The 576,716-nt window shown below is 45.0% G+C and overlaps 13 protein-coding genes across 19 annotated transcripts; 12 read left to right on the top strand and 1 right to left on the bottom strand.

Annotated features, from left to right (window-relative positions):
- The first annotated feature begins 19,943 nt into the window (after window positions 1-19,943).
- On the top strand, window positions 19,944-59,245 carry LOC134410567 (solute carrier family 2, facilitated glucose transporter member 11-like). Its single transcript, XM_063143894.1, has 12 exons — window positions 19,944-19,972; window positions 21,395-21,493; window positions 28,108-28,268; window positions 28,546-28,670; window positions 31,367-31,496; window positions 32,677-32,825; window positions 36,483-36,670; window positions 38,504-38,614; window positions 39,014-39,115; window positions 43,145-43,220; window positions 44,349-44,476; window positions 59,007-59,245. Exons 1-12 carry the CDS (start codon window positions 19,946-19,948, stop codon window positions 59,214-59,216), a joined length of 1,506 nt encoding a protein of 501 aa, XP_062999964.1. The 5' UTR covers window positions 19,944-19,945; the 3' UTR covers window positions 59,217-59,245.
- A 46,547-nt stretch (window positions 59,246-105,792) lies between these two features.
- Window positions 105,793-134,230, top strand: LOC134410863 (solute carrier family 2, facilitated glucose transporter member 11-like). Its single transcript, XM_063144372.1, has 12 exons — window positions 105,793-105,912; window positions 106,573-106,671; window positions 107,887-108,047; window positions 108,747-108,871; window positions 115,591-115,720; window positions 115,836-115,984; window positions 116,654-116,841; window positions 119,040-119,150; window positions 126,595-126,696; window positions 130,431-130,506; window positions 131,214-131,341; window positions 134,021-134,230. The coding sequence occupies exons 1-12, from the start codon at window positions 105,793-105,795 to the stop codon at window positions 134,228-134,230; spliced, it is 1,599 nt and encodes a 532-aa protein (XP_063000442.1).
- An 18,174-nt stretch (window positions 134,231-152,404) lies between these two features.
- On the top strand, window positions 152,405-169,296 carry LOC134410571 (solute carrier family 2, facilitated glucose transporter member 11-like). Of its 4 annotated transcripts, XM_063143901.1 has the most exons (12): window positions 152,405-152,494; window positions 153,699-153,797; window positions 154,176-154,336; window positions 155,591-155,715; window positions 156,402-156,531; window positions 158,941-159,089; window positions 159,969-160,156; window positions 160,560-160,670; window positions 161,969-162,070; window positions 166,460-166,535; window positions 168,485-168,612; window positions 168,877-169,296. In XM_063143901.1, exons 1-12 carry the CDS (start codon window positions 152,468-152,470, stop codon window positions 169,078-169,080), a joined length of 1,500 nt encoding a protein of 499 aa, XP_062999971.1. In that variant the 5' UTR covers window positions 152,405-152,467; the 3' UTR covers window positions 169,081-169,296. The 4 variants fall into 4 exon arrangements, with proteins under 4 accessions (XP_062999971.1, XP_062999973.1, XP_062999974.1 ...); XM_063143903.1 differs by lacking the exons at window positions 168,485-168,612; window positions 168,877-169,296 and adding an exon at window positions 167,182-168,475; XM_063143902.1 differs by lacking the exon at window positions 152,405-152,494 and having other exon boundaries at window positions 153,765-153,797; window positions 154,285-154,455.
- Window positions 169,297-181,179: 11,883 nt separating this feature from the next.
- On the top strand, window positions 181,180-213,117 carry LOC134410509 (solute carrier family 2, facilitated glucose transporter member 11-like). The gene is made up of 12 exons (XM_063143802.1): window positions 181,180-181,255; window positions 185,936-186,034; window positions 192,171-192,331; window positions 193,145-193,269; window positions 200,880-201,009; window positions 203,438-203,586; window positions 208,378-208,565; window positions 209,483-209,593; window positions 210,150-210,251; window positions 210,507-210,582; window positions 211,270-211,397; window positions 211,630-213,117. Exons 1-12 carry the CDS (start codon window positions 181,232-181,234, stop codon window positions 211,834-211,836), a joined length of 1,500 nt encoding a protein of 499 aa, XP_062999872.1. The 5' UTR covers window positions 181,180-181,231; the 3' UTR covers window positions 211,837-213,117.
- Window positions 213,118-219,612: 6,495 nt separating this feature from the next.
- Window positions 219,613-221,858, top strand: MIF (macrophage migration inhibitory factor). Its single transcript, XM_063143803.1, has 3 exons — window positions 219,613-219,876; window positions 220,746-220,918; window positions 221,679-221,858. The coding sequence occupies exons 1-3, from the start codon at window positions 219,769-219,771 to the stop codon at window positions 221,743-221,745; spliced, it is 348 nt and encodes a 115-aa protein (XP_062999873.1). The 5' UTR covers window positions 219,613-219,768; the 3' UTR covers window positions 221,746-221,858.
- A 423-nt stretch (window positions 221,859-222,281) lies between these two features.
- Window positions 222,282-250,032, top strand: DDX51 (DEAD-box helicase 51). Of its 2 annotated transcripts, none has more exons than XM_063144387.1 (16): window positions 222,282-222,386; window positions 225,331-225,671; window positions 231,911-232,080; window positions 232,753-232,903; window positions 234,850-234,995; window positions 236,415-236,486; window positions 237,440-237,546; window positions 238,362-238,470; window positions 240,405-240,553; window positions 240,841-241,012; window positions 246,344-246,459; window positions 246,576-246,692; window positions 247,257-247,358; window positions 247,505-247,568; window positions 247,955-248,089; window positions 249,559-250,032. In XM_063144387.1, the coding sequence occupies exons 1-16, from the start codon at window positions 222,364-222,366 to the stop codon at window positions 249,694-249,696; spliced, it is 2,112 nt and encodes a 703-aa protein (XP_063000457.1). In that variant the 5' UTR covers window positions 222,282-222,363; the 3' UTR covers window positions 249,697-250,032. The 2 variants fall into 2 exon arrangements, with proteins under 2 accessions (XP_063000457.1, XP_063000458.1); XM_063144388.1 differs by lacking the exon at window positions 222,282-222,386 and adding an exon at window positions 223,553-223,659.
- An 807-nt stretch (window positions 250,033-250,839) lies between these two features.
- LOC134410881 (glutathione S-transferase theta-1-like) lies at window positions 250,840-259,100 on the top strand. Its single transcript, XM_063144389.1, has 5 exons — window positions 250,840-251,077; window positions 254,547-254,634; window positions 256,903-257,053; window positions 257,974-258,150; window positions 258,837-259,100. The coding sequence occupies exons 1-5, from the start codon at window positions 250,966-250,968 to the stop codon at window positions 259,035-259,037; spliced, it is 729 nt and encodes a 242-aa protein (XP_063000459.1). The 5' UTR covers window positions 250,840-250,965; the 3' UTR covers window positions 259,038-259,100.
- Window positions 259,101-267,313: 8,213 nt separating this feature from the next.
- On the top strand, window positions 267,314-272,316 carry LOC134410646 (glutathione S-transferase theta-1-like). The gene is made up of 6 exons (XM_063144036.1): window positions 267,314-267,533; window positions 267,754-267,813; window positions 270,188-270,260; window positions 270,747-270,897; window positions 271,366-271,542; window positions 272,091-272,316. The coding sequence occupies exons 1-6, from the start codon at window positions 267,422-267,424 to the stop codon at window positions 272,289-272,291; spliced, it is 774 nt and encodes a 257-aa protein (XP_063000106.1). The 5' UTR covers window positions 267,314-267,421; the 3' UTR covers window positions 272,292-272,316.
- A 2,123-nt stretch (window positions 272,317-274,439) lies between these two features.
- LOC134410897 (glutathione S-transferase theta-1-like) lies at window positions 274,440-282,675 on the top strand. The gene is made up of 5 exons (XM_063144408.1): window positions 274,440-275,131; window positions 276,028-276,115; window positions 279,249-279,399; window positions 282,075-282,251; window positions 282,401-282,675. The coding sequence occupies exons 1-5, from the start codon at window positions 275,020-275,022 to the stop codon at window positions 282,599-282,601; spliced, it is 729 nt and encodes a 242-aa protein (XP_063000478.1). The 5' UTR covers window positions 274,440-275,019; the 3' UTR covers window positions 282,602-282,675.
- Window positions 282,676-283,189: 514 nt separating this feature from the next.
- On the top strand, window positions 283,190-285,300 carry LOC134410458 (D-dopachrome decarboxylase-like). The gene is made up of 3 exons (XM_063143731.1): window positions 283,190-283,344; window positions 283,548-283,723; window positions 284,092-285,300. The coding sequence occupies exons 1-3, from the start codon at window positions 283,237-283,239 to the stop codon at window positions 284,162-284,164; spliced, it is 357 nt and encodes a 118-aa protein (XP_062999801.1). The 5' UTR covers window positions 283,190-283,236; the 3' UTR covers window positions 284,165-285,300.
- A 2,876-nt stretch (window positions 285,301-288,176) lies between these two features.
- Window positions 288,177-478,247, top strand: CABIN1 (calcineurin binding protein 1). Of its 3 annotated transcripts, none has more exons than XM_063143985.1 (37): window positions 288,177-288,277; window positions 289,464-289,525; window positions 292,052-292,144; window positions 301,518-301,631; window positions 303,101-303,235; window positions 315,895-316,075; window positions 339,810-339,939; window positions 345,693-345,842; window positions 350,542-350,819; window positions 352,135-352,303; window positions 352,798-352,934; window positions 353,150-353,367; window positions 359,120-359,198; window positions 359,730-359,920; window positions 360,544-360,693; window positions 362,419-362,613; window positions 370,555-370,791; window positions 372,012-372,174; window positions 374,596-374,717; window positions 389,086-389,247; window positions 389,848-390,054; window positions 392,157-392,302; window positions 395,530-395,791; window positions 395,869-396,129; window positions 397,667-397,818; window positions 399,529-399,620; window positions 424,856-425,038; window positions 425,404-425,705; window positions 428,971-429,084; window positions 446,263-446,426; window positions 449,595-449,691; window positions 449,774-450,412; window positions 451,007-451,081; window positions 459,903-460,176; window positions 475,785-476,090; window positions 476,581-476,804; window positions 477,277-478,247. In XM_063143985.1, exons 2-37 carry the CDS (start codon window positions 289,523-289,525, stop codon window positions 477,421-477,423), a joined length of 6,552 nt encoding a protein of 2,183 aa, XP_063000055.1. In that variant the 5' UTR covers window positions 288,177-288,277; window positions 289,464-289,522; the 3' UTR covers window positions 477,424-478,247. The 3 variants fall into 3 exon arrangements, with proteins under 3 accessions (XP_063000055.1, XP_063000054.1, XP_063000056.1); XM_063143984.1 differs by having other exon boundaries at window positions 399,529-399,707; XM_063143986.1 differs by lacking the exons at window positions 288,177-288,277; window positions 289,464-289,525; window positions 292,052-292,144 and adding an exon at window positions 295,166-295,216 and having other exon boundaries at window positions 399,529-399,707.
- Window positions 478,248-522,214: 43,967 nt separating this feature from the next.
- LOC134410861 (T-box-containing protein TBX6L-like) lies at window positions 522,215-537,230 on the top strand. The gene is made up of 9 exons (XM_063144371.1): window positions 522,215-522,247; window positions 526,756-526,888; window positions 527,842-527,944; window positions 528,907-529,071; window positions 529,892-530,038; window positions 530,585-530,655; window positions 530,988-531,073; window positions 534,672-534,811; window positions 536,681-537,230. Exons 1-9 carry the CDS (start codon window positions 522,232-522,234, stop codon window positions 537,170-537,172), a joined length of 1,353 nt encoding a protein of 450 aa, XP_063000441.1. The 5' UTR covers window positions 522,215-522,231; the 3' UTR covers window positions 537,173-537,230.
- Window positions 537,231-539,182: 1,952 nt separating this feature from the next.
- CRKL (CRK like proto-oncogene, adaptor protein) lies at window positions 539,183-554,276 on the bottom strand. Its single transcript, XM_063143990.1, has 3 exons — window positions 553,773-554,276; window positions 548,945-549,410; window positions 539,183-542,096 (listed from the first exon to the last, which is right to left on the bottom strand). Exons 1-3 carry the CDS (start codon window positions 554,102-554,104, stop codon window positions 541,962-541,964), a joined length of 933 nt encoding a protein of 310 aa, XP_063000060.1. The 5' UTR covers window positions 554,105-554,276; the 3' UTR covers window positions 539,183-541,961.
- Between the last annotated feature and the right edge of the window lie 22,440 nt (window positions 554,277-576,716).

The following is a 576,716-nucleotide window of genomic DNA, read 5'->3' as shown; positions in this document are numbered from 1 at the left end:
TGTCCAGCTGCCTCTTGAATGCCTCTAGTGTGGGAGAGTCCACAACCTCCCTAGGTGACTGATTCCATTGTCGTACTTCTTTAACAGTCAGGAAGTTTTTCCTGATATCCAGCTGGAATGTGGCCTCCTGCAACTTCAGCCCGTTATTCCGTGTCCTGCACTCTGGGATGATCAAGAAGAGCTCCTGGCCCTCCTCTGTGTGACAACATTTTAAGTCTTTGAAGAGTGCTCTCATGTCATCCCTCAATCTTCTCTTCTCCAGGCTAAATATGCCCAGTTCTTTCAGTCTCTCCTCATAGGGCTTGGATTTGGAACCTATACTTCTATGAATGCAGCCCAAAATAGCATTTGCTTTTTTTGCAGCCACATCACACTGTTGGCTCATATTCAGCTTGTGATCTTCAACAATTCCAAGATCCTTCTCGTTTGTAGTATTGCTGAGCTAAGTATCACCCATCTTGTAACTGTGCATTTGGTTTCTTTTTCCTAGCTATGTAGAATTTTGCATTTATCCCTATTAAATTTCATTCTGCTGTTTTCAGTTCAGCACTTCAGCCCATCAAGATCACTTTTAAGTTTGTTTCTGTCTTCCAGGGTATTAGCTATCCTAACCAATTTTGTGTCATCTGCAAATTTGATAAGCTTTCCCTGTACCTCCTCATCCAAATCATTAATAAAATGTTGAAGAGCACTGGGCCCAGGACTGAGCGCTGCGGTACACCACTCGTTACCCACCCACCCCAGTTTGAGACGGTACCATAGATAAGCACTCTTTGAGTCCGGTTCTGTAGCCAACTTTGAATCCACCTAATAGTTGTTCCATCTAGCCCACTTCTAGCTAGTTTGTTAATCAAAATATCATGGGGCACTTTGTCAAAAGCTTTGCTGAAGTCAAGATATATTATGTCCACAGCATTCCCACAGTCCACAAGGGAGGTTACCTGATCAAAAAATGAGATCAGATTAATCTGACAGGATTTGTTCCTAACAAATCCATGTTGGCTTCTAGTAATCACTGCATTGTTTTCAAGGTGTTTACAGATTGACTTCTTTATAATTTGCTCCAAAATTTTCCCAGAAACAGATGTCAGACTGACTGGTCTGTAGTTCCCAGGTTCCTCCTTTTTGCCCTTTTTGAAGATAGGGACAACGTTAGCCCTCCTCCAGTCGTCCGGCACCTCACCCGTCTTCCATGATTTTGCAAAGATAATAGACAAAGGTTCTGTAGTTCTTCTGCTACTCCTTCATTACTCTAGGGTGCAGTTCATCGGGCCCTGGAGATTGAACTCATTCAAAGAAATTAGGTCTTCCTTGACCATTTTTTTTATCAATCTCAAACTGTAATCCTGCCCCCTCAACTTCTGCTTCACTTTTTCCAGGGAGGGTCATAGACCCGCTTTTGGGAGAAGACTGAGCCAAAGTACGAATTGAGCACTTCTGCCTTTTCTTTGTCATCTGTTATCAATTTCCCATCCTCAGTAAGCAGTTGAACCACCATTTGTTTCCTCTGTCTTTTACTACTCACATATCTGAAGAAAGCCTTTTTATTTCTTTTAGTCTCCCTTGGTAATCTCAGCTCATTCTCAGCTTTAGCCTTTCTGACACCATTTCGGCACTTCTATGCTACCTGTCTGTACTCTTCTTTTGTAGCCTGGCCTTTCTTCCACTGCCTATATGTATCCTTTTTTGTTTTCAGGTCATCTCTAAGGTTTTTGTGGAGCCACATTGGTTTCTTCTGTTGTCTTCTATCTTTTCTCCTCGTTGGAATTGTTTGTAATTGTGCCTTTAACATTTCCTTTTTTAAATACTGCCACCCATCCTGCACTCCTTTTCACATCAGGACCTTACTTATCATAGTTCAGAGTTTATTAAAATCAGCTTTCCTAAAATCCTGAGTATGTACAGTATATGGCTACTCTCAGCTTTTGCTTCCTTTATAATCAAGAATTCAAGTATGACGTGGTCACGTTCCCCCAGAGTTCCTGTAACTGCCACTTTATCCACAAAGTCATCCCTGTTGGTCAATATCAAGTCAAGGATTGCCAATCCTCTAGTTCCTTCCTCCTATTTCTGTAGGAGAAAGTTATCACACACACATTTCAGGAATTTCTTGGAAGGGCTGCTTTTGGCAGTATTTGTCTCCTAACAGATATTGGGGAAATTGAAGTCCCCTATCACTACAACATCAGACTTACTTGAAACACTGGCAATTTGTTCCTCAAAAGTTTCATCCTCATCTTCTCCTTGATTGGGTGGTCTGTACCATGTTCTTTTTATTCCTTGCCCCATTTATTTTAATCCAGATGCTCTCGATGGGGCTCCTGGGCTCATCCGCCTATATTTCTGTGCAGGGATAGTTTTTTTTTTTTTAACATATAGTGCAACTCTGCTTTCCTTTTTATTTCTTCTGTTGTTTTTGAACAAGTTACATCCTTCAATTGCTATATTCCAGTCATGGGAGTCATCCCACCAAGTTTCAGTTATACCTATCAAGTCGTATTTGCATTCATGTAATAATTTATTTTATTTATTTATTTATTTATTACATTTTTATACCGCCCAATAGCCGAAGCTCTCTGGGCGGTTCACAAAAATTAAAATCATCATAAAACAACCAACAAGTTAAAAATACAAATACAAAATACAATATAAAAAGCACAACCAGAATAAAACCACGCAGCAAAATTGATATAAGGTTAAAATACAGAGTTAAAACAGTATAATTTAAATTTAAGTTAAAATTAAGTGTTAAAATACTGAGTGAATAAAAAGGTCTTCAGCTGGCGACGAAAGGAGTACAGTGTAGGCGCCAGGCGGACCTCTCTGGGGAGCTCATTCCACAACCGGGGTGCCACAGCGGAGAAAGCCCTCCTCCTAGTAGCCACCTGCCTCACTTCCTTTGGCAGGGGCTCACGGAGAAGGGCCCCTGTAGATGATCTTAAGGTCCGGGTAGGTACATATGGGAGGAGGCGTTCCTTCAAATAACCTGGCCCCAAACCGTTTAGGGCTTTAAATGTCAATACCAGCACTTTGAATCGGGCCCGGACCTGGACTGGCAGCCAATGAAGTTGTAAAAGGACTGGCGTAATGTGATCTCGCCAGCCAGTCCCTGTTAGTAAACGGGCTGCCCTGTTTTGTACCAGCTGAAGCTTCCGGACCGTTTTCAAAGGCAGCCCCACGTATAACGCATTGCAGTAATCCAAATGAGAGGTTATCAGAGCATGGATAACTGTAGCTAGGCTATCACTGTCCAGATAAGGGCGCAGTTGGTATATCAGCCTAAGCTGATAAAAGGTGCTCTTTGCCACTGAGTTCACCTGTGCCTCAAGTGACAGTTCTGGATCGAAGAGCACCCCCAAACTACGGACCCGATCCTTTAGGGAGAGTGCAACCCCGTCCAGGACAGGGCAAACATCACCTCGCCGGACAAATGAACCACCCGCTAACAGTACCTCCGTCTTGTCTGGATTGAGTTTCAGTTTGTTAGCCCTCATCCAGTCCATTACCGTGCCCAGGCACTGGTTCAGAACAGTCACTGCCTCACCTGGGTTTGATGAAAAGGAAAGGTAGAGCTGGGTGTCATCCGCATATTGATGACACCTCAGTCCACATCTCCGGATAACCTCCCCCAGCGGCTTCATGTATATGTTAAACAGCATAGGGGATAAAATAGAGCCCTGCGGAACCCCATGGCTTAGGAGCCACGGCACAGAGCAATAATCCCCCAGCACCACCTTCTGGAATCGGCCATCCAAGTAGGAGCGGAACCACTGCAACACAGTACCTCCAACTCCCAGTTCAGACAACCTATCCAGAAGGATACCATGGTCGATGGAATCGAAGGCCGCTGAGAGGTCCAGGAGAACCAACAGGGTCGCACTCCCCCTGTCTCTCTCCCGACAGAGGTCATCCCACAGGGCGACCAAGGCAGTTTCTGTTCCAAAACCAGGCCTGAAACCCGATTGAAATGGATCTAGATAATCCGTTTCATTCAAGAGTGCCTGGAGTTGTCCTGCAACCACCCGCTCAAGCACCTTGCCCAGGAAAGGGATATTAGCCACCGGCCTGTAGTTGTTAACATCTTCCGGGTCCAGATTAGGCTTCTTCAGGAGTGGTCTAATTACCGCCTCTTTTAAAGAGGCCGGCACCACTCCCTCTCTCAAGGAGGCATTTACAACCTCCTGGACCCAGCCGGCGATCCCCTCCTTATTTGATGTAATGAGCCACGAGGGGCAAGGGTCAAGCACACAGGTGGTTGACCGGACTTGGCCAAGCACCTTGTCCACATCCTCGGGCCTCAATAACTGAAACTCATCCAATAAAACTAAGCCGGACGGCGCTCTGAACGCCTCTACTAGTGGTGCTGCATTAAGTGTGGTGTCCAATTCATGACGAATCTGAGCGACTTTATCTTCAAAGTGCCATGCAAACTCGTCACAGCGTGCTACCGAGGGTTCAACTATCTCACGCCCTGGCCCAGAGTGTAACAGGCCACGAACCACTCGGAAAAGCTCCGCCGGACGACACCGAGAAGACGCAATGCTGGTGGAAAAGAACTGCCTCTTTGCCACCCTCACCGCCACAGAGTAGGCTCGATAGTGAGCTCTAGCCCGTGTTCGATCAGACCCAGCACGAGTTTTCCTCCACCTGCGTTCTAGCCGTCTCCCCTCTTGCTTCATCGCCCTCAGCTCAGATGTATACCAAGGAGCTGACCGGGCTCTGCTCAGAGGGAAAGGACGCTTGGGCGTGATCGTGTCAACCGCCCGAGTCATCTCTGCATTCCACAGAGCGACCTGGGCTTCGACAGGAGCACCGGCCATATCAGCAGGAAAATCCCCCAGAGCCCTCTGGAATCCATCGGAGTCCATTAGCCTCCGGGGGCAGACCATTTTAATAGGCCCCCCACCCTTGCAGAGGGGAAAGGCCGCCGAGAGTCTAAACCTCAGCAGGAAGTGATCCGACCATGACAAGGGGGTAGATGTTAGTTCCCCCACTTCCAGATCACCATCCTCCTGTCCAGTCGAGAAAACCAGATCAAGTGTGTGTCCCTTTGCATGTGTTGGGCCGATGACATGTTGAGACAGCCCCATGGTTGTCATGGCAGCCATGAAGTCCTGAGCCGCTCCGGATACAGCAGCCTCGGCATGGAAGTTGAGATCCCCCAGAACCACCATCCTGGGGGTCCTCAACACCAGGTCCGAGACAACCTCCGTCAGCTCAGGCAGGGAGACTGTTGGGCAGCGGGGTGGACGGTACACCAGCAGAATCCCTAATCTGTCTCGAGTACCCAACACACAGTACAAACACTCCAGACCAGCACTCGACTGAACAGGAAGCCTAGAGAGGGAGATTGTATTCCTATAGACCACGGCAACCCCCCCTCCCCGGCCCTCGAGTCTGTGCTGGTGCTGCACCGAGTACCCAGGAGGGCAGAGCTGGGTGAGAGCAACCCCACCCAGTTCACCCACCCAGGTCTCAGTGATGCATACCAGGTCAGCCCCCTCATCCACAATCAAATCATGGATGAGGGAGATTTTATTCTGGACTGACCTGGCGTTCAGCAGCAGCACCACCAGACCCGAGAGCAAGCTGATATGGCCACCAGGAACTATCCGGTTGGGGTAGGAACCAGAAGAGGGAATAGCTGTAAGGAATCTATCCCCTCTTCTCCTCATCTGGCCTGTTCCTCCCCTAGCACCATACCTCCCCCTACCCGTGACCACAGTTATGTGGGCATCCCCGTATCCCCCAGAGCTCCCCAGGCACATATTAAAAAGTAATTAAAATGTATTTTACAATTTGCTGCTGGTTGGCTGGTTGGAGATCTTGCAGGTACAGTAGTATGGTATCTCCTATGTGCGCCACTCGGCGCCGCACTCTGCGCGTCGCCGAGGCGCGCGCCGAGGCGCAGCCTCTGGCAGGCTGCAGATGTACCTGTTAGGGAGAGGTGGAGCACTCAGTCAGCTGATGCCCAGCAGGTGAGGGGAGAGACTGCAGAGGGAAGCCCCAGCAGTCCCTGTTCTTCTTTCCCCCCCACCAGCCAAACACACCCCACCTTCCCAGCCTCTGGCAGGCTGCAGATGTACCTGTTAGGGAGAGGTGGAGCACTCAGTCAGCTGACGCCCAGCAGGTGAGGGGAGAGACTGCAGAGGGAAGCCCCAGCAGTCCCTGTTCTTCTTTCCCCCCCACCAGCCAAACACACCCCACCTTCCCAGCCTCTGGCAGGCTGCAGATGTACCTGTTAGGGAGAGGTGGAGCACTCAGTCAGCTGACGCCCAGCAGGTGAGGGGAGAGACTGCAGAGGGAAGCCCCAGCAGTCCCTGTTCTTCTTTCCCCCCCACCAGCCAAACACATAATAAGAGTTCAATTTCGTTCTGTTTGTTTCCCATGCTCTGGGCATTAGTATATAGACATCGAAGACCATGTGTTTTATAGTCTGGCTTTATTCCTACATTGTTGCGGACACTATTTTTGGGCACTATTGGAGCTGTTCTCTGTATTGCGGTGCATTGGCCTTCATCCATTGTTGCCTCGAGGTTTACGTCTCCTGCCCCCGTAAGATTCAGTTTAAAGTCCTCCTGATCAAGTTCTTCATGCTGTGGCCGAACTCATTCTTTCCAGCCCTTGTGAGGTGCAACCCATCCCTTGCCAGCAGTCCATGTTCCAAGTAGCGTAGCCCGTGGTTTCAGAATCCAAAACTCTCACGACGGCACCACCTTCGAAGCCAGTCGTTCACCCAGAATATTTTTCTTTCCCTTTCTAATCCTCTTCCAAGAACCGAGAGGATGGATGAGAAAACTACCTGGGCCCCAAAGTTCTTAAGTTTCCTTCCCAGAGCTTCAAAGTCTGAAATGATTTCTTCGTAGCTCTGCTTGGCGACATCATTTGTTCCCACAATGGTGAGGAAAAAGGGTATGTGTCAGTGGGCTTTATGAGCTTTGGCAGCCCTTCAGTCACATCTCTAATCTGTGCTCCAGGGAGACAGCATACCTGGCGAGTCCATGGGTCTTCACGGCATACTTGGGTTTCAATCCCACGCAGCAGGGGGTCTCCCACAGCGACTACTCTTCTCTTCTTGGTCGACTGATCTTCTGCCTCTTGTTCACTGTTGCATGGTGTCTCCTGTAATTCTTCCTCTTCAGATTGTCCTCCAAAGACCCCCAATGTCCTGCTGACCCAATTCAAGTAGCAGATACATAGGTGAAGACTGGTTGCAAAATCTAAAAATCTTTGAAGATTTACATTGCTGTTGTGTGAGAAAAAGGATCCTGTTTTGTGTGTGTCTCTTGCCCCCTCTCTTTCTTCCTTTCCCCTTCATTCTCTCCCTTTTTCTCTTCCTCCCCCACCACTTTTTTTCCAAGTTTGTAAACTTAAATGCATCTGACAAGATTAAAATATGTCTCAATGAATGTCAATTGCTTAAATCACATTGTTAAAAGGAAGAAGATTTCTCAGTACCTAAGTAGACAGTCAGCTAATATTGTTTGTATACAAGAATCTCATACTGCATCTATTGATAGTCACCTTCTAACTAAGCTCTGTAAGGGGCATCTGATTCATTCTTGTGCTGTTAATAAAACTAAAGGGGTTGCAATATACATTAAGGAGGAATTTAATTGGACCCTTTAATGATCAGAATGGGAGGTATATTATGGTTAAGGGGCAATTGGATAATGTTTTAGTCACAATTGTGAGTATATATGCTCTTTACGTGTCCCAGGCTGACTTTTTTTTTTTTGCTAAATTTGTGAAAGATCTAGATTCAGAGAAGGTGAAAGCACATTAGGAGGATCCGAGCGCTCTATGTAAGACAATTGGTCATTATGCATGCATAACACAATGCTTTCGCGTGTTCCGCTTGCCGATCCCACTCACTTTGATCTTCACGCTCCAATGCTCTCGGCCGTGGATTAGCAACCACAAACCACAGACCATCCTTTTTTAGTGTCATCTCCATCTTAAAAGACCAAGATAAATAATTAGTGTCTGTTAACTGCTCCATAGGAACATTGGTACTCATCTGGTTCTGTGTCTGTGCCATCTTTCCGAGTTTATTTCCAGCCTCCTCTTCGCTTAACTCTTCCAAGTCCGACCGGCTCTCACTTTCAAAAACCTTGGCATTTGAGTCAGCGAACTCAGCCTCTCCCTCCAGCGTCCAGACCACCACACCGACTTTTCAAGGCAAACAGCCTTCCCAATGACACAGCCGTCGCTCCAGGGTTCTTAGTCGGCTCCACGGCTCATCGTAGCTGGCGTTACTGAATCCAACACACTGCTGCAAACCTCTGCTGGTCTCGTCCTGGTCAGTCACACTCTGGGTAGCCACAGCCTGGGCCCATAACCTGTCGGTAGCAAAGTTATGAGAGAACACAGCTGGAAGATTTTACGTGCACAGTGGCAGCCACAGAGAGATTATAGACAGATCACAGCAGACAGCAGTTCATCAATAGTGATTTTTATTGAGGCATAAGACTTAGGTTATTCAAAGATTTATACAGCACAGCATTCTATACTCACAGTACCACGGACATCAATTTACATAGGAGAGAAGAATAGACATTTCTATACAGGACATATACAATACATTATCTTCTTAGACAATTTAGCCCTAATTGGCAATCAGACCACTCCTGCCAAGGTTCTGACAATTAACCTTGACATTTCAGTTGGTTGATGAAACATCCTGTAAATCTTACATCAGGGAGGGTGAGTCTAAAACTGTGGACAATGGAAATCCAATCCCAGACAAAAAATACTAGGAGGGGTGTGATTACCAAAATATTTTTTAAAAAAAACATGAATGGCTGATCACTTGGAACTTGATAGATGTTTGGAGGTTCAAATTCCCTTTAAAAAAGATTTCACATATTATTCAGAAAGACATTTGTCTTATCTATAATTGATTATATATTTGCTTCACCTGGCCTTTGTCACGGCATGTATGAAGCAGAAAGTGATACAAAAGTTGGTTCAGATCATTCTCTGGTTGCTGTGGAATGAAAGGAATAGACACCAGAGAGCATAGATAAGATTTGGTGGTTCAGTCCCAATATTCTTTAAGGAGATATGATCAAATTCAATCAGCTATTGTTGAATATTTCAGATTTAATAGCGGTTCAGTTAATTCTATTGTGACACTTTGGGATGCTTTTAAAGTAGTCATAAGAGGGGCTATTATTAATATAGAGGCAGGGAAGAGAAAACTGTTCAGGACGAGACGGAAAGATCTGGTTTTGGAACTGGTAGACCTGGAAAAGAGACATAAGCGAGACCCCTCAGCTAATAAAAATTCTACAAACTCTAGTTCCACAGCAGTAGCTGAGCACCAGGGATAAATATAGAAATATGTTGTGTCCTGGAGTTTCACCATGGACTTCAATCATAAAGCACCCAAATTTGCATAGTAACGCTCAATTAGAGGATTTTCAGAATTGGGAGCCTAAAGGAATCTCAAGATTAGGTGAACTTATTAACCAAGGAAGATTATTGACCAGACAGGAAGTTTCAATTAAAACATCAAGATAGACTCCACCTTGGTTCCAGTATTTTCAAGTATTTTTTTAATTAATTTACTGAGCCCAAGGTTGATTCTTAGGGAACTAACAAACTGGGAGAAGACAGTTGAAGGTGGGAGAAGATTGTTATCAGTGAATTATAAAATATTATTGGATTTGAAAATTTGTATTATAATTATTCTTTTTTCTTTATTAAGAGTTGTAAAAATGTTTATTGTGTATGGAAATGCTTTGTGACATGTTCTTACTCCCCCCTTTCTTCTCCTTTCCTGCTTCTCTATTAGAGGCTTCCACTTTTGTCTTGTTTTCTTGTGCTTGTTATTGTTATATTTGCAAATTAAAAATAAAATTTATTTTAAAAGAGAAGTTGGCTGATGGCGTGTAAGCACAAGAGCAATTGAATGTATGCCTGAGATATGTGTATCATATGCATATATAATAAATATACCTATACCTAGGGGGGAAAACTGGTATTTTTATAAATTTCAAAAGATCTGGCCAAATTGGAGGATGGATCCTTTTCTTGACTGGCAACATTGCACCGGCCATGAGGAAGCCCAGATCGCCACATAGGAGGGGCTTGGAGGCTGCGAATTTTCCATACATTTTATGAATTAATGAGATTTCCCCCCGGATCCTGGTTTGGGCCCCCATTTTCCTGCCCTTTGGTGAAATTGGTTTTGGTTCGTGCTGAACACAATGGGCTCAAAGAGGGTGTAGTGCTTTGGGCCCAGACCCCACATCAGCCTTGTATTCAGTATTTCATTTGGGCAGCTTACATGTCTTCTGTGATTAGTCACACCTCCAATGGCAGCTATTTTGTTGTGGTGCCCTGGACAGTTTGGCAAATTGCCAATTCTGCCCACAGGCCCTAAAAGGTTGCCTACCCCAAATTAGATGGACGTTTTGATCTGATCCAAGCTGGCAGTTCCTGCATTCCTACATGATTAGGGTGACCATATGGCCAGATTTGCCCGGATTTGCCTGGGTTTTTTATGGCAAATCCGGGAGGGGGAGGGGAAATCTAGATTTTTTCCCAAAGAGCAGCTTTAATGGGAATTAACAAAAATGCTTATAACTCTGTCATTTTTTAAGATAAAGATATAAAACTTGGTACAATGGTAGCTCTTAGGAAGGGCTTTAATCACACCAAATTTGAAACAGATCCGTTCATCCATTGATTTTTAAGGAATTTTTTAAAAATTGAGGTTTTTAAATTATTATTTTTTAAATCGTCATTTTTAAAGATAAAGAGATGAAACTTTGCACCATGAAAGAATTTAGGTAGAGCTTTAGCCACACCAAATTTGAAACACATCCATTTATCCATTGATTTTTTAGGAATTTTTTAAAAATTGAGGTTTTAAAATTATTATTTTTAAAATCGTCATTTTTAAAGTTAAAGAAATTAAACTTTGTACCATGATAGGATTTAGGTAGAGCTTTAGCCACACCAAATTTGAAACAGATCCGTTCATCCATTGATTTTTTAGGATTTTTTTTAAAAAATGAGGTTTTAAAATTATTATTTTTAAAACTGTCATTTTTAAAGATGAAGAGCTGAAAGTTGGCACCATGATAGCTTTTAGGTAGAGCTTTAGCCATACCAAATTTGAAACAGATCAAATTGCCAGTAGCAAACCCTGTTAACAACAACAGCAGCTTGCAATGAGTGAAGATACAGTCAGAAAAGATATTTGAGGGAAGGGGAGAATGTAAAACACAGAGTATAGCAAAAGCTTCAAAGTACAGCAAAACCTACAAAAGTAGGAGTGAGTGAAGTTAATTTCAGATACATTGAATTTCTCACTTGTTCTTTATTTCAGTGATTTTAACATTAAGATGTTATGTAGAACAGAATTGTCTTAAATGTGTGCTGTAAAATCAGACATGTGACCAAGGCTATGTTTGGGTGGGGACGCCCCCTTGGTACTGGACATGCTCCCTTAGGGGCAACCATGTTGTCCTCCTTTTTGGTTTCCAAAATATGGTCACCCTATACATGATGGCTGATGTTTTCTCCTGCTCCTCTTCTGTAACTAGAAAAGAAGCATATGCACCAGAAGTATATGTGCCAGATATGTGCCAGAAATGGAAGACGAACCTGGAGCCATGCAGTCTGTTCTGAAAGCTCTTTTGATCTGTGTCAGTAGCTTGAGGAACAAAATTGTCTCTGTAGCTGTTATTTTTCAAGAAAATGTTATTTCCAGTTTGGCTGAAAACTAAAGACTGGTCAAAGATGGTTCCCTTCTGGCAGCCATGACTCTGACAGGGCTGGTCTCTTCCTCCAACTACTGCTGCTGAGACCCCTGCTGTTGAGCCCACACCCACTACCACCTCTTTCTCTCTCCTTCCTTTACTGATAGCTCTGCTGCCATCAGGGAGGTCTTAAAATCTTGACAGGCCTTTAAATGGTGGAAGTTAAATCTTTCAAAATTCCTTGCCATAACCCTAACCTAGCTGTTTTATTTATTTATTTATTTATTTATTTATATCCCGCCTTTTTCCTCCAAGGAACCCAAGGCGGCATACATAATCCTCCTCCTCTCCATTTTATCCACACATCATCCACCCTGTGAGGTAGGTTTGTTAGAAAAAGGAAAGCTATGTTAGCCAAAGTGAAGCCATTTTAGAAAGGAATCCAATCAGAGAGGCCATTTTACTTCTCAGATAGTGCAGGACATAGCAAAAGCCTTACAGATAGACTGGCACCTCCATACCCCATGGAGACCCCAGTCTAGTGGACAGGTAGAGAGAATGAATAGGACTCTAAAAGAAACTTTAGCAAAAATTCAATCAGAAACCTCCTTGAAATGGGTGGATGCACTTCCTATTGCATTGTCAAAGGTCAAGAAACCCCCCAGAAAAGGTCTTAAATTGTCTCGTTTTGAACTAATGTTTGGTTTTCCTCCTCGAGTAAAGGGGGCAAGAAGAAATTAAATGGGAATTGTGGGATGACCTACTCCGAGAATATGTAATCTCTCTACAGTCTATTCTCTTTCAGCTACATCGCTACGCCATGCCCTTCCAGAGATTGCCGCTAGAAGGACCCATCCATCCGTTCCAGCCTGGTGAGGAGGTCCTGCTCAAGAAGTGGAATCCTGAAAAGTTGGGAGAAAAGTGGGAAGGGCCTTACCGCATTGTACTTGTGAGTTATTCTGCAGTAAAACTGTTGGAGACACATAAATGGACACATTGCTCTAGAATAAAGCCATTTCATCGGCCTCTGCCTCCCCTGGGTACCAGAAACTCAGAGGACACAGGCGAAGCTGAGAACAACAGCCCTCTGCCTTCTGGCGCACCAGAACCCACCAGAAACACAGGCAAAAAAACCAGCACGGAGCAGCCTAAGTACACAGCTCAACACTTGGGGGGCACAAGGATTAAATTTCACAAACAGAACCAATGAGCCCACAATCATGTGACGATATTGTAACTGTGGTTTTAATTATTTTGGTCCTGTTTACAGGTTTCCTGCTTTAGAGGTTCGAAGTTCCTCTTTGAAAACATGATAGAAATCAGCACTCATCTTACAGAAAAAGAGAGTGTCCAAAGCAAAAGCCTTTAAAATAGAGTTTTGTTTGTATTTGTGCGTTTTTAGCCTTACTTGGCCCTACAATGGCCAAGCACTCTATGCAAATCCCCTTAACCACCCTCACCTCCCTGCCCTTCAGAAGCTTGTAACAGCAGCACAAGCCAAAGATTGTTGGGTCTGTGAAAAATTAAGAAAAAAATATGTAAGTAATAAACTACTTCCAGTCCCTGTGCCTTTGAAATACTGGACCACAAGAGAAATCACAGCATGGGTAGCTGATTGGAGTTATGAGTTAAATCATGCTCGGGCCACCCGAAGTCAGTGGGTACGAGATCCTCTTTCAACCGGACTTGTGGCCTACCAAGTGATACCTAATGACATAAAGCATTCAATGTGTATAGAATCACAGGATTCAACTGGTGAAGATGTAGGATGGCTAAGAGTTCAAAATTGTGCACACATGCTATGGTTTGATTCTACTCAAGGACTCTTAGAATCCTACTTTGTTGATGGAAAAAGTAAGAGCAAGAAAAAGTCTACATGCTATCACACATACAGCTTTAATGACATGACTACCTATACTCTTACCAATCCAACTCTTTATAGTTTGAACTTCACAGATGTCATTTGGGAGAATGAATTAACAACTTTGTTAAACAACTCTGTATTCTTTTTCAGTGAAAATGGAGCCACTGCCAAGACTTCATTTAATAGTTCTTGTTCAAGAGAAAATCAGACCAGTAAACTCTCACCAGACTTGGTTCCCAGAAGCCTTTTAGAAACCTTAGCCACTTCCATCTTTTGTGGATTTAAGCTCACCCTAAAATGAGAAGAGCAAGTAAAACCGTGGCATAAGAGTACTAATCATTTCTTTAAATGTGCACACCACTATGTTGATAAAACAAGTATTGGGATAAAGATGGGACCTAGAGGTAACAAAATGTAAAAGGGTATCCTTTCTCTCTTTCTTGCTGAGCAAGGATTATAATAGAGTTGTCCAAAGATCTGCTAACCCTTTAGCTAGATGCAACACTGGATTTCATTCTAAGGGTAGCAGAATTAGAGAAAGCTGTCAAGAACATCTCATTAGAATTAGAAAAGGCCTTTAACAGTACACTAGATGCTATAGAGAATTTGCAAACTGAAGTTTCCTCTCTCAGCAATGTAGTCCTACAGAATCGTATGGCTTTAGAGTTATTATTGGCACAACAAAGAAGTGTGTGCGCCATAATTAATGAATCTTGTTGTTTTTATGTAAATGAAGAAAGCAGAATTGAAACTGATGTAAAGAAAATAAAGCAAGCAGTACAGGTCTTTCATGAAACAGGAAAACCTCCTACTTATGACCTGTTTAGATGGCTTACTAGTTGGTTACCAAATCTTGGATGGTTAAAAGAAAGATTTATTGCAATATGTCTTATTGTAATGGTTTTGCTCATTTTAGCCTTTTGTCTCCCCTGTTTGTTGTCCCTTGTGAAGAATCTTGTAAAGTCTGTAATCCATCACCAGATGTATATGCATTATGAAGCTTTAGCCATAGAAGATTTAGAAAGAACTATCAGCTTGAGTTTTAAAATGCTTTAAAAGAGGGGAAACTGTTAGAAAAAGGAAAGCTATGTTAGCCAAAGTGAAACCATTTTAGAAAGGAAGTAGAATAGCAGCCATTTCACAGCAAGCGAGAAGTCACGTCTATCCATAGGTGTCAGCTTGTTTCCCCCTTTATCTAACAAAAACAGTTACTTCTAGCTCCGGCCTAGAAGGTCATTGTTGATGTGGAACAAAGGAATAGTGTTGGTTGTTGTAAGACGAAAGGAATACAGAGCAAGATAACTGTTATGCTAAACTTTATGTTCTGATTGGCTAACATTGTCACTGGGCAAAGCCCAGACACTAACTATATAAGGGTACTTAACTTTCAATTTCTTTGTCTGACCACTCGCCTTTCTAGAGCTCAGATCTTGATTTAAATCAATAAAGCACTTTTTGAACCCTCTGTCGTTGTGAAAGTAGAGTCGTGCTTTGGGGCTAATTAGATCTCGTCCCTGGGCGAAGAACCTTTGTCTAACAAATTGGGCTGAGAGGTTGTGCCTGGCCCAAAGTCACCCAGTGGGTTTCCATCGCCAAGTGGGGACTAGAACTAAATGTATTAACATTTAAAGCCCTAAACGGCTTGGAGCCAGGCTATCTGAAGGAACGCCTCCTCCCATATGTACCTGCCCGGACCCTAAGGTCATCCTCAGGGGTCCTTCTCCGCGAGCCCCTGCCAAAGGAAGTGAGGCAGGTGGCTACCAGGAGGAGGGCCTTCTCTGCTGTGGCACTCCAGCTGTGGAATGAGCTTCCTAAGGAGGTTCGCTTGGCACCTACATTATATGCCTTTAGACGCCAGGTAAAGACTTTTTTATTCTCCCAGTATTTTAACAGTTTATAAATAAATTTTAACTTGGCGTTTTAAATTTGTAATTTTGCATTGCTGCTGTTTTTATCTGGTTGAGCTTTTATATTGTATTTTATATTATGGTTTTATACTGTTGTTTTATACTTCGAATGGTTTTAATTTTTGTGAACCGCCCAGAGAGCCCTGGCTATTGGGTGGTATAGAAATGCAATAAATAAATAAATAAATATATCCAGATCTCCTGACTCCCAGTCCAACACTTTAGCCACTACACAAAACTGACTCTCTTTTGACTAATAAGAACCTAAGAAGAACCCTGAGGCTGGATCTCAGCTAGTCCAGCATTCTGTTTGCAGGGTGGCCAGCCAGATGTCCCCGGGAAGCCCACGGACAGGACATCAATCATAATCCAGGTACTGACACTCTAAGCAGAAATGTAAGCACAAGGATTCCCTCCAAGGATTCCAGCCTTCAAACATGACTAACGCTGGCTGGGATGCTACTACCACAAAACAACCACAGCTGAGGAGCAGCAGTTTTAATGGGTTTCTCCAGGGTGCGTGTGTGTCAGTGGCAGGGTTTGGCTCCCTGGCAGTTCCCTCTGATCTGAGACAGCAGTGTAGATGTGGGCAGTGGAGGACTCAGCTGGAACTACAAGGAGTGCTGTTTTAAATCCTTGTGTGCAGTACGCATTGCCCTTCTCTCGGCCCCACCACCATCACAGGCATGCCTGGTGGGGACATGGGAGAGGGCCTTCATGGGGGCTGCTCCAAGGCTCTGGAACTCCCTTCCCAGGGATGCTAGACTGGCCCCCTCCTTGCTATGCTTCCGGAGGCAGGCAAAAACATTTTCATTCCAGCAGGCCTTTGGGGAATAGTTCTGCATAAACCTCACAACAATCCTGTGAGGTAGGTTAGGCTGAAAGTGCCAGATACTGGCCCAGAACTTTGATCTCTCCAGTCCTAGTCCAAGGCGTTAGCTAGTCTGCGACGGAGGAGGGAAGTGGCCATTTCTCCCTATTTATTTTGCATCCCTCCTTTTCCCCAATACTGGGACTAAAAACGGCTTTATGAAATGAAAACATGTATAATTGAAACATATAAATAGAAACATACAAAAGTTAAAAATAAAATTAAACCTGTTGCATCATTAAAACATTTTAAATACAAAAAACTTTTTAAAAAAATCCAATGCATAAACAGAGGCCCAGACTATTCCCCAAAGGCCTGCTGGAACAAAACCATTCTTGCCCGCCTCCGGAAGCATAGCAATGTTGATTAACGTGAGATCCTTCCTCTTTTTACACGTGAGGCACGATGACCTCAGGAAGAGAGGCATCGCGCCCACCATTTTTTTATGTTTAAAGAAACAGGAGCACATGAATGGTTGTGTGCAAAGGTAGGTCCTTTAAAAAAAAAATTAATTTCCCCACTCCCCCCACCCTACCCCTGATAGGCAGCTCCCACCTCCACATGAAGAATCGTGCAGAGCTGGGTCAAGCCGCAGCAACAGGCCACACATTCCGCGGTCTCGGGCTCAGCTCGGGACCACGGAAAAAGGAGGCCCAAAGAGGAGGGTGAGATCCCGGGGCAAGGGAGGGATCATCCCTCCCTAATCCCAGGATCCCCTGTGTGTCATGTGGATGCACAGGGATGATCCTAGGGTTCTCCCAGGGATTTCACCCGGTCTAGCTAAGGCCCAAGACTCTAACCCAGTGGTTCCCAAAGTTGATGGTACCGCCCCCTTGGGGGCAGTGGGATTGCATAGGGAGGCGTTAAGAGGCAAGGGGATGGCAGGGAGGTGCTCGAGGTGGTCTTTTCCGAGAAGCGCCTCTCCAGAAGGTCTTAAAACCCAGGGACATTTTTATGGGAGAATGTAGTTTGGTCCCAAGCCATATAGGGTAAGAATCCACACATGTATTAATACCGTTTAAGAAGAGTCCTTTTAACAGTGAATTGAAACGCTAATGAAGAGACATACCCTGCTTAGTGTGCCCCGCCACACCAGCTGCAAAACAGAGGCGTTCGCTCTTTTTTCCCTCCCTCCCTCAGCAAGCCTGCGGCAGGTGCTTCAGATTTTGAATAAATATTCAATTAATTGTTACTGTTTTGAATTTTATTGTTATTATCTCCCTTAGTGGGTTGTTGAAAATCGCTATTCTGAATAATGATTTTTATAGCGTAGGGTAGGGGGCACTGGGCATGATTTTGTGGAACCAAGGGGGTGGTTACCTGAAAATTTTTGGGAACCACTGCTCTAACAGCTACACTGTACTGACTTTCCACTGTATGGAGCCTGGCACCTTCCCCTCATTCATAGCTTTTGGGTGTATGGATGAATTTGGTAAATGCCTTAACTCTTGTGTAGGTTTCTTGGGTTTTAAAAAAGGGAATTAAACAAAATGCATGAGACATCACGTTGAGGGGAGGTAGTCTTATGGACCAGTAACTGGTTAAAGAACAAAAAGCACAGAGTAGGAATAAATGGTCAATTCTCCCAATGGGGGGATAAATAAGGGGGACACACAGGCATCTGCCTATGCTTTTTAACTTATTCAAAAATTATCTGGAATTAGGAGTGAGCAGTGAGGCAGCCAAGTTGCTGATAACACCAAATTATTTAGGGTGGTTAAAACAGAAAGGGATTGCAAAGAGCTCCATAAGGTCTCTCCAAATTAGGAGAATGGGCATCAAAATGGCAAATGAGTTCAATGTAAGCAAGGGTAAAGTGATGCACCTTGGGGCAAACCATTCTAAGTTCACACATGAGCTGATGGGATCTGAGCTAGCAGTGACTGATCAAGGAAAAAAAACCTTGGGGTTGTGGTGGGACAGCTTGATGAAAATGACAACCCACCATGTGGCTGCTGTGAAATTATGTTCTTGTGAAGAAGTACTGTTACCATAATAAAGTGATCTGCTATATTAAGTTGAGATTTGCTTCTTTGATTACACAGTTTGACATGAAGCATCTCCATACAAAACAGGAAATGGATCTGCTGTCTTGAAAGACAGTTCATTTCAGTTGACATTTTATTTATTAAACCAGGTGGGGGTGGGGTGGATGTGTGACCCTGTCCACAGGGCATGCATTAACCTGCTGACTTGCTCCTTTGCCAAGTACCCTAGAAAGGCACTTTGCTGAGTCACTTTGCTGGCATCTGGTCAAGTCTGGTTCTGCAGCAAAAGGGCTGCACCTTGCCTCCAATTTCTGGAACAAAGGGCTCGCATGATGCAAGGTCTTCTGAAAGGAAGGCAGGGTTGCTCTGCATGACATGTGGCATACTGAAGTCTTGCAAGTGAGCCCTGCTTCATCAATTCACTTTTTTTTTCTGTCACTTTTCTCTCTAGTGGGATTTGAGTTGGGTGGGAGGTGTCCTTCTGTGGCCTTCCTGTCGTTCTCTCTACAAAGACCTCATTATTGCCTGTGCTTTGCTAAAGGGTCAGAAAAAGCATGATCTACACCGCATGACTAAAAAGGATCCTCTCACAAGAACAGCATGGAGATCCAAAGTGGTCATAGAATTGTAGAGTTGTAGAATCGCAGAGTTGGAAGGGGCTTCTAAGACCATTGAGTCCAACCCCCTGCTCAATGCAGGGATCCACCTCAAAGCATACCTGACAGGTGGCTGTCCAGCTGCCTCTTGAAGGCCTCTAGGGTGGGAGAGCCCACGACCTCCCTAGGTCATTGGTTCCATTGTCAACTTCACACAAACGCAAGGGAAACCAGCTGCTTAATTGCACAAGATTTCTTTGCAGTGATAGAAAACATGTTGCAAACACTTCCCTTTCCTAAGGTCTGTTTAGGAAAAAAATGTCCAGGGCAGAAGCTTGGGTTGCTCAGTGTGGGATCTGTTGCTTTCTTCCCTTCCTGTCCATATTTGGGCTTTCTAAGCAGGTACCTCTACCACTTTTCTCCATATGCCCTGGGGTCATCTATGAGTAGGACCAGAGAACTCAAGATCCTGGATCTGCAACATTAATCCTTGAATGCTGCTAGATTTTACCTTGGTCCTGCCTAGAATACTGCTGGGTTTTGTGGTCTTCCTCCCTTGAGCAGCCAGACACAGCTCTGTAGATGGTGCACTATACCAAGAAAGGGCAGCAGGAACGGGAGGAAGTGATGGTCCAGTTCTTTTTCTTATTGATGAATAAAGCCCACGATGTTGCAATATGGGAAGTGTGCCAGGAGAGATGCACGGGAGAGTTTCTCTTTTCCCTAGCCTGATCCCTGTCCAAGATGCCAAAACTAAAGGGGAGAGAGAATTGACCTCATAATAACTTAGAATGGTGTCTTACGGTTCTTGAAATAGTTAACCAAAGTGAAATTGTCCTTATCCAATAGCTGAAGAGAGCATGGATGATGACATCCCAGAAAGGATACATTTAACTCCAGTGCCCCCTGAGCTACTCCTCAATGCTCTTGACTAAGGCAAGACCAGGAGCTCCCAAACCACCAGACAGCCATCTGTCACCAGCTGGGCAAGATTTCCCGCAGATCATGGCAGCCAGTTTCCTCTCAGACCTTGTGAGTAGCCTGTGCATCAGCTGGGCACATTGATTGACTCCTAGTCTTGCACACACACCTTCTAGTTGTCACAGAATAGTGCTGGGAATAGCCCTCTAAGCAAATTTGGACAGGGTGTGTGTGTTCCACCTCTGAACTCAGAGGTTCTTTCCTGCCCTCAGTGCAGCTCAGTTTGTAACAAAACCCTTGCATTGTATTTAGCTCTTCTCTGAAGCTGACTTTGGCTAGTAAGCATGCAGATAATATCCCAGCTGCCAGCTGCTGCCGGCGAAAGAGCGCAGGAACCAACACGCAGGAACCAAAAATCTGTGTGCGGGTGTGTGTGTGTGCGGGTGTGTGTGTGAGAGACCCGGGTGGCTCTTTCGCCGGCAGCAGGAGGCCGGCAGGGAGGTGGGCGGCGGCGGCGGCAAGGACGCGGCCGGATTCCCCAGCCTCCTCCTCCTCCACCTCTTCCTCCGTCTCTTCTGGGCGGGGATCTACACAATCGTTTTGGGGGCGGACTGGAGGCGCACGCAAGCGCCTTCAGTACGACGTGTAGATCCCCTGGCTCCTGGCTCTCCCGTGAGCTTGGGGGAGGCTAGCTGCTGGCAGCCCCCAGTCCTGTGCTACATGCATGACTGAGGCTTTAGAATCTGAAGACCTGCCCTCTTGCTTTATCTGCACTAGAAGATGGAAGATACGAAACTGTGTTCTGAGCATATCTGATGTGGCTAAAACCAGGGAAAGAGCTTGTACAGATGAGTATGTGCCAAGAGTATATTTTGGTCACATTTTAGAGAGACATTTTATTCTTAGTTGTTTATTATTACATTGATATCCTGCCCTTTTCCATCTTGCACGGCAGCTTACATGGTCTTCTTCCTCTTCATCTTATCCTCGCAACAACCCTATGCGAAACGTTAGGTTGAGACTCAGTGACTGATCCAGTGACCTAGGGAGCTTCATGGCCAAGCAGGGGCTAGAACTCGCATCTCCCAAGTCTAGTCGCATCCCAAGTCCAGTCGCATCTCCAGTCGCACCACACTGCCTCTCATGTGGTTCATGAGGCTGTAATCTACCTGCTCAGTGGCCAAGATAGATCTCTAACTGCAAAGAATACATGATGGGTTCATAACAGGTAGAATCATAGAATAGTAGAGTTGGAAGGGGCCTATAAGGCCATTGAGTCCAACCCCTGCTCAATGCAGGAAATGCAGGTATTCTTTGTTAATTCTATTGTCTTGTGATGACTGCTGACAAAAAACTAATCTGTTCTTCTCTGCTTTTATTTGACCCCTGATCACTCAGTGTCAGGGAAAGGAAATGCTGGCTAGCCTGTGTTCAATGTTGCACCTAGCATGTTCCAGTATTGATCACCATTGGGTCAGGGTGACATGCAGGGTGAGATGCAGGTGGTCTGGATGGTGCCCTGTGTCTTTGCAGGTGCAGTACCAGCGGCTCTTCCAGATGTTCCTTGTGTTAGGCATAGGTGGGACCCTCCTTATTGGCTTCCAGGTCTCTGTGATCACCTATCCGTCACAGGTAAGCTTTTGTAGCTGAGGATTTGGCCTGCAGGGCACAAGCTGAAGGACGTCTGTCAGACAATGGTCCAGAGGGCAGCTTCTCTGGTGGGACTATTTGGCTGATAAAGATTCTGTGTGTGCAAGCGGCTGCTGTGAAGGATTTAAAACACACACACACACACACACACACACACACACACACACACCCCGCACGTGCTGTGATCTTGCCTATCCTGAGGGCATGGTTGGCTCAGATGGTGCTGATCACCCTCACTGCCCCTTCAACAGGCGATCACACTGTCAGAGTTCGACATACCATATGTTTGGCACACATCAGATTTTATGTCCCACTTTGGTTTGGGCCAAAATGTTGAGCACATAGAAATCAAGGGTCCCCCACGCCCCCAGCTTTCTCAAATCAGCATAAGAGTGTTGTAGTAGTTCATTTCCAGCATCAGCAGGGTTTGGACCACAGACCTTTGCTGTCCCTTCAAACTCTATCATAATATTACATAACATACGGACATCAGAAGAGCCATGCTGGATCAGACCATCTAGTCCAGCACTCTGTACACACTCTGTTCAACCAGCTGTTGACTAGGAACTCACAAGCAGTGACACAGTTGCAACAGCACCCTCCTGCCCATGTTCCCTAGCATATAGCCTCACTGCTTCTGATACTGGAGGTTGCACATTTCCATCAGGACTAGCCATTGATAGCTTTCTCCTCCAGGAATTTATCCAACCCCCTTTTAAAGCAATCCAAATTGGTGGCCATCACTGCATCTTGTCATAGTGAATTCCATAGATTCTATGATGAAGGCATGTACGGATAGATCAATAGATATTCTTATCTCTTCTAGTTCATTAGCTAAATTCTAGCTAGGTTAACTGTGAGGTTACAGCACATTGAACTTTAGCTAAGGATCCAATCATGTACTGAAGATCTTCTGGCCAAACATATATGAACTGAGCAGCTGGCGGAGTCATAATAATAATAATAATAATAATAATAATAATAATAATAATTTATTCCCCACCTCTCCCTCTGGATCGAGGCAGGGAACAACACTAAATAAAATGTAATACATAAAATTAGTTAAAAGAGCATATAAAACCAATACAGTATTAAAATAACAATCACAATATTTTAAAATTCTTAGGTTTAAAATTCATCTGGGTAGGCTTGCCAGAAGAGACTAGTCTTTACAGCTGTCTTAAACTCAGAGAGATCTCTTCCGGCAGGCCATTCCACAGTCTGGGGGCGGCAGAAGAAAAGGTCCTTTGGGTAACAGTTGCCAGCCTAGTTGTGGCTGACTGGAGTAAACCCTTCCCAGAGAACCTGAGTGTGGGAGAAGGCGATCCCACAGGTAACCTGGACCCAAACCATGTAGGGCTTTAAAGGTAATAACCAACACTTTATACTTCGCCCGGAAACTAATTGGCAGCCAGTGAAGTGATTTTAAAGTTGGTGTAATATGGTCACCGCTAGGTGTACCAGTGACCAACCTGGCTGCCATATTTTGAACTAGTTGAAGTTTCTGGACTAGGTACAATGGTAGCTCTATGTAGAGCACATTGCAGAAGTCAAGCCTTGAGGTTACCAGCGTGTGCACTACCGTCTTTAGGTCTTCCAACTCTAGGATGGGGCGCAGGTTGGTTGGCCCAAGGGAGGACAAGTACACAATATCCTCTATCCACAACCACACTCTCATCTAGATCAGAATTTTATTCTGGACAATAAGATCATCAATGGCTACTAGTTATGGTGGCTACCTCCAGTATCTGTGGCTGTACTGGCATAATACGACAGGGAGGGTGCTGTTGAACTCATGTCCTGCTGGTGGGCTTCTCATTGAGACATCTGGTTGAGCACAGAATGTGGGAACAGAATGCTGGACTAGAGGGTCTGATCCAGCATGGATGTGTCTGACTGCTGTCTTCTGCTATGGCTGAGTGGTTAGGGAGCTGCTCAGTGGTGTTTGCAGTGTGGATTTAACACCTCTGGCTGTTTTGGGCCAAGTATGTAAAATGGTTGTTTCTCCACCCTTCCCACTGGTGGTCTCCATCTCCCACCTCCTGCTTTTTGAGCCTATGTCCTGGGAGCAAGCCACAGGAGGCTTCTTTATATTAAAGATGGAGGCCCTTTAAATTAAAGGGAAATAGTGTTTGCTTCTTGTTGCTTTGCTTCCTGCTTGTCTTCTGCATTTGAAATGAGCTGAATTACACAGGAGGAGAGCAGCAACTACTTGTCTGTTATTTGAAACCTCCAATGTCATACAGTTGAATGGAACAGCGCCCTCTAGTTTTGTAGCGCAACTTTGATGCACATGGCAGGAAGAATCAAGATATTTCAGAAGTGCAAGAGGCTCACAATGTCGTCAAAATGACGCGCAAACTTCCAGAGTGCCCGACTATGAGCGTGCTATAAGTTGCTCATTTGAAGAAGCCCTATTTGTCTTTGGTCCTTATTTGCACATGTCTGTCCTGGCCATTTGAGTTTGGCTGCTGGGTGAGTCATGAACTCCTGCTCCAAGAGGGCTGTGTGTGAATTCTGCAGTCCTTCTGCCCAGGGAGCTATTGGCTGTGTTGTGTGGCTCTTTTTCCTTGCCTTTGTGTTCCAAAATGGTGGTTGTGAGGCGCATCAAAGGAGTTGAAGCTGGGCTATGAGCAGATTACTATTTAGTTATTGATTACATTTCTACACTGCCCAAGCTCTCTGGATGATTCATTAAAACTACATGTACAGCATAAAACAATATATAAGAACTTAAAAACTACAATATAAAAGTACAACCAGAAGAAAAAAACTCTTAGCAGCAATGCAGAGATTTAAAATACAGATTTCAAACAACGGAGCTAAAAGATTAGAATGCTAAAATACTCAAGAAAAGAAAAAGGTCTTCGCCTGGCACTGAAAAGAATACAACATAGGCACCAGACGAAACTCCCTGAGAAGCTCATGTCACAGCTAGGGTGCCACAGCAGAAAAGCCCTCTTCCTGGTAGCCACCCACCTCCCTTTTTTTGGCAGGGGCTCTCAGAGAAGGCCCACTGAGAATTATCTTAGGGTCCGGGTATTTCCATATGGGAGGAGACGATCCTTCAAATAACCTGGCCCCAAGCCTTTTAGGGCTTTATGGGTTATTACCAACACTTTGAATCAGGCCTGGAAATGGACTGGCAGCCAGTGCAGCTGGAAGAGTACTGGCATAATATGATCTCATTGGCCAGTTCCTGTTAACAATCTCACTGCTCTGTTTGGATTAGCTGAAATTTCAGGACTGTTTTATAATGCATTGCAGTGATTCTTTAGGGAGAGTGCAACACCCTCCAGAACAGGTTGAATGTCATCTAGCTGGGCAGACAAACCACCCTCATCCATTCCATTACTGTACCCTGGTGTTGCATAAATTATGCTGAATCCGAGTGCATCACAGTCCAATATTGAAGCACTAGTGAAAGATCACAGGCAAAGCGTTGGGCTCCAAATGTTTATTCTCGAGAATTGGGTAATGACCTGGCACTCACGCAGCAAAGACAGGATCACAGCGCACTACATTCAAACCACAGCATATATAGTCCAAATGTTACACGTCATTTGCCCACATCCTATTGGTCCACCTCACATCACTCTAGCATGCCCAGTTGTGCTCAAGTTGTGTCAAGGGAGGAACTGCAGTGGGGAAAACATCTGGCTGTCGCCATCACCACATGTGAAATACTTGCTTCCAGGTGTGCTTTGAGCCGCATACCTGCACGTAACCCTTTCCTTATATGGGCAGCTAGCTGGTGGAACGAATTTGGCAGGATTAACTTAATCAGTGTCTTCTGGAGCTGACAAGGCTAAGGGGCTTGATGAGTGCCTACGTGCAACTTGCGTGGGGTAAATGGGGGTACTGGCAGCATCTGGCCACTCCCCCCTCCCTGCCTTGTGTACCCCTTTACCCTTTCCAGGTGTCCCTATGTGTGTTCCTGCGCAGGCTTCCAATGGGGGTAGACCGGGTCCTCTTTGGAATTGAGCTAGCTGGGTGGTTTGCAGCCATGCACGTCTTTGTTTACATTCACAGTTAATTGACCGTGGCGCTATTCTCAAGCAGCAGATAAGACACGTGTGGCTGAAGTTACAAAGTAGCAGCTATTTTACTGTTGGCAGGCTGCCAAAACCACAAATAGGAAGTTGAAGGGAATGAAGTGTTCCTAGAAAGAACTGGGGCTTGCGAAGGGGGAAATATGAAGCAAATAGTCATAGCTCTTAGTGGAGTGTCCTGGGGGGAGGCGTTGCGGGTGTGCAGGTGTGTGAGGGTGCACATGTACGCATGCATGTATGTGCATGTGCAAATGCGTGTATGGATGCGTGTCTGTGTGTCAGGGGGAAATGGACATTCTAGATTTTACGTCACTGGTACTGGTTCAGAACAGCCACTGCCTCACCTGGATTTGATGAAAAAGAGAGGTAGAGCTTAATTACACCTCAGCCCTCACCTCCAGATAACCTCCCCCAGCAGTTTTATGTAGATGTTGAACAGGAAAGGAAATAAAATAGAGCTCTGTGGAACCCCATGGCCTAGTTGCAACAGAACAATAATCCCCCAGCACCATCTTCAGGAATTGGCCATCCTAGTAGGAGTGGAACCACTGCAGCACAGTGCCTCCAACTCCCAACCCAGACAAACTATTGAGAAGGATACTGTTATGTCTAGCCCTGATCCCCCTGTTTTGGAAGAATGTATTTCAGGTAATCAGTCAGAATCAGACTCTAGAGTAGAGGAGTTGGCCCCAGACACAGGCCAGCCTGTACCAGTGGGGGACAGAGCTCTCACGCTTTCTCCTCCAGCTGGTCCTGATCTCTCTCCAGAACTTATCTCATCAAGGGCAAATCATACAGAGGCAGTGGGAAGCCAACATTCTTCTGAAGGACAGGCCACCGACAGGCTAACTGAACCTAGGGTGTGGTGCAGGCTAAAACAGGCAGAGCGAAAGGAAGGCGAGAAAAAGTCAGCCCGGCTCACATTGTACCTCTCTAAAGTTAACGCCTTTTGGGAAAAGGCTTTTCATTCTCCTTGAAACAACAATTGTCTTGCTTAATTTGCATAGTTTTGCCTAGGGAGAAGTTTCCAAGAGATTAGACCCTCTTCAGGCGGGAAGAAATGTTTATTGCTTAAACAAAGCTTTGTGGATTACTTAGCAGGCCTCGTTTTTTGTCTTCTAAGAAGGTAGGAGGTTTTTTATGAAACCTGACAGATACCATGATTGATGGTATCGAAAGCCACTAAGAGGTCCAGGAGAATAAAGAGGGTCAAACTTCACCTGTCCCTCTCCTGGCAAAAGTCATCCCACAACCAAGTCAGTTTCCATTCCAAAATCAGGCCTGAAGCCCAAATGAAATGGATCTAGACTTCAACAGCTTATGGCTGCAATAGCATTTAACCCAATAGAAGGAGCAGAACAGTGATATGTGTGGAAATTCCAATTGTTCTCATTAAATACTTTCTCTGGAGGTAAAATAATGGACAAACATACTAGGGCTGTGCTCCGCTTCTCTTTGGGTCGGAGAAGCAGAAGCGGATCGGGTTGCTTCTCCTCCCCTTAAGGCGGAGGCGAAGAGCATCAGGGGGGCAGCAGAGCGTCGTGGAGAGGATCGAGATGAAGGTGGATTCTTCATCTCAATCCAGAGCTCTGAAAAAAAGGTAAGAGGGCATTACCTGGCTCTGCAGCCACCCGTAAGAGGGCAGGGGGAGGGGGGGTTTACCTGGTCCGTTGCAGCCCATTGCCGGCTTCACTTGAGCTCACCGCTCAACCTGGAAGTGTAGGCCGCGGGGCCTACACTTCCGAGTTGAGCCGCAGGCTGAAGTGAAGCTGGCGACGGGCCGTGACGGACCAGGTAAGTGGTGTGCGCAAGGGGGGGGCTTACCTGGCCCTGCCACGGCTGCCACAGTTTGTGTGGCGACGTTGGTGCAACCAGGTAAGTCTATGGGTGTGTGTGTGTGGGAAACGGAGATCCGTAATGAAGCAGACCGGGCCACAGGCGGATCATGGCGGGGTGGATCGACCTGATCCAGAAGTTGCAGATTGGGCCATGAAGAGGATCGGGAGGTCCGTGCACAGGCCTAAAAAATACAATGTCAGACCAGTTCTTATTGTTAAAGAACGTATTTAAAGAAAATTTTAAGATTTAAATTTGTTAGTAATAAAGCTAAGAAGACAAAAGCATTACAGGGAAAACACCAAAGTCAAGGTCAACACATTCAATGTCAAGGTCAAACGCATTCCAAGTTCCTGACTTCCCAACAATGGTGTCAACACACTCTTGATATTTGCAAGCAAAGGAAGCAGTAGAACTGAATAAGAATACTTAAGTGTCCTACTTGAAACCCTTATTCTTCTTGACTGTATTTCTGGTTATCTGAATATTTTAAGTCCCTCTCTCCAATAGAATAAATGAAGGTTTGAAAATGAGCTAGGGCAGGTTCCCTCCCCCGCCGCCAAGTCTGCTCTCTGGATAAATAATTGTGTTGTGTGTGTGTTTTTTAAAAAAAATGAAATAAGGAGACTTTCATATACAACAGTCATATATATATATATATATATATATATATATATATATATTTAACTTTAAAGTCTTTTTTGTCAGGACATAAAGAGATTTATCAACGAGACGTGGGTAAAACGACATGGCTCTCCTCTCCTTCCAGACATGCTCACCCTGCTCTGGTCTTTTGTTGTGTCCATCTACTGCCTAGGTGGGCTGCTGGGATGTCTCTGGAGTGGACCCCTAACCACAAGATATGGAAAGTACGCCTCTTTCTCATCAATTCACCTATCAGAATATATTAGTGGCATTACCCTTGTGCTTCCATGACTTTACATAATTTTTTTATTCATAAATCTTATAGAATTTATTCACAACATTTTCTCTTGTCTCTCCATTCCACAATCGAATTAAAAGCCTAGTGGATAAGAAAATAAATTAAAACAGCAAGTGATCAATCAGAGTTTTCTTTGCCTATTCAGTGAGGAAATAAGGGGGGAAGTATAAATGGAATTAACACTAAAAATTTGTTTATTACAGAAAGAAAAGTTTAATGTGCAACAATTTTATCGTAATTGTAGCTGCCCTTCTCATTGGTTCCAGTAAGATGGCCCACTCTTTTGAACTGATTCTGATGGGTCGCTTCTTTTATGGCATCAGTGCAGGTGGGATGTTTGAACTTTGGGGTCTTTGATGAAGCTGTTTGATCCCTTACAGAACTAATAGCAAAATAAGAAACACAGGGGTAGGAGAAGAGACTGAGTGAGGAGTGTAGAAAAAAGGTGGAGAGCTCTCTGAGGGTAAAAGGTGAAGCACTCGCACTTCAAGACCAACTGCCCTCTCCTCCTGGAAAGGAAACCTGTTTTCAAACCTTAGTTGATGAGAGGGATTTATTCCCAACAGAAAGAGGATCAAAACAAATCTAGGGTACTGAGATCTCTTGGCATTGGTCCACGTGCAAAAGGGCACAGAGGTTCTAGGTTACGATTAATCTCTAGAGCAAAGCATTAGGAGGGAGGGGGGGTTCCCATCCTTAATGGATGTTAATAAGTTTGCTAATAAGTTTGCTTTCAGGGCTTTTGACTGGCCAGTTCAGAATTGACCTCAAGTAACTTAATTAGGGCCAGAACTACACCTTGCGTCAAATATTTACGAATGTGGGATAAAAAGCAGGAAATAACACTATGAACGTGATATATGGAATGTTGTGCCCCAACAATTGTCAGTCCACTTTAATACCACTTTAAAACAGTAGCATGGGGTGGGGGGATCGCTTTTCCCTACTGTCGCTTTTCTGTCTCACAATAGGAACAAACAGCTTCCTCTTTCTTCACACGGGGAAGAAAAAGGAAGCAGCAACGACCACGTGGCCCATTCAGTGGGTGTCTTTATCGTGCTGCTTTTCTTGCACACTGCAGGAAATGGGGGCAAGTTTCACTTTAATTAAAAAAAATGGATTTTTTGGGTCTTATTTTGCTACGGAAAATAGAGCAGAAGGAGTGGGAGATGCACAGAAGGTCAAAGGGACCTTCTGTGTCAAAGGGACCCGCGGACATTCATAAGTGGCCAGTAACGAGGGGAAGAAGATGCGAGGGAGACTGGAGCAGGCAGGCACCATCAGAGCCTGCTTCAGTTGGACCCCTCCCCTACAGGGCTAAGATGAGAGGACAGAGCAGGGCCTTCCCACCAGCCTAAGCAGTCTCCTTAATTTCTTTTTATTTTCTCCCTTTTCCCTCTCCATACACTTTTTCTTGTGTGTCATGTCTTTTTTAGAATGTAAGCCTGAGGGTAGGGACTGTCTTCTTTATTGATACATTGTAAGCTGCTCCGAGAGCCTTTTGGCTGAGGTGCGGGATAAAAAATACTCTAAATAAATAAATAAATAAATAAAAAATAAACGAGCATGCTATAAATACTTGTCTGATGATGCTCCAAATTTGCAGGTTCCAGGGACCCCAATTTTTGTATACCAAAGTGTTGGGATTAGCTTTATGCAGCAGAATATGTGGGCTTGGAGATATAAAGAATACATAAAGAGAAACTGGCGTTTATCTTAAAAGGCAAACGTATTTATTGGGAAAATACATAGGATAGGAAAGCCTCATTCTATCATTTTTATTTATACAAGAGTTTAATGTAGGTTGAAGGATTTTAATGGTAATTGTTTTATGTGTATTTATTTACTTATTTATTTATTTCTATATCACCCAATAGCTGGAGCTCTCTGGGCAGTTCACAAAAATTAAAACCATTCAAAGTATAAAACAACAGTATAAAACCATAATATAAAAGCTCAACCAGATAAAAACAGCAACAATGCAAAATTACAAATTTAAAACACCAAGTTAAAATTTATTTATAGACTGTTAAAATGCTGGGAGAATAAAAAGGTCTTCACCTGGCGTCTAAAAGCATATAATGTAGGTGCCAAGCAAACCTCCTTAAGGGGCTCATTTCACAGCCGGTGTGCCACAGCAGAGAAGGCCCTCCTCCTAGTAGCCACCTGCCTCACTTCCTTTGGCTCTTTATTATAAAGAGCCACAATGCCAGAAATGGTGAGGTGGCACTATGAAAATGTTTAAAATAAATAAATAAAATGGAGGAGAGAGCGAGAGCAGCTGCATGCCATGGCAGCCCTTTGTTGAGAGAGAGAGGACTGTGGGAAGAAGACAGGAAGTGGAAGTGATAATAGTTAGCAGAGAGTCATTCTAGACATTCTAGTTTGCAGAGAGCCCCTGTCTGATCAGGCAGGGACTCTCTACTAACTAGAACTATTGCACCCTATTGGTGGCAAATAGATATAGTGAGACAATGCTTGTTGAAGTCCAACTTCTAACACCCCTTCTCATCGTCTCGTACTCACAACTCCTATAACTTCACGAAGATGCTGGAAGCTATCTTTAGGTAGTGGCTTTGCAAGAACATCTGCCAGCATCTCTTCTGTCAGGCACCGGCAAACCTAAACTCTTACATTATTCTGTCTTCTACCTTGGCTTAATTCTTAATTCTTGCTCAACCACACTGCCAGGACAAAGTGGAGATTCTAAAGGCAACCCACACACAGATGCATGCATGCACATACATGCGTACGTACACACACACACACACACACACACACACACACACACAAGTAACAGTGCAACACCACTGTTTGGTGACACAACTTGATTACTTCTGAAAGCCAGCTTTCATGTACCCGTCATGTACGGTTCAAACTGGCAGGTTTCATGTGTGGTAGAATATTGTAATACAATTTCAGAGGTTTGGTGTTAAACCTTTCTAATAATAATAATAATAATAATAATAATAATAATAATAATAATAATAATAATAATAAATGTAACTTTTCTCTTCATTGTAGGTATATGCCTGAACATCCATGGACCATACCTTGGAGAAGTTTCTCCCAAAAAGTTTAGAGGTTTTGCAATTGCCACAGCCTCTGTGTTTTTTTCACTAGGAAAGGCCTTGGGGCAAATTATGGGTTTAAGGTAAAGTCACCATAGTCACTGGCACGCCACACCACCTCTATTTATTCTCTCCCCCCTCCCATCACACACACACACATACACTCCCTCTTTCTATCCATATTTAGGACAACTAACTACAATGGATTACCTTGTAGTTGACACTGCAAAGCTGGGCTCTCCAACATGGTGCCTTTGAGTCTTGGTGCCTCCACCCAAGCTCACTGTCCCTCCTATAAAAATTAATTGGAAGACTGGCATGATGGAAATTGAGGCCCGGCCCGGCCCTCCAGCACCATCTTTACTTGGATTTCAAAGAGTGGTTTTGTGTTTCAGAGTCCAGAGCTCCACCGCTACCTTTACTGTGGTTCTTTTCTTTTAGTCTCACCAGTTTGTAATGTTTCAGTGTTTCAGCTAACAGGAAGTTTTTCTTAGTATTTTGGCCAGGTATGTCCAATCTAAACTTCATAGAGTCATCCCATGAAGCTGATTGGTGGGAGATTCAGGACAGATAAAAGGAAGTAGTAATTAAACTATGGAACTCACTACCACAAGATGTAGTGATGGTCAACAATTTGGATGGCTTTAAAAGAGGGTTAGACAAACTCCTGCATGAGAAGCCTATCAATGGCTCCTAGTCCTGATAGCTATGTGCTACCTCCAGTATTAGAGGCTGGAAGTCTATGTCCACCAGTTCCTGGGGAACATTGGCAACAGAATGCTTTTGCATTTGTGCCCTGGTTGCTGGTTGGCCACTGTGTGAACAGAATGCTGGACTAGGTGGACCTTTGGTCTGATCCAGCATGGCTCTTCTTATGTTATGTTCAAACATGTAACTTTTCTTCCTCTTTCCTCTTGAACCATTTTTATTATTACAATATCCTCTTTGGGATATTGTGGAGAGCCAGTGTGGTGTAGTGGCTAAAGTGTTGGACTGGGAGTCGGGAGGTCTGGGCTCTAGCCCCACTGGCCAGGGAAACCCACTGGGTGACATTGGGCCAATAATAAAAATAAAAATAAAATTGTGTATTGACCATATCAGAGCTGCACGTTGGGATTTTGGGGGTGGTGATTCTCTAACTGTGAGGCCTGGAATACCGTTGGGTTTGGGTTTTTTAGCATGGAAATGAGGTATTCTTAGCTTTTGTCTCCTAGCCCCTATCACAGAATTCTCTGATAAAACACAGATGCCTTTTCTTGACAGAGATCTTTTAGGCACCACATCTTTATGGCCTTTCCTGTTGGCTCTGTGTGGAATACCAGCACTGCTGCAGCTGCTCCTGTTGCCGTTCTTCCCAGAATCTCCTCCATTCCTGTTGATTCAAAAGGATGATAAAGTAGGCTGCTTAGCAGGTAATATTTAGGTTTTTTTGCTTACAGTGAAGGGAAAGGGATGAGTCTCACCACCTAATTGTAGTCATTCAGTGATTATGTGAAGGATGCTGGAATGTAGGAACTAAGCCAGGCCAGCAAAAAAACATTGTGGTATGTTACTGAAAAACATGTGCTGTTTTTCACTGAAAAACATGTGCTTCAGTAGTGGAGACTGGGGATCTGTGAACTGGATATCTCATTGAAGTGATTTTGCCCAGGTTCCTGATGACAGGTCAGGGAGCAGAATCGATCTTAAAGCCAGCCAGTGCTGAAGCAACATCCGGTCATCAGTTGGAAAGTAATCTAGTCCAACCTCCCATTGCCAATGCAGGAATTCCATTGCTGCAGCATCCCTGATAGGTGGTCTTCCAGCCTCTGCTTAAGAAATTCTAAAGAAGGAAAGAGGGAAGTCTGTTAGACAACTCAAACCATCAGGAAGTTTGTCCTAATGTTTAGTCAACATCATTTAGAATTGCCTGCCTGGTGGAAATGTTGCAGATATCATGCAACATTTAGATAGCATAGTGCCTAGGCAGAGTCAGTTTTCATGGTCCATGTTGGTACCAACGATTTAGTCATGAGGTGCTGGAAGCCAAATTTAACTTGTTAGGTAGGAGGCTGAAATCCAGGACCGTCGAGGTGGCTTTCTCTAACAGGCAAAGCTGAGAAGTCTCAATGCTTGGATGAGACAGTGGTGCAGAGGTTCAGATTTGTTAGGCACTGGGGAACATTTTGGGACAAGCTGGGCCTGTACAAGAGGGGACGGCTCCACTTAAACCTAAATGGAACCAGACTGCTGATGCTACACATAAAACAGGTGGCAGAGCAGTTTTTAAACTAAACCCTGGGGAAAAGCAACAGGCACTAGAACCATCCAGTTCAGGTTAAATCATCCAGAGGGGTTAAAGATGAAAATGTTTTTGATTCCCCAGATGTACAAGGAGATAAATAGGCCCTGAGTATATGGTAGAACATAATAGCCAATCATGATGGCCTAAGTGTAAAAAATTCACATGCCAGAGACATCTGGAGAGGGACACCGTGTATATATGCAATATATATGCACCGTGTTTATATGCAAATACTCTGAGCCAAAATGGGAGAATTGGAGTGCTTGGTTTCAAAGGAGAACCTGGACATAGCAAGCATTACAGAAACCTGGTAGAATGGAGATAACCAGTGGGATATGGCCATCTCTGAATATAAACTCTACAGGAAGGACAGGGAAAGGCGTACTGGGGGCGGTGTTGCTCTGTACATCAAAGAGGGCATAATGTTGAGCAGACTAGACCACCTAAATTGTGGTAAGAGCGGGAGTCCCACTCCTCCTATGGAGGGAGTTCGTTGTCTAGCCGTGAGTCAATGTGAGACAGACAAGCGGGTAAGGTTCAAACAACAGTTTCTGTTTATTGAGGCAATTGCATCAAGCTCACACAAGCAAGATAGTGAGAGCCCCGTTCTGTTGTTACAAGCTGTTATTTTATACACATTAGATCTTTCAAGGCTCACATCTTTTTGATATATTTCAGAAAATGGCAGTGTGCCAAGTTTTCTCAGTTAAAAGTGATACTTCCTGCTTTTGCTAGGTAAGCAGCTGGAAAATTCCACTCAACCCCCAAATTTGGGTGTCTGTAGTTTTCTTGCTGGATACACACTTTGCACTTCTTTTATCTAATCTAAAGCAAGAGTTGTTTATAGCTGGCTGGGTGGTTTAGAAGACGTCTTCTAGTGACACTTCAAGAGCTTAGTAAATTTTCCACAAAATGGGTCACATTCTTCCACAGAAGTGCTGTGGGTGACAATTTATTTATTTTATTTTATTTATTACATTTCTATACCGCCCAATAGCCGGAGCTCTCTGGGCGGTTCACAAAAATTAAAAACATTCATAATATAAAACAACAGTATAAAACCATAATATAACATACAATAAAAAGCTCAACCAGATAAAAACAGCAGCAATGCAAAATTACAAATTTAAAACACCATGTTAAAATGTATTTATAGATTGTTAAAATGTTGGGAGAATAAAAAGGTCTTCACCTGGCGTCTAAAAGCATATAATGTAGGTGCCAAGCGAACCTCCTTAGGGAGCTCATTCCACAGCCAGGGTGCCACAGCAGAGAAGGCCCTCCTCCTGGTAGCCACCTGCCTCACTTCCTTTGGCAGGGGCTCACGGAGTAGGACCCCTGAAGGACAATACAGGGCCCCAAGCAAAATTTAGTGCTAAGAACATGCTTTCGTCCTCCAGACCAGAATGCTCAGGGTGACCTTGAGATGGAAAATGAAATCAGCGAGGCCTCCAAACGAGTGCTGGACTAGATGGATCCTTGGTCTGATCCAGAATGGCTCTTCTTATGTTCTGATCTCTGGAGCAGCAGAAAACAAATTTATTCCATCACCTGTGTGACAGCCCTTGAAATATTTGAAGACGGTCATCAAACAGCCTCTTCATTGTCTCTTCCCCAGACTAGACATACCCAGTGTAAAGGAAGAGCGCCCAGCAACCAGCTGGCTTCTTGACTGGATTTAGCACGGATCCCTGGGCCCAGACACTCACAGCTCACAACGTGAGGTTTAAGACCATTTATTAGGAAAAGGGTAGGAATACATTGGGATTAGCAGAATAAAATATCATAAAAGCATGCATATATATGAGAACCCAGTGCAAGCAAGCTAAAAACTAAAACTACAATTTCATACGTCACCCCAGACCGAACTCAGCCGACACCCCCTGTTCCCTTCACAGGGGATAACTTTATACCATTCTTTTCATTCCTTCCCCCCTCCCTTCAGCTTTGATGCATGGAGTGTCTTCACACCTCTCGCCCGGGATGGTTAATCACTCAAGGACAAGACAGTTACAATCGGCCTAGCTCCAGTCTTCTCCCCCATACAGCTGTCTGGTTCTTATCTCTCTTCCTATGAAACCATAAAATTCACAAATTAAAAGACATGCCAGTCCCAAGGTCCGGTTAACCCTCACCTTACCCTTACACCCAGCTTTCCTCATAGGACTCCAGGCTCCTTACCATTTTTCTTGGCTCCTCTGCACATATTCCAGTTTGTTGAAACTCTTGTTAAACTACCGCAAGGTGGCAGAAATGCTTGCCAAGGAGCAAGTGGCTTCTGCACATGAACAGTCTCTCCTAGCATGGCTGCAGGACAAGCCCACACTGTGCTAGGCAGGCCTCACGTTTCAGCCTCCATAGTATGGGTGGATGATTTAATTACTAAAGGGACCTGCACATCCACCCACTGTGGGGCTTTTGAAGCATATAGACAACCTCCAGACCAGAATTCTGTCAAATTCCAGCTCAAAACCAGAAGTTTGGGAAAGAATCCAAAGCCCCAAATTCAATCCTGCTGATATGTTTCTTCTAATCAATGCTTCTTTAAACCCAACTTCTCTTCACAAATGTGGTGCTGTTTCTCCAATCAGGTCCTATTCTGTCTATAACTTTCCATTGCGGGTGAGGCAGATGGAAGGTGCAGATGATAATTATTTGGCTGCACCTGTGTGATATCTGGTTTCTTTTAATGACATTGAAATGTTATCTTTTTGATCAGCTGACATATTGATAATTGAATGGATCAATCTTTGAATCACTGTGCTATGTTTTTTCTCCCACAAAGCCATGAAGGACCTCTGGGGTGAAGGACATTACCAAGTTGAGATGGAGGACATGATGAAGGAGAAGGTGGCCACAAGGAATGCCAAGACCTTGACTGTCCTGGAAGTGATGAGGGAGCCATTGTTGCGGTGGCCCTTGTACATCACCATTCTGCTGATCATGAGCATACAGCTCTGTGGCTTGAGTGCAGTTGAGTAGAAACAATAATTAGAATCAATAATTAGAAGCAAGTGAAACTTCTCTTCTTCAGGCTCCCACATTCTCCTATTTATTAACTATCTGATTTATTTTGGGTGCATCCATATTAGAAGTTGGATCTAGGAAACTACCTTCCTTGGGTATTAAAATATTTGTGCTTACATGGAGCCTGCCTTCATGGCGGTATCATTGTTGTGGGGTGGCGGTGAGTAATCTTAATGAAGGCAGGCTGGAGGAGGCAGCGTGGATTTTCTGGTGGCCATTCAGCTCTCTGTACCTCGCCTGGTTTCTGGCAACCAACGAGAGGTTGCTGCCTGTCCAGGAATTCCCGCTACATGACATGTAGTCAGATGGTGGAAGAGCCGTAGCAACCTCGCTCCAGTGGGAAAAGTCAAGGTAAGTTCCTGACTTTTCTGCTGTGCATGTTTGTGTATTTGCCCAGCGGTGGCTGTGAATCAGCAGCTGTGTCATATAATCAATGCGGCGCTGATTTGCAGGCACCACGGGGCAAAGACCATGTTTAGACAACCCCATGAAAGAATTACAGCACTATTTTGTCTGTAAAGAGATAGGCTTTAAAAAACCACACTCTGTGACCTTTCCGCTATCGCCATTTCTGCCATTTGCATGTTTTGGATTTGTGCTAAAAGAGTTAATAATTTAAAACTTTTTTTAACTTCCTGGAGAAATTTTGCAATAGGGGGTTAATTATAAAAACATTACAGCACAAATGTCAAAATATGCTTTAAAAAATACAAATTTGATTTAAAAATGACATGCTCAGATGGATTGGCCTTTTTACTGCCCACATAGCAGAAGAAAAATTGTCATGTCTGCTGTTGGCTGGAAAGTCAAATGCAGTTCCACTTGAACCTTACAGCAGAAGGACCTGCCTATTTGGGAACACTCTGCCTTTAATACCCTGCACTTTCAGACCTGTAGGACTCCCAAGGCAGTTTACAAAATATATTAAAATAACAAAATATGAAACACTATAAAATAAAACACCACACATTTATAGGAACAGTAGTGTTGTCAAAAACAAAATGGCAGGTGTGATGTCTCATTCCTCCTAGGATGTTGTACGCCGCGTGTAGACAGAGGGGAAGATCTCACAATAACGATATTGTGAGATCCTCCTTCCTCCATCGCGCTAGACCTGGTAGGTCTAGCCATGGCTTTAGAATACTGATTATCTCCCTCAAGATCTGATGTGGGAACAAAAGGGGATTGTGGCTATTATTATTATTATTATTATACTGCTGTGCCTCCACCTATGCTCAATTGACCTTTATATTTGTAAATAAATACAAATATTAACAAATGCCATTAAACCTACGGTGGCCTCTTTCTAAAGGAAATCAAAGCTGCATACCCTTAGAACTTGTCATTGTTTAGAGAAGTGGGCAACCAAAGCCACATTTGAAAATAATAATAACAATAATAATAATAATAATAATAATAATAATAATAATAATAATAAATTTATTTCTTACCCGCCTCTCCATTCTGATCGAGGCAGGGATCAACAATAAACGATAAAATACATAAAACTGAATTAAAACATAATGATCCCCTTTTCAAAAGCAAACACATGGCTGCTGACAAATAGCACATGACAGTACAGCAAAAGCAAGATAAAATCCAGCACATAATAAACAAACCGTACAGCAAGATACAAAGCAACTTTAAAACTAGAGCCATAAAGTCAGAGTCCTTTTATTAGAGGAGTTTTAAACACTTTTGCCAGCAATATCATTAAAGCAATGTTCATCCCCTCTATCCTTACACCCTTCTCACAATATTTTGATTTGGCTATTCCAGATCTACTTCTATGCCTTTGAAGTTTTCCGTACAGCCAAGCTTGAGGAAGCACTCATCCCTTATGTGACCCTAGGGGTCGGCATATGTGAATTTGCCTCTGTCATCCTGTGTGTAAGTCCCACCTAGCTGAGGATTGGAAAAAGAGAATAATAGAAATCGCAAGCAGTCTGATGTCTTGGTTTGAAGTGTTGGCTCCTTCTGATGATGAACATGATCATAGAGAACCAAGCAAGGAAGAGCCACAGTGATGACTCATGGTGGCTGCATGTCCATGGCCTGGTTGGATATATGAGGGGAGTGGGCAGAGGGACTGGTCTCAGACCTGAGGCTCACCATGGCCTAGAAGCTCTATTATGAATGGACCACTTGTTGGATGGAAAAGTGGTTGTGCTTGAAAAAAATCCCCCCTCCAAATTATCCTGAGCAAACATCACATGCTCAGTAGACTCACCCCAGTGACCTTGCTGGCTGGAATTTTGCTCCCAATGATGATCTTTTTCAACCAAACAGAGCACCATCATTGACCACGTTGGCAGGAGAATTCTACTGTGGGGAGGTTATGGGATGATGGCTTTGGCAATGGCACTCCTCATCCTGACCCTCTCTCTTCAGGTGAGCAAAGTCTTCTTTTCTATTCTTCTAAGCGGTCCCTGTTTCCATCTACCATATGTGAATTACTATGTGAATTACCCTGTCCTGCTCAGGGTAGGCAGTTTCCTCCTTGATAACAGTGTTTTGTTTTTATGATGGGATGTGGGGTGTGGATCAAATGTCCTGCAATTTGAGAACCATTTGTCCCCCCTGACAAAAGGCCAGTCACATGTGGCAGGGAGTTGGACTCGATGGCCTTATAGGCACCTTCCAACTCTGCTATTCTATGGTTCTATGATAATTTGTGGAAATGAGGGACACTAGAATCTAGCATTCCTGGAAGGGCAGACTGGAGGTTAGGCCTATGGCAGCATTGAATTTTGCACAAAGCACAAACACTTCCATGCTCCCCAAGCAATCAGAGAAAGAAAATGGGGGTGGGGGTGGGGAGAGATTGGGATAGCTAACCATATTTATGAAATGTCCTCCCCCCACCATGTTGGTTCAGCTCGAGATGTGCCAGAACATCATCACAGAACATATGCATTGCAATCATATGTTCTGAGATTTGAACACCCAAGATTGTTGGCTTTTTAACAAAAAGAATATCAGGTTTGGAAATGTCTCTGCTTGACAGCTACTCAAAATATGCAATACTGGGCTAGATGGATCATCCAAATGCCCATCTAGTCCAGAGCACAACATGTGGAATTGTGGATGATTATGGTGGTTCTGTTGAACAGAATTGTAGGTGGGTGCTTTAAATTGCAGTTTCCATGCTTTTCAGTGCATAATTTGTAAGTCCCTTTTCTTAAATGGGGGAGGGGGTTGACGTTAGAGTATAAAGTATGTTCCTACTCTAATCTTTGTTGCTAAATCTCAGAAGCACCCACTGCTATTGCCTTCACCTTCTTGACTTGGTTGCCTATAATTAACCTTCACAGTACCCCAAACCTAGGATACATCCAGGCAACTGATCTTAATAATTCACAGCAGCATCTAATAGAACCAAATTTCCTGAAGGGTTCTTTGGTTATCAGACAAGCTGGAAATGCCATATCATAGTGGCATCGGAATCCGTTGTAGCCATCTTGACTACCATTCTTTGGCAGACAGGGGGGAGTCGCGAGGAGGGCACTTTTCTGGAGTCCCAGAGAAGCGCCTCCTCGCCGCCACCCCCTCACATGCTCCCATCGCAGGGGCTTAGAAAAGGCCCCTCCTTAGGGAGGACTCCATAGAGGCTTTCCCCCCTCCCACTCTTATGGCCGCTGCCAATGAGTGGAAGAAAAAAAAAGCTTCCCTATGGAGTCCCTGTGGATGTCAGCTACTGCTTGCAATCAGGGTGCTGTTTCTCCGTGTTGTCTCCCAACACGGAGAAACAGCTTCCGGTTTTGTTTTATTTTTGTTTACAGAGCAATCCTCTGTATGTTTATTCTGAATTAAGACCCACTGAGACTTTCTCCCAAGTAAATGTGCACAGAACTGCAGCCTTTACATTTGTTTTAATTCTTGGGGACTATGTGCGTGCAAACACAAGAGTGCCATGCATCTAGTTTAATGCATCTCAGTGCTTGCAGATGGGTGTTAAGATGATTACATGTGGTTGAGGTTTTTTAATTTGAGAAGAATAAAGCTTTGCATGTAAACATCACAATATTAAAGACAAAATACTACAAAGCAATGTACTGTTTTCAACCTTTTTCCATTTTAGGGGTGTGTGGAGGGAGTACTGAGACTGATTTCTTAATTTCATGGTTTGATCTGTATACAAAACTAAACGCAGAAATAAATAAATTTGAAAGGTCCATCCACAGCCCCTTTCCTAACAATTAATTAGCTTCTAGCTAGAATGACAAATGTGAAAGATTAATATGAATATAGAATAAAAGTGGCAAACTTCAAGAGGCAGCTGTAGGCCCCTTCCAACTCTGCTATTCTATGATTCTATGAACTGAAGATCTGAAAAACTACGCGTTTAGCTACTGAATCCATTTTCTTCAACAGAAAAGTACTCAGCAAAATTAGCCTGTACATTGCACTAATAACCAACAAATAACCTACTCCAAAAACTGAACTTTTCTGAGAATATTGTACAATCCTATATGTAGTTTTTAAGGTGTGTTCCCCCACCCCACCCGAGATCTAACTATACAGGCAAAAAATAAAAATAAAGGCATAGCTTCTATGCATATCTTCTTGGAAGTAAGTCCTATAAAACACATAAACTTACTTCTGAGTATATATGCTTAGAACTCTGCTGTAAGGTAAACTTTTCAGGAAATAAAATTATCAATGTACTAAAAATGAAGATTAATCTAACTATTTATGAACCTAGCCAGACTTCTTTAATAATAATAATAATAATAATAATAATAATAATAATAATAATAATATCAACGGCTTATATTTTCTACTCTGGCATATGGTAGTAACAATTATCCTAGATGTTTATATACATGAATCATATTATTCCAAAAGTATTAGAGAGCCAAACATAGAAATGCTTGCATTTATTTAGTGGGAACACCACATTTCTATCACCATGATCATTTTGGGACAAATTAGGTTTCTAAAACCCCAGAGAAAAAGGAACCCAAGGATATACAAATCTGTTTTCCAGTCTGGGATAAGTATCTTATAAAACACAGTCAACATTGCTCTTCAGGTGTTATTATTTCTTAAATAATCATTATCAAATGCTATTTCTTTAATGTACTTGTCATCCCCAGCTCTTCACTGGCAAGTGAAGAATGACTTACGTAAAAATATTAAAAGAAATCATAATTACAATTTTAGAAAGCCCATAAGACAAAACATAACCAGTCAAGCTGATAATATTTCCAGCTTTAAAATGAATTCCTGGAAAAATAACATTGCTTTATATGAAATAACTTTGTTTATCCACCCGACATCATCTAAGATGGACTCATTCAGTAAGCCTCAAATTATATTTCTGTTTCATATACTGTGTCATTATTATAAAGAAACAGGAAACATTAGGAAAAACTTCCTGACTGTTAGAGCAGTACGACAATGGAACCAGTTACCAGGAGGTTGTGGTCTCTCCCACACTAGAGGCATTCAAGAGGCAGCTGGACAGCCATCTGTCAGGGATGCTTTAGGGTGGATTCTTGCACTGAGCAGGGGGTTGGACTCGATGGCCTTGTAGGCCCCTTCCAACTCCACTACTCTATGATTCTGTGATTCTAATTACAATTTTAGAAAGCCCATAAAACAAAACAAGCTGATAATATTTTGAGCTTTAAAATGAATTCCTGACGTTCCTGATGTTGTGTTTAACATGAGATCCCTCCTTTGTTTACACGTGAGGCACGACGACCTCAAGAAGAAAGGAGTCACACCCGCCATTTTTTATTATTTAAAGGAGAAGCAGCGCATGAACACTCGTGCGCTTAATTTAGTTTCCCCACTCCCCCCACCCTAATCCCGATGGGCGCAGCGGGTGCGTGTGTGGCTCCTGGCTCCACGCGAGGAATTACGCAGAGCCAGGTCAAACCGTGGCAACGGGCCACACGTTCCGCTGTCTTGGGCTCGGCCCAAGACCATGGAAAAAGCGGGCCCAAAGGGGAGGGCTCTACCCCAGGGCAAGGGAGGGATCACCCCTCCTTGGTCCCGGGAGCCCCTGTGTATCGTGGATGCACAGGGACGATCCCGGGGTTCGCCCCGTGATAAATCCTGGTCTAGCTAAGGCCATAGTTTATCCACCAGACATCATCTAAGATGAACTCATTCAGCAAGCCTCAAATTATATTTCTGTTTCATATACTGCCTCATTATTATAAAGAAACAAAGGAGTGGCAAAAAATAAAGTCAATTCTGATAAGCCAGGGATAAGGGACAGCAGTAAATATGTTTAGAGCTGTGGCCACAACTAATTTTATGCTTTAATAAAATATTTATACAGAAGTTATAGACCCATAGACCTTGCTGTCCAATTTGTTTGATATAAGTAGTACTCTGAATCCGGTAATCACTGCTGAGCGTGTCACCGTTATTTTAATCATCTCTTCCCTTTTGCCTGCTTTCCAGGATCAGTTCACATGGATGTCTTACTGCAGCATCACCCTCATCTTCTTGTTCACTGTCTTCTATGGAATTGGCCCATGTGAGTAAATCAGAACAAGGTGACATGGGCTGGACCAGAGGATGATTTAGGCACTGCCAGGTAGAGTTTTGTTAAAAGGGCAGGGGAAGGGGTACACCAAACAGAACTGAAAATCTAAACAATGGGTGATCTTCTTGTTGTTGTATTTATAGGCCACCCTATAGCAGAGTTCTCAGGGAAGCTTAATCATTCAATAGCAATAAAAAAACACCCAACAATAACGTAATAAAAAAAGAGAAAAACAGAGGAAAAACAGCAGCAGGTGTTCAATTTGAGATTCAACAAGCCAGGGCCCAAATCTCACTTTGAACCAAAGGTGTCTCTTGCTAAAGAAATTAGTACTCAGTGGGCACAATCCAGAACACCCTGCAGTTCTGCTCTAGAATTCCACTGGGGTTTTGAACTGCTGGGAGAGATAATCCAGGGAAGTACACTTGGGCCTTTGCTGAAACTGAAAATCTAACTGAAAATCCAGGGGAGAGGAGAGGAAACCTTGCGTTGTGAATAACGTGAGATCTCACCCTCGTTTACACATAAGGCGCGACGGCCTCAAGTAGAGAGGCGTTGTGCCCGTGATTTCTTTTATTTTTTAAAGGGCCGTCTGCGCACGAGCGCTGGAGCAACTAAAGGTAGGGATTATTTTTTTAAAAAATATATATATATTTCCCCGCTCCCCCCACTCTAGCCCCAATGGGTGCAGTGGCTCCTGGCTCCGCGCAAGTAATCGCGCTGAGCCAGGAAAAGATACAGAAACGGGCCACACGCTCACAGTCTTGGGCTCAGCCCGAGACCGTGGGAAAAACCGGGCCCAAAGTGTAGGGCTGCTTCCTGCGGCCAGGGAGAGAAGATCCCTCTCTGATTCTGGGATCCCCTGTGCGTCATCTGGACGCACAGGGGCGATCCCGGGTATCAGCCCGGGATAACCGCTGGTCTAGCTAAGGCCTTGATCTCAACCAGGAAAGCTGTGTCCACATACACCAAACAGTCCCCTGAGCTGGGGTTAACCAGGCAAAATTGGTGTTTGTAAGTTGTTGAAATACCACTGATGGGTTCACTTTTGTGAAGCACATAATATGAAAATTCCAGTTAGAAAAAGGATGACCATTATTTTTTTATTGTCCTTTCTAGCTGGCGCTATCGTCTCTGTTATGATAGAGGTTTTCAACCAATCAGCCAGACCATCAGCATTTGTCATCGCAGGCTCCATCAGCTGGGTGGGCCTCTTTGTCACTGGGATGGGCTTCCCATTTGTTGTGGTGAGTGCTCCCTTGTGGTGGTGGCCATTTCGTGGCCAGAAGCAGAAATATGAAACATTCCAGATATAAGAACATGGCTGCCCTGAATGTGCCAGTAGGGGTTTAGAGGAATGTGTTATTTCAGAGCTTTCGCACCTTCTCAGAGGTCTGTATTTAATTTCAGAGAAATGTGTTAGTTTTACACAGCATGTTTCAGAGTCTTTCCCCCTCTAACTAATTTCAGAGATCTGATTTTAATGCAGCACTTTTAATGCATTTCCACCACTACATTATACTTTAATTTCAGAAAAGGATTTGTGTTTTAAAGGAATGTTAAAGGAATGTTAAACACAGGAACCCCCCTGCTTTCCTTCTCCCTTTCATCCCAAACTCTTTGCTACCTTCCCCCCATGACATTTCTGAAAAGTTCAGGGGAGGCTCAGGGTGGGCAATGTGTACCTCAGAAATCTTAACAATAGCAGAAACACTTGAGAACAATATTTTAAGACTGAAAACCTTGCAAAGAACTTTGGTATAGAAATGTAATACATAAATATTATATTATTATTAACCACATAATGCCTTGAACCCACCTGGAATAGAAAGGAATGGCCTGGAATGGCAACTTCCCAGCAACCCAAGCCAACCAAATTCACTAGTCATACATAACTACATGGGAGGGATGCAAGGAGCCACAAAAACTCCACAGAAACTATGATCCAATACTGGAGGATTTTGTGTGATTGGAGAATTTTTGTGCTCACTTGCAGGGTGGGTAAAAATCAATGGTTTTTTAAAAAATCAGATTTTTTTTGAGTTAAATTGGATTTTTTTGAGTTAAATTGGATTTTTTTGAGTTAAATTGGATTTTTAAAATAAAATGCTTTTTGAGGAAAATCTATCTAAAGATAGTTTTCTATTTAAGATACATAACCAAAGGTTATTCATCATGAAATAAGGATTAGTTTTTAATTATGTAGCATGAGGCTGTTTAAATTTTTTGGTAAATGAATTCCATTAATCCATTCACAATGTCATGCTCTTCCAGAGGCGTCTGTAAGATTATTTTTCTCCTTCCAATAAAGTACAGCAGAAAAGTTGTCCAAATATGAATGATTAACCTATTAAACTGGAGATAGTTCACCTTGCAATAATTTTGTAATTATCTATATATGATGTGTTTCTAATAGTATAACCAAATCAGTATTTTTTTTATATAACTGTAGGACTAATCTGAAAAGTTGCTATTCTAAAAATGAAACCATCTGGTTGTAAATATTAAGATTATACCAGCAAGAATGAGTCTTTGGTAACTCTGAGTTGTGTAAAATATAGCGAGGAAAAGTTCACTTTTGGGGGGTGGGGTGGAAGTCACATGATTAAATTGAGTCTTTCTGAGTAGTGATTTAAATTGTGATTTAAATCAAATTGATTTAAATCGAATGCACCCTGCTCACTTGGGAGTTGCCTTTCTGGACTAGTTTGAATCATTTAGACTATTGCCCGGAACAGACATAGTTCATGAGGACATTTTGTGGCTCATTGCATCACTCCCAAGCAGTTCTATGTGACTGAAGAATTTTGTTGGTTTGGCTCACTTTGAAGTTGTCGTTCCAGACCTTTTTCCAGAATATGGACTATTGCCTAGAATGGTTACTAAAATGTGGCTTCTGCAGCTGTTTTGTGGGTTATTGCATCCCCCCTATTAAGTTATGTGTGCCTGGCTAATTTGGTTGATTTGGTTTACTTGGAGGTTGCCATTTTGGGACATTTTCCAGAATATGGATGATTGCCCAGAATGGGTACCAAAGTGTATGGAATCTTTGTGGCTCATAGAAACACTCCCAACCAGTTATGTGTTACTGGTGACTTCGGTTGATTTGGCTCACTTAAAAGTTGCTGTTCCAGACCATTTTGTGGAATATGGACTATTGCCTGGCATGGCTACTGAAACATGTTTTCTGGGTACATTTTGTAGCTTGATTATATTAATCCCATCTAGACATGTGTGACTTTTCAGTTTGGTAGATTTGGCTCACTTGGAAGTTGCCATTCTGGGCCATTTTTTCGGGAAGATGGACTATTGCCTGGAATGGGCACTGGAATTTGGTTGGCTTGGAAGTTGCCATTCCAGGCCAGTCCATTCTATTCCAGGTGGGTTCTGGGCATTGGTCAATAATCTTTTATAATACAGTAGCATAGGACTTATTACTCGAGATCTACCAGACTCTTTTTGCTAGTTTTTGTTTTAAATTGAAGCTTGAGTATTGTAGACATGCAGAAAATTGTGAACGTTTGAAAACGTTCAAATTCAGACTTTAATAGCTATTAATTTCCTCCATGCCAAACAGGGAGGACAGCCCCTACACCAGTGGGATGATGGACAGCCCTGCTTGGCCAATCAGTGTGGTGCGAAGTTGGGCCCCAGCCATAGCTGCAGGGTTATGCTGTTGCCGCCAGCGCGGAGGGGGAAGAGGATGAGGCAACCAATTGGGGCACGCAAGAAAGGGGTTGTGTGCCATATGCACATTTTGGAGAATGGATTCACTATGCATGAGCCACATCTGCGTTATTCATGAGCCCCTCTGTGGTGAGGGGACTAAGAAGCGGTAAAGAAGTAGGACTACTTGCACCCACGGTGACATGGGTTTTACACTATACAATATTGTAAGAGTCCTAAAATATTGTTCTCAAGTATCCCTAACACGTGCATTATTTTTGATATATATATTTTAAAATAGAGATTGTTCTAGCCCATTCCTTTCCGGCTTTTACACCCTTGCAACAGGTGAAAGAACTGATGTAATTAATTTACAAGGTCCCAGTATTGAGGAAAAGATGGGATACAAATAATAATAATAATAATAATAATAATAATAATAATAATAATAATAATTGGATTTATTTTAAAAGCATTTATACCCCAACTTTTGTCCTCAAAAGGACTCCCAACATAGTGAACAAATACAATTAATAGTTCTTACACAGCACATTGAAAGCCTGTATGCCGATGATACACAATTATATCTCTCATCTCCGGAACTTTCTCCTGATGTTCACGATCGTATCTCGGCATGTCTCTCAGATATCTCAGCCTGGCTGCTTCATCGTCGTTTGAAACTTAATATGGCAAAAACTGAACTGCTTGTTTTTCCTCCTAAACCTTCTCCTCACCTCTCATTCTCTCTTACTGTCAACGATGTCATGCTTACCCCGGTCAAGGAAGCTCGTAGTCTTGGCTTTATATTTGATTCCTCGCTCTCCTTTATTCCTCATATCGAGGCAGTAGCTAAATCCTGTCATTTCTTCCTGTATAATATTGCCAGGATTCGACCATTTTTGTCTGTCTCTTCTACCAAGACTCTTGTTCACGCACTGGTTATCTCTCGGTTGGACTACTGCAACCTTCTTCTCTCTGGCCTTCCTTCGTCTCACATCAGTCCGCTGGTCTCTGTCCACCACTCTGCCGCCAAGATCATCTTCTTGGCCCGCCGCTCTGACCATGTCACTCCACTTCTGAAATCTCTTCATTGGCTTCCAATTCACTCCAGAATCCAATATAAACTTCTCCTGTTGACCTTCAAAGCTTTTCACGGTCTAGCTCCTGCCTATCTCTCCTCTCTCATCTCACACTACTGCCCCGCCCGTGCTCTCCGCTCCTCTGATGCCATGCTTCTCGCCTGCCCAAGGACCTCCACTTCCCTTGCTCAGCTTCGTCCTTTTTCTTCTGCTGCCCCTTACGCCTGGAACGCTCTTCCAGAACACTTGAGAACTACAAACTCAATCACAGCTTTTAAAACTCAGCTAAAAACTTTTCTTTTCCCTATAGCTTTTAAATATTGAGTTTGTTCTGACTCTATACTGTTAGCTTCACCCTACCCGGTGCCTGTTTACCCTACCCTGTGCCTGTTTGCATTCTCTTTCCCTCCTTATTGTTTACTACAACTTTATTAGTTTGTAAGCCTATGCGGCAGGGTCTTGCTATTTACTGTGTAATCTGTACAGCACCATGTACATTGATGGTGCTATATAAATTAATAATAATAATAATAATAATAATAATAATAATAATAATAATAATAACAATCCTATAATCACCAGCAGAAAATTTCTCAAGAGAGACCTTAAAACTGGCAGCAGAGGGTTGCTTTTAGAGACCTTAATACATAACAGTAACAATATCATGCAACCCTTCCTCAGCATCTTGTACCCTTATAAAACAACAACAGTGTTCCACTGTTTAATTTTATCACCTTCTAGGGTATAGCCAGTTACAGGGTGACCATATTTTGGAAACCAAAAAGGAGGACAACATGGCTGCCCCCCAAGGGCCTTGGTCACATGTCTGATTTCACAGCACACAATTAAGACAAACCTGTTCTACATAACATCTTAATGTTAAAATAAAGAACAAATGAGACATTCAATGTATCTGAAAATTTCACTCACTCCTACTTTTATAGCTTTTGCTGTACTTTGATCCTATACTTTGTGTAGCAAAAGTCTCCCCTTCCCTCAAATATAATTTCTGACTGCAAATTCTTCACTGTGTGACCATAGTCTCACCTTTCCTAACATTTAACACTTGTTCCTTTCTCAATATCCATTTTAAGTCAGGATCCATACTCTTAGATTTAGCATACTGCTACCACTAAACAAATGAAGCAGTTGATAAGTGCAGAAAAATCTAGTACAGCAACTAGCATCCAGAAAGAGTATAAAATCCTATTACCCTGCAATCATTAGCCATGGAACCAAATGGACGAAAGGCGTCACTTCTCACTAGTACTTCTTAGCTTGTTTCAACTTCTGGTTTTTCAGTGAGAAACTAATCTAAAAATGTGTGGTTATATCTATGGTTCATACAAGACCATGGTCAGTAGCAATACAAAGAAAGGCCAGAATGGATGACCATTATCACAATGTTAGACAAGGATCTTTCCCTCCTTTTATCCAAATATCTCCTGAATTTACACTGCCTCAGTGCACAAAGAACAGAAATCCTAATCAGGGACCCAAAGAAAACTGCCCAAAGAAATGACAGAAGCAAGTCGCATTGATTTCAATGAAGCTTACTCCCAGATAAATGAATATAGGATTCACATCGCCTCTTCACATCTGTTCATCTTACTCTAGTTAGTGCAAGCCCCTCCTGTCAAGGACAACTACGCATTCAAAGAACCTGGCCTCCTGGATCATGCAACCAGCAGGTGCTCAGAGCCTAGGAGATCCAGACACACTCAAACAAATCAAGCCAAGCCACACTTTGCCGGGACAGAACAATTCTGGGACAAGACAATACTTAGCTATTGACCAGACATAACAGTCATAAACAAAAAAGAAAAACACAATTACTTCATTGAAATAGCAATACCTAATGACAAAAATGTTGTAGAAAAGGGAGAGGAAAAGAGATAAAAATATACCCCACTGGCTATGGAAATTAAAGAACTGTGACAGCAGGTAAAAGTTACAATTATTCCATTAGTCACATCAGTCACCACCATCACATTATTATTATTATTATTATTATTATTATTATTATTATTATTATTATGAAAACCTTCAGAAATTAGGCCTACACCAACATCCAGAAAGTAGTCAAAGTTAAAACTTGTTTAATAGTCAGGAAATTTCTGAATCAGTAAAAGACAGCCTGACTTGGCAAAGCTCATCTTGTTCATCAACCACCATGAGCAAGAAAAGAGACATAATAATAATAATAATAATAATAATAATAATAATGGCAACCCTGTTAATTTTTTAAAAGATTTTTTTTAAAGAAGGATGAACAATTATCAGCAATTCTTACAAAACATATGTCATGCCAATTATATCAAAGCAAATTGGAGAGGAAGGTCTATGGGTCAAAATTTATTATTACAAAAATGAATTACTATCTTATAGCATGAGCTAGAGACCCACTTCTTCCTTGGCACTACAGAGCAAGTAAGCCCAAATCACTCAAGCAAGCGAGCCAAATGACATACCACACAGGATTGCTAAAAACAACTATCTATGTTGGGAAAGAATTTCCTTCACGACCCAAAATTCCTGATCCCAAGTATGATGACCCAGCAAAGGTTGTGATATTTTGCTGGTCAGAATTTTTTTCAGTAAAACTCCAATGGAAATACCTTAATGAGAGACTTGCCAGCGAGACTGTGGCAAGGCAGCTGTAAAGCCAAGGCCATGCATATTTATTCAGAATTAAGTCCCACAGAGTTCAATGAGATTTAAGGCCCTTAATCACAAATATGTGGTTTCAAAGGTTGCATCCATTTCCAGTTTCATTCAGTTTCAGGCTTCAGAAATGCCTTTTTAGAAATGCTTTTAAAATTAGTTGTAAATGATCTACCACATTTTTTCTTTAATCTTTAAATCCTCTCCAAAGGGTCCTTCCATTAAAAAACAAAAACAAAACCCTGTGGATTCTAACAAGACTTATACTAGGGTGACCATATAAAAAGGAGGACAGGACTCCTGTATCTTTAACAGTTGTATTGAAAAGGGAATTTCAGCAGGTGTCATTTGTATGCATGTCTCACCTGTTGAAATTTTCTCTTCATCTCAACAGTTAAAGCTGCAGGTGCTCTGCCCTCTTTTAAATCTGGCCACAGTATAGCTGCAGTATAGCTCCAGCAGCTTTAACTGTTGTGATGAAGAGGAAATTTCACCAGGTGCGACATGCATACAAATGACACCTGCTGAAATTCCCTTTTCTATGCAACTGTTAAAGATACAGGAGCCCTGTCCTCCTACTTATACATTCAAAAATACTTACAGTCTTTCAGGCAGACCTTGAATTTCCTGAAGGGGAATAAGAGGTAAACTGCCCACTTACTGCCCCCACCCCAACACAGAGATTCAGAGACACACAAAAGAATACACAATCAGAGCAGTCTAGGAATTTGGACACGTAGGCTGTTTCTACACCTGCCTTTTTCCCTGGGATTGTCCCAGGATCATCCCTGTGCATCCAAATGAGACACAGGGTAGGGTGACCATATGAAAAGGAGGACAGGGCTTCTGTATCTTTAACAGTTGCATAGAAAAGGGAATTTCAGCAGGTGTCATTTGGATATATGGAGAACCTGGTGAAATTCCCTCTTCATCACAACGCTTAAAGGTGCAGGAGCTATACTAGAGTGACCAGATTTAAAAGAGATCAGGGCACCTGCAGCTTTAACTGTTGTGAGAAAGAGGAAATTTCACCAGGTTCCCCATATATACAAATAACACCTGCTGAAATTTCCTTTTAAATACAACTGTTAAAGATACAGGAACCCTGTCCTCCTTTTCATATGGTCACCCTAACACAGGGGATCCCGGGAGCAGGTAGGGATGATCCCTCCATTTTCCTGGGATAATCCTTAGGTGTAGAAAGGGCTTTAGCATTAAATCCCCATGTGCTCCAGGGCAGAGAGACAGAGGAGCAAGTAGAACCAATCAAACACATGACACATACCACATGACTTAATGCATCAGCCTTCCCCAACCCATTCTGGCTGGAAATGATTGGAGTTGTAGTCCCAACACATCTTGAAGGCACTGGGTTTAGGAATACGTAATACACAATTGGTTTACTGGACTCCTGCAGTAAACACATTTTTTCTTTCTCCCCCAATCATCTCTCTTTGTCCCCTCCCCTAATTTTCTCTCCCCCTCCTAAATTCTGTGTTTGTGTGTCCCCTAAATTATACCTATTCCTTAATTCAGAAAATAGCTTTTTAAAAAAGTTGGCACTGAGCCTACCAGTTGATTTAAAGCAGCATCCCGCAATGTGGGGCCCTCCAGATGTTTTGGATTACAACTCTCATCATCCCTGATTGCCCATGCTTGCTCAGTCTAATGTAAGTTGTAATCCAACACATATGGACATCACCAGATTGGGTGGGGGCTAGATGGATGGAGAGAAAGAGACAGAGAAAGGGGAAATGGAGTGTCAGAAAGAGAGAGAGAGAAAGCTCCATCCGACGAGCATTTTACTGCACGCTTATTACTGGGCACTGAAGTGGACATTTGTTTCAGGCTGGAAGTGTGGGGAGAAAGGCATAACTTCTGTTTTTTCTGAATGATCTTTCAAGTGTTTACACTCTGTAATAAGATCACAATAACTTCTGAGTGAACTGAGGTTAAAATAGCTTTATGTGCACAGGGACGGTGCCAGACTATTTTGCACCCTAGGCAGGTGAGCTGCTTTCACCCACCCACCCCCACTCCAGCGTACCCTGGCAAGGGGTGCCATCTTGCCCAGCCAGCCGAAGTGAAGCCAGGACACTGGGGTGGGGGGGCCGGCGGGCAGGCGACTTCGGAACTGTGCGCCCAGCCGGAAGCCACTCTGGGAGAGCGACTTCTGAGCGCGCTGTTCCCAAGCCGCCCCCCAACCCCAGCGTTCTGGCTTCGCTTCGGCGCCCACCCAGCCAAAGTGAAGCCAGGACACTGGGGGGGGGGGCGCGGAAGCCGCCCTCTCAGAGCCGCTGTGGGAGAGCTGCTTCCAGGTGCAGCGTTCGGTGCCCCCCTTACCTTGGCGCTCTAGCCTGAGTAGCCTCTATGGTAGCACCGGCCCTGCCTGTGCAGGGAGAAAAATAGTGAAATTGCTCATTTGTTATTACCACAAGCAATAAATCTCTAAAACAGCCTACTCCTGTTATTTCTCCAGATGAGACCAAAACCTACATGGTCCACTGGCTCTACTCTTAATTTTTTTTCTTTTTTATAATTTTATTGTAGCCAAAAAGTGATCAGTTCCCTAACAATTGATATCTAAACAACTGTTATATAAGAATAAGAAAAAAAATTAGAACAATTTTAGGGGGGAAACCACTACAAAAAAGAGAAAAGATAAAGAAAAAAAGATAATAATATAAAAATAACTAAATAAACATATACTAATTAATAACTGTGCTGTATGATCGTCATCTGTTGTTATAATATCTGAATGTACAAAGCTGAAGTGGGCATATATTGTTGTAAGTCCAGTTGTGGTGTGTGTTGAATAAATCTCCACCATATAGCATAAAAGGATAGTGATTCTGTTTTTCCTTGGATTAGAAGCAGATTGTGAATTATTTTTTCTGATATTGCCACTGACCATATATTTCGGTACCATGCCAATAAATTCAAATTGTCCAATTTTTTCCACTGCTGTGTAATTGTCTGGCAAGCGGCGGTTAGTAAAAAATAATAATAAATCTTTACATTTCAACTTACATTAGATCCTTTGTATATAGATAATAAGAATAATTCTGGATCATATATAATCTTTCTCTAGTAATAACCATTAATTCTCTTACTAACATCCAGAATCCCTGTATATGTGGACAAGTCCACCATAAATGAAAATATGTGCCTTTTATCCTACAGGCTCTCCAACAAAGGGGGCTGCATGTTGAAGTAAAATGTGCTAGCTGTATTGGTGTTGCTAGTTGTATTGGTATTGGTGTACTGTGTAGTATTTTCCAAGAAGTTTCTCGAATAGAAGCTGATATTGATCTAAATGGTCTATTGTTCCATAATTTATTCCAGCTAGCCTAATTCCCTTCCAAAATCTCCTTCCCACACTTTCTTCAAGCCCACCATCAGACCCATCTGGGTATCTATTAGGATAGTATAAACTAGAGATATTCCCTTCCCTCCTTCTCCTACCATTAGCATTGCTCGTTCTAATCCTGTTAAGGTTCTCAGTGCATATGTCTTTGTTTTGGGGTCTCTGGTGGGATAAATGTATTTCTTGTAGCCATCCTAGGCCTTGGTTTCCTAGATCAGCTCTAAGCTGTTCTATTGATTTACGTTTATCCTGAGCGTAAAAATCTCTCTATCAAAAATATCCCTTTTTCAAAGATTTAGTGGGTGATAGTAGTATCTATATTACTGGGATATATTTGTAATGGGGTGAGGGGAGACCACACTGAAGACAGTTTGGATTGCCACTTTTTTCAAATTGTAAAAATAGTCTTAGTGTATGGATTTTGAATAGTGTTTAGCACCTTTGTTTTTAAAGGTTGAAAAGGCAGGCCCTATAAAGGGCCCATATTCAACATTTCTTCTTCCAGACGTATCCAGTTTTTGTTTGCCTTCATAATGATAAAGTGGAACTGCTGTAACTGAAATGCTTCATAATATAGGGTGACCATATTTTGGAAACCAAAAAGGAGGACAAAATGGCCGCCCTCAGGAGGCGTGGCCACCCCAACATGCCCACCCCCAAGGCGGAGCCAACTCAACATGTCCGGCCCCCAAGGGGGCGTGGCCTCAGTCACATTTATTTATTTATTACATTTTTATATTGCCCAATAGCCGAAGCTCTCTGTGTGGTTCACAAAAGTAAATGATAGCAACCAATGAGTGCCAAAGGCACACAACTACTATAATAATATACTAAATACTAAAATAAGAATTAACACTTACATAAATCCATTTCTTTATTTTTATAACATAATAAACAACCACAACCAGCAATCATCACCAGCAAGAGAAGGAGCATTATTAATATTAGAATCAGCATCCATTATCACCATCACCAGCAAGAGAAGGAGCATTATTAACAAATGAAGCAGAAAATTCATATTAACAAATGAAGCAGAAAAATCTAGTACAATAAAAAGAAAGCCATACTGTAAAATAACCATAATCTCAAAGACATAGGGCTCATCTACACCAAGCAGGATATAACACTATGAAAGTGGATGGAAGTGGTGTATAAAAGGCAGGAGCCATACTACTGCTTTATAGTGGTACTGAAGTGCACTGACAACTGTTGGGGCCCATGACACATCTATACCAAGCAGGATATTACATTATAAAAGTGGTTATGAAAGCAGTATATGGTACATGTCAATGGGCCCCAACAGTTGTCAGTGCACTTCAATACCACTATAAAGCAGTAGTGTAGATCCTGCATGTTATATACCGCTTTCATAGTGGAATATCCTGCTTGGTGTAGATGAGCCTTAAGTCAAAAATAAAAATTCATTCACACACACACTCAAGGTAAAATAACAACAGCAATACACACCTCACATATGCTCATCAAAGACAATAAAAATTAAAATCCACACACCCTACACACTCACCCAGCATGGAAAAAACTCCACACCCTCCCCAAGACGATCTAAAAAAAACCAAAACTCCACACATACTTAACTGGGGGTGGGGGATAAATCCATCCCACACTCACCAAAGGCAAAATAATAAAAATCTACAGCAACACCCCCCAAGGCAAACAATAAAATAACATCAAAAGTGCAATACTTACTCACCCAAGGCATCATCATCAACAACAACATCATCATAGTGCGGTGTAGTGGCTAAAGTGTTGGACTGGCAGCTGGGAGAATCGGGTTCTAGTCCCCACTCAGCCATGGAGTGACTTTAGGCCAGTCACAAACTCCCCAACCCACCTCACAGGGTTGTTGATGATGATGATTTACATTTATATACCGCCCCATAGCCGAAACTCTCTGGGTGGTTTACAAAAGTTTAAAACAGTGAATGTTAAAAACTAATACACAAAATTTAAAACCATAAAAAGCAGGAGGGAGGAAGCAAGCCCGCCACAGCCACGTACCTTGTTTCCTGATGAACTGAACCGGGCTGCTGCTTTGTCCACCTGGGCTCCGCTTGAAGCAGGGAGGGGAGGGGAGGCGAGCTATTCTCAGAAGTCCCTGGGCCGATCTGAATCAAGCTCCCCACCCCACCCCATGCACTGGGCGCAGCTGCAGGCCCAGGCGCTGGAAGCCTGGGCCCAGCCGAGGCGAGCCCCGCGTGTGGCGGGCGCAGCTGCAGGCCCGGGTGCCGGGAAGAAGCCTGGGCCCAGCTGAGCATAAATATATTGTGTGAAGCATATGATATATGGGCCTTGTTCACAACAAGTAATACGACCCTAACAACTAATAGTTAGAATCATGCAGCAGCAAGTCCATGCGCTGCCTCCCATCTGCTCATCCCTTCCACTTTCCATCCACCACCACTTCCATTTTCCATCCACCTTCATTAACCCACCCTCTGGAAAACTCTCCCTTGTGTGGTTCGGGAGGCTGAAACTGTAGTAACTTTTAAACGCCTCCTAAAAACATATATTTTTAAACAAGCCTTCCCTCAACTGTGATTTATTCTGGTCTTATGTGATTTTAAAGTTTTAAAGTGGATTTTATGGTTTTAGTTGTATACTGCCTAGAGAGCTTAGGCTGCTGGGCAGTATAAATATGTAATAAATAAATAACGCAGGAATGTTCCCCAATGTGCCAACCAGAACGACAAACCATGCGCTAGTCAATAAGGCTCCTCTATTCTTCTCTTCCATCAAAAAACATTTCAATAAAGAATGTTTCTTACACAATCCATAAATTGGTATTATGCACAAACCAGAACATACTAAGCTACTGTGTATGTGCTTGATCATACTTCTAAAACAGCTCCTACTTCTAAAACAGTTAAAAATATTATCCAAAAATGTTTCAATTGGATAATAAAGATTTTGAGAACGCACCTGAACATGGGACACTTCTGCCTAGTTACCTACATAGAAGTAGCAGAACGTGGATTTTCACCTAATTCTGTTGCGTTTATATGGAAAATTCTAACACTTGAATGTAAAGACAGGATCAGGGAGCTGGAAGACGTTCTATATGAAATTATCCGCAATAAACGGCGTTTAAAATGTTTGTATTTACCTTTCAATTAAAGGTAGAAATTATCAACATGGCATTCAATTTAAAACAGACCATAATAAAATAAAGTATGATAAGATCCAAGGACTCTGAGCTTATGAAAACTGCCTTACTAGGAGACTTACCAAAGGACAGTATTTACAAGCAACTCTTTCCATGTTTATACTACCCTTCCATAGTATAAAAATTAAATGTTCACTTCTCTCTATTTCCACCCCAGGGTGGGTCAGGGATAGAATTAAGCAAAATGTGGCTCAGATTCACTTCTCAGATAAATACAAGCTGTCTTTAAGACATGTATGCCAGTGTTTAACTTCAAAAGGCACACTTTTAAAATTCATAAAAATAGAGACAGCAACAAAACAGCCCCACCACCACCACCAAAAAAACCCCCACTCAGGATCTAAATACCAGCAGCAAAACATAATCTCATAACTCAAATGATTCTGAAAACCTTTTGAAATAACATTCTTGTAAATTGATGCATGGCTATTAATAGAAAATGAGAAGAGACTCCCAAGGGAGCAGGTCTCATAACTCAGGTGCATTTACAGAGTGCTTTAAGTCCCTTTTTGTTGGCAGGTTTATTGTGTGCCTATCAGCTATAGAACCGGTAGAGATTTAAGGGGTGCAGCATTACCTCCATCCCTACACCTCTATGGAATTTCCTCCTGTCAAGCAGCTAGAGAAGGAGCAGCAATTTATGGTGCAATCCGATCCATGCTTACTCAGAAGTAAATCTCACTGTGCTCACCTCCAGGCTCCGATGTAACAGCGCTGCGTTCAGCTGGGTATTATGCACAATATTGCAAAGCCACCAGGAGCAGCGACTTCATACAAACTGCTGCGCCTCTGGACCCCACAGACGACGACGGCGCCCGCCTGCGCCTCTCAAAAACTCATATTTGGTGCCCTGGCCTCCATTTTGCTGCTGCTGCCCACTCCGAGAAAGCGCCGCCAGCACCAGCCGGAAGCCACCTCTCCTCCGCCGGGTCTTGGTGCATGCTGGGAGCGGGCAACAGGTCTCCCAGCTCCTCCCCGCCAGCAGAGAGGAGAAGGGGAGGGCGTCGCCAGGGGCGGGGGCTGCGAGGCCCGTTCTCAGAGAACGGGTCTCCCAGCTCCTTTTCCCCCAGCGACACCAGTCTACGCCTCTGCTGACGCGCGTGCGTCAGCACAGAGTAGTAGACCGAGTAGTAGACCAGCATCGCCGGGGGCGGGGGCTGCGAGGCCCGTTCTTGGAGAACGAGTCTCCCAGCTCCTTTTCCCCCAGCGACGCCGGTCTACTCCTCTGTGCTGACGCGCTTGCGCCACCATAGAGGATAAGGGGAGAGCGTCCCTGGGGGACGCAGGGCTGGGCCAGGGCCCCAATTTTCCCAGGCATTTGGGGGGATTTTGAAATCTCCCCCTGGATCTTGCTTGGGGGTGGGATTTCCTGTCATGTCCGGGCCAATCCGGACGTTTGGTCACCCTATCATAATATAATGCAAGGTGTGGGGGTCCCCAGCCTCCTCCATTTGTGGATTGTAAGCCTATGTGGCAGGGTCTTGCTATTTACTGTGTAATCTGTACAGCACCATGTACATTGATGGTGCTATATAAATAAACAATAATAATAATAATAATAATAATAATAATAATAATAGTATATATATCTTTTGTGGTATAGTTTTAGTGCCAAGCAAGGTGCTTTAGCTTAGAAGACAAAATGTATTGTTTTGACTTTGCCAGGACTTCATCATTTTTGGCTGGAGGAGGATAGGGAGGACGTGAAATAAGAATAAAAATCTGGGAATCAAGGACATTTGTATTGCAGCAATTCAGTCTACTCTTAAATGTCAGAGCAGAGAAGCTCATGGGTTTTCTCAATTTTTGCTCTCTAGGAGGCCCTGAGTCACTTCTGCTTCCTCATCTTTCTGGCTGTGCTGACTGGGATGGGAATTTTCATCTATATCTTCCTTCCAGAGACAAAGGGGAGGTCAGTCATAGACATAACAGAAGAACTCAACAGGATACATTTGGGGAAGAAACTTGTTTTAACTGCCCTGGAAAAGAATTCTTCCACGGACAACAGTTTTTCTACCAAGTTATGATCTGCAGAGGTAAAAATAAGGTCACTATAACTGGGGTGAAATAAATAATATTTTTACTGATTTTAATATTTTAAGTGCTTTTATGTATTTCTGCCCTGAAATGCAGCTAATAAATCTTTTAAAAACAATGAACAAATAAATTAATTAATTAAAGAGACCCTTCAGGCTAAATTAGGCATAATGCCTAATTTAGGCATTAAATTTAGGTGGGGGGGTTATAATGCAAATTGTATCAATGATTGGAGCAGGCACACAGAGGAATTGTGTTTTTTCCTCCTTTGCAGTAGCGCCAATGGGGGATTTCCCCTCAAAGAAAGTACCAGATTTAGAAAAGGGGTTTCCCTCAGGACTTTCCCTCCCTATGCCTTCTCTTATCCTATTAATTATCGCCCAGCTGATACAATTCGCCTTGCAGAAAACCTGCATTTTAGATGCGAAGACATATTTAAGCATTTAGTCAGGTGTAGTTTGGCCCTTATTTGAGGAGTCCATGTCCTGAAAAGGTATGCACAGCAGCTCCTTTCATAGCCTTAGGCTTTTGTCCACTACAAGTCAAATTCCTTATGAAATTAAATTCTTCATGAAGGGAGAGAATCTCGCCGGTCCTATTTGTACTGGTTATGGAATTGTTGGCAAATGTGATAGGAGAGGAGAGGATTATAGAAGGAGTAGGTTTGAAAAAGGAAGTAAAATTACATATGTTTGCAGATGACATGTTGTTAACCGTTAAGGATCCACTTGAGATAATGGGAAGAATTAAACAACATTTGAAAGAGTTTGAAGAAGTTACGGGATTAAGAATAAATTGGGTAAAATCAGAAATGGTGACATTTAACTACACAAAAAAAGAAGTGAAAGATTGGGAAGGAAAGGAAGAGAAAATGAGAGTTAAAGAACAAATTAAATATTTGGGAATTAAAATTACTAAAAATTTAGAGGATTTAGAAAAGGAGAATCTATATAAGCTGAAAAAAGATATTATAGATAAAATAGAAAAATATAAAAGGTTAAATTTATCGTGGTTTGGGAGGATAGCTTTAGTAAAAATGAAAATTGTATCTAAGCTTAATTTTGTATTTAGAATGTTACCAATAAGAATATCGGAAAAAGAGATAAAAAGTTGACAGAATCTGTTAAATAATTATTGTAATGGAGGTAGGAAAGCGAGAATAAATAAAAAGTGGTGGTACTTAGCACAGAAGAAAGGAGGACTGGGAATCCCCAATATAAAGGCATAGTAGAAGGTATTATAGGAGTAGGGGAATTAGGTTGGTTGGAGGATGGGGTAAGAAAAGATAGAGATTGGCAATTGGAAAATATATTTTTTAGAGAGGACAGTAAAAAGAGGGGGGAAGAAATAGAAAACTCTCTTTTGAAAAAGCATTGGGAAATTTGGCGATTACATAAAAAGGAGTTATTTTCGAGTATATCTCCATTAACACCTGTGATAATGTTAAGGAACTTTCCTGGGAATTTAAAAGAGAGATCGAGTAAAATTTTAATAGAGAAAAAAATAATGAGGTTAAAAGATTGGTTGAGAGAGACGAACACTGGTAGGAAATTAGAAGAGGTGTTTAAGGGGGAGAATTTAACTTGGTTAAATTATCGGCAGTTAGAGCAATGGACAAAAAAATGGGTAAGAGATAATGGGGAGTGTAGTAAAATGACGAAATTTGAAGATTTGATTTTGAGGAAAGAAATTGAGAAAGGAGAAAATAAAAGGATAAAAGGCTTAACAAGTGAAATATATAGAATATTGGTTGAAACGGGAGAGATAGGGGAAATGGGGAAGATGATATGGGAAACCGATCTGAGGGTGCAGATAGGGCAGCAGAGTTGGGAGGGAATATGGAGACAAAGAGTGTTGAGAAATATGTCTGTGAGAATAAAAGAAAATTACTATAAAATTGTATGGAGGTGGTATCTGATTAAACAGATTAAACAGAATAAATAAGACGAATTCAGCAAATTGTTGGAGAGGATGTGGAGGGAAAGGAACGTATTTGCATATGTGGTGGGAATGCGAATTTGTGCAAAAATTGTGGAAAATGGTGTTTATTGAGATAAAAAAAATTGTGGGAATAGAGATTGAAGAGATACCTACAGTGGCATTACTATCACTATATGGTAATTTAAAGTATAATAAAGAGACTAAAGAACTGATAACAAATTTGTTGACCGCAGCAAGGTTAATCATATGTAGGAACTGGAAGGTGCAGGGAAACTATCATATAGAAGAGTGGTATAAGGAAATATGGGATATAGCTATTAATGATAAATTGACATGTAGTATAAGGTTAAGAAAAGGTATAACAAATGTAAACGAATTTGAGGGAATTTGGAAACAGTTCCTAGAATATGTATTCTCTAAAGGGGGTGGAAAACCACCACCAGAAGAAACAATGAGATTTTGGAAGCAGGAATAGATCCCGAAGGGTGGTGGGGTGCATTTATGATATGTTATGTGATTATGTAAAATTAGATAAGTATAATCTGGAATTATAAGCAATTTATGTTTTTTTTAATGTGTTAATTGTATTATGTGGTTGTATTTTAAGATGTGAAATTATTAATAAAAATTATATATAAAAAAAATGAAGGGAGAGAATTCGTACCTTTCGGCAACATAAATGCCACCAATTTATGTGAGACAGAGATTGGGTTCGCACAACATGCTAACCCACACTCAGTGGTTAAGTGTTTTGTTGTTGTTGTTGAACCGTGGGTTGTTAGTTGTCTGAATCCATTTTGTGCAGGGTTCACAAAAACCATGCAGTCTGGCTTATTTCCCTCCTGACTTCTCCCTACAATCTCCTATGGGTTAGCCTCTGGCTACCCATTGATTGGCAGAATGTTTCAAATTTTCAAAGAAAGATTCAGGGGGGCCCTTCCTTCGCTCCTCCTCTGGCTCAAATTCTCCAGTCTCTCGCTTCTGCCAGCTGAGGGCAGATGTTGTGTTGGAGCTCGCAAGCTGCAAGAGGAGAAATGTGGGAGAAACTCCTGACAGGGAATTAAGGTAGCATCCCTCCACCCATGCCCCCAATTTAAGAGGTACCCAGTGCTGGGGTGGACTGCCAGACCCTCAGACCCCTACTAAGAGGGGACCCAGTTTCTTGTCTTCCCACCACAGAGCAGTTTGGAAGGGAGGGCGTTGGCACATGTGCTACTAAGCCCCTTTCCCCTTCCTCAGACCCACTTTTCACTGCCAGCCACATACCTCCTTCTCCTACCAGCCTCAGCTCTCCTTTGGCGCCAAGCAATCACCCCTCTCGCAGCTGAGGAGGGACCCTCCTGCCATGAGGCTTTGTTCTTAGCTCAAAGCCTTGAGGGCATTCCAATGCAGCCTTGTGGCTGAAGCTAAGCAGAGCTGAGCCTGGGCAGTAACTGGATGGGAGACCAGGCCTAAACTTTCTTCTCAAATAGCTAGTGTAGCACAGTGGGGAAATGAAACCAGTTATGTAGCCAGAGGTTGGCAGTTTCAATGCCCTCTGGGAGAGGAGCCTTCACTTCATAGAATAATAGAATAACAGAGTTGGAAGGGGCCTACAAGGCCATCGAGTCCAGCCCCCTGCTCAATGCAGGAATCCACCCTAAAGCATCCCTGACAGATGGTTGTCCAGCTGCCTCTTGAATGCCTCTAGTGTGGGAGAGCTCACAACCTCCCTAGGTAACTGATTCCATTGTCGTACTGCTCTAACAGTCAGGAAGTTTTTCCTGGGGGGGCGGAGCTTGGCAGCCTGAGCGATGGCGGGTTTCTTCTGAAGCTCTGAACGGCGCTTGCCGGAAAAGGCAATTATCTCTCTTCTAATGGGCATAAATCTTTGAGCAACTGACAGAAAATGATTATAAAACCAACAGGAGCCGGGAAAGTGGAGAGATTTGGAGAGATTTGGAGAAGGGAGGTGAGATGAACTATGATTAATGCAATGTCTGTCTAAACGGCAACCTTGTCAAAAGTGAAAGTAAAGTAAACGCTGACTCTGACGCAGTTTAAAAAGAAGGAATTTACGCTTGCTGGACATTGATTTGTGTTATAACCTCTCATCTTTATCTCACATGGGAACGATTGAAATGCTGGCTTTCTAAGGTTGAAGTGGTTGACTGGTTTATTGGCGTGGCGAGAAGGGGGGGTGAAGGGGCGAAAAAAGCTGCATTTGGCATTCGGTGAGGGAGATGTGGGATGCTGAGAGACTTTGAATGATTAAATCTGATCCCCTCTAGTGAATGCTGTTGTGAACTGGATCTTTCCCCCCTCCTCGTGAAGAAGGAGCTGTGAGTGCTATATAATAGAGAAGCCAGCATAAGTTGCTAAGGAAGAGAGTTGGACTCTAAGATTTATGCCCTACCCAGAAGGGACCCATGCCCAACGTTAAAAAAAAGATCAAAAGTTGGGAAAAGCTTAATATACAAAAAAAGAAACCTTCAAATCATAATTTGGCTTACCTCTCCTTCCTGGAAAGTACAGCCCCTGGAGTTGAACAGGAAGAGGAAGATATAGACCCAGTCTCTTTGGATACAATACCAAATAAAGAAGAAAACATGGCAGAAGGGGGGAACGAAAGTGGTAGTAACCCTCCCTCTTTAATGGAAATCAAGGCGATTATAGCAGAAAATAACATTATTATTTTTAAAAAAATGGATCAGCACATGAGTGAATTCAGAAAACAAATGCGTACTATTGCGGGTAAAGCGATGGAAAATTCGGATAAGATCAAAAAGATAGAGGCTAAAGCGGATCTGGACCAGAAGAAACAAGAGGCTTTCGAAAAATCAATTAATATACAATTTAAAGAATGGGAATTGCGTTTGATTGCCGTGGAAGATCAATCTCGTAGATCTTCGCTTCGAATAAAGCAGCTGAAGGAGACGCAAGGAGAAGATCTTAGAGAAATTATCGTGAACTGGTTCAAGGAGCTGATGCCTGACATACCAACAGATGGATCGGATCTGGACCGAGTCCACCGTGTGGGGGGGAAAAACTACAAAGGGACTAGAGACATATTGGTGAAATTTGGTAACTATTACAAAAAAGAGCAAATTATGAAAGAATTGAGATCTAAGGTTCAGATACAGTGTAAAGGCAAACCAGTGCAAATTTACAATGATCTTTCTCAACGCACATTAAATTGGAGACGTAGTCTTAAACCAATAACGGAAACATTAATGAAGAATAAAATTCCTTATGCATGGGGTTACCCGGTTTTTTTTAAGATTTACATATGGGAGGAGGGAACACAGAGTAACCTCATTGGATCAAGGTAAAGATTTGCTGAAGAGGCTGGGTCTGGATGGGGAAGCAGATGGGGCTGGAGTGGGTGGGGGAGGGAATGAGGCTGGGACATCTGGAGAGTAAGAGAATTCTTAATTATGTTTGGAGATAATTGCAAATAAAAAATGCTAATATAGAAACCTGCCGGCCAGGCACAGCACTGCCTCCCCCCTCCCCCTTTAAAGTAGATGGCTGGAGTACTAGACTCACGGGGATATGGGGGGGATTAGAGTGGGGGGGTGGGGAGGGGGGGAAGGTAGGGGAGGAGGGATCGGGGTAGGAGGGTGGGGGTTTTATGTATGGAGTTTGTGTTTTTATGTAAGCAAGTTTGAATTGCTGAGCACAAGGGATCGGAAGAGATTTCAAAAGGGTGATTATGGATAAAAAGATAAAGGTATCAACACTCAATGTTAAAGGTTTAGGGGCAGTCGTGAAAAGGAAGAGAATAGAACAAATGCTAAATAAAGAGGGATCAGATATTATAATGATCCAAGAGACACACCAAGGCTCCGAGAATTCGAATATGATAAAATTAAAGTGGTTAGCCTATTATGAAAAATCATTAGGGACATCAAAAAAAAATGGAGTGGCCACTTTGATTTCAAAAAAAAGTGGGTTTATATTAGAAGAGGTAAAAAAGGATGATAAGGGTAGATATCTTATGTTAAAAGGTAAAATTGAGGGAAAGGTTTATACTTTGATTAATGTTTATGCCCCAAATGAGAGGCATAGAGAGTTTTTTATAAAGTTGTTTAAAGAAATAGAAGAATTTAAGGAGGGGTATGCTATATTAGCTGGGGATTTTAATATGGTTATGGATAATAAAATGGACAGGTCAAATCCCACTAATGCTGAAAAGAGGAACAATATGACTATATTGAATAAATTAGTAAAAGAAAATGATTATTTAGATTCGTGGCGCTTACTTAACGGGAATAGGCCTGGATTTTCATACTTTTCCCCAGTTCATCATACATACTCCAGGATAGATTATATATTTGTTTCAAAAGACTTTGCAACGAGGATTTGTAAAATGGAAATGGGGGTAATAAAAGTAACCGATCATGCCTTGTTAAGTTTAGAATTTACAGTTAAGAAAGATTATAAAGAGGCATATAGATGGAAGTTGAACATAAAGATATTGAAATACAATAAAATAGTAGATAAAATTCGGAAGGAACTGTCGGAGTCATGGGAAATTAATGAAAAAGGAGGAACAGCTGGGTCAGTCATTTGGGACACCATGAAGGCTGTAGCAAGAGGAATCTGTATTAGAGAAACATGTAGTTTAAAAAGACAACAACGTGCAGAACAGGAAAAGTTAGAGATAGAAATTAAAAATTTGGAGGAAAGATATTGGCGAAGTAAAGATAAATATAAATTAGTGGAAATACAAGCTAAGAAGAAACAATTAGAAAACTTAAATATAGAAGAGATTCAAAAGAACTTAATGTATATGAAAAGGGAATATTTTGAAAACAGTGATAAGAACTCGAGGTTGCTTGCCAAGCTCACACAAAAAGAAAAAGGGAGGAATGGGATAGAAACGTTGAAAGATAGCCGAGGGAATTATTGTCATGCAATGAAAGCTAAAATAAAAAATTTTCAGGAATTTTATCAGGAATTGTACAAGGGTAAAGAAATTCAACAAGAAAAGGTGGAGGAGTATATTGGAAGGTTTATAAAGAAGGAAATAAAATCAGAATATAAGGAGTTAATGGAGTCAGTAATAACTCAAAGAGAAGTTGAAGAAGTTATTGATAAGTTAAAAGTGGGTAAATCACCAGGAGCAGATGGTTTGGGTCCAGAATATTATAAGGTCTTCAAAGATTGTTTAGTTCCAAAATTAATGGAACTTTATAATAGGATATTATCAGGAGGGAAGATACCTGAATCATGGGAACATTCAGTGATAATTCTGATCCCAAAACCAGATAAAGATTTGACTAATCCTGATTCTTATAGACCTATTTCTTTAATAAATCAGGATGCTAAAATTTTTACATCTATTATGGCCAAACGATTAAATAAATTTTTGGCAGAATATATAGGGGCAGATCAATGTGGGTTTGTGGTAGGAAGACATATGCATAATTTAGTGGGTAGAGTTTTAAATGTAATAAATGTAATAAAAAAAGCAAATATTAAGGCAGGTATTATGGCATTAGATATTTTTAAAGCTTTTGATTGTGTGAGCTGGCAGGCACTAAAGAGTATTATAGATAAATTGGGATTTGGAAATAAATTTAAAAATGTAATAGAACAGCTATATTCCCAAAATACGGCGGTAGTGGTGGTAAATGACGGACTTACTGAAAAGATACGACTAGCCAGAGGAACAAGACAAGGATGTCCGCTCTCGCCGGTCCTTTTTGTAATGGTTATGGAAGTTTTGGCGAAGGCACTAAGGGAGGATAAAGAATTAGAAGGAATTGGAGAGGAAAGGGAGATAAAGCTAAACATGTTTGCGGATGATACTTTATTGACCATTAAGAATCCATTAAGAAAATTAGAAAGAATTAAATATCAGTTGAGGGAATTTGAGGAAATTACAGGGTTAAAAATAAATTGGTCTAAATCAGAGATGATGTTGTTTAACTATACTAAGAAGGAAGAAAAGGATTGGGAATTTAAGGGAATGGAATTGAAAGTTAAGAATGAGATTAAATATTTGGGAATTAAAATTACAAAAAATCTAGAGAATTTAGAAAGGGAAAATTTAACGAGGTTAAAGAAGGAGGTACTAGAGAAATTGGAGAAATATAAAAGATTAAATTTATCTTGGTTTGGGAGAATAGCTTTGATAAAAATGAAGATATTAGCTAAAATTAATTTTGTATTTAGGATGCTACCTATAAAAATATCAGAAACCGAGATAAAAAGTTGGCAAAATATTATTAATAAATATTGTAATGGAGAAAAGAGAGCAAGAGTGAATAAAAATAATTGGTACCTAAGCCAAAAAAAGGGGGGAATGGGTCTCCCAAACATAAAATTATACTACGTAGCAAATAGATTAAGTCATGTTGTAGAAGCAATTATGGGAGTAGGAGATTTATATTGGATGGAAGAAAAAATCATAAGTAAGGTAGAGATGAATTTGGAGAATGTTTTTTTTAAAGATGGAGGAAGAAAATGGGTTGGAAGTATAGATAATCCACTCCTGAGGACTCAATGGGAAATTTGGAGCAAATTTAAAGGGAAGCTGCTTCCGAGCAACTCTCCCTTAGCACCGATAATAATGTTAAAGAATTTCCCAGAGGATCTAAAGGGTAGATTATGTAAAATATTAAAAGAGAAAAATAAAATAAAATTAAAGGATTGGGTAAGAGATATTAAAACAAGAGAAGATATGGAAAATTTGTTAAAGGAGAAGAAGCTATCTTGGCTAGAATATGGTCAATTAGAACAATGGAATAAAAAGTGGATTAAAGATAATAGAATGTGCAGAAAGATGACGAGGTTTGAAGAATTAGTAGTAAGTAAGGAGAAAGGAAAAGGAGGTAGTATAGTTTCAAAAGGATTAATGAGTGAAATATATAAAACATTGTTAGAGAAGGAGTTTAGAGAGAATACAGAGAAAATGATTTGGGAATCAGATTTGAAGATACAAATAGGGCGACAGAGCTGGGAGGGACTATGGAAACAAAGAGTGTTGAGAAGTTTATCAGTAAGAATAAAGGAGAATTATTTTAAAATTTTATGGAGGTGGTACCTAACCCCGGTTAGATTGAATAAGATAAGTGATCAACATTCAGCAAATTGTTGGAGAGGATGTGGGGAAAAAGGAACGTATTTACATATGTGGTGGCAATGCAAATATGTACAAAGATTATGGAAGATGGTGTTCTCAGAAATTGAAGAAATAGTGGGAATGAAAATAGAACTAACACCAAAAATAGCATTGCTGTCACTATTTGAAGATATAAAGTGTGGAAAAGGAACTATAGAGCTGATATCGAGTTTGTTGGTTGCAGCACGATTGATGATAGCTAGGAACTGGAAGATCCAAGGGGAATATTCTATTGAGGAATGGTATAAAGTAGTATGGGACATAGCCATTAATGATAAACTGACATGCAATATTAAGTGGAGAAAAGGCGTAACTAAAATAAATGAGTTCGAAGGAATTTGGAAACAGTTCCTAGTGTTCGTGTTTACTAAGGGAAGTGGGAAACCACCATCAGAAGAAATGATTAGATTTTGGACTCAAGAATGATCCCGAGGTGGGGGGTGCACTTTTATGTTAAGAATGAAAACGTTGTAGTGTGATAAGGCATATGTAATAGTTTTTGATATTTGTACTCAACAATTATTCAATATGTATGAAGCAGATATTTGATGTATTTTTTTTTCTTATTGTGTTTGTTTCAATTATATTTTGGAAATGTTCATTTATGTTTATATAGTGTTGAAAATGAATAAAAATTATTAAAAAAAAAAAAAAAAGGAAGTTTTTCCTGATGTCCAGCTGGAATCTGGCTTCCTTTAACTTGAGCCCGTTATTCCGTGTCCTGCACTCTGGGAGGATCGAGAAGAGATCCTGGCCCTCCTTTGTGTGACAACCTTTTAAGTATTTGAAGAGTGCTATCATGTCTCCCCTCAATCTTCTCTTCTCCAGGCTAAACATGCCCAGTTCTTTCAGTCTCTCTTCATAGGCCTTTGTTTCCAGACCCCTGATCATCCTGGTTGCCCTCTTCTGAACACGCTCCAGTTTGTCTGCGTCCTTCTTGAATTGTGGAGCCCAGAACTGGATGCGATACTCTAGATGAGGCCTAACCAGGGCCGAATAGAGAGGAACCAGTACCTCACATGATTTGGAAGCTATACTTCTATTAATGCAGCCCAAAATAGCATTTGCCTTTCTTGCAGCCATATTGCACTCTTCAGCCTGTCAAACACACACACATGGGAAATCAACTGAACAAGAGGGACCATGTGTCCACCTGGCCCGCCTCTCACTACAGGCACACCCCATTTTAAGGGGCCGTGACTGAGGTAGAGCACCTGCCCCTCATGCAGAATATCCCGGGTTCAATCCCCACCCTCCCCAGGTAGAGCTGGAAAGGTCTTCCACCTCTCAAGTCCCTGTCCCTCAGATCTCTCCAAAGATGAACAGGATCGCTTCTTGGAGAAATCTGAGAAATGGGACAGGCAGGATTGGGCCCCATTCCAATTTAGGGCATTCCGGACAGAGGCCAAGGTTTTGGAAGTATCCCCACAGACAGGGATTTGACTCAATCCCAGCCAAGAGGAGGAGGAGGAGGAGGAAGATGATGATGATGATGATGATGATGATGATGATGATGATAATAATAATAATAATAATAATAATAATAATAATAATAATAATAATAATAATTTCTTACCCACCTCTCCCTTTGGATCGAGGCGGGGAACAACATTAGAACAGGAATCAATACATCTTAAAAATTCTTGGTTTTATGTTGATCTGGATAGACCTGCTGGAAAAGGCTAGTCTTTGAAGCTGCCTTAAAATCACACAGAGAGTTAATTTTACGAATCTCCTCTGGCAGGCCATTCCACAATCTGGGAGCGACAGAAGAAAAGGTCCTCTGGGAAACTGATGTCAGCCTAGTTTTAGCTGACTTAAGTAAGTTCACCCCAGAGGACATGAGTGTGCGGGGCGGACTGTATGGGAGAAGGCGATCCCACAGGTAACCTGGACCCAAACCATTTAGGGCTTTAAAAGTAATGACCAACACTTTGTACTTTGCCCGGAAACTAATTGGCAGCCAGTGGAGTGATTTTAATGTTGGGGTAGTATGCTCACCCCTAGATGTACTGGTGACCAACCTGGCTGCCATATTTTGAACTAGTTCAAGTTTCCGAACTAGATACAATGGTAGCTCTATGTAGAGAGCATTGCAGAAGTCAAGCCTTGAGGTTACCAGCGTGTGCACTACTGTCTTTAGGTCTTCTGACTCTAAGAAGGGGCGCAGCTGGCGTATCAGTCAAAGCTGATAGTAGGCACTCCTGGCCGTCACACCTTTCTGGAGCGACGGATCCAGGAGTACCCCCAAACTGTGAACACAGTCTTTCAGGGGAAGTGTAGCCCCTTCCAGAACTGGTTGACACACCTCCAAAACTAGGTCAGAGCCCTTGACAGCAAGCACCTCTGTTTTGTCTGGATTCAGCTTCAGTTTGTTTTTCCTCATCTAGCCCCTCCAAGCATTCATTCAGAGGAGACACACTGTCCTTAGCTGATGCTGTTATTGAAGGCATAGAGAAATATATTTGGGTGTCATCAGCATACTGATAGCACCCCGCCCCATGCCTCCGGATGATCTCTCCCAGCGGTTTCATGTAGATGTTAAACAGCATTGGGGACAGTGAGAATAAAAGAGAATTACTTTAAAATTTTGTGGAGGTGGTACCTAACCCCGATTAGATTGAATAAGATAAATAATCAGCATTCAGCAAATTGTTGGAGAGGTTGTGGGGAAAAAGGAACGTATTTACATATGTGGTGGGAATGCAAATATGTACAAAGATTATGGAAGATGGTGTTTTTTGAAATTGAAGAAATAGTGGGAATGAAAATAGAACAAACACCAAAAATTGCATTACTGTCACTATTTGAAGATTTAAAATGTGGAAAAGAAATTAAAGAATTGATATCGAGTTTGCTGACTGCAGCACGATTGATGGTAGCTAGGAACTGGAAGATTCAGGGGGAATATTCTATTGAAGAATGGTATAGAGAAGTTTGGGATATAGCTATTAATGATAAATTGACTTGTAATATTAAGTGGAGGAAAGGTATAACTAAAATAAATGAGTTTGAAGGAATTTGGAATCAGTTCCTAATATTTGTGTTTTCTAAGGGAAGTGGGAAACCGCCAGCGGAAGAAAGCATGAGATTTTGGAAGCAGGAATAGATCCCGAGGTGGGGGGTGCACTTATATGTTAAGAATGATTATATTGTATGATAGGATAGGTTATAGTTAATATTTACTCAATATATATGTATTCAACATTTATTCAAAATGTATGTAGTATGTTGCGTTGTTGTTTCTTTTTTGTAAGATGTTTTAATTTGTGGTAAATAAAATTTATTAAAAAAAAACAGCATTGGGGATAGGATGGCACCTTGTGGTACACCATTCAACAGCTCCTTTTTTGAGGAGCAACTATCCCCAAGCATCACCATCTGGAATCTACCTGAGAGGTAGGAGCACAGTGCCCCGGATTCCCAAACCCCTCAGGCATTCCAGAAAGATACCATGGTCGATGGTATCGAAAGCCGCTGAAAGGTCCAAAAGTACCAGCAGGGACACACTCCCCCTGTCAATACTCATGTGAAGATCGTCCACTAAGGCGACCATAGCTGTCTCAACTTCGTATCCCGCCCTAAAGCTGGTTTGAAATGGGTCTAGAAAATCTGTATCATCCAAGACTGCTTGGAGTTGGAAGGCAACTGCCCTCTCAATCACCTTGCCCATAAATGGAAGATTTGATACCGGTCTGTAATTATTAAGGTCCAGGGAGGGCTTTTTTAGAAGTGGCCGTACCACTGCTTCTTTTAAACATGGTGGAAAACTCCCCTCCCTGAGAGATGCATTAATAATATGGTGTAGTTGTAGTCTAACTGCATCTCCTCCCTGGGCGACCAGCCAAGAAGGAGAGGGATCAAGAGGACAAGTTGTCTTCCTTACTCGTCCAAGCAGCTTGTCCACGTCATCAGTACTCACCAACTGAAACTGATCCAGTGTAATCCTACTCATGGAGTTGCTGGACACTTCAGCTTTAGCTTGTGTTATAACGACGGCATCTAAATTGGCTCTTATCCGTGAGATTTTATCTGTGAAATGATCATTAAGTGCATCACAGCACTTAAAGGCTCTAAAACTGGGTTCAGGGGAGGAGGTGCCTGAGTTAGACCCCTCACCACCCTAAACAGTTCTGCTGGACACGAATTCGCAGATGCAATGCGGTCAGAGAAGAAAGCTTTCTTCGCTGCACGTATTGCCACCCCATAGGAACGAAGATGTTCTCTATGATGTGCCTTGTTGGATATGAGACGAGATTTCCGCCATCGGTGCTCCAGTCGTCGACCTTCCCACTTCAACTTCCTGAGATCTTCTGTTACCAAGGTGCCCAAATGTCCTCTCTGAAGCAGGGCAGAGAGGACATTTGGGGTCAATCGTGTCGATAGCCCTAGTTAGGTCTTGATTCCATCTATTGACCAGGGCTTAAACAGGATCGTCGACAATACCAGCCATAGCACCCTCTAAGGCTTTCTGGAATCCAAGAGTATCCATCAGCCTTCAAGGGCGGACCATCTTAATAGGTCCGCCACCCCTGCAGGGCGGATGGTAGCCATGATATTAACCCTGATCAGAAAATGGTCTGTCCATGACAACGCAGAGGTATTTATCACCTCTGCTCACAGATCTGTCTGTTTGGAACTGAAAACAGCATCGAGGGTGCAACTTGCTGAATGTTTGGGTCCAGAGACCAATTGGGATAGGCCCATGTGTGTCATGGATGCCATGAACTCCCGAGCTGCACCTGACAAACCATTCCCGAAAGGGATGTTGAAGTTGCCAAGGACCAAAAGCCTGGGCAACTCCAACACCAGTTCCGTGAGCTCGGCCAGGGAGTCTGATAGGCAGTGGGGTGGCTGGTACACTAACAGAATCCCCAGTCTATCCCTGGTCTTTAGACTCAGGTACACACACTCGATGTGATTCAATTCCCAGACAGGAAGTCTGATCAGGTTGAGATTATCCTTATAGACCACAGCTACTCCGCCCCCCCTTTTCCTTACCTGCTCGCTAACACAGTACCCAGCTGGGAGGGCCTGGGCACATGCTGGGCCACTGTCAACTCCCAGCCAGGTCTCTGTGAAGCATGCCAGGTTGGCCTCCTAATCTGTGAGGAGATCATAAATTATATTTGTTTTGTTTTTAACCAACCTGGCATTGCATAGGAGCAAGGAGAGGGTCCGTGGGTGGCTTGGTTCGTTCTCCAAGTTCCCCAGGGTGGCAGGGCGACCGGAAGGAAAGATGGTGTTAAATATCTATCTCTCCTTCCCCTGTAATGGCACTTCACCCTGCCATCACCATATCTCCCTCTGCCCTGCACAACTTGTATTGTTGCCTCCTTTCCATTATACATTATACTTCTACAATAACTTCACAATAGCAAATTAACAAGAATACAAGAATGCACAATTAACAGGGAAATTAACAGTTAATTAGCTCAATTTGACAGGGGGGAGGGAAATGGAATGGCTGCTGCCAGGTGACCATTGCTGGAAGGGAGCAGGAGGGGTGGCTGAGCAGGTGGCTGAGCAGAATGAACTTTCCACACCCAAGATGGCAAACACACCTTTAAGTCTAAAAGACCTTTCTAGGGTTGTTGTTGTTATGTTTTAAATTGCAGAACAACCAGAGAAATTATTTTATGAGGCATTTAATAAATTAAATAAAGCTCTTCCAACTTCCTGAGTTTGCTTCTAAACCATGAGAATGAGCCTTGTTCTGTTCCTTCAAATGAATGCTAGATTGCGCCGGCAAGTCCCACAGCAGAGCCATAGGTGTGCACAAGGGGTGTGCCAGGTGTGCCCAGGCACACCTTAATGTCTCAAGCAATAAGCATCTCCTCAATTGTCCCCTCATCTGCAATGACCCTCCCACAGTCAGACAAGCCGAATGCATAATAGGGCATCAGTGTCTATAGTGTTTAATAAATAAATAAATTTTAAAAATGTCCTTTACGATTGAGTATTCAATCAATCTTCACCTTTAAAAAAAATTCCCTATATGAAATGTGAAATGTGCTACGCATACCTATGAGCCGAGCCGAGACAGGGCTCAGCTGTGTGCCCTGCTGGATATGTCGGTGGGCAGCAAGGGGATGGGCATCCCTGTCCGGCTGCTGCTGCTCCATGGCAGCATGGCCACAGAGACAGGGAGTTGGGATGCAAACGGTGGTGGCAGGCAGCAAGTGAAAGTAGCGGCGGCAGCAGCAGCTGGCTGCCACCCCAGCAAGGCAAAGGGACACATTGCGCCCAGCAGACGTGGTGCACCCAACAGACACCCAGCCCAAGCTGCTGCTCCCTGGCTTTCCAGGCTCTTGGTCTCGTGTCTCCTGAGACTTCTGCGATGAGGTCATCCTGGAAGTCTTGCGAGATGAGGGACTTCCGGGAGAGGCGGGGAAGCTTCTGAGTGATGCCTCTGCCTAGTGCTGCCTCTGTCTCCTGAGCTGGTTCAGGATGCAGCAAGTCAGAGCACTAGGAAGATGCATTGCTTGGCGGCTTTCCTGTCTCTCCTGGAAGTATTGCAAAATGCTAGATTTCTGGCGCAGTTGGGACGATGGGAATCTGGACATTTAAAAAAAATTAAAAACCCACCCAGACATCCCAGGAGGGGCAAAACCCGAGAAAAATGTGGGGGAAATCAGGCGTATGGTCACCCTAATTTTACCTTAATACAATGCATTTTAATGTATTTCTCCATATACACATTTTCTTAATATTATGCTCATTTTTTAGTTGTGAATTGCATCACAAAATTCTGAAAAATGTGAATGTTGGTGAGCAAGTGTATTTCAATTCATATATATGTTTAAGCAAAGCAAATTGGGGGGTGTTTGCATACAAAAATGGCCCAAAAACATCTCATCCAACCCTACGTGCAGCAGGAAAATGCATTGGATATAGAAGACCTTTCTAGGATTGTTGTTGTTATGTTTTAAATTGTAGAACAACTAGAGAAATTATTTTATGAGGCATTTAATAAATTAAATAAAGTTCTTCCAACTTCCTGAGCTTACTTCTTAACCATGAGAATGAGCTGTTCCTTTAAATGAATGCTAGGAAGAACAACTGGTATATGTGCTAAATGCTGCACTGTTTCAGAGTGCAGTTAGGGCTGTGGGATGAACTAGTTGCCCCGCTCCCCCATGCACAAATAACTTCCTACTATACACCACTTTGAGCCTCAGGGTTGTTAAAGATATCATCTCGCAATACCTGAGCCACTGCTCTAACAGTGAGGAAGTTTTCCTGATGTCCAGCTGGAATCTGGCTTCCTGTAACTTGAGTCCATCAGTCCTTGTCCTGCACTCTGAGATGATGGAGAAGAGATCCTGGTCCTCCTCTGTATTCAACCTTTCAACACCAAGCAGGATATTGCACTACAAAAGCAGTATGAAAGGTAGGACCCACACTATTGCTTTATAGCAGTATTGAAGTGCACTGCCAACTGTTGAGGCCCATTGACACATACCACATACCACTATCACACAGCTTTCATAGTGCAATATCCTGCTTGGTGTAGATTAGGCCTTCAAGTACTTGAAGAGTGCTATCCTGTCTCCGCTCAGCCTTCTCTTCTCCAGGCTAAACATGCCTGTTAGATCAATGTTCTTTTACCCAGGGATGAAATCCAAACAGCCCCTAAGCACGACTCCACCATTCCAGCGACAGAGGGTTCAAAAGCGCTTTATTGATTAGTAATCAAGATCTGGTCTCTTCATAGGGAGCAATCAGATAAAGATATTGGGAATTCAGCACAGCATTTGAAGCCTGCAAGGGGCAGGGCCCAGTAGCAGCATAAACCAATCAGAACATAACACTGGGGCATAGCTAATTTTGCTAAACAATTCTCTTTGTTTTATAAACAATCCCTTTGCCTTACAGTAAGTTACAGAGAGTTAACTTTGACACAGGAGGACTAGAGCCGGAGCTCTTGTTTATATTAGATAAGACAGATGCAAGGATGCACTCGAGATATTTTCGCATACATGACATTATGACATTTTGCCTGCAATATGATGGCTACTTTACAGTTTCCTTTTAAAAATGGAGAGACTTCTGCTAACATGCCCAGTTCTTTCAGTCTCTCCTCATAGGGCTTTGTTTCCAGACCCCTGATTATCCTCGTTGCCCTCCTCTGAACACACATAGAATCATCAAACGAATGACACCCACTGAAATTCCCTTTTTATTCAACTGTTAATGACAGAGGAACCATGTCCTACTTTGGGGGAGTATACAAACTCATAAAACGGGCTCCTGCTAATCATCAAGAATAAAGGAACATTCTACATATTATTCTATATTATGTTGTTATTTTAAGTTTGCTCTGGTTACTCCTCTCCTCCCAATAACAAACTCTCTAGTCCTGAAAATCACTTAAGATTCACTCCATAAAGCCTTGCCCAGTGAGCCAGAGGTGCTCCCCTTATGTGTTAAATAGGTCCTACTTCTCAATGACAACTGCCAGAGGCATCCTATCTCAGGCCAACCAATGGCAGCTGGAGATGACCTTTAAGTAAATTCCATATCTCTATCTCCTGGGAATCCTACAAAATTGTCTTTCTAGTCTTCTCTGTTTGTAAGCTCTCTAAGCATATTTTTTTTTTTTTTATAATTTTTATTCATTTTCAACACTATATAAACATAGATAAACATTACCAAATATAACTAAAACAACACAATAAGAAAAAAAAATAACATCAAACATCTGTTACATACATCTTGAATAAATGTTGAGTACAATATCAAAAGCTATTACATATACCTTATCAAACTATAACATCTTCGCTCTTAACATAAAAGTGCACCCCCCCACCTCGGGATCATTCTTGAGTCCAAAATCTAATCGTTTCTTCTGCTGGTGGTTTCCCACTTCCCTTAGTAAACACAAACACTAGGAACTGTTTCCAAATTCCTTCGAACTCATTTATTTTAGTTATGCCTTTTCTCCACTTAATGTTACATGTCAATTTATCATTGATGGCTATATCCCATACTTCTTTATACCATTCTTCAATAGAATATACCCCTTGGATCTTCCAGTTCCTAGCTACCATCAACCGTGCTGCTACCAACAAACTCGATATCAGCTCTATAGTTCCTTTTCCACACTTTATCTCTTCAAATAGTGACAGCAATGCTATTTTTGGTGTTAGTTCTATTTTCATTCCCACTATTTCTTCAATTTCTGAAAACACCATCTTCCATAATCTTTGTACATATTTGCATTGCCACCACATATGTAAATACGTTCCTTTTTCCCCACAACCTCTCCAACAATTTGCTGAATGTTGATCACTTATCTTATTCAATCTAACCGGGGTTAGGTACCACCTCCATAAAATTTTAAAATAGTTCTCCTTTATTCTTACTGATAAACTTCTCAACACTCTTTGTTTCCATAGTCCCTCCCAGCTCTGTCGCCCTATCTGTATCTTCAAATCTGATTCCCAAACCATTTTCTCTGTATTCTCTCTAAACTCCTTCTCTAACAATATTTTATATATTTCACTCATTAATCCTTTTGAGACTATACTATCTCCTTTTCCTTTCTCCTTACTTACTACTAATTCTTCAAACCTCGTCATCTTTCTACACTTTCTATTGTCCTTAATCCACTTTTTATTCCATTGTTCTAATTGACCATATTCTAACCACGATAGCTTCTTCTCCTTTAACAAATTTTCCATATCCTCTCTTGTTTTAATATCACTTAACCAATCCTTTAATTTTATTTTATTTTTTTCTTTTAATATTTTACACAATCTACCCTTTAGATCCTCTGGGAAATTCTTTAACATTATTATCGGTGCTAAGGGAGAGTTGCTCGGAAGCAGCTTCCCTTTAAATTTACTCCAAATTTCCCATTGAGTCCTCAGGAGTGGATTATCTATACTTCCAACCCACTTTCTTCCTCCATCTTTAAAAAAAACATTCTCCAAATTCATCTCTACCTTACTTATGTTTTTTTCTTCCATCCAATATAAATCTCCTACTCCCATAATTGCTTCTACAACATGTCTTAATTATTTGCTACGTAATATAATTTTATGTTTGGGAGACCCATTCCGCCCTTTTTTTGGCTTAGGTACCAATTATTTTTATTCACTCTTGCTCTCTTTTCTCCATTACAATATTTATTAATAATATTTTGCCAACTTTTTATCTCGGTTTCTGATATTTTTATAGGTAACATCCTAAATACAAAATTAATTTTAGCTAATATCTTCATTTTTATCAAAGCTATTCTCCCAAACCAAGATAAATTTAATCTTTTATATTTCTCCAATTTCTCTAATACCTCCTTCTTTAACTTAGTTAAATTTTCCCTTTCTAAATTTTCTAAATTTTTGGTAATTTTAATTCCTAAGTATTTAATCTCGTCCTTGACTTTCACTTCCATTCCCTTAAGTGCCAAATCCTTTTCTTCCTTCTTAGTATAGTTAAATAGCATCATCTCTGATTTAGACCAATTTATTTTTAACCCTGTAATTTTCTCAAATTCCCTCAACTGATATTTAATTCTTTCTAATTTTCTTAATGGATTCTTAATGGTCAATAAAGTATCATCCGCGAACATGTTTAACTTTATTTCCCTTACCTCTCCAATTCCTTCTAACTCTTCATCCTCCCTTAGTGCCTTCGCCAAAACTTCCATAACCATTACAAACAGGACCGGCGAGAGCGGACATCCTTGTCTTGTTCCTCTGGCTAGTCGTATCTTTTCAGTAAGTCCGTCATTTACCACCACTACCGCCGTATTTTGGGAATATAACTGTTCTATTACATTTTTAAATTTATTTCCAAATCCCAGTTTATCTATAATACTCTTTAGTGCCTGCCAGCTCACACAATCAAAAGCTTTAAAAATATCCAATGCCATAATACCTGCCTTAATATTTGCTTTTTTTATTACATTTATTACATTTAAAACTCTACCCACTAAATTATGCATATGCCTTCCTACCACAAACCCACATTGATCTGCTCCTATATATTCTGCCAAAAATTTATTTAGCCGTTTAGCCATAATAGATGTAAAAATTTTGGCATCCTGATTTATTAAAGAAATAGGTCTATAAGAATCGGGATTAGTCAAATCTTTGTCTGGTTTTGGGATCAGAATTATCACTGAATGTTCCCATGATTCAGGTATCTTCTCTCCTAATAATATCCTATTATAAAGTTCCATTAATTTTGGAACCAAGTAATCTTTGAAGACCTTATAGTATTCTGGACCCAATCCATCTGCTCCCGGTGATTTACCAACTTTTAACTTATCAATAACCTCTTCAATTTCTCTTTGAGTTATTACTGACTCCATTAACTCCTTATATTCTAATTTTATTCCCTTCTTTATAAACCTTCCAATATACTCCTCCACCTTTTCTTGTTGAATTTCTTTACCCTTATACAATTCCTGATAAAATTCCTGAAAAAATTTTATTTTGGCTTTCATTGCATGACAATAATTCCCTCGGCTATCTTTCAACGTTTCTATCCCATTCCTTCCTTTTTCTTTTTGTGTGAGCTTGGCGAGCAACCTCGAGTTCTTATTGCTATTTTCAAAATATTCCCTCTTCATATACAATAAATTCTTTTGAACCTCCTCTATATTTAAATTTTCTAATTGTTTCTTCTTAGCTTGTATTTCCACTAATTTATATTTGTCTTTAACTCTCCAATATCTTTCCTCCAAATTTTTAATTTCTATCTCTAACTTATCCTGCTCTACCCGTTGTTGTCTTTTTAAAGTACAGGTTTCTCTAATACAGATTCCTCTTACTACGGCCTTCATGGTGTCCCAAATGACTGACCCAGCTGTTCCTCCTTTTTCGTTTATTTCCCATGACTCCGACAGTTCCTTCTGAATTTTCTCTACTACTTTATTATATTTCAATATCTTTGTATTCAACTTCCATCTATATGCCTCTTTATAATCTTTCTTAACTGTAAATTCTAAACTTAACAAGGCATGATCAGTTACTTTTATTACCCCTATTTCCATCTTATAAATCTTCGTTGCAAAATCTTTTGAAACAAATATATAATCTATCCTGGAGTATGTATAATGAACTGGGGAGAAATATGAGAACCCAGGCCTATTCCCATTAAGTAAACGCCACGAATCTAGATAACCATTTTCTTTTACCAATTTATTCAGTATAGTCATATTATTCCTCTTTTCAACCTTAGTGGGATTTGACCTGTCTCGTTTATTATCCATAACCATATTAAAATCCCCAGCTAATATAGCATATCCTTCCTTAAATTCTTCTATTTCTTTAAACAACTTTATAAAAAACTCTCTATGCCTCTCATTTGGGGCATAAACATTAATCAAAGTATAAACCTTTCCCTCAATTTTACCTTTTAACATAAGATATCTGCCTTTATCGTCCTTTTTTACTTCTTCGAATACGAACCCACTTTTTTTTGAAATCAAGGTGGCCACTCCATTTTTTTTAGATGTCCCTAATGACTTTTCATAATAGGCTAGCCACCTTAATTTTATCATATTCGAATTCTCGGAGCCTTGATGTGTTTCTTGGACCATTATAATATCTGATCCCTCTTTATTAAATAATTGTTCTATTCTCTTCCTTTTCACGACTGCCCCCAAACCTTTAACATTGAGTGTTGATACTTTTATCTTTTTATCCATAATCACCCTTTTGAAATCTCTTCCGATCCCTCGTGCTCAGTAATTCAAAATTACTTACATAAAAACACAAATTCCACACATAATACTCCCCCCTCCTACCTCATAAACAAATACAACAACAAATATAACAATAAACCCTAACCCCCCCATCGTCTCCCTCCCTCCCTCCCTAATAACCCCCCTCCCCCTCTCCCACCCCCTACTTTCCCCCTCCCCATATCCCCGTGAGTCTATTACTCCGGCCACCCAATTAGGGGAGAGGGGGGAGGCGGTGCCCCGCCATGACGACCCGATCTCTGTATTTAATTAATTATCATATCAATTATCTCATAACATTTCTCTTTACCCCATCCCAGATGCTCCTGCCATTGCTCCATTCTCTTCCCCAGCTCCAACACTTCCATTCTTCATTAACCCCAATCTCTTCAGCAGCTCCCTTCCTTGCTCCAGAGAGGTTACTCTATAATCATTCCCAGCATGGGAGAACTTTAAAAAAACCGGGTAACCCCAAGCATATCTCACTACATTTTTTATTAATATTTCAGTTATTGGCTTGATGCTGCGCCTCCATTGGAGTGTTTGCTGACAAAGATCGTTGAAAACTAGCACTGCTTTGCCTTTATATTTAATCATAGCCATAGCTCTCAGCTTCTTCATTACTAACTCCTTCTTATAATAACTGCCAAATTTCACAAGCAAATCTCTAGATGATCCCTTGTACTTTACTCCTCCCACTCTGTGGATTCTTTCCAAGTCGCTGTCCTTTATATCCGCATCAGGCATCATGTCGTTGAACCACTTCAATACAACTTTCCTCAAATCTTCTCCTGGTTCTTCAGCAAATTGCTTGATGCGAATGTTACAACGTCAAAGCTCATCCTGAAGCTGAATCAGCTGTGAATCTTGAGCATTTAACTTTGCCTCAGAACATTTTTCAAATACATCCTGTTTTTTTGCAAGAGCTTTAACTTCAACCCCAACCTTCTTTAGCTCTTTCTCATTATCAGCCAGCCTGTTCGCTAGCGCCCCCATCCGTGCCTCTGCATTCTTTTCATTATCAGCGATCTGCTTGCTGAGTGCAGCCTTGGTTTCCAGAATCAGCTTTTTAAGTTCATCCATTGTAACAGAAGAAGCTGGTGCCTTGCCAGAACCTTCCGCCATCTTCACCGACTCGTCTGAGCCTGAAGCTGAATCGCTACCCGAAGATTGTGACTCTTTTCTGGCAGGCACTTTCTCCAGACGGGCCAAATTATGATTAGAAGGGTGTGCTCTTTGCCAAGCAGCCTTTCCCGGGGTTTTTTTCTTTCTAATATACGGCATGGATTATGTTTACGTTTCGTCAAAGTCCCGTTTCACTTCCCCCCTTCTTATCCAAACAAGTCCGTTTCAAATACTTTTTTTTCTTCCTTAAGAAGGGTGAATTTACTACCAGAACATCTCTCTCAGATTAGGGGTATATAAATCAGCTTCTATCAGACTGGAAAACAGGAGAGCTCCAACATTCCAAACATTCCAAGTTGCTTGCTCCCCCCTCCTTCCGTCTGCTTACAGTCAGAAAACAGCCAAGAACAGTCTATTTTCTCCCCTTAATCTGTGATTTCTTTCACAAAAAACAGGATTTCCATCTTCACTCAACACTCATAAGCATCATCCAACACTTTAATTTATAATCCACGCCTCATTAAGTGAGATAATAAGCTTTTCATATCCCCCCTGATGGGAGAATTCACACAGCGATCTTACCCGTCATAACGTCCGGCTCTGCCCCCCGCTCTCTAAGCATAATTGACTTGAAACAGATTGATTCCCAGGTTTATGTTGCTCATGACTTATAGCTCAATCACACCAGCATTGTAGCCCTCTGTCACTGTGCATTGTATGCAAAGGACTCAGATGATGTCACCCATGTCCTGCTGTGATCGTGGTTCTTCCCCCCAAGTGATTTTTTTGGCGCGCGGAAAATCTGTTTCTTCCGGTAATACAAAAGCACACCGTTCAAACTTCAACGTTTTCAATCTGATGTTCTGTGGGCATGTTTTCGAGGGACTGTATTGCTGACGAAAGTGTGTTCAAGGGGCAGTATTGATGACGAAAGAGAGGGGCATGCCTTTTCTCCAGCAGGACTGGGCTGGCTGTGTAGCTTCTCTCCCCTCCCTCTCTCCCCTCCTCCTCCTGCATCTCTTTCTCTACCTCTCGCAGCCCCAAAGCCTCTAGCGAGTGAGCGAGAGATTAACGTGGACTTGGCAGTTAACTGCCCTTTACTTCTGAGTAAACGCAGCTCAGGTTGGGCTGCAGCCCGAGCCACGCTTGCTTAGGAGTAGAAGCACTCCTACTGAAGGGGGGCACTGCCAGACAAGATCTTCCCACTTTAGGCAGCCCGCCTTGCGCATGACCCAGCCAGGGATCCATCGCCCTCACACTGCACCTTCTCCCCAATCCTTTTCAATAAAAGGGGGGCTGCAAATTGCCCTCAATCCAAGGCTCTGATATGGCTTACTCCCAAGTAAGCACATGCAGCCAGGCTCCCCCTCTCGTGAAGCAAGTCGTCCCTTCCTTCCCACCTTCCCTCAGCTCAGTATCCAAAGGGAGCCCATTGAAATGAACTGTGAATGAGCGCACCCGCGGTCTTTTGTGCGATTGGAAGTGTGTGACAAGGGGAACATTATCCAACCTCCAGTGGCAGCTGATAGGAGTTTTAGTTGATTAATCCATTAATCTATGGATTAAATTTGTATGTGGAGCAAGAAGAGGTCCCATTGAACTCTATGTAATGCCTAAGTAGGCATTTCCTGTGTAGGCATTTTCACCTTAAAAGAAATGTGGAAAATACACCCTCCTTGCCAGCAGCACCCTCATTTTTAAAGATAAAGAGATGAAGCAGAAATGCAGAAATCACCTGGGCAGTTGACAGGATTGCTTCTGAGTGCCCTCTCCTGAGTAGAGCTCATACGGCTCCGTGGTATACCCCAGAGCTGAGAGCGATGAAACAAAATAGGAGACGGCTTGAGGGCATGTGGATACGAACTCCTAGTGGATGCAATCAAATATTGGTAAGTGCCTATAGTAAGGCATATTCAGGGGCACTGAGGGCAGCAAAAAAACCAACACTTTGCTGCCACTATTAAATTTGCCGCCCAGTGGAGCATTTTAGAGTTGTCTGGGGGCTATTACATGCTGGCCCCAAGGACATGGTAGAATCATCTGAGGCCTGTTGTAATGAATTTGCTAGGCACTTCCAGAACAAAATCTTTTGCATCCGCCAGGACTTAGACTCCAGTGTTATAGCAGGTGAATCTAGTGAGGTGTCCAGAGTACAGTCTTGTCCAGTTTCCTTGGATCAGTTTCAGTTGGTACAGCTCGAGGATGTTGACAAGGTGCTTGGCCAGGTCCGCACAACCACCTCTGTACTGGATCTTTGCCCCTCTTGGCTAATAAAAGCTAGTAGGGATGGAACAGCTGGCTGGGCCAAAGAGGTGATTAATGCCTCTCTGTGGTAAATAACTGGCAAGGAGTCCAACTGCATGAAGATGAGGCATCCCAAACAGGTCGCCCCGTCCTGATTTTATTAAGAGCTAAATGGTTACATTCCTTGTTCACAAGCTATGATTGGTTGTTGAATACATGATTACCTCGTGCACAGAAGGTGCTTGTTAATGTGTGTTCAGCATGAATATACCATATAAGGGTTAAGGAAACGCGTGATCATGGTGCCTTCAATACTGTATTGTTTTCTCTATGGCTCTTGCGTCAGCACATTCTCAGCATGGTTAGCCAGTGCCAAGAAGTTCCTTAGCAAGGCCTATCTTATCATTGTCCTCAGCACATCTCAGTATGGTCTGCCAATACTGAATGTGTGCCAGAGAGGAACAACAATAACCCCCACATCTCCCCTTTTTTTATTCTTTCAATTGTAAAGCCTTGTAAGCATAATAAATTTGACGTTTGCTTGGTTTTGAAGCTCTGGGACGGCAAGAGGGAACACACCATGACAGTAATCTTGGGATACATTGTATGAAACAGCAGAGGGTGATTAATAAAAATACAATCAATACAGCATATTGAAATATAGTTTTGAACCATCTTGTTGGAAACCAGGACCATAAAAACTTCTACCACTCAGGTGCAATATCTTGTTTGACTGCATGTGCATATGTTTTAAGTAATTCCAGTTGGTGTTGAATTTGGTTACTATTGTCTGTGAGATTGAAACAGCACATGTTTCCACAGCTTCGCAGCCAAGATGTCTTTGTAACAACAAAAAGTCAATTGCAGCTCGATTGTCCAGTACAGCATGTCTTAAATCTTGTTGTTCTTGAATCAAAAGTCTAATAGCAATGGAATTGTCTTTGCTAGTAAACATGCCAGATGCCCAAGTTGTTTGGCATTTCCTACAGCCAATCTAGGAACCCCGACAAGACTCATAGCCAGGGAGATATACTCTGCTGGACTCATAACAGTGACATTGCCATCACAACCTGTATTCATAGTCTCAGTCTCTCTTTTCTGTTGAGTGCTTTTAGTAGGCCGGGGTGGTAGAATCACTGTCAAGCGACTAAGACAACATTGTGTTAAGGTTATATTAGCTGGTACATAATTATAAGTACGAGACCCACATGTGAAAAACCATCTAATTGGCAATATAATGTGTCCATAATTACTTGTTACATTTTCTATCTTTGAACAATTCCACAAAGAAGGTCCTGGGGACAAACAACCTTTTAGTGGACGGTGAATAGAGCAATTTACTATTCTAGCACATGTGTTATTCTTGTGGTTTACAACATATGGGGTGTATAACTGTATTGCATTTTGAGGCAACTGGTATGTAGCAATTCCCCATTGGGCCATGGTATGATAATGAATTTCACTAAAGTTCAGAAATTTACTCAACCCAGTAACGTTACCAAGAGAACCAGGAGCTTTGCATATGGGAATGAGACATGTACTATGTAATCCATGCATATCTGGGGCATCAGAAAGACAGAAATCAGTGGTGTTTACTATTTTTGCTAACTTTATCCATACATTGTACTGCAATCTATCATGTAGTGGAGTGCTTATAACTGGGCAAGTTATACAGCTAAATAGCATAATTATTGTCAGCAAAGAATTAGCATTTAAGCAAGCAAATGCAGCAACTAGAAAATTCTCTGGAGTTGGATCAACATGCTGTTGCTCCATTAACTTTTGAGCTTGGAGAGATAACGCCTTTATCTCTCCCCATGTTGGTTTATGTTTTTGGACGTGCGCCCTGCCACGTGCTTTCAGGGGGTCCTCCTGGAGTTGTAGGGAGAATTCTGGAATCGGGTTGATCAATCTTTGATGCCACGACATGCTCTTTCCAGGGCTTTACACACCGTGCTGGAACCCACATTGGTCCTGTTGGAGTAAGTACAGCAGCATAACCCCGACCTCAAGTGATCAAGGGGACAGGGCCGTGCCAGACAGGATTAGGTAGCCGCTGGTACGTAACCAGCGGCTGCGGCAAAGGGGTATGCATTTGGAAATGTTGTTGTAATCGGGTAGTATTAGTTGGTAGGAGAACATTCAAATGGTTAATAGTGAACAACACTTTCGCCAGCCATTCCTGGCGGGAGCCCAAACCAATGGGGATCCCTGCTTTTTGTTTTTGTTTATATAAATGCTCTTTTAGGGTACGGTTGGTGCGTTCAACAATAGCTTGACCAGTGGAATTATATGGAATGCCAAAAGTATGTGTGATCTGCCAGGTTTCACAAAACTGTGCAAAAGAAGTACTGCAATAAGCAGGTCCATTATCTGTTTTTAAGGCAGAAGGAATTCCCATTAATGAGAAACTTCTAATGCAATGATTAATTACATGTTTTGTTTTTTCTCTTTTTTGACATGTGACCCAAATATATCCTGAGTAAGTGTCAACTGACACATGAAGGTATTTCTAAGGAGTGAAAGGACTAAAATGAGTAACATCTATTTGCCATAGCTCATTGGCTACTGTGCCACGAGGATTAACATCTATATCAGGGGCTGAATGCACCTTTGTACATTGTGGGCATGATTGAACAACGGCACGAGCTTGATCTAATGGCAATTGAAATTGTTTTGCTAAAGCTTTAGCGTTTTGATGATGAAACGCATGACTTTCCCATGGAGTCAGTTTTTGCACAGTTTTTGATCAGCCACTTGATTACCAGTGGAGATCTCCCCGGGGAAGGGTTGATGACTACGGATGTGAGCAATAAAATATTCATTGGTGCGATGAGCCAACAGAGTCTGCAAGGTTAAAAAGAGACCTAAAAGGTTCTTATCTATGACTGGGGTTACATAACTTCCTGGAAGACCACGTACTACATTGTTAACATATAAACTGTCTGTAATTAGGTTTATTGCTTGAGGAAATGTGCGGAAGGCCAAAATAACTGCAGCTAGTTCAGCTCATTGAGGTGATTTTTGGGGCAGTGTGAACATGGTTCTCCACTGATCTTCCTGTTTCCATGCCACTACTCCTCTCTTTGGGCTTCCATCAGTGTAAACAGTAAGGGCTTTTTTAATACGGAAGTCATTTTGTAAAGGCTTGATTTTAACAGACAATTGATTTAAACATTGCAGTCGAGGATCAGCAGGAATATGATATGCAACTTGTCCTACAAAGCCTGCTAAGGCAGCTTGCAATTCTTCAGAAAATGACACTGATCGTTCCCACATATGAAGAGGCATGGGAACTATTAAAGTTTCTGGATCTTGGGCTAAAAGCGCTCTTGTACGCTCTCGAGCTTTAATAATCAGATTGGCATACATAACTGGTTTTGTAGAGATTGTACAGCTAGGGCTATGACTGAGATACAGCCATTCAAGTATTAATATTAATATTGCAAGGTCTACTCCTGAACTGAGTGTCACAGGTTTCAATTCGTGTCTGTGTAATAACTGCATATGGTTGACTTAACCCTGTAAGTATAAGAACTTGACAAGGTTGATCTAACACCTGGTGATCTACCCAAATCTCTTTTAAACGTTCATTTACTAAGGACAAAACGTGCAATTGATTAGTGGTTAAAGAAATTTTATCAGCTGGGTGTTTGCCTTGTTTTAGGGTGGCAAACAAAGGTGAAAGTTCATCAGTTGTGAGCTTGCAGTAAGGTCTGAGCCAATTAATAGCTCCTCATTGTCAATTTGTCTCTGCAAGGCTTCTTTTAACCTGTCTATAAATTGATGGTAAGGCTCACTAGGTCCTTGGCATGTGATAGTAAAGGATTTTGAAGGTTTTCCAGACACTGGCACCCTTTGAAATGCTTTCAGGATGCAGCGGTTAATGGCCTGAAAGGTAGGCATAGGTAGTTGCGCCTGCGCCTCTATCTCTGCAAACTGTCTACTGCCATATAACTGCTCTGCTGTTATCACTCCATTAGAGCTAAGGGCTATATGGACAGATTCTTTTCTATATTCACTGTCCCAAACTACATATTGGGCTGGACTCAGGATCATGCGATACAAATCTTTCTAATCTTGAGGAAGCATAGTGTATCCATTGCCAATACCATGCCTTGGGCATAAGTAGAGCGTATGCCTGTCTTTTGAATAGCTTTATTTAATTCTCTAAGTACTGAATAAGGCAATGATGTCCAATTGACAACTACCTGTCCTTGGTCATTTTGATGTGAGGTTATAGGATAAGCTGAAGGAAAGTTATTAAGACCTTCAAACAACTCATCAGAGGTTAGTGTTCCCTTCCTCTTTTCCTCTTCAAAAGCCTCACGGACTTTGCTAAGTTTTGACAACACTGTACTATTTGCTTCCAACACTTTGCTATTTGCTTCTTCTCCTCTCAGCTGTGAAGCTGATGCAGGAGGCAATAACTGGGGATATGAGAGTGATGTTTGAGAAATGGGAGCAATAAAAGATAATGAGCTGGAGGATGCCTCGGTTCCTACCTTCTCCAGCGCATCTTTGCATCGCTGCCACAGCAACAAGTGCTGTATGGGAGCTCGTGGTTCAGTATATAGGTGTGTACCTATTTTTAACCAATCTGTGAGCTGAAGTGTCCCTGCCTCGGGATACCAAGGGCATTGCAACTCTATTTCACTTTACTATGTCACTAACATGACTGAGGGATACAGTTGTACAACCTTGCTCTTTTAAAATTTTATGTAGCTCTTGTGCATGAAGCTTCTGTGGAGCTGACAATTCCCCCCCCCATACTCACGATAAGGGAGCATCGTAACGCTGAGGTGCACCAAAGCTATTCCAGCCGATGAGCAGGGGGCTTCTTGGATCCGATCACATCGGGGTCACCAGATGTGGTAAATAACTAGCAAGGAGTCCAACTGCATGAAGATGAGGCATCCCAAACAGGTCGCCCCGTCCTGATTTTATTAAGAGCTAAATGGTTACATTCCTTGTTCACAAGCTATGATTGGTTGTTGAATACATGATTACCTCGTGCACAGAAGGTGCTTGTTAATGTGTGTTCAGCATGAATATACCATATAAGGGTTAAGGAAACGCGTGATCATGGTGCCTTCAATACTGTATTGTTTTCTCTATGGCTCTTGCGTCAGCACATTCTCGGCATGGTTAGCCAGTGCCAAGAAGTTCCTTAGCAAGGCCTATCTTATCATTGTCCTCAGCACATCTCAGTATGGTCTGCCAATACTGAATGTGTGCCAGAGAGGAACAACAATAACCCCCACACCTCTCTATGAGAGGGAGTGGTCCCAGACCATCTGAAAAAGGCGGTAGTGAGACCACTCCTGAAGAAAACTTCCTTGAACCTGGAAAATCTTAGTAACTACAGGCCGGTAGCAAATGTTCCATTCCTGGGCAAGGTCCTTGAGCGGGTGGTGGCGAGCCAGCTCCAGACACTCTTGGATGAGACTGATTATCTGGATCCATTTCAGTCGGGTTTCAGGCCTGGCTTTGGCACGGAAACAGCCTTGATCGCCCTGTATGATGACCTATGTCGGGAGAAAGACAGGGGGAGTGTGACTCTGTTGGTTCTCCTTTATCTCTCAGCGGCTTTCGATACCATCGACCATGGTATCCTTCTGGAATGTCTGGCTGAGTTGGGAGTTGGGGGCACTGCATTGCAGTGGTTCCGCTCCTACTTGGCAGGTTGGCTCCAGAAGGTGGTGCTTGGAGGACATTGCTCAGCCCCATGGACTCTCCAGTATGGGGTTCCGCAGGGGTCGGTCTTGTCCCCCATGCTGTTTAACATGTACATGAAACCGTTGGGTGCGGTCATCCGGAGTTTTGGAGTGCGCTGTCATCAGTACGCTGACGACACGCAGCTCCACTACTCCTTTTCATCCTCATCAGGTGTGGCTGTGGATGTGTTGAATCGGTGCTTGGCTGCGACAATGGACTGGATGAGGGCTAATAAACTGAAACTCAATCCAGACAAGACTGAGATGCTGCTGGTGGGTGGTTCCTCTGATCGGATGGGGGCATTCAACCGGTACTGGATGGGGTTGCACTCCCCCTGGAGGAGCAGGTTCGTAGCTTGGGGGTTCTCCTAGAACCATCTTTGTCACTTGAGGCACAGGTGGCCTCGGTGGCACAGAGTGCTTTCTACCAACTCCGGTTGGTGGCCCAGCTACGCCCCTATCTGGACAGGGATAACCTAGCTTCAGTTGTCCATACTTTGGTAACTTCCAAATTAAATTACTGCAATGCCCTCTACATGGGACAGCCTTTGAAGACAGTCCGGAAGCTGCAGCTTGTGCAAAATGCGGCGGCCAGATTGATAGCTGGAACAGGGAGGTTTGAGCATATAACACCGATTCTGGCCCGCTTGCATTGGTTGCCTATATGTTTCTGAGCCCAATTCAATGGGCTGGTTTTAACCTATAAAGCCCTACATGGCTTGGGACCGCAATACCTGATGGAACGCCTCTCCCGACATGAACCTACCTGTACACTGCGCTCAACATCTAAGGTCCTCCTCCGAGTGCCTACTCTGAGGGAAGCTCGGAGGATGGCAACAAGGGAGAGGGCCTTTTCAGTGGTTGCCCCCCGACTGTGGAATGATCTTCCCAATGAGACTCGCATGGCGCCAACATTGTTATCTTTTCAGCGCCAGGTCAAGACTTTTCTCTTCTCCCAGGCATTTTAACAGCATTTAACAACGTTAAGTTTGTTTTTAATGGACCCCAGAATTGTTGTTTTTAAATGGATACTATTGCTTTTATACTGTTTTTTATGTTTTTAAAATTTTGTATACTTTTAATGTTTACTATTTTTAATTGTTGTAAACCCCCAGAGAGCTTCGGCTATAGGGCAGTATATAAATGTAATAAAATAAATAAATAAATAAATAAAATTAGCACAGTGATAGCTCTTATGGAGGGCTTTAGCCACACCAAGTTTGAATCAGATTGGGTCATCCCTTGATTTTAAGAGATTTTTAAAATGGAAATTAAACAAATGCTTACAACTGCAAACGTTTTAAAGACAAAAACATCAAAATTGGCACAGTGATAGCTCTTAAGGAGGGCTTGCAGTATGCTGAATTTGAATCATATTGGGTCATCCCTTGATTTTACATGATTTTTTAAATCCCTCCCCAAACCCTTTTCCTGGTAGTGTACAAGTTTGAAGGATTGAAGGATCGATCTTCCATGGCTTTGGTTATATGAAGCTGTGCATCTTCAAGTTCATAAACTACAGATCTGCTGGTTCCCTTACTCAAAAATAAATCTCATTGATTTCAACTGCATTTACATCCCGGTCATACTAAAATCACATGCAGGCTTACCTTTGAGTAAACCCCATTGAACCGAGAGAGACTTACTTCTGAGTAAGCACATATAGAACTGATTCTTCTTCGTGGTCTCTGTGCATCACACATATGGGCTCTGCGCCTGCGCAGGACCAGCTCCGGAAATTTCACTAGCTGAAAACATTTTTTAGGCAGGAACCCCTCCCCCACCGTCCACTGAGCATGCTCAGGGGTTCCGCCCTATCTCCTAAGTTCTCTTCAACCACCTGTGGGTCAACAGCTTTCTTGGAGACTTCTAGGTTAGGTTTTTACCTTTTCGCTGAGAACTGTCGTTTTTTCTTCCTTTTTCTTCTTCTCCAGTTTTTCTAACTTTTCTGAATATAAAATAAAATAAAATAAAAATTTCCTTATATTTCTTATTAGTAGTTAGGTGCCTATGGCACAAACAGGACTCTTCAAAAAGTGTTCATCCTGTGGACAAAAAATCTCCCAGACGGATGGACATTCGTTGTGTTTATTGTGCTTGGGGGAAGCACACATAGTTGAATCCTGGGTGTTTTGCTTAAAATTCTCGAGGCAAGCGAGAAAAAAATGCTCAGACCGCCTTCGAGCAATTCTCTGGGAAAGGGCCTTGGTGGCAGTAGATAAACAGAGACCGGCTTGAGTTTCTATTTCTCCTAACAAAATGGAGTCAATGCCCCAACCTCCTCCTACTCGGAGTGAAGCCCTATCGGTTCCCCCTACATCCTCTCATTCCGCTTCTAAAAAAGTAGCGAAGAAAATCTCTAAGAGAGCGAGAGAGCACAATGAGGCAGAAGAACCGCAAAAGAAAAAGAGCAAGCTGAAGGCTAAATATGCAAAGACAAAATTACCTAATCCAGCTTCGGCGATACCAAAGAGTCCGGTACCGAGAACTTCAATACCGAGATCATCACTACAAAGGTCCCCTCCGATACCGAAGAGCCCGATACCGAGGCTTTCGCTACCGAAGTCCTATTCGATACTGAGACGGGCAACACCGTTGTCACCGCCGGTATTGACCTTGCCAACACCGCAAGCTGAGGAAGCTCTGGACTCCCCGGTACCATCACCCTTCGAAATAGTTAAAGTACCGGTGGAGGACCCCGCCTTAATGGCATCTGTTTCAGAGGATGAAATAAGAGACTCCTCTTTGGACTATGCAATGTCGAACTGGAGCCCTGCTTCCCCTCGATACCAAGAGGAGCCGCCTCCGCCAGTCAGTACCGACAGACATCGGTACCGATCGATGTCTCCATACCGACATGCCCGGGATCACTCACCAAAGTCTTAATTTATTATTGCTATTTCACCCTCCGGTGATCTGGGATCGCATCAGGGAGGGCTCGCATGGCTGTTAAGACCTTTTTTGCTGAAGATGTGTCAGCAAGCTTCCCCAACAGACAGAAATTCTCTCGATTTGTTTGGGAGAGGCTTGCATCATCGAGACCTGTCGCTTAAGCCTTCTGAGGGCTAAATGCTTAATGGCGATTCTGAGGAAAAATGCTCTAGAAGCCACGGATTCTCCAAAGCAATCAATGCAGCCGCTCATGGCGGAGGCTCCTCAGCCTATGTCTCCTCAGTGTCCTCGGACCCTGACTCTAACCATAGGTCATTCCGATCTTCAAATACTGGACGCTCTCTAGCTGTATCTGCAGCAAAAGAGATATCTAAGAAGGTCGGATCACTTAAGCCTTCTGGGACTGATTGCTTGGAGCGATTCTGAGGAGAAATGCCCTGGAAGCCACGGATTCTTCAAAGCAATCAATGCAGCCACTCATGGCGGAGGCTCCTCAGCCTATGTCCCTTCAGCATCCTCGGACCTTGACTCTAACCATGGGTCATTTCGATCTTCAAATACTGGACGCTCTCTAGCTGCTTCTGCAGCAAAAGAGATATCTAGGAAGGCCAGGTCACTTAAGCCTTTGGGACATACAACAACAACAACAACAACAACAACAACAAAAGCCTCATTCCAAGGCTGTATGGAAGCCAGATCTAACCACTAAAGTTAGAGCCCCCATGGGTGGCCTCCTCAGTAGCAATAATATAACTAGTTTCTTCAGTACACTAAAACTCTCGATACCGGGGGGGCGGAGCTGGCCGCCTGAGCAATGGCGGGTTTCTTCTGAGGCTCTAAGCGGCGTTTGCCGGAAAAAGCAATTATCTCTCTTCTAATGGGCATAAATCTTTGAGCAAACGACAGAAAATGATTATAAAAGTCACAGGAGCTGGAAAAGCGGAGAGATTTGAAGGAGGGAGGTGAGATGATTGATATTTAATACAATGTCTTGTAAGCGGCAGCACTGTCGAAACCGAAAGTTAAAGAGCAAACACTGACGCAGTTTAAAAAGAAGGAATTTGTGCTTGCTGGACATTGATTTGTGTTACAACCTTTCATTCTTATCTCACATGGGAACGATTGAAATGCTGGCTTTGTAAGGTGGAAGTTGTTGATTGGATTTATTGGCGTGGTGAGAAGGGGGGGAGAGAAGGTGGAAGAAGCTGCATTCGGCATTCGGTGAGGGAGATGTGGGAAGCTGAGAGGCTGCGAATGATTAAACTGATCCCCTCTAGTGAATGCTGTTGTGAACTGGATATTCCCCCCCCCTCATGAAGAAAGAAAAAGTGTTTGATATATAACAGAGAAGCCAGCATAAGTTGCTAAGGAAGCGAGTTACACTCTAAGATTTATGCCCTACCCAGAAGAGTCCCATGCCTAACGTTAAAAGAAAGATCAAAAGTTGGGCAAAGCTTAATATACAAAAAAAGAAAAAGAAAAAAAAAGAAAAAAGAAAAAAAAGAAGAAAAAAAAATAAGAAACCTTCAAATTATATAAAAAAAAGGAACTTTCAAATCATAATTTGGCATGCCTCTCCCTCCTGGAAAGGACAGCCCCTGGAGTTGAGCAAGAGGAGGAAGATAAAGACCCAGTCCCTTTGGATACAATACCAAATAAAGAAAAAATATGATTGAAGGAGGAGAAAGTGGTAGTAACCCTCCCTCGTTGATGGAGATCAGGCCCATTATAGCTGAAAATAACATTGTTATATTTTAAAAAAATGGATCAGCATATGAGTGAATTTAGACATTAATTGTGTATTTAGCGGATAAAAAGGTGGAAAATTCGGATAAGATCAAAAAGATAGAGGCTAAAGCGGACATGGACCAGAAGGAATAAGAGGCTATTGAGAAATCAACTAATATACAATTTAAAGAATGGGTACTGTGATCGATTGCCTCGGAAGATTAATCTAGTAGATCTACTTTTTGAATAAAGCAGCTAAAGGAGTCGCAGGGAGAAGATCTTAGAGAAATCATCATGAACTGGTTCAAGGAGCTGATGCCTGATATATCAATAGACGGATTGGATCCGGATCGAGTCCATCGTGTGGGGGGGCAAAACCACAAAGGGGCAAGAGACATTTTGGTGAAATTTGGTAATTATTATAAAAAAGAGCAAATTATGAAAGAATTGAGACTTAAGAATCAGATATAATATAAAGGTAAACCAGTGTAAATTTACAATGATCTTTCTCAACGTACATTAAATTGGAGACGTAGTCTTAAACTAATAATGGAAACATTAATGAAGAATGAAATTCCTTATGCATGGGGTTACCCGGTTTTTTTAAGATTTACATATGGGAGGAGGGAACACAGAGTAACCTCATTGGATCAAGGTAAAGATTTGCTGAAGAGGCTGGGTCTGGATGGGGAAGCAGATGGGGCTGGAGTGGGTGGGGGAGGGAATGAGGCTGGGACATCTGGAGAGTAAGAGAATTCTTAATTATGTTTGGAGATAATTGCAAATAAAAATGCTAATATAGAGACCTGCCGGCCAGGCACAGCACTGCCTCCCCCCTCCCCCTTTAAAGTAGATGGCTGGAGTACTAGACTCACGGGGATATGGGGGGGGGATTAGAGTGGGGGGGTGGGGAGGGGGGGAAGGTAGGGGAAGAGGGATTGGGGTAGGAGGGTGGGGGTTTTATGTATGGAGTTTGTGTTTTTATGTAAGCAAGTTTGAACTGCTGAGCACAAGGGATCGGAAGAGATTTCAAAAGGGTGATTATGGATAAAAAGATAAAGGTATCAACACTCAATGTTAAAGGTTTAGGGGCAGTCGTGAAAAGGAAGAGAATAGAACAAATGCTTAATAAAGAGGGATCAGATATTATAATGATCCAAGAGACACACCAAGGCTCCGAGAATTCGAATATGATAAAATTAAAGTGGCTAGCCTATTATGAAAAGTCATTAGGGACATCAAAAAAAAATGGAGTGGCCACTTTGATTTCAAAAAAAAGTGGGTTTACATTAGAAGAGGTAAAAAAGGATGATAAGGGTAGATATCTTATGTTAAAAGGTAAAATTGAGGGAAAGGTCTATACTTTGATTAATGTTTATGCCCCAAATGAGAGGCATAGAGAGTTTTTTATAAAGTTGTTTAAAGAAATAGAAGAATTTAAGGAGGGGTATGTTATATTAGCTGGGGATTTTAATATGGTTATGGATAATAAAAGAGACAGGTCAAATCCCACTAATGTTGAAAAGAGAAACAATATGACTATATTGAATAAATTAGTAAAAGAAAATGATTATTTAGATTCGTGGCGCTTACTTAACGGGAATAGGCCTGGATTCTCATATTTTTCCCCAGTTCATCATACATACTCCAGGATAGATCATATATTTGTTTCAAAAGACTTTGCAACGAGGATTTGTAAAATGGAAATGGGGGTAATAAAAGTAACTGATCATGCCTTGTTAAGTTTAGAATTTACAGTTAAGAAAGATTATAAAGAGGCATATAGATGGAAGTTGAACACAAAGATATTGAAATACAATAAAATAGTAGATAAAATTCGGAAGGAACTGTCGGAGTCATGGGAAATTAATGAAAAAGGAGGAACAGCTGGGTCAGTCATTTGGGACACCATGAAGGCTGTAGCAAGAGGAATCTGTATTAGAGAAACATGTAGTTTAAAAAGACAACAACGTGCAGAACAGGAAAAGTTAGAGATAGAAATTAAAAACTTGGAGGAAAGATATTGGCGAAGTAAAGATAAATATAAATTAGTGGAAATACAAGCTAAGAAGAAACAATTAGAAAATTTAAATATAGAAGAGATTCAAAAGAATTTAATGTATATGAAAAGGGAATATTTTGAAAACAGTGATAAGAACTCGAGGTTGCTTGCCAAGCTCACACAAAAAGAAAAAGGGAGGAATGGGATAGAAACGTTGAAAGATAGCCGAGGGAATTATTGTCATGCAATGAAAGCAAAAATAAAAATTTTTCAGGAATTTTATCAGGAATTGTACAAGGGTAAAGAAATTCAACAAGAAAAGGTGGAGGAGTATATTGGAAGGTTTATAAAGAAGGAAATAAAATCAGAATATAAGGAGTTAATGGAGTCAGTAATAACTCAAAGAGAAGTTGAAGAGGTTATTGATAAGTTAAAAGTGGGTAAATCACCAGGAGCAGATGGTTTGGGTCCAGAATATTATAAGGTCTTCAAAGATTGTCTAGTTCCAAAATTAATGGAACTTTATAATAGGATATTATCAGGAGAGAAGATACCTGAATCATGGGAACATTCAGTGATAATTCTGATCCCAAAACCAGATAAAGATTTGACTAATCCCGATTCTTATAGACCTATTTCTTTAATAAATCAGGATGCTAAAAATTTTACATCTATTATGGCCAAACGATTAAATAAATTCTTGGCAGAATATATAGGAGCAGATCAATGTGGGTTTGTGGTAGGAAGACATATGCATAATTTAGTGGGTAGAGTTTTAAATGTAATAAATGTAATAAAAAAAGCAAATATTAAGGCAGGTATTATGGCATTAGATATTTTTAAAGCTTTTGATTGTGTGAGCTGGCAGGCACTAAAGAGTATTATAGATAAATTGGGATTTGGAAATAAATTTAAAAATGTAATAGAACAGCTATATTCCCAAAATACGGCGGTAGTGGTGGTAAATGACGGACTTACTGAAAAGATACGACTAGCCAGAGGAACAAGACAAGGATGTCCGCTCTCGCCGGTCCTTTTTGTAATGGTTATGGAAGTTTTGGCGAAGGCACTAAGGGAGGATAAAGAATTAGAAGGAATTGGAGAGGTAAGGGAAATAAAGCTAAATATGTTTGCGGATGATACTTTATTGACCATTAAGAATCCATTAAGAAAATTAGAAAGAATTAAATATCAGTTGAGGGAATTTGAGGAAATTACAGGGTTAAAAATAAATTGGTCTAAATCAGAGATGATGTTGTTTAACTATACTAAGAGGGAAGAAAAGGATTGGGAATTAAAGGGAATGGAATTGAAAGTTAAGAACGAGATTAAATATTTGGGAATTAAAATTACAAAAAATCTAGAGAATTTAGAAAGGGAAAATTTAACTAAGTTAAAGAAGGAGGTACTAGAGAAATTGGAAAAATATAAAAGATTAAATTTATCTTGGTTTGGGAGAATAGCTTTGATAAAAATGAAGATATTAGCTAAAATTAATTTTGTATTTAGGATGTTACCTATAAAAATATCAGAAACCGAGATAAAAAGTTGGCAAAATATTATTAATAAATATTGTAATGGAGAAAAGAGAGCAAGAGTGAATAAAAATAATTGGTACCTAAGCCAAAAAAAGGGGGGAATGGGTCTCCCAAACATAAAATTATACTACGTAGCAAATAGATTAAGACATGTTGTAGAAGCAATTATGGGAGTAGGAGATTTATATTGGATGGAAGAAAAAATCATAAGTAAGGTAGAGATGAATCTGGAGAATGTTTTTTTTAAAGATGGAGGAAGAAAGTGGGTTGGAAGTATAGATAATCCACTCCTGAGGACTCAATGGGAAATTTGGAGTAAATTTAAAGGGAAGCTGCTTCCGAGCAACTCTCCCTTAGCACCGATAATAATGTTAAAGAATTTCCCAGAGGATCTAAAGGGTAGATTATGTAAAATATTAAAAGAGAAAAATAAAATAAAATTAAAGGATTGGGTAAGAGATATTAAAACAAGAGAAGATATGGAAAATTTGTTAAAGGAGAAGAAGCTATCTTGGCTAGAATATGGTCAATTAGAGCAATGGAATAAAAAGTGGATTAAAGATAATAGAATGTGCAGAAAGATGACGAGGTTTGAAGAATTAGTAGTAAGTAAGGAGAAAGGAAAAGGAAGTAGTATAGTTTCAAAAGGATTAATGAGTGAAATATATAAAATATTGTTAGAGAAGGAGTTTAGAGAGAATACAGAGAAAATGATTTGGGAATCAGATTTGAAGATACAAATAGGGCGACAGAGCTGGGAGGGACTATGGAAACAAAGAGTGTTGAGAAGTTTATCAGTAAGAATAAAGGAGAATTATTTTAAAATTTTATGGAGGTGGTACCTAACCCCGGTTAGATTGAATAAGATAAGTGATCAACATTCAGCAAATTGTTGGAGAGGATGTGGGGAAAAAGGAACGTATTTACATATGTGGTGGCAATGCAAATATGTACAAAGATTATGGAAGATGGTGTTTTCAGAAATTGAAGAAATAGTGGGAATGAAAATAGAACAAACACCAAAAATAGCATTGCTGTCACTATTTGAAGATATAAAGTGTGGAAAAGGAACTATAGAGCTGATATCGAGTTTGTTGGTTGCAGCACGATTGATGATAGCTAGGAACTGGAAGATCCAAGGGGAATATTCTATTGAGGAATGGTATAAAGTAGTATGGGACATAGCCATTAATGATAAACTGACATGTAATATTAAGTGGAGAAAAGGCGTAACTAAAATAAATGAGTTCGAAGGAATCTGGAAACAGTTCCTAGTGTTCGTGTTTACTAAGGGAAGTGGGAAACCACCAGCAGAAGAAATGATTAGATTTTGGACTCAAGAATGATCCCGAGGTGGGGGGTGCACATTTATGTTAAGAATGAAGATGTTGTAGTGTGATAAGGCATATGTAATAGTTTTTGATATTTGTACTCAACAATTATTCAATATGTATGCAGCAGATATTTGATGTATTTTTTTTTTCTTATTGTGTTAGTTTCAGTTATATTTTGGAAATGTTTATCTATGTTTATATAGTGTTGAAAATGAATAAAAATTATTAAAAATAAAAATAAAACTCTCGATACCGAGACTGGCAACAACATAACTAGCTTCTTCAGTATCGAGCCTGAAACTCTCGATAACGAGACTACTCTCAATACCGAGACTGGCAACAATATAACTAGCTTCTTCAGTACTGAGCCTGCAACCTCTCGGTACCGAGACTGGCAACAATATATCTAGCTTCTTCGGTACACAGACTAGAACCTTCGATACCAAGAGTGGCAATAACATAACTAGCATCTTCAGTACAGACGCTGGAATTCTCAATACTGAGATTGGCAATAACATAACTGGCTTCTTCGGTACCAAGGTTGGAACTTTTGGTACTGAGACTGACAATAACATAATTGGTTTCTTCTGTACCAAGGCTGGAACCCTTGATACCGAGATTGGCAATAACATTAATAGCTTCTTTGGTTCAAAGGCTGGGACTCTTGATACCAAGAGTGGCATCTCGCATGCAGCTTCAATGTCAGAGGGTGAGATGTGATCTCTCTCCCCTCCAAAGCCAATGGACATCTGTCCACCACATCAGGCAGTATATCCTTTGCAGGCTAACCACCAATTTCAGGGTCTCCTTCCAGAGTCTCTACACTCTGAGTGCTTTGCTTTCAATGGAGAGTGTTTTATTACCATGTCTGATGTCATCATTTTTGCCCCCCCCTTGTGAGAGGAGGGGACACAATGTCAAATGGGCCATGTCTCCTGAGAATAGGAGAACAGGGGGATTGTAGGGGAAGAGGAGACCAAGTGACCTCATTCTGCTTCCTGACTTAGAGCTGAGCAAAAGCAGGGAAGAGCAGCTGGCCCAGCTCAAGTAGGAGCTATAAAAGTTAGCCAGATTCCCATGGAGCGAGCGAACAGGAGTTTGACAGGGGGAGTGTAGGAGAAGAGGAGACCAAGGTAAGGCGGAGAAGAGAAACCTCAAGGAAATCCAGGAGGCTGCCAATTCAAAGAGGCTGTGTGCTTGCTGAGTGAGTGAGGGAAGGGTTGGGTGTGGAGAGTTGCTGCAGGACCTGAAGGGGGTGTGGCCTGATTGTCAGTTGGAATCAACAATCAGTGCCTGATTGCTGTTGATTGTTGTTGGTCTTTCAGTGACCTCATTCTGCTTCCGGACTTGGAGCTGAGCAGAAGCAGGGAAGAGCAGCTGGCCCAGATCAAGTAGGAGCTATAAATGTAAGCCAGATTCCCAGGGAGTGAGCGAACAGGAAGAGCAAACAGGAGTTTGATGGGGAGTTCAGCAGGGGAGGTCAAGGGGGAGGCCTCTAAAAAAAATAAAAAAAATAAAAAAAAAATAAAAAATAAAAAATAAAAAAAAACAAAGAGGGGCAAAAACAAAGAAAAACATGAAGAGAAAAAAAACCCCACAAAACCACCACCACCACCAAAAAAAAAAAAAAAAAAAAAAAAAACCAACCAAAATATCTTACTTTCCCTTAAGACATACTCATATAGTTGTGTACCTTCAGAGAGGACACAACAAAGCAAAGGCAATTCCACTATAATCAAAAAGGGGAAAAACCAAAGCAGAAATCGACAATATGGATAGAAAGGAGTCCCTAGAGGTGGTGACCTGCAAAGGGTGTGCAATGTTAGTGTTTCTGCCTGAGCTCAACATGGCGTATACCTGCAACAAGTGCAAGCTGGTGGCACTTTTGGAAGAAAAAGTGAGAGGACTTGAGCGGCGAGTGTCCACCCTCCAAGGAATAAGAGAAGACGAGGAGTTTTTAGACCGAACGGTAGAACTGCAACAGCAACAAGAAGCACATGAGATTGAAGAACAACAGCCAGCTGAAACAGAAGTGGAGTATGCTGAGGGGAGGAAAGCCAATGAAGAGGAAAATCTCTGGAAAAGAGTGACAGTTAGGAGCAGAAGAATTAGAAGGAATTCTGCACCGGTGGAACCATTAGAGTTAAGCAACCGCTTTCAGCTTCTGGAGAATGAGACTGAAGGACAGTTTGCAGAGGAAGAAGTGCAGGAGACACCATGCAACAGTGACCAAGAGGCAAAAGGTAGGTTAACCAAGAAGAAGAGAAGATTAGTCGTTGTGGGAGACTCCCTGCTGGGTGGGATTGAAACCCAAGTATGTCGTGAAGACCCATGGACTCGCCAGTTGTGCTGTCCCCCTGGAGCACAGATTAGAGATGTGACTGAAGAGTTACCGAAGCTCATAAAGCCCACGGACACATACCCCTTTCTTCTCATCCATGTGGGAACAAATGATGTCGCCAAGCAGAGCTACGAAGAAATCATTTCAGACTTTGAAGCTCTGGGAAGGAAACTGAAGAACTTTGGGGCCCAGGTAGTTTTCTCATCCATCCTCCCGGTTCTTGGAAGAGGATTAGAAAGGGAAAGAAAAATACTCCGGATGAATGACTGGCTTCGAAGGTGGTGCCGTCGTGAGAGTTTTGGATTCCGAAACCACAGGCTACGCTACTTGGAACATGGACTGCTGGCAAGGGATGGGTTGCACCTCACAAGGGCTGGAAAGAATGAGTTCGGCCACAGCATGAAGAACTTGATCAGGAGGGCTTTAAACTGAATCTTACGGGGGCGGGAGATGTAAATTTCAAGGCAACAATGGATGAAGGCCAATGCACCACAGTACAGAGAACAGCTCCAATAGTGTCCCAAAATAGTGTTTGAAACAATGTAGGAACAAAGCCAGACTATAAAAAACATGGTCTTCGATGTCTATATACTAATGCCCAGAGCATGGGAAACAAACAGAATGAACTTGAACTCTTATTACATGAAGGCAAATACGACTTGATGAGTATAACTGAAACTTGGTGGGATGACTCCTATGACTGGAATATAGCAATTGAAGGATATAACTTGTTCAAAAAGAACAGAAGAAATAGAAAGGGAGGTGGAGTTGCACTATATGTTAAAAATACCTATCCCTGCACAGAAATACTGGCAGATGAGACTGAGAGCCCCGTCGAGAGCGTCTGGATTAAAATAAATGGGGCTAGGAATAAAAAGAATATGATAATCGGAGTCTACTACCGACCACCCAATCAAGGAGAAGACGAGGACGAAACTTTTGAGAAACAAATTGCCAGTGTTTCAAGGAAGTGTGATGTAGTAGTGATGGGGGACTTCAATTACCCTGATATCTGTTGGGAGACCATTACTGCCAAAAGCGGCCCTTCCAAGAAATTCCTGACATGTGTGGGTGATAACTTTCTCCTACAGAAGGTGGAGGAAGGAACTAGAGGATCGGCAATCCTTGACTTGTTATTGACCAATAGGGATGACTTAGTGGATAAAGTGGCAGTTAAGGGAACTCTGGGGGAAAGTGACCACGTCATACTTGAATTCTTGATTATGAAGGAGACAAAAGTCGAGCGTAGCCATACACGTACTCTTGATTTTAGGAAAGCTGATTTTAATAAACTCAGAACTATAATAAGTAAGGTCCCATGGCAAGGGAGCCTAATGAGAAAAGGAGTGCAGGATGGGTGGGAGTATTTAAAAAAGGAAATTTTAAAGGCACAGTTAGAAACAATTCCAACAAGGAGAAAAGATAGAAGACAACAGAGGAAACCAATGTGGCTCCACAAAAAGCTTAGAAAACAAAAAGGGATACATATAGGAAGTGGAAGGAAGGCCAGGCTACAAAAGAAGAGTACAGACAAGTGGCGCAGAAGTGCTGAAATGGCGTCAGGAAGGCTAAAGCTGTGAATGAGCTGAGATTAGCGAGGGTTGCTAAAAGCAATAAAAAGGTTTTCTTCAGATACGTGAGTAGTAAAAGACAGAGGAAATAAATGGTGGTTCAACTGCTTAATGAGGATGGCAAATTGATAACAGACGACAAAGAAAAGGCTGAAGTGCTCAATTCCTACTTTGCCTCGGTCTTCTCCCAAATGCAGGTATATGACCCCCCCCGGGAAAAAGTGAAGCAGAAGTTGAGGGGGCAGGATTGCAGTTTGAGATTGATAAACAAATGGTCAAAGAACACCTAATTTCCTTGAATGAGTTTAAATCTCCAGGGCCCGATGAACTGCATCCTAGAGTAATGAAGGATCTAGCGGAAGAAGTCTCAGAACCTTTGTCTATTATCTTTGCAAAATCATGGAAGACGGGTGAGGTGCCGGACGACTGGAGGAGGGCTAACGTTGTCCCTATCTTCAAAAAGGGCAAAAAGGAGGAACCTGGGAACTACAGACCAGTCAGTCTGACATTCATCCCTGGGAAAATTCTGGAGCAGATTATAAAGAAGTCAATCTGTAAACACCTTGAAATCAATGCAGTGATTACTAGAAGCCAACATGGATTTGTCAGGAACAAATCCTGTCAGACTAATTTGATCTCATTTTTTGATAAGATACCCTCCCTTGTGGACTGTGGGAATGCTGTGGACGTCATATATCTTGACTTCAGCAAAGCTTTTGATAAAGTACCACATGACATTCTGATAAACAAACTAGCCAAAAGTGGGCTAGATGGAACAACTATTAGGTGGATTCGCAGTTAGCTACAGAATTGGACTCAAAGAGTACTTATCAATGGAACCATCTCAAATTGGGGAGAGGCAACGAGTGGGGTACCGCAGGGCTCAGTCCTGGGCCCAGTGCTCTTCAACATTTTTATTAATGATTTGGACGAGGAGGTGCAGGGAACGCTGATCAAATTTGCAGATGACACCAAATTGGGTGGGATAGCTAATACCCCGGAAGACAGAAACAAACTTCAAAGTGATCTTGATAGGCTGGAGTGCTGGGCTGAAAGCTTCTTCTGCTCTCTCCTCCACCTTCTTCCGCCGAGCTATCCGTCCCAGGCGGGAAGCAGGAAGCTGGGTAGCGGCGGCGGCGGTGCCGGCGCGGAGGACGTCTTTTCGTCGTTTCTTCTACAGGCAAGTTTCACGATCGTCCTCAGAGTGCACTGAGGTCGAATAGATGTGCTCGGGGGATGACATGTGGAAGGGCCCTTGAAAAGGGAATTTCAGCAGATGTCATTTGTATATATGGAGAACCTGGTGAAATTTCCTCTTCATCACAACAGTTAAAGCTGCAGGAACCCTGCCCTCTTTTAAATCTGGTCACTCTAGTATAGCTTCTGCAGCTTTAATTGTTGTGATGAAGAGAAAATTTCAACAGGTTCTCCATATATACAAATGACACCTGCTGAAATTCCCTTTTCAATGCAATTGTTAAAGATACAGGAGCCCTGTCCTCCTTTTCATATGGTCACCCTAAATTGGGGGCGGGGGGACTTCTTTAATTAATTGGCTCACCTCAGGCTCTTAGTCTGAGTTAGGCTTTTTCTACACCATACAAGATCATGCTTGTGAGATCCTCCCCCAGCTGACACCCCTTTCTAGGAATGGCCGTTCCCAACCACAAAACCACGTGGGGAGGTTTGCTCTCGTGGAGGGCCCATCTCTGCAGTCACTGCCATCTCCTCATGGAACAGAGCCCCACCACCTCTGCAACGATTATGTGGTAACAGCATGGAGGTCACTGTTGTTCACCACCAGAGGCTTCCAGGCACTGTGTGGGCCGAAGAAACACAGCAAGCTGGAACTGGGGTGGGGAAGCTTCTCTGAGCCACTTGTGGGTTTCAGTGTACTCTCCCAAAATCTGCACATGTGGAGCCCTGAATTTTTATGCGAGCTAGAAACACTTTAGGGTAGCACATGGAGCCAGATGGAACAGTGCTGAACAAAAACAGCAGCAGTAGCAGCAGAGCAGATAAGACTGAAATCATCAAAGAAGGACACTGGCTACCAATAGAATTGGCTGGTATGTTTAGATTTCAAAGCTAAATAAGTTTCACCTTTCTGCTCTTTCACTGTGAAGAATTCCACTCTTGTGCAGTGTATATGTTAATGGTTGATTTAATTCTCAGTCTCGCCCAATGGACATGAAAGGTCACGGCGAGGCAGTTAATGTTAACAACTCTGGTGTCATGGTTTTTGCCCACAAGGCATCAGGAAATCTTGCAGGCCAGCTGCTCTTCACCACTAAAAGCTGCTCTTGGACGTAAGATGGAGGCACTATGCTCCACAATGGTGAGTCGCACATGCTTTATTATGAGCGCTACGGCAGTGGTTGTGGCTCGTCCTTTAAGCACAAGAGCACACCAGAGGATGTGGCTGTTTACCCAGGGCCCTGCTTGGTTGGTGGGGCCACCTTGCCAACCCTGCCCTGCAGTTGCTGCCACTCCTGATTGTGTGTGTGTGTGTGTGTGTGTGTGTGTGTGAGAGAGAGAGAGAGAGAGAGAGAGAGAGAGAGAGAGAGAGAGTCCATCGAGCAAGCCTCTTTCCCTCACATTCACACCACCCTATGAGGTCTGTCAGGCATTCCATGGGCCTCAGCAGTGTTGATCCACCCTTTTGATTTTTAATTAGATCCAAGTGACTGTTAGTCAGTTTTCCTTTGTTATTCTCTTGCCCTGAGGAGACTCTTGAGGTCCTGAAATCATTTGGCACAGCTGCCATCCAGCCCCGTCTGTATGTTTCCCCTCCTCAGGCCTTTCTTGCCCGGCTCCAAACATTTGCCTCACAAAACAATGTTCAACAAAAATAACAACCATAACTTCTAAAAACATTGTGCACCTATGCCACTTATGTGAGCATACTAGTGAAATACATTAAATCAAATATGCTCTCCAAGTTGAATTTATTTCAGTGGCAGAACTTGGGCTTTTACTAGTGCAGAGCTCCAGCTCTCTCCACCACCAGCCGGTTACCTTCAACAGCAACACCCTATGAATTGGAAGGGCTTGACTGGGCAGATGAGGGACATTTGTGTCTTTGTGCTTGACCTCCCTTTGCAGGCTCAGTACCGGACATTTTTTCAAATGATCCTTGTGCTGGGAATTGGTGGGAACCTCCCAATTGGCTATCAGATTTCTGTGATCAACTACCCCTCTGTGGTAAGTGGCATCTTAAGCAGGTGCATCTGCTGGACTGGGGAAATGATTGACAGCCCTCCTGCACTAGATGGTGCTCCCTGCAGTCCCATGCTGTCTTCCCTGGGGCAGGAGGTGGAACGTTTTGTGGATGCTTCTGACTTAGGGTCTGTTTATATGACTTCTAAGCCCTGTGGGGACTTAACCTGACTCTTCCTGAAGAAGCGAAGTCACCACAGCCCTTCTGCTGTGTGACCTTGCTCTGGGGTTGATTTGGGGGCTTTCCTGAGCAGATCCTGGGCAGATGACCACTAGTCACCAGAAGAGGGCTCTCAGATGACTGCTCCCTCCATGCTCCCTCCTGGCACGGGGTTTTCCTGCCCCCACGACGAAGCAGGGGAAGGAGCAGCAAAGCGGTGCAGTGAAGAGAGGCCCAAGACTGGAAGGAAGTCAAACTCAGATTAAAGCCCTTCTCTGTTCACGAGACTTCCTGCCAATGGATTAATAGAAAGGACACCTGTTTTGGGAGGGGCCCCTGCTTTGCATGCAGAAGGTCCCAGTGCCGACCTCCAGAAGCATCTCCAGGTAGGAATAAATCCTACCTGAATACTGGACGGAAAGTGCCACTGCTGCCAGTCACTGCTGAGAAGTAGTGTCTGACTCTGCAGTATCTCTATATTAAGGTAGCTTCAAATATTCTGAAGCGAAGGCTATAGCTTTTAATTAGCACATTGTTGTGGTAGGCAACAAAAAAGTGTGACAATCAAATGATCCCCAGCATTGAGCAGGGGGTTGGACTCGATGGCCTTGTAGGCCCCTTCCAACTCTGCTATTCTATGATTCTATGATTCTATGACAAGGAAGTGCACATGAAGTAGTTTTCAAACTGGTGAAAAAAGGAAAGGGTGAGGGAGGCAGGGAGGAAAGAGCCAGCTGACACAGAAACTGAAAAACTCCCTGAAACAATTTGTAGTATTTTTACCCACTTCCACAATACAACACACATTCACACCTATTTCAAGGGGCATGAATTTGGAAGAACCCGCAAATTTGAGTTCAGAGTTAGTTAGGATTTATATTCTGCTTTTCTTTTGGAAAACAAAGCAGTTTATAATAAAATAATATAAAATGCAACATCACCCAGCCCTAGGTTATTAGTTTACTAGTCATTATCTTTTGGTGGTTTTGAACTTTGGGCTGAAGTCTCATTAATCAAACCTCTTTTCCATCCCTTCCCAGTACATTAAGAGGTTTATGAATGAAACATGGTTTGAGCGCACTGGATCCCCCCTCCATGAGAAGACCCTCCTGTTCTTGTGGTCCTTCATTGTGTCTATCTATGGTGTAGGAGGATTGATGGGATGTGTCTGCAGTGGCTTCCTGACCGTGAAATACGGGAAGTATGGAAATCAAACGGATGGCTATAAATAACTTCCAAACATTTCATCACATCCCAGAAAAAAAACACTTAATGAGATATCTTCCTTTTCATAAGTTTAAGTGTTGTTTAGCTCTCTGTTGCTTTATTATTGTGTTTTTATTGCATATGGCATTTTAGCATTACTGTAACCTGCCTTGATGTTGAAAGGCATGTTTAAAATGACAGTGCAATTCTATGTAAAGGATTGTATCGTAAATGAAATTGCGAGCCATTTTAATGCTACTTTCCAAAACATGCTGGTTGTTGTTGTAGTAGTAATGATAGCAGTTCCGCTCATGAAAGATGATGCAGAACCAGACTTGGTGGGTTCAGAAGTGTGGCTGTGCTAGAGCCCAGAGTCCTTTCCTTCTAGCCCAGAGATGAGGAGGGTGTGGCCCCCAGATGTTGCTGGATTGCAACACCCAGCATACCTCACTATTGGCTATGTTGCTAAAGCTAATGGGACTTCTAGTCCAACAACACATTCTCTGTCCCTTGGGGATTCTAGGCAGTTGGAGAAGGGTGGCTGTTTCCCACTGGGTAGACTCCATGAAGGGATGCTCCATACACAATGAGGCCCCAAAGGGACTGTTTAGTGGAAGATACAAGAGCAGAGTGACTAACAACAATATTTTCTCCCCCCACCCCACCCCAAATCCTGTGCCCTGCCTGAATGCAGAAAGAAAAGCCTTCTGGGCACAGACCTGCTCATCCTAGCAACGGCCATGTTTGTGGGCTTCAGTAAAAGAGCCAAGTCCTTTGAGATGATTCTGATTGGACGATTCCTCTATGGAGTGAGTGCTGGTAAGACGTTTTCTTAGGACAATCAGATGGATGGTGGTTCACATCAACAAGGTGGCAGAGCAGCTTTAAAACTGACGCCTGGGGGAAAGCCAGCAGGAGATTCATAGAAGTGGGAGCTTATGTATTTGTTAGTTGGTTTATTGTATTTTTTTTAATTCTTTTTATTAACTTTTACAACAGTTAACAAAATTAAAAAAAACATAATACATAAACATAAAATAGCATTTGTAACTTATATTCAAACTAGTCTATTAAACATATTCATGCTAAACATAAAAGTGCACCCCCCACCTCGGGATCTCATTCCTGTTTCCAGAAACTCATAGTTTCTTCTATTGGTGGTTTCCCGCTTCCCTTAGAAAACACAAATACTAAGAACTTTTTCCAAATTCCCTAAAAATCGTTCTTTTTTACTATACCTCTTTTCATTTTAATATTACATGTCAATTTATCATTAATAGCAATATCCCACACTTCTTTATACCATTCTTCAATACAATAATCTCCTTGTGTCTTCCAGCTCCTAGCTACGATTAACCTTGCAGCCGTCAGCAAATTCGTTATCAGTTCCTTAGTTTCTTTAGTACATTTAAGATCTTCTTGCAGTGAGAGTAATGCAATCCTTGGTGTGTCCTCTATTTTCATTCCAACAATCTGCTCAATCTCAGTGAACACCATCTTCCACAACTTTTGCACATATTTACAATCCCACCACATATGTAAATACGTTCCTTTTTCACCACAACCCCTCCAACAATCTGCTGAATGCTGATTATTAATCTTGTTTAATCTAACCGGAGTTAGATACCACCTCCATACAATTTTATAATAATTCTCCTTTATTCTTACTGACATATTTCTCAACACTCTCTGTTTCCATAGTCCTTCCCAACTCTGGGAAGACTCATTAACCCTTTTGTCCCTATATTTTGTCCCTTATCGATTTCTTTTTTTTTCCAATTAATTGCTCAAACTTCGTCATCTCTCCGCACTCTCCAATTTCTCTTACCCAATTTTTAGTCCATTGTTCCAATTGTCCATAGTTTAACCACGTTAATTTTATATCTTTCAAAACCTCTTCCATCTTCTCTCTTGTATTCATCCCTCTTAACCATTCTCTTAATTCTCTTAATTTCATTTTATTTTTCTCTATTAAAACTTTACTTAATCTATTCTTTAAATCTTCAGGAAAATTCTTTTACATTATCACCGGTGTTAAACAGGAGCTGCTTGAGAGCAATTCCTTTTTATATTTGTTCCAAAGTTCCCAATGGAACTTCAGAAACTGATTACCTAAATCATCAACCCATTTTCTTTTCCCTCTTTCCTTAAAAAATACATTCTGCAACTTTAATTCTATATTGCTTGTGCTTTTTTCCTCCATCCAATCTAAATCACCTACACCTAAAATTGCTTCAACAATATGTCTTAACCTATTTGCTACATAGTAAAAATTAATGTTTGGGAGTCCCAGTCCTCCCTTTCTTTGGCTTAAATACCATTTACTTTTATTAATCCTTGATTTCTTCTGTGCATTACAATAATTATTTATAATATTCTGCCAACTTTTTAACTCTAAATCTGAGATTCTTATTGGTAGCATCCTAAAAACAAAATTAATCTTAGGTAAAATCTTCATCTTTATTAAAGCTATTCTCCCAAACCAAGAAAGGTTCAGTCTCTTATATTTTTTAAATTTTTCTAATATCTCTTTTTTTAAACCACTTAAATTCTCGTTTTCTAAATCTTCTAAATTTTTAATAATCCTAATTCCCAAATATTTAATTTTTTCTTTACTTTTCAAATCTGTAACATTCCCTTCCCACTCCTTTTCTTCCTTTTTAGTATAGTTAAATAACATCAATTCCGATTTTGCCCAATTTATTCTTAACCCCATAACTTCTTCAAATTCTTTCAACTGCTGTTTAACTCTCTCCATCTTATCAATAGGATCTTTAATAGTTATCAAAGTATCATCTGCAAACATATTCAATTTAATTTTATTTCTGCTACCTATCCCCTCTATCTCCCCATCCTCTCTTATTACATTTGCCAATAACTCCATAACCAATACAAACAGGACCGGCGAGAGTGGGCAACCTTGTCTTGTCCCTCTGGCTAGTCGTATCTTGTCCGTAACTCCATCATTTACTACCACTACGGCTGTATTTTGGGAATATAACTGCTCTATTATTGCTTTAAATTTATTTCCAAAACCCATTTTATTTAGAACCATCTTTAATGCTTGCCAACTCACACAATGTAATTCAGGGGATAAGAAAGTCAAAGATTAAAGCGGGTATCTTAGCGTTAGATATTTTTAAGACTTTTGATTGTGTGAGTTGGTTTATTGTATTTTTAATCCACCCAATAACAAGCATTCTCTGGACAATCTGTTAAAAGAATAAAATACAAAATAGCTTCCAGCCACAGGGGACAAGGGGGAAAGTTTCTGTTCATCCAAATGAGACAGGATAGAAATAGTGTAACCCTTGGGTCGGTACCCAGGGCCGGGTTCTATGTCTAGGGGTTGTTTGTTTTTCCCTTAAGGTTAGCTCAGGCTCAAGCCCCCACCCAGGAAACCTGGGACACCAATTTAGAGATGTCTGAGTAGCAACCTCACCCACACACCTGAGGTATAAGTACTGGTATTTATTCAGTTTGACAACAAGCAACAAAAATAGAACATGGGAGACAACCTTTTGATTAACACATTTCCCTCCCAAGGTCTAGGTAGGCCGATGGAAGCCTGTGTCCTTTAGCCTTATTCACAAGCCCAGGAGACAGTGAATGAATAGGGATCCTCCAGGCATGCAATAAGGTGGATGGTAGGTGGCAGCAACCGAAACTGGGGTGCGCTGCAAAAGAGAGCTGATTCAGCAGGCCCAAAACAGGAACCACCTCCAACACTAAGCATGTCAAAGTTCAGCTCCTCCTTCTGCAGCCAGAGACTGTTGCATGCACAACACTGTATGCAAATGAGCTCCTTCATGTTAGGGCATGTTTTCCCTGCTCCCCCGCACCGGGTGGTGTGTACTCATTTCTCTACTGCTTTACAATAGGGCCATGAGGCCATATGACAGCTAGTCAAAGACGCTGAAGGACCATAGTGGAAATGCACAAGCCAGAGATATCTAGGCCCCAGCTACATGGAGATGCTTTCTTAGGTGATTCAGTTTTAAACTAGTTTTTCACAATTTTGGATCTGCTTGTCCTGTGGCACATGTTGCCAGCTAATGCAGGGCATGTCTACATCAGGGGAGGGAAGAGGGGAGGATCTCATGATATGCTGATTGCGAGATCCTTCCCTTTGTCCACACATGGCGTGCGACATCCAGGGGGGAAGGAGGACGTCATGCCTGCCATTTTCTTTTTTCCATTTTTTACTGAAGATAAGCACACGTGCGCTCCAATGAAAAGGTCAGCAAAAAACCAACCCTGATCCTCCGCACCCCCCCCCAATGGGCAAGGAGCACCTGAAGAGCTCTGTGCCTGGCTCCTCAGTTTACTCGCAAGGACCTGGGAAGAAACCAGGACGGCTGCCCACACCACCTGCGTTCCCAAGACAATCCCAAGGCTGCAGGGAAAATTGAGCTAAAAGCCATCCCGGTTATCCTGGGGAAATGGAGGAATCTTCCCTCCCTGACCCCAGGATCCCCTGTGCATCATGTGGACACACAGGGATGATCCTGGGACAATCCCCAGGATAAGGCATGGTCTAGACATGCCTGCACTGTATATCGGCAGGGGACTGCTGTTGCCGGGCAAAAGTCAGCAAGACAAACCACATTTTGTGCATGTGGGTGGATTCCCACAACCAAACAGTCAACAAGTGTCCAGTGAAGGAGAGAATTGGGAAGGCTGGGTGGTGGTGGTAAGTGCAACTGAAGACAATGTGATTTATTTCCAAGCAGACATGCTTATCTGGCATTTTCAGTTAATTCTGCTGAGCAGAACCATGCAAGAGGTGTGTGTTATTCACACAGCTGAACATGCAAAATAGTGAATGACTGGTAAAGCAGCAAAAGACCCAATTGCCTCTCTCTCCAGGGCAATTAGACATGCTCATCCAGGGTTTTCAGCTTGTTCCTTGAGGCAAGGAAATAATAATGATGGAGAGAACTGGGAAGGTTTGCTGGCTCGCCGAAAAAGGCAGAGAGTATAGGAGGCAGCTTTGCATTCATTCTTTAGTTCACTGGGCAAAGCTGCTGGTGAACCATGGAGGAGGGAAATGATGAGGAAAAGGTTACCTCCTCAGTCTCCTCCCTTTGCTGAAGGCAACTTTCCATTCTTCCTCACAGCACCACTTGGGTGACCAACTCTCTAGCTTTGCCTGGATATATCCAGGTTTTTGCACCCTCTGGGGGGATTTTTAATTGTTTTAAAAAATGTCTAGGAAAGGTGTGGGGGGTGGAGCAGAGCGGAGAGCTGGGCATACATTTCAGCCACACCATTAGCTTGGCTGGGAGGATATTTGCACACATGTACTGCTTTCAAGTATTTGAAGAGTGCTATCTTGAAATGTTGTCACACAGAGGAGGGCCAGGATCTCTTTTCGATCATCCCAGAGTTCAGGACACGGAATAACGGGCTCAAGTTAAAGGAAGCCAGATTCCAGCTGGATATCAGGAAAAACTTCTTTACTGTTAGAGCAGTTGCAACAATGGAATCAGTTACCTAGGGAGGTCGTGGGCTCTCCCACACTAGAAGCCTTCAAGAGGCAGCTGGACAGCCATCTGTCAGGTATGCTTTAAGATGGATTCCTGCATTGAGCAGGGAGTTGGACTCTTTGGCCTTATAGGCCCCTTCCAACTCTACTAAAGAACATTCAAGGTATCTAAAATTAACTTATATTTTTAGTTGCTGTACAAATTTCTTTGTGGTAGTTCTTTTTGCTGTCGTCATACAAGCTCAATAGAAAAGAAAATCTATTTTTTCCCATTTTTCTAAAGAAAACAGGTCCTGGATTAGAAAAAAAATAGCTAAAGATTTTAACATTAACATATTATGTAGAACAGGTTTGTCTTAATTGTGAGCAGTAGAATCAGACCAAGGCCATGCCTCCTTGGGAGACATTCATGTCAGGATGGCCCCCACCTTGGGGCTGGGCATGTTGGAGTGGGCACACCTCCTTCAGAGGAGGTCATATTATCCTCCTTTTTGGTTTCCAAAATATGGTCACCCTAAGCACCACTCCCCCAGCCAGCACTAAAGCCACACCTCTTTCAATACCACAAGCTTAGACTTTGCAAATTTTGGGGTTTTATGAAATGGTTGCTGCAGAGAGGGAGGAACGTCATGTGCCATTATCGTGTGTAGCGCTGGAGCGCATAGTTAAACTATGGAATTCACTTACCACAAGATGTAGTGAGGGCCACCAATTTGGATGGCTTTAAAAGGAGGTTGGATATATTCCTGGAGGAGGCTATCAATGGCGACTAGCCCTGATTGCTATGTGCTACCTCTAGTATCTGAGGCTATATGCACCAGTTGCTGGGATACATGGTTGGGAGGGTGCTGTTGCACCATATCCTGCTTTGTTGGTCTCTGGCTGACTGATGGTTGGCCACTGCATGAACAGAGTGCTGGACTAGAAGGACCATCGGTCTGATACAGGATGGCACTTCTTATATTCTTTAGTAAATCCCCCATGCAGATTCAGCCCTGGAGAATGGCACCCTTCTATACTAAATGCTAGAAGCTTCCAAGGGAGAGTTAGAGCGCTTATTTTAAAAGGAAAACCTATTTATAGTGGGCATAATGGAAACCTGTTAGAATGGAGAGACCCAGTGGGTTACAATCATCTCTGGATCTATAGGAAGGACAGGGAAGAGTGTACTGGAGGCAGTGTCACTCTGTATGTCAAACAACAAAAAACAAAGGTAGCTGCGCTGGTCCATAAGAAAGAGGACACAGAGCTTCTTTAAATGAGCATTTTATAGTATGCTCATGACTGGCAACTCACAGATGTTTGTGGGTCATTTTGACAATGCCGTGAGCTTCCTGTGCATCTCCTGCTCCATTTCCTGATTTTAGCAATAAAAAATAAGCCTCAGAAAACCCAACTCTTCTGAAATATGTTGGGATTTGTCAGGATTTCCTGCTGTGTGCAGGCAAAGTGGTGCTATAAAATGCCCGCTAGAGGGTAATGTCCCATTAAACTGCATTGAACTGTACAAGCCACGTGGTCACTGCTCTCTTCTCCATGTAATTTCAGCTTGTTTCAAATGCAGAAGAGGAGCAGGAAGCAGAGCCACAGTAAGGAATGTGATTTTCCCCCATCACCACCTCTTCTTTGCTTTTAGAGAAGTGTATCCAGCCAGGACCTGTTTTAAAAAGCAAAATGTATAAATGATATACTATTTGTTGTTAATTTCCCTTAGTTAATTCAGCTGTAAGAGGAAGTACAACAGTATGTTGAGGGCAACCTCTTTCTGATGCCAGCTAAGAATTGTTTATTGGTTTTGAGACATGAGGAGTCACCTGTGGGAGCATGTGATATTATGGGTTCACCTTCTAATGAATTTGCTCTGAGAATGTGCCTTATGGGGTTGTAAAACGTTGAACAAGCATCCGGGGGTGGGGGTGGGGTGGGATTGCAAGGCATTAGAGATGGCTATCATGATCTGTTTGGACCAGAAACAACAATATCAACATAGCATCTGTGTGGTGCTATTTTATTTCCTAGTCCTCTTTTCATATTGTCTTTCCTCTTCTAGGCTCCTGCATGGCCATTCATCCCCAGTATGCTGGTGAAATTTCCCCCAAGAAGCTACGAGGATTTGCAAATGCCACATCAGGATTCTTTTGGTCACTGGGGAAATCCTTGGGCCAAATCCTAGGGCTCAGGTACAGCAAGGCCATTGGGCCTCCTGGGATGGAGAATGGAGGTGGAGCCTCCCTTGGACGGCTCGCCAGCTTTGCCTGGCCACAGCAACTAATTTCCGGCCCTCCTACTCTCCAGGGAGTTTCTGGGGACAGAATCCTCATGGCCATTGCTGCTGGGCTTTGTGGGTGCTGCAGCGCTTCTCCAGCTGCTCACCTTACCATTCTTCCCTGAATCTCCACCGTACCTCTTAATCCAAAAGGGAGATGAAGGAGGCTGCTTGAAGGGTAAGTTCTTCACAGGTTTCCTTGAGAAAATTGGGCTGAATCATCTTGGAACATGCCTGATCCCAAACCAATATGTGCCAAGACAATGAGGAACTGCGGGAAGTGTGTGTGTGTATGTGTGTGTGTGTGTGTGTGTGTGTGTGTGTGTGTATCTGTGTGCTTAAATCATTCCCATGCCTCCCAGTTCTTCCTCCAAATCAGCCTCCTTTTCTCCACAGTACTATGTATTTTTATTTTTTATTATTACTGCTTTGTTTCATATTCCCTCTGAGGTGTTTGGGGTGTTTTGTCCTTATAACAATCCTATGAGGTAATTTAGCTAAAAGAGACCGCAGAGAGTCAGGTTGGGGAAGTGTTAAGCCCCCATTTCCGCCCCGAAAAATGCCCCACCAGTCCCTGCATTAGAGTATTATGAGGGAGAGAGGGGTTCGGAAGATACTCATGCACACACATTTCCAAGATGGCCTATCCAGGCTACCTGAGATTGGCTCAGAAGTAGTTGGACCAGAGGGCCAATCCAGAACCTTGCATTGTGATGGTGGCTGCTGCTTCAGCCCCTCATTTGTGCCCCTTGAGGAATCATGTGCACACCAGCTCCCTACCGTCCACCACCTTTCCACCCACTTCTGGATTTGGCATGAAGGTCTTTCCTCTTCTCTGCTCTTGCAGCCATGCATGAGCTCTGGGGCCAAGGGAGTCACCAGGAGGAACTCAGCGATTTGAAGAAGGAAGTGGTCACAGGGAAGAACAGCAACGCATTGAGTGCAGGAGATCTGCTCAGAGATGGATCCCTGCGGCGGCAGCTGCACGTTCTCATTGCCGTTGTCCTCACCCTGCAGCTCTGCGGCATCAATGCAGTTAAGTGTCCACCTAGCTCAATGCCCGCAAAACTCCCCTTGTACATGACAGGCAAAGTAGTAGGCAATATAGTAGTAGTATTCTTATTCCTGTTGTCATTTACATTTAAATCTCTGCTGGAATCCAATGAGCCCAAAGAGTTCAATACATGCTCCCCTCCTTTCCATTTTACCTTCATGACAACCCTGTGAGGTAGGTTTGGCTGAGAGTCAGTCACTGCCCGAAAGCCACCCTGGGACCTTCATGGCTGAGTGGGAACTTGAACATGGGATGTGCCAGTCCCAGTCCAACACTCCAACCACTTCAGGCTTCTCTAAAAAAACTATTTGCCTGAAAACCTGGAGAGCTGAGAAATAGAGGCAACAGGTTGTGGCATGTCTGACTGGGCTGGATTAGATCATAAGGGAAGAAGCTACAGAAAGTCAGACTGTTTAGTGCCAGAGAATGTACAGGACAATTCAGCAATGCAATAAGGTGACTACAACAACATTTGGCCCTCCACATGTTGTTGGACTCCATCTCCCATCAGCCCCAGCCAGCATGACAAAATGTTGAGGATGATGGGAGCTGAAGTCCATCAGGGCCAAAGTCCCCCAACCCCAGGACTAGAGAAAGGGATTATGGGGACCCTTTCGTGGGCCAGGCCTCTGTCAGGTGAACCTCAGGGCAGAGGCCAGGTAAGGTCGCCCCTGGCATTCCGTCCAGCTCTTTATTTCTTACACTGTTTTGACATGTTACCATTGATCTCTTCTTGTACTACTTATACTGAATCAGAAGAAAGGTCTTTGTAATGTGAATGAGCATTGTGGCCAATGTAGGATTTGTATTTTCATGATGTGCCAATTTGAAGCAAGAGTTGCTTTGGGGCTCATGTGAGAAAATGCCCTTTGATGGCCTTTACTGTCTGGGTTCCAGCAGAAGATGAGGCCTTCAGGCTCTTTTGCTTCTAAGCTACCCCTGGGGACTCCCAGAAGACAACAGCTAAAAGAAAAAATAGTTCAGCCCATGAACTTCAGCACCAAAAATATACATCCTCGTGTGGCGCAGAGCGGTAAACCAGGGCCAGATTTACACGTCGTTGCGAAGGCGCTTCCGTGCGCCTTTTTTAAAGACGTACCTAAAAGAAGCGCCTCTTTCTTTACTGTGTGTACTGTGAGCTAGGCAGCGCCACCTGCGGAAGAATCTCTACCCCATTCAAAGATGCTGCTTGGGCCGCTTCCCCCTCGCGTGTTCTTCCATTCGAATAATCCCCCCTCCCACCCGGCGGCTCTTCTTGCGTGTCCCAGCGGCGGTAGCTCCTCCTGCAAAACACTTTTCTCCCTCGGTGTTTGTATTGGCGTTTGCGTGCGCGCAGCAGACGAGTTCAGCTCCTGCCTCTCGCTCTCCCCCGCAGTGTCATCTCCCCGGGACTCTCTTCGGTGTGTGCTCGAGCACACAAACGCAAATACAAACACACCGAGGGAGAAAAGTGTTTTGCAGGAGGAGCCGCCCCCGCTGGGACGTGCCAGAAGAGCCGCCGGGTGGGAGGGGGAATTATTTGAATAGAAGAACACGCGAGGGGGAAGCGGCCCAAGCAGCGTCTTTGAATGGGGTAGAGATTCTTCCGCAGGCGGTGCTGCCTCGCTCACAGTACACACAGTAAAGAAAGAGGCGCTTCTTTTAGATACGTCTTTAAAAAAGGCACACGGAAGCGCCTTTGCAACGACGTGTAGATCTGGCCCAGCAGTTTCTGCAGCTGAAACTCTCCCCACGGCCTGAGTTCGATCCCAGCGGAAGCTGGTTTCAGGCAGCTGGCTCAGGTTGACTCAGCCTTCCATCCTCCTGAGGTCGGTAAAATGAGTACCCAGTTAGCTGGGGGAAAGGTAATAATGGCTGGGGTAGGCAACAGCAAACCACCCCGCTATAAGGCCAGCCAAGAAAACGTCAGCGAAAGCTGGCGCCCCTCCAAGAGTCAATAATGACTCAGTGCTTGCACGAGAGGTTCCCTTCCTTTCCCAAAGATGTAAAATACTTCTGAACTATCTATGGCATATTTACTGTTTCTTTACAACTTTACATATTGTTGTGGCTACACCAGGCGTAGTAGCACAGGAATGCCAAGCACAGAAGAGCAGGGTCAGAAATGGGTCAGAAACGAGCATGGTCCACCCAGAAAAAAATCTGTTGCCCTATTTGGCATCAACTTGTTTTTCCATAGGTCTATTTCTACACATTTGAAGTTTTCCGCAGTGCTGGTTTTGAAGAGGACCTCATCCCCTACATCTCACTGGGCGTTGGCCTCTGTGAGCTCTCCTCTTCTTTGCTCTGCGTAAGACCAGCCAGTTTGATTCTGCAATGAATGTACTCTCCCTCTGCCTCCTTTGCACAAATAACAAGAGAAGATTTTATTTCATTTTTAATTGTGGGGAATCCTTTCCTGTGGCAGTCAATGCACCCTCTCTAGTCACCTAGCTCTTACGTAGCTGGCTCGAAGTACTTTGTGCATCTTTGTTGAGTAAACTAGAATATGACCTAGACAGGCCCTCAACAACACTCCCTTTTCCTTCCTTATCTCAGGAGGGTGGGCAGCCTTTGTTCCCAATCCTCCTCCCAGAAGCTGTCCCTGCCTGCTAGGCCTAGTGTCAGCACCAGGCATCCTGGGGCAGTTGTTGGGCCACACACATCCTGGCGGGGCCCAGTGATACATAGGAACACGCAGTAATGCTTCAATTAAAAAACAAGCTGGCAAGGCAGTAGACAAAGCTTTAGCCGCTCGACACACCTTGTCAGTGTCAGCAGAAATGGAGACGGGGACAGTGCAGGAAATGGCAGTGGAGTGAAGGCCAGCAGGCACGTCAATGAAGCTTTGCACTGTTATTATTATTATTATTATTATTATTATTATTATTATTATTATTTATATAGCACCATCAATGTACATGGTGCTGTACAGAATAAAACAGTAAATAGCAAGACCCTGCCGCATAGGCTTACAATCTAATAAAATCATAGTAAAGCAATAAGGAGGGGAAGAGAATGCAAACAGGCACTGGGTAGGGTAAACAGGCACTGGGTAGGGTAAACTAACAGTATAGAGTCCAAACAACATCAGGTATTAAAACTGCTGTTGAATGGAAGCTCTAGGCAGGGATAAAAAACCTCTTATACTTAAAAAAAGAGATGACAGCAGGGAAATGCTTTGCCAATACACCCAAGAAAGTGCCTGTTGTACGGGGAAGTGCCTGTTGTGGGCAATCTCATTTCTTTAGCACAGACTTCTGAAGTGGGTACTTGTGATGTGAATGAACTGCAGTGCCATGAATGTTATGGGGGCCAAACCTGACAGAGACACAGCCTGCCCTCCCCCATACTTGCCCCATTTAATGAACTTTAGACAAATATTAACTTTTAAAACGTTTATTTTTAAACATATTTATCATTTATTTTACACATTTCCAGTACAATTTAATTTAACATTGATATCAGATTTTAATAAGAATGCAAGTGAAAACATGGCTTTTTAACAAAGCTTTTAATGGTTAAACTCACTAAGATGGCACATTGTTTTAATAGTTTTAATTGTTCTACTGCTTTTAAATTAAGTTAAAGGAAGCCAGAGTCCAGCTGGACATCAGGAAAAACTTCCTGACTGTTAGAGCAGTACGACAATGGAATCAGTTGCCTGGTGAGGTTGTGGCCTCTCCCACATTAGAGGCCTTCAAGAGGCAGCTGGTCAACCATCTGTCAGGGATGCTTTAGGGTGGATTCCTGCATTGAGCAGGGGGTCGGACTCGATGGCCTTGTAGGCCCCTTCCAACTCTGCTATTCTATGATTCTATGATTCTATGAAATTATACAGTTGTGTGAAAAAGAAAGTACACCCTCTTGGAATTGTATGATTTTACATATCAGGACATAATAACAATCACCTGTTCCTTAGCAGGTCTAAAAATTAGGTAAATACAACTTCAGATGAACAACAACACATGACATATTACACCGTGTCATGATTTATTTAACAGAAATAAAGCCAAAACGGAGAAGCCATGTGTGAAAAAGTAAGTACACCTTATGATTCAATAGCTTGTAGAACCACCTTTAAAAGCAATAACTTGAAGTAATCGTTTTCTGTATGACTTTATCAGTCTCTCGCATCGTTGTGGAGGAATTTTGGCCCACTCTTCTTTACAACGTTGCTTCAGTTCATTGAGGTTTGAGGGTGTTTGTTTATGCACAGCTCTCTTCAGGTCCCGCCACAGCATTTCAATCGGGTTGAGGTCTGGACTTTGACTGGGCCATTGCAACAGCTAGATTCTTTTCTTTTTCAGCCATTCTGTTGTAGATTTGCTGGTGTGCTTGGGATCATTGTCCTGTTGCATGACCCAATTTCGGCCAAGCTTTAGCTGTCGGACAGATGGCCTCACATTTGACTCTAGAATACTTTGGTATGCGGAGGAGTTCATGGTCGACTCAATGACTGCAAGGTTCCCAGGTCCTGTGGCTGCAAAACAAGCCCAAATCATCACCCCTCCACCACTGTGCTTGATAGTTGGTATGAGGTGTTTGTGCTGATATGCTGGGTTTGGTTTTCGCCAAACGTGGCTCTGTGCATTATGGCCAAACATCTCCACTTTGGTCTCGTCTGTCCAAAGGACATTGTTCCAGAAGTCTTGTGGTTTGTTCAGATGCAACTTTGCAAACCTAAGTCGTGCTGCCACATTCTTTTTAGAGCGAAGAGGCTTTCTCCTGGCAACCGTTCCAAACAAACCATACTTGTTCAGTCTTTTTCTAATTGTACTGTCATGAACTTTAACATTTAACATGCTCACTGAGGCCTGTAGAGTCTGAGATGTAACTCTTGGGTTTTTTGCAATTTCTCTGAGCATTGTACAGTCTGATCTTGGGGTGACTTTGTTGGGACGTCCTCTCCTGGGAAGATTGGCAACAGTCTTGAATGTTTTCCACTTTTGAATCATCTTTCTCACTGTAGAATGATGGACTTTAAATTGTTTGGAAATGGCCTTATAATGCTTTCCAGATTGATGGGCAGCAGCAATTGCTTCTCTAAGATCATTGCTGATGCCTTTCCTCCTTGGCATTATGTTAACACACACACACCCCGAATGCTCCAGACCAGCAAACTGAAAAAACTTCGACTTTTATAGAGGTGGTCATACTTGCTGATGATCAATTAATCACGGGCATTTGATTAGCAGCATCTGTCTGCTACTTAGCATCTTAATTCCTATGGAAGCAGTAAGGGTGTACTTACTTTTTCACACATGGCTTCTCCATTTTGGCTTTATTTCTGTTAAATAAATCATGACATGGTGTAATATGTCATGTGTTGTTGTTCATTTGAGGTTGTATTTACCTAATTTTTAGACCTGCTAAGGAACAGATGATTGTTATTATGTCCTGATATGTAAAATCATACAATTCCAAGGGGGTGTACTTTCTTTTTCATATGACTGTATATTGTTTTAACTTGTTTTGTGGTTTAGTTTGTTTTTAGCTGTGTATATTTACTGTTTTATACTGTATGCTTTTATCTGTTTACTGCCCTGAGATCTTAATGATATAGGGCAGGATATAAATGTCTTAAATAAATAAATAATATATGAAATACAGTCTTCTGCAGAAGCTAGAGGGATCAGATGTAAAAAATGGTAAAAGTAGACACCTACTTAATCATAGAATCATAGAATAGCAGAGTTGGAAGGGGCCTACAAGGCCATCGAGTCCAACCCCCTGCTCAATGCAGGAATCCACCCTAAAGCATCCCTGACAGATGCTTGTCCAGCTGCCTCTTGAATGCCTCTAGTGTGGGAGAGCCCACAACCTCCCTAGGTAACTGATTCCACCGTCGCACTGCTCTAACAGTCAGGAAGTTTTTCCTGAAGTCCAGCCGGAATCTGGCTTCCTTTAACTTGAGCCCGTTATTCTGTGTCCTGCACTCTGGGAGGATCGAGAAGAGATCCTGGCCCTCCTCTGTGTGACAACCTTTTAAGTATTTGAAGAGTGCTATCATGTCTCCCCTCAATCTTCTCTTCTCCAGGCTAAACATGCCCAGTTCTTTCAGTCTCTCTTCATAGGCCTTTGTTTCCAGACCCCTGATCATCCTGGTTGCCCTCCTCTTAACACGCTCCAGCTTGTCTGCGTCCTTCTTGAATTGTGGAGCCCAGAACTGGACGCAATACTCTAGATGAGGCCTAACCAGGGCCGAATAGAGAGGAACCAGTACCTCACGTGATTTGGAAGCTATACTTCTATTAATGCAGCCCAAAATAGCATTTGCCTTTCTTGCAGCCATATCGCACTGTTGGCTCATATTCAGCTTGTGATCTACAACAATTCCAAGATCTTTCTCGTTTGTAGTATTGCTGAGCCAAGTGTCCCCCACCTTGTAACTGTGCATTTGGTTTCTATTCCCTAAATGTAGAACTTGGCATTTATCCCTATTAAATTTCATTCTGTTGTTTTCAGCCCAGCACTCCAGCCTATCAAGATCACTTTGAAGTTTGTTTCTGTCTTCCAGGGTATTAGCTATCCCACCCAATTTTGTGTCATCTGCAAATTTGATCAGCGTTCCCTGCACCTCCTTGTCCAAATCATTAATAAAAATGTTGAAGAGCACTGGGCCCAGGATGACACAAGTCAGACTTAATCATATTTGAAGAAGACCCATTGCTATCAGTGGCTCTTTTCTAAGTATAACTAAGTCTGAATCTAGACCATTAAGCCAAATAATAATAACACAGTCCAATTCAGCATATTATCTTTAATTATTTGGCATGCACGCCGCAGTACCCTGTTGGAATACTAGTATAATTCTTTGCTAACTTGCTGGCATTTGGCACTTTTCTCTCCCTCTCCCCACCCATCTCTCGCACCCACCCCCATGCCCATAGAGGCGCCTCCCAAGGTCTTACCCTGTCATAAGCCTTTTCCCAAGGAAGAAAGCGTGTTCCCTCACTGCCCTGCTCCAGACTGTTTTAAGAAAGCCCATCCCAGCAAGGGATATCTTGGAGCTTCCCTGCACGAGGCCTTTATTGTGCACTCATCCTTCCCTATTCACAGTTCTTTATGGGTTCTTTAGGTGACATTGAGGACTTTCAGACAGGGAGGAATCGCATTTCCTTACCTCTGCTTCCTGTTTCTCTTCCGAATTTGAAACAAGCTGAATTACATGGGAAGAGAGCAGAAACTCCGTGGCCTGTAATTTAAAACCTCCCAGCCCATATAGTTCAATGGAACAGCATCCTCTAGTGAGTGCTTTATAGTGTAACCAACTGCATCTGGCAGCAAATCCCAACGTATTTCAGAAGAACCGGGTTTTCCAAGGTTTATTTTTGAACAGATTAACTGGGAAAAGGAGCAAGAAACATGCAGGAGGCTCACATCATCGTCAAAATGACCCACAAACTTCTTTCATGAATGGCCAGTCATGAGTGTGGTATAAATCACTCATTTAAAGAAGCCCGTTGTGATTCTCCAGTTTCAGTTCCGCTTTCAAATAGCGTTTTCAGTGAGTTTTTTTAAAAAAATCCTGCATAGAGTGCAGTATTAGGGCTCATCTACGCCAGCAGTATATTCTACTATGAAAGCGGAATATAAAAGGCAGGAGCCACACTACTGCTTTATAGTGGTATTGAAGTGCACTGACAACTGTTGGGGCCCATTGACACATACCACATAACGCTTTCATACCACTTTCATAGTGTTATGTCCTGCTTGGTGTAGAGGTGTCATGGGCCCCAACAGTTAACAGTGCACTATAAAGCAGTAGTGTAGATCCTGCAGTGCACTTCAATACCGCTATAAAGCAATAGTGTGGCTCCTGCATTTTATATACCGCTTTCGTAGTGGAATATCCTGCTTGTTGTAGATGAACCCATGATTAAAGAAAGTAAAACTGTAATTTCCTCTTGTGTATTTGTGCTATTCTGCTATAGTGCAGTGCCACCTAAAGGTAGCAGAAAAGCAGGAAAGAAATGCTGTTTAGTTCTTCAATGAAACCAGAAGTAGAAACAGTGGATTAACAGTAGGGCTGTGCATGGACCCCCCTGATCCGCTCCAGATCCCAATCCGCAACTTCCAGATCGGGTCCACTCCGCTCCACATTGATCCGCCTATGGTCTGCTTTGCTCCGCTGCGGAGCTCTGGATCCGGATCAGAGCTCTGTGTTTTCCCCATAGACTTGCATTGAAATCCAAAAGCCTATAACTTTTTTTGTTAATGTTAGAAACCTCAAAATCAGCACCATGAGAGTTTATCTATGTATCCACATTCATGCCAGTTTGAAGCAAATCCGAACCTCCACTGATTTTGGGGGGATTTTTGAAAACCCTACACCCCATTTTCAGAAATGGGATTTACTCCAACATTTTTACAGATACAAACTTGCAAATGGGCACCCTCACAGATGCCACCTAGATCCAAATTCATGGCAAGTTTCAAGCAAATCTGAATACGCTCTGATTTTTGGCGATTTTTTTTCATTTTCAGCATCACCCCCTAACCCCCATTCACACCCCTTTCTAGAACTCCGTCAGTTTTCAAGTTACAAACCTCAAAAATAGCACCATGAGAGCTTATCCATGTATCCACATTCTTGCCCAGTTTGAAGCAAATCCAAGCCTCCAGTGATTTGGGGGGGAATTTTGAAAATCCCCCACCCCATTTTCAGAAATACGTAAAAAAGCAAAGGATAGTATTTGCCCATAGGGAAAACAAACTTGCCCACAGGGATCCATTGCAAAGAGCTTGCCCATTGCAATCAATAGGACAATATCTCTGTCATTTGTCTACATACAGATGTATTTATTATTTGGGGAAATGTGAAAAGTGTGTATTGTGCTTTGCCCATACTTTATTTGAATGCTCAAATGTTATTTGCTTTGTGCACTTAACAAGCAATGCAAAGCAAACCCAGTCACAGCCCCAACAAACACACACACACAGAGTGAGAGAGAGAAAGAGAGAGAGAAAGAGAGGATAGATTGGGAAGGGAAGGGCTTATGGGTGGGAAACAACAAACAAACGCTCCAAATGAAGAATTATAAATTTATATAAAGCAATAAGTCAAAACAGAACAAAGGAAAGCTAAGCAAAAAGTCAGAAACAAACACACACACACACACACACCCAAGCAAATGCAGCGACAACTAACCCTCCAGAGAAAGGAAACTGTCTCTGGTTCCCTCTGGCTTAGTCCCACCCTCTTCCAGCATTGGGATTGGAGGGTGCTTCACATTATCATCATGATAGGGACTTGAATCTGTCAATCAAGGGAGAAAACAAGAGCTTCCCTTCTCCCGCTTTTAGCCATTCTAAAGAAATTAATAGCAAGCAAACCCCATGATGAAAAATTCTGAAAATTGACACAAATGACCCCAAATCATCACTCTCTAAGCACAGTAAGTTGTTTTTTAAGTAGCTTAAAAAACAAAGAAATAGTCATGTTTTTGCCTAATGCAATCCTATGGGGGGGAAATCCAAGATGGCAGATGGAGCTCCGAAAAGACGTGGAGTTCAGCATAATGGTCGATCCACTCCGTGATGCTCCGCTGCCCCCCAATCCACTCTGCCTCCGCCTTAAACGGAGGCGAAGCACCCCGATTCGCTACCGCTTCTCCAACCCGAAAAGGAGCGGAGCACAGCCCTAATTAACAGCCTTGTGTAGAAAAGCTGTTGGGGGGCTAGAGTATCATTGTGCAGAAAGGTGCTGGATTCCTGCTCACAGTGAAATGCCAACATTTTCCCTCCTTCAGATTTTTACCATTGAAAGATTTGGCCGGAGAACCCTCCTCTGGAAAGGCTGTGGGATGATGGCTGTTGTGCTGTTTCTCCTCACAGTGACTCTCTCTCTGCAGGTAGGAAGAATGACATCCTCTGGGGGTTCTTTTTTCCAATCCCTTCTTCTCATATCTCAGTAGTGCAGGGCTGTGGAACAGGCAGCAAATAGCTAATTCTTCTTCGAATTGAATTAAGATAGGGCCAAACAGAAAAAGTGATGTCCTTTCTGGTGATGAGGAAGAATCTCCTGGCCTTTTGCTCCTGCTTGGGAGTAGCAGCAAGGCCTTTTCTTTCTTCTTTTTTCTTCAAAATTGGGATTTGTTTTATCTTTCCCCCCTACCCTCCACCACGCTCCCTTACATCAGAGGGAATTGGGAAAGCTGCCTGTTAGACACCTGCCAACGTGGCTTGGCACCCTGTGCTGCGTTTCTCTGCTGCAAGGGGGGGCACGCTGGAGAGTCACAACACTCTTCTCTGTGCTGTACTTCAGAGAATCACACAATCACAGAATAGTAGAGTTGGAAGGGGCCTATGAGGCCATCGAGTCCAACCCCCTGCTAGATGCAGGAATCCACCTTAAAGCATCCCTGACTGGTGGCTTTCCAGCTGCCTCTTGAAGGCCTCCAGTGTGGGAGAGCCCACAACTTCTAGGTCATTGGTTCCATTGTCATACTGCTCTAGCAGGAAGTTTTTCCTGTTGTCCAGCCAGAATCTGGGTTCCTGTCACTTGATCCCATTATTCCATGTCCTGCGCTCTGGGATGATCGACAGGAGATCCTGGCCCTCCTCTGTGTGACAACCTTTCAAGCATTTGAAGAGAGCTATCATGTCTCCCCTCAGCCTTCTCTTCCCCAGTCTAAACATGCCCAGTTCCTTCAGTCTCTCTTCATAGGGCTTTGTTTCCAGACCCCTGATCATCCTCGTTGCCCTCCTCTGAACACGCTCCAGTTTGTCTGCGTCCTCCTTAATTGTGGAGCCCAGAACTGGACACAATATTCAAGATGAGGCCTAAGCAGTGTCGAATAGAGAGGAACCAGTACCTCGTGCAATTTGAAAGCTATATTTCTATTAATGCAGCCCAAAATGGTATTTATTTTTTGCAGCCACATCACACTGTTAGCTCATATTCAACTTGTGATCTGCAACTATTCCAAGATCCTTCTCGCTTGTAGTATTGCTGAGCCAAGTGTCCCCCATCATGAACTGTGCATTTGTTTCCTTTTTCCTAGGTGTAGAACGTGGCATTTATCCTTATTAAATTTCATTCTGCTGTTTTCAGCCCAGCACTCCAGCCTATCAAGATCACTTTGAAGTTTGTTTCTGTCTTCCAGGGTATTAGCGTATTCCCTGCATGGTTGTTAAGGATTTTGACCTAATTATGGTGGCTTAGGAGGGCATTTCTTCTTGCGGTCATCATGGTTTGGTCACTGGTTTTCCCGCAAGCTTTACACAATGCTGTTGCCATGTTGTCTTCTGTCTTCCCCCCTTTTTGTATGTTATTTTGCTATGAGGAAAACGCAATATTTTTTGTGGTCATGCAATGAAACTGCCATTGTTTCCTCGTGTAATCCTTCCATCTCACTACGTCCTGCTTTGTGTGGGTGAGTGTTGGGTGGTGCAGTGCTGATGTCATTACTGACAAGGATAATTTGGAGTGTCTCCACCCCTCCGCGGCTCTGTATTTCAGGAATGCCCAAGCAAATGGGCAATGGGGGAGGGGGGTGGTTGCAGTGGACGTGAGCACAGGCAACCTTTCCATTTAATCCCCCTACTCAAATGAGAAAAATGCTGCTGCTTTTAGAGTGTTTTCAGATGGGAAGGAAATCGCATGGCCAAAGCTGCAAAGTCACTCTTACAGGGACAATACTGAGTTGCACGTGGGGTTGGGGGAGGTGGACTTCTGAACTTGTGAAGAATCAGCACTTAGCAGTGGGATGGGGGCTGATCTGCACGGGCCTCCTGGGAAACTTTTAGACCTTTCTATTCAGTCCCCACGTGCACACACACACACAGGAGAGAAGTGTAACCCCCTTCAACACAATCCCATCTCCCAATGTATACAAAACGAGAAAATTGTTTCTGTTGCTTTTACAGAGACATAACTGGCTTGCATGGGGGCGGGGGGGTGCAGATCCCCAAAGACGCAGACTTCTGAACTTGTGAGGAAGTGTTTCATTCCACCCTGAGAGAGCAGAGGGGCTACGCCAGAGGGGCAGACGACCGATAACACCATGCCAGTCTCCACCCGCCCTTGCAAATGGCATATAGTGTTATACATAAAAATACAAAAATGGCCGTATTAACACACCGTTTAAATCCCGGGGAAAAATCTCGAACAGGAAGAAGCAGTAAAGCCCCGTCTGAAGATGCCCTTAGTGTATCGTGGCAGTGGGGATGCCACAATAAAAATTAAGGAACTACCCCAGCTAGCCACCCTGCTGTTAAGGGGTGGCTTACCATGACATGTGGTGGGCTCTCTGGTAGTTAAAACAAGGGTCTTGGGTGGTTATAACCATGAATTCCACCTGCAAGAGCGACTGCCACTTCCAGGGACACTCTTGCCATGGAGTTTCTCTATGGTCATACAGCCATGGTTACGTGGTGGGTAAGTGTGTTGTCTGAACCCATTCAGAAAGTGTTTGGATTACTTAACAACAGCATACTAAGTTCACAGAACCAATAGAGTGTAGGCTTTTTAAGAGTGGCTTAAACATACACACACACACACACACACACACACACACACACACATTTCTCCACAGTATATAAAAGTATATAAAATGCAGAGAAAGCTGTTTATAGAAGAGCCTGGTTGGGGAAACCATGGGGAGGGGCGGTAGCAGAACCACTGCAAGTGGGTCTGCCACATGATGGTGGAACCATATGGTGCGGTGTGGTTCAACCCCCAGCCCACCCCATAGTTAGCGGACAGACCTCTGCTTCCCCCATGGCACAAACAGGCTCTTCAGGGCTGTGTCGCCAGAAGTGGTGGTCGCTCTTTGGCTGCTCAACCACCCCTCCCATGATAGTTTAAACAGCCCCCCTCCCTTGCAGTCATTGACCTTAATTGCTTACTGCCTCAGTTCGTCTCTGTGTTAAATGGGTTTCTTGCCCTCCCCACCTTGTTGTCTGTCTTGGAGAAATGGGCTCTGCCACATATTGCTTTCTCAGTGTTGTTACTCTGAAGAAATTTCTGAGTTGGTGAGTTGAACTGTGTAGGAAAGGGCTTGTGGGGTTTGTGTAGGAAAACAGGTGTCCTTGGCTCTATATCTGGTGACCTGCATTCTGCCCCACCAGAAAGCACCATCCTTCACTGCTAGGACCTTAACTAGTGTTATCCTCTCTCCTGCTCAGTCTTGTCTTCTCAAGACTAAGCATACACAGTTCTTTCAATCTTTCCTCTTAGGACTGAGATTTTAGTCCCCTGATCATTTTTGTTGCTCTTCTCTGAACTCAGACTAGATGATCTCCAAGGTCCTTCTGATTCTAAGATTGTTGCATTGTTGTTTGGTCATTCTTTTCATAATTGTTTTCCAGGCTGAAGCCAACAAGGAGATTCCTCTTCTCCTGGAAGGATTTAACTTACTTTAAAAAAAATGAGCAGGGCCTGAGTCTATACAAGCCCCTGTCCCACCATCATCCCTCCCGTGGGCCCATCCATGTCGTGGTGCGGGGGAGGGGGAGAGAAAATGAACAGTCTAAAGTATGAGGGCAATTTGTAACTCATGCTTTCAGGCTAGAGGGTTGTTGGTCTTCCCCATCCTTTGAAGACCCTGTAGTAATGCTTGTTGTCTTTGTTCCCCCCTTTTAGAATAAATATAATTGGATGTCTCATTGCAGCGTCACTCTGGTTTTCTTGTTTGTTATCTTCTTTGGAATTGGACCAAGTGAGTAAAAGAGGTCTTTCCACAAGGTAACCCTAGAAAGAACCTGAGAGCAGCATTTGGAAGGGGGCAGCAATAGCCACACCTGAGTGGTGGGAATTCTTCTGCTAAGTAGCAGCACTGGGGGAGGAAATAAAGCCAATAAGGTAAAGACCTAGCAACTTGCAGGGATGTGCAATAAGAATGGGAGAAAAAGAGCCCAGAGAACCCTTGAGGGCAGGGCAGCCAAGAAGCAGAACAGGGTGAGAAGCAGCCTCCCCCTCGAGCTCTCATGATTGGTACTTAGGGGAGGCTGGTTAGTTGAGGATAGCTGGCTTGACGCTGGAAAAAGGGTTAAAATGCCTTATCGGTTTGGGAAGGGAGAAGTAAGATGCATGATAACCATATTTTCTCTATTGTGCCAAACCCCAAGTGTCCAAAAGCATCCTGGTCTGGGCTGCTGAAGCCACTTCCAACTTCTGTCTACAGAATGTTCTGCAAATTACTCCCAATACAAATTACAACCATAACCAATGAATGGAGGTTATCCCTTCTTATAACTGGCAGTGTGTGTGTGTGTGTGTGTGTGTCTTGTTCACCTGCCCTCCCTGCGTACTGCTCCAAATCTCTGTGTGAAACAGACAGTGCAGAGTACCCCAGTGGTGTCATGAAAGTCCTGGGCTAGGGTTGGCTCCCCTAACCAATACTCTGCTACTTTTGTCTTGCCTTAGATGGAGCCACAATGTCTGTCATGATGGAAATTTTCAGCCAGTCCGCCAGACCAGCAGCTTTCATGATTGGTGGCTGCCTGAACTGGGCAGGTCTCTTTGTCATTGGAATAACCTTTCCATTTGCCGTGGTCAGTGTCCCACTTATTTCCTGCCTTGCTTCTGCTCTCTCTCTCTCTCTGCTTCTGTCCTCTCTGAGTGGCTTCCATAAGGAATATTCTTAAGAGCTTTAGTTGGGGAGAGATGCACCATATATAGGATGGCAGTTGATCACTGGATCACCTGAAATATTTTATTTATTTATTTATTTATTACATTTTTATACCACCCAATAGCTGAAGCTCTCTGGGTGGTACACTAAAATTAAAACCATAATAAAACAACCAACAGTCTGAAAACACAAATACAAAATACAGTATAAAAAGCACAACCAGGATAAAATCACACAGCAGAAATTGATATAAGATTAAAATACAGAATTAGAACAGTAAAATTTAAATTTAAGTTAAAATTAAGTGTTAAAATACTGAGAGAATGAAAGGGTCTTCAGCTGGCGATGAAAGGAGTACAGTGTAGGTGCCAGGCGGACCTCTCTGGGGAGCTCATTCCACAGCCGGGGTGCCACAGCAGAGAAAGCCCTCCTCCTAGTAGCCACCTGACTCTTGAGAACCATTTCCTCAAAATAGCTTCATAGAACACCTCCTCCATTACACACCATCACTGTGAGAGCCAGTGTGGTGTGCTGGTTTTAGATTGGGGATCTAAATACTCATTCAATCAGGGATCTAACTGTCTGACTTTATTTTATTTGTTAAATGTGTACCCCCACCTTCCCATCAAATTATGCTCAATGCAGCAATGAATACAAAAACCACGAGTAAAACAGAAACCATATATATATATATATATATATATATATGAATGAATCAGGTAATAAAATATCAATGTAATTGATAAAAACAACCAGTTAAACCATGACAATATATTTACAAATCAGCTTATGTGCCAAAGGCCTTTGCCAGTGGAAAGTCAGTAGACGTGGGGCTATTCAGGTCTCCCTTGGCAAGAAGTTGCAGAGAGAGAGCATGGCCACTGTGAAGGCTGCCTTTTGAGTTCCTGCCAAAAGTGCTTCAGCTGTTAGCAGCAGAGGAGAAAAGTCCTCTCCTGAAGGTCTTAAAACCCAGGCAAGTTCATATGGGGGGATGAGGTAAATTGGTTCCAAGTCATGTAGGTCATAAACACATTGTGCCTGGAAACTGACTGGAATCCAGGCACAATGTCGTTTAGGTATGTTTCCGTAAAGACTTCAGCTGATACAGGTTGCTAAGCAACAGTAACAACGTGTAACGTCAGCTGATACAGGTTGCTAAGCCCCTCACCCAACTCCTTCTGGCTTTCCAAGATAATCCTACCCTCCTTTCTGCCTCTTTGCTCCCCCCCCCCCCACGAAGGGAGCAGCGCATGGTCCAGATCATGAGCGAAGCACAGCTGGGTCCCTTGGGCCAGATCTAAACGTCGTTGCGAAGGCGCTTCCATGCGCCTTTTTTAAAGACGTACCTAAAAGAAGCGCCTCTTTCTTTACTGTGTGTACTGTGAGCTAGGCAGCGCCGCCTGCGGAAGAATCTCTACCCCATTCAAAGATGCTGCTCGGGCCGCTTCCCCCTCGCGTGTTCTTCCATTCGAATAATCCCCCCTCCCACCCAGCGGCTCTTCTGGTGCGTCCCAGTGGCGGCAGCTCCTCCTGCAAAACACTTTTCTCCCTCGGTGTGTTTGTATTTGAGTTTGCGTGCACGTGTGCGAGCACACACCGAAGAGAGTCCCGGGGAGATGACACTGTGGGGGAGAGCGAGAGGCAGGAACTGAACTCGTTTAGATTATTCGAATGGAAGAACACGCGAGGGGGAAATGGCCCAAGCAGCGCCTTTGAATGGAGTAGAGATTCTTCCGCAGGCGGCGCTGCCTAGCTTACAGTACACACAGTAAAAAAGAGGCGCTTCTTTTAGGTACGTCTTTAAAAAACCTTTCTCTGCCCATGTAATGCAGACCATAACTATCGTGCCAAAGAATCAGGAAGCACACAGCCACGGGTAAGCAACATTATTTCCTTTTAATTTAGAGATCTCTTTAAATCCAATCAAAGATTATGGTTGGAGGCCAGTACTTCACTTTGCAGCATGCCAGCTGCCCAATTAAATTTAAAAAAGAAATATTAAGAAATTAAATAGAAATCAGTTAGGCACCACCTTGGAGACCCCCAGGGCTACTGTGTGTTTCTAGTCTTCATATGCTCTCATGCCAGACTTGGCACCTTCACTACAACAGCAAAAACTTCCCTCAGTGACTCAGCCTTAAAGAAGCAAACTCACCCCCATCTGCCTATTTAATTAATTAATTTATTATTATTATTAATAATAATATAATAATATTTATTACCCGCCTCTCCCTCTGGATCGGGGCGGGGAACAACATGGAATACAAAACATTATAAAATACATAAAACTGTTTAAGACATACAAAAACTAATACATTATTAAAATAACAGCCAGCGGTCTTAAAATTCGACTGGGTAGACCTGCCAGAAGAGATCTGTCTTGATTGCTTTTTTATATTCAGAAAAACTATTGAATTGGCGGATCTCTCCCGGCAGGCCATTCCACAGTCTGGGAGCGGCAGCAGAGAAGGTCCTCTGGGTAACAGTTGTTAATCTAGATTTTGCTGGCTGAGTGTGAGGGGCGGATTGTATGGGAGAAGGCGTACTTGGACTTGTTCAAGGGATTAATCATTGCTCTCTTATTTGTGTCCATTTCCAGGAAAGCCTGGGTCCCTTTTGTTTCCTCATCTTCATGGTTGTCCTAGTGGGGTCAGGAATGTTCTTCTACCTGTTCCTTCCAGAGACTAAAGGAAAATCTGTTGTAGAAATCACTGAGGAATTCAACATACAACCACCTTTTGGAAAGAAACTTGCTGCTGTTCTTAGGAAAGGTTTCCATGAAGATCATTCTGTCTATACAAACTTCTGAGCCAACCAGAACTCCTTGGAGGCATCCAAACAGATTTGTCAAACTGATGCAGGGCAGAAGAGAAGCAACGGGCTGCTCTCATTCTGTAGAGTGTCATTGTTTCAGCTGTGCTCCCCCTTGTCCACTGCCTTCCTTTGCTGGAGTCGTTCTTCCCCTGATGAATCCATTAACCACTCTTGACTGCATCTCATTCAGCAACTCCTCTTGTTAATGGCACCTGCTAATTTCTTTTTAGCTGAAGCTAAACCACCTGGCAATATCATAAGTGGAACTGTAGCACAGAGGCAGTTTCCAGACCATAGACAAGATGCCTTACCTATCTACTTTGATGACATTTGGGTGTTACACAGGTACAATAGCAAGAGTTTATTAATTCTGCTTTGGAGCTAGACATACACTGCTGCTATACAGTGAAACAGTGCCTACTCAGCCTGGGCAAAGGGAGGGAACATAGTCAAAATGAAAATAGAAAAATGGTGGGAAGTTACAGTCATGCCTGGAAAAAACACCACAGCCCACTAATCAGGCACTGGGCTGGCAGCAATACTTGCCCCATGGACACAGAGGCAGCCAATAATGATTGGGTCATGCCCTCACCACACACTCCTGCATCACCACACACACCACACATGTTTAGGATACATGTTTACAGCAACACCAGCGGCTCATTCCATAGGGCAAAAGTGACTGAGAAGCAGGAGATGGAAATTTGAGCCCCACCAGGGAAAAGCGGAAACATGCCCCCACTCACCTTTCACATACCTGCTCTTGAGGACCCCAAGGTCTTGAGAACCCCACAGTAAGGCCATGTTGGCTGGAGCAGCTCAGGCTTTCATGGTCACCACAGCAACCACTCAAGCTATACCTAGCCTAAAGCATAAAACACTGGCCTTGATTTTCCATTGTGGTACTGGGGAAAGTGATCTGTGGGTAGGCGGTACAAGTATGGCTCCATTGACAAGGACAGATTACTCTCTGGTCTTGTTTGGAATCAATGCTGCCTTGAACCTCTGTAGGGGATGGTGGACCAGTTCTGATGGCCCGTCCCTGTTTCTTGGTGTCTCTGGGAAATTTTCCTGCCGATTTGGCAGATGATCCTGCTTGAAGCTCTGGCCAATTCCTGGAAGCAGGAAATGGATTGTGCTGTAGACACAGTTGCTCCCAAATGTCCTCGACTAAGCCGTAATTCCAACTCCATGGAGATAGCAAGAGATCATATGGCAGAAGACTAGGGATGAATATGATCAAATGCAGGCTGGAGCCCATCTCAGGGCCTATTCTGTGACAGTGATGGTGGCAAAGAAACATATTTCTCCTCCACCATTGCATCTACTCAGTGTCAACTGATGTATACCCAGTTGTCCATTAGGCTGAACCTTTGAAGGCCTGTTGTGAACAGTTGCCTTACATTCTCTCGATAAAACCATTGGCATCACAATCCCATGAACCAGGAGAAAATTCCAGTGTAATTTAGGGTGACCATATGAAAAGGAGGACACGGCTCCTGTATCTTTAAAAGTTGTATTGAAAAGAGAATTTCAGCAGGTGTCATTTATATTCATACAGCATCTGGTGAAATTCCCTCTTCATCACAACCATTAAAGCTGCAGGAGCCCTGCCCTCTTTTGTATCTGGTCACTCTAGTATAGTTCCTGAAGCCTTAAGTGTTGTGGTGAAGAGGGAGTCTTTTCCCCCTCAAACCATTCTCCTAATACTCCAATGCGAAATTCCACCTGTTTGCATTTGTGGAGGATCTTTTTCCTTTTACTTTGATAATGCACAACTGTGCATCTCCCAGTTCATAAAAATAGAAATCTGCTGGGGTCCTCAGGGACCTGGGGTCCTCCCCCTACTCTGCTCTGGCTTTGTTGTCTAGCAATTTACTGATTTAACGTTTCATCGGCTGGGGTCCGTTTCTGTGAGCAATGAGGTGGGGTTGGAGCACTAAAAAGTCCATTCAACTGACTAAGCACAAGTCCATTTGTTCAACACTGGCGTACTGGAGGAGAACTGCCCCACCCTCCCCTTTCGTCAGCAACACTCCTTTCAAAGCATACACCCCCAACAAAGGAAAAGTGGGAGGACAGCACTATATGGAGGCTTCAAGGTGCATTAAATCTGCTTGGGAAAATAATCCAGACTTTCCCCACACCAAAATAATATGCAAAATGGAGGGGGAAAGGCAGGTGAGTACAGGACATGGACGACGTCATGTGAGTCCTGTGCTGCAATACCAGATGTGGTGAGAGTGCATTAAACTGCTGGTGTGATGGAGCTTCAAATCTTGGGCATGCCTGTCACCAGGTACTCCTTTAATGTTCCCATTGAGGGCCTTGCTAGACCTACCTGAAAATTGGTGCTTCAGGCGCAGCAAGGCTGTGCTACAATTAGCACGGCCCATCGCGTCTCTCTACACGTCAGACGCAACGAAGCCCCATCGCGTCCGCATTATTGTTGTTGTTGTTGTTGTTGTTGTTAAAGGGGCCGGTATGCACAGGAGCGCACCACTGGAAAGGTAAGGGTTTTTAAAAAAAAAAAAAAAAATTGTGTCCCCCCCCCGTCCCCATCCCCCGATTTCCCCACCCACGACCTCACCTGGCCTGCGATCCCCCCCTGTCCCCACCTCCTGTGTCCTGCCGCCACCATGCTGCTGCTGTCCCCAGCCGCTCTGTCCCGCTGCTGCCGCCACTGTCCCCAACTGGCGTTTCCTGTTATCGCCATGTCCAGCCTGCAGGACATGGCGACAGCAGACATCACAGGCCAGACATGGCGACAACAGAAAATGACCTGAGATGTCCTGCAGGCTGGACATGGTGATAACAGGAAACGCCGGCTGGGGACATTGGCAGCGCGGCAGCGGCAGATCACAGGAGGTGGAGACGGGAATCGGGGGATGGGGACAGGAGCGCTGTGGCCCGTCTGCCGCTTTTCCTGGCTACTCGTGCGTAAGTGCAGTAGCCGGGAAAAGCGGCGGAACAGACCACATGCCCGCGGTCCCGGCCTCAGCCCGAGTTGAGGCCGGTACTGCGGGGAAAACCAGGCTAAATGGGGTTTCATTTACCCCGCGCCCAGGGAGGTTTCACCCCTGCCTGACCCCGGGATCCCCTGTGCGTCCCCTGTCATCTGGACGCACAGGGGCGAGCACTGGGCTAAACCTCTGTCTAGCAAGGCCCTGAGAGATGTCCATGAGCTCTGTGATGGAATCGCTCTGTTTGACTCAGCAATTCCCCGGCCAGAGAAGGGGGGTCTGACTCAGCCAGTCCAGACACACGCCCCTTCACTGCCGCTTGTTAACCCTTTGTAGCCTAGGTTCTCAAGGAAACACACCACACTCCAGAAATAGGGACCAAACACTTTTATTCTTTACACCACACACTAAGGTAAACACACCACACATTAAGGTAAACATGTAAGAGGTTTTGGGGGAAAACACGGACAAAGGAATGACACACTTAGAACAGCAGGGACTAATACCTCCCCCTCCCCCTTTACACACTCAGGCCAATAGAATTCGCAATCACTCCCCACTTTAACCACCCACCAACCGTAACTCTGGCAAGGTCTCTTGCCCAAACCTAAACTAAAACAAAACAAACATTTAATTCTGCGACTCAACCCCTTATTGCTCACTCCAACTTGACTTTATGTCACTTGAATTAAGATTCTTTCCCTCAGCGGCCGCGTGGAGCCTCTGCCATCCAGCCGGCCTGGCCTGGATGCTCTGACTCACACACTGGACTCCTGACACCCACAGGAAAGAGACCGGACCCGTAGGGGCTTTTTATCCCTTTCTGGGACCCCCTTGTCACCAGACCCACCCTGACCAATAGAAACCCCATAGCAACCCACACCTCTCCTGAAGGGAGAGGGGAATGCTCCCAGACATTGCACAGCTGTAACTTGTTACTCTCCCCCAGATACCAACCCGGGGAAGTGTTATCAGATGCCAGCCGCTTCTCGCCCAGCACGGCCTTGGCATTTCACTTGCCCCTTCAGTGGCATTCCTCCAACCTCATTGATTCGCCTCACCAGGGCACCCCCCCTTGCCCGAAAGCAAGCAGTTAACATTCCCCGTACCCAGGGTGGCTACCGCACACACCCTCCACGGCGTCTCTCACCCAGGGCAATGCACCTCCCTGTTCCTTCCTCTCACCTCCTCCAGCAGGAATTCCCAAAGTAAACCGATACTTTTGCTCCTTCCCCCCCAAAGCAGGTCCACTAACTCCCCTGAAGGGCAAGTGGTAGAGTTACGACTTCCCCTCAGAAATGGACTAAACACACCCCTCCGGAAGCCCCCTCCCCACCAAGGCACTCACTTATGGTTCCCCTAAACACCGTCCAGCAACTGCCAAGACCCGGAGTCAAACTCCACCTTCCTCCATGGGTTGAGGTTAGGGAAGGATCCATATTTCACCCAAAAGTGAACGGTGTAGTGGGTTAGCCCCCGTAATATAATCAAAATCACCACTTCAGCACCCAAAAACACCAGATTGCTCCCACATGTTCCTCCCCACAAAATCCCAGATTCAACATCTGTACAACCAGACCGAAATCGATCTTACTATGACTCATTCACTCCCAACCCATTTAAGTAATTGCCACACATTTTATTCCACCCCATCATCGATCACTGTCGATACCCCAGCTGCAGAGACTCAACCATTGATTTTCCAATTAACACCCTCCGCCCCCAATGTCTTGAAAAGCTGCTTCCCCCTCCACACTCTGCAAAAGCAACAGCAGAAAGAGGTCCTGCTTCCACCAGGCAACTTCTCTCCCTCCCTTCAGAGCTCTGCAACCACCCTAAGGGAACAACAATCTTGGGTTGCGACTTCAACAACCCCAAAGTTCACCACTCCATTTAACTCCAGTCCATGGCTCCTGAACGACGATGCCATTTCACGTTCACATTTTCAGCTCGAACGACCCCCATCGAGTGGCTTGTCGAGTTGCACCAGACGAGCCACTCAATGCCCCCGGGGAGCCTCCGCAGGGATTTCTTCCCCCTCAGAGCTGATTGTCCTTCGCCCCCTCTTCCTTCTTGCTCATCTTTCTCCCAATCTTCCTCCTCTTGCACTTGGTCGGCCCAAAGCTGGCCTACTTTGGGTCCCGTACTTCCATCACCCTGCCTTTGGGCCAGTAACTTTGGGCACTCACGTTTCATGTGTCCCAGTTCATGACAAAAGTAGCAAGTCCACACCGCTGATGCTGCTCCCTTGCTCAGACTCTCCACCTTTCACTCCCACCGACTCAGCAAGGTTGCACATGACCCAGGGGAACTTCGAGACACGCCCGCTGCCGATGTTGTTAACTCAACTCCCGGACGCCTCGGCCAACTCTGACTCGCCGCCTCTCGGCGCCGGTACACCCCCATTTGGTCGGCCAGCAGCGCTGCTTTGTGCAGAATCTTTGGACGGTGATCACTCACCAGGGTTGCCCAGCCCTCTGGAAGGCCTGCATAGAACTGCTCCAAATTCAGAGCCTCCACCAATTTGGCATAGGTGTCAAACCCCCTGGCATCCGTCCATGCGCCAAGTGCTTTCTCCACTCGCAATGCAAAGGCCACGCAGCTTTCGTTGTTTCCACATTTCAAGTCCAGATATTTCTGCCAACAATTTTCAGCTGACAATGTGAACTGCTGCTGCACTGTTTGTTTAAACTTCTCATAGTCATTTGCCTTGGCACAGGGAACCATCCCCAGCAGGTCGGTCAGGTCTCCACCCACCTGCGCCCACAACACTGACATCCACTGTTGCGGTGGCACTCCCTGATCTTCACAGGCCATTTCGAACAATGTCAGATAATTCATAATGTTCTGTTGGCCCTGATACACAGGAATTAGCTTCCAGTCCAAGGCAGAATGCCCTTGCAGCCCCACTGGGCTCTGCATTTGGATTTGCATAGCCCTGACTTGCAGCTCAAGAGCTTCTACCTGTTTTTTCTGCAGGCGCTCAGCACTCATCCTCATCCTCCTCACCCACTGCCTTTCTTGTTCTTCTGCAATCTGCTCGTCTTGATCACTTTTGCTTTCTGCTCTTCCAGACTCACTCTCCACGGGGAGTGCCCAGATGGTTCTCCACTCCTCCCCACCAGAGCATTGACCACCACAGACGATGACACTCTGCTCCCTCACCCACCATTGGGCAGCAAGACCAGCTCATGTTCCGGGACTCCTTCTCTTGCCTGCATCTTACTGCCTGGTCCTATGCTGCAACTGTTTGGGTACTTTTGGCCAAAGCAATCCTTCTCTCCCCACACTCACACCTGTTTCTTGAGAACGTTCAACTATCCCACTGCTACCACCATGTGATGGAATCGCTCTGTTTGACTCAGCAATTCCCCGGGCAGAGAAGGGGGTCTGACTCAGCCAGCCCAGACTCATGCCCCTTCACTGCTGCTTGTTAACCCTTTGTAGCCTAGGTTCTCAAGGAAACACCACACTCCAGAAATGGGGACCAAACACTTTTATTCTTTACACCACACACTCCCATAAGGGTCCACACATCAAGGTAAACACGTAAGAGGTTTAGGGGGAAAACACAGACAAAGGAATGACACACTTAGGACAGCAGGGACTAATACCTCCCCCTCCCCCTTTACACAATCAGGCCAATAGAATTTGCACTCACTCCCCACTTTAATCACCCACCAGCCATAACTCCGGAAAGGTCCCTTGCCCAATTGTACCCAAACCTAAACTAAAACAAAACAAACATTTAATTCTGCAACTCAACCCCTTGTTGCTCACTCCGACTTGACTTTACATCACTCGAATTAAGACTCCTTCCCTCAGCAGCTGCATGGAGCCTCTGCCAGCCAGCCGGCCCGGCCTGGATGCTCTGACTCACCACACACACGCTGGACTCCTGACACCCACAGGAAAGAGACCGGACCCTTAGGTTTCTAGGCTTTTTATCTCTTTCTGGGACCCCCTTGTCACCAGACCCACCCTGACCAATAGAAACCCCAAAGCAACCCACACCTCTCCCAAAGGGAGGGGGAATGCTCCCAGACATTGCACAGCTGCAACTTGTTACTCTCCCCCCCCCCGGTACCAACCCGGGGAGGTGTTATCAGATGCCAGGCGTTTCTCGCCCAGTGCGGCCTTGGCATTTCACTTGCTACTCCCTTTTCAGACACAAAGAAACCCCTCTCCTTCTCCCTCTCCCTCTCCCTGGGATGAAGCAAAAGATGACAAGCTCCATCACACCTATTATTTATTTATATAGCACCATCAATGTACACTGTGCTGTACATAGTAAAACAATAAAACAGCAAAATCCCTGCCACATAGGCTTGCATTCTGACAAAATCGTAATAAATCAATAAGAAAGGGAAGGAATGCACCAAACAGACATGGGATCAAATCAAGTTCTAAAAGCTCTAGAAAAAAGAAAAGTTTTCAACTGAGCTTTAAGAAGCAAACCAGTTATAGATTGAGGCTTTAGCTAGACCTAAGGTTTATCCTGGGGTCGTCCCTGTTCATGTAAATGACACACAGGAAATCCCGGGAGTAGGCAGGGTCGATCCTGGGATAAACTTTAGGTCTAGCTAAGGCCAGAGCCACAAGATCCAAGGTCATGAAGGAAATCCGACAGAAGATCATGATCAACTGTGTCGAAGGCTGCAGTAAGATCCAGGAGAATAAGAAGAGAATAAAGGTCTTTAGAATATAATTTGTAATCTTCGTAAGGGCTGTCTCAATGGAATGCAAAAGATGGAAGCCAGATTGAAAAGGATCCAGAGCAAAGTTCTCCAGTTTTCATCCTTGGTTTCCCCTTCCATTTCCTTAGCAAGTTGAGCGCTGGGCACTTTCATGTCTGTGCATTGTTTAGTACAGCGGCTTAATGACAATTTCTGGCCAAATCATGCACATTGTGATACAAGTGTGAAATTTTGTATGGTGGCATTTATGACCATGTAGTTTAAAATGAGATATAGGGGCATTTTGGGAAATCATCATAACAGCCACCATCTTGGAAAATGGCAGCCAAAATCCAGTTTTCGCACAATAACTCTATTATTTGTAATCTCACAGAAAAGATGTCTCAATACAAAATTAAAGAGCATAAAATTTGCTACTAAAAAGTCATTAACATTTTTATGAAAGTCTTTTCATAGGAGAAATGCTCATCGAGATATAAAGGTTTGATTCCTACCCATTTGTCTGAGAAGTCTACAAGATACACTATCTCACCCTCATTCCAATCTTGCACTTTGTGTTGCAAGCCTGAAACTTTCACAGGTCACATTTTACCCATTTTTCAACATTATCAAAGTAAAGGAAAACCGATCCATCACAGATGCAAACAGGTGAAATTTCACATTGGTGGACTATCAGGACAATGGCTTAAGGGGGGAATTTTTTAAAATCCTAAAAAATCAAGGGATGGGCCGATCTGATTCAAGCTTGGCATACCCAAATCCCTACTTAAAAGCTCTCAGGGTCACAAGTCATCTGTTTATCTTTAAAAATAAGGGAGCTGTGGGCAAGGAGGGGGTAGGGTTGGAGCAGCAAAAGTATGTTACACCGGCTCAGCCCCTTGGTTTGAAAGACATGGAGGAGGAGAACCGCCCCACCCTCCCCTTTCATCAGCAAGCTCTCTCTTACAGCACACACCTCCAGCAAAGGAAAAAGCAGGAGGGCAGCACTACATGGAGGCTTCAGGGTGCATTAAATTCACTTGGGGAAAATAATTCAGACTTTCCCCATTCTAGGAAAAGACAGAAAAGTGATCTGACTGTTTCTGTTATAGCCAGAAGCGTAGAATGAGATATTGCTGGACCAGAGTTCAGCCAACTGAGAATTTGAGCTTTTCTTTTAAAAAAGGATTTTAGCCTTTATGGCTGCAAAGATGTCATTGGAAGTGTGCCATAATGGCCTGCTGAAATCTCAGTATTTGATTTCTTTGATGGTGCTGTACCCCACTTTTGTTTTTAAGAGGTGTGTTTGGAAAATAAACACAGACAGTGGTGATGTCGTAGTACTGCCCCTTCTTTTCCCAGTTTTTTTCCAAACTCTGACTGCATTTCACAATAAGTTTGGTTTAGTTGTAGGATTCAGAGATGCTCAATGATATCTTACTTTGTTGTCTTTTAGATTCTGTTCTGGTCTATAATTCAATAAAAACCTTGAGGAAAATACCACACTCCCAAAATTATGAAATAGTGTTAAATTTTTGAAAATATTTGCCAGGTATGGATAGAGGAATCCCATATATAACATAAACAATCTGAAGTATAATATTCATCTTGAGTGTATTTACCTTACCCAACAAACTCATCTTTAAAGATGCCCATCTATCTCTGGCCGATGAGATCTCATTAATCAACTTATTCAAATTTAGTGTGATCATTTCAGACATGTCTCTGAGAATAAGTATTCCCAAATAAGTAATAACATCTGGGTATCATCAAAATTGAAGAATGAGATCTTGGCCACATCTATACCAAGCAGGATATAACACTTTGAAAGTGGTTTGAAAATGGTATATGGAATGTGTCATGGGCCACAACAGTTGTAAGTGCACTTTAATACCATTATAAAGCACTAGTGTAGCTCTTGCCCTTGTATCTCCAATTAGCATCAATTCAGACTTTGACCAGTTAACTGAACAAATTACCAAAAGCATTAATCTACTGCATCAAAGCCAGAACAGACAATTGGAATTTTGAGATAAACAATAAAAGATCATAAGCATAAAGAATAATTTAAATTTCTAAACAATCATGCATAAAAGCATGAATACTACTGTTTTGTCTAATAGCACATGAACATAAGAATCATAGAACCATAGAATAGCAGAGTTGGAAGGGGCCTACAAGGCCATTGAGTTCAACCCCCTGCTCAATGCAGGAATCCACCCTAAAGCATCCCTGACAGATGCTTGTCCAGCTGCCTCTTGAATGCCTCTAGTGTAGGAGAGACCACAACCTCCCTAGGTAACTGATTCCATTGTCGTACTGCTCTAACAGATAAAGTAGATAGAAGGCTGTGGTTGAAATTAACAAGGCACAATAAGGATGATAATACTCAACCACAAAAAATCACTTGGAAATGTAAAATAGACACAATATATTAGAGATATAAGTGATATATACAACATATATACAGTTTGTAATCAATCTACAGAACAACTTCTCCTAGCTGGTACATAATCTTAAATCCCTTTAAACAAATCCAACAGTGCAAAACCTCCACAATAACAATTAATAAAGAAAAACAGAAACAGAAAAAATGTCCAATGTCACCAGCACTGAAGTTCGCAGTAGCATTTTACATTTTTACAAAACTGCCTAAGAGCAAAAATTTTAAATAAATAGTTCAGGAGTATATCACTTTACACATGCTCAAAGACAGGCATCTAGATGACATTCATAAGACGTCTATCAAACATTCATAATGAAGCATCTAATAAATAGGGCATCTATTAAACATTCATGATAAGGCATCTAATAAATTCATAATAAGGCATCTAATAAAACAGTTGTCCGGTACACATCCTGTTTCGAAATATCTTTGTCAGTTGGCCGCTGTAAACGATACAAAAATACCTCTCTCAACATTGGTAACCAGTCACATAAGTTGTCATATACTACAACCAATACAACAAATACAAAGAATCAGATTATATTGGCCTCACCAACTTGTTCATAAAGGGAGCTGTGGCAGTACATTGAGGGTGGAACCCTCCAACATTGTCTATGGAAGAACATAGTAAAACTTGTAGTTATAATGATAAAATATCCCAAACTTAAATTGGTTATACAAAACTGTACAAAAAATTATTAAGGCTTACCACCATATTATTTTCACATTTCAGACCGCCAGATAATGCTCTCAACTACTTGAAGAGGCTTCAAAAGCTCCCGGTTCTTATAGAGTGTAGATAATGTAGCTTAATTGGATAATAAATCACCTCTATGGGAGGAAAGCTGTGAGATCTAAGCTGGCGTTAAGTCCGAGAGGTTGAACACAATTAAGTCGATGAATCCACTCAGCTTCCTTTTGAAGAAGCTCTTTGTTCAAATTACGATGGTTATACTGAAGAGGAAAGATCCTGTCAATAACTAAAACCTGAAAATCATAATATTGATGATGATGCTCAATGAAATGCTGGACTAATGGTGCCTCTATTATCCTATTTCTAAGTTTGGAATGATGTTCAATGATTCGTGCTCGTACACTCCGCATAGTTTTGCCTGTGATATGTGGATGTATGTATCTTTAAGAGGCCTGTAGCTGCTAGTCTCCAGGTCCTCATCGAAGGCCTGGGCAGGGCCTCTGTTTTTTCTACTTGGTGGTGTGGGCCTTGTTGCAGGGAGTTTGGTGTGTCACTGTTCCAGGAGGTTTCAGTAATAAAAAAATCCAGCAAGGAAAAGGCTCTGAAGTTATTGCCTGGTAGTCTAGGGGCAAGCGACAGGCTCAGCAGGTAAGCTCACCCGTATGGTCCCTATGCCTGAAGGTGGTGTCAGAAGTGGACTATCCCCTTCAGAAAACCACAGATAATGATGTAAACCACCCTCTCTGTGGAACAATTAGAAAAGTATCTTAAATCAAAGGTTCGATTATCTGTGGGATGTTGAAAGTTCTTGATTTGTAACGCCAGGTCGCACACTGAGCAGCCCACACATCTATAATGTCCTTTAATGTTATGTGTGGGGTTTTTTGGAGGGTCTATATCTGAATGTATAAGATAATCTCTAAGATTCTTAGTCCTTTTCCAACCAATCCATCCTGGGAGATGGTTAATAATATGGCAATGCCGTTGGATAATTCTCATAATGGTGTGTGCAGATGATGAGTACTCAAATGCACATGTGAATCGGTCACTGATTGGACGTGTAGATCTAGTTAGTAGAGTGTTCCTGGAAATGGCGTTCACTCGTCATTCAGCCTCAGTAATAACCGTATGGGTTTTTTTTAAGGGATTTAAGAACATGTACCAGCTAGGAGAGGTTGTTCTGTAGATTGATTACAAACCATATATATGTTGTATATATCACTTATATCTCTGATATATTGTGTCTATTTTACATTTCCAAGTGAATTTTTGTGGTTGAGTGTTATCACCCTTATTGTGCCTTGTACTGCTCTAACAGTCAGGAAGTTTTTCCTGATGTCCAGCCGGAATCTGGCTTCCTTTAACTTGAGCCCGTTATTACGTGTCCTGCACTCTGGGAGGATCGAGAAGAGATCCTTGCTCTCCTCTGTGTGACAACCTTTTAAGTATTTGAAGGGTGCTATCAAGTCTCCCCTCAATCTTCTCTTCTCCAGGCTAAACAGGCCCAGTTCTTTCAGTCTCTCTTCATAGGGCTTTGTTTCCAGACCCCTGATCATCCTGGTTGCCCTCCTCTGAACACGCTCCAGCTTGTCTGTGTCCTTCTTGAATTGTGGAGCCCAGAACTGGATGCAATACTACTAGATGAGGCCTAACCAGGGCCGAATAGAGAGGAACCAGTACCTCCCATGATCTGGAAGCTATACTTCTATTAACGCAGCCCAAAATAGCATTTGCCATGCTAGATTAGACCACGGGCCCATCGAAGTCCAGCATTCTGTTTCACACAGTGGCTAGAAGTTCCAAACATAGATTGATTATCAAAGGAGAAACTGGACATGTCTGGTACTTCTCCCAAAGCCAAAAAAAGGACATTGGTCATAATTCTAGCTCTTTGAGTAAAATATAAAATAATTTTAAAAATTATACAGGAAAGCCGAAATTACTCAACATGGCAAAAATAAATTTCCAGTGAATTTTGTCAAAGGCCTTTTCATCATCCAAAGAAACAATAACAGCCTGATCTGTTCTATCAGTTTTTAAAGCTATTGGATCAACAACTAATCTATCAGCCCCCTGTCTAGGTTTAATAAATCCCACCTAACCTGCTTGAACCATTGTTGTGATATGTAGCTATATTTCCCCCACCTTTCTTTATGGTTTGGTTTTATTTTATTTTGTTTTGGTGAACTTTAAGGAAAAACAGACCAAAAATATTGGATCAATGGGTTTATATCTGCTATTATATTTCTGAGCCACCTGAATAGAGTTTATTACAGTCATTGACCAATACCAGCAGTACATTTAATAAACAGACACTCTATACAAGAGCCACCTGAAATGTAGCATAGGAAGGATACAGGTGTACAAAACCAACCATAAACCAGATGACCAATGAGCAAAGAGCAGCCCTGGGGTTGGGCTTCCAGTTGTACCGTGAGGCAGAACTCTGCATTCAGGGTCTGAGAGCACATTTACCTGTCCTAATGCAGTCAGTGAGTCAGAATCTCTTCTGACTTTTGACTGACTTCTTTCCACAGAACAAAGTTCAAGTACAAAGCAAAGAAACAATCATTGTCACGTTAATAGAGCCTGCACTGCAAGGGGAAGGATTTTCAAAAAGATTCCCATGAGATATGCCAGTCTCTGATGAATGTACAGACAGACATAGAATCATAGAACCATAGAATAGCAGAGTTGGAAGGGGCCTATAAGGCCATCGAGTCCAACCCCCTGCTCAATGCAGGAATCCACCCTAAAGCATCCCTGACAGATGGTTGTCCAGCTGCCTCTTGAAGGCCTCTAGTGTGGTTGTCGTACTGCTCTAACAGTCAGGAAGTTTTTCCTGATGTCCAGCTGGAATCTGCCTTCCTTTAACTTGAGCCCGTTATTCCGTGTCCTGCACTCTGGGAGGATTGAGAAGAGATCCTGGCCCTCTTCTGTGTGACAACCTTTTAAGTATTTGAAGAGTGCTCTCATGTCTCCCCTCAATCTTCTCTTCTCCTGGCTAAACATCCCCACTTCTTTCAGTCTCTCGTCATAGGGCTTTGTTTCCAGACCCCTGATCATCCTGGTTGCCCTCCTCTGAACACGCTCCAGCTTGTCTGCATCCTTCTTGAATTGGGGAGCCCAGAATTGGATGCAATACCCTAACCAGGGTAGAATAGAGAGGAACCAGTACCTCCCATGATTTGGAAGCTATACTTCTATTAATGCAGCCCAAAATAGCATTTGCCTTTCTTTCAGCCATATCGCACTGTTGGCTCATATTCAGCTTGTGATCTACAACAATTCCAAGATCCTTCTCGTTTGTAGTTTTGCTGAGCCAAGTATCCCCCATCTTGTAACTGTGCCTTTGGTTTCTATTTCCTAAATATAGAACTTGGCATTTATCCCTATTAAATTTCATCCTGTTGTTTTCAGCCCAGCACTCCAGCCTATCAAGATCACTTTGAAGTTTGTTTCTGTCTTCCAGGGTATTAGCTATCCCACCCAATTTTGTGTCATCTGCAAATTTGATCAGTGTTCCCTGCACCTCCTCGTCCAAATCATTAATACAAATGTTGAACAGCACTGGGCCCAGGACTGAGCCCTCCGGTACCCCACTCATTGCCTCTCCCCAGTTTGAGAAGGTTCCATTGATAAGTACTCTTTGAGTCCGATTCTGTAGCCAACTGTGAATCCACCTAATAGTTGTTCCATCTAGCCCACTTTTAGCTAGTTTGTTAAACATAATGTCATGTGGTACTTTGTCAAAAGCTTTGCTGAAGTCAAGATATATGACGTCCACAGCATTCCCACAGTCCACAAGGGAGGTTACCCGATCAAAAAATGAGATCAAATTAGTCTGTCAGGATTTGTTCCTGACAAATCCATGTTGGCTTCTAGTAATCACTGCATTAATTTCAAGGTGTTTACAGATTGACTTCTTTATAATCTGCTCCAGAATTTTCCCAGGGATGGATGTTAGACTGACTGGTCTGTAGTTCCCAGGTTCCTCCTTTTTGCCCTTTTTGAAGACGTGACATGGTTAAGGGTGTGTGAATCAAAGGGTTGTATTGAATCAAAGGGGCGGCCATGAGCCACGTTGGGTCTCTTGCTGCTTACACACACTTGGGCTAGATCTACACCAAGCAGGATATGTCACTTTGAAAACTGTATGTAGAGTGTGTCCTGGGCCACAACAGTTGTCACTACTGTTATAAACTGGTTTAAAGCAGTAGTGTAGATCTTCACACACACACACACACACACACACACACACACGGCATTAGAAGAGCCAGAGCAAATGCTTTCATATTTCTAGGCCTCTGGAAGTATCCCTGTTTAAGAAGTATCCCTGCTTGCTGGGGGGGGGGTGAGGTGGGGGACAGCTGGTCATAAAATGTCTCTGTAGGTGTGCCTGTGAGATAGGTGTAGGTGTGCTTTCACATTTTGACTGCTTCCTCTGGTCTCTCTCTCTCTCTCTCTCTCTCTGCCTGGCTGGCTGCTTTTCTCTTCCCCATAGGTTCTTCCCTGCCCCAGCACTCCCCATGATTCCCTTAGCCCCCCATGACTTTCCCACCCCTGCATTGAGTTTAAGTGTGGTGGAACCCGAAACCACGGGTTCCTGTGGTTCACTGAGTGGTGGTCACAGACTCTCAAGACACAATTTCTCTCTCTTTAGAAGGTTTATTCCGAGCAGCCTGCAGTGCTGCAAGGTGACAGTCCCAGAAGACCTGAGGAACTGCCCAACAATTTTAGGAAACGTCAACATATTTATAGGGTCAGTTCTCCTTAGATACAATGGCAGAACTTTCCCACCAATCATAATACAGCTCTGAAACACAACAACCAATGAGAAGCCAAGAATTTAGGCATGTACAGAGTTTGAATGCTTCTCTGACTAGAAGATACTATATTACCAGTTACAGGAAAAAACATCTCTATCTGTTACTTTCTCGGTTGCCTTGCAGACATCCTCCACCCTCTGACTGCCGGGGTGGACACCACCTGTTTTGTCACACAGTTTCAGCATCAACTTAATTCTAAAAGCAATTGCAGCATTAAAAATATGTTTTGAAAGAACAGGAAGCCATGAACTTTATGGTTTCTATAGCTAAGGATTATAGGCCATTTTCCTATACCTAGGGGCATAGTAAAAGAACCAGCTTGATTTCCTCGACACTAAGCCCTGCCCCCATCTTACTGGTGAGGGGGTCCCTTTTTCTTTTCATTCTCCTTTTTTGTTATCAGGGCATGCGACACAGCAAAGGTCCAACTTATAGCCGCCCCCATCTTTTTCTTAGAATGTTTCTCAGCCAATCTGGGGCCCAGAAGCATTGTGTGGAAACAAACGTGGTGGCAGCTGGAGGTCAGAGGTTTGACTAGAAGTAATTCCAGCCACCCTGGGGAGGGGGATCTACACAGCGTCGTGAAGGCGCTTGCGTGTGCCTCCAGTGCACCCTGAAACTCACTGTGTAGATCCTGGCCAGAAGAGGCAGAGGAGGTGGCGGCGGCAGCGGCCCCACATCGCCCCTCGTGGGGACGGGGCGAAAAGTTTCCGGGCTCGGCGGCTTCGCTGGGGAATCCGGCTGCCGCCGCCGCCGCCCACCTCCCCTCCGGCCGCCTGCTGCCGGCGAAAGAGCCACCCGGGTCAGAGAGCTCGGCGGAAGGGGGTCAAAAAAATTGTGAAGGGTCAGCTGCCTCAGTAGCAACAAAGGTGATGTGCAGGGGGTGCACCTGCCTCCTGTGGGCTAAAGCCTGCAGGGCTATAGCATATCAGGCAGAGACCCTGCTCTGCAGGCAGGGGGTCCCTGGTTCAACCCCAAGCAGCATCTCCAGGCAGGGCTAAGAAGAACTCCTGCATGAAACCCTGGGGGAGCTGCAGCTGCCAGTCGCTGAGACAGATGGAGCCTGGCCTGACTCCATAATAAAGCACTTTTCTATTTTCCTCTGCCTCTCCGCTCCCCATTTTCAGGTTTGATCCCTGGCAGCATCTCCAGGTAGACCCCTACTTGAAATCCTGGAGAACTGCTGCCAGTCAGTACTGGGCTAGATAGATGAATACCAACAATACTGAGCCAGATGGACCAGTCGGATCTGACTCAGTAGAAGGCCGCTTCCCATGTTCCTCAAGTGTCTGAGTGGGGGGGCCCTCCAGCCACTCACGGTGGCTTCCACTCTACTGGTGCTTCAGGACATTCACCACCATCTTCTGCACTGCGTGCTGTAAGAGACAGCCTCTCGGGTTTGCCTCACATTAAATCAGACAGGCGCCACAGCAGACTGTGTGAAAACAAGCCACAACCCTCTGTAGGCAAATGAACCCCATCTTCCCTGTACAACTGTGGGAAATTGGCCCTGATTCCAGTGGATGGAATGTCCTCACCTCCTCCCTTCAGCAACCAGTTTCTGATATGCAACGGGCAGCCCTATCAATTTTGTTAGGGTGCTGTGCACACATAAGAACATAAGAACAGCCCTGCTGGATCAGACCAAGGGTCCCTCTAGTCCTTCACTCTGTTCACGCCGTGGCCAACCAGCCATCAACCAGGGACCCACAAGCAGGACATGGTGCAACAGCAGCCTCCCACCCATGTTCCCCAGCAACTCCCATCCATGTTCCCCACATCCTCCCTTCTAACATCTCAGATCAAATTATCAGCAAGCCCAGTTAATTAATTGTGCTAAGTCCTGCCAGATCTGAAGTCTCAAATCTAAAACCATACTTTGCACTAAATTATTTTCTCCTGGCAAAACCTGAATATGGCTTTTACAGAGAGTCCAGACGATGTTGTCTTCTGCTCATAACCCTCCTGTGTTTTCCCACCCCTTTTCCTTTACCACCCAAAATCCATTAAGGGAAGAAAGACAGAATTGCTGCACAATGCCCCCCTAGAACACAGCAGAAGGGCTGCAGATGAGGACACTGGCAGAATGAGGCCCAAACTTTCAACAAAAGAATCAGGCATGCCTCTTTAGTTGCCATACTTGACACAGAAGTATCCCACGTGGGCGTATCCAGGCTCCCACATTGGAAAAGATTCAAGGGTCCCATGCTTTTAATAACTGGGAGAATTTCAAGTGAAAGTATGCAGGTAATATCATAGGCAGCAGGTCTAAGGCTATGGGTTGTGAAGGGGCACTCACTGCTTAGATCTATCTCTGACCCATATTCTTCCTCTGCTTTCCCCATTCCAGTTCAATGACTGTTCCCACATTAGTAAACATTATCTCAGACATAGAAGCCTCGCCCCATGTTAGATTGGACGAGGCACAGCTGACTGGTGTACCATTTAATCCAACCTTCTTCCAATCATTGAAACAAACAAAGGGCAATGATAAAACATTAACCCTGGGCAGTCTGGGATCAAGCCAAACCAGGACGAAGAAAATTCAGCAAATTCAGGGGCCATCATCCACCCATAGAGGCAGCCACAGGGTGGACCTAGAAGAGCAGGGCTGCTGAGCAGACATGGCTGCTGCCTTCCTTTGGGACTTGGTGAGTAATGGCTGACTGGCATCACCATTGGCTGTTGAGGTGTCTGGTAGGATGACTTTCACATCACACACATGCACACACATGCCTGGTCTTGCTTATTGTGCTGGGATTCTTCCTTGCTGGGATTGCAAGGGACAAAAAGGTTGGCTATGAGTTCAGGTTGAAGTGTTCACTTAGTGGATGGAGTGCAAGAGAGCTGCTGCTTCCAGTGGTACAACTTTGGCTTACAGAAGTAGTTAGTAAATGTGATTATAGCTGCACATCATGAGGGAAAATGGGCGTTCTTCCATCATGCAAATCAGGGTCTGGTGGACAACCATTTCCAGTTTAAAGCAACATCAGTGAGTCCTTCCACTGTTACTTTTTCATCATGGAACTTACTTGCAGCTGCACAACTCATTGATTCTATTGATGTCAAAGGCTATTTTGTCCGATCTTCAAATAGATACAAAGCCAGCTATCCTTTCTGCAATCCAAATTCATTGTATGATAAAATGGAATTATAATGGGTTTGTTAAACCGCTGCCTCTATTTTTGGTTTTGTGGCAGCATTGGAGATCCAACCACTACATGAGAAGTGTTTCCTTTCTTGCTTTACTACTACATAACCTCTAGGTGGCACTGTGGTATAGTGGAATAATGCAATTACACAAGGGAAGAAACATTTGCTTTCACTTTAAGAAATAAATACATTTTCCCTGCTTTAAAGAAATCACAAAAAGTGCTCTTTAGACATAGAAACAAAACTGGAGGGTCATGACGTCATATAAAGAACCCACAAACAACTGTGAATAGATAATAACGAGCGCACAGTAAATGCCTTGTGTTGAAAAGCTCAGTGTATTTCATCCTATATCAGTTTGCTGGTAGATATTTGCTCAGTTTCACCTTCCCATGTAACATGCGAAACCACCTGGCTTCCTTGACCCATTTAAATTTGGGCAAAAGGCAGGATACAAATAAATTAATAATAATAATAATAATAATAATAATAATAATTAATAATAATAATTTGTATTACAAATCAATTACTTGCATTGCTTGGGCACCTCCAGACGACACTGGAACCTTCATTCATGCTTGCTCTCTTTTTTTGGTATAAACGGAGTTTCAAAGTGAGTCTTCATAGAGTTCAAATTGAGCTTTGGGTAGAAGAACTGTTGCCTCTCTCTCTCTCTCTCTTTCTCTCTCTCTCTCTCTCCAGATTCAGTACCAGAGACTTCTTCTAATGATGCTTGTTTTGGGAATTGGTGGGTCACTCCAGCTTGGCTTTCAAGGTTCGATGATCCCCTTCACTTCTCTGGTAAGCATCAACAGGTGCAGCAAAACCCTTTCAGTGGCTGCAGCAACATGAGAGAACTGGTACTCAGCCAAAATGCTCCTTCACGACATCATCCCTGCTGTCGTTGCCTGGAAAGGAGCCGTGCTCAGGCTGCTTCACAACTGCTTTGGCCTTGCGCAGCCTTGCTAAGTCAGTTTGGCTGAATGGATTGGCCTTGACATCCACATGATGCACAGCCAGACATGTAAACCTCCATAGTGTTCTGGGCAGAATTTTTGCTGTCCTTTTCCCTTGTTTGCCTCAGTGCCTCTTTGCCATTTGTTTCTAGTTTTGTTGCCCACTGCATGGCGTATGTCTTGAGAAAAATGCTTCTGGCTAACCACATTTCCTCTTTTCCAGCATGTTAAAACGTTTATCAATGATACCTGGCTGGAACGGTCTGGCCATCCTGTCCACCCCGAAACCCTCACATTGCTGTGGTCCTTGATTGTGTCTATCTTTGGCTTAGGGGGACTCCTGGGCTCTATGGCCAGTGGACATCTGACTGCAAAATATGGAAAGTATGTCAGTTTAAAACAAAATTCTTGATGGAGAGCCAATTTGAGCCACAAGATGATGAAACAGGAATGACATGGGCATGGCTCCATCAGAGTGAGGGTTCAGCCCCAGAGCCTCCTGGGTAATGCTCCTCCTTCCTGGAACTAACCACAGCTGCTAATGGACCAGATCTGATCAGAATTCCCAGGATTGGTAAAAGGGTTGACGAGATTCCAGCAGAGCTACAGTGTTTGTTAGCGCCCTTGTGCCCGTCGCACAAGCATGGGCACAGGGTTGGGGATGGGTGGTGTCCTTTGTGTCTGTATATCAGGGTTGGGGAGCCTCTTTTAGGCCAAGGGCTGATTTCCCTTTCAGAGAAGCTCCCGGGGCCACTTCCAGTGGTGAGCGGGCCCCAAAAAGGGACATGCCAGCCTGTGGTAGCGTAAAGCTCTCACAGCCATAGTGGAGGCATTTTTATCTCTTAGAAGGGGGGAAGCTGCACAAAAGCCAGAAAGCTGAAGTCTCAAATCTAAAACCATACTTTGCACTAAATTATTTTCTCCTGGCAAAACCTGAATATGGCTTTTACAGAGAGTCCAGACGATGTTGTCTTCCGCTCATAACCCTCCTGTGTTTTCCCACCCCTTTTCCTTTACCACCCAAAATCCATTAAGGGAAGAAAGACAGAGAGCCGGACGTGGCCTCTGGAACTGAGGGTCTGGTCCCCTCCCCCCAGTGCACTGTAGGTGTCCTGTGTTGCCACGTGAAGAGCTGCCCTGAGAAGCAGGCACACCGTCTGGCATGGTGGGATGGCCACCTTCTTCTCTCTTGGCAGTGCTGCCAGCCTAGGCAGGGAAGGCAGGACATTGACAAGAAGAGTGTTGAGTAGGGCAGGAGTGGCCTCCTCTCTCTTCTGAATGTGCCCCCACTGAACTCAGGGAATGGTGGGTGGATTTGCACCGACCCTTTCTGGGTCCCTGCTAGATGTGGTCTTTCCCTGTTGGAAACCGCTGAGCTGCCTTGAAATGGAAGCCAAGGTGTCAGGCCCTGAGCTGAAGTCCTTTGGGTGTGTCTGGGTGGGGCCACCAGTCTCATGCCACCCGCGCAATGGGGAGCAGCCGGCCTCCAACGGAGCAGCTGCCCTCCCTGGAGCGGCTGGCTGCACATTCCATGGGCTCCTTTGGAAGGCTGGCAGGGCCCCGCCTGGAGGGGGGGCATTCTTGCCTTTGCCCCCTTTGCTCATTGCCTCACAGCTGCCCCCGCCCTTGTGTCCACAGAAAGAGATGCCTCCTGGGCAACAATGTGCTCATGCTGGCGAGTGCCTTCCTGGTGGGCTTCAGCAAGGTGGCCAAGTCCTTTGAGCTGATTTTGGCGGGACGCTTCCTGTGTGGCATCAGCACAGGTATGCACCTACCTCTCACAAGTGCTTTCTACTCCCTGGCAATGCTCAGTTCACATCCGTCCTAGCAGCTGAGGTGTCCAGGGAAGGGGAAACAGCAGCCTGCTCCAAGTCCTGATACTTCGCTTCAGCCCAGCTGCCTTCATCTCTACCCTGTTTTCCGACGTTCAGCTCTTTAGCCCCCTTCCCACACATTGTGTCAGTTTCTCCAGAAACAGTTTTGAAAAGCAGGAATCCCGAAAGTCCCGCAGTGGGTGCGTGGTGGTACTGCATTGGTTATACGACACAGCAGCCACCTCAAAGTCACCGTGGGGCTTTCCTGCGAAGTTCCGCATTTAAAAAGTCAGGACTAAACCCGACTTTTTAGGCTGGAGCGAGGTGAACACGGCTCTTCTGCTGTCTAACCTTGCTCCAGCATCAATGTGGAGGTGTTCCTGGGCGGAAGGAATTCCTTGATTGCTCAGCATCTACCCGGGCAGGGGTTGAGCTGCATGGCCACCAAAAACCCCTCGCCCTCCTTCTGCATTGGGATTAGCCGCCACCACCTCACAGCAGAGTTTCAGGAGAAGTGGCAGTAACCCGGCGCCATATAGGCACCCACAACAACTGAGAAATGGATATCTGATTATACATTATGCAGTTTGGCTTTGTTTATGCCTAACAGTCCTTTGATTTGCCTTCAATTCAAGGTATGGCTATCCCTCTCCATCCCCAGTACCTTGGGGAAGTTTCCCCTAAGAAGCTCCGTGGATTTGCAGGTTCAACTGCCTCACTCTTTTGGAGCCTGGGCAAAGTCTTAGGTCAGGTTTTGGGACAAAGGTAGAGTGACATTTACATTTTTATTTCATTTTTACATTTGCATTGATGGCTGCAACCCAGAGGACAACAAGGGTGTTTTCCTGGGTGCCATGGGGCTTCATACATTCTCTCCCAGTTGTTGCACTATGTGGTTTTGGGGCCACCCCCTATTTTAGCCAGCTGTTTGCCCTGTGTTGCCTCCTATCTGGCCAGTTTTTTTGGGGGGGGGCATTCTGTGTGTGTAGACTTGTAAGATTTTTGTTGCCACAGACCCAGTTGAGCACCCGCAACCTGTGGTTGGGCTTCACGGGCCAGGGCCCAAAGCCAATGCTGGTTGTTGAATGGCCAAAACATGCCTGCTAGTGTGGATGCTACTGCTGTCTTTGAGATTATACAATGCAACAGCCACCTCAAAGGCATCGTGGGCCTTTCCAGAAAAGCCCCACTTTTTTGAGGGTGGAGCAAGGTGAATAAGGCCCTTCAGCCATCATGGCCAGATGGATGGAGACCTCTGATTGGTCACTGTTGGCCTCGGCAGAGGGCAGGGGTGGGCCCAGGCACCGGAAATCCTGTGCTTTTGCTGCAGCGTTGGGATTAGCTGCTGCCATCCCCAAAGCAGCAAAAACATGGGGCTCATTGCAGCGGCAACTCAATGCCATGTAGGCAGCCCCGAGATCTAGCCCAAGTCTAATTAGCCAATCAGTTGGGCGAAACAACGCTGCATACTGTTTTTCACCTACTTCTAAGGTCCTCCTCCGGGAAGCTCGGAGGACGGCAACAAGGGAGAGGTCCTTTTCTGTGGGGTGTCCCCCCTCCACACACACACAATTATGGAACAATCTCCCTGATGAGGCCTGCCTGGCGCCAACATTGTTATCTTTTCAGCGCCAGGTTAAGACTTTCCTTTTCTCCCAGGCATTCAACAGCATATGCTGAGTTTTAACTGACTGCAAAACGAGCTTTCGCCTGGCTGAGTGTTTAAAAATCATTTTAAATGTTAGCTGTTTTTATGTTTTTGTTTTTAAATTTTGTATATTGATTTTTAATTGTTCAGTCTTTTTAATCTAATCTTTTTATTTTATTTATTTACTGCCCAATAGCCGAAGCTCTTTTTAATCTTTGTAAACTGCCCAGAGAGCTTCAGCTATGGGGGGTATATAAATGTAAGGAATGAATAATCATAAATAATACTTCTTAATATAGATGAGCTTTTGATCTGCCTTATGACCTCCACAGCCGATGCACAAGCTGGTTTGCACTTATGTTCCCACTCAACACTTATGTCAGGAACGGGGCACAATTGCCCCTCTTTTGATCTGACTGCGCTGCTCATCGATGCAACTCTTGCCACGTGGGGGGCCATCTGGCCAATTATTAGCCATGTACATTTGTTATGCCCTTCTTGTTTCTGGGTATGATACACTCCAGGTCAGACATGCATATGCCAATATCATGAATATATCTTAGTGGAGATATTTATATAAGTTGGGACCCAACCTCATGTGGTGCTTGGTTGGGCAAAACATCGTACAGGTACACAAGCATAGAATGTCCCCCAAGAAGGTATAGATAGAAGGCAATGCAGGGCAAACAGATGATTCAAATAGGTGGCTGCCCCAAATCCCTATAATACTGATGGGTTCTGCTGCCTGTTGAGTAAAAACAAAAAGGCAAAACAGAATTAGCATTTACCTGTCCCACATGCACACGAAAGGCTAAAATAAAAAGAAACTAATCTTTCTTTTAGTGAAGAAAGAAAACAGTGTTACTCACATGTATTCTTGCACATAAGATGCAGACACAGTATCATTTCAAAAAGGGAGTGTGTTCAGTCTGTTTGTGTTGTATAACACAAGGCAGGAGAGAGAGCACACATGCCATGTGCTTCCAGCAATGGAGGAAGGCAGAAAGGGCAGGGGAGACAGAAAGCCATGTGGTAGGCCAGCTAGAGAGATTCTAAAGCCCCCAATTCCCATGCATTAACTAGGAAGCTGCCTTATACTGAGTCAGGCCCTTGGTCCCTCTATTGTTGACACTGACTGGCAGCAGCGGCTTTCCAGGGTTTCAGACAGGAATTTTTCCAGCTGACCTGGAGATGCTGTCAGGGATCAGAGCTGCGATCTTCTGCATGCAGAGCAGGTGCGCTACCACTGAGCCACGGCCCCTCCTGTGGCTAACTTCCAAACTGCTCCCTTCCTGTAACTTGCAGATGAGGTTGCAGTATTCCCAACAAATACATCTACTACTCCCCCGCCCTCGTCCCCAGACACCATAATCAGCTCCCACCATCACATGCTAGTCCAATAGGCATCACTCCCTGGTAAGCAGTCCCACATGGCAACAGGATAGCTTCTCACTCTGCCCCTCCTGGCCTCGAGTATCCTGCAAGAGCTCTGAAGGATTGTGTATCTTCTGGTTTGCTTTACCCAGAGAGCTCCTGGGAAGTGCCTCCCTGTGGCCACTCTTGATGGCCTTCAGTGGCTTTGCAGCACTGGTTCAGCTGCTCACTCTCCCATTCTTCCCTGAGTCACCACCACACTTGTTCTTGCACAAAGGAGACGAAGAAGGATGCTTGAAAGGTAATGGATGGTATGGATTCATTCTGACTATTAGAAATATCTATACAACTGAAAAAGATCCCTAAAACATTTTTGGGGTACTCATTTTTGAGTCAGATGGCCTAGATTGAGAGCTTTTCTGCCCGAGGCTGTAAACAGCTGTTAATAAGCTGTGTCTACTTTTGGATTCATCACAGAATTGAGATCTGAGCACTTCATGAGGAGTGTTCCCTTTACTGCTTTTCTAATACATAACCCCTAGATGGCACTGTGATATAGTAGAATAGTGCAAATACACAATTAAATGCTGCATTTTCCATACTCTAACAAAAACTTGCGGCAAGTGCTGGTCAGACACACAGAAACAAAACTGGAAGGTCACAACATCATCTAAAGAACCTGTAAACAATTGTGAGTAGGCAATGACAAGCGCACAATAAGTGGCTCATGTAGAAAACCCCCATGGCCCTTCTATTTTTCTTCCTTTTTTGCCTTCCCTTGTAGCTTGCGTTGCTGCCTTGAGCTATCTAAATTGCTTTGCTAAATGATTCCTTCCATTGAACAAGCACCTCTGCCTTTTCTCTATGCCATAATTATAAACTGGATAAACATAGGTCCTCTCTGCAAGAACCTCCTGCATTGAGCAGGGGGTTGGACTCGATGGCCTTGTAGGCCCCTTCCAACTCTGCTATTCTATGATTCTATGATTCTATGGTCAGCCTCTGGGTGCAATGAGGACCCTGTTGATGTGCAGGAGGTTGGCTGTGGTGTGTGCCTTCCACCTTGGGGTTTCACGGTGGGATTGCTGGAATCCTTGCCTATAAGAGACGGCCACGGCACTCTGGCTTCTCCACAAAGGGGAAACTTGCACAAGGCTCTCTTCTGCCTTCTCTTTCACAGCAATGAAAACACTTTGGGGGGAAGGATCTCACCAAGCAGAGCTCGAAGACCTGCGTAAAGAGCAGGCTGCCATCCAGAGCAGCCGCAGCAAAAGCGTCCTGGAGCTGCTGAAAGAGCCGTCCTTGCGCTGGCAGCTGTACGTGCTGGTCCTCTTGGTGGTGTCCGGGCAGCTGAGTGGCATCCAAGCAGTTGAGTGTCACAGGCTTTTGGCTTCCTTGAAGGCCTCTTTCTCTAGCAGGACTGGAGAAAAGAAGCTGGGGAAAAGACAAGGACTTAAACCAAAGTGTTTCTGCCTTGGAGCTGAGATCCCTAATTTTATCTTTCCAAGCCCAAGTGAGCTATTCCTCTTGCCCAGGCTCTCATTTCAATATATATGATTCTTTTCTTTTTGGTGCAAGATCTTGATTGCTCCACATCACATCCCAAACTCACTTGCATGAAAAATAATTTTCCTTCCTAAGTAAGCCATGTGGCCTGGACAGCTCTGCCTAGGCACTGCCGCCCGCCTCTGCCTCCATCCCCTCAGTGGTGGCCTCTGGACTGATCTCCCTGAGGTGGCTCGTTTGCCTGAGGCCTTCCTCTTCCTTTCAGATTTACTTCTACATGTTTGAAGTGCTGCACACGGCTGGCTTGGACAACAACGAAATCCCCTACTTGTCCCTAGGGGTCAGCCTCAGCGAACTGTTCTCTGCTCTGCTTTGTGTGAGTGGGAAGCTGTACAGGGGCATGGAGCGTGGGGTGATGGGTGCTGTTCTGGGTGGGACCGGGCAGAGTGCCAGAGAGCAGCAGCCACCGCCACCATCTTGGATTGAGGGGCGGTCACTCTGCATGCCATAGTTCCCCTTCCCCTTGAGTGGTGGGGCGGGGGTGGCACCAGGAGAGAGTCTGAGAGCCCCGTGTCATGCTCTACGGCCAGGTTGGGGGAACTGTTTCAGCCTGAGAGCCAAACTGACTCCAGACAAGCGCATCGGGGGCACATCCCAAAGGGGCAGGCTGCCACACTGCTGGCAGGTCGCCCCCAATGCGGTTGCCCAGTCCCATAGATGCTCATGCACAGCCCCCACCTCAGGAAAATGCTCTGGGCGGTTCACAACAATTAAAGCCATAAAATACATGTGAAATCATTAAAAACAAAAAATCTACAGTATAAAACCAAAGTAAAAACCAGAAGCAGTGTGAAGATTTACCAATACAATAGCAGATTTTAAAACAACAACAACTAAAGGACTAAACTGCCTGAGAGAATAAGCAAGTCTTCACCTGGCACCAAAAGGACCATAACACAGGTGCCAGACAAGCTTTTCTGGGGTACATTCCACAACAGGGGTGCCACAACAGAAAAGGCCCTCTCCTTAGTAGCCTCACCTCATTTGAGGGCACACCCCCAGAAGTGTAGCTTAGTGTTTGGCCGGGTGAATATGGAACGAAGTGCACTGGCTTCTGTATCCCCTGACTCTACCCATCATCATACAAGATCCAACATGTGACTAATCCAGTAGGAGCAGATGCCTAGGGGGAGTTTGTAATCTTGGACTGTCCACCTCTCCTGGTATCCTACTCATGCCCCCTTCCCAGCAGGGGTGCCCTTCTGTCAGTTGGGACAGGCATACTGGAAAGCAATAGGCGGGCGGCAGCCCGGCAGCAGTGCTGACCCTGGGAGTGTTAGGCCTGTGAAACATCCTTGCCAGCACCATGATCATTTCCCCACAAAGTGCAAGTTGCAGGGCTTTGCATTGTGGGGAAATCAACATAGTGCCTGTGTTGGCAAGTCCAGATACATGCCCCAGCACTCCTGTCAGTGCCGCAACCCCTAAATGAAAGGGGGACCAGGGGCCTGGTGTCATCCATGGTGGGCCCCTTTGGAGCCCCGTCCCTTGCCCAAGTATGCCATGCATGGGCCTGGGCCTGGGCCTGGTGTCCACAGAGTATTGGTGCTGCAGGTGCACCTGAGAGGTCCTTTCCCACCTTTGTAGAGCCTTCACTGTCATTTCTCTCCACAGAGTTTCCTCATTGAGCGGGCTGGAAGGAGGGTGCTGCTATGGGGAGGTTACGGTCTGATGGCCACTGTGCTGGCTGCCATCACCTTGACCTTCTCCCTGCAGGTAAGAGAACGGCCTGCCAGGATTTTCCTACCAACCCTTCATCGAAGATAGAACCAGTAGTCTCCATTCAAACTGCCAGCTGTAGCTGTCTCACCAGGGCTGCCAAGGCACTCGTTCTGGCCCTAGTCAGAGGAGGAGCCAAGCCAAATCTAGGGCTGAGGACCTAAATTGGGTCCCTGACACTGATGCTAGTTGTGAGGAGTCTGTGCTACCTGAGTCAAGGCCCTCCGACCTGCCAAGTCTGTTTCTCCCCCTCCACTGCACCTCTCACAGGTGAGAGGCCCCAGAGAGAAGGAGAAGGCCTCACCTCAAGACCCTTTAAGTATTCACCCACTTCAGGCGGGGGGGTTGAGATTAGGAAGGGTAGACTGAATGGATGGACTCCATTCACCTCCAGTCACCTTGGGCAAAACAAGAGCATTTTCTTTCTTTTAAAATATATTTTATTTTACTACAATAAGATATCAGAAAGTCCTGGTGTTTCTAAAAGGCATGAATGGGACAAGTGCAGCTACAATGCATTTTTCTTCAAACTAGCCATAGAATCATAGAATCATAGAATAGCAGAGTTGGAAGGGTCCTACAAGGCCATTGAGTCCAACCCCCTGCTCAATGCAGGAATCCACCCTAAAGCATCCCTGACAGATGGTTGTCCAGCTGCTTCTTGAAGGCCTCAAGTGTGGGAGAGCCCACAACCTCACCAGGCAACTGATTCCATTGTCATACTGGTCTAACAGTCAGGAAGTTTTTCCTGATGTCCAGTTGGAATCTGGCTTCCTTTAACTTGAGATTGTTATTCCGTGTCCTGCACTCTGGGAGGATCAAGAAGAGATCCTGGCCCTCCTCTGTGTGACAACTTTTTAAGTATTTGAAGAGTGCTATCATGTCTCCCCTCAATCTTCTCTTCTCCAGGCTAAACATGCCCAGTTCTTTCAGTCTCTCTTCATAGGCCTTTGTTTCCAGACCCCTGATCATCCTGGTTGCCCTCCTCTTAACACGCTCCAGCTTGTCTGCATCCTTCTTGAATTGTGGAGCCCAGAACTGGACGCAATACTCTAGATGAGGCCTAACCAGGGCTGAATAGAGAGGAACCAGTACCTCACGTGATTTGGAAGCTATACTTCTATTAATGCAGCCCAAAATAGAATTTGCCTTTCTTGCAGCCATATCGCACTGTTGGCTCATATTCAGCTTGCGATCTACAACAATTCCAAGATCCTTCTCATTTGTAGTATTGCTGAGCCAAGTATCCCCCATCTTGTAACTGTGCATTTGGTTTCTATTTCCTAAATGTAGAACTTGGCATTTATCCCTATTAAATTTCATTCTGTTGTTTTCAGCCCAGCCTATCAAGATCACTTTGAAGTTTGTTTCTGGCTTCCAGGGTATTAGCTATCCCACCCAATTTTGTGTCATCTGCAAATTTGATAAGTGTTCCCTGAACCTCCTCGTCCAAATCATTAATAAAAATGTTGAAGAGCACTGGGCCCAGAACTTATCCCTTCGGTACCCCACTCATTGCCTCTCCCCAGTTTGAGAAGGTTCCATTGATAAGTACTCTTTGAGTCTGATTCTGTAGCCAACTGTGAATCCACCTAATAGTTGTTCCATCTAGCCCACTTTTAGCTAGTTTGTTAATCAGAATATCATGGGGCTCTTTGTCAAAAGCTTTGCTGAAGTCAAGATATATGACATCCACAGCATTCCCACAGTCCACAAGGGAGGTTACCCGATCAAAAAATGAGATCAAATTTGTCTGACATGATTTGTTCCTGACAAATCCATGTTGGCTTCTAGTGATCACTGCATTGATTTCAAGGTGTTTACAGATTGACTTCTTTATAATCTGCTCCAGAATTTCCCCAGGGATGGATGTCAGACTGACTGGTCTGTAGTTCCCAGGTTCCTCCTTTTTGCCCTTTTTGAAGATAGAGACAACGTTAGCCCTCCTCCAGTCGTCCGGCACCTCACCCGTCTTCCATGATTTTGCAAAGATAATCGACAGCAGTTCTGAGAGTTCTTTTGGTAGCTCCTTCATTACTCTTGGATGCAGTTCATCTGGCCCCGCAGGTTTGAACTCATTCAAGGAAATTAGGTGTTCTTTGACCATTTGTTTATCAATCTCAAATTGCAATCCTGCCCCCTCAACTTCTGCTTCACTTTTTCCAGGGGGGTCATAGACCCGCTTTTGGGAGAAGACTGAGGCAAAGTAGGAATTGAGCACTCAGCCTTTTCTTTGTCATCTGTTATCAATTTGCCATCCTCATTAAGCAGTTGAACCACCATTTCTTTCCTCTGTCTTTTACTACTCACGTATCTGAAGAAAGTATTTTTATTTCTTTTAGCATCCCTCGCTAATCTCAGCTCATTCACAGCTTTAGCCTTCCTGACGTCATTTTGGCACTTCTGCGCCACTTGTCTGTACTCTTCTTTTGTAGCCTGGCCTTCCTTCCACTTCCTATATGTATCCTTTTTTGTTTTCAGGTCATCTCTAAGCTTTTTATGGAGCCACATTGGTTTCCTCTGTTGTCTTCTATCTTTTCTCCTTGTTGGAATTGTTTCTAACTGTGCCTTTAAAAATTCCTTTTTTAAATACTCCCACCCATCTTGCAATCCTTTTCTCATTAGGTTCGTTTGCCACGGGACCTTACTTATCATAGTTCTGAGTTTATCAAAATCAGCTTTCCTAAAATCCAGAGTACGTGTATGGCTACACTCAACTTTTGTCTCCTTCATAATCAAGAATTCAAGTATGATGTGGTCACTTTCCCCCAGAGTTCCCATAACTGCCACTTTATCCACTAAGTCATCCCTGTTGGTCAATATCAAGTCAAGGATTGCTGATCATCTAGTTCCTTCCTACACTTTCTGTAGGAGAAAGTTATCACCCACACATGTCAGGAATTTCTTGGAAAGGACGCTTTTGGCAGTAATGGTCTCCCAACAGATATCAGGGTAATTGAAGTCCCCCATCACTACTACATCACACTTCCTTGAAACACTGGCAATTTGTTTCTCAAAAGTTTCATCCTCGACTTGAAATGACATCTTCAACTTGAAATAACATCTTCAAGTTGGCTGTTTTTTCTTGGAATCAGCCATGAGCATCATCACATGAATTCATGTGTGGGAATGGGTGCATGAAGGGACACATAATGGGAAAGGAGTTAAAAGGGATTGGATAAGGTCCATAGCACCGAAGCCTCCTTTACTGATGCAACAGATATTGGGATTATCATGAATACAGGCTCACTCAGGAACTACAAGCGGTTAGAGAGCTACTTCTAGTTTGGGAATCCAGTCTTTGAAGAACAGCATTTCATGGGCTCTAGCCTGTCCCTAGGCTCAAGCAAAACTCACACAACAATAGGTATCAAATGAACCACTGACATGGGGCTGGTCCCTATGGAAGTTGGCAATTTAGACCATCCAGATTTCTCCCCGTGAAGTGGTGCTGGTGGCCTAGTGGTGCCTCAAGATGCCTTTTATGGTCCTTTCCAGATCATGCTGCATTTACTGTTGGTGACAGTAGAAACCACTCAAATTGTCCAGATCTTTCCCGGGGTCTCCCAAAGTGGACACTGATTTGGTTATGTATCACAGAGACTCCAGCAGGTGGGAACATATGAAGAACATAGATTGAGATACTGTTAGTGTACAGGGTTGTATAAAACAGGTAAATTTGGGATGTACATTTGAGATGTACATACTTTATGCGTAAAGGAGAAAGACGCTGTGCCAGAAAATACCATCCAATGAAAATCCAAGAAAAACTAGCACCTACAACTCCCTCCTCCCTTGTTCATCAAGTTGAGGATAGCTATGCAGTTTCAAAAGAACTTTACTGGAGTTCAAAATTCGAGCCATGCAAAAATTGCTTTGTTAGCTGATGTAAAAAGTGGCTGATAACAATGCAAATAAAGTGAGCAGTCCAGGCTCTTCTAGAACCCTAAGACCTGATCCAGCAGCCACATTCAACTTCCATCGCTAAACACCCAGCCCACAGACTCCACTGCTACTCTCTAGAGCTGCCTTCCCCAAAAGGGCGCCCTTCAGATGTTTTGGACTTCAACTCCAATCATCCCCAATCAGCATGGCTTCAACTCCAATCATCCCCAATCTGTTCTACTCAGAAGTAGGCAATCTTTTCAGCCCTGTGGTCAAATTTGTAATTTGGGGGCAAGGGGCTCCCCTCTCTCCCTTGCCTGGATAAAACAGACTCTACCTCAACTGCACTTTGAAAAAACTAAGCATTTACACAAACATCCCAAATTCCCCATCTCCTAGCAGGTTTTGCCTAGAAGTCATTTTAAAGCTGCTCCTCAACCTTTTTAAACTAACAGCAGGAAAGAGCCCACCTGAAAAACATGAAATGTGTTTTTGTTATAGCCATGGTTCTCCTGGATGCCGTACTGCAGCCTCACCCTGATTTTCTGCTTGGTGATCTTCTTTGGAATGGGCCCAGGTCAGTTATTTATTTATTCGTTGCACTTTTATACTGCCCCATAGCTGAAGCTCTCTGGGCAGTTTACAAAAGTTTAAAACAGTAAATATTAAAATAAATATACAAAGTTTAAATACATAAAAAGCATAAAAACAACAGTATCCTTATAAAAACAGCTATTCTGGGGTCCGTTGAAAACAAACAAACTCAGCATATGTTGTTAAATGCTGTAAATGCCTGGGAGAAGATAAAGGTCTTAACTTGGTGCCGAAAAGATAATAATGTTGGCATCTGGCAAGTCTCATCGGGGAGATCATTCCATAATTGGCGGGGGGGCACCACTGAAAAGGCCCTCTCCCTTGTTGCCATCCTCTGAGCTGGACAACTAAAGTTAGGCTATCCCTGTCCAGATAGGGGCGTAGCTGGGCCACCAACTGAAGTTGGTAGAAGGCACTCTGTGCCACCGAGGTCACCTGAGCCTCAAGGGACAGAGATGGTTCTAGGAGAACCCCCAAGCTAAGGACCTGCTCCTTCAAAGGGAGTGCAACCCCATCCAGAACAGGTTGAAAACCCACTAACCAGTCAGAGGAACCACCCACTAACAGCATCTCAGTCTTGTCTGGATTGAGTTTCAGTTTATTAGCTCTCATCCAGTCCATTGTTGCAGTCAGGCACTGGTTCAGCACATCCAGAGCCTCACCTGATGAAGATGGGAAGAAGTAGAGTTGTGTGTCATCAGTATACTGATGACAATGCACTCCAAAACTCTGGATGACCGCACCCAATGGTTTCATGTACATGTTAAACAGCATGGAGGACAAGACTGACCCCTGAGGAACCCCATACTGGAGAATCCACGGGGCCGAGCAATGCTCCCCAAGCACCACCTTCTGGAGCTGACCGGCCAAGTAGGAGCGGAACCACTGTAACGCACTACCTCCCACCCCCAACTCAGCCGGTCATCCCAGAAGGATGCCATGGTCGATGGTATTGAAAGCCCCTGAGAGAGTTGCTTAACATTTATTTATATTGATGTTTATAGAGGGCTCTTCTGCTCAAGGCCTTCAAAGCAGTGCACAAAATAAAAGAAATGCATCCACAAAACAATAAATTTTCACAACTGTGCTCTTTAATTTGAGAGGAGGACGAACCCTGACCGCAACTGTACCTTCTGGCACGTTCAAAATGCTCCAATGCACGCAGTGTACATGGTTTTGGATTTTGAAAACGTTGTACCTGAATTTCTTTGGCCAAGTACACACACATAGAAAGAAAGCCAGCCATACCCATCTACAACAGCCCTGCATATGCAGAATGAGGCTTAGCTGGCACTGGGCGGGCAAAACTAGTCGACTCCAATCTCTTTAACACAAGAATACGTCATGACCACTTCTAGACACTACCTAAAACCTAGCCTCTTTCATCCCCAATTCTCTCCTCTCCACTCCTAACAAAGTGGCAGTTTGCACCATGTCTTAAATGGCATTGCGCAGGTGGCAGAAGCGTGTCTGTTGAAAGCAAAATGGTGGTTGCTGCACACACAAAATGTGGTGGCAAAGCCTCACACGATTATCTTGAGAACATAAGAGCCATGCTGGATTAAAGCAAGGGTCCATCTAGTCCAGCAGTCAGCTGAAACTGTGACCAACCAGCTGTTGACCAGGAACCCACAAGCAGGATATGAGGTAACATAGAGCCATCAGGACTAGTAGCCATGGATAGCCTTCCTTCCAGGAATTTATCTAACCCTCTTTTAAAGCCATCCAGATTGGTGGCCATCACTACATCTTGTGGTAGCAAATTCCATATTTCTCTGCACTATGTGAAGAAGTCCTTACTTTTATCTGTCCTGAATCTCCCAACTATCAGCTTCATGGGATGAGCCAATTTAGTCTAGAATTGTAAGACATCGTTTCTAGTATGCCCAGTATTCTAGTAGCAGCAGTATTGGCCTCTGTTTTCCTCTACAGCTGGTGCCACAGCATCTGTTAGAATGGAAATCTTTGACCAGTCCTCCAGATCATCGGCCTTTGTGATCAGTTCAGTCCTAAATTGGGTTGGAGTCTTTGTGATAGGGATGGCATTCCCATTTATTGTGGTAAGTGATCCTTTTCCAAAGCCTGCTTCTTCTGCAGGAAGATAGTGGGACATACACTGCCATGCCATAACAATTTGCTGAAACAGGCTTGCAAAATGGTGCAAAGTCTGCAATATCAGACACATCCTATGGCTTGGTGTCTTGGGAACTTAGGTAGTCATGTTGGTAGGATCTTTTTGGGAATCACACAAGAAGCAGCATACCTAATAAACAATTGCTTCATAATTCTATGGGGCTGGGTGTGTGTCTGTTTTTCTCCCCCAGGAAAGCCTTCGTCAGTTCAGCTTCCTTGTCTTCATGGGAGTCCTTTACATGGCAGGATTTCTTACTTACTTCTTCCTGCCAGAAACCAAGGAAAAGTCAATCCTAGAAATCCGAGAAGAGTTTGATAAACTTAATTTTAAGAAAAAGCCTCTCGTCTTAGAAACAAGCCACATTGAGGGCCGTACATTCTGCACCAAGCTATAACTGGACCTATATAGGCTTTATGGCATTGGAAGAGTCAAAAGCATTTCTCGTCCAGCACCCTGTTTTCCACATGGGCCAACCAGATGCCCCCTATGGGAAGCCCATGCACAGGACAAGAGCCCTGTACCCAAGCCTTTGGGTTCAGAGCCGTGTTGCTCCCCTTTCAAACCCAAATTGACCGCATCTTGAGGAAATAAATTCCATTGTTTAACTCTTTGTTGTGTGAAGTACTTCCTTTTGTAGTTTCCTGTATCCTGAATCTCTCACCATTCAGCTTCATTGGATGATCCCAGTTTCTAGTATTTGGAGTATACATGTTGGAGTAAAACTTATCTGTATAGTTTTTCTACAATATGTATCACTTAAATACCTCTGTCATTTCAATCCTTATTTGCTTTATTTCAAAACTAAGAAGTTCCCATAAGAGAGTTTCTCCAGACCCTGCCCTGATCAAGGTTTGCCATTTCTGCACCTTTTCTAGCTCTACAATATCCTTTTTGAGAGGTGGCAACCAGAACAGCAGACAATTCTCCAAATGTGGTTGCACCACAGATTTAATAAAGGCACTATGATTAGGTTCAGACCCCAAATCTGTGATTCGGAAAAATGCATGCTTTGGCTCAGATTGATTTGGATGCTATCCCACTTCAATTTCGGTTCAAATCTGAATCACTATTCAGAAATCCAAACCTTCATGCCTCTGACTATTATTAAAAATAAACAAACAGCTATAACTATTTTCCTTCTTGTCATAACTGGATGAATGTTGCAAGCAAATTAGTCCCTTATGAGAGAAATAGGCCACCAAATTTCAAACAAATGGGTGCAGGGATTATACACACACACACACACACACCAATGGGAGCAGCCAATAACTTTTTTTATTTCTTGTCAGAGTTGGATGAAATTTGCAGGTGTAAGTTGCTCTTTCAGAAGAGAATGATCCTGCTAGGTTTCAGATGAACAGATGCAGAAATCTTTTGTGCAAGAGCTGCCTTTACAGTTTCAGAGTTTCCCCCAAAAAAGGTGGTTTATCCCCTTACATTTTTGTGGGCAATTATTATAAAAATGACATACAGCATAGAGATGGCCATAGTTAAGACATCTGAAATTTTTCAGAAGGACAGGTGCACCATTCTTTGTGGAAGGGGAGTATTCAAATTTATGAGCTGGGAGTGATTCACTTCCCCTTGTTGCAAAAATATGCTGGTTTTACAAGTGCAACAATCCAATTTTGGTACACTTGCGAAAAATCACAGATGAAGCATTGGACTAACAACTTTTATTCTCAAGAATAAGGTGATCTCCTGGCGCTCACACTGCTGAAACAGGGTCACGCTGCACCAGGGCAAGACAATAGCTTATACCTCCAGATGTTACACATCATTAGCTCACATCCCATTGGCCCACATCATCTGTCATGTGCTGTCATACACAAGCAGTGGTCAAAAGGAGAATTGCAACAGAGGAACATTTGGCCGCTGCCATTGCCACGTGCGTTGTTTACCTATTCCCAGGTAGCCTTTGTGCTGTATACTCATGTTCCTGCATGTAGCCCCCTTCTTAGGGGGCTACATGTACCTAGGGTGCAGTCCTAAGGACTTGGTTGGGTTTAACTGGTCAGTGTCATTTGAAACTGACCTATGATATGTAGCCAAGCCAGACTTATTATGCAAGTGGCTGAGGGCTCAAAGAGGTACAATGTAACAGCTTGCGTTTATGCTGGAGCGCTGCCAAACTGAGTGTTCCAGTGATTAAAATGGAGAGGCAAGGGGCACAGGAAGGAAATGGACATTTTGGGGAGTTCACCCCAGGTGAATTTACACAACACCCTTATAACCCCCCATAGGTTTTTTTGTGGCAGTTTGTATGAAAATGGCATGTGTCACAGAAACATCCTTAGGAAAGTAACCTACAAAAGGTCAGAAAGATCATTGCAAGGGCTAGGAAGTTACGACAAAGGAAGCTTTTTATTTTCTGCTCCATTGGCACCAAAGTCAAAGACAGGACGGCGTGGATGATGTTAGCATAAAGTGGCAGAGGAAGAAGGACCTGAACATCCATCATTTCCCAAACAAGTTTCACCTCTCAGTCCCAGAGATTTCCATCGACACTCCTTGAATGTCCCTGCTCCTGGGTGAGATTGCATCAGCAAAGCACACTGGTGATTGGATCAGTCCTTCAACAGTCTTCTCCCAAATCTGAGGGACTGGAGAGCCCTAGTGCAGTTATCCATTGTGATTAGTTTAAAAGCTTCCACTGATAGCAAAAGCCTGTTTTTATTTATTTATTTATTTAGAGTATTTTTATGCCATTCTTTGGCGAAAAAGGCTCAGAGTCGCCACAGAAGGAAAAAGGCATGAGGAGGGAAAAGGATTAACTCTTTCAGTCAAGCTGGCAGATGGCTCTGCTCTCCTTCTCATTTCCCTCAGCCTGCTGGAATGGCTGCTGGTGGTGAGAGGGAAGAGGAGCCTTCTTGAGGGAGCACTTTCAGCAGGGCTGGTGGAATGGATTGTGGTGGGGGAAGGGGGCATTTCAAGGGGGGGGCAGTCACAGCCTTGGGGAGGGGCGAGTTGACCTTTCACATCCCCAGCGGTCACCCACCTTCGTTGCAGTTATCATATAACTATTTAAAAATATAGAAAGATGGACACTTCTGGAGGGATGTTTACACGTTGCCGTTTCCACTGCTGATTCCTCCCCAAATTGGCAGCATCGCTGTTTTGCAGCAACAACAACCACTGCGATACATGAGCAGGATTGAATGTGCTCTGAAGCGTCGCAGGATCAGTTACATGGCAGTAATGTGGATCAAATAGCGACTAAGGATTGGGCTCTGAAAGTAGTTCTTCTTCTCCTGCTCAATTCTGTGGCAGTGAAAGGATGGTTCTGTGCTCCTGCGAAGCTACGCAGCTTTGAATCAACAGGTTCCCACCCTCTCTCAGCTGTGCTCTGTTGTAGGTGGGAAGCTTTGAATCAACATGATTCCCCTCCCCCCAGCTTGTGTGCTCATAAAATGTGAACAGAGGAGTTACTTCTGAGTAGACATACAAACATCCACCTTTGCATGCCTCTCTCTCCCTGTGGTGGGAGGGTCGCCCTAAACCCAATATTTTGAACGACTGAGCAGCAGCAACAACAACAATAATAAATATCAGACCCGTGGCTGCTCCTACATCTCCTTTCCTCTCCTTGCCCTCTATAGATGTGGCTGTCTGGGGGGCGGGATCAGGAAATGAAATGGAGAGAGAGAGATCACAGATTTTTCCTACTACTAATAATAATAGCAGACACTGCCCTTGCCCTGAATGACTGAGAGCAGCAGCAGAAGGAGGAGGAGGAGGAGGAGGAGGTGCAGTTTTTGCATTTCCTTTTCTCCACTAGCTGTGGCTGCAGCCCAGAGAGAGGGCAGGGAGGGAAGAGAGAAAGAGGGAGTGAGAGAGGTGTTTACAAAGCCCTGCTTGCCCATCCCTACTTCAGAGTAAGCATGATTACCCAGCGCTCAATGACTACTTAAAACAAGAGGCAGCGATTGAGCCCACATTCCCAACACTGCAGTTTTTAATGAAAACTCCAGAACCCTCTGCTCCTGTACTCCCAAAGTACCAATTGAAACCAAGGACTTGTTTCCAGATTGACATGGTTACACCTCTGGTCTCCCCACACGACTTTCCCTTCTGCCAATCAGTGCCAATCAGGCCCACCATCCTAAGCCATGTTCACCCCACCAATGACACAACCATAGAGAACCATGATGCAAAATTAAAATATGTGGTAAAATGGGACCAAGAAAATGTGCAGCTTTGAGATGGAAACCAGGATGTGGCTGTGAATTGGTGGTTGCATTATCTAAACAAAGGTGTGCAAATATCCCGCGTAGACATGCCCCCAGTCCCGTACAAACCAAAGGATAGAACAGCAGCTGCCTCACCACCTCTCTGGCATCTCTGGAATTACTGCAACACAGTCCCCATAGCCCTGTTCCCTCAAGGCAAGAGAGAAGGATACCATGGTGGGTGGCATCAAAAGCCACTGAGAGGCCCAGGAGTATCCTTAGGCCCATGCTTCCCAGATCCATTTCCAAGCACTGCTAAGCACCAGAGAGATCAAAGCAGCTTCCATTCCAGTGCCAGGCTGAAAATCATATTGAACAGAATCCAAGTAATCCATTTTATTCTAGAATATCTGGAATGATGAAACCCATGAGTCACTCACTTTACCAAATTAAGACAGGTAAATTGTAAATTTGTTCATGGCCTGTGTGGGGAAGGGGTTTCTGGCCCTTGAGCACCAAAGTGTGGTGCTAAGGGCCCAAACATATTTTGGAGCCCAGTTCAAACTTGTGAAATGGGCACCCTCTCACATCACAATCTATCCCATAATACAATCTCATGAATGGTGAAAGGTACATTTTCTATTTTAATTCCAAAACTATTGCGCCACCCCACTGTTGCATAAATTATGCTAAATCCAAGTGCACCAAGGTCCAATATTGAAACACTCGTGAAAGATCACAGGCAAGGTGGTGGACTCCAAACATTTATTCTCGAGAATAGGGTGATGACCTGGTGCATTCAACCCACAGCATACATAGTCCAGATGTTATACATCATTTGCCCACATCCCATTGGTCCACCTCATCTGTTACATCACTCAGGCATGCGCAGATGCACTCAATCAGTGGTCAAGAGAGGAACTGCAGTGGGGAAAACATCTGGCCACTGCCATCACCACATGCGATATACCTGCTCCCAGGTGTGCTCTGCATGTAGCCCTTCCCTATGGTGATGTCTGGGCAGTTATTTATTTATTTATTACATTTTTATACCTCCCAATAACTGAAGCTCTCTGGGCGGTTCACAAAAATTAAAACCATAATAAAACAACCAACAGGTTAAAAGCACAATTACAAAATACAGTATAAAAAGCACAACCAGGATAAAACCACACAGCAAAATTGATATAAGATTAAAATACAGAGTTAAAACAGTAAAATTTAAATTTAAGTTAAAATTAAGTGTTAAAATACTGAGAGAATAAAAAGGTCCTCAGCTGGCGATGAAAGGAGTACAGTGTAGGCGCCAAGCGGACCTCTCTGGGGAGCTCATTCCACAACCGGAGTGCCACAGCGGAGAAAGCCCTCCTCCTAGTAGCCACCTGCCTCACTTCCTTTGGCAGGGGCTCATGGAGAAGGGCCCCTGTAGAAGATCTTAAGGTCCAGGCAGGTACATATGGGAGGAGGCGTTCCTTCAAATAACCTGGCCCCAAACCATTTAGGGCTTTAAATGTCAATACCAGCACTTTGAATCGGGCCTGGACCTGGACTGGCAGCCAGTGAAGATGGAAAAGGACTGGCGTAATGTGATCTCGCTGGCCAGTCCCTGTTAGTAACCAGCTGAAGCTTCAAAGGCAGCCCCACGTATAACGCATTACAGTAATCCAAACGAGAGGTTATCAGAGCATGGATAACTGTAGCTAGGCTATCTCTGTCCAGATAAGGACGTAGTTGGTATATCAACCTAAGCTGATAAAAGGTGCTCTTTGCCACTGAGTTCACCTGTGCCTCAAGTGACAGTTCTGGATCCAAGAGCATGCCCAAACTACAGACCCGATCCTTTAGGGAGAGTCCAGGACAGGGCAAACATCACCTCATCGGACAGATGAACCACCCACTAACAGTACCTCCGTCTTGTCTGGATTGAGTCTCAGTTTGTTAGTCCTCATCCAGTCCATTACCGTGCCCAGGCACTGGTTCAGAACAGTCACTGCCTCACCTGGGTTTGATGAAAAGGAAAGGTAGAGCTGAGTATCATCCACATATTGATGACACCTCAGTCCACATCTCCGGATAACCTCCCCCAGCGGCTTCATGTATATGTTAAACAGCATGGGGGATAAGATAGAGCCCTGTGGAACCCCGTGGCTTAGGTGCCACGGCACAGAGCAATAATCCCCCAGCACCACCTTCTGGAATCGGCCATCCAAGTAGGAGCGGAACCACTGCAACGCAGTACCTCCAACTCCCAGCTCAGACAACCTATCCAGAAGGATACCATGGTCGATTACCTCCGGGTCCAGATTAGGCTTCTTCAGGAGTGGTCTAATTACCGCCTCTTTTAAAGAGGCCGGCACCACTCCCTCTCTCAAGGAGGCATTTACAACCTCCTGGACCTGGCGGGCGATCCTCTCCTTATTTGATGTAATGAGCCATGAGGGGCAAGGGTCAAGCACACAGGTGGTCAACCGGACTTGGCCAAGCACCTTGTCCACATCCTCGGGCCTCAATAACTGAAACTCATCCAATAAAACTGAACTGGACAGCGCTCTGAACACCTCTACTAGTGGAGCTGCATTAAGTGTGGTGTCCAACTCAAGATGAATCTGAGTGCCGTGCAAACTTGTCACAGCGTGCTACTGAGGGTTTAACTATCTCATGCCCTGACCCAGAGTGTAACAGGCCACGAACCACTCGGAAAAGCTCCGCCGGACACCACTGAGAAGATGCAATGCTGGTGGAAAAGAACTGTCTCTTTGCCACCCTCACCGCCACAGAGTAGGCTCGATAGTGAGCTCTAACCCGTGTTCGATCAGACCCAGCACGAGTTTTCCTCCACCTGCGTTCTAGCCGTCTCCCCTCTTGCTTCATTGCCCTCAGCTCAGGTGTATACCAAGGAGCTGGCCAGGCTTTGCTCAGAAGGAGAGGACGCTTGGGCGTGATCGTGTCAACCGCCCGAGTCATCTCTGCACTCCACAGAGCGACCTGGGCTTCGACAGGAGCACTGGCCATATCAGCAAGAAAATCCCCCAGAGCCCTCTGGAATCCATTGTAGTCCATTAGCCTCCGGGGGTGGACCATTTTAATAGGCCCTCTACCCTTGCAGAGGGGAAAGGCCGTCGAGAGTCTAAACCTCAATAGGAAGTGATCTGACCATGACAAGGGGGTAGATATTAGTTCCTCCACTTCCAGATCACCATCCTCCTGTCCAGTCGAGAAAACCAGATCAAGCGTGTGTCCTTTTGCATGCGTTAGGCCAGTGACATGTTGAGACAGCCCCATGGTTGTCATGGCAGCCATGAAGTCCTGAGCCGCTCCGGATACAGCAGCCTCAGCATGAAAGTTGAGATCCCCCAGAACCACCATCCTGGGGGTCCTCAACACCAGGTTCGAGACAACCTTCATCAGCTCAGGCAGGGAGACTGTTGGGCAACAGGCTGGATGGTACACCAGCAGAATCCCTAATCTGTCTCAAGTTCCCAACACACAGTACAAACACTCAAGATCAGCACTTGAATGAACAGGAAGCCTAGAGAGGGAGATTGTATTTCTATAGACCACGGCAACCCCCCCTCCCCGGCCCTCGAGTCTGTGCTGGTGCTGCACTGAGTACCCAGGAAGGCAGAGCTGGGTGAGAGTAACACACACACCCCAGTTCACCCACCCAGGTCTTAGTGATACATACCAGGTCAACCCCCTCATCCACAATCAGATCATGGATGAGGGAGATTTTGTTTTGGACTGACCTGGCAGTTAGTCAGTGGAGTGGGTTCAGCAGGGTTAATTCAATCAGTATCCTCCGACTAGGCTAGGGGGCTGGGTAAGTGCCTACATGCCAATTGCACAGGGGTAAATGGAGTTTTTATTGAGGGGCATCTGGCCACTCTTCTTCCCTGCCTTGTGCGCCCATTCACCCTTTCCAGGTGCTCTCCTGCACAGGCTTTCAGTGGTGCTCTCATTTGAGTAGACCAGGTCCTCTCTGAGGGTTTCTCGTGCCTCTGCAACTGAGCTAGCCAGCGGTTTGTAGTCATGTGTGTCTTTGTTTACATTCATGATTAAATGACCATGGTGCTGTTCCATGGTAAGGCACACGTGGTGGGGAGATACAATGTAGCAGCTATGTTATTTTTGGAGGGCTGCCAAAACCGCAAATGGGAAGTTGAAAGGAACAAGGTGTTCTTAAAGGGAAGTGGGAAAATATGAAGGGGAATGGACGTAGATCTTGGTGGAGTGTCCTGGGGGCATGTGTGTGATGGTGCATGTGTGTGAGAGAGCGAATGGGTGCTTGCGTGTACACGTGTGCAGGCATAAGTGTGTGGATTCATGTATCCGTGTCAGGGGGAAATGGACATTCTAGATTTTACATCACCACCCTGCTCCTTCCCTGCCCCCTCCAGTTCATTGGTTCTTGTCGGGTGATGGACATGGTTGCCTTCCACCCCCCACCCCCCATTGCTCTGGCTTTGTTGTCTAGGGTTTTACTGATTCAGCGCTGTTTCCGTGGGCAACAAGGGTGGGATTGTTGCTCTGTGGGCAACAAGGGTGGCAAAAGTCCGGTCATCCAGCTCTGTTCATTCAACTGACAGACTCGTCAAGCTGGAGGAGGACCTCCCCAAACAAAAGCAACATAGCAGGAGGACAGCAATACATGGGATGGAAGGGTGCTTTTATTTCACATGGAGAAAATATATCAGACTTTCTGAGGTTTTTTTGTGGCGCAAGGAAGGCCAGAAGGGGCAGACAACATTGTGACAGCAACCCGTGACAATATGTGAGTGCCCAACAATGAATATGCAATAAAACGCTTGTCTGATGGAGCTCTGTGCAAAAAATCTATAAAAATCTATAAGGCTATGCATAACTTCACAGAAAATTAGTTGTAATTCTAATTTATTTATTTATTTATTTATTACATTTTTATACCGCCCAATAGCCGAAGCTCTCTGGGCGGTTCACAAAAAATTCTTCAGAACGAAGGACTACAGAAGGAAGCCAGCTCCCAGAAAGAGTGCGATCAGAGCAAGCAAACAGCGGGAGCAAACAGGATTTTGTCAGGGGGCGTTTAGCAGGGGAGGTCAAGGCAGAGGTCCTCAACAAAATTGTCTTCTCTTATGACACACTTATATATGATGATGATGATTTATTACATTTATATACCGCCCCATAGCAGAAGCTCTCTGGGGACTTTGTAGGGGACTTTGGGCTCATCTACACAGGCACTTTACCCTGGGGTAGCTTTGGAGTGGCGGCAGGTGATCTCCATCCACTCCGAAGGGATCCAGAGGCAAAGCCCCAAAGCTCCGCACTAAAAAAGTCAGGTACCCCACAATGGAGTATCCTGCAAGTCTCTAGTTTAGTATGTCTGGTGAGTATGGAATGTTAGAACTGAGTGGGTGTGGTTTTGTGATGTAATAGGTAGGGTGGGGGAAGGAGTATATAAAGAGTGATGGAGGGAGTGGTAGTTAGCATATTAGTATGTTGGGTTAGTAGTTGTTGGGAGTGGGGATTGGAGTTGTTTGTAGAGTGAGGAGAGATTAATTGGTAGGGATTTAGGATTGGTGTGGAGAGAGAGAGTAGGGGTTGGTGTGTGGGAGGTTTGGATTAGGCAGGATTGGAAGCATTATTTTTTTCATTTGAAGCTTTTAACATTACAATAAACTTATTATTTTGTTAGCTACCAGTTACCACATGTCAGCTTGGCATTGTTTACCTGCCTCATAGTTGTCAAACACCCTCACCAGAATATACCCATAATACATTTAAAAACAGTTCCTTTATATAACCTGTTTCCCTCATAGCTAGGGGAAAGGTTTTATTTAACCCTCCCTCAGGTTTTCCAGTGGTGGTGCTTACCTGAGAAGGGTTTATGCGGCAGGGTAAGACTTCCATTTCTTTTTTGAAGGAAGCCTTCTTTTCTACAATAGCTTCTTTTGTTGTGTAAATTCACCTGGAGTGAACTCCCGAAATGTCCATTTCCTCCCTGTGCCGGATCCCCACTCTGTTCTCCCTCTCTGTAAGCGCTACAGTGTTACAGCTCTTTATGGTGGAGCACTGCCAAACCACAGCTAGTATCAAGTTACTGTCTTCTGGTACAAGAAGTGGCCAATCAACTCTTGAGCAGGAACCTACAAGCAGGACATGTGTAACAGCACCCTCCTGCCCATGTTCCCCAGCAACTTGCTGCCTCTGATACTGGAGGTAGCATATAACCACCAGGACTAGTAGCCATTGATAACCTTCTCCATTAATTTCTCCAATCTCCTTTTGAAGCTATCCAAAGTGGTGGCCATCACTACACCTTGTGAAGGTGAATTCCATAGTTTATGTGCTTTGTGAAGAAGTACTTCCATTTATCTGTCCTGAATCCCCCACCAATAAGCTCCACAGGATGGCCTAGTGTTATGAGAGAAGGAGAAAAATGGTTCACCAGTCACATTGTCCACACCATGCATAACTGTATCATGTCTCCCTTTTCCCTCCTTTTTTCCAACCTAAACAGTTTCAGCTGTTGTAACAACAAACCATGGGTTCTCTTCATGGGTTCTTTGTGGTTAATAAACCATAGTTAACTCATAGTTTTGGATTTGCATATAACAACAACCCACAATTCAACAAAACATGATTAATTAAACCATGCAAATAAGATCTTGGTGAAAACCCAACTTTAATAGCTTGGGCAGGAGAGACATTAGACTGCTAGGCTTAATTAAACATTTTCTGATTAAACAAAGGTAAGAGAATAAATATGACTCCATATCCAGAGAAGGGCACCAGAGAGACCTAAAGAGACCAAACCAAGTGCTCATGGCATCGATTCAGATGGCTCAAGCTCAAGGCATAACAAAACCAAACACGCCTCGAATCCTGGAGTGCTCCTGCACTAGTTTTCGATTTTAAAAAATGGTGGGTGCGACGTCCTCTTCCTCCTGGGACGTCGCGCACCGTGTGTAGACTCAGGGGGAGGATTTCACGATCAGCATATTGCGAGATCCTCCCCCTCCACCCCCCTGGCGTAGACATGCCCTTAGATGGAAGGGTAGAGGAAACCCTTATCAAATTTGCAGATGATGGGAAACATGGAGGGAAGACAGGGCTAAAATTCAAAATGCGGATCACAGAATGGAAAACTGTTAGAATTCAGTTTGTTCATTTCAGCACAGAGACTAATGCAAAGTTCTGCAGTTGGACAAAAACAAAACAAAAAATCATGTAAAAAGGAGCAGGGAATTGCAATCAAGCACAAGCTGAACGTGAGTCAGTTGCCGGGACATGCCCTGCCCCCTGCCCCCTGCCCCCTGCCCCCAAAGAGGCTTATGCGGTTTTAGGTTGCATTAATAGAAGTATAATTTCCAAGTCATGTGAAGTAATGGTTCACTTTGTTCTGTACTGGTCTGACCTCACCTCATATGGAGCTCACTCTGTCCAGTTGTGGGCACGGCACTTTAACAAACATGTACACAAACTGGGAACTTTTTCCCCATGCAAATTGCAAGCGCTCCCCATTCCCCACAATCTGAATTGGGACTGCAGTGGGGGCAAAGGGCAAAAGCCCCCCTAACCACCTGTCAGATATGCTTTAAGGTGGATTCCTGCATTGAGCAGGGGGTTGGACGCGATGGCCTTATAAGGCCCTTCCAACTCTACTATTCTATGAACGCTCATAGCAGGACTCTGAGCGTTCATAGTCAGTTGCCTGGAATCAGTTGCCTGGTGAGGTTGTGGGCTCTCCCACACTAGAGGCCTTCAAGAGGCAGTTGGACAACCATCTGTCAGGGATGCTTTAGGGTGGATTCCTGCATTGAGCAGGGGGTTGGACTCGATGGCCTTGTAGGCCCCTTCCAACTCTGCTATTCTATGAGTCTATGACTCCCATGTGGATTGGTGGCTCCATGCTAATTATTTCTGGGGGTGGGGGAGTGCATTCAATGATGAAACCTGTGCATGAGTAATGTCCTGCATAGTTTGCCCTGGTGGTTGGCTGCAGTCCTCACACCATACATCCCCCCCTCGGATCAAGTGCAACCAACCTGAGTTTATATAATTTGAGGAAAGCAAAGGCCATCCACAAAACCTCACCCCTGTTTCCCAAGTCTGAGGGCGTTCACAGAAGCTAGTCAGGTTTTGATCATTTAATTGGATGAGTCGGCTTACTGCTGGTTGATTTATTTAACCCAGCAGTTCAAAATTTTGCACAGAAACCAACATTAATGCATTAATTGAAAACCTGCACAATAAACGTTAACTTCAATTAAACCATGCCTGGTGACGGTTTGTGCAGGAATGCTAAGTGAGGCACTGCTGAGAAACAGCCCATGGCACATTCTGTTGAAAGGAGCCAGTCCCTGGACAGCAGCCCTCCTTGGTCCACGCTAGGAGATGGCCAACTTTCTCTCTGACCTCGTGAGTACCAGATTCTTTGTGTTTCAGTCATTTTCCTATATTAAAAGAATATCTTCAGGAGCTACTTACTGAGCAAAAGAAAAAAAGCAATTTAAAATGTATTTATTTTATTTGCACCCCACTTTTCACCAAGAAAAATGCCACTCCAGGCAGTTTATAATCATAAGTAAAACTTGATTAAAACAATAATAAAATAAATCCATTAAAACACAATAAAATACAACAATAACAGAATAAAAACAGCAGCCAACCCCACAGACACCCAAAACCTGCTTGAACAGAAGCTCCACAGTCTGGAAGCAGCCACCAAAAATGCCCCCCCACTCTCTCATGATACCACCAGACACACCCTTGAAAGCGGAGGCATCGATAAAAGGGCCTCTCACCAAGACATTGAGACCCAGGCAAGCTCAAATGGGAGAAAGTGGTCTTCCAGGTAGCCTGATCACAAGCCATGCAAGGCTTTATAGATTAGAACCAGCACTTTGATTTCTGCCTGGAAACAGACCAGTGAGGCTGTTGTAATGAGCTCCCTGTAGTTGGCCCTGGGCAATTAACAGTCTCACCCCAGCATTCTGGACCAGCTGGTGCCTCTCTAGCGCATCACCGTTGTCCAAACGGGATGTATGATCAAATCAGATGTCTCTAAGAACGGACACAGTTGGTGCAATAGCCTTAGTTGTGCAAATGCACTCCTGGCCACCGCCAAAAACTCAGCCTCCAGGCTCAGGCTTGAGTCCAAGGTAGGGTGACCATATTTGGGAAACCAAAAAAGAGGACACTTAGTGTGTGTGTGGGGAAGCAGCTTTCTGAGTCCTGCAGAAAGTACATTATTCCCCCGCCACCTTAAAGAACCCGATTGGAGTGGAGGAGGGGAAAGGATTTCATTCTGCACCACCACCATCCACTCCAATTGGGGCCTTTTCTATAATGTCCACGAATGACCCACTTTCCCCTTTAAGACCTCAATTGGAGCTCGGGGTGGGAGAATGATGTGCCTCAAGAAAGCATGTCATTCCCTCCTGCCATGCTAATGGCAGCCTTAAAGGGGAAGGTGTGTCATTCCAGGACATTATTGAAAATTATAGAAAATCCCCCGACACCATGGAAAGAACAAAAACCAGGACAAATCCGGGGAAATCCTGACAGTTGGTCACCCTAGTCCAAGGATACACCCAAATGCAAGGCCTCAGGGGGAATGCAACACCATCCTGCACAGGTTGAGTTCCCAGAGCTTCAGCTATTGGGCAATATACAAATGGAATGAATGAATGAATAAATAAATAAATAAATAAATAAATTCCCTGATCTGCCAAGAGCATCTCTCTCTTGCCTGAATTAAACTTCAGCATATATATTTCTAGATGAAGCAAACAATAGCAAAATTCATTTTTAAGTCTCCTCACAAAAAGATATAAGCACAGGACACTCAAATGTTAGTACTCGAAATATAATGTGTATGAGATATCCAGACGCCTTAAGCCTGTGGCACTTGCCCCTTGTTTAAAACCATCCTTGTACTTCTTAAAACAGCTGGGAATGGAGGATGTGGTCAAGGCGAGAAGCCCCCTCAGTGAAGCCAGGAAGCAGAGAGCAGGCCTTTTTAAGGACAAAACATAGAACATGGCATGTGGCTGGTTGCATTTGAGTAAAGCGCTGGGTCAGTTACAATGTCTTGTTTTCCAGACAGTGCAATCCTATACCTGTCTACTAATAAGTGCCTCCCATTGAGTCCAATAGGGCTTACTCCCAGGTATGCTGGAGTGAGGTGGCAGCCTATGGAACAGGCCTTTGAATTTATGGGGGTTGGGGTAGGAGTGATGGGCAGTGCCTCAGCTGTGTCCCCAAGTCTTATCTCCCCATTTGAGGACCTTTTAAAAAAGAAATCTACCACATAAATTCATACTATCATGGGCCTTACAATGTATTGGGTGCAAGGGAAGAGTCTTAATTTGCTACATTCTGTGTATGTGGGGAGAGGCGGCAGAGAAAATGCCCTCTCTGCTTCTGCTGATGCAAATCAAGGATAGTATACCATCCCATTGCCGCAGCTCTCTGGCCTGTTTACAAAGATTAAAACACTTCAAACTAAATAACGTTGCTACCCTGCCAGAGCACTCCATAAGACCGGCTTTTCTCCCAACCTGGGCTGGACTACAAATCCCATCAACACCCAGGTTGGGAGAGGGCAGCTCATTGCCCAGGTTGGGAAAGGGCACTAGATGGCAGCAGATATTGGAAGGACACATGCAGTGGCCCAGTTTTGCTATTCCTTCTGCCTGAAAAATCAAATTGGTGTGGTGGTGGGGCACTGGCCTTGCCTAAATTTTACATTTAATGTTGAATTGCTCTATTCTGCTTTCCCTACTGCATCAATGTCGTTCAGAACAAACAAAAGGGGGTATTAGTGTGACTTAGGAAAGTGTTCCAGTGCCCATGGTTGCTGGTTGGCATTATGACACATTTCACACCACCATAACCTTTAAAACAAAATGTACCTATCTTTGCTGACTACTCTTCTAAATCCTTTCACTTGCACGAGGCAATTAATTAGCTATTCTGTTTTAAAGAAGAAAGTATACATTGTAAGGTCTAGCATTTGAAATCTCTGTTTTGTAGTATTTTGTTCTCTAAAAGCATTTTTATACCAGGGAAAATCCCAGAAGTTTACCATGGCTTTCTGCTTCCATTTTCATGCCATGATCATGACGTGCTCCCTTTACACCCATTCCCGTCCCCCTCCCCATTTCCCCCTTTAACCACGGGTGCTATATGATTCATATATACAGCCACAAGACGGCACTGTGGTCTGCCTTTTCTTATAGCATGATTTCCTCTTTTCATGCTGAAACAGAAAATGGGTCTTTTTGTTACTAGTTTATTTCCATTTCAAATTAAGATGCAGAAATGTGTCATGTAACTTACCCACAAACTTCCTTGAGTGGCCAGTCACGAGCATGCTATAAATCACTAGGGATATGCATGGACACCCCCCCCCCCGATTTGCTTTGGATCCTGATTTGGACCTTCTGAATTGAGACTGATTCAATTCGGATCAATTTGGACCCAGTCTGCCTCGCCTCAGATCTGAATCCGAATCACAATTCGGATGTCCAAATTATTCAGTTTTTTTCATTCTCCCATAGACTCGCATTGGAAAAAATAAATTCATATAACTTTTTTATTTTTCAAGATAGAAACATGAAAGTTGGTGACCTTACAGATGCCCTGGATGTGCTCATGGGTGCCAAATTTCAGAAACTTCTATGCAGTGGTTTTCCTGTAATCCACTGCTAAAAATGTGGTTTTTTCAAGGAAATGATTAAAGCAGCCACTCAAAGCAAAGAGCAATTTAAGAAGGTATGTGTATGGTATACACACCTTCTCAAATTGCTCTTTGCTTTGAGTGGCTAATTTAATTGTTTTCTTGAAAAATCACATTCAAACTCACACTATCGTTCCAAGTGCAAATCTCCCCTACTTTCCTTTTGTTCTGAAGCTGACACATCCTCAGGCTCTTTCCATTCAGAGAGAAACAGGGAAAGTAGACTGCCTGCAATACACACATTACCTGACTGGGAGCAATGTGCCTTAGAAATTGAGTCAAAGCAAAGCCAGAAACACAAACCAACCCTGCAAGGTAGAACCAGAAACATATTGGAGAAGTGGGCAGACAGGCAGGCAGGTCAACTGTCAACTGTCTCTGCAGAGGCCACCAGTGAGGGAGGAAGCAGCAGCCAGGTACCTCTCCACTGTGCCTGGGTCCAGCTCCAGCTGAGAGACCCCTCCCTCCTGCTGTCAACTGTCTCTGCAGAGGCCACCAGTGAGGGAGGAAGCAGCAGCCAGGCACCTCTCCATCAGGCCTGGGTCCAGCTCCAGCTGAGACCCCTTCCTCCTGCTGTCAACTGTCTCTGCAGAGGCCACCAGTGAGGGAGGAAGCAGCAGCCAGGCACCTCTCCATCAGGCCTGGGTCCAGCTCCAGCTGAGAGACCCCTCCCTCCTGCTGTCAACTGTAACTGCTGAACTTTCCAACTAAGATTGTAGTGCCTGAATTTGCTTTCCTTTTCCCCCTCCTCCTCCTCCCTCCCAATTCCCTTTCCTTTTGTGTCATGTCTTTTAGATTGTAAGCCTGTGGGCAGGGACTGTCAAGAAATACTTTTGTAAGCCGCTGTGAGAGCCTTTTTTGGCTGAATGGCGGCATAAAAATCCTTAAATAAATAAATAAATAAAAAATCTCTATCTTTAAAAATGACAGCGTGTTGTTTTTTTTTAAAAAAAATTAAACCTCAAACTTTAAAAAATCCCTAAAAATCAGGGGATGAACCAATGTGCTTCAAACTTGGCAGGAATGAAGCCCTCCTGAAGCCCTATCATGGTGCTAATTTTCATGCCTATCTGTGTTTGAAAAAGGTCCAAATCAATCCAAATTGATTCGGATCATGCAATTCACTTTGGACTGATTCAGACCTGTTTCGATTCGATTTAGATCTGCTTCAAAGCCCTCCAAATCCCCTTGATTCACCTCGGTTTCAAGATTCAGATCCAAAGTGATGCACAGCCCAATAAATCACTCATCTAAGAATTGTGTGCATGTGTGTGTCCACATGCATATTTTCCACTATGAACTGTTCAAGAATACAGTTATAGGGGCTAACAGATTCTCATGTGTTGCCTTTACAGATTCAATACCGGGGTTTGTTCCAAATGATCCTCGTGCTCGGAATAGGCGGCAGCTTCCCATATGGGTTCCATATTTCTGTGATCAACTACCCCTCCATGGTAAGCAAAGATTTTCCTGCAGTTCTTGAGTTTGATTTTTCAAGAATATATAGGAGTTGCCTTGTAGCCAGACCATGGGCTCTGAGCCTGAAGAGCCCCAGTGATGAAGCATCAGGAAACAAGTGAGTTAAAAGCAACTGGGCAAGGAGAAAGTAAGTGAAATTAATTAATTAACTATTAAGTTATCTCAGGTAATCATGTATATTATAAGTTGCAAGGTAATTCATCACATAAACAGCTGCTGAAGCCAAAACAAGGCCACAGCAAAGGGAGCCAAATCCCAGAGGGGTTACCACTTATAAACGTACAGTACAAAGCTAAATATTGGGGGAAATCCAGCAAGAACTTACAGTCTTGATGTAAGATTCCTGAGTGGTTGAAAAGAATCCCAGCTACATATTTTAACTAATTCCAAGCTTATAAAGGAACATAAGCAACATAGCTTTATATTGGCAGGAACTACTGTACAGGACTAAATAGTTAGGGTGACCATATTTTGGAAACCAAAAAGGAGGTCAACATGGTCAATTGGCATGTCCAGTACCAAGGGGGCGTGCCCACCCGAATATAGCCTTGGTCACGTCTGATTTTACAGCACACATTTAAGACAAATCTGTTCTACATAACACCTTAGTGTTAAAATCACTGAAATAAAAAACAAGTGAGAGATTCAATGTATCTGAAATTAACTTCACTCACTCCTACTTTTGTAGGTTTTGCTGTACTTTGAAGCTTTTGCTATACTCTGTGTGTTACATTCTCCCCTTCCCTCAAATATCTTTTCTCACTCATTGCAAGCTGCTGTTGTTGTTAACAGGGTTTGCTACTGGCAATTTGATCTGTTTCAAATTTGGTATGGCTAAAGCTCTACCTAAAAGCTATCATGGTGCTAACTTTCAGCTCTTTATCTTTAAAAATGACAGTTTAAAAAATAATAATTTTAAAACCTCATTTTTTAAAAAAGTCCTAAAAAATCAATGGATGAACGGATCTGTTTCAAATTTGGTGTGGCTAAAGCTCTACCTAAATCCTATCATGGTACAAAGTTTCATCTCTTTATCTTTAAAAATGACGATTTAAAAAATAATAATTTTAAAACCTCAATTTTTAAAAAATCCCTAAAAAATCAATAGATGAACGGATCTGTTTCAAATCCAGATTTCCCCTCTCCCTCCCAGATTTGCCATCAAAACCCCAGGCAAATCCAGGCAAATCCGGTCATATGGTCACCCTAAAATAGTGTAAGAGTTTGGATATAAACAGAAAGAAGTGCAAGCTGGCTTAAGGCTCAGTTCCGGCAAAGGTTTTGAGCCTTAAAGAACACTTCAATAAATAAAGCAAATTTAAGACTTTAGCTGATCACTTAGTTAAATAAATAAATAAAACACACAGACACATTAAATAAAAAAGATTCACTCTTTGGTAGCTTCACTTTAGGCTTAGTTTTTAGGCCTTAAAACAGTTCACTAAAAAGGAAAGCTTAAGAACTCAGCTTATCACTTAGTTTAAACACACACACACACACACACACACACATATAAAATAAAAAAGACTCACTCTACTAGCTTCAGTTTAGGCTCAGGTTTTAGGCCTTTTAGAGCAATTCTTCAAATAAAGCAAGTTTAAGAATTCAGTTTATCACTTAATTTTTAAAACCCAACACACACAGAGAGAGAGACATAAAGGCTGGGTTCAGATGACATGATAAGCAACTGTTGATTAATTAGGCAACCATCCATTGCGTTGCTTATTGTGTTTTCTGGCGGACAACATACAATGGACACACAACTCATGGTACACTATTTCCACAACTTAACCAATGGAGTAAAACAACGGGCTGCTCTGTTGCTTATCTGGACACCCATTGCTTAACATGTCATGTGGTGGGCTCCGTTGCCTAATTTCATGCATCTATTTTGAAAACCCATGGAGTCCTCCGGCAGAAGCATCCCAACTCCTTCCCCCAGTTTCATATCCCAAGACAAATGACCTTACCCTGAGAGAGAGGGGCGACCCTTGGCCTGTTCATGCCTCCCTCAACCACTTAGCCTACTGGCCCCTGCTCCCCCTTGATTCCCCTCGATTGCTGCATGGCCGCTCAGTCAGTTGCCCTGGCGACACCCCTCCCCGCCCACCAGACCACTCCACCACTCTTCCTCACTTCCACCCACCCCTCTGCCAGCCTCTGCTTCCCCAAGCCTTGCACAAAGCCCAGCTAAAGGGCACACATGGGCACCACAGAGCCCACAGGATCCTCTGGACGTGCCATCTGCAGTTGTTGTGTGAAACTTTTGAAAAAATGCATAACACTCTCATGGCCACGTATCTCTCCTGGTCTATCAACCCCTCCCAGCCCAAGTGTTCAGGGCAAGTTGCAACAACTACCTCCAGCTCCCAAACCTGTACTCCTCCACTGGCCCACAGGAGGCCTACACCTAGGTGGCTCCTCTAGCTCCTCACAAACAGCCAAGGCTGCTACTCTTACCACCATGGATCCCAGCAGCCACAACATCTTTGATAGCCAGGCTGAGGGAAGTGGGTCACCGGGCCTTTTCTCAGAAAGCACCCAGGAGGCTAAGGGAAGGCTCAGAGCCCAGCACTGGTCCAAGGTAGAGATAGCGGCCTTCATAGAACTCTGGGGAAGCCCCTAAGTCTGCAGAATCATGGCCACCTCTAAGCATGACCAGCTCTATCCATGGCTCTCTGCCCAAATGAAGTAACATGGGTATGTGTGCACCCCAAAGCAGTGCAAGGACTTGCCAAGCTCTTAAGTAAGGCTTTAGACTTGCCAAGTTTGAACCAGGTTGGTTCATCCCTTGATTTTTAAGGAATTTGTAATTCCCCCCAAGTCATTCCTTCACATTAACACACAAACACCTCTCCGATTCTGCACAGGGGTGGATTAAGGCAGAATCGGAGGTGTGTATGTGTGTTCTCAATAGGGCTCGTTTATTGCCCAGACTTGATTCCCTTAGTCAAGAGTAAATCTCATTGATTTCAACTGCACTTCCATCCAAGTCATATTAAAAGCCAATGCATGCTTCCCTTTGAGTAAACCCATTGAACTCTCAATATTTGGAAGAGGCTGAGTGGGGTGAGGGGTAGCTTTGATATTGACATCTATATAGGGTGACCATATGAAAAGGAGGAAAGGGCTCCTGTATCTTTAATAGTTGTATTGAAAAGGAAAATTCAGCAAGTGTCATTTGTATATATGGAGAACCAGGTGAAATTCCCTCTTCATCACAACAGTTAAAGCTGCAGGAGCTATACTAGAGTGACCAGATTTAAAAGAGAGCAGGGCACCTGCAGCTTTAACTGTTGTCATGAAGAGGAAATTTCACCAGGTTCTCCATATATACAAATGACACCTGCAGAAATTCCCTTTTCAATACAACTGTTAAAGATACAGGAGCCCTGTCCTCCTTTTCATATGGTCAGCCTACATCTATAGCTAACCAAAATGCTTACATCTGTGTAATTTTTAAAGATAAAGGGATGAAACTTGGCACCATGATAGTTCTTAAGGAGGGTGCCATGCCAAGTTTGAATCATATCCATTCATGCCTTGATTTTTAGAATTTTTTAAAAAAATCCCCCCTCAAACCATTCTCCTGATACTTCACCAATGCAAAATTCCACCTGTTTGCATTTGTGGAGGATCTGTTTTCCTCTAATTTGATAATGTACAACTGTGCATCTCCCAGTTCATAAAAATAGAGATCTGCTGGGGTCCTCAGGGACCTGAGCATCTGCCCCCCTCTTACTGGAGAACTGCCCCATCCTCCCCTTTCATTAGCAAGACTGCATTCAAAGCACACACACCCAACAAAGGAAAAAGTGAGAGAATAGCAATACATGGAGGTTTAAGGGCTCATTAAATCTGCTTGGGGAAAATAATCCAGACTTTCCTCACACCAAAATAATACGCTAAACGGAGGAAAAGAGGTGAGATGGGTGCAGGACAGCACAGGACATGTGAGTCCTGTGCTGCAATACCAGATACTATACATGGTGAGAGTATGTTAAACCGCTGGTGTGATGGAGCTCCAAATGTAGAAGGGGAGCAAATAGACCATGAGTATATGATAGTAGCCATAGAATCGCCCAGAGTGCAGGACACGGAATAACGGGCTCAAGTTAAAGGAAGCCAGATTCCAGCTGGATATCAGGAAAAACTTCTTTACTGTTAGAGCAGTTGCAACAATGGAATCAGTTACCTAGCGAGGTTGTGGCCTCTCCCACACTAGAGGCCTTCAAGAGGCAGCTGGACAAGCATCTGTCAGGGATGCTTTAGGGTGGATTCCGGCATTGAGCAGGGGGTTGGACTCGATGGCCTTGTAGGCCCCTTCCAACTCTGCTATTCTATGATTCTATCATTCTAATAGAAAGAGTGGAAGCCTCCAGATGCAAGCCTGCAGCAGATAGTGGATGCAGGGGAAGGGGGAAGGGGGGAGGGGGCTTGCCTGGAACTTCCACTGTCCACGGCAGAGGGCGGCGGAGGCACCAGGTAAGTGGAGAGAGTTTTCTGGCTGCCGGCTGCGCAGCCAGCACCCAGAAAACTCCAAGTTGCCTCGGAGGGCCTGAATTTCGCCTCGGTTTTGGCACCAAGGCGCATCAGGAACCCCCGAGCCAGCCCCGAGGTGGAACGGTGCTGCTTTGGGGGTTCCAGATCGGCCTCCAAGGCAGATTGGGGAGGTCTCTGCACAGCACTAGTCACAACCTCAAGTGAAAGCCACTGGACACAAGCCGGTGGCGGCAGACGCAGGTAAGTGGGGGAGGAGGGCTTACCTGGGTCTTCCACCACCGCCGTTGGCTTGCGTCCAGCAGCGGCAGTGGCTGATGCAGGTAAGTGGGGAAGGGGGGCTTACCTGCTGCCTCCATCACTCCCTTTCATTTCTGGTGATGGCACTGGAAGCTGCCAGCTTTGAAGCGCCGAGGCGGCCCAAGTCTTCAGATCCAATTGGCTTCGGCTTCAGACCACTTCGCACTTCACCCGAACTGCCTCGGATTGGTTCAGAAGGGTCCAAACCACCCTGATCTGCTTCAGATTTGGGGTTCGGATCCAAGGCAGTGCATAGCCCTAGTTGTGATTGTGCGTGCCCCAGTTCCCCCCTGCTTCCCAAGATGTGGTCCTCAGTGTACACTTTGCAGGGTCCCTTTGAGTGTTGCTGAGGCCCTTGCCCCCACAGTTCTCCCATTTCTTATGAGAGAGTTGATGTTTTACTGTTTATTGCAATTTATCTAGGATGTAAGTGCGGATTTGATTTTGGATGGTTAGTAGTTAATTCTGTTGGGAGGGGAAGTCAGTGCATGGAATGTTGGAGTGGATGCTGTGAGATTGGCTGTGAGATTTAAGTGTGTGGCCCCTAGCAGAAGAAGCAGTTTAGTTGAGAGTGTTGTGTGTAGAGTTGACAGAGTGAGAGAGTCTCATTTTTTTCTGGTGGAGTGTTTAGAACAGGGTAGGATCAACATTTTATTATTTGGGGGGGGGGGAAAGAGGGAATAGGAGAAGATAGATTTTATTAGTGGGTAGAGTAGGCAATGATTCATGATATATACTGTGTTGTAACAAACAAGATTGATAAACTGCATGATTTTACGTATTGTTAAATAAAAGTTATTTTGTTTCATAAACTGGATTGTATTCTTAAGTACTGAAATATTTGGTGGCATCAGTGAGTAAAAGGGTGAGTGGAGCACAGAGTGGCTTGCTGCTGTGAAACCATGAAGAGTCAGTGAAACACAGAACCAGTGAGCAGCAGTATCCTGACTGGGTCCATGGTTGGGATCCTTTTATAGAGAGAAGTAAAAAGGAGACCCAAGGGGAGCAATTGTGACAAGGGTCTCTGGAAACTTCGCCCTTTTGGGCTGCGCCTCCTGCTTGTGGATAGGAGGTGGCTACAACTGTGATTTATTGATACAATGAATTAATACCTTGTATTGATTTATTGACATTGACAGTTATTGAGATTGTTATTGATGTTTATAATTACAAATGTTTAATTTTTTACATTTTGAATTGAATTGTCACTATTATTGTTCATAGGGTGTGTTGTATACCACTTTGGGCACAGTCTTGTGAAAAAGATGAATGAATGGGATAACTGTACAAAGAATACATTTTTGCCAACAGCATATTAAAAAATTTATCAATGAAACCTGGATGGATCGTCATGGCTTCCCACTCCCTCAAGAGACCATCCTGTTACTGTGGTCCTTCATTGTGTCTGTCTATGGCATCGGAGGACTGCTGGGGAGTGTCTGCTGTGGGTACCTCACAACAAAGTATAGGAAGTAAGTCTTCCATAAGTATGTGCCTATGGCATGTTCTGGCCTCCATGCATTATGTTCAGCAGCAAATTTATAAAATAGAACTCAATCCTTCCTGAAACCAGCCCATGACCCAACAAGTTGAAAAGCACGCTGCCTATTCCAGACCACCTTGGTCCTACAAAAAAACAGAGCGGGCCTCTTCTATTCCAATTACCACCAAACTGTAAACAAAGCTGCTGTCTGTGGCTTGGTTTTGTACAATGCCTAGAAGACCCTGCCCTTAGCCCCACATGTAGGTGTATACATTGGGGGAAGGGGGGCTGAAAGACAGGCCCTCTGCAGATGCCCATTGACTGGCATTTGAGAGGCGGCTTTTAGGGCCTGCCTCAGAAAATGCCCCCAAGCAACTGAGACCAGGCTGTGCTGTGGTTTTGGCCGAGATGAAGACAGGCCACCTGAATGGGTCCTTTACTTCTCAGTCCATCCTTCCCTTTCAGCTGGATGTGTTTGCTCATCCTGCCAAGAGGCAGAGGAGTTTTGATGCACTTTTGCTCTTGATTGGGATTTCGTAGAAAAAAGCAGGGGCCTGGACCTGGTGTTCCTTGCTCTTGGCAGGATGAGACAGGTGACTGGCTTACCCAAAGGCTCATTGCATGCACACTGTATTGTGCTTCAATCCTCACTTGGTAAAAAGCCACATCACAAGGTCAGCACGGTCTTCCTTCCCACTGGCTGGGTGTGTCGTGTTATTGTATGGTGATGCTCCTGCTCAAAAACCCATTTGGAATATCCACCTGGCTGTTTTTCTCATGCTGGCCACTCATTCCATTACAGAAAGAAATGCCAAATGTTTACCAACGTGATCATGCTGGCTGCTGCCCTATCCATGGGTCTCAGCAAGATGGCCAAATCGTTTGAGATGATCCTTCTCGGTCGCCTCCTCTATGGAATTGGCATTGGTATGTAGGAAGCAGCGGGGTGGGGGGAGCATTATAAGAAATTCCAGAGGTAGCTATTATAAAACAAGAAGCATGGATCCTTTGGAAGCTCCCCTTGCTTCCTTTGTCAGGCTCCCTTTGAGTAAATTCCAGTCTCCCCAACATGTGTGACTCAGCTGTGAAGTGCTGAGCCAGACGTTGAGACAGTGGGGAAGGTGGGACACTGGGGAAGGTGGGAAGGGTTCAAGGCATGCAGAGACATGACCTGGCTAGCATCTGGTTTAAAAGGTGCAAATAACAGCAACAACAAAGCTCCATCATACCAGCGATTTACCACACTCTCAACATGCCTGGTATGTGTCACAGAATCATAGAATAGCAGAGTTGGAAGGGGCCTACAAGGCCATCGAGTCCAACCCCCTGCTCATTGCAGGAATCCACCCTAAAGCATCCCTGACAGATGGTTGTCCGGCTGCCTCTTGAAGGCCTGTAGTGTGGGAGAGCCCACAACCTCCCTAGGTAACTGGTTCCATTGTCCTACTGCTCTAACAGTCAGGAAGATTTTTCTGATGTCCAGCTGGAATCTGGCTTCCTTTAACTTGAGCCCATTATTTATTTATTTATTACATTTCTATATCGCCCAGTAGTCGGAGCTCTCTGGGCAGTTCACAAAAATTAAAAACATTCAAAGTATAAAAGAACAGTAAAAAAAACATACTATAAAATACAAAAGGTCAACCAGATAAAAGCAGCAGCGATGCAAAATTACAAATTTAAAACACCAAGTTAAAATTTATTTATAGACTGTTAAAATGCTGGGAGAATAAAAAGGGGTCTAAAACCTGGGGTCACCTGGGATCTAAAACCATATAATGCCAAGCGAACCTCCTTAGGGAGCTCATTCCACAGCCAGGGTGCCACAGCAGAGAAGGCCCTCCTCCTGGTAGCCATCTGCCTCACTTCCTTTGGCAGGGGCTTGCAGAGAAGGACCCCTGAGGATGACCTTAGGGTCCGGGCAGGTACATACGGGAGGAGGCGTTCCTTCAGATAGCCTGGCCCCAAGCCATTTAGGGCTTTAAATGTTAATACCAGCACTTTGAATCGGGCCCGGACCTGGACTGGCAGCCAATGAAGATGGAAAAGAACTGGCGTGATGTGATGTCATCGGCCAGTCCTGCACCTCCTCGTCCAAATCATTAATAAAAATGTTGAAGAGCACTGGGCCCAGGACTGAGCCCTGCGGCACCCCACTCGTTGCCTCTCCCCAGTTTGAGAAGGTTCCATTGATAAATACTCTTTGAGTCCGATTCTGTAGCCAACTGTGAATCCACCTAATCGTTGTTCCATCTAGCCCACTTTTAGCTAGTTTGTTAATCAGAATGTCATGTGGTACTTTGTCAAAAGCTTTGCTGAAGTCAAGATATATGACGTCCACAGCATTCCCACAGTCCACAAGGGAGGTTATCCTATCAAAAAATGAGATCAAATTAGTCTGACAGGATTTGTTCCTGACAAATCCATGTTGGCTTCTAGTAATCACTGCATTGATTTCAAGGTGTTTACAGATTGACTTCTTTATAATCTGCTCCAGAATTTTCCCAGGGATGGATGTCAGACTGACTGGTCTGTAGTTCCCAGGTTCCCCCTTTTTGCCCTTTTTGAAGATAGGGACAACGTTAGCCCTCCTCCAGTCGTCCGGCACCTCACCAATCTTCCATGATTTTGCAAAGATAATAGACAAAGGTTCTGAGAGTTCTTCCGCTAGCTCCTTCATTATTCTAGGATGCAGTTCATCGGGCCCTGGAGATTTGAACACATTCAAGGAAATTAGGTGTTCTTTGACCATTTGTTTATTAATCTCAAACTGCAATCCTGACGCCTCAACTTCTGCTTCACTTTTTCCAGGTGGGTCATAGACCCGCTTTTGGGAGAAGACTGAGGAAAGTAGGAATTGATCACATCAACCTTTTCTTTGTAATCTGTTATCAATTCGCCATCCTCATTAAGCAGTTGAACCAGCATTTCTTTGTCTTTTACTACTCACGTATCTGAAGAAAGTCTTTTTATTGCTTTTAGCATCCCTCACTAATCTCAGCTCATTCTCAGCTTTAGCCTTCCTGAAGCCATTTCGGCACTTCTGTGCACCTGTCTGTACTCTTCTTTTGTAGCATGGCCTTCCTTCCACTTCCTATATGTATCCTTTTTTGTTTTCAGGTCGTCTCTAAGCTTTTTGTGGAGCCACATTGGTTTCCTCTGTTGTCTTTTCTCCTTGTTGGAATTGTTTGCCTTTAAAAATTCCTTTTTTAAATACTCCCACCCATCCGGCACTCTTTTTCTCATGAGGCTCACTTGCCACGGGACCTTACTTATCATAGTAATCAGTGGAATCAGTTACCTAGGGAGGTTGTGGGCTCTCCCACACTAGAGGCATTCAAGAGGCAGCTGGACAACCATCTGTCAGGGATGCTTTAGGGTGGATTCCTGCATTGAGCAGGGGGTTGGACTAGATGGCCTTGTAGGCACCTTCCAACTCTGCTATTCTATGATTCTATAGTTCTGAGTTTATTAAAATCAGCTTTCCTTCAAGTATGACGTGGTCACTTTACCCCAGAGTTCCCGTAACTGCCACTTTATCCACTAAGTCATCCCTATTTGTCAATATCAAGTCAAGGATTACCGATCCTCTAGTTCCTTCCTCAACTTTCTGTAGGAGAATGTTATCACCCACACATGTTAGGAATTTCTTGGAAGGGATGCTTTTGGCAGTATTGGTCTCCCAACAGATATCAGGGTAATTGAAGTCCCCCATCACTACTACAACACACTTCTTTGAAACACTGGCAATTTGTTGCTCAAAAGTTTTGTCCTCGTCTTCTCCTTGATTGGGTAGTTGGTAGTAGACTCCGATGATCATGTTCTTTTTATTCCTTGCCCCATTTATTTTAATCCAGACACTCTCGATTGGGCTCCCAGTCTGACCCACCTGTATTTCTTTACAAGGATAGGTATTTTTAACATATAGTGCAACTCCACCTCCCTTTCTATTTCTTTTGTTCTTTTTGAACAAGTTATATCCTTCAATTGCTATATTCCAGTTATGGGAGTCATGCCACCAAGTTTCAGTTATATCTATCAGGTCGTATTTGCCTTCATTTAATAAAGTTCAAGTTCGTTCTGTTTGTTTCCCATACTCTGTGCGTTAGTATATAGACATCGAAGACCATGTGTTTTATAGTCTGGCTTTGTTCCTACATTGTTGTGGACACTATTTTGGGGCACTATTGAAGCTGTTCTCTGTACTGTGGTGCATTGGCCTTCATCCATTGTTGCCTTGAAGTTTACGTCTTCCACCCCCGTAAGATTCAGTTTAAAGCCCTCCTGATCAAGTTCTTCATGCTGTGGCCGAACACATTCTTTCCAGCCCTTGTGAGGTGCAACCCATCCCTTGCCAGCAGTCCATGTTCCAAGTAGCGTAGCCCATGGTCCCAGAATCCAAAACTCTCACGTCGGCACCACCTTCGTAGCCAGTCATTCATCCGGAGTATTTTTCTTTCCCTTTCTAATCCTCTTCCAAGAACCGGGAGGATGGATGAGAAAAATTTCTTTGTAGCTCTGCTTGGCGACATCATTTGTTCCCACATGGATGAGAAAAAAGGGGTATGTGTCTGTGGGCTTTATGAGCTTCGGTAACCCTTCAGTCACATCTCTAATCTGTGCTCCAGGGAGACAGCACACCTGGCGAGTCCATGGGTCTTCATGACATACTTGGGTTTCAATCCCATTCAGAAGGGAGTCTCCCACGACTACTCTTCTCTTCTTCTTGGTTGTCCTACCTTCTGCCTCTTGTTCACTGTTGCAGTGTCTCCTGTACAAACTCCTCTGCAAACTGTCCTCCAGTCTCATCCTCCAGTAGCTGAAAGCGGTTGCTTAACTCTAATGGTTCCACCAGTGCAGAATGCCCTAGTTCTTCTGCTCCTAACTGTCATTCTTTTCCAGGGAGTTTCCTCTTCATTGGCTTTCCTCCCCTCAGCATACTCCACTTCTGCTTCAGCTGGCTGCTGCTCTTCAATCTCGTGTGCTTCTTGTTGCTGTTGCAGTTCCACCGTTCGGTCTAAGAACTCCTCGTCTTCTTTTATTCTTTGGAGGGTGGACACTCGCCGCTCAAGTCCTCTCACTTTTTCTTCCAAAAGTGCCACCAGCTTGCACTTGTTGCAGGTATAGGCCATGTTGAGCTCAGGCAGAAACACTAACATTGCACACTCTTTGCAGGTCACCACCTCTAGGGACTCCTTTCCATCCATATTGTCTATTTCTGCTTTGTTTTTTCCTTTCTGATTATAGCGGAATTGCCTTTGCTTTGTCCTGTCCTCTCTGAAGGTACACAACTATATGAATATGTCTTAAGATAAAATAAGATTTTTTGGTGGGGGTGGGTGTTGTGTGTTTTTTTCTTTTCATGTTTTTCTTTGTTTTTTTGTTTTTTCCTTGTTTTTTTTTCCTTAGAGACCTTCCCTGCAGAACTCCCCCTGTCAAACTCCTGTTTGCTCACTCTCTGTTCACTCTCTCTCTGGGAGCTGGCTTTCTTTTCTAGCTTCTAGTTTAGCTGAGCCAGCTGCTCTTCCCTGCTTCTGCTCAGCTCCAAGTCAGGAAGCAGAATGAGGTCGCTGGGAGGCCAACACATGGTGTCGCCCCTGACCTGCACTCATCTTGCCTCTCCCCATCCCTTTTCCATCTTATTTTGGAGCGGGGAAAGTCTAGGTTTTCCCCCCCTGTGCAAAATAAAGCCACTCCTCCCTCCCTTGGATCGTTGTCAATGCGCTATATCAGACCATCCTGTTTTTAGATGGGGGCAAAGGGTGTGTCTAAGGGCAGTCTCAGGGGCAAAAGAGGAGGACGGTGCCATTCTCCACTCAACCATGAAGTGAGACTGAGAGACGGTACCCAATCATCCCACAGAGAAGGCAAGCGAGGCGGCCGCTGCCCGTGCCTGGACTCTGTCCCATTCAACTCTATGGTTCTTACTCCTGAGTAGGCACGTCTAGATTTTCTGACCAGAACAACGTCGGCTTCCCATTGCCATGCCAAATTAACCACAAACTTCTCCAAAAACTAATTGTAACACTTTCTCTTTACTTATATTGTTTAATATGATGTTAGGGGAAAGTGTAACATCATATCTATATAAATAAAAATGTAAATGTCCGTTCGAAACAGACGTTATATCTCCGAAAGTTCTTCACCGATTGCTTTGAAATTTTGACACAACGTTGCATTCGAATATGCGAGCGTTGTTATGTAACTATGTTCTATATGGGGTCAAAGGTTTGTCTTAAAATCGAAGAAATAGGCCTCCTCAAAACCAGTCCTGCTGATCATTGTGACATCGCAAACCAGTAGGCCAATCCGCTGCCTCTGACTCCTCTCCTATTTGCATGTTTTCTCACAATTGGCTGAGTGAATATAGATGTCACACCTGTGACAGTTACACGTTCTGAAGAAAGGTCACTGCCAGGAGTTTCCGCTAACCCTCTCACCGTAAAAACATCCTTTTTAAAAAACCAAACTATCTGCTTTACTTCATCCAAATAATGCCTCGCAGAAGATCACACTTAGGTTGTCGTACTCACGGAGCGGAAGCACTGCGACGAGAAATTGCAAATCAGACTGAGAAAGAACGGACATCAGCAAACGAGAAAAAAAGAAAAAGAATGCCTCAAATACGTGCCAAGGAACCAGCCAAGCAACGTTCAGCCAGACTTGAGGATGCACGGTTGCGAGCACGGCAATTGCGTTCTACAGCTTCAGATCTGCTTTGTTCTCAACAGAATGAATGCAACAGACTGAGAGTGGCTGAAAGACGTCAACGAGAAACAGCACATCAGCGTCAAACACGACCCCATGGTAAACAATCACATGATTACAATCGCCTTGCATTCCGGTACAACCCAGCTGATGATTATAGTTTGAGGCGGCATGTTCTCATCGGCACTATGACTGAAGTGTGTCCTTATTGCAAGGCTCTTAAATTTAATGGAGAAACAAAAGGAATGTGTTGCACTGCTGGAAAAATTAAACTGCCTCAACTTGGAGAACCACCAGAGCCATTACAAACTTTGCTTGCCGGATATACCGCTGAATCAAAGCATTTCCTATCTAAAATCAGGAAATACAACCCATGCTTCCAAATGACGTCGTTCGGTGCAGAAATCATCACAGCTCCATTTATGCCAACTTTCAAAGTCAAACGACAAATTTATCATAAAGCCGGCTCCTTCCTTCCGTTTCAAGATAGTCAACATAAATTCCTACAAATGTATTTCATTGGTGATGGCAATGATGAATTGAATGCACGCTGCGGAATTTATACCGGCATAAAAACAGCAATTGACATGATGCCATCTGATACACACAAGATTGTTATTCATGCTGACAAAATGCCTGCTGGAGAACATGTGCGAAGATTCAATGCTCCAACTATAGACGAAGTGGCAATTGTTATAGTCAGAGATCAATCTTGACAGGACCTTTCAAAGGTGAAGATGTCCTCATTCCTCGCATTCCTATGATTCCAACAGATATGCCATTTCAATTTAAGAGATTGCAATTCCCCATTCGATTGGCGTTTGCAATCACCATCAACAAAGCTCAGGGCCAATCTTTAGAATTGTGCAGTTTAGATCTAGACACAGATTGCTTCTCATATGGACAATTATATGTTGCGTGTTCTAGAGTCGGCAAACCAGACAATCTCTATATCTACACAGACAATGGAACAACTAAAAATATTGTATATCCACAAGCATTGTGAAATTAAACATATTAGAAACATCTGCTTTGTCTTTTCTTTCTTTTCAATTTAACCAGACTGAGCCACAGCAACGCGTGGCAGGGTACAGCTAGTTAAACAATATAAGTAAAGAGAAAGTATGATGTTAGGGGAAAGTGTAAGAGCCTCGTGTGGAAAGCAGCAGTTTCTGCAGCTGAAACTCTACCCACGGCCTGAATTCGATCCCAGCGGAAGCTGGTTTCAGGCAGCCGGCTCGGGTCGACTCAGCCTTCCATCCTTCCGAGGTCGGTAAAATGAGTACCCAGTTAGCTGGGGGAAAGGTAATCACGGCCGGGGAAGGCAACCACCCCGCTATAAGGCCTGCCAAGGAAACGTCAGCGAAAGCTGGCATCCCTCCAAGAGTCAGTTATGACTCAGTGCTTGCACGAGAGGTTCCTTTCCTTTCCTTTCCTAGGGGAAAGTGTAGTGTGTTGTTTTACCATAATTGTGCAGTTTCAGGCTGCCATTCGTGCAGAAATTTTATATATATATATATATATATATATATATATATATATATATATATATAAATCTGCAGGGGGAAGGGGAATGTAGGGGGCGGGGTGGAAGATTTTGCCAGCACAGTAGCAATACAGGTGAAAATAGTACAACAACGTACAGACGTGAAAGTGCCCAGTGCTCGACCCGCTAAGGAAACGGAGGGGGAAACTGTGGACTCAAAGTGGAGTGTGTGGGGGGGGGAGTAGGTGTGATGGAGCTCTTTAACTCAGATGACAATATGATGAGTTACATGCCAGATTGTTCCACTGTCTTCCTCACTGTGTTTTTCTTTTCTTTTTGAAAGGTTTTTCTTTTAATATACACCCTCAATATGTGGGAGAGATTTCACCAAAGAAGCTGCGTGGATTTACAAATGCCACAGTGGCTGTTTTTTTGACACTAGGGAAAGTCGCAGGACAAGTGATAGGCCTTGGGTAAGTGCATCTACTTATTTACTTATTTATTTATTAAATTTATATAACGCCCCATAGCTGAAGCTCTCTGGGCGGTTTACTTAGGGGCAATTAGTGCCCCCTGAGGTTAATTGGGCAGAGTGAGGAGTCACTTGAGGTGGTGTTGCATAAATTATGCCAAATCCGAGTGTGCCAAAATCCAATAATGGAACACTCACGAAAGATCTCCGTCAAGGCATTGGGCTCCAAATGTTTATTCTCGAGAATAGGTGATGACCTGGTGCTCTCGCGCTACAAAGACAGGATCACACCGGGCTGGGGGGCAAGACTAGCTTATATACTTCTAGGCAGTGGTCAGAAGGGGAGCTGCACCTGAGATTGCCATGTGCTTTGCCTGTAGCCCTTCCTCTATTGGTGATGCGGCTAGTGGCCGTTTCAAGGACTTGGCTGAGTTTAACTGGTCAGTGTTATTTCGAACTGACCTATGGAGTTGTCCTGGCAGTTAACCAGCAATGTGGATTCAACAGGATTAACCTCGTCTGTGAAGAAAGGGACTTGGAAGTCACCTACCTGCCACTTACATGGGGGTAAATGGAATTCTTTATTGGGGCATCTGGCCACTCCCCCCTCCCTGCCTTGTGCACCCATTTACTTTTCTAGGTATGTGCGTGTCAGGGGCAAATGGACACTCTAGTTTATTCTTCAGTGGTACAATCTTTTGAATCCCAGCAGAAAGGGGAAACTGAGGCACACAAACTCTAAGATCATATGTACAAAGTGGTAGGGCAGAACCAACACAGCCACACAAAAACACATTATTTTGGACCCGTATTCAAGGCCCATTGCATAGAGAATCAAGTGATTCTCCTGAATGCAAAACAGTGGGGGAAATCCACACAGGTACACAAAACAGTAATAATAATCCATTGCAAAAGGGGGAACGGAGAGCAGACTCGCCAAGCTGAGTATGTGTCAGCAGGGCGGTGGGGGAAATAATTACAATAATGATAACAGTACTACAGTACTACTCCCCCCATCCCACTTTTCCAAAGTCAGGTTTATTTTTAAGGCAAACACAAAACAAGAAAGAGCCACAGTGATATCTGAAAGCCTTCCTTCCTTGCCCCTCTGGTCCCTGGACTGAAGAGCCAGCTGGCCCTCACCCACACTTCACGTACCCTCCAGTCCTTCATTAAATGTGTGCACAAACCCGGCGCCACTAATTGCACACACAAAGTTAAACTGGCCACCACCACTCCTCTGCTGCTGCTTGGGGAGGGGAGTGAGGGCAGAGAACAGCAGCTGGCTGCCCCATCCATATTGTCCCAAAGTGCTCTTGTTGCAGCCCCTTTCCCCAGTTCTGAAACAACTCCCTTGAAAGCCTTTGTGGAATCCAATAGCACTAACTAAAAATGAAAATAATCCAGGCTTCTTAATAGATTTCTTCATTTCCTCCTGAAGTTGCATGTTGAATTTGGGGGCTTTGACTTTGGGTTTGGAGATGTGAAAATGCGATTCCAGGGATCAGAGCTGAGGCCTGGGCTGCAGGAGAAAAGAAGTGTTTCAGTGTCAGCTGAAGCCAGAAGAAATCCAAAGAACAAATGATATTCTTTTAAATATTTTATGTTGAAACCATGGGTATATGTTGTAGAACTTTTGTTTCCCACCTCCTTGATTTCATATATTTATCATACAGAATTTGAGAGAATAATAAATAAGCAATTGCAAAATAATCCAGTCCAAAGAACAAACTCATCATATATCAAAACCTCTTGCATTTGTTACAAAGCAAAACCTGGGCTGTGCTTCATGGCTGTGCCCTGATCCATGAAATAAAATCTGTTGTTTCAGGAGGAAAGGTGACACAGCCACACTGAAACTCTCAGGACTTGAATTTGCATGCTAAAATTATTCCCTCCACTCAAAAATAAAAAAGGATTAAAACATTCTACTTGACATTTGAATAATGATTGAACTTTCCATTTGGAGAATGTATTTCAGTTTTCTATGGGGAGAGGAGAGAACCTAAATATTTAAATATTGGTGCTGCTCCATCATCATGGCTGCCAGATTCAAAACAAGCTAGCGGGACTCATGTGCCTTGAAACGTTGTGTGTAGAAGCAAGAATGGTTTACCATCATATCACATGGCCACAGTGGAAAGACTAAGGTTGGCCAAAATAACCCTACTGGAGCCTGGCCTGGGACTGAGGCCCTTTCTACACCTAAGGATTATTCCAGGAAAATGGAGGGATCATCCCTCATGCTCCCGGGATTCCCTGTGTGTCATTTGGACATACAGGGATGATCCCGGGATGATCCTGAGGGAAAAGGCAGGTGTAGAAATGACCTGAGTCTCTGTAACTCCACTGGACCTTGCAACATCAGCACATAGTCAGTTGTGGCTTTTGTGTGGCATGAACGCAATAGTATTCTTCTCCTCCTACAGGGAAATGTTAGGAAGTGAATCCTTGTGGCCTTTGCTGCTGGCATTTAGCGCACTCACAGCAGGGATCCAGCTCGTTACGCTCCCTTGCTTCCCCGATTCCCCATCCTACCTTCTGATACAGAAGGACAATGAAGAAGGCTTCATGAAAGGTAAGAGGCCCTTCTGCAAGTCTTGGGAAGTAGGGCTGGGAAGGGCTTTGGCCCCTGAGAGCCAGGCTTGTATGTGTGCTCAGGTGTGGGCTCCTGCCAGGCCTTGGCCGATGGGGGTCCCAGATCCTCCCCTCCCTCTGCCCTATGCTATCAGACCTCCCCACAGACAGTCAAGCGAGATGAGGAGAAGGAGGGGACGTAAGGAGGCAGCCATGCTTGCTAAAGATCTTGGAGAGCCACTCCTGTGAGGCCAGACTGTAGGAAGCTGCTTTCAACTGAGTCAGCATAAGGGAGCTTTGTTAGATCAATGTTCTTTTACCCAGGGATGAAATCCAAACAGCCCTTAAGCACGACTCCACCATTCCAGCGACAGAGGGTTCAAAAGCGCTTTATTGATTAGTAATCAAGGCCTGGTCTCTTCAAAGGGAGCAATCAGACAAAGACATTGGGAATTCAGCACAGCATTTGAGCCTGCAAGGGGCAGGGCCCAGTAGCAGCATTAACCAATCAGAACATAACACTGGGGCATAGCTAATTTTGCTAAACAATTCTCTTTGTTTTATAAACAATCCCTTTGCCTTACAGTAAGTTACAGAAAGTTAACTTTGACACAGGAGGACTGGAGCCGAAGCTCTTGTTTATGTGAGAAGACAGATGCAAGGATGCACTCAAGGAAATATTCTCACATGCATGACATTTTGCCTGCTGTATGATAGCTACTTTACAGTTTCCTTTTAAAAATGGAGACACTTATGCTAACAGCTTCACCTGTTCACTTCCACGTGCGAGTGGAACTGGGCTTCTCATGTTGCTGAGTGTCCTGGACTATCTTCTCAGCTAGATGGTATTTTAGCCCCATGCCTGGTGTTGGGCATATTTATTTATTTATTTATTTATTACATTTTTATACCGCCAATAGCTGAAGCTCTCTGGGCAGTTCACAAAAATTAAAACCACAGTAAAACACCCAAGAGGTTAAAACACAATTACGAAATACAGTATAAAAAGCGCAACCAGGATAAAACCACACAGCCAAGTTGATATAAGATTAAAATACAGAGTTAAAACAGTAAAATTTAAATTTAAGTTAAAATTAAGTGTTAACATACTGAGTGAATAAAAAGGTCTTCAGCTGGCGACGAAAGCAGTACAGTGTAGGCGCCAGGCGGACCTCTCTGGGGAGCTCGTTCCACAACCGGGGTGCCACAGCAGAGAAAGCCCTCCTCCTAGTAGCCACCTGCCTCACTTCCTTTGGCAGGGGCTCACGGAGAAGGGCCCCTGTAGATGATCTTAAGGTCCGGGTAGGTACATATGGGAGGAGGCGTTCCTTCAGATAACCTGGCCCCAAACCGTTTAGGGCTTTAAATGTCAATACCAGCACTTTGAATTGGGCCCGGACCTGGACTGGCAGCCAATGAAGTTGTAAAAGGACTGGCGTAATGTGATCTCGCCGGCCAGTCCCTGTTAATAACCTTGCTGCCCTGTTTTGCACCAGTTGAAGTTTCCGGACCGTTTTCAAAGGCAGCCCCACGTATAACGCATTGCAGTAATCCAAACGAGAGGTTATCAGAGCATGGATAACTGTAGCTAAGCTATCTCTGTCCAGATAAGGGCGCAGCTGGTATATCAGCCTGAGCTGATAAAAGGTGCTCTTTGCCACTGAGTTCACCTGTGCCTCAAGTGACAGTTCTGGATCCAAGAGCACCCCCAAACTACGGACCTGATCCTTTAGGGGGAGTGCAACCCCGTCCAGGACAGGGCAAACATCACCTCACCAGACAGAAGAACCACCCGCTAACAGTACCTCCGTCTTGTCTGGATTGAGTTTCAGTTTATTAGCCCTCATCCAGTCCATTACCGTGCCCAGGCACTGGTTCAGAACAGCCACTGCCTCACCTGGGTTTGATGAAAAGGAAATGTAGAGCTGGGTATCATCCGCATATTGATGACACCTCAGTCCACATCACCGGATAATCCCCCCCAGCGGCTTCATGTATATGTTAAACAGCATAGGGGATAAGATAGAGCCCTGTGGAACCCCATGGCTTAGGTGCCATGGCACAGAGCAATAATCCCCCAGCACCACCTTCTGGAATCGGCCATCCAAGTAGGAGCGGAACCACTGCAACGCAGTACCTCCAACTCCCAGCTCAGACAACCTATCCAGAAGGATACCATGGTCGATGGTATCAAAGGCCGCTGAGAGGTCCAGGAGAACCAACAGGGTCACACACACCCTGTCTCTCTCCCGACAGAGGTCATCCCACAGGGCGACCAAGGCAGTTTCCGTTCCAAAACCAGGCCTGAAACCCGATTGAAATGGATCTAGATAATCCGTTTCATTCAAGAGTGCCTGGAGTTGTCCTGCAACCACCCGCTCAAGCACCTTGCCCAGGAAAGGGATATTAGCCACCGGCCTGTAGTTGTTAACATCTTCCGGGTCCAGATTAGGCTTCTTCAGGAGTGGTCTAATTGCCGCCTCTTTTAAAGAGGCCGGCACCACTCCCTCTCTCAAGGAGGCATTTACAACCTCCTGGACCCAGCCGGCGATCCCCTCCTTATTTGATGTAATGAGCCACGAGGGGCAAGGGGCAAGCACACAGGTGGTCGACCGGACTTGGCCAAGCACCTTGTCCACATCCTCGGGCCTCAATAACTGAAACTCATCCAATAAAACTGAACCGGACGGCGCTCTGAACTCCTCTACTAGTGGAACTGCATTAAGTGTGGTGTCCAATTCATGACGAATCTGAGCGACTTTATCTTCAAAGTGCCGTGCAAACTTGTCACAGCGTGCTACCGAGGGTTCCACCATCTCTCGCCCTGGCCCAGAGTGTAACAGGTCGCGAACCACCCGGAAAAGCTCCGCCGGACGACACTGAGAAGACACAATGCTGGTGGAAAAGAACTGTCTCTTTGCCACCCTCACCGCCACAGAGTAGGCTCGATAGTGAGCTCTAACCCGTGTTCGATCAGACCCAGCATGAGTCTTCCTCCACCTGCGTTCTAGCCGTCTCCCCTCTTGCTTCATTGCCCTCAGCCCAGGTGTATACCAAGGAGCTGACCGGGCTCTGCTCAGAGGGAGAGGACGCTTGGGTGCGATCGTGTCAACCACCCGAGTCATCTCTGCATTCCACAGAGCGACCTGGGCTTCGACAGGAGCACCGGCCATATCAGCAGGAAAATCACCCAGAGCCCTCTGGAATCCATCGGAGTCCATTAGCCTCCGGGGGCGGACCATTTTAATAGGCCCCCCACCCTTGCAGAGGGGAAAGGCCGCCGAGAGTCTAAACCTCAGTAGGAAGTGATCCGACCATGACAAGGGAGTAGATGTTAGTTCCCCCACTTCCAGATCACCATCCTCCTGCCCAGTCGAGAAAACCAGATCAAGCGTGTGTCCCTTTGCGTGTGTTGGGCCGATGACATGTTGAGACAGCCCCATGGTTGTCATGGCAGCCATGAAATCCTGAGCCGCTCCGGATACAGCAGCCTCGGCATGGAAGTTGAGATCCCCCAGAACCACCATCCTGGGGGTCCTCAACACCAGGTCCGAGACAACCTCCGTCAGCTCAGGCAGGGAGACTGTGGGGCAGTGGGGTAGACGGTACACCAGCAGAATCCCTAATCTGTCTCAAGGACCCAACATACAGTACAAACACTCCAGACCAGCACTCGACTGAACAGGAAGCCTAGAGAGGGAGATTGTATTCCTATAGACCACGGCAACCTCCCCTCCCCGGCTCTCGAGTCTGTGCTGGTGCTGCACCGAGTACCCAGGAGGGCAGAGCTGGGTGAGAGCAACCCCCCCCCCAGTTCACCCACCCAGGTCTCAGTGATGCATACCAGGTCAGCCCCCTCATCCACAATCAGATCATGGATGAGAGAGATTTTGTTTTGGACTGACCTGGCATTCAACAGCAGCAGCACCAGACCCGAGAGCAAGCTGATAAGGCCGCCAGGAACCATCTGGTTGGGAGAAGGACTAGAAGAGGGGATAGCTGTAAGGAATCTGTCTCCTCTTCTCCTCATCTGGCCTGTTCCTCCCCTAGCACCATACCTCCCCCTACCTGTGACCACAGTTATGCAGGCACCCCCATATTCCCCAGAGCTCCCCAGGCAAATATTAAAAATTATTTAAAAATTGATTAAAATTTTTTGAGAAATTGCTGTTGGTTGCTGGTTGGCTGGTGTTCTCCAAAACAGGGTGGCTCCTCTGCGTGACGCAAAGCGCACTCGGCGCCGCACTCGGCGCGCGCCGAGGCGCTGCCTCTGGCCGGCTGGAGCTTTACCTTTAAGCAAGGCGGGGCACTACTCAGCAGATGTTCAGCAGCTGGGGGAAAGAGAATGCAGAGCCCAGGCTCCTGCAGCCCCAAGGTCTTCTCTCCCCACTGCAAGCGCATGTGTAGGGATTTTGGCTACTAAGTGCTACTGAAATGGCACTGACTGAAGGTGTGCAGAAGTGTAGTTGTATGGATTTTGTCAGTTCTCAGAGGAGATAGAGAAGAACCACAGGGAAAACACAGGAGAACAATATTTGATGACAGCATCATGTAAATGCCCCACAAAGTGAGTGAATAAATAGTAGCAATTCCAGAGTAAACACATTTATTTATTTATTTATTTATTATTACATTTTTATACCGCTCAATAGCCAAAGCTTTCTGGGCGGTTCACAAAAATTAAAACCTTTAAGAACATAATAAAACATCATGTGAAATCAGTGCTGATCAAAGGGTGGTGATGTTGGGGCACATAGATGGATTCAGACATTTAATTCCTTTCATGCCACAGCCATTAGGCAGCTCTGGGGTGAAGGTGACCATCAAGCAGAAATCAATGACCTCAAGAAGGAGAAGGCAGCCATGCCGAGCACCAAAAGCCTCCGGGTGCTTGAGGTGATGAAGACGCGATCTCTGCGCTGGCAGCTGTACGTGATGATCACCGTCATGACCACATTGCAGCTCTGTGGCATCAATGCAGTTGAGTCTTAGCTTTTGAAGGATGTTACGGCGGCGGCAGCAGCCTGAAAGTCAGCAACCTATAGGTCCAGCAGCCCCACACAGAAGCAAGGTTCATAGAATCAACACAGACAAGGAGAGCCCATGCCCTTCCTTGGCTCTTCAGCCCAGCCATCTCCAGGCTCTGCCTTCTGCAGCGCACATGAGCAGCAGCCAGGCAATCTGGCTCCTGTCCAAGTCAGTTGTACATTAACAGTCTTTAACTATGCAGCCACACCACATCAGCTAGCACTGTCCCTTTGGTTCATGATCCTTCCCCAGAGTAGACCTCCCTCACTTGACAGCAAATCTGAGGCTGATGTGAGTTTCAAGGGGTTGTTACTGGAAGAAACCACTCCAGGAGGAGCCTCCACAGACTCCAGTGCAAGGAAATACTCTTGCATGTGGAAGGAAGGGGTGACTAACTCCCTGCTGGCTGCGTGTGCAGAGAACAGGGCCAGGGCTAGATCTACACTAGTTATTTATAGCAGTATTAAGTGCACTGATAACTGTTGGGGGAAATTCCACATTCCACATACTGCTTTCAGGATGCTGCTTCCTGCTTTTTCTTCAACATTATGCAAAATACCGCAACAAATATCATTGTTTGTCCTATGAGTTCATAGAATCATAGAATAGCAGAGTTGGAAGGGGCCTACAAGGCCATCGAGTCCAACCCCCTGCTCAATGCTATAAATTCACAAGACGGATATAGTGTTACCATGGTGGCATCGTAATGATTTGACACAAGGTGTAGTTGTGGCCCAGGAGTCCTTGCACAGGAGTCATCTAATGCCCATAAGAGCTGCTGGATCATGTCATCCAGCTGCAGGTCTCTGGCCTTCTTTCCTTCTAAAGCCCAGATGCAGCCTTCTTTTCACCACTTCGGCCTCTTTCAGATCTACTTCTACTCGTTCGAGGTCTTCCGCACTGCCAAGTTTGAAGAAGAGCTCATCCCATACGTTGCACTGGGAGTTGGGATCTGCGAGTGCCTCTCATCCATCTTGTGTGTAAGTTCAAAGAGAAGAGAAGACCTTGTTTTAAAATGGGGGGAGACCATCCTGTTCCCCTCCCTCCCCGCCCCGCCCCCTCTCTCTGCACAATAAAGGACAGGGCAGTGGGGAGGGAATCACAGATATTTTCTTAAAAATGCAAACATATTTTAAGACATTTGATACACATTCATAAAGCTTCCATCCTATAGAGACCGGAATGAGAAAATTCCATTGCATACTGTTGTTTTTATACTGTTTTTATGTTTTTAAATTTTTGTATACTTTTAATGTTTACTATTTTTAATTGTTGTAAACCACCCAGAGAGCTTCGGCTGTGGGGCGGTATATAAATGTAATAAATAAAATAAATAAAATAAATATTAAGAGAGCAGGGCTTCAGGGTCCTTCGCAGAACAACCACCGTATATTTTCAAGGCCAGGCTTCAAGACAGATAATGAAGAAAGGACTACAGAGGATATTGGCTCCGAATACTGATGCCAACACTGGATATACTTTTGAGGCAGCGATTTGACCAGCCTCTTCCAATGCTCCATTTTTTTTGCCTTCCAGAGTTCCCTAATCGAGTGCTTTGGGCGGAGGCGGCTGCTGTGGGGAGGCTATGCCTCAATGGTCCTGGTGCTCGCGCTGCTCACAGTGACCCTCTCGCTCCAAGTAAGGGGGTCTCTTCAGCCATTGAAGCAACTACCTCAGGCAGCTGATTTGAGGTGCTATTAAGGGGGAGGGAATGACGGGCCATCTGCTTTGACTTGGGGGCACAGTCCAAAGGCCCATCAAAATGTTCCTTGATGCTTCTCAGTCACCAGGAACTAGTCCCCTTCGGCTTAACCCCCTTCAGCACCCAACACCCTGGCTGCCTTAGCAAGAGTCCGGAGGGACAGTTTTTTCAAGTCCCCTTTTCCATTCTAGCATCACTTCTTTTGGATGCACTACTGCAGCGTCATTCTGATCTTCCTCTTTGTTCTCTTCTACGGCATTGGGCCCTGTGAGTACCTACGCATTCAGCATGGTGGGCAGAGACGGGGGGACATGGCACTTCAGGCCTGCTCCAACACTTGGAGGTCATGAGCAGCCAGCCTGGGCTGCAGACCCTGGGCAGACCTGCCCTGCCCTCAGTTGGCACGGGACATGCCCAGCCATTGGAGGAGAGTGACGGAAGCCTTCTCAGTGCTGTTGTTAGGCAGCCACCAAGTATGTGACCTTATCAGTTCTGTGCCCTACAACTCCCCCTGACACCAGCATTGTGGCCTAGAACTGGGAAGATGTTGTGCCAGATTCTGCTCAGCCCCCTTCTCCAGGAGGGTTGAATGACGCATGTCCAGGTGTCCAGCAAGGTTTGCATCTGAGCCCATCTGAAAGGCTGCATGCTGTTCGCTCCTGAGAACTGTGCCTTATGGGTGGCTAGTGCAGCTAGGGGCATGCAGCATCATGCCTACACACCACATCCAGCCTGCACAAACATCCTGCCTCTAGAAAAGCACCCCTCCATCCCCTGAATGACTGCTCGACGGTTCATGCGAGCTGAGGCCCTGGACCATGACCGCCAGAAACGCCTCTTGCCAGGGTCCTCCCGCAGCTCTGTACAGAAACATCTCCTCTCCACCTGATGTGGGGCCATGAGGAATGTGTGCTGCTTACTTACTGTGTGTCAACTTCTCTTTGTCTTCACCAGCTGGAGCCACCATCTCCGTCATGGTTGAAATCTTCAACCAGAACTTCCGCCCATCTGCCTTCGTCATCGTGGGGATCATCAACTGGTTGGGTCTCTTTCTGCTCGGGATGATTTTCCCGGTCATTGTGGTAAGAGACCAAACCACCAGATCACAAAAGTCAATGAGGATGGTTCTGTAGTGGCTCCTTTGCACCATCAATTGAAAAGGAAACATGCAGAACATACTGGGCTTGCTCGGTGGAGCAGATGCTTCTCCATGCTTACCTAGGCCCTAGCTAGCCCAAAGTTTGCAAATACTGTTTTGAGAATGCAATACATTTTTCTTTTAAAATTTAACTTTTCTTTTATTTCTGTTTTCAGGAATATCTTGGTCCCTTCTGCTTCTTGATCTTCATGGTAATCCTTGCTGTTTCAAGTGTTTTCATTTACCTTTTCCTTCCAGAAACAAAGGGAAAATCCATCATGGAAATTACAATGGAGTTTAATAAGTTGAATTATGGAAAGACTCATGTTTTTCCTACAGAAAATAATTACCCAAAGGAAACCAGTTTTTGTACCAGGCTTTAACTCCCCAGTTTCGAATCTCTATTTCTTAGGGAGTTGTCCGTTGTGTTGCTGATACAAATGAAACTGTGGCATTCATCCAAGCTGGAACATTTACAGTTACATTGCTCTGTCATTCTCTCGGCTTCACAGAGAGCTTCATCAGTGAAATCCTCCTGTTTACATCCTGTTAACCAGAAGATCTGACTAGGCCCTTCCCCAAGATATGTTGCTGGGAGCTGCCTGTGTGTCCTAACACTGCCTCTCCTTTTGTGTTGTGGTGCTAACATGTTCCAGCCCCACAAAATGCCATTCACCAGTTGCTGTGTCCCAGAGGAGCCCTCCCAAGTCGTCGAACTGAAGCTCAAAGGCTGTGAATGAAGCCACCATGGAGGAGGGAGACGGTGCAGTTTCCATGGCCCACCCTAGAAGGACTGGAAGCAATGGCCTCAGGCAGCCAGTGTGAGCCAAGCCCTGCATCCCAATGCCAGTAATGGATTGGTGGTGCTAATTCTTTTTACATGAGTATTTAATTGCTTTGAGTGCAAATACTGGAGGAAAATAGAGCATAAATGAAATAAATAACAATAGCTAATAGGTGAGGAAGATAAGGGTATAAGTTCCACAAAGGGAGGTCCCTGTGCCTAGAAGCCTCTTGATGCCAGCACTGAGCGACAAAGACCGGAAGACTGAGGGAATCCATCTACTGAAATCTGCACATGTGCTCTTCACACCTTATGTTCAATCCCAACTAGCGTACATACTTGGTACTTGCACGTTTGTTTTTTTATAAGCCATTGTTGCGTGTGACCAGGACCTGAAGAGTTTTAGTCTGAATGAGCCACAGGCTGATCACCCTCCTGTTTGAAGCTCTTCAATATGTAAGACACACACACACTCAACTTGCTCCCTCCAGCGCAGCTAAAACCAGGCAGGTTCAGATGCAAAGCTTACAAGATGCTACTACCAATATCTAAGACAAGAGTGGCCTGTTGGGAGCTTGACATGAACCCTATTGGATTGGTACTGAGTCTCTCCCCTCACCTCCCCATAACAAGTCAACAGCACTATTAGCTCTGCCATGATGTCTCCCTATCATTCACCTAGAATCTTACGTACACAAAGACGAATTGTAAATCCCCAAAGCATTTCTCTCATTCTCCAAGGACCTGGTCTCGTTAGCTCACAAAGCAGTGTCAGATGTTGACATAAGAAGTGGGCCTTCCTCATCCCTATCTCTCCTTTTGTATATCCGAAGGGTTGAAAACACTCCGTTTGAGTCATACCAGTAAAGGGGCGATAGGGTCTGAGAGAGGTCTTGCTATGCCAGCAGAAACATCCCACCAGAGGAGTGGTTCTGCCAGTGGAAAGCCAAAATGGGGTGGAGCCATGGGCAGGAAGGGTGCAGAGGAAGTGCACACTAATGCCCTAGCCATGGCTGAGCCTCGTCCTCCCTTCAGTAGGACGGATTGTCTTCTTATACGCTACCTCTGCATTTGCAACATCTCCGTGATGTATTGTGAAAGAATAGCGTAACTCAGAATACTATCACAGCACAACAACAACATATAACCCCACACAGCAAGTTCAGAAGTCAGATGATGGGGTGTGTGGCACAGGACGTTCTCTCTCTGGTCCCATAACATACACACTTAGAGCTCACAGTGGAAGGAAACAAGGGGGAAGAGCACTTCGTATAAAACAGACTGGCTTCAGAACACACAGGGGAATTAGAGACATTGCTATAGCACTTCCAGATGTTGTTGGACTACAACTCCCATCTCCCCTGGCCATTGACCTGTGGTGGCTGGAGCTGTTAGAAGTTGGAGTCCAACAACACCTCAATGCCTCCAGAACCATGGATTCCCATCCCTGTGTTCTGCACTGATTTGGCGTACTGAGTCCATTTCCATGTGTCACGTTATAGGAGGGACTTTGACAAACGGGTGTCTCCAAAGGTCCATGTGTGGACCAGGATGGGGAAGGGGCTAGAAAACAAGTCCTATAAGGAGTGGTTGAAAGGGCTGGGCATATTTAGCCTGGAACATTTATTTATTTATTTATTTAGTATATTTATTTGTATCCCACCTTTTCCCCAATACTGGGCCTCAGGGTGGAGAAGATTAAAGGGAAACATCAAAGTGGTTTTAAATGATTTTAAATTTTGTATACTTGTTTTTAATGTTCATTGTTTTTAACTTCTGTAAACAGCCCAGAGAGCTTTGTCGATGGGGCGGTATATAAATGTAATAAAACAAATGAATAAATAAATCTGGGGGGCATCTACACTACTGCTTTAAAGCACTTTAAAGCGCTTTATAACAGTTTTGACAACTGATGGGGCCCAGGACACACTGCATATACAGGTTTCAAAACGTTTTCAAAGTGCTTTAAAGCGCTTTAAAAGCAATAGTGTAGATCCCCCCCTGAAGGGCTGCCATGCAGAAGATGGAACAGACCTGGCCAGATCTACACCTTGTGTTGACTCATTAAGAATGTGGACTATATGGAATGTGGATTGTGCCCCAACAGTTATCAGTGCACTTCAATACCGCTATAAAGCAACAGTATAGATTTAGCCTTGTTTTCTCTTGCTCCTGAGGGCAGGAAGCCAATTTTGGCTACATGTAATGATAAATCTCCTGACCATATGAGCTATTTAACAGTGGAGCAGACCATCCTTCTCTGGAGGTATTTCAGCAGCAGAAGCCAGATGCCCATCTGTCGGGGATTTTGTACGTATACCCTATTTTGCAGAATCTACACTGAGAAGGGGTGTTGGACTAGATGTGCTCCATGGTCTCTTCCATGATTCTATTTGTATCATGCCTGTTAGATTGCAAGCAGTTATTTTAAATTATAAGCTACCCTGAGTGCACTGGAAGAAAATATAATGTGGCAAAGACTCCACAGAGGGAGCAAAGTCGTTACAACTGTTTGCAGAAAGAAAAGACAAAGTTCACTGGGCCCAATGATGGAGCAACTCTACCTCACCCCATGGGTGGACCACACAGAGGAACCTACTGCAATCACTCTCTGCTGTCTACATGGGGACTGGACCCCACCTGTGCCAGGAGTTGGTTCGTCCTCTCCCAGGTACAAGCGACCCACTGCTTCATTTCCTGCTTCATCAGAAGGAGAGAGCACAGGCCTGAAGCAACAGGAGGAATTCAGGAGTGCAGTGGACTGGCCAAACTTTTCACGTAATTGTTGTTGAACTCCATCAGGACAAAGTGCAGACAGGGGCCGAGAGAAGGGGGTTGAATGGATGGCAAATTCCCTTTGCAAAGACAACATTAAACCTGGTGGAACTGGTGCTATTCACTCTAAGCTTGCTGGTTTTGTTTTCTTATGCACAAAACCAGAATTAAGATGTGTTTCTTTCTTTTAGGAGGCTATTGATTTAGCCTTTACAGTGTGTCCTCTTCCATCTGCCTCATCCAAAAGCAAAAGCCAGTGAGATGTAAAAAGAAAAGAAAAAGCCTGAAATGTCCCCTTCCCCTCTGCAGTAAAATTGCTAAGACCTCTTTGACAAGATACATTGGCAGCCCCACTTGGGTGCCACAAATAGCATGTGTTCAGCAGTTGCTGCAAGGTGTGGACCAATTTGAACTACCCCAATGAACTTCCCTTGGTGAGAGTTTCAGCACCATTGCGATGCAGAAAGAATCCCGTCCTTCCCTATAAATCTGGACCACTCCCCATGGGATGGCCTCTCCATGAATGCCCCACTTCCTAAACAGGCTGCTGGCGACTTAAGAAATACTGTCTGGAAGGTGGGAGGAAGGAGTGAACATGTACTTCACACAGCATTGTTATAATGGGGTGGAGAAGAAGAGTGTCAACTGAAAATTGGTATGTTGCAGTACCACAGGGGCAGGCAGTTTCAGTGGGTCCAGGGGCCAATTTTCAACTCTTGAAATACACTGCACACACACACACACACACACCCTGCGCAAACCACTGTGGCCACATTTGGCGGTGGCAGAAAAGCAGCAGTTCCACTTCCAGACAAGACCCATGGGGAGCCTGCACCTTTGTCTTAATGTACAATCACACTCCAGAACCCACACGTGCACTAAGACCAGATACAAATTCCCTGCCCACCTTCTTTGAAAGAAAAAATGTGGGTTTTATAAAAAAACAAACAAACCACATGGACCACCCGCATTTGGCGGCAATCTGGCAGCAGCAATTTGGGGCAAAAGAGGCTGCAAAAAGGAAGAGGGTCTGTGTGTTGCTTACCCCTGCACTACACGAAGGCCTAGAAAATCCAGCTCTTACATTTTCAGCTTCTTCCATCTCTTGTTTAAGCTATCCTAATAGCAAAGTCATTATCTGAGGGCCTATCCTTACATAGCCAAAATGGAACCATCCACACACAAGAGGGAGGTTCACAGAAGTATAAAAAAGGGGGGGGGAGTATGAGAAAAAAAACCTAATGGGGAGGAGGGGAGTACTGGCAAACAGCCCAGTGAGAACTGAGAATGCTGAATAGACACAGAATGGTGGCTGTCGGGGGGGGGGGGGGCAACTGGAAAACTGGGGGCAGGGGGTTAGGGAATGGAGTATTCTGGAAGAGGGCCCGGCTGGCTGGCTGAAACCCTGAGAAGCACTCCATACTGCAACATTTTGTTGCAGGCCCCACTTGTACATTCTTTAGTGTGGCTGTGTTTTATTATACCAATTTTGTGTTGTACACTGTCCTGAAATCCAGTGAGTTAACATGCTACATATCAATATTTAAAATGTTAAATATGAATAGGGAACAAAGATGTCTCAGAAATTAAGGCAAATGCCACAAGAAGGGAAGCTGCAGAAGACTGTTGTGCGCAGAGCCCTCAGGATACTCGGTTAAGGATTTTGGGACACAAACACTTACACTGAACCGTGATATCTGGCTGGCACAGGTGGCAGCCTGCAGACTTGAGAGAGGTGCAGAAAGTGGCTGGGAAAATATTCCTCTTCCCTTTGCAAACTGCTTACTTGGTGCAATGCAAATAGTTATTACAAAATCTGGGAAAGGTTACGGGTGCTAAGCAGTTCCCACCACGAGGATTTTGATGCTTATTCAATGTGAATGTTATTCTAGGTATATCTTTTCTCTGCCAGCTCTGGGTAAGATGAGGCTGTCCTTGAGCGTCAGCCTGGGAAGAGGTCACAGCACCATGAAGGCGGTTGCTTCTCCCAGTGTGGGAGTTTGGCTTTTGCATTTGATCCCCAAGATGTGATCTCTGCAAGCTGCTAGCAGAAATGCCCTTCTGGTGCATTCTGCAGTGGCAAATGTAGGGCCAAATCAGATACTGACGTGGCACCTACACTTCCGCCCCCAATAACCTTGGGTGCAAGTGGGGTCCCTGGAGGCTTTAAGGTGCCAGGCTGGGCAATGGGAAGGCAGTGCCCATCTGTGACCCAGCCCTGGTGTCTATAACTGAAGCCTGACAGGGGGAAGGGGGAAGGCGTAGGTCTCCAACACATCCCCAAATCTATCTGGTTTTAGCAACCTGTTGAACACTTGGGAAACTCTGCTGAATGCAAGGATGCAATGGAGGTGGAGATGGAAAACCATCTTGTCACCAACATTGCCAGAAAGCAGGTACGATAATGCGCTCTTGCTCCAGTTCGATCATATTTACCGTGAGATTTGCACTTTCTCTGCTCTGTCTCTTTCATAACCCCAATTTCTCCAATAAACCAGGGAACTGGGTGCACAGGAGTGATTGGTTTCATAGCCTCTTCCATGATCTCACCATGCCATAGTGTGACAAGGGCCTTAATAGGAGCCTGAAAATTTCCCCAAGAGCCTTTAGGAACCCCTTGGATCCTGTCATTCTTCTGGAGCAACTTATAGAATTTTATCTGATACAGCAAAAATGGCCACTGTCAAGCTAAGCTGCTCCAGGAAGAGGCCAAATAACCTTCCGCCCCCAGTCTCACGCTCAGTCAAGAAGGCTGGATGGAGACTGTGCCCTGCTGTAAGTGTGGGGCTGTTGACACAGCCAGGCCACCCCGTGATTGTCATGGCAGCCAGGAGCTGCCTAAGGTAGCTGCCACATGACTGCTGAAACCCCTCAGGACCACAGTCTCCAGGTTTTCCAGAAATACTGCAGAAATCACCTCGGGCAAGGAGATGGGTGGACAGTGAAGTGGTCAGGACAGTCTGTACAACACTCAAATCCAGCACCAGAGCAGCAGGTCTCCTAGTAAGGGAGAAAGTTGCCTTACAGGGGAGAGCAGCCCTCCCCCGCCAGGTGCTGCACTACATTTTCAAAATGCCCATCAGCTCAAAATGGCTCCCAGAGAATTTACACAAATCAGCACTTAGAGCTCCATCACACCAGCGATTTATCACACACTCACCATGCCTGGTATGTGGTTTTACTCACATGATGTCATCCCTGTGCTGAACTCATTTCTCCTCTTCCCCTCCATTTTTCATTCCCTTTTTGAGCAGGGAAAGTCTGGATTATTTTCCCCAAGCAACTTTAATGCGCCCTTAAGCCTCTGTGTAGTGCTGTCCCTTCACTTTTTCCTTTATTGGGGACATGTGCTTTGAATGGAGTCTTGCTGACAAAAGGGGAGGGCAGGGCAGTTCTCCTCCTCCAGCATGCCATGTGGAATGCTGGAATGAATGGACTTTTTACTGCTCCAACCCCAACCTTCTTGCCTGCAACACCCTCATTTTTAAAGGTAAAAAGATGAAGCTTGGGACCTTGAGAGCTCTTAAGTAGCGCCTTCAGCATGCCAAGTTTGAATCATATCAGTTCATCCCTTGATTTTTTAGGATTTTTAAAAATTCACCTCCTCCCACTTAAACCCTTTTCCTGATAGTCCACCAATGCAAAAGTCCACCTGTTTGCAGGATCGATTTTCCTTTACTTTGATCTTGCAAAGCTATGCATCTTCAGTTCATAAACTAGAGAACTGCTGGTACCCTTACTCGAGTAAATCCCATTGATTTTAACTGCATTTACATCCAAGCCATACTAAAATCCAATCCATGCTTACCTTTGAGTAAACCCTATTGAACAGAGAGAGACTTACATCTGAGTAAACACATATAGAACCGACTTTAAATAGTGTGTGGTCACTCAGAAGCTTGTTTTAAAAGTCTAAAACAGCAAGGTGGAAATAAGTGCTCTGCAACCTTATGCTTACTTCAGAGGTCTTACTTCTGTTTACTTCAAACCATGATCACTGGGTCTTAAACAAGCTTGTTTAAAGTGGTGCATAAGCCAGCAGCCATTTGCCTAACCACCACCTAGGTGTGACTTGTGGTGTCATCCACAGCCCAAAGGTATGGCCTGATGGAGGGGGAAAGAACCCCAAGTAACCCAGGCCCTGTTGTTAGATTGGGGCTTGCTTCCTCCTCCAACAAGCCATGCTGCCCAGGCTTGGGTGACACAGCAAGCGGCGCCTAGGCGGGTAATTAGGGAAATGCTGCCGTGGTGATTGCGCGGACCGGACCCATCCCTGCCGTCCGGTTTACAATGTAAAAGACATTGTAAACAAGGAAAGGGATTGGAAGAGAGGAGGAAAAGGGCAGGGCGGCGGTGCTTTCAGTTGCTCAGCTAGAAAGGCAGAACACGAGGGATCCTGGCCGCAGGACTCGGCCCTGCTGGGTCTCCGCGGGAGCCAGCAAGACCGCCTCGCGGCCGGGCCCATCAGCTACGTGCGGCTGGGCACGGGCGGCGCTCTCGGGGCTGCCGCTGCCGCTTTAAGAGCGCGCTCCCGCTGCCGCTTGAGGTCACGAGCGCTCTCTCGGACAGCCTACAAAGCGAGAAGCCGCCTCGACGCCTAGTTGTGCGTGCGCCGCCAGCAGCAGCAGCAGCAGCAGCAGCAGCAGCAGCAGCAGCAGCAGCAGCAGCAGCAGCAGCAGCAGCAGCAGCAGCAGAAGATAATAATAATAATAATAATAATAATAATAATAATAATAAAATCAGCATCGCCTGCAAGATGCCCATGTTCGTGGTGAGCACCAACGTCAGCCGGGACGCCGTGCCCGAGAGCCTGCCGGGCGAGCTCACGCAGCAACTGGCCAAGGCCACCGGCAAGCCCGCCCAGGTGAGTGAGGAGGCGATCCCGCGGCGCCCGAACGCTCGGGGCAGGAGCTTCGCTCGCCTGCCCGCGGACATGTGTTAGCCGTGTCGGAGGCGGCCTGTGGGCTGCCTGGAGGGGAGGGGAGGACGAGGAACGGCGCTCCACTTGTGCTCAGAGACGTTCTATGACCAAATCATCCGCCCCCGAGGGCGGGGTGTGCTGCAGTCCTTCTCTCCCCTGGCTCAGAGAGGGAGCGGGTTCCAGATGGGCTCTGGAGTCTGAAAGGGAGAATCTAGCCCCAGGAGTGCGCTGGGATTTGCGTCCAGGTAACGCCCCCGCCGTAAAGGAAACTTGTGTGTTGCAAAGGGGAGATGTCTTCAGTGTGTGCATAGTGGAAAACGTCCAAGCGCACGCGCTCATGACAGTCCAAGATTTGCAGGCAGCTGTGTCCATCCACAGCTGTACCCCAGTTCTAGCTGACTTCATCTCCACTGGGAGTAGGTGTTTTGTAAATCGAATGAGCCTTAATTGCCCGTTCAGTACCCAGCCAGCCCAAAATATTTTGCATTACATCCAGGATTGTAAAAGGGATGTGGTTACTGAGAAAATCCATTTTTCCCTCAGCAATTGTGAGGATTGCAGCTAAGCTCAAGTGGGGGTGGGGGTGCCAAAATCCCTCTATTAGGCTCTGCTACACCACTGATCTGTGCCAGAACAGGAAATATAACCTGTTCTAACATGGATACAGGTTAGCTGGCCAGAGGGATGTAGAAACACATGGAATTAAAGACTGGTCAAAAGTGCATTTTGAACAATTAATGTTTATCTCAACCCCTGTGTTAATCGATCCAGATCAGAGGTAAAAGAAGCCTCTTTGTTGATTTATTTCCCAGTACATTGCAATCCATATCGTGGCTGACCAGTTGATGTCCTTCGGGGGTTCCTCTGACCCTTGTGCCCTCTGTAGCCTGCACAGCATTGGCAAGATAAGTGGCCAGCAAAACAAGACTTACACGAAGCTGCTGTGTGACCTGCTTACTAAACACCTGCACATACCTGCAGACAGGTGAGATGAAACCCAAAAGGTGACAGTACCAGGTGTCGGGAATGTGCTTTGGTATTTCTTGCAGGGAGTGTTTTCCTATGGCGATCCCCAGATGATTTGGACTACAACTCAAGAGATCTGGGTTCTAGTCCCTACTAGCCCATGGAAGCTCTCTGGGCCAATAACAGACTCTCAGCCCAGCCTATTTATTTATTTATTTATTTAGAGTTTTTTTATCCCGCACCTCAGCCAAAAGGCTCTCGGAGCGGCTTACAATGTATCAATAAAGAAGACAATCCCTACCCTCAGGCTTACATTCTAAAAAAAAAAAAAAAAGACGTGACACACAAGGAAAAGTGGGTGGGGAGGGAAGAGGGAGAAAATAAAAAGAAATTAAGGAGACTGTTTAGGCTGGTGGGAAGGCCCTGCTCCGTCCTCTCATCTCCCAATGGAGGGGCAAACCAACAGCTCCTTCTTCCCCACAAGGTGAAATGTTAGCCCTGTGGGGGGGGGGGGGTGTCCAACTGAAGCAGGCCCCGATGGTGCCTGCCTGCTCCAGTCTCCCTCGCAGGGTGGTTGTGGTGGTGGTTGTGAGGATAAAATGGAGAGGATTGTGGGGGGGGGGTTGGAGGGGGGGGAAGGCAGCGTATAAATGCAATAAATAAACTACCAGAACTTCTGGAATAAACTCTCAAAAACATCTGGAGGGTGCTTGGATGGAATGTGGATGGGAGCAGCCTCTCGCCCGTTGGGCTCATCAGGAGGTTTGTTTCTTTCACAGGGTCTACATCAACTACTATGACATGAATGCTGCCAACGTGGGATGGAACGGGTCCACCTTCGCCTAGCAGCCTGCTGCTGCTGCTGCTGCCGCCCCTCCCGGCCCGCAGCTCCGCTGTAACGCTGCCGCCTCATGTGTGCGCCTGGGGCGAGCGCAAATAAAAGCGTACTAACAGGGAAAGGCTCCTCCGCGTGTGTGTGACAAGGGGCCGCCCTTGCCTTAGGCGTTCTGCGTGAGGAGGGCCCTTCCCGAGGGAGGCACACACAGCCGCGGCAGTCCCGTCCGCGCTCTGGCCGCTGCGCTGCCGGGGAGGGGGGGGGGAGAGCTCTCCTGCCGAGACGCACGGGCAGGGCCCGAGGAAGGCGGGGCTTGGGGGCCTGGGCCCACGACGCTCGAGCTCCGCCTGAGGCAGTTGACGTCGCGAATCACCATTGGATGGGCCCATAATGCGTTTTGCGCAACGCATTCCCATAATGCGTTGCGCAAAATTTGCATAGCTTGCTTCGGGGAGCTTGGTTGGCAGTTCGCCTCCCGCTGCTGTTGCTGGGGGAGGGTCTTGGTTTCTAAGGGCGGCGTTCTGCCCAATCAGGCCGAGGCTCTGTTGCGTCATCACGGAGCGCCGGGAGAGCAGGAGCAGCTCGTGCGGCGGAAGGCTCAGCTGGGCGTTCTTCCCGCTTTGCCTGCCATGGCGCTGTTCCTCGTGCACAGGTGAGGCCCGGGGTCGGCGGGTGGGTCGGCAGGGCAGCCTCCGGCGGGGCGCAGCCAGTGGCCACTCCGGGGCCACGTATTCCACGTCCCCGACATGAGTTACACATCATACTGACCTGCTTAACGACGTTGTGGGGGGGGGCAGGGTTAAGCAGCCCCGCTGCCTTCCTCACAGCCCCTTTCGAGGTGGGGGCAGCTCGCCGGGCTTTTCTAAATAGCATTTGCACCTCTGCTGGATCTGAGCCTCTGAAGGCTAAATAAACGTTACGCGAGCCGGCCTTCCTTTACAAGGGGGTGGGGTGGGGGTTCCAATCCTGAGGCTGTCCTGATTGCCCTTCTCCGCACCCTTTCCATCCCTGTAATGCCCTTTGGAAGCTGGGCCTGCCTGTGTGATGGCCCAGCTTCCAGCATGATTTGTTCTCCGTTCTTAGCGGAATTGACTTATGATGGGTTCATTACGTTGCATCTGGGGCCGCTGTGAAGAGCAGCAGCCTTGCTACAGTGCTTGTTGGAACCCACACCCAGCACCACCATCATCTCTGCGTCTTACTGACTCCATGAATTTGTAGGAGCTGGAAAATGCCTTTCTAATCAGTTTTGATTATCCAGTCACAACTAGGGTGGATAAAAATCGATCACTTAAACCTCAAAAAACAACAAAACAACAACAACCGATAACTACTCAATTTCGCTCTTAATTTAAAAACTACATGGTTACAATTAATATACTAAACCTACACTTAACAGCCTCATAAAAATGAGTGCAATCCTATGCATGTTTAGACAGAAAAGGGCCTACAATGCTCAGCATACACTGGTTGAAAGGATGCTGGGAGTTTGTAGGATTTCTCTCTATATATGTGCATAGGATTGCATCTTTAGTAGGAAGTAGTAGGGGTTATTTGAAGGTTGTCCAACTCTCAAACAAATCCAGAGAGGATTTCTTCAGGAGTGGTCTCACCACTGCCTCCCTCTCAAAAAGGCATTAATTATCTTTCTGGTGCAGCCGTCCTGTTGGATTTTATAAGCCAAGAGGGGCAAGGATCCAATATGAAAGTGTTAAGAACATGACTGCCTTGTTGGATTAGACCAAGGGTCCATCTGGTCCAGCACTCTGTTCACACAGTGGCCAAACAGCCATCAACCAGGGACCAACCTGCCTTGGACATGGTGCAACAGCACCCTTCCACCCATGTTCCCCAGCAACTGGTGCACACAGGCTTACTGCCTCGAATACTGAAGATAGTATTTATAACATCTTTATAAACATGACGTAAGTTTTGTGATTTGTTGCCAATTCTATTTAAACTGTAAATAAAGTTTTTCTCCACCTGCACTCAGGCTGTCTCCTGCTTTGCTTCATATCTCTCAGCTCCAGAGTATACCATGGAGCTGTTACAGAGAGGGTGCTCAAGAGCGATTGTGTCAGCTGCCGGGTCATTTCTGCATTCCACAAATTGACCAGGGCTTTAACAGGAGCACCAGCCATATCAGCTGGAAAACCTCCAAGATCCCTCTGGAAACCATCTGGATCTGTTAATGTCTGGGGGTGGACCATCTTAATAGGTCCCCCACCTTTGCCGAGGGGAAAAGCCGCCATCAGTCTAAATCTCAACAGGAGGTGTTCTGACCATGACAAAGGGTCCTCCACCTTCAGATTATCCCCATGACCAGATGAGAAAACCACATCTAGAGTGTGCCCTGCACTGCATGTGTTGGGATAGTGCCATGGAAATCTTGAAATCCTGAGCTGCACCAGAGAAGGTGCCCTCTTGTAATGGGGGACATCAGCATCACATCCAACACCACCTGAGGTAGGGAGACTGCTGGGTTGTGGGGTGGGCATCACTGCTATCTATAGGAATTTTCGTTCTCTCTCTCTGGTACACCAGCAGAATACCCAATCTGTCCTGCTGGCTGAACATAAGATGCAAACTTTCCATACTAGTAGACAGATGGACAGGGAGCTGAGAGAGATAATTCCTATAGATAACAATAATGCTCCTCCCTGGCCCTCAAACCTACCCTGATGCTGTACCAAGTACCCCAGTGGGCCTAGCTGGGAATGACTCGGTTATGCATGTCAGCCGCCTTGACTACTATCAAGTCAGTGTGAGGGAGGTTTTATTATGTATCGATCTGGCATTTAAAAGCAGCATCCAGAAACCAAGGGCAGGCTGTGAGTGTGGAGAGGACCGGAGCATAGCCCAGCCATTAACTGAGCTGCATTCCTCTTACCTGGCAAGTCCTCACAGCGTCACATCTCCCTCTAGCTGTCACTACACTGATTGGGGGCCCTCAGATTCCCCACCACCATCACTTGGCTCCATATCCTCCCTCCCAAGCACATAGCAAGTCCTAAAAAAGAAGGCAATCCCCCACCAGAAAGCCAGCCAGAGGAGCTAGGTCCAGGTCCTGCTCACAGCTGGATGGTCTCTGGCACCTCCCACAGCAGAAGCAGCCTTTGTAGCTGGAGTTGGTGGGGGCCTGCCTTCCCCAGGCCAGGTGGAAACTGGGTCCAACCAACGCCCTCCCAGCTCCATAATCTTTGCAGAGCCCTTCAGTCACAAAAAGGTTCCCCACAGTGATTTGACATTCAGTTACCCTTAAAACCAGAGAGCATTAAAACAAAGCAAAGACATCCTCAGATGGGTTGTGGGGAGGAAGGAGGAAAATACAGCAAAATCTTAGTAGAATCAAAATACCTCAATGGCCTGCCCAAAAGGCATCAGTGACGGGAGAGAAAACAGGGCAGGTTTGTGCCCATAGCTGCTCACCCAAGTAGGATACTCATGCAACCCCCAGGACGGTTTACAATACACAAACAATCATTAACTGTTTAAATTATTTAAAACATAACATTTTAAGCCAAAAATTTCGGGCAAGAATTGAAAGTAAAGGAGAGAACTTAAAACTGATACAATTTTCCTTGTAAATTCCACAGGTACGTTAGTGACGAAGAAGATGACCCAGAAGACAAGCCACAAGTGCTCCTGCAGCGGCTACAGGAACGCGCAAGAGCCCGGCAGCTGCAAAAAGAGCGAGATGAACCCATTTCTGCCACACTAAGGGGACCAGAGAATGAAATCTGTGGATTGGACTCTGAGCAGGAATCAGAGTTGGGAGACAAAAAGAGGAGATCAAGTGAGGGGGCCCCGTTTGTGACAGGCCCTAGAAAGAGGAACAAGAGACGACGTGTCGATGAGGACGAAAGCTTGTGTGAGGCAGGTGGTGGTCTTGGAGCGAACTCCAAAGTGCCCCAAGGAAGGACTGAAGCCAGGGAAGGTAAAAGCAGGGGTGGTGGTGTTTGACTCTGTGGGGCGGGGAGGCAGGTCACTGGCATTCAACTTTTAGATGGTGTTGATTTGCCCTATATGGATTGGTTCTGATTCCCATAAATAGCAGCTCATAGACTCATATGAACATGAGAGGAGCTTCCCCAGGCAAGATGTGGCAGAAACCTCCACCAGTTGGGATCGCTGCAGCCCCAAGCGCAGCCAAGTCACCGTTGGCTCTCTTGCGTGTTCTTCCCCCCGCCTCCCATTGCTGCAGGAATGGAGTGTTTGCGTGAGCAGCTGTTGGCCTGGGCTCTTCCCCCGTTGTGTCAGTTAGGCCATGAGCCGGGACCTCAAATTTAGGCCATTGGTACCACTCGGGGGGATGGGTTCTAATGTGATTTTTTTGCAAGGTATGGATGCCTAGAGATGGAAAATATGTGATACCGTCATAACTCTTTGCCTTTTGTCTGATATTATTGGATTAGCAACTTTAGGCGAAAAAAATTGCTTTCATATTTTTGATAAATAGCATACAAATTCATCATAATATTTTGAAAAATAAATCTAATTCTACCATATTGATATTCAATAGTATATTCAATAGTGTTCAATAATATTTAAAAATAATTAAATAGTATTTTAAAATAATTGATTATTAATTGTAATAATAATATAGTCTTTATAATAATAACAATATAACTTTATTGAATTCCTTATATATTGATATAGATTATATGCATAATTTCCACTGACAAATTCTAATAGTAGTAGTTGTTACATCTTACATAGGCAATGTATGTTATGATTGAACATAAACACAATTTTATCATTCACATTCATCATAATCATCTTCTTCTGAATAGGCGTCATCACTCTCTGTGTCTGTTTGATTTTCACAGCTGGGAAGTCTGCACATGTCAGTGCACTTGAGGTCATTTAGATAGCAGACACATGTTGCAGTTTGCAGTTCCTAATGCAGTTGCAAGCTAGTAGATCTACGTAACACAGCCTGCGGTGCTGGCTGCCCCTCCATCCAGTCCACTACCAGTTGCTCTGCTCCATCTTGTTTTTCCAAGTTCCACCCTCTCCCAATTGGACTAGGTGTCTGTGGATCATTCAGAAGACATCTCTTGCTTATAGCACTTGATAATTTGCACGTTCGGCATGTTTCTTCAGACAGTCCCTGCAAGGTGGAAGTTGATGACTATCTATCTCACCCTTCTTTGCACAAAATAGGTGATATCTCAAGTCATTCATGTAATGTACCGAAGATTTTGGTGCATACACTAAGCACGAGAATTGTTCCAATTTGTCCATTAGTTCTTCAGAGAGATCCCATTCATCTCCGACATTGCAAATGGTGTGAAAGGTGCCCATTCGAAGAATGATTCTGTCATACGTTGCTTTATGCTTCCACATGATCTCAGTTGCTTTTGCGTAGAGAGCTTGATCCATGACCACTACAATTTTCGCCAAATGCAGTCATTCCCTTATCAGCTCTGACTGTTTCATAATTTCAGAAACAGTTGTCAACTCAGTTGCAGGGGCATTAATGGTGGGCAAGTAGCCAGTGGAATCCTGTGATACACTAACTAGGTCTCTAGTACTGATGTTAAATCCTGTCCAACTCGATATTATCTGTGCGAGGCTCCCTTCTTCTCTTGTAACAACCCAGATTATGTTCTTATTTTGTGCAAGCTTCAATTGGGCAACACATTCCGGCATAACTTTGGTACTTGTCATCAATGGCTGAGGCCCAACTCGTTCACCAGAAACATACATGAACAATTCTTCAGTATTTGTGGTGGTCAATGTTCTTTGCTTTTGTTTCTCAATGCTTGGGAGAGGAACTTTAAAAGGTTGTGGTCCAAACAACTTGGGCTGCACAGCTATACTGTTGACTCGATGAGTTGTCCCCTTACCACTAAGAGTCTCTTCCAGCCTATCAATGTTATCCCATGCTAAGTTAGTGAATACATGAGGCTGAATGGCGGCTGGAAGAACAATTTGCTCGTTTAAGGTAGCAGCAAGTTTCTGAAGACATAAGGCGGCATCATTTTCTTCCAGTTGTGAGTATGAAATCCCATGACCAAGTCTGTTTAGAGTGCAAATTATTTCAACATTGCCTATCAGCGTTTTTACGGCGTATGGGAGCAACAATTGCTTTGGGGGTTTCTGCTGGCCATTTGTCACTGCATATATAATGTCCTGACTGAATGATTGCATAAGTAAAGCGACCCTTTTGGAGGGTTTTGTGTTTTCTGGATCTCCAGTCAGAAGTCCTAATAGGAACCATTTAAGATAATCAAGCACTGTAAATGAATCATTATTTGTGCAGACTTCTACTGTTACTTTCTACTGTTAGTTTTTCCCTACCCTGTGCCTGCTTACCCTACCCTGTACCTGCTTACCCTACCCTGTACCTGTTTGCATTCTCTTCCCCTCCTTATTGTTTTACTATGATTTTATTAGATTGTAAGCCTATGCGGCAGGGTCTTGCTATTTACTGTTTTACTCTGTACAGCACCATGTACATTGATGGTGCTATATAAATAAATAAATAATAATAATAATAATAATAATAATAATAATTATCAATGTCTGAAGGATGATATGGCTATGGTGTTGATGTCAAGTTTTTTAAATCATTGTTCTTAGGTGCAATAATGTTTTATCAATGATCTTGTTCATGTCTGTTGCCTTAACCTTTAAAACTGATAATTCTCTTTTCAAACTCTGGTTTTTTCTTACAACGTCCTGTAGCATGACACTATCAGATTGGGCCAATAATTTTCCTTGGTTGTCTGGGAATATATGGAGGCTGTCACCGAACTTGGATTCCAATTTTCTTCTGATATGAGTCTTGGTTGATTCATCTATTCCCTGTATTCCTCTGCATGTCATGAGGGTTTCAAGCCTTTCAGTGAGAGTCGTCACACGTATTACTTTTTTTTTAGGAATAATCACAGTTCTAATGTATTGAAATAGTTCATCATATGCTTCATCTCTCATATTTTTGAAGTGATCATCAGTTTGAATGCTAGATGCATGATCTTCCTCCTTTGCTTTAGTTCTTTGTATAGTTCTTATATCCCCATAGTAACCTATGGCTGCGAGAGCTGGACCATAAGGAAGGCTGAGCGAAGGAAGATAAATGCTTTTGAACTGTGGTGTTGGAGGAAAATTCTGAGAGTGCCTTGGACTGCAAGAAGATCCAACCAGTCCATACTCCAGGAAATAAAGCCAGACTGCTCACTTGAGGGAATAGTATTAAAGGCAAAACTGAAGTACTTTGGCCACATAATGAGAAGACAGGATACCCTGGAGAAGAGGCTGATGCTAGGGAAAGTGGAAGGCAAAAGGAAGAGGGGCCGACCAAGGCCAAGATGGATGGATGATATTCTGGAGGTGACAGACTTGACCTTGGGGAAGCTGGGGGTGGCAACGGCCGACAGAAAGCTCTGGCGTGGGCTGGTCCATGAAGTCACGAAGGGTCGGAAACGACTGAACGAATAAACAACAACAACAACAATAGTTCTTATAACAAGATGGGCTTCTGCAGCCACTATGTCCCTACTACAAACTGCTAAGATCTTTGAATCACAATTAATGGTTGCCTTTTGTCAACTCTAAGCTCCGTGGCCTTGATTAATTTCTCATGCGTTGATGTTCCCTTGTAGCATTTTATCTTTCCACAAAACATACAGTCATGTGAAAAAGAAAGTACATCCTCTTGGAATTGTATGATTTTACATATCAGGACATAATAACAATCATCTGTTCCTTAGCAGGTCTAAAAATTAGGTAAATACAACCTCAAGATATAGAACAACACATGACATATTACACCATGTCATGATTTATTTAACAGAAATAAAGCCAAAATAAAGCCATGTGTGAAAAAGTAAGTACACCCTTACTGCTTCTACAGGAATTAAGATGCTAAGTAGCAGACAAGTGTTGCTAATCAAATGCCTGTGATTAATTGATCATCAGCAAGTATGACCACCTCTATAAAAGCCAACGTTTTTTCAGTTTGCTGGTCTGGAGCTTTCGGGGGTGTGTGTGTTAACATAATGCCAAGGAGGAAAGGCATCAGCAATGATCTTAGAGGAGCAATTGCTGCTGCCCATCAATCTGGGAAGAGTTATAAGGCCATTTCCAAACCATTTAAAGTCCATTCTACAGTGAGAAAGATGATTCAAAAGTGGAAAACATTCAAGACAGTTGCCAATCTTCCCAGGAGAGGACGTCCCAGCAAAATCACCCCAAGGTCAGACCGTGCAATGCTCAGAGAAATTGCAAAAAACCCAAGAGTTACATCTCAGACTCTACAGGCCTCAGTGAGCATGTTAAATGTTAAAGTTCATGAAAGTACAATTAGAAAAAGACTGAACAAGTATGGTTTGTTTGGAACGGTTGCCAGGAGAAAGCCTCTTCTCTCTAAAAAGAATGTGGCAGCACGGCTTAGGTTTGCAAAGTTGCATCTGAACAAACCACAAGACTTCTGGAACAATGTCCTTTGGACAGATGAGACCAAAGTGGAGATGTTTGGCCATAATGCACAGCGCCACGTTTGGCGAAAACCAAACCCAGCATATCAGCACAAACACCTCATACCAACTGTCAAACACGGTGGTGGAGGGGTGATGATTTGGGCTTGTTTTGCAGCCACAGGACCTGGGAACCTTGCAGTCATTGAGTCGACCATGAACTCTTCTGTATACCAAAGTATTTTAGAGTCAAATGTGAGGCCATCTGTCCGACAGCTAAAGCTTGGCCGAAATTGGGTCATGCAACAGGACAATGATCCCAAGCACACCAGCAAATCTACAACAGAATGGCTGAAAAAGAAAAGAATCTAGCTGTTGCAATGGCCCAGTCAAAGTCCAGACCTCAACCCGATTGAAATGCTGTGGCGGGACCTGAAGAGAGCTGTGCATAAACAAACGCCCTCAAACCTCAATGAACTGAAGCAATGTTGTAAAGAAGAGTGGGCCAAAATTCCTCCACAACGATGCGAGAGACTGATAAAGTTATACAGAAAACAATTACTTCAAGTTATTGCTTTTAAAGGTGGTTCTACAAGCTATTGAATCATAAGGTGTACTTACTTTTTCACCCCTGGCTTCTCCGTTTTGGCTTTATTTCTGCTAAATCATGACACGGTGTAATATGTCATGTGTTGTTGTTCATCTGAGGTTGTATTTACCTAATTTTTAGACCTGCTAAGGAACAGATGATTGTTATTATGTCCCGATATGTAAAATCATACAATTCCAAGAGGGTGTACTTTCTTTTTCACACAACTACATTCTTCAGCATACACGTTTGACTTTAATGATGTTCTTTTGTTCAAGCGTTTACTCGTGCACTCACTTGTTCCAGCATCATCATCGACACTTGCTTCAGCTTTTCGCTTAATACTCTGTACATCTCTCTTCATAGTAAACAGGCTCCTGCACTTCCTGTGGTAAAATACTTTGGGGACCGTGTTGCTTTCCACATTTCTTGCAATGTCTAACAGTGGAATGTGATTCTTTACTTGAGCTTCCCCTAACAGAGTTTTCCATGGTGAGTAGTCCTGTGGGCTTGTCACCGTATCTCCAGGTTGGACATTTGACCATAAATTAATTATACACTGGGGATCAGAGGGACAGCATGTGCTTGTTTCAGTCTTCTTCATGAAGCTGCATGGTCATTCAGCACCGGCTCTGAACAACAACCCCCCCCCAAAAAAAACCCGTAAAACATTTATATATTTTAATTGGTGTAATTATTATAATCATAATTATTATAATTATTAATTTTTGTAATCAGAATTACTGTAATTGTTATGTTTAATAATAAAAGTCACAATATTAAACATTATCAAAAAAATTCCATTTACATTAAGGTATCTTGGGAGTGGAGTGGTGACACACAAAAGGCAGAGTTATGACTTGCTATCACATATTTTCCATCTCTAGGCATCCATACCTTGCCAAAAAATCATATCCGAACCCATCCCCCCAAGTGATACTGATAACATGGTCGGCTCAAGGCCTCATTGTCGAGCGAGGCACTGGGCTGGCACTTTGGGGGCAGTCGGAACCCGCCTGTGTGTTTTTGGAGCCCCTTTCCCGCCTTGAATACCTTCTCTCTTCCCCATCCCCACAAACTTTGCTTTTAGTTTCTAAAGCAATTGTTTTCTTACATGATCATCAGGACTCAAATAAATTGTCTTATTCATACTCCTTTTACCAGGAAGTGAAAGTAAGTCAGAGAGCCTTCTGGAAAACAGAGATGCGGTCATAGCAAGGGAGAGAGAAGACGTTGCCAGAGCAAAACAGAGTCAAGGCAGAGAGGAGCAGTTGATGGAGCGAACTTCTAGCATGATGGTTCTTGGTCACTGCAAGCAAAAGGCTGTGCAGAAGGTAACTCGCTCTGCCTTGAGAGGCTTCCACCCTTAAATGTAGCCTTGTTAAAATTTTAGATAGATAGATAGAATAGCAGAGTTGGAAGGGGCTTACAAGGCCATTGAGTCCAACCCCCTGCTCAAGTGCAGGAATCCACCCTAAAGCATCCCTGACAGGTGATTGTCCAGCTGCCTCTTCAGTATGTGTTGCTCTCTATACATGATGCAAGCTATAGATATACATTGCGATGATGTCAGTGACACTTATAGTGAAGCAAAATGGGGCGGATCAAAGTGCCAAACCCAAATGCCTGAATGTGACTATCTTTTAATTCATTTAGGGTGCAGTCCTCTTCATTTTTAGACACGGAAAAACCATGGCTGGCTGGAGGAATGCTAGGAGCTGTAGGACTTCTTTCTGTCTGAACATGCATAGATTGCAGCCTTGTTCATGTGTCCCCCACCACCTCCCTCTCTTTTTCTACAATTGAGGAAAAAAGTGGTTTTAAATGAAAGGGGGAATTACATGGAAAACGAACTGTTCAATTGGAAGCCTGGGTGTGCTTTTTCTTCAAACTAGAGGACCAATTTCCTATGTAGTTCTTTGCCTATTGAGGGGGACAGAGCTGTGTATGCAGTTTTCTGGATTGTATCCTTCGTTTCTATGTGCTTATGGGTGTTTTTTTTTCAGGTTCAGCCTCTTCTGCCACAGTGGCTGGCTCAACCGAAGCTAGTCCAGAGGCGTATCAAAGAGAACCTTCTCTCGCTCCAGGATGTTCCAGTAATCCACCCTAAATTGATGAAGAAACTGCAAGCAAATGGAATAGAATCGTTGTTTCCAGGTATCATAATTGTGTGGATGGTCACTAAACGGCAAAATCTTGTGTTTTGTGTTTGTATATTTAAAGTTTCAATTTTAGGGGACGGGTGATGCAAATAGTTTATAACCAGCCGGTGGGCATCTTTGATTTTTAGATGAATGCTGATGGGAGTTGTTTGCCAAGGTTCTGCTTAAGGCCCACTGTCACCTCCCTGCAGTATTTAGCGTGGGGGTCAGATTTGATATTAAGTGTCTCCTTCTTGGTTGCCAGTTAGGTATTATGGTAGATATATAATAGGAGTGGGGTTCTGGTTTTTTGTTTTTTGTTTTGTTTTGCATAGGAAAGAACATCTTTATCTACAGAAAATATTTCAGCTGGGTTAGAGCTTCAACATCTGAACACAAGACTGGATATGAACTTCTGTTGTGTGTTTTCCCCCACCCACCCACCCCTTTCCATCTGCTGTTCCTCAGTTAGTTCCCCTTCTGTCAAGGTCTATAGATCCATCCTTGTGGGGCTGAGAGAGAAGTAGCCCCAGGTGTGTTAGGCATTTATTGAAGGCATATCTGTTTGCTTTGGCTTTCCCCCAGCCATGAGCTATCTTTGTACTAGCCTCATGATACGTGTTTGTGATTTGTGTTTGTTTGTAAACTGCTTTAGCATTTGTTTCAAATGAGAAGCGGTATATAATTCTTGCTAATAAATAAATGCTTTCTGAGAACCACCCTGGTGTGGAGTGGCTGCAGGGGTCCCTACAGGACACCCCTTTAAGACAAGAGCGAATCTCTTGACAGCCATAAAGCAGGGGTGGGTGAAGCCAGGCCTGCCCCACACTCTTCCTCTTATGCTCCACATGGCCACAGTGTTTGCTCTCTCTGAAAAATAACCAAGAGTCTTGTGGCACGTTAAAGAGTAACAACTTCACTATGCCATAAGCTTTCATGGACACTCCCTGAAACCTTATGACAGAATAAATTTGTTAGTCTTTCAGGTGCCACAAGACTCTTGGTTATTTTTGTTGCAACAGACTGACACAGCTCTCCTTCTGGATTTTTTTCTCTAAAGAGAAAATAAATAAATGGAAATATTAACATTCCTTAGTCATCATGCAATCCAATATCTGAGTTCTTTCCTGCCTAAGGAGAAGAAATCTGGAGGTCCTCTTCAAGAGAGAGAACCAACGAGCTGAATAGCTTTCCTATTCAGATAAAGAAAAAAGATAATAATATAAAAATAACTAAATAAACAAATATACTAATTAATAACTGTGCTGTATGATCTTCATTTGTTGTTATAATGTCCAAATATTCAAAGCTGAAACGGGCATATATTGTAAGTCCGGTTGTGACGTGTATTGAATAAATCGCCACCATATAGCATAAAAGGATAGCGATTCTGTTTTTCCTTGGATTAGAAGCAAATCGTGAGTTATTTTTTCTGATACTGCCACTGACCATATGTTTCAGTACCATGCTGATAAATTCAAGTTGCCCAGTTGTTTCCACTGCCGTGTAATTGTCTGGCAAGCAGCAGTTTGTCCTGGGTGTAAAAATTTCTTAATCGAAAATATCCCTTTTTCGCCCATTCAGAGATTTTAGTGATGATAGTTGTATCTAAATTACTGAGATATATTTGTAATGGGGTGCGGGGAGACCACAGTGGATTAACTTGGTGTGAAGCACCTCTGGTTACCTGAAGAAGAACAAGGAGAGGGGCAGCCCCACTCCAGGGTACCCAAGAGACCAGGGATAGTTGCTTAGAGAGAGAAATCAACTAGGTGGCATGGAAACGGTGTGCTTGCTTTGAAAGGAGGCTCGACTCTTCCAGAAATGGGGCCTTGACCAAGGTGGCGGTTGCTTCTAAAGATGAAACCAGAGTTCTCCGTAAGCAGTCGAGAGAAGTCTCGCCTCCCCAAATGCCCTCTTGGAAGGCTGATTGTGCTGATCTTTGCTGCTCTCTTTCTTCAGTTCAGGCTGAGGTGATTCCAATCATCTTGGAAAGCATGTCCAGTGGATTCTTGGCTGGCAGGGGTGGCTACCAGCCAAGTGATATCTGTGTCTCGGCCCCTACAGGCAGCGGAAAAACACTGGCCTTTATCATTCCTGTGGTACAGGTGAGCTTTGGATAAAGCAGAGAGTTGCTGAAGTGTGTGTGTGTGTTCGTGTTCTGAGCTAGAGTAGTCTCAACCAAACAGAGTTGCCACGTGGGTTGGCCTGAGGGCAGGGGTTGGTGGATTGGAGCTAGTTCTGTTCTGTCGCAGGAATTCTCCTTGAAGCATCCAAAGGAAAACTAGTGGGCACAAGTACTGAAGCTTCCAGCCTGTGACATCTTTCTGTCTAGCTTTCTCCGCTGTGGCACCCCGGTTGTGGAATGAGCTCCCCAGAGAGGTCCGCCTGGCGCCTACATTGTACTCCTTTCGTCGCCAGCTGAAGACCTTTTTATTCACTCATTATTTTAACACTTAATTTTTAAATTATACTGTTACTTAAATTTAAATTATACTGTTTTAACTCTGTATTTTAACCTTATATCAATTTTGCTGTGTGGTTTTATCCTGGTTGTGCTTTTTATATTGTATTTTGTATTTGTGTTTTTAACCTGTTGGTTGTTTTATGATGGTTTTAATTTTTGTGAACCGCCCAGAGAGCTTCGGCTATTGGGCGGTATAAAAATGTAATAAATAAATAAAAATAAATAAATAGCTGGGTTCCATGCAAGCAGCGGTTTTTGTGGCTGTGGTGGCCACAGGAACCAAGCACTTGCAAGCATAGGAGCCCCTCCCTCATGTCCTGCTGAGGTTTCTGGGGCTGTTCAAGCAGTCTCAAGAGGCATTTTCCATCTCCCCCTCAACAGGCGTTTTCTGAAAACAACAGGAGACTTTTTTTGGTCCTGTTCGCATGTCATGACAGCTCACTGTGGGTAAATTTGCGCTTGGGGCTGTTGTGTTCTGCCGTGTCATGTTTGCAAACACCATGTTTGCATGGCAGCTGCAGGTGCTCAATATGCTGTTGCTTGTCGTGATGTCTTGATCCCAGGGAGCGGGGGTAGTTTGAGAGTTGTCTAACCCTCAGACAAGCCCTGCAGCCTGGTTTCACGCAACATGGCAAGCCGGGGGCCGTGCAGAAATGGGGCCCACAGGTGCCCAGCACCACACAACAGCCCCGCTGGTCAGTTAGGCCATCGTGGGCTCTGTGTCGTGGGAACAGGCATTTGGTAGCCAAGGATGCGTCTGGGTCTTGTTTCAGCAGTGGGTTATTGTATGAGTGTTTCATTGGAGTGGGCAAGCGGTGTGTCCGCCTGATTAATTGCAGCAGTCCGTGAGCTCCTACCTCCCGCCTTGTGCTCTCAATCCTCCTTCCAGCTCTCTTCTCATTGCTATTCGTCTGTTTTGGCCCTCCTTTCAGCCTTTGTACAACTTGCATAACTTGCGAAATTTTAAATTTTGCTCCCTCGGTACTTAAAGTGATGCGCCAACTCGTGTTTGTATGTGCATGCGTGAGATCTTCCTGATCTCTGGCTTTTGTCTTTGCAGGCTCTGTTAGACCGAGTCATCTGCCAGGTGCGGGCCCTGGCAGTCTTGCCCACCAAAGAGCTGGCACAGCAGGTACATCCCTGAAGACAGCAGGCCTGTTTGGCCCCTGCTGGGTGTGCACCTTGGCCAAGAAGTGGGTCCCCCTGATGCGCCTTTCTGTCAAGCTGTTGCAGGATCTTGCTGGTGATTTAGAGCCAGGGCATGCCCCCACCACATGCAACATGGGTTGACTGATAGGAACAGGCTAGTTTTGGGACAAGCTTCTATTGGGTGGAAAGCAAGGGGCTGGAATGGAAAGAGAAACGAGCACCAGCCCTCAGGGGGCATTTGTGGGGTCTGCAGCACACCCGTCAACAATACAGCAGTCTGTTGGTCTTGCAACAGAACCTATAGGCAGCCCCACAAATCAGGGATAGGTAGACTTCAAGCTTGTAAAGATTATTTTATATTTTAGTAGAATTCCAAGATCTACCAATGAGATCCAAAAGGCATACAGTTGGAATGAAAGAAAAGGATGCCCCTGACCCTATTCCAATCCCAGGAATTTGTTTTCAGTACCAGAATGGATCTGATTCCCAGTCCCTTCACACACAAATACATTCTTTACCACATTTCAGCAGCCCAAGTTAGGTGGAAAAGGCCATTATGCTGCCACATGTTTAGTTTTTTAAAGGTTTTTAATGCTTTATGTGTGTACGTTCTGTGTTTTAGAATTTTAAATTTTGTATACTCGTTTTTATCTTAATTTTAGAATTTCTGTAAACCGCCCAGAGAGCCCTGGCTATGGGGGCGGTATATAAGTGTAATAAATAAAATAAATAAATAAATATTGTGAAACCATTGGGAGTCAAAAACATTGTGGATCTAGTGCAAATTCACTGCTAGATTCCAATTAACAAATCACTTATGGCAGTGGCTGGGTGGGCAGAAGATGGATTACTCCCAGAGAGCTGCCTTGAACCAGCTGCTCTTGAGCATTCCTGCAGCCCTTCTCTTCTAGGTCTCTCATTCACTCCTTTCTGTAGGTGAGTAAAGTGTTCAACATCTACACTGATGGGACGGGGCTGAAAGTGGTGCAGCTTACTGGTCAGAAATCTTTTGCGAAGGAGCAAGAGTCACTTGTTGAGAAAACGTAAGTTAAGCCTCTCTGTGGCTTTGCACATTGATTTAATTCTGAGGTCTTGGGCCCATTAACTTTGTTAACAGGGGCTGCGAACACGGGCCCTTCATATCCTGAGCAATGAAGTTGTCTGGTGCTGCTACACTTTAAAGTTCTGCCTCAATACCTGCAACCACATTGTGTATGTACAGCTCTGTATATCATTGTGGAATTTGGCACAGAATTGAGCTTTTAATAGAGAAACCAAGTTTCTAGTGCTCGTGGCCATGCTGACCAGTTTGAGCAAAATTTCAGAAGACTCTCCAGTGGCTAGCTAGGGATGGGCTTCAATACTGAAAGACATGCTGCTAATCTCTCTCAGGGCTGCAGCTCCCATAATTTGTCTCTACTAGGGCCTGTCCTTTGTCCTTCCTTCCAACCCTCACGTTTGGCAAAAGCTGGATCTTGAAAACCAAATTGTGCTCACAAAGGGACTGTATAAAACTGGTTGTTGCCGAGTGGAGACACCTCTGACATGCTTGCGCAGAGCTCAGTGCAAGGCAGAGTGTGGCTCCTAGGCGGCCTCGCAAGGAGGGCCATTGCAAGCCCGTGTGGAGCATTGTGGGTCAAGATCCCTGTGTGCTCAGCAGCTTTCCTGAGTAAATGGCTGGCAGTTGGCCTGATAGCAGTCCTGTAATATTCTCAGTATCTTGTAAGCTGTCCTGAGCCCCTGGGATAAGATGGGAAAGAGATCCACGCTTGAAATAAATCAAGCTGGGCCCCCAAAATGCTGGAATCAAGACTCGGCAGAAGATGTTGCTCAGCGTCTCTGGCATTTTCCCTCCCAGGCTGACTGGATTTCGCAGTCTGGCAGACATTGTTGTGGCCACCCCTGGGCGGCTCGTAGACCATCTCCAGCAGAGTCCCCAATTCAGTCTGAGAGAGCTTCGCTTCCTGGTGAGTGGAAACCCTTCTCTTCCCTTCTTCCCCACGCTGGGGAGGCTCCAAGGTTCCACCATGCCTCTGACTGCTAAGGAGCACTGAGGCGCAGATGACTGGACCGACTTGGTGGGAAAGGCTCCCTTCCTCCACATGTTCCACTTTCTAGCTCTCCTCACCCCAGAGGTTGGGAATAGGTTAGTGTACAGTCTACTCAGGGAATCTGCTGCAATCGTTTTTAAAAACATTAGAAAAATCAAAGCTATGCGCCCCCACTCCCTCTTGCTGCTAAGAGCCAGCCCAATAAAGACTCCTTTGGGCCTTCTCAGAGGATGGTTGATTCGGCTGTCACCCCTCTAGCCAGGGCAGGACCGCTGTAGCCTTCCATCAGAGTTTCCTCTGAAAACCATGAGTCACCATTTTTCAAGTCTTAAGTTTCCCTCCGGATAACTGGTGTTTTTAACCCAAGGTGAGGTCATGAGGCTGCTGAGTTGAAGGCGCACCACCAGCTTATCTCGCCTGCCATCTCAGGGAGGCGGAGCGTGAGTGTGTATGCTAGGACCTGAAAGATGGCCGGCTGGCCCTAGGCAGAGCAGAGGAAACTGGTGGAGGTCTGTAGTGGTCCAGACATGCAGATCGGTCGTCTGTCTTGGGTCTAAGAGCAAAACAATAATCAAACCATCTAAGTAGCTGGTTCCATTCTCAGAGGATGCTCAGGCTTGGAGGAGCCCTAGGGAAAGAGTCCTACACTTATGAGTCTGCCGCCAAGAAGGGAGAAAAGGGTAGTTAAGTGTAGTTAAATCTCCCCCACTGAAACAAATGGGAGCTTAACGTGCTTTTCTTTGGCTGAATCTGGCCACTGTGTTGTCGTCTTGTTTTGGAAAAGCAGATGTTCCTGTGGACGTGTGTGCGATTAGTTCACTTCAGCCACACAGCAGGAAATGGCCAAACAGTATTGTTCCCCACAATGTTGATATTTGGGGATTGTGTCACACACAACTTCATGCCTAGAAACATCCATTTAAAGAGTCATGGCATGTGGAGTGTGATGTTAACATAACAGTTTCACCTATAATACCTGTAACCCCGTAATAGTGCCTCCCTCTAAATATCCATGCTTTAATACATAATCAATTTAACTGCTTTCTTAACAAAGATCTCTGTTGCTGATACTTTGCATCGAGGGCCTAACTAGGCCCCTGTGAAACTGGCAGTGTGGCCCCAAACACTACAGAGACGATTTCCAGGTTTCCAACACACACCTTTATTTGATAGATTGGAACTTGCGTTGCAACGGAGGAGCCCTTCTTAGCCAAGATGCGACTCTGGCCCATGCTGGGCACAGCTAGCTCTTATTCATTCCGTTGTTCTGCAGGCATAAAGCAACTTGAGCATGCGCAGAATACTTCAAAGTTTTACAGCCAGGCTACTCGTGCCTCTTGCAGTTAAGCTAGTCTCTTGAGAGTTTGCAGTTTCCTGTACTTTCTGTGGTTAAGCTAGCTTCTTCCTGTCTGTCCTGCAAGAGGAAACTGCCCAACAGCCTTTTAAAAGTTCACTCAGAGTGAGTGTTATTTCTATACTGGGCACAAGATTTTTCAAGTGAATAGTTCAACTCCAGTGCCAACACGGCTGTGCTCTGTTTCACTTAATTACAAAGTTTTGCTTCCCTTATGTCAAGATATGCCTGTGGCTGTCACACGGGGTTTTCCCTTCCTCCTCTTGCTGGCATCTGTTGAGTTCACAGCAATCAACAGCTCAAGTCACCAGCTCAAACCCAAACTGGCCAGTCCAACGCCCTTCAGGCCATCATTGCTGTGATCTTCCTTCAAAGCACCGCAGCCCCCTCCCTTTTCCCCACTCCCCTTTCAGTGCCAGCGGTGGCTGCAGGTTGACCCCAGAACCTGTCGCCCCCAATTCTATAAGCTCTTTTGCCCAATTGCCTATGGGTGCAGATCATTGATGAAGCAGACCGCATGATGGATGGCATGCACCAGGACTGGCTGCAGCAGGTTGTGAAGGCTGCCTGCCATGCTGAAGAGGACGCCTGTGCCCCCAGGCTGTTCAGGCGGGCAGAGCAGGGGCCACCCATCACAGCAGCCAGGTAAGTAGCTGACGCCTCCTAGCTCTGGCAGGCAAGGTGGCCAGAGTGGGGAGCCCTGGGGACCAGGCCGCTGACCTCCCCTCGGATTTGAGCCCTTCCCACTCTGTCCCGGAGGAGCTGTTGCGTGGGAAGCGGCCTGGTGAAGGCCTCCCTAGGACTCCATGCCTGTCTGTCAGTCTGTAGAGTGAAGCAGGCCTGCCTGGAGGCTGTGCCGAGGAGCGCTGCAGGCACCTTGTTTGGGGTGGCTGTGCTCACGTTTGCTCTTCCCGGGGCGTTCCGCTTCCCAGGGCTTGCTCTCCCCGGCTCCCTCTGCAGAAGCTTCTCTTCTCAGCCACCCTGACTCGGAACCCTGAGAAGTTGCAGCAGCTCAGCCTCTACCAGCCTCGCCTCTTCATGCCAGTCTCCTCTGAGGCCCAGCAAGGATCTGAGAAGAAGTACACTCTCCCAGAGGGGCTCTCGGTAAGGAGCGGGTCTCCTAAGGGCCCTGTGGGTGCTGGGCAAGGGCGCCTATGGGGGACGAGGGCCAGGCCCCACACCTCTCCAGCAAGTGCCTCGTAAGGCGTCACTTTCCATAGAAAGGCCAAGAAGGTGTGATTTGGGGAAGGGGCAAGCAGGAATCCTTCCTTCCTTTTGGGCAGCAGACTCCTTTGCACCTGGGAAATGGACACAGGGCGTCGGGTCTAAGAAATCCCTGGGGAAAACAGGGAAAGCTGCAGAAAGGGTTGCTTCCATTTATATCACTTCTATCCCATATCATCAACATAAAGTTATGTTCCTAGGCTGACTAGCAAAGTAGCAAGATGCAAACTGTGGCTGGTTTTGTAGCTGGTAATCTCGTGGCAAACCTGTGGCCTTTTGAAGATGAAGCAAATGTCGGAGGAGCTGGGGCAGCTCCCCTGCGAGGGAAGGTGACAGCAGCTGGGGTTGTTCAGCTTGGAAAAAGGGAGGCTCATGGGAGGCGCGACAGGTGTACAAAATGATGCACGGTGCAGAGAAAGTTGATAAGAACAGAAGAAGTGCCCTGAGGCTGGATCAGGCCAAGGGCCCGTTCCGTTCACGTAGTGGCCAACCAGCTGTCAACCAGGGACCAACAGAGCAGGACATAGAATCATAGAATAGCAGAGTTGAAAGGGGCCTACAAGGCCATCGGGTCCAACCCCCTGCTCAATGCATGAATCCACCCTGAAGCATCCCTGACAGTTGCTTGTCCAGCTGCCTCTTGAAGGCCTCTAGTGTGGGAGAGCCCACAACCTCCCTAGGTAACTGATTCCATTGTCGTACTGCTCTAACAGTCAGGAAGCTTTTCCTGATGTCCAGCTGGAATCTGGCTTCCTTTAACTTGAGCCTGTTATTCCGTGTCCTGCACTCTGGGAGGATCGAGAAGAGATCCTGGCCCTCCTCTGTGTGACAACCTTTTAAGTATTTGAAGAGTGCTATCATGTCTCCCCTCAATCTTCTCTTCTCCAGGCTAAACATGCCCAGTTCTTTCAGTCTCTCTTCATAGGCCTTTGTTTCCAGACCCCTGATCATCCTGGTTGCCCTCCTCTGAACACACTCCAGCTTGTCTGCATCCTTCTTGAATTGGGGAGCCCAGAACTGGATGCAATACTCTAGATGAGGCCTAACCAGGGCTGAATAGAGAGGAACCAGTACCTTACGTGATTTGGAAGCTATACTTCTATTAATGCAGCCCAAAATAGCATTTGCCTTTCTTGCAGCCATTTCGCACTGTTGGCTCATATTCAGCTTGCGATCTACAACAATTCCAAGATCCTTCTCGTTTGTAGTATTGCTGAGCCAAGTATCCCCCATCTTGTAACTGTGCATTTGGTTTCTATTCCCTAAATGTAGAACTTGGCATTTATCCCTATTAAATTTCATCCTGTTGTTTTCAGCCCAGCACTCCAGCCTATCAAGATCACCTTGAAGTTTGTTTCTGTCTTCCAGGGTATTAGCTATCCCACCCAATTTGGTGTCATCTGCAAATTTGATCAGCGTTCCCTGCACCTCCTCGTCCAAATCATTAATAAAAATGTTGAAGAGCACTGGGCCCAGGACTGAGCCCTGTGGTACCCCACTCATTACCCCACCACCATCACTTTGAGAAGGAACCATAGATAAGCACTCTTTGAGTCTGATTCTGTAGCCACCTGTGAATCCACCTAATAGTTGTTCCATCTAGCCCACTTTTAGCTAGTTTGTTAATCAGAATATCATGGGGCACTTTGTCAAAAGCTTTGCTGAAGTCAAGATATATGACGTCCACAGCATTCCCACAGTCAACAAGGGAGGTTACCTTATCAAAAAATGAAATCAAATTTGTCTGACAGGACTTGTTCTTGACAAATCCATGTTGGCTTCTAGTGATCACTGCATTGATTTCAAGATGTTTACAGATTGACTTCTTTATAATCTGCTCCAGAATTTTCCCAGGGATGGATGTCAGACTGATTGGTCTGTAGTTCCCAGGTTCCTCCTTTTTGCCCTTTTTGAAGATAGGGACAACGTTAGCCCTCCTCCAGTCGTCCGGCACCTCACCCGTCTTCCATGATTTTGCAAAGATAATAGACAAAGGTTCTGAGAGTTCTTCTGCTAGCTCCTTCATTACTCTAGGATGCAGTTCATTGGGCCCTGAAGATTTGAACTCATTCAAGGAAATTAGGTGTTCTTTGACCATTTGTTTCATCAATCTCAAATTGCAATCCTGCCCCCTCAACTTCTGCTTCACTTTCTCCAGGGGGGTCATAGACCCGCTTTTGGGAGAAGACTGAGGCAAAGTAGGAATTGAGCACTTCAGCCTTTTCTTTGTCATCTGTTATCAATTTGCCATCCTTATTAAGCAGTTGAACCACCATTTCTTTCCTCTGTCTTTTACTACTCACATATCTGAAGAAAGCCTTTTTATTGCTTTTAGCATCCCTCGCTAATCTCAGCTCATTCACAGCTTTAGCCTTCCTGACGTCATTTTGGCACTTCTGCGCCACTTGTCTGTACTCTTCTTTTGTAGCCTGGCCTTCCTTCCACTTCCTATATGTATCCCTTTTTGTTTTCAGGTCATCTCTAAGCTTTTTGTGGAGCCACATTGGTTTCCTCTGTTGTCTTCTATCTTTTCTCCTTGTTGGAATTGTTTGTAACTGTGCCTTTAAAATTTCATTTTTTAAATACTCCCACCCATCCTGCACTCCTTTTCTCATTAGGCTCATTTGCCATGGGACCTTACTTATCATAGTTCTGAGTTTATTAAAATCAGCTTTTCTAAAATTCAGAGTACGTGTACGGCTACACTCAACTTTTGGCTCCTTCATAATCAAGAATTCAAGTATGACGTGGTCACTTTCCCCCAGAGTTCCCGTAACTGCCACTTTATCCACTAAGTCATCCCTATTGGTCAATATCAAGTCAAGGATTGCCGATCCTCTAGTTCCTTCCTCCACTTTCTGTAGGAGAAAGTTATCACCCACATGTCAAGAATTTCTTGGAAGGGCCGCTTTTGGCAGTATTGGTCTCCCAACAGATATCAGGGTAATTGAAGTCCCCCATCACTACTCTACATCACACTTCCTTGAAACACTGGCAATTTGTTTCTCAAAAGTTTCATCCTCGTTTGATTGGGTGGTCGGTAGTAGACTCCGATTATCATGTTCTTTTTATTCCTTTCCCCATTTATTTTAATCCAGATTCTCTCGATGGGGCTCCCAGTCTGATCCGCCTGTATTTCTGTGCAGGGATAGGTATTTTTAACATATAGTGCAACTCCACCTCCCTTTCTATTTCTTCTGGGGGTTTTTTTGAACAAGTTATATCCTTCAATTGCTATATTCCAGTCATGGGAGTCATCCCACCAAGTTTCAGTTATACCTATCAAGTCATATTTGCCTTCATGTAATAAGAGTGCAAGTTCGTTCTGTTTGTTTCCCATGCTCTGGGCATTAGTATATAGACATCGACCATGTGTTTTATAGTCCGGCTTTGTTCCTACATGGTTGCGGACACTATTTTGGGGCACTATTGGAGCTGTTCTCTGTACTGTGGTGCCTTGGCCTTCATCCATTGTTGCCTCGAAATTTACGTCTCCCACCCCCGTAAGATTCAGTTTAAAGCCCTCCTGTTCAAGTTCTTCATGCTGTGGCCGAACACATTCTTTCCAGCCCTTGTGAGGTGCAACCCATCCCTTGCCAGCAGTCCATGTTCCAAGTAGCGTAGCCCGTGGTCCCAGAATCCAAAACTCTAACGTCGGCACCACCTTCGTAGCCAGTCGTTCATCCGGAGTATTTCCCTTTCCCTTTCTAATCCTCTTCCAAGAACCGGGAGGATGGATGAGAAAACTACCTTGGGCCCCAAAGTTCTTCAGTTTCCTTCCCAGAGCTTCAAAGTCTGAAATGATTTCTTCATAGCTCTGCTTGGCGCCATCATGGATGAGAAGAAAGGGGTATGTGTCCGTGGACTTGATGAGCTTCGGTAACCCTTCAGTCACATCTCTAATCTGTGCTCCAGGGAGGCAGCACACCTGGCGAGTCCATGGGTCTTCACGACATACTTGGGTTTCAATTCCACGCAGCAGGGAGTCTCCCACAACAACTACACTTCTCTTTTTCTTGGTTGACCTACCGCCTCTTGTTCATTGTTGCACGGTGTCTGCTGTACTTCTTCCTCCGCAAACTGTCCTTCAGACTCATCCTCCAGAAGCTGAATGCGGTTGCTTAACACTAACGGTTCCAACTAGAATGCCTTCTAGTTCTTCTGCTCCTAACTGTCACTCTCTTCCAGAGAGTTTCCTCTTCATTGGCTTTCCTCCCCACAGCATACTCCACTTCTGCTTCAGCTGGCTGTTGCTCTTCAATCTCGTGTGTTTCTTGTTGCTGTTGCAGTTCCACCGTTCGGTCTAAGAACTCCTCGTCTTCTCATATTCTTTGGAGGGTGGACACTCGCCGCTCAAGTCCTCTCACTTTTTCTTCCAAAAGTGCCACCAGCTTGCATTGGGCATTGGACATGGTGCAGGAGCAGCCTCCCATCCCTATTTCCCAGCCACTGGTGTACACAGGCTCACTGCCTTGGATACTGGATAGGGAGGCATTTCTCTCCCTCTCTCAAAATTCTAGAACCCAAAGAAGTCCTCCCATGAAACTGATGGGTGGGAGATTCAGGACAAATAAAAGGAAGTCTTTCACACAGCGCAGAGTTCAACTATGGAATTCACTACCACAAGGTATGATGATGGCCACCAATTTGGATGGCTTTAAAAGGGGGTTAGGCAAATTTCTGGAGGACAAGGCCATCAATGGCTATGAGTCCAGATGGTTATGTGCCCACTCCAGTATCTGAGGCAGGAAGCCTGTGTGCACCAGTTGCTGGGGAACATGGGTGGGAAGGTGCTGTGGTACCGTGTCCTGCTTTTGGGTCTCTGATTGGCCACTGTGAACAGAGTGTTGGACTAGATGGACCCTTGGTCTGATCCAGCATGGCGTTTCTTATGTATAAGAGCCGTTTCTAAACTGCTAACTGGTGTCTGAGGTATTGACGTGTACTTTGAGTTATCAGTTCTGAAATTCATATGGTTTGGTTGTAATAAATATATACTGTATTGATGGTCTTAAATGGTTAGTCAGAAGCATGATTCCTTTAAAGGTGCATCTTGACGTCCCTTGTTTGAGAAACAAGAGGGGCAGCCGCTTGGGATACAGGGCCCTGGTTGGAGAAGTCCTGCCAAGGGTGTTGCCCAGAAGCGACAGGTGAGCTGGGCCAGGTGAGGAGTGCTCCTGGGCCAAGCCTGCGCCTTCTTGCCTCTTCTAGCAGTACTACGTGCCCTGCAGCCTGAGCCGGAAGCCCCTGTTCCTCTTGCATTTCCTGCTGAGGCTGAAATTCTCCTGCGTGCTTTGCTTCACCAACAGCAAAGAGACGTCGCACAGGTGAGACGGGTGGCGCGGGCTTGGGGGGATGGAGCTTTGGGGGGGGGAGCGCTTCCCCAGCCCTGCGGTTTCTCCTTGGCTCTGCTGAAGCTTCCCTTCCTCCTCCCTTTCCCCAGGCTGTTCCTGCTGATCCGAGCCTTTGGTGGAGTGAACGTGGCCGAGTTTTCTTCTAGGCTGAGTCCAAGCCAAAGGAAGCGGACGCTGAAGGAGTTTGAGCAGGGGAAGATCCAGCTGTGAGTGTCTCTAGGCCCAGTTGACCCACTTCCATGCTTGCCCGTTGTGCTTCAGATGTGGTGCTGGCCTGGTGCAGCCCAAGAGGCGGTTGCCACCGTTTAGAGCAGGGAGCGCAGGGCCTCAGTCCAGCCCTCTGAGGGGCTCCAGTGCTCCGTGCCCTTTGCCCAACCACCAGCCCTGGGGCGGTTTTCCAGCCTTTGTGCAGCCCCGCCTCGCCTCTAAGTGGTCGAAATCCCTCCCCTCTGGCTCTGTTAATAGTAGTCGGAGCACTGAACTCAAACACCCTGGCCTTTTGGCTTGGCCCCCGCCCCTGCCCCCTGGGCCCAGAATGGTTTTCAGCTCCTGCTTTAGAGCTTGGAGCTGGCAGTGTGGCGCTGGATGAGTGTGCCCTTCCCTTGGACCGCCTCTCTCCTGCTTCATGACCTGGAGAGGCTTCTTCCACCTCTTCCTCAAGGCCCTGCTCTGCCAGTGGCTGGATGAACCGCGCCCCCACACCACTGCATGTCGCTTGCTCTCACCTCCTGAGTGGAGCAGTTCATGGGCCTCTGTGTGTTCCTAAACAGGTTGATCAGCACGGACGCCACTGCTCGAGGGATCGACATTGGCGGAGTGAAATGTGTCGTCAGCTATGATGCGCCTCAGTTCATCCGGACCTATATTCACCGGTAATTTCTCCCGAGGGAAGCTTCTCCTAGTGACTTGGACGGCTTTGCTCTTTCGCGGAAGGCAGCAGCCTTCCAAGGGCAGCCAGGGCAGCCCTGCCCGGAAGAGCCGCCACGTAACTGGCCACCCTTCCCATCTCTGTTTCCAGGGTGGGCCGGACAGCTCGTGCTGGGAGAGCAGGCTTGGCCTTCACCCTGCTCCTGAAACAGCAGGTATGTCCCCAGGTGGAGGGAGGGGGGCTCTCCGTTGCTTCCCATGAGGACTCCGGACGCACCGTGGAGCCCGCATGTGTCTCTGTCGGCAGAGCAGGCTCAGCGGTGGCTCGGAGGAGTGTAAAATGTTGTGGCGAGGGCTGTTGCTGCAGAGGCCCAGGGAGGAAGGGAAGCAGCAGAGAGTGGGGGAGGGCCGGGGGCTTTGGGGGTGCTGAGGTTGCATTGCCCGGTTGCTGGGCGCTCAGCTGTGCTGCCTCCCTCGCCTGCACTCAGCCTTCCTTCCGCTGAGCTAGGGTGTGTGTCAATGGGGCACATTTACAACTCTCTGCAGTGGTGGTGGGGTGGGGGAGCAGAGGATGTGGCGTTCACCCGCTTTTGCTCTGCAGGAGGGCAAATTCTTGAGGATGCTGAGGGAAGCTGCCCTTCCAAAGGTGGAGCAGCACCTGGTGAAGAGCCAGCAGATCCAGCCTCTCCTCCAGCCGTATGAGGAAGCATTGGCTGAACTGCAGCACATCGTTAAGGTATCCCTCGCATGAGGGAAGGGGTTGTTGTAGCTTTCTAGGCCATTGAAGTGTTGAGGGAAATGGGCCCTTCGCTTGGGAGTGCGCCTAGACAGTAAAAGTTCTTGGAGAATTTCTTTTTCTAAACGTCTAGAACAGTGGTTCTCAACCTGCGGCGCTCCAGATGTGTTGGACTGCATCTCCCAGAATGGGAGTTGTAGTCCAACACATCTGGAGCACCCCAGGTTGAGAAAGGCTGGGTTCTCAACCTGGGGCGCTCCAGATGTGTTGGACTGCATCTCCCAGAATGCCCCATTCTGGGAGTTGTAGTCCAACACATCTGGAGCGCCCCAGGTTGAGAAAGGCTGGTCTAGAATGTGTATAGGAATGTGCATCGTTCTGTTCCTGCAAGTCATGGAGTTGGGGTGTGGGTGTTTGTGGGGAGCTGGACATCTATTTTATTTATTGCATTTCTACATCACCCAATAGCTGATGCTCTCAGGGCCGTGAAGTACAGTATTAATAGATAATATGAAACCGCCCAGAGAGCTTCAGCTATGGGGCGGTATATAAATGTAATAAATAAATAAATAAAATATGGAAGCTTAAATCAGAATATAAAAGTAGAACCATAATAAAACTCAGCAGGAATGCAGGGATTTAAAATACAGATTTAAAACAGAGGTAAAAGACCAGGATGGAAAAACCTAAAATTTGGGGGAAATGGTGCTGGAAAGCAGGTGAACTTCCCTGGGGAGCTCCTCCCTCCGCGGAAATGCTGTGCCACGGGCCATCTGGCCACAGCCACCCAGCTGTGCTTCCCTCTGGCTTCTGAGTTCACCATTTTCAAAGCTGATGTCAGTCCGTCCTTGGGAAGCCACAGTTAGGGATGTTCCTAGGCTGGAGTCTGTGACTGAAAGAAGCTGCCAGGCAAGCAGATGGGGTGGGTGGGGCGGGGGCGAGATCCCAAGATCCAGCTGCGGCTGAGGCCCTCTTGGCCTGCGGCCCAGTTCCGAGAGGGGCTCCCTCACCTTCAGCACACTTTGCCCTCTGCGTCTGCTGGGCTGGGCTGACCAGGCTGAAACAGGCGGGGGAGGAGTCCGGATTGTCCATGCTCAGATGGAAGCCACGGAATGCCTGACCATTTGCCATGATGTCTGGGGCTGACAGGAACACAAATCCAGGAGATCTGGAGGACACCAGGTTGCGGAGGGTGGTCTAGCCCACCAGCAGGAAGAAGTGGGGGCTCTTGGCCACATAGAAAAGTTTGGGCCTTTTTCTCCCCCTCCCCCCAGTTGGAGCTTATGCAGATTTGGCTGTGGAAACAAGGGAGGCACTTCAAGGCTACTGACATGCCCCCCTGCTCTGGAATTTGTGATTGTTTCCAGGGGCACAAGTTCGGTTGTGGGGAGTAGATCGCTGTTCACCTTCATTGCTCTCTGGTTCCAGTTCAGTTTCTGGGTAGTCCTGACCTTCTCTTTCCTCAACAGGAGGAGCAAGCTGAGAAAAGGTCTTCAGGCAGCCAAAGGGGGTGGATCCGCGTGCAGGCACGAGGTGGTGCTGTGAACAAGCAGGGGCTGGAACTTGGCCAGCATCATGATTTGGACTCTGACCTCTCGAGCGCATGACAATCCTCAGCAGCTGCCAATGTTTCAAGGGTCCTGAAGCATCAAGGAGCGAGTGCAGCGTCCGCCTCTGAGCCAGCTGCCAGCCTGCAAGGGAACGCGGGGCAACTCCTTTGGACGGCGGCGGCCCTCTCCCAGGGAGCCTTGAACCCAACTTGGTTGGGCAGCAGCTACCAACGTCTCCTTTGAAATGGCGCCTAAGTGCTTCTGCTTTGTTGCCTCAAACAGAGATCAAAGGTCTCTCTCCGCCCAGGTTTGCCTCTTCCTGCACCAGGAGCTCTGTCTCCGCGAAGAAGAGGAGACTCTCAAACATGTTGAAATAAAAATATGGCTTCTGTGTTTTGTGTGTTTAAAAAAAGTGGTGACTAATTACTCCTTAATTACTCTGGGCATCCAAATATCAGCATGGCTCTATTTCCAAATGTGACTAATGTCCTGGCAGTGCTGAGTGGCACATATGTGAAGGAGGACTCATTGTCAGGCCTGAATCTGCTACCAATAAACTTAATTGTTTGAGCCATGCTAGTAGGAAAGTAGGAGAAACGGGTCACAGTTGATTCTAAATCATTCTCTGAACCTTCGGTGTCCTTTTTCTAAACTAAAGAGCCTCGACCACCTCAGTCCTCACTTGTGAAGAAGTTGGTCTGCCACGATAATCTCTTGAGTTGCCCTCTTGCATACCTTTTCAGGTCCAGGGTATATTTTTGAAGATGGCTGTTGTACATTTCTGGAAAACCTTGGGATTTGCGAAGTCTAAGCAAAGCAATAAAAGTGCTGCAGTGACGTCGTCTTATTTATTTATCTTGCTAGGTGTCATAATGCAAAAACGATTGTGGAACGCTACTGGCACAACACGAGACACACGGGGCCAGTTCTGGAGAAGTCTGGGCTCGTGATTCTGGCTGCAGGTGGCCGTGCTTCTGCTATGAGAGCAATCCATCCAAGGCCCTTTCTGCAGCCTAGATAGGCTTTCTTTGGGCTTGTGTCGCCTTCCTCTTGAACCTGTTTTGCAGATGGATCCCCAGCTCCCTCCTCCCCCTGTGTAGAAGTTGCAGTGGTTCCGTATCTGTGAACTTTGACCACATCTCTGGCAAAACATGTCCGATTGGGCGGGACAGGATTGGGGGGAGGGAATCCCAGGCCTCTGTCCATTGATGCAAACTAACTCCAGCTGAGTTGTGCTGGCAAAGTTAGAAGAGGAGTTGCAGAGACCTGATTCCTGAGAGTGGGGAGACGTCCCACCTCCTGTGTCCTCTAGTTGCTGCCTTTACGATGGTTCTCGAGCTTTACCTGGACCTGATCTCCCAGCCTTGCCGCTCAGTCTACATCTTTGCCAAGAAAAACAACATTCCCTTTGAGTTCAAGCATGTGGAGCTAATCCAAGGTGAGAGATTCATAAAGAAGTGAGGTCCAGATGTTCAATCACTTGTAACCTCTGTGGGAAAGGCCTTGCATTCCCCCCTCTCTGCGCTTCCAAAGCATGCTTGGAAGAGGAGAAAGGGGTGCTGTAAATACCTTATTTGAGACTTTGCAGGTATTCTGGATTATTTTACATTGATTGGCTTCTGGTGCATATTTGACAGGGTGCATCAAAGGAGATATGCAAGAGTCTTCAAGGGCAATTGAAGGAGGATTATTTCCTTGTGTGGTGCAGAGTGGTAAAGCAGCAGTTTCTGGGGCTGAAACTCTCCCCATGGCCTGAGTTCGATCCCAGCGGAAGCTGGTTTCAGGCAGCCGGCTTGGGTCGACTCAGCCTTCCATCCTCCCGAGGTCGGTAAAATCAGTACCCAGTTAGCGGGGGGAAAGGTAATAACAGCTGGGGAAGGAAACGGCAAACCACCGTGCTATAAGGCTGCCAAGAAAACGTCAGCGAAAGCTGGCGTCCCTCCAAGAGTTAGTAATGACTCAGTGCTTGCACGAGAGGTTCCTTTCCTTCCTTAACTTGGTTTTAAAGGAGAACAATGCAGTTGGGAACATCAGAAATTGTATCCCAATGGGATGTGGGCATCTTTGGCTGCAAACCTGTTAGGAAGAGCAGGGAAAGACATAATGGTGGCGTATAAATATACCAGATAAATAGGTCAGAAAGGGCATAGTGTCAAACTAGAAACGTCTCCATACAATGTGTGAGTAGCAATAATCCCTCAAAGTAACACAGCACTGACCAGAATAGTCAAGGTGATCTTGAGAACGAGAATGAAATAGGAGGAATCCAAAGGAGGAGGTATTGCAGTAATGTGTGTTCTGTTCATGATAAAGAGGCTTATCATTAATTTATGAGTCTCCCGACAGCTGAAATTGTATATATAATAAAAACAGAAACAATAAGCCCCTACACATTGATACAACAAACACTAAGAGTGTAAGAAAAGCCATGCTGGATTAGACCAAGAATCCAGCTAGTGCAGCATTCTGTTCACCAGGAACCTACAACTAGGATATGGGGGCAACTGCACCCTTCCACCCATGTTCCCTAGCAACTGGCATACATAGGCTGAGGGGATTGGGAATTGGGAGCACTGTGCTTCAGTGGTTCCGGTCCTACCTCTCAGGCCGGTTCCATAAGGTGATGCTTGGGGATAGCTGCTGTGTGGTGTACCACAAGGTGCCATCCTTTCCCCAAAGCTGTTTAATATTTACATGAAACCGCTGGGAGAGATCATCTGGAGCCATGGGGCGGGGTGCTATCCGTATGCTGATGACACCCAAATATATTTCTCTATGCCTTCGACAACAGCGTCAGCTAAGGATAGTGTGTCTCCTCTGAAGGAATGCTTAGAGGCAGTAATGGGCTGGGTGAGGAAAAACAAACTGAAGCTGAATCCAGACAAGATGGAGGTGCTCGCTGTCAAGGGCTCTGACCTGGGTTTAGAGGTGTGTCAACCAGTTCTGGATGGGGTTACACTCCCCCTGAAAGACTGTTCGCAGCTTGGGGGTGCTTCTGGATTCGTCGCTCCAAATGACAGCCCAGATAGATGTGACGGCCAGGAGTGCCTACTATCAGCTTCAGCTGATACGCCAGCTGCGCCCCTTCCTAGACTCGGAAGACCTAAAGATGGTAGTGCACGCGCTGGTCACTTCGAGGCTCGACTTCTGCAATGCGCTCTACATAGGGCTATCTTTGTGCCTAGTCCGGAAACTTCAACTAGTTCAAAATATGTCAGCCAGGTTGGTCACCGGTACACCTAGGGGTGACCACATTACACCAGTTTTAAAATCTTCACTGGCTGCCCGTTAGTTTCCAGGTAAAGTATAAAGTTTTGGTTATCACCTTTAAAGCCCTATGTAGTTTGGGTTCAGGCTACCTGCGGGATCACTTTCTCCCATACAATCTACCCCACACACTCAGGTGGTCTGGGAAGAATCTACTTCAGTCAGTCAAAGTTAGGCTGAGAAGTATTACCCAGGGGACCTTCTCTTCTGCTGCTCCCAGACTGCAGAATGGCCTGCCGGAGGAGACTTGTCAACTTACCAGTCTATTAAGGGATCCTGGGCATTCAAACCTTTAAAAGCTTAAAACAGTTTGGAACCAAATTACTTGACTGGCTTCACCCCATCAGCGCACTCATACTTTAAGACCAGCAGCAACAGAGACCCTTCTCACTTGCCTGCCTTTGAGGGTAGTTAGGTGGGCAAATACACGAGATGGCCTTCTCCGCAGTAGCCCCCACATCTCAGGAATGGGTTGCCATCAAGCATAACTCATGGTTTTAGGCTTTTAGAAAGGCTGTGAAAACCTAATGGTTTACTCTCACCTCCCTGGTTATGTTTTGTTGTAGGTTTTTGATGCTGTCTAAGCCAGATGTTTATAATGCCAGTGCTTGTTTCGATTAAATTTGCACTAGTACTTTAACAGTCTATTTTATTGTTGTTGGGTAGATTACCAGTGCAATAAAGGCAGTCTAGAAATATTTTAAATGAATGTGCATTTGCTGCTCTTCTAAGAACAATATTTAACATGCCCCCTGCATTGAGCAGGGGGTTGGACTCGATGGCCTTATAAGGCCCTCCCAACTCTACTATTCTTTGATCAGTCACTGTGCCAGAGGATTGGAGATTGGCCAATGTAACAACAATTTTTTAAAAAGGGATCTAGGAAGTGAGAGGCTGATGATTAGCTTAACATCTGTTTTGAGGAAATTGGCACATTATTCAAGATAAAATTACCAAGCATAAGGAGGGACAAGTCTTGCTGAAAAAGAAACAACATGGCTTTGGCGAAGGTAAGTTTCACTAAGCCTTTAGAGTTCTTTGGCAGTGTCATCAGGCATATGGATAAGTGTGATTTGGTCGATGTAAGCTTACTTAGACTTCAAAAAGGCTTTTGACAGAATCCCTCACCAAAGCAAACTTAATGGTCATGGGATAAGGGTCAAGTTCCTCTTATGGATCAGTAGCTGGTTAAAGAACAGGAACCAGTGAAAATAAATGGACTGTTCTCATAATGGGTGGACTTATATAGGTGGGTCCCTCAAGGATCTGTATTGAGATCAGGTTTTTAACTTGTTCATAAACGGTCTGGAGTTGGACAGTGAATTGGCCATGTTTGTTGAAGAGTTTAAATTATTTATGATGGTTAAAATAAAAATGGACTTTTGAAGCACTAACTGGGTGAATGGAGTTAAATATAACCAAGTATAAAGTGATGCACACTAAGAGGGGAGGGGGGAATGATTTAATTTTGCATATTGGTCTGAGGTGGCACCTCAGATGTGGTCTGAGGTGGCAGTGACTGACCAGGAAAGGGATCTTGGGGTTGTAGTGGATCTCTCGATGAAAAGGCTGACACAGTGTGTGGCTGCTGTGAAAAAGGCAAATTCCATGTTAGGAATCCTTCTTGTCAATCCCCACAGGGCAACAGTTGGGAGAAGACTTTAGCAAAGTGAATGTGTTGAGGAAAGTGCCTGCCTTGAAAGATGGTGATTTCGCCTTAGCAGAGAGGTAAGGATCCAGTACCATTCCTGGGCTCGGGTGGATGCAACCAGCCCCTGCAACCCGCAAAGCGTCCACTTAAAACCCTGGAAATCTCTGTTGTTTATTCGTTCAGTCGCTTCCGACTCTTCGTGACTTCATGGCCAGAGCTTTCTGTCGGCCGTCGCCACCCCCAGCTTCCCCAAGGTCAAGTCTGTCACCTCCAGAATATCATCCATCCATCTTGCCCTTGGTCGGCCTCTCTTCCTTTTGCCTTCCACTTTCCCTAGCATCAGCCTCTTCTCCAGGGTATCCTGTCTTCTCATTATGTGGCCAAAGTACTTCAGTTTTGCCTTTAATACCATTCCATCAAGTGAGCAGTCTGGCTTAATTTCCTGGAGTATGGACTGGTTGGATCTTCTTGCAGTCCATGGCACTCTCAGAATTTTCCTCCAACACCACAGTTCAAAAGCATCTATCTTCCTTCGCTCAGCTTTCCTTATGGTCCAGCTCTCGCAGCCATAGGTTACTACGGGGAATACCATTGCTTTAACTATGCGGACCTTTATTGTCAGTGTGGTGTCTCTGCTCTTCACTATTTTATCAAGATTTGTCATTGCTCTCCTCCCAGGAAGTAAACGTCTTCTGATTTCCTGGCTGCAGTCAGCGTCTGCAGTAATCTTTGCGCCCAGAAATACAAAGTCTGTCACTGCCTCCACGTTTTCTCCCTCTATTTGCCAGTTATCAATCAAGCTGGTTGCCATAATCTTGGGGTTTTTTTTAGGTTTAACTGCAACCCAGCTATTGCACTTTCTTCTTTCACATTTTTTTTTGGGGGGGGGGGGTGTATTATCCAGTAGGTGCTGCAGATCCTCATAGAACTGATCTACTTCTGCTTCTTCAGCATCTGTGGTTGGGGCATATATTTGGATCACTGTGATGTTAAATGGCTTACCCTGAATTCGAATTGAGATCATTCTATCATTTTTTGGATTGTATCCAAGCACTGCTTTGGCTACTGTATTATTAATTATGAAGGCTACTCCATTTCTTCTGTGATCCTCTTGTCCACAGTAGTAGATCTCGTGGTGATCTGATGTGAAGTGGCCCATTCCAGTCCATTTCAGTTCACTGACACCCAATATATCTATATTTAATCTTGACATCTCACCAATAACCACATCCAATTTGCCCTGGCTCATAGATCTTACATTCCAGGTTCCCATGGTGTGTTGATCTTTAGAACATCGGATTCGTCGTTCACCACCAGCACCGTCAGCCGCTAGCCGTCCTTTCGGCTTTGAGCTAGCTGCCTCATCACATCTGGGGCTAGTTGAACTTATCCTCTGTTCCTCCCCAGTAGCATTTTGACCATCTTCCGACCTGGGGGTCCCATCTTCCGATGGTATACGGACATATCTCTGGTTGTACTGATCCATTTAGTTTTCACGGCAAGAATACTGGGGTGGGTTGCCATTACCTTCCCCAAGGATCGTATTTAGTCTGACCTCTCTACCATGACCTTCCCGTCTTGGGTGTCCCTTCACGGTTTAGCTCATGGCATCCTTGAGGTGCTCAAGCTCCAGCACCACGACAAGGTAACGATCTCCACCCCTAAATCAGGTTTTGAAAATTCAGCTTTCAAGGCCTTGCTGGTGGGTTATGGCCAAAAGCTTGGGAGGAGATGGACAGGCAGACACCTGTTTTCCAGTGTGGACTCTGACCAGGTCTCCTCACTTCCCACCCCGCCTCTTTACAAGAGAGGTTTATCTTCGTCATCAGCCTTTCTGGCAGCCTGGAAGCCCCGTATGTTTTCTCTGGCTTTTTCTTATGGGATGCGTGTTTTCTAGGTTGGCGGTTTGTTTTATTTTTATTGGTGGTGTTTATTAATTTTATTCTATTTGGATATCTTTTTTAAAAAAAGTTTTGTTGTGTAACCTATTTTGACAGGGGTTTTATTCTTAAAGGTGGCCTAAAATATTTCCAAACCAGTCTCAGGGTGTCTCGTCCCCCGTGTTATGGTGGGAGGGCAGGAGCAGCACCATGAGGCCACCCTAAGGCCCTGAGCCTCCTGCTTCTGCCCTGGCGGGGGGCAGGGCCCTCAAGCCCATCCTTGGCTTTTTTAGAACATCCCACCACTCACTGTGGTGGACATCCACGGACCCCCTAGTGTGTGTGTGGCAGGGGAGGGCGGCCGGGTCCCATATTTGAACAGTCGGGGTGTCTGTGGTGAGCTCTTTTCTATCCTGCTGCTGTCTGCTTGCCCATCACTTCTTGTTTTTCGCTCTCCCCAAACAGCATTGCGATCCTTTTGTACTTGGCAAGAAAATTCAACGCCCCAGATCACTGGTATCCCTCTAATCTGCAAAAACGAGCCCGTGTGGATGAGTTCCTTTCTTGGCAGCACACGGCCACACGGATGTACGGCAGCAAAGTGTTCCTGGCCAAGGTAAGGGCCCTCTTAGCACAGCTGCATTTTTATAGGGGCAAAATACCTGCTGTAACTCCTGCCCTACACAAATGGAAGGGTAGCATCCGCTCTGAGGCCCCAGGTGTGTGCGAGGCACATTTCTTAATTGGCTCTAACAATTTAAAGCCAACATAAATGAATGTTCCCAGGGTGGCTAACAAAGTAGTAAGAAACAGTAAGAGGAAGAAGAAGAAATACAGCACACAGACTTAACACAGCAAACTAAAATAGCAACAATCCATTCAAACGGGCAGTAAAATCAAAGCTGCTGCAAGTTCAAATGCAAACATCAGCCATTTCTAAAAGCCTGGGGAAACCTGCTTTTGCCTGGCGCCTAAATGATAGCCATGAGGGTGGTCTGCGTTCCAAAGGCAGGGGGGCCCCATCGGATGACTCCCTGCCCAGGTCTGTGTGTCTGTCTGCTTCCTGCTGAGAAGGATGCAAGGCTTTCTTGGTTAGATGTGTGGACCCAATGTATTGTGGGGGGAGGGGGCGTTAACCTGAGCCTTGAAACCAGAGCAAAGACCTCATCACAATAATTTCCCCCAAGAGTTGAATGATTCCCCCAAGTCCCCTGCTCTGCTTCTCAGTCGCCAAGGGAAGGGGGCAGGTCCAGCCCCTGGCCTTGAACCAGCCACTCAGAATCCTGTTTTCCCCTTCTGTGGGAAGCAGACAAACCTGGGGACCTTGTTCACATGTCTGTGGGCTGAATGGCCATGGCTGAATAAAAGCCTGGTCTTCAAAGCAGAACTCTGTTCATGAGCAGGAGACCACATTGTTGGGCAGGGGCAGCGGGAGCCCTTCTCCCAATGCGCACACAGCCTCCTGTCCCCAGGGCTCGTGCAGGCTGCGTGATGTGGTGTTCAGAGACGCATCTTGTTTTCCCCTCCTTTGGACAGGCCTTGGTGCCGCTCTTCCTGGGCCAGCCCCTTCCGCCCGAAAAGCTAGAAGAAGCTGTTGAGGATCTGCATGGGGTGCTGAACCTGTTTGAAGAGAAATTCCTCCAAGACAGGCCCTTCATTGCTGGCTGTGAGGTCTCCTTGGCAGACCTAGTAGCCATTGCAGAACTCATGCAGGTGAGTGCTGGGCAGGGTCACCTGGCTGCCCCCTGTGGCACTGTGGTTCAGGGAAATAGTGCCTTCTGGGAGGAAACACACTTGCCTCTGGTGCCTGGCTGGTCTTGAGGCTCCTGGTATTAGTAGTAGCCAGAGGTATGCTGATGATTCTATCACTATGCCTCAAAAAGGATGTTTCGGTCCTGGGAAAGGGCAGCCCAGGTGATCCAGGGGCTGGAGCCACTACCCTAGGAGGAAAGGGCAACAGCTGGGACTACTTGGCTCAGGTGTAGATTTTTATTCATTAAAGATTTCTCAGCTGCCCTTCATCAGACAGCTATCTAGGTAGTGTACAGAACAAGAGATGTAGGTGTGCTGTGGAGAGGTACTCCTGGAGACCTGGCTCTGGGAGCTTGAAGGCATCTGGCTGGCCAGGCATGCTGGGCTAACTACCCAGTGGACTGATCCAGCTTTCATAGAATCATAGAACAGCAGAGTTGGAAGGGGCCTATAGGTCCTGGAAGCAGCGCAGGGGAGTCCTGAGTGTGGGTGCTGGTTCTGGTGGTGCACCAACAAATCCTTGTTCTCCCATTGGCTTCTGGCCCCTGCTCTGCCCCATTGAATTCTTCATATAGTTAGTCCCAGCACTGAAGTCTCACAGCGAAGAAGCTGGGGTAACCAGCACTTCAACCACCTTCTCTCTGCAGCCCTTAGGAGCTGGCTATGACATCTTTGAAGGCAGGCCCAAGCTGGCAGCATGGCACCGCAGAGTAGAAGAAGCTATTGGGAAGGACCTCTTTCTGAAGGCCCACGAACCACTCTTAAATGCAAAGGAGATGAGCACAGACCGTGTCCCACCTGAAGTGAAAGAGCAACTGAAGCAAGTCTTGCTAAAGTATGTGAAATGAAGTCCAAGAATGGTGACGTCTCCCTCAATAAAGCTGCACCAATAAAGTTTTGGGTCTTCTCCATTCAATGAAGCAGTTGTGCTTGTTTTGCAGAGCCCACTTTCTCTCTGGGGCTTAAGGGGGTGGGGATAACAACTTTTTTTTATTATCCAGAAAGAAGAATTCATGTGGATGCTTAATATTTGTACTGGAGGCACAGTAAGAGCTGCAAGTAAGGTGTCCAGCTTTAGGTGTCCAGCTTTAGGTGAGTCAAGACCAGTCTGGACATGGCCCCTTCCCTCCTACCTCTTGGTGCCATTTTCAAGACTGTTTCTGGGCAGGGTGAGCCTCACTTCTAGAAATGTCGATTCGAATCTCGTCCCCAAGATTTCATGAGACATCCATAAATCTTCACAGTTATGGGTTTCCCAATAAATACATGTGTTAAAAGCCCTAACTAAGCATGGGGCTGCTTGCCCCAAAGAGGCTTTGGGGCTGTTCCTGGCTCTCTGCTCATCCATGTAAAGGGAAGTCATGAAGCTGGATCAGTGGGGAGGGAAGGTCAGGGCTGGTGAACTTTGAGCCACTCGCAGTTCTCTCTCTTCCGCAGACTGTTGAACTTATAGGCATCGCATGATGGGACAGTTGTGGGGCAGGGCAGGGCAGGGGCTTGCTCTCTCTTGTCATTCTTTCCTGTTGCCCCTTTCATGGGTATGCTCCCCCTCACCCGTCCCGGCCACTGTTTCCCTTGAACATGGCCCAGGAGCTGCCCTTATTTCAGCCTGAGGACAAACCTATGCTCGGTGCCTGCCCTGAAATGAAGGCCTCTGCTGCCCATTTTACACTTTTCTCAAGGAAGCTCCACCCAGCCAGCAGTCACTGATGATTTATCCCATCTAGATGCAGCAGCGCAGGAATGGATGGTAGTGGCTGCCCGTCTTTTCCTCTTGGCCTCCACTGCTACTGCTCAGTATGGTGACTATAGAGAAGAGGAGCAGTGAAGATCCCAATCCTCTTAGGTGTGACAGGAACATGCATTTATTGAATGTGAGGGTAATTGAAGTCAGCCATTATTACAGTATTTCCTCAGCTGGAGGCCTCCCTGGTCTTGTTTTCCGCCCCAAGGTCGCCCTGAGAGTTCTGGACTGGGGTATAACAGCATATTTCTGGCACTACATTAGTTTTGGGGCCCAGCATTGCCACCCATTGGCCTGCTGTGGCAGAGTCCTGCCCTTTTTAGGTTTCTGTGGTCTGCGTGGCACTACGGCCTCTTTGAGCTGCACCATCCTCCTGTGCGCCCTTCCTATGAAGCGTCTATCCAGAGGTGGCCGCCTCCCCCTGGTTCCACCAGGCTTCCGTCATGTCCGCTATATGGAAGTTCTCCTTTCAATCCAAATCCCCCATCTTGGCCTGAGGTTAGCAAAGCTAACATGATGGATGATGGGTGTTGTAGGCCAAAACATCTGAAGTGCCACAATTTGCCCACCCTGCCCTAAGGTCACAGAAACAGCAGCCAGTCCTGATCAGTTTGGAAAATACTATCAGTACGGAGACTGTGGGGTGTTAAGGAGTGGAGGGCTGAAGCCGGGGGTGGGGAGCAGGGGCAGCGGGAGGAATGGGGAAACCTCGGAATGGGGAAACCACCGGAGCTTTGTTGGTTGGCAGGTGTGTTCCCTGGTATAGCCCTTGGACTGGCTACCCTGTTTCACAGTGTGATGGCCTAATCCCACCACGTCCACCAACTGAGAAACAGGAAACATTTTTGCCTTCAATCTGAACCGCCCGTTTCGAGCTCCTGTCAGCTTTTCTCCCAGGATTAAAAGCTGCTCTGCCACCGTTTTTATTACACACCTGCAGTCTGGTTCATGAATGCAAAACAGTGAGGGGGACCACACAGTCCGTAGCACAACCACATTGCCAAATAGCAGCCCTGCAAAGCTGAGAGTGTGGGCATAGGAGGGGAAGGAAATAAAGGCCTCAGCAGCATCTAAAGGGCCACAGAAAAGCAGACCATGCATGTCTACTCTGAAGTAATAGGGAGAAGCAGCACAGTACAAAAATTGAGTTTATGCCTGATGGGGATGGGGAGGAAAGTAGGGTGACCATATGAAAAGGAGGACAGGGCTCCTGTATCTTTAACCATTGTATTGAAAAGGGAATTTCAGCAGGTGTCATTTGTATATATGGAGAACCTGGGGGAATTTCCTCTTCATCACAACAGTTAAAGCTGCAGTGCCCTGCCCTCTTTTAAATCTGGTCACTCTAGTATAGCTCCTGTACCTTTAACTGTTGTGATGAAGAGGGAATTTCACCAGGTTCTCCATATATACAAATGACAGCTGCTGAAATTCCCTTTTCTATGCAACTGTTAAAGATACAGGAGCCCTGTCCTCCTTTTCATATGGTCACCCTAGAGGAAAGAGGCCAGCAGCACGTGGCAAAATATGATAGCAGCAGCACTGCGACTCCCTGCCCAGGAAGCAGATACTCATACATGCGGCACTCAGTGCGATACGCCGGATTACACGCCCAAGCAGGCTTTCTATCTACTTCCCTGTAAGCTCTATTGGGGCTCAATGAAATTACTTTTGAATAGATGTACATGGAGGCACGGAGGGTGCGCAGGCTGTTCTCGATGGGGCTGGACTCCCTCCCCCCGCCCAACAGGAGCAGGTTTGTTGCTCAGGGTTTCTTCCGGAGCGGTCTTTGTCACTTGAGGCTCAAGTGACCTCAGTACTACGGAGTGCCTCCAAGGACGCCCCTATCTGGACAAGGATAACCTGGCTTCAGTTGTTAATGTGCTGGTAGCCTCCAAGTCAGATTACTACAATGCACTGGTAATGTGGGGCTGCCTTTGAAGACAGTTTAGAAACCGCAACTGCTGCATCCAGAAGGACTGAGTACATAACATTGATTCCAGACCACTTGCACTAGCTGCCTGTTTGTTTCTGAGCTCAATTCGAGGTGCTGGTTCTGACCTATAAATCCTTAGCTGGGCAGGCTTGCAACAGTGAGAAATCATCATTGAGATAGGAGTGGGGTAGATTTCAAAAAGTGGTGTTCCGGCTGGACATCAGGAAAAACTTCCTGGCTGTTAGAGCAGTACGACAATGAAACCAGTTATCTAGGGAGGTTGTGGGCTCTCCCACACTGGAGGCATTCCAGAGGCAGCTGAACAACCATCTGTCAGGGAAGCTTTAGGGTGGATTCCTGTATTGAGCAGGGGGTTGGACTTGATGGCTGTTTAGGCCCCTTCCAACTCTGTTTTTCTATGAGTCTATGTAGGCAAAAGAGCAAGGATAAGCAAGAGCACTCTGTGTAATGCTGAAGGGGTGGGGTGCAGTTAGAATCCCTGAGTTTTGGTATTATGATGATGCGTCTCAATTAAAACAATTACTAGTGATAATTAGAAACAAAAAGGCAATTTCTGTGGCTGTCAGTGGTGTTCCTACCTCAGTCCCTGACTATAAAAGCTCTTCTGTTTTTACCATTCAGTTTGACTACATTAAGAAACATTCAAAATCCCTTTTTAAAGACTACAATGAGTGTACAGAGAAAAACTGACACCTCTTTTTAGATTACCTCAATTTATTAATCCAGATCAATATAATCAATTTCAGGGATGGGAAATCAAGGACTTGCAAAAGTTCAAAGATTTCTTTACTAAGGACAAGCTGATACCAGATGACAAATGATTGGAAAGCTGGGATTGGAACAGGCCAATCCAGTAGTGGCAGAGATGGCAAGTAAAGTGGACTTCAAAGAAATTATACATCAGACTGGGACAGATAGACACACTAACACTGGTTTTAAAAACCTGCATTCAGGCAACAGTTTATAAAGGAATAATTTCTAATTGAAATGTGTGGATAAACAGCTGAGTCTATCTTGGAGCATACAGGAGTTCAATAAGATTCAAATCTACCATGGCAGCAATTAACGTGTTCACAAGTAGCATCTTATACCACTCAACACGTTAATGAGAGCTTTGTGTTGGGGAAAATGGATGCAAATATTTACAGAATTTGTATATCACTCTATATAAACAGATTCAGGAGTGGTGAATGTAAGAATTAGAACAATAAAAAACACAAAAATTAAAACATTATACTAAAAACACACAGAATGCCAACAAAAGTCAAGGAATGCTTCCTTTTCAGGAGGCACTTGCCTGAACCTCCAGGTGCAGGGAGTTCCACAGAAAGGGGGCCACTACGCTGAAGGCTCTTCTCTGGGTGGACTCCAATTGGGCCATAGGTTGATGTGGAACCACCAGGGGCATGACCTCAGTGACCAGACAGGTTGATAGGAGAGAAGGCACACTTTCAGGTATCCTGGTCCCAAAGTTGTTTAGGGCTTTGTACACTATTACAAGAAGCTTAAACTTGGCCTGGTAGTAAATAGGAAGCCAGTGCAGTTGCATGCTTAAAAGGGGCAGCTCCCGGCAACAGCTAAGCTGCTGCGTCCTACACTAGCTCCAGCTTCTGGAGCAGCCTTAAGGGCAGCCCCACATAGAGTGTATTGCAGCCTCGATGGCCTTATAGGTCCCTTCCAACTCTACTATTCTCTGATTCAATGAATCAAGTCTTGAGTTTACCAATGCCTGGACCACTGTGGCCAAGCTATCCCACATGGGTTAGGGCTGCCCCCTAGTGGAATGATTACAAGTATTTGGCATATCACACATAGCCAAGCAAATAATCGCTCCAGACACACAATTAGCTATGTTGCTTTATTTCCAGACAATCAAATCAAATACTACATATAGGAATAATAGCTGCCATTGCTTTCAGCAGCAAAAATGGGGATAGCAAGGAAAACATTGTCAGCATATAGTGTAAATGGTTGGATTAGTCCAGTATTTGGCAAATAGTTCTGGCTGACAAATTTACTCTCTCTATCTCGGTGGCAAAACTCCTGGTGAGTTTTGGTTGAAATGAACACACAAAAGCCGGGAGACAATTTTTCCAACCCATAATGCCAGTCCTCTTTCAACCTGCAACACACCTTGGGCAAAAGGTGTGATCACATGCGTGGCAAGTGATAATGGGCCTTAGCGCATTGGGATGCACCGGGGACTGCAGCCAAGCAGTCCTCCTTGCGGGGGAAACAGGACCGGCTAATTCCCAGGTTAAGGAAAAAGCAGTAGCAACAACCCTCACCCTCATATATAAAGGACTGTGAGGGAGGAAAGGAAGGTGAGGTGGGGGAGAAGAGAGACTCTTTAGATCTGTGTGTGTTTTTAACGGAGCCTTTGCTTCAAAGCAGGTGAAAATGCACCCTCATTTTTAAAGATAAAGAGATCCAAATTGGCACAGTGGAAGGTCTTAAGGAGTGCTTTCAGTACACCAAATTTTAATCAGATTGTTTCATCTGTTGATTATATATGATTTTTTTAAAATTTCCTCCCTTAAACCCTTACAGTTTATAGTTTTCCACTGCAAAGGTCCATAGGCCCTTAAGAGCATTATTCAAAGCAATACAAGGCTGGTCAGTTTCACCCAAAATGTCTTGTCAGTTTCAAGCAAAGTCCTTTGTCTGCTTCTGAATCTCTCTCTGTGTGTGTCCTGCTAACTTTTGTTGTGCTGGGCGCTGGTTTCCCTCTCTCTATCCAGTGTGGCATCCCAAGTTCCTCTTTGCCAACCAGCACTCAAGTTGTTACCCCCTTCACTGCTGACAGTGGCACAGGAGGGTGGGGTGGGTGGGTGGAGCAAATGAGATATGGGGTGGAGTCTATGGCTGCCAAGCTGTTAACCCCTGTACTGCTGGCTTTCCCTCAGCTATTTTCCCTCAGGCATGAGGGGGCAACCTGGCTTGGCATGCATAATATCTCACAGGATTGAGCACACAAGCTGTTGACAACAGTCCCGTGAGCATCCCAGTTACTTGCCACACGTGTGCTGGTCCCTTTGCCTGAGGGGTTTGAAAGGGGACTGGTGTTACAGTTGGAAAAATGATTTCCCAGATTTTGTTCAGTTCCACCGTAACTCACTAATTGCTGTAGGTTTTGCCACTGATATCACAGGTTTTGTTAAGAAGTGTGTGGAGACTCTGGTGTTTATCAGCACTGCTGTTGTAAAGGAAGATTTCCCCACATTTAGAGCATGGGGATACACCAGCCCACCTCCACAAACAATGTGCTTGCCCAGAAGAACCCCATAATCACAATAGATTCCCCCTCCAAGGCACAGTTCATGCTGGGTGTGGGTGCCTGCGGGATCACCTTCTCCTGCACACTCAGGTCCTCTGGGAAGAATTTACTTCAGTCAGCAAAAACTAGATTGACAAGTGTTACCCAGAGGACCGTCTCTTCTGCTACTCCCAGACTGTGGAATGGCCTGCTGGAGGAGACTCGTCAACTGAACAGTCTATTAGCATTTAAGAAAGCAATTAAGATTTATCTCTTCCGGCAGGCCTATCTGGTGGAATTTTAGGATGTTTTTAGGATAACAATATATATATTATGTTCCCTGCCTCAATCAGAATGGAGAGGTGGGTAAGAAATAAATTATTATTATTATTATTATCATCATCATCATCATCATCATCATCATCATCATCATCATCATCATTATCTCTTGCCTGGGTTGGAGGTCTGCAGGTGGGGGCACTGGGTTGGGCAGGAGAGCCCATGCCTTGGTCTGCTGGGTGGGGGCTTGTGTCTCATGCTGGGGCAGGCAGTTGGAGGGGGTCGGACCTAGGTCTCTGCAGTGGAGAGCTGGTGGGGTGGAAAGGGGGAGTCAGCGGAGGTGGACCAAAGGCACCTATTTTGCGGTACACAAGACTTTTGCTACACAGTTCAACCCACCAACCAGCCCTCCCAGACATTTCTCTAGAATAGCAACACAGAGAATGCAGTTTGTGGCCACTTATTGAAAGCAACTAGGGGAAGAGATCTATTTTGCAAACAGTCAAACTAAGGCAGCAGGCAGCAACTGCAAGAGAATGAGTGAGTTTGGGTTACACAATCACAGCATACTAAGTTCACAGAACCAACAGAAAGCAGGGTGGTGGTTGTTTTTTAAGTGGCTTTAAAAAACACCCCAACTTATCCAGAGTATGTCACAACATAGAGACTGGGTTCAGACAACATGATAAGTAATGGTGGTTCAAATAGTTAACAGTTGGTTATTTAACCCATCTTGTAGTGTGCTGGGAGTTTGTTAACCAACAGTTGGTTATATGGCTGAAATAACCAATGCTGTGCAGAGATGGATATTTGAACACCATTACTTATTGTGTTTTGTGGAAGGCACCATTGGTTATTTCGTCAGCCACAGAGTTGCAAGGCAAGAGTGGTGAAAGCAGCGGCTGCTGCTCTAGTCCAAAACAGGATAGATTTTTGGAAGCAATGGCTGATGGGATACTAGCAGGAGGACTGAGGGAGGGAGAGAGGGTGGGGGATGAGTGAATGCAGGTATCAGAACGCAGTTTCTTTGGACATTTTGTTGCTTATTGCATCCCTGCCATGGAGTTATGTGTGACTGGTGAGTTTGGTTGACATCACTCGTTCAGAAGTGGCCGTTCCGGCCGTCCCATTCTGTTCCGGATATTGTTTTGGGAGTTCTGGGGTTAAAAGTGATATACTATTGCAATGGTTTTAGTCCTAAAATATTGTTCCCCAGTGTTGCTAACACATGCCACTGCTTTTGGTATGGTTTTTTTTAATATAAAGGGGTCGTTCCAGCCTGTTCCGTTCCATTCCAGCTTTTACACCATTCCCTGAGGTCCAGGGCTCCTGCCAGGAGGAGAGGAGAGGTGGGTGGACATGAGAGAGAAGAGAGGGGCATCCATATTTAGGGACCTCTGTCCCCTGAGAGAGGATGAGCTCCCTTCCTAAAGGCTCTTCAACTTTTCAGTCTGCTTCTAGTTAAGAGGTTTGTGTTGCTGCAAGTTGTTTTTAATGGCTGTGCCTGCGTCCAGGTTTTAGAACTTATGGGATGGCTGACCTGAAATTATTCATATTGCTCCTTGTGTTATTTTAAATGTTTGTTATGAAATTAATTTAGTGTATTTGTATGCCACTCTGGAATGTAATTTTTTAAAAAAATATATTTTGAGGCACTCAGAAATATCTTAAATAAAACAAATGTTAGAAAAATGTGATTGCCTGGACATGGTCTCCTGGCTTGCTAGTAGAACATGCTCTCCCCAGCCCCTGTGAATCTGTGGTGGTTATCCCAATAAAGGTTTTGCTCTTTGCTTTTTCTGAGGAAGAAAGGGGAAGTTCCAGCTTGCTGGAGTCCCTGCCCAGCCCTGCCCTTTGGGGGTGGGACGTCTAGCAGGCACCGGCTTGACTAGCTCCCAGTTCTGCCACTGCTTGCACGGCTGCTGCCACCGTCCATGCGGAGACCTAGCTCCCCTTTTTTTGTGCTTGGCTTCCACACGTATGTCCGGCTGGCTCCATGGGGCTGGAGCTCTACCTGGATCTCCTCTCTCAGCCCTGTCGGGCTGTCTATATCTTTGCCAAGAAGAACAACATCCCCTTTGTGTTCAAAGATGTGGAGCTGTTCAAAGGTGAGGAGAAGCAAACTCCTTTCCCTTGTATATTCTGGTGGGCAATGCTGGTTGGCTGTGGGCACCAAACTCACATAGTTCCTGGTCCTCTCCAGAGACAAGTAAAATCTCCTTAAATATCAAGATTTCCCTCATAACACCTTTTAGAACCTGTGCTCAGGGTGGCTAGAGGAACCCACGCTGGAAGCCTTTGTTTATGCAGTTGCCTCTCTGTTGCCAGATTCCATCCTGGGGACGAAGGTGCCAGGTGCAAATAACCCAGGGGGGTCGACACCGGCAGGTAAGAGCAGATGCTCTGGATGATGCATTTACGGGACACAGAAGAATTAGAGTGGTCCACAGGGCAGAACCAATCATGCAAGCAAGCAGCAGGCAAGGCAGCTGCCGGGGGGGGGGGGCGGGGGGCACAATTCAACGGGTTGTAAGCAGCAGCAACAGCAGGAGCACATGAGTCCCTACTTTCCCGCTGCTTCCATGCCTGCTCTGACTATGGCAGTGAGGCCCCATCATCATCTGTGGTACTATGAGATGGAGTCTACTCTCCTTCTGCTTGGAGATGCTTTGCTAGCCCAGGCCACCATGGGTGACAAAAACATGAGCAGTTTCTGGTGGACCAATGGGTGGTGGAGAGTTAGATATGGATCTGGTTCAGCACTCCCCATTCATCTTTGGCCTCCCTGTGTGGCTTTGGGCAATTTGTACAGTGGCCTACTTTACAAGGTGGTTGTGAGACTGCAGGAGGGAAGCGAAGCGGTCCTCTCCCTCAGTTGACAGAGGGTGGACATGAGAATGGGCAACTCCTCCATCATTATGTTCTCTTTCAGACTGTAAAAGGGATTTTTGTTTTTGCTGTGTTTGTCTGTTGGGTTTTTGCTCAGACTGTAAATTCTCACCATAATTGATTTCTAGAAGAGCTCTTGACCAATTTATCTAGCTGTCTGTGATTGCCACAATAGTTCAGGTAGTCATAATGATAGGATACTCATGTCACTTCCTTTGAAAACAGAACAAAAAAGTAGACAGTGGTGGACCTACTGTGAAGACAGAGCAGGTCCACAAAATGGGGCAGAAATCAGAAAATGCTGTGAGTTGTAGGACCCACCCAAAGTGGCATAGAGGATAAAACAGAAAATACAAAACAGCAACATTCTATAAAAGTAGGAATTACAAATAAAACCAGGAGCACAAAAATACAATTATGAGAACAATTATTTGAAATTGGCTGCACATTCCTTTGATCCGTTCCTATATTTAGAATTTCTGGATTATTATGGTTTCAGTGACCAGAGAAGCAATACCGGGAACACTGAGGGAAAGGGAAAGGGCAAATGGTTTGGAGAAACCCAGGCCAGAATCCCCCACCCCACCCCACCCCCCATTTGAATCAGTGAAAATTTGGGTTTATATTTAATGAGGAGCAATCCCGTTGTCGTATAGACGGGAGCCTTGACATACCCAGCCTGCCTTAGGAGAAACTACCATGGTTATGGTTTTACATAACTTTGGCTGCAAAGCATAATTCTGGCAGCAAACTCAAGGGGTGCGTGCCAACCTCTGGTTATGCCCACACACCCTGTTGAATGCCTGGAACAGCAAGGGAACACACCTTTCCCACAGGCAGCAGCTGCTGGGATTAACCTGGAACCGCCAACACCCCTCCTGCAAAAGTGCTTCCTCTGGGCTCCAGGTACCTCTGCCCCTCCTCAAGGGACGAGGTGTGGCCAGCAGCTGCACTCAGCTGGATCACGCCTCCAAGACCTGGTTGGTTTTTGTAGACTTGACACCTGCACTGCGTGCTTGATTTTCCATGTGCAGCGTCAGCGCGACCTGAAAGAGTCCAAAGAGCAGCAGAGGCTGTGGGCAACCTCTGCTGTCACCCGGCCCCTGCGTGAACGGGGTGGGTGGGGGCTCTTTTGCACCTGGGATAGAGCAGGAGCTGCATTGCCTCACTACGCCATGAGATAAGGGAGCACACTGTGGCCTTGTACTTTGCCTTTGGGGCCATTCCCCTTTGGAAAGACAGCTCAAGCTTCACATTTAGCGCAGTGCAATTTAGCACTAACACAGGGTTGGGCCAAATGAGATTGTTCCTTTTGGATAGGTTTTGCCTGGCATGTGGAGAGGCCCCGGCTCCGTCTGTGGCTACAAACCACAACAGCCGTGATCATATCCATGTCCTCACTGTCCAATCTCCTGAGGGCGGGAGTTCATAGCTCACACAGGATGCTCTGTCTTTCCAATCACCCACAGTGGGTAGGGGGCGGGGGAAGTCGCACGAGTGACTAAATCCACATTTGATCCATATCTAACCTGGCATAGCAATTCTGATTTCTTAGGCCATCCTGCATTTATAAAAATGTGATTTGTCTGGCTGATTTCAGTTGCAGAATCCAGGTTTCCTGTTTGTATCACTGTCTCCAGATGCCCCCAACTGGGTCTGATACATGGACTTTTGCACAGCACTTGCAAACCCTTTGTCCAGGTTTCCCTCTGAGAAAAAATGTCCCAGAAGGGGGAGTGGACAAGCTCCAACATGCCAATAGGCTCTGAGAGATGGGGCTGCTGGAGGAGGTGGGGGGTCTCCACTTTCCACCCTCCCACCAGCTCTTCTTGTGGACTGAACTGCCTCTCTCCCCATCTTGGCTTGGCTTTAGGACCACAGCTCAAGGTGAACATGGTGAAGAAGGTTCCAATCTTGAGGGATGAGGCCTTCATTTTGGCAGAAGGGTAAGGAGAGGCTATCAGGCATGATTTCGTTTCCTAATTTTTACCTGAATTTTACATCATGAGTGCATCAGATGGCCAGCTGCTGCTGGGCAGAGGTCACAGCCCCAAGGAGCAACAGGAGATTTGGGGCCTGGGGATTCAGCACACTACAGCTGGAAAGCAGCTCCACACCCCTTTGGTGGGTCGCGAGAGATGGGGATGTCATGCTATGATGGAGCCACTACCAGGAAGAGTTCCCTGTACCTTCGCAGTATAGGAATCATCCAGAGGGGGGATCAAGAAGGTGATCTGTGTACCTCCAATAGGGCAGTCAGGGTCTTGGGCACCTGGGACTCCAAAGAAGCTGTGGTCAAACCAACTACAGGCAGTCTGGCTGAGCCAGCTGACCAGTTTTATTTGACAACTCCTTTGGTGCAGAAACTAAGGTCTGTACTTTTCCCTCTATCCTCCTTGGCCCTTTGTCTTCTTCTCTGAATGCCTGGACAGCAATGCAATCCTTCTGTATCTGAGCCGCAAGTACAACACCCCAGACCACTGGTACCCGTCAGACCTACAGAAACAAGCAAAGGTGGATGAATATCTCTCATGGCACCAGAGCAACATCCGGGCCAATGCTCCCAAGACCATGTGGATCAAGGTGAGGGATTTGAGCGGGTCTGTAGAGCCTTTTGGGGAGCCGGCTCCTCTGCTTGGCCCAGAACCATACATGATGGTTCTGGAAGAGCTGAGGTCCATACTGTGCTCTGCTTCTGTGTCCCTCTGGCGCAACCCCCCTGGCAAAACTAGCTTGGCTCCCTTCAGGTCACCAGTAGTGGATGGTGCACACTCTGGAATTATCTCTGGCTCTTCGCTCTCATATTACCAGCTGCCTTGCCTGGGACCCAAAGAGCCAAGGACCTTTGGTGACCACCGCAGAGAAGCCTGCCATTATAATCAGCTCCCAAGGCCTTGGAAGGCAGCTACAAGCAGTCCACTCACCCTCTTCCCTCCCCTGAGAGCTTGAGCAATCTGTAATCCATTCCTGACACTCTTTAGCAGCATGAGACCCCCAACCACCGCACACAGATAAGAGACTCTATGTCCAAAGACTGTCTTTCTTACACAGGTGCTCATCCCTCTCTTCACGGGCCAACCACTTCCTCCCGAGAAACTGCAGGAGGTCATGGAAGGCCTGGCCACTTCTTTGAAGCATCTTGAGGAGACGTTCCTTCAGGACAAACCCTTCCTGGTGGGCAATGAAGTCTCACTTGCAGACCTGGTGGCCATTGTGGAGCTCATGCAGGTGAGGTCTGAGGCTGGCTGGCTCTCCGGAAGGGCCAGTCCACAAGTTGGCCTTTCTTGCTTCAAGCCCCAGCTGATAGCAAGTGGTGGTGGGGGGTTATGGGTGCTGACCCCTGGTTATGGGTGCTGGCTTTGGCTACATTCAGGTTGTATAAGATGATCAAGCAACCAGATCAGACCAGAACGAGCCACAAGCAGAGACCAGCCGAGGGCTCTCAAGGACGCTAGTGGGTGAGACAAGCTGCCTTCATTCTGATCAGATGCTTGTTTTGTGGGGTCTAAATGATAAAGTTAATTTTTTCAGATTAGCTTCTGGGAAATTGCCCCTCTTGGCAGGCTTTACTTTCCTATGCCATAAGCTCTGATGGGATCAATGCGGGTCTGGCCCCTTTTGGGAGAACTGAGGTGTGGCTGCTGTAGGGACACAGAGCGCGGCAGATGCCATGACAGTGATTAGGGGAGAGTAGCAAAGGCACATGGCTCCATCAGGTCTCAGAGCCTTCCTTATAGTGGATTTCAGTGTTGCTGAGTGACCTCCTTTTTCTGCAGCCAGTTGGTGTTGGATGTGACATCTTTAAGGACAGACCCAAGCTAGCAGAGTGGTGCAGCAGAGTGGAGGAAGCTATTGGGAAGGATCTCTTCCAACAAGCACATGAGTTGATACTGAATATCAAACAACTGAGCACGATCCCAATCGATCCACAGTTGAAAGCACAGCTGGGCCCAGTACTGTTGAAGATGCTGAAATAAACGAATAAAAGTGCTTCCAAGGAAAGGGCACCTCTGCGTTGTTATGTCTCCTCATCCCCACAAAGATCAGGGATATTCACAGGACCTCCAGGCAGGTGCCCACCAATGCAGGCTCTTCATAGGACCCAAAGAGCATGATGCCCCCGGTGTGGCATTGTACCTGGAGGCAAGAGGCTTCCCTGGGCCCACCTACACAACAAAGTGAACAGGGTCAACACTGAGGGCCTCAAACAAAGTGGGAAGGGTCCTTGGCACAGCTTTCTGCACTTCTACGGCCGGCGCTGGCTGAGCACATAAACCCAGGGCAGGCGAGATCAACAGGGGAGCCCTTCAGTGGGTGCAATGGCAGGGATGCAACCATGGAGATAGGGTCTGTAGGGCAGCGTGGGCCCATGGAAGCTGCCTGCAAAGCTGCCCTTGTGTGGCAGCTTCCAGCCACTGCTCCAAGTAGGACTTGAGGGCCAAAGGCATAGTGGATGTAGAGGAGGGCTGGATTTTCCCCACGGCCTGGAGCTTCAGCACCCCTGCCCTGGCTGATGGCTGTCTTGTCTGGCTGTCAGTAGCTCTGCAGAAGCGGGGCTTCCCCACCCTGCCCCCAGCCCCCTTCAACTGGAGAGGCTGGCAAGGAAGGGCCCCTTGGTCTTTAGGAGCTTTACGGAGGCTGAGCAATGACACCCCCAGCCCCCACTCAAGCAGCAGCAGCAGCATCACAAGGGAAAGACCTTGGTGGGGAAGCAGCACAATCCACATTTCCCCACGTTGCCTGCCTTTGCCAAGAAGGGTGGCCAGAAGGGCTGCAGACAGCCCCCAGTTGCTCCAGTGAGGGCCGGGGCTGAATTAGGGACAGAACACCAGAAGCAGCCTTATCCTGAGTTTGCACTTTGGTCCGTTCAGCCCAATTTTGCTGACACTGACTGGCAGCAATGGCCATCCAGGGGTTCTGGCAGGCTTTTTTCTTGCCCTACCTGGTGATGCTGCTGGGGATTGAACCGGGCCCTTCTGCATGCAAGGCAGGGGCCCAACCATTGAGCCACCCAACTGAAGCCAGGTCACCCCACCAACCCTGAGGAAGGAACGAGGGAAGGCACCCTCCTCCTCTGTTCCTACTGCAGGGCCGGCATGGGGCCTAAGGTTCGCTGCTGTGGAGGGAGGCAGTTCCTGGAGAGGCTGGCTCTGGAGGCCCCTGGCTCGAGGGGTGCCAGTCCGACAGGTGCGGGTCCGCATATGATGTCTCGGGTGGCGCTGAGCCCTGCACCGAGTCCAGGCTGCTGCTGCCCGGGACAGGCATGGCAGGGCCAGACGCATGGGCCTTTGCCCGTTAGAGCAGCCAGCGACACAAGCCCTGGTTGCCCCACTGGTTCCTGGAGACATCCATCCTGGACAGAAGTGAACACCCGTCTCCTCTCCCTGTGTTGCCCCTCAACCAGGGGTTAAAGGCTCACTATCCTGGCACATTAGTAGCTAATTAAACGCAGAAGGCTGGAGAACGCTCTTATTCTATTTACTTCCGATACTGCAGTATGTGGGTGCTCTCCAGTTCTACAAAATGGAGACATGCCGAACAAAGGACTCTCAGTCTATTTATAGGCCCTGACTACAAGAGGGTGTTCGTCTCTTTCCTAACCTTCTGTCGGTCAGTTCTGGATTAGCAAGGTAAGTTACATTCAATTTGCAAGGTAAGGTGCACAATCTCAATGAGTCATAGGTTACATTCAATGCTCCATTGGTTGAAAGTTTTCCTCTTTGTCTGCTAGCACATGAAGCCCACCATTAAGGCATGCAAATCTGGCATGTAGCCACCCTTTGGCAGAGAAGCCATCTTTAACCCTTGGTACATTACATTCTTTTAAAAGGTGAAATCTCTCCCTGCCTCTATCACCTGAGCTAGTGCAGGTCCAAGCAGCCCAAGGGCGGTGGCCTGAGGGCAGCACGGAGGGCGCATGCGGCGGCAGCCACCTCCCTCCTTAGATCACGCTGCGGGCCAATGACCGCCTCGGTCCTCCAGGGCTGTGCGGAATGTGGTGCCTGTTATTGGCCACAGCGCGGCGAGGGCGGAGCCCTTATCAGACAAAAGGAGTGGGTTGGGGGTGGGTGGGCTCCGGAGGCAAGGAAAGCCTGGCCCTGCTGGCCTGCCTGGTTTTTGTGGGCGGAAAAAATGAACCACCCCAAACTGCACCACGTTTTAATCGAGAGGCAATCGAACACGTGGCTGAGCAGACGCAGCAGGCCGCAGGGCCTCATTTTTCTGTGTGACTCCTACAAATATTTTCCATTTCTGAAAGCGATGGTTGGCGGCTGAAGACACGGCAGTGTTTCCGGCACCCACCCACTCTGACCTCCGCTTGCCCCTTTCTGTGCAACTATGTCTGGCAGACTTTACTGGCCAGCACACAAGGCAGCTCAGAGCCCCGGTATCTACCAAGCCAAGCCTATCTCACCCCAACCCAACTGCCGCCTTGGCCTCTTCCCTGGCCCTGGGAAGAGAAGGGGGCTCCTTGTTCTGCCCTGTGTGCAGATTCTGCTGGGTCGAGAACCAGCTACCTGGCCAAGGAGGCGGAATACCTGGGCCTTGGCCTTGCCTGATTGGCCTGTCAGGAGACCCTCCCCCGCCCAGCAGGCTGTTTACTCACCAGGCCAATGAGGAGCTTGGGAAGTAGCTTCTGTTGGTCTCGCTTCATGGTGGGGGGAGGGGGAGCCCCCGCCTGGATTGCAGCCAGGATGCTTCACCATGGTGCTGGAGCTCTACCTGGATCTGCTCTCCGAGCCCTGCAGGGCAGTCTACATCTTTGCCAAGAACAACAACATCCCTTTCATGATGAAGAGCATTGATATGCTTAAAGGTAATTGTGGGGTGTTGCGATTCCAGCTATAACCCCCACTCCATCCCATGAATACATAACTTGGGGCTTCATAACTTCCCACACCACTTTGTGACTTCCCAGCAGAGGGGGAGGGGGAGGGGGAGGGGGAGGGGGAGGGGGAGGGAAAGCTCCCTATCTCCATTTGAGCCTGTGCCACAGGAGGGCAGGTGGAGCATCACACACACACAAAACATGAACTTGATTTGCAAATTCTATATGCTCTTCCATGAGAACCCAATGGAGCCTTCACATTCGGGGCAGCCTTCTTCTTCATGGCCCCGTTTACAGCCTTCCCCACTGTTTCAAACAGGATGCCGGTGAGCCTCTGAGCCTCAAGAGCTCTTCTTATGTTTTGAAGCCTCTTGAGCGCAAGCAGTGTCCATTTAACAATTTGTCCACTTCTGGAGTTGTGGTCTCACACAAATTCAGCCCACTGTCCTCTGGACCAGGGCAGATGCCTCTATCTTCAGACACCAGTGCTCTAGCATGACCTTCTCTCCTGTACCCACCAAAGCAGGCAACAGAGATGATCAGTTAGGGTAGCCCAAAAGATCCAAGGGACTTTGAGGAGGAACAAAAGCAATCAACCGGGGGCAGGGGGCTCTGCTCCCCAGAGCTGGCATCTCTATCAGCAGCTGGCGGCCTTCTAGAGGGCTTGGAACCTGGGACTGTGTCATCAACTGCCGAGGGCCACATAGCCTTGAGTTAAATTCTACAGCTATGTGGGTTTCAGTTGTAAGCTGCTAAAAAGGGGGGGTTGCGAGTGAGCGCGCGCACACACACACATATATGAAAGAGAAAGTGTGAAGATTTCTGCTGGAACTCATCTAATAATATTTGCATTGCCTTTTACTGATCCGTTTTATCAACTTTAGGACAACAGTTCAGTGAGGAATTTAACAAGGTGAACATTCTGAGAAAAGTGCCAGTTCTGAAAGATGGCGACTACACTTTAGAAGAGTGGTAAAAACTCCTTAAAGCTGCAGCTACGCTTCAAAGTGTGGAGGGGTGGGGTGGGAAGGAGAAGGGACAGCCCGCCTCCCTTTTTACTGCTTGCTCATTTTGGTTTCATGCACAAAGTCCTTATTTCCTTAATTGCCCCAGCAACAGGGCAGAACAACCACCTCTTTGTACAAATTGGCATGGACTTTGGCGAGTATAAAGCGATGCACATTGGGGCAGAAAATCCCGACTTCAAGTATAAGCTGATGGCATCTGAGCTACCAGTGACTGGCCAAGACAGAGATCTTGGGGTTCTGGTGGGCAGCACAATTAAAATGTCAACCCAGTGTGTGGCTGCTGTGAAAAAAGCAAATTCCATGTTAGGCATGATTAAGAAAGGAATTGAAAATGGAACTTCCAAAATTATACTATATTTATACAAATCCATGGTGCGACCACACTTAGAATACTGTGTACAGTATTCTATATTTCAACTATATAATATATAAAATGAATATTATGTAGTTGAAAAAAGTGCAGAAACAGGCAACTAAAACAGTCCAGGGGCTGGAGCATCACCCCTATGAGGAAACGTTGCAACAGCTGGGATTGTGTAGCCTAGGAAAAAATGGTTTGTAAGGGGAGACATGACAGAGGAGTACAAAGTTATGCCTGGTGTGGGGAATTTTTCTCCCTCTCATAAAACTAGAGACTCACGAAGCTGATTGATGGTTGATTCAGGACAGACAAAAAGGAAGTACTTCTTCACAGAGCACAAAAACTATGAAATTCACTTTCACAAAATGTAGTGATGGTCATCACTTTGGATAGTTTTAAAAGGGGCTTAGACAAATTAATGGAGAAAGCAATCAATCGTTATTGGTCCTGATGGATATATGCTACCTCCAGTATCAGAGGCCATAAGCCTATGAACACCAATAGCTGGGAACTTGGGTGGGAGGTGCTGTTGGACTCGTGTCCCACCTGTGGATTTCCTGTGGACATCTGGTTGGCTGCTGTTTGAACAGAATACTTGACTATTTATTTATTCAATATTAAGTTCCAATTGGAGTATTTTACGCTCTTCGTCTGGTGGAGCTTCTTTCTCCGTGGGGCTAGTGTCTAAGGATCCTGCATATCAGAAACTTGGATCTGATCCTGTATTGATGTTAGTGAGATGGGCTGTAGGGTGGGGGTATCAAATATAATTTCAGATTGGTGTTTGCCAGTATCACCAATAGTTTCCTTGTTCTTGGTTTCCTTAACTTTTATATCTGCTTTCTGCTTGAGACTTTTGTCAAGCAGTTTAAAAAGTTTCTTAAATTCCATTTTCTTGTATCTTGCAGGGTTAGCATTTTTCACATTTTTGGCCTTTTTTAAATTACTGCCCCCTTTCTTCTTAGCCAATCTCCTGCCCACCTTCCTATTTAGCATAGTAGAATTGTTTGTTTGTGCTCCAATTTTGCTCATCTCCATTTCTGAAACCACTCCTCCAAGCTCAGGCACATCTTTTGTGTATACTTCAGCCAGTGTTAGAAGGTTGGAACTTGGCATCGCTTTTTGCTCAGATGTCTTAGTTTCAATTTCACTTGTGTTGCCTTGGATTCCTTCCTTAGATATGCCTAGTGCAAAAACTGTTAATGTAGTCAGAAGCTCCTTGCATTCTAAGAGAAACTTCTTTATCAGAGATATATCATCTGCCCAGCTCAGAAACAGTCTCTTGGGGGGGATCTACACTACTGCCTTTAAAGCGCTTTAAAGCACTTTGAAAACGTTTTGAAACCTGTATATGCAGTGTGTCCTGGGCCCCAACAGTTGTCAAAACTGTTATAAAGTGCTTTAAAGCAGTAGTGTAGATTCCCCCCTTGGTCAGTTCATGTTGGCTGCTAAGCAGATTGGCTACCACATGGGGATCTTTGTCGTCAGTGAAAATAGAGTGAATGTTTCGATATGGGGGTAGAGAATCGAAATTCTTGCCTGAAAATGCATCCAGGCAGGTCAGTATGACAGGACTTTTTGAGCTGCCTTGTAGAGTTTCAGATGAGCAAATCGGATGTCTGGTCTCTGCAAGGGGAACCCCCACAGATGCGAATTCTGCAGCTAAACTGCATCTGCGTTCCCTCTGGGTTTTCCCAGTCCATGACCCTCATTATACTCTGAGGTCCCAGGGACCAGTCTAGAACCTCCTTATCAGGAGTCTTTGTCTTGGGTGTTAGATTGAGAAGTTCCTCAGAGTTGATGGGGAAAAAGTTAGTGATTTTTAATTGTTTTGGGGCCTTGGTATCTTCAGTCACTGGAACCAGACCTAGTTGTTTATATCTGCCCCTGGTGAGGACCATTGTGCTTCTTATGATGTTACACACAATTAACCAGGAAGCAGGAATGAGCCCAGCGAGACACAGGAAGTGGTATCCAATAACCAATGGCCAATGTCTTTCTGGTAATTCCTTTTGCTGTTACATCTGAATGGCCGTGGTTCTTTTGATTCCTGGTTCCCTTAGTTCTTGTTTGGTTCTTCCCCTTCCTCCATACACCCTGAGAGGTTTGGTATGTGGGGGAGCTTCTCTAGCGACATCCAAAGAACACTGAATCTGCAGGTGTCTGAGTATTGTGGATTGTTACTTCAACTGTCCATAGACCTCTAGGTAGCGGCTTCTTGCCCACAGCGGAGAGCCTCAGGCCGAGAGCCCTTTTGCTCTCGCCCTTCCGCTCGTGCCACAGGCTCGCGCTTACAGGATGTTGAAGGCTTTAGTACCTGGGGAAAAAGCACAGGTTGCTTGCAGCTGCTTGGGAGGGAGGGCAACAGCAAACACCCACAGGACTCCTCCCAATTTATTGCATTTCTATACCGCCCAATAGCTGAAGCTCTCTGGATGTACCCTTGGTGTGATCCAGCATGACCTTTCTTATATTTTTATGAGGGCTACTGGGTGTTTCATTCAAATTAAAACTGTGACTCTTGCTTATCTTGCAAACATTCAGAGTGTCCAGGGGGAAATGTTGACAATCCATGTGATCAGCCTCCTATTTGCTCCCCACAACCCCTTGTTGCGCAACTCATACCTGTTTGGCTCTTGTAATGGAAAAGCATTAAGAAAGCCCCCAAAGTGTTGGGATTGTCTTCTCCACCAGATGTTCCCTTTTGCTCCAACAGCACAGCCATCCTTCTCTATCTGACAAGAAAGTACAACACGGCCAGCCACTGGTACCCACCTGATATGAAGAAGCGAGGCCGGGTTGATGAATACTTGGCCTGGCAACACAACACCATCCGGGCCAGTGCTTCCAAAATCTTATGGCTCAAGGTAAGGTCAGGGCTGGATGTCACAAGCCCTAGAGGACTGCTCCTCCCTCCCATGGGTATACCATTGTTAGGGAAATTCCCCTAACCCGAGAGGGAAGGAATGACTTCTACAACTGGTCCAGACACAGAGACTCTTCTGTGTCTCTTCTGCCAAGACTCTTGTTCATGCATTGGTTATTTCTCGGTTGGACTACTGCAACCTTCTTCTCACTGGCCTTCCTTCTTCTCACATCAGTCCGTTGGTTTCTGTTCACCACTCTGCTGCTAAGATCATCTTCTTGGCTCGCTGCTCTGACCATGTTACTCCACTGCTGAAATCTCTTCATTGGCTTCCAATTCACTTCAGAATCCAATATAAACTTCTCCTGTTGACCTACAAAGCTTTTCACGGTCTAGCTCCTTCCTATCTCTCCTCTCTCATCTCACACTATTGCCCCGCTCGTGCTCTTCGCTCCTCTGATGCCATGTTTCTCGCCTGCCCAAGGGTCTCTACTTCCCTTGCTCGGCTTCGTCCATTTTCTTCTGCTGCCCCTTATGCCTGGAACGCTGAGAACTACAAGTTCAACTGCAGCTTTTAAAGCTCAGCTAAAAACTTTTCTTTTTCCTAAAGCTTTTAAAACTTGATTTTGTTTTGACTTTATACTGTTAGTTTTACCCTACCCAGTGCCTTTTTACCCTACCCTGTGCCTGTTTGCATTCTCTTCCCCTCCTTATTGTTTTATTATGATTTTATTAGAATGTAAGCCTATGCGGCAGGGTCTTGCTATTTACTGTTTTACTCTGTACAGCACCATGTACATTGATGGTGCTATATAAAATAATAATAATAATAATAATAATAATAATAATAATAATAATACTCTATTTTACTACACGCGTAGGAGAAAAGGTCACATCGTACAAACCAATGGCGAAAACTTTCTGCCCATCATCCACATCCTTTTATAATATTCCAAGCCCCTCCACATGTAAAACAAGAATCCCTCCTCCCATCTCCTATTGTTTACATATTTTCTACATTTTCCATAAATGAAACTGTTCTACTTAAAACAATGCCCTATATTGTGACAACTGTGTCCAGTGTATGTAACTCCTTGTATGTTGGTAACTCCTTACTGAGGTCCGCCGAAAGTGTCGTGTGCCTCTTCTCGGTGCCCACTTGGAGGGGGTCTTGTTGATAACCCATAGGGGATATGGGAACTTGTTTCTGGCCTCAAGGCTTTCTTTCTCATGTGTTAGGAACTGTAACTTTTCCCTCATTTCAGATTAGCAGGACGGATGAGTGAGTAAAGGGTTTAGGGTAACCTTGAGGAGGAAACAAAGATGAGGCACTTTTGTGTCTCTCCAAATGAAGGCCAGAACAGGAGTGTGCGTGCTTCTGCGCTTTTATTCACATTGTAATCAGGGGCTTCAGGGGGGCATTTTTAGGTTTCCCTGTCACCATGGAATAGGAAGGGCTTCGGTTTCTCAGGCCTTCTGTGAAAGAGGACCCACCTGCATTGTCCAGCTATATGCAGAGACTCCCTTGGGAGGCAGTGGGCTCTCCCACACTAGAGGCATTCAAGATGCAGCTAGTGAGCCTAGGAGGGGCTGGGTTTAGCCCCTGGGCCTACAGTTCTGCACCCTTGCTGAACACCCACAGCCTAAGAGCAGAAGAGGAAACAACATTTAGGATATCCCTAACTGGTGCAAAACTGGCAGATGTGCTTTAAGGTGGTTTCCTCCACTGAGCAGGGGTGGGGTTTGGACTCAATGGCCTTATTATAGGCCTCTTCCAGCTCTACTGTTCTATGATTCTATGAACAAGAGCCCACCAGAGATGATGCACATTTAACAGCCGCACTTTTGCCACAAAAAGGGGGAGGAACTCTAAGCTAAGTGTCTGCAACAGTGAGGTGACCCCTCTTTTTTGGATGAAGGCTGTGTGCCTTTAACAGCTGGAATGACAAATTCCATGTACTTGTTTCATCTTGGCACGTATGTCTTTAATATGAACTAATAGTCTCATTACACTTTACCTTCTGTGTTATATTTATATATTGCATATGGGCAAAGCAATCCTGTGCTCCCTGTGCTGAGGTGGAGATGGGTGGAGACGCACCACCACGTCTTATACTTATTATTATTATTTATTTATTTATATAGCACCATCTATGTACATGGTGCTGTACAGCGTAAAACAGTAAATAGCAAGACCCTGCCGCATAGGCTTACATTCTATTATAATACCTCAGGGTATTGAACCTTGTTCAGTCTGAGGGCCGAATTCCATTTCGTAGATGCTCTCGGGGGCTGCATTCCAGTAGTGGCAGGGGCCAAAGGCTGAAAGACCAGCATTTTGCTCTACAACTACTCCTAGGTTGCCTTCAAGGATGTAACCCAGTCAAGCACATTGTAGCCAGTGAAAGGGGAGCCTAGGAGGGGCTGGATTGAGCCCCTGGGGCTGCAGTTCTAAACCCCTGCTGTATATCCTCAGCCCCAGAAAGAAGGGGCAAAATAACATTTAGGAAATCCCTAACTGGCGCAAAACTAGCAGTCAGGCCCCAGCATCCGTAAAAATCCCACTGGCAACCTGCCTGAGGCAGTGGGGAGTGTGTGGCCTGGCTCCCCTCTAACACAGCCTTTGTGGCCCTGTCTCTGGACATCAATAATGCTTGTTCCTTTTTCATGGAGCAGGTGGTAATCCCCCTCTTCCTTGGCCAGCAAGTACCCCCAGAGAAGCTACATGACGCAATAGAGGACCTGAACCTCGCCCTGCAAAAGCTGGAGGAGAAGTTCCTGCAGGACAAGCCCTTCCTCATTGGCACAGAGATCTCCCTGGCTGACCTGGTGGCCATTGTGGAGCTCATGCAGGTGAGGCCTGGGAAGGCGTGCCTTTTCCTCCCCCACCTTGGGTTGCTTCCCTGAAAGGGGAGCCGCTGGCAGCAGCCTTTGGGGAGGATCTCTGTTGTCCTCCAGGGAAAGCTACCCTGGCCATGGCATCTTCCTCTCTCTCTCTCTAGCCCATGGGAGCTGGCTGTGACATCTTCGAAGGCCGGCCTAAACTCCAGGAGTGGCGCAAAAGGGTCGAAGTGACCCTGGGAAAGGAGCTCTTCATGGAAGCGCATTCACGGATCCTGAATACCCAAGAGCTGCAGAACATCAGCATTGACCCAGCACTGAAAGCACAAATGAAGCCCATGCTCTTGAAGATGCTAAAATAAATGGGGCTTCTTAGTGCATCCCTTCATTCTGTGGGTCTTTTTCTACCACCGGATTTTGCATTTTCCTCTCTGCTTATGACAGGATATGAAGCTTTTCCCATAGGATGAGCTTTTACCCCCAGAAAAAAATTCTTGAACCACCTTTAGCAGATGTGAAATATCCTGCGCAAATCAAATTCATTAATAACATAGACATTGCCCCAAATCCTAAGTCCTGTATTTAGAATAAGTCAAGCACCCTTGCAAAAATTATACTCGCTATTTGGGGGAATATGTTGCTGAGGTCGAGATGGGCAAAGGCAAGGAAGCAAGCGAGGCCTCTCATTTCTGGCAGCAGGAGTTCCTAGTGGGCCGCCCTTGTCCGGTAGTGGTCCAACGCGCGAGCGTGGGCCTGGCAACGTTTCACGCGTCCCAGAAGCCGAAGGCGCAGCCCTCCGCGCACCTACTGAGGGCCTGGCCCCGAAAGGCAGGCAAGAAGCGCCCTGGCGCGGCTTCCCCTCGGCCGGGGCGGGACTCTCCTCCCGCTCCGACCACGCCAGGCCGGCTAGGAGCACCTGCGCCAGCACCGCCCCTCCTGGCGAAGGAGGCGCCAGGTCCCCGCGCAGCCCACGTCGGGTGGCAGAGCAGGCGCCGAGATGCCCTTCGTGGAGCTGGAGACGAGCCTGCCGGCCGCGCGCCTCTCCAGCGACCTGCCGGCCAAGCTGTGCTCGGAGGTGGCGGCCGCTCTGGGCAAGCCCGAGGAGGTGAGCTGGGGCCTCGGCGGCTAGGCCTGCCGCCGGAGCCATCCGCCGTCGTCTGGCCTGCTTCTGAGGGGAGCGGCTGTGCGCCGCGCCCGGCTCCTCCGGGCCCCTTTGGCGCCGTCCTTGCCGCCCCTCGGGGCGTGGGGTGGGGTGGGGGGCTGCGGGGCGCCTGCGGTGCTGACGCGCGGGCCGCGCTCTCTCGGCAGCGGGTGAGCGTGACGGTGAAGAGCGAGCTGCAGATGGTGCTGGGCGGCTCGGCCGCGCCCTGCGCCCAGCTGATCGTCTCCTCCATCGGCGTGGTGGGCTCGGCCGAGCAGAACAGGGCGCACAGCGCGCGCCTTTTCGACTTCCTCACGCGGGAGCTGGCGCTCGGCGCCGACAGGCGAGTGGGACGGCGGGCGGACCGGCGGGCGGTGCCCTGCGCCAACGCGGCCAGCCCTGTGCGCGTAGCCTCGCCGCAAGGCGCCCCGCGACGCCCTCTTATTGGGACGGCCGGGTGAGGAGCGGCTGCGAGGGGCCCGGGAATGGGCGCGCTCCTCCATAGTGTAGGCCCGTTGCCTCCCGAAGACCTTGGCAACAAGCAACCCCACGAAACGGCCCCAGAAGCCGGGAGGCAACGCGAGCAAGAGGCGCCTCCTTGCTAGGCTGCTGGAGGAGGGAAGCTGGCTGACGGGAGGCGGGAGAGCTGGCCGCGGAGAGGCGCCGCCACCGCCGCCTGGAAAACGTCTCCTTTCCCTTTCCCCCACAAAGGATCCTCATTCGGTTCTATCCCCTGGAATCGTGGCAGATCGGCAAGAATGGGACCGTCATGACTTTCTTGTGAGGCGTGCAGAGTCAGTCCGCGAAGCGAACTCCCGTGGAGCACCGGCACCGGCAGCCACAAGCCTACTGTGACTCATGCACTAAAAGCAACTCTGCCCTTTCCCCTTCCAATCCGTAATGTGGTTGTCATTAAAAGCTGGATGAAACATAAAGGGCATTAAAAAGGCATGCTACAGGCGCCAATAGTTTTGTTCATAGCTCCATACAGCAAAAATTTCAAGGGTGAAAGCATTTCTGATCTCATGTAGAAGTTTATAATACAGTCAGAATTACCTGATCTTAATAATAGGAAAACTCTGTATATCTGTACATTTCATTCCTATCAAATGAAAATCTGCCAGACAATATAAACATATTAACTAGTGTAACTGAAATGCTTCATAATAGAAATTTAAATTTGGAACCCCTAGTCCCCGTTTTTCTTTATTTCTGTTTTTTATATTATTACATCGGGGATTTTTTTAAAAAACAAACTCACTAATTACTTTTTGCTATTTTTTAAAAGCCGTTGCATGGGATGTAAATAGGAATGGAATGAAACCAGAAGTTTAAATTTTGGGAGCAATGCCATTTTGACAGCAGCAAAACCTCCCAAAACCAGAAAGGCAGAAAGATTCCTATGAATATTTAATTTGCTTCATAACTGAGAAATGGTGTCTTTTAGCCAGGCATGTGTAGTTTCATGCATAGTTTTCTGCCTAAATATTTTCATGCCCTAGTAACCTATGCAAATTGAGATATCTTGCTAAGATGATTTTGTATTTGGCCATCCATATTTGTACACAAGATTTCTGTTTTTTCATAGTTACCTTTAACACCTGAAATTTTACCATAGTTGCTTATTTTCATTTGAATTTCTTGAAGTGACATTTCAGGATTACTAATGACAATTGTCACATCATCTGCAAATAATTGCATTTGTTGTATATTCCTCTTGTATAGGTTTCCCCAACATTTCTTTATCCTCTTCTAATAATTTAGGTAGTTTTAAATGCTGAAGAAATGACTGTATTTATTTTGGGTTATCTGAAGAACACAATTTAATATAATAGTTCTTAAATTCCTCCAGTAACTTTTCTTCTCTTGCAACAAATTTCCCATTACACTTTTAAAAATAAAAGGAACAATTTCTTCTTAGGCGTTTTGTTTTTGTTTTAATGGTATCTGGTTTATCCTCAAAAAATCGCTATCTATTAAACCACATGTTTTTAAGAGCACTTACTATTCATAGGTATTGGGCACAGCACGAGGCACCTCCAAAAGACATTGGTGATACTGAATCAGAGAGGGAGGAGGCAGAAGGTCGGATTAAGTGCTAAAGGATGCAGGAGGCCAATAGTCCCAGAGATGCAAGCTCATCAGCTGGATAGTAGCCAGCCAAGGTCCTCTTCATCCTTGGGGATGCCAGAACTTGGAGTAAGAGTAGTAGTAGTAGTTAGAAATACTAGATCCCAGGGTCATGCTAGGTGAGAAGAGTAGTCTCAACTTGTGAAGGGTTCCAAAAGGCTGGTTGTGCAAGGGAGGTCCCTAATCAAGTTGTCCAAGGGACCATTGGCACCAGTTCCCTTTGCAACTACGTCACGGAGTGCATTAACCAAAGGGAGTTGCTCTACATTATGTAAAAGCGGACGAAAGACTGTATGTCACGGCTGTTCATAGCTTCCAATTGTAACCTGAGGCCCTGCTGATCTAACTTGTAGTTTGTTTTGCACCCGATTTCTCTAATTGATTACAAAAGAGACCTGTTTCCTTTGTTATAATTTCTTTACTTCTATTTATTGCATTTCTATACCGCCCAATAGCTGGAGCTCTCTGGGCGGTTCACAAAAATTCTTCTAAGAAGTAAATTCAAGATGATTATGTTTTTTATAATTGTTTTCAATTTGCTATATAAAGAGAAGGTAACCCTTGTTAATGTTTAGCTTCAAGAATTCTTAGCTGGTTCTATAATTGTTTTCTTTCATTTTTAATTTTTGAAATCTCCTTATAAAATGCCCCTGTGTTATAGGCTTTCATGGCATCCCATATTGTTGAAAGTTATATCTCTGGTGTTACATTTTCTTTAAAATAATTTGTTGATTCTCTTTGTACTGTTTCCCATATAAGTTGATTCTGCAGCAACAGAACATTAGTTCTCCATGTAGAGGATCTAAGGAACTGCATTGCTTTCAGTACAGTGGACGCAGCTCATGCCCGGTTAGAGATTACCTGTATTCCAATAAATGCATCAGCCAATTGAATCAACAATCTTATAAAATTATACATGGTGTGGAAAATGTATAGGGAGACAGGTTTCTTCCTTTACCATAATACTAGAACCCAGTGAAGCTGATTGGTAGGAGATTCAGGACAGATAAAAGGAAGCACTTCTTCACACAGAGCATAAACTATGATGTTCTTAATATCAGTAGTTGCTAAAATGTAGTCGATAAGTGACTGTATTTTATGTTCTTGAGAATAAAACGTGTAATCTCACAATCCTGGGTTTTTGTGAAGCAAAACTATGCTTTCGCAACATTTTTCAATTTGGTAGCACATAACTAGACTTGGGCCTTAGCTAGACCTAAGGTTTATCCTGGGATCGTCCTAGACTCATCCCTGTGCATCTAAATGACACACAGGGGATCCAGGGATCAGGCAGGGATGACCCTGGGATAACCCTTAGGTCTAGCTAAAACCTAAGATTAAGTCAAATCTCCTAATAGCACTTTCTGACCCCTAAACTTACCTAGTGCTTTGCTTTATATTAGGGCCCTCGACAAAAATATCTGCCTAGATGGTCTATGACTGATGATTCTAGTTTAATGTTTAAATGGCTAGCTAACATAACTGTGATCCTCCAAGATGTGGAAGGGTCAGGTGCTGAAAAATGCTTACGATACCAGGACCATTGAAGTAGCTGTTCCTCCTTGGATGCCTGTTTCCTGAAGATATGCTATATGGGGGCTTTTTTAAGGACGTTAGCTACTTTGCGTCTTGGAAAGAAAACATACTCTTTGGTGTTCTAAGCACGAAATACTGGCCCCAATACTAACCACAACTATGGGGTTGTATAGGGGGGGGGCGGTATCTGACTGCTGCTCCCCCCCTCCCCGCTGCTTTCCCACGGATGGATAAAAAACAAGGAATTCTATTTGGGTGGCAACGAGAGGCGGCAGAGGAAAGGTCCCCCCCCCGCCAGCCTGGATTGGTGCTGTGGTCAATTTCAGCCCCAGCCTTTCACTCGAGGCAGGGTTTCCTAAGAGGAAATGCTGCGGCTGAAATTGCAGCGCTGTAACCTCCCCACTGCTAATATGGGGCGAACGGGAATGGCATTTGTATTGGCAGGGCGACTCCCACCTGCCCACTGCCCGTGAGCTCCTTTGTTGGCTTCTTCGATTTGCGCCCCCCCCCCCCCCGAGAGAGAGGGGGGGAGTAGAAAACGGCATCAAAGGAAAGGAAGTAATTAGGCCCACAGGCAGGCGGTAGTTTGGCCAGTCTGCTATTCTAATACTCTTGGGTCTCAGGCGGCCGTTTTGGCGGGAAAGGGGACGACGCAGCCTCAGTCCGGTCATCGCCGCGAGCGAGCGCAACATCCCGTTGCCGTATTGGGCAACCGATGTCGACCAATGAGGCGCCGCTTTGCTCCGACGCTGCCTCTTCGCCTGCCAGTGTCGGTCGGCGTGAAAGGAGAGAGTCCGGCCACGCCTTCTGCCTGCCTTGGGGGCTGCTTGCCGGTCCTGTGGACGCCGAGTAGCTCACGCCCGCCCGGCTGTCAAGAGGCCTCGCAGCAGCAGCAGCAGGAGGGGCCCGGGGCTGTGGCAGTGAAGGCGGCGGCGAGGGGCCTGGCGGCCCTTACGGACCAGCGCCTTCGTTGCGGCCTCGCCTTCGCCAGGCGCACCTGAGGGACGACGAGGCACAGGCCAGAAGCCCCGGACGAGTCTCTTAGGTGCCGCGCGGAGGCTCTCTGGCGTGTTGTAATCTCTTCGGGGCAGCCTCTCGGTGGGTCAGTCTGGCCGTCAGAACCCCTCCGCTGTGCCTGCCGAAGAAACCCTCTCTCCGCGCCCCCAGTCGAACGGGGAGGGGCAGGCAGCCAGCCCTGGGATAGAGGCGGCCCTTTTAACTCCATTCTTTGGTGTGTGTGTGTTTTAAAAGGCTCTCAGAGCCACCTACACAGTTTAATAATAAGACACAATATAAAAGGTATGAAGGGGGGGGGAGAAAAAACCGCAAAATTCAGGCACCAGCTCTTAGTTTCAAAGCTTTTACAGGTATTCCTTCCGGCAGGGAAGAGCGAAACAAGCTCCCTGCATCTGTTCCTTCTCTGGCCGATGTTTCGGGCCAGGTTGGTCTCCCCCTTGCTTGCCATGCTGATCTCCCTTTCCAGTGACCTTTCCAGGTCTTTCGGATGGGGCCAGAGTACGCCCCTCCCAGGGAACTGTGAGTTGCAGCTCCTGGTAGAGCTGGATAATGCGAGTTCTCTAGAGCTGCAGCTCCTCTGGCCAATGGATGGGGCCAAGTGGGTCCCCCCACCCCTTGCATGAAGGTCTTTCTGAGAGTCAGTGAGTGCAGTTGAAACAGATGAGTCGTCAGCATATCATCCACAGTTCTTTATTAGTGAGTCAACAGTTTTTGTCATAATTCCCCCCCTTTAAATTTAAACAATATAAGGTTATTCTTTTTACAAATATTCCAGGAAAATCTACATAATATAATATAATATAATATCCAAACCACATTGTGTGCTTTAATCCCCCCCTCAAATATTTCAGGTCAAGTACTTGTTTTAAATTGGGGCAAAACATTAACACGGGGGGACTTTTTAAAGCTTTGTTTACTATTAAACAAATAAAATAAACATACTAAATTAGTTCACTTTCTAGGGCATCAAAAAAAATCTGATGCAAATTATCTGATGCAAATTTTCTGCAAAATTCACGTCATTGGTCTTCAGTTTTTATGGCACTGAATGGAGTGCCAAATATGCAGAATTCATTTGTTTACATGATGGGAAAGGAACAAAACTTACTCTGAGAATATGGCCAGATTCATAATCTTGACCTCATTTCTACTGGCTTCGCGCACTTTGAAACTTGCTCTGGATTGTCCAGTTCCCAAGGCAGCTGCATAAATCCATCCAATTAAATTCTGTTGCTGCTGGTCCAGATTTAATACTGTTAGTTTGGGAAGTTTCTTGGAGATACATCAACATTCTGTAAACGTGAATGTGATCCTCCTATGCTCCATTGTAAGATGGGGTATTCTAATTGATTGATAAATAATACTATATGTATTTTGTAACTTTTAATTTTGCTCCTTAGATTCCTACATGATCTGAGTTTACAGAGGTAGTGAATGACAATCCTGAATCTCCCCAAACATGGTAAGGTAGCTGTTGACTCCATGCTTATTTAAAAAATGCTGTTGTTGCAGGTCTCTGTAGAAGCTGGAATGCTGCTTTCTGAATACATGTTTTTGGTTTGATCCTCCGATATGTTTTCTCTTTCCCCTTACATTGGCCCAGAGAATTCTCTGTCAAATGTTGGTGTTTGTTTAAAGTATTTTTGTGTGTGTTTAACTGTCCTTGAGAAATTAATAACTCCAGGAATTTTACCTGTAATCCAAACAGCTTCAGTTCTTCTTGTCAAGGTACAAGTAGCTTCCTCTGGCTCCCTTCCTTATGCAATGCTTATTGGCATACTTCCCCCCCCCCCACTGTTTGTAAATGGGTATATTAAGGGGGGAATTGCTAACATTCTGGGACTTAAGCGAGAGATCATTTTATAATAAATCGCTCAGACCTGCTCTGACTTGGATGCTATTGTTGATACAGACCCAGTGGATGTAACTTTGGCACCTGCTTCTCCAGTATTATTGGATACCTTTCGGACTTGTACAGTCCGATGATGTGGACAGGGTCCTTGGATTGGTGAGAGCCACCACATGTATACTAGATCCTTGCCCTTTCTGGTTTATAAAAGCAGCCAGAGGACTGGCCAAGTGGGTAGGTGGCCTCCCTTCGCCAAGGCAGGGTGCCAGCCTGCTTGAAGGAGGCAGTGGTAAGACCCACATTGAAAAAGCCCTCCTTGACCCCCACTGTATTGGATAACTACCAGCCAGTCTCCCAACATCCCATTTTTGGGCAAGGTATTGGAGCGTGTGGTGGCCTCCCAACTCCAGGGATTTGTGCATGAGACGGATTAGTTAGATCCATTTCAATCTGGGTTCAGGCCTGGTTATGGGACAGAAACAGCTTTGGTCACCTTGGTGGATGATCTTCGCCGGGAACTGGACAGAAGGAGTGTGTCCATGTTGGTTCTGCTGGACCTGTCAGCGGCATTCAATACCATCGACCATGGTATCCTTCTGGGCCACCTTGCTGGGATGGGAGTGGGAGGCACTGTTTTACAGTGGCTCCATTCCTTCCTGGAGGGGCAGCCCAGAAGGTGGTGCTGTGGGACACCTGTTTGAATCCTTGGCCGTTGGCCTGTGGAGTCCCTCAGGACTGTTTTGTCCCCCATGCTATTTAACATATACATGAAACAGTTGGGAGAGGTTATCTGGAGTTGTGGGGTGCGGTGCCACCAATACGCTGATGACCCCCTACTGTACTATTCCTTTCCACTCAATTCCAAGGAAGCTGTTTCTGTGCTAAACCAGTGTCTGTTGGCAGTATTGGATTGGATGAGGGCAAACAAATTGAAGCTTAATCCAGACAAGACAGAGGTGATCCTGGTCAGTCAAAAGGCAGATCAGGGAATAGGGATTCAACTTGTGCTGGATGAGGTTACACTCCCCCTGAAGACACAGGTCCACAGCTTGGGTGTACTTCTGGATTCAGCCCTGAGCCTGGATGCTTAGGTTTCGGCAGTGGCCAGGAGTGCATTTGCACAGTTAAAGATAGTGCACCAGCTGCACGGTGACACATGCCTTAGTTACATCCCAATTGGATTCTGTAATGCGCTCTATGTGGGGCTGCCTTTAAAGAGTGTTCAGAAACTCCAGCTGGTTCAAAGAGCTGCAGCCAGATGGTTGACTGGGACTGGTTACAGGGAGCATACAACTCCCCTGTTAAAACATCTCCACTGGCTTCCAGTCTGTTTTGGGGCACAACTCAAAGTGTTGGTTATGGCCTATAAAGCTCTACATGGCTAGGGTCCAGGTTATCTGAAAGATCATATTTTCCCTCATGAGCCTGCCCGTGCTTTGAGATCTGGGGAAGCCCTTCTTTCAGTCCCACCATCTTCACAGGCATGCCTGTTGGGGACATGGGAGAGGGATTTCTCGGTGGCTGCTCCAGTGCTCTGGAACTCTCTTCCTGGGGAAGCTAGGCTGGCTTCCTCCTTGATGTGCTTTTGGAATCAGGCAAAACCTTCTTTGTTCCGGCAGGCCTTTGGTGAATAATTTGAGCCTCCATCTATGTTAAGGACTTGTAAAATTGTTGTGTATTTTAAATGTTTAATGTTTTAATATTGTAGTTTTGTATACCCTGTTTCCCCGAAAGTAAGACATCCCCCGAAAATAAGACATACTTCCAGTTTTGCCTCTCGCTGTAATATAAGGCATCCCCCCAAAAATAAGACCTTTTTTTTTGTTCAACAATAAATGTGTACCGTATTCTTCTTCATGGAAAAATAAGACATCCCCTGAAAATAAGACCTAGCGCATCTTTGGGAGCAAAAATTAATATAAGACACTCTTATTTTCGGGGAAACAGGGTATTTCTTTTCATAGGTTTTAAAATGTATGTTTTAAATTTTGTAAGGCTGCCTTGAGGCCCAGTATTGGGCAAAAGGCGGGATACTACTACTACTACTACTACTACTACTAATAATAATAATAATAATACAAAAGGTTTGTCTCAATCCATGCTGACTGCTGGGTTGTTGTTTTTTGGTCTCTTTTCTAGATTAGGATTGCAGCACTGAATGCCAGTTCCACTATTGAAGATGATCATGAAGGGACCTTTAAAAGTCACAAAACTCAAACAAAGGAGGCACAAGTAAGCAAAGACCAGTTCTATTTTGTTTGACTCTAAACTCTTGACTCATTCTGGTAATGTAGACTGTATGGGCCAGTTTGGATTTTAACAGGAAATAAAGGTTTGTAAGCCACCCCATTGCATGGCACAGGGAAGAAATCAGGAGCTTTTCCTGGAAGAAGTGAAAGCAGGATCTGGTGACATATACTATAAGATATAATCTCCCCCCAGAAAACTGACCTGTACCCCTTTGCCCTCCACTTTAGTGCCCACTTTTGGAATTTTTGGGATTATGTATTACTAGTGTTGCAAAAATGCAAGTTCGAGTTCTTTCTAGAGGACTGAGGGCCTGATTACCCTCCAGAAAGTGAAGCAGGAGACGAGATGGAGCGTAATACAAGTTCAGCTTTATTTTGCAAAATGGTCAAAATAACTGATAGCTCTTGCTCAAGCAGATTTTGACAAGGAAGTAGGGTCAAACATTTCCTTTATATAGGTTTTTCAGTTACATTGGTACAATATCTTGGATATACGCCCAGAATGTTGTTTGACACTTGTACAGAGATTAGAACATGGTGGCACACTCAATTTCCCCATTCTCAGCAAGATTTAGGAGTGTTGTCAGCGAATCCTTAATCAGTCCAGTGCCAGGCATCTGGTGATTTTGCCCATTATGTGAAGTCAGCTATTCTTTAATTATCAGGGCCTTTGGGGCTGGGTGAAGGGGCACTAGTCTGGGTCAAGATGGCTGTTCTTGTATGCAAGCTTGGCAGGACCAGTAAAACTATGTGAAAGGTTATGAGGCGAAAAGCAAAGAGGTTCCACAGAGAGAGAGAGAGAGAGAGAGAGAGTAAAAAGGCACAATGGTTTCTACTGAAATGGCCAGTTTACCTAGCAATCCCCCCTTAAGGCTCCAAGATATTAAAACTTTTGGCCAATGACTGCTTTGAGCATTTGGGACATATCCAGAATGTGGGGTTGTTTGGGCAGGGTTTCTCTGGCCATAGAAAGGAATAGAGAGGGTGGAGGTCTAGTTCCGGTGCCCATTGGAGTTGGGTCCCTTTGACAGGGATCCAAAGTTTCCTGTTATAAAGGAAGTGTAGAGGCTCTTGGTAGATATCCGAGGTGATGACTGTCCTCCACTTCCACCTACTTTCTGGGTGCCGGAGGGTATACATGTGGGGGTCGCTGATACTGTTCCAACACATTTCTCGTAAGCATGAAACTATGCCAGCTACATATAACACCTTGGTGTATGTAGCTACAGAAGAAGGGTTTGACGTAATTCTTATGTATCAGAGCTCTGAAGCCCCACAGAATAAACAGGGAAATTCCTTTTCTGACTATGAATACTATTAATTGTGCTACGCCAAGGTCATTTCCTGCACAGTTTTAGTCCATCTAAAGGAGTGCTGGTCCACTTGCTGGTTTCTTCACCTGTGCCTTAGCCTGCTTCCGGAAAGGCGTCAGACAGAGTCTGATGAAATATCTTTACTCGGGAGTAATGTGTCCATCTATCACTGCTTTTGACCTTGACTGCTGCGTGTGTAGTGAGCAAAACCTGAAAGGGTCCAGTCCAGTTCTCCCTCATAGGTTCCTTTTTCCACTTCTAAATTAGGACTAGGTCTCCGGGTTGGTATGGGTGCACTGGGACATCCAGTGGAAGCCTCTGGAAGGGAGCCACGTATTGCTGTAAGGAAGACAAAACAGACTGGAGGGCAGTTATATGTTCATATAGGCAGACATTCCCACTGTTTACATTTATAGAATACCTACAGCCAGGCGGGAGAACTCGGGGGTGGGGGTGGGGAAACCCATGCAATAATTCAAATGGTGACAATTTAATTCCCTTTCAGGGCATGCACTTAACCTGGGACAGGACTAGGGGTAGGGCTTGAGTCCATTTAAGCTTTGTTTCAGAACAGATTTTAGTCAGTAAAGTCTTCAGGGTTCTGTTCATCTTTTCAACTTCAGGGACCTGGTGAGGACAATTAACTCGGCTGCTTGCGCAGAGAAGTGGCTAGGAAGTTTCTCTTTCCACATCACACGGTCCAGGATTACCACTGCATAACCAGTACATCTTTTCCCTTATTCTTTATAGCTGGAACCATCCACATACACGGTTAAATCTGCATCTAGAAGGGGCACATCTGCCAAGTCTTTTCAAACCAGGGTAATCTCATTCAGGACTGCTAGGCAATCATGTGGTGCCTGGTGCTGGTAGCAAGGTGGCTGGATTAAGAGAGGAGACTTGGCGGAAGGTGAGATTCTGGTCTGAGAGTAGGAAGATCTCGTACTTAGATTGCCTGGCTGGGTTCAGTATTTTGTTGCTTTCGCAGCCCAAGATCTGGGGTACTCCATGGGGAACTATCCCTTCCATCCCTCCTCCTATGGTCAGCTTCTGTGCTTCTTCAGCTAGGGTTGCAGTAGCTGCAACTGCTCGGAGGCATGCTGGCTGTCCTCAAGCAACTGGGTCAAGCTACCCCTCTTGCTTCATGCACATACAATCTATATGGTTTGCGATGGTCTGGAAGTGCCAACGCAGGTGGAGAAGCCAGGGAAGTTTTAAGATCATGGAAAGCCTTATTCATTTCTTTTGTCTACTTCCAGGTTGCTAGCCCTTCTTTGGTTAGGGATTAGCAATGTCCAAGGGACAATGATTTTTCTTCTTGGCACTACCCACTATCCTCCTTCTGTGAGGATAGCCTTACATTCTACTGCAAATTCTCTTTCATCAGGGTCATATCCAGGGGAGGGGCTTGGTTCTGAGGCAAACAGTACCCTTTTCCCCATCTCTAGCTGCTTGCTTGGAGGCTAGGTCTGCTTTCTGGTTTCCTCTTAGCTCGCTCATCTGCAGCCTTTCCTTGCGCTCTAACATGCATGACTACCACTTTCTTTGGCAAAGTTAAAGCCTCTAGCAAGTCCAAAATTTGTTCTCCGTTAGCTATTTTCTGACCCACTGAGGTTATGAAACCTCTTTCTTTCCATAGCACCCATTGGCAGCTGTTCTGACCGGACCACTTTTTCCAATGTCGCTACTGCACACCCTGTATATCGCTTGCCATTCTCTACTGAGCTGGACCCGTCCACATAGTAGGTAACACCAGGCTCCTCTAGCGCCTCATCTCCAAGGTCTTGGACTAAGGTTGTTTGGGTCAGAACGGTAAGGCAATCATGTGCTGGACTTCCCTCTGGGTTAGGGGTTGGTAAGAGGGTGGCAGGGTTTAAAGCTGCTACTCTTTTGAAAGTCAGTCCTGGATTTGTCAGGAGAAAGATCTCATATCTGGACTGTCTGGACAGGTTTAACAGTTTTTCTCCTTCACTGCCCAGGATTTGGGGTACCCCGTGTGGGACTACAACTTCCATGTCTAGTCCCATAACTAACTTCTGGAATTCTTCAACTAATAGGGAAGTTGCAGCCTCCGCCCTTAAGCAAGCCGGGGGATGTTGTTCTCGTATCCACCAGGGCAGGGATTTTCTGCCTTCCACCTCTAAATTTACCAAGGGATATTTTACAAGTGTTTTGTACTTGCAGGGTGGAAGCCTTAGATCTTGGTCCTCATCAATCGCTTTCTTCCTTTTCTGCCTTCGTCACTCTAGGGGGCCCCTATTCTTCTTTCTCCTGCTCTTTCTTCTTATGCTCCTCACAATCCCACTTCCAGTGTCCTTTTCTTACAATAGGCACACTGATCCTTATCAAGGGGAGTCCTCTTCGGGTGCACCCCCCTTTGATCCCACTATTTTCTCTGATTTCCTCTCATGGCCACTGCCATGAGGTTCACTTGCTGTTTAATCTTTTTGTCAACTTTTTTTCTTCATTCTCTCTGGGTCTTCATTAAAGGAAGGAGTCTGTTTTTTCCATTTGTACAAGTCGGAGGTGGTAAAAGGGGACATACACAAATGCAGGAACCCCATCTGCTGTGACTACTTCACGGAGTGGAGCCTGTAGGCTGGCCTTAGCACGAAGGTTAGTTTCCATCTCTGTGGGTTGCCATTCCCTATGACCAATTGTGTCTTGGGACAAGGAGTCTTCCTGGACCAGAGCGGTGTGGTTGACTCCTGAGACATCTTTGCTTTCGCCAAGTTCCTCTTCATACTTGGGGGGAGGCCCAGGGCTAAGGTTAATGGCCCGGGCTTGGGCAGAGGGTGGTGTCAGGCTGACAGTTAAAGTGGACACCGAAGGACCTCTTTGTTGGTGCCTGTGCGCCTGGTTTCTCTGGGCTTGTTCTAGTCTCTTCGGGGGTTATTTCAAGCATGCTTTCGGTGGGTTCAGATTCTGGCAAAACCATGGGACATCCCTTGTAGGCTCGGGGTTTCCCTTCTGAGCTCGCCCTCATGACCTTACATGTTTTCATACAATCCCTTATCCGCATGGGTCTGGACATAGTGCTATACTGCCAAATATCGATGCAAAGGCAACTGATCTCAATGTTCACCTTTGGTTACATACATGTGCATTTTACTTATTATACTCAAATCCCATGTACTCTCGGATGGCCAGTCCGAGACTACATGAGTCCATTCACGCTCACACAAACGTTGCATTTCATCTTTTCGCATTCCCTCTCTCCCATAATCATATTTGTTCTTAAGCATGCATTCCATGCTTAAGCATGCATTCCAGAGAGGTTGGACACCTGTTCCTTGAAAGACTACTGCCCATGATTAAACCCTTTTCCAAAACCAAACCAAGACCAACAAACCAAGTCCAGAAGTAATGCAATACTTATTCCTATGTATGTGGCGTCCCACGCAGACCAAGTTCCCAAGCTCGCTCTCGTTCCTGGTTCTCAGAGGATATCTTTTAACCTCCCAAGGTATCCCAGCTCATGTTTTCTGGTGTCGCAGTGACGGGTTACACAGAAGAACAAGCAGGTCCGGCGCATGCTTCACTGAGACTGCCGATACTGGGTCTTGCTGTTCGATCCTGGGGTGGTCTAGAAACGTCCCATCTGGGGTGCCATTTGTTGCAAAAATGCGAATTCGAGTTCTTTCTAGAGGACTGAGGGCCTGATTACCCTCCAGAAAGCGAAGCAGGAGACGAGATAGAGCGTAATAAAAGTTCAGCTTTATTTTGCAAAATGGTCAAAATAACTGATAGCTCTTGCTCAAGCAGATTTTGACAAGGAAGTAGGGTCAAGCATTTCCTTTATATAGGTTTTTCAGTTACATTGGTACAATATCTTGGATATACACCCAGAATGTGGTTTGACACTTGTACAGAGATTAGAACATGGTGGCACACTCAATTTCCCCATTCTCAGCAAGATTTAGGAGTGTTGTCAGTGAATCCTTAATCAGTCCAGTGCCAGGCATCTGGTGATTTTGCCCATTACGTGAAATTTGCTAATGGAACAGTTTGTGGTTAGTGTCAGCTATTCTTTATTTATCAGGGCCTTTAGGCCTGGGTGAAGGGGCACTAGTCTGGGTCAAGATGGCTATTCTTATATGCAAGCTTGGTAGGACTGTTGTCCCTTAACCAGGGATTTAAAGGCCCGCGTCCCCGGTGCGTTAATAGCCAATCAAACACACGAGGCTGGAGAATACACTTAATCCATTTACTTCCGATACTGCAATATGGGGGTGCTCTCCGGTTCCACAAGATGGAGGCACCCAGAACAAACGAATCTCACAGTATATATAGGCCCTGACTACAAGAGGGTGTTAGTCTCTTTCTAACCTTTCTATTGGTCAGTTCTGGATTAGCAAGTTAAGTTACATTCAATTTTCAAGTTAAGGTGCACAATCTCAACGAGTCATAGGTTACGTTCGATGCTCTATTGGTCGAAAGTTTTTCCCTTTGTCTGCTAGGACATGATGTCCACATTAAGGAATGCAAATCTGGCATATAGCCACATGTAGCCACCCTTTGGCAAAGAAGCCATCTTTAACCCTTGGCACATTACATTCATCAGAGAGATGAAACCTCTCACTGGGGACATCAACTCCCCTCTTTCAAGGGTTTTAACCTGCTTACAGAGCAGACTTTTACCCCTCGACTAAAGTATTTCATCTCTCTGAATTTCTTCACTTCTTCTCGATTCTTCTGGATTGGGTCCTGGGTAGCTGACATTACAAGCAATACTTGGTTAGATGAAGTTGGCAACATTTTCTTAAAGACATTCACAGTTTGTACTGTATAACAGATCATAAGAAACACTGGACTAGTATAGTTTTCAACAACCAAGAAGTCTCGGGGACATTTGCTATGGCTATTTCGAGATGTTATAAATCTTCTAAGACGTTGTGAAAACTAAGAAAACATTGTCTTGTTCTGTACAAAATAATACACAAGTTCTGGTGTTACGTGGGTTAACTATGGAGCTTCTTTGGAAAGAGGAATCAAACAAAGTCTTACTGAGTTAAACAATTGTCTTTGTCTAGAATGATGTTCTCTTGGCAGCAGGACAAGTTTCTTACCAGCGATGAAGGTACATGGTGTTAAAAACAGTTCCAACTTTCATTTTAGCTTTTGAGAAGTGACTTTTTGCAAATTACAAAGATTGTCAACTGCTCTGGGAAAATTATACTCTGTATATGCTCAGAGTACACAGACCAAAAACATGTAATTCTAGAAAGAACAGGGAAAACATTTGCACCACGCTTTTTTGTAATGAGGCCATAAAACACTCTAGGGCACTAAGAAATGCTCTATGGGTGAATAACACATTTTCTAACTTTTTCTTCTTGTTTGAATAAAAACTTAAGTGTTATTAGTTTGTTTGTCTTGTTTGTGTCAGCTTTGGGAGTGACACTCTTTTCTTTAGACAACATGTCTGGGGCTGCTTTCACTCTGGTATGATACAACTTTTATTCCCTGGATTTTTACTTGCTGCATGGGTGGTGAGGATTACAAGATACGGCTCTCTGTATTTGGGTTGTAGAAGCTCGTCTTTCCACGACAGGATCTGGACTTCATCTTTAGCCTGGAACTTATGGATAGACGTATCCATTGGCAAAACAAGCTACTCGTGGAAATATTTGTGGAGAGAAAAACAACACAGCAGACAGGGACTGCAAATAACCTTTGACCCATGTTTCCCCCCTTACATGCATTTTGCTCCCTTGCACCACCATTGGATTCATAGAATCACAGAATAGCAGAGTTGGAAGGGGCCTACAGGCAATCGAGTCCAACCCCCTGCTTAATGCAGGAATCCACCCTAAAGCATCCCTAACAGATGGTTGTCTAGCTGCCTCTTGAAGGCTTCTAGTGTGGGAGAGCCCACAACCTCCCTAGGTAACTGATTCCATTGTTGTACTGCTCTAACAGTCAGGAAGTTTTTCCTGATGTCCAGCTGGAATCTGGCTTTCTTTAACTTGAGCCCGTTACTCCGTGTCCTGCACCCCGGGAGGATTGAGAAGAGATCCTGGCCCTCCTCTGTGTGACAACCTTTTAAGTATTTGAAGAGTGCTATCAATTTCCCCATTCTCAGCAAGATTTAGGAGAGTTGTCAGCGAATCCTTAATCAGTCCAGTGCCAGGCATCCGGTGATTTTGCCCATTACGTGAAGTCATCTATTCTTTAATTATCAGGGCCTTTGGGGCTGGGTGAAGGGGCACTAGTCTGGGTCAAGATGGTTGTTCTTATATGCAAGCTTGGTAGGACCAGTAAAACTATGTGAAAGGTTATGAGGCGAAAAGCAAAGAGATTCCACAGAGAGAGAGAGAGTAAAAAGGCACAATGGTTTCTACTGAAATGGCCAGTTTACCTAGCACTAGTGAAACAGCCCGTCATACAACAGGTGCATTTATTTTGTTAGGACTTCTTTGAACACAATATTATGGTATACTCTCTTCTAAGATTTTGAACCAACTTCCCCTGTTCTTTCCCATCAATAATTTTTTAGCCGCTTCCCTCATTGCTGCAACTTCCACAACAGTTCATTTACATTTTGGCAGCATATTCACAATTTTGTAATTAAAATATTGCTTTGCATGTGCACTCGAAGAAAGTCAAAATATAAATGAGGTGAGTAAACCTATTAATATAAGTAAGCACAGATTAACACGAAATGTTAAAGTAAAAGCCTTGCTAACATTTTTATAACTGGTGAGAAGGTTAGCCTTCTATCATATTTACCCTCGTGAGACAAATTACTTACTGAGAGTGGGTTTTGGCCCCTCTGCTAGGCCTGAAACTCCTGGCAGTTATTTTTCTGAAACTTCCCTAGAAGGCCGCAGTTCCGAGAAACGTTGCTAGATGGCGCCAGAGGGCAAGAACTATAACTGGTGAGGAGGAGCAGTCTGGCATTTTATATATAGGATATTGTATTTAATGTTGTTCCCCATCTCGATCCAGAGGGAGAGGTATGTAAGGAATACTACTACTAATAATAACAGGAGCAGTTTCTCAGTTAGTTAGCCCCAAAACTTTCAGTGTGGTTCAGGTTGTCACAGAAACAGCCTTGGTCATCCTGTTCGATGACCTATATCAAAAGAGTGACAGGAAGTGGACCTTCAGGGAGGACAGGACAAAGCACAGGCTATTCCAATACAATCAGAAGGGCAGAAACAAAAAGGGACTATGGACAGAAAGGATTCTCCATTGGTGGTGATCTGCAAGGTGTGTGCAATGTTCGTGTTCCTGCCTGAGATCGACGTGGTGTACACCTGCAACTAGTGCAAGCTGGTTGCACTATTGGAAAAAAAGTGAGAAGACTTGAGCAGCGAGTTTCCACCCTCCAAGGAATAAGAGAAGACAACGAGTTCTTAGATGTAACGGTGGAACTTCAACAGCAGAGAGAAGCATAGGCGGTGTTCAAGCCCATCTGGCCCAATCAGGAGGACTGTGGCATGGCACAATAGCCCATTATTCAGGATGGTGAAAATCAATGCATACAGCAAAGAGCTCCAAAAGGATCTCTCCAAACTGGGCGGTTGGTAACAAAATGGCAGGCGATAGTCAATAAAAAAAAATGCACCTTAAGCCAAAAATTCCCAACTTTGCACGTACATTGATGGACAACATGATAAAGGTTTATAAAATCATGTGTGATGTGAAAAAAGTATTTTATTTATTTATTTATTACATTTTTATACAAAGCTGTCTTATTCTTGAATCCTTAGTGTATTGTATTATTCAGTAAAATTGATTAGAGTGTTCAGAACAGACTTCTTTGCACAAAACATATTTTACTTGTGGAGTTTGCCTACAGGACTAAATCTTTTTAAAAATGTCTCCCCACACCCCACAGGATTTTGTTGCACGTCCTTGTTCTTCTCTTCCTAAAAGCTACAACTTGATTTTTGTTGTGTTTTCTCAGTTTTTCTGTGGTGACTTTATCTCCGTCAGATTCCATTGAAGGGTGAAGTAGTTTTGCTATGTGTGGTAAATATTGTGATGTTTTCTCCCCCTTTGAGATAAGTCCAATTAATTAATCTTGATTTTTAGGAAGCAGAAGCATTTGCCTTGTATCATAAAGCCTTGGACCTTCAGAAACATGACCAGTTTGAAGAATCTGCCAAAGCTTACCATGAACTACTTGAAACTCGCCTCCTGCGAGAGGTCAGTGAAGCTTTCCTCCTACCAGGTGGTGGTTGGTGGGGCTGTCATCTCAGTCTACAGCCTGTTACATCCTGTATTGTCACTCAGCTTGTGGAGACCTGCAGCACTCTCCAGAACAGTCCTCAGAATAATATTCTCATAGCAAGTCTTGATCTGAGGCTTACTAGTCTGGGTGGATACTGCAGGGGCGCAAAGGTGTTTAATGCTACATCCAAGGAATTATCTTGCAAGCCACCAGTAACATGAAAGGGTGGAAGCTGCTGGATCACATGGGGACAAACTTCTGAGGTTGCTTCCAGGTGAGGCTTTTTGGTGTCATTGTCCCCATTGTCACTGAATTTTACAGGGGACAGGCATCCAGATGATGTCTTCCTCTTGTAATCTTCCCATGTTTTCCTACCTCCACTTCAGTCCTCCCCCCCCCCCCCTTTTCTCTTATTACAGAAAAAAATGTTAAGGAGAAAAAGGATAGCTTCTCCAGGCCTTCCGGTTGGTAGGACTAGGAACCCTCTGCCTGGAAACATCCAGACTCTACTTAGCTATTTCAGCATCGAAGCTGCATCTCTTTGTGAAATATACACCAGAACAGTAGCAGCATTTTAAAGCTCAGTGGGTTTCAGAATTGCTTAACAACCAGATAAGCATATAAATGCATATATGAAGCTACTGTCATGTTTCACTCCCCCAAACTTTCATTTTTGTAAGAACTGAGAGGGTGGGACCCAAAAAGTGAATGAATTGTTGCTTTCATTGTAACACTACTGTCAGGATTGTTTGCATAGGAAGGATCAGAGAAAGTTGCCTCAGGCCAAGTCAAGATCCTTGTCCCTTAGCCCAGAATTGCCTTCTTTGACTCTCCAGAGTGGTCTCAGACAGAGAAGGGCCTTTTCCATCACCTGCTATCTGATCCTTTTAAAATGGAGAAGCTGATAGGGATTGAGCCTGGGGTCATCTCCATGCATCTCTACCTTTGAGCTATGTTCCTTCCACTACATGGCCCTTGTCCCAGCTTTTGAACCTCCATAACTCAGTGGTAGAGCACCTGGTTTGCATGCTGAAGGTCCCAGATTATTAAATCTCCAGCATCTTCCATTAGGGCTAGAAAAATTCCTGCCTGAAACCTTGGAGAGCCGCTGCTGCCAGTCAGCGTTGACAATACTGGGCAAGACAGACCATGGGTCTGACTCCGTATTGGGCAGCTCCCTATGTCCCTGTGAAGTGGGAGTAGTTGAGTGATGTATTTCCATTTGCTGGTAGCTCTGTCAGACCCTTTGCAGCTTCTTAAAAAGAAAATATTCCCTGCCCCCCCCCACCAAAATCTGGTTGGTACTTAGTGGAGTTCTTGTGGTAACAATGGTTTCTGCCTTGCCTTTTGGAGTCATGTTCTGTCATCTGGTGAGTTTTTAATTGTTTTTAATGATCAAAGAAGCCTTTATTTCCACATTGTTTCTCTTCTTTACAATTTTCAGGCAGTTCCATCTGGTGATGAGAGAGAGGGACTAAAACATCCAGGCTTAATGCTGAAGTATTCTACTTACAAAAATTTAGCTCAGCTGGCAGCACAGCGAGATGATTTTGAGACAGCCATGGAGTTCTACCTGGAGGTACAGTGTTCCTTCCTGTTCACTCGGACAGGTGGCTAATGCCATAGCAAAAATGTGGCTCCCTCACAACCCTGTCATTCCCCATGTAGTGCTTGCTGCTGTTTTCGTTCTGAGCACAAGAGCTAGCCACAGCCATGCCCCACTTACCTTATTTGGACCCACCATGTGTCTATTTACTCATTCCAGGGGAACAGAGCAGACAAGAGACTAGGTAGCATGCAAATATGATTTTAAACACAATTCAATTATTAGAAGCCTCTTCTCCTAATACCTCAAAGGAATGTGAAATGTGCTTTTCCAAGTGCAAAGTTTTGTGCTAAACATTTAGTTCTTCGTGGTCTCTGTGCATCACACAAAATGGGGCTCTGCGCCTGCGCGGAGTCTCGATCGGGAAAAACTTCTATAGCTGAGGCGTTTTTGGTGGGAACCCCTCCCCCATGCACTGAGTGCGCATGCGCAAGCTGAGGGGTTCCCACCCTGAAGCTCAGTTCTCTTTCGACCGCCATTGTGGTGACCTCGTTGGGAAATTTTCTGTAGGAAATAAATTGTAAGAGGCGTTTTCTTCTTCTTCTTCTTCTTTCTATCCTTCTCATATTTCTTCTTTATTATTATTATTGTTATTTTACAATTTTTTCTTTTCCTAATTTTCGCGAAAAAGCGAAAACACCCGAAAGTGCGCATGGCCCTCAAGGCCCCGTTCAGGAAGTGTACCAAGTGTGGAAGTAAACTTCCTCCCTCAGACAGACACTCATTGTGCCTTTTGTGTTTGGGTGAAGCACATATTGTCGAGACCTGTCGTTTTTGCCAAGCTTTTTCCAAGCAAACACGACACAGGTCAGATAGGCTAAAAGCATTGCTTTGGAGCAAAGCCTTACAATCAGTCGAAAAACCCTTGACATCGACTTCCAGCACTATGGAGCCTGTTGAAACCTCCCCAAAATCTCCTTTATTGGCTCAGGAACAGCAACAGCCAGAGATACCTGTGATGCCTGGGAGAAGTGTTACGCTTTCTATTGCCAAACGATTAGCAAAGAAAGCAAAGAAGGCAAAGCATACTGCCTCAAATCTGGAGGAGCGCAGGAAAAAGAGAAATAAAAAATCTCTTAAAAAGAGTGTGCCGAACCCTACTCGGCCGTCTTTTCCTCCTCCGATGACTAATATACCGATGCTGACGGTCGATACCGTACAATCTCCCTCGGCATCGAGGAATGATCCTTTGCCGCCTACTTCGGCGGCCGAGCCTTCGGCATCGATGCCGACACCGGCACAGCCTTTACCACTGCCGCCACCGCTATTGCTGTCGCCTATACCAGCACTAAGGCCACAGTCGGCACGGGGCCCGAGGCTGACGTCAACGTCTGAAGGGGAGATAAGAGATGTATCTCCAGCCCCTATACCGCCTGGACAGGCGCGAACTGAGGACAGACGTTATAGACATGACTCCCCAGACTCCATGTTTTCGGGTCGCTCAGGGAGAGACTACTACTACTATGATAGACCACCACTGCTGAGAGACAGGTCCCGTTCACCACACCATGAGAGATGGGAACGGCATTCTTACAGAGACCAATAGTATGGTCGTGATATGTATTACCAAAGACCTTATGAAGGACAATGGGGATATTCTCCCCAAACCTATTACACCCGACTGCCATATTCTACGGGACACCCACAGGCTGAGCCTGTAGCTAGACCTTCAGCTACAATGCCTAACCCTCAATCCAGTCTTATTGATGCCAGCACACAACCAATGCAACCGCCTTCATCGCTACCTCTCAGTCTACAGGCATCCCAACCACAGCAACCAGAACCACTCATTCACATGCCAATTCCTAGAGTGAATTCTCCATCGTCCCCCCATGACGATTATGAATCTGATTCTTCTTCTTCGTCATCAGCACGACCATCTATTGCCTCCCCAGACATAGAGGTTGCTCCCCAAGGGGGCATCTCTCCATCAGAGGATTTGGGCCATTTCTCTGACCAAATTATTAGAATGGCTCAGGTACTGGGTCTCCAAGTCGAACAAGCCGCGTCCACTGTACAGGACCCGGTCTTCGATTCCATCATGTCCGACACCTCTAAACCAGTGGCCATTCCAATGTTACCAGCCTTGCTGGAAACTATTAAACAGTCTTGGAAGTCACCTTCAACTGCTCCACCGACTTCAAAAAGATTTGAGGGGATGTACAAGATCCAAAAAGCAGATGTACAGTTCCTCTTTGAGCACTCGCCTCCGAACGCCATCGTCGTCGAGACAGCCCAGGGCAAAAGTAGGCACCAGCATTCCTCACCTGTAGACAAAGAGGGACGTCGTCTAGACCTTCTTGCTCGCAGGTTATACACCTCCTCATCCTTGGGGTTAAAGATCACAAATTACCAAGCAGCAATGTCGGGTTACCAACTACTACTCTGGGACAAGATGGGAAAATTAATGGAACACTTACCTGAAGATAAAAAGCATTTCGCCAGACTCTTCCATTCCGAAGCATCACAGCTGTCTCGTCAACAAATACATACTTCAAAACACCAAGTTGACTGCATAGCAAAAACTCTCACGGGAACCATAGCGCTCCGTCGACATGCTTGGCTCCGCTCAGCCGGCCTTTCTCAAGAAGCTCACTCTAGAATAGAGGACTTACCATTCGACGGTATCGGGCTTTTCAATGCCGACACCGACAACTCGCTCAATACCGTGCAAAAGGCGAGAACTACAGCCCGCCGTATGGGGTTCAACCAACCCCAACAACAACAATTCCAGCGTCGATGGGTCCGCCCGCGTTCCTCATATTATGCCAATAGGCAACAATACCAACAATTCCAACCTCGCCAGCAACCACAACAACAACAACAAGCGTCCCAGCCACGTAAGCAATTCTCAAATTACAGAGGCAGAATCACCTCTCGGAGGAACGACGCAGGTTTTAAACGGCGTCTTTGATTTTTTACCCACACCAGTAAATGATTTCCCCATTTTCTTTGATGATAGGCTCTCCCACTATTTCCATCAATGGGAGACTATCACTACCGACACCTGGGTCCTCTCTATAATACAGAGAGGATACCGTATAGAATTTAAAACCCTCCCTCTTCTCGGTAACATAAACGTTACACCACCTACAACACCCTTACTCCAGGAAGTCCATATGCTCCTTGGTAAAGGTGCCATCGAATCTGTTCCATGGAGTCAACTTAATAGGGGTTTCTACTCAAGGTACTTTACCGTACCAAAAAGAGATGGAGGACTTTGCCCTATTTTGGATTTACGTTTATTAAATTTACATATTGCAACCAGAAAGTTTAGAATGGTTTCCTTGACTTCTATTATCCCATTATTATTGAAGGGACAATGGTTCGCTTCTATTGACCTTCGTGATGCCTATTTCCACATCGCAATGGAGGGCACATACCGAAGATATTTACGTTTTATAATTGGCCATAACTTCTACCAATACAGAACTCTCCCTTTTGGCCTATCCACGGCCCCAAGAGTTTTTTCAAAATGTATGTCTACAGTCTGTGCCCACCTTCGTCTCAAGGGAGTAGAAGTCTATCCTTACCTTGATGATTGGCTTTTGGTAGCACCAACAAAACAACAACTACAAAATTCTATTCAAATTACTTGTAGTTTATTATGTAAATTAGGCCTAATTTTTCATATCAACTATGAAAAATCCCAATTAAACCCCTCACAGGTCATCGAGTTTATTGGGGGAATCCTCGATGCCGTAGCCGCCCGAGCCTTCTTACCGGCCACACGATGCGCACGCATCAACCATCTCGCTCAGACTTTTCGGTGTCGATCCCATATATCGGCGTTCAAGGTGCAACAGTTATTAGGCCTTATGGCCTCTACCACTGCAGTGGTTCAATATGCCCGTCTAAAAATGCGACGGCTTCAATCCTGGCTGCTGAAGCACTTCAACCCTCATAAAGACTAGAAAAATCTCTTGTTGTACCCACCAGCATCAGTAAAGGACTCCCTTATATGGTGGACAATAGCTGATCACTTGACGCGGGGAATTCCTTTCAGCCAGGAACAACCAACAAAGATATTAACCACAGACGCTTCAATGCGAGGTTGGGGCGCACATTTAAGCTTCCTATCTGTCCAGGGCATATGGTCCAAAAAAGAAGCCAGACAACACATAAATCTTCTCGAACTGAGAGCAGTTCAAAGAGCCTTGGTTGTGTTCGAAGCCCAGGTTGCGGGACACTTTATACAGATAACCATAGACAATATTACAGTGTTTTCCTACTTGAACAAGGAGGGTGGCACCAAATCGGAGCATCTGCTAAATGTGACAATCAAAATTTTCGACTGGTGTATCCCAAGGCATGTAACTTTTACCGCCATCCATATCGCCGGTACCGAAAACACTCTGGCCAATTTCCTAAGTCGATCCCATCATCTCGCACACGAATGGCAGCTCAACAGGTCTGTGGCCAAAGTAATTTTCCAAATGTGGAACATACCAGACATCGATCTTTTCGCCACATGGACAAACAGGATCGTCCACAGTTTTTGCAGTCGAGCAGGTCTAGGCAGGACCTCCCTGGGCGATGCCTTCACCTTGCAATGGACAAACGCCCTTTTTTACGCGTTTCCCCCATTTCCCATCATACCGAGGGTAATCACCAAGATAATTGCCAACAAGACCAATTGCATCTTGATCACTCCCTGGTGGCCGAGGCAAACTTGGTTCACCTCACTTCTACGGTTGTCGAACGGCCAATACCGACGGCTTCCACTATCACCAACATTGCTGACACAACAACAGGGCAAAATCAGACACCCCAGTCTTCAAACCCTGAGGTTAACAGCATGGTACATCCAGTTCGCCAATCCGACGTAATCTCCACTAGATTACAGGACATCCTAGATGCAGCTACGAAACCATCCACTCGAAAATCGTATACACAGAAGTGGACTATCTTTGAGAAATTTGCCAAAGATAATAATTTCAACCCTTTGTCTTCCACCATAGATCAAATTCTTACGTTTCTTCTATCTCTCTCAGACAAGGGTTTATCTACATCCTCCATACGCGTGTATCTCTCAGCAATCTCAGGAGTCCATCCTAGAATAGAAAGTTCAACTGTATTTTCACATCCTCTGTCAAAACGTTTTTTGAAGGGACTTAATAATTTAACCCCACCAATCCGTTCCCATATACCATCCTGGAGGATTTCAGTGGTACTCAATTCATTAACCTCAAAACCCTTCGAACCACTGGCCACAACGGACCTCCGGTTACTCTCCTTTAAGACAGCCTTTTTAATAGCAATTACTACGGCTCGGAGATCGAGTGAGCTTGCGGCTCTCCGTATAGATCCTCCGTATTTAACTTTTCATAAGGATAAGGCCATATTAAGACCTGACATAACCTTTCTACCCAAGGTCGTTTCAGAGTTCCACCTGAACCAGGATATTGTTCTTCCTGCGTTTTTTCCCTCTCCATCGTCACAGATGGAAGCCACTCTTCATACACTCGATGTCCGTAGGACCTTAGCTTTTTACAAACAGCGTACAGAACCTTTTCGCAAATCACCCCGTTTATTTGTCTCCTACTCTGGACAACATAAAGGCATGCCTGTTTCATCGCAGAGACTTGTGAGATGGATTTTTGAGACTATCAAGTTGGCATATCAACTTGCCAAACTCCCTTTGGACGCCAACGTTCGAGCCCATTCCACCAGGGCTATGGCTACTTCGACAGCCTTCGGCAAAGGCGTTTCCATCCCTGACCTCTGCCGTGCTGCGACTTGGTCGAAACCGTCGACTTTCGTTAAGCACTATCGCTTGGATACGAGAGCGAGAGCCGACTGTTCCTTCGGGGAGCCGTCCTTTCATCGATACTGACATAACAACACCGACCCACCTCCGGTAAGTCAGCTCGCTAATCTCCCATTTTGTGTGATGCACAGAGACCACGAAGAAGAAATGCAGGTTGCTTACCTGTAACCGTAGTTCTTCGAGTGGTCATCTGTGCAGTCACACAACCCACCCTTCCATCCCCACTTCGGTGTGTTATGTATAGTAACTTTGTTTACTTTCTTAATGATGTTGCTATATAAGTGTAGCTACAATTGGGGTTACATCGATATTGAGTTATTGAAGCTTTTTGTTCGGTATCCATACCAACACATAGTATTATGTAACAGCACTTGTTTTTCGGTATCGATGTCTCCATCGATACTGACAGTTTTTATTACTCTCGGTCCCGAGGCCACAATGTTGGTCTCAAGGAACTGAGCTTCAGGGCGGGAACCCCTCAGCTTGCGCATGTGCACTCAGTGCATGGGGGAGGGGTTCCCGCCAAAAACGCCTCAGCTATAGAAGTTTTTCCCAATCGAGACTCCGCGCAGGCGCAGAGCCCCATTTTGTGTGACTGCACAGATGACCACTCGAAGAACTACGGTTACAGGTAAGCAACCTACATTTACAATTCTCTTTTCTGTTGTTACAGTGAAAAATCTTGACCTAATACTGATTAGAAATAAAGCATGTTAAACATGCTTGGCAGACACTGGAAGTTTCTTTTTTTAAAAAAAATAATTTTATTTTTCTACAATATTTAAACATACACATTACATCCTCTCATAAAGAAAAAACAACAACATACTACATAATATTGAAACGTTGAATACATAATATCTTATCTAAATACATAATCAAAATTAACATAAAAGTGCACTCCCCACCTCGGGATCTCATTCCTGATTCCAAAATCTCATACTTTCCTCTGCTGGTGGTTTCCCACTTCCCTTAGAAAACACAAATATTAGGAACTGTTTCCAAATTCCTTCAAAATCATTTGATTTAGCTATACCTCTTCTCCATTTAATATTACAAGTCAATTTATCATTTATAGCTATATCCCATACTTCTTTATACCATTCTTCAATAGAATATTCCCCTTGAATCTTCCAGTTCCTAGCTACAATCAATCTTGCTGCAGTCAGCAAATTCGTTATCAATTCCTTGATTTCCTTTTTACATTTAAAATCTTCAAATAGTGACAGTAATGCAACTTTTGGTGTTCGTTCTATCTTCATTTCCACAATTTCTTCAATCTCCAAAAACACCATCTTCCAAAATTTTTGAACATAGTTACATTCCCACCACATATGTAAATACGTTCCTTTACCCCCACATCCTCTCCAACAGTTTGCTGACTGCTGATCTTATTCAATCTAACCGGAGTTAGGTACCACCTCCATATAATTTTAAAATAATTCTCTTTTATTTTTACTGACATATTTCTCAACGCTCTTTGTTTCCTTAGTCCCTCCCAGCCCTGTTGTCCTATTTGTACATTCAAATCTGTCTCCCAAACCATTTTGCCTGAATTATCCATCAACCCTTTCTCCACCAATATTCTATATATTTCACTCATCAACCCTTTTAACACTGTTCTTTTCTCCCTATCATTTTCTTTCTTAACTATCAATTCCTCAAACTTAGTCAATTCTCTACAATCTCCGTTATCTCTTACCCACTTTTTAGTTCACTGTTCTAATTGCCAATAATTTAACCAAGTTAATTTTTTATCTTTAAAGACCTCTTCCATTATCCTCTCTTGTATTCATTCCTCTTAACCATTCCCTTAATTTCATTTTATTTTTTTCTATTAAAACTTTACTTAATCTACTCTTTAATTCCTCCGGGAAATTCTTTAACATTATTACCGGTGACAAAGGAGAGCTGCTCGGAAGCAGCTCCCCTTTATATTTACTCCAAATTTCCCAGTGAGACCTCAAAAGCGGGTTATCTATACTTTCTACCCATTTTTTTCCCTTCCCTAAAAAATACATTCTCCAGATTAATCTCTATATTACTTGTGGTTTTATCCTCCATCCAATCTAATTCTCCTATTCCTGTAATTGCCTCCACAATATGTCTTAATCTGTTAGCTACATAATATAGTTTAATATTTGGGAGACCCAATCCTCCCTTTTTTTGACTTAAATACCATTTACTTTTATTTGCCCTCGCTTTCTTATCACCATTACAAAAATTATTTATAATACTTTGCCAACATTTTATCTCTAATTCTGAAATTTTTATTGGTAGCATCCTAAACACAAAATTAATCTTTGCTAAAATCTTCATTTTTATTAATGCTATTCTTCCAAACCAGGATAAGTTTAATCTTTTATATTTTTCCAATTTTGCTAAAATCTCTTTTTTAAACACATTTAAATTCTCTTTCTCTAAACTCTCTAACTTCTGCGTAATTTTTATTCCCAAATATCTAATCTGATTCCTAACTCTCATTTCTCTTCCCTTTCCTTCCCAATCCTTCTCTTCCTTTTTAGTATAGTTAAACAACATCATTTCTGATTTGGACCAATTTATTCTTAACCCAGTAACATCCTCAAATTCTCTCAGTTGCTGTTTAATTCTCCCCATCTTTTCTATTGGATTTTTAATCGTCAGCAACGTGTCATCTGCAAACATATTCAGTTTAATTTTTTTCATACTACCTATTCCTTCAATCTCCTCATCTTCTCGTATTGCATTCGCCAATAATTCCATTACCATTACAAATAGGATCGGCGAGAGTGGACATCCTTGCCTTGTCCCTCTGGCTAGTCGTATCTTATCCGTCACACCATCATTCACTACCACTACAGCTGTATTTTGAGAGTACAACTGTTCTATTATAGCTTTAAATTTATTTCCAAATCCCATTTTATTTAAAACCATCTTTAGAGCTTGCCAGCTCAAACAGTCAAAAGCCTTGAAAATATCCAATGCCAGAATTCCCGCTTTAACCCTAGACTTATTTATCACCTGTATTACATTTAGAACCCTTCCCACTAAATTAGGCATCTGCCTACCTGCTACAAATCCACATTGATCCTCCCCCATATATTCCTCTATAAATTTATTCAACCGCCTTGCTAAAATAGTTGAAAAAATCTTAGCATCTTGGTTTATTAATGAAATAGGTCTGTATGAATCAGGGACAGTCAAATCTTTATCTGGTTTTGGTATTAAAATTATTAATGAATGTTCCCATGATTCTGGTGTTCTTTCTCCTTCCAATATGGAGTTATACAACTTCAATAATTTTGGTACTAATTTTTTTAAAAAAACCTTATAATATTCTGAGCCTAAACCATCTACCCCCGGTGATTTACCCACTTTCAGATTCTCAATTACTTCTTCTACTTCTCTTTGAGTTATTACCTTTTCCATTAACTCTTTATGTTCTATTTTTATTCCCTTCTTTATATACTTTTCTATATAAGCTTCCAACTTCTGTTTTTGAGTATCCTTTCCCTTATACAATTCTTGATAAAATTCTTGAAAGTTTTTTATTTTACCCTTCATTGTATGACAATAATTCCCTTGTTTATCCTTCAATAGTCCTATCCCATTCCTGGTTTTTTCCTTTTGTGTGAGCCTGGCAAGCAATCTAGAATTTCTGTTGCTATTTTCAAAATACTCCCTTTTCATATATATTAAATTTTTCTGAACTTCCTCTAAATTTAAATTTTCTAATTGTTTTTTCTTTGCTTGTATTTCTACTAATTTATATTTATTTTTAGATTGCCAATAATCTTTCTCCAATATCTTAATCTCTTCCTCCAATTGTTCCTGCTCTGCTATTTGTTGCCTCCTTAAATTACACATTTCTCTAATACATATCCCTCTTGTTACTGCCTTCATGGTATCCCAAACTACTGCCCTTGATGTTCCTCCCTTCTCATTAATTTCCCAAGTCTCTGTCAGTTCTCTTTGCATTTTTTCTACCACTTTATTATACTTCAAAAGTTTTGTGTTTAATTTCCACCTAAACGCTTCTTTATAATTCTTTCTAACTGTAAACTCTAAACTTAGCAATGCATGGTCTGTTACTTTTATTACCCCCATTTGCATTTTACATACCTTACTTGCAAACTCTTTTGAAACCAATATATAATCTATTCTAGAGTATATATGATGAACTGAGGAGTAGTAAGAGAAGCCCGGATTCGACCCATTCAGTAAATGCCAACAATCTACATAATCTTTTTCTTTTACTAGTTTATTCAATATAGTAATATTATTTCTCTTTTCCACATTAGTGAGGTTTGATCTATCCACTCTATTATCCATTACCATATTAAAGTCCCGAGCTAAAATAAGATGCCCCTCCCTAAACTTCTCTATTTCTTTAAATAATTCCATAAAAAACTCTCTTATGTCTCTCATTGGGAGCATAAACATTGACTAATGTATATTGCTCACTTTCAATTTGTCCCTTTATCATAAGATATCTACCATTATCATCCTTTTTTATAGTTTTCAATATAAATCCACTTTTTTTAAAAATCAAAATTGCGACTCCATTTTTTTTGATGTCCCCAATGACTTTTCATAATAAACTGACCACTTTGTCCGTATTTCATTTACGCCGTCAAGTTTTTGGTGTGTTTCTTGCATCATAATTATACCAGATCTTTCTTTATTTAACATTTGTTCTATTCTCCTCCTTTTCACGACTGCCCCCAGACCTTTAACATTAAGCGTTGATACTTTAATTTTTTTATTCATATTTACCCTTTTGATTTTTCTTCCGATCCCGTGTGCTCTGCATCTCATAAACATACACAACAAAAAACACAAACCCTAAACCCCCCTTCAACTCCCTCCCTCCCACCCTATTAAACCCCCCCAATCTCCCATCCCCCCCCACTACCTTCCCCCCCCCCATATCCCCGTGAGTCTACCACTCCGTCCATTAGCTACCTTAGGGGAGGGGGGGAGGCGGAGCTCTGCCCAAGCGGCAAGATCTCTATACTTAACAGCTTTTATGTATTATTATCTCAGAACCATTCAACATTTTACCCCATCCCAGACGCCCCCGCTTCAGCTCCGTTTCCAGCTTCAGCTCCAAGACTTGCTTCCTTAAATAAACCCAGACTCTTCAGCAACTCCTTGCCTTGATCCAAAGAGGTTACTTGTATTGACTCCCACCATATGAAAACTTTAAGAAAACAGAGTAACCCCAAGCATATTTTATTGCGTTTCTTGTTAACGTTTCAGTTATTTGCTTAACGCTCCGTCTCCATTGGAGTGTTTGCTGACAAAGATCGTTGAATACTTGCACTGCTTTGCTTTTATATTTTATCATGGCCATGGACCTCAATTTCTTCATCACTTGCTCCTTTTTATAATAACTGCCAAATTTCACAAGAATGTCCTTGGTTCCTCTGTAATTTGCTCCCCCCACTCTGTGGATCCTTTCCAGGTCACAGTCTTTTATATCCAGATCAGGCATCATATCATTGAACCATTTCAGTATTATTTTTCTCAAGTCCTCTGCTGGTTCTTCAACAAAGTGTTTAATACGTACGTTGAAACGTCGGTCCTGATCTTGCAATTGAATCAGCTTTAATTCTTGTTCCTGGAATTTCACCTCACAGCCTTTTTCCAAGGCATCCTGCCTTTTCTCCACTAATTTTACTTCAGCATCTAGCATCTTTATAGCTTTATCATTCTGAGCGATCTTGTCTGCGAGCACCCCCATTCTTTTATCCGCCTTCTTATCATTTTCATCCATCTTCTTACTCAGTGTTGCTGTACTGTCCAAAATCAGCCTCTTCAGATCTTCCATTGTAGTTGAAGTTGGCACTGTGCCAGATTTCTCCGCCATCTTGACAGATCCGTTGCTTTCACTCCCGCTGTTTTGTGAAATTTCTTCTGTAACCCCTTTCTCAAGACGGGCCCAATTATGATTAGAAGGCCGTACTCTTTGCCAGGCAGCCTTCCCAGGGTTTTTTTTTTTAATTTTCTAACGTTCGGCATGGATCTATTTAAAACTCTCACTCAATGTCCCGTTTACAGTCCGCACCGTCTCTTTCCTACGCAGATAAACACTTCTTTCTTTGATGCTTTTTAAAGGGTGAATTTACTGCCAATTAGTCCTTTTCCTCAGATAAGGAATATAAATCACTGTGCTTTATCAGACTAGGAGACGGAAGAACTCTAACATTCCAAAGCCAGTTTTATTTTCATCGCTCCCCCCTCCGTTCCGTCTGATTAATTTACAGCCAGACACCGGGCTGCTTTTCACAATCCTTATGCTGATTCTGCTTCCAAAAACAGGATTTTCACCCTCTCTTAGCAATCATAATCATTTTCCTTCATTTTCATTAACGACCCATGCCTTTTAAATGAGATAATTAAGTTTCATTTCCCCCCCGAACGGGAGTTCTCAAGAAGAAATCTTACCCTTCATGGCGTCCAGCTCCGCCCCCGACATTGGAAGTTTCTGAGACCATCTGCTAGAGCAGGGATTGACGACCTTTTTTCTGTCAGGTGTCCCATTTCCTTGGGGGAACTCTTGAGAAGGGGGTTGGACTTAATGGCCTTATAGGCCCCTTCTAACTCTACGATTCTATGATTCTAGGGCTGCATGCTGGCAGTGTGCAGGGCCAAAGTTGGGTGGTACCACTCCTTCTCTTTTCCTGCCCCCCCTTCTTCTCCATTGAGCAGGCTGCTGAGAAAGGGAGAGATTCTTCTTGCCAGAGGTCTGAACTGATTGCTTGCAGAGGGCTTTGGAAATTGGGCTGCAGATTGCTACTTCCAGATACTGTTGTTACAACTTAAACTTGTGTGTGTGTGTGTGTGTGTCAGGCATGTTGTGTATTATGCCTTCTAGGCTGTAATGCTAGACTCCACTGATGTCAACCTGTGGTATAAAATTGGTCACGTGGCACTCAGACTTACGCGCCTGCCCTTAGCACGGCATGCTTTTGAAGAAGGGCTCACCTGCAACCCAGATCATTGGCCCTGCTTAGATAATCTTATCACTGTCCTCTACACACTCAGCGACTATACAAGTAAGTTACACTCCTTTTGTATTATTTTCCTAAATGAACTTTATTGCATCCATTGGTACAAGCAGTTGCTGGAGTTGCAGTTTTGTGGGTGCTTTAGAATGGAATGCTTTGCAGTTAGGTGAGACCTAAGTTGGAATCTAGACTAACCTTTGGATATTCAAGAAACTAGCCTGGCACACTGAGTCAAGATTTGAATTGCTCAGAAACTTATTGCTGGGGTTGATGAAATGGTTGGGCTGACAGCTATAATGCAATTGGCAGAACTGATCATGACCAAACACAAGTTAAGGTCACCTCAGATCCCACTGTATGGAGGGGAAGGCAGCGGGGAGAGCCTGCTTTCCCACTGCCATTGTATCCACGGTGTCAACTCCACTGGATGGCACTGTGTTTGCATGGTTAGGGAATTCTTCAGACAGGACTCCAGGGTGATCATTGGGAACCCTTCAAAGGCTGCTGTGACCTATTTGCAAATATTTATTTATTTATTTATGTGTTGCATTTCTAACCCGCCCATAACTGCTGAAGAATCAACACGGCTTCCGCAAAGGCAAGTCCTTTCTCACTGATCAATTCTTTGAGAATGTCAAAAAACATGTAGGCAGGGGTGATCTGGTGGACATTGTCTACTTGGACTTCCCAAAGGCTTTCTGGTCACCACACCTAAAAAAGGATATTATAGAGCTGGAAAAAGTGCAGAAAAGGGCAACTAAAGTGATTAAGGGGCTGGAGCACCTACCCTGTGAGGGAAGGTTACATCAACTGGGATTGTTTAGCTTGGAAAAAAGGAGGCTAAGGGGAGACATGATAGAGGTGTACAAAATTATGCATGTTATGGAGAATGGATAGGGAGACATTTTCCTTCCTCTCTCAGAATACCAGAACTTGGGCCCATCCCATGAAACTGGTGGGAGATTCAGCACAAATAAAAGGAAGTACTTCTTCACACAGCAATAGTTAAATATGGAATTCACTACCACAACATGTAGTGATGGCCACCAATTTTGATAGCTTTAAAAGGGGGTTGGATAAATTCCTGGAGGAGAAGGTTATTAATGGCTACTAGCCCTGATGGTTGTGTGCTATCTCCAGTATCTGTGTGCACCAGTTGCTGGGGAACATGGGTGGGAGGGTGCTGTTGTACCATGTCCTGCTTTGTTGGTCCCTGGTTGACAGCTGGTTGGCCACTGTGTGAACAGAGTGCTGGACTAGATGGACCTTGGTCTGATCCAGCATCAGCGCACTTCTTAAGTTCTTATGTTCTTTATATTCTCTGGGCAGATACAAACTTCTTTGATAATAAAAATTGTTCAGATTTATTGCCACATTTGTAGAATTTCAACCACAGGTAATGTCTAGGGAACCCATCTGTTCCTCATTTAGATGGGTTTCAATTGTTGTTTGCTAAACTCTTCTCCTTCATGGCTGCTAACATCAGGCAGGGTTGGGCTGTGATCATGTTAAGAGGAATAGGACAGTCTCCTTGAAGCAGATGATTTGTTTGGCCACTTCTAAAGAAGACTGCCTTGAACACAAGGACTACTTCAACTAACACTTGGTTGCTAACAGGGTGGATAAAAATCAATGATTTTTTTTTTTAAAAAATAATTTTAAAAAATGGATTTTTTTATTTAAAACATATTTTTTAATAAAATGCTTTTTGAGGAAAAATCTATCTAAAGATAGTTCTTCGTCCTGGTCTCTGTGCAACACACATGGGCTCTGCATCTGTGCAGAGCTTCAATTTGGAAAAAAACTTCCATAGCTGAGAGTCTTGGAAACCCTTCCTCCATTGTGTACTGTGCATGGTCTGGAGGGTTCCTGCCTAACCCCTCAGTTCTTCGACAGCCATTGCGGCTGCATCGTCAGGAACGACTTCGTCAACCTGTAATACAAAAAAGAAATAGCTGAGATTATTTCCTTCTTCTACACTTTCCCCCCAAACTGTTTTCTATCTAAAAATTAAATAATAATAATAATTTATATACTTGTCTTTCTTCTCCTCTTCTCATGATCTCTGATCGCTGCTTCAAGGCACATGGCCCTTCGGGCCCTGTTTAAGAAGTGTAGAATCATAGAATAGCAGAGTTGGAAGGGGCCTACAAGGCCATCGAGTCCAACCCCCTGCTCAATGCAGGAATTCACCCTAAAGCATCCATGACAGATGGTTGTCCAGCTGCCTCTTGAAGACCTCTAGTGTGGGAGAGCCCACAACCTCCCTAGGTAACTGATTCCATTGTCGTACTGCCCTAACAGTCAGGAAGTTCTTCGTGGTCTCTGTGCATCACACTATGGGCTCTACGCGTGCGCCGAGCCTCTGCCTCGGAAAGGTTTGTAGCTGAGAAAAACGTTATTTAGGTGGGAACCCCACCCCCCACCATCCACTGCGCATGTACCGCGCGCTCCCGTTTTCCCCTCAGTTCCTTTGCGACCGCCTTATCTAGCGCCTCGTCGAAAGGTTCCTCCTCGCTCTTTTAGCAGTAGCTGAGTTTTTTCTCTATCTTCTTCGTATTTTCCTACTGTTGTTACTCCTCTTCCTATCTCTCTCTCTCTTCCCTAAAATTTTTTTTTAAAAAAATTACATCTTTTCCTATCTTTACTATTACCTTCTACTTTGTATGGCCCTTAAGGCCCCTTTTCGCAAATGCGTCCGTTGTAGCAGTAAGCTACCAGCAGCTCACGGACACTCTCTTTGTCTCCTCTGTCTTGGAGAGACCCATATAGTGGAAACTTGCCACCATTGTCTGGCCTTTTCTAAACAGACCAGATGCCATCACTCAGACCGCCTCAAGGCAGAACTTTGGAAACAAACCCTCCAATCCACAAATATGGTGTCTCCTACCACCTCGATACCGAAAGCATCGACATCGAATGCTCCTTCGATACCGACAACACTTCCACCTCCGGCATTGACTTCTCGTTCCCTTATGGTATCGACAGCAAAGAAGCTTTCGAGGGGGCGGAGCTTGGCAGCCATGGAGTCGGCGAGTTTTTTCTGATGCTCTAACTGGCTTTGCTGGGAAAAACAATTATCTCCTTTTTAATGGGCATAAATCTTTAACCAAATGATGGAAAAGGACTATGAATGTTAACTGTTTAACTTGCCGGTGTTGGAAAAAGCTGGAAGAGATAAGGTGAGATTTTATGGAATGTTTCTATAAGCATCTGTGGAAAGTGAAACTAAATGCTGCCGGCTGCTGTGGCGCAGTTGGAGCAGAGAAGGTTTGTTTTTGTTAGATGCTGACTTGATTTATAGCGAATCTCACCTCTTATCTTCTGTTACAAAGTGGAAAAGACTGAAATACTGGCTTTATAAAGAGGAAAGCAGTTTGTTGTAGTTATCGTCGGCTGGCGAGAAGGGGGGGTGAGCGGTGATGGAGAAATAGCAGCGTTCGGTGAGGGGGCGAAGTGTGGCATTGGTGGACTGTGTATGGCTAGTTTTGGTCCCCTCTAGTGAATGCTGTTTTGATATTGGAGGTCAATTCCCCCCCCCCGAGAAGAAAGAGTGACTAATATGCAGAAAACAAGCTAATAGATATGAACTGTTAACAAAGAGAGCTGAAGCTAAAGATTTATACCCTATGTCTAACATCAAAAAAAGATTTAAGAAAGAGTGGAAAAGGTTAAATATACAGAAAAAGCGACCAAGCAACCATAACCTCTCCCATTTGGGAATTCCAGTCTCTGAAGGAGAGCAAGAAGACGAAGACACAGACCCAGTTTTTTTAGACACAGAGCCAAAAAAAAAAAAAACCATGGCTGAAGGGGGAAAAGCAACTGGCAGTCAGCCACCCTCTTTAGTGGAAATTAAAGCTGCAATTGCAGAGAACAATACAGTCATTTTTTAAAAAATGGATCAGCAAATGGATGTTTTTAGACAACAAATGCGTGTCCTGGCTGATAAGGCGGCGGAGAACTCAAAAAATATTAAAGATATTGAGACAAAAGCTGATTTGAACCAGAAGAAGCAAGAGGCTTTTGAAAAATCAACAAATATTCAATTTAAAGATTATGAATTAAGCCTTGGAGGATCAATCTCGTCGATCATCGATTCGAATAAAACAGCTAAAGCAAACACAAGGAGAAGATCTATAAGAGAAATCATCTTGAATTGGTTCAAAGAGCTGATGCCTGACCTACAAATAGATGGATCGGATATAGATCGAGTTCACCGTGTGGGGGGGCAAAACTACAAAGGGACTAGAGACATTTTGGTGAAATTTGGTAATTATTATAAAAAAGAGCAAGTTATGAAAGAATTGAGATCTATGGTCCAGTTGCAGTATAAAGTGCAAATTTATAATGATCTTTCTCAGCACACATTAAACTGGAGATGCAGTATTAAACAAATAACTGAAACACTAGTGAAGAACAAAATCCTATATTCGTGGGGTTATCCTGTTTTTCTAAGATTTACACATGGAAGGGGGGAACACAGAGTAACCTCACTGGATCAAGGTAAAGAGTTGCTGAAGAGGCTGGGTCTGTATGGGGAAGCAAGTGGGACTGGAACGGGTGGGGAGGGGAATGAGGCTGGGACATCTGGGGTGTAATAGAATTGTTAATCATATTATGAGATAATTGTAGACAGAAATGTTAAACATAGAAACCTTGCCGGCCAGGCGCAGCACTGCCTCCCCCCCTCCCTTTAAAGTTAATGGCTGGAGTATTAGACTCACGGGGATGTGGGGGGGATCAGAGTGGGGGGGTGGGGAGGGGGGGAAGGTAGGAGGGAAGGGGTTGGGGTAAGGGGGTGGGGGGTAGTTGTATGGAGTTTGTGTTTTTATGTAAGTAAATTTGAGTTGCAGAGCACAAGGGATCGGAAGAGACTTCAAAAGGGTGAATATGGATAAAAAGATAAAAGTATCAACACTCAATGTTAAAGGTTTGGGGGCAGTCGTGAAAAGGAGGAGAATAGAACAAATGTTTAATAAAGAAGGATTGGATATTATAACGGTGCAAGAAACACACCAAGGCTCCGAGAATTCGAATATGATAAAATTAAAGTGGTTAGCTTATTATGAAAAGTCATTAGGAACGTCAAAAAAAAATGGAGTGGCCACTTTGATCTCAAAAAAAAGTGGGTTTATATTAGAAGAAACAAAAAAGGATGATAGTGGCAGATATCTTATGTTAAAAGGTAAAATTGAAGGAAAGGCATATACGCTAATTAATGTGTATGCCCCAAATGAGAGACATAGAGAGTTTTTTATAAAGTTATTTAAAGAAATAGAAGAATTCAAGGAGGGGTATGTTATATTAGCTGGGGACTTTAATATGGTTATGGATAATAGATGGGACAGGTCGAATCCCACTAATGTTGAAAAGAGGAATAATATAACTATATTGAATAAATTAGTAAAAGAAAATGATTATTCAGATTCTTGGTGTTTACTCAATGGCTTACTCAATTAAGCCTGGGTTTTCATATTTTTCCCCAGTTCATACATACTCCAGGATAGATTATATATTTGTCTCAAAAGATTTTGCAACGAAGATTTGTAAAATGGAAATGGGGGTAATAAAAGTAACTGATCATGCCTTGTTAAGTTTAGAATTTGCAGTCAAGAAGAACTATAAAGAGGCATATAGATGGAAGTTGAATACAAAAATACTGAAATATAATAAAGTGGTAGAGAAAATTCAGAAGGAATTGTCGGAGTCATGGGAAATTAATGAAAAGGGAGGAACAGCTGGGTCAGTCTGGGACACCATGAAGGCTGTAGTAAGAGGAATTTGTATTAGAGAGACGTGTAGCTTAAAAAGACAACAACGTGCAGAGCAGGAAAAGTTAGAGATAGAAATTAGAAATTTGGAGGAAGAATATTGGCGAGGTAAAAATAAATATAAATTAGTAGAAATACAAGCTAAGAAGAAACAATTAGAAAATTTAAGTTTAGAGGAGGTTCAAAAGAATTTAATATATATGAAAAGGGAATATTTGAAAACAGTAATAACAATTCTAGGTTGCTTGCCAGGCTCACACAAAAAGAAAAAGGGAGGAATGGGATAGAAGTATTGAAGGATAATCAAGGGAATTATTGTCATATAATGAAAGATAAAATAAAAATTTTCCAGGAATTTTATCAGGAACTATATAAGGGTAAAGAAATACAACAAGAAAAGGTGGAGGAATATATTGGAAGGTTTATAAAGAATGGAATAAAACCAGAATATAAAGAGCTAATGGAGAAGGTAATAACTCAAAGAGAAGGATGTTATTGATAATTTGAAAGTTGGTAAATCACCGGGAGCAGATGGTTTAGGACCAGAATATTATAAAGTTTTCAAAGAATTTTTAGTTCCAAAGTTATTGAAACTTTATAATATGATATTATTAGGAGAGAAGATACCTGAATCATGGGAACACTCATTGATAATTCTAATTCCAAAACCAGATAAAGACCTGACTAGTCCTGATTCTTATAGACCTATCTCGTTAATAAATCAGGATGCCAAAATTTTCTCATCTATTATGGCTAAACGGTTAAATAAATTTATATCAGAATATATAGGAGAAGATCAATGTGGATTTGTGGCAGGAAGGCAGATGCATAGTTTAGTGGGAAGAGTTTTAAATGTAATAAATGTAATAAAAAAATCAAATATCAAGGCAGGAATTATGGCATTGGATATTTTTAAGGCCTTTGATTGTGTGAGCTGGCAGGCATTAAAGATTATTGTAGATAAATTGGGATTTAGAAATAAATTTAAAAACATAATAGGACAGTTATATTCCCCAAATACAGCTGTAGTGGTGGTAAACGATGGACTCACTGAAAAGATACGACTAGCCAGAGGTACAGGACAAGGATGTCCGCTCTCGCCGGTCCTGTTTGTAATGGTTATGGAAGTATTGGCGAAGGCACTAAGGGAGGATGAAGAGTTAGAAGGAATTGGAGAGGTAAGGGAAATAAAGTTAAATATGTTTGCGGATGACACCTTATTGACCATTAAGAACCCAATAAGAAAAATAGAAAGAATTAAATATCAGTTGAGGGAATTTGAAGAAATTACAGGGTTAAGAATAAATTGGTCTAAATCAGAGATGATGTTGTTTAATTATACTAAGAAGGAAGAAAAGGAATGGGAACATAAGGGAATAGAAATGAGAGTTAAGGAGGAGATTAAATATCTGGGAATTAAAATTACAAAAAATTTAGAGAATCTTGAAAAGGAGAATTTAATGAGGTTAAAGAAAGAGGTATTAGAGAAATTGGAGAAATATAAAAGATTAAATTTATCTTGGTTTGGAAGAATAGCCTTAATAAAAATGAGGATTTTAGCTAAAATTAATTTTGTGTTTAGGATGTTACCAATAAAAATATCAAAAACTGAGATAAAAAGCTGGCAAAATATTATTAATAAATATTGTAATGGAGAAAAGAGAGCAAGAGTGAATAAAAATAATTGGTATCTAAGCCAAAAAAAAGGGTGGATTGGGTCTCCCAAATATAAAATTATACTACGCAGCAAATAGATTAAGACATATTGTAGAAGCAATTATAGGAGTAGGAGATTTATATTGGATGGAAGAAAAAACTATAAGTAATGTAGAGATGAGTTTGGACAATGTCTTCTTTAAAGATGGAGGGAGAAAGTGGGTTGGAAGTATAGATAATCCACTCCTGAGGACTCAATGGGAAATTTGGAGTAAATTTAAAGGGAAGCTGCTTCCGAGCAACTCTCCCTTAGCACCGATAATAATGTTAAAGAATTTCCCAGAGGATCTGAAGGGTAGATTATGTAAAATATTAAAAGAGAAAAGTAAAATGAAATTAAAGGATTGGTTAAGAGATATAAAAACAAGAGAAGATATGGAAAAATTGTTAAAGGAGAAAAAATTATCTTGGTTAGAATATGGGCAATTAGAACAATGGAATAAAAAGTGGATTAAAGATAATTGAGTTTGCAGAAAGATGACGAAGTTTGAAGAGTTAATAGCAAATAAGGAAAAAGGTAAAGGAGGTAGTATAGTTTTAAAAGGGTTAATGAGTGAAATATATAAAATATTGTTAGAAAAGGAGAGAACTCAGAGAAAATGGTATGGGAGTCAGATTTGAAGGTACAAATAGGGCGACAGAGATGGGAGGGACTATGGAAACAAAGAGTGTTGAGAAGTTTGTCAGTGAGAATAAAGGAGAACTATTTTAAAATTTTGTGGAGGTGGTACCTAACCCCGATTAGATTGAATAAGATAAATGATCAGCATTCAGCAAATTGTTGGAGAGGTTGTGGGGAAAAAGGAACGTATTTACATATGTGGTGGCAATGCAAATATGTACAAAGATTATGGAAGATGGTGTTTTCAGAAATTGAAGAAATAGTGGGAATGAAAATAGAACAAACACCAAAGATTGCATTGCTGTCACTATTTGAAGATATAAAGTGTGGAAAAGAAACTATAGAGCTGATATCGAGTTTGCTGGTTGCAGCACGATTGATGGTAGCCAGGAACTGGAAGATTCAAGGGGAATATTCTATTGAAGAATGGTATAAAGAAGTATGGGATATAGCCATTAACGATAAACTGACATGTAATATTAAGTGGAGAAAAGGCGTAACTAAAATGAGTTTGAAGGAATCTGGAAACAGTTCCTAATATTCGTGTTTACTAAGGGAAGTGGGAAACCGCCAGCAGAAGAAACGATAAGATTTTGGACTCAGGAATAGATCCCGAGGTGGGGGGTGCACTTTTATGTTAAGAATGATTATGTTGTAGTATGATAATGTATAGGTAATACTTATTCAACACATATGTACTCAACATTTATTCAATATGTATGTAGCAGTTGTTTGATGTTTCTTTTTTATTATTATTACTATTGTAATGTTGTATGTTAAAAAAAAAAAAAGCAAAGAAGCTTTCGAAGAAAGCAAAGAAAGCAAAGTCTCCTCCAGAACCTCAACCAAAGAAGCAGAAGAAAACATCAAAATCACGGAGACTGCTGGCTGTGCCACACTTACCAGCAATAACAGAGAGTTCAAACCTGGCTAAATGCCCGATCATTGAACTTCTCTCTACTACATCCAAAGGCGAAATAAGGGACCCTCTGTCTTGGGCAGAACCCTCCCCGCCATCTCCTGCCTCTCAACAAGGCGCTCAAATTGAGACACTACCTTATTTATTTATTTATTTATTACATTTTTATACCGCCCAATAGCCGAAGCTCTCTGGGCGGTTCACAAAAATTAAAACCTTGTTCCCTACATCCGAACGCAGCCGACATCAACGCTCTCCGTCTCAACACCAATCTAACAGAGAAGCGATACGGTCCGACAACCTCGTACCTGTACAACGAGACCAGGACCCATACTATCGTGATCGATACTCTCCTAGATCGACATCGCACCAACGCTCTCCACCACATTACAGAGAGCATTGCAGCTGCTACTACCATACATCCCGTCGTAGCCGTTCAAGATCTCCTCACGATTGGGATAGATACGCTGACTACTATTACCCATACCGAGACTACTCCCCCCACTATAGGAGGGACACATACAGAGACCCCTACATGGATACACCCCACCAACAACACTATATTCAAGATGTACAACAGGACAAACAACTGCCTCCTGTTCCACCACATTCGACCTCGTTGCTAGCCTCTTCCCAACAGCTTACCCAAGTCCCGGCTGCTACAGCATCGAGACCTCCACCTCAACCCTCTATAGAAGATTATGACTCCGACTCCTCCTTGATGTCTACATCCTTCCCATCTATGCCGTGCCCAGACGACGCAGTAGGAACCAAGGACCATCCATCCCCTTCGGAAGAGATGGGATCTTTCGCTGAACAGATCCTTCATATGGCTTACCGCATTAGGGGTCGATGCTCAGCAACAACAGGAACAAATCCAGGACACTTTTTTCGACGCCGTGTACCCGGAATCATCAACTCCAGTTGAAATTCCCTTCTCGCCTGTCCTGCTTCAAACAATTAAGCAATCCTGGACTTCCCCTTCATTGATGACCCCAACTTCACGTAAGTTGGAATCTATGTATAAAGTCCAAACGAAGGACGTAGAATTATTGATCTCCCATCCAAAGCCCAATTCGATTATCGTGGAGTCCTCCCACTCTAGATCTCAAAAAGCACACACCGCTCCGGTCGATAAAGAAGGGAGACGTTTAGACTTTATGGGGCTCCGCGCCTATTCAGCAGCAGCGCTAGGCCTTAGAGTCACCAATTATCAGGCGTTAATGTCCCGCTACCAGCTTTTCCTTTGGGATAAAATTGGGTCACTTTGCGACTATTTACCTGAAGACCAACGAGAACTCGCTCGTGCCTTTCAAGCTTAAGCTTCTCGACTATCCAAACTTCAGATTAACTCCACCCGCCACCAAACAGACTGCTATTCCAAGTTAATGACGGGCTCTATAGCTCTACGCCGCCACGCTTGGCTCCGCTCAGCCACTCTCACTCCAGAGACACGTTCTCGCATCGAAGACCTCCCCTTCGATGCTGAAGGACTCTTCAACTCTAAAACCGATGAACAGCTAGACACAGTTCAAAAAGCACGAAACACTGCAAAAAGAATGGGTTTAGCCCCCCAGCAACAGCAACACCAACCCCAGAGACCGCGCCGCTGGCTCCGTCCACAACAACAGTACCCTCAAAGGTATACTTTCGATAGGCTTCCAAAGTCTCAACCTTCTCAACAATTTCAAAGAAAGTCAACCAACCCATCACCCAAATTCCGTCCTCAGAAGAAAACTGATGCTTTTTCCAAACATCGTCTTTGACGCCATATTCCCCCAATCTCATAACTTTCAAGACCGTCTTGCCTCTTATTTCCACGCATGGGAAAACATCACTTCGGATTCATGGGTCCTAAGCATCATCCTCACAGGATACCGCATCAAATTCGAGACTCTCCCTCCCCTCGGTGTCATAAAACGTACCGACCCATCAGAAACATTGTTGCAAGAGACCCTCACTCTCCTACACAAGGGTGCAATCGAAGAAGTCCCTACCAATCACCACACCAAGGGTTTCTTTTCTCAGTACTTCACAGTGCCAAAGAGGGATGGGGGTCTCCGACCCATCTTGGACTTAAGAGGCATCGTAAGCCTATACGGCAGGGTCTTGCTATTTACTGCTTTACTCTGTACAGCACCATGTACACTGATGGTGCTATATAAATAAATCATCATCATCATCATCAACCAGTTTATTTGTCCCAAAAAATTCAAAATGATTACTCTACAATCCATTTTTTGACTATTAAGAAGACACGCATGGTTTGCCGTAATAGACCTCAAAGATGCATATTTTCACATCGCCATCGACAAATTGTACCGCCACTTCCTACGCTTTGCCATAGGAGACAATGTTTACCAATTCCGAGTCCTCCCCTTCGGCCTCTCCACAGCCCCAAGGGTTTTTACCAAGTGTATGGCAGTTGTATGTGCACATCTCCGCCTACAAGGCATCGAGATTTACCCTTATCTCGACAATTGGTTGCTTGTGGCGGATTCCAAGACCAACCTCCACAACAACATATCATACACCCTCGACTTGTTCAACAACCTGGGCCTCTGCATCAACCAAGAAAAATCTGTCCTACAGCCGACCCAAGCCATACAATTCATTGGAGCTTATCTCCACTCATCGACAGCCAGAGCATACCTTCCTCGAGATCGAGCGCTCCTTCTGACACGCAAAGCACATCACCTAATGTCGACTCAACGCTCCTCTGCTTATGCCATAAAGCAACTCTTAGGCTACATGGCTTCCACAGTTGCTGTTGTCGAATGGGCCAGGTTCCACATGAGACCTCTACAGCTGTGGTTCATACAGCACTTCGACAAAAATCGCAACGCAAAACACTATTTCCTAACCCTCCCCCCCAACATTGCTCTTTCCCTACAGTGGTGGACCATTATAAAGCACCTGCTACAGGGAATTCCATTCCAAAAAGCACCACCCTCAAGAGTCCTCACTACCGACACCTCTACCGTAGGCTGGGGAGCCCACTGTGGCCCCCTCCAAATCCACCCCGAGAATGAAAACAGCACATCAACTTCCTCGAACTTCAAGCTGTCAAAAAAGCCCTACTGGCCTTCGCGAACCACCTTTCTCACCAACATGTACAGATCCTCACGGACAATACTCTGGCACATAAACAAACAGGGAGGCACTCGCTCCCCCAAACTCGTCAACCTCACCCTTCAACTACTGCGATGGACTATCCCTCGAGGCATCCGCCTCATTGCTCTCCATATCGCAGGATCCAACAACGATCTAGCACAGTGGTTCTCAACCTTCCTAATGCCGCGACCCTTTAATACAGTTCCTCATGTTGTGGTGACCCCCAACCATAAAATTATTTTCGTTCTTCTCTACACGATCCATTGTCATGGGATGGTTTGCTAACGAAAATAATACATAACAATAGCTTTAATAATACAAAAGATGATACATGACATAGTTCAGTCAATACAGTTTCCTAAGACCATCGGAAATATGTGTTTTCCGATGGTCTTAGGCGACCCCTGTGAAAGGGTCATTCGACCCCCAAAGGGGTCCCGACCCACAGGTTGAAAACCGCTGATCTAGCAGATACCTTGAGTCGCCAATTCCATCTTCAACACGAATGGAAACTCTCAGAATCTGTGTTGACCAACCTTTTCCATATCTGGGGACGTCCTTCTATCTTTTCGCCTCCGAAGAAAACAGAGCCTGTCCAATATACTGCTCCAGAGCAGGAGTGGGCATCGACTTCATGGGAGATGCTTTTCTCCACACCTGGCAAGGAGCACTCTTTTACATAGAATCATAGAATCACAGAATAGCAGAGTTAGAAGGGGCCTACAAGCCCGTTATTCCGTGTCCTGCACTCTGGGAGGATCGAGAAGAGATCCTGCCCCCCTCTGTGTGACAACCTTTTAAGTATTTGAAGAGTGCTATCATGTCTCCCCTCAATCTTCTCTTCTCCAGGCTAAACATGCCCAGTTCTTTCAGTCTCTCTTCATAGGGCTTTGTTTCCAGACCCCTGATCATCCTGGTTGCCCTCTTCTGAACACGCTCCAGCTTGTCTGCATCCTTCTTGAATTGTGGAGCCCAGAACTGGACACAATACAATAGATGAGACCTAACCAGGGCCGAATAGAGAGGAACCAGTACCTCACATGATTTGGAAGCTATACTTCTATTAATGCAGCCCAAAATAGCATTTGCCTTTCTTGCAGCCATATCGCACTGTTGGCTCATATTCAGCTATCCTTTTTAATATTGTTAAACAACATCATTTCTGATTTGGACCAATTTATTCTTAACCCAGTAACATCCTCAAATTCTCTCAGTTGCTGTTTAATTCTCCCCATCTTTTCTATTGGATTTTTAATTGTCAGCAACGTGTCATCTGCAAACATATTCAGTTTAATTTTTTTCATACTACCTATTCCTTCAATCTCCTCATCTTCTCGTATTGCATTCGCCAATAATTCCATTACCATTACAAATAGGATCGGCGAGAGTGGACATCCTTGCCTTGTCCCTCTGGCTAGTCGTATCTTATCCGTCACACCATCATTCACTACCACTACGGCTGTATTTTGAGAGTACAACTGTTCTATTATAGCTTTAAATTTATTTCCAAATCCCATTTTATTTAAAACCATCTTTAGAGCTTGCCAGCTCAAACAGTCAAAAGCCTTGAAAATATCCAATGCCAGAATTCCCGCTTTAACCCTAGACTTATTTATCACCTGTATTACATTTAGAACCCTTCCCACTAAATTAGGCATCTGTCTACCTGCTACAAATCCACATTGATCCTCCCCTATATATTCCTCTATAAATTTATTCAACCGCCTTGCTAAAATAGTTGAAAAAATCTTAGCATTTTGGTTTATTAATGAAATAGGTCTGTATGAATCAGGGACAGTCAAATCTTTATCTGGTTTTGGTATTAAAATTATTAATGAATGTTCCCATGATTCTGGTGTTCTTTCTCCTTCCAATATGGAGTTATACAACTTCAATAATTTTGGTACTAATTTTTTTTAAAAAAACTTATAGTACCATGTGGTACTTTGTCAAAAGCTTTGCTGAAGTCAAGATATATGACGTCCACAGCATTCCCACAGTCCACAAGGGAGGTTATCCTATCAAAAAATGAGATGAAATTAGTCTGACAGGATTTGTTCCTGACAAATCCATGTTGGCTTCTAGTAATCACTGCATTGATTTCAAGGTGTTTACAGATTGACTTCTTTATAATCTGCTCCAGAATTTTCCCAGGGATGGATGTCAGACTGACTGGTCTGTAGTTCCCAGGTTCCTCCTTTTTGCCCTTTTTGAAGATAGGGACAATGTTAGCCCTCCTCCAGTCGTCCGGCACCTCACCCGTCTTCCATGATTTTGCAAAGATAATAGACAAAGGTTCTGAGAGTTCTTCTGCTAGCTCCTTCATTACTCTAGGATGCAGTTCATCGGGCCCTGGAGATTTAAACTCATTCAAGGAAATTAGGTGTTCTTTGACCATTTGTTTATCAATCTCAAACTGTAATCCTGCCCCCTCAACTTCTGCTTCACTTTTTCCAGGGGGGTCATAGACCCGCTTTTGAGAGAAGACCGAGGCAAAGTAGGAATTGAGCACTTCAGCCTTTTCTTTGTCATCTGTTATCAATTTGCCATCCTCATTAAGCAGCTGAACCACCATTTCTTTCCTCTGTCTTTTACTACTCACGTATCTGAAGAAAGCCTTTTTATTGCTTTTAGCATCCCTCGCTAATCTCAGCTCATTCACAGCTTTAGCCTTCCTGACGCCATTTCGGCACTTCTGCGCCACTTGTCTGTACTCTTCTTTTGTAGCCTGGCCTTCCTTCCACTTCCTATATGTATCCCTTTTTGTTTTCAGGTCATCTCTAAGCTTTTTGTGGAGCCACATTGGTTTCCTCTGTTGTCTTCTATCTTTTCTCCTTGTTGGAATTGTTTGTAACTGTGCCTTTAAAATTTCCTTTTTTAAATACTCCCACCCATCCTGCACTCCTTTTCTCATTAGGCTCCCTTGCCACGGGACTTTACTTATTATAGTTCTGAGTTTATTAAAATCAGCTTTCCTAAAATCCAGAGTACGTGTATGGCTACGCTCGACTTTTGGCTCCTTCATAATCAAGAATTCAAGTATGACGTGGTCACTTTCCCCCAGAGTTCCCGTAACTGCCACTTTATCCACGAAGTCATCCCTATTGGTCAATAACAAGTCAAGGATTGCCGATCCTCTAGTTCCTTCCTCCACTTTCTGTAGGAGAAAGTTATCACCCACACATGTCAGGAATTTCTTGGAAGGGCTGCTTTTGGCACTATTTGTCTCCCAACAGATATCAGGGTAATTGAAGTCCCCCATCACTACTCTACATCACACTTCCTTGAAACACTGGCAATTTGTTTCTCAAAGGTTTCGTCCTCGTCTTCTCCTTGATTGGGTGGTCGGTAGTAGACTCCGATTATCATATTCTTTTTATTCCTAGCCCCATTTATTTTAATCCAGACGCTCTCGACGGGGCTCCCAGTCTGATCCGCCTGTATTTCTGTGCAGGGATAGGTATTTTTTCACATATAGTGCAACTCCACCTCCCTTTCTATTTCTTCTGTTCTTTTTGAACAAGTTATATCCTTCAATTGCTATATTCCAGTCATGGGAGTCATCCCACCAAGTTTCAGTTATACCTATCAAGTCATATTTGCCATCTTTCCACCATTTCCACTACTCCACAAGGTAGTTGCGAAAATAATTCAGGACAACACAGACTGCATCTTAATCGCCCCTCGTTGGCCCAGACAAACCTGGTTTTCACCCCTCCTCAGAGCAGTGAAAGGAATGTCCTACCTCCTACCATTGACCTCAGCCCTACTGTCATGCAACCAGGGCCTCATTCACCACCCAGACATTCAAGCCCTCCACCTAACAGCATGGAGAATTCAACCATACAGGAACCATCACCTCCAATACACTTCTTACCACAAATAACAACCATCCTTTCTGCAGCCATAAAACCATCAACTAGACGATCACATCAGAGAAAATGGAATTATTTTTCTCAATTCGCAGGATGCAATTCCTTCCAACCAGACTCCTGCTCTATTGACCACGTTCTGGGTTTTCTACATCACCTCTATGATAAAGGCCTTAAATATTCCTCTATCAGAGTATACCTTGCCGCTCTCTCCACATTCAGAGGAGAGATTAATAACAGGACTCTTTTTTCTACTCCTATTATCAAAAGATTTATGAAAGGACTAAAAAATCTCATCCCACCCATAAAACCTATCACTCCAAGCTGGAGTCTTTCTGTGGTCCTTAACATACTTACCCCAAAACCCTTCGAGCCTCTCGCTACAGCTCCTCTCCACCTACTAACATGGAAAACAGCCTTCCTGACAGCTATAGCATCGGGGCGTCGAGCAAGTGAACTCTGCGCTCTGTGCATCGACCCCACCCTTTCATAAAGCCAAGGTAGTTCGCCGACCAGACTTAACCTTTCTTCCCAAAGTTGTCTCTGACTTCCATATCAACCAGCCTATTGTCCTACCCACCTTCTTCCCCTCCCCATCATCGGACTTGGAGAAGAGGCTTCACTGTCTAGATGTACGTCGTGCTCTAGCATTTTACAAAGTCAAGACACAACAATTCAGAAAATCCCAAAGACTCTTTATTTGTTATGGGGGACAACAAAAAGGACAAAATGTATCTTCTCAGCGCTTTTCGGGTTGGATAACGCATACTATTAAACTTGCGTACCAACTCTCCAAACTTGACCTTCCACATGGAGTCAGAGCACACTCAACTCGAAGTTTAGCCACGTCCACAGCATTCGCCAAGGGAATCCCTCTAATCGACATCTGCAAGGCTGCCACGTGGTCACGACCACTGACATTCGCCAGACACTAAAATGTTGATATCAGGTCTCGCAATGATTCTTCCTTCAGCAGAGCAGTCCTCTCGGCAGTTCTACAGTGACACCGACCCACCACCGGTAAGTCATTAGCTTGGTACTTGTCCATAGTGTGATGCACAGAGACCACGAAGAAGAACAGGTTGCTTACCTGTAACCATGGTTCTTCGAGTGGTCATCTGTGCAGTCACACAACCCTCCCACAGTCCCCTCTTTGGTGTCCCTGATACAGAAGAGGCCTGTCTTCCTCTCGGTTCACAACTCCTGTCGCAAAGCAACTGAGGGGAAGGTGGGAACGCGCGGTACATGCGCAGTGGATGGTGGGGGAGGGGTTCCCGCCTAAATAACGTTTTTCTCAGCTACAAACCTTTCCGAGGCAGAGGCTCGGCGCACGCATAGAGCCCATAGTGTGACTGCACAGATGACCACTCAAAGAACCATGGTTACAGGTAAGCAACCTGTTCTTTTTCCTGATGTCCAGCTGGAATCTGGCTTCCTTTAACTTGAGTCCATTATTCCGTGTCCTGCACTCTGGGAGGATGGAGAAGAGTTCCTGGTCCTCCTCTGTGTGACAGCCTTATAAATATTTGAAGAGTGCTATCATGTCTCCCCTCAATCTTCTCTTCTCCAGGCTAAACAGGCCCAGTTCTTTCAGTCTCTCTTCATAGGCCTTTGTTTCCAGACCCCTGATCATCCTGGTTGCCCTCCTCTAAACACGCTCCAGCTTGTCTGCGTTCTTGAATTGTGGAGCCCAGAACTGGACGCAATACTCTAGATGAGACCTAACCAGGGCCGAATAGAGAGGAACCAGTACCTCACGTGATTTGGAAGCTATACTTCTATTAATGCAGCCCAAAATAGCATTTGCCTTTCTTGCAGCCATATCACACTGTTGGCTCATATTCAGCTTGTGATCTACAACAATTCCAAGATCCTTCTCGTTTGTAGTATTGCTGAGCCAAGTATCCCCCATCTTGTAACTGTGCATTTGGTTTCTATTTTCTAGATGTAGAACTTGGCATTTATCCCTATTAAATTTCATTCTGTTGTTTTCAGCCCAGCGCTCCAGCCTATCAAGATCACTTTGAAGTTTGTTTCTGTCTTCCAGGGTATTAGCTATCCCACCCAATTTGGTGTCATCTGCAAATTTGATCAGCATTCCCTGCACCTCCTCGTCCAAATTATTAATAAAAATGTTGAAGAGCACTGGGCCCAGGACTGAGCCCTTCGGTACCCCACTCGTTGCCTCTCCCCAGTTTGAGAAGGTTCCATTGATAAGTACTCTATGAGTCCGATTCTGTAGCCAACTGTGAATCCACCTAATAGTTGTTCCATCTAGCCCACTTTTAGCTAGTTTGTTAATCAGAATATCATGGGGCACTTTGTCAAAAGCTTTGCTGAAGTCAAGATATATAACGTCCACAGCATTCCCACAGTCCACAAGGGAGGTTACCCGATCAAAAAATGAGATCAAATTAGTCTGACAGGATTTGTTCCTGACAAATCTAGGCTGGCTTCTAGTAATCACTGCATTGATTTCAAGGTGTTTACAGATTGACTTCTTTATAATCTGCTCCAGAATTTTCCCAGGGATGGATGTCAGACTGACTGATCTGTAGTTCCCAGGTTCCTCCTTTTTGAAGATTGGGACAACGTTAGACCTCCTCCAGTCGTCCGGCACCTCACCCGTCTTCCATGATTTTGCAAAGATAATAGACAAAAGTTCTGAGAGTTGTTCTGCTAGCTCCTTCATTACTCTAGGATGCAGTTCATTGGGCCTTGGAGATTTGAACTCATTCAAGGAAATTAGGTGTTCTTTGACCATTTGTTTATCAATCTCAAACTGTAATCCTGCCCCCTCAACTTCTGCTTCACTTTTTCCAGGGGGGTCATAGACCCGCTTTTGGGAGAAGACTGAGGCAAAGTAGGAATTGAGCACTTCAGCCTTTTCTTTGTCATCTGTTATCAATTTGCCATTCTCATTAAGCAGTTGAACCACCATTTCTTTCCTCTGTCTTTTACTACTCACATATCTGAAGAAAGCCTTTTTATTGCTTTTAGCATCCCTCACTAATCTCAGCTCATTCTGAGCTTTAGCCTTCCTGACGCCATTTCGGCACTTCTGCGCCAATTGTCTGTACTCTTCTTTTGTAGCCTGGCCTTCCACTTCCTATATGTATCCTTTTTTGTTTTCAGGTCATCTCTAAGCTTTTTGTGGAGCCACATTGGTTTCGTCTGTTGTCTTCTGTCTTTTCTCCTTGTTGGAATTGTTTGTAACTTTTTTAAATACTTCCTTTTTTAAATACTTCCACCCATCCTTCACTCCTTTTCTCATTAGGCTCACTTGCCACGGGACCTTACTTATCATAGTTCTGAGTTTATTAAAATCAACTTTCCTAAAATCCAGAGTACTTGTATGGCTACACTCAACTTTTGTCTCCTTCATAATCAAGAATTCAAGTATGATGTGGTCACTTTCCCCAAGAGTTCCCGTAACTGCCACTTTATCCCTATTGGTCAGTATCAAGTCAAGGATTGCCGATCCTCTAGTTCCTTCCACCACTTTCTGTAGGAGAAAGTTATCACCGACACATGTCAGGAATTTCTTGGAAGGGCCGCTTTTGGCAGTATTTGTCTCCCAACAGATATCAGGGTAATTGAAGTCCCCCATCACTACTACATCACACTTCCTTGAAACACTGGCAATTTGTTTCTCAAAAGTTTCGTCCTCGTCCTCTCCTTGATTGGGTGGTCGGTAGTAGGCTCCGAGTATCATGTTCTTTTTATTCCTTGCCCCATTTATTTTAATCCAGATGCTCTCGATGGGGCTCCCAATCTGATCCGCCTGTATTTCTGTGCAGGGATAGGTGTTTTTAACATATAGTGCAACTCCACCTCCCCTTCTATTTCTTTTGTTCTTTTTGAACAAGTTATATCCTTCAATTGCTATATTCCAGTTATGGGAGTCATCCCACCAAGTTTCAGTTATACCTATCAAGTCATATTTGCCTTCATGTAATAAGAGTTGAAGTTCATTCTGTTTGTTTCCCATGCTCTGGGCATTAGTATATAGACATCGAAGACCATGTGTTTTATAGTCTGGCTTTGTTGTGGACACTATTTTGGGGCACTATTGGAGCTGTTCTCTGTACTGTGGTGCCTTGGCCTCCATCCATTGTTGCCTCGAGGTTTACGTCTCCCACCCCCATAAGATTCAGTTTAAAGCCCTCCTGATCAGGTTCTTCATGCTGTGGCCGAACACATTCTTTCCAGCCCTTGTGAGGTGCAACCATCCCTTGCCAGCAGTCCATGTTCCAAGTAGCGTAGCCCGTGGTCCCAGAATCCAAAACTCTCACGTCGGCACCACCTTTGTAGCCAGTCGTTCATCCGGAGTATTTTTCTTTCCCTTTCTAATCCTCTTTCAAGAACCAGGAGGATGGATGAGAAAACTACCTGGGCCCCAAAGTTCTTCAGTTTCCTTCCCAGAGCTTCAAAGTCTGAAATGATTACTTCATAGGTCTGCTTGGCGACATCATTTGTTCCCACATGGATGAGAAGAAAGGGGTATGTGTCCGTGGGCTTTATGAGTTTCGGTAACCCTTCAGTCACATCTCTAATCTGTACTCCAGGGAGACAGCACACCTGGCGAGTCCATGGTTCTTCACAACATACTTGGGTTTCAATCCCACGCAGCAGGGAGTCTCCCACAATGACTACTCTTCTCTTCTTCTTGCTTGTCCTACCTTCTGCCTCTTGTTCACTGTTGCATGGTGTCTCCTGTTCTTCTTCCTCTGCAAACTGTCCTTCAGTCTCATCCTCCAGTAGCTGAAAGCGGTTGCTTAACTCTAATGGTTCCACCGGCGCAGAATGCCTTCTAGTTCTTCTGCTCCTAACTGTCACTCTTTTCCAGAGAGTTTCCTCTTCATTGGCTTTCCTCCCCTCAGCATACTCCACTTCTGCTTCAGCTGGGTGATGGTCATCAATCTCATGTGCTTGTTGTTGCTTTTGCAGTTCCACCGTTCGGTCTAAGAACTCCTTGTCTTCTCTTATTCTTTGGAGGGTGGACATGCGCTGCTCAAGTCCTCTCACTTTTTCTTCCAAAAGTGCCACCAGCTTGCACTTGTTGCAGGTCTATGCCATGTTGAGCTCAGGCAGAAACACGAACATTGCACACCCCTTGCAGGTCACTACTTCTAGGGACTCCTTTCCATCCATATTGTTGATTTCTGCTTTGTTTTTTTCCTTTCTGATTATAGTGGAATTGCCTTTGCTTTGTCCTGTCCTCTCTGAAGGTACACAACTATATGAGTATGTCTTAAGGGAAAATAAGATTTTTTGGTTGGGTTTTTTGTGTGTGTGTGTGTGTGCGTGTGTGTTTTTGGGGGGGTTCTCTTTATGTTTTTCTTTGTTCCCCCCTCTTTTTTCTTTCTTTCTTAGAGGCCTCCCCCTTGACCTCCCCTGCCGAACTCCCCCTGTCAAACTCCTGTTTGCTCGCTCTCTGTTTGCTCGCTTTCTCGGAACTGGCTTACTTTTCTAGCTTCTACTTCAACTGGGCCAGCTGCTCTTCCCTGCTTCTGCTCAGCTCCAAGTCAGGAAACAGAATGAGGTCACTGGGAGGCCAACAGCAATCAGGCCGCTGATTGCTGAGAACAATCAGCAATCGGGCCACACTCCCTTCAGGCCCTGCAGCAACTCTCCACATCCACCCCTTCCCTTCTTCACTCAGCACTCAGGAGCACATGGCAAGCACATGGCCTCATAGAATTGGCAGCCTCCTGGATTTCCTTGAGGCTTCTCTTCTCCCCCTTACCTTGGTCTCCTCTTCCCCTACACTCCCCCTGTCAAACTTCTGTTTGCTCTTCCTGTTAGCTCGCTCTCTGGGAACTGGCTTACTTTTCTAGCTTCTACTTCAGCTGGGCCAGCTGCTCTTCCCTGCTTCTGCTCAGCTCCAACTCAGCTCCAGGTGTATATGTTGAGTGAGTAAAATACCGCCCTCAGACGGCCGCAATCTCTGCCTCCTTTGCTTAGGAGAAGGACATAAAGTGGAGGCTTGCGCTGCTTGCCAAGCATTCTCAAAACAAACTCGGAAACATCGAGCCAACAAGCTACGCGCAGAATTGTGGAACGGCACTAAAGGCGGTGGATGCACCATCTATTACGGCAATGCCACCTGCACCCGCTGCGCAGGCAATATTGCCTCCTTTAAGTCCTGTTTCCCCTGCGAGGTCACTGTCGTACTTTTGAGGGGAGGCAAATGATGAGGCTTGCTAAGTAATCCACAAAGCTTTTATTAAGCAATAAACGTCTCTTCTACCTGAATAGAGTCTAACCTCTTAGAAATATCCCCATAGGCAAAACTATGCAAACTAAGCAAGACAATTGTCTGTTCAAGAAGAATAAGAAGCTACTTCTCAAATGCCCATAACTTCAGAGCCCCTGGTGCGGTGGTAGGTTCTGGCGTAATCTCTCCCTAGCGTCACCTTCTGCCAAAACAGGGGCAGTAGGGTTAGACATGACAGTCACTATGGAGGAATCTATACCACTGACCCCAGGAAGGACACTAGTGACATTGCTAGCAAAAAGGTTGTCCAAAAAGGCGAGACAGCCGAAGACAACGGACACACAGAAAAAGAAAAAGTGATCTGGACATATAGAGGAGAGGCCTGTTAAGGCCCAAAAATCTCGACCGATCGCTACGCCATTGAACTTCAACCCCTTTTGACATTGACAACAATAACTCCCATACCAGTACAGGCTTCGATACCGAGGGCTGATCCCATAGCTGTCACCTTGACATCGAAAGGTGAAATCCGGGATTCATCACCTATACAACATAGGGATCGTAGCCCTTTGGCTACCAGATCGAACAGAGACTCACCCCGATCTTCAAGGATACCATTGCAAGAGGTGATCCATAGAAGAGATACACACAATCCAATAGGTGGATTCACACTTGGCTACAGAGTAGGACTCAAAGAGTGCTTATCAATGGTACTTTCTCAAACTTGGGGGAGGTAACGAGTGGGGTACCGCAGCGCTCAGTCCTGGCCCAGCACTCTTCAACATTTTTATTAATGATTTGGATGAAGAGGTGTAGGGAACGTTGATCAAAATTGCAGATGACCCCATTATCAGTCTCTCGCTCACCTTTTGTAAATGTGTAGAAAGTTTTGATGAGACTAATATAAGATCAATTTATCTTATTTAAAATAAGAAACAGCTGCCTTTTTCCATGGAGAATGTTCAATCTTTAGAAATGCATTGCTTCATAACAATGGTTGGATAAAAAGCAATGCAAATCTGAAACCAATGCTGGAAATCACTTATTTTCAGGTGACTATCTCTAGGTACATTTGATCCTCAGGCATGCTAACATTAGTATGAACAGTTTTCATTGCTTTCATGTTTCTCTTTAAAATCTAAATAACATAAAGGAAATGTATGGTATTGATGTGTCCTGTTTGAAAATGTTTACAGGTATTTCAGTAAAAATAATTGTTAAGTAAAGCTTTAAACTGTGCTTGAATATAACATTTAAACCACACTCTGTGCTTTATTGAATTTCCCCCCCCTCATCAGATGTTTTGGTTCAACTACTTTTATCTATTGGAAACACTTTTGAAATATTTATACAGGATTAATATAGCATACTCTTTAGCTTTGTTTACTAAAAATAAGTCAAACATGCCAAACAGAAAATCCACATCACTGTTTTTACAGAACATGGATTGCAATAAAATGGCTGACTTTGTGCTGTAATTTATATGAAGAACAAGTTGCACATGAATTCACAGGTGGTTTCTGACTTCTGTTTTTGTTGCTACAGCATGCTTGTATTTTATCTGCAAAGCACTGGAGAGAGACTGCCAGTACAGCAAAGGCCTTGTTATTAAGGAGAAGATCTTTGAGGAGCAGCCATGCCTCAGGAAGGACTCATTAAGGATGTTCCTGAAAGGGTGAATTTCTTCTTCACTTTTTTGCATCTTCACTTTTTGCATCCATTTCTTGATTCTGAAATTCCTCTAGGCAACCTTTCTCAACATTCCAGATAGTGATGTGATGAAAATTTGCCTGGGCCCACGAGGGCAACACCCAGTGGATTTTTGCCCCAATGCTGGATCAAAGGAAAAGGGTACACATCTGGCAGAGCACAGTTCCCCTCTGACCTGTGTCCTTTGTCATTTCCCCCCACTGCATTCATGGCGGCCACCATTAACACAGCAAGGGGAAATATGCAATTTCCCCAGCCTTGAGGAAATTGAGTTCCCCACCCCCCTAATAGGGGCCTTAAAGGCCCTATTCACGGGACCTTTAAGGTCCCCATTGGCAGGGCATGGGGAGAAACACGATTTCCCCAAGGCTGGAGAAATTCCATATTTCCCCCTGCTGCCATTAATGGTGGCTGCCGGAGAAATGGCAAAGGGTGCAGGTCAGAGCAGGGGAATTGCACACTTTCTGGAGGCCTCAGAAAGCACGCTTTGCCTCCTTCCCTCATGCGCCAATCCAAGGTTTTAAGAGGGCCTTTAAGGCCATGGGGCAGAGGCAAAGTGTGCTTTCTGGGGCCTCTGAAAAGTGTGCAATTCCCCTGGCCCTGATAATAGCCCCGTGAGTTCTCTATCCCCTACTTCCAGATGTGTTGGACTGTAATTCCCATGGCCTCCTTGGCTGGGAATGATGGAACTGCAGGACAACATTGCTGAAGAGCACCAGGCTGCTGAAAGTTGCTCTAGATCAGGGCCCTCAACATTTTTGGACCCATGGGCATATTTGGGAATTTAAGAAACTGCTGCACACTCCACCATAAAATGGCTGCTATGGAGGAATGTGGGTAGTCACATGATGGTTTCCATGGGTGCTTAGCTAGTCAAAAGATAAGTTCAATCAAGAACTTGAGTTCAAGCAGAGAAGGGGTCTGAACTCCAAAGCCAATGTACATATTTGACCCCACAGCAGCACAACAAAATAGCAATTTAAGGTTGCAATCCAAAGCATGTTTGTATGGAACTCAATAGGGATTACTTCAGAGTAAGCCTACATAGGACCCTCTGCTCATCCGATCTACTCACATGCACACCTCTTTCCTCAACCCAAAAGCAAAATGTCCCCAGCTCCAAATGGAAAGAAAAAGTTTTTCTGACCTCACCGCCCCAGGCTCAAGCAACCGGCACTCCTGTCTCCTCTGCCATCAGAGCTGCTGCCCGGGAAAGTGCTGTGTGTGTGAAGAATAAGAGAAGGAGCTGGGAAGGGAAATAGCAAGGCTTTGAGGAGGAAGAAATAGTGGGAGAGGGATGAGAGGAAGAGAGCAAGGCTAAGGACTGGAAGGGAGGGGAGTAGCAAGAGGAAGAGTGAGGCTAGAGGCTAGGAGGGGGAGAAACGGAGATAAAAGGTGTGGGGAGAAGGAACAGCAAGGCTGAGAGTGGAAAGAAGCAACGGTGAGTGGGAGCAAGGGCTAAGGGTTAGGACGGGAGAGGAAGAAAGCTGCTCTGGACTGGGAAGGGAGAGATCTGGCAAGGAGAGGGGCTGGTTGAAGAGGAATAGGCGAGGCTAGAGGCTGGGAGTGGGGAGCGAGAGTGCAAAGAGCAGTGGTCTGCGTGTGTGGAAGAAGATTGGGTGGGCCAAGAAGCATCTCTTCCCTTTTCTTCCTGCTCGCTGAACAGCAGATGAGCAGCAAGTTCAGGAACATGAAGGAGATCCTGGCGCCCTTTCATTTTCAAGGTTTTTAGTGGAAATACATTTTCGATGGCAGCAGGTAGTGGAGAACTTCATGTGCATCATTGTAAGGCCCTGTGAGCACCATGTTGGGGACTGTTAGAACTCTAAAGGGTTAATGTTTTCTTAAGGCATGTGAAACAAAATAATGTGATATCTTTTCATAGTTGTTAGTTTGGCCTTCTCTTTTATCAGTTGCATCAGCAAAAATTTATGCTTTGTTTATGTGGCTTAAGTTTGATATAAAATAAGAGAAAAAGAGAGAGTCTCCAGACTTCCATTTTTAAGGAAGCTGTTCTGCTGGATCTAGTCTGCAACAGACACCCATGTTCTAGAATTACACATTGGATTTGCTGCATAGGGGAGGTTGAAGAAGGCCTTTGTGGGTCTGTATTTATATCTGCTTTCAAGAACCTTTTTCTTGTCTTGCATATTTTGCTTTATAGACAAATTCAATCTTTGCTCAATGTCACATGTTAATGTTCTTTTGTCCCATTTATTACTTAATAACTTCATGAAGCTGCTGGGAGAGGTCATCGTGAGCTTTGAAATGATGCTGATGATACTCAATATTTCTCCTTGTCATCTAATACCATGGAAGCAGTTCATAGGATCGTAGAATTGGAAGGGACCTCAGAGATCTTCTAGGCACTGCAATGCAGGGTGCAGCTACAGTATTCCTGATAGAGGGATATCTAACCTCTGCTTAAATATCTCCAGCGAAGGAGAACCCACCATCTCCCAAGGCAATATGTTAGCCAAACAGCCCTCACTGTTGAACTTCCTCTTATTGTTTAGCCCAAATCTGCTTTCCTGCCATTTCTACCCATTGGTTTTAGTTCTGCCCTCAGGAGCAACAGAGCACAATTCCACTCCATCATCTGCATGACAGCCTTTCTTAACTTTGTTTTCTCCAATCTAAGCATACCCAGCTTTTTCAACAGTTCCTGATAACACTTGGTTTCAAGACTCCTCATTATCCTGGTTACTCGTCTCTGGATGTGTCCTCCTTAAAATGGGGTGCCAGTAAATGGACGCAGTACTTCAAATGTGGCCTGACTAATGCAGAATAGAGCAGACCTACTACTTCCTGGACAACATGCTTCTGTTAATGCATCCCAAGATTGCATTAGCTTTCTTAGCTGCTTCATTGCAATGCTGGCTCATATTCAGCTTGTGATCCACTAAGACACCTTGGTCCTTTTCACATGTACTGCTGCCAAGCCAGGTCTCCCCCATCCTGTACTTGTGTCTTTGATTTTTTGCATCTAAATGCAAGCTCTTTCAGTTCTTTCCTGTCTTCTGGAGGCACTGCCCCTCCTTCCTTGTACTTGCTTTCTATGGCATGTGCTGGTTGTAAGTGTGTGTAGAAATTTATTTTTAGTCTTTCAGACAGCTTTTGGGCAGAACCCTGGCCACTTTAGTGTAACCTTGTATTGCTAGTCAATGGTCCTTGTCTTCTCTTCCCCTGGGACTGTTGTGGCCTGGTCTTCCAGAAAAATTGGTTGATGTCCAAGTGCCAACAAAAAGTGAAAACTCCACAAGAATTGCCAGAAAATCCAAAAGGCAGAAAAAAGAATGTTTAATTCAATAAAATAACTCTGATGCGTTTTGGACCGTCAGGTCCTTCTTCATGGTAATCTAAAAAGACATGTCCACCACTGTATATCACATAAAACATAAGTGTGCATCATCATATAAAATTGTAATTTTTAAAAAGTTTAACACATGGATAAGATGCTCAAAAGCATACAAACTATGTACAAGGATTCACATATCTGGAATGGAATGTTAGAATGTAACATAATAAAGTTATAAATTTATTAAATTTTATTTATATTTTATTTTATTTATTTGTTACATTTTTATACCGCCCAATAGCCGAAGCTCTCTGGGCGGTTCACAAAAATTAAAACCATAATAAAACAACCAACAGGTTAAAAACACAAATACAAAATACAGTATAAAAAGCACAACCAGGATAAAACCATGCAGCAAAATTGATATAAGATTAAAATACAGAGTTAGAATAGTAAAATTTAAATTTGTTAAAATTAAGTATTAAAATACTAAGAGAATAAAAAGGTCTTCAGCTGGCGATGAAAAGAGTACAGTGTAGGCGCGAGGTGGACCTCTCTGGGAAGCTCATTCCACAGCTGGGGTGCCACAGCGGAGAAAGCACAGAAAGGGTAACAGATTGAGTGTCTCAAAGCATACAAGCTTGTATACTTCAAGCCTCTTATTCTTTGAGTTACCCTTTTATAAATGTTTAATTTTATACGATGGTGCGTATCTATATGATTTATGTGCTATACAATGGTGGACATGTGAGTGCATAAACTTCATATATTGTCTTTTTTAGATTACCCTGAAAAAAAGGCCTGAGGGTCCGAAACATGTCGGAATTCTTTTATTGCATTGAACATTCTTTTTACTGCCCCTTTGCCCTGGGCTTTTCTGGCAATTGATATCCAAGTAGTCAGGAACTGTTGTATCTGTGGGTCCGCATCTGTTTCCTAAAGGGAAGACAAGAAGATGTGTTTATTTCATGTCTGTTGGATACCACAACATCTTTTTAATAAGAGTTTGTCTAAGTTGGCTAATAGCTGAAGGCGTAACACAGCCAATTCTTCTTTTAAGCATATGTTTGTGCAATCCCCAGTAGTCGCTCCTTTTGGGGAGGAGGTCATTATATGGGTAGGTTTTGTTTTGGAAGACTCCTCAGTATTTACCGACATACATGATCTTTTAAATTATCTTCCAGCTTCCTGGAAGTTCATGCATGGTTAAGCACAAATGGAGTCTCAGCACCTTTCTGACAGGTAAAAGCACTGAAGGATAAACGCTCATCTCCTTTCATGCAATAGATTGAAGACCTTGCATTGCTTTCAACATTTGAATGCTTTGCATTTTAAAAGCCACCTGCAAATTGATATGTATCTGGATGCTTATTTGGCACAGTGACTTTGTACAAGGACTAGCTGCTGTGCCTCGCCCAGGTCTAGAGACAAACTGCCATAAGCCCCTTTCCTCTCCGCAGTCTTGCCACCCTCCTCTCCCATGACTCTTTCCTTCCCTCTCACCCATACGCCTTAGAGCCAATCTGCCAAGCCCCCAGAATCATAGTCCAGGACGTTTGGGTCCGGAGCCTGGGCTTCCATGCACTGTAGCCCTTGGTTTAAACACAGTGGGCCTTTGAGTTCTTTCAAACCTTGTTTGTGAAAGTCATTTTGTTTTCTGCCTTGTATTCTTAGTTAGGACAAAGTACCTTATATTCTTGATTCGTTTCATTCTGGAATTCATACTGACAGTGCCTCTTACCAATCTGCAAATTCCCAAAGTAATCATTTTATGTATTTCTGATGCCTTCATATTTGGAAGAAAAGTGTGCAAGTGTGTGCACGCACACACCTCATTGGGACATATCTACAAAGACATGCTATGACTCTACTTTAAAAGGTCACTTAGATATGTGTATCTGTTTGGGGAGGACATTTGTTAATGAGGGTGTTATTTCTTTTCCTTCCATTGGGCTTTTGCAGAGGCAACAGTGATGAACTGCTGTTGTTTTCTGCAAAAGCCCAACATGCGGAAGAGAACCCCCCCTTCCTCCACATGCTCACTGTATGTAGAGGAAGGGACTGGTGTAACTTTTGTTCCACATCCCAGCAGGCTTCTGCTGGATGTAGCAGCAGCATGGAGCCGTTTGCGACTTCAGCAGAAGTCAAATACAAAGGCAGGCAATGACACAAGTCTTGTTTTTGGCTAGTAAACAAGACAAAATTTGCTGATTGTTGCTCACTGCTAATCCACAAATATTTCTTCTGTATGGTATTTGTTACGTGAAATGCTAATACCGGAACTAATCACAGTTTTGTAGGTCAAGCCATGTTAGTGTGCAGCTTTCAGAATTGCTGAAGTTTTGATATCAGCCCAGTTAAGCTATTTTACTTTCTGCAATGTGACTTTGAAATAGCCTGTTTCCCTTCATTTTTTTCAGTGATATGTCAATCCACGATGTCCGTGTGAGTGCATCTGAAGCAAGGACAATCCTTGAAGAAGCGCTGGAACTGCGTAGAAAAAGACAAGCTTTAATGGCTCGGCAGAGCGAGCCAGATCTGAAGCTTGTCCAACCAATTCCTCTTTTCACGTATGCCTCAACTATGCATGAGCTATAATTATACTTATGTTTGTTAACTGATCAGGATTTACTACTGTCTCTTTATATTCCACCCCCCACCAGAGGTTTCTGAATGAATTTGGGTAGTACCTGAATTCTTGCTATCCTAATATTTTATGGGTCAGCTCTTGTGCTTTTCCTATTCTGTGTGGATGCTTTCTCATACCTGCCTGACAAACCAAGCTGTAAATAGTTTCAGTTCATTTGTTTGGAGATCTTTAGAGCTCAATTTTATTGTGTGGCCTAGTTTTGAAGTGAAAGGCTGCGATAAGAACTGTAACTTGGTCCCAGTTTCTGTCTCCTTTATTTGGATTCCAGTAGTAGATAGTTAACAGCCATCTGGATAAAACAGCTGCAACAGTAAAAATATTATTGTGTCAACAAGCCTCTGTTTAAACTATTGATTCTGTTAGGTTTTAGTTGTGTCTAAATCAGCCTTCCTCAACTGAGTGCCCTCCAGATGTGTTGAACTACAATCGCCATAATTCCAGTGTGGCTGAGAATCATAGGAGTTGAGGTCCCAGCATGCACCTGTAGGGCACCCAGTTGAGGAAGGTTGGTCTAAAGTTGTGCAATAGTTGTATCATTTTTATGGCTGTGGTTAAAGATGGGTGCCTTAATGTGTGACCTCCGGCTGGCGGGCCTAATCTTTTGGCTCCTGCTTGTCCAGTTTTCATACTTTTCAATTTGTACAGCTGGAGGATGTGGATAAGACCCTTGGAGAAATGAAACCTACCATGTATGTGCTGATCCCCTGCCCTTTCTAGCTTATTAAAGTGGCTGGGTGAATGCCTCTTTATGGCAAGTTGTGGTTCTGTCTTGCCTAAAAGAGACAGTGGTAAACAAACAAACACACAAACCAAAGTCCTCCTTGGGCCAGTCTCCAGTATTCTTTAGCAAGGTGCAGCAGCATTGTGGTGGCTTCTCAGCTTGGGGGTGTGTGTGTGTTCTGGATGAGATGGATAATCTAGATCCATTTCAGTGTGGCTTCAGACCTGGTAATGGGACAGAAACTGGTTTGTTCACCTTAGTGGCTGATCTATGTTGGAACTGGATGGGGAGAATGTGCCCCTGTTGGTTCTGCTTCACCGCTTGGCAGCTTTCAATACCATTGACCATAGTATTCTTCCTGTCTGTCTGTCTGAAATGGGACTGGGAGTCAGTTTTACAATAATTCTTCATTGTGTTTTCTATGCATCACACATATGGGCTCTGCGCCTGCACAGAAACTCATTTCAGACACGTCCAATAGCTGAGAACACTCTTTCGAAGGAGCTTCCAAATAGACTCATGTTTCTGAGGGATTCCTTTATTCTTTCTTTCTGTCTTTTCATTTTTTCTTTTCTATTTATTTTCTGTTTAATTTCACCCAGGTTTTGGATTAATCCTGTTGTGATCGCTGGTTGCCCTCGCCTACGGGCCTTTTAGAAAGTGTGTGAGGTGAGGAAGCAAGCTTCTCCCCACAGATGGCCACTCACTGTGTGTATTGTGCCTGGGAGAAGGACATATTGTTGAATCGTGCCACCATTGTATGTCCTTCACCAAACAGACCCATAAACACAGAGCAGATAGGCTCCGACTTGTATTGTGGCAAAAGGCGCTAAAGGCCACCGATACTACACGTAAGCATGACAATTTTCAATCAGAGAAGATGGCTACTTTGTCTGCGGCAAAGGGGCAAATCAGACTGCCCCTCTGATTATTCAGGAGGTTGAGGTCGGAGCATCTCCTGTGAGGTCATGTACAGCCATGGCTGCTAGTGGCCAGGAAAAGCCTGTGCTACCAGGTCGCTCTCTTATGGTTGTCATGGCTAACAAAATAGTGAAAAAAGTCAGGACGCCTAAGACCATTGACTTGCAGAAGAAGAAAAAGAAAAAGATCTCTTTCAGATAACCTGGACCAGAGCCGTAAAGGGCTTTATAGGTGATAACCAGCACTTTGACAATGCTATGGCCCATGTGTAGGGAACCGCCAAATGTCTTCCAGATGTTTTGGTCTTTGACTTGCACAAGCCATGCTAAGTGGGGCTGATGAGACTTGTAGTCCAAAACATCTGGAAGGTGCCAGGTTATTTACTCCTGCTATAGTTCCTCAGCTGGTATATCTCTAGCACTCTTAATTATTTTCTTTTAAGCCACTGATTACAGGGCAAAAAGACATATTTACATAAAATGGTATGTAAATAACAGGGAAAATTTATCTCTTGATTGGACTAAGCAAATGGATGTCAGAAGTATTGAGATATTCTTTCTGAAACAGCAGCCTGTTGAGTGATTTGCTTTAAGCAAAAGAAGGATCAGGCCAAAGACCTATCCAGTCTAGCAATCTGCTTGCATAGTGGCTCACACTTGTCCTGCGTGGCATCACTTATGATTAAGACCAGGTTGCCTCTCTTCTGCTTGGAATGATAAATAACTGTTCTAGGACAGTTATTTAGGGCATTGAGGAATTTTACCACTTTGTCATGACCTCACTGGAAGAATCCTCTCTGAAGAAGAAATAAAATAGAAGTTGCCAAGGGTCTACCCATGTTAGAAGATCTGGGGTAGCCTGGGCCCTCAGAAGAAATCACCACTAGTCTGTAGAAGGAGGGGAGTTCTGTCTATGAGGCAGAAGCTGGGAGACCACCTGATCCCCGAAAGTGTCATCACCTCAAGAAGAAGGCAAATAGGTCTCCTTTGAGAAGTGCTAGATTACAAAGGAGGACTTCTCAGGAAGAAAGGGCCTGTAACACACTGCTGCTGAGGTTTGGGTGGGGCTCAGGAAGCTCTGGCTATATAAACCTTCGGTTCTAGTAGGCCAGTGCTGGAACAACATTGTTCTTTCCAGACCTTGTTTTGTGATTGACCCTCCATGCTACTGAACCTTGGACTTCCCCTTAACTCTGTTTCTGGACTGTGTATTGTATCTGACTATCTAACTGTGCTCTGATCTTTGCTTGTATCTTGACCTCTCCTGCCTTAGCCTGATTTATTTATTTACAATATTTATATACCACTCCCTATCTAAAATAGATTCCGGAGCGGTAAAAAGTAAAAACTGTAAAAAGAAGATTTAAAAAGCAAAAGCAAATTGTTCAATTTACAACAAAGGACTAAATAAAATCAGCAGCTAGTTAGTTGAGGAAGGGTTCATGAGACCTTTGTGTTTGACCATTTGCTTGTTTTGTTGCCATGCCTTTTGGATTGCCCCATAATTTGCTCTAACGCTGAGTCTGATTCAGCCATAAAAGGACTTATCCAGGTAATGTAAGGGTAATTGCTACCACTTATTGCAGTACTTCCTCAGTTGAATGTGTTCCTGACTTCATTTTTCATCTCAAGATCACCCTGATCATTTTGGTCAGGGGCCAATGGCATGTCCCCAGCAGTAAATTATTTTTGCAGCCTATATTATCACCCACAGAGCTTTTGGAAGTTTCTGGTTTCCTTGATATTATAACCTCTTTGATGTATAGAGCAACACCACCTCTAGTATGCCTCTCCCTGTCCTTCTTCTGGACTCTAGATGACCATATCCCACTGATTTTCTCTGTTCCATCAGGTTTCTTTTTTGCCCACTACATAGAAAACGAAGTACTCCAACTCTCCCATCTTGGCTCAGAAACTTCTAGCATTAGCATAGAAGCACCTTTTCCCAGATGTATCCAGTGTGTGCATCTTCTCCTATGGTCTTTAGGCCTTTTTGACTAGCTACCATATTTATTTATTTATTGCATTTCTATACCGCCCAATAGCCAAAGCTCTCTGGGCGATTTACAAAATTAAGACAATTCAAGTATAAAACAACAGTATAAAACCATAATATAAAATACAATATAAAAGCACAACCAAGATAAAAACAGCAGCAATGCAAAAATACAAATTTAAAATACAAATTAAAAACAGCAAGTTCAAATTAATTTATAGACTCTTAAAATACTGGGAGAATAAAAAGGTCTTCACCTGGCATCTAAAAGAATATAATGTAGGTGCCAAGCGAACCTCCTTAGGGAGCTCATTCCACAGCCAGGGTGCCACAGCAGAAAAGGCCCTCCTCCTGGTAGCCACCTGCCTCACTTCCTTTGGTAGGGGCTATGCTTATGGCCTATTTCCACCCCATCACCAGTTGGGCAATTGCCTGTATGTTTCCAAGCCCGATTCAAGGTGCTGGTTTTCACCTATAGAGCCTTACATGGCTTGGCACCACAATACCTGACATGAACCTACCCAAACGCTACGTTCAACATCTACGGTCCTCTTCCGGGTGACTACTCCGAGGGAAGCTCAGAGGATGGCATCAAGAGAGAGGGCCTTCTCTGTGGAGGCCCCCCAGCTGTAGAACAATCTCCCTGACGAGGCCCACCTGGTGCTGACATTGTTATCTTTTCAGCGCCAGGTCAAGACTTTTTTCATTAGCAATATGTAATGAGCCTGGGTCTGTTTTTTAGGCTCATAGTTTTTTAAAGTTGTTATAGTGGTTTTAAACGTATGTGTATATTGTATGTTTTTGTGGTTTTTAATTTTTGTATATTGTTTTTAAGTGTTTTAATCTTGTGTGAACTGCCCAGAAAGCCGAAGAAGGATTTATGTAGCAGGGGAATTATTTAATGATTAGGAGACAAGTATAGTGTGCACTGGTACTTGGGTAGTTGCTGAGCTTGTGTTGGTTGTCATGTACTCTCATGCAGGTGGAAGTGTCTTGGGGAGAGCTTGATGGCCATGTATCAACATCTAATCACTTGTGAGCTGCCTCGGCCCAGCCTGGGCAAGAGAATTGACCTTTTAGAGTACCGGGATCTGGACCAGGACTTGGATATCCTTGCAACCTCCACTTCTGTCAGCGTTATCCAGCCCAACCCTGTCAACACTAACCCACCGGTGTCTGTGACCGAGCCACTACTAACATATTCACCAGTGACGCCTACTTTTCCCAGTCCAAATGTGCTTGAATCAGTAAATCCTGCAGGTGAGGATGATATTTGCCAAAGGCACCACATTAGAGGGCCCCAAACATTTTGGGCCCGTGGGTGCATTTGGAATTTTGAGGCAATGTTGTGGTCACACTCACAAAAACAAGTGTCATGGTGCTTGTATGTTCTTTCTTCTGACAGCCGGCTCAGCACCCTGAACTCTCTCCCAGCACAGAGAGAGGCGGGGGTGAGAGACAGAGAAAAAGAAACACTAGACCCAGACAGATAGGAAGAGAAGAAAAGCCCTCTCTCTTGGCTCTATGAACTTTCCAAGTCTGAGGTTACCTCCTCTCCATTTCTGAAAGAGAGAAGGCAGTGAGTGGGGGAGGGGAATGCAGAGGCTTTTGTGAGTGCTCATGGAAGCCTTCGTCAGCACCACTGGCCCACAGGCACTGTGTTGGGAATCCCAGCATCACATTAATATATTCCCTGGGATCCCCCCCCCCAGTGAGAAGTATTCTGAATCATGTGTTCTTCACTGAATGGCTCATCAAAGAGTAGCATTGGCCATCTAGTCTGGTCTGCTGCCCTAAACACTGAAGAGTGCATCAGAAAACTCTGAACAGGATGGCTTCTGCAATCCAAGGTGACAGCCAAAGCCCAGCTTCCAGACTGATGTGTGCTTGAACAAGATGAGAGCTAAGTGATGCAGACTGCTCTTCCTGGGGCTTTTGGATGAAACACATCCAGGATGGGGAGATTCCCTTGTGAGCAAGATGTTGCCACTGCAGCTTTCCTACAGGTGGCATCCTGCAGCAAAAAGCTTCTGGCCACACTGTACCCTTCAATAGTTCACATACCTTTTCTAAGCAAGAATGCTGGGGGAATAATCTGATATTGCAGGGTTGGGCAGTCTTCTTTGTCCTGAAGGCTGCATGTGGCAATGGGTCATGTGATGCACCTGTGCATCAACACATACACTGGCCAGCCACATACCCATGCACAGCCCTCCCCCAGTTCTCTTAATCACATCCATGCATATATGTGCACTCCCACCCACCCCATCACATAGGGATGGCGAGGAAATCAAGAAGGAGGTGTGCAGGGATGATACTTCCTGGGTGCCAAGTTCTCGTTCAAATCACACTCTTGACAGCCTGCCAAAATATTTTATGGCAGGCTTTCAGGAGACTGATTGTGCTGGAGAAGATGGTGCACAAAGAGAATCAACCTGTTTAGCACAAGGACACCAGCGGCAAAATTTGGGGACAATGGCAGCAGCATGGGCACCTGCAGCAGGTCACACAAGGAACCTACAAGGTGTCCTTGTTAGACAGACAGTTTGACTGGAAATTCTTTGCCTCTTCTTAGGTGATGCCTCTATGGGTGACAAATCAAAGAAAGCAGTGAAGCGGAAGAGAATTGCTGAAGACAGTGGTGAGACAGCAAAGAGGCGATCAGCTCGAGTGAGGAATACCAAATGCAAAAAGGAAGAGAAAGTTGATTTCCAGGAGCTGCTGGTGAAGTTCCTTCCGTTACGGTATGGCAGCCTTTTGCTGAATAATGATTGCTTGTGATGGTTCTGGAAAATTAACATTGATGTTCAAAAGCTGCTAGGGTACACCAAGGCAGTTTTGATGCAAGTACTGCTCTGAGCAAGGGTTCCCTGTGTGAGAGAGAGCTCCATGTGAGTGCCTGTGACAACCCTGTATAATTGTGGATCAAATTGCCTGGCCTCTATTTTATGTTTGGGAGTGTGGGTGAGTTGTCATCCCAGTAACACAAATTGGCAATTTTGCAGGCAATTACAAGATATTTGTATTTCATTCCGCTTCGATTTGAGTGGGGTTAAAGCAAATCTAGCTTCTGAAAATTACAGGTTGCTTGCAAATTGGCCATAGACCGACCACCATGGATGTCTATATTATGAGGGTTTGGCAAGGGTCAAAGAATCTGTCTAGACTTGGAGCAGTATAGAAATATTTTAAATAAATAAATAAATAAAATGCTTTACTTTTTTGGTTCTTCTTTAAGCCTGAGGAAACTTGATCCAGAAGAAGATGATGGTCCTTTCAGCAGCTATGAAGTCCAGTCTGAAGTCAAGGAAGAGAATTTCCAGCATATTGGCTTGCATAGAATGTCATTTGACTTGACTACAGGCATGGAGTCTGGTAGGAATTTTTGCTGGCTTCTGAGTGGAGTGAATCCATACAAGAATTTTAGTAGCATTTGCTAAATATTAGCTTGATTAGCTCACCTTCTGTATTAGATGCAGAAAATATCCATGCTGTAACGTGAATCCTCTGACAGTGATTAAGTGAGCTGTTGTGATGTCATACAATGCAATGACTACTTCAATGGACGTTGTGCTGATTTTTTCTTCCAGAGAAGCAGGATGTTCATAAGTTCCTCTTGGCTAATTTGAACAACGGAGGCATCCTTGAGTTGATGATGAGGTATCTGAAAGTGATCAGCGAGAAGTTCCTAGTGAAATGGCCACTGGGCTTGTCTGAGGTTGTCTTGAATATCTACAACAACTGGAGAAAGCACAGCAGTAGCCTACCCAACCCACTATTAAGGGACTGTCACAACCAGCATATCAGAGTAAGGAAATGCTTTAGGTTATGACCTCATTCCTTTGCCCTCACTCACCATATCTGAAATGTGTGAGAGTTCCTAGCTGCAAAGTTACACAGTGCTTGAGTTTCCCTTGAAGTTATATCTGATTGGATGGAGGCTTGGCTCTATGCAACAAAACAGATTCTTCGTGGTCTCTGTGCATTACACATATGGGCTCTGCGCCTGCACAGAGCTTGAATCATGAACTTCCGAAGCTAAGCATATTTTGGGGCTGGAACCCTCCGCCACCGTCCCACTGCGCATGCTCCGCTGGGCTCCCGCCCTTTCCTCAGTTTCTTCTCGACCGCCATTGTGGCTGGACTCGTTTAGAGACTTCAGTGCATTTCTACGACGTTGCTAAGCAAACTTAACGTTTTATTACCTCTTCTTCACTCCCTTTTCTGTTTGTTTGTTTTTTACAAATTCTTCATTTATCAAAACAAAAAAATTATTAGCTAGATTTTGTACAGCGATCTGTTGGTCACCTCACACCAGGGGCATATGGCCATTAAGGCCCCCTTCCAATTGTGTGGGGGGAAGCTCCGTCCCACACTCGCTTTGCGTTGTTTGCCCAGGTGAGGGGCACATTGTTGAGTCCTGCCATCATTGCATGTCTTTTACAAAACAGATGAAGAAACATCGTGCAGACCATTTGAAAGCAGTTTTGCAGGAAAGAGCATTAAAAGCTGTCAATGCAACAAACTCTCAAACTATGGAAGAAAGGGGAGATATGCAGGAGGCAGTCTGAGATGCCCCGTCTCAATCAGTGACGACTCTAACCATGGGTCATAGTGAGCCACCGACCCCTGGCTGTTCCTTGTCTCTAACAGCTGCTAATAAAGATCTAAAAAGGGCCAGAAACTTTAATCAGGGTGACCCACATGAAAAGAAAAAAAGGTAGAAGGACTCTGACAAGGGCAATTCTTCGATAGGGAAAGGCCTCACTGCCACCGCTTCTGAACTCACTGAATCAGGTCCATACTGAACCTTCGGTACCAAGGGCGGGCGAGTCACCAGTCCCACCGCTAACCAGACAGTCTCTACATTGGAGGGCAGAGTCCATGATTCCACTCCCACTAGGGATCATGATGGCGGGCCAATCCCAAGACAGGATGTCAAGAGGGGCAGTCTACCTCGCAGCCGTCTCCAGCAAACACCCACCAGTTGATGGCTTCACACTCTTCTCACACCCACTGGCCCGATCCTTCATCAGAGGCCTGAACAACCTTGCTCCACCTATCGAACCTCAAGCACCACTGTGAGAACTGCCACTAGTGCTAAAAGCACTAACAACTAAGCCATCCGAGCCTATGGCTACCTGCAGCCTGCAATTCCTATCTTGGAAGGTTGCATTCCTAGTCACCAGCACCTCTGCCAGATGAGCTAGTGAACTCTCAGCACTCAGGGTCGATCCGCCATACCTGATTTTTCACAGGGAATCAGCATCCCTACGCCCTGACGTCGCGTTCTTACCCAAAGTAGCATCTGATTTCCATATCAACGAAACCATATTGCTATCCATCTTCTTTTCCAACCCAAAATCTGATATATAAAGGCATCTCCACGCACTAGACATCAGGAGTGCACTTGCCTTTTATAAATCTCGCACTGAGACATTCAGATCCATGAACAAGCTGTTTGTATGCTATGGCAAACCTAAAAAGGGCTCACCAGCTTCATCTCAATGTATATCAGCTTGGATCAGACAGACCATCATTTTGGCAAACGGTTCTCCAAAAAGAAGCACCCGTCACATATATGAGCTCACTTCACACGGGCAATGGCAGCATCAATAGTCTTTGCCGGGGGAGTATCTTTGACAGCTCCAGCAAAGGAGATTACCTTGTCGTGGTGCTGGAGCTTGAGCACCTCAAGGATGCCATGAGCTAAACCATGAAGGGACACCCAAGACGGGAAGGTCATGGTAGAGAGGTCAGACTAAATATGATCCCTGGGGAAGGTAATGGCAACCCACCCCAGTACTCTTGCCATGAAAACTAAATGGATCAGTACAACCAGAGATATGTCAGTATACCATCGGAAGATGGGACCCCCAGGTCGGAAGATGGTCAAATGCTACTGGGGAGGAACAGAGGATAAGTTCAACTAGCCCCAGATGTGATGACGCAGCTAGCTCAAAGCCGAAAGGATGGCTAGCGGCCGACGGTGCTGGTGGTGAACGACGAATCCGATGTTCTAAAGATCAACACACCATAGGAACCTGGAATGTAAGATCTATGAGCCAGGGCAAATTGGATGTGGTTATTGGTGAGATGTCAAGATTAAATATAGATATATTGGGTGTCAGTGAACTGAAATGGACTGGAATGGGCCACTTCACATCAGATCACCATCAGATCTACTACTGTGGACAAGAGGATCACAGAAGAAATGGAGTAGCCTTCATAATTAATAATAAAGTGGCTAAAGCAGTGCTTGGATACAATCCAAAAAATGATAGAATGATCTCAATTAGAATTCAGGGTAAGCCATTTAACATCACAGTGATCTAAATATATGCCCCAACCAGAGATGCTGAAGAAGCAGAAGTAGATCAGTTCTATGAGGATCTGCAGCACCTACTGGATAATACACCAAAAAGAGATGTTATTTTCGTTACAGGAGACTGGAACACTAAGGTGGGCAGTCAAATGACATCTGGAATTACAGGTAAGCATGGTCTAGGAGAACAAAATGAAGCGGGACATAGGCTGATAGAATTCTGCCAGGACAACTCACTGTGCATAACAAACACTCTCTTCCAACAACCGAAAAGATGGCTTTATACATGGACTTCACCAGATGGCCGACACCGAAATCAGATTGACTACATCCTTTGCAGCCAAAGGTGGCGGACATCTATACAGACGGTAAAAACAAGACCTGGAGCTGACTGTAGTTCAGATCACGAACTTCTAATTGCACAATTTAGAATCAAACTAAAGAGAATAGGGAAGACCCACAGATCAGTTAAATATGAGCTCACTAATATTCCTAATGAATATGCAGTGGAAGTGAAGAATAGATTTAAGGGACTAGATTTAGTAGATAGGGTCCCGGAAGAACTATGGACAGAAGTTTACAACATTGTCCAAGAGGTGGCAACAAAAAACGTCCCAAAGAAAAAGAAAACCAAGAAGGCAAGATGGCTGTCTGCTGAGACACTGGAAGTAGCCCAAGAAAGAAGGAAAGCAAAAGGCAACAGTGATAGGGGGAGATATGCCCAATTAAATGCAAAATTCCAGAGGTTAGCCAGAAGAGATAAGGAATTATTTTTAAACAAGCAATGTGTGGAAGTGGACAAAGACAATAGAATAGGAAGGACAAGAGACCTCTTCCAGAAAATTAGAAACATCAGAGGTAAATTCCAGGCAAAAATGGGTATGATCAAAAACAAAGATGGCAAGGACCTAACAGAAACAGAAGAGATCAAGAAAAGGTGGCAAGAAAATACGGAAGATCTGTATAGGAAGGATAATAATATCGGGGATAGCTCAGACGGTGTGGTCAGTGAGTTAGAGCCAGACATCCTGAAGAGGTTGAATGGGCCTTAAGAAACATTGCTAATAACAAGGCAGCAGGAGACGACGGTATCCCAGCTGAACTGTTCAAAATCTTGCAAGATGATGCTGTCAAGGTGATGCATGCCATATGCCAGCAAATTTGGAAAACACAAGAATGGCCATCAGACTGGAAAAAATCAACTTATATCCCCATACCTAAAAAGGGAAACACTAAAGAATGTTCCAACTATCGGACAGTGGCACTTATTTCACATGCCAGCAAGGTAATGCTCAAGATCCTGCAAGGTAGACTCCAGCAATTCATGGAGCGAGAATTGCCAGATGTACAAGCTGGTTTTAGAAAAGGCAGAGGAACTAGAGACCAAATTGCCAATATCCGCTGGATAATGGAGAAAGCCAGGGAGTTCCAGAAAAACATCTATTTCTGTTTTATTGACTATTCTAAAGCCTTTGACTGTGTGGATCATAACAAACTGTGGCAAGTTCTTGGTGGTATGGGGATATCAAGTCATCTTGTCTGCCTCCTGAGGAATCTGTATAACGAACAAGTAGCAACGGTAAGAACAGACCACGGAATAACAGACTGGTTTAAGATTGGGAAAGGAGTACAGCAGGGTTGTATACTCTCACCTTACCTATTCAACTTGTATGCAGAACACATCATGCGACGTGCTGGGCTTGACGAATCCAAGGCTGGAGTTAAAATCGCAGGAAGAAACATTAACAATCTCAGATATGCAGATGACACCACTTTGATGGCTGAAAGCGAGGAGGAGCTGAGGAGCCTTATGACAAAGGTGAAAGAAGAAAGTGCAAAAACTGGGTTGCAGTTAAACCTCAAAAAAACCAAGATTATGGCAACCAGCTTGATTGATAACTGGCAAATAGATGGAGAAAACGTGGAGGCAGTGACAGACTTTGTATTTCTGGGTGCAAAGATTACTGCAGATGCTGACTGCAGCCAGGAAATCAGAAGACGTTTACTTCCTGGGAGGAGAGCAATGACAAATCTTGATAAAATAGTTAAGAGCAGAGACACCATACTGACAACAAAGGTCCGCATAGTTAAAGCAATGGTATTCCCCATAGTAACCTATGGCTGCGAGAGCTGGACCATAAGGAAAGCTGAGCGAAGGAAGATAGATGCTTTTGAACTGTGGTGTTGGAGGAAAATTCTGAGAGTGCCTTGGACTGCAAGAAGATCAAACCAATCCATACTCCAGGAAATAAAGCCAGACTGCTCACTCGAGGGAATGGTATTAAAGGCAAAACTGAAGTACTTTGGCCACATAATGAGAAGACAGGATACCCTGGAGAAGAGGCTGATGCTAGGGAAAGTGGAAGGCAAAAGGAAGAGGGGCCGACCAAGGGCAAGATGGATGGACGATATTCTGGAGGTGACAGACTTGACCTTGGGGGAGCTGGGGGTGGCGACAGCCGACAGAAAGCTCTGGCGTGGGCTGGTCCATGAAGTCACGAAGAGTCGGAAACGACTGAACGAATAAACAACAAAAAAATCTTTGACAGATACCAAAGCAGCTACCTGGGCTTCACAGTCAACATTCATCTGACACTATAAGCTGGACGTACAAGCCAGATCCAGCTTACGATTCGGAAGAGCCGTGCTCTCTTCAGTTCTCCACTAAGGGACACCTTACCCACCTCCGGTAAGTCAGCTCGCTAATCGCCCCATTAAATGTGATGCACAGAGACCACGAAGAAGAATGACAGGTTGCTTACCTGTAACTGTGGTTCTTCGAGTGGTCATCTGTGCATTCACACTACCCCCCCCCCCCATTGTCCCCGCTTCGGTGTCAATATTATGTTGGTACTGACAATTTGGCTAAATCCTTAAGTTCGAGATCAAAACAGCGGTCTCAAGGAACTGAGGGATTTGGCGGGAACACGGCAGTGGGGGAAGAGTTCTCAGCTATTGGAAGTCCTTCTGCATGCGCAGAGTCCCATTAAGTGTGAATGCACAGATGACCATTCGAAGAACCACAGTTACAGGTAAGCAACTTGTCATTTCTGATCCTTAATGTGCATTGTAGAGAGTGCAGTTCCCTCTCGTTAGGAGGATTTTTCAACTGGCAGTACAAATCACAGAAAGGCTTAGCAAAAGCGCTACTTCATCATCTTCCCCTCTTTCCTCAGCCTCTCTCCTCAGGCTTTCTAACACTCCTCTCTCTGCTATTTTTTTGTCTTTGCCATAGGATATGATGCTTATGAGTCTGTCCTGCATGGAACTACAACTCGATCAGTGGTTGCTGACCAAAGGGAAGAGCTCAATGGGTGAGTAATGGCTGAAATGTGGCAAACGTTCCAAAGAGCTGCACCATGTAATATCTATGCTTGCAGGAAATGCCTTGCAAGTTCCCTGTAGCAAGATCTGATTCTCCACAGGTAGTATGTATCTGAATGGATGTTAGGGAGGAGCCATGTCTTGGCAGAAGATCAGAAGTTGTGCGTACAGAAGTTTCCAGGTTCAGTTTCTGGCATCTCAGAGTCAGGTTGGGAGAGATCTTGCCCCTGAGATGCTGGAGAGATGCAGCTAGTCTGAGTAGATGGCCCTAAACCAGTATATGGCAGCTTCATATGTTGATGTATGTTTATTTGCTTACTTGTGTCCAAGTGCTCTGCTTGTAGATGAGAACTGAATTTCTTTCCTACGCTTTTTGAACGAGCACCTGTTTGACTTTCAGGTGTACACCTTGAGGTTTACTGTGCCTGATGCTCATATTTTAAATTTGCATCCATGATGAATTTGTGTTCTCTGGTAAAATTTGTGAAACTTTGCGCTAAAATGTAAAATAAATATTTCAGTATCTCCCCGCAATGGCCCTGCTGCCAGCTCTGTGAATGGCAAGTTTGGCCCCGATTTCCCAGGCACCCATTTCTTGGGGGATCTGCTGCAGCTTTCCTTTGCATCTTCCCAGCGGGACCTATTTGAGGAGGGTTGGCTGGAGTTTGTGGTTCGAGTGTACTGGCTGAAAGCTCGATTTCTGGCGCTACAGGTGGGTGTTCAGCAAATAGACTTCTTTAATTAATTTGTAATTCCTTGCAAGATGGTGGCTGGGACAGGGGAATTCCTGTTTTTTACAACTTTAGTTACTTTTTTTTTTTTAATAATCCAGGGCATTTGTAGCTGAGTTCTTGCTTTTATACTGAAACCTTGCTGTTAGTATATACGTAGCTGTGGCTGGGACCTTTTTATTTTCTCAGTATTTTAAAACCCAATTTAACTTAAATTTAAACTTTGCTGTTTTAATTTCATATTTAACCTATATAAATTTTTTCTGTGTGGTTTTTTCTTGGTTGTGCTTTTTATATTGTATTTCGTATTTGTGTTTTTAAATTGTTGGTTGTTTTTATGCTCTTTGTGGTTTTAATTTTTGTGAACCGCCCAGGGAGCTTTGGCTATTGGGCGGTATTAAAATGTAATAAATAAACATATAAATAAAATTAGGCACTCAGCTCTTCTGCAAGTACATTGGAAGTCTGTTCAGGAAGATGGAGTGAGGAAATTACCCTTGAACAAAACGCAATTTAAGCTGTGATGATTATAGGAGGGGCTGGTTAAAGAAGACACTTGCAGTAGTGGCCGGCAGTGCTTGAGACTCTGTGGTTGCTTCCCCAGGGCGATATGGAGCAAGCCTTGGAGAACTACGATGTCTGCACAGAAATGCTCCAGAGCTCTGCTGCAGTGCAAGCCAAAATTGGCAGCAAAGAGAATGTCGTGATAAGATTGCCTAATCTACATGTTGATTCTGTGGTTTCTGTGGAAGAGGTAACAGCTTCTTGGTCGCTGTAAGAGCTTCACTGCACATGCCTCATTCGTGAGGGGGAACTTGCCTCAGTTCTTCTTAGTTCTTTGGAGGCAGCAGGCTACAACTTGAGGGTCAGATAGGGCATGTGCTTTGCTTGTTTGAGGCCCTGGATTCAAACCCCCAGCTGTTGGGAAATGGCTCTACCTGAGATCCTGGCAAGCTGCCGGAGGGTGTGGGGGAGGCAGCACTACCCTAGATGGGTCATGGGGATCATAGAATCATAGAATAGCAGAGTTGGAAGGGGCCTACAAGGCCATCGAGTCCAACCCCCTGCTCAATGCAGGAATCCACCCTAAAGCATCCCCGACAGCTGCCTCTTGAAGGCCTCTAGTGTGGGAGAGCCCACAACCTCCCTAGGTAACTGATTCCATTGTCGCACTGCTCTAACAGTCAGGACGTTTTTCCTGATGTCCAGCTGGAATTTAACTTGAGTCCATTATTCCGTGTCCTGCACTCTGGGAGGATCGAGAAGAGATCCTGGCCCTCCTCTGTGTGGCAACCTTTTAAGTATTTGAAGAGTGCTATCATGTCTCCCCTCAATCTTCTCTTCTCCAGGCTAAACATGCCCCGTTCTTTCAGTCTCTCTTCATAGGCCTTTGTTTCCAGACCCCTGATCATCCTGGTTGCCCTCCTCTGAACATGCTCCAGCTTGTCTGCGTCCTTCTTGAATTGTGGAGCCCAGAACTGGACACAATACTCTAGATGAGGCCTAACCAGGGCCGAATAGAGAGGAACCAGTACCTCACGTGATTTGGAAGCTATACTTCTATTAATGCAGCCCAAAATAGCATTGGCCTTTCTTGCAGCCATATCGCACTGTTGGCTCATATTCAGCTTGTGATCTACAACAATTCCAAGATCCTTCTCGTTTGTAGTATTGCTGAGCCAAGTATCCCCCATCTTGTAACTGTGCATTTGGTTTCTATTCCCTAAATGTAGAACTTGGCATTTATCCCTATTAAATTTAATCCTGTTGTTTTCAGCCCAGCACTCCAGCCTATCAAGATCACTTTGAAGTTTGTTTCTGTCTTCCAGGGTGTTAGCTATCCCACCCAATTTGGTGTCATCTGCAAATTTGATCAGCGTTCCCTGCACCTCCTCGTCCAAATCATTAATAAAAATGTTGAAGAGTACTGGGCCCAGGACTGAGCCCTGCGGCACCCCACTCGTTGCCTCTCCCCAGTTTGAGAAGGTTCCATTGATAAGTACTCTTTGAGTCCGATTCTGTAGCCAACTGTGAATCCACCTAATAGTTGTTCCATCTAGCCCATTTTGAGCTAGTTTGTTAATCAGAATATCATGTAGCACTTTGTCAAAAGCTTTGCTGAAGTCAAGATATATGACGTCCACAGCATTCCCACAGTCCACAAGGGAGGTTACCCGATCAAAAAATGAGATCAAATTTGTCTGACAGGACTTGTTCTTGACAAATCCATGTTGGCCTCTAGGGATGATGATATGCGGAAGCTTTCTGAAGAGATATTTTATTAAAATAGTGTAGTTCTGGTTTTAAGAGACTATGTCATTGGTTTGAAAAAGAAAATGAAGCGGATGGTCTTAAGTTGGGCTCCTGCCTTAGTGATTTGTCCCCTTTTCATCACGTGGTCTTTGCAGATAGTTTTGTTGCCTGTGAGAAATACCAAAGGGAATTGTAGGTTGCCATGTGCTATGTGTAACTCTTGCAGATTGACAAGAACCTCAAATCTCTGGAGAGATGCCAGTCTTTGGAGGAGATCCAGCGCTTACACGAAGCTGGAGATTACAAGGCCGTGGTCCGCCTGCTTCACCCAACGCTGTGCTTCAATGGATATGGCCGGACCAAACACCTGGAGTTCGTCATCTCCATACCAGAGAGGCCTGCTCAGCTTCTCCTGCTGCAGGTTTGTTTTTATGATGAATACTTAGAATCATAGAATAGCAGAGTTGGAAGGGGCCTATGAGGCCATTGAGTCCAACCCCACACTCTATGCAGGAATCCACCTTAAAGCATCCCTGACAGAGGGTTGTCCAGCTACCTCTTGAATGCCTCTAGTGTGGGAGAGCCCACAATCTCCCTAGGTAACTGGTTCCATTGTCGTACTGTTCTAACAGTCAGGACGTTTTTTCTGATGTCCAGCTGGAATCTGGCTTCCTGTAACTTGAGACCATTATTCCGTGTCCTGCTATCATGTCACCTCCTCAATCTTCTCTTCTCCAGGCTAAATATACCCAGTTCTTTCCGTCTCTCTTCATAGGGCTTTGTTTCCAGACCCGTGATCATCCTGGTTGCCCTCCTCTGAACACGCTCCAGCTTATCTGCATCCTTCTTAAATTGTGGAGCCCAGAACTGGACGCAATACTCTAGATGAGGCCTAACTAGGGCCGAATAGAGAGGAACCAGTACCTCACGCGATTTGGAAGCTATACTTCTGTTAATGCAGCCCAAAATAGCATTTGCCTTTTTTGCAGCCATATCACACTGTTGGCTCATATTCAGCTTGCGATCTACAACAATTCCAAGATCTTTCTCGTTTTTAGTATTGCTGAGCCAAGTATCCCCCATCTTGTAACTGTGCATTTGGGTTCTATTTCCTAGGTGTAGAACTTGGCATTTATCCCTATTAAATTCAATTCTGTTGTTTTCAGCCCAGCGCTCCAGCCTATCAAGATCACTTTGAAGTTTGTTTCTGTCTTCCAGGGCGTTAGCTATCCCACCCAGTTTTGTGCCATCTGCAAATTTGATAAGCGTTCCCTGTCCATTGAATAAATGCAGCCAGATCCTCTACTATAGCCTTCCCAAGCTTTTTCCTTCCGCACTTCAACTCTCGTCAGTGCTAGCCAGTTGAATTCCAAAAGATCTGGAGGGCACCATCTTAGGGAATGTTGCTTTGCTAGCTTAGACTGTTGAACCAGAAACTGGCAACTTCTTCTTTGTGATGAACTGTGCATTCACACACATGGGCTTTGTGCCTGCACGGAGCTCAGACTCGGGAAACTTCCATAGCTAGAGGCATTTGAAGTTGGGAACCCCTCCCCCACCATCACGTGTACCTGTTCCAATGGTCCCCACCTTCGCCTCAGTCTCTCTTCGACCACCATTGTGGTAGCATTGTGAGGGAAGCTTCTGGCTAGTTCTTCTTCGTGGTCTCTGTGCATCACACACTATGGGCTTCTGCGCCTGCGCAGGACTAGTGTCGGGAACTTCAATAGCTGAGTAGAATTTTTGGCGGGATCCCCGCCCACCATCCTACTGCGCATGTCCAGGGGGTCCCGCCATGTTCCTCAGTTCTCTTTCGACCGCGCTGCTACCTATTCCGCAGGCCTCGACATCGACTGCCCACCCTCAATCTCTTATCATGGAGCAACGGGCACCTTTGGGCAATAAATCCCACACCCTTGTAGTAGCAAAAAAGCTCTCCAAAAGGGCAAGGGATCATAAGGCGGACAACGGGAAACAGAAGAAAAAACCTCGCCAAGACAAGGAACCGCACCCTCCGTCTTGCCCTCCGACTCCACAACCACAACTGATACCGTCGGTACCGTCACCTCCACCGACTTCGCCTCCGCTTCCCTCGGTACCGCTGCCCACGGCATCGATCTCAGAGGGTGAACTCCGAGACTCTCCATTGACATCTAGAGCCATTCCATTGGCACAACCAATTCCTCCTCAACAACCTTACGAACAACAGATTTCTACTCAATTGGCTATTCGCCCCTCTTCCCATAGATCGCGATCTCCACTCCGTGACTGGGACTCCGATTCTAACTGGTCCATGCCGAGACCTCACGCCTCACATCGCCGTCGAGACCGAAAACCAGACCGCCATTGGGACCGAGACTTCACTACGGCATATCACCGTTCTCCATACCGTGAGCGTCCACCTCCACGCTCCCCGCCTCCTCCACCAGTACCCCCTAGGTTCGCGTCACTGCAGCGCTCGCTACAAATAGAACAACAACGCCAAAGTCAGCGGAGATTACCCTCCCCTTCCGACAATGACTACCGATCGGCTTCATCTTCCGTCGTATCAGCACCGAGATCGGTACCATCACCGACTGACGCTGTCGACACAACTGAGCATGCATCTCCTTCCGATGACACTAATCACTTTACTGAGCAGATCCTTCGCATGGCCCAATCCCTCGGCATCGATGCTCAACAGCCCTCCGAGGAAATCGCTGACCCTATTTTTGATTCTGCCTATGCAGATAGTACACTTCCGGTGTCGATACCACTCTTCCCAAGACTCCTCCATATCGCCCGTCAGTCCTGGAGGGCACCAACCGCTCTTGGACCCACATCTAGACAGCTTGAGAGTCTTTATAGGGTACAAGAGAAGGACGCCTCCTTCCTCTTCAGCCACCCTAAACCTAACTCCGTTATCGTTGAATCCTCACAAAGTCGCTCCACCAAGACCCACACTACACCTTCGGACAAGGAATCTCGTCGTCTTGACATAATAGGCAGACGACTATATTCCTCTGCTGCTCTCACCATCAAGGTAGCTAACTATACCGCCCTTATGGCGCGCTACCAAATTTTTCTTTGGGACAAGATGGCATCTCTTACATCGCACCTCCATGATGACCAAAGAGAGCTCGCCCAACTTTTCCACACTGAGGCAGCTAAGATTTCTTGACTTCAACTTAATGCTTCTCGTCATTTGACTGACTGCGCATCTAAATCTATGATTGGCTCTGTTGCCCTCCGTCGCCATGCTTGGCTTCACGCTGCTGGCTTGACCCCCGAAGCGCGCTCAAGGATCGAAGACCTCCCTTTCGATGGTGACGGTCTATTTAATTCCACCACCGATGAGGCGATGGATACCATCCAAAAAGCACGCCTCACGGCACAGAAAATGGGAATATCTCAATCTTCCTTCCATCCATCCTATAAAAGAAAATGGCATCGCCCACAAGGCTCCTTTCCATCAAAGTACTAACAGCAACAACAACATCACGACAGATTTAATCGCTACCAACAGCAATTCAACCAGCCCAAGCGGCAAATACCTTCACCACGTTTTCGTCAACCTCGTTCCAAGCCGGATGTGTTTCCCAAACGTCGCCTTTGACAACCACTCTCTTCCACTAACAACACCAACCTTCGGCTCCATACTAAAACCCTTCTATCACGCCTGGTCCAACATCACAAACAACACCTGGGTTCTCACCATCATTCGAATAGGTTACCGCCTCGAGCTTCAAGACATTCCACCTCTTGGTACCGTAAATATCACTTCTCCGTCACAACCTCTCATAGACGAATCTCGTCTCCTCCTCAGCAAGGGAGCCATTCGAAGAGTCTCCACCAATATCAGCCGAGGATTCTTCTCCCGATATTTTACGGTACCGAAAACCGACGGCAGACTACATCCTATATTAGACCTCAGAAACCTCAACACATACATTCAACCAAGAAAATTCTGAATGACCACCTTAGCTTACATCCTTCCCCTGCTCCGGAAAAACCATTGGGTCATCTCCGTCAACTTAAAGGATGCGTATTTTCATATCACGATCCACCCGTCCCATCACAAACTCCTCCGTTTCACCATCGGGACTGACGTTTTTCAGTTCACAGTTCTTCCCTTCGGACTCTCCTCTGCCCCAAGGGTATTCACCGGTGTGTGCACATCTTCGCACCCAAGGGGTCACAATTTTTCCTTATCTAGACGACTGGCTTCTTACAGCTGCGTCTTCCTCTGCAGTCCTTCGAGACACCACATACACTCTCGACCTCCTTGCCTCTCTAGGTCTCTGTGTCAACAAGGAAAAGTCAAACCTTCTTCCCTCACAACGCATCTCGTTCATCGGAGTCGACATAGACTCAAGAACCTCCACAGCATATCTACCTCAAAAACGAGCACTCACTCTCATCGCTCACAAGCGTACCATCTGTCATCGCCCCTCTCCGACTGTCTGGGCCATTCAACGCTTGCTCGGCCTCATGGCGTCCACCGTATATGTAGTACAGTGGGCACGCCAGCGAATGCGCCCTCTCCAAGCCTACCTCATGAGCTCCTACAACGGCACGACCGACCCACGTCGAACTCGCCTCATCATCCCACCAGAGGTCCACTCCTCCCTGCTGTGGTGGACTCGAGCCCACAACCTTCTCCAAGGCATGCCATTTCGGCAACCCCCACCATCCATCACAATTACGACCGACGCATCCAACCTCGGCTGGGGCGCCCACACCGATCATTTCAACACCCAAGGTCGATGGTCCACCATTGAGCGCACTCTACACATCAATGCCCTTGAGCTCCTAGCAGTATACAAAGCGATGGTCGCTTTCGAGCCCGACATTCAACACAAGCACGTTCTAATCCTGTCTGACAATACCTCAGTCGTGTGGTACCTCAACAAACAAGGAGGGACACGTTCTCCCACACTCCTCAACATAACCCTTGACATCTTCAATTGGGAAATCCCCAGGAACATCTCCATAATCGCCATCCACATTGCGAGGAAGTCCAATCAAGTTGCAGACACCCTCAGTCGCACCTTCTCCCCGACCCACGAGTGGGAACTCTCCCGGACCATCCTTCTCAAACTTCTTCGTCGATGGGGAACTCCATCCATAGACCTCTTCGCCTCTCAGACCAACACTGCTTGCCAACTCCGGCTATTGGAGAGCTCCGACTATTGGGCGGTATAGAAATGTAATAAATAAATAAATAAAACTCTTCTGCTCCACAGCTGGGCACGGAGCATCTTCTCTTGGAGATGCCTTTCAGATCCAGTGGGCACACACCTTTGCTTACATGTTCCCCCCCTCAACACAGTCATTGCCAGACTACAGACAGAACCAATGACTGCAATTCTCATAGCCCCTTGGTGGCCCCGCCAGTCTTGGTTCGCACCTCTCCTCTCCATGTCGAACCAGACCTACATCCGTCTACCCTCGATACCGAACCTCATCACAACAGCGGCCACATTCACCACCCAAATCTCCAAACACTACGACTAACTGCATGGAAGATCAACAACCATCACTAGACATTCCTCCGCAAATAGCGAGAAAACCATCGACTAGAAAAGCCTATCGAGCCAAACGCCGCCGATTCAGATCTTTTGCACGGCAGCACAAATTCGATCCTCAAAACTGCTCCATCAAAGATATTCTCCTCTTTCTCAAGTACCTTCTAGACTCTGGTCTCAAAAACTCTTCACTTCGGGTACACCTAGCGGCTTTGTCCACTGTTCACCCTTCAATCCAAGGACATTCTGTCTTTACTCATCCTCTCATCAAGCAATTCCTAAAGGGTGCTAAAAATTTGTTTCCTCCAACAAGGCACATCACTCCACAGTGGAGCCTGTCGTCCTAAAAGCTTTAACGACCAAACCTTTTGAGCCCTTAGCATCTATCAGCCTACGCCTCCTTTCAATGAAAGTAGCCTTCCTCGTAGCTATCACGTTGGCCCGTCGTGCTTCTGAACTCACAGCCCTTCGTGTCGACTCACCATATCTGTCTTTTCACCCTGACAAGGTCACACTTCGACCAGATCTACAATTCCTTCCTAAAGTCGTTAAATCTTTCCACCTCAACCAGGACATTATTCTTCCTACTTTCTTCAAACAGCCTTCTTCTCCACTAGAAACAACTTTAAATTGTCTCGATGTTCGACGAGCCCTGGCATTCTACAAGGCTCGAACCGAGCCTTTCAGAACTACTCCTCGCCTATTTGTTTCATATGGCAAGCCAAACCAAGGTGCGCCTGTATCTTCACAAAGGCTGTCAGTATGGATCACCCAGACAATCCGTCTTGCCTATCAACTTCAAAACCTACCTATACCTAATCCAGTGACAGCGCACTCTACCAGGGGCATTGCCACCTCTATGGCTTTTTCCAGAGGAATTTCCATTCAGGAACTTTGTAGAGCAGCCACCTGGTCCAGGCCCTCTACTTTCATCAGACACTACCGACTAGATGTCAGAGCCAGAGCTGATTCCAGTTTCGGTAGAGCTGTCTTATCCTCACTCCTGTGATACCAACGCTACCAACGAGACTGCACAGAGACCACGAAGAAGAAATGCAGGTTGCTTACCTGTAACCGTAGTTCTTCTAGTGGTCATCTGTGCATTCACACAACCCACCCACCATCCCCTCTTTGTCTTGTTGAGACTTGGAGGTATACTGCACTCTACAATGTGGCATATTGTTCTCACATGTGTACATTCTTTACTTCATTCTATGGTTTGAAGAGATGTATAGACATACGTCTCTGTCTGTGTGCATACACATATATATATATAGGGGCTATAGGGTATATGTGTGTGTGTGTGTGTGTATATATATATATATATATATATATATATATATATATATATATATATTATCCTTGGTTCTATTGACTGCGGTCTCAAGGAACTGAGGAACATGGCGGGACCCCCTGGACATGCGCAGTAGGATGGTGGGCGGGGATCCCGCCAAAAATTCTACTCAGCTATTGAAGTTCCCGACACTGGTCCTGCGCAGGCGCAGAAGCCCATAGTGTGTGAATGCACAGATGACCACTCGAAGAACTACGGTTACAGGTAAGCAACCTGCATTTTTAACTTAATATTACTTCTCTTGAGGCGTTTACTCTTTGTTAGCTTCTTTCTTTTGATTTGTAATTTTTCTTATCTATTAGTTTTGCATTTTTTGTTGATTCATGATTTCTTGATCGCCTGTTAGGGCGTATGGCCCTCAGGGCGCTGTTTACAAAATGCAAGCATTGCGGTCAGCTATTGCCGTCTGACGGACATAGTCTATGTTTGTTATGCCTTGGTGAGGTGCACATAATCGAGTCGTGTTCCCATTGCCAGTCTTTTTCAAAGCAAACAAGATGACACCATTGTGACCAGCTTAAGGCTATATTTATTTATTTACATTTATATACCACCCCATAGCCAAAGCTCTCTGGGCAATTTACAAAAGTTAAAAACAATGAACCTTAAAACAGATATACAAAATTTGAAACCACTAAAAGTATAAAAACAACAATATCCATTTAAAACAACTATATGTGGTAAAAAGCCCTGGATGCAGATGTTAACCAAGATTCTCCAATGGCTAGCAATTTGTGATATCCCAGGCTGTGCTCGCCACCTCAGCAATGGGATCTAATGCAGATAGGTCAACTTCACGCTCTGTAGAACCATGGAGCAAAATTAAAATACGTGGTAAAATGGTATGGAAACCAGGATGTGGCTGTGAATTGGTGGTTGCATTATCCGAACAAAGGTGTGCAACTTCACAGCCCTGACAGAGCAAATACCTCTTGTAGACATGTACTTGGAGAGGAAACAGCTTCTCTGTTATGTTAGGACTCTCTGGTCCTAACAAGTACAGGCAAAAACATACTTACAATACCGTATTTCTTTGATTCTAAGCCACACTTTTTCCACCATATAAACATCTTTAAAAACGGGGTGCGTCTTAGAATCGCGGGTGCATTTATTATTTCTTAGAATCAAAGCTTTTTTTCTGTTGGTGGTACTGAAATTAGTGTGCGTCTTACAATCAATGGTGCCTTAGAATCGAAGAAATACGGTATTTCTATGCTGCCCCATAAACAAAGTTCTTTGGGTAGTTCTCCCAATGACTTATACACAGAACTGTGTTTGTCTTCATCATGTCATAGAGAGGCTCAGTAGTAGATGTATTTCAGCCATTCAGGTGAAAGTGCCTCTTGCTATGCATAGCTTGAAACATACACAGCATCTCAGTATTGTGCATGTCTCCTGCTGCTTTTCCATGCATGGGTTTTCCATGCAGTCACATGGAAGTTCTTCAGCTTCTTCTTAAAAGGAATCCTTAACATTGAATTCTCTTATTGATGCTCCTTAGGATTCTCTGCTCAAGTTGAAGGACTACAGGCAATGCTTTGAATGTTCAGAAGTTGCCTTGAATGAAGCCTTTCAGCAGATGATTAATATGACGGAAGCCTCTGCCAAGGAAGAGTGGGTGGCCACTGTCACGCAGCTCCTCAGAGGGATTGATTGTTCTTTGTCTTCTGACTGCAGCTGCCTGAATGAGTTGTCTGCATTGCAGAGCCTCGTGCGACTGACGAACAACCTCATCCAGGTATCCACATTTTCCCACAGAGCCAAGCCGCTCTTGCTGACGCCAGCTGTTCAGTATTTCTCTGTGCAGTGGTTTGAAGAGCTGTTGTGTTGCTCAGAAAATTGCACCTTGATTTCATTTCATATTAGAAGTGTCCCTTGCAACAGGCAGGAGGCTTTCATAGAGTCATAGAATAGCAGAGTTGGAAGGGGCCTACAAGGCCATCTAGTCCAACCCCCTGCTCAATGCAGGAATCCACCCTTTGGGGAACAGGAGAAGCCAGAGCATAAGGACAGACCTGTCAGGACAGCCCACTTTAGGGCTTTCTGCTGGGTTCTCAGTTCCCAATGAGGATAGGCTTTATTGGGACCTTCAGCCCACGCTGTCCAGCTTTTAATACCACAGGCAAGATGAAAACAAATAAAGGGTGTGTGTGAATGGGTGGGTTCCTGATTGCCCTGGGGGAAAGGGAGCAGGCCAAGGCTCTATGATTCGAAGCAACAAGAACTGTTTTGCCCCCTAAGAGGGCTTGGAGTTACTGCACTCCCCAAAGTGCCCACTAGAGGGTAGGCAAAGACAAAGAAAAGCAAGCAAGCAAGCTTCCTTGTTCTCCCTAACACCCCTGAAAAGTGAGGGAGGCTCGCACCTCCATGTCTTCCTGCTCTCCTGCTTCCTAAGGCGGCTGCTAAAGGCTGTCCTTGTTGCCCAGCCATCTCGGACGGTGAAGTAGCAGAGTAGGTTGAATGGCCTTTCAGCCTCCCCCACATTTTTGCTATCACTCTTTTTGTTCTGGGTGCAACTGGGAAGGGCTGCTCTCTTGGGCAGCCTTACCCTGGCTTGGAGGCAAGAAGACAGCTAATATGGGCCACAGCTGTGGCTTCTCCCACTGCAGGTCCTGTAAGAATTGTTCCGTGCGTTACACAGCACAGCAAAGCTATTGTTTGATTGCTCCAGTGTGCACCCAGATTCAGCCCGTAATGAATTCCACCGCTGGGTTAGGAAGGTGTGCGCAAAAGAAGCTGCGTGCTGCTTTGCAAGCTTAAAATCAATCTAGTCACTTGCTGGGACAATTGGATGATCACTTCATCATGCAGCCAACTTTAATGTATGTTGAACTCTACATTTCCATTGCTATAAGAAGAGCAGCAGCAGCAACTGAATTGTACTGCGGAACGTTGATTTTTTTTTTTTTTTTGTGGGTTTAATTTGCAGTGTATCTGTTTGTTTTTTAAAACTAATAGATAATAGATTGCAGCATGGCAGTCCAGGAGGAGCCCAAAGAACCATTTGTGTCCTCTGTGCTTCCTTGGATTATTCTTCATAGGATCATTCAACATGAAGAAGACAGCTTCCGGTCCCTTTGCTGCCAACAAGAAGAGCAACTGCATAACCAAAGCGAGGAAGGTAGGAACTGGACGTCCTTTTTGCAATGGCTTCCTTGTTCTTCTCTTCCTGCCGTAGAAAGCTGTGAAGGCAGTGGAAAGAGGTGGCACTGTACTTTATGCAGGACAGTATTTTATGCAGGACAGGAAAAAAAGGTAGATGTGAACTGTAAGCACTTCTGTATCACCTCAAATGTTCAGTCAGTGAAACAGGTGAACCATAAGTTGTTGCAGATCAATTAAATTCTCATTTGTAATATTGCTTGTCAGTCTTGTCTCTAGCTTGTTGTGCACAGAAGAAAAAATTCAATAGGACTGAAGTGAAATTCCCCTTGCAAATTTACCTGCCCGTTTGAGGCAGGTGAATTTTGGAAGGTGTTTTCATTTACCTTTTTTGGAGATGGCTTTGTTCCTCAAATAGTTTCAGGGGAAGGGGCTGCTTCCTTTTATTTTCTTTGCCAGATGGAATTACTCTGGCTTCCATGGGCATACTTCGGAGTACCCCTACAACAGGGTTGCACAGCCCCTGGACCCCAGGTGGCCCTCGGGCAACTGTTGTGCAGCCCCCCAGCTCCCCCTCCCAAATCCCTTCCACACACTGCACTGCTTGGCATTGCTGCTTCTGCGCCACTAATGGTGACACAAAACCAGCAATGCCAGTTGGGGTCACTGGGAAAGGGTGGAAGAAGCAATGACTTGGAGTGGCCGGGGCTGCTTTCGGCCTCTCTTTAGCAGGATAGAAACGGTGATGCCGGCTGTAGGGAGGAGAACACGCCATATGCATCCAATGAAGTGGGCTATAATCCATGGAACCCTCTGCCAGAATAAATGTAACCGCGTGGTTTCATTTGTATGAGATGACTTTGGGTCAGGCACCCATTTTCCTCCCAGGCTAGGAGCAGTGAAGTGTGTCCCAGCATGGCTGGGTTGCCTGCTTCTTTCTCCTCACTGCGTTGGCACCTCAGCACTGTAGCCTTTGCTTGCCCACCTTCATCTTGACCTGTGTGACAAGCACTGAGAATTCTGAAGAGTCATCAGGGTGGCAAAACACCCAGAGCAAGATATATGTTTTTAACTTTTGAAAACCGCCTAGAGAGCTTTGGCTGTGGGGCAGTATATAAATGTGAATAATAATAATAATAATAATAATAATAATAATAATAATAATAATAATAATAATAATAATAGATTGCTATCAAACTATAAGTTTAAAATATGATGTGTGCCTGTCTATAAGTGCCAGAATAAACCTAGACACTTATTTATTTATTTATTTATTTATTTAGAATATTTATATACTGCTCCCCATTGAAAAATTTCGGAACAGTGTACAAGATAAATGAAAATAAAAACAGAATAAAACAAATTTTAAAAGAAGCAAACACAGAGACTCAGGGCTGCATATTAAGGAAAGGCTTCCTGGAATAAAGATGTTTTCAGGAGGTGCCGAAAGGAGTACAAGGTTGGAGCCTGCCTGACCTCCAGAGTCAGGGAATTCCACAGGAGGGGAGCCACCACGCTGAAGGCTCTTCCCCTGGTGGACTCCAGTCAGGGGATGGCTCTATGTGGAACCACCAGGAGCAGGCCTTCGGATGACCTCAATGACCAGGCAGGTTGGTAGGGGAGAAGGTGCTCTTTCAGGTATCCTTGTCCCAAGTTGTTTAGGGCTTTGTACACAAGTACAAGAACCTTAAACCTGGCCTGGCAGCAAATAGGCAGCCAGTGCAGTTCCCTCAGCAGAGGAGTTACATGCTGGAAAGAGGCAACTCCAGCCAACAGCCGAGCTGCAGCATTCTGCACTAGCTCAAGTTTCCGGAGCAGCTTCAAGGGCAGCCCCACATAGAGCGCGTTGCAGTAATCCAATCTTGAGGTTACCAATGCCTGTATCACCCTGGCCAAGCAATCCCTGTCCAGGAGAGGCAGCCCCTCCCTGAGCCAATGCTCTCCTCAACACTTGCACCCAGACACTTGAAGCTTTGCATGCGTACTAAGAAGACCCTGTAGGTGTGCATCTTGGGTTCCAGTGTTAAGCAGGGGGAAGCACCTATGCCCAATCAGCTGCTGATAGGAGAGAAGAGTGTTTCCTTGCACAGCATAGGGGTTGGACCAGGGTTGCTGGGGCATCTGGGGAACCTCCCTGTTGTATATAGTAAACTTTACAGTAACGAAGTAACATGACATCTGTAAAGAGCACTACAAATAAAAGGCATTGCGTATTTTCCATTTTTTTCCTGAGTCCCCCTGCCCCCCCCCCAAAAAACCCCACATTGTTTCAATGGTTTCAAAATATCTGGAAATGTTACATCTCTTGGGGGTCCGTGTTAGGACTGAACACTAGACTAGAAATGATCTTATATGTAAATATAACATTCCAAACAACTGCAAAGTAGTTGCCATATTTGCCTCTTTCACAATTGTTGAAATAATTACTTGTCTCTTACAGCGGCTCCAACTCTGGATACCGCTTTGCTACCTTCTTCCCTTATGCTACTGAACACAGCTCATGAATATCTTGGGAGGAGATCATGGTGTTGTAACTCGGATGGAGCCCTTCTTAAATTCTATGTAAGTAAAGGTGTTTGAAATGCCTGATTATTTATTCTGGCTTCCTCTTGTTCCCAAACCTAGACATAAGATATATGTAGAACTCTCACAAATATGGAGAGAGAAATGTTTTTGTGGGTGCTGTGTGCAGAAAAACCTGTGTACAGCATCCTTGGGATGTTCTAGACCTAGCCATTTTTAAGTAAATTCTTGAATAAATAACATGTTTTGCACAGGAGATACAAAGGTTTCAATATAACTATAAATCATGATAAATATAGAAACATACAGTTTAACTAGCATTCATATAATGAAGAATACAAGCATAAATTTTCATTAAACTGATCATTCTAAATCATGATAGATAATATCTTTTTGTAAAGTTACGTCTGACTTTCTCTAGACCAGTGGTTCCCAATTGGTGGTCCGCGGACCCCAGGGGGTCTGTGGCACCATTCACATATTAGCTTTGTAAGGTCCGCATTTTTAAAAAAGAAATTACGTTCAATGTTGATCCAGATTTGAGATTAAAAGTAGGAAATATTAAACCGGATGTGGAAGGGATTGTTTGGGACAAAAAGAGGCATGATTTCTCCCATCACATTTAGTAGCTGCTAGACATGTCATAATTTGTTAAATTGTAAACTAGACATTAGTAAAATTAAATTTGTCTTTATATTCCTAACTAAATCATTGTCATTTTTGCATGGTAATATCACAAATTTTATGGTCTGTTTTTTAGTATACCTAAAATCCTTTGCTTATTAGGGGCTACCCCTTATTTTCTCCAAAAAAAATTGCTTCGCACAGGTAACTACCATAGAGATAACAAAATTTTCAAAAGTGGTTCGCAGTACTTATTTATTTATTTATTACATTTCTATACCCCCCCAATAGCCGGAGCTCTCTGGGCGGTTCACAAAAACTTAGCTAATTGGAAACCACTGCTTTAGACTGAATATAAGTTAATTTCGTAGCCAGTTGTTCACACGGAGTATTTTTCTTTCCCTTTCTAATCCTCTTCCAAGAGGACCCAAGAGTCCATGGGTCTTCACGACATACTTGGGTTTCAATCCCATGCAGCAGGGAGTCTCTCACAATGACTACTCTTCTCTTCTTCTTCTTCTTGGTCAACTGACCTTCTGCCTCTTGTTCACTGTTGCATGATGTCCCCTGTAATTCTTCCTCTGCAGACTGTTCTCCAGTCTCATCCTCCAGTAGCTGAAAGCGGTTGCTTAACTCTAATGGTTCCACAGGTGCAGAATGACTTCTGCTCTCTTTTCCAGGGAGTTTCCTCTTCATTGGCTTTCTTCACCTCCGCATCTCCACTTCTGCTTCAGCTTGCTGTTGCTCTTCAATCTCTTATGCTTCTTGTTGCTGTTGCAGTTCCACCGTTCTGTCTAAGAACTCCTCGTCTTCTCTTATTCCTTGGAGGGTGGACACTCGCCACTCAAGTCTTCTCACCTTTTCTTCCAATAGTGCAACCAGCTTGCACTTGTTGCATGTGTACGCCATGTCAATCTCAGGCAGGAACACGAACATTGCACACACTTTGCAGGTCACCACCACTAGAGACTCCTTTCCATCCATAGTCCCTTTCTCTTTCTGCCTACACTGGAATTGCCTGTGCTTTGGCCTGTCCTCTCTGAAGGTGCACAAAAAGGTTTTGTTTTCTTGTTTTAAGAGAGAAAAAAATGGTTAGGGACCTAACAAACCGCCTTATGGACTTCTTTAAGAAACAACTGACAAAAAAAAATTGGTTAAGAGAAGGGACAATGGTTAAAAAATTCATAGGCACATGCCTTTCTCTCAAAGCCAGAAATAAAATCAGCAGCCATTAGAAATTTAACAGAGTTCGAAAGTATGGTAGTGGGATATAATGGAGTAACAAAAGGTTTGTTCTCCAGGTTGGTGTGAGAAAGGCATCCCACAATGGGTTAACTCCCCCTATCGCCCAGGAAAAGCAGGGACTCACATGACTGAGTTTTAAGCCCTCTATTTGTCTGAAGCTTCCCCTAGCCAGTTCGTCCCTGCTTTTCGCCCAGGACAGAGCTACTTCTCATCTCCTCCTATCTCAAGCCTATACTTATCTCTATTTCTAACACTTTTTAAACTTCTTACCTCTTTGACTTTCTTTCTTATAACCAGGCTTTATTTTTTCATCCTCTCTTACCAAAAAACAAAAACAAAAAACAAACAAACAAAAACCCTTTTCTGCTTCTTTTTCTCTGCCGCTTGCCTATCATTCTCTATGACCCCTCCGGCAAAGAAAACCATTTCGAAGCCTCAAAAGAAAAAGAAAACAATGACTCATGTGAGAGTTGTTAGGAAGCCATCAGCAGACAAAAGGATGACCTGCCAGAAAGGTCAAGGAGATAACCAGTTTGCCGGCTTAGGCTGCCTACTGAGTCTCCCAGCCACGGAGGATCAAAGAGATCACCAGCCAAGGCCCTCGCTGAGTCTCTTACACACCAGGAATGGTGCGATCCCGGCCTCAAAAGATGCGGCAGAGACTGAGGGAGTCGGGAGTTCAGCACGCCACCCTCTCCACTCAGAACAAGAGGAGGAAGCAACGGAGCAGCTAGATGCTCAAACAGCATCAAGGGTGAGATCAAATCCATTCTTTCTCCCCCACGTGGATGTTTCCCGCCAAACAAAGCAGGCGGCCATTTTGAGTTGCAGTTTCGATTCCAACTTGCAAAGGGAAGCCCCTCCTCCTTCCACCTCCTCCATTGCTCAGACACAGAATAATGAGATAGCCCCAACACCTATCCTAAGCATGGCTCAAATAGATAAATCTGTTTTAGCACAGATCACTAAGGCAGTACTGGATAATCTGTCTGACCATTTGTTAGACAAGCAAACCTTGAGATCAAGCCGTTCTGCAAAACGCACCAGAAGCTTGCACACTTCTGAGTCTTCCTCCTCTCCTCCACAATTAGAAAACAAAAATAAAAACAATGATAAAACAAAAAACAAAAATAAGGCTTTCAGGTCAAAACAGCCCAATTCTTCCCATAGTCTGCACTCATCAGCAGGCTCTGGGGACGACTCTCCAGACCCACACTCCATAGCCAAAGGTCGCTCTAACAAATCCAAGACCCCCTTGGCTGAGCCCCACCATGACAGTGATTCCTCCATAATGTCACTGCAGGAGTTCTTTTCAGAAGGAGAGGAGGGTGGATGGTCAGACATAGAAATTACAGACCATATCTCGGCTGATCGATTCTTTAACAAAGAGGATTTTTTACCTTTATTGTCCAAAGCAATTGTCTCTCTAGCGAGTGAGCCAGTACAACCCGACAAACAGCAATCTTTATCTAGAGGGGCATCGATGTTTCCAGAACCCAAGCCAACCACCAGAGAGGTCCCTTTTCCCAATTCCTTTAATAAATTAATGAAGGAGGAGTGGAAATCTCCCCTCCAGGGGGAAAAGGGAGTCAGTACAGCGCAGAGGTTTTATACTCTTCCTCACAATGTGATGGAAGAATTAAAAATTCCATTAGTAGATGCCCCTGTGGCGGCCTTGCTCTCAGGTGCTGTATTGCCAAAAGATGGTGACTTTCCCCTAAAAGACCACGGGGAAAGAAGATCAGATACAGCTTTAAAAAAGGTGCATGGAGCTTCACCATTAGCTTTAAGGGCCTCAGCAGTATCATCTTTTTTCGCTAGAGCTTCCATCTTATGGGTGGAAGACATAATAAACAATAAGGAATTAGATCAGCCTACTTTATACAGAGGACTGCTCAAACTCTCTAAATCTTTTGCCTTCCTGGCTGATGCTACACAAGATGCACTTCAGTTTTCAGCCCGCTCCATAGCAGCTGCTAATGTGGCCAGACGTTCCATTTGGCTTAAGCGCTGGAATGCTGATCTTCCCTCAAGGGGAAATCTTGCGACTGTACCTTTCACAGGTGCACACCTTTTTGGAGAAGAGGCCTTAAAAGATGTCCTCATAGAAAAAAGTTATGCCTTCATCCTTCCGGCGAGAAGATAAAAAACTCATCCGGTCTTATACATCGTTTCGCCCATTCCGGACCACTAACCAATCTTCCTTTCGATCCAAAAGCTACAGGTTTCCTAAACCAGCATGGTCCAGATCCCGCTTTCAGCCCAGAAGCGCCAACTCCTCCAGCGCTTCTGCCAAACCCCCTTCTACTTTCCAGGCCTCAAGGTCTGGACGACAGCAGTTCTGACGCCAGGGAACCCTTCATCGGGGGGAGACTTCAACATTTCCTCCCAGCATGGGAACAATCCACAGACGATCGCTGGGTCCTGGACACCATCTCCCATAGTTATCTCATAGAGTTTTGGAAACAACCTCCCCCTCGGTTCATCCCATCCCCCACATCACAATCCGCCACCAAGAATCACATCATAACTACCGCCATACAGCATCTACTTCAAATAGGAGCGATAGAACCAGTACCATCCATAGAAAAATACGAAGGTATTTATTCCATCTTATTTCTAGTAGCAAAAAAGGGCAAAGGCTGGAGACCAATTCTGGACCTCAAGCATCTGAACAGGTTTGTCAAATATCGAAAATTCCGTATGGAGACATTGCAAACCATCAAAGAAGCCCTTCACAAAGCAGAATATTTGACTTCCATAGACCTCACAGAGGCATATCTGCATATTCCCATCTCACTACCTCACAGAAAATTCCTACGCTTCACGTACCAGAACTATCATTACCAGTACAAAGCACTTCCATTTGGCCTATCCTCGGCACCCCGCATCTTCACCAAGATCATGGTGACACTAATAGCTCATCTCCGGCTAAAGGGCGTGCATATTTATCCATATTTGGATGACCTTCTTATCCGTTCTGTTTCCAGTCAGAAAGCCTCGCAGGATCTACAGACAGCTGTCGAGTGCCTAGAAAGAAAAAAGAGCCATCTCACACCCACCCAGGTCCTCCCTCATCTAGGAGCACTCATCGACACCTCCAAGGGTTTAATATTCCTCTCCCCAGAGAGAATAGTCAAGCTTCAGGACCGCTCAAGGGCAATTCATCGGCAAAGAACCAACTTAATGTATGCTGCGCATCTTTTGGGTTTAATGATCTCGTGCCTCGGCATTCTCCCATGGGCCAGGCTGCATTCTCGCCCCCTTCAGTGGTTCCTATTACCCTTCCAAGCTCAAATAGCAAGGAGGGATCGCCTCCCAATACTTCTCCCTCTGCACGTCAGAGACTCCCTCATGTGGTGGCAAGACCTCCAAAATCTGCAGGTGGGCAGCCCCTTCCAGGAGCCTCAGAGGATCTTACTGACAACAGATGCCAGCCTCGAAGGGTGGGGAGCCCACTGCAACTCTCTCCTGGCCCAAGGAAAATGGAACGCAGAGGAAAAATGCCACAGCATCAACTGGCTGGAGCTCAGGGCAGTACACCTGGGTCTAAAAGCATTCTCACGCCATCTGCAACATTCTCATGTCCTAGTCAGAACGGACAACACAACAACACGAGCCCACATAACACGTCAAGGGGGTTCCAAATCCCTCTCCCTACACCTGGAGGCCCAGAGCATGCTATTATGGGCTGAACAGAACTTATCCTCCATATCAGCCCAACACATCAAAGGGACCCTGAACCATACAGCAGACTATCTGAGTCGGCAACAAATAGACCCAGGGGAATGGAGCCTACATCCAGCAGTCTTCCAGAGAGTCATACACCATTTCGGCCCACTAACGCTGGACCTGTTTGCATCCAGGCACAACCACAAGCTGCCAAGATTTCTCTCCAGATTCCAGTCTTACGGAGCCGAAGGGATAGATGCACTATATATCAACTGGCCGAAAGAGAGGCTCTACGCATTCCCTCCAATCCCCCTCTTAGCCAGAGTTCTACAAAAAATCAGAAAGGAACAAGCCACTGTAGTCCTAGTAGCCCCCTTCTGGCCCCGACGCCCCTGGTTCTCCGAGATTCTAGCCCTAGCAGTGCAAGGTCCATGGTTCCTGCCCCAGATCTCAGATCTCTTGTCCTGCACCCAGTACTGCACCCAGACCCAAATTGGCTCAAACTAGCCGCCTGGCTGCTGAGAGGTCCATCTACTTAACTCTGGGTTATTCTGAGGATGTCATATCCACCCTGCTGGCATCCCGCAAGAACTCCACCACCAGAATTTACGAAACAACCTAGAAGTCCTTCTGCAGGTGGAGTGAAAGGGAGAAGCTTATTCCACGGGCAACAGGTGTCAAGGAACTCCTAGCCTTTCTCCAACAAGGCCTTCAGATGGGTTTAAAACTGGGTACCCCGCGCAGGCAAACGTCAGCCCTGTCATCAGTCCTTTCCAGGCCTGGTAGGTAGCCACTAAGTTCACACCCTCACATCAAAAGATTCCTCCATGGAGCAGCACTCAAGAGTCCTCCCATTGTCCATAGGTTTCCTTCCTGGAGCCTACATGTTGTACTTTCTGCATTGACTAAACCTCCCTTCAAACCAATTGCCTCTATCCCACTATGCATTTTGTCACAAAAAGTTCTTTTCCTTGTGGCCATAACATCTGCTCGCAGAATCTCAGAGTTATCTGCCATCTCAATCAGAAAAGGCCTCATCACCTTCCATAAGGATTCTGTCGTCCTTTGAATAGACCCAACCTTTATCCCTAAGGTCAACACGCTATTCCATAGGTCACAGGAGCTTATTCTGCCATCTTTCTGTCCTAACCCTTCTCATCCACAGGAGAAGGCCTGGCACAAGCTGGATGTCCGCAGAGCCATTAAAGTTTACTTAAAAAGGACAGAGTCCTTTCGAAAATCTGATTCACTGTTTGTTTCCTTTCACCCTGTGGCTATGGACAAGAAGAAGAACCGAGGGGACAGGAGCAGGCAGAAGTAACATCGGGGCCTGCTCCTGCTGGACTCTTCCCCCCCCCCACAGGGCAAACTGCCATCTTGGCCCTGTGGGGAAGAAGAAGGACCGAGGGGACAGGAGCAGGCAGAAGTAACATCGGGGCCTGCTCCTGCTGGACTCTCTCTCTCTCTCTCTTTCTTTCTCTCTCCTCCCTCCCTCCCTCCTTGACTCCTTTTCCTTGTGTGTCATGTCTTTATTAGATTGTAAGCCTGAGGGCAGGGACTGTCTTTTTTCCTAAGTGTAAGCCGCTCTGAGAGCCTTTTTTGGCTGAGGAGCGGGGTAAAAGTATGATAAATAAATAAATAAATAAATAAATAGCTAGGTGGTTAAAAGCATGTATTTTTTCGGCCTATGAGGCCTCATGCCTCCCCAAGCCATTAGGAGTCACAGCTCACTCCACTAGAGCAGCAGCCACATCAGCCGCCTTAAGTACTAATGCCCCTCTGGCAGAAATCTGCAAGGCGGCCACTTGGACAAGTCCTAATTCCTTCATAAGACATTACAAAATAGACACATATGCCTCAGCGGATGCCTCCTTTGGCAGGAGAGTCCTCCAGCAGGTTGTAGGACTACAATAGACTCGGCTTAAGATTTTCCCACCCAGATAAGGGATTTTAGCTTTTGCATATCCCATTGTGGGATGCCTTCTTCACACCAACCTGGAGAATGGAACATTGGTACTTACCGAGAAGGTTCCTTCTGGGTTGGTGTGCGGAAGGCATCCCAACCACACCCTGAAACACCACCGAGTCTATCAGGCCACTTGTCTCTGCATTTAGCCGGCCAGACCTTTTCCTAAGAATCCTCAAAGTTTGTACTTTCAGATTGATTTCTAAGTACTTACTAATAAGTTATCTGTTCCTCTGTGGTTCTTCCTTACCTATGATACAAAGAGATGTTTCCTTTCTAAATTTCTGAGCTTTAGCCATGGACGGAACTGGCTAGGAGGAGCTTCAGACCAATAGAGGGCTTAAAACTCAGTCATGTGAGTCCCTGCTTTTCCTGGGCGATAGGGGGAGTTAACCCATTATGGGATGCCTTCCGCACACCAACCCAGAAGGAACCTTCTCAGTGAAGCTGGTAGAAATGATTCACTTAGGATGGTCTGGGAGACAGAGATAGGAATCCAAACTGAAGAAAAAGATTGGAATGTTTTGTGGGACAGAGGTTTATTCAAAACAATCGATATAAATAAAAATGAAAAAGACCGTTCGTTACTGTCGTTATATCTCCGAAAGTTCTTCACTGATTGCTTTGAAATTTTGACACAGCGTTGCGTTCGAATACGCGAGTGTTGTTATGTAACTATGTTCTCTATGTGGTCAAAGGTTTGTCTTAAAATCGAAGAAATAGGCCTCCTCAAAACCAGTCCTGCTGATCATTGTGACATCACCAACCAGTAGGCCAATCCGCTGCCTCTGCCTCCTCTCCTATTTGCATGTACTCTCGCAATTGGCTGAGTGAATATAGATGTCACACCTGTGACAGTTACATGTTCTGAAGAAAGGTAACTGCCAGGAGTTTCCACTAACCTCCTCACCGTAAAAACATGCTTTTATATCTCCGAAAGTTCTTCACCGATTGCTTTGAAATTTTGACACAGCGTTGCGTTCGAATACGCGAGCATTGTTATGTAACTATGTTCTCTATGGGGTCAAAGGTTTGTCTTAAAATCGAAGAAATAGGCCTCCTCAAAACCAGTCCTGCTGATCATTGTGACATCACCAACCAGTAGGCCAATCCGCTCCCTCTGCCTCCTCTCCTATTTGCATGTACTCTCGCAATTGGCTGAGTGAATATAGATGTCACACCTGTGACAGTTACACGTTCAGAAGAAAGGTAATTGCCAGGAGTTTCCACTAACCTCCTCAGCGTAAAAAAAAAAAACCTTTTTTAAAAACCAAACAAACTGCTTTACTTCATCCAAATAATGCCTCGCAGAAGATCACACTTAGGTCGTCGTACTCGCGGAGCGGAAGCACTGCGACGAGAAATTGCAAATCAGACTCAGGAAGAACGGGCTTCAGCAAATGAGAAAAAAAGAAAAAAATGGCTCAAATACGTGCCAAGGAATCAACCAAGCAACGTTCAGCCAGACTTGAGGATGCACGGTTGCGAGCACGGCAATCACGTACTACAGCTACAGATCTGCTTTGTTCTCAACATAATGGACGCGAAAGGCTGAGGGGCTGAAAGACGTCAACGAGAAACAGCACATCAGCGTCAAACACGACTCCGTGGTAAACAATCACATGATTACAATCGCCTTGCATTCCGGTACAACCCAGCTGATGATTATAGTTTGAGGCGGCATGTTCTCATTGGCACTATAACTGAAGTGTGTCCTTATTGCAAGGCTCTTAAATTTAATGGAGAAACAAAAGGAATGTGTTGTGCTGCTGGAAAAATTAAACTGCCTCAACTTGGAGAACCACCAGAGCCATTATAAACTTTGCTTGCCGGATATACCACTGAATCAAAGCATTTCCTATCTAACATTAGGAAATACAACTCATGCTTCCAAATGACGTCGTTCGGCACAGAAATCATCACAGCTCCATTTATGCCAACTTTCAAAGTCAAAGGACAAATTTATCATAAAGCCGGCTCCTTCCTTCCGTTTCAAGATAGTCAACATAAATTCCTACAAATGTATTTCATTGGTGATGGCAATGATGAATTGAATGCACGCTGCGGAATTTATACCGGCATAAAAAGGTCCATTGTTTCAAAACTGCAACAGCTACTTCACGAAAAAAACAATTTAGTACATTTGTTCAAAACAGCAATTGACATGATGCCATCTGATACTCACAAGATTGTTATTCATGCTGACAAAACACCTGCTGGAGAACATGTGCGAAGATTCAATGCTCCAACTATAGACGAAGTGGCAATTGTTATAGTCGGAGATCAATTTCAACCTAGAGATATTGTTATTCATCGGAAAAACAATCAATTGAAAAAAATTGCAGAAACTCATCAATGCTACGATGCCCTGCAATATCCAATCATTTTTTGGGATGGTGCCGATGGATATCACTTCAACGTTAAGATGATAAATCCAGTCAGTGGCGAAGAAACAGATATGAAATGCAGCGCAATGATACCGATTAATGATTCGAGAAAATGAAGACAATCACATTTTGAAATGCCGTCAATTGTTTCAACAATACATCGTAGATATGTATGCAAAAATAGAAACAGAACGTTTGATATTCATCCGTTTAAATCAGACCAAGCTTCGCTCAGAAGAATACGTTCATTTGCAAGATGCAGTTGTAAATGACGGTAATACAACTAACGTTGGAAGACTGACAATTTTGCCATCTTCATATACAGGCAGTCCACTTCATATGCATGAGTACGCTGAAGATGCAATTGCGTATGTTCGTCACTACGGCCGTCCAGACCTATTCATTACATTCACATGCAATCCAGCTTGGGACGATATACAACAGCTCTTACTTCCTGCCCAATCGCCGGTGGATAGGCATGACATCACAGCACATGTTTTCAGACAGAAGCTGAAATCGCTGATGGATTTCATGGTAAAACATGAAGTGTTTGGGTCTGTGCGCTGCTGGATGTACTCAGTGGAATGGCAAAAGAGAGGATTGCCACATGCACATATACTAATCTGGCTCAAAAACAAAATCATTTCAAATGAAATTGACAGTGTAATATGCGCTGAAATACCAGATGCCGACGTCGATAAGGATTTGCATGAAGTTGTGACAAAAAATATGATACATGGACCTTGTGGTACACTGAATCCAAATTCACCATGCATGATAGACGGAAAATGTTCTAAGCGATATCCTCGAGCATTAGTATCCAACACAGTTACAGGAAACGATGGATATCCTTTATACAGATGAAGATCAGCAGAAGATGGCGGAAAAATAGCAACCATAAAAATGCGAAACGGTGACATCGAAGTAGATAACCGGTGGGTTGTTCCATATTCGCCTTTGCTATCAAAAACATACAAAGCGCACATAAACGTGGAATACTGTAACTCCGTAAAATCAATAAAATACATTTGTAAGTACGTGAATAAAGGCAGCGACATGGCAGTTTTTGGCGTGCAACCAGAAATAAGTGATAGGAATGCGGTCATACATATTGATGAAATAGCACAGTATCAGGCTGGAAGATACATAAGCAGCAATGAAGCTGTATGGCGAATTCTATCATTTCCCATACATGAACGAAGTCCAGCTGTTGTTCACTTAGCAGTACATCTAGAAAATGGACAACGCGTTTATTTCACAGCTGCAAGTGTGGAAAAAATAGCCCTGAATCCACCGGCTACAACGTTAACTGCTTTCTTCACGTTATGTCAAAATGATGCATTTGCAAAAACACTGCTGTATTCGGAAGTGCCTACGTATTACACATGGAATGCAAGTAGAAAATCATTTCAACGACGCAAACGAGGACAGCGAGTCGACGGACAACCTGACATATTCAAAGAAACAACGATAGGCAGACTGTACACCATGCATCCCAATCAAGATGAATGCTTCTTTCTTCGCATGCTGTTGGTAAATGTGCCCGGCCCAACGTCTTTCCATCAATTGAGAATTGTCAACGGCGTTACACATGCCACTTTCCGCAGTGCATGTCAAGCTCTGAATTTATTGGAGAACGACCGACACTGGGATGTATGCATTAATGACGCGTGCAACACGTCACATCCAAATCAAATTCGTGCATTGTTTGCAATCATATTGACCGCCTGCTGTCCTTCATCTCCAACAGAGTTATGGGAGAAATATAAATTGGACATGGCTGAAGATATTCTCCGTCGAATAAGCGAAGAAAATTCAAATATGAACATGGATTTCACACCAGAAATCTACAACGAAGCGTTGATAATGATTGAAGATTTCTGCTTAGAAATCTCAAAGTTCTCAATCAATTGGGAATGCCATCACCGAATCGAACTGTTGCTGCTTCGTTCGATGTAGAAGTGCGTCGTGAATTACAACACGGATGATCTTTTGTCGTATGTGCAATCAAATATTCCTAAGCTAACGCTTGAGCAAAAACGCATTTACGATCAAATAATGAAAAACATCAATAACGGGATTGGAGAAATCTTCTTAGATGCGCCAGGAGGAACTGGTAAAACGTTCCTAATTAGATTGATTCTGGCAGCAATTCGATCCCAAAATGACATAGCCTTAGCTCTTGCGTCGTCCGGAATAGCTGCGACATTGCTACCTGGTGGAAGAACTGCTCATTCCGCTTTGAAATTGCCATTAAACATACAAGTCATTGAAACTCTCACATGCAACATTTCCAAAGCATCCGGCATGGGAAAAATATTACAAAAATGCAAACTTATTGTTTGGGATGAATGCACAATGGCACACAAAAAATCACTCAAGGCTCTTGATAGGTCATTGCAAGATTTGCGTGGAAACATCAGACCATTTGGGAACGCATTAATATTGCTTGCAGGAGATTTCAGGCAAACATTACCAGTAATTCCTTGATTGACACCAGCGGACAAAATAAATGCTTGCCTGAAATACTCTACTTTGTGGCGACACGTAAAGACGTTAAAATTAACTACAAATATGCGTGTCCAGCTGCAAAACGATCGATCAGCTGAGATATTCTCACGTCAATTGCTGGAAATTGGGAATGGAAAGGTGCCGGTTGATCTAACCTCAGGACGAATTTTATTACCTCCTAACTTCTGTAATTTAGTGACGTCAAAAGAAGAATTGGTTGAAAAAGTATTTCCAAATATTCAAACCAATTATAAGAATCACGATTGGCTGAGTGAACGAGCTATTCCAAGAACAAAAACGTCTACGAACTTAACAATATTATTCAATCTAACATTCAAAGCGAGGCAGTCACATACAAGTCCATCGACACTGTTGTGGAAGCAGATGAAGCGGTTAATTATCCAACAGAATTTTTGAATTCACTCGATCTGTCAGGGATGCCACCGGACGTACTGCAATTGAAAATCAGCATGCCAATTATCATGTTGCAAAATATCAACCAGCCAAAACTTTGCAACGGCATGCAGCTTGCAGTAAAAAAATTAATGAGCAACGTCATAGAAGGAACAATCTTGACAGGACCTTTCAAAGGTGAAATTCCTCGCATTCCTATGATTCCAACAGATATGCCATTTCAATTTAAGAGATTGCAATTCTCAATTTGATTGGCGTTTGCAATCACCATCAACAAAGCTCAGGGCCAATCTTTAGAATTGTGCGGTTTAGCTCTAGACAGATTGCTTCTCACATGGACAATTATATGTTGCGTGTTCTAGAGTCGGCAAACCAGACAATCTCTATATCTACACAGACAATGGAACAACTAAAAATATTGTATATCCACAAGCATTGTGAAATTAAACATATTAGAAACATCTGCTTTGTCTTTTCTTTCTTTTCAATTTAACCAGACTGAGCCACAGCAACGCGTGGCAGGATACAGCTAGTATCAAATAAAAATATTGAATTAATGCTAAAACTGAGCCACAGGTGGTATTTGATGCCCAGAAGAATATCCATGATGAGTCCAGGGTCATCCCCAGTGTGTTGGAGGGGATGTTCTGGAGTAGGGACGTACATTCATATGTGGTGGTCTTGCCCTGGTGAGTGTTTTTTGGAAAAAAGTGTTCCAGGAGATTAGTTCGATAACAGGACAATGGGTCCATCATCTTCTTATTCAGCTCTGTTAAATATATATACACAACTTGATATCAAGCTCTTAAATAAGGTATTAATAAGCCACCTATTATTGGCAGCTAGATGGTTGATGATGGTGATGATGATTTATTGCATTTTCATACCGCCAAATAGCTGAAGCTCCCTGGGCTGTTCACAAAAACTAAAACCATTCAAATTATAAAACAAACAGTATAAAAACATGATATAAAATAGCTAAACATTGGATGGATGGCAAAGGGCTTCATATCAATAATTGGTATCAAAGGGTTTGGCAGATTTCCCTTCTAGAAAAGCTAACATAAAAATTGAGGAAAGTCTGAGGACATCAAAATGAATATAAATTTGAGGGGGTATGGAGGAAAATCATTAACTATGTGAATAAAGAAGAAGATGGGAGAACACCCCCATCGGCATATATAGAACTATGGAAAACATAGGTGGATCCGGGTATTGAGTTGTACTTCCAGAGGGTCCTCAATTAAATTAAATTAAATTGATTTGAATTGAATTGAATTCAAATGGAATTAAATTAAATCAATCAATGTTAAACACCCTATATCCAAGCTTGAATAAATGAATGAATAACTATATATATTTGTATGAACTCTAAATATACATAGGTGATGTATTATTTGACCCTTGTAACCAGAACTATGAAATAATAATAAAAAATATTTTAAAAAAGAAGAAAAAAGTCTCACTAAGTTTACTCTTGGGTAAATTTGTATTGGTTTGCAGCATAAATCTGGATCCAGCCCATTGAAACATGTTCATTAAGAATGCAGAACATGGAAAATAAGCACTGGTGACTTCTTTGTTCCAGGTTCGAGTATTGCAAAAAGAGCTTTTGGCTTCTACCTCTGAAGATACCCATCCCTACAAAGAAGAGCTGGAGACTGCCCTGGAGCAGTGTTTTTATTGCTTATACAGTTTCCCAAGCAAAAAAAGCAAGGCCCGGTACTTGGAAGAACATTCCACACAGCAGGTGAGATGGTCTGATGCTACCTTCAGTAAGAAAAGGACATTGCTCAAGGCCAGGTGGACTGCTCTCTGGGATGGATTCCTCCAGGCATTAATACGTAAGAGTTGTCTCGGGAGGTAGGCAACCCAGTGCCCTCCAGAAGTTTTGGACTACAATAGCCATAATCCTTGACTAACTGTCTGATGGTTGTTGCAGTTCAAATCATCTGGAGGGCAACAGATTACCTACCCCTAATCTATTTAGTCTAGTGTTCAGTTTCCAACAGTGGCTCGTCTGTTGGTTCCCAAGTACAACTTCATATTTGCAAGGGCAAGCCTTCATCATGGCTTCAGTCACCATGTTCTCATGGCACTTCGGAGTCGGTTTCTGTTTTATAGCTGGCTCTGTATCAAAGTGTAACCAACTGGGGTTTCTCCATCATAGACAGTGAAAGCACAGCTGCATCCAGAAATTGTTAGCAACATTTTTTCGGGTAGAAGCAGTGATGGGAAAGGAGGCCTCTTTCTGATTTGAGACAGTTCTGGGCCAGACTTGGTAGGAAGCAGCTGCTTAAGTTCATGTATACATTTTGGGTGACGTCAAGAGTGTTTCATTCTCTCCAAGGTGGACCTGATATGGGAAGATGCCCTATTCATGTTTGAATATTTTAAGCCCAAGACCCTCCCAGAATTTGATAGCTACAAAACCAGCACCGTTTCTGCTGACCTGGCCAACCTTCTGAAGAAGATGGCAACTATCGTCCCTCGAACAGACAAGCCTATGCTGAGGCTAGATGAAGTCTCTAGCTACATTGAAGGGACTCTGAGCAAGGTACAAGGATCTTGCTTCTGGGATGGGGGCTGGTGAACAGGAAAGAGAAGGAGGGAGAGTTGCTGTTGCTCCAGCCTGCTTCCCCTTCCTCCTTCTCCCAGGTCTGTGAGTAATAATTAGCTGTTAGCATTTCTCCTTCCAAAGGGTTCTGAAAGCCCATTTGTGCAGACCACATTAACTTTGTGAACCACCCAGAGAGCTTCAGCTATGGGGCGGTATATAAATTTAGTTAATAAATAAATTTAATTAATAAATAAATAAACTTCCAAGAAGCTGGTAGGTAGTTTAGGAGAACATGCACATCATTCCATACTAAAGACCATTTCAATACAAAGTTTCTTCACCCTGTCCCCATAGGGAATCCCTATATCATCTTTGTTGCCCTTCTCTGAACCTGCCCAGAATCGTACACAATACACCAGATAAGGCATACCTTCCTTTGGGGCAGGGAGCAAGAGACCAGCTGCACCCCTGAATGGGTTCCTCAGAAGGAAAAGAGGAATGCAGCCAGGATGAATGCAAGAAGGGGAAGGTTGGGAAGCAAAGTTGCAAGGATTCCATCTCTCCTTTGCCCATCAATGAGTCAGATGGCAAGGAGGAGACCTCTTGTCAGTGCTACTGGCCAAATGAGCAGATCAGAGAAGACAATGAGTGTGGAGGCAAGCTCACATCAGCTCAGAAGCGGGGTGAAGTTCTGGGTGGGGGAGACATGTCCCAGTGATGGGGAGGCAAAAGTGGACAGGACCAACAACACCAGCATATGGTTGCTTAGGGCTCTTCCTGCCAGGAGCAAAGACTTAGGAGAGGCATTTCAACCTTTTAGAATGGGGGAAACTGCACAAAAGCCAGGAAACAGCCAAATGAGGGCAGGGGAGAGGTGGGTGTCTGGCTCTTTGGGCAATCCTGGAGGGCCAGATACAGACCCCAGGCAAGTAGGCAGGATTTTGCCTGTGGGCCTGCACCTCAGCACCCCTGCTGTATTCCCTTGCTTGGACAGACTTTTTCTTGTGGGTTAAAACTGGATTAGGACCCCAAGGGTTTCTAAAGCAACCTGGTGCCCTTGAGATGTTTTGGACTCTCAAGCCCCAGCCACTACGGCCAGTGGCTAGGGATTCGGTCCTGGGCCCAGTGCTCTTCAACGTTTTTATTAATGATTTGGACGAGGAGGTGCAGGGAACGCTTATCAAATTTGCAGATGACACAAAATTGGGTGGGATAGCTAACACCCTGGAAGACAGAAACAAACTTCAAAGTGATCTTGATAGGCTGGAGTGCTAGGCTGAAAACAACAGAATGAAATTTAATAGGGATAAATGCCAAGTTCTACATCTAGGAAATAGAAACCAAATGCACAGTTACAAGATGGGGGATACTTGGCTCAGCAATACTACAAATGAGAAGGATCTTGGAATTGTTGTAGATCACAAGCTGAATATGAGCCAACAGTGTGATATGGCTGCAAGAAAGGCAAATGCTATTTTGGGCTGCATTAATAGAAGTATAGCTTCCAAATCACGTGAGGTACTGGTTCCTCTCTATTTGGCCCTGGTTAGGCCTCATCTAGAGTATTGCGTCCAGTTCTGGGCTCCCCAATTCAAGAAGGACGCAGACAAGCTGGAGCGTGTTCAGAGGAGGGCAACCAGGATGATCACGGGTCTGGAAACAAAGCCCTATGAAGAGAGACGGAAAGAACTGGGTATATTTAGCCTGGAGAAGAGAAGATTGAGGGGGTGACATGATAGCAGGACACGGAATAATGGTCTCAAGTTACAGGAATCCAGATTCCAGCTGGACATCAGAAAAAACGTCCTGACTGTTAGAGCAGTACGACAATGGAATCAGTTACCTAGGAAGGTTGTGGGCTCTCCCACAATAGAGGCATTCAAGAGGCAGCTGGACAACCATCTGTCAGGGATGCTTTAGGGTGGATTCCTACATTGAGCAGGGGGTTGGACTCGATGGCCTTGTAGGCCCCTTCCAACTCTGCTATTCTGTGATTCTGGGAGCTCTAGAGAAGAGAGAAGTAGTAACTGAAGAGGCCAGTGCAGGTGCAAGAATTCTTCCCATCCACTGAGCAAATGTTGTACTTTTCTTTTTGTCAGGCCCCAGCTCTCCCTGAGGGTGCAGACTCTTCTCCTCCTGTTGTGACAGAGCTTTACTACCTCCTGGCAGATTATCACTTCAAGAACAAAGAACAGTCCAAGGCTATCAAGTTCTACATGCATGACATCTGCATCTGCCCCAACAGGTCAGTCGTGGGATGTAATAGAGGTGTATAAAATTGGGCATGGAATGGAGGAAGTAGCTGGGAGGGCAAATCCTCCCTCTCTTGGGGTCATCCAAAGACTATGAATGGTGGGAGACTCAGGGCACAGACAAGGAAGTCATAAACTATGGAATTTGCTGCCTTGGATGGCTTTAAAAGGTGGTTAGACACATCCATGGAGGAGGAGGATTATGTTCTTCTTCGTGGTCATCTGTGCAGTCACACATATGGGCTCTGCGCCTGCGCAGGGCCAGCTTCGGAAACTTCTATAGCTGAAATCTTTTTAGGCGGGAACCCCTCCCCCACCGTCCACTGAGCATGCTCAGGGGTTCCCGCCTAATCCCCTCAGTTCTCTTCAACCGCCTGTAGGGTCAACAGCGTTTGGAGACTTCTAGTGTTTATTGGTATTATTACCTCAGCTGAATCTACTATTTTACATTCTTTATCTTCTCCAGTTTTCTAATCTTTTATATATATATATATATATATATATATGTAAATGTTCGTTCGAAACAGACGTTATATCTCTGAAAGTTCTTCACCGATTGCTTTGAAATTTTGACACAACGTTGCATTCGAATACGCGAGCGTTGTTATGTAACTATGTTCTATATGGGGTCAAAAGTTTGTCTTAAAATCGAAGAAATAGGCCTTCTAAAAACCAGTCCTGCTGATCATTGTGACATCGCCAACCAGTAGGCCAATCCACTGCCTCTGCCTCCTCTCCTATTTGCATGTTCTCTCCTATTTGCTCTTATAGGTCATTGTGACATCGCCAACCAGTAGGCCAATCCACTGCCTCTGCCTTCTCTCCTATTTGCATGTTCTCTCCTATTTGCTCTTATAGGTCATTGTGACATCGCCAACCAGTAGGCCAATCCACTGCCTCTGCTTCCTTTCCTATTTGCATGTTCTCTCACAATTGGCCATGTAATCCAAATCCTTACAGACAACATGGCTGCTATTTGGCATATAAACAAGCAAGGTGGGACACAGTCTATGGACCTGATCTCCCTAACTTTGGACATTTTGTACTGGGCAATCGCCCACGACATGACTTTATCGGCCATTCATATCGCAGGCCAGGACAATATCCTGGCAGACGACCTGGATACGCACGAGTGGCAGATGAAAAGGTCTGTACTCGACCTGATTTTTCAGGCATGGGCAGCCTGTAATAGACCTATTCACGTCACCGGAGAACGCCATCTGCAACCTATTCTGCACGAGGGCGGGCCACGGGACAGCATCTCTTGGAGACGCCTTCGAGAGGACGTGGTCAGGACAGCTCCTATACCTGTTCCCCGCCATACCACTACTATCCAAGGTGATCCTGAAGTTGTGCACAGACAACACCAACGCCATATTAGTAGCACCTTGGTGGCCAAGGCAGCCATGGTTCACTCCGCTACTCAAACTGTCCTCAGCGGAGTTTATCAAACTGCCCCAATGCCACAACTTAATCTCCAAGGAGAAAGGACTCATCCAGATGTCCGGTCCCTGAACCTGACAGCATGGAGAATCAGGCAACGATAGATAATCTATCCCTGCCTGCTGACGTATGGGACATTATTCTAGCAGCCAGAAAACCGGCCACTAGAAGATCATACGCCAAGAAGTGGGAAGCATTCTCTGCTTTTGCTCTCAGCAGAAATGAAAACCCTTTCTCAGCACCTATAGCCATTGTACTTTCTTTTCTTTTTTCTTTATTTTAAAAAGGACTCAAGTTCTCGTCACTTAGAGTTTATTTGGCAGCTATTTCTGCCTCTCACCGTTGGGTTCAGGGATGTTCGGTCTTCACTCACCCTTTAACTAAGCGTTTCATGAAGGGCATGAAAAATACCATCCCACCAGTTTGCTCCTTTGTTCCCCAGTGGAGCTTATCCGTGGTGCTCAAGGCACTGTCTGCCAAGCCTTTTGAGCCATTAGCAAAATCGGACTTGCGATTGCTGACTTTTAAGGTGGCATTCCTTGTTGCCATCACGTCTGCTAGATGTGCATCAGAGTTAGCAGCACTCCGTATGGACTCACCTTATACGGTGTTTCATGCTGACAAAGTGGTCCTTAGACCAGACCCAGCCTTTCTTCCAAAGGTTGTGTCCTCCTTTCACCTTGGACAGGATTTTACTCTGCCAAGTTTCTTTCCGTCGCCGACATCTCCCCTTGAGTCGACATTACACACCCTGGACGTGAGACGTGAGACGTGCTCTCGCTTTCTACCAGTTGCTTTCTACCAGCAACTCTCCGGAGATCCTAAAGACTTTTTGTTTGTTATGGGGATAAACAAAAGGGATTCCAAGCATCTCCGCAGAGAATGTCTGCGTGGGTTGTTCAGACTATTAAATTAGCCTATGAACTCGCTGGCCTCCCATTGGAGGGGAAAGTGCGCTCTCACTCCACGAGAGGAGTGGCCACTTCCATGGCTTTGAAAAGGGGATCGCTTTACCAGACCTCTGCAAAGCGGCTACCTGGTCGACACCTCTGACTTTGCCAGTCACTACCGTCTAGACATTAGAGCACGTAGAGACTGTGTTTTTGGGCGTGCAGTCTTTTCGGCAATACTATGAATATTATCCACCAACTGACACCACCCACCTCCGGTAAGTCAGCTTGTTAATCGCCCATATGTGTGATGCACAGAGACCACGAAGAAGAAAGACAGGTTGCTTACCTGTAACTGTAGTTCTTCGAGTGGTCATCTGTGCAGTCACACAACCCTCCCACCGTCCCCACTGTGGTGTCATTAATTTCTTTTTGATCACCTGGTGGTTCTCCTCAGTGAGACTGTTTAGGCGGTTTCAGGAACTGAGGGGATTAGGCGGGATTTCAGCTATAGAAGTTTCCGAAGCTGGCCCTGCGCAGGCGCAGAGCCCATATGTGTGACTGCACAGATGACCACTCGAAGAACTACAGTTACAGGTAAGCAACCTGTCTATTTTAAAGACTTCTAAACTTCATGGCTGTCTGTTACCTCCAGTTTCAGCAGCAGCATGCATCTAGATGTCAGCTGCTGGGGAACCTAAGTGAGAAGCTGCTACTGTGCTCATGTCCAGCTATGGACTTCTGTGGGAACAGAATGCTGCACTAGATACACCTTTGGCCAGATCCAGAAAAGCTCGTCTTATGCTCTTATCTGGATCAAAAACCTAAAAGGGATGGTTGTTCTCTTGATGGATGTCTTCTGTAGATTGTGTATGTTCCTCCTTTAGGTTTGACTCTTGGGCTGGCATGGCTTTGGCTCGGGCCAGTCGGATCCAAGACAAATTGAACTCCAATGAATTGAAGAGTGATGGTCCCATTTGGAAGCACTCCACTCCAGTTCTGAACTGTTTCAAAAGAGCCCTTGAGATTGATGGTTCCAACCTTTCACTTTGGATAGAGTACGGCACCATTTCCTATGCCCTGCACTCTTTTGCATCTAGGCAGCTTAAGCAGTGGAAGTCAGAACTGCCGTCTGAGGTGGTGCAGCAGGTAAGGATTGATCCATAGTTTTAGATGGTCCACCTTGAGCTGCTGCTGCTGCTTCTTACACGGGCTTCCTCTTTCAGATGGAAGAGCGGCGCAACAGCATGTTGGAGACAGCCCAGCACTGCTTCACTTCAGCTTCTCACTGCGAGGGGGACGGTGATGAGGAGGAATGGCTGATCCACTACATGCTGGGGAAGATTGCTGAGAAACAGAAGCAGCCTCCTGTGGTCTATCTTCTTCATTACAAGCAGGCAGGTCACTTCCTGCATGAAGAAGCAGCAAGGTATCCCAAGAAGATCCACTATCATAATCCACCAGAGCTTGCAATGGAGGCCCTGGAGGTAAAACAAAAAAACCAGGATGTATGGACAAGTTACTTAACAGTTAATTGTAACTTAAAGCAAAGCAAAATGCTAAGAGCTATCAAGAAGCTTAAAAGGTCCATAGGCAACTACTAGGCATGAGTTGTGTTTAGGAACCACTATCCGTTTTCACGTAAATATGAGGTTATGAGTGTTAAATCTCTGTGTGCAGGTCTATAATGCTGTTTTCTGTTGAGCAGCCTTTTGTAGGTGATAGCTTTTGCAAACATCAAGGCAGCACTGTCCAGAAGTCTCTAGAAGTTGCTAACCCACCTACCCCATAGATCTGTTTACAGTGGTGGCCAAAATTGTGGACACATTTTGAAATTTTCATGTTTTGCAACTTTACATGCTTATAGAAAATGTTCTGTTTCACAAAATTCAAATGTTTATATATTAGTTGAAAGATCTGATTCACATAATACAACAATCCTACTTCTTTTCCTGGGTGTCCAATCAACTCTTTTCTTTGGTGCCATTAATCTATTAATGATGTACAGCTTGGCTGTTTTAGCATGCTGAGCATTCACCTTTGCTGAGAGATCTGCATTGGCTGACAATTGCTACCAGGCCGGATTTAAGACTGTATTGGTGCTGTATAAAACCTGGGCTTAGATTACCTGAGAATGTGCCTTCCTTATCCTGCCCAGTCCCCTGAGGTCATCGGATGAGGTGCTCCTAGTGATTCTGCATGAGCCCACGGTCTGGTTAGAGAACACCCTGAATAGAGTTTTTTGTGTATTTGCTCATTTTGTGGAATTCCTTGCCGATTGATGTTTGGCATGTGCCAGGGCTGTTCTTGTCTTTGGCATCTGCTAAGAATATTCTTATCTAAACAACTTCCCCTGATTGAAAGCCCACTTTTATTGGTAGAATTGCTATATTCTAAATATTTTTCTCTTTTGTATTTTATTGTGAATTGCTGAGAGATTTTATAATACTAATGTCAGCGGTATACTGATGTCAATAAGAATAATAGGTATTGTTGTTTATCTTCTGAAGATTTTTTTTAGATCTAGAGAGGCCAATGAATAAATAACTGTGAACATTGTAGCTGGCATTGTAGTCCATGATTAGTGAGCATCTGAGGAAGTTCCATGGCACTGGCAGGTTGGGCAGGGAGAGGTGTGTGTGTGTGTGCTGGTTTTCTAGTTGTGTGTATTTCCCCTCCTTTTCTGGCTGAGCACACGTTGGATACAATGCCATTTCTGAAGATATAATGGCGACATATATCTGTAACGTGGTTTTGTTTTGTTTTTCACCCAGAGGTGCCATCACAAAGGCCCTTTGTCATTTCTGGCACATCAAACTTGTTTCATTAGTCATCTTTTCATAAGCAACCAGATCAGTGGCTACCTACAAGCCTGCAATACGTAGACTTTTAGTATTCATGGCCTACAACAAGCTGTTTTCTTTATATTTAGTTATCGTCTGTGTATATTAGTGAGTTTTAGGTTTTTTGAACTAATTTAAAATCAGGAAGAATTTTGCCATGCACTGAATTTCTTTCCTTCAGGTGTATTTTCGGCTTCACGCCTCAATCCTGAAGCTTGTGGGAAAACCAGACTCTGGAGTGGATGCAGAGTTGCTTGTCACTTTTATGAAGGAAGCTGCTGTGGGACCTTTTGCCAGGGGTGAGGAAAAGAATACCCCCAAAATTGCAGAAAAGTGAGTACTGACTTTCTCAAGATATTTTGAGGGCTTCAGTTACATAAGAGGTAAAGGTACAGAGGTCTGCTGGTGGTGCCAAAATGCTGAAAAACAAATTCTGAAAAGCTTCACATTGTAATTTTGGCACAGTATTGCCTTGGTAGGTTCTATGTTCCTTCCAAAGTCCTTAAGCTTGATGATGGATGTCATGGAGTTGGATGGCTGAACTGCACACTTTTTTGAGATATTTGCATTCCATGCCTCTAGAGTGGTCACGAAATTAGCTGCCCAGCATCCTTTTTCCCACTGTGGCCAACCAGATGCCTCCAGGAACTCTGAAAGCAGAAAATGAAGGCAATGAGCCACCATGACTAGCAGCCATTGATAGCCTTTCCCACACATTGGAGTGGGAGCTCTGAGGAGGGGAGCCTCCTCTACCTATGTGGGCTACCCAGGAGATTTTAACACCCTGGTAGTGTTGGGGCAGGGCCAGTGAAGATGCAGTGGTTGGAACAGGTGTGGCTCTGTTCTTTCTTTCACATGGGGAGTGGGGTAAATACCTGTAGAAGACTCAAGAATGTATCTAATAACATTTTAAAGCTATCTAAATTGGACCTCACCACATCTTGCGGTAACAAAATTTCCTAGTTTAATTGTATGTTGTGTGGAGACAATCCAAACAAATAAACTGTGGCATATTCATGTTCTTGTTAATGGTCTCTGTGCAGTTCTACATATGTGCTCTGTGCATATTCAGAGCAACAGTTAGAACTTTCTAAAACTTTAGAACTAGATGATGAAATGTTTTTGGCTGGAGGTCTGAGCTTAGGACTGTCACCCAAAGGGAGAGAGTCTAACTTCCTGACTGTTAGAGCAGTACGACAATGGAATCAGTTGCCTCTCCCACACTAGAGGCCTTCAAGAGGCAGCTGGACAAGCATCTGTCAGGGATGCTTTAGGGTGGATTCCTGCATTGAGCAGGGGGTTGGACTCGATAGCCTTGTAGGCCCCTTCCAACTCTACTATTCTATGATTCTATGACATGGCCCCTACCTTTCTGTTCAGTTCCTTCTTGGTTGCTATTAGAATATTCCTCAAATTATTCTGTGGTTCTTTTTTTTGCTCTGCTTTCCTTCTCTTCTTTTTTCAGTTCTTATCTTCAAGTTTTGCATTATATTTCACTTCAGTGATTCTCTATTGTGAAGTCTCTGCATCATCAGAGTGTTATTTAAAAAGTATTCAACCCTAGCGATCAATGGGATGGCAGATGTTGCAGCCAGATCAGCTCTGTCTCCAGCTTGCATCTTCAGAGTTATAGAACTTCCGCTGCTGCAGTGAGGCACCATAAAATGTGTTGGTGCAGTGGTGTTTGGCCTTCCTTGTCTCTGTGGTATTGGAGAATGTCTGCCAAATGGTGGGCATTCAGCCCTATGACAGCATTTTAACACTTCAGATAGCTTTTAAAAATGATATCTCCCTATTATATGTCCTCCCAGAAAACTCTTCACTGTCCCCTTGGAGACCTGTTTTAGGAGAGGATATGACAGAATTGGTTAATCACATTGTCACACAAATGCTTTCCCATAGTCCCTATAGCAGTGAAGCCCTGTGGAGCAGTCACAAAGCGTGTGAAGGTGGCCTCAGAGGGATTTCAGTTGTGCATCCCTGTAGTACCACATACCACTTGTCTGTATGATCTCTCTGTCTTGTTCCCTCTTCTTCCAACAGAGAAAAGCTTTGCATGGTGGATGATGACTCACACTCTTCTGCTGGAACTGTGCCAGGCCCTGGGACTTCCCTTCCATCCTCCTCTGGTCCAGGTCTGACATCCCCACCCTACACAGCCACTCCAGTTGACCACGATTACGTCAAATGTAAAAAAAACCGTCAGCAGGCAACACCGGATGGTACAGTCCCTGTTCTCAATACTGCCAGCACACACAGGTGCTGTAATCATGGGGGTTTCATTTGGGCAGATCAATTTGCTTGCTTCAAGAAGGGTGATGGATCTGTGGTGACACGGGCAATATTGCAACTCATTAACCTCATAGAGGTTGCCACCTCCCATCCACTGTATAGGGCAGGACAGTTGGATGATCTGATTCGCAAGAATATTTCAATACTCTTTCAGAAAATTCTGAGAATTTCCGTAATCTACATGCTTAATAAACAAATTGTCCTACTGGTTTTGGAATTGAAGCAATTCCTGGACATAATTCTTCTGCCAGTTGGAAGGAGGCAGGTGGCAACAATGTGAGTGTCACATTTACAGTAGGAACTGGAATGGCTTCAGTTGACTTTTCACCTCCTCATATTATTTCTTCCCCTCTCTCCACCCCACCATTTCTCATAACTGGCTTGCTCATCTCCATAGCTGATGGGCATTGTAACTGAGTAGTCTGGTGTAGGAGTGGCACAATGCTGTCAAGGTCAGATTGGCACCACAGCCACAGTAATTTAAGCATTTGTCTGGATGTGTAATGGAAAGCTGCTGTTCTGAACATCATCTTCAGCAGGGTAGATGACATGCATGATGAGTCTGTCACGAAAGTGCTCTTTTTTTAATATATTCCTGTTGTGCTGATGTCAGGATTATCAGTAATTTGTATTCTAAAATAAATTGTGTATGTGTGTGTGCGCTCGCGCAAAAGTAATGAGCATGATTTGGTTAATTCTGACCCTCGTCCTCCATGCATTGTAGGAATGGGGATGGGCCATAGTTCAGCGGTAAAGTAGACCTGCTTTGCATTCAGCAGCCCACAACCAGTCTTGTATGTGTGTATTCAGGCAGCAAGGGATGGGAAAGACTCTTCTCTGCCTAAGACCAACTCACTTCCAGCCACCTGGCACAATGCTGGTTTAGAAAGATAAATAGTCTGACCTTGTACAAGGCCATTTCCTGTGTTCTGTAGGTTAAGCAGGTTGGTAGCATATTCAGAGCAAGTGTTATGGGTTGTGCTATATTTATTACTCAGGAGCAAGCTTTGGCTCCATTTGACAACATTGAAAGCCCTCCTCCCCATTTTGTATCACAATTAGAGTGAGCAGTTCTTAGGGGTTTTGTCCTAGCTCCATATCACTGCTGCCACAGCAATGCTGGGTTTGTGTGCCTTTTGGCAAGGCCAAGCATATTAGGGCTTTTCCAGAGAAGAACTGCAAAGCATTGCACAAGTGGTTGCATCTTGCATTATCTATTGTGAACAAAACAGTAGTTGGCTCATGAGAGCTGTGATATTTGGCTTGGGTAGACAGACCCATCTGCCAGGCTGAGCAGCTTAATATAGAATTGACTGTTTGGCATTTCCTTAGAAATAGATTCTTATTGGTATTATTCAGTTGATTTTTTGATAGAGGGATGCTGATATCTCAACAAAATGTTGGTGTCTGCATTTCTGTCTATTTTTAATTTGTGCTGTGGAAATGTTTTGCTTCTGGGCTCATGATCATCTTGCAAAGCTGTTTTGTGAGGGAAAGCCAACACTGGATTAGAAGCCTTCTCCTTTGGAACATCAGTTTTTTTTTAAATTTCTCATGTTGGACAATATTTGAAAGGATATAAATTATCATCATCATTATTATTATTATTATTATTATTATTATTATTATTAATATACCACCCCATAGCCAAAGCTCTCTGGGCAGTTTATAAAAGTTAAAAACAGTGAACGTTAAAAACACATATACAAAATTTAAAAGCATAAAATCCAAACAAAAACAGACAATATCCGTTTAAACAACTATTCTGAGGTCAGTTAAAAAAAAAACTCAGCTTATGCTGTTAAATTCTGTTAAATGCCTGGGTGAAGAGAAAATTCTTGACCTGGTGCCGAAAGGATAACAATGTTGGGGAGATGATTCCATAATTGAGGGGCCACCACTGAAAAGGCCCTCTCCCTTGTTGCCATTCTCTGAGCTTCCCTTGGGGTAGGCAATCTAGTGACAACACCAGTTCTAATAACAACCTCAAACTGCAAACTAGGGGGGATGCATTTCCATCCAAAGCAGATTAAACAGCATTCCCCAGTACAAAAGATAACCAGCTCACAGCAACCCCTTCTTATCTGGATGGAGTTCCAGTTTATTCTTAACTTAACTTTACTTTCTTTATTGCGATCCATAGATCCATAAAAAGAAAACAAACAAACAACAAACAACCAAACACAAGAATCGGACATGAAATCATACAATTAGAGCTATTATCAACTTTAGTCTAATACACAAAGAGCTCTAATCTTGGCCGCCACTGTAAGAAATTTAGCAACAGCCAAAGTTACACTTGAGGACTTATCTTCCAACAGAAACTTAACATAAAATTTGCCTGAAGTTCTGGACAGTTTGCTCAACAATGGGGTAATCATAAGATGGCGGGCCTGATTATAAAAGCTACAGGACAGAAGGATATGCTCCATCGTCTCCACTTCCGTATTCCTATAGGGGCACCGTCGTTCCTGATAAGGGATACCAGCATATCTGCCCTGAAGTAATTCAATAGAATAAACATTGCATCTGGCCTTGGAGAAGGCAATACGATATTTAGCCACCGACAAGTTCTTTAGATAGTCAGCCAGCTGAAGAGGCCCAACGTAATGAACGTGCAATGCACTGGGAGAGCAAGAAACATGAGAGCGAGCGCGTAAGTCGCAGAAGGCTATATCCCACAGTCTTTGTTTGACAGCTTTAAAAGCAAAATTCAAGCCCAGATTAAGGAGGAGGGGAGACCTATTGAAGCTGCCTTCCTGGCAAGAAGCTTGGACCAGCTGTTCACGTAGTTGTCCTGAGCCAGACATGGAAGCAGACCTGAGCCCCTCCCAAAAAGACTAACTTCCATCCAAAATTTTAAGGCAGACCACCAAGCCCTAAGCGAAAGAGAGCTTTCCCCGGTTTCCAACAAAAGTACCGAATTAGGGACACACTTTGGGAGTTGAAGAAGGGTCCTCAAAAACCTTGTCTGCAGCCTATCTATCTCAGATGTTAATCCCCCTATCCAGATATTGGAGGCATATAAAAGCTGGGCTGCAGACTTGGCATTAAACGCTTTGATGGCAGACGGTATAAACATTCCCCCTTTAGTAAAGAAAAAGCGTGTTATTACAGCTGAACTGACTGAAGCTTTATTAAGGGTGGCCGATCTATGGGCACTCCAGGACAGGGTATGATGGAATAGCAGCCCCAGGTAAGAGAAAATTTTCACCTGTTCCAGGATATGCCCATCAAGGGACCACCGACGTTGAGAAAATCTATTTTCAAAGACCATGACTTTAGATTTCTCAAAATTAATTTTCAGATCGTTGGTCAAACAAAAGTTGGAGAATTTCATTAAAAGATGTTTCAAACCAGGTCTAGAGCGGGAGAGAATAACAGCATCGTCTGCGTAAAGTAAAATAGGAATTTTCCTTGCGCCAAGTTTGGGCAAGTGTCCTTCATGGTCAGACAGGGCCTCCTCAATATCATTTATGTATAAGTTAAATAGTGTAGGTGCGAGGATACAGCCCTGTCTTACTCCTCTAGACATAGGAATTTCATTTGAAAGCTGTCCCTGTGTGCCACATCTAACTTGCATCTTGCTGTCGCTGTATAGAACCATTATAAGATTAAGAAGTCTTTTGTCCACCAGGATTTTATCTAATTTCTCCCATAGTTTAGTTCTAGGGATGGAGTCGAAAGCAGACTTCAGATCCATGAAGGCGACAAACAGTTTGCTACGTAGAAACTTAAGATGTTTCTCGGCTAAGTGAAAAAGAATCAGACCATGATCAGAAGTGGAGTGATTCTTTCTAAAGGCAGCTTGGGCTTCCGTGACAACATTATTGGCCTCGAGGATGTCAGTTAGTCTATTAGATAGAAATCGAGCATAGAGCTTGCCTATTATTGAGAGGAGGCTGATAGGTCTAAAATTCCCAGGATCCTTTGGATGTCCCTTTTTGTATATCGGAACCACAATTGCGTGTCTCCAACTGTCAGGGATTTTGCCAGATTGATTTATAACGGTAAAAAGAGCGGCTAACAAAGGGGCCCACCAATCCTGATTGATTTTAATAAATTCAGCAGGGATAAAATCTATGCCGGGTGCCTTACCCCCTTTAAGTTGTTGGATTAATTCAATCACTTCCTCCTTAGAGACTGAATTCCAGGGGGGGGAGGGAAGAGAAAGTGACATCCTGCATATCAACCTGAGCTGATTGTATAGTGTCTGGGTCGGTAAAAATGGCTCTGAAATGATCCTCCCAGACCTGAGCTGGAATTGTACAACTGGGTGCTTGGCAGTTGGATCGTAAGGCGCCCGACACAATCTGCCAAAACATTTTTGAATCATTATTCAAGGAGGCATTTAACAGCAGGGACCAGGAATTTCATTCAGCTTGGCGTCTTTTTTGGGCTATGAGGGACTTATATTGCTTTTTTAACTGAAAATAGGTCGAAGGGAGATAATTGTAGCCCGATTTTCTGTAGGTTATATAAGACTCCCTTAACTCATTTTTCTTCAGGTAACATTCTCTATCAAACCAAGTAGGGCCCTTATAGATCGTAGGGGCGGTATTGTCTGGGGCTGACCTGCCTGCATGAGTTAAAGCATCTTGGAAGGAGTCGATTAAATCATCATATGCTTTTATAGAGGATGCAGCCGATTCCTTCCACAAAATTACTGATCTTAATCGAATTATTGAATCGGAGTTTAATCTTTCCTCTAGAAGACTGCTTAATTTATCAGACCATTTTACCCTTATTCTGTGTGGGCACTCAAACAGGACATCAGTTAAATGGGTATGGGGTAGTCTTAAATTAGGAGTTGGGGCACATAAAGTAAGGGTTAAAGGCTGGTGATCGCTACAGGTTCTGGTACCTATATAAAAATGATAAACTAACTGGAAGGCATTTCTAGACGCCAGCCCATAATCTATTGTGCTTGAACCAAATAAATTTGAGAAGGTAAATTCACCTGAGCCTTCCCAAAGGTCCACCCCATTTAAAATAATTAAATCTAGACTGAGCTGAAGTTGAGCCAGGCAAAAGCCAGCGTAATTCAGAAACTGATCTTTTGAGTTTCTGTGTGGAAAATTTCGATTTTCCCTAAGTTCACTCAAGATAGGGTATCTTGCTTCTAGATAGTTGTTATTGGAGCCAATCCTGGCATTAAAGTCATCCAGAATATATAAATATGCATCAGGGAACCTAATAATTTGAGTGGATAAATAGCTCTCTACTTTATGCCAGAGTTTCTTGATCTGCTCATTGGATTTAGCAGGAGGGATATAAACATTCACAAAAATAAAATGACTAGCATTAATTTCCAAGCAAATTCCAAACACCAGTTGTTCACAGTTTTCTAATTCAGTAACCTAACTATCAGTGAAGAGGACACCAGAATGGCAAGGCCACCCCTTGGACGGCCTTTCTTATTTACCCGGTGAGCATTCAAAGAGTAGGAGGAAAATCCATTAACAACAACAGTGTCCATGGCCCAAGTTTCCTGAAGCAAGATCACATCAAAGCAAGAGATATATTGACAAAAGCAGCTATCCCAACGTTTGTTTGCCCAGCCTGCAATATTCCAGGATATGATCCTGAGGTAGGAATCACCCTGGGGCCACTGGCATCAATCCAGAGGGGTAATCCCGATCAGTGATCCATCCATGTCCCTCTGAATGCAGCCATTCCTTTTTGCTGTCATGTGGTTCGATGGAAGCTGTGGGTCGGAATCGATGATACTGGGCGATATTAACTCTGATGTCGGCCCTACTTGATTAGCATTAGGCAGCCCTCCAGACAGCTGTGGCAGTTGGCAGGATGGGATGGATGGCGTCTTGCTCCCCACCAATGTATGCAGCACTCCTGGATAGAGGCACGACGTCGGACGAACATTGTCAACTTTCACAGGAGTGTCTTGATCAAAAGTTATCAGGTCTTGCAAGGTAGAGATGGTATGTTGCCCTTCGACCAAGGGCTGAGCACAAAAGAAATCGACCTCCATCCCCGAATGAAGTGAATCAGGAGACAGTTCCTGTTCCAAGATAAGGGAGTCGGAGGGCCTGCTCGGAGATTGCTGAATGCTTTGAGGCTGGTCTTCACACAGTAGGCAGGAGGATGGTATAAAGCTTTTGTGTGGTAAATCTACTTCTTCAGTCACCGCAGTTGAAAAAGCCATGGATTTGCTGCTACTCCGTTTGGGGGCATTACACTGCAGCTGGAGGATAGAATTAGAGCGGCTTTTGATGGATATTAATGGTTTAACCTGGAGATCTTTAAAAAGCCGTGATGGGTAGATCCCCACAGTGTGCAGAAAAAGTTTTTCCTTCATTAGTAAATTTGGGGTGGTAGGTTTAGTAAACTTCAATAGGTACCTCTTATAAACAGGTGAAGAGAAAAGTAGTTCCACAGCCAACAAATATGATGGCTGAATATTTAGCAGCCATTTGAGGTTTAAGTTTGCACTTTGAACTGATGCCCAGAATGGGTGTTGTCCTCCATGGGGATGTACATCTATAACCATCGAGCAGAGCTGAAGAACTAGGCCACCATTTTTTCGCTCTATTATTCCAATATCTGGTCCACTATTGGGGGTTGTAGATAAACAGCCTCCATTATTGGAGTGAGGTTTGAAGACCAGATCTAAGCGGGGAGGGCGTGGTGGAGGTTGAGCCTGGATGCCTTGGCAGAGAAGCTTTTCTGGGAGCCACGTCAACAGTTTATTTAAAGAGCTAAGCACAGTTTCTAAGTTAAAACTAATCGATTGGAGTGTCCTCGCTGTTAGAAAACATTGCTCAGCCAGTAATTCAAAGGAAGGAGCTTCACTTTGGGAGTTTTCCGTGGATTTGCCAGTTGGCTGGTTTGTTTGAGAAATGCCAGCGTCTCCTAAGATAGACTCACCAGTAACTTCGCCTCCCTCGGCCAGAGGAGCATATCTGTTAGACAAAGTGATTTCATCTCTCGGAGAAGCAGCAGAGACGGCATGAGGAGGCTGCCGAGCAATAAAACTGTCGAGCCTGCACTGTTTGGCGCGAGGCGCGTTACTTGCATTTTGTGGAGGTGATAAAACTCTTTTCCTTCTCATGGTCAGCCAAATGACCAAGAGATAAGCAAGCTAAAAAAGTCCACCCTACTAAAAAGTTTAAAACCCCTTTCAGGGAGTGGCAACTAATACTCGAAAGCTGCCAAGTGTTAATTAAATTCTTGGTAAAAAGCAGTTTGCAGTTCAAGGAAGGAGGCAGCATGTCAAGAGCTGCAAAACTGCAAGCTGGAAATGCAGAGGCAGTAAGAGCAATTAAAAACAAGTGAAAGAGTAAAACAATAAAACAATAAAACTGCTTAAAATGGGTCAATAAAACAGTAAAACTTCTAAACTAAATTCTATTGAGTCGCGGAGACTCACACAGCACTGCAGCCTCCAACGCCCTTTATTCTTATCCAATCCATTACTTATTGCAGAGAATAATTCAGCATTTCCACACTTTCACCTGAATTTGATAAGAGAAATAGAGCTAGGTGTTGTTAGCTTATTAATGCCACTTTACCCAAAATCTCCAGATGACCACATTCATTGGTTTTGTGTACGTGTTAATAGCCTGCCATAAAATAAAGCAATTCTTTCCCAGAATCACAACTGTGAGGATAGGAATTAAACCAGCAAAGCAGTGCCTCCAATTCCACCCTCTCCAACAGCCAGTCCAGAAGGACACTGTGGCCAATCCTATCAAAGGCTTATTGAGGTGGGGGGCTGCTGCTTCCAGGCTTTTCAGAGACAGCGTCACTCTGCATGGCATTGTGAACCTAGTAGTGCAAGTGGTCGTTTATCAGTGTAATTCTTAATTGCCTGACTCCAAGGAATTGTTATCTTTGATGTCAGAACTAAACCAAATCAAATGGTAAGCATTTAGTTCCAGAAGATGAGGCTGTCCTGAAAGTGTGGGCAAAACCAGCTACTAGTTTAAGGGCTGTTTCAGTGCCTTTGAATTTCTGAGTTAAGGAGGACTGCCTTGCACCGCAGGGAATAAGGAGAAAATATGGGCACCTGCTTCCTATTTATTTATTTATCTATCTATCTATCTATCCTGCTCCCTAGTAAAAAAAAAAAAAAAGGCTCCCAGAGCGGCTTACCGTCAGTCAGCATGGGAGACAGTCCCTGCCCTCAGGATTGCAATACACATACATGACACACAAGGACAAGGGGGTGAAGAAGGAAGAGGGGGTGGGGAGGGAAGAGGGGCAGACAGGGTGGGGCAGACAGGAGCTGTTTCGTTTTTCACCAGAATCTCAAAGTGCCCCAGATGCAAAATAGTGTCTCAAGGTGTTGGACGTTGCAGAACAAGGTGCCTCTGAGCACATGCACAACCCAGGAATTTGTTTTCAGTATCAGAACTGGAGCTTGCACATAAATCTACTCCTATTTCTCCTCAATGTTAGCAGCCTAATTTAGGAGGGGGAAAATACTTTCTGTTAGGGACAGAGAAATCGACTCTTGCAGACAGAAGCAGTTTGATTGCCATATTTTATTGATTGATTGCCATATTTTAATGGATTCTCCGTGACTTAGGTTGAGTAGGCACAACTAGTTGAGCGGGGGCCATAAAACATGATTAAATGAACAGTTATCACAAGGTTCCGTTGTTTTTGTTCATCACAAATATTAATGTAGAAAGGAAGTGGGAAACATCCAAGTTAAAACAAGTTACCCCTAGCAAGAGATTTAGTCTCCACTGAATAAGATTTTTCTACTTTTGATGTCACTTTTGTATTGGATATATTTGCTGTCCAGTTATGTTTGTTGCAAATGCATGGAGTGGGGTGGGATGGGGGTCATTTGTTCAGTAGAGCAGAAAACTCACATTCTTGTCATTTAGTGCTCATTCTACAGTTTAACGTGGCTGCTGTTGTCCTTTTTTTCTCACTGTCTGTGTAATCAATATTGCCCGTGTTGCCCTAACCCTCTTAAAAACTCAATTCATGGATATTCTCTCCCTGCTTTTTACCCATCACGGCTTGCTTGAAAAGTACGTCAGAACTGCAGCTTAACCACTCTGGGAGCTGATGAATCTGTTGACTGTGTAAATGTAGAGACCCAGTTTCTGCAAAGGGCTTCTAAAGATGAATTTGCCCTCCCATGACAGTACTTTGCAACAGTTGGATTTTCTGTCCATTTAACACATTTTCTGCATCCATCTCATTTTATTTATGCAAGCAAATTTTGTTTCCTTTTAATTTGTGTAGTCTAGTCACGCTTCTGGAAAAATGCACAAAGGGACATTTTAGGGTAAAAATCAGGAACCAGACAAATGCACATTTGCTATCTGCATGTTCTGAAAATGTCAGTTCCCAAAATGAAATCTGAATTCTTGACCATCTAATAAAAAAAATGCAGCCACTAAAACTATTTAATTTTTGTATGTGCCATGAACTGTGGCTTCTGTGCCTCACACAGGCGCTGCATCTGTGTGGAGACCCGATTTGGCAAACTTCCATAGCTGAGGAATTTTTGGCAGGAACTCTCCCAAAACCATCTCCCATTGAGCTCCAACAGGTTTCTGCCTATTTCCACAGTTCTTCAGCAACCGCTATTGTGGCAGTGCTCATTTTCAGCACCTCCAGTGTCTGAGAGGTTTGCTGAGGAAAACCCTTTTTTATTATTATTCTAACCTTTCTTGTATTCTTTTGTTTGTACTTTCCTTCTGTAATTTAGTGTGTGTTTTTTCCATTGTATTCTTCCCTATCCGCAATCTTCTGTTGCCAGAGACCTTGGGGCATATGGCAGCGAAAGTGTTCACTGTGGGGGGAAACTCCCCCCCCCCCGGACGGTTGTTCCTTGTGTGATTTCTGCCTTGTTGGTTACAAAGCAAACAAGACAATCATGCTGACAGACTCAGAGCAGTCCTGTGGGAGAAGGCATTAAGAGCAATGGAACCACCTTGGAATCAAATGGCTGCTTTCTCTGCCCAATCTAGAGCAGACGGTTCTCCGTCTCCAATGGGAAGGGAAATACAGCCTCAAAATCCTGCCTCAAAGTCAGCTCCGGCTCTAGCCATGGGCCGTTCTGACCCTCCTACACCTGGGCGTTCTTTAGCCGCTTCTTTAGCCAAAAAGCTGTTTAAGAAAGCGAGGACACCAAAAGGAAAAGAAGAGGAAGGATTGGACAACTGGCTGCTGGTGGGTCAGACAGAACAGGAGTTGCAAAAGGACATAAGAATCACACTGGATCTGTTGATCAAAATGGAATTGTGCATAAATGCAGAAAAAATGACCTTGCAGCCAACACCTGTAAGGAGCAATCATCGACTCCACCCACGGGAGAGCCTTGTTTCCTTGAGATTGTGTGAGAGTGCTAACATGCCTAGCCAGAGATGTTTACAAGGTGGGCATGGTAAAAGTTATTACCATACAGAGGTTGTTACGACTGATGGCAGCGACAACTGCAGTTCTTTTCTCCCAGTTGCAAAGGAAGGTGCTGCAGAAATGGTTTCTGTGAGTCTTCGATTGCCAGCAAGATCCCAGGAAGGTGAAGGGTAACATGGCCATTCAACATCAAATGGTCTCTTCAGTGGTGGATGACCATGGATTCCAACAACCCAGCCCTATAAAGGTAGTCACCACGGATGTGTCCCTACAGGGGACCTCATTGCAAGAGACTTGCTCTGCAGTCTCTGGACTTGAGAAGAGGCTTCTTACCACATCAATTTTCTCGAGTTGCTTGTGGTACAGAAGGCATTGCAGGTCTTCGATACAGTTCTCAGGGACTGACACATACAAATTACCACAGGCAACACTCCGGTGGTGTTTTACCTAAACAAGGGAAAAGGGACCTGTTCCACTAGTGTCCCTAACGATAGATATATTGGATTGGTGCATCATGAGGAACGTGACACAACAATTCACATTGCAGGCAGGGACAATGACTGGGCAAACATCCTCAGCTTGCACTCACCAGATGTCACACAAGAAGGAACTCGATCTCAACATTTTGATGGAACTATTCCGGCATTTGGGGCTTTGATGTTTTTGTCACGGAGGACAATGCTGTCTGTCCCAATTTTTGCTCTCAGGTGGGAGTGGGGATTACATCGAGTGGAAATGCCTTTGTCTGGTACATGTACATTGTCTGTCATGTACATTGATGGTGCTATATAAATAAATAATAATAAATAATAATAATAATGGTTGTGGGGACAGGGCCTCTTATATATATGTCCTCCTTTTCCTCTCCTCACCTGAGTTGTGAAAATACAGAGGGACGACACGGATTGCATCTCTGTGGTGGCCCATTCTGGTTCGCCCACCTTCTCCAGATGGCGAAGAGAAATTACTGTAGATACCGACACTACTAACAGCAAAGGCAGGGTTCGCCACCCAGATCTCCACACCATACGCCTTACAGTATGGAGAATATTGACCACGGACTGTTAGACTTATCGTCACGAGTCAGGACAATTATTAAAGCAGCCCAGAAACCAGCTACACGGTCATGAGATGCAAGCAAGTGGTCACGCTCTTCTTCTTAGAATCATAGAATAGCAGAGTTGGAAGGGGCCTACAAGACCATCGAGTCCAACCCCCTGCTCAATGCAGGAATCCACCCTAAAGCATCCCCGACAGATGCTTGTCCAGCTGCCTCTTGGAGGCCTCTAGTGTGGGAGAGCCCACAACCTCCCTAGGTAACTGATTCCATTGTCGTACTGCTCTAAGGGCCTTGCTAGACCTACCGGGTGTTCCGTGGTTGAGGAGGGGTGAAAGCGGGTTTTCCTGTATAGGTGTGACACCTCATGGTCCACACGTTGTGTGGGCTATCCTGGTGTTGGAGGGGGGTGGTTGTGGGAGTTTGCTCCGATTGTGGTGCTGTTGTGCACCCACAACAGCCTGATTTTCGGGAAGGGGGGGGTTCGTCCGCAGCACGATTTGCACAAGTGCGAAAGAGCGCAATCTGCGGTGGATTTCCCCCCCCCCCGGCTGGGCACAGGGGAGCCAGTTGGCATTGGGGGATGACCCACAGGGGGCGTGGCCAGTGGTGGCAGGAGGATGGGAAGAGTGGCATTATTGAGCAGCAACATTGACAAGGCAGAGATGCTGTCATTTGCTTTCGGGGGTGATGACAGATGTATTGTGATCCGAGGACAGTTGTCTGCATGTGCACTCTGCGCCTACATCTCCCATCTGGCCTCTGAGTTTTTCCAGCAATGACCAGCCCTGCACTCATCCCACAGAGCCAACCTACATTATGGTTCCTCACATGCCGGTACTCTGTCCGCATGCCCTTGGTTTTAGTGCAACACTCTTCTGCGGTTTATTTATGGCCTCTCTTGCCCATTTCCCGTGCCACTTATTGGAACACATTAAAGTTGTAGTGGTTAGCCCTCAGCTGCTCTTGTATCCTCTGTTCTCCCCAAATGTCCAACAGATCTAGAATCTCCTGGTGCCACCAAGTGACCCCCTCCCCTTCAGAGCCATTCCTGATACCTACACATGGGCCAAGCAGAAAGAAGGGGGGCTCGTCAGTTTCCGCACCAGTAGAGGTGCGAAACCAGTGTCAGCAGCCTGCCACCATCAATCTGCGCCCCCCCCCCCCCAGCAAATGCAGTTAGAAGGATAGGGGAGTGTATCGACACAGTGCAAAGTTGCTCCAGGGCACGTGCCCACCTCCTTGGCTGATGCTTCCCTGACCTTCCGCCTGCCGCCATGTGGCCGAAGGAAGATGGCCGCCCACCCTCGCCTGTTGCCCCCTTACACCCAGCTGCCGCGTACCCACACCAATAGGCACACAGCCCTGCCTGCCTCTACCGTGCCCGTCATTCCCCACTTGCCTTTACATCGTTCGTGTTTCTGCCTGAGCTCAACATGGCGTATACCTGCAACAAGTGCAAGCTGGTGGCACTTTTGGAAGAAAAAGTGAGAGGACTTGAGCGGCGAGTGTCCACCCTCCAAGGAATAAGAGAAGTCGTGGAGTTCTTAGACCGAACGGTGGAACTGCAACAGCAACAAGAAGCACATGAGATTGAAGAACAACAGCCAGCTGAAGCAGAAGTGGAGTATGCTGAGGGGAGGAAAGCCAATGAAGAGGAAACTCTCTGGAAAAGAGTGACAGTTAGGAGCAGAAGAACTAGAAGGCATTCTGCACCGGTGGAACCATTAGAGTTAAGCAACCGCTTTCAGCTTCTGGAGAATGAGACTGAAGGACAGTTTGCAGAGGAAGAAGTACAGGAGACACCATGCAACAGTGACCAAGAGGCAGAAGGTAGGTCAACCAAGAAGAAGCGAAGAGTAGTCGTTGTGGGAAACTCCCTGCTGCGTGGGATTGAAACCCAAGTATGTCGTGAAGACCCATGGTCTCGCCAGGTGTGCTGCCTCCCTGGAGCACAGATTAGAGATGTGACTGAAGAGTTACCGAAGCTCATAAAGCCCACGGACACATACCCCTTTCTTCTCATCCATGTGGGAACAAATGATGTCGCCAAGCAGAGCTATGAAGAAATCATTTCAGACTTTGAAGCTCTGGGAAGGAAACTGAAGAACTTTGGGGCCAAGGTAGTTTTCTCATCCATCCTCCCGGTTCTTGGAAGAGGATTAGAAAGGGAAAGAAAAATACTCCGGATGAACGACTGGCTTCGAAGGTGGTGCCGTTGTGAGAGTTTTGGATTCCGAAACCACGGGCTACGCTACTTGGAACATGGACTACTGGCAAGGGATGGGTTGCACCTCACAAGGGCTGGAAAGAATGAGTTCGGCCACAGCATGAAGAACTTGATCAGAAGGGCTTTAAACTGAATCTTACGGGGGCGGGAGATGTAAATTTCAAGGCAACAATGGATGAAGGCCAATGCACCACAGTACAGAGAACAGCTCCAATAGTTTCCCAAAATAGTGTCCGCAACAATGTAGGAACAAAGCCAGACTATAAAAAACATGGTCTTCGATGTCTATATACTAATGCTCAGAGCATGGGAAACAAACAGAATGAACTTGAACTCTTATTACATGAAGGCAAATATGACTTGATAGGTATAACTGAAACTTGGTGGGATGACTCCCATGACTGGAATATAGCAATTGAAGGATATAACTTGTTCAAAAAGAATAGAAGAAATAGAAAGGGAGGTGGAGTTGCACTATATGTTAAAAATACCTATCCCTGCACAGAAATACAGGCGGATCAGACTGGGAGCCCCGTCGAGAGCGTCTGGATTAAAATAAATGGGGCTAGGAATAAAAAGAATATGATAATCGGAGTCTACTTCCGACCACCCAATCAAGGAGAAGACGAGGACGAAACTTTTGAGAAACAAATTGCCAGTGTTTCAAGGAAGTGTGATGTAGTAGTGATGGGGGACTTCAATTACCCTGATATCTGTTGGGAGACCATTACTGCCAAAAGCGGCCCTTCCAAGAAATTCCTGACATGTATGGGTGATAACTTTCTCCTACAGGAAGTGGAGGAAGGAACTAAAGGATCGGCAATCCTTGACTTGTTATTGACCAATAGGGATGACTTAGTGGATAAAGTGGCAGTTACGGGAACTCTGGGGGAAAGTGACCACGTCATACTTGAATTCTTGATTATGAAGGAGCCAAAAGTCGAGCATAGCCATACACGTACTCTGGATTTTAGGAAAGCTGATTTTAATAAACTCAGAACTATAATAAGTAAGGTCCCGTGGCAAGGGAGCCTAATGAGAAAAGGAGTGCAGGATGGGTGGGAGTATTTAAAAAAGGAAATTTTAAAGGCACAGTTACAAACAATTCCAACAAGGAGAAAAGATAGAAGACAACAGAGGAAACCAATGTGGCTCCACAAAAAGCTTAGAGATGACCTGAAAACAAAAAGGGATACATATAGGAAGTGGAAGGAAGGCCAGGCTACAAAAGAAGAGTACAGACAAGTGGTGCAGAAGTGCCGAAATGGCATCAGGAATGCTAAAGCTGTGAATGAGCTGAGATTAGCGAGGGATGCTAAAAGCAATAAAAAGGCTTTCTTCAGATACGTGAGTAGTAAAAGACAGAGGAAAGAAATGGTGGTTCAACTGCTTAATGAGGATGGCAAATTGATAACAGACGACAAAGAAAAGGCTGAAGTGCTCAATTCCTACTTTGCCTCAGCCTTCTCCCAAAAGCGGGTCTATGACCCCCCCTGGAAAAAGTGAAGCAGAAGTTGAGGGGGCAGGATTGCAGTTTGAGATTGATAAACAAATGGTCAAAGAAAACCTAATTTCCTTGAATGAGTTTAAATCTCCAGGGCCCGATGAACTGCATCCTAGAGTAATGAAGGACCACATGACATTCTGATTAACAAACTAGCTAAAAGTGGGCTAGATGGAACAACTATTAGGTGGATTCACAGTTGGCTACAGAATCGGACTCAAAGAGTACTTATCAATGGAACCTTCTCAAACTGGGGAGAGGCAATGAGTGGGGTGCCGCAGGGCTCAGTCCTGGGCCCAGTGCTCTTCAACATTTTTATTAATGATTTGGACGAGGAAGTGCAGGGAACGCTGATCAAATTTGCAGATGACACAGAATTGGGTGGGATAGCCAATACCCTGGAAGACAGAAACAAACTTCAAAGTGATCTTGATAGGCTAGAGTGCTGGGCTGAAAATAACAGAATGAAATTGAATAGGGATAAATGCCAAGTTCTACATTTAGGGAATAGAAACCAAATGCACAGTTACAAGATGGGGGACACTTGGCTCAGCAATACTACAAACGAGAAAGATCTTGGAATTGTTGTAGGTTGCAAGCTGAATATGAGCCAACAGTGCGATATGGCTGCAAGAAAGGCCAATGCTATTTTGGGCTGCATTAATAGAAGTATAGCTTCCAAATCACGTGAGGTACTGGTTCCTCTCTATTCAGCCCTGGTTAGGCCTCATCTAGAGTATTGTGTCCAGTTCTGGGCTCCACAATTCAAGAAGGATGCAGACAAGCTGGAGCGTGTTCAGAAGAGGGCAACCAGGATGATCAGGGGTCTAGAAGCAAAGCCCTATGAAGAGAGACTGAAAGAACTGGGCATGTTTAGCCTGGAGAAGAGAAGATTGAGGGGAGACATGATAGCACTCTTCAAATACTTAAAAGGTTGTCACACAGAGGAGGGCCAGGATCTCTTCTCGATCCTCCCAGAGTGCAGGACACGGAATAACGGGCTCAAGTTAAAGGAAGCCAGATTCCGGCTGGACATCAGGAAAAACTTCCTGACTGTTAGAGCAGTGCGACGGTGGAATCAGTTACCTAGGGAGGTTGTGGGCTCTCCCACACTAGAGGCCTTCAAGAGGCAGCTGGACAACCATCTGTCAGGGATGCTTTAGGGTGGATTCCTGCATTGAGCACGGGGTTGGACTCGATGGCCTTGTAGGCCCCTTCCAACTCTGCTATTCTATGATTCTATGATCCGTGCAGCCTAAACCACCGGCATTAGGACGGGACCTGCGGCTGCCCACCGCGACAGGCCACCAACTTCCCATTACAGTTGGATGCCGCCTTCCCAAAAAGTTACCCACACAGAGGTAACAAGCTCCACATATCCCACACATCCACAACACACACACCCCAACAACTCACCAAACAGTTTTTCGGTCGTCCGTTCGTGCGCAAAGCAGACCCATTTAGTGTAAAAAAAAAAAAGTGCCGCGCCGCTGCCACAGCTGCACACGGGGCGCAAATGGGGGATGAGGTTTGGCCGAAACTGCTGGCCACTCGCCTTAGCGCGCCTTCTTCCTGACCAGTGCTGACCTCACCGGAAACCACGCTGACCTCATTTCGTCCCACACCTCCGCCGCCCATATCCAAATTAGCGTGCGCTGACAGGAAAAAGCGGGCTTAAAGCCTTTTCATAAAACATGGCACAACAGAGGTTTCACCACAGGATGAACACAGATCCTGGTGAACGTCATGTGGACCTGTAAGGTATGTAACACTCACTACAGCCCCGTCTAGCAATGGCCTAAGAGTCAGGAAGTTTTTCCTGAAGTCCAGCTGGAATCTGGCTGCCTTTAACTTGAGCCCGTTATTCCGTGTCCTGCATTCTGGGAGGATCGAGAAGAGATCCTGGCCCCCTTCTGTGTGACAACCTTTTAAGTCTTTGAAGAGTGCTATCATGTCTCCCCTCAATCTTCTCTTCTCCAGGCTAAACATGCCCCGTTCTTTCAGTCTCTCTTCATAGGCCTTTGTTTCCAGACCCCTGATCATCCTGGTTGCCCTCCTCTGAACACGCTCCAGCTTGTCTGCATCCTTCTTGAATTGGGGAGCCCAGAACTGGACGCAATACTCTAGATGAGGCCTAACCAGGGCTGAATAGAGAGGAACCAGTACCTCACATGATTTGGAATCTATACTTCTATTAATGCAGCCCAAAATAGCATTGGCCTTTCTTGCAGCCATATCGCACTGTTGGCTCATATTCAGCTTGTGTTCTACAATTCCAAGATCTTTCTCGTTTGTAGTATTGCTGAACCAAATATCCCCCATCTTGTAACTGTGAATTTGGTTTCTATTTCCTAAAAGTAGAACTTGGCATTTATCCCTATTAAATTTCATTCTGTTATTTTCAGCCCAGCACTCCAGCCTATCAAGATCACTCTGAAGTTTGTTTTTGTCTTCCAGGGTATTAGCTATCCCACCCAATTTTGTGTCATCTGCGAATTTGATCAGCGTTCCCTGCACCACCTCGTCCAAATCATTAATAAAAACGTTGAAGAGCACTGGGCCCAGGACTGAGCCCTGCGGTACCCCACTTGTTGCCTCTCCCCGGTTTGAGAAGGTTCCATTGATAAGTACTCTTTGAGTGTGATTCTGTAGCCAACTGTGAATCCACCTAATAGTTGTTCCATCTAGCCCACTTTTAGCTAGTTTGTTAATCAGAATGTCATGTGGTACTTTGTCAAAAGCTTTGCTGAAGTCAAGATATATGACGTCCACAGCATTCCCACAGTCCACAAGGGAGGTTATCCTATCAAAAAATGAGATCAAATTAGTCTGACAGGATTTGTTCCTGACAAATCCATGTTGGCTTCTAGTAATCACTGCATTGATTTCAAGGTGTTTACAGATTGACTTCTTTATAATCTGCTCCAGAATATTCCCAGGGATGGATGTCAGACTGACTGGTCTGTATTACCCAGGTTCCTCCTTTTTGAAGATAGGGACAACGTTAGCCCTCCTCCAGTTGTCCGGCACCTCACCCGTCTTCCATGATTTTGCAAAGATAATAGACAAAGGTTCTGAGAGTTCTTCCGCTAGCTCCTTCATTACTCTAGGATGCAGTTCATTGGGCCCTGGAGATTTGAACTCACTGAAGGAAATTAGGTGTTATTTCACCATTTGTTTATCAATTTCAAACTGCAATCCTACCCCCTCAACTTCTGCTTCACTTTTTCCGGGGGGTTCATCATAGTTCTTATCATAGTTCTGAGTTTATTAAAATCAGCTGTCCTAAAATCTAGAGTACGTGTATGGCTACACTCAGCTTTTTTCTTCTTTACAATCAAGAATTTAAGTATGACATGGTCACTTTCCCCTAGAGTTCCTGTAACTGCCACTTTATCCACTAAGTCATCCCTATTGGTCAATATCAAGTCAAGGATTGCTGATCCTCTAGTTCCTTCCTCCACTTTCTGACTGTTAGAGCAGAACGACAATGGAATCAGTTGCCTGGTGATGTTGTGGCCTCTCCCACACTAGAGGCCTTCTAGAGGCAGCTGGACAACCATCTGTCAGGGATGCTTTAGGGTGGATTCCTGCATTGAGCAGGGGGTTGGACTCGATGGCCTTGTAGGCCCCTTCCAACTCTGCTATTCTATGAGTCTGTGATTTGTCTCCCAACATATATCAGGGTAATTGAAGTCCCCCATCACTACTACATCACACTTCCTTGAAACACTGGCAATTTGTTTCTCAAAAGTTTCGTCCTCGTATTCTCCTTGATTGGGTGGTCTGTAGTAGACTCCGATGATCATGTTCTTTTTATTCCTTGCCCCATTTATTTTAATCCAGATGCTCTCGATGGGGCTCCCAGTCTGATCCGCCTGTATTTCTGTGCAGGGATAGGTATTTTTAACATATAGTGCAACTCCATCTCCCTTTCTATTTCTTCTGTTCTTTTTGAACAAGTTATATCCTTCAATTGCTATATTCCAGTTATGGGAGTCATCCCACCAAGTTTCAGTTATACCTATCAAGTCATATTTGCCTTCATGTAATAAGAGTTCAAGTTCGTTCTGTTTGTTTCCTATGCTCTGGGCATTAGTATATAGACATCAAAGACCATGTGTTTTATAGTCTGGCTTTGTTCCTACATTGCACCATGTACATTGATGGTGCTATATAAATAAATAATAATAATAATAATTGTTGCGGACACTATGTTGGGGCACTGTTGGAGCTATTCTCTGTACTGTGGTGCATTGGCCTTCATCCGTTGTTGCCTCGAAGTTTACGTCTCCCGCCCCCGTAAGATTCAGTTTAAAGCCCTCCTGATCAAGTTCTTCATGCTGTAGCCGAACACATTCTTTCCAGCCCTTGCACAAAGGCACTCATTAGAACCAAGACAGTGTCTGGATTCCTGGAGGTGATCTTAGACAGAAAAGCATACAGAATGGTCCTCACAAAAGAATGGAAAAGCAAGGTCCTTCAGATGGTGGCAAAGACAGTACAGCCAAAAGGCCTCACAAAAGCATCTTAAAGCTGGATGGAACTGCACATTCCCCTAAGGAGTGTTTTAACACTCCTCTTACCCATTTGGCCAGGTCTCCTCTGGCAGCATTATTCAGCCAGGAAGGGCAAGTTCAAGCATGAAACTTCAGCTGCCTGGGTCAATTCTCTATCCCAAGGGACCACAAAGGCTTTGACAACATCATTAACTTAACAATCTTCCAGATTTTAAGAAAGCTATAAAGACAGATACCTTCCGGCAGACCTACCCAGTTGAATTTTAAGATGCCCTTTAATAATGTGCTGCTTTTAATAATGTATTAGTTTTAAATGTTTTAATTATATGTATTTATAATCCGGAGGGAGAGGCGGGTAACTATTATTATTATTATTATTATTATTATTATTATTATTATTACCTTGAAGTGCTAGTAAGCTCCCACAGGGCAGCCCAAAAAATCATTCAGATCCATCCTACTCCAAGGGTTGACATTTCTAATACCTATGAAGGTTTAGAAGTTTCTGTAAGTCTAAACCCCAAACCAAGTAGAAGTCCACGCCTGACAAAAGGACCCCATACCATCCCTCCATACCCAGACCACCATCTCCCATCTGGTACATGAAAGGGGTTGGATATCACCTGGAAGCCTCACATTTGCCATGGGGAACATAAAGTCCTGAGACAGGGTAACCTTACATGAATGTTGTAGTTGCCCAACAAATTTACTTTAGGGGACTCCAGTGCCATTGCAAAGATCACTCCAAGTAGCTCTTGTTGGGCAATGGGATGGGCAGAACACCCATGGAATCCCCGTTGTGTCCCAGTCACCTATTCCCAAAAACAAGCATTTGAAACTAGAAGATTATTCATTGGGCACCTGGTTGAGGGCATTTTATGAGCTTCAGCTATGAGGTGTTAGGCCCTCTGAAGTGTTTGTGGAGATGGACTCAGAGGAGGAGGAAGCAGAACCGGTGCAGGCAGTGGCTAGTGTCACGGCTGCTGAACTGGTGCCAGCTGGGAGTGGGGCCGACTCAGAGAATGAAGTGGAGGCAGAGTCGAGTAACAGTGTGCCAGAAATTAAACCAGCAGGGAGTTTGGCCAATTCAGAAGACACAGAGCGAGAAGCAACAAACTTAACTGCACAGTTATTTAGGCAGCATAGGGCGGAAGAGGAAGCCCGGCGAAGGTCTTTGCGTATTTATGCTAAACGCCAGGTCAATAGGGAACACCTGTAGCTGCCAGGGAGGGGTATTTAGAGAGCAGGGAAGCAACAGGAACTTTGCCAGAGATTAACTGAGCATCCTGGCGAAAGCTCTTGGTTCCTGTTTCGGATCTTCGTGACCGGTACCCCTGGACTTCTGGACTGTTTTCTTGGACTCTCTCTGCCTCTCGTAAGCTGTTGACTCTAGGAATGGAACTGGACTCTGCCTCATGTTTAACAGTCTTGTACTCTGATATTAAAGAGTTAACTGTGTTGCTTCATAGCACAGCTGAAGACAAACTCCACTTTTTTTTGCTGGGTTTTTGGCCCAATTCACGGACTTGACTGGGCACGCTGCCCACGTCTATCTCTGTCTAATTAGCTGGTCTATTGGCTGCTTTCCCGGACATGGGGGGTATATAAATGTAAATAATAATAATAATAATAATAATAATAATAATAATAATAACTACTCTTGAGTCTAGTTCTTTAGCTAGCTATGGATCCACCTAATAGTTGTTCCATCTAGCCCACTTTTAGCTAGTTTGCTAATCAGAATGTCATGAGATACTTTGTCAAAAGCTTTGCTGAAGTCGATATATTATGTCCACAGCAGCCCCACAGTCCACAAGGCATTTCATCCATCTTCCATGATTTTGCAAAGATAATAGACAGTGGTTCTAAGAGTTCTTCTGCCAGCTCCTTATTACTCTAGGATGCAATTCATTGGGCCCTGGAGTTTTGAACTCGTTCAAAGAGATAAGGTGTTCCTTGACCATTTGTTTATCAATCTCAAACTGAAATTGTGCCCCTTCAACTTGTACTTCGCTTTTGCCTGGGGGGTCATAGACCTGCTTTTTGGAGAAGCCTGGACCCACCTTTCCCAGTAGTCTCGCAAATCAGACCAGGGTGGTGGCCCGCTGCCTCCTGTTCAGGCAAGTGTCTGGAACAGGAGGCACTGGGACGGTGGTAAGTGCGCTGCTGGCTGCCCAGGCAGGCAGTCCGAGTGGCCGGGAGGCATGCGGGTGGGCATTATACATTATGGGAAAGCACTAAATTCTGAAGCATGGATTTTCTCAGCCATTTATTTCCATATAATTAGAAAGTCAAACACTCAGTATGCAATTTGGGATTCAATATACCCAAATAGCTTTCAAAATATTGGTTTCCCATTTTTAGCCCAAAATGCCACTAGCAGTTACACTTTTCAGAAATACATCTAGATCAGCATATCTTAAACAATTTTGGAAAAATTGCAAGATTTATTTGGGGAAAGTTGGTAATGCAGGAGCCTTGTGACTGAAAAGCAGGTCTATGACACAAAGCAGTGGATTTGATTTATAGCCTGCATGTCTCAGATCAAGTATCCAAGGCCACCAAACTCAGTTTAAATAATAATAATCATAAAGCAAGATTTCTTGTCTTGAGGTTGAGCTCCAGGAGGGAGGGAGTTCTGTGATTAAGAGGGACTTAAAATGCTTCTCTGCGCACCACTCCAGTTCTAATTTGAAACTTAGATAGTAAACATTAGTGTGTTGCTGGTCAGCCTTAGAAGTCATAATGAGAGGTGGAGGACACCTCTTTGGTATGCTGGAGACAGTTAAGAGCCTTTAGGGCTGATCTCCAGATGAGCTCAGAAGGCAATGCCAGTTGCAGTACTCTTCAGACATCTGATAGCAGGGTGTAGCATTTTGCATCAGCTGAAATAAAGTCACTGAAGCTGATGTTTCATATAAGAAACATTTCCTTGGTTAGGACTAAGACAAGAACCTTGTAGCATCTTAAAGACGAACAAATTTCTTCTGGGATAAGCTTTCATGGATTATAACCCACTTCACATTACATGTGTTAATTGGCTGACCTAGTAGCAGGGAGATTTATCAGTCACAATTGCTCTGTAATAAAGTGCTTGGCACTTTCTGCATTTAATTTCCTTCTGACCTCACTGTGTTCAGTTCAGTTCTACACATGCACACAACCCATATGTACAGCATATAAACCTGAAATTCTCTGTAATGCATCTGATGAACTGGGCTATAGTCCAAGAAAGCTTATGCCAGAATATATATTTTTAATCTTCATGGTGTCACAATCTTCCTTGATTTTGCTGCAGCAGACCAAAATGGCTTCCCTCTGGAAATGGATTAGGCCTGTTGCGACTAGTGAGAGTCATAACCCCCACATCGGTTAACTCAGTTCCAAATGGGCTCTGCTAAAATGAAGTATTTCCTCTAATAATCAGAGAATAACTAGTTTTTTCAAAGTACACTTCCAAAATTCAGATCCAAATAACCTTGGTGATGTGATGGGGTTTCAATGCCTCATTCCAACCCTTCTTCTCCCGGAGCCCCTGAACCACGTGCTTCCACTCTTCCCCCCACAGCTTTAACTGGAGAGTGGAAGAAGGGTAATATAGTACCAGGCATTTTGAATCAAGGAAGAGGAGCCATTTCTGGAAGCCAGATATTATTTCCACATGGACTGAACATGTGTACAAGGAGACAGAAAGGTTTGCTAGATATTCTGCACAGGCTACATATATGCTCCAGTCTTTCATTTCAAGGGCCTGCAGGCTATGCTGTAGAGAGGACTACTAAGTTGTGGGTTTTTCTCCTCTTCTCCACCCTCCCCCCACTTCCTGGTGCGTATGGCTCAGCTTTTGCACTGCTTTTCAGTTTAAGCAGTGTGTGTGTGTGTGTGTGTGTGTGTGTGTGTGTGTGTGTGTGTGTTACACACATGCTCTCTGCCTCTTGATTTTGTCAAGACAGCCATATACCCTTAGCCAGAGTCTTGGTTCTTCTTTGTAGTCTCTGTGCATGACACAGATTCAGGAACCTTCCAAAGCTGAGGTCGTTTTGCCAGGGACTCTCCCACACCATCCTACTGCACACATGCCCAACACGGGTTCCTGCTCCTTCCTCTCAGTTCCCTTTTCAACCACTACCTTAGGTGCCTCATAGGAATATTCCCCTTTTATTTAGAACAGCCTTTAAAAAAAACAAAAAACTTTTTCAGCTGGGGTTACTTGGATTTGTTGTTTTTTTTCCTTCCTAGTTGTTCAGGTTTTTTGTTTCTTGCTTCTACTCCCTTATTCATGTTTTACTTCAGCTCCTACTGGCTGATGACTGACAAAATAAAGTCTGAACCTTGTCCAGAAGGGCTGGTTGTTCCATTGTTCCTGCTGGTCATGTTCCAGTTCTTGAATTAAACACTAGTGGGTGAAGCCAGGTTCTTAATGGCTGCCCAATGTAACTTTCTCTGCAAGAATGTTCACTAGAAAAAGAAGCCTGTTCTTGATTTTGCTACTTTGGCAACTTGATCCCTTCTTTTTATATGTTTTTCAACAGTTCTCTGACTTTTGTATGGGAATTTCTATTACAGTGTCCAGATCTTTATCTGCAGCTCTATAGCTTCCTCAAAAACGTTTGTTTTGTGTCACAAAACGATTGGTGGTTTTTGACTATCTCTAAAGCTCTTATATTTTTCTACTGTGGGATTTCATAATCACAACAGCAGAATTTAGATTCTGATGCCTTCTCCTGCATAGCATTTGCAGTTGTTCCTAATTATGTGACTTCTGCAAGTACATTCTCTGTCAGGGAATGATCTTACCTCCATAACCACCACTGATGATGAGCGGAGTTGCAGAAGCCAACGGCATAAGGTCATCTTGAACGGTTTGTGTCTCAGCCTCTGAGATTTGCAATGCGGACTATCTGGCTATTGCTTAGGATCTTCACCACAGTACTGCACTGGTTTTGATCTATTGTTGAACCAAAACCTGTGAGCCTTTTCCTATAAGGATATTTTCTCTTTAGCCAGTTTCCAGAGGGTTAACTGTGTTGGTCTGTTGCAGCAAAAGCAACAAAGGGTTGGTTTTGTTTATTGTGGTATTTATGTGTGTAGATATATTTACTTCAGATGCATGAAGACATAGATATATACATGGTTGGGCAGGGTGTGCCCTTTCACATCCCCCTCTGGAAATTAGCCTTGGGAAGTGAGTTCTAGTAGTGCCAGACCAGATTGTGGATGATGATGTCTGTCTGTCACCAGAAAGAGCTTCAAAATAGCCGTACAATGTTTTGTGCATATTGTGTCTCAAATGCAGCACTGCTTTTAAAGGAACATTCCAGGAAGAGAGTTCTAAATTTATGTGAAAAAGGGGAAAGTGCAAGCATGTGGTGAGATAGAAGGGTGAGACTGCGCTCATTTCTGTCCTTGTTTCTCCTGTGCAGACAGGAGTCAGGACAGCACTGCTGTGGTGCTCTCTGATTCCAACTCTACAGAAGACCTGTTTACTGAGCTTGCCAGCTCTCAAGACGGTGCGAAGAAGCCTTTTCCAGAGAGGAGGCCATGTGCTTCGTGTTCAGAAGCCACCACTGCTGGTAAAGAGGTCCTAGGACCTGCAGAGGAAAGGGGTATGTCATGATTCCAAAGTGCCTGTTTGTGCGTGAGAACATTGCAAAGCTTCAGCCATCCGAGCAAGCCTCTTGCCTCCATCAGCAAATAAATGTTGAGCCAGATTGGAGGCAGGCTGAGCAAGCTGACGTTGTGACTTGCTGTTGGTGCACCTGCTCCCTCCTGGCCTTCTATGCTTGGCCGCTTGCTTTGAGCAATGAACAAGAAGGCTCGGAATTACTTGCACTGGGGTATTTTGCCTCACATTTGCAATTCCGTCCTATATTAAAAGTTTTGAAATGATTTGTAACACGTTTTAATGGCAAAAAAGTTGAATTGGAACAATGGAGATGCTGACATTGTGCATTAATGTTGATACCACTAGGAAAGTCAGAGGAACCCTTGGGGAACTCGGAGTCCTGTCATGCAGCTGAGCCGAAGCTTGATCCTCAGGCACCAGTGTGCATTTCCTCCAAGGCCTCCCTTTCCCAGTGGGACCCAAAGAGGCGATCTGAACCCTGCACAGACCTATTTCCCCAGAGCCTTCCGGTTGACCTGGAGGAACAGCGCCACTTCCTGACAGAGCACTGCGTCACCTCCTTCCACCTGTGCCTCAGCCGTTTCCCTCAGCACTACAAGAGCCTCTACAGGTTGGCGTATCTCTACACATACAGCACCACACATAAGGTAAGGGAGTAGCAAAGCAGCAGGTGATCTGCACAGGAAGCTAGAAACCCTCTCTGTGTAGGGAAGGGGAGCAGGGTGAGGTTGCAATTCCCACTATCAAGACCCGAGGTGCAGGTGGGTGGGGGGGTTATGGAAGAGCTTTGTGGCAGAGAAGTGCGGAAAGGAAGTACGGACCTTCTGGGCAGGAGTCCTGGGCTTTCCTGTGATTCTCATCACAGAATTAACATCAGTGGTGTTGCTGGTTGCTTCAGAAATGAGATGTGGTGCTTATACAAGGCAAGTGGCCTGTTGTCCCCCAGCAGCCCACAAGTGGCAAGCTCTACCTGCTCGTAGCAGCAATGAGCAGGCTGGCACTCCACCCACCCCTAGCTTCGCTGAGAGATGTGTTTGCAGAGCTATGTTATCATGGCCCTGCGGCAGATGCAGACCAGCCAAATTCACACTCCTAGTGTGACTGTGTACCCCCTGCTCTTGCTACAGTGTGCTTTGTGAGACTAGAAGGAGGAGGTTGCATGTGTGGAAACTTGCCTCCTGCCGCCCCGCATGCAAAGAGAGGTAAGGGGATGGATGCTGTGCTGCCACTGCTGCTGCATTGAGCCTCATCTTTTCTACAGTAAAAAAACAACTGAGATGTGTGCTAGAGCCTCTAGTCCGTGAAAGCTAGAGCCTCTAGTCCCTGAAAGCCAGAGCCTCTAGTCCCTGAAAGCCAGAGCCTCTAGTCCCTGAAAGCCAGAGCCTCTAGTCCATGAAAGCCAGAGCCTCTAGTTCATGAAAGCCAGAGCCTCTAGTTCATGAAAGCCAGAGCCTCTAGTTCATGAAAGCCAGAGCCTCTAGTTCATGAAAGCCAGAGCCTCTAGTCCATGAAGGCCAGAGCCTCTAGTCCATGAAAGCCAGAGCCTCTAGTCCATGAAAGCCAGAGCCTCTAGTCCATGAAAGCCAATGAAAGCCAGAGCCTCTAGTCCATGAAAGCCAGAGCCTCTAGTCCATGAAAGCCAGAGCCCCTAGTCCATGAAAGCCAGAGCCTCTTGTCCATGAAAGCCAGAGCCTCTAGTCCATGAAAGCCAATGAAAGCCAGAGCCTCTAGTCCATGAAAGCCAGAGCCTCTAGTCCATGAAAGCCAGAGCCCCTAGTCCATGAAAGCCAGAGCCCCTAGTCCATGAAAGCCAGAGCCCCTAGTCCATGAAAGCCAGAGCCCCTAGTCCATGAAAGCCAGAGCCCCTAGTTCATGAAAGCCAGAGCCTCTAGTCCATGAAAGCCAGAGCCTCTAGTCCATGAAAGCCAGAGCCCCTAGTCCATGAAAGCCAGAGCCTCTTGTCCATGAAAGCCAGAGCCTCTAGTCCATGAAAGCCAATGAAAGCCAGAGCCTCTAGTCCATGAAAGCCAGAGCCTCTAGTCCATGAAAGCCAGAGCCCCTAGTCCATGAAAGCCAGAGCCCCTAGTCCATGAAAGCCAGAGCCCCTAGTCCATGAAAGCCAGAGCCCCTAGTCCATGAAAGCCAGAGCCCCTAGTTCATGAAAGCCAGAGCCTCTAGTCCATGAAAGCCAGAGCCTTTAGTCCATGAAAGCTAGAGCCTCTAGTCCATGAAAGCCAGAGCCCCTAGTCCATGAAAGCCAGAGCCTCTAGTCCATGAAAGCCAGAGCCTCTAGTCCATGAAAGCCAGAGCCCCTAGTCCATGAAAGCCAGAGCCCCTAGTTCATGAAAGCCAGAGCCTCTAGTCCATGAAAGCCAGAGCCCCTAGTCCATGAAGGCCAGAGCCTCTAGTCCATGAAAGCCAGAGCCTCTACATGAAGGCCAGAGCCTCTAGTCCATGAAAGCCAGAGCCCCTAGTCCATGAAAGCCAGAGCCCCTAGTCCATGAAAGCCAGAGCCTCTAGTCCATGAAAGCCAGAGCCTCTAGTCCATGAAAGCCAGAGCCTCTAGTCCATGAAAGCCAGAGCCTTTAGTCCATGAAAGCCAGAGCCTCTAGTCCATGAAAGCAAGAGCCTCTAGTCCATGAAAGCCAGAGCCTCTACATGAAAGCCAGAGCCTCTAGTCCATGAAAGCCAGAGCCTCTAGTCCATGAAAGCCAGAGCCTCTAGTCCATGAAAGCCAGAGCCTCTAGTCCATGAAAGCCAGAGCCTCTACATGAAAGCCAGAGCCTCTAGTCCATGAAAGCCAGAGCCTCTAGTCCATGAAAGCCAGAGCCTCTAGTCCATGAAAGCCAGAGCCTCTAGTCCATGAAAGCCAGAGCCCCTAGTCCATGAAAGCCAGAGCCTCTAGTCCATGAAAATTATGTAAACTCAGCAAACATTCCCTATTTTTACTTTTGCCTAACATGCCACTCGCGTCAGGTGCTGGAAGCCCCCCCTCCTAGTCACTGAACACCTTATGCCCCTTCCATGCCCTTCTCCCAAGCACCTGAGATTTTGCCAGGCAAGACCCACCCACCCACCCAGCAACGGTGTCTGTGTCTTCAGAGCAGTGTTGCCTAGAAACCTGTTCTCAAAAAGGAACGAACCAAGGAAGAGCAGAGGCGTCCAAGCAGGCTGATGCTGTATCTTGCACCCTGTTCTGTCCTTAGAATCCAGGCACTTGGCCCAAATATTCACACTTGATGCCTGATCTGTTAATTCCCCCTGGCAGTCTTGTTTTCCACTAGTTCTCTGTGTGCCCCCAGACTTACAAAGGTCCTCTTCTATTCAAGGTGCTCATTTGAGGGGAGGGGGGATGTGACAGTGGTTTTTGTGCCCCTTGAGGAAGATGTGCCGACTCATAGACACAAACAGTGCCACTTAGGTGAACGTTCAAACTAACTGTATTGAGAAGAATGCTCCAGCACAATGAAGCTCTGGCTGGTGAAAACAGATCACCGTATGTGTGGAAACGTTGTGGGGGCTGATCTTTCAGGAAACAGGTGGATTTCCACTTTGCTGTGAGAAACTGGCACTGGGGGGGGGGGGGTGTGGCGTCCAGCCCATTAGAAGCTGAGCCAGGGCTGGATGAAGAGGCACAGCCCCTTCCCCCAGGTGCCATTGAGTAAGTTGTTGTGTTGGTTGTGGATGTTCCCAAACATCCTGGCTGCTGGGGAGGAAAGGCCCAGTCATAGAATCTTGACAAACGTTGCAGTTTTGCCGAGGGAAGTGAAGTGGAAGAAACACGGTGCCCAGAAGCAGCAGCGGAGGCTGGGAAGCAGAATGGGGGAAGCGGGGAGGGGAGGCAGCTGTCATAACTTGCCAAACACCCCTCCCCCCGCAACTCTCACGTCTCTCCTGCACTGTCCTACATAGAATCTTCAGTGGGCTCGAGATGTGTTGCTAGGCAGCAGTATCCCATGGCAGCAACTGAAGCACATGCCAGCACAAGGCCTCTTCTGTGAGAGGAACAAGACGAATTTCTTCAATGTAAGTTGTGTGCCTAAAACAGGGGACTTTTTCTCGATTTCATATCTCCTTTTCATCTAGAAACATTGTTGAGAGACAAGCTTGGATCAGACTTGTTTTAATAAGAGTGTAATAGAGTTTTAATAGAGAGCAAAGGCTAATTTAAATTTGCAGTCTAGCAAAATGTGTACCCTACATTCTAAGGAGAAATACTTCACAAAATCAGCTGAGTGTGCTAGTCTTGAGACAATTAGGGGTTCCTCTTCATGAGCACAGAAAGAGTGCACATTGTTGTTATTCTCCACAGTATCTGAAATTGGCTCTGCTCCAGCACTGTTACACAATGAAGAGCCATCCCTCAAACCCAGCTTTTCAGAGCAGGACAAGACACTTCTGGGTAAGGGTGGGGGTGGAGTACAACCAGCAGCATCTGGCAAGAGGCTTGTTACCCGCCCCTCTCCAGGTTCCCCCTGCCACTACAGTTTAATGAATGGGGAGTAACTAACCCACAAGGCTGGTTCCCCATGAGAGCACCCCACAGGCACAAATAAACCCCACGCCAAAACGTGTCACACAAGCCCTAACACTACATCAGAGAACCCAATTAATGCTCACAAAAGAGAACTAATACAGTGCCTTTGCAACTTTGGAGTTGCACAGCTCTGGAGCTAGCACCATATCACTGAAGCAAATTAACAAAGTCCCCTGTTCACAACTCTGGAGCTGTGCAGCTCCAGAGCTAACAACACATTAGAGAAGTGAATTAACGCAGGAAGCGCATATACGTCTCTCAATGAGAGTGCTAAAGGAGTGACCACATCACAGCGAGGTCACAGGCACGCCCAGGATTTAATGTGGAGGTACGGGGCACATTGCAAATCAAGAACCTGGGAGCGGCTTCAACAAAAAAGAACGGAGTAAAAGGCATGTCTGATTCTGCAGTTTTCCAGGCGGAAGTGGCTGGTTGCAAGTGCACTAGCCACACCGTCATGTGCCACAAAGGACCTCACAACACTGCCAAGCCACAGGGGAAACTATGTGAAGACAGCCCCATGGCTTTTCTATCAACAACAAATCTTGTACATGGAGTGGTAGCTAATCAGCAGACAGTACAGTTCTTTTAACACAGTATAATCTGTATATATCCAGATGCTCCACTGAGCATCCTAGCTGCAGCTTCCATACCAGGGCCAAGGGCATCCCCAAGTAGATTGCATTACAGTAGTTTATCCATAAGGTTATGGGTGCATTGGTCACAGTGGCTAGCCTATCCCTATCCAGGAATGGGCGTAGTTGACATACCAGGCAAAGCTGGGTCATCCAGCAGGACTACCAAGGCCAATTCTGTGTCCAAATCCCTCAGAGCAGCAGCCCCCTACTCTTCTAAGCTGAGACAGGGTGTAGGTCCTTCTCACTCTTAAGAACATAAGAAGTGCCATGCTGGATCAGACCAAGGGTCCATCTAGTCCAGCACTCTGTTCACACAGTGGCCAAACAGCCATTGGCCAGGGATGAAGAAGCAGGACATGGTACAACAGCACCATCCCACCCATGTTCCCCAGAAACTGGTGTACACAGGCTTACTGCCTCAAATACTGGAGATAGCACACAGCCATCAGGGCTAGTAGCCATTGATAGCCTTTACCTCCAGGAATTTATCCAACCCCCCTTTTAAACCCATCCAAATTGGTGGCCATCACTACATCTTGTGGTAGTAAGTTGCATAATTTAACTCTGCACTGTGTGAAGAAGTACTTCCTTTTATTTGTCCTGAATCTCCCACCAATCAGCTTCATGGGATGACCCTGGGTTCTAGTATTTTGAGAGAGGAAGAAAAATGTCTCCCTATCCATATTCACCATACCATGCATAATTTTGTACACCTCTATCATGTCTCCCCTTAGCCTCCTTTTTCCAAGCTAAACAATCCCAGTTGATGTAATTTTACCTCATGGGTGAGATGCTCTAGCCCCTTAATCATTTTAGTTGCCCTTTTCTGCATTTTTTCCAGCTCTATAATATCCTTTTTTAGGTGTGGTGACCAGAATTGTACACTATTCTAAGTATGGTCACACCATAGATTTGTATAAGGGCTGTATGATACTGGCCGTTTTATTCTCAGTTCCTTTTCTTATAATGCCTAATATGGAGTTTGCCTTCTTTACAGTGGCCGCACACTGAGTGGACATTTTCATCGAGCTGTCCACCACAATCCCAAGATTTCTCTCTTGTTCGGTCACCGCCAGCTCAGATCCCATTATGTTATACTTGAAGTTTGGTTTTTTTCCCCCCAACATGCATCACCTTACACTTGCTTACATTAAACCGCTTCTGCCATTTGGACGCCCACTCTCCCAGCTTGGAAAGATCCCCTTTGGAGTTCTTCACAATCCCTTTGTGTTTTAACAACCTTAAATAATTTGGTGTCGTCAGCAAACTTGGCCACTTCACTGTTCACTCCTAATTCCAGATCATTTATGTACAAGTTGAACATTGGTTCCAATACCGATCCCTGTGGGACCCCACTATTTACTTCTCTCCATCAGGAGAATTGACCATTTATTCCTACTCTCTGCTTTCTGTTCTTTAACCAGTTACTGATCCACAAGAGGACCTCTCCTCTTAATCCATGTCTACTAAGTTTTTTCAGGAGTCTTTGGTGGGGACTTTATCAAAAGCCTTTTGGAAATCCAAGTAAACAATGTCCACCGGATCACCACTGTCTACATGTTTGTTGACACTTTCAAAGAATTCTAGTAGATTAGTGAAACAGGACTTGCCTTTGCGGAAGCCATGTTGATTCTTCTTCAGCAGGACCTGCCCTTCTATATGCTTACTAATTTTGTCTTTAATGCTTTCAACCAGTTTACCTTGAACAGATGTCAAACTAACCAGCCTGTAATTTCCTGGATCCCCCCTGGATCCCTTTTTGAAAATTGGTGTAATGTTGGCCATCTTGCAGTCCTCTGGTACAGAGGCTGAGCTTAGGGACACGTTGCATATTTTTGTGAGGAGGTCCGCAATTTCATATTTGAGTTCTTTGAGAACTCTGAGATGGATGCAATTTGGGCCTGGTGAATTGCTTTCCATTTGTCCATAAGGTTGAGAACTTCATCTTTTGTCACCACTATTTTGCCTCAGTCTCCCTTCCTGAAAACATCAGTTCAGGCACAGGCATCTATCCTGTAACCTCTACAGTGAACACTGTTGCAAAGAATTTATTCAGCTTCTCTGCCATTTCCCTGTCCTCCTTTAGTACTCCTTTAGCTCCATTGTCATGCAATGGTCCAACTGCTTCCCTAGCTGGTTTCCTGCTTCTATTTAAAGAATTATTTATTGTTGGACTTGATATTATTAGCGATGTGCTCTTCAAAATGCTTTTTTGCATCTCTTATTGTTTGCTTGCAACTCCTTTGTGCCAGCTTGTGCTCCCTTTTATTTTCCTCACTTGGACAAGACTTCCATTTATTTGAAGGAAGCCCTCTTTTCTGCAGTAGCCTCCTTGACACTGCTTGTTAGCCATGCTGGTGACCTCTTGGACTTGGTGCTACCTTTCCTAACCTGTGGAATACATTTTAGTTGGGCTTCTATTATTGTGCTTTTGAGTAAGCTCCATGCATTTTCCCCTTGATTCCCCCTTTCAACTTTCTTTTCACTAGTTCCCACATTTTAGAGAAATTTCCTCTTTTGTGTGAATGTGTTGGATTTCCTACGCAATTTCCCACTTAAGTATATATTGAATTTGATAGCACTGTGATCACAATATTTACATCTCATATTAGGTCCTGGGCAGTGCCATTTAGGATTAAGTCCAGGGTTGCCTCCCCTTTGGTCGGTTCCATAACCAACTGTTCCAGGGCACAGACTTTTAGGACATCAAGAAATTTAACCTCTTTGTCATGACTGGAATATGAATTTGTCCAGTCAATGTGAGGATAATTGAAGTCACCCATTATGACAACACTCACTCGTTTGGAGGCCTCCCTGGTTTCATTCTCCATCTCCATTCTCTCTCTCTCAGCACTGAGACCCCCAGTGTACATTAAGTGGTGGGAATGGAAGCAGTAGAGGGGGCAATACCCCTGATAAGCATAAGAACCTCAGAAGAGCCCTGAGGCTGGATCAGATCCAGAGCCCACCCAGTCCAGCATTCTGTTCAGGTAGCAGCCAACCAGCTGCCCACGGGAAACCCACAAGCAGGACATTTGTCCTGGGGCTCTTCCAGGGAGCAGAAAGAATTTGTTATTTCATATTTACATCTTGTACTTCTATCAGTGAGTACCTAATTAAAAATGACATTAACATTGGCCAGATGAGGGAGGAGGGGAAATTCACATGTGCAGAGAGCGATCATGTGATCCCTTGATTGCACTTAAGCGCAGGCAAGGTGGCTCAGCCGAGGAGTCTATGTGGGCCAGCAGTGTTCCCAGTGGTGCTTGTCATGGCCCCCATTGGACAGGAGGAGCCAAGTGGCTCTTGCTCCTGGCTGAGCCAACTGCACACTCTGGACGTTGATGGGGCCCTGAAGGTGAGCCAGTGCTTGGAGCAGAGCAGGAGCCACATTCGCTGGAAGGCTTGCCCAGAGAGAGGTGCAAGGCCAGAAAGTTACACTGTGGATATCCAGGATTGGGGCAAGCCTTGCATCTGGCTGCTTCCTGGACAGCCCTAAATGTAGCTGCTCAAGAACCTCTAAGGTAGGCAGCGTTTTTCTAGCGATTCTGTTCCGGTATTGCTGGACGGGGGAAAGGGAGGCCCTGTCCTTGAACTTGTTAGTATCGGGAATTTGGTTTTTTAAATCGGGGCGTGCTTTCGAAATGGATGGCGGAGCAGCAGCCGAGTCGGTGAAGGTTCTTTCCGGCAGGCTGGCTGACATTTACCGCGTGCGCCACTTGGGGACGGGCTGCTTTGGGTTGCCGACTGTGTGGCTGCGGCGATCGCAGGCTCTGCCTAGGGGCAGGCATCTACTCGAGGCCCGGTGGGGGCAGCGCTTGCCGGCGATGAGCCAGGCGCGGGAGCCTTGCCCGAGTGAAGGCTGGCCGGCTCCGCTCCAAGCGGCTGCTTCGGAGGCGGGATCAGGAGCACGGCGGGGAGCATTAGCGAGACGGCAAAGGGCGACGCATCCGGGGCTGTTAGCAGGTGCGAAGCAGCAGAGGGGGGTGGAGGCCATGAGGGGCCTGGGCCGGAGGAGTGCGTGGCCAGGCTCGGCTCCCCCCGTCCCCGGCGCGTGGGCATGCGAAGAGCTCCGCCCGCTGGGCCGGGCTTCCCCGCCCTCCCGGCGGGGCGGGAGCGGGGGAGGACCACGTGACGGGCGCCGCCCCGGGGAAGGGGAGAGCCGAGCCCCACGGCCATGGCCAGCCTGCCGCCGGAGGCGCTTGCAGGGACCTACCCGCCTCGCCGCCAGGGCAAAGGAACCTTCTTCGGGGCGGGCGCCGCCGCCGCCAGGGCGCGCAGCCGTCGGGAGCTGCGCGCCGCCCAGCATGGTGAGAGAAACGGCGGCGGGAGAGGGAAATTTCCTGGCTGGCCGTGAAGGGAAAACGGGAGCCGCGGGCCCCCGCCGGGCACTACACTCCTTGCTTCGGAGAGGCTGCGCGCGCCCGGCCTCGTACTCCGGGCTCCTCCGCCAGCGTTAGGCGGCGGCGGGGAAGCCCCCGTGGGACGGGTAGCGAGTGGAGCCGCGGGAAGCTGTGGGCTGGCCGCGTCTCGGCCTTGCGAACCGCCGGGCTCCAGCGCCGCTTTTGCCGCTGCAGCAGCCGCGCCGCGCGCTCCTTGCCTGCGGCCGGTGCAGGCGCTTGCCAGGGAAGGCGCTCCAGAAACCCGGCGCCGCCGCGAGCCTCCTTTCTCGGAGTTGTGTCGCCTCCTGTCCGACTTCGCGGGGAAGCGACATGGGCCCATCCCCTTACCTGAAAGTGGAACAGGCCAATGTCGCCGAGCTTCCCAGCGACTTGCCCTAAAGCACTGCAGAGGCCGGGGCACCGTCGAGACGGGCTGGCCGATTGCGTTGGGAGCATTCGTGGAGACGCAGAGAGGACCCCAAGGGGCCTCATCCTGATAGCAGAGAACCAATACAGGGTCCAAACAAAGAGCACGGTGTTGCAGGCAGCCCCCACATATCTCCTCAGCGTGGTCCCCTCCACCTGCGGTCCATGGCCTGCACCCGATGGAGTCGTTCCTGGTCTCGGCACGTGCTTATTTCACAAATCCATTGAACCCCCTCAATTTGGAAACCAGAGGACTTGATATATTTGAATGGCTGGGGTCCATGCCCTGGGGTGGTGACTTAGATGATGGGAGTGCTCTGCCTGCTGCACAATGAAGGCCCATAGAGCTGAACCCAGCCAGGCGCTTGGTTACTCTCCTGCTGCCTGCTCCCCCCACCCCCCAGCAAAACCAGGCCTGATGCCACTGCTTCACTGCTCTTTCTGGTGGTACAGAAGATGGGGGAGGGGGACAGACACACGGCCCTATTCTAAATCAGGTTACCCACCTTACACCCTGCCCTCAGCATCCGGAGGCGCAACTGCCTTATCCTTGAGTAAAAATAAGGTAAAAGCACCTCAGAACCTGGCAGTCTGTCGGAAGAGATGCTACACAGAACTTTGCAGTTGTTAGTACCAAGGACATAAATTCACTGGATTGCTTTTATCTTCCAAGGTTGCTATTTATTGAAGGAAATACACTTGCGGCTTCCAGTTAAATAATAATAGTTAAATAACAGCAGAAGCACAAAGCCATTGCTTGCCAATCCTTGAACTGAATTAAAAGAAATATTTTGCTCTGCAAAGAGAGAGGAATTGAATCATAGAGTAGTGGAGTTGGAAGGGGCCTATAAGGCCATTGAGTCCAACCCCCTGCTCAGTGCAGGAATCCACCTTAAGGAATACCTGGCAGGTGGCTGTCCAGCTGCCTCTTGGAGGCCTCCAGTGTGGGAGAGCCCATGACCTGCCTAGGTCATTGGTTCCATTGTTCTACTGCTCTCATACTCAGGAAGCAGCCCCTCATCCCTGGAGATTCATTCCTTTTTTTTTTTTTTTTTGTATCACTTTAAATGAAATAAAATAAAATCCCTGGAGATTGTATCCCTGTTGAAAAACCCAAACTTCTGCTGCTTGCATCAGTGTTGCAGTGGCCTCACATTTGACTCTAGAATACTTTGGTATACAGAGGAGTTCATGGTCGACTCAATGACTGCAAGGTTCCCAGGTCCTGTGGCTGCAAAACAAGCCCAAATCATCACCCCTCCACCACTGTGCTTGACAGTTGGTATGAGGTGTTTGTGCTGATATGCTGGGTTTGGTTTTTTCCAAACGTGGCTCTGTGCATTATGGCCAAACATCTCCACTTTGGTCTCATCTGTCCAAAGGACATCATTCCAGAAGTCTTGTGGTTTGTTCAGATGCAACTTTGCAAACCTAAGCTGTGCTGCCACGTTCTTTTTAGAGCGAAGAGGCTTTCTCCTGGCAACCCTTCCAAACAAACCATACTTGTTCTGTCTTTTTCTAATTGTACTGTCATGAACTTTTTTAACATGCTCACTGAGGCCTGTAGAGTCTGAGATGTAACTCTTGGGCTTTTTGCAATTTCTCTGAGCATTGCACAGTCTGACCTTGGGGTGATTTTGCTGGGACGTCCACTCCTGGGAAGATTGGCAACAGTCTTGAATGTTTTCCACTTTTGAATCATCTTTCTCACTGTAGAATGATGGACTTTAAATTGTTTGGAAACAGCCTTATAACCCTTCCCAGATTGATGGGCAGCAGCAATTGCTTCTCTAAGATCATTGCTGATGTCTTTCCTCCTTTGCATTGTGTTAACACACACCTGAATGCTCCAGACCAGCAAACTGAAAAAACTTTGGCTTTTATAGACGTGGTCATACTTGCTGATGATCAATTAATCATGGGCATTTGATTAGCAGTATCTGTCTGCTACTTAGCATCTTAATTCCTATGGAAGCAGTAAGGGTGTACTTACTTTTTCACACATGGCTTCTCCATTTTGGCTTTATTTCTGTTAAATAAATCATGACACGGTGTAATATGTCATGTGTTGTTGTTCATCTGAGGTTGTATTTACCTAATTTTTAGACCTGCTAAGGAACAGATGATTGTTATTATGTCCTGATATGTAAAATCATACAATTCCAAAGGGGTGTACTTTCTTTTTCACACAACTGTAGGTAGTTGTAACATACCCATTATTTTTGGTCCTAATTTCTGTGGTCACGGAAAATAGTTTTTCTTGACCATCTTCCCTTTATGTACTTGAACACTGCTAATACGTCTCCCCTCAGTCTTCTTTTCTCCAGACTGAACATCCCCAGTTCCTTCAGCCTGTCTTCATAGGGCATGTCCTCAAGTCCCTGTATCTGAACCTGTTCTAACCCTCATCTGAACTTGTTCTAACCTGCTGATGTCCTTCTGGAAATGTGGTGCTCAGAATCATACACAATACTCCAGGTGTGGTCTCTCTAGTGCCAAATAGAGAGGAATAAGGACTTTACATATGTGTCTTTGATACAATGCTTCTTCTAGTGCAGCCCAGAACTATGTTCGCCCTTCTAGTGGCTCTCTCACACTGGTGACTCATGTTCAGATTGCTGTCAGTGAGCGCACCCAAATCTTTCTCCACTGTAGTGCTTCCAAGCCATGAGTCCCCCATGTTGTATGTGTTCCCTACACTTTTCCTCCCTAAGAGTAATACTTTACATTTCTCCCTGTTAAGGATATCTTGTTTCTCTCAGCCCAGTCTTCCAACCTGTCCAAATCAGATTGCAGTCTCATTCTCTCATCATGGCTGTTGGGCAGACCGCCCAGTGTTTTTTGTTTGTTTGTTTGTTTGTTTGTTTTAAAATATTTTTATTATTGAAACAACAAACACAAATCAAAATCACTTAATACAAGACATTATAATACCTTACTATCATATATTCGATGTTAACCTATTAAACATAATATAATAAACATAACAGTGCTCCCCCCACCTCGGGATCTCATTCTTGTTTCCAAAAACTCATAGTTTCATCTGTTGGTGGATCCCCCCTTCCTTTAGAAAATACAATCTCCAGGAACTTTTTCCATATACTCTCAAAATCATTCGTTTTTACTATGCCTCTTCAAAATCATTTGTTTTTACTATGCCTCTTTTCATTTTTATATTACATGTCAATTTATCATTTATAGCAATGTCCCACACTTCTTTATACCATTTTTCAATACAATAATCTCCTGTAATTTTCCAATTCCTAGTTACTATCAACCTCGCAGCTGTCAGCAGGTTCGTTATCAATTCTTTCATTTCTTTATTACATTTAAGATCATCATGCAGTGAGAGTAATGCAATCCTTGGTGTAACTTCTACTTTAAATCCCACAATCTGTTCAATCTCATAAAACACCATCTTCCATAACTTTTGCACATGTATACAATCCCACCACATATGTAAATACGTTCCCTTTTCTCCACAACCCCTCCAACAATCTGCTGAAAGCTGTTTATTAATCTTATTTAATCTAACCGGAGTTAAATACCACCTCCATACAAGTTTATAGTAATTCTCCTTTATTCTTACTGACATATTTCTCAACACTCTCTGTCTCCATAGTCCATCCCACCTCTGTTGTCCTATTTGTATCTTCAAATCAGTCTCCCAAACCATTTTCCCAGCACTATCCAGCCCTCCTTTCTCAACTAATATATTATATATTTGACTCACTAACCCCTTTATCCCTATATTTTGTCCCTTATCTATTTCTTTTTGTTCAATTAATTCCTCAGATTTCGTCCTCTCTTTACATTCTCCATTTTCTCTTACCCAATTTTTAGTCCATTGTTCTAATTGAAAATAATTTAACCACGTTAATTCCAAATCTCTCAAAACTTCTTCCAACCTCTCTCTTGTATTCATCCCCCTTAACCACTCTCCTAATTTCATTTTATTTATTTATTTTAAAACTTTGCTTAACCTCTTCTTTAAATTTTCAGGAAATTTCTTTAACATTATCACCGGTGTTAAGGGGGAATTACTTGAAAACAATTCCTTTTTATAATTATTCCAAAGTTCCCAATGGAACTTCAGAAATTGGTTATCTAAATCATTAAGCCATTTACCCTTCCCTTTTTGCTTAAAAAACACATTTTGCAATTTCAACTCAATATTCCCCAGCGTATTTTCCTCCATCCATTTCAAGTCCCCTACCCCTATAATTGCTTCAACAACATGTCTTAACCTATTAGCTAGATAGTAGTACTCAAGGTTTGGGAGACCCAGTCCGCCTCTCTTTTGGCTTAAATACCATTTACTTTTATTAATCCTTGATCTCTTCCCTTCATTGCAGTAATTATTTATAAGATTCTGCCATCTTTTTAATTCTATCTCTGAAATTCTTATTGGTAACATTCTAAAGAAAAAGTTAATCTTAGGTAAAATTTTCATCTTTATTAAAGCTATTCTTCCAAACCAGGAAAGATTCAGTTTCTTATACTTCTTTAACTCTTCCTCTATTTCTTTTTTCAATCCATTTAAATTCTCACTTCCCAAATCTTCTAAATTTTTTGTAATCTTAACACCCAAATATTTAATTTTTTCTTTGCTTTTCAAAACTGAAGCCTTCCCTTCCCACTCCCTTTCTTCCTTTTTAGTATAGTTGAATAACATCAAATCCGATTTTGCCCAGTTTATCCTTAACCCCGTAACTTCCTCAAAATCATTCAACTGCTGTTTAATTCTTTCCATTTTACCTAAAGGATCTCTAATAGTCATCAATGTATCATCTGCAAACATGTTCAGTTTTATTTTATTACTACTGCCTATCCCCTCTATCTCTCCATCCTCTCTTATTGCGTTTGCCAACAATTCCATCACCAATACAAACAGGACTGGCGAGAGTGGGCATCCTTGTCTTGTCCCTCTAGCTAGTCGTATCTTGTCCGTTATTCCATCATTTACTACCACTACGGCTGTGCTTTTAGAGTATAACTGTTCTATTATTGTTCTAAATTTAGTACCAAATCCCATTTTATTTATAAGCAACTTTAAAGTTTGCCAGCTCACACAATCAAAAGCCTTAAAAATATCTAACGCTAAAATACCCGCCTTAATCCTTGATTTTTTTTATCCCCTGTATTACACTCAAAACTCTACCTATTAATGTGTGCATCTGTCTACCTGCTATAAAACCACATTGATCTTCCCCTACATATTTAGCTATACATTTATTTAGCCTTTTAGCCAAAATGCCTGAAAAAATTTTTGCATCTTGGTGAATTAATTAATCAATTAGTGAAATTGGTCTATATGAATCGGGGAGAGTCAGATCCTTATCTGGTTTCGGAATTAAAATTATTATAGAATGCTCCCATGATTCTGGGATCCTCTCCCCCTCCATTATTGCATTATATAATTTCAGCAACTTTGGCACTATTAAAGTTTTTGTAAAACTCTGGAATATTTTCAAAATAGTAACAGGAATTCGAAGATGCTTGCCAAACTCACACAGAAAGAAAAAGCCAAAAATGGGATAGGGTTAGTAAAAAATAAGCAGGGTAATGATTGTCATTTGATGAAGGATAAAATAAAAAATTTTCAGGATTTTTTTGAAGAGTTATACAAGAAAAGAGATACCCAAATGAAGAGGACGGAGGAATATGTGGATAAATTTTTGAAGAAAGGATTAGAAAAAAAGCATAAGGAAATAATGGATAATAATATATCGCAAAGTGAAATAGAGGAGGTTATAGATCAGCTTAAAGCAGGGAAATCACCAGGGGCAGATGGTTTAAGACCTCCCAGTTTTGTGTCATCCACAAATTTGATAAGAAGCCCATCAATCTCATCAGCCATGTCATTAATAAAAATGTTGAATAATACTGGCCCTAAGAGCCCTGCGGTACTCCGCTGGTTACTGCTCTTTGACTCGATGTAGAGCCATTAATGCTGACTTTCTGGGTGCAGTTAACCAAGCAGTTGTGGACCCACCATACTGTGTTGCCATCCAAGCCCAACTTTAGCACCTCTCTTGTGTTGCCTATTTCTCTGAAACAAGGTGTACCCATCAAGCCTAATGTTCCATTGGTGGGATTCATCTCAGCATGTTTCTGAAATTTCTATTGTGTCACACTTGCCTTGGTGGCTTATGACATTGAGCTCATCTTGCTTGTTTCCCATACTTAGTGCATTGGTGTAGAAACATTTAAGATAATGGGTTAGTCTCCCTGTGTTCAATCTCCTTTTCCCTTTATGCCTGTCTTTTCTTTGTTTCTTTGTTAAACTAGTAATTTCCAATACACTTCTCTTTCCTGCTGTATTTAATCCATTACTTGCCATTTCATAGCTCCCACCCCCTTGCATTCTAGTTTAAAGCCCTCCTGTCCAGTTAGCTGGCTGTCTTCCAAAGATGTACTTTCCCTCCTTAGTGAGATGAATTCCATCTCTGCAAAGCAGCCCCTCATCCCTGGAGATTCATTCCTCTTTTTTGTATCACTTTAAATGAAATAAAATAAAATCCCTGGAGATTGTATCCCTGTTGAAAAACCCAAACTTCTGCTGCTTGCATCAGTGTTGCAGCCAGGAGTTCACTTGAAAAAAATTCTTTTCTCTTGGTGGACTTTTGCCTTCGACGGGAAATATTGATGAGAAACCCACCTGGGCTGCAAGATCCTTCACCTTCCTCCCCAAAGACACTCTTGATACGTTGGAGCTCATGCCTTGCAAGTATCATTTGTGCCCACGTGAATGAGTAAAAAAGGTCTGTGATCAGCAGGTCCAACAAGCCTTGTCAGTCTTTCTGATATGTCTCGGATTTGGGCACCTGGGTGACAGCAAAGACCTGGTCAACAAATGGGTGTTTTTAATAATTCCAATAATTTTATTAAAATATTATTTTCTTTATTTTAATTTATTTATTTACTGCATTTCTATATCATCCATTAGCCAAAGCTGTCTAGGTGGTTCACAAAATAAAAATTAAAAGTATACTAAGAAGAGGGCCCTGTCCTGGTGTTGCACCCCAGTTGTGGAATGGGCTCCCCAGAGAAGCTCAGCTGGTGCCTCTCTTGGTGGTCTTTTCTGAGCCAGGTGAAGGCCTTATTTTCCCAGATAGTTTATTTTATTTTATTTATTTATTACATTTTTATACCACCCAATAGCCACAAAAATTAAAATCATGAAGAGCATAAAAACAACCAACAATCTAAAAACACAAACACAAAGTACAGTATAAAAAGCACAACCAGGATAAAACAACACAGCAAAAATTGATATAGGTTAAAATATGGAATTAAAACAGCAAAGTTTAAATTTAAGTTAATAGGTATTAAAATACTGAGAAAATAAAAAAGGTCTTCAGCTGGCGACGGAAGGCATACAGTGTAGGCGCCAGCTGAACCTCTTTGGGGAGCTCTTTCCACAGCTGGGGTGTCACAGCAGTTTAGTCTTTCAGTTTATTATTATTTTATTATTTATTGCATTTTTATACTGCCCAACAGCCGAAGCTCCCTGGGCAGTTCACAAAAACTAAAACCATTCAGAGTATAAAACAAACAGACTAAAAAATGATATAAAATACACATTAAAAACTGATTAAAAACATACCATTCATGATTAAAACACCTTTAAAACATTAAAACATCTTTAAAAGATTCTAAAATTTCACTGGATAGGCCTGCCGGAATAGATCAGTCTTTATTCCTTTTTTAAATTCTAAAAGACCGTCAAGTTGACATTCCACAGGCCATTCCACAGTCTGGGAACATCAGAAGAGAAGGTCCTCTGGGTAACAGTTGTTAATCTAGTTTGTAACTAGCTGAAGTAGATTCTTCCCAGAGGACCTGAGTTTGTTTGTTTGAATCTGTTCTTGTATTTAAATCTTCACAGTGCTGCTATGTTATATTTGGTTTTCATTTTATACTGTAGTTTTAAACTTTTATATGATGTGTTATTGTGTTATATTTTATTATTTAAATTTTAAATAAAATACATATAAAAAACCAACATAAAATCTAAAACCTATTTAAATAGCTAAGCTATACAATGAAACCAAAGTAAAACCAACAATTGAAGTTCAGGAGACAGAAAACAAAAAACCCACAAGCACATTCTTAAAACCAAAGGACTAAAAAGCCTGGGAGAATAAAAAGCCTTCACCAGGTTGGTGCCATGTGAGCCTCTCTAGGGAGCTCATTCCATAACCGGGAATGTCACCACTGAAAAGGCCACCTGGTTCAACTCACTTGGTGGGGGAGCAGGTGTTACAGATCTGGCATTTGTTAAGTGTTTTCAAACAAAGTGCCGGTATTTAGGAAGTCTTTGGCTACCTGTTAACTACCGATACCTAAACAATACACTTCAGACAATACAGATACCAAAAAGCTCCTTCCTATCTCTCCTCTCACACTATTGCCCCGCTCGTGCTCTTCGCCATGTTTCTGATGCCATGTTTCTCGCCTGCCCAAGGGTCTCTACTTCCCTTGCTCGGCTTCGTCCATTTTCTTCTGCTGCCCCTTATGCCTGGAACGCTCTTCCAGAACATTTGAGAACTACAAGTTCAACCGCAGCTTTTAAAGCTCAGCTAAAAACTTTTCTTTTTCCTAAAGCTTTTAAAACTTGATTTTGTTCTGACTTTATACTGTTAGTTTTACCCTACCCAGTGCCTGTTTACTCTACTCTGTGCCTGTTTGCATTCTCTCCCCCTCCTTACTGTTTTATTATGATTTTATTAGAATGTAAGCCTATGCGGCAGGGCCTTGCTATTTACTGTTTTACTCTGTACAGCACCATGTACATTGATGGTGCTATATAAATAAATAATAATAATAATAATAATAATAATAATAATAATAATAATAATAATAAAATAGTTTTAGGTGGATTCAATTTTGGATTTGTACTAGTAAGAACTAATAAAGAAAAAATCTTTTAAATCTATTTTTTTATTTGACATATACTTGTATGATCACATCAAAATGTAAATTCCATAAAATGACTTCAAAATATTTTTACTGATGAACAGCTTTGCTAACTTCTTTTGATCTTAATAACTTAACAGGAAATAGAATTTTCTAAAGAGTTCTTGTTCTTAGACGTCTGGTCCTAACAGCTTAAAAAGAAGAGCTCATTCCAAGTACCAAATTCCCGGTTCAATACTAAATAAGGCTATGCAGCTGTCAGGTACACAGGAGTGATGGAGGCCCTGCATTCTGAAATAATTTTGTGTAAAAATTACTTCGTAGCTAGTATTATTTATTAACCCATAAATTAGGGCTAACAGTCTTAATTATTTGTTGTTATTAAACATTCCTTTAAGAAATACAACGTACACAAAAAGCTTAGATGTACACTTTTCAGGCTAGATACAATCAATTCTGAATTATACCTTTGAGAAGATAACTCCTTACTTTAAATTTACCAATTAAAACTAAGTCTATAATTGTTTCTAACCATCTGTATATCAAGGTTTTTGTTGTGCGTACCTTACACAATATCTTTTGCTCATTAATTGATAAGAAAAAACTTTAAGCTTTTGACCTGGAATAATACCATCTCACACCTGTTCATTAGTCAAATAACTCTTTGGCTCAAATGATAGGGCTTTTGTCTCAGCATTTCCTCTTGGGATTCATCCAGGTCATCTTAACCACAATTTTTATGCCAGTTATCCAGAATACATTGTGAACGTGCTTATATCTTTATGTATCTTCTCTTTAATGCAATTATTACTTTTTAGTTATTTACATTTTAAAGTCTTAATTATTTATCGTTAACATTTGGTATTTGCATTTAGTCTTCCCAGCTAGTCCAATAAAGCAAGACCCTCCTTCAGGTGACTTTAGCCCAAGTTGTTTAGAGCTTTAAGGACCAGGACCAGCCCTTTGAATTGGGCCCCAAAATAAGCTTGAAGCCAGTCAAATCACAACTGCTAATATCATCCATTTGCAATTAACAGCCTTGCTGCTCTATTTTTGGACCAGCAGTCAGACGTTCCCAGACCGTTTACAAAGGTAGCCCCACATATATTGTAGTAATCCAACTGGGTGGTCAGCAGAGTGTAGAGCTTCGGCTGGGATGCCAGCAACAGCCATTCCTGGACTATGATAGCTTGAGCACCCTGCTTCAGGCATTGGTGACCTCAATACTGGACTATTGTAATGCACTGTGTTGGGGAGGAGCTACCCCTGGGCTTGGTCTCAACAGCATATTACGCTTCTGCTAAAAGTACTACACTGGTTGCCAATAAACTATTGGGCCAAGTTTAAAGTTGTGTTGTTAAATACAAAGCCCTGAAGAACTTGAGACCTGGTTACTTTAGGCATTGCCTCCTCTCTTATGTCCTTGCCCAGCCTCTTTGATCATGCACAGGCTCCTGAGGCTCACCTTAGGAGCGCACTGGTAATCGAGCATTCTGTGCTGCAGGACTCGCCCTCTGTTCTGTGCTCCCCATTGTCATCAGACAGTCATCTACAGTTTGGACCTTTAGACCTGTGTTAAGACCATCTCTTTATGCAGGCACTCCCTGTATAAAGAGCTACTGTTTTAGTTTAGTTTTAGCCAGCCAGTTACAGTTATAGTTTTATTGCTCAGCAGTGGTTCTTTTATTGTTGTATTTTATTATATTTTAGTATGGATTCTGTTCATTGCTTAGAAAATTTTGTTGGAAAGCAGTATATATTTTTGTGAAATAAAAAATGTATATAAATAAAAATAGGAGATTGTAGGAAGGCTATGTCAAGGGTTGCAGTTGGTAAACCAGTTCACTACTCTGCCCAGGCATTGACTCAGAACAGCCACTACCTCACATGGACTAGATGAAAAGATGAAGTAGAATTCGGCATCATCTACATATTGGTGACACCTCAGTCCACAACTCTCCCAGCAGGTTCTTATAGATGTGAAACAGTATGGGGATAAAATAGAGCTCTGTGGGACTCCATAACCTCACTACCTCAGACTCTGTCACTTTTTTCACAGTCTAGAAACCATGTCCTGTGCTTGATCAGAGTTAAACTTGAGATTGTGGGGTTCGGCAACCGAGTGTGCTTTGTGGCTGAAGAGGGGACTTCGCTTCAGCGCAGAAATTCCGAGTAAATTAATTCCAGTTGTATTTCATGAATTGATATTGTGGATGGGAAAGAGACCTTGTCCAAAGCTGTTGCTGCTCTAGTACTTGTTTCCACTGAAAGTGGTTTTTCCCTCCTGGTTTCTGTGCAGGGAATCTGGCGCATCCCCGTGGATGAAATTGACCGTCCCGGTAGCTTTGCCTCTCACATGAACCGCTCCATTGTCCTTCTGCTGAACGTGTTGTCGCAGCTCAAGGATTACAACACCCTGCTGAAAGTCTCATCTATGCTGCAGAGGACCCCCGACCAGGGAAAGTGAGAGCCTGGGGTTTTGGTTTCAACTTGGGGCTGGCTTGAATTGATGGTCTGCAAGATTCCCCTGAGGGGCTGTTAACACACCTTCCATCTCTGCTTCTACATGTGCCTTTCCTCTTTAAATAGAAAGCCACCAGCTGACATTTCATGTTCACAGGGAAACGCCTCTGGATGAAGAGTCAAGGCTTGTCCCTTGGTTAAGTTGGCTGTTGGAAAGATTAGGAAAATGATAGTAAGGACGGGCACTCTGGAGTCTGTAAGAAGCCATGAGAAAAACAAAGGCAGAATCCACATAGCTGCAAGCAAACAGTCTTGGAGGTTATTGAGGAGGCAGTGCCTGGCTTTGTTCCCATGTGTTTCCAGGAGTATATCATGTTTCTCCCAAGGGGGTTGCATTCAGTGAAGTCATGTGCAAACTGGCAAGAGGAAGAGAGGCCCTACTTTTGTAATGTTCACACAAACAACAGATTGCTGAAGTTGAGATATTATCATCATTATTATTGTTATTGCTGCTGCTGCTGCTGCTACTACTACTACTACTACATTTAAATCCTGCTCTTTCCCTTCCAAGTGTCAGGTTTCCCAGTCCCTCAGGCAAGCACACATTCTGGCAAACTGACACAGGACACCCAAATCAGTGAGACTTCTTTATTGCAGGAAATCCCATGGCCAAAAGCTTAATGGTTACACACTTCAGAAATCATCTAGCTGATGGTCAGTAGCCATAGGCTCCAAGAAATTCCAGAACAGTCAAAAGGTAATCACTACTACCATGACTGAGGTCCTCATCAACATGGTTTCCCTGTTGCCATCTCCACAGTTCCGAACACAAGGAACGGGTCAATCCGTACACGGGTTCCAGACATGGACAAGGAAGGGGAATGATGCCTGGCATGATCCTCAGGCAATCAATTTTATTTATATACGTTCTTTGAACCTTTCATTGGCCTAAACAAGATCAAGGGAAGGGTAAACCCACAGATGCAAGGAGTTCCTTGCCACTGCTTTTGCACTGGCAACTCCACGCCTCATGAGTCCAGGCAGAGGAAAGTCCAAAAGTCGTAGATCAAACCCAAATCTGCCAGTACACTGAACTGACGACAAACGAAGACACACAATCCACAGCAAACAAACATTCAGATCTGTGAAAAGCCTCACAGTGCTTCTCATGGCAAGTCCTTAGCAATCCAAAGTTTCAATTAGAATGAGAGTCTATGTGCAGAATGCTTCCAGAGGCCCCGACAATGATGGATCCAAACAGAGGGGACTTTGGACAATGCAAACAAGATGTTCTTAGCATCAGCTTAAAAAGGAAGCATGACGCCAAGGAACCCAAAGTGACTTACATGATACTGCGCTCCATTTTTATCCTCACAAGAACCCTGTGAGGTGGGTTAGACCAAGCGTCAGTGTCTGGCCCAACTTCAGTGAGCTTCATGGTTGAGTAGGGACTAGAACCTGGCACTCCTGAGTTCCTCTCCAACACTAACCACAATACCACACTGGCTCTTTTTTTTCCCTTTAAAAGTCTATAAGACTTTTATAAAGACGTTAACAACCAACAGAAGTTCTTGTTTGGACTTGATGGCCTTTTAGGCCCCTTCCAACTCTACTATTCTGTGATTCTATGGAAAGGAACCCATGTCTCTGTTTCATCCTCCTGTTAATTCCTCCTAAGAATGAGCGGTGCAGGAGGTAGAGCCTTAAAGAGTCGAACAGACTGAAAGATTCTGGGAATTTGGCTGACTTCTCAGAATGGGGCTGCACAGGGGCATGTCTTTGGAAATGGCATCCTGAGGTCTAGAGGCTGTTCCCAGTTTGTTTCGTGCCTCCTAAAGAAAGCAAAGGCTGCCCTGTTGTGGCTCTTGCAGTTATTACCAAAGATTACATAACTGTGTGGTGCTAGTGAAGAAAAAATGCTTTGCTTTTCAGGATGTACCAAGCCAGCGTGAAATGGTTTATGACTAAGGTTGAAGCTGCTGCTTCTGGATAAAATTGCCAAAGGGACTTGTTATTGGGAGTTTGCTGTCACTTAAACAGAGCAGTGAATGGTTGTAATTAACCTTGGGGACAAGCCAAGGAATGGGGGGCGGGAGAGACATATTTGCTTCAGTGGTGTTGCTGTTCTGTTGTTTCCTGCAGGTCTGGCAAACTTTGACCAGGTTTAGCTACTCTTTGAAATGTTGACTTGTCCCAAACTGAGCAGACAAGGCTGATTGAATGCACGTGTTCCAGTGTTTTTCTTAACACAGAGCAATCGTGTTTGCTTGCTTCTTGGCTCTGCAAAGAGAGAGGAATTGAATCATCTGGAAGGGGCCTATAAGGCCATTGAGTCCAACCCCCTGCTCAATGCAGGAATCCACCTTAAAGAATACCTGACAGGTATTTAGCTGCCTCTTGAAGGCCTCCAGTGTGGGAGAACCCATGACCTGCCTAGGTCATTGGTTCCATTGCTGTACTGCTCTCATACTCAGGAAGCTTTTCCTGATGTCCAGCCGGAATCTGGCTTCCTGCAACTTGAGCCCATTATTCCATGTCCTGCACTCTGGGATGATCGACAAGAGATCCTGGCCCTCCTCTGCGTGACAACCTTTCAAGTATTTGAAGAGTGCTATCATGTCTCCCCTCAGCATTCTCTTTTCCAGGCTAAACATGCCCAGTTCTTTCAGTCTCTCCTCATAGGGCTTTGTTTCCAGACCCCTGATCATCCTCATTGCCCTCCTCTGAACCTCCTCCAGTTTGACTGCATCCTTCTTAAAGTGTGGTGCCCAGAACTGGACACAGTACTCAATATGAGGCCTAACCAGGGCCGAATAGAGGGGAACCAGTACCTCACACAATTTGGAAGCTATATTTCTATTAATTATGGATCCCCCTAATAGTTGTTCCATCTAACCCACTTTTAACTAGTTTGCTGATCAGAATGTTATGTAGTACTTTGTCAAAAGCATTGCTAAAGTCAGTGTGTCCACCTGTGACAGCTGTGTAGTTTGTGTAATGAACTAAGGGCTACTGGTTGGCTTCAAAAGCCAGATGCATCAAGGTTATTTTTGGAGAAGAAAATCCAGTAAGATTTGTAATAGTAAGTACTGTTTTTTGTTGAGTTTCAAATTGTTGGTGGGTTCTGTAGCTATGTTCCTTTCTTTTCTGTCCTGTCCTGTCCTGCAGGAAATACTTGCGGGATGCAGATCGCCAGGTTCTTGCCCAGCGTGCCTTCATTCTCACGGTTCTGGTGCTGGAGGACATGTTGAATGAGCTCACAGAAGTAAGATTACCTGTACTTCTATTGGGTTCACATGGGGATTCCATCCTAATTCAAGCAGACCAATTGTGTGCTTGCTTTAAAGGTATCTGAAGAACAAGACTCCAAGTGCTGCAGCCTTTTGGGGGCGAGAATGACTACCGATGTGTCTAACAAAGCTAGTGCTGAGGAAGGACAGGAATCCCTCCCCAAAAGGACAACGTTGTCTGACGGGGCTGTGGCAGCCTATGGTGGTGCTGAGAATGCCGTCAAAGAAGTGACCCAAGGGCAGCCTCCCAGTGTGATGGACACAGTGGTGAAGCCACTGGAGCCGGTGCCTAACCAAGAAGCAACAGAGGGCCCTCAGCTGGGCTCTACTGAGCCCATGGATTTGGATGAGTATTCCAGTGACCCTGGCAAACTGGGGTCTGCCCAAGGTCTGCCTGGCAGGATCTCCAAAGACAAACTCCCTGAGAGCCGGACTGCAGAACTTTCTCTGGAGGATCTCAGCATCAGCTCTAAGCACCAGCAGCTGGACACAGTGAAAGTCAGAGTCCAGGCAGCTCCAACAGAGGAAGTTAGCCAGAGACCAAACAGGAAGAGAAAGCTGATAAATGATGCAGAGTCAGGGAAGACACTGCTTCTGGATGCATACCGTGTGTGGCAACAGGGTCAGAAGGTCATGACTTATGACCTGGGCAAGATCGAGAAGATCATGTCTGAAACGTATATGCTAATTAAGCAAGTAAGCAATAGTGTCAGAGTATGTTCTTCCTGCAAGGTTAGATCAAACGTGAAAAGATCACTTATGGATTGTTGCCTCAACAGCAATAAAGGAGGGGTGTTAATGGATGTTGCTGGGCATGTGGAGGGGAAACTCCTGAGTTCTTTGTGGCTGCGGAACAGTCCCCAGAAGGGATTGTCCTTGAAAGAGACAAGGGACTGAGGCAACGGCCGCTTCTTGCCCTCACCTGTGTATTCTCACTGAGTGGTCAAGTATGGGCAGGGCCAGCATGGTCCCACAGACAGCCCGAGAAAATTTCCCCATTGCTGATTTATGTTTGCCTAAATTTTGTCCCTTAAATTCTGCAACTGATTGGCCAGCCCAAAGGACAATTTATTTAAATTAGATAATTCCCAGGCCAGCTTTTGCCCCCAAGGTGGCTTCCAGATTAAAAACACAAAAATACAATAAAAATAAATTTTAAAATAACCACTATATATCAAAAACATAACTGACGTAGTGAACTTTGCAAGTATCAGTGAGAAGCTATTGCTTTTGGGGTAAAGGGGCCTTTCTGGGCCTGCTTTTGTGAATTGTATGAATTGCTTTCTGCAGGTGGATGAAGATGCAGCCCTAGAACAGGCAGTTAAGTTCTGCCAGGTGCATATCGGAGCCTCAACACAAAAGCAAGTAAGTCTTTTGAGTGATGAACCACATGCAGTGAGACTTGTTTCTCATACCACAGGGGTAGGGATTCCACTTCTTCTGTATGGGTTCATGCTACACAGATCTCTTGATTGGCATCACAACCAGCTCTCTCCACAAAGGGCAGCAAGGACTTCTTTCTAATTTTGACAGAACTTTCCCATGTGGATTCTACCTGTTCCAAGCCAAGCAGCGAGGGAGCAGCCATAGATCTGTAGCAGAGTACCTGCTTGGCATGCCAAAGGCCCCAGATTCAATCCCTGGCAACTTCAGTAGGGCTGGGAAAGATCCATCTCTGCCTAAAACTCTGGAGTGCTGCTGTCTTTGTAGAAGGCAGTTCTAGAGATGGGAAGGCCCAGGAAAAAAACGGGAAAATTAGAGGGGGAAACATTTTTTTCCTAAGCCTCTTTTGGGTTTTTTCCAAAAAAAATTGGAAAAAATGAAGAAAAAATGGATTATGGAATGTTTTATTTTAGCATGATGAATAAAATGTTTAAGACAAGGTGTTCAGATATTTACTTTTCCAAACACTTTCTAAAAACTGTACAGTATCAGATTATTACAATATCTGTGCACCAAGGACATACAAGTCCTAGGTTGCAAACTGAGACTACAACTCCCAAATGCAGGAGCAAGATGCATTTCTGCCTCTAGGGGGCACTGCCATTGAAGCAGAGACTGAAACTATAGGTCAGAAAATGAGTCTGCTTAAATTTCATGCATATTCATTGAATCTTGGTTCCCCCTTTTTTCTCAGTTCTTTTTATGGGAATGGGTGCTTTATGTCTTGACACTGGAGGACTAGTGGAAACATAAATAATTTTCTTTGTTACTAATGTTGGTGGTTTCTTCTGTTGTTTTAAATTGATTTTTTCCTGCCCCTCATAAACTGGCAGAACCAAAGAGGTTCCTTTACAGTTCAGATGTTGCTAACAGTTCAGGAGCTTGTAGCTCCATTTGTTACCAAAAAAAGTAAATTAAATTTGTAATAATCGTTTGAAACACTGTACTTTTAATATACCAAATATAATAATTTTATGCCAAACCAACTTAGACATAATTACATTTTGTTACTAAAGTAACAAATTGACTTTCCATCTGTAAGAAGTGCTAATATTGCATTATTTCAATTTTTCCGAAAATTTTCATTTTTTTCCGGGGGGAAACGGAAAAAACGGGTTTTTTTCCATGGCTTCAAAATTTCCAGAAATTTTACATCTCTAGGGTTCCTAAGGCAAAGCACCTTAAAGGTACTTATTCTTATTATTGTTGTTATTATTATTATTTACATTTATATACCGCCCCATAGCCGAAGCTCTCTGGGCAGTTTACAAAGATTAAAACACTGAACATTAAAAACCGATATATAAATTTAAAAGCATAAAAACAGATTAGATAATATCCATTTAAAACTATTCTGGGTCAGATAAAAACTCAACATATGCTATTAAATGCCTGGGAGAAGAGAAAAGTCTTGACCTGGTGCTGAAAAGATAACAATATTGCGCCAGATGAGCCTCGTTGGGGAGATTGTTCCATAATTGGGGGGCTGCCACTGAAAAGGCCCTCTCCCTTGTTGCCGTCAAACAGGAAAACTGTTTGAGCTTCCAAGGTGGAAGAACATTTTTATTGCACACCTTGCCAGTGCCATGGCAATCCTCCCCACAACCCCCTTGCCTGTGCCCCCCATGCCACTGTCACCAATGGCACAGCCTCCCAGATCCTTACAGATGTGCCTTATCAATATTATATTGTGTTCATGTTTTCTACCCTTCCCATGGGGTTGGGCCATTCTACTTTTCCAGAAGAGAGGGTGGGGCTGTGTTTTGAAAGCTGCCTGCAGAACGATCTTCCCCTTCCAGGGATCAAGCAGAGAAGAGCCTTTTGTGGTACTTTCATAATCCTGCTTCTTCTTCGTGGTCTCTGTGCATCACACATATGGGCTCTGCGCCTGCGCGGAGCTACTGTCGGGAAAACTTCTAAAGCTGAGATTTTGGGCAGGAACCCTCCCCCACTCCAGTGCGCATGTCTAGGAGGGTTCCCGCCCGACTCCTTAGTTCTCCTTTAAGCGCCTCACGGCTACTTCGTCGGGTTCTTTACTGCGAACATTACAAGCATTTACAGCTGAGTTTCTATTTCTATCTAATTCTTCCTATTCCTTCTTCGTTTTCTTCGTTATCTCTTCAAGTTTTCCCTTTCTTTTTCCTCAATTTTTTTTTTTAAATTAGACTACGATCTACCTTACAAGACGATCAGCGACTGCTGATCGCGAAAATTCTATTCGTGTATGGCCTTGAAGGCACCTTTCCGCAAATGCACGCGATGTGGTAGTAAATTACCACCATCGGACGGACACAGCCATTGCCTTTTGTGCCTTGGAGAGGGCCACAAGGTGGATTCGTGCCATAACTGCCAAGCCTTCTCACGGCAAACTAGAAAAAATAGAGCCAATCATCTAAAGGCTGAGTTGTGGACGCAGGCATTACAAACCGTCCAAACCACCAAACTCACTTTGGCAGCAACAACACCTAATTCGGAGCGGCAAGCCGGGGCTCCGCTGGTCAGATCTCGTACTCCGCCTCAAACCTCACCGGTGTTGAGAGAGACACCTCCTACTCCTGGGAGAGCAATGACCAATGTACTAGCAAAAAAGCTAGCAAAAAGGGCCAGGGGAACAAAGGCCCCAGATGCTCACAAGAAAAAGAAAACCAACCATCAACATTCCAACCAATCAGAGAGACGGTCGGTACTGACTACAATTATCCCCTCGACATTGAGGATCGACAATATGCCTTCTCCCTCGACATCGACGGCCGCTACCGTGCGTCACTCCTCGACATCGAGGATAGACACCATGGCGCGTTCCCCAACATCAAGAAATGATGTCATACCGCCTTAGTCTAGCTCAGAAGGGGAAATAAGGGACTCGCCTCAAAGCCAAGTCGTTAGACAACCTAGTCCTCATATAACCTCCATACCGAGATCGCCACAACAGCGGTATCATTACCGACGAGAATCCCCAGAGTCACTACATTCCGCAACAGCACGAGATGGTGCATACGATTATCCATATTACCCTCGACACCGTTCGCGCTCTCCAATCTCAGATCGAGACAGGCGCTCGGACTTTTCAGCTCCTCCCACATACTCACGTTACTGGGAAGATCCACGTCGACATCGAGATTATGACCACTATTATCGTTATCCTCCATCACCGAGACGTTCATCGATACTGCCGAATATACCATACGAGGCACAAGAACATGTCTTTACACGCCCACAGCAGCCTCCGTCGGTACCGTACTCGACATCGAGGCACGACATCGAGCCAACACAAGTCACACGTAACCCGTCTCCTATACCAGTAGCGCCTGAAGAGGAGCATTCCCAGAAGGATCCACCTCCGCGCCAGACTACTGAACAAGATCTTGCGATGCAAATAGCCTCTCCTCACTCATTAACAGATGATTATCAGTCCGACTCCGCATCATATTCTTCTGCTGCCCCATCCACTGCCTCACCAGATGGAATTGTGACATCGCAAGAGCCACTTTCACCATCAGAGGACCTTGCCCACTTCTCATACCAGATCCAACGGATGGCACAATCTTTGGGCATACAAACTTCCCAACCAGTACAAGCACTAGTTGACCCAGTTTTTGATGTTATAAATACAGAATCAGCATTACCTGTAGCCATTCCATTTGTACCAACATTACTTCAAACAGTTCAACAATCTTGGAAACAGCCTGCATCGATGCGACTTGAAAATATGTATCGGGTACTTGAGAAAGATGCAGAATTTTTATTCTCTCACTCACAGCCCAACTCTGTTATTGTTGAATCTGCTCAGGGCCGTTCACAACGCGTTCACTCAGCACCAGTTGACAAAGAAGGCAGACATTTGGATCTCATGGGGAGAAGATTTTATTCATCAGCTTCCCGAAGTTTGAAAGTGTCAAACTATCAGGCCACCATGGCAAGATATCAAGGCTAATTGTGGTGCTAAGGTAATGGAGGGGGCGGTAGCGTTACGTCGTCACGCCTGGCTCAGATCTACGGGATTGTCACAAGAGGCCATGACCCGCGTCGAATGGCGAGGGACTTTTCAACGCTAAAACAGATGAAGCAATGGATTCGGTACAGAAAGCCAGAACAACTGCAAAGAAGATGGGATTAGGTTTTCCAACACAGCAATTTAAACAAAGACGTTGGTACCGACAACCACAGTCACAATACCAACGTTATCAGAACGAACGTCCAAGATTCCAACAAGGACGCTTCCCACAACAGCAACAACAGCAAAGACCAAATAGGGGACATTTTCCCCCTTCTCGCCCTCGATTTCAAAAACGAAAGAGCGACTTTACCAGCAGACAGCAACTTTGACTGTATTGTCAAAACAACCAAACACATCACCCCATTCAGCAACCGTCTATCCAAATTCCTTTCGACATGGACACACATCACATCGGACGCATGGGTTCTAGCCATAATTGCACGAGGATACCGCATAGAATTCGACACACTGCCCCCATCAGGCATCCTTTGAATCACAGTCCCCTCAACACCTTTAAGACAGGAAGTACTTACCCTCTTAGCAAAGGGAGCTATTACTGCGGTACTGAAATCCCAACTACATCAGGGATTCTACTCCTGATACTTTACCGGGCTGAAAAAGGACAGCGGCCTGCGCCCAATTTTGGATTTAAGAGATCTAAACACCTTCATACCCCCCCCCCCCAAAATTCGGATGATTTCCCTAGCCAGCATACTGCCAATACTATCAAAACATGCGTGGTTCACATCGATCAATCTCAAGGATGCCTATTTTCACATAGACATTCATGCCCAAAGTCAACAATATCTTCAGTTTCTCATCGGGCACCAGGCATTCCAATTCACAGTTCTACCTTTCGGTCTTTCCACGGCACCACGCATGTTCACAAAATGCATGGCAGTAGTCTGTGCTTTCCTAAGACAACAGAAAATTCAAGTCTACCTCTACATAGATGACTGGCTTATAGTCACAGACTCCTGCCAGTCATTAGTCAGCAACCTATATATCATACAATCCCTACTTCAAGACTTAGGTCTTTACATAAACAAGGAAAAGTCTTGCTTATTCCCGAGAAAATCCATCAAGTTCATAGGAGCGATCCTCGATGCAATTCAATGCAGGGCATTCCTCCCCTTGGACAGGGCAAAAACCATCATCGACCTAGCAAGAAAGATAAGAACATGAAGCAAACAAAAAGCCATCACTATCCAAAGGATATTAGGACTAATGGCATCCACTACTATGGTGGTAAAACTTGCACAGCTAAAAATGCGGAGAATGCAGTTGTGGTTCACAAGAGTTTTCAACCCTACACGAAACACAAGACGGGTCACACTCCACGTACCACCAGAAGTAGCAAGATCACTACAATGGTGGATGTTGTACCGGAATTTACTGTTCGGAGTTCCATTCCAGCCACCTACACCTTCAGGCATCATCACCACCGATGCTTCCACGATAGGATGGGGAGCGCATTACAAGGACTTAAGAGTACAAGGCCGGTGGTCTTACAAGGACAAGCACAAGCATATCAACATCCTAGAGCTACTTGCAGTCCAAAAGGCACTCAAAGCTTTCCAGACACAACTTTACCACCAGCACATTCAAATAACATCGGACAACACCACAGTGGTTTTCCACCTAAACAAGCAGGGTGGAACCAGATCAATACCTCTGGTTCAACTCACCATCCAAATCTTGAAATGGTGCAATGCACGACACATTACCATTACTGCAGTTCATATTGTGGGAGAACACAACCAGCTTGCAGACCAACTCAGCAGAACCATGGCAACTGCACACGAATGGCAAATTCACCCAGACGTGATTCACAACATATTCGACAGGTGGGGCACCCCATCTATTGACCTTTTTGCCACAACACACAACAGTATTTGCAGCCAGTTCTGCAGCAGAGCAGGAATGGGACATCAGTCAATGGGAGATGCCTTCCTTCGCAAATGGAACACAGACTTTACTTACCTATTCCTACCATTCCCTCTATTAACAAGGATTCTAGCGAAAATCATAACAGACAATGCCAATTGCATCCTTCTAGCCCCGTGGTGGCCCAGGCAACCCTGGTTTGCCCCTCTCTTGGACAGAGCCCAAGGGAGGTTCCTTCACTAGGTAACGAGACCAGATCTACTTTACCAGAGTCAGGGACGAGTTCACCATCCAGACCTCGACTCACTACACCTGACAGCTTGGAGGCTAACGCCACTCTGAATCAGGATACTTACGCACCCAAGATTCAAATCATTCTAGACGCAGCTCTGAAACCATCAACTAGACTGTCTTATAAGAGAAAATGGGACGCTTTTTCAAAGTTTGCCATAATGAAAGACTCTGACCCACTAAAGTGTAATATAAATATAATTGTATTGTTCTTGTTACAGTTAGTTCAAAGAAATCTGAAATATTCATCGATAAGAGTTTACCTGGCTGCAATCTCTGCATACCATGAAAAGTTACACGGATATTCAGTGTTCGTTCATCCAGTGGTCCAAAAGTTTTTAAAGGGCCTTCATAATTTACATCCACCTGTTAAATCTCCAGTTCCTTCATGGAGCTTATCTGTTGTACTCCATGCACTGTTATCCAAACCCTTTGAGCCTTTGGCCACAGTTGATTTAAGACTACTAACGCTTAAGCTTGTCTTTCTCATCGCAATCACCACTGCTAGAAGAGTAGGCAAACTTGCAGCACTTAGAATAGATGAACCATACTTAATATTTCATCGGGACAAGGTAGTATTACGCCCAGACAGCCAATTTCCTCCAAAGGTCGTGTCCGCCTTTCATGTAAACCAGGACATTATTCTTCCAGCCTTCTTTCCATCGCCCACATCAGACATTGAGAAGTCATTACACATGCTCGACAATAGACAAGCTCTCGTGTTTTACAAGTCCCGCACAGAAACCATCCGCCAGTCTGAACGTCTTTTCATCTGCTATGGTGGTCCTAAAAAAGGACTCCCTGTATCAAAACAAAGAATATCATCATGGATAGTTCAGACTATAGCTCTGGCCTATAAATTAGCAGGCATGGCAACCCCAATGCTTGTTAAAGCGCATTCAACCAGAGCAGTCGCCACATCCTCTGCATTTGACAAGGGTGTTTCAGTCCCGGAACTGTGTCGCGCTGCCACATGGTCGAAATCTACAACTTTTATTCGGCACTACAGACTTGACATGAGATCTAGAGCCGATTGTACATTTGGGAGAGCTGTCCTATCATCGATTCTGCACTGACACCTACCCACCTCCGGTAAGTCAACTTGCTAATTGCCCATATGTGTGATGCACAGAGACCACGAAGAAGAAATGCAAGTTGCTTACCTGTAACTGTAGTTCTTCGAGTGGTCATCTGTGCAGTCACACAACCCACCCACCGTCCCCTCTTCGGTGTGGTGCTATATTATATAACAATAATTACTCCTCGGTACTGAGGCTTGGGTCTCAGGAGAACTGAGGAGTCGGGCGGGAACCCTCCTAGACATGTGCATTGGAGAGTGGGAGAGGGTTTCCTCCCAAAATCTCAGCTTTAGAAGTTTTCCCGACAGTAGCTCCGCGCAGGCGCAGAGCCCATATATGTGACTGCACAGATGACCACTCGAAGAACTACAGTTACAGGTAAGAAACTTGCATTTCCCTCCTCTGTTTTGAAGGCAAGGAAGGCATCGTGTTCCTGTGAAATGTTTTCACAACCTAGTCCCAAAGGGCTGTTCCTTTCTGGTCACAGTTCATTCTGGCTCAAGGCAAGTAACATGCACAAGATGGATGCATTCTCAGTGCTCAGCCTTGACTAGTCTTGCTCTTGCCATAAAAGATAGGGTAGTGCACGATTTCTCAGCCCTTATACAAAATCTAAAATAATTAACAGTTCTTGGAGTAAAACTTAAAATTTCACCTCTTGGTAATTTAGGGAAGCAGCTGAGGGTCTCCCCATACTCAGAAGGTTCCGTCTAAAGAAATAAGATGGAGACACCACAGCAACAGCAAGCCAAGTGAGAGAGGGAAGGTGTGGAAAGGGCTTGTCCCCCTGTCAGTCTCTTGCCCCCATTTCAATGTCTTTTCAGAATGAAACAGGCCGGTGGCCTGAACCCCTTTGATGCAGTCTCAGCGTCTTGGTGTGCAGGAATACAAGAAAACCAAGGAGACAAAAATTAGCAGTGTATGGGAGGGACAAAGCTAGAAATCGTTTGCTAATTATATGTCTTTCATTTTCTCGCTCTAATTAGCTTTTCTAATCACACCCTCAGAAACAGTCTAGCATAATAACAAGAATGTGTGTTGTGGGTCAAATGTCTCTGGAGATTCAGGGGGCGTGATTAGTCTCTCAGCCTTCCCCCATCCCAATCTGATTTAAACCAAAAGCTGAGAGATTTATGGGCATTGCCATAGGATGGCACCCTTAGAGGGTTGGAGGGGTTGTGTGTGCCTGGAGTAGTTCTTTAAAACTCTTATTTAGTACAAGCATTATAAATATGATTGAGTCCCTGATCCGAGGCATGATACTTGGCAATGCGTCCCAGTGATCCACTGGAACCGGCTTACACTTGATTTTGTGAAGGTCTTGTGAAGCATCCTTTGGAGCTGTTGCGATTGGTCTGGAGGCTCCCCAGTGGAGCATGTGTTTGCCTATTGTGCAAAGCCTTAAGCCACAAGATTTGCAGCTGTCAGTCATCAGACCACTCAGGGGAGTGCTCTTCCTGCTTACAGTGTTTGCTTTTCCCCTTTCTAGTCCACAGGAGAAACTCCAACCACCCCAAAGCACCCAAGAGACAGCAAAGAGAGCTTCTTCTCGGCTGCTCCACCAGCTCTGACCCCTCCTACAGGGACTGCTGATGCCATGGCTTCAGACTCCCTTCTGAGACTGACCGACCTGCACACCAAATCCAAGACCGCCTCTCCCCCCCCTTCCTCCTCCGCAAGTGTGCTCTTGTTGCCACCGCAAGAGCAAACAGGTGTGGAGCATATTGAAGAGGAGGTGCCCTCCGTGTCCAGCCTTGCACACGGTAAGCAGCGTCTTCATAGAGAAACTTTGGATTGTGTTGAATGGTTTGCTTAAGGGTCGTAGCCCAGCTGCACTCTGTAAGGCACACGTTGACTTGGAGAGATTTCTTCTCTGTCTGGGGCCTGCTGCTTTTGGCCTTCAGGCCTTTCAAGGGTGCAGTGTGTCCTGGGTTTTGGAGGTGTAGCATTGCCTGAAACAATTCGTCTTTTATGCACATGTGGAAGCATTCTTCTGCATTGAAATATATATTGCGAGAATGAAGATGGATTACTTCTTCTTCTTGGTCTCTGTGCATCACACAAAATGGGCTCTGCGCCTGCGCGGAGTCTCGATTGGGAAAAACTTCTATAGCTGAGGCGTTTTTGGCGGGAACCCCTCCCCCATGCGTCGAGTGCGCATGCGCAAGCTGAGGGGTTCCCGCCCTGTAGCTCAGTTCTCTTTCGACCGCCATTGTGGTGACCTTGTTGGGAAATTCTCTGTAGAAAATAAAATTGTAAGAGACGTTTTTATTCTTCTTCTCTCTACTTTCTATCCTTCTCGTATTTCTACTTTATTCTTATTATTATTATTTTACAATTTTCTTTTTCCTATCTTTCGTGATAAGCAAAAACGCCCGAAAGGGCGCATGGCCCTCAAGGCCCTGTTCAGGAAGTGTACGAAGTGTGGAAGTAAACTTCCCCCCCTCAGACGGACATTCCTTGTGCCTTTTGTGCTTGGGTGAAGCTCGTATCGTTGAGACCTGTCGTTTTTGCCAAGCTTTTTCCAAGCAAACACGACGACACAGGTCAGATAGGCTAAAAGCATTGCTTTGGAGTAAAGCCTTACAATCAGCCGAAAAACCCTCGACGTCGACGTCCAGTACTATGGAACCTGTCGAAGCTTCCCCAAAATCTCCTTTATTGGCTCAGACACAACAGCCGGAGATACCTGTAACGCCCGGGAGAAGCGTTACGCTTTCTATTGCAAAACGATTAGCAAAGAAAGCCAAAAAGGCAAAGCATACTGCCTCAAACCCAGAGGAGCGCAGGAAAAAGAGAAATTAAAAATCTCTTTAAAAGAATGTGCCGAACCCTAATCGGCCGTCTTCTCCTCCTCCGATGACTGATAAACCGATGTCGACGGTTGATACCATACAATCTCCATCGACATCGAGGAATAATCCTTTGCCGCAAACTTCGGCAGCCGAAACGTCGGCTTCGATGTCGATACCGGCACAACCTCTGCCACCTCCACCACCTCCACCGCTACTATTGTCGCCTATACCGACATTAAGACCACAGTCGGCACACGGCCCGAGGTTGACTTCAACATCTGAAGGGGAAATAAGAGATATATCCCCAACTCCTATACCGCCGGGACAGCCACGTCTGGAGAACAGACGTTATAGACACGACTCCCTAGATTCCATGTTTTCGGGTCATTCAGGGAGAGGTTATTATTGCTATGACAGACCACCACCATCGAGAGACAGATCCCGTTCACCACACCGTGAGAGATGGGAACGGAATCCTTACAGAGATCAATACTTCGGTCGAGACATGTACTACCAAAGACCTTATGAGGGACAATGGGGATATTCTCCCCAAACCTATCATACCCGACTTCCTTATTACAGGGGACATCCACAAGCTGAACCCTCAGCTAGACCTTCAGCTACAATGCCTAACCCTCAATCTAGCCTGGTCGATGCCAGTACACAACCAATGCAACCGCCTGCAACGCTACCTCCCAGTATACAGGCATCGCAACAACAACAACCAGAACCACCCATTCACATGCCAGTTCCGAGACTGAATTCTCCATCCTCGCCTCACGACGATTATGAGTCTGATTCTTCATCTTCGTCGTCCGCACGACCATCCATTGCGTCCCCAGATATAGAGGTCGCTCCACAGGTGGGCACCTCTCCATCAGAGGACTTGGGCCATTTTTCCGACCAAATTATTAGAATGGCTCAGGCGTTGGGTCTACAAGTCGAACAATCCGCATCCACTATACAGGATCCGGTCTTCAACTCCATCTCGTCCGATACCTCTAAACCAGTGGCCATCCCAATGCTACCGATCTTGTTGGAAACTATTAAACAGTCTTGGAAATCACCTTCGACAGCCCCGCCAACTTCCAAAAGGTTGGAAGGGATGTACAAGGTCCAGAACGCAGATGTCCAATTCCTGTTTGAGCATCCGCCTCCGAACTCCATCATTGTCGAGGCCGCTCAGGGCAAAAGCAGACATCAGCATTCCTCACCTGTGGATAAAGAGGGACGTCGTTTAGACCTCCTTGCTCGCAGGTTATATACCTCCTCATCTTTAGGCCTAAAAATCACAAATTACCAAGCAGTAATGTCTGGTTACCAATTGCTACTCTGGGACAAGATGGGAAAATTGATGGAACACTTACCTGACGATAAGAAACATTTAGCTAGAATCTTCCATTCCGAAGCATCGCAGCTGTCTCGTCAGCAAATACATTCCTCCAAGCTCCAGGTCAACTGTATAGCAAAGACCCTGACAGGAACCATTGCACTCCGTCGACATGCCTGGCTCCACTCAGCGGGCCTTTCTCAGGGGGCACGCTCTAGAATAGAGGACTTACCATTTGATGGCATTGGGCTCTTCAATGCCGACACCGACAACTCGCTCAATACCGTACAAAAGGCGAGAACAGCAGCGCGCCGTATGGGGTTCAACCAACCCCAGCAACAATTACAACGACGCTGGGTCCGGCCGCATTCCTCATATTATGCCAATAGACAACAATACCATCAAGTTCAACCTCGTCAACAACCACAACAGCAACAACAAGCTTTCCAGCCACGTAAGCAATTCTCAACTTACAGAGGCAGAACCGCTTCTGGTAGAAACGACGCAGGTTTTAGATGGCGTCTTTGATTTTCTACCTACACCTGTAAATAATCCCACCATTTTCTTTGATGATAGACTCTCCCACTATTACCATCAATGGGAGACTGTCACCACCGACACATGGGTCATCTCCATAATCCAAAGAGGATACCGTATAGAACATAAAACCCTCCCTCTTCTTGGTAATGTAAAGGTTACACCACCTACAATACCCTTACTCCAAGAGGTCGACATGCTCCTTAGGAAAGGCGCCATCGAACCTGTTCCATGGAGTCTAGGTACTTTACCGTACCGAAAAGAGACAGAGGACTTCACCCTATATTGCATTTACGTTTATTAAATTTACATATCACAACCAAAAAGTTTAGAATGGTCTCCTTAGCTTCTATTATCCCATTATTATTTAAAGGACAATGGTTTGCATCCATTGATCTTCGCAATGCATATTTTCATATCGCGATGGAGGGCACATACTGGAGATATTTATGTTTTATAATCGGCCATAACATCTACCAATACAGAACTCTCCCGTTTGGCCTATCCACGGCCCCGAGGGTCTTTTCAAAATGTATGTCTACAGTCTGTGCCCACCTTCATCTCAAAGGAGTAGAAGTCTATCCCTATCTTGATGATTGGCTTATCGTAGCACCAACACAGCAACAATTACAAAATTCGATACAAATTACTTGCAGTTTATTGTGTAAATTAGGCCTCTTTATCAACTATGAAAAATCCCAATTAAACCCCTCACAGGTCATCCAGTTCATTGGGGGGATCCTCGACTCCATATCGGCTCGAGCCTTCTTACCACCCACTTGATGCGCACGCATCATACATCTCGCTCAGACTTTTCGGCACCAATCCCATATATCAGCGTTCAAGGTACAACAACTATTAGGCCTTATGGCTTCCACCACTGCAGTGGTTCAATATGCTCGCCTGAAGATGCGACCTCTACAATCCTGGTTTTTCAAACACTTCAACCCTCAAAAAGACTCAAAAAATCTCGTACTGTACCCACCGGCAAGGGTAAAAGACTCTCTTATATGGTGGACGATAATCGACCATCTAACACAGGGAATCCCGTTCAATCAAGAACAACCAACAGCGATTCTGACAACGGATGCTTCGATGAAGGGTTGGGGCGCACATTTAGGTTCCCTAACTGTCCAGGGCTTATGGTCCAAAAAAGAAGCCAGCCAGCACATAAATCTTCTCGAATTGCGAGCAGTTCAGCGAGCTCTCATTGCGTTCGAATCCCAGATTACAGGACTTTTCATACAGATAACCACAGACAACACTACAGTGGTATCGTACCTGAACAAGGAGGGTGGCACTAAATCAGAACGTCTTCTAAATTTGACAATGAAAATCTTCGATTGGTGTATCCCAATGCCATCCATATTGCCGGCACCGAAAACACACTAGCCGATTTCCTAAGCCGATCCCATCATCTTGCACATGAGTGGCAACTCAGCAAGACTGTAGCCAAATTGATATTTCAAACATGGAATATGCCAGACATCGATCTTTTTGCCATGGAGACAAACAAAATCGTTTACAATTTTTGCAGCCGAGCAGGTCTAGGCAAAAACTCCCTGGGCGATGCTTTCACACTGCAATGGACAAACGCCCTTTTCTACGCGTTTCCTCCCTTTCCCATCATACCCAGAGTGATTGCCAAGATAATAGCCAACAAGACCAATTGCATCTTGATCACTCCCTGGTAGCCGAGGCAAACGTGGTTTGCCGCACTCGTACGGTTGTCGAACAGCCGATACCGACAGCTTCCACTGTCACCAACATTGCTGACACAACAACAAGGCAAAATCAGACACCTCAATCTTCAAACCCTGAGGTTAACAGCATGGAACATTTAACTCACCAACCTAATGTAACCTCCACTCGATTGCAAGACATCCTAGAAGCAGCTAGGAAACCATCCACTCGGAAATCATATACACAAAAGTGGACTACCTTTGAAAATTTTGCCAAAGACAATAATTTCAACCCACTCTCTTCCTCCATAAACCAGATTCTTATGTTCCTTATATCCCTTTCGGAGAAGGTTTTATCCACATCCTCCGTTCACGTATATCTTTCAGCAATATCATCAATCTGACCTAGTATAGAAAGCTCAACTATATTTTCACATCCTGTCAAAACGTTTTCTGAAAGGACTTAATAATTTAACTCCACCAATCCGTACACGTATACCATCTTGGAGCATCTCAGTTGTACTAAACTCATTAACTTCAAAACCGTTCGAGCCACTGGCCAAAACAGACCTCTGGTTACTCTTCTTTAAAACAGCCTTTCTAATAGCCATCACTACAGCACGGAGATCCAGTGAGCTTGCAGCTCTCCGTATAGATTCCCCTTATCTAACCTTTCATAGGGATAAGGCAATATTGAGGCCTGACATAACTTTTCTGCCCAAGGTAGTTTCAGAATTCCATTTAAATCAAGATATCATCCTTCCTGCATTTTTTCCTTCTCCATCGTCAAAGATGGAAATCACTCTTCATACACTGGATGTACGAAGGGCTTTAGCCTTTTATAAACAGCGTACAAAACCCTTTCCCAAGTCACCCCATTTGTTTGTCTCCTACTCTGGACAACATAAGGGCATGCCTATTTCGTCCCAAAGACTTGCACGATGGATCGTTGAGACTATCAAGTTGGCATACCAACTTGCCAAACTCCCTCTAGACTTAAACGTCCAAGCTCATTCTACGAGGGCGATGGCCACCTTGGCAGCCTTTGGCAAGGGCATCTCCATCCCTGAACTTTGCCGCGCTGCGACTTGGTCAAAACCGTTGACTTTCGTAAAGCATTATCACTTGGATACGAGAGCGAGAGCCGACTGCTCCTTCGGGAGAGCTGTTCTTTCATCGATACTGACATAAGGACACCGACCCACCTCCGGTAAGTCAGCTCGCTAATCTCCCATTTTGTGTGATGCACAGAGACCACGAAGAAGAAATGCAGGTTGCTTACCTGTAACCGTAGTTCTTCGAGTGGTCATCTGTGAAGTCACACAACCCACCCTACCATCCCCACTTTGGTGTAGTATGTATAGTAACTTAATTCTTTCTCGATAACATCTCTATATAGGGGTAGTTACTCTTTGGGGCACAATGGTATTGGTTTATTTAAAACATTATTTCAGTACACTTCGGTATGCAGATCAAACAATGGTGCCAAGACCAGCGGAGGTCACCGTCTCCTTCTGCTAACGATTATCGATCGGACTCATCCTCCGTCATATCGGTACTGAGATCGGTTCCATCACCAAACGACGTTGTCGACACAACTGAACATGCATCTCCTTCTGATGACACCGACCACTTCACCGAACAAATCCTTCGCATGGCGCAATCTCTGGACATTGATGCTCAACAACCTTCCGAAGAAATTTTGGACCCCATCTTCGACACCGCTTATGTCGATAGCACACCTCCAGTATCTATACCACTTTTTCCAAGACTCCTCCATACCGCCCGCCAGTCTTGGAAGACACCAGCTGCTCTTGGACCCACGTCCAGACGACTTGAAAGTCTCTATAGAGTACAAGAAAAGGATGCTTCTTTCCTTTTCAACCACCCCAAACCAAATTCCGTCATTGTAGAGTCTTCACAAGGCCGCTCTACCAAAGCGCACACGACGCCTTCCGACAAAGAATCTCGCCGTCTCGACATGATTGGCAGACGACTTTACTCTTCAGCTGCCCTCACTATTAGGGTAGCCAACTACACTGCCCTAATGGCACGCTACCAAATCTTTCTTTGGGATAAAATGTCATCCCTTACATCTCATCTCCACAATGACCAAACAGCCCAACTGTTCCACACCGAAGCATCCAAACTCTCTCAACTCCAACTCAACGCTTCTCGCCACCTAACAGACTGCGCATCTAAATCCATGATTGGTTCCATTGCCCTCCGCCGCCATTCCTGGCTTCGCACTGCTGGCCTGACTCCTGAAACACACTCAAGAATCGAAGACCTCCCATTCAATGGCGATGGCTTATTTAATTCCACCACCGACGAGGCTATGGACACTATCCAGAAAGCACGCCTTACAGCAAGAAAGATGGGAATCTCTCAGCCCTCCTATCATTCTTCCTACAAGAGGAGATGGTACCGTCCACAAAGTTCTTTCCCACCACGGTACCAACAACAACACCAGGACAGATCGAACCGCTACCAACAGCCATTCAACCAGTCCAAACGACATACACCATTGCCGCACTTTCGACAGCCTCGCTCCAAACCAGACGTTTTTCCCAAGCGCCGTCTTTGACAATTATCTTTTCCCGCTCGTAAAACCACTTTTCAGCTTCATTCTGAAACCTTTCTACCATGCTTGGTCCAGCATCACAAACGACACCTGGGTCCTCACCATTATTCGAGCAGGCTATCACATCGAACTTCGAGACCCTCCGCCTCTCAGCATCATAAAGGTCACACACACACATCACAACCCCTCATCGAGGAATCTCGCCTCCTTCTCAGCAAGGGAGCTATTCGACGAGTTTCAACCAACATCAATCTGTGATTTCCCCCCCCCCCGCTACTTCACTGTACCAAAAACCGACGGCGAGCTATGCCCCATTCTAGACCTCAGAGACCTCAACACACATATCACTCCAAAAAAGTTCTGAATGGCAACCTTAGCCTGCATCCTCCCCCTTCTCCGAAGCAACCACTGGTTCATCTCTGTCGATCTCAAGGACGCGTATTTCCATATTGCAATCCACCCATCACACCACAAACGCCTTCGTTTCGCCATCGGGCCTGACGTTTTTCAGTTTACAGTTCTTCCCTTAGGGCTCTCCTCCGCTCCAAGAGTATTCACAAAGTGCATGGCACCAGTTTGCGCACATCTCCGCACCCAAGGGATCACGATCTTTCCCTACCTCGATGACTGGCTTCTCACAGCCCCCTCCTCTACAGTTCGTCAAGACACAACACATATGCTTAACCTCCTAACCTCGTTAAGCCCCTGTGTCAACGAAGAAAAGTCAAACCTTCTCCCTTCGCAACACATTTCGTTCATCAGAGTCGACATAGACTCTAGAACCTCCAGAGCATACCTACCACAAAAGCGAGTGCGCACCCTCATCGCTCACGCCTATGCCACCTGTCATCGCCCCTCACCAACTGTCTGGACCATTGAGCTCTTACTTGGCCTTATGGCTTCCACCGTATACGTAGTACAGTGGGCTCGCCTACGAATGCGCCCCCTTCAGGCTTACTTCCTCCGCTCCTACAACGGCGACACAAACCCTCGTTGGACTCACCTCATCATTCTGCCAGAAGTTCATGCTTCCCTATCGTGGTGGACCCAGCCTCAGAACCTCCTACAAGGCATGCCATTTTGACAACCCCAACTGTCCATTACAATCACAACGGACGCGTCCAACCTCGGCTGGGGCGCCCACACCGACCATCTCAAGATCCAAGGTCGATGGTCCACCAACGAGTGCTCCCTCCACATCAACGCCCTCGAGCTTCTGACAGTATACAAAGTGATCATTGCGTTCGAGCCCAACATCCAACACAAACGCATCCTAATCTTGTCCGACAATACCTTGGTTGTGTGGTATCTCAACAAACAGGGTGGCACGTGCTCCTCCACACTTCTTGACATAACTCTCAGCATTTTCAACTGGAGTATTCCCAGGAACATCTCCAAAACTGCCCTCCACATCGCAGGGAAATCCAACCAGGTTGCAGACATTCTCAGTCGCACCTACTCTCCAACCCATGAGTGGAAACTCTCCCGGACCAACCTTCTCAAACTGTTTCGACAATGGAGAACCCCATCCATAGACCTTTTTGCCTCACAGGACAACGCCACTTGCCGACAGTTCTGCTCCAGAGCTGGGCACAGCACATCCTCTCTCAGGGATGCTTTCCAGATCCAGTGGGCACACACCTTTGCCTACATGTTCCCCCCCCTTTCCCTTGCTCAACAGCGTTATTGCCAGGCTACGGACAGAGCCAATGAACGCAATCCTGATAGCCCCTTGGTGGCCCCGTCAACCTTGGTTTGCACCTCTCCTCTCCATGTTGAACGGGACCTACATCCGCCTGCCCACGACACCGAGCCTCATCACAATGAGTGACGGTCACATTCACCATCTCAATCTCCAGACACTAAGACTAACAGCATGGAGGATCAACAACCGTTGTTAGACCTCCCACCACAAATACAACATATATTGCGGTCAGCAAGAAAACCATCTACTAGGAAAACCTATCGAGCTAAACGCCGCCGATTTGCTTCTTTTGCACAACGACACGGTTTCGACCCTCAGAACTCCTCCATCAGAGACATTCTCTTCTTCCTCAAGCATCTCTTTGACTCTGGTCTCAAAAACCCTTCACTATGAGGACATCTTGCAGCCTTGTCCACCATTCATCCTCCAATCCAAGGACATTCTGTTTTCACTCATCCACTTGTCAAACAATTCCTAAAAGGGGCGAAAAATTTGCTTCCCCCAACCAGGCACATAACTCCACAATGGAGCTTGTCCGTCGTCCTAAAAGTGCTAACGGGCAAACCCTTCGAGCCCTTAGCATCTACCAGCCTCCGCCTCCTTTCAATGAAAATAGCCTTTCTCGTGGCTATCACGTCGGCCCATCGTGCCTCTGAGCTCACAGCCCTCCGTATCGACCCACCGTACCTCTCTTTCCACCCGGATAAGGTTATACTTTGACCAGACTTACAGTTTCTTCCCAAGGTCGTCACACCTTTCCATCTCAGCCAGGACATCATTCTTCCTACCTTCTTTATTTATTTATTTATTTATTTATTTAAGTATTTTTATGCCGCCATTCAGCCAAAAAAGGCTCTCACGGCGGCTTACAAAAGTATTTCTTGACAGTCCCTGCCCACAGGCTTACAATCTAAAAGACATGACACAAAAGGAAAGGGGATTGGGAGGGAGGAGGAGGAGGGGGAAAAGGAAAGCAAACTCAGGCACTACAATCTTAGTTGGAAAGTTCAGCAGTTACAGTTGGTAGCAGGAGGGAGGGGGCTCTGAGCTGGAGCTGGACCCAGGCACGGTGGAGAGGTGCCTGGCTGCTGCTTCCTCCCTCACTGGTGGCCTCTCTAGAGACAGTTGGTAGCAGGAGGGAGGGGGCTCTGAGCTGGAGCTGGACCCAGGCACGGTGGAGAGGTGCCTGGCTGCTGCTTCCTCCCTCACTGGTGGCCTCTCTAGAGACAGTTGGTAGCAGGAGGGAGGGGGCTCTCAGCTGGAGCTGGACCCAGGCACGGTGGAGAGGTGCCTGGCTGCTGCTTCCTCCCTCACTGGTGGCCTCTCTAGAGACAGTTGGTAGCAGGAGGGAGGGGGCTCTCAGCTGGAGCTGGACCCAGGCACGGTGGAGAGGTGCCTGGCTGCTGCTTCCTCCCTCACTGGTGGCCTCTCTGGAGACAGTTGGTAGCAGGAGCAACTTCTTCAAACAACCTTCCTCTCCACTGGAGACAACACTACATTCTCTCGATGTTCATCGGGCTCTAGCATTCTACAAAGCTCGAACCGAACCTAGCAAAGGCTCCTTTCCTTTGTGTCAGCTTAAAAAGGGAAACATGACTGAAAGACACTTCGTCCAGACCACTTATTTTTTTTTATTTATTTATTTATATAGCACCATCAATGTACATGGTGCTGTACAGAGTAAAACAGTAAATAGCAAGACTCTGCCGCATAGGCTTACAATCTTGACAGGCAAGGGCTTTTGGCCTTCCAGTAAGGCTCCGGTCCAAACAGGGCACCACTGCTCAACCCTCCAGCAATGACACTTCAACCTGGGTGAACCTTCTGCAGACCCTACACCCCACTTCTGTCAAGTTGTCACAGAGAGAGCGGACTGACCAACTATCCCCCTCACTCTGCTCTGAGAACACTGGCAGAGGTAAACTCATACTGATCCTAACATTCCACAGGCTGAATAGGCCCAAACCCTTCCGGACTAGAGGAGGCACTTCCCCATGTGATAAGATGGCTGCTGGGAATGGTGCCCCCCCCCCCCCGAATTTGGGGTGCCATTTGACAAAAGGAGGTGAGAGAATGACTGGGTTCACACAACATGCTAAGCCATGATAGTTTATTTTCCAGAACAACCCATGATGGATTAGTGTGTTGTCTGTGGGATGTCCACCACCACCACTGTGGGTTATTTCCCCAAATAAGCCACCCTGAGAACCCACGGTCTGCAGTCAGGGTCATTTTAGCTACGGTGCATTAGCATGTGGTCTGTCACGCCAGTGTGGGTTACGGAGAACAACTACAGAGCTGCTCAGCAAGAGCAGCCAAAAACACTGCTGCTGCTCTGTTCCTCTCAAGCAATCTCTATTCCCACCACAAAGGAAGCTGGGATACCTGCCTGGCTGGGCGGGAGGACTACAGGAGGAGTAGGGGCAGGAGTTTGTGAAATAAACATTTCTGTGTAGTTTGTTTGCCTGATCATCTCACAGGAGCACAATAGGTTATTTGCATAACCCCCTACCCAGCTTAGCTGGCAACCCACCCAAGGGAGTGTTGGGCTATTACGTTGCCAGCTGTAGAAAACCAAGATTAAATGTAGCATTTTCCTCCCTCCAAGTGGGAGGGAGAAAGAAAGGAGGGAGTCTCCCTTTGAGTAGAACTTGCCTTCCAGAAACCCACTGGTGGTGCTTGTTTAGCTAGAATAATGTACCCTTTTGCCACCAGTGTCATCGCCAGACTCTGGGTTGTTAAGATTGGGAGCATTTGAGCTTTCATCTCCTTGAGACATAAATAAAAATGGACTCTTGTGAACCTGTAGGCCCCATACAGCTGTGGATGATCTTTGCAACTGCTGCATGAAGTCCCTGAAACAACTGAAATTTTAAGGACCAGGCGCTTTTATCACCCACCCTAGGGACAAAGCTGCCCACCTCCTGGTGTGTTTTAGGAGAGGGATCTTGCTAAAATGATGTAACTTGTTTGCAATTGGTATGTGTGATCCATCCCCCGTGCAAATGAGTTGGTGAGAAGATGCTGCAGTCATGAGCCATGGCACCTGCAATCAGCAATGCTGGTTGCCCTGACAACAAGTGGGAAGAGATCTGCAGCAGGCTGCTGGTGCAGAGTTATTATTTTTGGTAAAGTGTGGGGAGGTTGAAAGGGATGATATGCCTTTCTGTCATACCACATCTACTCAGGGTGCTGTTTCAAGGAAAGTTGAAGAGAGCTTTGGGTGTCCATGCTACGGTGGTCACCTGTGTGTGCGTGTGTTGCATTTCTGGCTTTCTTTCTGAGAACAGTATTTGAATTGAACGGTTAGGTTTTTAAAGACATCATTCATCTTTAACCCACGCTCTGCTTTGCAGGGAGGCAGCACTTTAAAATGTGATGCTTGCAAGACTGATGTTTGAACCTCTTTAAAATGCACAATACGCAAATGTCTTGTGCTGTGCTAAGAAACTAGCCCTGAGTGTGTGGTGGAACCCGAAACCACGGGTTCCTGTGGTTCACTGAGTGGTGGTGAAAGACTCTCAAGACACAATTTCTCTCTCCCTAGAAGGTTTATTACGACCAGCGCTGCAAGGTGGCAGTCTAAAAAACTGCCCAACAATTTCAGGAAATGTCAACATATTTATAGGGTCAGTTCTCTTAGATACCATGGCAGAACTTTCCCCACCAATCATAATACAGCTCTGAAAATGCAACAACCAATGAGAAGCCAAGCATTTAGGCATGTGCAGAGTATGAGTGCTGCTCTGACTAGAAGATACTACATTCTGTTACTTTCTCGGTTACCTTGCTTTGCAGACATCCTCCACCCTCTGACTGCCGGCGTGGACAACGCCTGTTTTGTCACACAGTTTCAGCATCAACTTAATTCTAAAAGCAATTGCAGCATTAAAAATAAGTTTTAAAAGAACAGGAAACCATGAACTTCATGGTTTCTATAGCTAAGGATTATAGGCCATTTTCCTATACCTAGGGGCATAGTAAAAGAACCAGCTAGATTTCCACGACAAGTGCCCCTCTTCCCTTTTGTCACTGCAGGCTCCAAACTCCAGATGTCCTGGGGAAAAGGTTGAGGTTTTTTGTCTGGTGTTCAAAAAGTATTAGCAGAGCCCCCAAGATGTTTTAGGCAAAGCAGGGCCTTGTGGTAGCTCCTTATCTGGTCCACACCTTTATGCGTGAATGAAATATTTTATACTGCAACACATTCTTACTCTAGAGGAATCCCATTTATGACCCGTATTCAAAGGGTGTTTCTGCATCTCCATGCACATGATGGAGTGCATGTCTCAGATGTAACGTAGTGTAGTGAAGGTTTGTTTCTTGTTTCTGAGGAAGATGCCAGTCCCATTCAAGTGCATCTAGCCTCTGAAGAGCATAACATGCATGGCAGCATGCATATTGCCAGCCAAAGCTTTGGGATGGCAGGTGCTTGTGTGGTGCACCTTGTGAGCAGGAACTGTTCCATTCTCTTGACAGTGGCTGGCTGGAGTTTTCCCTGCATTGGAATGAAGGGGGCAGTCCCTCTCCTGCACGGCTCTGTGTACCGGGTTAGAATGTGTGTAAGGCCTTTGGCGCAGGCTGAGGCCTGCACACCTTGCAGCAAAGCATTTAGAGTGTAGTTCTGGGAGTGGCAAACAGCTGCTTCTTTAAGGTGACCAGAAGCAAACTCAAGTCAGCTTGGAAGCAGCTGTTGCACTCTTGTCAAGAAAACTAAGGTAGCACAAAGTCATAGGAAATGGAAATGTGACACCCACTTACATAGCCATCACCATGTGCATGGGCAGTATTAGAGGCATGGGCCCTGGATCTTCTGAGCTGTGCCCTGAATCTTTAGAGCTGCCCCAATTGGCATCATTTGCCTCAGTACAAGGCTGCTGCTTCCCTCTGAACTCAATAGCCTTACAGTTACTAGGAGACCTTAGGACTTACTCCCTTAGCAGACTTAATAAGGAGTATATCATGAAGGCACCAGCCTTTTAAGCTAGGTGGGAAACTGCCACCTTTCCTCCCACAGTCTGCTTATTTTTTTTAGTTAAGTCTACCACTATCACCAGCCTTTGTCAGATTGTGCCTGGCTCAGCAGAGACCTGCCCAGCCAATTGCTATTGGGCAATTGCACTTGTGCCCGGGGCCATTGTAGGCAGTAAGGCCCTGACAAGAGGAAGAGAGTAATCTCAAATGGAGAGCCAGAGGCCTTCCTCACCTGTTGCTTCCTTCAAGCTGGCCCAGGCCCCTTACTTTAGGGGGAAACAAAAGTGAGATTGGTTGCCAATTAAAAAAAAATTGAGTGAACAGCAACGTCTGAATTCGGGGCAAAGCAAAATATGGCTTGCATGAGTGTGTCTGGAGCTCCTTAGCGCTACAATCCTTTTTCTGGAGTGCACCTGCTTTTTGCATGATCTATGTAGCCAGATTCTGGTGAGTGCATGGTCCTCCTTGGCATGCGGGCTTGCATTAGGCTAGAGGAATAGACAAAGGAGGAGGAGGATAGGGTTTTCCTGCTCTTTTGTGTTCAAAACGCATAATGCCTCACTAACGTGGCATCATAAGCTTTCTTGGAGAGAAGTTCACTATACAGAAAGTTGTTTTGAAAAATGTTGCTTGTCATGCAACTGAAGAAAAATGGCACTTGCTGAAATAAAGGGTCAGGCGCGCTGGTGACCTCCCATCCCCTGGACTAGCAGACTTTGGGCCCTATATGTGCTTCCCCTCTTGCTGCCTCCCTTGAATCTTTCTGCCCAAGGTTCTGTGTCTGAAATCAAACGTCCTCCTCTCCCCTGCCTGTACATTATTTATTTATTTATTTATTTATTTATTTATTTATTTACAATAAATAGATTCCGGAGCGGTGCACATAGGAATAAAACAGTAAAAATGTAAATAAATTCTTAAATTCTTAAGAAACAGAATCCTTTAAATACACACACTCACACCTTTTAGAGCCTGAGTCAACTGCCTCAGCCAGCTGATTTGAGGCATCTTGAAAAAACGGCAAATTAATTATTATTTAATTTATTAATTATTACTGTATTTTAACAGACAGGGAAGGGGAGAGGCACTTACAGGATTTTCTGCCTCAGGAGCCAAATAACTGGACTGGCTTTGAGCATTGCTATGAAGTTGGAGTGGGGGTTGGGGGGGAGACGCAAAAGGATCAGCCCTGGACATGGCTGTAGAGACCAATGGAATGGGGAAAGGCAGCTGGGATGGTACAGGAAATTATGTGAGGTTGGGAAGCAACTGATGAGCCTCGTGTGGCACAGAGTGGTAAAGCAGCAGTTTCTGCAGCTGAAATTCTCCCCACGGCCTGAGTTCGAACCCAGTGGAAGCTGGTTTCAGGCAGCCGGCTCGGGTTGACTCAGCCTTCCATACTCCCAAGGTCGGTAAAATGAGTACCCAGTTAGCTGGGGGAAAGGTAATAACGGCCGGGGAAGGCAACGGCAAACCACCCCGCTATAAGGCCTGCCAAGAAAACGTCAGCGAAAGCTGACGTCCCTCCAAGACTCAGTAATGACTCAGTGCTTGCACGAGAGGTTCCTTTCCTTTCCTTTCCTGGGAAGCAACTTGGTACAGAGAGATCTGTGGAGGGGGAAACATGTAATCCCAAACGCATTTAATCAGAAGTAAGTCGTACTGAGTTCATTGGGATTTGCTCCCAGGTAAGTTCAGAGCTGCCACCTGCCTTATTCACCCTGAATATAGTTCCAAAGGTCATCCTTGCTCCTCTTGTTTATGCAGAGGAGGAAGAAGAAGAGGAAGAAGGAAAGCTGGACCAGCCTCTAGAAGGACTAGCCTTGCAGCAGCTGCAGGAGCCCCACCTCTGCCAGCAGGTGAAGATGGCTGCTGTCGCCCCCTCACCCAATCCAGCATGCTGGCAAGAGGAGCTGGAGCCCGTGACCAGCACAAGCATAGGAGGGAACCACTGTGGGCAAGTGCAGGAAGGCCCTGCACCCCTAGCAAAAGGTGGCTCCTGCCATAACCTGAAAGAGCCGCCTCACAGCACTGCCGCTCAGGACGTTTCTCAGAGAAGGAGCTTCTTGCCAGGTAAAAGCACCAATTCCAATTGAGCTCTGCAGTCCCTTGAATCTGGGTCATTTTCTTCCTCCTCATTGGCCAGCATGTTCTTCTTGGCCCCAGAGGCTGTGAACGGTTTCAGCATAAGGTCTGTGCCTGGCCTTCTGTGGGGAGGCTGACCTGGAGAGAAGGGCCAGGCTGGCAGCCGGAGACTCCGGTGGCTTCCACCTGCAGTGCAAACCGCACAGAGCCTCATGTGTTTATTTGAAAGGTTTTTAACCTGCTTTTCAGTGGCCCTCGCAAGGCAGCTTACAGGATTACAAAACACATGGAAAATACAATTGCTATTTAAAACACGCACACAGACCCTAGCTACAGATTTTTGATGCTGACCACTTGGAGGTCACTTGCTGCTTTTCCTCTTGTGCAAACATTCTTCTTGATTAGTACAATGAAACATCTGTTTACTCAAAGCATCTCTAGGGCTGATTTTTGTTTGTTTGTTTGGTCATTCTCTTAGCACCTGGTTGCAAGAAAGAACTCCAGGCTGCTTCACAGTCCATGGGAAGCCAAGCAAATAAGGCCGACAGCAGCCGAATGCGATCCCGCGTGCTGCCCAACATGCCAAAGCTTTTTATCCCCTCGTCAATCAAATTCCCCCCCGAGATCACCGTCACTCCACCAACCCCCACCCTCCTGTCTCCCAAGGGCAGCATTTCAGAAGAAACCAAGCAGAAGCTAAAGGTATGTCCTGGCCAGAGGAATCTGCTGTTCCATTGGGGGGTCTTTTGGGAGAGTGGGGAGAGGACGGAGCTTTGGAGCCCTGCTTTTGCCACTTTGCCTTCAGCTACAGCCACGTTTTCCCAGAGGGGTGGAGGTACAAATAGCCAGAAGGGTCATCCTGGCTGTGGGCAGGCAGACAGGTGGGGGGTGGAGATAGAGTGAGAGCTAGTGTGGATTTGGAGTGGAGCAGAGGAGGATTGTGCTGGGGGAGTAGCTGGAACCCACTTCTACAGCCAGGGACTAGTCTCACTGATCTATTTGCATTGCAAGGGGAGGAAAGGCCGTGGTTTTACTCTTTGAGCATGAAAAAGCAGCTAATGTAATCTTAAATATGCTGCATGAAACCTTTAAGGGGGTGAACCAGAAAGCTCTGGAGTTGAGGGAAATCTTTTGGAACAGTAATTCTTCAACATTATTTCCTTTTCTGGGTCAGTCCGCTATTCTTTCAGCCCAGTCTGCAGCAAACGTGAAGAAAGAGAGCCTCTGCCAACCAGCTCTGGAGATTGTAGAAACCTCGAGCCAAGAGTCTTCTTTGGAGGAGAGTGACACTGATGAAGAGGAGGACTATATGGACGTCTGACACAGCTCAGCGCTTCCCTTCTTTTGCCTTCTCATTGCAGCACCGCTGCCTGCACGCATTGCAGCCTCCCTCCATCAGCCGGTCCCACCGTGTCTCTCGCCTCTGCTATTGCCTGTACTGCTGCTGCTGCTGCCTCGTCTGGCGTTGCCTTCAGCTCCTACAGCAGCCTCACCAGCATGCTGGCCACCCCTCCAGCCATATCTGTGTTGACAATTCTGCAAGCTGCAGTCACCTCATGCCGCCTCTCTCCTCACTGAAAATGATTGCAGAGGGCGCAGAATGTAGCTAGTCGGCAGAGCCGAGCGGTTGGCCTCCCCCCCCCCCCCGAGCTTGCCTCCTATGATACTTATTTATCTCAGTATTGTCTTAAAGACTCAGATGGAAAAGACGGCTGGCAGCTTTATGGCTCTGCCTCTCCTGGTGTTCTTGGACACGCTGCGGAGGCAGAACGGTTGCAGAATATCTTTGGTCATATAGAGAAATGTTACAGATTTCAATGCCATTTTAGTAATGTCTGGTGTGTTTTTTACAGAATGACACAAAAATGGGTGTATGTTTGTTTTTTAATTTTCTCTGGAGGGATTGGTCACATTTATATGGGGAAAATAAAGGAAACCAAGCATTTTTCTACAGAATGTTAAATTTGTAATATATGAATGCAAACCCTGCACAGAACCAGGCGTGTCATGCACAAAAACATGCATTTCGCTTATTATGCTGGGTTTATGTTTGTTGGGTTGGGAGAGGGAGTTAAATAAATGATGCAGTGCAGAGCTTTGTATAAATACACATTTTTCTAATAAAGTGAAAACATGTTCCCCAAAGCCTCTGGATTCCTCACTTCTTCTGTGCCGTGTCTGAATTTCTCCCAGTTCTCAAGTAGAAGCGAAGTTGGAGTCAAGTCGGAGAGAACCCCTTCTCCCCTCCCAGTGCAAGCTGAGAGAGATCTGAACTCTGCTCAAGCTGAGGATGATCAGAAAATGCTGCCCCCCTGCCCCGCCCCCCAAGCATGTGGATGTGGACAATGACACTTTGCTCTCCATCTGGGGCCTTTGACCCTTGGGCCACAAGAGCTGCCATCACCAGCTCAGTCTTTCATGGCTGTTTGCTTTCATCACCCTGTTATATACCTGCTGCAGCCAATCCTAATCATTGGACAGAACTTTGAAATCGGGTGTGGCCACTTGGCAGTCTCTCCTAGGGGGCCATTCAATCAAGCCGGATGACTCCACTGCCAAGAAGATTCGTGGGGCGGGGCAGGGCGGGGTAGGGGGTGTCAAGAAGAACGGCAGTTAGGGGTGGATAACACTTGATAAAGGCCACACAGACAGCAGTTGAGGCTGCGGTAAACACACAGGACCTAGCAAACCAATTGTTCGCCTGATTTTTTAGGGGTGGGGTGGGGTGGGGCGACACAGGCTCTGAACACCAGACCGGGCCGCAGCCACTCCCTGCTCAAGCCAAGCACCACCGCTTGATACGCCTGAGGCAAGGGATAAAAACCACCTTCCTCCAAACTATGTGGAGAAAGGGGTTTAAATTGGAGAAGGATTTTAATATATAAAATAAAACACTGAGTTATATCTGCTTAGGTGAATGATTGTCAGAGTGGGTGTTAAATGTGTAAACTTAAGATGATAAATGCCAAACAGACACGTGGGATTTTTGTGGTAGTTTTAAAAACAAAATCAAAATTTATTTTTAAAAGTTCACAAGCTTTGTTTCCAATAACATTTAAAAACCTTTTTGAAACCTTTCATACAATCCTGTCACTCATTCACATACACGCTTTCCTTTTTCTCACACAATCACTCTTGAACTTTCTTTATTATCAGTATTGATTGATATACCTTAACTACATGCACACTACACTCTAAAGACACCACTCACTACACTGACCCTCAAATTTCCCAGAACTTAAGTACCATAAACACAGCACTACAGACTCTTAAGAGTACCTAACAAGTCTCCCTGAAAAGTTTTTTTCAATCCCCTCAGTCATTCCCTTATATATCACTCCTCCCCCCTCCCAAGACATTCTAACTCCGCCCACTTAGGCCAACATTCTAAAAACCACAGACTTACAAACTGCAGACATACCTTTGGAATTGACTTGTGGGGTGTAATGCCACAGGGGGTGCTGTCACAACGCCCTAAATCTGAACAAGCTGACATGTTTGCTTTCCATTCAGAGACTGGAAGACACAACCTCCATACCATGCTGTCTGTCCTCTGTCACTTTCCAAACAAATATACAACACTGGCAGGTGAGCCATTTCTGACCTCCCCAAGGTAATTGCCTCTTCCTGGGCTTTCTCTGCCTACATGCATTGATGGCCATTGACTAGTTCCATGATAGCTGTCAGTAATCCCACCCCTCACAAGAAAGCAAAAAACATCACTCCTTGCCAATTTTTAATTGTCCCTTCTGCCTCTCCAACGACTTTGACCAACGTAAGAAGAACGCTACTTAAACTCAGCATGGAGTTTAAGTAGACCAGGAATTCTGGTGTAGATTTTGTTTCCCATTTTAGTATGCAGTTCCACCACTTCTTTGTGGTCTCTGTACATCATACATATGGTGCAGAGCCTCAATTTGGGAAAATTCCATAGCTGAGAATTTTGGTGGGAACCCTCCCCCACCATCTCATTGCAGATGTCCAGAGGGTTCCTGCCCTTTTCCCCAACTTTTTCTATCCTTCTGTCGTATATGCTATCCTTTTAAAGATTTTTGACTTACTTTAATGAATTTGATTTTTGTTTTTGATCATTTTGCGGGGGGCACATGGCCCTTTGGGTCCCTTTTAGAAAATGCACCTGATGTGGGAGCAAATGGCCACCATCAGACAGGCATAACTTAAGGCTGAGGCCAGCCTGAATTGCCACGCCATTTCCAAACAAATGCACCGGCAGCAATGGCCAACTTCAAGGAAAGAAAGGAAAGGAACCTCTCATGCAAGCACTGAGTCATTACTGACTCTTGGAGGGACGCCAGCTTTCGCTGACGTTTTCTTGGCAGGCCTTATAGCGGGGTGGTTTGCCGTTGCCTTCCCTGGCCGTGATTACTTTTCCCCCAGCTAACTGGGTACTCATTTTACCAACCTCGGGAGGATGGAAGACTGAGTTGACCCGAGCCGGCTGCCTGGAACCAGCTTCTGCTGGGATCAAACTCAGGCCGTGGGGAGAGTTTCAGCTTCAGAAACTGCTGCTTTAACGCTCTGCACCACACAAGGCTTCAAACAGCTGTGGAAAAGAGCACTCGAGAGTGTAGAAACACCTAAGTCCTAAATGGTGTCTACTTCAGACACTGTATAGCCAACGCATCAAAATGTGTATACTACAGGGTTGTCACTTTCTCAGCCGAGCTGGTATCCCACCAAGGAACGCAGAGATACTCTCCTGACACTGGGGAGATCTTTGGCACTTCCTCTTGCCAAAAAACTGTCAAAAAAATCACACACATCCAAGTTGACAAACCCACAGAAAAAGAAAATAATGGCATCAACAAGACCTGAGGGACCCCTGCCAAAAGTGCCTCGTCACGTCTTATGTTGAACTTGCTGATACCGATTAGAGACCAGTCATCAGCACTATCAAAGCAGTGCAAATTGTATCGACGTCCAAGGGCAAGGTACACAATTCGCCACCCAGACAAGAGGAAAGACCACCATGCAGTCAGACTCCATCCCCTCGAGATCAATCATGTAGAAACACTCTTGAGTTGACAGCATCAAAGAGTTACAGAGAAAGAGATCGGTCCTGTCACCAGGATCTTCAACATCAATCAAAATCACTGGTGTCGGACTGGGGACAGACACTTAGTATGGTGGATGCTACCAAGACCAACATACTACTGGGGAGAATGGCACCAGGCTCAAGATCCATACCAGTAGTCCTATGGGGGCCCACCTTCAACTCGGCACCCAGCAGCTTCTTCTGCCTCACTCTCTAGGCCACCTCAGGAATATGTATTTTTACTGCCTCCAGTTCCTGCTTCACTGAGAGCTCCAGAGCCAACAAAACAAATATTATTATTATTATTATTATTATTATTATTTATTTATATAGCACCATCAATGTACATGGTGCTGTACAGATAAACCCACAAGTCTACCAGTACCGACAGCATCTCCACAACATAAGGACACAGAAAAAGAGATGATATTAAGACAAGGGGCCTCTCCAGGCTCGGCAGCAAATGACTATCAATCCTATTCTGCATCTTACTTGTTTCAGCTCTGAATATATGGACATTGAGACTGGAGCAGGCAGAGACCATCAGAGCCTGCTTCAGTTGGACCTCCCCCACAGGGCTAACATCTTCACCCTGTGCGGAATTTGGGAGCTGAGAGGACGGAGCAGGGCCTTCCCACCAGCCTGAACAGTCTCCTTAATTTCTTTTTATTTTCTCCCTCTTCCCTCCCCATCCCCTTTTCCTTGTGTGTCATGTCTTTTTTAGAATGTAAGCCTGAGGGCATGGACTGTATTGATTACTGATCAATTGTAAGCCGCTCCAAGAGCCTTTTTGGCTGAGGTGTGGGATAAAAATACTCTAAATAAATAATATAATAAATATTGTAACAACAAATGAAGGAATACAGCACATTTATGATTTAGTGTTTCTTTTCCTTTTTGTCTCCTTTTTTCTTTTTAACTTTTCGTTTTCTACTTTTATTAAGCCTCTTTCCCCTAGAAGTTGTATCAACTTTAATTTTTTTCCTTGTACATTATACATATTCATAACCATTGGTTTTAATTGTTAATTGTTAGGGGATTGTTTGTATTCATTCCTTTTTTGTATCACTTCAAATAAAATAAAATTTATTTTTTAAAAAATCAAGAATGTTTGGGAAAATGTATTGTGTGCAGAAAAAAGTATAAAGTGTTGGTTATTAACTTTAAAGCCCTACATGGCTTGGGTCCAGGTTACCTGCGGGATCGCCTTCTCCCATACAATCCACCTCGCACACTCAGGCACTCTGGGAAGGATTTACTCCAGTCAGCCACAACTAGGCTGGCAACTGTTACCCAGAGGACCTTTTCTTCTGCCATCCCCAGACTGTGGAATGGCCTGCCCCAGGAGATTCGTCAGCTTAAAGATCTCTCAGAGTTTAAGACAGCCGTAAAGACTAGTCTCTTCTAGCAGGCCTACCCAGATGAATTTTAAACCTAAGAATTTTAAGATGCTGTGATTGTTATTTTAATATTGTATTGGTTTTATATGCTCTTTTAACTAATTCTATGTATTATATTGTGATCCAGAGGGAGAGGCGGGTTATTATTATTATTATTATTATTATTATTATTATTATTCAGAGTTTCCTTTTACACACTCTCAACCGAACTCTATAATCGTAGAGTCTGCTCAAGGTCATTTGCAACGAACCTACTCTGCCCCAGTAGATAAAGAGGGCCATAGACTGGACCTAATAGGATGCCGCTTATACTCTTCTTCATCCTTAGCATTGAGAGTTTCTACGTGGTTATGTTCAGCAGGCTTTTCACAGGAGGTTTGTTCCTGTATAGAGGACTTGCAATTTGACAGAGCAGGGCTCTTCAATGTAAAAACAAACAAAGGAATGTACTCCGGCTATAGAAATGTAATAAATAAATAAATACTCAGTCCAGAAGGCAAAAACAATCACAAAGAAGATGGGCCTGGGTCTTCCCCATAGCAGCTCAAACCATAGCATTGGTTTAGGCAATCTATCTTTCAGCCAAACCAATACCAGACTGACCACACCTCCTTCTATAGAAACCAACATCATCTCAACAGCAGCAAAAGCGCAATTTTGCCCCTTCCAAATACTGGGCTCTATGCTGTATGAGTGACTATACTGAGAAGTGACATCTTTGATTTAACCTGTACCGATAGTTCATCACACTCCCCTGCTCGACAACCAACTATCAAAGTTTCTTCACACTTGGATGCAAATAACATACTCATGGGTCCTTACAATCATAGCCTTTAGCTACAAAATCAAATTCAACATCCTTCCGCCATCGGGTGTTCTTCGAGTCACATCACCTTCGAACATCTTAGAAGCCAAAGTACTTGCCCATAGTACTTTAGTCAGATCCATCAAGGGTTTTTTTCTCAGTACTTCACGATGCCCCCAAAAGACAGAGGACTGAGACTGATCCTCGATCTTCGAGGGGGTCAATGAATTCATAAGCACCCTATGCATTTGGTCAAGTTTGTAGGAGCAGTTCTGGATGCTACAACAAGTTGCATATATCCACCTCGAGACAGAGCAACCACTTCTATTCAGTTGGCAACTCAAGAAGCTACTTGATGAAGGCTTTCACTATGCAAAAGCTGCTGGGTTTCATGGCCGCAACGACTGGTCGTACCAGTCACCTGTCTCAAAATACGTTGCCTTCAGTGACGCATTTTGGTTCACTCAAGTGTTCAATCCCATTCTAAACACAAGAAAAATATGCCTCCGAGTGATGTACCAAGTGATGTAACACCACTACAATGGTGGACGGTACCAAAGCACTTGGTAGTTGGCATATTGTTTTGCCAACTAATGCTGATGAGACTGGTGACAACAGACGCCTTCTTGACAAGCTGAAGGGGGGCATTGTGGAAAGGTGCAGATTCAAGAGTTGACGCAACTAGAAAGAACAACACACATCAATTTGCTCAAGTTGTTGGCTGTTCAGAAGGATGGATGGGCCACCTGGTCAGTATGATGGCCACTGCCATCCCCACCTCCCTGTTCCCCAGGTCAAGTCTGCTGCTAGAAGATACTGGTGAAGCAAAATCTCTCTGTTTCTCTCTCTCTCTCTCTCTCTCTCTTTCTCTCTCTCTCTCTCTCTCACACACACACACACACACACACCTCGCTCAACCAGTTCAGGATGCTCCTCCCAGATCAAATCCTAGATGACAGGTTTCAAAAGTAAGACTTAAAAATCAGTGTCCTGAATCTCAGGTTCCCAGAGTCTCTTCAGTCTGGAGGGCCTTGCTAGGTCTAGAATCTAGATTCAAGATGGAGGCCACCAACCGCTGGTACAGCACACCAATAATGACATAATTGTCATTGGTGTGTTGTAGTAAAACCTGAGCAAAATCTAGCACATTGTCCTGGTATACTCTGCTTTGAATTCTCTCAGACATAAATTAGTGTGTGTATGTGTGTGTATCCAGGATCAAGCACCAGAAAGATAGGTGGGCAGTGAGATGTTCATAGAGTTGTATTCACGAAGACCATCAGTTCTTCATGAATACAACTCCCATGTTCTCTAGTCCAAGAAGACCTGGACTGTAACTGGAAGGAACAAAGGGGCCTTCTTGTTGGTGGCTCTGGGGCTTTGGAAGAGCTCAAAAGCGAATTAAGAAGTTGTACTTCTCTCCTGAGTTAATAAAGAAGTGTTTAGTCAGGATTCAGGAAGCTGAGCTGAGGCTGTCAGGAATTTTTTCGTTTTGCAATATGCATTCCTGATTTTTAAAAGTTTTTATATTTTCTTATGTTACATTTGATGGTTTTGTGTGCTGCCTTGAATGGATGCAGAGACAGTATAAAAACATTCATATATCACTACAGATTAAGAGATAAGTAGCACTAGCGGGTTCTAGCAGGGAGGGGGGTTTCCTGCTGCAGTAAACATTTGCAGAGCTGCCCCTCTCGTAAAGAGATTAAAAGTGACTTGCCTTGTTTTAATTCTGCCATCTGTGAAGTAAACTTGTCCCGGCATTCTCTGAGGATTTATGTGTGCAATTAAATGCTTCATTAAAGTATGAAAAGTCTCAATTTGACTTTAAGGGAAGAGGGCTATTTATCAGGCACCTCTTAGGAAAAGTCACTTTAAAGGAAAGCGGACTATCAATTTGTGCTACATCAATACGGATTGAACAAATTAAAAGCAGCTCTCTCTAAGGCATTTTACACACACACACACACACACACACACGTTCACTTTGCTACTTAGTTCAGTGCTAGTATTTGTATAAAAGACAAGCTAACAGTTCCCACCTGGGTTCGCATGTCATGGCAGGCCACTGCATGACGCAACAGCCACTGCAGGTAAATTAAGCCGGAGTGAGCTTTTGTGTCATGTGAACCAGGTCTTTGAGTAGTTTGTTTGGGAGGCTGGTGGGGCTGCCATGGGAAAGGGAAGCCCATTTCCATCAGCACAGTTGATACAGCCCGAGGCACCTTGCTTCTGCACTTGTGTTTCTTCCCGGCATCTGCAAACTTTCCCACTCTGTAAAAGTAAAATAAAAATAAAAATGGGGGGTGAGGATAGGAGAGGAATGGGGCTGTTCCCCCTTTTTTATTTTATTGTCTATATCTGCACAGCTTGCAGATACAGATAATATTTTTTTAAAAAACAAAAACACAGGGTTGGATGGAACAAGGCAGCCAGAGGAGGACATGAGGAGAGGGACTCTGGTCAAACCATCTCTCCTCCCTCTGGCTGCCCTAACCCTCCCCACCACCCCCGGTTTATTTTTATTTTTATTATCTGTAGCTGTGCAGATACAGATAATAAAATTTTAAAGGGGGGGAGGAATGGCCCCATTCCTCTCCCCCCCCCACACCCATTTTTATTTTTATTTTACTTTTACAGAGGCCAAGAGCCTCCCCCTTCCCTGTCCAGCCCATGGCAACCAATCAGGAGGCGCCATGGGCTGTGACAAGCCTCCGCTGCCAAAAAAGTCGGAGTAAGTGCCCAGCTTTTTGGAGCGGAGTTTCCTGGGTTTCCTCCGGATGGCTTCACAATGGTGGCTGTGTCATGTAGATGATGTGCCGCTACTGTGAAGCCACCCTGGGGCAAACCCTTTGTGTAGACAGTGTAAATCTGAATCTAATCTGATCCCACAAATGTACTCAAACACATATGCACACAGGCGCATTCATCCACACAAGCACGTTTTCCCTGTCCCCTTGCTCTGCCCCAAAGCACAATTGGGAGTAGCTGGACAAAAGGCATGGATATTGTATGAAGTAGGCAGACATTTGTAGATGCTGGATGGTGCCACGTTTCAGGCCTCTCAAAAGGACAAAAGCCCAAAGATTTTGCCAGTTCATTCATCCAAATTCAGTTCATGAAATCCCTGTGTGAAAGCTTGAGAAACAGGAAAAGAGAAAAGTGGTTGGATTAGGAAAGATTTGGATGGCTGTGAGATCTCTCACCATGGTCCACTGAATGCCAGAGGAAGCTCTTCACACCTGTGTCTGCCCACATGGGGGAAGAGACACCTTTAAACTGATTCACCAACAATATCATGCTCCATCAAGACTCCATTATATTAGTAAAAATATATCACCACAGTGCAGGAGGAGCAGTTCTGTAAGCAGTTGAACAGAATCACAACACGCTGGTCTCCCATTTATTTGGTATTGTATATATGCTCTTAGTTTTCATTTATGGATTTATCTGTTCTTTGTTTTGTTTTTAAAAACATTTTTATTTTAAATTTTCAAATTCATTTCATTACAAGCAACAGTAACCAAGCTTTGGGTGTCATAGTATACATATAACCAATAACAAGTCAAAATTAATTCAGGTTTTAAAAAATCAGGCATGATGAAATTAAGAGGTTTTATACATAACTGATAATCCTTCTTAAAATATTTTTAAATTCATCCTAATACATTCCTCCAACATGAGCCTAGTGTTGATGGTGGTACAGTAATGTCATTATTATTTTCATAATTTATAAAAGTATACCAATTTTCATAGAAGTTATAAGTATATGCTTCAGCTCTGTATTGTCTGATACTTTATTTCTCCATGTTGAGATGAAGTCTGGCCTTTCTGTTTTCCAAGAGGATGCAATTGTTATTCTTATTGTTACCTGCATGAATGCTAAAAGTTGTTTATGCATTAAGTTTTTATTTGCTCTATCAAGTATATTTAATAAACCTCTTGAATGACCGTTTTCCAAAACTGGCTAATTGTGGGGCCAAACCACCACAAATGAAGACCTGGCTGATCACAACCTCTCCAACATTTTTTTTGTAAGGAGCCATTAATATAACTCATTCTCACTGGGGCAAGATACCAAATGTGTAAAACATTTAATAGAGCTTTATCTTTTTTTGCTAGTGACAAACTTGAAAGGAGCCTGAGTTTGCTATGAAATACAATAATTGCTGTATTTGCAGGGTGTCCCCTCTTCTACCTTGTAATTCTTCTTTAATTGGTTGAACCAACGTGGACTTGTCCCTGTGTATCGAATAGTTTTTCTTCGTGGTCTCTATGCATCACACATATGGACTCTGCGCCTGCGCGGAGACCGGAACCGGAACCTTTACTAGCTTGGTAAAACATTTTAGGCGGGAACCCCTCCCCCATGCCACTGCGCATGTATCCGGGGTTCCCGCCCTTACCACAGTTCTTCGTCGTCCGCCATTGTGCTAAGACTGAAGAAACCGACCTCTAGCATTTTCACTCACCTTGTAATTCTGATTCGCCAAGGATCTTGTAGATAGTTTTTTCTTCTTCTCTTATTTCCGAGTTATTCAACCCTATATATATAAAAAAATATTATAGCCTTTTCCCCCTCAAACAGCGATCTTCTGGTCGCTGGCGCCTCCAGGAGCATGGCCGTTAAAGCACCTTTTAGAAAGTGTGTCAGATGTGGATCCAAACTCCCACCAACCGACGGCCACTCTCTTTGTGTAATTTGCCTTGGTGAAGGACACAAGGTGGAAACTTGTCATCATTGTATGGCCTTCACAAAACAAGAAAGAACAGAGCCGATAGACTAAGATCTATTCTCTGGAAGAAAGCCCTCAGGGCTACAGATCCAACACAACAAAAACGGATGGAAAAACCCACTACAAAGACTATCCACGACGATCAGAGCTCCGAAATGTCATATCGGATACGACAATGGCGGAAAATAGGGCTCTGATACCTCTAACGCCAGGTCGGTCTTTGGCCATGTCCGCAGCTAAGAAGATCTCAAAGAAAGCCCAGACGCCAAAGTCTGCAGAAATGAAGAAGAAGAAGAAGAAGAAGAAGAGGAAGGAGTCTGAAAAACCCTCCTCTCCATGCAGCGCGTCGAGACCACCCTCGATGCCGACCGCTTCGAGGCCGAGCCACCACTCTGTATCGACTACGGTACCGACAATCACAGAAATTACCGTACCGAGCCGCCCTTCGGTACCGACTCACTGATAACACGAAGCTCAATATCAGAAGGGGAAATCCGTGATTCTGCATCAGCAGCTTCTGTGCATGGTGTTGTGACCCACCAGGACGCAGAAAATCAAGTTGAGGTGGAACAACATAGGCCTCAATCTCCAGGGCTAATGACCCGCAGAGACAGATCACACTCACCTAGATCTGACTGGGAGAGGGCTTCCCAATATTCTGACTCCCACAGACAACAGGACTTCTACGATTGGGAATACTACCGCCCTCGCGGCTATTATCATGACGACCGCAGATACCATTACCCAGCGGAAACATATTTTGCACAGCCTCCTCCTCCCTCCAGAGTCTTACATGTCCCCATGGCTCCGCCTCCACAGGCCTCTCTTACGCTACCGAGCCATCGACGTCGAGACCATAACCCTTCAGTACCGACAGCGATTGCAACTACATCGGCAATACAACAAGAGCAGGCCCTACAACTGCTCCAGCAACCTTTGCCGGCTACCAGGTCCAACTCCCCAGATGATGACTACCAGTCCGATTCTGACTCTGTCATATTGGCTACCCCATCGAAGCCTTCACCTGAGGATGCAGTGAATACCCAGGACCCAGCGTTCCCATCCGAGGATATGGGTCGTTTATTGGAACATATCCTCAGAATGGCCCAATCCTTAGGTCTAGATATACAACAACCAACAGAGACACTGGACGATCCTATTTATGACGTCCTCCATACCGAGGCAAATGCGGCAGTAGCAATCCCCTTCCCTCCCACCCTGAAACGTACAGTGGAGATTTCATGGAAAACTCCATCGTCCACCCAACCAACATCAAAAAGATTGGAGTCAATGTATAAAATCCAAGAAAAAGATGCTGAATTCCTCTTTCAGCATCCAAAACCGAACTCTATAATCGTTGAATCTGCTCAGGGTCGATCACAAAAAATCCACTCCGCTCCAGTGGACAAGGAGGGTAGGAAACTTGATTTCCTAGGCAGAAAAATATATGCTTCAACATCACTTGGAGTTCGCGCTGCCACGTACCAGGCAACCATGGCGCGCTACCAGGTATTTTTATGGGAGAAAATAGGCTCCCTATGTGATTATCTTCCATAAGATAAAAGGGAGCTGGAAAGAGTCTTTCAAGTGGAGGCCTCTGCCATTGCTAAACAACAGCTCAGCACAGCCAGGCATCAAACGGACTGCCATTCAAAGTCAATGATGGGTGCAATAGCACTACGCAGGCACGCCTGGTTAAGGTCGGCAAACCTAAGCTACGAGACCAAGTCCCATATCGAAAATTTACCCTTTGACAGTGAAGGGCTGTTCAATACCAAAACCGATGAGGCAATGGACTCTATCTACAAAGCACGCACTACAGCCAAGAAAATGGGATTCGCGGGGCCTATGGTCCAATATAAACCTAGACGTTGGTCAAAAATACCTGCCTAACAACAACAACGGCCTCAATTTGATAGGCAACCTAGGCAGCAACAGCAGCAATTGCAAAGGAAAAGACCCTACCAGAGCCAGTTTCAAACTAATAGACGCCAACTCGATTGCGGAAAAAAGCAGCGTCTTTGACGTTCCCAATCCAGGTCTACCACCATTTGCGAATCGGCTCCAATCATTCACCCAACGCTGGGAGGAAATAACATCAGACTCCTGGGTGATCACCATCATAAAAAAGGGGTATGCCATCGAGTTCGATGCCCTCCCCCCTTCTTCGGGAGTGAAAATAACGATGCCATCCCCCCCCTCTGCTTCTCGAGGTGCAAACTCTCCTGAGGAAGGGAGCCATCTCCCCAGTACCCGCGGACCAAATCAACCAGGGATTCTTCTCTCATTATTTCACTGTCCCGAAGAAGGATGGAGGTCTTCGACCAATTATGGACCTTAGGCAATTAAACTACTACATCACCCCCAAAAAATTTCGTATGACAACAATTATTTCTATCCTCCAACTCCTACAATCAGGTCTGGTTCGCTGTGGTAGACCTGAAGGATGCCTACTTCCATATCTCCATCAGGAAGTCACATCAAGCTTACCTTCATTTCGCCGTCGGGAATCATCAATTCCAATTCACCGTCCTCCCCTTTGGATTAGCGACAGCACCGAGAGTCTTCACCAAGGTGATGGCGGTGGTTTGCGCACACCTAAAACAAAAAGAAGTCTACATTTATCCATACATAGACGATTGGCTTCTGGTAGCGGACAACAGCCTCACGCTCCAGAAAAACATAGTCGTGACCCTCCAACTGTTAGACACCCTAGGGCTCTGGGTCAACATAGAGAAATCCATCTTGACTGCACAGAGAAGGATAGACTTCATAGGAGTCACCCTATCATCCTTGGACGGAAGGGCTAACCTCCCTGAGTCCAGAGCAAAGACACTACGCAATCTGATCCTCAACATCAAGGACCAATCAACACTATCGGCATGGACAATTCAAAGACTGCTGGGTTTAATGGCAGCCACTACTGCCGTAATCAAATTCGCAAGGCTGCGAATGAGAGTCTTACAAAACTGGTTTCTAAAATCGTTCGACCTCCGACACAACGCCCACTGAACTTACCTGTCGTACAAGTCCGATCATCCCTGAACTGGTGGTTGTTGATGAGGAACCTCCTGGAAGGGACTCCGTTCCAGAAAAGAATGCCTTCGGTAACAATAACAACCAACGCTTCTATGACCGGATGGGGAGCGCATTGTGACTCCCTCACTGCCCAGGGTCGATGGCCTCCTCACCAAAAGGAGGAACACATCAACCACTTGGAACTTATGGCAGTAGAGAAGGCGCTGAAAGCTTTCTCTCAAATCATAGAAGGGCGGAGTGTCCTGATTGCTACGGACAACACCACCGTAGTGTGTTATATCAACAGACAGGGTGGCACGAGGTCACACCCCTTAACTCGATCGGCACTTCGAATCTGGAATTGGTGCATAAAAAGAAATACTTACCTGACTGCGATTCATGTGGCAGGGAAGGAGAATACCATTGCAGATTCCCTCAGCAGATCCTTCCATACCGACCACAAATGGGAACTCGACACCGAAACAAGAGAAGATCTCTTCCAATACTGGGGGTACCCCGCTGTCGATGTCTTCACTACTGAAGTAAACACAACGTGCCCCAGTTTTTGCAGCAGAGCTGGCAAAGGAAAAGGCTCATTAGGAGATGCGTTCACCAGAACGTGGAAGGGGAACCTACTTTGCATCTTTCCCCCCTTTCCACTCCTAACGAGAGTCCTAGCAAAAATTCAAACGGACAGATCGGACTGCGTCCTGATAGCCCCTTGGTGGCCTCGACAGGCTTGGTTCCCTCACGCACTTCGGCTATCGAACCACAATTACATCAAACTCCCATCAATACCGACGCTGCTAACTCAACACGGAGGCAAGGTTCGACACCCAGACCTCCCGATACTCAAAATGACAGCATGGAGGATAACATCCGCCCCTCTGTCCGTACCGTAGAATCAGGGACTGGGCGGACTTTGTCCATTACAAATTTGTTCTCTCCTCTTTCTCTTCTGCCATTTCACTGGCCAAACAGCAGCACTACTCAACGTTGATCCAGTCAAATGCTAGGCACCCTCAGCGGCTCTTCGCGTCCTTCAATTCTCTTCTGAAGCCTAATCCACCCTCTCTCCCCGCCTCTCTGTCTGCCAATGACTTTGCCTCTTTCTTCAATGCTAAAATCCAAACTATTCGCTCCGATCTGGCCAACTCTGCTCCGCTTCCAGTTCCTATTCCTCACCTGTCAGTTCCTCCTGCAACTCTCTCGGCGTTCCCTTCGGTCTCAGCTGATGAACTGTCTAAAATACTGCGCTCGTCGAAGCCTTCCACTTGTTCCCGTGATCCGATTCCCTCTCGCGTCTTTATTAATCTTCTCCCCGCTATCCTCCCGTCCTTGCTTCACATCATTAATTCTTCTCTGTCCTCTGGTTCATTTCCTTCTGCTTTTAAACATGCTACAGTCTCTCCCCTTCTCAAAAAACCCACTCTTGATCGACTATCTCTGTCTAACTACCGACCTGTCTCTCTGTTGCCCCTTGTCTCAAAGATCCTGGAACGTGTGGTCTACTCTCGTTGTCTTGACTTTCTCTCTAGTAACTCTGCTCTGGATCCCTTTCAATCTGGATTCCGTCCTTTGCATTCCACTGAAACAGCCCTTACCAAGATCACCAATGATCTTCTTACTGCCAAGTCTAAAGGCCATTATTCCGTTCTTATTCTCCTTGATCTAACTGCAGCCTTTGACACGGTTGATCACGATCTTCTCTTAGATTCCCTCTATGACCTTGGACTCTGTGGCTCTGTCTATAACTGGTTCGCCTCCTATCTAGAGGGTCGCTCTTTCAGCGTGTTGGCTAACAGCAGCTCGTCCTCCTCTTTTCCCCTTTCAGTAGGGGTTCCGCAAGGCTCGGTGCTTGGCCCGTTGTTGTTTTCTTTATACATGCTGCCCTTGGGTAAGCTTATTCAATCTCATGGCCTCCAATATCACCTGTATGCCGATAATACACAATTATATCTCTCATCTCCGGAACTTTCTCCAGATGTTCACGATCGTATCTCGGCATGTCTCTCAGATATCTCAGCCTGGCTGCTTCATCGTCGTTTGAAACTTAATATGGCAAAAACTGAACTGCTTGTTTTTCCTCCTAAACCTTCTCCTCACCTCTCATTCTCTCTTACTGTCAACGATGTCACGCTTACTCCGGTCAAGGAAGCTCGTAGTCTTGGCTTTATATTTGATTCCTCGTTTTCCTTTATTCCTCATATCGAGGCAGTAGCTAAATCCTGTCGTTTCTTCCTGTATAATATTGCCAGGATTCGACCATTTTTGTCTGTCTCTTCTGCCAAGACTCTCGTTCACGCACTGGTTATCTCTCAGTTGGACTACTGCAACCTTCTTCTCTCTGGCCTTCCTTCGTCTCACATCACTCCGCTGGTCTCTGTCCACCACTCTGCCGCTAAGATCATCTTCCTGGCCCGCCGCTCTGACCATGTCACTCCACTTCTGAAATCTCTTCATTGGCTTCCAATTCACTCCAGAATCCAATATAAACTTCTCCTGTTGACCTTCAAAGCTTTTCACAGTCTAGCTCCTGCCTATCTCTCCTCTCTCATCTCACACTATTGCCCTGCTCGTGCTCTCCGCTCCTCTGATGCCATGCTTCTCGCCTGCCCAAGTACCTCCACTTCCCTTACTCGGCTTCATCCTTTTTCTTCTGCTGCCCCTTACGCCTGGAACGCTCTTCCAGAACACTTGAGAACTACAAACTCAATCACAGCTTTTAAAACTCAGCTAAAAACTTTTCTTTTCCCTATAGCTTTTAAATATTGAGTTTGTTCTGACTCTATACTGTTAGCTTCACCCTACCCGGTGCCTGTTTACCCTACCCTGTGCCTGTTTGCATTCTCTTTCCCTCCTTATTGTTTACTACAACTTTATTAGATTGTAAGCCTATGAGACAAGGTTTTGCTATTTACTGTGTAATCTGTACAGCACCATGTACATTGATGGTGCTATATAAATAAAATAATAATAATAATAATAATAATAATAATAATAATAATAATAATAATAATAATAATAATATACTACTGGCATCGCGTAAACTTTCAACAAGAAAATCCTATGCTAAAAAGTGGCAAAGATTCACAAAATTCGCCCTAGAAAATAATCAAACACCAGACTCTTGTTCGATCACAACGGTACTAGAATACCTACTGTCGTTACATCGACAGGGACTCAAATTATCATCAATTAGAGTACATCTAGCCACAATTGCAGCCTCTCATGGAGGTTTTGATGGTTTGTCACCATTTTCTCATCCTATGTCATAGAGATTCTTAAGGGGCCTAAGGAACACGATACCAACAGTCAAGGAAGTTGTTCCGTCATGGAGCTTGTCAGTAGTTTTACAAGTTTTGACAAGAAAGCCCTTTGAGCCAATGGCCACGGCAGGTCTCAGACTTCTATCTCTCAAGACTGCCTTTTTGGTAGCTATAACTTCTGCAAGACGTGCAAGTGAACTTAGAGCTCTTAGAATAGACCCGCCTTATACAATCTTCCATAAAGATAAGGTTGTTCTCCACACGGACTTGATGTTCCTGCCTAAAGTAGTGTCGACCTTTCACACATCACAGGACATCGTCCTACCGGCCTTTTTCCCTAATCCCACAACAACAATGCACATGCTGCATGTAAGGAGAGCTCTCGCCTTCTATAAGGCCAGAACTGAGAGTTTCAGAAAGACCAAGCAACTATTTGTTTGCTATGGAGAGGCTTGCAAGGGACTCCCTGTATCCTGCCAACGATTGTCACACTGGATTGTACAGACAACTGAGTTAGCATATTCGCTTTCGAGTCTAAAGTTGCTACAACCAGTGACAGCTCACTCAACTAGAGCTGTAGCAACCTCTGTTGCTTTTAATAGAGGAGTTCCCCTGAGGGACGTTTGCAAGGCAGCAACGTGGTCCACTCCATCCACGTTTGTTAAGCACTACAGCTTGGACACTCGTGCATGGCAAGACTGCTCCTTTGGGAGGACAGTGCTCTCTGAGGTCCTAAGATGACACACCAACCCGCCTCCAGGTATGTCAGCTTGCTACTCACCCATATGTGTGATGCATAGAGACCACAAAGAAGAAATGCAGGTTGCTTACCTGTAACAGTAGTTCTTCGAGTGGTCATCTATGCATTCACACAACCCACCCACCAACCCCTCTTGGTGGTACATGTAGATATATTATGTTCTGCTACACAGTATATTTATTAGATTATATATATATATAGTTTATGGGACCACAATGTCGGACTCCTGTAAACTGAGGTAAGGGCGGGAACCCCGGATACATGCGCAGTGGCATGGGGGAGGGGTTCCCGCCTAAAACGTTTTACCAAGCTAGTAAAGGTTCTGGTTCCGGTCTCCGCGCAGGCGCAGAGCCCATATGTGTGAATGCATAGATGACCACTCGAAGAACTACAGTTACAGGTAAGCAACCTGCATATTCTTAGTCTTTACAGCCCCTATTTGTTCCCCACCTGCAACCCTTTTCCTCCATAGGAAAGAAAGTGATGTAGGAACAGGACAATCAGAGCTGGAGCAAATATATGGCACTACCACTTCCATGTTCCCATTGCTGCCTTAAAAACAGATTAACCACATTTTTTTAGTTTCTTCCACCTATCAAACCTAAATGGCAGACCTCTGATTTCTGAAATAATTTTCTTTTCCCTCTTATTTAATCAAGGTATTTTCCAGGTGGTGTACACCTGTACACCAATATTAGGGTGCAGTCCAGTGGGGATGGTTGCAAGGCTCCAAACTCAGAGGCTTACAGCAACCCAATGCAGGGCAGGAGTAGCCTCACTGAAACCAATGAAGCTCAGTGCACTATTTTCAGGGTGCTCTGCACATATGGAAAGGGAATCACTTCATGATTAAAAGTTAAGATTATTGTTTCTTTAGTTTATCTCTGGTTCAAACTCTACATGCATATCGATCAATCGGGCAACAAGAAACAGCATATAAAAAGAGAGAAACTTCTCAAAATAAACATAAAGCTAATAACATTTTAAATAATATGGGGGAGTTGAAGATCTGGTCCTTAAATGTAAAAGGGATTTCAGTGATTTGGGACAGAAGGAGACATGGCAGGAGGAGAGGGTTGGGACATCAACATAGAACAGGTTACAGGTGTCTACACACTGTCCCTCTTCTACACCCCTCCCCTCTATTTCTCATGTACCTGGTAGCTCATCGACTGAGCCTTCCTTCCTTGTGGTGCTGCTATTTAATGCCAGGTCAGTCCACAATAAGAGCACTTTTATCCATGATTTAATCATGGATGAGAAGGCTGACCTGGCATGCATTGCTGCAACTTGGGTGAGTGAACTGAGTGGGGTTGATCTGACTCAGCTCTGCCCACCTGGGTACTCAGTGCAGCACCAACAGAGATTGGAGGGCCAGGGGGGGAGTCACTGTGATTCATAGAACCTCCATCTCTACCACCAGGAAGCCACTCCACCTTGGAGCAGGCCTTGAGGGGTTGCACCTGATGTAGGGCCTAGGGACAGATTAGGGATGCTGCTGGTGTACCGCCCATCCTGCTGCCCAGCATCCTCCCTGACCGAGCTGGTGGAGGTGGTCTCAGGTGTAGTGTTGGATTCTTATCCAGGATAGTGGTTCTGGGCAACTTCAACTTCCACACTGAGGCTCCAGCTCAGGTCTTGGTGGTCTCTCCTTGACCATCCATGAAGCCCTGTAATGTTTGGGGCTAAACTCTCCACACATCATTTCCATGCATAAAAAGCTTCCTGCGAGCTTTAAACTCATTTAGCCAGAATTCCAGACGTTGCGAACAGATCCACTTCTTGTGGCCCACCAGTTTCTCTATGTATTTCCACACACAGAGAGGCGAGAGAAGCCTTGGCAAATTGGGTGCCCTTCAGATATTTTGGACTACAACTCCCATCAATCTGAGCCATCATGGCCCACAGTCAGGAGTGGTGGGGTGTTGTAGCTGCATATATTGTATTTTGCATTTGTGTTTTTAAATTGTTGGTTGTTTTATTATGCTCTTCATGGTTTTAATTTTTGTGAACCGCCCAGAGAGCTTCGGCTATTGGCGGTATAGAAATGAAATAAATAAATAAATAAATAAATAAATAATAAACATCTGGAGAGCAACAGCTTGGGGAAGGCAGGGCCAGGGACGCCCCCTTTTCTGCTGTGCAGCCCAACCCTACACATGGTTAACTTAGATGCACTTTGTTCAATGGGACTTACTTCTGGGAAAGTTCAGAATGCTGTCATCTAAGGTTGACACCTTCCCCTTCTTGCCGTCTCTACTTGAAAGGATGGTGGGAATGATGCCAGTGGGCTGGGCCGGCCTCTTCTTTCTCAAAAAGCCTGGCCCAACAGTTTTGGTAGTGTGATTAATGTGATCCGCCCCAGCCTCCCAGAGGGCTGCCAGCCGGCCCCTTTGGGTGTGGTGAGCAGGTGCTGAGCCCTGCCTGAGCCTCCATCAGGGCTCCAAAGAGCTTCCAGACGTCAAAGGCGTTTGTGTGGCAGAATGCATTGAGCTGCCAGGGCAAATCCCATTCCATCCCCCACCCCCACAGCCATTGTGGGTGGCGGAAGGGGGCACTCAGCAGGCCAGCACAGTTTTAACAACCCTCTAATGCTCGCTTTAATGATTTTTTAAAAAGAAGGCAATTGATAGCAAAAGTACTATGACGAAAGGGTAAGTGGTCTGCGTCTCTCCTACTTTCATGACTTAATGGGCTAATAAATCCAAAGTCACTGGGTAAAATTGGAGAGGAGCTCCATTTGTGTTTTAACAGGAGGTTTGTGAGTGGCTGTTTCATCTAAAGCCCACTGTACATATTCAGGCTAGAAACACAGCGCAACGTCTGGCCATAAAGACAGCGAGGAAGAGCAAAAATTGGAACATGGTTCCCATGTGCCACAGCAGGAGGGGGCTAGTTCCAGAGGAAAAGCCATGGCCTGCTGTTTGCAGTCCAAAATGGACAGCTTCTGAATAGGAAGGCTCCACCGGGATCTCCACGGCTGAAGTTCATTGACTACCAGCTGGGCCTTAGGTGAAAGCACTGGCATGAGTGGCCCAGATCACCGCATGGTGTAGAACTTAATTCCATCCCGTGCTGCCCCACTGCTCCTCAGCTGAATGGGGAGGTCAACACACAAGTGTGGTGAGAGTGGGAGGAGGGTTATGCCTTCTACATCATATGCTTGTGGCTGCCCTTGCTTGATCATCATCATCATCATCATCATCATCATCATCATCATCATCACATTTATATACTGCCCCATGGCTGAAGCTCTCCAGGCAGTTTACAAAAGTTAAAAACAGTTCCTCAAGGAGAACGAAGAGGGGATCCATCATTTTGGTGGCCTTTTTCTCCATTCGGGATAATCGGAACTGCAGTCTAACATCATCTGGAGTGCCACAAGTTGCCCATTCCTGGTTTGAAGAGCAGCAAGTTCATATTTAAGTCCTGTTGTACCTGGCCCAGGCCCGGCCCGCATGGACTCCTCCTTGGACAAGGATCCAGACAGTGCAGAGTCTGGGCTTGTCTGCAAAGGACCTGGGAGGAGCCACAGAAGTGGACCTTGTCCAGGGCCGGTGCTACCATAGAGGCCACTCAGGCGGCCGTCTAGTGCGCCAAGCTAAGAGGGGCGCCGGGTGCAGCGCAGCACTCACGCGCATTGGCTGTGACCCGGCCCGGCCCAAGGATTCATCTGGGGCTGGGTGGGCAAAATGGCGCCCCACGCCCGCCCAGCCGAAGTGAAGCCAGGGACGCTGGGGTGGGGGTGGCACAGCTCCACATTTGGACTTCCAGAATGGCACGGAAGAGAGAGAGAGAGAATGTATGGGTGAATGGGGTGCAGGGGGTCTTTGAGCGAATGCATGTGTTCATGTGTGTGTTTGTTTGGAGTGAGTGATGCGGAGTGTGTGTGTGCGCACGCGGGTGAGTTGGGGGGATGATTTGGAGGTGATATTCCTATTAAATAATGCATTTTAGACCCATAGATGTTCCTTTCCAATTTGTTTGCTATAATTGGCATGACGTATTTCTTGCACTTTAAAATAAATTTAGCAGTTTCAAGTTTTGTGCTTCTTATTTTTTCCAGGAAACATATGTTCTTAAAAATCGAAGTTGGCATTTTGGGTGTGTGTGTGTGTGTGTGTGTGTGTGAAAGTAGCTCACCTTGCCTAGGACGCAAAATAGTCTGGCACCAGCCCTAACCTTGTCTCACCTGTGGAGCCACAAGGGGAGATGGAATGACCTTGAAGCCCAAGAGGACACTGATGCCAGAACCTGCAGACATGAATGGCCACACAGTGACAGACCACCTGCCTCAAGGCCCAAAAGGAACTGGGCTCCTCAGGAATAAAGAGCTTCTAATGAGGGGGCGGGGGCTAGAAGGCTGAACTAACTGGTTGCAGCTGAGCTTGGGCAGGACATGGGAGACCTAGGCTGAATCACCCCTCATTTGAGGGCTTCTGGAACTAAGCATCCCTTGATCCATTGGGCTTGACCCTGCCTTTGCCTGAATACGTTGCTTTTCTGGACTGCCTTGATTCTTGATTGGCATTAGTCTCCTGGCTTTGGTTAATTTAAATTTTTAATTTGCTGACAAGCACTAGAAGGTCTAGAATAGGAGCTCTTGAGTAACCTCTATTTGACTCAGTGTTTCAGACTCCCTTTTCAAGCTCATCTTCTGCAGTGAAGAGCATTACAAGCACAAGGGGATCCCTAGTGGAGGACACTTTCGGGGGTGGGGGTTTCATGCTTGCACCAGTGACAAGCATGGCGGGAAGCAGGGAAGCAGTAAGGCAAGTGAAGCACTTGTGCAAGGAGAAGGTACCCCTGTATTTAATTATTTGAATTATCTGAAAGAAGGGCACAACAAGTGCATTACAGTGGAATAATCCTGTGGAAACATACAGCTCAGGACATGAATCCTGGAAGGAAAATTCTGAAGAAAGCTACAGATGTTTTTTCTAGCGCTGCTCTCTCAGTGAAGTGTTGATAGGGTGCAGTGGAATGGTGGAACTGCGACAGCAACAAGAAGCACAAGAGATTTAAGAGCAACAGCAAGCTGAAGCGAAGTGGAAAATGCTGAGATGAAGAAAGCCAATGAAGAGGGAATTCCCTGGAAAGGGGTGATAGTTAGGAGCAGAAAAACTAAAAGACATTCTGCACCAGTGGAACAATTAGAGTTATGTGACCACTTTCAGCTACTGGAGGATGAGACTGGAGGACAGCCTGCAGAGGAAGAATTACAGGAGACACCATGCAACAGTGAATAAGAGGCAGAAGGTCGGTCGACCAAGAAGAAGAGAAGAGTCATCATTGTGGGAGACTCCCTGCTGTGTGTGATTGAAACCCAAGTATGTCATGAAGACCCATGGACTCGCCAGGTATGCTGTCCCCCTGAAGCACATAAAGCCCACTGACACATACCCTTTCTTCTCATCCATGTGATGTCACCAAGCGGAGCTATGAAGAAATCAAGTCAGATTTTGAAGCTCTGGGAAGGAAACTCAAGAACTTTGGGGCAAAGATAGTTTTCTCATCCATCCTCCCAGTTCTTGGAAGATGATTAGAAAGGGAAAGAAGAATACTCCAGGTGGATGACTGGCTACGAAGGGGTATGCTACTTGGAAGATGGACTGCTGGCAAGGGATGGGTTGCATTTCACAAGGGCTGGGAAGAATGTGTTTGGCCACAGCATGAAGAACTTCATCAGGAGGGCTTTAAACTGAGTTCTATTGGGGCGGGAGACATAAACTTCAAGGCAACAATGGATGAAGACTCACTCACCATAACACAAAGAACAGCTCTAATAGCGCCTAAAAATAGTGTTCACAACAATGTAGGAATGAAGCCAGACTACAAAGCACATGGTCTTGGATGTCTATATACTAATGCCCAGAGTATGGGAAACAAACAGAATGAACTTGAACATGAAGGCAAATACAACTTGATAGGTATAACTGAAACTTGATGGGACGACTCCCATGAGTGGAATATAGCAATTGAAAGAATGAATGAATGAAATCTTTATTTCTAAAAGCAGTAAGCCATCACAATTTGACATAATAAAAACAAGTAAAAAGATAAGCTAAAATAAATAAGTTAAAAATGGATAATTTAAAGTAAAATTAAAATAATGAACACAAATGGAATATAAAGATAAAAAGAAGTTCTTGTATATCAGTACATACACAAGAACGAAATCTCCAGTTCTCCATTATGAAACTTGTTGGGAGTCCTGGTGCCTGGCTCTCAAGATGCGGGAAAAAATGGTTCATACTTCTCCTACCAATAGACATTTACACTTCTTAAGGTTTTACACTGAGTTGTATAGTAATGGTAGTGAGTTATCGGAGCAGGATATGAATACTTCCTTTGTTCAGATTGAGCTCCCTTGCTTAGATTCCTCACAAAGGCAACACCTTATGGCTCCTGTAAGACTCAAAGATATAACAAAAGCAATTACAAGTATGAAAAATGGAAACTCCCCAGGTCCAGATGGGTTCCCAATTGAGTGGTATTAAACTTTTTCTACTTTTCTAGTTTCAAAACTTTATCAGCTTTACAAATATATATTTGACATGGGTTCACTTTTTTCATCATTAAATGATACTTAACTGTAGTGTATTTTGCATAGTGTACACATGTATTTTCTTTCTAATCATTGCAGTCTAGACTAGCTCTTGATGTGTTTTTGGAGACAGGCAAAATCGTCGTTGTTCCAGCAGGCCTTTGACAAATAATCTGAACTTCTGTCTATACCTTGGACTTTTAAATGGTTATATATTTTTAAAGTTTTAAATGCTTTAATATTAAATGTATTTAATTATGTTTTAAACTTTTTTATATTTCTATTTATAGGTTTAGCTGTAAATGTTTTCGTTTTGTAAGGCTGCCTTGAGGCAAAAGGCAGGATACAAATAAAAATAGTCATAATAATAGTAATATAACAAGAACAACAACAGTAATATTTCACATTTCACTTCTGATTTTGATGGTCTTTTGCATTTACTTTTCTTTATAAACCATTCATATCTTAAGACTTTTTGTGTGGCATGGTTTTATTGGTTTAACAAGTTAAAAGAGGTAGTCACTATTTTCCAGCTTATGTTGTAAAATCTATTTTCAACTTTATATATATATATATATATATATATATATATATATATAATTTTTATTAACACAAATTTAAATACATCAACATAAACAATCAAAACAAGCTTAGAAAAACAAAAAATAAAACAAAGCTTATCTATTAACATTTGTAATTTGTCTGTTCATAATAAAACAATACAATACAATACAGTTGCTCCCCTTCACCCTTTGGGATCTATTCCTGCTTCCAAAATCTCATTACTTCTTCTGGTGGTGGTTTTCCACTTCCCTTAGAGAACACATATACCAGGAACTGTTTCCAAATTCCCTCAAATTCATTCGTATTTGTTATGCCTCTTCTTACTTTTATATTACATGTCTATTTATCATTAATGGCAATACCCCAAATTTCCTTGTACCATTCTTCAATACGATAATCTCCCTGAACCTTCCAGTTCCTAGATATAATTAATCTCGCTGCTGTCAGCAGATTTGTTATTAATTCTTTAGTTTCTTTGTTACACTTTAAATCTCCATATAGTGATAGTAATGCCACACTGGGTGTCTCATCAATCTTCATTCCAACAATTTCTTTTATCTCATTAAACACCATTTTCCACAATTTTTGTACATATTCACATTCCCACCACATATGTAAATACGTTCCTTTTTCCCCACAGCCTCTCCAACAATTTGCTGAATACAGCTTATTTATTTTATTTAATCTCACTGGGGTTAGATACCACCTCCATATGATTTTATAATAATTTTCTTTAATTCTCACGGACAAGTTTCTCAACACTCTTTGTCTCCATATTCCCTCCCAACTCTGTTGCCCTATCTGTACCATCAAATCTGTTTCCCACACCATCTTTCCCTTATTCTCTATCTCCCCTTTCCCAACCAGTATTCTATATATTCCACTCATTAAACCTTTTGTCCCTTTATTCTCTCCCTTTTCCTTTTCTTTTTTAACAATCAGCTCCTCAAATTTTGTCAGTTCCCTACATTCACCATTATCTCTTAACTAATTCTTCGTCCATTGTTCCAATTGCCAATAATTTAACCAGGATAAATTCCTCCCCTTTAACACCTCCTCTAATTTTTCACAAGTGTTCATCTCGCTACCCAATTTTTTAATCTCATTCTTTTTTCCTCTATTAAAATTTTACTCAAACTATCCTTTAAATTACCTGGGAAAGTCCTTTACATTATCACTGGTGTTAATGGAGATATGCTCGAAAGTAACTCCCTTTTATACATCCTCCATATTTCCCAGTGAAACTTTAAAAGAGAATTTCCTATTCCTTCACCCCATTTTTTATTACCTTCTTTAAAAATATATTTTCCAAATTCCAATCTCTTTCCATTCTTCTTTTATCCTCCATCCAACTCAAATCTCCTACTCCTATCATACCTTCCACTGTGTGTCAACCTGTTGGCCACATAATACAATTTTACATTTGGGAGTCCCAATCCTCCCTTTTTTTGAGCTGAGTACCACCTATTTTTGTTTATTCTTGCTTTCCTATCTCCATTACTGTAATTATTTATAATATTTTGCCAACTTTTTAACTCTGTTTCTGATATACTTATTGGTAACATTCTGAAAATAAAATTGGCCTTTGGTAATATTTTCATTTTTACTAATGCTATTCTTCCAAACCATGATAAATTCAACCTTTTATATTTATCTAATTTATCTATAACTTCCTTTTTCAGCTTATTTAAATTTTCCTTTTCTAAATTCTCTAAATTTTTAGTAATTTTAATTCCCAAATATTTAATTTGATCTTTAACTCTCATTTCCTTCTCCTCACTTTCCCAATCTTTCTCTTCCTTCTTAGTATAGTTAAATAACATTAACTCTGATTTCAAACAATTTATACTTAACCCCGTCACTTCTTCAAAATCTTTCAGATGTTGCTTAATTCTTCCCATTTTCTGAAGTGGGTCCTTAACAGTTAACAACGTGTCATCTGCAAATATATTTAACTTTATTATTCTTTTTTTACCTTCTACTCCCTCTATTTCCCCATCATCCCTTATTACATTTGCTAATAATTCCATTACCAGTACAAATAGGACCGGTGAGAGTGGGCAACCTTTCCTAGTTCCTCTGGCCAGTTGTATCTTATCCGTTAATCCATCATTTATCACAACTGAAGCTGTGTTCCGAGAGTATAATTGTTCTATTATACCTCTAAATTTATCTCCAAAACCCATTCTATTCATTATCCTCTTTAGTGCTTGCCAGCTCACACAATCAAACACCTTAAACATATCAAGAGCTATTAACCCCACTTTTATCTTTAATTTTTTTACCTCGTACATTATATTTATAGCTCTTCCAACTAAGTTGTGCATCTGCCTCCCTGCTATAAAACCACACTGATCTTCTCCAATATATTTAGCTATAAACGTATTCATTCGCCTTGCTAAAATGGCTGAGAAAATTTTTGCATCCTGATTTATTAATGAAATAGGTCTATAAGAGTCAGGGTTTGTTAAGTCCTTATCTGGTTTTGGAATTAATATGATTATTGATTGTTCCCATGATGGTGGTATCTTCTCTCCTTCTATTATTCCATTATATAATTTTAATAATTTAGGTACTAAAATTCTTTTAAATTTTTTATAATACTCAGATCCCAACCCATCTATCTCAGGGGATTTACTCCCTTTCAATTTCTCAATAGCTTCCTCAACTTCCCTTTGCGATATACTTCTTTCCATTAACTTCTTATCTTCCCTTGCCAATCCCTTCTTTATATACTATCAATATAGCTTTCCATCTTCCCCTTCGACATATCTTTTTCTTTATATAGCTCTTTATAAAATTCCTGAAAAACCTTTATCTTCCCTTTAATTGTGCTACACGAATTCCCTGCTTTATCTTTCACTATCCCTATCCCTATCAAATTCTTGGCCTTTTCCTTTTGTGTGAGCCTTGCAAGCACCTTAGAGTTCTTGTTACTATTCTCAAAAAACTCTCTTTTCATGTAAATTAAATTATCTGTACTTCCTCTAAATTCTTGTTTTCTAACTCTTTTTTCGTTGCTTGTAATTCTATTAATTTTTGTTTTTTTCTGCTTTGTAAATACTCTTTCTCCAACTTCTTTATTTTTTCCTCCAACTTTTTCTGTATTATATCCTGTTGCCTTTTTAAATTACACATTTCTCTGATACATATCCCTCTAGTCACAGCTTTCATTGTGTCCCAAACCATTGATGTTGAAGTTTCCCCCTTTTCATTAATTTCCCATATTTCTGACAGTTCTTTTTGCATCTTTTCCACAATCTTATCATATTTCAAAATCCTGGCATTTAGTTTCCATCTAAATGCTTCTCTATAGTCTCTTTTAACTGTAAAATCTAAACTTACCACCGCATGGTCTGTTACTTTGATCACCCCTAGATCCATATTACAGACCTTAGTTGCAAAATCCCTTGAAACAAAAATATAATCTATTCTAGAGTAGGATTTGTGAACTGGAGAATAATTAGAATGTAATTATTAGAATGTAAGCCTATGCGGCAGGGTTTTGCTATTTTATTGTTTTACTCTGTACAGCACCATGTACATTGATGGTGCTATATAAATAAATAAATAATAAATAATAATAATAATAATAATAATAATAATAATAATAATAATAATAATACATAAACCCAGGTTCCCCACCTTTAACCAAACGCCATCCATCCATATAATCATTTTCTTTTATCATTTTATTTAAAATTGTAATATTGTTTCTCTTTTCAAATCCAGTGGGGTTAGACCTGTATACTCTATTATCCATAACCATATTAAAATCTCCAGCTAAAATAACATACCCTTTTTTAAATTCCTCTATTTCCTCAAATAATTTTTTATAAAATTCTTTTTGTCTCTCATTTGGGGCGTACACATTAATAAAGGTATAAAAATTACTTTCCACTTGTCCTTTTATCATAATATATCTACCTTTCTCAATCTTTTTTATTTTTTCCATATTAAAACCACTTCTCTTTGATATTATTATAGCTACCCCATTTTTTTTAAGTCCCCAAAGACTTTTCATAATACACTGACCATTTCAAACGTATTTCATTCGTGCCATCCTTAACTTGATGTGTTTCCTGCAAAAAGATAAAGTCAGATCCTTCTTTATTTAACAATTGTTCAATCCTTTTCCTTTTTACTACTGCCCCCAAACCATTGAGTGTTGATATCCTTAATTTCTTATCCATATTCCTTTTGTTCGTTTTCTTCTAGATCCCTTGTACACACCCTTGATAACCACAAACACAAAAATTTTAACACAAAACAACATGGTACTACTTTTTTATTTTTTTCTACCCCTCCACTTCCCCCCTCTTTCCCACCCCCTTCCCCCACATCCCCCCTATTTCTCCCCCCCTCTATTTCTCCGTAGGCCTAATACCCCGGTCATGGTAGTAACCTTAAGCGGGGGGGGGAAGATGAAGCCCACAGTCCCCTTACAGTAAGCCTTCTACTTTTAAGTAATCATTGCTTCAAATTATTATCTCACTGGTAGTGAAAGTTATTTTCTGCTTGGACTAGCTCTTTCTTCTCCTCCTTCTTGCTGGGATGCCAAATCCTCATCTATCCCCAGGCTTCTCAGCAATTCCATCCCTTGCTCCAATGAGGTTACTCTCTGCTGTTTTCCATCATGCGTAAATCTCAAAAACACCGGGTAACCCCATGAGTAGGCAATGCCCTTTCGCTTGAGGGTAGCTAAAATTGGCTTGACACTGCTCCTCCACGAGATGGTTTGTTGACAGAGATCATTGTAGATTTGCACTGTTGATTCTTGAAACTTCAACATGGTGATTGGTCTTAATTTCTTCATAAGTTGCTCTTTCTTGTAATAACTGCTAAATTTGACCAAGATATCTCTTGGAGTTATTCTGGATCTGTTTCCTGCTGCTCTGTGGATTCTGTCAATCTCCACCTCTGTTATCAGAAAGTCTGGGATCAGCTCTTTAAACCAGCGCAGTATAATTCCCCTCAAATTTTCCCCTTGACTCTCAGGGAAGTTCTTAATACAAATATTCGCACGTCGATTTTGGTCTTCCAAATTAATCAGTCTCTTTTCAAGCTGCTCAAACGTTATATTATGATCTGCTATCTGTTGTTCAAGTTGATCTACTTGTTTTGAGAATTGATTCATTTCTGTTTTTATTTCTCCCACACTTTTCTCAATTTTATTCACTGCTGTGTTTACTTCCTGAACTTTCTGAAAAATATCAGCTTTTATTTTCTTCACTTCGTTCAACATTGTTTCATTAGCAGTTTAAAAAGCCTGTTTCAACTCTTCTATCTCAGGATTTGGCTTCATTCCAGCTTTAGCCGCCATTTTTTTGTCTAGTTGTTTATCCCAATCCTGATCACTCTCGTCTTTGCCACTAGATGAAATTCTCGTTAAACGTGCAAATGAATGATTAGAAGGGTGAGCCCTCGACCTGGTCCAAGTAGTTTTCCTTATCTTATTGATTTTTGTTTTAAGTTTAAATTTCAGCATTTAGTTCGGCCCCGTCTCGCACTGCTTAATTACCAGGCGGCAGTCAGCCACTTCGATAAATCTTCGCTTTCCCTACCCTTCCTTCGCTTTAGCAATATAAGCGACTGCTTTTAAGTGATGATAAACAAAGTCCGATAGCGTCTCTGCTCTCCGACAAACTAGATTTATTGTTAGCTAACTGAGCCAAGTTAAGTTGAAAATGAAAGTAATCTGTTATCGTTCTCCTGGCTCACCGCTTCGCAGTTCAAAGCTTGCTGCTGGCAGAGATTTTTTAACCAGACATTTAGAAAGCATATAGTTCATAAATCTTGCCGATCAGTTGAGATAATATCGCGTTTAGGCCTCCCTTGCGGGGAGCTCAAAAAAAGGCTTACCGCTCCATGGTCTGTCAGGCACCGCCCCCTCCTAAATCTATTTTCAACTTCAAGGGTAACAAAGTTGGGGGGAAATCCTCAATCTCCTTGCAATCAGAGGCACTGAGTAAAGGAACCCTGGAGATAATTTAGACTGACCCCAACCACATAACACTATTCCCTCTTCTGAAGAGGTCTCGATCACACACTATTAAAGACAAACAAAGTAGCAGACCATAATAACAGCTCTCATGTGGTCATTTGCTTTATGAGGCAGATGTTCCTGTGGGCTACCAAATGGAGGGACTAACAGGCCATAAATTGCCTGCCTGTGTCTGCCAGAAATCCAGCCTCAACACTCCTGGAAGGTTCTACAGCACCTGCTGAAGATGGAATTCTACCCTCCACCCCTGGGTTTAATTTACTGGCCTCCCCTGGCTGGGCCTTGCTGGAAACTATAGGGACAGACAGAGTAGGCATTCATAGCACACATAGAGTGCTGAGATAGGCATATCTAAAAGCAAGTATGTTGCTTTTCAAGAACCAAGGATATTCAATGGGTCTTACTTTGAGTAAATATCTAGGGATGGAAATGCAGCCTATGCAAGAATTGAGTCATGCCAAGTTGGAAGCAGATTGGTTCATGCCTTCATTTTTAGGATTTTTTTCTTAAGTGTGACTTTTTAAAAAAATCCTAAAAATCAAGGCATGAATCAATCTGATTCCAACTTGGCTTGCCTAAAGCCCTACTTAAGAGCTACCATGCTGCCAAGTTTCATCTCTTTATCTTTAATTTCATTTTTTAAAACTTGTACTGCTCAAGGTCCTAGACCACAAAGAGATTTGTGTTTCTTCTTACTTTGTTTATCAACCATGACTGCTCGGTCATTTGCTTTACTTTAGGTAGACAATCATTTTGTGTGTGACACAAAAGGTTTATTATTCCCTCATTCTTTTAGGAAATAAAGAATAGGGTGGTGGTAGCAAAAGAGGTCGTCACTGAGGGTGGGTGACGCCACAGATGACTTGTTTCAAGATAAGACATACTGACTTGCAATGATGGAAGCTGTAGTCTAACACCTTTGGAGGGCACCAGGTTGGGGAAGAGCTGCTCTAAACAAAAAAGAGAAGTAGGTGGCCTAAGTTGTTCCTCATCAGTTTTCCACAACCCCACAGTCACCTCTGCATATCATATTCTCCATCCTGTCCTCATGGCTTATCTGCTTTGAGAGAATGAGAATTACACTGGCACTTTCCGCATCCTTAGGGAGGATGTGGTGTTAAGGCTTGTGAGCCTTAACTCCCAATTTCCCTGCTTTTTGCTGCTTGGTTGAAAACTGTAGAGCCTAAACATTGTTTTGTAAACTGCAGGTTTTTTGTTTAATGAATTGTATTCAAGATGCTTACAGACTGACTTCTTTATAATCTGCTCCAAAATTTTCCCACGGATGGATGACAGACTTACTGGTCTGTAATTCCCAGGTTCCTCCTTTTTGCCCTTTTTGAAGATAGGGACAATGTTAGCCCTCCTCCAGCCATCTGGCACTTCACCTATCATCCATGATTTCACAAAGAAAAGAGACAGTGGTTCTGAGAGTTCTTCTGCCAGATCCTTTATTACTCTAGGATACAGTGTATTGGACCCTGGAGATTTGAACTCATTCAAAGAAATTAGGTGTTTCTCAACCATTTGTTTATCAATCTCAAACTGCAATCCTTCCCCTTCAGCTTGTACTTCACTTTTTCTAGGGGGGTCATAGACCTGCTTTTGGGAGAAGACTGAGCCAAAGTAGGAATTGAGCACTTCTGCCTTTTCTTTGTCATCTATTATCAATTTGCCCTCCTCATTAAGCAGTTGAACCACCATTTCTTTCCTCTTTCTTTTACTATTCACGTATCTGAAGAAAATATTTTTATTGTTTATAGCATCCCTCACTAGCCTCAGTTCAATCTCAGCTTTAGCCTTCCTGACGCCATTTCGGCACTTCTGTGCTACCTGTCTGTACTCTTCTTTTGTAGTATGGCCTTCCTTCCACTTCCTATATGTATCTCTTTTTTTTGTTTTTGTTTTCAGGTCATCTCTAAGCTTTTTGTGGAGCCACATTGGTTTCTTCTCATGTCTTCTATCTTTTTTCCTTGTTGGAATTGTTTGCAATTATGCCTTTAAAAATCCCTTAAAAAAAAAAACTCCCACCCATCTTGGACTCACTTTTCTCACTGCCATGGAACCTTACTTAACATAGTTCTGAATTTATTAAAATCAGCTTTCCTAAAATCCAGAGTACATGTATGACTACACTCAGCTTTTGCTTCCTTTAAAATCAAGAATTCAAGTATGACGTGGTCACTTTCCCCCCAGAGTTCCCATAACTGCCACTAAGTCATCCTTGTTGGTCAGTATCAAGTCAAGGATTGCCAATCCTCTAGTTCCTTCCTCCACTTTCTGTAGGAGAAAGTCATCAGCCACACATGTCAGGGATTACTTGGAAGGGCTGCATTTGGCAGAATTTGTCTCCCAACGGAAATCGGGGGTAATTGAAGTCTCCCATTACTACTATTTATTTATTTATTTATTTATCATACTTATACCCCGCTCCTCAGCCAAAAAAAGGCTCTCAGGGCAGCTTACATTTAGCAAAAAAGACAGTCCCTGCCCTCAGGCTTACAGTCTAATAAAGACATGACACACAAGGAAAAGGAGTCAAGGAGGGAGGGAGGGAGGAGAGAGAAAGAGAGAGAGAGAGTCCAGCAGGAGCAGGCCCCGATGTTACTTCTGCCTGCTCCTGTCCCCTCGGTCCTTCTTCTTCCCCACAGGGCCAAGATGGCAGTTTGCCCTGTGGGGGGGGAAGAGTCCAGCAGGAGCAGGCCCCGATGTTACTTCTGCCTGCTCCTGTCCCCTCGGTCCTTCTTCTTCCCCACAGGGCCAAGATGGCAGTTTGCTCTGTGGGGGGGGGGGAAGAGTCCAGCAGGAGCAGGCCCCGATGTTACTTCTGCCTGCTCCTGTCCCCTCGGTCCTACTACACACACTTCCTTGAAACACTGGCAATTTACTTTTCAAAAGTTTCATCCTTGTCTTGTCCTTGATCAGGTGGTCAGTAGTAGACTCCAACTATCATGCTCCTTTTATTCCTTGCCCCATTTATTTTAATCCAGATGCTCTCGGTGGGGCTCCCAGTCTCATCCACCTGTATTTCTATGCAGGGATAAGTATTTTTAACATAGTGCAACTCTGCCTCCCTTTCTATTTCTTCTGTTCTTTTTGAACAAGTTATATCCTTCGCTATATTCCAGTCATGGGAGTCATCCCACCAAATTTCAGATAAACCTGTCAAGTCATATTTGTCCATGTATTAAGAGTTCCAGTTCATTTTGTTTGTTTCTCATACTCTGGGCATTAGTATATAGACATTGGACCATGTTCTTTATAGTCTGGCTTCGTTCCTACATTCCTGTGAACACTATTTTTGGGCACTACTGGAGATGTTCTTTGTTATGGTGCATGGGCCTTCATCCATTGTTGCCTTTAAGTTTACTTCTCCCACCCCTTGTAGCATTCAGTTTGAAGCCCTCCTGGTGAAGCTCTTCATGCTTTGGCCAAACACATTCTTCCCAGCCCTTGTGAGGTGCAACCCATCCCTTGCCAGCAGTCCATCTTCCAAGTACCATAGCCCATGATCCCATAATCCCAAACTCTCACGTCGGCACCACCGTCATACCCAGTCATTCACCCAGAGTATTTTTCTTTCCCTTTCTAATCCTCTTCCAAGAACTGGGAGGATGGATGAGAAAACTATCTGGGCCCCAAAATTCTTGAATTTCCTTCCCAAAGCTTCAAAGTCTGACATGATTTCTTCATAGCTCGGCCTTGCAATGTAATTTGTTCCCACATGGATGAGAAGAAAAGGTATATGTCAGTGGGCTTTATGACCTTTGGCAATCCTTCAATCACATGTCTTAATCTTTGCTCCAGAGAGACAGCATACCTTGCGAGTCCATGGGTCTTCATGACATACTTGGGTTTCAATCCCACACAGCAGGGAGTCTCCCAGAATGATGACTCTTCTTTTCTTCTTGACCAACTGACATTCTGCCTCTTGTTCGCTGTTGGACTGGGTTCCCTGTAATTCTTCCTCTGCAGGCTGTCCTCCAGTCCTCCAGTAGCTGAAAGTGTTTATATAACTCTAATTGTTCCACTGGTGCAGAATGTCTTCTAGTTCTTCTGCTCCTAACTGTCACACTTTTCCAGGGAGTTCCTTCATTGGCTTTCCTCATCTCAGCATTTTCCACTTCTGCTTCAGCTTGCTGTTGCTCTTCAATCTCTTGTACTTCTTGTTGCTGTTGCTGGTGGAACCCATTCTGTGTAACTCTTCGCCTTCTCTTATTTCTTGGAGGATGGACACTCGCCACTCAAGTCCTCTCACTTTTTCTTCCAATAGTGCAACAGATATTCTTGCAGATATATACCGTGTCAGTTTCAGGCAGGAACATGAATATTGCACACAATTTGCAGAGCACCACCACTAGAGACTCCATTCCATCCATATTTCCGTTTTGTTTCTTCCTTTCCAATTGTATTGGAATTGCATGTGCTTTGTCCTGTCCTATCTGAATGTACCCAACAAAGTCCCCTATTATAGGAGTGTGTCTTATGAGAAGTTTTTTTTGTTGTTGTTGTTGTTAGGGGCCTCCCCCTTGACCTCCCCTGCTGAACTCCCTGTGACAAACTCCTGGGGCCCTTCCACACGCCGTAGTGAAGGCGCGTGCATGCGCCCCAACTACGGCGCCAAAACGATAGTGTGTACCAGCATGAAGAGACGGAGGCGGAGGCGGCTGGGGAATCCGGGCGCGTCTGCCGTCGCCGCTGCCGCCGCCCTCCTGCTGCCTGGGTAAGACCCGGGTTGGAGAGCTCAGTTTCCGCCTCCGCCGAGCTCTCTGACCCTCGCGGGCTTTCCCCCCTCTGACCCGGGTCGCTCTTATCCCAGCAGCAGGAGGGTGGCGGCAGCGGTGGCGGCAGACGCGCCCCAAGATGCTGCCAGGGTAAGAGCGACCCGGGTCGGAGGGGGGAAAGCCCGGGAGGAAAGCGGCGCGCCTCCTCCTGCCGCCAACGCTGCCTCCTCCCCTTTCCTCGCCTCCTCCTGGCGGCTCTTCTGGAGCCCCGGCTGAGGCGGGGAGGCGGCGGCGGATTCCCCAGCCGCCCCCGCCGCCCTCCTGCTACCTGCTGCCTGGGTAAGAGCGACCCGGGTCGGAGAGCTCGGCGGAGGCGGAAGCCGAGCTCTCCGACCCGGGTTGCTCTTACCCAGGCAGCAGGAGGGCGGCGGCAGCAGCGGCGGCAGACGCACCCAGATTCCCCAGCTGCTGCCGCCGCCTCCATCTCTTCAAGCTGGTACACACTATCATTTTGGGGCCGTAGTTGGGGCGCATGCACGCGCCTTCACTACGGCATGTGGAAGGGCCCGTTTGCCCTCCCTGTTCACTCACTCTGATCACTCTCTCACTCTCTCTGGGAGCTGGCTTCCAAGAGATACATCTCAATTGATCAAAATAAACTTAAATAAACTAATTAGTGAGATTACACGAGATATAGACAGATGCGCAACTTTATACCTCGAATTCTTTATGTTGTGCGTGGGATTCCTTTACTTACACCTGGCAAATATTTTCAACAACTTAATGCTTTGTTTCGTACATTCTTCTGGGGTTCTTCCCCATGTCAAATGTCTTTAGAACAGATGCAGCTTCCAATAAAAGAAGGTGGGTTTGGTTTTCCAGACCTAGCTTTGTACTATCAGGCTTACCTATTGGCTTGTACTGAGTTTGGGTCTTCCTCTGCTTCCTCAGAATTGCCACCATGGTCAGTCCTGGAAACCTTATGGTTAGAAACTCTTCCCAAATGGACAGCACTCGGCTCTCATCATATCAAAATAAGCAACCCCCTCTTACAATTTTGGCTGCTAGAGAGACATGGTGTCAATTACAGTTTGATCCATTCTCTCATGCAAAATTGACTATATGGGGAAACCCAGATTTAATAATTGGAAAGAAAGCATTTTTGCGGAGAACAAGGACGGATAAGATGATTTTTTTGCTCTGGATCAACTAATAGGCTCAGGCAATGAGTTTTGGCCTTTTTCAGACTTGTGTGCTAAATATAATTTACCTGCTACAGTCCAAAAGTGATACTTGCAACTGCAACTGCAACACCTGCTGGGATCTAGGTTTAGTCCAGGTGCTTTTCCAGCTTTGGAGCCTCCAGCACTGATAGAAACACTTATAACAGCTGAACTGCCATGTTGATCCACAACTCATATATGTAAGTATTTAGTAGTAGTAGTAAGTAAATACGATACCCATAGTTTAAGAATGGAATGGAATAGAGAATTGGAGTGCCCTATCTTGCCTCACCAATGGATGGTTGCCCCCTAACATCTATATCTGAAGCTTCTATAAATCTCAGGTTACGTCTTATTCAGCAAAAAATTCTGTTTCAGGTTTATTGGACTCCACAACGCCTTTTTAATAAGGAGTAGCCTAACTTGCACAATTGTTGGAGATGTAATGCATCTAATGCTTCTTTAACGTGTATGTTTTGGCAATGCCCTGTAGTTGCTCCTTTTTGTGAGGAGATAACAATAAGGATGAACTTTGTACTGAAACAATCTATAATAAGAAACAATGTGCATCTCCTAAATTACCTACCGGCTTCTTGGAAGTTAACGCATGGTCAGCACAGATGGATCTTCAGAGCCCTTATGACAGCCAAAAGACTTCTACGATCACATTGGAAGGACAAATTCACACCTCCCATAATGCAATGGATTGAGGACTTAATAAAATTATCATCTTTTGAATGGATGTTATATAGACACAACTTGCAAGTTGTTATCTTGTCTGCTTTTCTTGAAACCTTTGTATAGCTCTCTCCCTTTTTTTTAAAAAAAATGAACAGTATACACAATGGAAAACTATGATAATCCTATATATGTAATGTATCCCCCCCCTCATTTTCACAATGTATTTTCTGTTCTATTTTATTAATATTCACAATATAAAGGGGGGAATAATATTGCAGCAAATTGTGCCCCTCCCCCCTGCCAGGAAGGCCCACTTGCACCTCCAGTGGGTGCTCTGGGAGCTCTTGCAGCCCCTCACCCACCATGCCATTTGCCACAGGGGGGTTGGCAGAGCTCTGCAGAGCAACAGCCCACTTGGTGATTCCAGCAGATGCTCTGGAGTGCCCGGCCAGTTGCACTCTGCTACTGTGGCAAAGTGAGAGAGTGGCCAGTGGGACTCTCTGAAGCTCACAAAACCCTTTTCAGTACTGGGGCCATTCAGGCTTCGAAACAGAAGGCATCGACGTCTGCAAGGAGGCCCTGTAAAATGTTAGACCAGTTAAAGTGGACTTGATGCTCTCCTTTGCAACATGCGGCTCTTTTAAATTTTAAGAGCAGAGTGCAGCCTTGACCAGACGACTCTTACCTTCGACACAGACCAGACCACCAGTGACTATGAAAGAAGGCCTCAAAGTACATGTGGCCCTCTTCCGTGGCTCTCTGCTTCTCTTTCTGTGGAACTAACATGCTCCGCTTTCGTTTGGGGCCGCTGAAGCGAAGATGAAAACGATTCCCAGAGACTCTCCAAGAGAAAATGCAAGCTTTGCGCCAGCTCTGTGTCTTGCCAAAGCAGCTGCTCTCTATTGCAACCACCCTGGAAAACACAGATCATGAAAGGATTGGGACCTATATTTGGGGAGGGTGCTGCTGCTGCTCCACCTTCACAGCTGATGCATATGCTGGTAAAGAGACTGCCAGAGCCCACCCCCGCCCCCATGCCAACATCCTCTTCTCCCTCCCTGCACGTCCCACTGCCCAGGACAGGACTGGAGAGCGATGTCTGCGAAGGACTCCCTCCTCCTCCTCCTTCTCCTCCTCCTCCTCCTCCACATCTCTTTACACTTTCTTTCCCTCTCCTCCCTTGAGGGCTCTTCAGAGGCTCTTTGAGAGCAGTGAAAAGAGCTGCCAATAAACTCTGGGGTGTGAAAGTGATATGGCTCTGGACAATCTTTAGTCGCCCTTAATGGAATAGCTGCTCTTAATACTTATACGTTTCCCCCTGCTTCACAGTCCCGACCACCCACAACAATTGAGTCTCTTGCATGGTCCAGGTGGGGAGAATGCAGCAGCAGAGTGAGCTTCTCTACATTAAGGGAAGTCCCATTGTTTAGGGTGACTGTATGGAAAGGGGAGGACAGGGGGCTCCTGTATCTTGAACAGTCGTAGAGAAAAGCGCATTTCAGCAGGTGCCGTTGGTATGCATGCAGCACCTGGTGAAATTCCTTCTTCCTCACAACAGTTACAGCTGCAGGAGCCCTGCCTTCTTTTGCATCTGGTCACTCTAGTATACTCCAGGTGCTGCATGCATACAAAGGACAACGGCTTTCTTTTGCTTCCTGTTTCTTTGGTGGGATTGATATAAATTATTGTTAATTGGATCACACGGGTGGAGAGGGGCAAGGGAAAGAAGGAAGGAAGGAAGGTCGAGGTACTGTCTCCCGGGGCTTGGTGGAATCAAGGGAGCGCCTCCTTCCTTCCTTCCCTCCCTGGAGTGTGCAAAGGAGGGCGGGTTCTTATTGCTTGTTTCCTCACAGCTCTCAGGGAAGCCAGGACTTACTTCTGAGTAGAAGCAAGTTTTTGCTGTAAGTTCGCAAAAACTCACGTGAGGTACTGGTTCCTCTCTATTCGGCCCTGGTTAGGCCTCATCTAGAGTATTGCATCCAGTTCTGGGCTCCACAATTCAAGAAGGATGCACACAAGCTGGAGCGTGTTCAGAGGAGGGCAACCAGGATGATCAGGGGTCTGGAAACAAAGGCCTATGAAGAGAGACTGAAAGAACTGGGCATGTTTAGCCTGGAGAAGAGAAGATTGAGGGGAGACATGATAGCACTCTTCAAAGACTTAAAAGGTTGTCACACAGAGGAGGGCCAGGATCTCTTCTCGATCCTCCCACAGTGCAGGACACAGAATAATGGGCTCAAGTTAAAGGAAGCCAGATTCCAGCTGGACATCAGGAAAAACTCCCTGACAGTTAGAGCAGTACAACAATGGAATCAGTTACCTAGGGAGGTTGTGGGCTCTCCCACACTAGAGGCCTTCAAGAGGCAGCTGGACAACCATCTGTCAGGGATGCTTTAGGGTGGATTCTTGCATTGAGCAGGGATTTGGACTTGATGGCCTTGTAGGCCCTTTCCAACTCTGCTATTCTATGATTCTACTTGGGAGTAAGCCCCATTGAACACAATGGGACTTACTTCTGAGTAGACACATGGGGATTGGATCCGCCTCCCTTTATTGTAGAGAGGAATTTTACCCTCTTCTCCCTCCGTTCAAAAAGCTCCATCACACCAGCGTTATAGTCTGCTGTCAAAGTGAATTGCATCCAAAGTACTCCAATGATGTTTACCATGTCCTGCTGTGATTGTGGTTCTTCCCCGCCTCCTAGCAACGTATTTTGGCTTTTGGCGTGTGGAAAGTCTGGTTCTTCCAGTAATGCGAAAGCATACCGCTTAAACTTCAATGTATATTTTCATCCATCCTTTACAATCCGATGTTCTGTTACAATCCGATGTTCTGTTATCAAGGGGTGGCATTGCTGACGAAAGAGAGGGGGTGCCTTTCTCCATCGGCTGCATAGCATCTCTCCCCTCCCCTTTCCCTCTCTCCTTTTCAATAAAAGGGAGTTTTAGTTGATTAATCAATTAATCTATGGATTACATTTGCATGTGGGTTATAAGCTCCAGACCCTCTGGAGCAAGAAGAGGTCTCATTGAACTCTATGTTCTTACTCCTGAGTAGGCATTTTCACCTTAAAAGAAATGTGGGAAATGCACCCCCACCAGCAGCACCCTTATTTTTAAAGATAAAGAGATCCAAACTGGCATAGTGATAGGTCTTAAGTAGGGCTTTTAGCAAGCCCAATTTGAATCTGATTGGATCATCCCTGAATTTTAAGGGATTTTTTAAAATGGAAATTAAATAAATTCTTACATCTGCATAAGTTTTAAAGATAAAGACATCCCTTTATCTCTTTATCTTATGGAGGGCTTTCAGCATACCAAATTTGAATCAGATTGGGTCATTGCTTGGTTTTTAATGATTTTTTATAATCCCCCCCAAACCCTTTTCCTGGTAGTGTACAAGTTTGAAGGATTGACCTTCCATGGCTTTGCATCTTCAAGTTCATAAATCTGCCATTCCCTTACTCAAAAGTAAATCCCATTGATTTCAACTGCTAAAGTCAAATGCAGGCTTTGCTTTGAGTAAACCCCAAAGAAACACAACCCTTACTTCTGAATAAACACATATTCCAGTTCTAGAGAGCCACGGAGGGCTCCTCTGTGTGTTTGATAGATGGAGTATGTATGAGAGGTGCACCATGCGAGGTGGGGAGAGGAAGGGGGCGAGGGGAACTGGGTTTGCCTGGTGCCCTTTCCACAAGGCTCGGACACCAGCTGTCTCTGCAGTTGGCTGAGGATACCAATCCCGGGAGGGCTGCAGTGGTGGCTTCTTTTCTTATTCCAGGTTGGAAGGGAGTCTGTTTAGCATCAAGGGGTGGCAGAGAGGCAACTTTGAGTCAAGCAGTGGGAAAGCGAGAGCCCCCTGTCTCTTTCCATCTGGGTGGGCACTTTACTGAAGTGGGATTCTCTCTCTCTCTCTCCACACACCCCTTTTGTTTCTTTCTACCAGGATCACAGGCAATGTTCAGTTTGGGGACTTACTAACTGGGACTTACTTCTGAGTAAAGATGTGTAGGAGGGCACTTAATGACTTACAGGGGATATCCACAAAACTACTTAGGGGAGAGAAGTCCTTGTTTTTGCAAAATCTGTTCAGCAACAAGAGAAGCTACTGCCAAGGAAAAAGCAGAGCAACACCCTGGTAGCCCCATGTCCAACACAGTCAGTGCAGGGGGCGGGGAGTTGTCTAACCAACAACAACCAATAAAGTGTAGGGGGAGGTACAAAGGAGATCCACCGGTGCAATACTGATTCATAGGTACGCAGGGGAGGAGAGGTGTAAAGATGCATGAACCCTAAAAGTGCACAGGTGTAAGTGATCAGAGAGAGCTTCACATGCTATGGAAATGAAGGGGGATAATAGAAGGGCAAAAGTGTTGGTGTGATGGAGCTTAAAGTCCTCCCTCCCTCCCTTCCTTGGCAGGTTCATAGCGCAATGCCAGCTTTACACGCTGCCAATTTCATGCCATTTATCAGTGATGTATTTTAAAATGGAATAAGGGGGGACTACAGAAGTTCTCCTGTTTGAGCATGGTGTCGTTAAATTGACCCGCTAACATCCATGAGTGACCAGGAACCACCAGCATCTCCTCCTGCTGCTGCCTTCAGGGGCTTCTGTGACTGCTGCCAGCGCTCTGGGGATGGATGGATGGATGGATGGATGGGTGGATGGATGGATGGGTGGATGGGTGGATGGCCCGGGCAGAGCAGCTTCTGGGTTGCTCATTGTGTGGCAGGAAGGGGAGTTTGCTCGTTGTTCTGCATGCCCCCCCTTTTTAACACAAGCGTAGTTAACAAACAGCACAATCCTGTTAGGCCTGTTTACTTGGAAGTAAGTCCCACTGATTTCAGTGAGGCTTACTCACAAGTAACTGTGTGTAGGATTGCAGGAAAAATTAGGTTTGCTTTCAGCAAATCATAACCATTTCAATCTCAAGACTCCACTCCAAGCCATAAGAAACAACAAAACAAGGAAGGAAGGAAGGAAGGAAGGAAGGAAGGAAGGAAGGAAGGAAGGAAGGAAATAAGGAGGTCCTGCTGGGCAAGGAGAACTTTCTCCCCGTTGCTGTGAAGCAGAAAGTGGAGTGGGGGGGGTACAGGGGGATGCTTGACAGAGCTCCTGTGGTTTGCATTTGCCTTTTCTAGGGTTGTCAAGTGGCTGCTAAGTCTTTCCCTTTGGGCCTCAATACTGCTAACTAGTACGGAAGGGAAAGTTCGAAGGAGAAAGAAAAACCCTTTCTCTGAATTTGCAAGGAAAAATCCCCAGGCCCCCTGAACTCCTCTCTTTGCGAGAGAGGCTGCTGACTAGCCAACTAGCAGCAGAGACCCCCAGCAGGCAGGCAGGCAGGTGGGCATGGTTGAATAGATTCCACAATCAGCTCCCAACGGAAGGGTCCCCCCCCCACCCGCGCCACCATTATTGCCTACTGTCAGCTTTCCAAGGGTGCTGTGAGGCCCAGGCTTGGCTACCAGCACTTGGCTTCCCTGACTGCTGGCTCTGAGGAGCCTGAAGTCAAATCTCTTGTGGGGATGTGGCAGGTCTCCATGACTGGGGCCTCCTCCTGCTGCTGCTGCTGCTGCTCCCTCTCCAAGTTCTCTGTGACTGGGGCCTCCTCCTCCTGATGCTGCTGCTGCCCCCTCTCCAAGGTCTCCATGACTGGGGCCTCCTCCTCCTGATGCTGCTGCTGCTCCCTCTCCAAGGTCTCCATGACTGGGGCCTCCTCCTCCTGATGCTGATGCTGCTCCCTCTCCAAGGTCTCTGTGACTGGGGCCTCCTCCTCCTGATGCTGATGCTGCTCCCTCTCCAAGGTCTCCGTGACTAGGGCCTCCTCCTCCTGATGCTGCTGCTGCTCCCTCTCCAAGGTCTCTGTGACTGGGGCCTCCTCCTCCTGATGCTGCTGCTGCCCCCTCTCCAAGGTCTCCATGACTGGGGCCTCCTCCTGCTGCTGCTGCTGCTGCTCCCTCTCCAAGGTCTCTGTGACTGGGGCCTCCTCCTCCTGATGCTGCTGCTGCCCCCTCTCCAAGGTCTCCATGACTGGGGCCTCCTCCTCCTGATGCTGCTGCTGCTCCCTCTCCAAGGTCTCCATGACTGGGGCCTCCTCCTCCTGATGCTGCTGCTGCTCCCTCTCCAAGGTCTCCATGACTGGGGCCTCCTCCTCCTGATGCTGCTGCTGCTCCCTCTCCAAGGTCTCCATGACTGGGGCCTCCTCCTCCTGATGCTGCTGCTGCTCCCTCTCCAAGGTCTCCATGACTGGGGCCTCCTCCTCCTGATGCTGATGCTGCTCCCTCTCCAAGGCTGGCTGCCTCTCTCAGGCCGGTTTGGTGCCAGGCTGCATATAAAGAGTAGGTGGCAGAGAGACACCACCATGGGGCCCAAAGGTAGCAAGAGGTCCCCCCTCTTTGGCGATCCCCTTCCTTCAGGCACTTCTGAGGAAGGCTCAGCAAGCAACAGTCCTCAGAGGGGAGCCTGTGGGGAGGGCTTTGCCTGGAACACAACCGGGGGCGGGGGGAGCTTTGCAGCTGCAAGAAGGGAGCCACCCCATGTTCAGATGAATAACACTTCTGGGCAGATAACCTGCTGCATGGCTCAGGACTTGGATTTGTGGGTTTGACCCTGCTCCGTCATTGGGGACCCGGAGCCAGCCACCAACTCCCTCCACTTCAAGGCTCCTCATAGGCCTGTTGCCAGGGTGAGCTGAGCAGAACCCTCAGGGTACATGCTGTTTGGGGGGGCACAGGGACAGGGCCTGGAAGGCTGCCCCCAAATAGAGGGGCTTTTCACTGTCATTCATGCCGCTTGCCTCTGCCCGGCTCCTGCCAGCAACGCTTGAGGGCAGAGGGCTGTTGCAGAGGCAAGGAAGGGGGCTTCAGCCTGCTGGCTCCGGCAGCTGCTCGTTGTCCAGAGGGGGTGGAGGGCTGCAGCACCCCCTCTCCATGGCTCCCTTGCCTCCTCGCCAACGGGTGCGCTGGCCCTTGCCTTCCAAAGGGCGGGTGGAGGAGACAGGGATGGCATGGAGCCCCTCCCCCAGGAGGCAGGGGACAACAGCACCCCTCCCGGCTCTCTGCGCTTGGGAGCTGCTCCGGGCCGCCCTGGTGGGTGGGTGGGGGGCGGCGGGCTCATCGGGCCTGCCTCGACGGCTGCAGCACGCGCCAGCGCGCCGGCCCCCTTCGGACTTCAGAGGCGGCCGGGCGGGGGGCAGAGGTCTACCCCGGCTCCTCCCCGCAGCTTCGCCTTCATAAGCGCCGCGCGGCCGCCCTCGCCTCCAGGCTGCGCCCAGCGGGTCCCGGGAGGGGTGCAGGCAGCTGCAGCCGGACTCCGGGCCGCCCCGGCGCCCGGGGACACCATGCACGCCGTGCCGGGTAGGTGGCGGCGGGGCTCGCTCTGGCCGGGGAGTGTGGGGCGGCGGCGGCGGCGGCGGCGGCCCCGCTCGGCCAAGGGGGCCCCCTGGGCGGGCGCGAGGCGTCTGCCGGCCAAGGCTGCCCCCACCGAGGGCAGCGAGCTTCGCATCGGCTGGAAAGTTCGCCGGCTTCCCCCGAGGGCGCGCGGCTGGGCCGGGCGGGCGGTGCAGGCGCCGTGGTTGCGGGCGGCGCCTGGCACGGGCAGCTGCCTTGCCCTCGGCGGCCGGGGGAGGCTGTGCCTTGGGCTGGGAGGCGCCCACCCCCTCACCCACCCAGCGCCTTCCCCCTCCCGTGACTGGTGGTCCGGAGGCAAAGGGCTTCTTGCCGCCCGCCTCCCGCGTGCTTCTTTGGGGGGCTGATATGGGGCAGCAGCAGCCCCCCGAGCTCAGGAGTCCTGGGCTGCCGTGGGCTCTGCCGAGCGGGTGTCCGCACGAAGGTCGGCATCATGCCCCTTCCGAGCGCTCAGGCAGGGCGAGCGCCACCGAGCGAGGGAGGCACGCGCGCCCCCCGACCCCGCCGGCTGTTCCGTGCGCCGCGGGCCCCTTGGGGCTGGTGGGATGCGCGGGTGCCCGGGCGCCGGCAGCATCTCCCGCCTGTTGCTCTCGAGGTCCCGCGCTAGAACTCTCGTCGAACGCAGGCCAGGGGAGCGCAGGCCGCGGTCGACCGTCCTTGCTGGCTTGTCTGGACAGACTCCGCTGAGCCACCCGGGCGAGGACCAGGCTCCTGCTGACATGCTAGCAAAGGAGGGGGAGGGGCTGGGGCTGGAACAACCCCCCACCCACCCACCCGCACACATACACGCACAATTCTTAATTAGTTTTCATCAACAACTAATTTTTTATCAACTAAATTGTGTATTTCCCCAAACACATCTCTCAATTCTTTCATTTCAAGTAATACCAAACGAATTTATCCACAAAATTATGTGACATTGACATAAAATACCAAATATTGACTCCTACCTTATACTTAAAACAACTGATTCCTCAAACCGTATGCTTTGACTACAATGTTTTGACTAGGAGTCTGGAAACAAAACCTTATGAAGATAGACGGAAAGAACTGGGCATGTTTAGCCTGGAGAAGAGAAGACTGAGGGGAGACATGAGAGCACTCTTCAAATACTTGAAAGGTTGTCACACAGAGGAGGGCCAGAATCTCTTCTCGATCCTCCCAGAGTGCAGGACACAGAATAACAGGCTCAAGTTAAAGGAAGCCAGATTCCGACTGGACATCAGGAAAAACTTTCCTGACTGTTAGAGCAGTAGGACAATGGAACCAGTTACCTAGGGAGGTTGTGGGCTCTCCCACACTAGAGGCATTCAGGAGGCAGCTGGAGAGCCATCTGTCAGCGTGCTTTAGGGTGGATTCCTGCATTGAGCAGGGGGTTGGACTCGGTGGCCTTATAGGCCCCTTTCAACTCTACTATTCTATGATTCTACATTATTATTATTATTATTATTATTATTATTATTATTATTATTTATTTTAGTATTATGTAATCTGTCCTGGAATCTAAGCATATGCATTATCTTTATCATATAAAGTGTATTCCATGTATTTTAACCAGTCTTCTATCATTGGTCTTGATTCTTCACCTTTTTTTGTGGGGGGGGGGATAGTTTTTCATTTTGTGCTCTTATAATTAAATTGCTAATCATCTCCTGGTATTTAATATACACTCAATTGGTTATATAAGCCAAGAAAAACCTCAGTAGTATTAAGGGAAATTCCTCTATTTGGCTTTCTTTTCAGAGAGGTTAGATACCAATTGTACAGAACCTTGAATTGGTATTGCATTAGCGTATCTAACTTCCTTAATGAATTAGACTGGTGTGTCTGGACTGGGATAAATTTTCCACTAACTTCAGCTGAATTCAGGTAGAATTTAGACAGAAGGGGTGTTGTGTCTTTTTTTAAAAAAACAACCTTTCGTTTTGCAAAAAAGAGAGAGGAAAAACGAAAGACAAAAAGCAAGCAAGAAAAAGTGTGTGTCCTGGTTGCCTTGTTGCATCTTATTACTTGTTTCCAGAAATGTCTTGCCTGAGACTTTGGGAGGAGGCTTTGCACATAGAAGATCTTAGGTTCAATCCCATGCTGGCAAAGACGCTGGAGAGCTGCTCCCAGTTCATATGTCACTGCATTCAGACAATACGATAACCCACCCTGCGAAAATGTGCTGCATTCAAGCAGCACAGTAACCCATGGTGGGTGAGTGTGTTGCGTGAATCTGGCCCATATAGGGTGAGATTGGCTAAAATTCTGCACTCGGCAGCCTCCAAGGCCAGCCCTCTTGGGAGCACGATGTGGTTGTAAGGCGGCAAAGACACAGAAGCGCCTGCGCTGCTACCCTCCCTTTGCTCTCCAAAAGGCGCCAACGTGCCTCTTACCAAAATCTGTTTGTGCTTTAGTCCACTTCTTGATCTTGGTCTAAAGCCCGGGAGCCTCTGCATGTGTCTCTTCCTAGGGCAGAGCAACTGCAATTGTGTATCTCCTCCTGCGGTACGGAGGAGCGTGTCAGAAAGGCAGCCCCATGGGGGCTTCAGAGTTACCTTCCCCTACTAAATTTGGGTGAGCAGGTTGGGATTGGGCTCACACTGAAGGGGGCCTTGGCAGTGAACGTTGGGGACCTCTGCCCTAAAAATAGGGAACCTTTTAGCTCTAGCTTTGAATGCTGTTTCCCCAAAAGAACTGCGTCTAGTGAGTAAGAGAGGGATCCGTTACAAATGGGAGGCTCCAGGGAGGGCTTCTTGCCAGCCTGAATAAAGTTCTGTGAGACTTGGAAACTTGCTTCCTTGCTGCCGCAATTGCTGCCAATTTTTAAAAAGCTCTTGTGCCAAATCATCTCAGCCTGGCATCAGCACCCAGCACTATCGCGGAGCAAATGCATGGTGCCACCGCTGCTGACAACCGCCATTATTATTATTATTGTTGTTATTATTATTATAAAATGGTCTGATGCTCCAAAGAGAGTCCTATTATTCAAATCATCCCAATTTTCTTTTTTCTTTTTTTCTTTTTAAGGTGGCAACACAAGGGCCGTTCATCCGTCCCAGAGGTATGTTGGTTGCAGCAACTGCCTCACCTAACATTTCTCTTAATCCTCTCCTCCACCAAAGTGCCCCCCCATTTTTTGTACCCTGCAATAAAGAACTTTTAGCAATTTAATATTATCCATTAAGTGGGTGTGACTTCTTAAAGAGGTAATTAATCCTGAATTAAAGTAGACGATAGAGGGCCAAAGGCACAGAAGTATGTTGTGTTTTTGTTATATGGAGCCATGGGCATTTCATGCATAGAGCTGAATTGTTTGCAGATGGGTTTTGTTATTAAACGGTTCATAGAAGCATAGAATAGTAGAGTTGGAAAGGGCCTAAAAGGCCATTGAGTCCAACACCCTGCTCAATGCAGGAATCCTCCTTAAAACACACCTGACAGAAGACTGCCCAGCTACGTCTTGAATGCCTCTAGTGTGGGAGAGCCCACCACCTCCCTAGGTCATTGGTTCCATTGTCATACTGCTCTAACAGTCAGGAAGTTTTTCCTGATGTCCAGCTGGAATCTGGCTTCCTGTAACTTGAGCCCGTTATTCCGTGTCCTGCACTCTGAGATGATCGAGAAGAGATCCTGGCCCCCCTCTGTGTGACAGTCTTTCAAGTATTTGAAGGGTACTATCATGTCTCCCCTCAAACTTCTCTTCTCCAGGCTAACATGCCCAGTTCTTTCAGTCTCTCATCGCTTGTTTCCAGACCATCCTCATTGCCCTCCTCTGAACTCCCTCCAGCTTGTCTGCATCCTTCTTGAAGTGTGGTGCCCAAAACTGGATGCAGTACTTATGATGAGGCCTAAACAGTGCCAAGTAGAGGGGAACCAGTACCTCACGCGATTTGGAAGCTATAATTTAGAAAGACAAAGTTGTGAATCTGTTCAGGTTCATTCTCTCTCTCTCTCTGGAGGAAACACAGCAGACAAAGAAAAATGAACAATCCCCATTAAAATTATGGTCATGGATGACCTTTGTTCAGCTGATGGCTACAGGATTTCTGTCATGAATATCTAAAATTGCCTCCCTTTTCTCGTCCTTGCATCATTTTTAATTTCAGGTTTTTTCCGTCTCCTTCCATTAAAAAAAAAAAAAATGTCTGAAGCATTTTCTGAAAGAGAAATCCTGAACACACACCCATGTTCCTTGGGATCCCATTTGTGGGTGATGTAAGTAAGAGCTTAAAAAAATAAGAGGGTGTCTCTTGTCCTTAGGGACATTTTCTTCTGAACTCTTCCTGCTGCAGGAACCTCAAAAGTTAAAATAGTGGTCAGTGTATAGAACCAATCCTTGCAGGCTTCACCTGCAGGGAGGCAATGAGGAGGCAGAGGAGAGAATGAGCCATGAAACTCCCTCTGCTTTCTACCTGCAAAGCCACGGTAGCAGCTTTTCTCACCACTTGGTTCTTCCTTCCTGTCCTTGCAAGACACAGATGCTCTCACTGACCCTTTGGAGGCCTCCTCTTGTCACAGCTCTGTCGTCGTCACCCTTGAGGACAGGGACCTCTGGGCCAAATTCCACCAAGTGGGCACGGAGATGATTATCACCAAGTCTGGCCGGTGAGCTGTGCCCTGTTTTGCTCTGTTCTGAAACCCCCACCCCAGAGCCCCCCGCAGCAGTGATGGAGCACATGCCATGGCAGAAAAGCATTGCAATTGGAGGGGCCCCTGCACCTTGCCTCATACAAACCACATTGTTCTTGCTGAAGAGCAAGCTGCAAATTCCTTCACATCTGCATTTGCCATCTCACTTCTACACCACACTTCCATATTCTGCTTCAGTCCATTCCTTAAAAATGATTTGGCAATGACAGATGGATAGCAGCATTGACAAGGCACATGACCAGGGCCTTGCCCACATATTCCCACCCCACCCCCACTTGGCGTTGTACATGGAATGTGATGCCAGGCACATGACACAAGTCCTGATCAGGAAGACTCGCAGACCCACGTGTGTTGTCAGAATAACTTCTTTCTCAGGATGATTCATTGAAAGGGGATCCCTGCCCTACAGCTACAGTTCCTCTCCTGAAGTGGAAATCAAAGATGCCACTTCTCCATTCCTAGAGTGTTTTCAGTCAAAATCTGGCAAGGTGAATCCATCCTCAGAGTGTCTGACTGCCCCTAGTGGTGGTGGTGGTGAACTCCTGCCCCTTCAGAAGTTGGTGGACTGCAGCTCCCATCATTCTCAGCACCAACGGTGAGGATAATGGGAGTTGCAACCTCAATGACATCTGGAGGTCCACATGTTCCCATCTCTGTCCTAAGAAGACCAGGGAGATGCTGCCATTCACAGGCTCTTATGGGCCAGTGGTCCCTCAAGGCAAGGCTCCTGCTGCCCTCCTTCTTGGCACTTTTCCAACGAAGCTTGCATGGGAAGAAACATGAACGCCATTTGCTTTGGAGTTGAACGCTGTCCATTAGCTGAGGCTGGGTGCTCTCATCGTGGGGCCATTTTAAAAGCTCAAAAATAGAGACACCTGCATGAACGAGGCTGTTTTCCCCTTCTGCAGGCGAATGTTTCCACAATGCAAGATCAAAGTCACTGGCTTGATTCCTTACGCCAAATATCTCATGCTGGTAGACTTTGTGCCAATGGACAACTTCAGGTACAAGGTAAATGCTTTTCTCCATAGGGAAGCACATTGTTTCAGCACACTGGAGGTCTAGGTCTTTGGGGGAGCTTATTTCAAAGCACCCTTGTTGCTTTGTGTAGCCAGTGGGATTGGAGTGGGGGTGTCTGCCTGCTCATTCAAACTAGCATAGCAAAATGTAGGTCCCTGTCTGCAATAAGCAGGAACAGGGAAGGTGGTGGGGAGTGGGGCTCCGTCTTCAAACCCCCCCCCCATCGGATACCAAAGTCTTTTCTTCTGCAAGAGCTCCAGACAAGGTTGTTGAGAGAAGAGGTGGGATGGCTTCCTCCTGTGTTTTGAGGCAGCTGGAGCCAGTCAGGGTTGCAGAGCCCTTGTAAACGTGCAGGTAACTTGTAGAGCAGCATTTCCCAGCCTTCAGAGCACTCTGCTTTGTTTCAAGTGGGAGGTGTTGATCTCTGTTGTGCCCCGCGTGAGCCCGTGGCTCTCCCATCCTGCTGCACTCCTGCTGTGCGAGTTACATCTCTGTCTCAGGAGTGATGGCACAATCCGGTTGCCTCTGATGCAGGCAGCACATCCACATGGCAGCACCTTTCAGTGGCTGGATTTCCAAACTGGGCTGCAAGAAATACACCCATAAAATGTTTCTCACAGCCCAGGTTGGAAGCGGATGTTGTGGAGAAGTGGATGTTGTGCTGACTGATCAGTGCAAGCGCAACTAGAAGTCATGTCCGCTGGGCAGTACCTGAGAGCGCTCAGCCTGACTTGCAAAAGGTGTGCAATAGGTGAGATTTCTTGCCACTTCTCTGGCCCTTTCTACACCTAAGGGTTATCCCAGGAAAACAGAGGGATCGTCCCTGCCTGCTCCCAGGATCCCCTGTGTGGCATTTGGATGCACAGGGACAATCCAGGGGCGATCCTGGGATATAGGGCTGGTGTAGACGTTCCCTCCCTCTCTCTCTCCCTCCCTCTCTCCTGCACCCCCAGTGGAACAAGGATCAGTGGGAAGTTGCTGGCAAAGCAGAGCCCCAGCCCCCCTGCCGGACATATGCCCACCCGGACTCCCCCGCGCTCGGCGGCCACTGGATGAAGGAGGCCGTCTCCTTCCAAAAGCTCAAGCTGACCAACAACACCCTGGACCAGCATGGCCACGTATGCATGTTGAGATGGGGGGAGGCACTTGTGCAGGGAAATGGGAGGGGGCTAGGCTGGGGGAGGAGGGGTTTTGGCGCTACCATGGATGCGGATAGTTTTCTGCCCAAAGCCCTGCCTGTTTCCCTCTCTGCTGCACCTCTAAATGGCACCCAAAATCTGGCATCTGAGCCACATCACCACAGCGGGATTGCCCAGGAGCAGGAGAGCATCCCTAGGGTTGCTCCATTCCCTGGAGAAGGGAAGCCCCACCCCCACCCCCACCCCCACCCCGTGTTCGTTTAAGCAAAGCTTGGTGGCCCTCCTGCCTCTCTCGCTCCACCGAAGATGCCTCCCGCAGAAGACGCCCTTCTCTGCCATCTGTCCCTCTGGCCCCATCCCCATCCTGGAGCCTTCCAGGCAGAGGCGTCTTGGCCAGCTGCCTCTTTCAGCCTCTCTACACGTCTTGAGCAAAGCCATTAGTTCCTCAGATCTTCTGCACCCATGATGCAGCCTTGGAATGGCTGACATAAGAATAGCTGGAAGTGGTTCAGGGCATGTGCAGAGTGCTTTCAGACATGGTCATGCGTCCATTTTAAAGGTAACATTTGGGATTTGGGCATTGTGTCTGGGACCTTGAGCATCCCAGGACCAGAAGCTCTCCACCCCCAGCAGCACGACAGTTGGCATGCAGAAAGGGCTCCGTCCACATCCCCCCACACCCACAGGGCACGGCTGCTGGGGTGAGCAGCCCTGGGGTGAGCTGCTCCCTCACTGGGGTGAGGTCTGCCAAGTGAATCTCTCTCTCTCTCTCTCTCTCTCTCTCCCCTGCCACCACCAGGTCATCCTTCACTCCATGCATCGCTACAAACCTCGTTTCCATGTCATGCAGGCAGATGACTTGTTTAGCACCTGCTGGAGTCTCTTCCAGACCTACAGCTTCTCAGAGACGGCCTTCACCTCAGTCACTGCATACCAAAATGAGAAGGTGGGATCTTGTTAGTGCATCTGCAGATAGAAATGCAGCCTGGTGCCAGTCTTGGAGATCAGACCCTTGGCAAGAGGGCAGAGGCTGGCCATGGACAATGCCGCTGCTGCCGCTGGATACCCCAACTTCTCCACTGCCCAGCTGCACCTCAGCCTGGCTCCCCCTGCAGCTCCAACGCTGTGGCCCCTACACCTTGCCACGCCATGGTGGCTTCTCCAGTTGTGGGCCTGCATTCCAAATGGGCAGCATTTCGAGCCTGGACATGTCCTCTTGGGCACCAGGCATCTGTTTGTTCGAACTGCTGCCTGTCACGCCTTTTCCCTCTGGCAGCCCCAGCAAAGCAGAGGCGTGTGAGCAGAGCCCAGTTCAAATCCTGGCTCTGCACAGACTGCACATGTTCTGGGATGCTGAGACTTTTCCGCATTTATCTGCAAATGCAGAAAAGGGTCCTAAACCACATTGCAAATACTGTATGGGGATAAGGAAAACTCTGGCCCTGGAAGTGGGTGTGGGTGTTGACTCCAGACTGCCTCTCTTTCTTTGAAGATCACAAAACTCAAGATCTACAACAATCCTTTTGCTAAGGGCTTCAGAGAACATGGGAAGAATACACTGAGGTACGTGTGGAGGTCTCCCCTCTCTCTGGCTGCTGGTGGGAGCGGTGCTTGCACAGGACGGTGCTTTGGGTGAAGGGGAGTCTCCTCGGTTTGCTTCACTTAATGGGGGCAACCTGGCAGGGCTGTGGGCCAGTCTGGGAGCAGCACAGTGCAAACAGTCCCTCCAGCTGCCTGCTTGTGCTGTGGCCGTCCCTCAGCCTCTCTGTGACCAGCCCTGCAGGGAGGTATTGCAGCCGGTAAGGCACTTTGCCAAAGCGCTGTCTAGCAGGATTTTGAAGGGCTTCTAGAAGCATTGGCTCCAAAATGTCCACCATTTGGTGCCCTTTTCTCAGGGAGGGGAGAGTCCAGCGGAACAGCCCAGCCAAAGGTCAAAAGAGGACAGTGATGGAAGAACCCAAATCTGGTGTGCAGCAACCAGGTAAGATGAGCAAGTGACACACTAGAGTGGCATTTCCGGAGCATGTGTCCTGATTGTGAAAAGGGGGCAGCCTAGAAATGGTTTTAGATAGGTAGATGTTTCAATAGATCATCTTCCTCATGTTTGGGGTGGCCCAAAACTTATTGTGGGGTGCACACCTTTAGTTCCTTATTCATGTACATATATTTCATGTACATATATATGTGTGTGTGTGTGTGTGTGTGTGTGTGTGTGTGTGTGTGTGAGAGAGAGAGAGAGAGAGAGAGAGAGAGAGAGAGTTGGGTGAACTCACGCATTGTCAATTGTTATGAGCCCACAACAACCCACCTTGGTAGACAAGCTATGCAGATGATCAGGTTTACCGCGGGTTGTTCTCTTCCTTCACCCTTGGTTCTCCAGCCAGCAGAAGCACATATCCCAGGGCACTCTGCAATACAACCCATCTTGTCTGCCTGTCCTGTCCCCACTTTGAACATGAACCTATTTTTGTGCCCCGCCTTTTTTCTTTCCAGGCCCCAACATTTGCACAAAATATATGTATTTTTCAGCCCCAGGACTTTCCGCAAATGTCTTCATTTATTATTATTATTATTATTATTATTATTATTATTATTATTATTATTAATAATAATAATAATAATAATAATAATTTCACAGTTGCGCATGTGCTCACTTGTGGCTGTTAAAAATGCCTATTACCTTTGCTTATTGCCTTGCATGCTTCAGCTGTTAAAGGAAAGGAGCTGCAGTACGAAATCGACATGGTTTGACAAGACAAGGCTGCACATAGGCTCATTTGACAACTGTTGACAGTTGACAGGTCAAGAAAAGAGGATTAGATTCCCTTCCCACCAAGTTTATCCCTAGGGTTCTAAGTGTTGAGCTGGCACTTCAGGGGTGCCGTGCTTCCATTCTGCACTTCCAGGAAGTCCTTCTAAGGAAGAGCTCTCTCCTCTTCTCCACCCCCACCCCTGACATTTTTTGGTTACTGCAAGTGTAAGATGCAAAAAAGGTGGGGGGGGGCATAGATCTCCTTTAAAAGGATTTGCCACAGACTGGGGAAAATGTGGCATGGATGCTGGGCACCCCCAAGTGTCAGCTCAACATTTAAACCCCGGGGGATCATCAGGGCCGGTGCTACCATTAGGCCAACTAGGCAGCTGCCCAGGGCGCAGACCTCAGAGGGGCGCAGTGCTGCCCTTTAAGGGTCACTGTTTTATACAAATTAGCTGTTTTCAGAAAAAACATAATAAAAGGAAAATACAATTGTTCAGAAACTCTTCTTGAACAGCTGGATCGAAGTTGGCAATTTTGTGTGTGTGTGCAGGTAGGTCACCTTGCCTAGGGCACAAAATAGTCTGGCACCGGCCCTGGGGTCATCTTGCTAAGTGGCCAATCTTCACCCCTTTCCTCAACCTGACACAGTCAACAGCTATCAAATCAGCCAACACCCCCCCTCCTTTTGACAATTGGTATGTTTCATGCTGCATTTCATTCCCTTTCACAACTGAAAGGTACAAGGCTAGATATATTTTTGACAGCCACAAGTGCACACTTGCACAACTGTGAGAAGCCAGCAACAAATAATATTTTTTTAAAAAAATGAAGACACTGGCACAGATTCCTGGGGCTGAAAAAATACAGTTATACAAATACATATTCCAGCCCCATATGCACAAATGTCAGGGCATGAACAAATACTTTAAAAGTGTCAGACACTCCAAAGTGCCATTTTAGAGGGGCTGTCATTGTGGCATGGGTGAGATTGGCAGTGGGTTTTTCCCCCTGCTCTTCATAGAATCATAGAATAGCAGAGTTGGAAGGGGCCTACAAGGCCATCGAGTCCAACCCCCTGCTCAATGCAGGAATCTTGCTGAGCAGCTTGCTGTCTGATCATCGCAACCCATGATGGGTTGGTTCTGCTGGGTTCAGATGCCACACCAACCCACCCTAGGTTAAACAACCCCAAGAACTAGCCATGTTTTGTCAGGGTGGTTTGCTGGGGGGGGGGGGGAAATAAGCCACCCTGTGGGAAGCTGTCCATGTTTGGATGACACAACAACCCATCATTGCTTGCCTCACACAATAACCCAGGATGGGTTGCCATGTTGTGCGAACCCAAGCAATCTCTTGTATCTAAAATCAGCGTTGGTTAGACATGATATTGCACCATTAATGGCATGTGGGCCGTCACCCATGATGTGAGAATGTGTTGCACCCAATCTGAGCTCTGAGCTGGATGCAGCGGTGAGCCAGGAAATCTTGACAGTGACTTGCGTTAGTTATTGTAAAGGAAATTTGTTCTTTTTAATGATTCTTGTGCTATTAATAAAGAGATTCAAATAACCTTATTAAATGTTTGGAAAGCTTTTTTATTTTTTAAAAGATCCATTTATTCTGCAAATGCAGAGATATGTTAATATCAAGTGACAGTTAGTTTTCAGCCATTTCCAATTGGGGATGACCCCCCCCCCCAGCCCATTTTACAGTGAGCTGTACAGTGTATGGGTCACTGCAAATGGATGTTTATGTTGTCTGCTATGGAATAGGCACAAGTGCCCACTTTTACACGTCACAAAAAACTCCACACATCTGGATTGTTCATCACAGTGGAAGCTGGCTGGCACGGGTGAACAACCGTGTCCCTCGGCTCCTGCTGCATTTCCAACAACCCACAGTTTGTTGGCAATGTGCCAACTGGGTCTGAGCCGCTCGCTTCTTAGCCTCATCAAATTGTTCTCACCAACAATAACTCTGTTTGCAATTATTGTAGGGTTCCTCCTTATTTGACTGGCCTGGGGCTGCCTTTTGCTGGAGACTTGGCTGTGAGGCGGGGCCAGAGGGCAGGGCAGGGCACGCGCCTGATGGCCCAACGGGACCCCCACCCCAGCTGCCCAAATGATGGCACTGGTCACGGCATTCACAATTCCATCACTGCCACATATTAGCCCTATATAGATGTGATCAGGGAAGGTGCTTGTAAGCCCCAAAGAGTTCATGCTCTAATAGGTCAACTTCATGGTCTAAAATGGGGATGTTGGGAGTGGGGCTGGAGCACGCGCCCCTCCCATTCCAACTTTAAGCCCATATGCCTGCTTGCTTGAACATCTCAATAGGACTATTGAAACTAAGCAATCAGAGTATTACTAGTGGGTTTTGTTTGATTTTAATAACCAGAGTGATTGTGCACTGCTTTTGGCTTCAGGAACCAGCTAAAAAGAGTTCTATGCTAAGGAAATTCTGCTCCCTCGAAAAGCTGAGCCATGCAGTCTGTACAAAAATTATGCCAGTATGCACTAGTGATCTTATTTTGCAGAATTCACTCTAGTTCTCTTGCATCCAGTCACCGTTTGATTCCAGCAGCCTGCTGGTGGCTGCAGGCCTTGCGTGCACCCCCTCAGGCCGCTCTCTGCAGCTGGCCCAAGGCCTCAAGAGTGCTACGAATATCGGGCAACAGCCAGGTGCGCCCCATGCTGTAGAATCCAAGCCTCTGGCTGTGCAGGGCAGCAGCAGAAGGAAGGAGATGGAGCCCTGCACGCTAGACAATGGTTGCCCTCTGATTTTGTTCCCTCTCTCTCTTTGCCGTGCGGCGCGTCAGATCTTCCAAGGGATGAAAACATGGAGGGGCTGAAGGAGAGTGACCCCATCTGGCACTTGGATCAAAACAGCCTGCACCCAGCCCCCGCAGGGCCTCCAGCACAGGTGGAGCAGAGAGCGCCAACTGCCCAGGACCAGCAAGTGCCACCGCCTCCAGCCACCTCCTCCTCCTCCTCCTCCCCCACCCAAGCCTACAGGCAAGAGCCAGCCCATCTCTGCTGGGCAGAGAGGAAAGGGAGGGGGGAGTTGTAACGTTGCTCCAGCTGGCAACTTACTAGGATTTGGGCCCCCTACTTTGTGACGGGAAGCTTTACGTTCGCCAATGAAGCTCTCACGCCTGTTGGGAGAAATAGCTCAGGCGGAGGGGCGCTGTGATTCAATGGCGGTGTGGGGATGTCAAGCGAAGCCATGTTTTTGCACCCTAACAGGACTGGAAAGCATTTGCTCTGTGATATTTGTGGTTCAGACCACTGAGACAGATGTGATCTGTGATTTGATGGTGGTGTGGAGAGGGCCCTGTATACAAACCCTGCGAATGCAAGAGGACCCCTTTTACTCAAACTGACTTTTTTTTACACACACACACACACACACACACACACACACACACACACACACACACACTTGTGTTCTGTCTCTTTTCTTCTCTTTTCCTCTCTGGCCTACCATTCGCTTTGCCTCTCTCTCTCTGGGGCTGGTTGCTTCTGCTTTTCTGCCAACCACTCCTTTGTCCGCTTGCTTTAACTCCCCTGCCCGCTCTTAATGCACACCCAGCAAGGCATGGGGAGGGTTCTACAAGTGCTGCCACTCCACAAGGATGAGAGCCAAGTGGCTCCTCTCCAGAAGCGCCACTCCCGGTGGCAGGGCAGGCACTATGGAGCGCACACCTGCCCCCTCCCCCGGCCAGACTCACTCTATGGGAAGGGGACACAGTGGCTGGATTTGGACAAAAGCGTCATGGCTGTCCCCCTTGCCCTGGCTCATGTGACCACCATTTATATGTTATAGCTGTCTAGATTTCAATTAAATATAAGGAAAAACTTCCTGACAATAAGGTCTGTATAACAGTGGAACAGGTCACCCAGGCAGGTTGTGGGTTTTCCATTCCTGGAGGTTTTTAAGAAGAGGCTGGACAGCCACCTCTCAGGGATTGGTTTTCCTGCACATTGCAGAGGGTTGGACTAGATGAACCTTGTGGTCCCCTCCAACTCCACAGTTCTATGATTTGCACTGCAGTGCAGGTTGGTGTGTCATCTGAACCTGGGAGAAGGCATTGAACCCACCTTACAACCCACAATGTGCACCTGAGGTCGTAGGGTGTGTACAAAGCTCCAACCTGCCACACCACGTTCAGATCTTGGTGGTTTGCCCCACACCTCTGCTGGCTTTCTACTTTCATAACTGGAATTTATTGCTGTCATTGGGTTTGTTTACCTGTAACACCAATTTATTTACTAGGAGGTGGGGAATTTGTTTATAGTTGTTTACTAGAAGACAAGGAAGCGTTGCCTGTGCTAGTCTCTTTGCCCTGTTGCGAATCTTCCATGGGTACTTTACTCATTTGTTTACTAAAAGAATTCTGTTTACCTTGGTGCTTTGTCACTGGGGCTCCTTGTGGTGAGGAGATGGCCGGATGCTGCGGTTGTGGGAGTAAAAATGGAGGTAGAAGCTCAAGTGGGCCAAGCAGGTTGAGCAACGAAGTGTCAGGATCCAGGCAGGGGTCGATAGTTGGTCCTTCCACAAAGTCTGCTCAGCTACTCCCACCGTTGGCGTCCGTCCCTTCAGCAACAAACTGGCTCTAGAACAGCCTTCCCCAAGCTGGTGCCTTCCAGATGTTTTGGACAACTCCTATCAGCCCCAGCCAGCAGGGCCAATAGTCAGTTGTAGTCCCAAACATCTAGAGGGCGCCAGCTTGGGGACGGATGCGTCCTGCCCCAATAGGACACCCCCAACGTTGCATAAAAGGAAGCCTAATTATGACTCCAAGCAGGCTGCTTCTCAGGACAAAAGCCACCCAACCTTCTCTGTTTCCTTCCTTCTGTGTCCTACCCCCACCCCCACCCCCTCCACATGCCTAGGTTCCCTGAGGCAAGTGATGCATCCATGCAAGCTTCCCTTCGGGATGCCCTGTCTTTAAATGAATTTTGGACCAGAGCACACCAGCTGGACGTTTCCATGGCTCCTGAACAAGACTCCAAACGACAAGAAGGTTTCTCCACAAATCTTCCATCCATTTCCACTCCCCTGCCTCCACTGCAGGACTACTCTGGGATGGCTGGCAATGCTGTAGACCCTGCAGGCAAGCCAGGAGCCCGAAGGCCGATGTACAGCAGCCCCTACACCCGTGACCAAGCCTTCGGCCAATGGGTGGTTCCTCCGCAGCCCCAGTATAGAGCCCTGAGCTACTCAGCTTTCCCCACAGACTTCGGGGCGCAGGGGCCCCCTGGGAGCAGCATGACAGACTGGAGCCAATACCCCTTGTGCCCTTACGCCTGCTGGTGAAAGGTGGGCAAGGAAGAAATGTCCTAGACTGGGGAGGACCATCACGGACAGGGCGGCAAGCAGCAGCTGGAGTCCTGTCCCCCAGGAAGCATAAAGGGGTTCCCCATCACGACTGCGCTCTGCACCGGCCTTATCTGCCGAACAGCAGCTACCTGGATTCTTTAGAATTTGTGCCACAGCTTTGGCTCAGACTTTGCATAGGTGTCACCCTCCCCTCCCCTGCGTGTCTTTAATAAAGTGGCAAACGTTGTTCTTTTGGGGTTTATAAAGCTTACTGACTACACACACTACAGGAAGGGGAAGAAAGAGCCATGCGTGTAGATGTTGGGGGATGTGCACCCACCTTGTAGTTCCCTTACTAAAAAGGAGTCTCCTCTTTACACCACTGCTGAATAAAGTATACTTTCAAGGAGGTACATACAGGACTAAGAGGCGTCTTTGCCACCCTGTCTGTTTCTCACACACACATGCACCACCTGCATTTTGGCATAAGTCCCCAGGGATAGCAAATTCCGTCATTTGTTCAAAAATATCCAGACTGGTTTGCTATATGCTGAAGAGAAACACTGCACTACATCGCCAATAGTCAGCAGTGGAGGGGACTGGCCCTGACTTTCAGGAACAAGCCCTCATTTCTGAAAGCAAGACCTCCAAAGCTCAGCAAAAAGCAACGCCCAAGTATTCGTCAACCCTTCAAGGCTTAATTTCCTTTAGAGAAGAAAGGCTGCAGCAGGTGCCACCGCCGCCCCATTTCACAGCAGGTGATCATGCCCTGCTCCAAACCCAAAATCAACGCTGGAAGAGGAAAAGGGAAGGGAAGCCGAGTGGCCCAACTGAGGTGGCTCCGCTGCTTTAGTTGTCGGCACATTTCGCCTCCCTCCTCGCAAGCAACAGCCAAAGAAAGCGGCCGAACCTCCACAGCTCCAAGGCAGGACCCCTTCGTGGCATTCTAGGCCAGCCTACAGATCCCAAAATATATGCCAGCTTTCAAGATCTCCAGATTTCTTTACCAGGGTGGGGCAGGGGGAGGGGGGCAAGATAGGAGGAAAGAAACAAGGCTGACCACGTTGTAGTCAGGACGTCTGCACAATCAAAGCCTTAAGATGATATGGAAGAGGAGGGTTTGCAGACACCCAAATTGGCCTCTGTCAGGCGATTTTGTTACATTATATCCCACCTTTCCTCAAGGGAGCCCAAAGCAGCATACATGAACTTCCTTCATTTTATTCCCAGAACCCTTTGAGTAGTTTATTACATTTTTACACCGCCCAATAGCCAAAGCTCTCTGGGCAGTTCACAAAAATTTAGACTTGAGTCTGTGCTCCTGTGCTAAGCCACAGTAGTTAAGCATTTCGAGCTAAACATGATGGCTTAGCGCACCGTGTGAACCATTCCTAACCATGGTGACTACATAACCATAGTAGATCACAAACTACTTGCGGTAAAAGGGTTAGTGGACTAACCATGGCTTAACGTGAACAGGCCCAGTGACTGGCCCAAAATCACCCTGTGAGTTTCATAGTGGTGGGGACTAGAATTTAGGTCTCCCCAATCCCAGCCCAACACTCTAACCGCCATACAGGTTTCAGCACCCCTAAGACCACTGGGAAGGAACACTTGATCTAACATTTTAAAAATATAAAATCCAGCTATGACCATCTTGGGAACCACACAGGAAGTTCCTTAGTTGTTGGAAAACAAAAGTAGATCTCAACTAAGACTATATTCCTAAAGCTGAGGATAAATTTAGATGCTGTGCTAAGTAATAAAAGCACCAAAAGAAACCAAATTGATTTTTTTTTCCTAGTAGCTGGCATGTGGCATTTTTTCTAGTTTGCTTTTCACTCATTTGAAACCAATATCTGGTAGAGAGACCAATATCTGGTTTTGTCCACCCCCCCCCCCAGGGAACAAAAGGGAAGCATGATACCTTCTGCTAGGACAAGGCTTTGAGAAAGTTGGCAAGCACAATGGAGGAAGGAGGTCAGAACCAAATAGGACAACTCTTGCTGCAAGTTGGATGTATGTTTTATTGAGAGTATACAAATTGGGCACTGACCACACTGGCTTGATGTGGGATCAGTAGTGAAGTAAATTGAGTAAAAAAACAAAAAAGGCACTAATTTTAAGAAATGACACTTGATGTGTTCTAAGAATATATTTAATACTGTTAATTTTGTAGCACAAAATAAAATAAAATCAAGCTATGATGACCCCCAAAGAAAGATGTAAAGAACAACACATCATTGCCTGAAATTCAAATGATACTTCAATTACATAAAAATGTTTGCACAGTGAAGACCGTCTTAAATACAAGGCCACCTTTCCCTCCGCAAAATCGTTTCTGGACATGTTTGCATTTTAACAACCCAGATGAGGTGAACGGGAACATGAAGAGCTCCCCAGCATACTTCTGCTGGTCCCACAAGGGAAGCTCACAGTTGGAGATGCCAGAGAAATTTATGAGAGACAGACATAACAAGCTAACCCCATCCCGTGATGTTCACTATAAAATACAAAAAAAATAAAAAATAAAATTGCAGGCACATGAAATGGCACGCCAGTGCTTTATATTCCTTAACAAAAATACTGATTGGGCCCTCAAGACCTCCAACCAAAATAGGAGATTCCCTTTGATGCATTCCTGCCTGGTTCGTAAACAGTGACTTCTGTCAGCCGCAACGCTCCCCAATTCCCCTGCTGATCCAAGCCATCATCACCCTGTGCAACAGGGAAGGCAAGACCTTCCAAAGACATTTCAATCAATGGCTACAATTAGGTGCCAAACCTCTGCCCACTGAGTAGGGAGCACCTGCCGCAGCACTCAGAGGGATTCATTTCCAAGTAAACATGCAAGGGCTGCACTGCAAGGCTTTTAACACCTTGCACCACCAGAATGCATAGATCGAAGAGCTCCCGTGACTAACCCAAGGGTCGTCTTCTACATGAGGCTCTCTGAGGCAGCAGAGATGTAAGTAAACAGCAATGATACCTAACCCTTGATAACATTTATGGACAGATCAAATACCTGAGCTGCAGGTATTAGCCATGACAGGCGCCACTCCGATTTGGGCTTCAAATGGAGATGAAGTTCTCAGCTGCCTCCTGAAGAGCCTCGGAAGCCACCAAGTGCTCCTGGCAACGGCAGGACGCTTACTTGCATAGACGCCCATCCCTTCCTTTGCAATCCTCACATTCATTTACCAGGCAGAGAGGAGTCTAAGGCGGAGCCAAGGAAGCGAGCTGGGGAGGAACAGAGGTTCTATCTGGAGCATATTGGAATGACAACACACAGTGTTCTTGTAGCTTTTCAAGGCATTTAAGGATTGCTCATGAGTGTTAGACCAGCAGTGTAATAGGATTATCTGTGGCAGATGGATGTTTAGTGCAGCTTAAATATTCCTAACACAAAGCTCAGTAGTTTTACTTTGCAGTAACTAAAAAATCAACAGGGGCACCTGCCCGGGCATCTCTCTCTCTCTTTTTTTTCTTTTTCTCTAAAATAGCTGCATAACTGTCCATCACAGAGGGCCTGAGCACCTAAGGCATAGCAGTGCTTCCTGTCCAATTCACAGTATGTTTGGCAGTAAAACCATGCTCTCCTTTTCCCTAGACCATCAACCACCTAACCAGCATTACAGAGTTTTAATAATCAGCAAACTGAAATGCTTCTGTTTAGACCAAATCCCTTTGCCACAACTGCGTCCCTTTAGCACCGTTCATCCTCAAATTAAGGCACTTCAATACTTAGTTGAAGATGGGGCTCCTCAGAAGTCAAAAATCCTCAAGAGAGAACATGCGCTGACTAAAGTTTTTAAAACCACCATCTATGGAGTCAATTTTTCAGATGCTAAAACCAACATTCAGCTTTCTGCATTTTTTTTAACCATTCCTCATTATGTTTAAAACCTAGCACAGAGAAACAACAATTTGTACACCAACTTTGTACACCTTCTGTGATTCACACACAACGGGCATGGAAGAGATTAAATTATATCTTTTGATTTACAGTAGTATTCCACCCATTATTGATTATCAATGCTTGCTATTTAAAAAAATTGCATTTAAAGAGGCAGAAAGTGCCTGTGAGACATAAAAATGTTTCTTTTAAAGACTTGTTTGCAGAATCATTGCATCAAACATCAATTTTAGGTAGGTGTATGGCAAAACAGACCAATTGTGTATCATAGTTGTAAATTCAAGCCTTTGCTGCAATGCAATTCCTTAAAATGATGCTTTGCTGTTGTCCCAAATGTGTTCTAGGTTAACAGCACTCAGAAAATTGACTTGTTAATATACAAAGCGCATCAAACATAGGCTAAAGACACTATTATTCTAATTGTTTAAACAGATTGTTTCCTCTCAAATCAAGTCTTCCATGCCCCAGAAGGAAAAATTAAAATGTATAATTTGCTGTTCCGCATTAGACAAAGTTGCTTAGGGTTCTCCTCCTGAGCAGAACGTCGGTCCACTGCAGCCAGGAAAACGGAAATTTCAGCCCCTCGTCTTCGGCCTGGGGGGCAGCCCCACCCTTCTGCTGCTTAAGGTCCAAAATCCTTCTGGGAGAAATCCACAACTGAGAAAACACAACTGAGGCATCACGTGACTTCTTCTTTCACTGTGTGCATATCAAAGAGATACTACTAGGGGGGGCTGTCAAATCACAGCAAGCTGGAAAACATGGACAACAGGCAGGGCTTACAATGCGCCATTAACAATCATTGCACTTCAAATGATGCTCATGATAGCCGGAAAATGAAGCAGTAATGTAAAAATGGGCCAGCGGGAATCATTCGTTTTCATCTGGATTCTGAGGGTCAATTATTTTGACATGTGTGAAAGGGAAGAGCCCTTTCCTGCCATGGACTTCACCTTCCCACTGACCATTGATATTCATCCTCGTGACCTTCACCAGGTCGCCAACCTGCAGAGTTGAAAGAAAAAAAATACACATCTTAGGACCCAGCTGGAAGATAGCAAATGGTTTCAGCTTAAAGAGGACGTTCTTGAGCTTCAATTCAGAGAGAAAAGACATCGAAGCGCCATTTGTTGCTTGTTACAAGATGGCACTGGCTGATCCAAAAAGTCACCCTTCAAATACTGACTTACCACTGCCCAATACTGTTTTTTTAAAAAAAGGATTGTAGGTAAGCACAGTGTATTTTGCATGGGGAAGAAAAGATCTGAACCATCACCGAAGTGCCAGTTCCGATAAGGTACGTTGATTACTCTTTTGGGAAAGCCAAGTCCTTCAGAAACCACCTCAAAAAGGGTTAAATCAACAGTTTCTTCCACCCCTCTGATAAAACAGGAGGCTCCAGCTTCCCCTTTCAGTGAACTTACATCCATTCAGCATATGTGGAAACTGACACCCCATTAAAACCATTCATCATTAAAATATTTACATTGCAGAGCAACATTGTGGTCCTAGAGGCAGCCCTGCTGAATCAGACCAATGAGCTCAGTTCTCACAGTGGCCAACTGTGGAGTGGAACTGGGTCAGGAGAACTTGCTGCGTTCCATGGCAGCCCAGGCAATTGGCCCAGCTACCGCTCCAAGCATACTTGCAAGTAAACCTGTTTAAGACTAGACTACCAGGTTATTTCCATTGTTGGCATTTCATTCCAACAATGCAAGTTCCATCAGTCGGTGTGGAGATTTAGCCAATAGTAGAATACTAAGATGGATGGTTAGTTTTTCTGGAGGTCTTAAAAGTATAAGTGCAGCAAAGGGCTGTCATGATGGTTGGGAGTATGTGATGCCATTCACAAAAGTGCACAACACTTGCCCTTCATTCTTCAACTCAAATCTGGAAGAACACTGGGGCAGGGGGATAAACATGCACAGCATTTAAAGTCTGTGCCCCTACCTGCAGTGGCACAGTGCATTCTATCACCTCATTCTGCTTCATGTTAAACCAACTCTCAGTAACAAACATCACAAAACTGACTTTTGGCTTTTGTGCTGCCAAAGCTGATGTGACCTTGAGAGCTAGCCACAAGATTCACGTTCATGCCTGCGCAAGATCAGAGCTGAAAATGATGTTTCCATTCAGTCATCTCCTCCAAAAAAGCTCAAAAGCTGAGACTGCAGCAGACTGCTTAGAACGATGCTGGCAATTCCTCCTAGGTTGGGAACAAAAGACCCAGAAAAGGCCTTGAACCAGGCTTGAGTGGCACCTTTGCAGCACTTCAACAGAATCTGCACTGCAACTTTGCCTCTCTGTCATACACCACATTGACAAAGCACTTCATTATAGTCTCATGGCTTTACTGTGGAAAGATTAAAATGACTTACTTTTAACTGGAAATGTTTGAATGACCTTTCAGATATTTAAATAAGGTGGGTCCCATGAGAGGATCTGATGAAGGGAGTTAATGAGTTATTTCAATGTCAAGAAAATTGGATGCCACTAAACTTGGAGGGGGAGGGAGGCTTCTGGCCACTGGAGAAGAGACATTGCTGAAAGACGTGGAATACTTTTGTTAGCATCGATGAAGCAAAGCATATACATTGCCAGTTGCTTAGTTGCAACCAAATGAAAAAACTTGGATGTATTTGGGGTTCTCATATGCAACAGACCTCATGTTTGGTAGAGGCCTTGGAACATGCCAGTCACTGGGTGACTCATGCCTGCTATTCTGGCTTAGCCCAGTGACACAGGATGAAAAGGAGACACCTCAGGCAGACCATTTCCTCTTCCTGCAGCTCTAGTCCAAATTTCTGTTCAAGTCACAAGTGTAAAGTGAGCCAGCAGCAGTTAATGGAAAGCTGCAAGGATTCACTGTGGCGTTACACCCCACAAGTCAATTCCAAATGTATGTCTGCGGTTTGTAAGTCTGTGGTTTTTAGAATGTTGGCCTGAGTGGGCGGAGTTAGAATGGGAGGAGGGAGGAGGGATATATAAGGGTATGACTAAGGGGATTGAGAGCTTTTCAGAAAAACTTTTCAGGGAGACTTGTTAGGTACTCTTAAGAGTCTGTAGTGCTCTCTGTGTTTAGGGTACTTAAGTTCTGGGAAATTTGAGGGTCAGTGTAGTGAGTGGTGTCTTTAGGGTGTGGTGTGCACGTAGTGGATGTATATGAATCAATACTGATAATAAAGAAAGTTCAAGAGTGATTGGGTGAGAAAAAGGAAAGCGCGAATGTGAATGAGTGACCGGATTGTATGAAAGGTTTCAAAAAGGTTTTTAAATGTTGTTATTTGAAACAAAGCTTATGAACTTTTAAAAATAAATTTTGATTATTTTGTTTTTAAACTACCACAAAAAGCCCACATGTCTGTTTGGCATTTATCATCTTAAGTTTACACATTCAGCACCCACTCTGACAATCATTCACCTAAGCAGATATAACTCACAGCGCATTATTACATATATTAAAAATCCTTCTCCATTTTAAACCCCTTTCTCCACATAGTTTGGAGGAAGGTGGTTTTTATCCCTTGCCTCAGGCGTATCAAGCGGTGGTGCTTGGCTTGAGCAGGGAGTAACCTCGGCCGGGTCTGTTGTTCAGAGCCTGTGCCGTGGCATTCACCTCCTCAAAAGTTTGATTACAACATTTAGCCTATCCATGGCATTAATGTATTTCCACATTTAAGTTATACAAGCCACTAAAATACTTGGATGCTAACTGTCCATGGCCACAACTTTAGCAGCAACACTGTTTCTGAAGCATCTGCAAATGAAAATGGCACTGAAGACAAAAGGTGCTTTAAAAGGCCATTTTACTTATCTTGCTTGCAACCAGCGGGAAAAATGTATGTAAAAAAAAAGAAAAGAGTACAGCCACATATTTATATATAGGTCATGCATACACAGACCCAACAGAACCCCGCTCCAAATAGCCTTTGGGGATTTACAGTGCATATTTTCCCTGCTGCCAAGACAAATTTTGCTACTGGACAGCAGTAAAAACATCAATGCCAGAAAGAAGAGCACATATCAGGGCACACGCAGCCACTATTTTGAACATACAAACCTCACTCTGGGGTTGTCATGTTGTGTGAACCCAAGTTAAACCATAGTGATTTAAAGTTATGCAAGGATTGTTTAACCCTCACTTGCCGGGTTTGCACAACATGACAACCCCAGAGAGAGGGTTGCATAGGCAACCTGGTGCCCATGGCTGCTGTGGCTTGTTGTGAGTTAAATAATGTTGAATTCATAATTTTGAAAAACATTTGTTGTTTTCAGCTACTTCAAAGTACTGAAAGCCAAAGTGCTGCTGAACTTCCAAAGTGACATCAGGCAATTAACACTAAGCACAACAACAACAATCTATGAACTTCAGTTTCCGCTACAAAGGAAGCCAGCCACTGTAAGACACTTCAATATTAGACAAAACTAGTCGAAGCCTATTTTGTACAATGTTGTCAAGAGGTGCTAAAGCTGGGCACATTTGCTCTACTTACAAGATTATGGCTTTTGTTTCCCCTGTAATCTAACTGCAGTATGTACAGGAGAAGTTTTAGAAGCCAATGATATAATTAAAGTGAAAGATTGTACTGCTTCACTGAAAAATAACTCAAGATGAAATCTGCAATTGACACTTTGATGTGCACACATCTTGCACTTATAATTTATTTATTTATAGCATTTTTATCCCACTCCTCCTTGGCCCAAAAGGCTCTCTGAGCAGCTTACAATCAGTTAAACAAGATGACTTACAATCTAAAAAGACACGACACACAAGGAAAAAGAGCTGGGTAGGGAAGAGGGGGGGAAACGAAATAGAGCAGGCGGAATGGCTCTCTGCTAAGACAAGGCAACTATGGCACCTCCAGCTATTGGGTGGTATGGACACACACACACACCAGCTACTAAAGCCCTCTGCATTATAGCCCACACTGTTCCAGGGAGTCCCCCAATCCTCAAGAAAGAACATTTTGGTAGGCATGGAAGGAGGGTGTTGCACGCTGGATTGGGGACACTGCAGGTCCTGCCACTTGCTTTCCACTAACGCCAAAGCCACCATCTGATTTTTGATACAATCCAATTTCAACAAATTAAAGCAGTTCTAAACTACTTTAGGTTAAACTTATCAAGGGAATAAACCCTTCTGAACTCAATGACCCCCATTCGCATGATCGAAATAGCCCATCATGGCTTATTTGCACAACACGTTCTTTGAGTTATGCAAATAGGCAAATCCTACTCGGCACGTATCACAGTCCAACATGGCTTAATTAATTCTTCAAGCCACCATGGGCTGCGATGCGTGCCAGGCTGGATTTGCATATTTACATAACTTGGGGATTATGAGTTAAACCTGTGGTGTGTTGTTGTTTAATATAACCCCTTCGCATAACCACACAGTTCCCAGGGTTCGCATGACATCACAAGCTGCGATCGCACGTTAAATATTCAAAACGGCTGGGCTGTTTGTGTGAACTGGCTCACTGAGGATGACTTCATAGAATCATAGAATATGATATAGATATTGTGAACCGCCCAGAGAGCTCCGGCTATTGGGCGGTATAGAAATGTAATAAGTAAATAAATAAATAAATAAATAAATAGAATAGCAGAGTTGGAAGGGGCCTACAAGGCCATCGAGTCCAGCCCCCTGCTCAATGCAGGAATCCACCCTAAAGCATCCCTGACAGATGCTTGTCCAGCTGCCTCTTGAAGGCCTCTAGTGTGGGAGAGCCCACAACCTCCTTAGGTAACTGATTCCATTGCCGTACTGCTCTAGCAGTCAGGAAGCTTTTCCTGATGTCCAGCTGGAATCTGGCTTCCATTAACTTGAGCCCGTTATTCCGTGTCCTGCACTCTGGGAGGATCGAGAAGAGATCCTGGCCCTCCTCTGTGTGACAACCTTTTAAATCTTTGAAGAATGCTCTCATGTCTCCGCTCAATCTTCTCTTCTCCAGGCTAAACATGCCCAGTTCTTTCAGTCTCTCATCACAGGGCTTTGTTTCCAGACCCCTGATCATCCTGGTTGCCCTCCTCTGAACACGCTCCAGCTTGTCTGTGCCCTTCTTGAATTGTGGAGCCCAGAACTGGACGCAATACTCTAGATGAGGCCTAACCAGGGCCGAATAGAGAGGAACCAGTACCTCATGCGATTTGGAAGCTATACCTCTATTAATGCAGCCCAAAATAGCACTTGCCTTTCTTGCAGCCATATCGCACTGTTGGCTCATATTCAGCTTGTGATCTACAACAATTCCAAGATCCTTCTCATTTGAATAGAGATGCAAGGGATTGCACGGTGAAACTAAGAACTAAAACCAGACGGCAGCAGCCTGAGCCAAAACCTCTATACACCTAACTCAGAGGCAAAATGTAGACCCAAGGACAGGGAAGCAACATACACCAGCCAAAGAAGCAACAGTACTACATGGAAGGCACCCTCAAGTGTCTCTCTCAGGTCTATGAAAAAACATACCCACAAAAAAACAGTTCCCCAAATCTGTGTGATAACTGAACACGGTTATCCATTAGGACAGGACACCTTTGAATCCCTCCAAAGGCACAAATTCTGCTATCTAAGACTGAGCTGTTCCCTAGACCTGGAGCTTTCCAAAAGCCATGACACAGCTGGCTTCAGTAATAAATGTCATGAGAAGTCTGGGAATGCCAGAGGTGGTGGAGGAGGAGTTTGGCTTCTGGACTTTCAGTTCCTCTGAAAAAGTCAAGTCACATGTGCAAAGACACAGGCTGGATATGACTGCTGATGTTCTGTGCTGATGTGATGGTGGAGCTGGGCCAAGCAAAGCAGAGGAGTTAATAAAGAAGAAAGACAGGGTGGATAAAAATGGTGTTTTACAAAAAAGCAAACAAAACACAACAATCTGATTTTAAAACAAACTACATCAGATTTTTTTGATTTAAATATGTATATATATGAACATCGTCTGAAATAATAACTACCTTAACATTTAATGATCTGGGTGAAAGCCTGTTAGCTGTACAGCTGATCTCTTAACAGAATTAACACCTCTACCAGATACGTTAAATTAAAGGAAGCTTTTCTATAAAAATGAAGAATCTCATCTCTTCTCAAATATGAATATTTACTCTGCCTATCAAACATAGGCATTTCATTTTCACTTGGTGAAAATAAACTGTTCTGGTTTGCTCAGTAACTATCAAACCTTGCACTTCAGGTTTTTTGCTTTTTTTTTTTTTTTTTTTTTTGTGGTAGCAGGACTGGACCTAGACAGAGTGAAACAGAGAGGAGCAATACTGGAAAGAAAAAGAAAAGACAAAATTCTCTAGTGTGCATCTTTTTTTATTCCCATATGAAGGCTATAATTCTATATCCACTCACCTGGGACTAAGCCCATTGAACTCAATGGAACTTATTTCTGAGTAGACACGCTGTTAACCTCAAACTAACATGCACGGGAATATTTTAATGATGTTTCCTCTATAGGTAAAAAAGGAAAGCATGCAAACAGCAAGTACTTCTTCAAACTGTGCATTGCTAAACTATGTAACTCACTGCCATAAAATCTAGCAAAGGATGGCTTTAAAAGGAGATTAATTCATGGAGGACAAGTCTATTTATGGCTACTAGACAACATGAGTATGTATTACCTCCAATATCAGAGGCAGAATGTCTCTACAATAGCAGTTACTGGGGAACATGTGTGGGTGGATGCTGCTGCACTCGTGGCCTCCTCATGGGCAACTGTTTGGCCACTGGATAAACAGAATGGTCGACTAGATAAGCCTTTGGTCTTCTTACATTCTTAAACCATAGCATGCAAACACGGAAATACTCTAGGTATAGTCCAGGTCAGGAAGTCATCTGAAACGCTTACCTCTAGTGCCAAGGCAGTCTTGTCGTAAGCACATGGAACTCTCTTTTGAATCACTTTGGCATAGACTGGTCCATTTTGTGTTGACGGCAGGGGGTTGATCACTGCCCCAGGAGTATTAGGTACATTGGGAAGAGGGCTCGCGGTCTGCGGCTGAGCATAAGCGTGGGCAGGCTCAGGAATCCCATAGCTATTGGAATTCCTATTCCCGTGCCTTCCATGTGGGGAAGATCGCACAAGCTTCTCAACGTAAGGAACAGGGATCATTCCAGCACGGCCATCTTTGTTTCTGGCACTCCACCACTGTTCTTCAGGCTTCTCTAAAATGACCAGTATCTCCCCCTTTTTAAATGGCAGATCCTCCGCATCATTTCCAAGAAAGTCATAAAGAGTCCGAACATATTCCACATTCTCTTCTGTAGTAGGCACAATGGGTGCTGATCCCGACCCCATCAGTGTTGCTGGATACCTGAAGAGGGCACGGGGGTTAGTAGCAGCAGGTATTCAATCTCTTAAAAGAACTTTTAAATGTTGGGGGAAATTGTTAGGTGTTCCCTATTTCGAAGGCTGAAATCCTGTGCATACTGTGGAACACGGTGACCTGATTTGGATGACACAACAGCCCACAGTATTAACTGACTGGGGTGCTGTCCACCATTATGAATATGCAAGCCGAGGGTTGCCGTGGCTTGTTATGCTATCTTGCATAACCAACAGTCTGTTTTAGGGTTATGTGAGGGTTGCTTAACCCTTAAATAACCACTGTTGCCTGGATTCGGAGAACACAACAAGCCATGGCAATCCCCAGCTGGGACTTACATATCAATAATGGCGGCTAGCATGCACTGCAGCTCCATGATGGGCTGTCCTGTCATGTAAAACTTCTGAGTAAATGTGAGAGGATTGCATTCCATGTCAATTTAACTGGTGCCAATGACTTAGCCTAATACTTGTATATAATACTTTCTACAGTGGGAGACAAATGTGAAAGTGAAGGACTTTTAAGTTAGTACACAGCCCTTTAAACCCTCTATTTACTACACAATCCTTCAAAAATGGCACACCTGCAAAAAACAAGAAAACAGGGATTTGAGAGATAATGGTATCTGACATTATCAGCTACTTAAATGCTTTCTTAATGCTTTCAATATTAGGATTTAGAATGCCTCCTTCTTATATGGTCCACCTTTTAGTTACACACACAAGTTTACATCCCATGCAGTTGCCAAATACAGAGCTGTCTTACAGAAAAGCGAAATAGCATCCTGACTGACAATGATATTTCCCAGTGCATAAGAATTAATGATGTTAATAATCAAATGTAAATTTAATTCAGATGTTTAAAAATGTCAGTTATAGCAAGGCTGCAATCCTATATACATTCACGTGGAAATAAGTCCCATTGAACTCAACAGGGATTACTTCTGCATAGAACAGTACAGTCAGTGTGTGTGCGTTTGAAATACCATATCCGAAGAAGAAATTGGAATGCAACAGAAATATGTTAAAACTACACATAATTTTAAAAAACTAAAACAATACCCTCTATCAAACATGGGAAATAAGGAAGGGGGGAATATGTGACTTGGAGATTAAGCATTATAAATGATACCAGAAATAAAATCATTATCATATTCAATACGGAGGGCTTTCTTTTGGTCTCGGGACTACCAACACACAGGTGCTAGACTACAAGATCTCATACTTGTGTGAGATCTTGTACTTTATGACCTCCAACTAACTTAGATTTGGAACATTTTCAGATCTTAAATTAGGAATATTCATGAGTCTACCACCATGGACATTTATGTTCCATCTCATGGAGAAACATAGATTTGCTTATAGAAAACTTTGAGGCAGTGACAGACTGAAGCTCTGCATGTTCCCTGGGAAGAAATCCACACTTCATTCCAAGTGAACGTGCAGAGCTTTCCAGAAAGTGCCGTCTTGGCCTGAGTGCAGAGTGCCATACAAAAGTCACATCAGCTGCACAGCCAAAAGGTTTGGATCACGATCCTACCCAGCCTGGAAGACTGAAGATGTCTCAACTACACCTCCCAACTTCCTCCAGTCAGTGAAGGGAGTTGCAGTTGACATGCCTGGGGAAGGATGTGCTAAGTCAACTTGTGGCACTTCAGGTGTTTTGGCCTGCCACTCCCATCATCGCTCCCATGGGGCTTTGCTGTCTGAGGCTGCCCAAGGCTGGATTAGGACTCACCATAGTCACAAATCATGATGTCTGCAATTGTTATAGCAGCCAATCATAGAATCATAGACTAGTAGAGTTGGAAGGGGCCTACAAGGCCATCGAGTCCAACCCCCTGCTCCATGCAGGTGAACTCAGTGGCAAAGAGCACCTTTTATCAGCTTAGGTTGATATACCAACTACGCCCTTATCTGGACAGAGATAGGCTAGCTACAGTTATCCATGCTCTGATAACCTCTCGTTTGGATTACTGCAATGCGTTATACGTGGGGCTGCCTTTGAAAACGGTCCGGAAGCTTCAGCTGGTACAAAACAGGGCAGCCCGTTTACTAACAGGGACTGGCCGGCAAGATCATATTACGCCAGTCCTTTTACAACTTCATTGGCTGCCAGTCCAGATCCGGGCCCGATTCAAAGTGCTGGTATTGACATTTAAAGCCCTAAATGGTTTGGGGCCAGGTTATTTGAAGGAATGTCTCCTCCCATATGTACCTGCCCGGACCTTAAGATCATCTACAGGGGCCCTTCTCCGTGAGCCCCTGCCAAAGGAAGTGAGGCAGGTGGCTACTAGGAGGAGGGCTTTCTCCGCTGTGGCACCCCTGTTGTGGAATGAGCTCCCCAGAGAGGTCCGCCTGGCGCCTACACTGTACTCCTTTCGTCACCAGTTGAAGATATTTTATTCTCTCAGTATTTTAACACTTACTTTTAACTTAAATTTTACTGTTTAACAGTGCTTTTTATATTGTATTTTTTATTTGTGCTTTTAACCTGTTGGTTGTCTTACTATGGTTTTAATTTTTGTGAACCGCCCAGAGAGCTTCGGCTATTGGGCGGTATATTAATGTAATAAATAAATAATAAATGCAGGAATCCACCTCAAAGCATACCCGACAGATGGTTGTCCAGCTGCCTCTTGAATGCCTCTAGAATTCCTACTATGTGTCAAGAAAGATACGCTTTTCGAACTGGAAACCTGACCCTTGCGTCATGTGGCGCTCTATTTTGTGTACAGGTAATAAGGACGAAGAAGGCAGAAGCAATGGAAGTGAGTTTAGTAGTGTTCAATGGGAGTTATGGCAGAAGGCAACCAATGAATCTGAAATTATTTCAAATGACCCAAGTTCAAGCAAAATAGTAATTAACCCTATTCACACTCAAAAGAGATAATATCCCCTGCTGCTAAAAGCCTGAGTAAGGTCTCATTTCTGCTTTACACTCTCAAGTCATGAACTTATTTTACAGTTGTCCCCAGTACAAAGGCTAAAAAACATGTCTCAATATTGCATGCCTGCACCTTGCTGGACATTTTGGCTCAGGGAAGGAAACCGCAGCCTACAACAGATGGCTGCAGCCTCACCCAGCAATACAATCCTTTGTAGAACATGGATCAGTTTCTCCCTCAATGTGTTTTTGTTTACAGAGTAGCTCCAGAAAAATGCACCACTTTCCTTGTTACTTTCCCAACACTAATGTGCAGAACAACCTATGCAGCAAACCTAGTTAAGTATCTTACTATGCATGTTTAGGCAGAAAAGAAGCCTTACAGTTCTCAGTATGCCCAGCTCAGCATGGCTGTCGAAGGGCATGCTGGTGGTTGTAGACTTTTTTTTAAAAAAAATCTAAGTACACGTAGCATTGCACCCTTAATCTATCTATTGCTCCATCTGTTGTAAGCAAATACAAGAGTGTTGGATTAGTTTTATAAGCTTTGGGGGGCACATTAATTCATAAAATCAAGGCAGTTTAATTTTGCAGCTCTTTCATGCCACTCAATCAATTAGGAGAGGCAAGTGGAAGCCAGAAGACATCTCATACAGTCTGACAAAATGCTGCCAACACATCATGGGGCCAAATTTCAATGACTTATAATTAAGTCACACCTTTCTACTAAGCATTCAGTGATCAATTAAACATGAAAAAATGAGCCCTCAAAAATCCAGTAAAAATATTTTACAAATTGAGAACTGGTGGACATTAGCAAAAATCTAGTAACGGTGAGGGGAAGCTTGTGAGACAGGTCTGAAGGAGGCAGCAACATATATGTGGACTCAGGTGGATCCATGTCGGTGACACTTCCTCCTCACTTGCAAAGGTGAACCCCTCCGTCACAAGGACTGTTGGGGAGGTGGGCAAGAGCTGGTGAGAGCCACAAGGTCAGACAGGTGCATATCTGTAGGCAGGCTTGAGGACAATGTAGGGCAGCTCCTTAATATAAAGCCTGAAGCAAGGTGTGGCGTACTGCCCATCCCATTATCAATGTAGGATTCCCTTGGTCTGTGTGCCAGTGGGAAGCGTTGGCAGCAGGCGCACCTGTCGCATTTCTAGGGCTGGGAAAGCCAGGCCTGGCGCTGCGCGCGCGCCTTGCCCCCGGCTCGGGGGATGGCGGGGGAGGGGGGCTGCCCAACCCCTCTCCTCTCCTGAGGAGGCGCCCTCGCCCGCCTTGCAGGAGCCCCATCCCTCGCAACGGGGCTGCGCGGGGAGCGTCTCGCGCGCTGGCTCCCAACCGGGAGGGAGCGCAGAGGAGCCGAGCGCCCCGGGCAGCGGGAGGGCGCCTCGTGCCGGAGGGGAGGGGAGGAGGGGAGGGGAGGGCGCGGCCTGGCGCGCGGCGGCGGCGGCGGGCCTGACCTGGGCGCGGGCTCGATGAGGGTGGTGGTGTCCAGGTAGTGGATCTTGTAGAACTCGAGCAGGGCCGGCAGGTGCTCGAACTCCTGGTCGCCGATCTTGAAGCGCCGCCCGGGCAGCGAGTTGATGATGTAGTGCGAGACGCGCGAGTTCTCCGACACCGACAGCACGTAGTCGCCGGGGCAGGTGGACGAGTCGCGCACCAGGAAGGTGCCGTGCCGCTGCCCCTGCAGCCGCCCCTGCGCCTCCGCCCGCGACAGCGGACCCGCGTACCACGAAGAGCGCTCCGACGCGTCGAAGCGGGCTGCCGCCGCCGCCGGCGCGCTCGAGGACATCGCGAGGGGGGCCCGGCAGGCGAGAGGCGGCGCGGCAGGCGGAGACGGGAGCGAGCGCGTCAGCCGCGGGGCATCGCGCTTGGCCGCACCCCTCACAGCCAGGCGAGTGCCGCCGCCGCTCCTGCTGCCCGACCGCTCCGCCACAGCACAGCGCCAAAATGGCGGCCCAGGCCGGAGCAGGCGGGAGAGGGACGTCCGGAGCCACGCCCTCCGCGCAAGCGCATGAGGAGGGAGGCGCCGCACCACCCCCGGCGGCCCAGGCGTCAGAGACGAGCTTCCTCCGGCGGCTTCACGGAGAGCGGCGCCTGCGTGAGACCGGATACGCCCCTAGAGGGAAGAAACGGCGCGGGCGACGTACTGGCTGCCCAGGGTCGGGAGGCGGGACTTCCGGCTCCTCCTCCTCCTCCTCCTCCTCCTCCGTTTAGCCTGGCAGCAACCCTGTGAAGGAGGCTCGCCAGAGTGACTGGCTAAAGACCCCAGGCTAAGCGGACCGAGAGCCCGAGCCGCGGCCTCACCACACCGGCTTTCCACGCGTAGGGAGGGAGCTTTGCCCCATTGGCCGAGGTTGGGCAGGGCGCGGGCGCTGCGAGCCCCTCGCAAGGATCGGGGCCGTGGGAGACCCGGGCTGCCGCACACGTGGAAATGCCCGGCAGGGCCTGCCTTTACGCCCCGCCGCCTGGTCCTCACCCGACCCGCCTCGGACAGGAGGACGCCTTCTGCCGTTAATTTGCACAGTGCCCGAGATCCTCGCAGATCAGACGGGTTGGCAGGCTCACACGCGAAGCTCGTAGCGTTGGCACCACCACGGAGTTTCAAAAGTTAGACAAGAGCGCTAGGCCCAACGCGAGCTCGGGGCGAGTCGGCTGGCCCCCGAGCCGCTTCAGAATTATATTTATTTATTTAGCACCAACAATGTACTTCGTGCTGTACAGAATATACAAATAAAGCAGCAATACCCTGCCTAGAGGCTTACAGTCTAAAATCACATTAAAACATATGAAGGGGGGAAGGTGTTACACAAAACAGGAATAATCATAGCAATGAGAACAGGAAGTCCGGCTAAAATACCAAAAGCTGTGGGAAACGACCCCTTCTCCTTCCATTGATCCTCTCTCCCTGGGACATTCGGAACACAGGTTGGGGCGGGGCGAAGGAGGGCAGGGGCGGCGGGGCCCGGGAAGGGGGAGCGCAGCGCGGAGGCTGGCGCTCCCAGACCCCCGCCCGTCCACCCTCCGGGCCTCTGGAGCCCTCCGGGGAGGCGGCTCGTGACTGCTCAGAGGAAGACCCGAGCAGAGCAGGCGAGGAAGGGAAGGGAAGGGCCCGCGCCTCTCCGGCTCAGTCCGGGGCACCCGAAGCTACAGCGAGCGGGGAAGGGAAGGTTAATCCCGCCATCCCAACTGAAATCCCCCCGCCCTGGGCACGGAAACTAAACTTGGGGGTTGGGGGGAAACTCCCATTGGCATCAATGGGAATATTTCTTCTAAGCTTCATCGCCATGCAGGGGGATTTTGCGGGTGGGGTGTGTGTTGTTGCAGCACGTGGGGAGAGGAGGGTTGAGCCTGCCTCCTTGGCTGCAATCCCCCTTGAACATTGCCCCCTGCATGTTGTCAATTTGGTCCTTTTTAACCTCAGAACCTACACCGGATGGGTCTGGAACCAGTCCAGATCAAATTTGCCATTTTTAGTTTGAAGTGCAGCATGATTTAACCTTTTTAGTACCAGATTAACACATGTCAGCTAAGGTTGCAAAAGTCCTTTCCCGTTCGCACCCATTAACGTTCTGGGCAATAGAGAGGAAGGACAGGGCCTATTTGCCACGTGTTCCTCCTGAGGGTGAATTCCAGCCACTCATGCCTAAGCAGCAGCAACGCCCCTGCCCTCCCCCAGAAAAGCACCACCCTGAGTGGCTGTAGGGGCGGAGGCAGATGTGAACTGGCTCAATCATCTCTGGCTGCATGGCTGGCATAGGCTGCCCCTGCCAGCTGTGCCCACAGGGGCTGGCCCACGTCCAAGGGGGGCTAGGAGAGTCCAAACAGGCTTTCCTGGGCCTGCCCTTTCAGAAGCCAGCTGGGCATGTTGTGCCCCCCCCCCCCTTTAAAGAATAGTTAAGCAAAAGGCACTTTTCCACAAGCAAGTATATGGGGACCTCATGCTCAGCCAGTAAGTAAATGGGTTATGTATTAGATATTCTTTTGCTTCTAATTTTAAATACCACATAATAAACTCAGTTTTACTTGGGGGTCTTCACCCATACACTCTACTTGTTTAATGTGTTACTCAAAGGTTTGTACTTCCCCTGAATACAGGCATTCTGTGATGATGAGGCACCTGGTGAACAATGGCTGATCTCATCCAGCATTCCTTTTTCACAGTGGCCAAAGAGATGCCTTTCAGGAAGGAGGCCTGGAAGCAGGGCCTGGAGGCTGCCTTTGGCCTGGGGAAGAAGCTTATGGGAGGGATGGGCCCTCCTCTAGGCCAGAACTGGCTCATGGGCTGGAGAGTCCTCATGCCTTACCATGCTGTGATTTCGGGCAGGCGGCGTGTTCTGACTGACTGCAGGAACCAGTCACAGGGACGTAGGAAGTTGCCTTCTACCAAGCAAGGCCACTGGTCCATTTAGTCCATCAGCCTTCCCCAATCTGGTGCCATCTCTTATTGCTTCCAGCCACTATAGTCTTGCTAGTTGGGGATTATGGGGTTGTAGTCCAACCCAAGTTAGGGATACCATTAGGGCAGTGAGTCCCCAGGATCTCCACCAAGGGTCAATCCCAGCCAGGGGTTGGACCTGGGACCTCGCACACAAAGCATTTGTTCTGCCATGGATGTGCTCCTCCACTAGTGCAGCTCATGTATATAATGAGCACGCATTGGCCTAAGTAGACATAAGGATGTCTTAAGACATGACAGGATGTTTCCCGGGAAAGGATTCTCAAGGCGAGACTTGAAAAACAAGAGTGAACTTGAGCATCCTGGTCACTCATGTCCCCTCCTTCAATCCTTGAGCATCCTGGTCACTCACATCAAAAACAACACTTTGCTGCCACTATTAAACCTTCAATCTGCTGCACAGCGGAGCTTTTCAGAGTTGTCCGGGGGCTGTTACATGCTGCTGCCCCAAGTACATGGTAGAACCATCTGAGGCCCGCTGTAATGAATTTGCTAGGCACTTCCAGAATAAAATCTTTGGCATGCGCCAGGACTTGGACTCCAGTGTTATAGTAGGTGAATCTAGTGAGGTATCCAGAGTACAGCTTTGCCCAGTTTTATTTGATGAGTTTCAGTTGGTACAGCTCAAGGATGTTGACAAGGTGCTTGGACAGTTTTGCGCAACCACCTCTATACTGGATCCTTGCCCTTCTTGCCTAATAAGAGCTAGCAGAGATGGAATAGGGAGTAATTAATGCCTCTTTGCGAGAGGGTGTGGTCCCGGGCTGTCTGAAAGAGGCGGTAGTGAGACCTGCTTCCTTCGACCCAGAAAATCTTAGTAACCACAGGCCGGTGGCAAATGTTCCATTCCTGGGCAAGGTCCTTGGGCGGGTGGTTGCGGGCCAGCTCCAGACAATCTTGGATGAGACTGATTATCTGGAACCTTTTCAGTCAGGGTTTGGGCATGGAAACAGCCTTGGTCGCCCTGTATGACATATGATGGGAGAAAGACAGGGGGAGTGTGACTCTGTTGATTCTCCTTGATCTCTCAGTGGCTTTCAATACCATCAACCATGGTATCCTTCTGGAACGTCTGGCTGAGTTGGGAGTGGGAGGCACTGCATTGCAGTGGTTTTGCTTCTAATTCGTGGGTCAGCTCCAGAAGGTGGTGCTTGGGGAGCATTGCTCAGCCCCGTGGACTCTCCAGTATGGGGTTCTGTAGGGGTCAGCCTTGTTCCCCATGCTGTTTAAGATGTACATGAAGCCGTTGGGTGTGGTCATCCGGAGTTTTGGAGTGCGTTGTCATCAGTACGCTGATGACATGCAGCTCTACTTCTCCTTTTCATCTTCGTCTTCATCAGGTGAGGCTGTGGATGTGCTGAACCGGTGCCTGGCTGCAACAATGAACTGGATGAGGGCTAATAAACTAAAACTCAATCCAGACAAGACTGATATGCTGCTGGTGGGTGGTTCTTCTGACCGAATGGTGGATGTTCAACTTGTTCTGGATGGGGTTGCACTCGCCCTGAAGGAGCAAGTTCATAGCTTGGGGGTTCTCCTAGAACCATCTTTGTCACTTGAGGCTCAGGTGGCCTCGGTGGCACGGAGTGCTTTCTACCAACTGTAGTTGGTGGCCCAGCTAGGCCTCTATCTGTACAGGGATAACCTAGCTTCAGTTGTCCATTCTCTGGTAACCACCAAATTAGATTATGGGGGAGGGGGGGCGGAGCCTGACAGCCAATGTACCGGTAGTTTTCTTCTTAGGCTCCCGGATTGGGAAGCCGAAATTATAATTATCTCAATTAAATGTGCAAGAATTTCTAACGTAACTGTTTATGACTCTCTCAGCTGATGGTGGGGAAGAACTGGAGGTGTTTCTGAAATCATAGCTTGTATACGGAGTGGTGGAAATAACGCGGCCTGGTAGGACTCAGCAAATCAGTTTGTTGGAGTGGAGAGTGAAAGTGACTGAGATTGTTTTTGTTGGATCTCTTCCATCGACAACTGAGTTTAAATTGCTGTGATATATCACTCCTTATCAGTGCGGCGCAAGTAATTGGCAATAAATCTAACCACCGGGAAGCAATGAGAGAGAAGTTTGTTTTTATTCTGACGGACTGGGAAGTTGTTTTGATCCTTGCCCGGAACATTAAATAGTGGATTTATGCCTTATGCCAAACATTAGAAAATCAAAAAAGAAAGCGGATAAGGTCATCTGGCAAAGACACAATCGCCCCTCCAACCATAGTGTCGCCCAGCTCGAGAAACTGTCTTTGTCTTTGGAGGAAGATTCAGACTGCAACACGAAAATGGCGACAAAATCTGGCAAGCAGCCAGCTATCATGGAAGAAATCAAGCAGTTTATAATTAGCAACAACGATACCCTTTTTAAAAAAATGGACGACCATGCGGAAAAGGCGGAGAAAAGAATGGATGAGTTAGCTGACAGGATTGTTCAAAATGACAAGAGTATAAAATCACTGAAAGCAGAAGTAAATTTACTGGAGAAACGTCAGGAGCTATTTGAAAATAAATGTAATTTGGAGTTTGATGCCCATGAGAAAAGACTGATTCAATTAGAAGATCAGAATCGACGATCTACGCTTTGGATTAAAATTTTTGTGGAAATGTCAGGAGAGGATTTGAGAAAAGTAATTCTTCATTGGTTTAAAGAAATGATGCCTGATTTGGAAATAAAGGATTGTGAAGTGGACAGGGTTCACAGGGTGGGAGGATTAAAATTCAGAGGTGCAACAAGAGATATCCTGATGAAATTTGGCAACTATTTTTAAAAAAGAGCAAGTTATGAAGAAATTGAGGTCTTTGGCTCTGATACAATTTCAAGGCACTTCAGTTCAAATTTACAACGATCTCTGTCAGCAAACAATTAACTGGAGATGCAGCATCGAACCAATTACTGAAATATTAAGGAAGAATGTAATAATTTATTCCTGGGGTTACCCTGTTTTTTTAAGGTTTACGCATGGTGGGAAGCAAGTAACCTCTTGGGATCAGGGCAAGGAGTTGCTGAAGAGTCTGGGTTTGCATGCTGGCACTAGTCCAAAAAAAGCAGGTGGAGGAGAAAGTGAAGTTGGAGCATCTGGGATGTGACATTTTTGATAAATTGATAATGAGATAATAGTATAGAAGGTTTTTTTTTAAAACAGAAGGATTACTGGTTCGGGGCTGTGGGCTTCATCTCCCCCCCCGAGGGTAAAATAATGGCTGGAGTGATAGACCTATGGGGATTTAGTGGGGGGGAAAGAGGTGGGGGGAGGGTTATGGTTGGGTGGGAGGGAGGGGTTTGAAGGGTTTTTTATGTTTTTATGTATGTGAATTTGAGTTGCAGAGCACAAGGGATCGGAAGGAATATCAAAAAACTGAATATGGATAACAACATAAGGATAACAACGCTCAATGTTAAAGATCTGGGGCAGTCGTGAAAAGGAGGAGAATTGAGCAAATGCTAAATAGAGAAGGATCTGACATTATTTTTTTGCAGGAAACGCATCAAGTCAAGGAAGGGGTAAATGAAATTCGCTTGAAATGGTCAGTCTATTATGAAAAGTCATTGGGGACTTAAAAAAAATGGAGTGACCATTTTAATTTCAAAAAGAAGTGGATTTACTTTGGAGAATATAAAAAAGGATGGGAAAGGCAGATATCTTTTGATAAAGGGTCAAATTGAAGGTAAAGCATATACGTTGGTTAATGTTTATGACCCAAATGAGAGACATAGAGAATTTTATAAAGAAATATTTAGAGAAATAGAAGAATTTAAGGAAGGATATGTTATTTTAGCTGGAGATTTTAATATGGTTATGGACAATAAATTGGACAGGTCAAACCCCACTAGTGTTGAAAAGAGGAATAATATTACCATATTAAATAAATTGATAAAAGAAAATGATTTTGTTGATGGGTGGCATTTACTTAAAGGGGCGGAGCCTGGCTTTACATATTATTCTCCAGTTCATTATACGTATTCTAGGATAGATCATATCTTTGTCTCTAAGGAGTTTGCAACTAAGGTTTGTAGAATGGAATTGGGGGTAATTAAAGTAACAGATCATGCAATGGTTAGTTTAGATTTTACAGTTAGGAAGGACTATAGAGAAGCGTTTAGGTGGAAATTGAATACAAAGATATTTAAATATAATAAAGTGGTGGAAAAAATGCAAAAGGAATTGTCAGAAACTTGGGAAATTAATGAAAAAGGAGGAACGGCAAGGACAGTTGTTTGGGATACCATGAAGGCTGTAATAAGAGGGATTTGTATTAGGGAAATGTGTAACTTAAAGAGGCAACAGGTTGCAATGCAGGAAAAGTTAGAGGAAGAGATTAAGAATTTGGAGAAAGATTATTGGCAATCTAAAAATAAACATAAATTAATAGAATTACAAGCAAAGAAAAAAGAGTTAGAGAATAAAAATTTAGAGGAAGTTCAGAAAAAATTGATTTATATGAAAAGAGAGTATTTTGAAAACAGCAATAAAAACTCTAAGATGCTTGCCAGACTCACACAAAAGGAAAAAGCTAAGAATGGGATAGGAATAGTGAAAGATAAACAAGGGAACTATAGTCACACAATGAAGGGTAAAATAAAAAAAAATCAGGAATTTTATCAAGAATTATATAAGGGAAAGGATGTTCAGAAGGAGAGGATGGAAGCTTATATGGAAAAGTATATAAAGAAGGGTTTGGAAACAGAACATAAAGAGTTAATGGAAAGGACTATATCTGAAAGAGAAATTGAAGAGATTAAAGAGAATTTGAAAGTGGGTAAATCACCTGGGGTAGACAGTTTAGGACCGGAATATTATAAAGTTTTTAAAACGTTTTTAATACCAAAATTATTGAAGTTATATAATGCCATATTGGAAGGAGAGAGGATTCCAGAATCATGGGAACATTCGTTAATAATTTTAATTCCAAAGCCAGATAAAGATTTGACTGTCCCTGATTCATATAGACCTATTTCATTAATAAACCAAGATGCCAAAAAAATTTCAACTATTTTAGCAAAACGATTAAATAAATTTATAGCTAAATAAATAGGGGAAGACCAATGTGGATTTGTAGCAGGTAGACAAATGTATAATTTAGTGGGAAGAGTTTTAAATTTAATACAGGTGGTAAAAAAAATCAAAGACTAAAGTGGGAATCTTGGCGCTGGATATTTTTAAGGCTTTTGATTGTGTGAGTTGGCAGGCATTAAAGATGGTTTTAAACAAAATGGGATTTGGAAACAATTATACTCTCAAAATACAGCCGCAGTGGTAGTAAATGATGGAGTTACTGATAAGATACGACTAGCCAGAGGGACAAGACAAGGATGTCCACTCTCGCCTCTCCTGTTTGTAAGAGTTATGGAATTATTGGCAAATGCAATAAGAGATGATGGGGAGATAGAAGGGATAGGTATTATTAAAAAGATAAAATTGAACATGTTTGCGGATGATACATTGTTAACTATTAAAAACCCAGTAGGAAAGATGGAAAGAATTAAACAGCAGTTGAAAGAATTTGAAGATATTACTGGATTAAGAATAAATTGGTCAAGTTTATGTTATTTAACTATACTAAAAAGGAAGAGAAGGATTGGGAAGAGAAAGAAATAGAAATGAGAGTTAAAGATCAGATTAGATATTTGGGAATTAGAATTACAAAAAATTTGGAGAGTTTAGAGAAGGAAAATGTAAGTAGTTTAAAAAAGAGAGATTTTAGCAAAATTTGAAAAATATAAAAGATTGAATCTATCATGGTTTGGAAGAATAGCATTAATTAAAATGAAGATTTTAACAAAGATTAATTTTATTTTTAGGATGCTACCAATAAAAATGTCAGAATCAGAGTTAAAAAATTGGCAGAGTATTATAAATAATTATTGTAATGGGGATAAGAAAGTGAGGATAAATAAGAACAAATGGTATTTAAGCCAAAAAAAAAAAAAGGGTCTCCCAAACATTAACTTATATTATGTAGCTAATAGGTTAAGACATATTGCAGAGGCAATTTTAGGAGTAGGAGATTTAGACTGGATGGAGGATAAAACTACAAGTAACATAGAATTGAATTTGGAAAATGTATTTTTTAGGGAAGGAGGTAAAGGTAATCCGCTTTTAAAATTCCATTGGGAAATTTGGAGTAAATATAAAAGGGAGTTGCTCTCGAGCAGCTCCCCTTTATCACCGGTAATAATGTTAAAGAATTTCCCTGAGGATTTAAAGAGTAGATTAAGTAAAGTTTTAATAGAGAAAAATAAAATGAAATTAAGGGAATGGTTAGGAGGGATGAATACAAGAGAGGAGATGGAAGAGATTCTAAGGGATAAAAAATTAACTTGGTTAAACTATTGGCAATTGGAACAATGGACTAAAAATTGGGTAAGAGAAAATGGAGATTGTAGAGAGTTGTCAAAGTTCGAGGAACTAACTGTCAAAAAAGAAATTGATAAGGGAGAAAGCATAGTGACAAAAGGGTTAATGAGTGAAATATACAGAATATTGCTTGAGATAGGGTTGATGGATAGCTCAGGAAAATTGGTTTGGGAGACTGATTTGAAGGTACAAATAGGACAGCAGAGTTGGGAAGGACTATGGAAACAAAGAGTGTTGAGAAATATGTCAGTGAGAATAAAAGAGAATTATTATAAAATTATATGGAGGTGGTACCTAACCCCAGTTAGATTAAATAAGATAAATAAGCAGCACTCAGCAAATTGTTGGAGAGGTTGTGGGGAAAAAGGAACGTATTTACATATGTGGTGGGAATGTAAATATGTGCAAAAGTTGTGGAAGATGGTGTTTTCTGAGATTGAAGAAATTGTTGGAATGAAGATAGAAGAAACACCAAGAGTTGCATTACTCTCACTATATGAAAAATTAAAATGTTAAAAGGAAATTAAGGAATTGATAACAAATTTGCTGACTGCAGCAAGGTTAATTCTAGCTAGGAACTGGAAGATTCAAGGTGATTATTGTATTGAAGAATGGTATGAAGAAGTATGGGATATTGCTATTAATGATAAATTGACATGTAATATTAAAGTGAGAAGAGGTATAGTAAAAATGAATGATTTTGAGGGAATTTGGAAACAGTTCCTAATATTTGTGTTTTCTAAGGGAAGTGGGAAACCACCAGCAGAAGAAACTATGAGATTTTGGAAACAGGAATGAGATCCCGAGGTGGGGGGTGCACTTTTATGTTAAGTATGATTATGTTAAATAGATTAAGCGAGAATATATGATATTAATGTTACTCAGCATTTATGTATTATGTTGTTTTTCTTTTAATTGTATTGATGTATGTTTAAGTATTGGAAAATAATTTTTTAAAAAAACAAACAAAAAACAAATTAGACTACTGCAATGCCTTCTACGTGGGGCAGCCTTTGAAGACAGTTCGGAAGCTACAGCTTTTGCAAAATGCAGCAACCAGATTGATAACTGGAACAAAGAGGTATGAACATATAACACTGATCCTGGCCCGCTTGCATTGGCTACCTATATGTTTCTGAGCCCTTTTCAAGGTGCTGGTTTTAACCTATAAAGCCCTACACGGCTTGGGACCACAATACCTGATGGAACGCCTCTCCCAACATGAACCTACCCATACACTGCGCTCAACATCTAAGGTCCCCCTCCGATTTTCTACTCCGAGGGAAGCTCGGAGGATGGCAAGAAGGGAGAGGGCCTTTTCAGTGGTGGCCTCCCAATTATGGAATTATCTCCTCGATGAGGCTTGCCTGGCACCAACATTGTTATTTTTTCGGCGCCAGGTCAAGACTTTTCTCTTTTCCCAGGCATTTAACAGCATTTAACAATGCTAAGTTTGTCTGTTTTTTAATGGATCCAAGAACTGTTGTTTTTAAATGGATACCATTGTTTTTATACTGTTTATGTTTTTGATAGTTTTAAATTTTGTATACTTTTTAATGTTCACTGTTTTTAACTTTTGTAAACCGCCCAGAGCGCTTCGGCTATGGGGTGGTATATAAATGTAATCAATCAATCCCCTCCTTCAATCTTCAAGCATCATGGTCATCCATGTCCCCTCCTTCAATGCTTGAACATCCTGGTAATTCACGTCCTCTCCTTCAGTCAAGCATGGGCACTTCACTGTCGGTTGGGCTGACCTGGGACAGGGTTATGTGAGATGTGAAGAGAATGAGGACCAGCCTTAGACATTATGGGATGCCTGAGTTCACTCGTTTTTCAAGCCTCACCTTGAGACATTACGGAGTAGGGCTGTACACGGCCCCCAAACCGCTTCGGATCCCAATCCGGGCCTTCCGGATCGAGCCCGAACCGCTTAGGGTCAATCTGGACCTCCCTGGATCCGCTTTAGAACTGCATCCAGAGCCAGATCTGGATGGATATTTGGCACCCATTTTGCCCCCCTTCCCCACTTACTTGCCTCCGCAGCAGATGGCGGAGGGAGGTAAGTGGGGAAAGGGGGACAAAATGGGGGCCAAATAAGCCCCATCCCCCTTGATCTGGCTCCGCCATATGCCGCTGCATGGATCGCAGCAGACGACGGAGCCAGGTAAGCCACCTTCCCCATTTACCTGGCTCTGTTGCGGTCCGGGCGGCGGCTTCAACTGACGCAGTACTCACACCTGTTTAGTGCCAAGCCTGGATGAACTGACCTCATAAAACATGAAATCAAAACTGGGTCTCATTCCTCTATTAAATCAGCTGCATATAGGGTAAATAGAACAGTTTTAGAGGCAGTAAGAAATGAAGTACAGGACAGGTTGCAACTAGGGATTATTCAACCATCCAATAGCCCCTGGACTTCTCCAATTGTCCTAGTTACAAAACAAGGACCAGAAAAGGTCCAATGGTCAGAGTGCCAGAGAGCTTTTGACTTTTTAAAACAAGTTCTGTGCACCACTCCAGTGCTGATAGCACCAGACTTTGATAAAAGAATTCATTCTAGCCTCAGACACTTCAGAGGTTGGAATTGGAGCTGTTCTGATGCAGACTTTAGAAGGAGTTAAGCATCCTGTAGCCTACTTCAGCAGGAAGCTAATGGAATGGGAGAAGTATTCGTCAATGCAGAAGGAGTGTTTGGCGATCGTGTGGGCCCTGGACAAGAGTAGACCATACATGTGGGGCCAGAGATTCATCCTGCAGATGGATCATTGGGTGTTGTGGCTTCCGTCAATGCGGAACCACAACCAACTGTTGCAGCGATGGTCATGGTGATTCCAGGAGTTCCATGCAGAGATCCATCATGTGGCAGGTCGTGAGAACGTGGTGGCGGATGGACGATCTCACAGAGAATCCCCAAGTACAGCAGGAAAATAAGACTTTTTCCTGGGTCTTATTATTGTGCTCTCGACTGAAATTAGAGCCAATAAATGCAGGTTGCTTACCTGTAACTGTAGTTCTTCGAGTGGTCATCTATGCATTCACACATATGGGCTTTGCACCTGCGCAGAGACCGAACCGGAACCTTCTATGGAACGTTTTTGGCGGGAACCCCTCCCCCACGCTACTTCGCATGTCCCTGGGGTTCCCGCCCTTACCTCAGTTTACAGGAGTCCGACATTGTGCCCCCATAAACATGAGTGTACATTTAATAAAGTAACATTAAACATATAACTGTGTCATTTGTAAGTTTCACACCATCAAGTGGGGATGGTGGGTGGGTTGTGTGAATGCATAGATGACCACTCGAAGAACTACAGTTACAGGTAAGCAACCTGCATTTCTTCATCGTGGTCCCTATGCATCACACATATGGGCGAGTAGCAAGCTGACATACCTTTGGAGGTGGGTTGGTGCATCATCTCAGGATCTCCGAAAGCACTGTTCTCCCAAATGAGCAGTCTTGTCTCGCACGGGTGTCCAAACTGTAGTGTCTAACAAACGTGGATGGAGTGGACCACGTTGCGGCTCTACAAACGTCTGCTAAGGGGACACCTCTGTTGAAAGCAACAGATGTTGCTACAGCTCTAGTAGAGTGGGCTGTCACAGACTGTTCCAGCTCTAGTTTTGAGAGAGCGTAAGCCAGTTCAATTGTTTCCACGATCCAACGTGATAACCGCTGGCATGATACAGGGAGTCCCTTGGAAGGCTCTCCATAACAAACAAACAATTGATTTGTTTTCCTAATATTCTCTGTCCTAGACTTGTAAAAAGCAAGAGCTCTTCTTACATCAAGTGTGTGTAATGAAGACTCAACAGGTGTTGTAGGATTCAGGAAAAAAGCTGGTAATGTGATGTGTTGGGACAGATGAAAGGTTGAGACCACCTTGGGCAGGAAGGCAAGGTCTGTGCGTAGTACAACCTTGTCCTTATGAAAGATAGTGTAAGGAGCGTCTATTCTGAGAGCTCTAAGCTCACTTGCACGTCTCGCTGATGTAATGGCCACTAAGAAGACAGTCTTGAATGTTAGGAGTCTAAGGTCTGTTGAGGCCATAGGCTCGAAAGGTTTCCTTGTCAGTGATTGCAATACAACTGACAAGCTCCATGGTGGGATGATATCCTTTGCTGTCGGTATCGTATTCTTAAGTCCTTTTAAAAAAAATTTCAATGTTGGATGTGTAAAAGGTGAAAAGCCATCCATGCCTCGATGAGAAGCCGTAATAGCGGCTAAGTGGACTCTGATTGAAGTGAGTTTGAGTCCCTGCTGGTAAAGTGTCAATAGGTATTTGAGAATCAGTGATATAGGGCAAGATTCCGGTGCTTGATTGTTCTCTAAGGCAAACTTTTGGAATCCTTGCCACTTTGCTGCGTAAGACTTTCTTGTTGAAGGCTTTAGTGATGCCAACAATATATGGTCTATTAAGTTTTCGACATGAGGAGAGAAGTGGTTGTTATCCTCCACGCCGTCATCTTGAGGGTCAACAGGTTTGTGTGTCGAACCCTGCCCTGGTGTCGAGACAGCAGCGTCAGTATCGATGGGAGTCAGATGTAATTCCCGCTCGATAGTCGAAAAGCGTGGGAAAACCACGTCTGTCGAGGCCACCACGGTGTGATGAGGATGCAGTCCGACCTGTCTGTTTGGATCTTGGCTAGTACTTTCGTCAACAGTGGAAAGGGTGGAAAGATGTAGAGAAGATCTCCTTTCCAAGTTCTGGTGAAAGCGTCTCCTAAAGAGTTCTTTCCTCTTCCTGCTCTGCTGCAGAACTTGGAACAAGCTGCGTTTTCTTCGGTAGCGAAGACATCGACAGCAGGTTGTCCCCAGTACCGAAAAAGGTCTTCTCTTGTCTCGGTGTTGAGCTCCCACTCGTCGTCGACGTGGAAGGATCTGCTGAGGGAGTCTGCAATGGTGTTCTCCTTCCCCGCTACGTGGATCACAGTCAGGTAAGTATTTCTCTTTATGCACCAGTTCCAAATTCTGAGTGCCGAGCGGTTCAGAGGGTGTGATCTTGTTCCACCCTGTCTGTTGATGTATGCCACTACGGTGGTGTTGTCCGTCACGATCAAAACGTTCTGGCCTTCGATAATTTGTGCGAAGGTCTTTAATGCATTTTCCACCGCTAAGAGCTCCAGGTGATTGATGTGTTGCTCCCTCTGGGAAGGAGGCCAACGACCTTGAGCGGTAAGGGAGTTGCAGTGTGCCCCCCATCCGGTCAACGAAGCATCCATCGTAATCGTTACCGAAGGGGCTTCTTGTTGAAACGGAATCCCTTCTAAAAGATTCTTTGTCAGTAACCACCATTTCAGAGATGCTCTTACTTGCCTTGGGATAGACAGGTAAGTTCGGTGGGCATTGCGTCGAAGATCGAACGTTCTTAAGAACCACCCTTGCAAGATCCTCATTCTGAGTCTTGCAAACTTGATGACTGCGGTGGTTGCTGCCATTAAGCCTAGTAGTCTTTGGATTGTCCATGCCGAAACCTTTAAGCGGCTTTCGGTAGCAATAACTAGATCCCGAAGGTTGTCTGCTCTGGTCGAGGGCAGGTATGCTCTCCCGTCTCGAGACGATAGGGTTACCCCTATAAAGTCCAACTTCTGATGTGGGGTCAAGATGGATTTCTCCTCGTTGACCCATAGACCTAAAGAGTCCAACAGGTTGAGAGTGGTTAGTATGTCCTTCTGGAGCGTGTAACTGTTGTCCGCTACCAGAAGCCAATCGTCTAAGTACGGATATATGTAAATTCCTTTTTGTCTTAGGGGGGCGCACACCACCGCCATCTCCTTCGTAAAGACTCTCAGTGCCGTAGTAAGCCCGAAGGGAAGAACGGTGAACTGGAACTGGAACGCGCCGATTGAGAATCACAGGAAAGCCTGATGCGACTTCCTGATGGAGATATGGAAGTACGCATCCTTCAGATCCACCACAGCGAGCCAAACTCCTTTGTGTAGGAGCTGCAGAATGGAAGTAACCGTTGTCATACGGAACTTTTTCGGGGTGATGTACTTGTTAATTGCCTTAAGTCCATAATCGGTCGAAGACCTCCATCTTTCTTCGGGACTGTGAAGTAGCGCGAGAAAAACCCCTGGTTGAGTTCCTCTGCGGGTACGGGAGAGATGGCTCCCTTCGCTAGTAGGGTTTGTACCTCGAGAAACAGAGGAGGGGACGGCGCTGTTACTTTCACCCCCGAAGAAGGAGGGAGGACATCGAGCTCGATGGCATACCCCGACTTGATGATAGTGAGCACCCAGGAGTCTGATGTTATCGACTCCCATTGATGGTAAAATGGTGCTAGGCGGTTCGCAAAGGGTAGTGGATCTGGGACGAAGGAGTCAAACTCGCTGCTTCTTATTGAAGTCGGGCTGGCGCTTGTCTTGCTGAAAACGGCTTTGATACGGTCGCTTTCTTTGGCGCTGCTGTTGCTGCCTCGGTTGGCCTTGATATTGAGAACGCTGTTGTTGTTGTTGTTGTTGCTTGACAGGTGGTCTTGACCAACGCTTAGGTCTATACTGTGGAGGTGGAGCGGTGAAGCCCATCTTCTTTGCCGTAGTATGGGCTTTATATATAGTGTCCAGCCTTGGCATTGAACAAGCCCTCACCGTCGAAGGGCATGTTCTCAATCTTAGCCTTAGTTTCATAGGTTAAGTTTGCTGATCTTAACCAAGCGTGTCTCCTTAAAGATACTGCACCATCATACTCTTGGGAGTGACAGTCGACCTGATGTCTGGCGGTGGATAGTTGCTGCTTCGCTATAGCGGAGGCTTCTGCCTGAAAAACCCTAGCCAACTCTCTCTTGTCCTCTGGGAGATAATCACATAGTGACCCTACTTTCTCCCAGAGGAAGAGTTGGTATCGAGCCATGGTTGCCTGGTAAGTCGAGGCTCTGATACCGAGGGATGCAGAGGAATAGATTCTCCTGCCTGTGATATCCAATTTCCTGCCCTCTTTATCAACCGGGGCGGAATGAGGCTTTTGTGATTGGCCCTGGGCTGACTCCACCACAATAGAATTGGGTTTTGGATGTTGGGTGAGGAAAGCAGCATCTCCCTCCTGTATGCGATAGAGTGTTTCCAGTCTCCTTGACGTGGCTTGCGTGGACGCTGGGGTCTTCCAGGAAAGCTGTGCCGTCTGTTTCAAGGCAGGAGGAAGGGGAATAGCAACTGCCGCATTACTTTTAGTGTGAAACACGTCATAGATTGGGTCATCCACTGGCTCGTCGGGTTGTTGTATATCCAACCCAAGTGCTTGGGACATTCTCAGCATATGCTCTGAAAATCTTCCCATGTCGTCAGAGGGTAAAGCAGGGTCTTGTGAGTGTATAACATCCTCTGGTGACGGTACCGAAGACGTAACCGATACTCTAGAATCGGAATCAGAAAGATAATCATCCTCGGGCGAAGACACAGTGACAATCTATAGTTGCTGTTGCGCGAGCTCTGATTGCTCTTGATGGGCTGGTACCGTAGCAGTTGCTGTCAGTATTGTAGAGGCGTGGCGCTGGCGAAGGTTGGCGAGATGGTGGTGGAACTAATGGAATTTGAAAAACTCTTGAAGTGGGTGGAGGCTGAGCAAAGTAAGTCTCCGGCGCGTATTGGTAATCCTGGTCATGTGGGAAGTACCTCTGCGGCTGATAATAGTCCCAGTCGTAATATTCATGTCTGGACTGGGATTCAGAATACTGGGAGGCCCTGTCCCACTCCTGCCTTGGCCTTTCTATGGCCGCTGGTCTAGGAGACGGCTGCGTTAGAGGAATAATTTCCTCAGTTTCTACAGCTTCTGGTGGATCCCATAATGAAGCTACAGAGGCTGAATCTCTAATTTCGCCTTCTGATAGACTCTGGGGTCGCATCGGTATCGAAGCTACTTCAGGTGTCGGTCTCGAACGAGGTCTCGGTACCGAGACAGTAAGAGAACCGAAACATTATTATTTTTATTTATTTATTTATTTATTTATAGAGCACCATCAATGTACAAGTAGTTGACTGAGTCTGGGTCGGTTTGGAGGGCCGGGGGGACCTTTTGGAATGTTTCTCCCCGTTCCTTCTTCTTCTTCTGCTTCTCAACGTCGGAGGAAGACTTGGGAGTCCGGGCCTTTTTAGTAATTTTTCTGGCCGCGGAGCTCGCCAATGACCGCACAGGCGTGAGGGGTATCAATGCCCTATTGTTCGCACTGGTTTTGTCGCACTCCTCGGTGCTGCGGTCTCCAACGGTCTTTACTCGATGCCTATTTGTCCATTTCGACCGTGTTTGTGGCTTTGAGAGCTTTTTCCCACAAGATAGCACGTAGACGGTCTGTTCTGTTTTTCCTAGTCTGTTTGGTAAATGCCATGCAGTGGTGGCAGGCTTCTACCTTATGGCCTTCACCCAAACAGAGGACGCACAAGGAGTGTCCGTCGGTAGGGGGGAGTTTTGCCCCGCACTTAATGCATTTGCGGAATGGGGCCTTCACTGCCATGCGGCTCAGGCGCCCGCGACCGAAAGTCGCTGAGGAAAAAACAACGCTGTTTTTTTTGTTGTTGTTGGAAGAGAGAAAGATACAAAAAGAGGAAAATACAGGTCAAGATTGAAGATTTTGAAGAAGTTTAAAGGGAAAAAACAGCTAAAACGCTAGAGGTTGGTTCTACAAGTCTATGCACAATGGCGGACGACGAAGAACTGAGGTAAGGGCGGGAACCCCAGGGACATGCGCAGTAGCGTGGGGGAGGGGTTCCCGCCAAAAACGTTCCACTTAGCTATAGAAGGTTCCGGTTTGGTCTCTGCGCAGGCGCAAAGCCCATATTTGTGATGCATAGAGACCACGATGAAGAACCTTGACTTTGGGACATAACCAATTTAACAGGGTTCCCCCCCCCCCCTTCCCTTACAGGTAATATGTAAGTTATTATTGTTGCTTAAATTGTTCTCATTTACATCCCCAAAACCCTGCATCAAGGACATAGTATTAAACCAGTTCCTCACTCAGGTTTTCAAAGAAAGGGGGGAAATGTGTGGTGTTACCCTATAATTGAGTATCCTATCCTGTATGTGTCTGATTTAGTATGTCTGGCGAGTATGGCATGTCAGAACTGAGTGGGTGTGGTTTGTGACATAATAGGTAGGGTGGGGGAAGGAGTATATAAGGAGTGACTGAGGGGAGGAGCAGTAGTTGTTTGTGTGTTAGGTTGTTGTTGGGGAGTGGAGATTGGAACGTTTGTGGAGCAAGAGATTAATTGGTAGGGATTTAGGATTGGTGTAGAGAGAGAGAGGGGTGGTTGGTATGTGGGAGCTTTGGATTAGGCAGGATTGGAAGCATTATATTTTCATTTGAAGCTTTTAACATTACAAAACAGTTTATTTTGTTAGTTACCAATTACGTGTCAGCTTGGCATTATTTACCTGCCTCAGTTATCAAACACCCTCACCAGAATATACCCACAGTACATTTAAAAACAGATCTTATATATAACCCGTTTCCCTCATAGCTAGGGGAAAGGTTTTAACCCTCCCTCAGGCTTTCAAGTGGTGGCACTTGGCCTGAGAAGGGTTTATGCAGCGGGCCTAGTATTGGTAGAACATCAGACACCCTTTGGATGTGCAGGTGTATTATTTAGGGTGGCACTAAACACCAACATACTTTCTGTATTACTGGCATGGGGTGGCATGCATGGCAGTGCTCTGTGACGACAGAAAGCCCAGGGCTGGCCAGGACTCAAAGCCACCACTCAAAGTGGTACGGGAACATATATTGGGTCCTTGTTCAGTTTAACTGCTACAGCTCTCTTTCAAAGTTACATGCAAAGGAGGAACAGAGACCCAACTTCAGTGTTTATCTGCATGCAAAGCATGTGTGTTGCCCCCTGAGCTGTGGTTTCTCTCCCCTGGGTCAGCTGCCATTCTGCTCTTGAACAGAACAGAAGACAGTTTGTTATAAAAGCTGCCCTAAAGAATTTTATTATCTAGAGAAATTGTACAGAGAACAGTAAGAAACCAACCAAACAATAAAAGATTACTATGTTATTTGGAACTTTTGATATAGTGCAGGTAAGCATTTTTACATCACTGGATCCTGGCACGAAGGTGTTAGACAGGCATTGCAGCAAATGTTGAGTTTCTGTGGGGAGATGGCTGTCCATACAATGTACACTGCAGGAAATTTAATAACTCTTGAACAAGCGGGGCAAGTTTCCCTTGAATCAAGCCAGAAAGTGGGGCACCGTTGAGGCGATGGGACGTTGGGACACCCCAGGAGGACGATCTGCTGACAGAGGACTACTGCAAAACACGTTCAGCTGCTAGAGAGAACATCTTATGCCCATCCTTTGCTGAGGAGCTGAAAACAATGTGAAATGAATTGAGCTGAATAACCAAGGGACGGAAGAAGGGTTGCTGCCTTGATGGGATTATATGGGCTCTTCCTCCTCCGTCTTATTTCTTCTTGAGACATTAAATTCAAGCTCCTTGTTTCCATTGCACTGGTATCATTTTTCAATACTTGGGTGTATTCTGTGTTTCCTCATGCCCACCCAACAGATGAGCAGGTTGCTTACCTGTAACCATGGTTCTTCGAGTGGTCATCTGTGCAGTCACACTATGGGCTCTGCGCTTGCGCCGAGCCTGTGCCTCGGAAAGGTTTGTAGCTGAGAAAAAACGTTATTTAGGCGGGAACCCCTCCCCCACCATCCACTGCGCATGTCCCGCGCGTTCCCGCCTTACCCTCAGTTCCTTTGCGACATAGTTATGAACCGAGAGAAAGGCAGGCCTCTTCTGCATCAGAGACACCGAAGAGAGGATGGTGGGTGGGTTGTGTGACTGCACAGATGACCACTCGAAGAACCATGGTTACAGGTAAGCAACCTGCTCTTCTTCTTCGTGGTCTCTGTGCATCACACTATGGGCGAGTACCAAGCTAGTGACTTACCGGTGGAGGGTCGGTGTCACTGCAGAACTGCTGAGAGGACTGCTCTGCCGAAAGAAGAGTCATTTTCTTTGGTATGACTTTGTGGTTGATGGCTTTATGGCTGCAGACAGGACGGTCCTTATTTGCGGTGAAAAGTGTGTTGAGGATATAGTAGTCTCTAAGGCTGGATTCTCCATGCTGTTAGATGGAGGGTCTGGATGTCCAGGTGATGGATGAGGCCTCTGTTGCATGACAGCAGGTCTGTTGTTGGTGGTAGAGGGTAGAATATTCCCTTCGCTGCTTTGAGGAGAGGAGAGAACCAGGCTTGTCTCGGCCAACGAGGGGCGATGAGGATGCAGTCTGTGCCGTCTAGGATGATCTTCGTGACTACTTTGTGGAGTAGTGGAAATGGCGGAAATATATAGAAGAGGGTGCCTTGCCAGGTGTGGAGAAAGGCGTCTCCCATAGAATTGGTACCTATTTCTGCTCTGGAACAGTATGCAGGGCATGCACTGTTTTCCTCTGAGGCAAAGAGGTCGATGGAAGGTTGGCCCCAGGTGCGAAAGAGGGTGTTTAGTACAGGTTGTGCGAGACTCCATTCGTGTTGGAGATGGAACTGACGGCTTAATGTATCTGCCCGGTCGTTGTTTGATCCTGCGATATGAAGAGCGGTAAGGCGGATGCCTCGAGGGATAGTCCATTCGAGGAGGCGGAGAGTGAGGTTGACGAGGTTGGGAGAGCGAGTGCCTCCTTCCTTGTTGATATGCCAGAGAACTGTGGTGTTGTCTGTAACAATCTGAACATGTTGGTGAGATAGATGGTTCTCGAAGGCCAGTAGGGCCTTTTTGACGGCTTGAAGTTCGAGGAAATTGATGTGTTGTTTTGAGTCTTGTGGGGACCAGCGGCCTTGGATTTGAAGATTGCCGCAGTGTGCCCCCCAACCTATGGTGGAGGCATCGGTTGTGAGGACTCTCAAAGGCGGTGGCTGCTGGAAAGGAATGCCCTTTAGGAGGTGGTTTATGATGGTCCACCAGCGTAGGGAGCAAACGATGTCGTGAGGGACAGTGAGAAATACACGTCTTGCGTTGCAGTCTTTGTTGTAGTGAAGAATGAACCATAGTTGTAGTGGTCTCATATGGAATCTGGCCCATTCGACTACGGCTACAGTGGAAGCCATGTGGCCTAAAAGTTGTTGAATGGCATGGGCAGAGGAGCGTGGAGCGGACATCACGTGAAGTGCTTTGTGCGTGAGGAGGCGCGCTCGGTCTCGAGGGAGATATGCTCTGGCTGTAGGTGCGTGGAGATAGGCTCCTATGAACTGTACCGATTGGGTTGGTTGTAGAACCGACTTTTCTTGGTTGATACAGAGACCCAGGTTGTTGAGGAGGGTGAGGGTGTATGATATGCTGTTGTGGAGGTCGGTTTTGGAGTCCGATACAATCAACCAATCATCGAGGTAAGGGTATACCTCGATGCCTTGTAGACGGAGGTGTGCACATACTACGGCCATGCATTTGGTAAAAACTCTCGGGGCTGTCGAGAGACCGAACGGGAGCACTCGAAATTGGTAGACGTTGTCTCCTATGGTGAAGCGTAGAAAGTGGCGGAAGGATTTGTTGATGGCAATATGAAAGTATGCATCTTTGAGGTCTATTACTGCAAACCAAGCGGTTTTTCTTAGGAGTGGGAGGATGGATTGCAGGGTGATCATTTTGAATTTCTTGGGACGAATGAATTTGTTGATGCCTCTTAAGTCCAAAATGGGTCGAAGACCCCCATCCCTTTTGGGTACTGTGAAGTACCGAGAGAAGAATCCGTTTGCGTGAAGGTGGCGAGGGACTTTTTCGATTGCACCCTTGTGTAGTAGAGTGAGGGTCTCTTCTAACAGTGGTTGTGATGGAGTGGTGCGTTTTACGATACCGAGTGGTGGGATGGAGTCGAATTCTATGCGGTATCCTGTAAGGATGATGTTTAAGACCCATGAGTCGGAAGTAATGTTTTCCCATGTGTGGAAGTAAGAGGCAAGGCGATCTTGGAAGTTGTGAGATTGGGGAGGCATGGCGTCAAAGGCGACGTTTGGTGAAGGTATCTGTTTTCTTTTGGGTACGGAATTTGGATGATGAGTTGACTGGTTTCCTTTGAAACTGCTGAGAGGGTTGAGATCTTGGTAGTCTGTCAAAGGTAGGTCTTTGGGTGTACTGTTGTTGAGGGCGAAGCCAGCGTCTTGGTCTTTGAGGCTGGTGTTGCTGTTGAGAAGGGGTTAAGCCCATTCTTTTTGCGGTGTTACATGCTTTTTGAACAGTATCGAGTTGTTCATCGGTTTTGGAGTTGAAGAGTCCCTCGGCATCGAAGGGGAGATCTTCGATGCAGGAGCGAGTCTCTGGAGTAAGGGTGGCTGAACGAAGCCAGGCGTGGCGGCGTAAAGCAATAGAGCCAGTCATTAGTTTAGAGTAACAGTCTGCCTGGTGTCGAGTGGAATTGGTCTGGAGCTTAGATAATTGGGACGCTTGGGCCTGGAATGCGCGGGCGAGTTCTCGTTGGTCTTCAGGTAAGTAATCGCAAAGCGATCCGATTTTATCCCACAGGAATAGCTGATAACGGGACATTAATGCTTGGTAGTTGGTAACTCTGAGACCAAGAGCTGCTGCTGAGTAAGCGCGGCGTCCCATAAAATCTAAGTGTCTTCCCTCCTTATCTACTGGGGCAGTATGTGTCTTT

The sequence above is a fragment of the Elgaria multicarinata genome, chromosome 18, assembly GCF_023053635.1.
Source record: "Elgaria multicarinata webbii isolate HBS135686 ecotype San Diego chromosome 18, rElgMul1.1.pri, whole genome shotgun sequence".
Lineage (NCBI taxonomy): Eukaryota > Metazoa > Chordata > Lepidosauria > Squamata > Anguidae > Elgaria > Elgaria multicarinata.
The sequence above is the reverse complement of the archived record's forward strand: the minus strand, read 5'-3'. Positions and strand labels throughout refer to the sequence as shown.

Bases quoted from the DNA above. Each gene is read 5' to 3' on its own strand.
- LOC134410567 (XM_063143894.1), top strand. From the start codon at position 19,946: ATGGCAGCCAGTTTCCTCTCAGACCTT. The intron at 38,615-39,013 runs GTAAGTCCCACC...TCAACCAAACAG, and splicing joins TTGCCTCTGTCATCCTGTGT to AGCACCATCATTGACCACGT. The intron at 43,221-44,348 runs GTGAGTAAATCA...TGTCCTTTCTAG, and splicing joins CTTCTATGGAATTGGCCCAT to CTGGCGCTATCGTCTCTGTT.
- LOC134410863 (XM_063144372.1), top strand. From the start codon at position 105,793: ATGCTCCACAATGGTGAGTCGCACATGCTTTATTATGAGCGCTACGGC. The intron at 105,913-106,572 runs GTTGGTGGGGCC...CTCCCTTTGCAG, and splicing joins TTTACCCAGGGCCCTGCTTG to GCTCAGTACCGGACATTTTT. The intron at 116,842-119,039 runs GTTAAGTGTCCA...GTTTTTCCATAG, and splicing joins AGCTCTGCGGCATCAATGCA to GTCTATTTCTACACATTTGA.
- LOC134410571 (XM_063143901.1), top strand. From the start codon at position 152,468: ATGGCTGCTGCCTTCCTTTGGGACTTG. The intron at 156,532-158,940 runs GTAGAGTGACAT...TGCTTTACCCAG, and splicing joins GGTCAGGTTTTGGGACAAAG to AGAGCTCCTGGGAAGTGCCT. The intron at 160,671-161,968 runs GTGAGTGGGAAG...TTCTCTCCACAG, and splicing joins TGTTCTCTGCTCTGCTTTGT to AGTTTCCTCATTGAGCGGGC.
- LOC134410509 (XM_063143802.1), top strand. From the start codon at position 181,232: ATGGCCAACTTTCTCTCTGACCTC. The intron at 181,256-185,935 runs GTGAGTACCAGA...TTGCCTTTACAG, and splicing joins CCAACTTTCTCTCTGACCTC to ATTCAATACCGGGGTTTGTT. The intron at 208,566-209,482 runs GTTGAGTCTTAG...GGCCTCTTTCAG, and splicing joins AGCTCTGTGGCATCAATGCA to ATCTACTTCTACTCGTTCGA.
- MIF (XM_063143803.1), top strand. From the start codon at position 219,769: ATGCCCATGTTCGTGGTGAGCACCAACGTCAGCCGGGACGCCGTGCCC. The intron at 219,877-220,745 runs GTGAGTGAGGAG...TTTATTTCCCAG, and splicing joins CCACCGGCAAGCCCGCCCAG to TACATTGCAATCCATATCGT. The intron at 220,919-221,678 runs GTGAGATGAAAC...TTTCTTTCACAG, and splicing joins CTGCACATACCTGCAGACAG to GGTCTACATCAACTACTATG.
- DDX51 (XM_063144387.1), top strand. From the start codon at position 222,364: ATGGCGCTGTTCCTCGTGCACAG. The intron at 225,672-231,910 runs GTAAAAGCAGGG...TCCTTTTACCAG, and splicing joins AAGGACTGAAGCCAGGGAAG to GAAGTGAAAGTAAGTCAGAG. The intron at 246,693-247,256 runs GTGAGTGTCTCT...GTTCCTAAACAG, and splicing joins GAGCAGGGGAAGATCCAGCT to GTTGATCAGCACGGACGCCA.
- LOC134410881 (XM_063144389.1), top strand. From the start codon at position 250,966: ATGGTTCTCGAGCTTTACCTGGACCTGATCTCCCAGCCTTGCCGCTCA. The intron at 251,078-254,546 runs GTGAGAGATTCA...CAATCCCCACAG, and splicing joins GCATGTGGAGCTAATCCAAG to GGCAACAGTTGGGAGAAGAC. The intron at 257,054-257,973 runs GTAAGGGCCCTC...TCCTTTGGACAG, and splicing joins GCAAAGTGTTCCTGGCCAAG to GCCTTGGTGCCGCTCTTCCT.
- LOC134410646 (XM_063144036.1), top strand. From the start codon at position 267,422: ATGGGGCTGGAGCTCTACCTGGATCTCCTCTCTCAGCCCTGTCGGGCT. The intron at 267,814-270,187 runs GTAAGAGCAGAT...GCTTGGCTTTAG, and splicing joins AGGGGGGTCGACACCGGCAG to GACCACAGCTCAAGGTGAAC. The intron at 270,898-271,365 runs GTGAGGGATTTG...TTTCTTACACAG, and splicing joins CCAAGACCATGTGGATCAAG to GTGCTCATCCCTCTCTTCAC.
- LOC134410897 (XM_063144408.1), top strand. From the start codon at position 275,020: ATGGTGCTGGAGCTCTACCTGGATCTGCTCTCCGAGCCCTGCAGGGCA. The intron at 279,400-282,074 runs GTAAGGTCAGGG...TTCATGGAGCAG, and splicing joins CCAAAATCTTATGGCTCAAG to GTGGTAATCCCCCTCTTCCT. The intron at 282,252-282,400 runs GTGAGGCCTGGG...CTCTCTCTCTAG, and splicing joins CCATTGTGGAGCTCATGCAG to CCCATGGGAGCTGGCTGTGA.
- LOC134410458 (XM_063143731.1), top strand. From the start codon at position 283,237: ATGCCCTTCGTGGAGCTGGAGACGAGCCTGCCGGCCGCGCGCCTCTCC. The intron at 283,345-283,547 runs GTGAGCTGGGGC...CTCTCTCGGCAG, and splicing joins CTCTGGGCAAGCCCGAGGAG to CGGGTGAGCGTGACGGTGAA. The intron at 283,724-284,091 runs GCGAGTGGGACG...TCCCCCACAAAG, and splicing joins CTGGCGCTCGGCGCCGACAG to GATCCTCATTCGGTTCTATC.
- CABIN1 (XM_063143984.1), top strand. The intron at 362,614-370,554 runs GTTTGTTTTTAT...GATGCTCCTTAG, and splicing joins CTCAGCTTCTCCTGCTGCAG to GATTCTCTGCTCAAGTTGAA. The intron at 425,706-428,970 runs GTAAGGGAGTAG...TGTCCTACATAG, and splicing joins CATACAGCACCACACATAAG to AATCTTCAGTGGGCTCGAGA.
- LOC134410861 (XM_063144371.1), top strand. The intron at 527,945-528,906 runs GTAAATGCTTTT...CTGCACCCCCAG, and splicing joins TGGACAACTTCAGGTACAAG to TGGAACAAGGATCAGTGGGA. The intron at 530,656-530,987 runs GTACGTGTGGAG...CCCTTTTCTCAG, and splicing joins CATGGGAAGAATACACTGAG to GGAGGGGAGAGTCCAGCGGA.
- CRKL (XM_063143990.1), bottom strand. From the start codon at position 554,104: ATGTCCTCGAGCGCGCCGGCGGCGGCGGCAGCCCGCTTCGACGCGTCG. The intron at 549,411-553,772 runs GTCAGGCCCGCC...TGCCCTCTTCAG, and splicing joins CTCATCGAGCCCGCGCCCAG to GTATCCAGCAACACTGATGG. The intron at 542,097-548,944 runs GTAAGCGTTTCA...TCAACTCTGCAG, and splicing joins AGACTGCCTTGGCACTAGAG to GTTGGCGACCTGGTGAAGGT.